Source organism: Prionailurus viverrinus, chromosome D1 (genome assembly GCF_022837055.1).
Source record: "Prionailurus viverrinus isolate Anna chromosome D1, UM_Priviv_1.0, whole genome shotgun sequence".
NCBI classification, from domain to species: domain Eukaryota; kingdom Metazoa; phylum Chordata; class Mammalia; order Carnivora; family Felidae; genus Prionailurus; species Prionailurus viverrinus.
In genome coordinates this window covers 81,229,624-81,806,339 of record NC_062570.1, presented here as the reverse complement: position 1 = coordinate 81,806,339, position 576,716 = coordinate 81,229,624, and the positions used below count along the sequence as shown (strand labels likewise).

Here is a 576,716-nt window from a genome sequence, read left to right as displayed (position 1 = left end):
CAGTTTTAAATTATTTAAGTCTTAATGTGATTATCTGTTTATTTAAAAAAAATCTTAGACTATAACATTCATGGAAGCTCATGGGCTCTCCTCTGCACAGTATTCCTGGTGGAATATATATTGATATTATTTATAATTGAACAAATAAGTTGAACAAGATTTTATAACTTATTGAATACTGAGCTGGAAGTCAAAACCCTTAGTATCTAGTTCTTATCTTGAAGCCAACAGGCCCTATGATCTCTCTTCCTCTCTGGGTGCTGTGGTTTCCTCATGTGCATAAAGAAAAGGTGAGAGTCTTTGTTTTCTAAATTTCATTTCATCTATAAACTTCCCTATATCTATTGCACAGGCAAAAATACATCTAGCAACCATGATTGGGGCCTCAGAACACATTGAATAGGTCTCCAAGAGAAGGGAAAACGTTATTTATTTGTACCATCATGACATTTATGCCAGTTGTGTTGCTATTTTTGCATATTTAGAAGCAAATTTAGGATTGTATCTTCTGACTCTGCCTTGCTCTTTTGCAAGAAATTTTAATGAGATAAAGTTACACTTATTAATCACAAACTGGATTTTTGTGTGTGTGTGTGTGTGTGTGTGTGTGTGTGTGTGTGTGAGATACTTTGTGAGGGTGTGATGTCCTCTAGGTCTCCACTTCAAAGGGCATCTTGGCCCAATAGGATAAATTTCATTCAGAGATTTAAGTTTATCATCAATCTAGTCTATGTCTTCCTTTCTTTGTATGTAAAGTCACTGGCCATCAAGTTAATTGAGATCATAAAAATTATAAAATAATCCAAATGCTTATTTTGTAAGCCATTAGTGATCCCAGCAAGGAGGAATCTGTCATGTTGATTTTTTTATTAGACTCTGTCTGGAAGACAATACAATGAAACAGACATCCTCATCTTTATAAGTACATATTCAAACAAGTCAACACCACTCAGAAGACAAAACACTCCTTCCAAATTACCAGTGTTTATCTTCCACTGTGTTTCTGTTCCTACATATGGTATCTTCTCTCCGACCCAAATCTTGCTTTTTTTAAAAAAAAAATTTTTTATTATAGATCACAGATGTTGGGCTAGTAGGTTTATAAACTAGTCCTTACTTCTGGCTTTAAAGTCAGTTCCACATTTATAGGACACTTTTGGAATCGTGTATGAACTCAAATATTTATGATTGCTGCTAACCTCAGAATTAAATGTCACCTTCCCCTTAGAGCACGAGGAGGCATTTTTTCATTAGATCCTGGAAACTAACTGGCTCAACTCCCCAAGAAGCTTGGGATCATTTATCCTAGAATTATCTGGTAGTTGAGAAAACTAACGTAGACATTGGGAAAGCCAGCCTTCCCACAGAAAGAAAGAGTAATGAGCAACGAATGGCATGCCTCTGGTTCTGTAACTGAGCCATTTAGGCTTATCTCCAAAAGTTCAAGTTACATACAAGATATTTTTCCTCTTTTCGCTGTGTTTAGGACCTGGGTAAAGGAGTAGGTGTCTTTTCACCTGTGTTGGAATAGTTTCAGAATAAGACGTGTATGGTGAGTTTTTACGGACTGTGTGTGACTTCCATTTATTGTATTGTCTTGCTACATTTCCTTTATAAAGGTTTTTTTGTTGTTTTTGTTGTTGTTTGTTTTTTGTTTTTTGTTTGTTTTTTTTTTAACCAGCAAGGTGTAGGCTAAAAAACATGTATTTTGAAGCCAGGTAGAACATGTACAGATATCGGTACTCCCACTCTCTGCTCTAAGCCTTAATGTTCTTATTCATGTGTTGACAGTGCTGCCTAACTTACCACGATGTTGTAAGATTGAAAGAAGGATGTTCTAAATGCCATGCCTTGGAAAGGCATAAGGTGACGTTCAGCAGTTGCTAGTTAGAAAGCTTTCTTCCAAAAACAGTTAATTTAAGTTTGGGCACTTAAATGAATAAACTTAGTGGAGTAGAAAATTGAAAAAAAAATGCCATGCCTTAGAATATAATAAATGTTTACTAACTAGCATTACTATCAACATAGCTATTATTATATATGGCTTCCAGAAAATCATGTTTCAATAGTGTGTGTGTAGTAGAGTGAGGAGAAATGAGGGGTGTTTCACCAACTATTGGGTTATTATTGTTGGTTGAGAACTTAAGTGCTTTCACATCTGCTATGTCATCTCTTTCAACTACTTTTCTCATGTACTTGGAATAAATGATATGCCTGTGGACCCACAACTAGTAAAGTAGTAGAGCCAGGAATTAACCAAGACTTCTCAGGTCTGGAGACCGAATGTGAATAAGCACCACTCAGTGCACCAGGGCAGGCTTTCATACAATTCACAGGGCCAAATTAGAGCCAAGAGTTGTCTGACTGATAAAGTTTGCACAGACAATAAATAATTGACATAAACCTATCTTAAAATTTTTGCAAAAAATACATGTATTACTGCAGGTGAAAAGAAATTAAAAAAGAAATTGATAATACATAAATTTCACACTTAGCTTTCATGGTAAATATATGTTTTTCTTTTAAAAATCTTAAATTCCAGGGGCACCTGGGTGGCTCAGTAGGTTGAGTGTCCGACTTTGGTTCGGGTTCAGCTCGTGGTTCTGAGCTCCGCGTTGGGCTCTGTGCTGAGAGCTCGGAGCCTGGAGCCTGCTTCAGATTCTGTGTCTCCCTCTCTCTGCCCCTAACCCACTTGCATTCTGTCTCCATCTCTCTCAGAAATAAATGAACATTAAAAAAAATTTTAAATCTTAAATTTGATATGTACTAAGAAGCAGTATGGCATAATAATACTTGTTGGTGTAGATTCTGAAGCCCAACTGCTGAGTGAGTGTCCTGACTCTTACCAGCTTGGCCAAGTTACTTAGGATCTCTGTGTTTCAGCTTCCTCACCTATAAAATAGAGCTAATAATAGTACCTACCTGACAGGTGGTTTGGAGAATTAAATTAATTATGCTACCCTTAGACATTACTTAAGCAAGTTCTGGCCCATTGTAAGACCTCAATAAATGTTAACTGAGGTTGTAATGGGGATATTACCAAAATGCTTTGGATACACAAAAGACGGAATATTTTTTTTCTTCCTAGAAAGGTCAAAAAGGCTTTTTCTCCTCTTGAATGCTCTTCCTTCACCTTTTCTCTGCCTGTCCACTCACTTTTGTCCCTCAAAATCCACTCAGATGTCATTTTTTTCTGCAGAGCCTTCTGATCTCCCTGTCTCTCTTCTTTACCAGAAGGAATCACTCTATTCTTTATGCTACTTCTGGATTCTGTATCTCACCACCATCCATTGAATGGTTTTTATTTGCTTTACCTTTCATTCTCAGCTTTGGTGAAAATGCTACTTTGCACTGAATATTTAAGATTATCTTTTGAACATTCTAGGAACTTAGAGTATAATAAAGAAAAAATACAGAGGAAAAGGACAGATGAATCACAAAAAGAAAGAATACACAAAGAAAGAAATGGTTATTTTTTTCAGTAAATGAAGTTAAGAAAGCTGGATAACCATTTTGAAAAAAATTGAGAATCTCACATCACAACTTAAAGTAAAATAAACCTCATTATGAATTTAAGAATGTAATATTTGTACTGAAAAATAAAATGCAAGTAAATATCTTATTAGGAGCTCAGGAACAAAATTTTTCTAAGTTTACAACAAAGGAAGAAACTATTTTAAATTGCAATTGTTAGAATAATAGGTATAATTTCTATATAGCAAGAAAAGATGAAAAAACTATATTAAAGATGTGAGCTGGAAAGATATTTTCAACAAATACAATAAAATGAGCATTAATAACCTTGACTTACAATAAATGATTTAAAATAAATAAGAACAGACAAACTCATATACAAAATCAATAAATAACATATTAAACAGTTTTTAAAATAATAAATATTAATCTCTAATAAAAGTATTTAATCAAGTGTGTAATCAAATATATAAAATTTATCCACATTGAGATGTCAATGTAAAAGAATTTAAATGAGTGTCTTGTTTTTTGTGTTTTTTTTTTAAAGAGTAAAGTTCATCTTTGGCATGAGTATGACCAAACAGGTCTTCCACAAATTGTAAATGGGGATGTAAATTGATACATCTTTTTGGAAAATAATTTGATAATAGTTTAAGAAAATTTTTCAAAAATGTTCATTCACCTTGAGGCATCACCTTCACTTCTAAAACTTATACTAAGGAAATTATCAGATTTGTGTGAAAGTATGAATGTACAAGGACAACAGCACAGCATTCTCTTTATGGTGCTGTCATCCAAAGGCAACTTTAGAATAAATTCTAGAGTACCCATATATTTGTTTGTGTTCATCTACATGCCAATAAATACAGACCTTAATGGCTTTTAATGGCTGCTAACAAAGTATTGCAAATTTTAAAAGCTGTTATGAAAATATCTCATTTATTATGATCAAATGTTAGTAAGAAATTTATATGTATGTTGGGGTAGAAGAAGGGAGTTTGTATGAAGTGTGAAAAGGTACATAAAGATTATGTGTATAGTGGTATTATGATTTTTATCTTCTTCTCTTTAAGAGTATGTAAGACCGTGTTGTCTAGAATAAATTTGCAGTGCATTTATAATTGGAACATGTCATTATTATGAAAAAAGGACAATATTGCCCAATAACCAAATGGATTTATACACACATGCACATAAACACACACACACACACACACACACACACACACACACTTCTGTAGTTTCCAATGGCATTAACTAAATACTTGGAAACGGTCATTTAAAGGCCTCCCCCTGTGTAATTAGAAACACAGCTGCCCAGGCTTGCACAAAAATAATTCTAGACTCCAGATTATGTTTTCCTATTTTTCTTTCTCTTCTTAATTTTCTAACGTCTAAAAAAACCCCAAAACACCATGAATTATTAGATCATGAAAAAATTACCAGGGGGAATGGACCATTTTTAAAATCTTCATTTTTTATAAATAATTTGTTTTAGGACCTCAACATTCAAAACACTCATGATTTACAGTTTAGAATGCCAGATCTATTTCCCATGGAATGCCAGATACATTTTCCAGATGTGTTGTTTATGAGGCTAGATTATTTATCACAGGTGTCAGGATTTTTTTCCTCTTTAAAATTCTCTAATTAGCCCAAGAAGAAAGAGGAAACGTGTGTAATTCATTTGAGAAACAGGATATAGAAGCAACATAAGCTGCTCAGTTTTAGGACAGATTTTCTATAAGCTGCCAGTAATTGACACCTAACATTAACACGTATCATATAAACAAATAATAGTAGAGATCTAGCTGCTATTGAGACAACATCTTTACCTTTATTTACAGTGTTCATCCAGTACTATCCTTTTAATATTTATGTCACGTGTCTCCTCTATTTTTTTGCAGAAAAACAACTTTCTGTTCCTCACTAGTAATTTTCCTTTAGATAATGATGTTGATTTTGTTACTGTGGCTCATGGTAATGACAACCACCACCATTCACAATATTTATTAAATACTTATTTCAGGAGAAACACAGCAATTCTATCATATTTTTTCCATTTTGAAGATAAGGATACTTACTGATAGGTAATAATTAGTGGAGATAGAAATCAAGCTCAAGTTTGTCTAATCCTGGTTTAACCCTGATGTGATCCTGTTGTCTTTGCCAATGCATTCTGGAATGGAGAAAACATATTTATTTTAAGCAAAAATACAATGTAAATGTAAAATGCCTTTTTGTACCGCCTAGTATATTCTTGGTTTTACAGTCCCATTTTCTTCCAGGTGTTTTTCAAGATGTCTCATGAATCCTTATATACCTACACATACCAGGAATAGAGACAGATTACACACAAGGTGACAGGTACACTTAATACATAAAACACCAACCTTGAAATAAAATGATGCCCAGGTACCGTAGGGCTTTTGCTACAAGTAGGTTACTGCCTACCTTACATGAGGGAGACTTTTTGACTTTTCTCCTTTCTTGGTTCGAAGAAGTAACTACCGCCTGTGAAATGCCTATAGACAGGGCCCCGTGGTGAGAAACTGCAACTCCAGGAGTTGAGTGCAGCCTTCATCCAATAGCCCACAAAAACTGGGAACCTTGGACCTACAACCACAAAGACATGAATTCTGCCAACAACCTGAGGAAGCTTGGAAGAGGATCTTTTCTCACTGATGCCTCTGGTGAGGCCCCAGCCAGGCAGACACCTTGATTGCAGCCTTGTGAGAACCTGACCAGAGCACCCGATTAAGCCACGCCTGGACTCCTGATGCATGGAACTGGAGGTAATAAAATGTGTGTTCTTTTAAGTTAACTGAGTTTATGGCTGTTTGTCACACCGCATAAGAAACCTATGGGGCGCCTGGGTGGTGCAGTCGGTTAAGCGTCCGACTTCAGCCAGGTCACGATCTCGCGGTCCGTGAGTTCGAGCCCCGCGTCAGGCTCTGGGCTGATGGCTCAGAGCCTGGAGCCTGTTTCCGATTCTGTGTCTCCCTCTCTCTCTGCCCCTCCCCCGTTCATGCTCTGTCTCTCTCTGTCCCAAAAATAAATAAAAACGTTGAAAAAAAAAATTAAAAAAAAAGAAACCTAATACAGGTCGTCAATTTGCATTTTACTTATCCATGCATGCAAATGATGGCTCACATAATTCCAGTGGATAACCTGTTAGATAAAAGGGAAGTAAATCTACCAGAATGATTTTCTCAGTTATTGGCTTAAATTTACAAAGAGGTTGGCTTTTTTGTTTGTTTGTTTGTTTGCTTGTTTGTTTGTTTTGGGAGGGGGGTCAAGGAAAACTAGCTTCAATTTTTTTTTTTAATTTTTTTTTTCAACGTTTATTTATTTTTGGGACAGAGAGAGACAGAGCATGAACGGGGGAGGGGCAGAGAGAGAGGGAGACACAGAATCGGAAACAGGCTCCAGGCTCGGAGCCATCAGCCCAGAGCCTGACGCGGGGCTCGAACTCACGGACCGCGAGATCGTGACCTGGCTGAAGTCGGATGCTTAACCGACTGCGCCACCCAGGTGCCCCTAGCTTCAATTTTTTAAACAGGAACAGAAATACCTTTTCTATGACTTGATTTATGAATTATTAATTGCACTTCTTCATTTCATCTTATGATATGGCCTCATGAATTTTTAAGTCTGTCTCTGAAGTGTTTTATAACACTACTATACAGCTACGTTATGTGAAAAGTCTACTATTTGTAAGCTTTGGGAAAAGCAGAAATGCATCTTTCTAGGTTTTTTTAGTCTTTATTTATTTTTGAGAGAGAATGACAGAGTGTGAGCAGGGGAGGAGCAGAGATAGAAGGAGACACAGAATCCAAAGCAGGCTCCAGGCTCTGAGCTGTCAATACAGAGACCAACGTGGGGCTTGAACCCACGAACCATGAGATGATGACCTGAGCCGAAGTCAGACGCTCAACCGATTGAGTCACCCAAGCACCCCACATCTTTCTAGTTTTTAAGGACACTAATTTTGATTAAATAATCTCCATATGAAATTATATATGGGATATATATATTTTTTTTCATATTCTATGGCTATGAAATGAAAAGTATTCTGTAATTTGTAAATCAGTTCATGCAGGCATAGGGTTTTTAATGTTTAAATCTTTTATATTAAAAAATTATAAGAAGAAGTTCTTTTCTTGGGACTGCTATTTGAACAGCTTTAATGATCCTGGGTTTCTCTTAGGGCCTTCACATTGTGGATCTTACAGAGACTCTAAAGGTGTTTTGTGGGGTTTCTGGTTGGGGAGAGGTGAGGGAGTTCATATTCTGAGTGAAAGCAGAGATTAAACAGCCAAGATAAAAGCATTTGAAACGGATACATATGTAAGCATTCTTGCTTTCATCCCTCTGGTTTCAGGAGAAATTCCCCTACTTTTTTTCCGAAAAAGTATCCTTTTCCCCATTATCTGGTTTCTAGAAACTTCCATCTAGTTTTGATCTGCTACTTACCCTTCCATTCCCTGGATCTTTAACATTGGTTTTGTTTTGCTTGGTTTGGTTTTCTTCAGCATTTACTGTGGCTGCTCCCTAGGCTTTTATCTTCCAAAAATCCTATTCCAGCTCTGCCCCCACCTCCTTGTCTAGCTACTATCTTCTACTTCCAGCTTCAGTTGAAGTTTCCCTTAATTTTTGCTTGAACTGGTCCTTAAACTCTCCCCCAGTTCTCTCCGCTCTCCAATCCATGTTCTGCCTTGCTCAAAGGGTTATCTAACACAAAAAGGGTAGTTCAGGGGCCCCTCTTCAGGCTGATGCTAAAAACAATGCCCGTGCACATCCTGTAGAATGGGTTGCCTTTAGGCCCGTCTATTCTGCAGCTCTCACTCTGCCTCTCCCCTGTACACCCCACCAGAGTCTGTGTCCCAGGAGTCTGTGTACTTACCTCCTCTGGCCTATCAATCAGTGCTATTAAGAGAATGAATGACTTAAATTCTGAATCTAACATTGGCCTGGCAAGAAAAGGTGAATATGGTTTATGCAGCCAGTGAATCTGAGGAAGATCATGACACAGAAGTAGAACTTTGGCAAAACAACCACTCTGAGACTTTCAGCAAAGCAATATCCACCCTTGTTCTACAGAATTGATACCATAAATTCTCTCTTGGGGTCAGATTTCTGTCACCTTTCGTGCACACCAAGGCTACAACCTATTCTCAGAGCGGCTCTGCTTCTTATGACAGTGTCCGTCCTTGGGCTCTGGGGCCCATGAAGGTCTAAGACAAGTGTTCGTTTTCTGCATTTCCAGTTTCTCTTCTAATGGGAGAAAATGAATAAAAATATTCGCACTCAGAGAAAGACTGCCTTGGGTCTTAACTAAATAACCCAGGAGATAGAGCAGGCATGCCTCCCGAAAAGCTGAATAGCACGACATAAGAAACTCAGTGCATCTGTGGACTCCACAGTCTGGCAAAACAGACTCTCTTGTGGCAGCTGCTTGTCATTGTATACTGCCATTTCTCAAGTTTACTTTTTGTTTGTATTCCCTCAGGATCAAAATCTTCTCTGTTAGCTTTGAACATTCAGAATTTCATAATCCAGAATTTCCATAATCCTTCATCTACAAGCAGTGCAATCAGTTCCATGAGTGCTAGGACCAGCTGCTTATCAAGCTTCTGAAGACACGATGCTTGGCATTGGGGTGTTGTGGTGCGATCCTGCTCGAAGATACCCTACAAGATGGGATGAACATATGGTCTGTGTTTTCTAGGGTAGTTTTCAAAGGGTCAGCTCTGTTGTGGTTATAATTAGTGTTTGTCAGAAATAAGATTCTTGTTCATAGAGATCTGGTTATCATTAAAATAGTGGTAGCTATCCTAGAGAATAGTTTACATTTTGGAGGGGGGACAGAGTTTAAGAGCATGAGCTGAGAATCGAACTAAGTGGGTCCACTTTCTGGAACTCCTATTAACAGTTGTGTGTGCTAGAACAAGGACAGTCCACTAAATTTCTCTGATCTTTGCTTCCTTCACTGTAAAAAGGGAATGAAACTGTGTTTGCATCATAAGGTCATTGTGAAAAATAAATAAGGTGATTCATATAAACCATTCAGCACCAAGTTTTATATGTTAATGCCTGAATGTATGTTAGCTATTTTGATTATTATTAAAAATTATATAGATGAAGGAACAGAAGCATAGGAAATCCGGAGAAGTTGCCTGAGATAGACAGCTGGTAAAAAGTTAGAAATAGGGTTTGGATCCAGATCTCCCTAGTACCACTTCTCTTTGTTGTTTTAAACAGAAGCATCCCAGCCACGTACTCAACCATATGCTTCACAATTTCTTGCTGTGGGAAACCCAGGGTCAAGTTGATTATACCTTCTCCCTTTTCCTATGAGAAGCTGGGGGTAGGGTGGGAGGGGTTGCATGGCGATGATCTAGAGAAGGCACACCCATCATTCTTTCCTTTGTTTCTTATGGCTGAGCCTCAGTTAGTGAAAGAGGCAGAGGACACCCTATTCACTGGGGTGGATGCTGGGGTACTAATTAAAATATGCAGTAATTGATTCAGCATGGAGAACAAGCGATTGGAATGGACACTGTGGCTTGCTCCAGATCAACATCCTGAAGGTCCCCTGCTATGCGAGGTTTGTGTCCTTCAGTTGCTAGCTTGTGGGGAGGTCTGTGGGCTGGCTTGGGGTAGAGACTCTTCCAGCCCACAGGAAGTATTCCAATATTTTAGCTCTGGTACAACCATGCAGTAGCATGCCAGCTGAAGGTCAGCCCTGGAGGTGTGTGCCTTTCATCCTGGTTATTGGTTTGGCTTCTAATCCTGGATACTCTAGTGCTTTAATTCAACGGTGAACTTTAAAATGAATTATATTCAGTTCCTTGGCAAGTGAGGACTACTTCAAATCCAGTCAAGTCTGATTCTGTGGACTTGAGTCCTTAATCCTGTGTCACACTACCCCAACCTCAGGATAATAAAATGCAACAGCTTCAGTTGATAGTCGAAAAAGCCAAGACCTACCAGACTGCTAGTGACAGAGCTAGAACTTGAATTTAGGGCTCACTTTTCTCCAGAGCCTTCTCATCACATCACATTTGCCTCTCTAATCAACACCAAAAACATTATTAGTCTTTCCCATAAAAATCTCACCCCCTCATTGTTTTAGCTCCCTGGTTGGGAGAATTCCCGAGGGCAGTGCCTCATGCATTTGAACCTTATCAAGCATATGCAATGATCAAATATCAACACATACAATGACTCAGAACTTCTTTTTCCTGTGATTTACTATGTTCGAGCAGGATTGCTTTTAAGAGATTCCTGTTCAGTTGAGCCTCTCAAGCTATTCTCAAACTAACCACACTTGCTCAGACCAGATAAAGATTGTTTTTTCATTTCTGTGTGATATGAATAATGTGTGAGATTTTTGAAATTCAGAACTTATTGCAATTTCCCTCATACTTAGATGAGCAACCAGCATATTTGCAGAATGTATTAGCATAGCCAAATACATGCTCAGTGAAATGGTATTCTCTGGGTCCCTGGTTGGGGGGGGGGGTCTCCCTTGCAGCAAAGGGAGAGAATTGGGAGATGAACAGGGTGTACATAAGCACATGGGTTAGAAAAGTATCTGCATGGGTAAAATGTGGCTCCAAGTATGTTTTTTCTTTCCTGACTTGTCATATCATAATTTTAATTAGGTTTAATTTTTCTTTATCCAAATTCCTGACTTCTAATTGCCACCCTAGTTTCCTAAGAAATGAAAATGACACGTGACAAGTCAGGCCACTAGCAATGACATTGAAATGGTCCATGAGTCCCTTTGAAAGCACATGTACGTTCAAGATTCCGGACAACTGCACACAACTTCCATCAATAAGACAGTTCTTAATGATTTCCCTCTTATTTATTTTACAGATTTTCTAAAGCATATCATTATTCAACAGTCCACCTTTTGCTTATACTGCTTCTCTCACTCAGGTTTAAGTTGAATTCACATTTCTGTAGCAGGTCATGTATCCTAATAACTAAAGCAATAGGATTTCAATGTATTTCTTTATGTATCTATTTATGTCTGTATCTCAGTTTCCTGCAGGGTATTCCTTATATCAACATTGTAAGTTTATTGTGAATTTTTTAAATATTTATTCATTTTGGTGGGGAAGGGGCTGAGAGAGAGGGAGAGAGAGAATCCCAAGCAGGCTCCACACTGTCCATGGGGCTCGATCTCATGAACCGTGAAATCATGACCTGAGCTGAAATCAAGAGTTCGATGCTTAACCAACTGAGCCACCCAGGCAACCCTATTGTGAGTTTTAAATAAGATTCAAACAAATCACTTAGGAAACATGCCAACACTCATTATTTATTAATAAATTTTACTTTTTAAAATAGATTTTAGGTGTGGGCTATGAAAAGAAGGGATCCCCTTCTGCTGTTGGCAGAGATCTCTTCATGTAACTTGGGTCTCTGATTCTAGAATGAACCCTGAAAACCCAACCTCTGGTTGTACAAATTGTGCACTGCATATATCTGGGAGGCATAATGCACACACACAGCAACCCTGACATTCCTACAGCTCCCTCCTAATTGGTAGGCAAGTTGGAAAAATGTCATGAAGAGTTCTTGGTATGTACATTTTGGTTCTCTTCTGTTCTCTCAAGCTATGTTCTCCATCTTGCTCTCCCCTTGTACTTCCATTGACTTTGGTTTTTATAACTCTGGACTTTAGGACTGACCCTGGTTTGGACTATTTACTTGTTTTGCATTGGACTTTTTCTTTTTCTTTTCTAATATAATTTATTGTCAAATTGGCTAACATACAGTGTGTAAAGTGTGCTCTTGGTTTTTGGGGTAGATTCCCATGGTTCATCGCTTGCATACAACACCCAGTGCTCATCCCAACAAGTGCCCTCCTCAACGCTCATTACCCATTTTCCCCTCTCTGCCAACTCCCTATCCACCCTCAGTTTGTTCCCTGTATTTAAGAGTCTCTTGTGGTTTGCCTCCCTCCCTCTCTGTTTGTAACTATTTTTCCCCTTCCTTCCCCCATGGCTTCTGTTATGATTCTCAAGATCCACCTATGAGCGAAAACATGATATTTGTCCTTCTCTGACTGATTTATTTCACTCAGCATAATACCTTCCAGCTCTATCCACGTTGCTGCAAATGGCATGATTTCATTCTTTCTTCAAATACCTTTATTTTAATGTTTATTTTTGAGAGATAGAACATGAGTGGGGGTGGGGCCAAGAGAGAGGGGGACAGAGGATCAAAAATGGGGTTTTGAACTCACAAACAGTAGATCATAACCTGAGCCCAAGTTGGCCGCTCAATCGACTGAGACACCAAGGCGCCCCTCAAATACCTTTAACACCATGTCCTGGTGCCATAACTTATCCCAACACACACATATATCTGGATCTAGCTGCTGTTACCTGGATTTTCTTCTTGCCTGAAAATGAAATCCATATACCTACCTTTTCATCTTTCCCAAGTCCCTGGAAAGAGTCACAATCCTTAGAATTTATGGCTGTTATGCTGCCCAGTCTAGAGGAGGACATCCCCTATTGGCCTATTTTATTCTTATTAACTCAAGACTCCTTTAGGTGTGATCCATAACTGTGTGGAATTAATTACCTGGGCATAGACCATAAGAATTTGGATATTAAACTCCCTGGTGATTCTTCTGCACTTTAATTTATGAAGGAGACTATTTAAAAACTTATTCTACTTCACCATCAGTATTTTACACCATTGTTTCTCTTTTCAAAATTCCAATATCCCTTCTCTCCCTTCCTCATCATCTTACTACCTAATTTATTACCCCACCTGCATCGATGTTCATAAGCTCTGTCTTCTTTCTGCTACTTTGAATGGACTCTTGTTGCTCTTACAGAACCCAACCATGCCACAAGTGTCCTGGATAGCGTTCAAAATGAATAGTTATTCCTCTATCTTCTCCTATCTTCCCCATTGTTAATTTTTCCTTCTCTACTGGGTCATTCCCATCAACTCAAACATGCTATAGCGTCTCACATCAAAACAACAACAACAACAAGGAACAAAACAAAACCAGCCAACAACAAACAAAAACCTTCCTAAATCTTACATCATGTATATTCCCATGCACCTTCTTTCCCATTTATCTTCTTTACTTTATGGCACAAGTCCTTCAAGGAATTGTCCATACCTACTGCTTCCAATTCTTCACCACTCATTTTCTCCTGAACTTCTCCCAACAGGTTTTCTCCCCCAACCATTCTACTGAAATTCCACTCATCATCATTTTCAAGGACCTCCACGGTGACAAATGCAGTTTCTCATGGTGACAAAAGTTCTATTCTTGTCTTCCTGATTTTCTTAGCACAGTCTGTGAGGCAGTTGAATGTTTCCCCTCTCTGGAAACATTTTTTTCCTTTGGTTTCTGGAATATCACAATCTCTTGACTTCCTTCCACGGTCATCAAACTCTCTTTCTTGCTCTCCTTTGCCGACCCCCCTACTAGTTCTGACCATTAAATGCTGCAGTGCTGAGACTGTTCCAATTATATTCACTCCCTGGGTGATCTCACCCAGTCTCACGATTTTAAAGACCATCTGTGTCCTGACAACTCCCGAAGTCATTTCTCCAGCTTCCAACATTCTCCTGAGCTCCAGACTGCTGCAACTAACCTTCTCAACATCTCCACTTGGATGGCTAGCAAGTATCACAAACTTAAGACATCCACAACTGAATTATTACATAGGAGGTAAAATGTCCACCAAGATGTCTAGCATGTGGTAGGCGCACATTAAAATAACTTTTCTCTGTAAAAGTATATTTATTTTAGGGAAAAAAAATCAGGTAAGGACAAAACAATAGAAATAAAAACCTAATTCTTGATTTTTACCTCCCTCACTCTCCCTCCTTAACTTTTCCTTTCTCATTAGATGGCACAAGAGTTGTTATTATCATTTTCTCTCTCTCTCTCTCTCCACTCCTTATTTATTAGTAATTCCTATACCGTTATAGTCTGAATATACCTTGAATCATAACATTCCTCCTTGCCTCCACCACAAGCTCTTTGGTTCAAGATGCCATCTTCTTTTATTCTGAACATTGGCGATCGCCATTTATAGAGCTTCCTAACTTCTTCTCTTGTCTGATTTAGAGCCAAGACTGAAGCAAATATCATACACAAATATAATAAATGCACATATATTTTTGTATGATACAGGAAACATGAAAAATCACTGGGACAAAATACATTTTTACTTCCAAGTTGTTGGGGAAAAAAGACTCACTGTGTAGATCTCTACTTCACATAAGATACAATATAAATCATAAGCAAATGAGAAACTAAATATTAAAAATAAATCTACAAAACCAATAACCAATAGAATAAAATGTAAGAAAATATATTTCAAAACTTCAGGTGGGAAAGTATTTCTAAACAACACTCAAAAAACTACACATTTTACGGAGGAAAGGGGATTGATTTGACTCCATCAAAATTTAAATTCTCTAGTTGATGAATGGTATGCTGAAAAGAGAATAATATTTATGGTAGAAACTCAACTAGAAGAAGGTAAAAATCACAAAGAAAGTAAAATATATGAATAAACAAATCAGAAAGGGAAAAGCAAACTCAACATAAGCTTATGACGAGATACTCAAATTTATAGTAATCTGAGAAATACAAATTAAAACAAGAACTTTATACCCATTTAACAAAAATATAGAATTGGATTCTGGCAAGTGTTTTTGCAATTGTGAAGGAATCCTTGTGCACTGCTAGTGAATGGTTCATCAGCTGCAGCCTTTCTGGATAGTAATTTAGTAAGGCTTAGTGAAACAAGTGATGGTATCACTCACAACAAATATTCCTACTCTTCCTATATGTATATGTTAGAGAAAGTCCCTTATAGCTCCATAAGAGAACAGGTATGAGGGAGTTCATCAGAGCACTGTTTAGCGAAATAGGGCACTGGGGTCACCTAAATGTCTGTTACTGCACATATGGTTAAGTCAAATGCAGTGGCTACATTTGTAATGAAGGCATACTCCGCAGCAGTTAGAAGTAAGGAACTAGACTGATAGCAACAAGGATACATTTAAGGGGGAAAAACAAGTCCTGAGTCTACATAAAGAAAGAAGAACTACAACAAGATCTGGAAACTAATAGTTATACAGATTAAAACATAAGTACACATAAAATAATGCTACATTTCTTTCAAGGTTATATACACACCTAAGACCACATTGAACATTTTAGAATACATTCAACCCAAAGGTAGGGAAGGTAGGGAAATGACAGTGGGGTGGGTTAAAGGAGAGTAGAATAATAACATGAATACAATTAAATAAAAATTTAAAAGGATCTTGCTGTGATAACTAAGTATCACGTGCATTGAGTGAGAAGCCTGAATTATTCATTTCTCTGTATTTGCTGCCCAAGAAATAAACTTGTCTGAACAACCTGCTAGGACATTTTGCCCAGAATAATTCAGTTGTGAAACCTGTGCTCCACTTTTATTCCGTGCCATCAGAATTGCCATCAGTTTCTAAAAGTATTCAGGCTTACGTTTCTCTTATGCCAAAGAATAAGCTTTTTTCTCCCAACACATGTGGAATACCCATTAATATTAACAGAAGTAGAGGTTATACTTGAGAGAACTCAATAAATATCTGGTGAAATACTGACAAAGCCCATCTTCTTTTGTGATGTACTTTTTCTTCCCAAATTTTGCACTTCTAAAGAGGCTTATGCACTCCCAGGAACAAACTCTGGCTGGCTTAAACTACATGGTATCCATATAAGGCTACTTGGTAGACACCAATAAAGATACAAACCCCTAGTGTCCTAGTTCTTTATACATATACATGGTGTGTGTGTGTGTGTGTGTGTGTGTGTCCTGCACCTTGAAAGTGTGTGGAACAGGTTCAGAACAGTTCATAGTAGTCTGAACATAAACATGAACATACAAAGTGATTTAAAAGACAGTTGAAATATAGAATAGAGAAGTAATTTCTGTGCTCTTCTCTGAGGCCCTTACAAGGCCTGCTGCTCCAAAAAATAAGTACCGAGTTGTGTATTACAAGATGAAACCTGTGCTAGAGTTACAGAAGTCCCCTTGCCAAGTCCTTGAGATGATGGAAACTGAAACTTTCAAGGGACCTTCTACAGTTGAAAGAAATCTGGGCTAAAACCGGGAGGACTTGCCTTAGACTCCCCAGGCTGCTTCTTTCTAACAATTTGAGAACTCTCATGATATCCCTGAACCTAATCTTCATCTACAAAGTAGCGAATAAAGACTTCTTGCCTGCGAGAGTATCACAGTACTCCAGTGACATAACAAATGTGAAGGAGCTTAGCAAATTTCACCTGCTACAGTGTAAGGGAAACTACCAACTATCATGATTGTTTACTTCCCCTAACCAGTCACCTCCTGGCTGTGACCGTGAAAAAGAAAACAAAAGGTCAGAATGGAATAAAATAATTTGGAAAGTCCGGCAAAACAGAGGAGATTCTGGAGATTTCTGCCTTCAGTTAGAAATTGAAGTGAAATGTTACATAAGCCCAAGAAGAATTTAGCACCCATCTCCATCTGTTTCTTTCCAGTGGCAAGCTTTGTCAGATCAAAGCCCTGAAGTTGATACAAACTTCCAGACCCTGTAAGTTTGGTGTCTGCAGCTAGATCAGAGTTGAACATCTCTCATCTCAAGAGGTGAATATTATGGTACGTATGGAAGAAAGAACCAGGTGAGAAAGTGTAATTTTTCCTCCACACCGGGACACTGGGACAGTCGGTTACAGGAGTGGTGCACACACTGGGGCTATTTCTGACAACTGGGATGTGTAGTCACCTTAGGTAAAACTCACAGTCATGTTTCCCAAGTTTCATCAGACTGTGGGTTAAATCAATTCACAAACACAGTAGCAAAGTTGAATTTCTTTCATTCTGTTCTCAGCACAATTGTGAGAATCACAGGAACTTCAATGCTCTTTGAATTTTGCTCTTTCCCAGCTAGTTTATGGAGACCCCAGAGAGAAACTCCTGTGCTTGTGAATTCACTGTTTTTAGATAACCCTGGATTTTTTTGTCATTTCCTCAGGCAAGTGCAGGGAATGTAGACAATGTAGCAATTTCCACTGCCACATGATGGTGCCAGCCAAGTTCACTTTCCTCGGACATTCTGAGTTATTATGTCTCTCTGTTTGTCACCCCTGATATTTCTTGGCTTCTCTTCCATTCCTGGTGTGAGCTTCATGCTCCCCATTCTGTGCATCCATGATATTTCAATCATCCTTCCTTGTCCTCTACAAACTATAAAACATTGCATTCAAGGTCACAATTGAAATTTTAGCAGAATCATTTTTCTTTTTAACTGCTGTTTCTGCCCAAGGTTTTGGCACAGTTCCTGGAGAAAAACACTGTGTAGATAATAAGAGTAGCTCAACCACTACTGCACTAAAATGAATTCCTCCACTCTGTAACAGGGTATCCACTTTATAATAGTTTGGATGCCTTATTTCTCTCTCCCAGACTGACTTTTTCAAATTAAGCCTTAGGTCTTCATAAAAATACAAAGCAATGGAGAGGGTATTTTCTAAAGATGAAAAAGCTTGATTAAAGACATAATAGCAAGAATACTTGTGTCCACACTGTATGATTCCGAGCCTGCTCGCATCGAAGGATGCATTTTGGTAGTCACGAAAACCAGACTTGCCTCAACTAACAGTTACTCAATTCATGCAGAGTCTTAGAGTTGAGGAATCAAAAGGAGGCACTGTAAATTTCATGCACTTGATAGCCACAGACAGTCATGGTTACAGGATGGCTGGGAATGGGTAAAATTTGTAAACAGAGAGAACAGCTAGGACTATATGAATAAAACCTATGTCTGAGATGATACAAATTTAGATTCTAAGTTGGTGGTAGGGACAGCCAGTAGGCATAGGAAGGAGGATAAAAGACATTTTAAAGGAATAACAGACATTGCTAACTGGTCAGGAAAAAATAAAAATTCCAAGTCCATTTCAGGGAGTCGGTAAGCCCATCTATCTTCCCCTTAGATGATTTTCACTGAGAGGAGGCTCATCTCAGAGTTGCTGTCTTCCAATTTTACTGTCCTAGAACAGAAGCTCAAGTCCAGCTGGATTCAGGTGAGTTCCAGGGGATCATATTAAGATGACTGGATTTAAGTTTACAAGCGGTAGGCCCTCCTGGCTCAAGGCTTAAATGTTAGTTCCACCAGAACAGTAAAGTAGAAAGTCCTCAGTGGCCTCTCTATTTTACTCACAAACCCCAGAAAATATAAAGCAGCCATGTGCAAAAATGGGAAGCAGTAGACAGCATCAACACTGAAGGCCGAGCTATGGCATTGAGTTGGGATATGAGGTTTGATTTTGGATATGTGGTTCTGTGGTGAAATGTCCAGTCAGGACTGGCAATTAACGTCTGAGTCACTGGCATAGGGGTAACAACCAAAAACATTGAAAATAAATATCTTTCCATGAAGGGAAAGGTAATGTAGAGAGGAAGAGAAGGCAAGACTGAGGTGAATCGTCTCATTACCTACCATAAGCAAGAAAGTACCTGTGGTTCCCCTACACCACATCCAGCCACGAACACAGGCTCTTTGGACTACAAGGCTGTATCAAAGATGTCATGTACGAATCGAATCGCTGGCTCCCTGAATTGTCCTAGTCACCCAGCTTGTTTGGGTTATGTTGACCCGAGTGCACCTCGTCCCTCGTGGTCTCCCACCGCATCTGATGTAGTGCTTTCACCAGGAAGTCGGCACCATGGTACTGACTCGTGTGTTCCTCTACTGTTGCCCCAGTTACTGCTTTATACGGGCTTACTCCAAGGAGGAGAGGAGATCTATTACTCTCTGACGTTTGCGAATATAAGGAAATCCCATCATTTAGTGAAATAATGCTAATAGTTTCCCTCACTTACTACACATATGACCTTTTTAGCTTTCCACCTCCGAGTCAGAGAACTCGGTAAGTGGACAGTAAGTGTCTCAGGGAGTGGGAAATGAGCAAACACTTTCACTGGGAACCGCCACTTTCTTCAGTAGGTCACAGCAGTTTTCAAAATGCCAGGTCAGCAAAAGATACATGCTTCGGAGACCACAGTGCACGATGTAATATGTGCAACCACAGTGAAGTTGGCTCAAATAATTTATTTTGAAAACTTCCAGACTGGGGCCAAGGTATAGAAAAATAGCTACATAATTTATAGGTCGCCTTTAAGTCTTCTCCCTGTAAAATTAAATTCCACCCTTTTCCTACTTCTTGCAACAGCAGTTTCCTGGTACTACTGACAAGCATTGCACTTGAGAGTTATACTCCTTAGAGAAAATGAAAGGCTGTCTGCAGGCTCCTGATTAACCTGCCAACGAATGGGCTGTGAAGCCATCGCTTAGGAAGAATCAAAACAATCTCTGCTCCGTTTTCCAGATGGATTGTTCCAAGAGCCAGAGCATAGCTGGCCTAAGAGAAATCAGTTGTGGTTTCAGAGAAGCAAAGCAAAGCATGGGTTTGGGAATGATATAATTCTGGAACCTAGTCCAAACTGTTTACTGCCTCAGGGTCTTTGCACTGCTATTCCCCATGCCCGAATCATGGTTCTCTTAGCTTGTTGCATAGATGACATCTTCCCATTTCTCACATCTCGGCTTGTCACTTCTCCAAAGAGGTCTCCCGTAAGTCACACCCTGCCTAGTTTCCATCTAGTTATCATCACAACCCTGTGCTTATTTCCTCCAAAACATTTTTTTCAATGATAACTATTTTGTTTATTTATATGTTTATCTATTGTTTAGCTTTTCATTCCCTCTAAGAGGAAAGTTACCTAGGGTGGAACCATAAGCACATCTGTTTTATTTTTGAGAAGCAGGATAGATATAGTGTCATGGCTCTCAAACTTTTTGGTCTCAGGATCCCTTTAAATTCTTAAAAGTTATTGAGGATCTCAAAAAGCTTTTACAGTATTTATGTAAATTATATCTATCTATATTTACTGTAATAAAAACTGAAGCTGAGAAATTTTTTACATGCTTATTGAGTCATTTGAAAATAAGAATAGCAAAATCCATTGCATCTTAACATGAGTAATATTTTTATTAGAAAAAAACTGTTTCCCAAAACATACAGTTAATGCAATGAATGGCATTGTTTTTTATTTTTTGCAAATCTCTTTAATATCTGGTTTAGCAAAAGAAAACAAAAGAAAGCTACATTGTCACATGGGCTCTGCATTCAGTTTGTTGTGATACATCAGTTTGGTTACAGGACATGAAAAGAATCAAAATATTGCCTACAATCTTTTTGATAACATACCAAAAACTGACAATGGGTAGTACCTTAAAGTTAGTTGCAAAATGGAATCTGAAACCATATTCATGAACCTCTCATAATCTGTTACATTATAACTCAATGCCTTTTACTTTGCAAGAATCTTTTACCTATGAATGATTTTGTAATGTCATGTACTAATTACCTAAATCAATATTTGTTAACTGTTTTTATGCTGGTTTCTCAAATACTGACATAGTTCATGACAGGATATCAAAGAGTTTCATTTGCTAATATCATCATTAATCTCATGAGAAAAATCTTTAAGTTATTAGGATGCTATTAAGGTCATAGTGACATATACAAATTTTTCAAAATCCTAGCTTTCACTTAAAAACTTAAATTTCATGGATAGCAGCAAATGCCATCAGCCATTTGCCTTACAGGAACATACTCATTTCTTTTTTTAATGTTTTTTTGATTGAATTGTTAGCTTTTCAGAGTAGTTTTAGGACCATAATAAAATAAAGGGGAAGGTACAAAGATTTTCCATATACTCCCTCCCCACGCACATATCCATGCACACACACACACACACACACACACATAGCCTCCCATTGTCAACATCCCCCATCAGAGTGGTACCCAAAGTTCATAGTCTACACTGTGGTTCACTTTTGGTGTTGTACATTCTATGAGTTTGGAAAAAGGTGTAATGGCAGTCATCCATCATTATGGTATCATGTAAAGGGTACTTCAACTGTCCTTAAAAAGCCTCTATATGTGGCCTATTTATTCTTTCCCTACTGCCCCTTGGCAACTACTGATTTAATAGTTTTTGAGGAATTTTGAATCTACTATGTTCATGAGAGACATTGATCTGTACTTTTCTTATACTGTCTTTGTCTGGTTTTGGTATTTTGGTAATGCTGGCCTCATTGAATGAGTTAGGACATATTTCTTCTGCTCCCACTCTCCAAAAGAAAGTGTAGAGAATTGATTTAATTTCTTTCTTAAATGTTTGGTAGAATTTGCCAGGGACACATCTGGACCTGGTGCTTTCTGTTTTGGGAGGTTATTAGTTACTGATTCTATTTCTTTAATAGATATTCAAATTGCCTACTTCTTGTATAAGTTTTGGGATATTGTATCTTTGAAGGAATTGGTTCATTTCAACTAGGTTGCTAAATTTATGGTCATAGCATTGCTTATAATTTTATTATCTTGTTAATGTACTTGGGATATACAGTGAGGTTCTCTCTTTCATTTCTGATATTAATAATTTGTGTCCTCTTTCTTTTTGTCTTATTTAGCCTGCCTAGAAGCTTATCGATTTTATTGATAAACCTTTTAGACAACTGGCTTTTGGCTTCTTTTATTCTCTTTTAGTTTCCTGTTTTTAATTTCATTTATTTATGCTCTAATCTTTTTTTCTTCTTCTGCTTTCTTTGTATTTAATTTGCTCTTACTTTTTCAGTTTCTTAAGGTGGACACTTAGATTATTGATTTTAGATCTTTCTTCTTTCTGATACATTCATTCAATGCCATACATTTCCTTCTAAGCATACTTTCACTGCATCCCATAAATTTTGATGGTTGATTTCATTCATTTTTGAGCAATTATCTACAAAACTTCAGGAGTGAATAATCTTAATTTGACTCTTACTTATTATTTTCAGTAAAATGGTGTTTCATGAAAAAGTTGTTAGTTCATCTCCCAATTCAATTACATAATTGCTTTTCCTCGACAAAACTATCATATTTTGTAAGCTTCATTAACACTTTATGTCGATCTCTTTTTGTCACATAGCCTATTAAAAAGATGTGTACTCACGGGTTGAGGGTTAATACAATTGATTTGACTGCTTTATCGAGGACTTGTTTTTTTTTTTTGTTTTTTTTTTTGAGAGACAGAGAGACAGAGTGCGAGCAGGGGAAGGGCAGAGAGAGGGAGACACAGGCTCTGTCAGCACAGCGCCCGATGTGGGGCTTGAACCCACAAACCATGACATCGTGACCTGAACCAAAGTTGGATGCTTAACTGACTGAGCCACCCGGGCGCCCCTGAAGGACTTTCTTAATGTCCTTGACATTAGAATTTTTTTTCTTCAGTGGGTGAAAATAATGATTAATGCACAGTTTCATGCCACTGCAATGACACCAGCTGTTTACCCACCATTATTTTGCACCATGAGTACAGATGCCAACATGGTGGAAAAGGTAAATCATGTGTTTCAAAATTACCTTGACTTCGTGGATCTCATAGAAATATCTCAAAGACTCCAGGGGTCTGGCACTTAGAAGACCACTGAAGCTGTGCCTAGGAAGATAGATGTTTGGCTATAGACTCCCTGGGGTTCATATCTGGGCTTTAATCCTTCCCATTATATTCATCAACAGGTTGTTCTCATCTTTCCTCAGTTTCCTCATTCTCTGAAAAAGGGTATGCTGATGAGGGATACATGTCATTATATATTAGTACAATCCATTATATATTTATACAATCATTAGAGTGAGCCCTAATGCAAATTACAGACCTTGAGTGGTTATGCTATGTCAATGTAGGTTCGTCAATTGTACATTCATCAAATGTACTGCGTTCTTGGGGGATGCTTGTAATCAAGGAGGCTTTGCACTGGGGCAGGGAGGTGTATGGGAAATCTCTGTACTTCCTCTTAATTTTTCTATGAACTTAAAACTGCTCTAAAAATGTCTTTTTTTTTTAAGCTGGGGATGGCTAATAATAATACCTACATGAATAGCAGGTGAATTAGTTAGGACTCTTGGTTACAAGTGATCAAAACACAGCTGAAACTGTGTAAGAAAAAAAGAAAGCCAGTCAAATAGAATATCACTTCACATTTCCTAACGTACAGTTTCAGGCACAACCAAATCCAGGTATTCACATTTTGTCATCAATCATGTGTCTTTCTCCACTTTGCAGCTTTGCTCTCTCTGGTATTGCATCATTTCGTAGGTTGGCTCTCAGGATGTAGTGACAGAATTAGTCACCAACAGCTTTAAGCTTGCACCACACCAGCTTAGAAACCATGATGAATCAAACATTTATTTCCCAGTTGATCTAGTACGGTCCTGGGTAGAACTCTCACTGACCCAGCTTGGGTGGTCATATGCCCACTCCTTCACCACTCACAGAGAGGGTTACATTCTCTACTAATTATCAATTACTAATGGACAGATCTGGATCCAATGCACAACTCTAGAAGCAGAAGGTAGTTCATGAAGTCCTACTTTAACTCTATAGATTTAAAATGGAAGAGGGATAGTTTCCCCAAGGAAATTTGATAAGCTATTACCAAAAGAAAGGAGAAGATGGTGGCAGACAAAAATTAGCAAGTGTTTACGAAGGGTGGTTTCAGACAAATGTTGGCATGTTATCCTTATAGATTATAAGTCGTGCATTTTAATAGTACTCTTTCTTGCCAAAGGAGTGAGGTCCTAGGAGACAAGGCAGACAAGTTGAGGGGAGTGGTTCAAAGAGAGAAGCTTTGCTTTGTTTACCTTCAAACCCCATTATGTGAGTGGCCACATGCTCCATCTTTGCAGAAGGCAGAAGAACTTTCCTTGGCCAAATTGGTTCTTTCATTTTTGTTACTAAGTGTTGTGACCTTGAAAGAACCATTGTTTTCTTGTCTTCCTCATTTTTCACTTTCATCCAGCTCAGAGAATACTCTCTAGATGTGCTATTCTTATGGCCCTTCTTCCAATTTGACTTGATCTTGAATTATTCTGTTGAAAGGAAACATAGTATATCAGTATGGCGATTGATGGATGTACAGGATCAAGTCTGGCTCATTTTTTATTATGTTCAACCTCTGTAAGCATCAGTTTTTTCAGCTAAAAAGTGGAGAAGGTATTAGTGACTGTGAGTATTAAATGAGTTACTATAAAAGTCCCAAAATAGAACCTTGTCCATAGTCTATGTCTGGTAGCACGTAGCTCTCTCCCCTGACTCTCTGCTCCCGTCTCCAGATATACATTTCTTCTGTGTCCGTCATTCACAATTCCTGACTTTTTCATCATGCTGAGCCATAACTCTCTTCCAATGAAGTCAATGTTTCCAGTACTAAGTATCTTTGAAGTGTCCCAGAAAATCCCCATTTTCAACATATGTTCAGGAAGACAAAATCTAAGGCCAGACTTAAATATAAGTAGAGCAGGTGACTGCTTGGAGGCAGACAGTGACTTAAAAGTGAAAGTTAGAGGTCCTCTTGCCCTAAGCCTTGTTTCCCAACCACCTACCTGCTAATTGTAAGAAATTTCCATTTAGGACAATTTTTGACATTAAACCAATGAAACTCCATTATGATCCTGTGTACATGAAGATAGATACTCATCCTCATAGTCGTAATTTATAGCTACTAGTTGTCAATGACAGCACGAATTTGTTAATTGGGTTAACCTAGAAAGCAAAGTGATTTGGAAGAAAAGGAAGGGAAGACAGGATTAGAGTCTGTGATACTCTAGAGATGGCAGAAGGTAGTCGTGGTGGTGGGCATTTTGGGGCTGATCCTCATGGGAACACATTCACTCATTCAGGTTTCACTGATCCAATAAGCCAGAATGTATGAAATACCCATTTGGGGCCTGGTAGAATCCTGGTTGAAAATATAGGCAAACTCTGGGCTTTCATGAAACTCATTGTCTGGTGGGGGTGACTGATATTAAACAAGCAGTTGCAATACAGCTCGGTGAGTTTTATAATAAACCAAGTCCAGGAATTCTAGAAACATAGAAATAGAGTACCTCACCCACTTAGCCTGAGGGATTCAGGTGAAGCTTTCTGGAATATGTACCATTTAAACCGAGACCTCCGGGATGGCTCAGGATGGCTCCAGAAAACAAGAGGGAGAAAAATCTCCTCAGAAGAAAAAAAACAAGGTTACACAGGCCTGCAGATTAAAAAGAAAAACAAAACAAAACAAAAATGTGTGGTAGATTTAAGGTACAGAAATAATCATTTTATATAGCCCAAATACAAATCTGGGGAGAGACAAGGCTGGAGAAGCAGGCAGGGATGAGAATCACATGAAACTGGTTGTGGGACAGGAAAGGGAACATGTGAGCCTTATCGAGGCAGTTGCCATTTATCCAAAATGAATGCAGGGCTACAGCAAGATTTGAAGCGAACAGTTGTATGTATCACCTTTGCTTTTGTCAAGGTCGGTTGGTTGTGATATGTTGGAGGGAAGCACGAATGAAAGCAGAGGGATCATATAAGAGGTTGCTGCAGCAATCCAGTGAGAGGTGATGCTGGCCAGAGCTAGTGTGGTGGTGATCATAATGATGGTGGCAATGAGGGTGAGGGTGGGGAGGACGCCAGTGCTGCTGATGGTGGTGGTGGCGGTGATGAGGCCATCTCTAGGCACTATCAGGATTTTCTGTCTCCAAACCTCTATAGTTGCATTGTCTAGTACCGCAACCAGTGGCCACGTGCGCCTATTTGAAGGAAATAAAATTATGGGGCACCTGGGTGGCTCAGTCGGTTAAGCATCTGACTCTTGATTTCGGCTCAGGTCATGGTTTTATGGTTCCTGAGATTGAGCCCTGTGTTGGGCTCTGTGCTGACAGTGTGGGACCTGCTTGGGGTTCTCTCTCTTCCTCTCTCTCTCTGACCCTCCCCTGCTCGCATTCTCTCTCTCTCTCTCTGTCTTTCACACACACACACACACACACACACATGCACAATAAATAAATAAAATTTAAAAAATAAGGGAAATAAAATTAAAAATTCAACTCCTTAGTTACACTAGCCACATTATAAGGGCTTCTTGGCTATATGCAGCCTAGTGACAATCATATTAGGTAATGCAGGTATAAAACATATTTCCAATGTTGTGGAACATTCTATGGGACACCTATACTCTATAGAGTTCCTCTCATCACATTTAGAACTGCTTGACTTCCAGCTGTATTTGTACCTAGCACTAAATTTAGGACTAGTATTTAGCAGATATGTAAGCATAGACACAACACTTAGAACACAGTAGGGCCCAATAAATGTGTTTTAAATGAAACGCATCTGCCAGATATAACTCTTGTCTTCTATCAAATTACTTTTGCCTCTAGGCAAGGTCAAATTCCACTTCTGGAAACCAAGCTTCTATCTGTACTTTTTTTTTTTTTTACATTTATTTATTTATTTATTTTGAGAGACAGAGACAGACAGCATGAGCAGGGGAGGGGCAGAGAGAGAGGGAGACACAGAATCTGAAGCAGGCTCCAGGCTCTGCGCTGTCAGCACAGAGCCTGATGCGGGGCTCAAACCCATGGCCCATGAGATCATGACCTGAGCCGAAGTCGGACGCTTAACCGACTGAGCCACCCAGGTGCCCCGTACCTGTACTTTTTGACAGGCTATAGCCACTTAAAATCCCATTCACTGCATTACAAGATAGTGTGTTTTGGAGCAGGGACTTTTACTTTTTAAGTTAGGCACAAAACTTTTACTCCAATATGTTAGGGAAGCCTCAAATACTTAGGTAATAAAGTTGTAACCTCTCTGGTTAAGTTTGGTAGAGAACTCATTTGCCCTCTTGCTCCTCCCAAATTTCTCTTTAGACAGATTTGTGAAATTTTAGGGCTGGACAGAACACAACTTGAAAACAACTGATATAATAGAAAGAATATGAGGTTTAGGGTCACAAATTCTAACTTGCAATTACAAGCCCACTACTATTAGTTAACTACACATCCTTGAACACTTTTAACATCTCGTGTGTTTATTTTTGACCTAAAATAAATGTATCACTGACCCCTTGTTCACAGATTTCTGTGCAGATTAGCTGACATAATGAATGTAAAAGTAGTTTGCAATCTGTAAAGTGAGATTTCAAAAGGAAATGCTGCTATTATCGCTTTTCTTGTTAGACTTCTATTCAGGAATTACAGCCAGTTACCTACTAACAGATGATCTCTTCATCAAAAACTGACATACTGCACGACTAATTCTAAGCTCTTCCAGACCTTGTTGGCTTGTGGGAACAAATGAGGTTCTAATAACAATACAATTTAATGACTCTTGCTTTGTTTGACCTGCTCACACAGGACCTCCAGATTCCCTCAAATTGTTTCCCAATTATTTCAAGGAGTCTACCAGGCATTTCTCTTCCCATGAAAAACATGGTTAGGTGTTAGAGTGACATCACAAAATGTGAGGAGTCTGGATCTCTGACTGAGAGCTGTCTGGGGAAGCTGTCCATCAAACCCAAAACCTTTATCTTGTTAAACTGCAGAGTTTTCGGGTAATTGTTACTACAACATAATCTATGACTAAAACAGAGAACTTGCCACTTGAGTTCCTCTGAGGATTATAATTCTCCAAGAATATACTCATACCCTTAGTCATTAATTCCAAAGCATAGTCTTTCTACTAAACTAGCATAGTTAGTCATAGGCTATGTTACCGTCGGTTCTCTTCTCCAACCGTTTAAAGGTCCAGGCCAACAATCCAGAAGTCTCCTTCTCTCAGAGCTAGTTCAATTTTGGAACCATTGGTATACATTCCAGCTATCATATCTCAGCTGGGAATAAACCCGCCAGAGAGACTGTAACAAAATTTGATCTCAAAAAGGTCGTATTCGAGGTCTCTATTCCTTCCTTCCTAGGAGGGTCCACATTTACTCAAATCCTCCCCAGGGATCAATTCTATATACCAAGGAGTATTAAGGGGACAAGGCTTGTCAGTCATTGTGAAGTCATATGAAATACTTCCCTTGGAGCAGGGATGAGCAAACTATAGCCGGCTGACAAAATCTGGTCAGCGCCCTATTTTTAGATGGCCCAGAAATTAAGAATGGTTTTAACATTTTTTTAAGTTTGTAAATGAATGGGGGGAAAAGGAGGAGGAGAAGAAGCAGCAACAACGGAAAGCATAGCGGCCCACAAAGCCTGAACCAGTTACTTTATCTACTCCCTGGCACACAGGAAAAGTCTGCTGACCTCTGCTCTATCTAACTATGAGGAATCAGTTAGGTGACATTTCCTGGGAAAAGATCTACTACAACACAATTCTTTTGTGGCCATGTTCAGAAATAGACCGTGTGAGTTTCCTTTCACCCAACTATCCTGCTAACATTGAATAGTGTATGTCTCCGTGTGAATAATTTTGAAGGATTTTACGTCAGACTACCAAAAGCAGCCCATTTTTTGCATGGAAAATTTTCAAAGGTAGGGTGCTTGGGTGACTCAGTCGGGGTTAAGTATCCAACTCTTGATTTTTGGCTTAGGTCATGATCTCACCTTCCCAAGATTAAGCCCCGAGTCAGGCTCTGAGCTGGGCAAGAGCCTACTTAAGATTCTTTCTCTCTCTTCCTCTCTCTGCCCCTCCCCTGCTCATGCTTGCTTTCTCTCAGAAAGAAGGAAAGAAAGAAAGAAAGAAAGAAGAAAGAAAGAAAGAAAAGTTCTTCACAGATAATTTTAAAACACTTTTTGGATACCCGTGTTTTAATTTTTTTCAGTGAATATTTATTACTTGTGCTATTTTCAGAAAGGATTGTGTCTAGTTCTGGGTGATATGAAAAATAGGAATTCACACATGGAATTCATCTAAGGGTGAGTCTTAGGAGAAACAATTTCAGGAAGCAAGGACAATTTTTCCTGGAGAAGAGAAAACTCAGAGGAGCTGTGATAACATCTCTGAAATTTCTCCATCAGAGGAGAAAGGCATTTCACTTATTCTATATGAGTAAAAGGAATAGGATTAGGAGACAAGGGGTAGGTAGTCCACAGGGAACCAACTTCTGCTTATTGTAAGAAAGTCTTTCTAAAAGTCATGGAAGGCACTAAGGAATACATTGTATAAATACTTGGCACGAATACATTGTATAAATACTTGGCACGGAAGTCATAAAACATATGATCATAGGATTTGGGACTATATAGAAGTTTTTGACTTTTCCTTGCACAAACATGCAACACGGAGTATTTGAAAACACAGCTGATAGAAATTCTACATCCTCCATCTCTCTACTCAGACCATGTACTGTCTGCACATGGACAAAATTCTCACTCATTGCAAACATTTTCCTGATCATTAATTCATAGCATCTCTGGAATCAAGCTCATAGGTGCGAAATCAAGCAATCTGATTATATTCTCCCTTTGCACTGAAAGGAATTCTTCAATAGAAACTGTGTACCTAAAATGCCTCCAGTCCTATTCACACAGAATGGATGACAAGAGCAGGCAGGCATGGAGTAAAGGAGAAGGAAAGAAAGCAGAGGAAAAGCAGAGAAGGGGATGTGACATAGCCAGGGCTCTTTTCCCAGAGCTAAAATGAAATTACCAGGCAACTATGTTTTCCCTCCAGGAAAATCAACCCTGTCTTGGTTCTTTCCATTGTTTTCTGTTCCTGGGTTTTGGTTTTGTTTTGGAGGGGGGGGGGGGGAGGGTGTTTGTGTGTGTGTGTATGTGTCTTTCTGATCTTTTTTATTTTTTAAATTTTCCTTGTCATGGTTACTTAAAAGTGATCCAAAGAGAGCAGTAATGTGTCCAGATGGCAGAGTTAAAGCAACCTGGGGAAATTAGCTAAGCACGTTGTGGAATCAAAGACAGCTGCTTTTTTTCATATAATTAAACACTTTCAGGGAAAACCCTACAGACAAGCGCAAGGCTCAAGGGGCAGCCATTGGCCTTCTGTCTATTAGTCAGAAGCCAGACAGCATGTAAATCAGCCTCACATTCTAGGGACACAAGCAACCACTGAAATAGATTGTAAGATTGGCCTCTTTCCCTTGGCCTGAGAAGCTACTTAAGATTAAATTATAGGATGTTGAGGACACTTATTTGTCCTTGGAAGTATTCCCCTTCTCCATGACTCATTTTCATCTGAAATAAGGTTAGAACTACTGTTCCTCACCCAAGGTTCCTGTGATCCTTTAGGATTTAGTAATATACGGTAGTGACAAGAATCAGTATATTGTTTTCAATATCTCTGAAAGTTTAATGGAAATCATAAGGCCATAAAAGAAATGACTATTGAGTTTGATTTTGTTTGGAATTTATCAGTGTATTAAGATCATATTGGTTATTTAAATGTGATGAAAAGCCTGGCTATTGATAACTTGAAGGGCTTTCTGAGATGTGGCTGGTGGACTAGACATTGGTAATAAAACACGGTCACCTGGGTCATGACCAAAGAGCGAAGCTCTCTGTCAAATGAAAAATAAATACATAAATAGAAGATGAAATGCATAAGAAACTCTAAATTTTCCCTCAAGACCTCACATTCTCTAGTTCGAAGTTTCTAATTTCTGTGGCCTGAATTTGTCATGATCATATTTTAAGTTGTTTATTCAAAGCTAATTTCCCAAGATAAACTTGTAAACTAATTTGCTCCCATGAAGGGGCAAATGGATGACATTTTTCTCTACAAAAGCATTACATTTTATAATTCCCCCTCCTTTGACTGCACTGAGGGTACAATTTAAAAGACAAAAGAGCCTTTGGAAATGTGAACTGTCAGGGCTTTACGTGGCCAAGGCTTTCCCTCTTTGGGGGCACTGTTGCTGTCCTCAAGCTCACCAAGATGCTTTTTCTGTGTGCTTGTTTTTATAAAGCTCTTTTTAAATAGAATCGTTTATTTTAAATCTTCTTGGTGAGCAGTGACAGTGATGGAACTGACAAGCACAGGAAAAATCTCAGCACCCACCTTCTCAAACTACAGATGTTTTTGTGGCCGGGCCTAGTCCTTCTCTTTTCAAAATGTACTATTTTAGGTCTTCGACATCTGCCATCGGTATTATTTTGGTAATTGGTTTCCTGGCTTCTGATCTTACTATCTTACTGTGGCTGCCAGATAAATCTTTCTAAGGCATAATTCTGAAAATACTTCTTACTCAAAATCTTTCAATGGCTCCTTGTTGATTATAAAAAGAAATGAAATCTCCTTAGCCTGGGATTCAGAGCTGTGTATATTCTGGCCTTGAAATTCTTTTTTAGACTTTCTCTCTATTACAGTCTCCTCTACTTTCAACTCTAGAACTATAGTCTACTTATCGCCTTCCATTTACCATATACTTTCCATGTCTCCAAGCCTTTGCTCATACTGTTCCCTATGGCTGGAATATTCTTTCTTTCCACTCTTTAAAACATTTTAAAACTATTTTTTAAGGGTCATCTGGGTGGCTCAGTCAGTTAAGCCTCCAACTTTGGCTCAGGTCATGATCTCATGGTTTGTTTCATGAGTTTGAGCCCCACATCAGGCTCTCTGCTGTTGGTGTGGGGAGACTGCTTTGGATTCTCTATCTCCCTCTCTTTTCCCTTCTCCTGCTCTTGCTCCCTCTTTCTATCTCTTTCTCAAAAATAAATAAACATTTTAAAAATAAATTAAAAAATTAAAATATTTTCAAATTGATTGTTGTTGCTGTTGACCACCTTCATCCATTTTAATAAAAAGAAATTATTAAATTTCTGGGTACCAGCTCAAATGTTTCACTAAGAAACATAAAATCTTTCCAGCAATTCTGCCTCTGTACTTCCATAGAATTTTGCACGTGTTTTAGTCAACCTTATGTTGTAGTATATAGACTGGTTTGTCACATTTGTAATCTTCTAGAGATCAAAAATTAAGTTCTTTCATCTTGAATCTTTGCAAGGCCTTAAAAGAGTGTCTACAATAATTTAGTTGTCCCCCACAGTGATCAATTCGTAAATTACCCTCTAAAAATTCTCCTGGAGAGATACAGTGCCTATGCAAGAAGGGATATCTTCCTGTGACTTCAGAACTAAAAGGTAAGACTGGACATTTGATGTTTATGTTTAAAATAAATCCCCACAATCTTTATTAAAAGTTTTCCTGAGCCACCTTCACTTTACCTGCTTCCCAAGTGGTATAATCAATAATCTTTTTTTTTTTTTTTTTTTTTTTTTTTATGTTACTAGACCGGGAGTCTGGGTGTCTGGTGGCAGCTGCTAGAAAATTACCTCTATGCCAGATACTTGCCAAGGATCCTGAGCAAAGATTCTGCCTGACTGTGAGAAAAAGCATGTTCTCAATAGAGCAAAAGTAGGTTTTATTCCACTTCTGCAGGAAGAGAGGCCTTGAATTCTGGGTAGGTCTTATCAAAGCTGCCCAGAGGTGTCAGGTACAGATGAATGTCCTGAGGCAAAGCCAACACGGCCAATTACTAGCTGGGACGAGGGAAGGGAAATAAGCTGGAAAATTAAACAAAGGGTAGAGTTCAAGAAATAGATGAGACTCCGAGTCACAAGTAGGGTAAAGATTGTATTTCTTGAGCAATTGTTAATTATTTTCCCTTTGTTATTAAAAAACCCAAGAATTTCTATGTGAGAACTTAGCATGGTGTATAAAAATGAGCTGGAAAGGTCCCAGACAAGGGAAAACTCTTGATACTTAGCTCAATTATTGCAGCCTTACTGTGGTAAAATATATGATTGCCATTAGATTTTAAGAAATATTGAAAATGGCTTGCAGACCCTTATTAATCTTTGGAGATTCCTAGGAGCCCACGATCTAAGATTTGGGGGAATTGTTAGAGTAGGTCAATCCTAGTTCTTTTACCTTTATTTCTGAAACATGAGAAACTTAATATTTTTCTTCGCTTTACTTTCTCCTCCTATTGCTCTACTCACAGAAATGAAGGTCATCATTTAAAAATGCTCTGTTCCCTCTGAAGCCTCTTGTGTGCTGATGACTCAGGTCTTCTAACCCACCTTATTCCTTCAGGAAACCCAATGCTGCCAGCTGCAACTATCTGAAGATAAAGAGCTCCAGATACAAGCCTCACAAAGAATTTTCTTCAAGGGAAGCTTAAAATACACACCATCACATGAGAGTCACATGACATCAGCCAAGACTAAGGCCTTTGGAGACTTCTGGAGAAAGCACTCAATGGAGTGATACCAGAGGGGCTGTTCCTGTCAGCCATGATTTATGGATTCTGCAAAATCATCTCCTTTCCCTTCTTGTCATGAATTAGCTGTGCTCTGCTGGCTGAACTTCTCTCTTTTTATTAGTTTATTTTTGTTTATAAAAACAATACATGATGGGGCCCCTGGGTGGCTCAGTTGATTAAGTGTCTGACTTCGGTTCAGGTCATGATATCACCATTTGTTAGTTTGAGCCCTGCATCAAGCTCTTTGCTGACAGCTCAGAGCCTGGAGCCTGCTTCCGATTCTGGGTCTCCCTCTCTCTCTGCCCCTCCCCCACTCACACTCTGTCAATCTCTCTCTCAAAAATAAAATAAAAAAACATTAAAAAAAATAAAAAAATACATGGCTTACCATTGAAATAATCAAGTGAAAAGCCAATTATTCTTTTATAATCCCTTTACACCTCTAGTTTCATAGCCAGTCCCAACTTAGTACATATACTTACACATCTTTCTGTCTACATGTCCTGGAATGTGTATGCTTGTGTATTTCTCATCTACATTACATTTTTTTATTTTATTAAATATAACATTTCATGGAAATCATTACATACGAATTATCATGTCAGGTATGAGTGTTCTCTTCACAATCTTATTGTTGAATTAGAAGTAGAAATATGTTTTTGTGTCTCTTCTCCTTCTGGAGATTTGGCCCTCTGCTTAATTCCAAAGCATGGGTTGACAGTCCACTGATCCATAGCTGCAACCAGAGAACAATTTCAGGATTCATTTGTGTCTTATCATTCCTCTACAATGTTCTTCAGTGAGAATTTGCCAGCCTTTGAGGTAAAGAACAACTATATAGCACTTGTCTGTCAGCAGCTGAGTATTTCAAAGGGCAAAGATAAAAGCTGATAATCTGAAACCTCTAAGCCATATGAAAAGCCAACCACTGGTTGATGGTTAACTGCAGATCATTTCTGCTTTTTTCCCCTCTGTTCTTTCTTTTCTTTTTTCTATATTTCACACATTCTTGATTTCTTCACATTTGTGTCTTTCATTTCTTGGTTATCTCTTTCCTCTGTGTATCCTTCTCTTCTAATCTATATCTTTTCTTCCTTCACTCACATTATTCTTTCCTATCCTTTCTTCCTCTCCTCTTAAACTGTTGTTTCTATAAAACTATAGCATTTTTAAAAACATGTTTGTTGTAAAGACTTAATGAAACATACTATCGCATATTGACACAATGGAATAATATATAACCATTAAAATTTATTATGTGGAAATACATGTTTAACATATAAAAATGCATAAAATACACCATCATATTTTTTTAATCTATAAAACAGTATCTTTGTATAGTAAAATCCCATCTTGGGAAAATAATTTTATTTATATGTTGTAAAACAGTTAACAGGGTTTATCTTTGGGTAGTAATAAGATTGTGTAGTTTTATGTTACTCTGTTTCACTCTTTTGTATTTTAAATCATTTTCCTGTTTGGTATACATGGCATATCAAAATGTGTTTCCTCAGGAACTTCCAACATATATACTTCCTTTACTGAATGAAATTATTTTGCCTTTTCTAAAATTTTGGTAAGATAAATTATGCAGTCAAAAGTGTATCATAAGAGGGGACAATTAAGTCAAAGTTAGAACTGAACATCAATAAAAAATAAATTGATTTCTCAACCACTTAGAAGACTAAAGAGAAAAAGGAAAAGAATCCCATACAAGGGCAAACGGGACCTCTGCATTGAGGAGGCAAGCACCAGCAGCAAGAGACTCACTCATTGCCTCCTGGGCTTGGATGGTCCTATCTGGCCTCAGGCCCACCAGAACCAGCATCGTCAAGCCAGATGGGACTTTGGAGCAGAGCCCTGCAAATTACATGTGTGATTTCAGTAGCTTCCTGAGGACAAAACAAAACAAAATAAATTTAAAAATATATTATATATATAATATACACTTTAAAAGGAAAATAAATTGATTTTCATTTATTTGTGGCCCTTGGTTGAATCCTTACTCCCAGGTGCCCCTCTACCCTGAGGTTCTTGCCCCTAAACTCAAAACCCAGCAGATGCAGGGAAACCATAGAAGAGTCCAACATGATGAGGCTGCCATCTTGTGGTTCCTTAGAAGGCGTTTCCACTGCCTACTTCGTTGTACTGTGACACAACACAGCTGGTTCACATTAGTCTTGTTTCAAACTATGGTCTGTGGACGATGAATACAAATTCTATTCATGTGTTAGAGCAGGATTGGGGTCTTATGTAGTCATTTTTTATGACTTTTTAAAAGAAAGGGTCATTTGAGTTAGGGCGTGTGGCCCATTTCCGGCAGTTTTTCCATTAATGTTATTCTGAATGACCTACTGTCTTCAGTTATGGGAGGCCTTCAGAAATTCACAGTGCACCTTACTGTGTGTGTTTGCTGCATTCTGAGGACTTTTCCTGGACAACCATAGAAAGGGCAGACACACACAGAAAGCTCTCTGTATATTAGCTGAACAGAGAAAATATTATAAAGAAGTCTTACAATTTCATAGTGTGCAAAAAATTTTTATCTGGAGGCTCTGCTCAAACACACATGCACACAAACACACAATTCGCCTATTCATCTTCTTTTCTAATGTTCGAGGAAAAGGCATGGTGGGCTTCAAATTGCCTTGCACCATTTTGTCAGATGTTGCAATAATTAGCATTGAAATTACAAAAAGTCTTCAAATCTATTCCAATGTAAGCTTATCAAATATAAGAAGCACTATACATACATACCAAACATTAACCAATGCCTGAGAGTTGGAGCTTCTGGAGACAAAAAACTTTAAAGAAGTGAGTTAATCGTTCAAAGGCTCTGTTCCTGACTCACCCTCTCTCCTCCTTCTAATTCAGTTCTGGGGTCAGGACCTACCCATCAGCTCACACATCATACTAAATTCTCCCTCCAAATCTCTCTTGATCCCATGTTTCTAATTCTCCCTTGCCCCTTCAACCATCTTCCTCTTTCTTTTATTTTTATTTCTTTCAGCAACTTTCCCCTTCATGTATAAATTAACTAAAACTCCCTTATCCCCCAAAATACAATGAAACAAAACAAAATAATAAACTAGTTTTGCTCAATCATGTGTTTCCTTTAAGTCACCGTTCCTTGTCTTCTTTCCCCGCCAAACCTTTCAAAGATGTAATTTACATTTCTGCCTTTCTGTGACTTTGGTGATGGGATTCAGACTTAGGCATTCAATTGGATACAGATACTAAGATGTCACCAAGAGTGAGGCAATATTTTAAGTCATCAAAAGGAAAAAGTCACCCAGGGAATAAATATAGTTTGAGAACAAAAGAGGGTTGAGATCCAATAATTATGAAATGCCTGGATATAAGGGATGGATAAAGACAGAGGAGGCAGAAAAGGATTGATGGGGGGGGGGGGCAAAAGATGAAAGAACCAAGAGAGGTCAGTGTCACTGAGTGTCAACAGCAGTACTATGAACAACAACCAAAAAACCCAACAATAGTAATAAGTATATTGACTGCTTTCTATATTGACCATCCATCTTATACTAACCCCTCTTTTAGGTTTTTGCACCCTTTTCATTTAATTCTCACAGCATTCCTCAAGACAGATATCATTTCTCTCTTGTACAACTGAGGAGTCTGAGGCTCAGAGGATTTATATTATTTCCCAGTTTTGCAAAATGACCTAGCAGAGACAGGAATAGAATTCAGTTCCCTTTGTAATATTTTATGTGCCCCAAATGACAATTTATATAAATATATATAGAGAGGGGCATTTCAATATGTTATATACTATCTAAAATATGTCATATATTTTTATATAAAATGGTTTTGGTTTGCTATATAAATTGGCCTTGGTTTTATTGTACTTCAGCAATGTGTTGATTCCCAGATGCACTACTTTGGTTCTTTATTTTTTTTTTAAGGTTTATTTATTTATGTTGAGAGAGAGTGGAGAGGCCCAAGCAGAGATCCCAAGAAAGAATCTGCACTGATAGTGCCCAACCTGACACAGGGCTCAAACTCACGAACCATGAGATCATGACCTGAGCCAAAACCAAGAGTCGGACACAACTGACTGAGCCACTCTGGTTTTTCATCTTCACTTGTGTTATAAATCAAGTGTCCAAAAGGTGACAAATCCTGTAGACAGTATCTTACCTTCGCAATTTACCTTCAGAGATCACATTCTTAAAACTCATTCTCATGATAATTTTGTCTTCTTAATCTTTTATTTGGAAAAAAAATGTGCATTAGTTTTCTATTTCTGCTATAGTAAATTCCACACACTTACTGGCTTAGACAATATAAGTTTATTACTTTACAGTTCTGGAAATCAGAAGAAATGGCTCTCACTTAGGTAAAATCAATGTGTCAGCAGGGCTATATTCCTCTGGAGGCTTTAGGAAGAATCTGTCTTTCCAGCTTCTAGAAGCCATCGGAATTCCTTGGCCAGTGGGCCCTTCTTTCATCTTCAAAACCAGCAAGTTCAATCTCAGGCCTTCTCATGCTGCTATTTCTCTTTTTCTGCCTCTTCTGCTTTCCTCATCCACTTATAGGAATCCTCAGATTAGAAAGGGCCCGCTGTGATAATCCAGGATAATCTCCCCATCTCAAATTCAGCTGATTAGCAACTAATTCCATCAGCAATATTAATGGTTCTTTGCCATGTAACCTAACATGTTTATAAATTCTGGGGATTAGAATGTGGGCATTTTTAGGAGGTCACTAGTCTGCTTACCACATGGAGCTGGGGATAGTACCCTGAGCTTCCATATTCACTGCACACCATGGCTTTTCTGTCCACATACCTACATATTATATGTGTTGATATAAATATATGTACATTATATGTGTAGATTGATATATATGTATTAAATCTACACAACTATACATATTATATATATATTACCTATGAAATGTTTGAAAGTAAGTGACATTTTGACCTTTTCTATTTCAGCCCATAGCTCTTAAGAACAAGGACATTCTGGGGCGCCTGGGTGGCTCAGTCGGTTAAGCGTCCGACTTCAGCTCAGGTCACGATCTCACGGTCCGTGAGTTCGAGCCCCGCGTCGGGCTCTGGGCTGATGATGGCCCAGAGCCTGGAGCCTGCTTCCGATTCTGTGTCTCCCTCTCTCTCTGACCCTCCCCCGTTCATGCTGTCTCTGTCTCAAAAATAAATAAACGTTAAAAAAAAATTTTTTTTAAATAAAAATAAAAGAAAAAGAACAAGAACATTCACTTATAACCATATAATAGTAATAACTTATAATTACAATAACTTATAATTAGTAAAATGCATACAAAATTAACAATAATGCATTACTATTATCTAATATTCACATTTTTCTAGTTGTTCCAAAATGCTATTCATAGCAAAAACAAAAAAAACAAAAATCCAACCCGTGATCACTCATTGCTGACATGTTTGAAGAGTTCAAGACAGTTATTTTACAGAGCACACTTCAATCGTGGTTTTTGAAAAAAATTGTCCTTACATTTAGACTCCAGTGACACATTTTGGCTCAATAGCCCATAAGTGATGCTCTGTCATCTCAGCGCACTACATAGGCAGGCACATCCTATCAGGTTGTTCTGTTGTTGGTGATGTTGATTCTGATGAGTTGACTAGTGGTGTTTGCCTGGTTTCTCCACTACACAGTCGCCATTTTCCCCTTCATAAGTGATTCGTAGTCTGTGGGGCACAGATGGATGCTAATCTCTATCCCGTCAAACGTTCACCTAAAGTTTTAAGAGTCTACTGCCGATCCTTGCCTGAATCAATAATTAGTAAAAATGACTGCAAGGTAAGGATTTGTAGAAAACGTTATTAATCTTTCTACACTTATGAATTGGGATTTTGTTATAAAAATTACATAAATCGTCCATTCAGAAATCTCCAGTGGGTACTCGTGGCCTACAGAACAAACTCCTAACCAAAGTCATGAGAACAAGTGGGGATTGCAGGGCCATAAGGAAGTAATTTTCCACTTAATGCAAGTCCTCACCTAAAGAAGCTCTAGCTGACCTGTCAGTTGTTCCGTTTGCTCTAATTGCACCTTGGCTTATGTGATGAGAAGAAGGGTCCTTAAAGAGGAAAGGATTAGCATGACCTCTTACCAAGCTGGGCTTCTTGGTCATAGTGACACGAGTGAGGCCTATACCTATATTGAGTGTGAGGAAGGGAAAAATCATAGCGCACATGCCGTATACCAGACTTCCTGAGAAGCAAGGCCTAGGGCCTATGAATCTTGAAAATCTCAGATTAACTTTTCAAACTCCTAAGAAGGAACATGAGTCTCCTGTACATAAAAAGAAAACAAATTCATTTTTTGATAGGTCTTTATAGAGACATTTCCCCATAACCACATTCAATCACAGTTTGTAGTCACCGAACACAGACCACAGACATTCTCATCTATATTGTGTTGGAGACTCTGATTGTATTGCAAATTTGACTCTGTATTATCATCATGAAATGTTTGATTGGACAGATCAGACCATTAAAGAATCCCTGAGGTCTTCTATTTCACAGATTCTCAAACGTATAGTCCTGGCTGAGTGCTCGATTACAGTGTGATCATGGCTTAATGAGTTTTTACTAATTTTATACTAACTCTCAATGATGTGCTTAGTGACCTGACCTAAGAAAATGATACAATAGTATGCTTGTCATCAAGAAATACATAACTCATTTATAGAAAGTAAATATCTCTATCTATGTATCTATATATCTATCTAGCCATATATATATGTTTATAAATATATATATACACACACACACACACACACACACACACACACAATTACACATTTGATGGGGAACAACCTCCAAGATTTAGGACCTTTGTGAAGGAACTATGGCTTGAGTCTTAAAATTTGGATGGGATTTGAATTGGAGGAGAGGAGCAGGGAGGATATTCCAGTAATGGAAACTGAATGAACATGTAGGAAGCAGGAATGAAGGTGACATGGTTGTGGAAAAATGAGAACAATGGCTGAAGAGGAAGGTCCATGTTGGAGAGCAGAGGAAAATAATTTGTAGGAGTACGACAGGGCTCACCAGTGAGAGCCGTTAGAGTCCTACAAAGAAGCTTCGTCTTCATATGACACATCGTTGTTCTTGAGAAAGATAAGAACAGGATTTTAAGAAAATTTTATTGTATGTGTTCACAGGATAGATAAAGACATGAGGTTGGGATAGTGCCTAACAGGTATCAGGAAATGCTTAGTAAAGTAGAAGTCATGATGCAAAGGCTTACAAATGTGAAGGAAAACCAGAAACAGAATAAAATTGTTTGGAATGTTGAAGCCAGAGTGAGTTTAAGAGATTTGAGAGGAAGAATCAAAGTAGGTGAGAGGGACCTCTCAGACTAATGGCTAATGTCGATTCCTGGCCTCTAGTTGACAGTGGGTACACACAATAACTTGGCATGTCTCCAAAAAAAAGTAAATAAGTATATGAGATAATTATTCAGTTATTCACAATTTATAGACCTTCATATTGACTACCTATTTATTATTTCAGAAGGCTTAGCAATGACTTGCAGAGCACAGTAAAAGATAATAAATTTGCCTGGGTTAAAAGTAATTAAAAAAAAATACAGAAAAAAATCATAAAAGACTGGATGCAAGATGCCACCATAAATAAGGTTAATCATTCAACCTATAATGAGTCACACATTTAATATGTGTTTGAGCCAGCAATTTAGCTTTAAACTTTCTGGCAGCTAATGTCGAAAGAGAAAAAGTTGGCAATTAAACAAATCAGTGTCATCAGATAAAACCATATGGATTGCTAGATGGAATTCTAAGTAATATTGGTTTTAAAGTTAGCAAGATAACCTCTCATTATATGTATTTCAGGTGAGAATTATTTTTCTGTGCCATAAGACTGTCTCTCTGTGTTTCTCTCTCTTTTTCTCTACACCCTCCCCATCCCCGACATACACTCTACACAGATACACAGAGAAAAGTATTAAAGCTAGTAGTAATTAAAGAATAGCTAATATCTAACATTGGCCATATGAGTGAGCTTTGATGGATAATTCAATACTTCTCCTCTTCACACACACACACACACACTCATACTAGGAAATATTTCCTTGAGATACAAATATACAATGTCTTGTGTTGGACTTGATAAAATTAAGAATTTATAAGTAGGGGTGCCTGGGTGGTTCAGTTGGTTGAGCTTCTGACTCTTGATTTTGGCTCAGGTCGTGATCTTGCAGTTCCTGGTTTTGAGCCTCACATCAGGCTTCTCATTGGCAGTGCAGAGACTGCTTGGGATTCTCTCTATCTCCCTCTCTCTCTGCCCCTTTGCTGTGCTCATACATCTTCTCTCTCAAGGTGGCTAAATAAACTTTAAAAAAAACATATATATGGGGTGCCTGGATGGCTCTGTTGGTTAAACCTCTGACTTCAGCTCAGGCCAGGATCTCATGGTTTGTGAGTTCAAGCTCCATGCTGGGCTCTATGCTGACAGCTTGGAGCCTGAAGCCTGCTTCAGATTCTGTATCCCTCTCTCTCTGCTCCTCTCCTGCTCATGCTCTGTCTCTCCCTCTCTCAAAAATAAACATAAAAAATTTTTAAATTATATATATATATAATTTACATATATATAAGAATTTATATACATATATGTAAGAATTTACAAGTAGACGTGGGTAGGGTAAAAAGTGAGAGAAAAAGAAAATGGGATTCTTTTTAGATTTTTCCTATGATCTGAAAATTTATCATAAGCCAGTATTTGACCTTGATCATAACAGGGCTCCACCATGACGTTTAACTAAATCTGTTCCAAGAAGTTATCTAAATTTGGCAGGCATATAATGTTGCATACCTAAGGAAAGATTAGAAAAACTCACACAAATCTGACGTGAAGGAGATCAAGTACCAGTTGAAATAACATTTAGAAATAAGAACGCAATGTTATTTGTAGTAAAATAGCATGGACTGCTTAATTAGGTACTGTGGTCTTATAAGAGTGAAGCATTTCTGTGCAAACCCATGCCAAGTGAGTTCCCCAAATGAGAAAGAGCTCATTAAGTATACTCTCCCTGTGCTATATTTTTGTCATAATGATAATCAAGGACTTCACAACAAGCCCTGGTGGATTCTTGCTTTTATGGGCAAAGCCACTACAAAGTCTTGGGATGTTTTCATTTTTGTTACATGTAAGCCACAGTCCTGAAGGACTCTGTGTCTCCAATCAAAAGAAGTAAAATTACAGCTTATACAATAGAAAAAAAGTTGTATTTTAGCAAGGGGAAGTTTTATGTGCTGAGGAGTCATCCAAGTGGAGATGTGCAATAATCATTTATAATCATTTAAATGATTATAAATAATTATAACAGCAATATAATTAGTCACAGCTATATTACATGACAGTCACGATGCTTAAAAGTTTTAATATTGTTGTTTTATTCATTTCTGTCGATATCTTCTTGTTTAATCTGGGGAGTCTCAGAGAAGCTAAATAATTATACATAAAGAAAGTGGATTTTGTTACTTAGAAGGTATATTGAGTCCGTTGAAAAGCTCATAACTGCAAGTAATAGGAAACTAAACTCAAACTCTGTAATTTATTGATTCACATCATTGAAGTGTCCCAAACTAGGGTAGGTCCAGTCGAAATTTGGCCTGAAACTCACCAATGTCTCATAAGAACCAGATTCCATCAATTCCTGCTCTCTTCCACACATTTGCTCTAATTGACTAGTTTAAACCATATGCTTACTCTGTCCCCAGTTAATTTTGGAGGAACATGATGTACTGACTCACTTACACCTTACTTCATGTGTATCCTTGTGAACCAGCCACTGCAGCCAGGAAAGAGGATGAGATTATGCTTATTGGTGAAGACCTAGAAAGACCTATGCTTGCTTCCTTGATATGGGTATCAATCCTCTTCAAACTTTAGAACTGGAAAAAGTTGAGTTCTTTTGGAAATAGAAGGGAGCTGTTGGGGAGCCAAATAACAAGATTCACTAAGCAGAGTAACCAAGAAAAAGGATCAAAAATGGAATTCTGGGAAGGCAACATACTTAAGACACAGGCTAAAGAAGTCATGTCATTAAAAGAGAATGAAAAAGAAGGTTTGAAGCAAGAGGAAAACTGGGGAAGAGTAATGTCTCAGACACTAAAGAAAGAATGAGTTTCATGAGTGCACTTGAGACTGATTATGTTAAATTCCCACAAAGAAGTCAATTTGATTTAGTTCTTGGGAAGTGAGTAAGTCATTACTAAACTTTTCCAAAGCAATTTTAAATGAGTGGAAATAAGGATTTACTTTAATATGACCATAAAACCTCACTTGATATTTTATAATTTTCTCATGCTCTTGAAATATTCTAATTTTTTCCCTTTAAAGGAGGAAATATTAAGAGTCTGATCCCAGGAATATTGGTATGGTCTTTGTTGTGGAGGGTCCTCTGACATTCTGTGCTGCAGAGAGGTCTCTGTGGTGCCTCTGAGATGCATGATCTCTGACCTGACCCTCAAGACCTTAGAAGGCACAGAGACTACAGCTACACGCTTGTAGACAAAGCATTCCCTCCAAGATTAAAAAGGCAGAATAAACCCAAATATTTATCTACTGGATGGGATTATTCATTGCAGCTAAAGATAGATCATTGCTTTGTTCATAGGTCTGGGGAAGTCCAACAGAACTAAGTTGGGATTTGACTTCTGATTTCAGCCATGTGACCTTGACCAAATTACTACATCCTCTTGAGAAATGAGAAAATTACTACTACCCTGAAAAGTGTTTTTAATGTTGCATAAGACAATATACGTACGTTAACCAGCATGACACATCATTTGTTCAATAAAAGGCAGTTATAAAGTCTCCTGTGCATCATCTTTATAGTTGCTATTGCCATCTGCTACCACAAGAAGAAGGCAGTATGAATAGTGATCAAGCATGCAAGAATGGAAATCAAGTTGCCTAGGTTTGAATTCTGCAACCATTTTATAAAAATTGTATGTCCTTAGGCACTTGTATCTCCGTTTCCTCATCCATAGGCTAATGCTAATCAATGGTACTTTCTCAAAGTGTTGTAAAGAAAATTAAGGCATGATAGATATAGAATTCTTAGGTGTGCCCCTGATGCTCAGTACTGAGCTGTACACATTAGTTTTAATTACTATTGTGGGAGGTGATAATGGGAAGATTTGTAAATTGAATACACTATCTCAGAGTGTTCCACTTCCCAGGGCATTTTGTATTACCTGACCTCATCTCTTGAGAATGTAGTTGGGTTTCTCTTTGGTTATCTTGAGTCACAGTCTCACGAAGAGCGTGTGACATCCTGGCAGGTCCACACTCACTTTTGTGCCCAGCACTTGATGTACAATGTAGTTCGGAGAGCAGTAGGCCCCCACAGTGCAGCTGTAAAAAATTACTCATGACATCTTGTAACCCTGCAGATACAGAGTGATTAACCGGAGCTCCACGGTACACTGCCTGGAATTTCTAACCCCTTCTCAGATGGGACAGAGTTTTGTATTCTCATGGTCAGTTCTGATGCTGGGCTTTTCACTTTTTCTGAATTTGTTCTGGAATATGAACAGTCTTGCTTTTTCTCTCAGGTTCTTATCAGTTCTGTGATGGTTTTCTCAGAAACTCAGTCCTCTCCTTGAATATCAGAAGAGAAGAAAGGAGAAAGAGAAAGATGATAGACGACTGAGAGAGAGATCAAGAAACAAAGCACTTGGGTGCCTGAGTGGCTCAGTCAGTTAAGCACCTGATTCTTAATTTTGGCTGGGGTCATGATCTCGCGGTTCATGAGTTCGAGCACTGCATCAGGTTCTGCACTGATAGTGTGGATCTTAGTTGGTATTCTCTCTCTCTTTCTCTCTCTCTCTCTCTCTCACACACTCTCTCTCTCAAAATAAATAAACTTTAAAAAAAAAAAAAAGAAAAGGAAATACAGAGCACTTACATGTGTAGTAAAAGTCCCTGAAGATTTGGGAGAACAAAAGAGGGTAATATATGGCAAGGATTTTAAAACTTTCTAATTAAACATTAGATATTTCTTTTGTTTAAAGTCCTCATATTAAGGGACTTTTTCCAACATTATATAACCTTTCAATATATACTAGCCTCAAACCATCTAGCTGATTTCTCTCTTTTCCCTCTGTCTCTTATTTCTTTAGTCTTTTGCAACTTCATCCACCATCCTCCAATGTAGTTTATTTCTCTTTTGCTTCTTTGTCTTCTATCGAGATACAGCCTTAGGTTTTCACCTTCTCTGATGTGGCTTACTTATCAAAGGAGTTCGTTGAACAAATCTTTCATCTTGTTACCTATGAGCAACATTTAGTAAAGTTCTGGCATATAATATGTGCCCAGTGAATATAATATTTAGTAATAATGGAGGTAGTAGTTATCATTATTATGATTTTACCAAGGGAGAAGGCACTGGTTATGGGAGGGATATATGGTTGCAAAACATCATTCTACTGCTTACTTAGGAAATTTGGACAAGTTACTTAACTTTCTTATTCTTATATTCCTCATCCATGAATTGAAGAATAAAATTAGTATCTACCTCAGAGAGTGATTGTATGGATTACAGGAGAAAATATGTAATTTGCTTAGCACTATGCCTGAAGATACTTAACAGTGAATTTTGTTAGTTATTATTATTCATGAAGTACATATTTGTTTAATAAACACACTGTCAAACTCTCAAACACTCACAGTCAGGTGTACCCATGGCTTTCTTTCCCAGCCAACTTCTCCTTTTTTTTTTCAAAGATTTTATTTTTAAGTAATCTTCTATACCCAGTGTGGGATTTGAAGTCACAACCCCAAGATCAAGAGTCACGTGTTTTACCTACTGAGCCAGCCAGGCACCCCATGCCTACTTCTGAATGACTAGTACAGTAGTCTGCAAATGGGAGTTTTTTTCACCAGTCAATTAATTAGGACACAAGAAAAAATATTAAGCAATTATCGTATATATGTTATACACACACACACATATATGCCTATATATTACATATTATGTATCTAATATCTATGTCTCTTCTTTCTTATTAGCCTAATATGTATAATATACTAATATGATTTATATTATACTATTATATATAAATAAAGCACATAATAATATAAATAATATAATTATTATAATATAAATATAATATTTGTCTTAATCTATAAATTTATATATTATATCTTCTATTAAATGCCTATATTTAAATTCTATAATTAAATTCTATTAAATGTCTATATACTTTAAAATATGCATAATATATTAATGCATGTAAATAATTTATAAGTAGACAAAATATACCTATATAGAAGTGTGATGGAGATCTTTACAACTTTCTTGGCACAATAATATTTAATTTGCTACAACATACCAATTTGCCAACCTCCAGCCAAACTTGTAGGAAGGATGGCAGTTGGTATTTGGTACAGGAGAGTCATGGCATAAGCTACTACTTAAACATAATAGCTATCTAAGATGGAAGGGCTCGTATAATAATAATTACTCTAACAGCTAATATTTATTAAGTGCTTAGCATGCCTCAGATATTGGGTAAGCACTTTGCATATGTTAGCTCATTTAAACTTCATAAATACTTGGGAATACTATTAAAATTTGTATTTTACAGATGAGGAAAAATGTCCTAATGAGGTTTAGTAATTGCAGAGTTACAAACCTAGTGAGTAGTAAGGTCAGAGTTTGTACTCAAGCTGTCTGGCCATTCCACAAGTTATAACAATGACTGTCTGGTTCTAGTAATTCTCTGTCACACTTGACCAAATCCAATTTTTAAAATCCATTTACAGATCCAGTCTTATTTGAGCCTCATGGCAAATCTTTGAGCTGTAATTAACCGTTTTCACAGATAGTGCCATTTCATAGAAGTTGACGTGCCGAAAGCAGGGGACCACTAGATCACTGGTCTGCAAATTTTTTGTGTAATATTCTTTTTAATCTATAACCATTGCTCTCAGGGAAAGCCTGAAATCTGGCAGAGCTGAAAAATCAGAGATTTGATATATTTGTCTGATACTAACACTTTAATTCCAAATGCCAGTGTGAGTGTGTCGGTCCTATCTTTTCTTTCTGATCAGAAGTGATTTTTTAATGAAGTCTAAATTCTATGCATTACATGACTCTGAATTACTTGTGAAATGGAAATTCCCTTTCTTCTGTTAAGGGCCGTTAAAGTCCTTTCCTCAAGTTATAACATGATGGCTAAAGAAATGAGCAGGCACCAACTCCTTTTTCTAAAGCATGACCAGGGGATGGTTTCACTACACCTCTTCGCTGACACCTTCATTCATTTCTCAGCTCTGGCAAAAACACAAACCTGTTCTATGCCTTTGTTAACAGGCACACTGACTGCAAAAAGAGACAGTCGTCTGATAAATAAAGGTGATGGTGGGTATAGACATACACATTTATCGGGCAGGGCTGTGTTCTAATAACACCATATTTATAAAGCAGGCAAATCAAATGAGGGTTACATTTGGCCTGAGGGCCATAGTTTGCCAATCTTTGATCTATAACTACTGGCTCCAAACAACCTTCACCTTCAATAATTTAGAATATAGAGATTAAATACACATAGAATGTCCATATGTGTAAGTGTTATGTACAGTACATAATAATATCTCTGATGATGGAAGTCTTATTAAAATCCAAAAATATTTAGTAAGCGGAAATACTTCTAAAATGTTTCTCATTTTCAAAATAATGCTCTCTTTTAGCTGTCCTATCAGTGTCATGAGGCAGGAAGGGCTGGCATTTTTATTCATGTGCTTTCATTTGTAGAAGGTGAAACTAAGGCACTAGCTAATTTGTAGAACTTGAACCAGGTCTTCAAAAAGCCAATCATGGGTCTTCTCTGGATGATTTGAAATATATCAATTACAGCAATGTTTGACCTCACTCAAATATATTTATGCCTGCATTTTACAATGTTACCTTTTAGGAAATATGGGTACTGGTACACCTAAATCAGGAATCAGAGGAGAATAGGGGCTTGTGGGTGACCCGTCAGTTAAACATTGAGACTCTTGATTTCAGCTCAAGTCATGATCTCACAGTTTGTGGGATCAAGCCCTGCTTCAGGCTCTGCACCTACTTGGGATTCTGTCTCTTCTCTCTCGGCTTCTCTCTCTATCTCTCTCTCAAAATAAGTGAATACACATTTTAAAAAAAGGAATCAGAGTAGGATATAATTAAATTTTATACCAGTTTATATTTCCTAATAAAGAGAGTTCAAAGGTTTTGTTATAGCATCATCAATATGGACTTTATTATATCTGTATCTGGAAGATCAAACACCCCTGTTCCCATACCAGACAAGGACTGGGCTCTTAACAGCATTAATTCAAAGTTTTCTTTACATTTTGTATTGGTCAATGGTGGGGGGGGGGGCGGTGTGTGCAAAACTGGATTAGTGGGTAGGAACTGAAAAAGAGCTGAATTACTCTAAAGAAGAAAATAGGAGGACTTTTATTTGATTAGTTGGCTGGTGGATTTGACTCCTGAGGAGAAAAAGAGAGAGGAGTAGAGAGGAGAGGAGGAGAGGGAAGACAAGGAGATGAATAACCAAAAGTTGTTTTCTTTTTCTTTTTTTTTTAATTTTTATTTATTTTTGAAGGAGAGAGCATGAGTGGGGAAAGAGCAGAGAGGGAGACACAGAATCCAAAGCAGACTCCGAGCTGTCAGCACAGAGCCTGACAGGGGACTCCAGCTCACGAGCAGTGAGATCATGACCTGAGTTGAAGACCAGTGCTCAACTGACTGAGCCACCCAGGCACCCCCAAAAGTTGTTTTCATTTTGCTGATGTAAACAGCCCTCCCATCTCTATCTTCCCCAAAGCTTTAATGAAGTCTACTCCATATTACAATTAGTGCAAATTTATGTGTATGTAAATCAAGGAAAGAAGGCAGTTTTCCTCTTTGCAGTGTTACAGTCCGTGGACATGAAAGAAAAACCCACACTTGAATTAAATGTCCATTCTCTGAGAACAAATCACTGGCCTTTCCAAGTTGGAAAGGGCCTTCAATAATCAACTTGACACCCAGTTTATTGGTCTACTTGAGCAACAGTGCTACTCTGGAGGCCACCCTGAGTGAGGCTATATTGTAGTCACTGTCCATTTTTGTCTTCCACTCATATACCAACTTGACTCATCTTTAAACCAAGCTTTGCCCTACTTATGCTTAATACTGAATTTAAAATTTCTACCATGGGATTCCTGGACAGCTCAGTTAAGCATCCGACTTTGTCCCAGGTCATGATCTCATGGTTCGTGGGTTCAAGCCCCACGTTGGTCTCTGTGCTGACAGCTCAGAGCCTGGAGCCTGATTTGGATTCTATGTCTCCCTCTCTCTCTTTGCCCTTCCCCTGCTCAAGCTCCATCTCTCTCTTTCTCTCAAAAATAAATAAACACTAAAAAAACCTGTTTTTTAATTAAAAAATAAAATTTCTACCATATAATGAATTTTTGCTGGAACTACTGTCTGGCTTTATGATTTGGTCAGTCCAATAGGAGCCAGGTCATGATGGGGAATTCTGTTGATGGGTTCCTTTGCTGTGCAGAAGCTTTTTATTTTGATGTAGTTCCAATAGTTTATTTTTGTTTTTGTTTCCCTTGCCTTAGGAGACATATCTAGAAAATTGTTGCCATGCGCAATGTCAGAGAATTTACTGCCTATGTTTTCTTCTAGCGTTTTATGGTTTCAGACGTCACATTTAAGTCTTATCCATTTGGAGCTTATTTTTGTGTATAGTGTAAGAAAGTGGTCCACCGTCATTCATTCTTTTAATGTAGCTATTCAGTTTTCCCAACACCATTTATTGAAAAGACTGTCTTTTCCCCATTGTATATTCTTGTTTCTTTTGTCATAGATTAACTGACCATAAATGCATGGGTTTATTTCTGGGATCGCTATTCTGTTCCACTGATCTATGTGTCTATTTTCATGCCATTACCACACTGTTTTGATTGCTATAGCTTTGTAGTATATCTTGAAATACACTGATAGGAGATAGCTGTATATCGCTTTGGGTAGTAGAGACACTTTTAACAAAAATATGGTCACTTGGTCTCTGAGGCCAAACTTCGTATCTCTACCAGAGTCCAGACCCAGCAGTCTTCCCACTGATTCTCCCACTAGGATCCGATATGAACTCATCAATGCACATTTTTCTACAACAACATCTCCAATACCACAGATTTTGTCAGATCATGTGACCCAAGTGGCTGGTCCACTTGTACTGCCACTTAGGTCTGCTGCAGAGCCCTTTCTTTCTATGGGCCCCAATCAAAGATGACATGCTTTCATAGCACGCAGTGTTGAGTCCAGACCAGTATCCCTGGGTATGAAATGAGTTGTCTCCAGGAAAAAAGAAAAAGAAAAAACGGACTTCCAGAAATTAGATTTCTTCGTGAAAGAGGATGCAATAATAATTTGTCTTTTACTTTAAGGAAGTATCTTGATATATCCCTGATTTCTGGCTTCCTAAATGTTTCACTGAAACATCAAAGTGGGAGATCTCTCAATATTCATAGGATCTATCGAGTCATCCCTGCAGCACTTATATCTTAAAGATTTTTGCATTTTAGTCACCTCTAGTTTATTCTGTTCAAACAGCATGATGCCAATGTTGTACTAGATCAGTATGATATTCTGCAGTGTGTCAGGATAGCTCAGATTTTTTCACTATATTATGACATAAAGAAGGAAAGTTAACCTAATCTTGGGCTAAAATTATTGAATATATTGTCATCTATTTATTGTGAATGTCAACTGTTTCAGATCCTCAATCCTGTTTCAATAGAAAAGAACACTCACCAAATTAAGGGTCACACATCAAGTACTGAAAAACCATACTATATCAATCTATGGTTTTATAGATATCTAGATAGACAGATAGATAGGTAGATATATGGATAATCTTGTTTGACATGTGATTGTGGCTACTCCTTGGTTAAGTGTGCGATAATCTATATAACTGTCCAGGTTCCACCTGGTTTTTACAGGAATCCAGACTAGCATATGAAACAGAACTATGAGAAGGATTCTTACTCCTGCTTTCTTTAAATCTTTTAATGCTTTAATCTGTCTACCATCTCTTTTGGGATGTGATGTTGTTTTTGATGTGCTATGTTGGACAGGTGTGGGAGGCAGTTTCAGAGGTTTCCATTTGACTTCTCCATTGTACTAGCAATTACCCCATAAGCCAAGGACCCAGTGTGAGGGCTACTCCAATTTCCCAGGATGTCAATCACTAGTACACAGTCACGCATTGAGGAAACAGCCACCAGGTGAGTTCGTGAACACAGTGGACTCATTGTAATGCAGACTTTGAGGAACATGCTGATAGACATCCTGGTATCAGTGTTTTTAAGACTTTTTTTTATGTTCATTTATTTTTGAGAGAGCGAGCATGAGTGAGGGAGGGGCACAGAGAGAGGGAGACACAGAATCTGAAGCAGGCTCCAGGCTCTGAGCTGTCAGCACAGAGCCCGATGCAGGGCTTGAACCCACAAACCATGAGATCATGACCTGGGCCAAAGTCAGATGCCCAACTGACAGGGCCACCCAGGTGCACCTCGGTATCAGTGCTTTCAGAGACTGTGTTCTATTTACTATCTCTACAACTCTCATTGACTTAAGACCCTGTGACTGCTACCTTGAACTTGCCATTTGTTATAAAAATTGTGACATCCTACTTTCTGGCAGTTAAGTCTGTCTTCTAGCTTTTATTGGTTTAGAGCCCCATCATCCCCATTGCCATCAACGAGCCAAGTTCAGTTCCAGACCACTGCAATAAAACAAATATTACAATAAAGCAAGTCAAATGAATTTTTTGGTTTCTCAGTGCATATAAAAGTTTATACTAGACTATGTTAGGTTTGTTATGTTAAACATAATTTTATGTTAGACATAACTATACTAGTAATGATTATGTGTACAATGGCATTATGTAAAAAAATCAGTGTATATACCTTAATTTAAAAATGCTTTATTGTTGGAATGCCTGAGTGGCTCAACTGGTTAGCATCCAACTCCAGCTCAGGTCATGATCTCACAGTTCATGAGTTTGAGCCCCACTTCGGGCTTTGTGCTGATGGCTCAGAGCCTGGAGCCTGCTTCAGATTCTGTATCTCCCTTTCTCTATGCCCCTCCCTTCCCCTGCTCTCTCTCTCTCTCTCTCTCTCAAATAAATAAACATTTTGAAAAAGGCCTTATTATTAAAGGCCTTATTATTAAAAAATGATGACCATCGTCTGAGCTTTCAGCAAGTCTTAATTTTTTTGCTGGAGGAGGGTCTTGCCTTGATGTTGATAGCTACTGACTGATCTGGATGGTGGTTGCTGAAAGTTGAGGTGGCTGTGGACATTTTAAAAATAAGACAGTTAAGTTTGCCACATCAATTAACTCTTCTATTCATTTACAATTTCTCTGTAGCATGAGATGCTATTTGATACACTTTTGCTCACACTAGAATTTTTTTTCAAAACTGGAGTCAACCTTCTCGAACATTTTTATCAACTAAGTTTATGTAATATCCTAAACCTTTTTTGTCATTTCAATAGTCTTCACAGCATCTGCACCAGGAGTAGCTTCCATCCCAAGAAACCACTTTCTTTGCTCATCTTGAAGAAGCAACTCTTCACCTACTCAAATTTGATCATGAGATGAAGCAATTCAGTTCCATCTTCAGGCTCCACTTCTAATTCTAGTTCTCTTGCTGTTTCCATCACATCTGTAGTTACTTTCTCCACTGGAGGCTTGAAACCATCAACATCTTCCATGGAGGTTAGAACCAACTTCTTCCAAACTCCTGTGAATGTAGATATTTTCACCTCTTCTCATGAATCACAAATGTTCATAATGGTATCTAGAATGGTGAATCCTTTCCAGAGGTTTTTCAACTTACTCTACCCAGATGCATCAGAGGAATTAACATCTATGGCATCTATAACCTTATGAAATGTATTCCTTAAATAATGTGACTTGAAAGTTGAAATTACTCCTTGGTCTGTGGGCTGCCGAGTGGATATCGTGTTAGTAGGCATGAAAACAACATTGATCTTGTTGTATATCTCCATCAGAGCCCTTGGGTGGTCGGGCACACTGTCAATGAACACTACTATTTTGAGTGGAATCTTTTTTTCCTGAGCAGGACATCTTAGTGGACTTAAATATTCAGTAAGCCAAGTTGTAAACAGCTGTGCTATCAACCAGGCTTTGTTTTTCCATTTGTAGAGTATAGGCAGAGAAGCTTTAACATAATTCTTAAAAGTTCTAGGATTTTTGGAATAGTAAAGGAGCATGGGCTTCACCATAAAGTCACCAGCTGCATTAGCCTCTGATGACAAAGTCAGACTGTCCTTTGAAACTTTTTTTTTTTAATTTTTTTTTTCAACGTTTATTTATTTATGGGACAGAGAGAGACAGAGCATGAACGGGGGAGGGGCAGAGAGAGAGGGAGACACAGAATTGGAAACAGGCTCCAGGCTCTGAGCCATCAGCCCAGAGCCTGACGCGGGGCTTGAACTCACCGACCATGAGATCGTGACCTGGCTGAAGTCAGACGCCTAACCGACTGCGCCACTCAGGCGCCCCTGTCCTTTGAAACTTTGAAGCAAGGCATTGACTTCTCCTCTCTAGCTATGAAAGTTCTAAATGGCATTTTATTCCAATGGAAGGCTGTTTCATTTACACTGAAAATCTGTTGTTTATCACAGCCACCTTCATTAATTACCTAAGCTGGATCTTCTGGATAACAAGCTGCAGCTTCTGTATCAGCACTGGCTGCTTCATCTAGCACTTTTATGTTATGGAGATGGGTTCTTCCTTAAACCACATGAACCAACTTTCAAATTTTTCTTCTGCTTCTAATTTTTCTCCTGCAGCTTCCTCATCTCTCTCAGCCTCTGTAGAACTGAAGCAAGTTAGGGCCTTGCACTGGATCAGGCTTTGGCTAAGGGAATGTTGTGGCTGGTTTGATCTTCAAACTTCTCTATGTCAACAATAAGGTTGCTTTACTTTCTTATCATTCATGTGTTCATGGGAAAGCACTTTTCATTTCCTTTAAGAATTTCTCCTTTGCATTCACCTCTTGGCTAACTGGTGAAAATGTCTAGCTTTTAGCCTATCCTGGTTTTTGACATGTCTTCCTCCCTAAGCTGAATCACTTCTACCTTTTGATTAAAAGTGTGACTTTTCCTTTCACTTGAACACTTAAAGGCCATTGTTGGGTTACTAATTGGACTCATTTCCATATTTTTGTGTCTCAGGGAGTAGGGAGGCCTGAGGAGAGGGAGAGAGAGATGGAGGAATGATTGGTCAGTAGAGCAGTCAGAACATACACACTTACCAATTAAGTTTGCCTTCTTATGTGGGCAATTCGTGGTGCTCCAAAACAACTATGAGAGTGACATTAAAGATCACTGATCACAGATCACCATAATAAATATCATAATGAAAAAGTTTGAAATACTGACCATTACCTAAATATGTCATAGAGACATGAAGTGAGCAAATGATGTTGAAAAAGGGTGCCTATCGACTTGCTCTAGGCAGGGTGGCCAAAAACCTTCAATTTGTAAAAAATACAATGTCTATGAAGCGCAATGGAGCCAAGCGCCAAAATGAGGTCTGCCTGTATTTGGGTTCGTTATGTGGTACGTAGCCTTTTGACTGGCACGTAGTAAACAGGCGGGTCCACAAAGGTCCATTTCATTTCTTCTCTTGTCCATTCTGTATGTTCTTTCCCAAGGGCTAGACTTGGGAACAAGCTTACATAAAATGCTCCCTCAGTGAGCCTTTAATTCCTGGGAAGGATGGCATGTGAAATCGACTTACAAAAAGGTCTCATCCAAGACGATTCAGATCCTAAAAATTGTTGACCGTGTTGCTTTTATTCTAAGAAGGAGTACTATCTTTTTCCTTCACACTCAATGATTGACTAGTCCCTGTGATAAAACTTTACAATTCAAGAAGTCGTAGAACTTCAGCTGTATTTACATTTATGTGTGTGGACCTGTGAACTTTAGTGCAGGTAGGTAACAACATCTTAATAGTAGATAAAATAATGATTAACAGAAGCCAAAGTCCAAAAACAAGTCTTTAGCTGAATAAAAAGTAGTCTAGGTTGTGTGAAAATTGCTAAGTAAAGATTTAAAAAATTTTAATTAAATTAAGATTTTCTTGGGGCGCCTGGGTGGCGCAGTCGGTTAAGCGTCCGACTTCAGCCAGGTCATGATCTCGCGGTCCGGGAGTTCGAGCCCCGCGTCAGGCTCTGGGCTGATGGCTCCGAGCCTGGAGCCTGTTTCGGATTCTGTGTCTCCCTCTCTCTCTGCCCCTCCCCCGTTCATGCTCTGTCTCTCTCTGTCCCAAAAATAAATAAATGTTGAAAAAAAAATTAAAAAAAAAAGATTTTCTTATAAGTTTCTTGTAAGTTACTGTATTTATAACTTTACAACCTCAGCAGTAAGACCATTTATTGAGTTATCATTTATTAAACCTCACCTGTACACCTGGTACTAATTATCCATATGACCATAATACTATTCCTAATATTAATTATCTTAAGTACTTTACAGGCGTTGTCTTATTTAGTCCTCACAACTACCCTTCAAATTGTTCCTATTTTACAGCTAGGGAAACAAAGTCTCAGTTTTCACAACTTTCTTCAAACTTGTAGTGTGGAACAGAGCTTGAAAAAGAATCCAGATTTGACAAAAGCCATGATCTATCTACCACTATACCCTGTCTTCATAAAAGTAAACATTTATTTCTGCCTTACAAGGTCACAAACTGATTTTTAAAAGCCCCCTCCCTCCTTTTTTTTTTCTTGATTTTATGCCAGATTTGCAAGTTCAGTGGTTACTCAAGACCAGAACCCTTTAATCAAGTATAAGACGTGTCTCTCTTAAGGAAAGAGAATGTCGGGCATATAATAAACGGACAGACGGCTATGCTTCCTAAAAATTGAAAGGTTCCTGTTGAGTAGGAGCAGAGTTAGTTGATTCTTATGAATATATCATATAGAAGCTCCTAAATTTAATACACAGACAAAATCAAACACAAATGTTTCTATTTTTAGGTATTGTGAGATCTACTTGCTCTTCTGTTTTTTTTCTCCTTTGACAGTGAGGTTGACCTTAATTCCACGGGCAATTAGGGCATTTTCACTCTTTGGTGACTAAAAATAAACACATTAAGAAGTCAGTCTCAGTTGAGCATCAAAGCATATCAGCCACAGTGTAGGTGTTCCTCCACCTGGGTGGGAATGATGTGTGGGAGGGTGTTTTTTCACAAGATGTTGGAGGATGGGCCCCTTCTTGAGCTCAAGCCTTTCCCCAGTGGAGACACTGCCAGAGAGTGGGGGCTGGAAACCAGAACATTCTGCAACCTCTTGTGATCAGAAACAAAGTACCAATCTCTGGTTTAAAAGTTGCCCTGAGGCAGTTGAAGGAATTCAGCTGAATTTATTTTCTCACTTTCTAGTGCCCAACTGTTTATCCCCTGTATAGAGGGTGACCATTTGTCTTGGTCTGCTTGGGACAGCCTCAGTTTACATCTCTGCCCCAGTATCATAGCACTACCTTTTTCACTAATAGTAGTCCCAGTTAAGACAATGGATCATAAATTACATGAAGTCTTTATTTAGAAACAGCCCTCCTATCTTCCCATCTCCACACCCCTTCTGGATAATAGATATCTTGGGAGTAAGAACCAGGTTTCATTTGCCTTGCATACTTTCTGAGCACTTCACTCTGACCCTTTTGTGTAGTTTGCACTCAACAAAGGCTTGCTTTATTAAACTGAATCCATGCTAATACTCCCATAGAAAAGAAAAAAGAGAGAAAGAAAGAAAGAAAGAAACCATATGTATAGAAAAACTACTGTGTGGTAGACACTGCCTTAGACAATGAGCTCATAACTACCCTGTCAGGTATTCCTGTTTTACTGAAGAGGAAACTCAGACAGATTAAGTAATCAAGCTAAGTTGCATGGTCAGAAAATAATATAGCGAAAATGCAATCCAGTTCCATTTCATGTCTAAACTCAAGATTCTATTATTATTCTCCCTGCCCCCCAAAGGCATTATGCCAGTACCCTGTAATGCTTTTCCAGTTTATAATACATAATAGTAAGGAAACCTCAAAACAGCCTCTTTGAGGTAGGTAGGATCATCTTCATTCTACAAGTTTCAAAAAAAATTTTTTTTAATGTTAATTTATTTTTTTGAAAAAGAGAGACAGAGCACGAGTGGGGGGAAGGGCAGAGAGAGAGGAAGACACGGAATCTGAAGCAGACGCCAGGCTTTGAGCTGTCAGCACAAAGCCAAAGGAGGGGCTCAAACTCAGGAACCTTGAGATCATGACCTGAGCTGAAATCAGACGCTTAACCAACTGAGCCACCCAGGTGCCCCTCTACAACGTCTTTTTATTTGTTTTGCTGACGGTCACACTGGAGATTAGCAGTAGAACTGGTGTCAGACTCAATTCCTTTTACTTCAAATCCCAAATTCCTTTGATCTAATATTTTTAAAAATACTGAAAATGGAGAAATAGCTTACCTGGTGATATCTTCAACATCTCGGAATTAATTGTGCCCTCACCTCTTCATCCCAACCGTCCTTCCTCAGTTATGCTGCACGCAACCTGTTAATTTGTACTGGTGATGAATTCTTAAAAACAAACATAGCGCATTTCTTTGGCTTGTAATATTTTCCTAAAATTGTTATCAAAAGTACTTATGGTTAAAAATGTCACAGTATCATCTCTTTCCCAGTTGATAAGTTTTGCTACAAACTCATGCTTTCCCATTAGGAAAACCTCAGTTACGCCTGACAGACCTCACAAACCTCAAGCAAAATCTATTTATTTGAAAAGATACTTGACAGGGACAAAGAGTGGGATTTTGAACTTGAAATGTAGTAGGTAAACACATGAAAATCTCATCCACATACCCATTTCCATACAAAGATATATTTTAATACAAAAAGAAAGTAGCTTCTTGAACCCATGTTTGTCCCGCAAAGGCACTGGTATTATAAATGTTTTTCCATGAACGCTTCTTTCTAATCCTCTAGAATTTTAAAATACAAGATTGCCTGCAAATGTGCTTTCTTGCACATTCTTCCTGAAGTCCTAGTTGTTATGATATTCCATAACATTTTTGGCTTCATGAGGGGACTGAAATAATCCTGATCTGTGAAAGCTTAAGACATTTATTTGTAAAATAGGCCATACACTTGCTTTTTAGAGTGCAAAAGTGGCAAGAAGTTACTTAGAAGCCATGAGGGCCACAAATATCTACAGAATCACAAAACAAAGGTAGCTGCAGTCTTGCCCGACAGATTTCAGCTGAGCTACAAGTTTTACCACGTTTGTAAGAACAAAATACAAAGATCCAAAAAGTTCACTTAAAAAGAAAGAGAAAAAGTATATAAAATGTCTAACATGATAAACTATATTGGAGCAATGAAACTGGGGGGATTTGGGTAATTTAGACGTTGCATATACAGAATAAAGCAAAAACCAGGAAAACTCCAAGTCAGGAATCTGACTTTTGTTCCCCTGAATTGGGAAATAAATATTTACAACTGACACTATGGTTCCTCCTATGTTGTCTCCCCATAGTCGTCATTCTTTCCAGAGTAATGTTGTATGTTTCAAGTACAAATGCTGAAATGTGACAGCTGTCACTTATACAGTGACAGAGGTCAGTTTTGAAATTTTTGTGATGTTCAAACCCTGTGTTTATCTTATCCCTAATATTCACAGCAGTCTAGCGAAAAAGGGTCTTATTTCTATTTTGAAGATGATCAGTTGAGTGCCAAAGAAATGAAACACCTTGTTTAAGGAGATAAAATTATAAATGACTGAGCAAAACTGTGAGCCTAGCTCTGGCTCAAATCCTCCAGTCTTCGTTATTAATAAGACCTTCCACTTATTGACGCATAAGTATGTGTCTGTCTCTTGACTCTCACGTTTAAGTCTGTTAGTATATCCCAAAACCATAAGCAGAGGCACCAAGAGAAAGCTTCAATAAAAGGAGTCACTATTAGAAAAACTATATGTTGTAATTACCATTGCACAACATATTTGCAGTTTTCTTTTAATCTTGCCTTTGAGGCCAGGACACATTTGTATATGCCCAGTGATGACAAATGTTCATGAAATACTCAAAAGTCATTTATTCATAGTGGTATCTGATGGTGGCAGGGCTGTCGAGAAAAACCTGGAATTGATACGGAATTAGGAACAAAGGAGTTTCCTTGGTAAACGATAACATTACACCAGAACTTGCCGACTATAGGGACGCCTGGGCAGATCAGTTGGTTAAGTGTCTGCCTTTCGCTCAGGTCATGATCTCATGGTCTGTGAGCTCGAGCCCCGCGTAGGGCTCTGTGCTGACAGCTCAGCCCCTGGAGCCTGCTTCGGATTCTGTGTCTGCCTCTCTCTGCTCCTTCCCTGCTCACACTCTGTCTCTCTCTTTCTCTTTCAAAAGTAAACATTAAAAACATTTTAAAAAAGTAAAAAGAACTTGCTAACTATACTATATTGTTCAAGTGCATTTCCAAAGAGACTCAATAATAAAAGTCACTTAATATTAAAACTTTCTTGAAGTTTTATTTATTTATTTATTTATTTTTTTATTCATTTATTTATTTATAAGTTACTTGAGAATATGACAGTACTGCAGGCCACAAGGAATCTTGGTTATCACTGCTGTATTTCACTGGAGATGTACTGATTGTCACTGTTCAGATTGCCAGGACAGAAAAACCTAGATTTTTCTTCAATGCTTTTGCAAAGTCTCTCCATTAGACCTGGAAAGTGAGTAAGCTGAAAATGTCTTTGTCAGAAATAGCACAAACAGCATAGATTTCAGAATTATCCAGGCTGTGCTCGGGTCTAAAACCACTGCTCAGCAGCTATATGACCTTGCTCTTGATCTTGGATAAAACCCTTTTCTGTACTTTTTTTATTTCCATTTGTAAAATGAGACTATTGACACTAAGTTTTACAGATTTTTATTTTTTTATTTTTTAACAAAATTACAGATTTATAGCCAGAAGGACCAAAGTGGCATCAAATATGAAAGAGTCAGACACAAGCAAATTCTGTCTCATTTTCAAAGCTTATTCAAAAGTTCTATTTTAATGCCTAGAAGCCTGAACTAAACAAGAAATTTTTTTTTTCTTTATGCCTATGTAGCAAATCAAGCCCATAGCAGATCATGCAAGTGTTTTTCCTTTTTTCTATCCTATAATGGAGGGTTTGCTTTGGTCCTTAGGGCAGTTAGTGAAGGACCTTGACCCTCTTGCCCATTTGCCCTTCCAACTGGATATTCCTTTAGAATGTTCTACCTGTGCGATGCCAGTAGTCTGTTTTAATATTAAGTAAAATTATCTGCTGGACTTTGAAATTTGCTTCTTCAAGGCTTGAGTGACTACCTCTTCAGCTTTGCTGAGTGCATGGAGAATGAGTGAATGAAATTTTAACTACAGTCACTTTTAGCTACAGTGACTTTGGGAACTTGATTGGACAGAATACACATTTCAGTTTTATGTGGAAAATGTGAATGGAGGTATATCAATATTTCAGCTTTAAAAAAAATCTTGAAAATTTTTCTTTGAGTTTTTTTTCCTTTTTTTTCTCAGTAAAACAGGAATTCAACATAGGTTATGAAGATGTAATTGATCCCTAGAATTTATACAATTTAATTTAATTTATTGAGTATATACAATGGGACAGAAACTTCTAGGTACTGAGAGTACCTCAGAGAACAAAATTGACAAGGCCCTTTAGAAAGCTTTCACTTTAGTGGAGGGATGTTGATATTTAAGATATTATACAGTATATTAGTAGAGAATAGATTTTTGAAGAAAAAATAGAGTAGAAAAAGGAGATTTGGAAGTGGTTGTTTGCATTTTAAATAGGTTGATCAAAGAAGGTGACATTTAAGCAGACTTGAAAAGGTGATTTAGTTACTTACATTAATCTAAGTTTCTGATTATTAATATGATATACCATCACTTTTTACAAATGTGATAACCAAGAACCAGATAAAACAGCACAAAATCTACCCTTAAAGTCAGGGTAGAGAAAGAAATTTGGTCTCTTGTTGCAGGTAAGTGTTTTCCATTATATTATGGTAGGACTTGGGAACACTTTTCCTTGTGAAAGTATGTAAATGAAATTCAAGCGTCAACTTCTGGTTACCCAAATCTTCCAACCTTCTCAGATCACCCTTCATTTTTTTTTGTTGTTTTTTTAAGTTTATTTATCTTGAGAGAGAGAGAGAGAGAGAGAGAGAGAGAGCATGCATGTGCTCACACATGAGGGAAAGGGCAGAAAGTGAGGAGAGAGAGAATTCTAAGCAGGCCCCACACCATCACATGGGGCTTAATCCCACCATCTAGGAGATTATGACCTGAGCCCAAATAAACAGTCAGAAGCTCTACAGACTGAGCCACCAGGGGCCCTAGGTGGATAAAAGAATTTTAAATTCTTTTAATATTAGAAAGAAGAAGAAAGAAGGAAGGAAGGAAGGAAGGAAGGAAGGAAGGAAGAAAGAAAGGAGGAAGGAATGAAGGAAGGAAAGAAAGAGAAGGAAAAAGAAGAAAAGAGGAAAAGAGAAAAGGAAAGGAGAGGAAAGGAAAGGAAAGGAAAGGAAAGAAGGAAAGGAAAAAGAAAGAAATGCAAAAACACAAACACAAGACCAAAAAACAGAGACAAGAAAGCTTAATCTCCTGACTTTGATAGACTGTGATACCAAGTAGTCTTCCCTGCCTCAGTGGCCAAGATTATAAAGATTGTCAGGAGGTCTTGCTCCAGTTTTTGTTTCTTCTGGGTTCTCAGTCTCCCCTAGGTGTCATACTTCCTTCAACAGTTTTTCTTCCTTATCCCCCATGTTGAATCCAGAGATGAACACAACATCTTTTCCCTTTAGTGTAATGTTGAAACACCAATATAATATCAGTGATGTAGCAGTGTTTCCATAAAGGTTGCAGGTAAAAAAAAGGGAATTACACTCCAGCACAACATGGTTCACAATACAGTATTATTTACCTAAAAGTTGATAAGAGAGTAGATCTTAAATATTCTCCCCCACTGCCCTCAAAATGGGAAATGATGGAATCAACTTACCCTACTGTGATAATCATTTTGCAACATATAAGTGTATCAGATCACTACATTATATGTCTAAAACTTATACAATGTTATATGTTACCTATATCTCAGTAAGCTAGAAAAAATAAGATTTAATATGAGTTACTATCATTGTTAGAATCCCTTTGGTTCTCCTTATACTGGTTTTGAGAAATCCTCACTGGTTTTGAGAGATGTCTGTGCCACTAGTCAGATTCCTGTACTCTGTCTTCACTCCTATTCCACGTCCCCAACACCATTCCCCCAGGTGTCTGGTCTTGCCAGTTTCTTCGCCCTTTCCTCCCTTTGGTAGCATTTAATTTTCTCAAATTCTCTTCCTTTTTCCCATTAGAACTTGTTCCAAGCAAGATGCAGAACTATTTTATACTAAGGAGACTATTAATGGTAACAACAACAAATCTAACCTGTTAGGTGGTGGGTAAATTGGATAGTGGAGCATCTTTAGGGAAGAATGTGTGGGAGGGCAGGCCTTGACATTTTTCCTTCTAAAAAAGGTCACAGCACATACGAAGGAATAAGGCACAAATGTTTGCATTTGGAGCACCTGCAAAAGGGAGCTGGAGATATTGGGGTTTCTTCAGATCAAAGAAATACATTTCCTCTCTCTTCCATGTTAATATTTTTGATATAGGGATGCACCTTCTAATTGATATAGCATTTGAGTGTGCTGGTTCTTTTGTTTTCCCTGAAAAGTTATTAATAAATTGGTTCTATGCTTTACAATCATCATGAACCTTGCATAGAGTGAGCTTCACTGGGAAACAGAGAATTTGAAGACATTGAATGTTACCAAAAGGAGAAAAAGATTTTTGAAAAATGGGAAATAACTGAGAATGAAATTAATAAGTTGACACTGTGACTTACAGTCAGCAAAATGTTGAAAGCAAGGAATATTATACTATGAGATGCATGCAGCTTCCTCCGCATGTCAAACAATTAACCATTCTGCTTCTTCACTATTTTGAAATCCAAGACAAATGGAAGTTATGTAGACAATACTATTTTATTTATTTATACACAGAGAGAGAGAGAGAGAGAGAGAGAGAGAGAGAGAATCCAAGCAGACTCCACACCACCAGGGCGGAGCACAATGAGGGGTTCGAACTCACAAACCGCGAGATCATGACTGGAACCAAAGTCAGATGCTTAACCCGCTGAGCTACTCAGGCACCCTGACAATACTGTTTCTTGATGATGGTTCATTAAAAACAGCAGCACTCATTGCCTCGTCAGCTGCAAGCTTCTGGTAGTTAACCCTGGGACCTCATAGATATAATGATAATGTTGTGAACACGTGTTCACCTGACCTGAACAAGTTGTTTACACACCTTGTGGATTGAATATTAACACTTAGTTGGTGTTAATATTAAAGTATAATGTAGTTAAGTCTCTGAAAGCCAGAGTTCTGATTTTCTGCTGAGACCATTGCAAACAAAAACCTGTTATATAATTAGAATACCTTATGGTAAAAATAATTAAAAGCCTCGGTTAAAATAAAAATACTAAAGACCTAGTTTCCCATTAAAACTGATCATACCAGGTCTGCAGAGTTAGAGAAAGAATTTTAACAACAGGACGCAGATAGCTCCAGGCAGAGACTTTTTTGTAACCAGAGTATTTATTTGTAACTAAAAGCATATTTTGGCCATCAGAGCTTCCTGTGGCCTAATTCAAATCCATGGAGCAAAGTCAGGAGTGAAGACAGTATCCAGGCTAAACAAATAATCAAAGATTTATTCTTTTATCCAGATGTCAAAAGCAAAATCAGAATTTCCTCTGTTTGACAGAAAATCTTTCTGGTTTGGGCCATATTGAATAATTTATATTTTCTTCTTTTGGTTTTTTAATTATATCCTTATTTTCTATAGTGGCCACTATTTCCTGGGCACTATGGACCAGGTCTCGTGCCTATATCTTCCAGAAGCTAGTCATCTACAACAACTGACCAATTCAAGCAGATCCTCATATACGTTCATTAAAATAGGTGAGGATTCTTTCAGAATTCAAAGTGAGTATCATAGGAGGCTGCTTCCCATAGGAGCTGAGATAGAGCAGGTGCGAGTCGGAAGGTTCCACAGAGCAGAGGAGACAGGAACTAGACCCTGTGGAATGACCAGGCTTTGTAGAGCTAGGGTCAGGGAAGACCACTGATAAAGAGGGAAAGTGTGAACAAAATGGAGAAATTGTTGCCCCAGAGGCTTGCTGGGGACACTTCAGAACAATTGGCAGTCTAGCAAGATCAGAAACAGGAATCTATAACTGGATTTTCACCTTCCTTTTCTCATTTGTCGGAGTGCTAACTCTGACTTAGCCTCTGGGTACAAGTATCATAAATGTCCAAACGAAGGGGAGACTGGGAGATAAAACTGAGGACTACAGATGCTTTATTAACAGTTAAAAAATGGTAAAACCATTTTCTGAGTCAAGAGAGAAACGACTATTTGTTCAGGAGTACCCTACTATAAACACAAATAATGGCCAATGAGGTAGATATTATCTTTCATTTTACAGATCAGGAAAATTTTACAGATTTTACAGATTTTACAGATCAGCAAGTTTGAGACACTGAAAGACTCCTAGTAACCCTTGTAAGGTCTTATTACCCCCTTGCTCCAGATGAAGCTCAGAAAGATTAAACAATTTGCCAACAATTGCACAGCTTGCTTACTATCCGAGCCAACTTGAGCAAAGGTCTCCTCAATACCAGTCCTTTGCGCTTTTCCCTCCTCACCCGATGCCTCGGGCAACCACAGGTACCCATCCCCCACCCTCCCTTGCTCAGGGGTAAGACACCACTAAGGGTGGTGTTGTGTATTACAGATTCCATTTCACTAATTTAAAATGCTGAGATGGTCAACTTGTATCACTTCCATTGTTTCCCCAGTAATGTTTAACCTTAAGTCAGAAAAAAAAAAATCCAGAAGATAAAAGAGCATGTTATCTGGCCAGTCCATTCCACCCCCATGGTTATTAAGTTCAGAACACATCTGAATTCCTTCTCTGTGGCACATGCTTTAGTCCAGCAGCAGACAGCTACTGGCTGGGGTCAGATTTCAAGTTCTCATCTGTTGGTACCAATACCACTACCAGAATCTTCTTTGTAGACAACTCTTGAGGTCTTCTCTGAATACAACTTGGTGTCTGAAGATCCACTCAAGTACCTGTGCTCATCAATCTTTTCAGAAAATTACAGCCTCCTCTCTTGGCAAAACGTCTACTGTACTGAGTTTTGCTTTTGGAAACAACCTCCCTGAGACCCGGTTGAAAGCAACCTTCTGGTGCCATAGCTCCCAGCATGGAGGTGAAGAACTTCGCAGTTTGGGATTACGTCGTATTTGCAGCCCTCTTTGTCATTTCCTCTGGAATTGGGGTGTTCTTTGCTATCAAGGAGAGGAAAAAGGCAACTTCAAGGGAGTTCCTAGTTGGGGGAAGGCAAATGAGCTTTGGCCCTGTAGCGTTGTCTCTGACAGCCAGCTTCATGTCAGCTGTCACTGTCCTAGGGACCCCCTCCGAGGTTTATCGCTTTGGGGCATCGTTTCTGCTCTTCTTTATTTCCTACGCATTTGTCATCATCCTCACGGCAGAGCTCTTTCTCCCTGTGTTCTACAGATCTGGCATCACCAGCACTTACGAGGTAAGACAACTATTACCTGATGTGGGAAACAAAGGCACAAAGAAATGTAGATAAAATTAAATTTTCTTATAACCTGCAGCCCACTGACAAATACTTCAGGCAGGCGGACTAGAACATTTCTCCAGGAACTCCCAACTGTCTTTCTGTTCATGCTTTGCTAGAGGGTAAAATAACCTTAACTTGAAATAGCTAGGCCTGGAGGATCCTATGAGTCTCCTTTAACATATGAAAGTCCTTTTGGAAACTTCCCCTGTCTTTGCCTCCCCCAGCTCCCAAGGATATAATCGGTCACTCCTCTCAACCCCAGGGCAGCTCTTTCTGCCCCTGGGTCCTGGCCTGCTCCCATGCTTAAAAACAAAACAAAACAAAACAAAACAGAACAAAACAAAACAAAACAAAAACCCAAAAAACACCTTTTTGCACTGAAGACATCTCAAGAATTCTTTCTTGGCCATTGGCTCTGAACCCCAACACTTCAAAACACATCATTCTCTTCTTTACTTTGGAAGGAGTTGCTCTTTTCTCTCCATTTGAACATTTTTGGTTATTCTTTTTTCTTCTTCTTCTTCTTCTAATAACATATATCGTCTTAATAACACATTGTAGTTGAAAAACACATTTATTTTCAAGACAATTACACATCATGGTAAAAATACATTTTGTTTTTATTGGGACAAGGTTACCTTTGGACACACAACTGTTTTACCATTTGTAAAATGAAAGTCTGGAGCCAATCCCAGAGGCATTTCAATGATTAGATGAGAACCTATCTGTAACCACATTATGCATTGCCTGAGTTGTAGGAGAGCTTCAATGAGGGAGAGTTAATGTTATTATTTGTATTATTGACATCATTATTCTAAAAAGTATTCAGAACATATACTGTAAATATTGTCATTTTCCAGATAAGAACACTGAGATTTAGATAAATGGCTTAGTGAAATTGTATAGTAGATGAAGCCTACCGAGAGCCCACTTTGTCTTTATCCCTTTCCATTATATAATAGAGCTGAATACTTTAAAATTTTTTTTTTTTCAACGTTTATTTATTTTTGGGACAGAGAGAGACAGAGCATGAATGGGGGAGGGGCAGAGAGAGAGGGAGACACAGAATCGGAAACAGGCTCTAGGCTCTGAGCCATCAGCCCAGAGCCCGACGCGGGGCTCGAACTCACGGACCGCGAGATCGTGACCTGGCTGAAGTCGGACGCTTAACCGACTGCGCCACCCAGGCGCCCCGAGCTGAATACTTTAATATAAGTTATTACTATCCTCCAATTTTCAGTGGAGAAAAGGTAATTTAAAAAAAAAAAAAATTAGAAAATATTTCCATGGGGGGTAATGCTAAATGATATAAGTAAGGGGATTATGTTAATGAAAAGAAAATGAGGCAGTTTTGATTTTGCAATAATTCTCTAGAAAAATAGCATGTTAAAACTGAATTTGTGTGTCCAATATTTAAGCATGATCCTAAGTCGTTTTCTATGAGAAAGGTATTTATTTTCCTTATCCAGTACCATCCCTACTAAGTCACAGCAGAGGATTCTTAAAAGACCTCTTTTTTTTTTATCTCCCTAAACTAAATGATTATAAAGGATTACTCTAGACTTCAAAAGCCACTTAGGCACAAACTTTCCAGAAGGTTTTAAAACTTATGATTCCATAGATAATCATACCCCAAATATCTAACCTCTAACTCCCCTCCCCACCAAAACTAGGTAATCAGAATTAGGTAATACAACAGTTACTATTTAGGATGTCATTCAAGGGAAAATGACTAAATTTATACTTAGTCCTAAAATACATATACACATATCCTCATTGCTCATCAGTGTATTGCTGAAAACATAAATATATCCTTGGTTTTTCCAATCAGCTATTAAGGTTTGACTCCCAAAGGCATTGCTAGCATTAAAAAACAAAAAACAACACACACACAAACAAAAAACAAAAAATAAAAAGCACAAAAAAAAACCCTAGGTAACTGCTAGAGAGAGAGAGAGAGAGAGGGAGACCAAGGGATAGAGAGAGAAGAGTCAGAAAACATGAATTCGATTTCAAAGTCCATTACTTAATAATAGGATGACCTTGTGCAAGTTACCAAGTGTTTATCACCTTCAGCTTCCATGTAGGAAATCATAATTCCCTTCTTTCATGAAGGTTTCATTAAGTGTAAAAGAGCTTTTCAAATTATATATATAAAAAAATAGCCAAATGTGGAAAATCATTTTTACAACTAATTCAATAGTCCATTCAATACTCATTAAGCATCTATGTTCCAGGCACACTCTAGGTCCTAGAGATGAAGCACTGAGTCAGACCCCTGCTCTCATGGCACTTGTTTTATAGCAGAGAAGGTGATCAATAAACATACTATGTAGGACGGTCATAACAGAAAAGTATTTGCTATTTAGCTGTGTGCTGAGCAGTGCTCTAGGGACTTTACACGTATTAAACCATTTGGCCTTCAAATAACCTTTTTAGATAGGTTCTATTATTATCATCTCCATTTAACAGACTAGAAAAATGAGGCACATAGAGTTAAGTAACTTGCTCAATGTCACATAGCTAGCAAGTGGCAGTTTTTCAAACCTGGGCAGTCTAATTTTAATTTTTTTACATGCATATTTATTTTTGAAAGAGAGAGAGGGCGAGCGAGCGAGCCAGGGAGGGGTAGAGAGGGAGACAGAATCCGAAGCAGGCTCCAGGCTCTGAGCTGTCAGCACAGAGTCGGATGCAGGGCTTGAACCCACCAACTGCCAGATCATGACCTTAACCAAAGTTGAATGCTTAACTGGGTGGGGGAGGGGGAGGGGGGGCCCAGGGCAGTCTAACTTTAGAGATTGAATGCTGCATCACAATGATATCCTGCCCTACTAAATACAATAGAGAAAAGGTAATTAGAATAAGGTAGAAAATAGGAGTTCTGCTTTGAGTGCAGAATGTTGATAATTCGCATAGGGTGGTTAAGTGAGACTTCAATGATAATAAGGCATTTGTTTCAGTGGGGACCTCTAGAAAGCAAGCAGTTGCACCATAGGAGGGAAGAACACCCCAAGCTAAAGTAACCACAGACACAAAGGCCCTAAAAGGGGAGTGTGATTAGCATGTTTGAAGGACAGCAAGGAAATCAGTGTGCTTGGAGAAGAGTGAGCCAAGGGGAGAAAAGAGAAAGATGAGATCAAAGACGTAGAGGACCCCATTACAAGGAGTAGCAGTTTTAGTGGGTGTGGTGGCACACACAGGGAGCTTTAAATATTTATGGAGCAATTTGGCAATGAGTGGGGGACACTACTGAAATTTAGGGAGCATGAGCAGGGACACTAGGTATCTTGCAGTATGTAAAACGCATATATGTAATGAATACTTGTACCGTGTGTTTAGCGATTTTTTAATGCCCTCATGTTCAAAAGCTACTGCAAATGGAAATTAGTAGTACTTTGCTACATAATAATGTTAACTTTTTAAAATAAAAAGTTATCCACACACACACTAGACATTAGTATATTTTCCCCAAATTAAAATGGAATAAAAACATTGTCTTGAAACTATTGAAAAATTTACTGAGCAATCCATTCCAGATGTGCTACTCAATACACAGTTGGTTGTAACTGGTTTTAGTCAAGTGGTTCATTTACTACATTAAACCACTTGCAAATATGTAACTGAGGAGATTTGAGGCTGCCTTTCAATTATTAAATTAATACAGATACAGGAAATGCAAGGGTTTCGTTGATTTTAAGTTATAGAGTTTGTTGCCCTCTACATATTTCATTTTATTTTTAAGTGTTTGTTTATTTTTGAGAGAGAGAGAGTAAGTGGCGGGGGGACAGAAAGAGAGGGGGATGGAGTATCTGAAGTGGGTTCTGCGCTGACAGCAGCAAGTCTGATGTGGGGCTCGAACTCGCAAACTGCCAGATCATGACTTGAGCCAAAGTCGGATGCTCAACCGACTGAGCTACCCAAGTGCCCCTGCCCTCTACATATTTTAAAATTATTACTACCCTAATAATAAGAAATTCAGATTGTGTTAAGTGCATATGAGTTGAGGATTGGCTTTTGCTTTATAAGAGTTGGCAATCTGGTGCCGGGATTAAAAGCATGGACTCTTGACTCTGTCTATTTGACTTTGAATGCTAGTGATGCCACCTACCAGTGGCATGACTGGGAAAATCGCTTAACTTCTCTGTACCTGATTTCCACATATGTAAAATAGTGATAATAGAAGCACCTGCCTCAAAGGATGTCTGTGAGGAGTCAATGAGGTGTTACATGCAAATGCTTTTAACAGAACCTGGCAAATGGTAAATGCTGCATAAGAGGTTGTATAATTGTTGTTGTTGTTGTTGTTGTTGTTGTTGTTACTGTCCCCACATTTATACCACTTAAGCTCTTTATAGCAACTTGAATTTACGTTTCTTTGCTCATCCTCCATTCCCTGCTATCCATCCATAGATATCCTTTCTGGGGTCTTTAAAGTGCTAAAGGCTTGGAAGAGGTGGGGTCTGTTTCCCCACCCCTTGAATCTGTGATGGCCTTGTGACTTGCCTTGACCAATTGAGTGTGGCAGAAGTGATGTGTGTATTTGGGCCCTAGGCCTCGTGAGGTAGATAGCTTCTGGTTTTGCCCTCTTGGAATGCTGTTCTGGTACTGCTATGTCAGGAAGCTGGGCTAGCAGGGCTAGCTTCTGGAGGATGAGTGAACACAGAGAGGAGAACAGAGGCACCCCATCCAGCAGCCAACACACCTAGCAGACATGTGAACGAGGCCATCTGGACCTTCTCACCCAGCTGACCTTGCAGCTGATCGCAGCCCCATGAGAGGCCTGGGGAAGCAAGTAGAAAAATAACCCAGCAATTCCACAAAAAATGATGAAAAATATTAAATCCTTTTTTAAATGTTTTATTTTTAGTTTTTTTTTTCTTTTAATTGCAGAATAGTTGATTATGTCCTTTGTTTTGAAGCTAGTGAGTTTCTGGGTGAGTACTATACAGCAATAGCCAACTGATTTAAATGCTTTGATATAAAGTGGGATTTTTGAGACTAAGATGTGCCATCTGTGTGACATTATCATTATTCTGTCCCGTGTCAAAGCATAAGGAATTGTTCTCACCCTCACGTTATAAATTAGGCTCAGCTCATTTGCAATATCATACATTTTTGTTATCTCTACTTGGACAGTTTATAATTAGTCTCGTCATGTTGTCTTCACTTCAGTTAAAATTATTTCCTTCTTTCTCTTATCACACACTAATAAATACAGTCTGTTATTATTTGCCCTTCACACTAGTTTATAGGCTGGTGTTTGCCTGCCTTCTCATTTTTCTTGGACTTCTTAAAAACTAAATGGCTTCGGAATTACTTTTCTTTAATCCAAACTTTTTCATTATAAGAAGGCACAGGCTACTGCTCTTAAAATATCATCCTTTATAGTGGTTTTTAAGCATTATAGATGACATACTTTGGAGGGTAAGTTTGTTCCCTTTTAATTCTCCTTTTACACTTGTCGTGTTGTAGTAACTATATTTAAATTTTCAGAAATTAGATGTGTAGGTGTAAGATGTCATTATTGAATATTATTTCAGTATAGTAAATGCTGTTATAATATGTTTGCTTTAAAATGGATATTCAGGGTTTGATAGGGTTTTAACCAATGCTATAAAGCCTTTTAGGTCATTGTGAGGATTGACTCTTACTCTCTGTGAGATGGGTCATTACAGCATTTCGACAGAGTGACATGATGTGATTTGTATTTTGAGTGTTGCTCTAGCTGGATGTTGAGAATGATTCTAAGGTTTTGACTGTGGAAGCCAGAGGTCGAGTTAGGAGGTTCTTACTGTGACCCAGGCAAAAGCTGATGTTATTGCAGTGGTAAGAGATGATGCAAGTGGCTATATTTTGAAAGTGGGCACAGGCACCAGGATTCTTGTATGAATTGGATGTGGGGAGTGAGAGAAAGAGAGGAGTAAAGAATGGATCCATGTTCTGTGAGTTTGAACCAACATAAGAAGTTGACTTACTGTTTACTGAGATAGAAAAGAATGTAGCTTGATCAGGTCTGGGGTTTTGAAAATATTCTAATATAATGATGGTAAGTGTCACCTGTGCTATTTTTGAAAACGGGCAAGAAGCATGCAACCCTTTGGTTGAACTTTCATTTTTACTTAGACTGTAGCAATAGATAGATAGACACCAAAGAGGAACATTGATGGAGGGAGGAGCTAATTGAAAGACTGGGTAAATGCATTCATTCAGATACAAACTTATGCAGTTGGAATTGTCTCTCTTGTCTTGTGTAAGAGAAACCAGAGGGTTAGGTCAGAGTGAGACAGTGGCAAAGCTCAACCTAGAATTCAAGGAGTCTTACTTTTGATCTACATCTTTTTTTTTTCACATATATTTTTCTCAATACTGCCTCTCAGGTTAGACTGAATGGACTGAATTTTGTGAAACTAAACAAAGATGTTAAAACCCTTGACTTCGTCCAGATTTCTGTAGCAGTTTCCTCACTGTCTTTTCATTTTTCAGGAACAATCTCCCCTTTGCTTTCCCAAACTTCAGTGCCATCCAGTCCCAAAGTCAACACCAAATATTTTGGGGCTTTACTACGATATTTTCCCACTCCTGGTATGATTTTTTATATCAGTTATCTAATGCTGTGCAACATACCACCCTGAAGTAAATTTCTTAAAAAATAATTTTATTTGCTCACAATTCTATGGATCAGCAATTTGGTCTAGGCTCAGTAGAGTCCAGTAAAATAGTCAAGTTCTCCTCCTGGTCTCATTTAGGACCTTGTATATGACTGCCATCAGCTAATTGGTTGGCTAGTGGCTCGTGGGTCTAGGGGAACTCAGTCAAGACAGCTTATCTATGTTACACTTGATCTCATCCTCCAGCAGGCTACCTTGAGTTCTTTTATGTGATGGGGAAAATATTCACATCAGCAGGATACACCTTTTTTTCACGAGCATTTTTAAAGTTGCCAGTTGGATTATACTTGCCTTAAATTACATTCCTCCGGAAGCAAACCTTGAGACAAGGATTTGAATGCAAACCATTTTGGGGGGAAGTAATTTCATTGAACATAGCGAAGCAAGTGGCAGTTAAGGAAGGAAATGGAAGGAAATGAAGCCAATAGAAGGTGCGTTTTTGAGCAGGTCACCACTGTGCGCAATTGAGGTTCAATCTTACTGAGGATCTCTGGGAGACATATGGATCATGTCTCAGGGTTGTCCTTCCTCAATGGCAAAGAAGCCAGAATATTTATTTGTCTAACTCCCTTTTGTCACTGGCTTTTGGCCAATAACACCCCCAAGCACTTCTAGCTTTCCCTGTGCAAGAGCTGAAATAAAGCCCATAAGCAAATGATCACAGGTGCATTTAGATGCCATCAACATGTACTGGAAATGTGAGCGCCAATAAATTCAGGTGTTGCATCCACAGTGACAACTACAGTCATTAAGATCCCATTATATTCCTGTCGCTATACTTGGCTTTATCATATACTATGCCACTTGAGCCTTATAAGCACCAGTTTTAGAAAAAGAAAGCCATTGTTTAGTGCAGTAAATGAATCTTCTCAAGGGCATATGATTTGAACCTAAATTGTCTTCACCACAAAAGTTTTGCACCATTTTCTATCCTATGACATCTGAGAATTAACTCTTCACTGACTTCCTTACCTCTTTAAGAATATTTTCCTTATATTTGGTGCCCTTAGTTACACACCCACTAGACTATTTCCTGACTCATACACAGTGTACTGAATCGATCATCTGAAGAAAGAGGGTCTGCAAAGAATATGGTTATTTTCTTGGAGTAAGGGTTGATCAGGGTAAACTGGGACATGTGTATTAGTATGAAGTTGAGTAACAGTTCTGCCAAGGGAGTTACTTTTAGGGTTTCAAAGAAGGACCCATTTTATGCCTTGAAGCAACAGTTAGTTATCATTTCCAGGAAAAGAAGAAACCAGTAGTTAACTTCTGATTTAATAAAAAATTATTTTTTCAATGCGGGTAAGACAGAATTACAACCAATTCGAAACTACTACCAAGAAATTGAAACCTCAAGTCACATTTTCTACTTAAAAAAAAAATATATATATATATATATATATGTGTGTGTGTGTGTGTGTGTGTGTGTATTTAAATAAATAAATAAATATTTATTTATTTTTGAGAAAAAGAGAGAAAGAGCAAGCAAGCAGGGGAGGGGCAGAGAAAGGGGGGCAGAGGATCTGAAGTGGGCTCTACGCTGACAGCAGAGAACCTGATGTGGGGCTCTGTCAGACCCACAAACCATGAGGTCATGACCTGAGCCGAAGTCAGATTCTTATCTCACTGAACCACCCAGGTGCCCCCATTTTCTACTTTTCACATTTATTTTGTTCACTCCGTACATGTTTATTATGCAGGAGAAGACAAATGCTAGTGTAGCCTAGAATATTTACTCAGAAAGACCTTTCTTGACCTCCAACAGTAAACCAGATCCAGCTATTAACATGTGCACAGCTCCTGGTAGTTCTTCTAGAACATATCATACCTGAAGCATCACTTGTTATTAGTATAAATTTGTTATTGGTCATCTCCTTTAATCTGTAAAATCCCCTAGGGTTCAGATTATATCATATTTGGTATTATTGTATGTCAGAATGCAGTAAGGAAGTCAGGTAATAATTATTTAATAAATAAATGAATATATGAAAGATGAAAATAAAAGTGAATAAAATAGAACACTGTTTACATGTATCAGGGAAAGTAAGTATGATAGGCTGAAAAATGCATCGCTTCCCCTCTAAAAAATAAAAGTCAATATTCTAATCCCTAGACCTGTGACCATTACCTTACATGATTTAAAAAAAAAAAAAAAAAGGTCTTTGCAAATGTGATTACATTAAGCTTCTTAAAACAAGAGATTATCCTGGATCTATCCAGGTAGGCCCTCTGTGCAGTCATATGTACCTTTCTAAGACAGAGATAGAGGGAGGATAGCCAGAAGATGAGGCAATGTGACCATAGAGACACATTGGGATGGAAGTGATGGAACCAGAGTCTCAGGAATAAAAATTATTTTACCGTTAAGTGAGTTAAGATTCTCTTCTAAAGCCTCCATCCTGCCAGCACCTTGATTTGGGCCCAGTGAAATTGATTTTGTACTTCTGGTCTCCAGAGTCTCGAGAGAATGCATTTCTGTTACTTTAAGCCACAACAAATCCGTGGTAATTTGTTATACAGTAGCCTTAAGGAACAGATACAGTGAGATATATGAATCCAACATCAATACGCAAGACAGCAGGTGATCAAGTTTAATGTAATAAATGGTGTAATATAATTGCTCTCAGAGCTCAAAGGAGAAAGTATAGGTAGGAATAGGCATGGCTGCTGGGCCAGTGTTCTTGAAAGATGACTAAGAATTGGTGAATGGGTTGGGGGGAGAGTTTCTCTCACATTGAAGGGTCTGGCCAAACAAAAAAAAAGTCTGAGAAATACAAAGCGTGTTGACTGAATAGCATACAGTGATTTTATGTGGAGAATAAATACAATGGGAGGGTTAGTGGAATGACTTACAGTAGGAAGGGTATATATATATATATATATATATATATACACATATTGGTAGAGAATACCCAGTGTGCACGAGCACTTTATCAACGATAATCATTGACGATTTTAGGAAAAAGAGTGACATGATTAGAACCTTGCTGTAGCAGAACCAATGTGCCAGATGTATGGTTGATGGAATGGACGGGCAAGGATTGGAATTAGGGAGATCATACGAGAATCTTCTGAGCAGCTTTTGTGTAAAACTCTGACTCTTTGCTTGTCCTTCTCTCTGTTCTTTCTAGTATTTACAACTGCGATTCAATAAACCAGTACGCTACGCAGCCACCGTCATCTACATCGTGCAGACGGTAAGGGGAAGAGGACCACTACAGATGCAGAATGTGTGGGGTGAAAAGAGATGGGTTTGTTTGCTTCAGGGGACAATTCATGAAACTAAGGGACAGACTTAACGCCAAGAGGAAACTACTTTCTTCCAAGGATAGCACTTGTGAGACATGTGATTACATTGAGAGTTATCCACATTGTACAGATCCCGTATATCCACCCAAATAATAAATAACAAACAGGTGTATATTATAAACCACAAAGGAAAAAAACGTTAGCATTTTATTTAAAACTTTTCTTTCACTTGTAAACATTGCTTTGGATATGAAATGGTCCAGTAACTGGTTTTTCACTGGTGAACTGTGTTGAAACAGGAATGCCCATTTTGCTGAAAATAATTTTAAGACAATATTCCCTCGCTACACTTTTGGACTTCTCTCCTACTTCCTAGGCTCTGGGCTCCTTCATGCTGCCCCCCGTTTGAGTGTGGCATGCTGTTGGTACACTTCCTATGATTCACCAAGTACTTTTTGCTGGAAAATAATCTTCCCTTTCTTAATCAAAACTCCCACTTACCAACTGAAGAATTTAAGAGAGAGAAAAGGACAAAAGCAGCACTCCCTGACATGCCCATACACCTTTGCCTTTTAAAACCCTCACACCAGTCTCTAAATGTTGAAATCCCATTTAAAAGGAAATGGGGCTGCACTCATTTCCGTCAGTGTAGTGGCTACAATCCTGGGAGTCCAAAGATGAGCCCACCCACGTTGTTATAGTCATCCCTGCACTGTACTCTCTCCATTCTAAAATCCTCATTTCAGCAAGCTGCAAACATGAGGCTGAGTCATTGTGATATATGCATGGAGGCGGGGGCGGGGGTGGAGAAAGCTTACATCAAAAACGTACCTGGAAGCCTATTTTTATATCCTTCAGAAATACACCATATCTAGCCATAAAAATCTCAACATTCATAGCACTCTTGAAAGTCCAATGCTCTTCCTCCATCGAATGCTTATTAAACCCTTTGCAAACTGATGACAGTGATCGATGATTTCAAGATTAGAGTGGTTGCCAGTGACATATCTAGTGCACATGTTGAGGGAGATACCTCTCTGAGGTCAATAAGGAGACTTTGAGGCAGCTCTCTCTTCCGTGTCCCCGTTCACACTGTTCACCTGATTCTTGTTTCCCCACCAGATTCTCTACACAGGAGTGGTGGTGTATGCCCCTGCCCTGGCACTCAATCAAGGTGAGTTACCCATACTCCCGTGGGTACTTCCCATTGTCCGTATGCTTACATACACCTTGAGAAATATGCATACATCTCGGGGAGACATTCCTGTGGTTAGGGGGCTCTAACGACTGCAATGGTCACAACATAAGCTCTAAAATTCCAAAACTGAAAATAATGGAAATCATTAGTTGCTTCATTTTGCCAATGTGGTTTCAAACACCAAGTTTGACTGCCCTTTGTTTGTTTATTTTTTTAATCACTGAAAGGGTGGCGATTTTGGTATTGCATGCACATAATCATTAAATTAGTTTATAATGATGATCCTGTCTCAGTGATTTCATGAAGTAGTTGATCTGAATATAGGTGTAAAAGGTAGTTGTAGTGATTGTTTTAAGAATTATACGTGACATTTTTGAGAGAATAGGATCCTAGAAACAAAAAAATTTAAAAATTAAAATAAATTTCATAATGTTACCTATAATATTAGAAGTATTCAATATTTAATTTAATCATTCTATGTACTTATATCAAGAAATATTTACATGGCTGATGTTCAGGTGGTTTCAAAGCACTCAGACAAAATCTGCTAAGAAAAAGTTGGTACAAAAACTTGAAGTTGCAGAATGTTAGGAGAAAAACTTTGGCCGTTAATATTATCTAAAAATTAGACATGGAGTTGAAGTATAACAATGCAAAACATAATCTTTATCAGAGGTGAATTTAATAAGAGAAAATTCTAATTTGATTTCCATTTGCCCATGAAGAACATTTACAAAAATATTGTGACTTTTTCCTCATATAACTTGCTCTTCTACTTTTCTCAGAGTAACTTCTTTCAATATTTTTCTCCTTTTCTAGTGACTGGGTTTGATCTCTGGGGCTCTGTGTTCGCAACAGGAATTGTTTGCACTTTCTACTGTACCCTGGTACGTATCTAACTGTGAAAAAGTATTTAGCACCAACTCCTAATAAGGGATAAGGGCAAATCTCCAACAACAGGGTGTCTATTTATAGCAGAAATTACTATTCCAAAGTTCAATAGAAATATGTTGGCTTATCCGTCACAGTTTCCTGAGGAAGGTGCTGTTGTTTTATTTAAATTTCTTTTCAGTACCGTTGGCAGAATTGGGGTTCTGGGCTCATTCGAGAAAGTCATGGCAAAGAAAAGATTTAGTGAAAGAAGTACCTCCTTGATCAGAGGATAAGTGACCATATGCAATTGCTGAGAAAAAAATGTGCTTGTTAACAGTAATTATGAACTATAGGTAGCATATACTTCACTGCCTAGTGATTGAGAAAGACAAAATGCATGTATGAATGATCAAGGATGCTGGTATTTTGTAAACTTGAGGATTCCAGAGCTTTTGTCTGTTATTTATGGATAATCTTGGATTACATTGACATTTGACTTAACACATGCTCGGCTTTTAATCAAGGAAGCTGGGTGGTATTGGCACATATTTATATAATTGTTAAAATCAGTTTAGTTCAAAAAACATTCACTGGGCATCTGTTATTTATCATGCTCTGCAAAGAGAATCTTCATTCTTCGGAGTCATTGGCAACCATATACAGAGGCTGTAAGGAACCAGTTAAAAATATGGCAGTTTTCAGATAGTTGGATTCTCTTTTCTCCTCTGTAGAGGAAAATAAAGTCATCCTATATTATCATAGAGCAGACCATCCATGGAGTTTGGTATTGTGTGCATGTCAGATACTTTTTGAACATACATCATGAAAATATACAACTTAAAAATGCCCCTGTCTTTTTCATACATTTCAAATTCCACCATTTCTTTGCACTACTGATTTTTGTTGTTTTTTTTTTCATTCCATTCTCACTACCCTAGTTCATTCTATCCCAGACACATATCTCTTACCTAGGTTAAAAATAAGCTCCTGGTCCATGTACATCGGGCCATATGTGACAGATTAGTTGCTCCGAGGCACCTACCCATGCAAGGCACACTCCTTAACAACAATAATGGAAGGCAGAAATGGTGAAATAATATTTTCAAAGCATTGATGGAAAACAATTGTCTACCTATAATTGCATATTCAGCAAAAAACTAACTTTCAGGAACTGTCAAAAACCAAGAGAATTTACCACTAATATATCTTCCCCTGAGAAAAACCTAGAGGAAGTACTGTGGGAAGAAGGAAAACTATCCAGTTTTAGATGGAGGAAGTAATGATAAGAAAATAAAATAGTAAACATTTAATAAGTCTAGTCAAACAGTTTTTGGTGCTTAATGATAAAGAATAATGTTTTTAGTATGGTATAATTTACATATCTAATTATTCATTATATTACAATATATTATATATTATAATTTATAATATTTTAAAATACACCAATACTACCAGTTACTATTATATGTAATTTGAGGATTAAGAAAAAGAATAACCCTCATTTGGACAGCATAGCATGTAAATCAGGAAGAGAGTAATCAGACTTGGTGGTTTTATAATCTTTGAATTGCTGGGGATTAAGACATTCTTTAAATGTAGACTCTAACTTAAAAATTTATGGCAACATTTCAAGAAATCCCATTTAAATAGAATGGTCAAAGTGGAAAAAGGGAATTAAAACAACACAAAACAAAAACCTCAAGTGATTTAAGCAAGAGGAGAAAAAAGGAAAAGAAAAAAATAGGGCACAAATAGAAACCAAAAAGTAAGATGTCAGAAACAAGTCTGGATATTTTAATAACTACAATAAGCTAGAATGAACTAAATTTACTGCTTCTTAATTGTTTTCAGTGCTTCCCTCCACCCTGCATGCCTGTAAGATTAATCTTAATCACCCATTTCGTCATGCCACTTAACTGACCCAGTTCTCTTCTTGCTTCCCATTGTTCACAGGATAAAGTATAAGCTTCTTAGCCTAGTCTTGGAAATCTTTCCTGATGTGCATCAACCCGCCCATTTAATAATCCCTTAGCACACCTGGGTCCCATCTCTTCTCTCTCTAGCCAGGTTACAGGCTGCTGGATCTCACTACAATGGTGGCTTATTTATCTAACACTTGTTGCTCATATTGCAAACTCTTTAGAATCCTGTGAATGCATAGCGTACCCAAGATAACCTTTGGAAGATTAAAACAATAAGTGATTCCTGCCATTCAGGGATTTGCAATCTACTGAGGTAAACATTAGATTTCAAACATCACAGACTGATTAAATACATCAGTGACATCTCATGATCAGGGTTATAGATCAGTGGTGTGTGTGTGTGTGTGTGTGTGTGTGTCTCATTGTATGAAAGAGTTATAGAGTCAGAGAAATTTTCATGGTGGCTATAATCTGCCTTTTGATGTACATTTCATAAAGTGTTTTGTTCTTTTGCGTCATGTCTAACTGAAGTTCAGCTTTATGCATATTTTTGCATAACCAATATCAAGTAGCCTCTGGAAACTGACATCTTTGACATTTGGTCTTCATATCACTAAAATCTGATGTTGTGATTTGGGTTTAGAAGCCTTAATTTCTTTAAGGAAAATCAAAATACCACTAATTGGCAGGTGGGAGGTAAGTATTGATTATTCCTCATGTCAGGATGTGAACACAATATACAAATGCAAGGCCTCTGGAGGGGCTTTGATGACTATTTATTAAGTTACATTTTAATTACAAAAGAAATGATAGGGCAACCCCGATGTCTCCTTTCTTCTCCAGATAAAGTTGAAGCCTGTCATCTTTTCACAGAAGTTCTTGACACTCTGGAGGAGTAACCGGGGATGATAATTCTATTTTTCAATGTTAAAAATACCACGTCCTTCCATTCTCATAGTACTTATTCATCTTCAAAGCACTTTTTTTTATATCACTTCATTTGAGCTTTCCCAGTTTGCTCATTCCACCTTCACCGTGGTCATGAGGGATCCTACACCTGGATTACTCTAGCAGCCTCTTTGTCACCCCCTTTCCTCTGGACCATGTGATCTCAACTATAATTGTACATTAGAATCCCTGGGGAGCTTTCAGAGAACATGCAGAACTGGGGCCCCACCCACACCTCAATTTATTCAGAATCCTGGGGTTTGGGGCTGGGACGTTGTTATGTGTTTATTTTCAAACTCTTTAAGTGACTCTAAAGAGGATCGGGTTTGATAACCACCATGATAATCTCTTGTCTCATGCCTCTGTCCTGAGCTCTACTGTTAGATTGATCCTCTGGAGAGACTGCCTTGTTTGCTATTTGATCATCCTCTACCTCTTAAGCTCCTTTCTCCAGGAATGTCTGGAATCTATCATTCTTTCTTTTCTTCTTTCTCAGCCTTGTACCATCTCAATTCCCCCAAATTTATTTACTGTCACTCAATTAAAAAAAATAACTTTCATACTGTATAAACCAGACCCAGGTGATTGTCCTCAATTCCTTCACTTCCTCAAAATCTGTGTTCAATTATTCACATGTTATATTGATTTGGCCTCCCAAATATCTTTCAAATCCACCCACTTCTTTCCATCTCTACCCTGCTCCGAACCTCTGTCATCTTGAGCAGACTACTGACGTCAACTCTGAGCATATCTCTTGCTCCTTTTTTTCTTTCCATGGCCCAGCAATTTGCTGTCCACACAACCACTCCTGACACCACTATGAAGCCAACAAACAAAATCTCTTATCATGTAAATCTCTTTAATGCTGTCTTTTTTAAATCTTTTTTTAATGTTTATTTTTGAGAGAGACAGAGAGCTCGCGACTTGGAGAGAGGCAGAGAGAGAGGGAGACACAGAATCCGAAGCAGGCTCCAGGCTCTGAGCTGTCAGCACAAAGCCCGACACAGGGCTCAAACCCACGAACCACGAGATCACGACCTGAGCCGAAGTCGGACACAACCAAATGAGTTGTGGCACCCTCTTTAATGCTCTCTTACTGCTCTTAAAAAATCATTTAAGTAGACTTGTCAAAATCTGTGTGTTCTGGCCTCTAGCAAATTCAGCAACCTCCCTTTGGGCATTCTGTATACATCTCGATCTATATATTCCAGCATTCTCTCATTTCTTCAGCCATACATCTCCATCCTTCAAATGCCACTTCTTCAAGACCAGGTCAGGATTCACTGCTATATGCTGTCATAGTAACCTGTCCTTCTTAACTTCATTGTCCACAATCTTAAATAATTACTTATATTATTGTCTGGTATCTGGTCTCCCACCAGGTTATAAACTCTATGAAATTAAATAACGAACCTGTCTTTTTTACTTGCCATTTTTATTCCCATGCATAACATAGTGCTTGGCACATAAAATACCTCAGTGACTATTGAAGACAGAAAGATGAAAGAAAGAAAGAAAGAAAGAAAGAAAGAAAGAAAGAAAGAAAAGGGAGAGAAAGAAAGAAGAAAATAAGAAAGAGGAAAGTAGGAAAAGAAAGAAATGGAAGGAAAGAAAGAGAGAGAAAGATTGCATCAGCGGAGAGGTTGTAAAGAATTGGAAGACTTGTAGCCTTCCTTTTCAATAACTCACATCCATTATCTCCATTGCAGGGAGGATTAAAAGCAGTGGTGTGGACAGATGCATTTCAGATGGTTGTCATGATTGTGGGATTCTTAACGGTTCTCATTCAAGGATCAGCTCATGCTGGTGGCTTACACAATGTAATAGAGCATTCAACAAATGGATCTCGACTAAATATATTTGAGTATGTCCAATACTATTTTTCCATGTTTTATAAAATTTAGCTGCATGACCTCAACAACTAAAATAATATCTGGCATTAAAAGAGCATCTTTGTTTACTTACTTCTCTGTGCCTCACAGCTTTGATGTGGACCCTCTCAGGCGGCACACTTTTTGGACTATCTCGGTGGGAGGAACTTTTACATGGCTCGGGATCTATGGGGTTAATCAGTCGACCATACAGCGATGCATTTCTTGCAAAACAGAAAAACATGCAAAACTGTAAGTTATAGATAAACGTTTCTGTTTTCTTTTCCCTTACTGGGTAGTTATTATATGCTTGTGCGCGTGCGCGCGTGTGTGTGTGTGTGTGTGTGTGTGTGTGTGTGTGTGTGTGACAGAGAAATGGAAAGATTTATTTAACCATTTCAATAATTTTTTGAGGCAGGCATTACTATTCCCATCTCAGCAGGGAAGTGAGTTTGAGCTTGTGTCTGCCTGCCTTTGCTCTCCATCATTTGTTACCTCCATTTATTGAGAAATTACTGGGTTAAATCAGGTGCCATGACTGACAATGCAGAGGTAGATAGCATAGATTTTCTACTTACAGTTTCTGTGATGAGGTGGCCCCTATCACTTATTCGATCCAGCTTGTGGTCTCTTGAGCACTTTTTTTCTTTTAAATATCCTTAAGTTTTCCAAGGACAGGTTTAAAAAAAGGAAAGCCAAGGTAATGAGGTAAGACATAATAGGGCTTCTGCCAATTCAACTCTTGCTGAGCTAGCAGTCACCAGTCTTGCTGGGCGTGCTTACCCTGAAGGACTCCAACAGGGGCACAACTTATGAAGCCTTTTCCAAGCCCTTCAAGGCATCCTGCTCTGGCACGGGGATTGAAGGAAGTGATGTATTATTCTGCAGAACTGGAAGCAATAGGCTAGAATTACATCTAAACCGGACATTTTATCCTCATTGTTGCTGTCCAAATACCAGCATCCCCAGATTTATCAGGATGACCTCCATGTTTCTTAGAGTGAGAAACAGCCACTGTGAATATTTCCACAACTGATTTTAAAATACTTGCAGTGCAGTTTTTTTCTTTAGACTGAATACAAGATAACATTGCTGAGACATGGTTCACCATTTTGAACTTGAATTCCAAAAGAGCACATATTACTTCTATATTTCACACATTCTCAGAAGGAAGAATTGAAAGCATTATCTAGTATTCCATTAATTCACTGATACCATATTCATATCCTATTACAATAAATAATATTAACAAATCCTCCACACAAGATCATCACTTTATCAAATAGCTGCATTACTTAAAATGTAAGATCAAGTGTGACCTTGATCTCACAGTTCATTTAAAATTAAAATTCATGGGGCGCCTGGGTGGCTCAGTTGGCTAAGTGACCGACTTCGGCTCAGGTCATGATCTCACGGTTCGTGGGTTTGAACCCCACATCGGGCTCTGTGCTGAACGCTTGCTTGGAGCCTGGAAACTACTTCAGATTCTGTGTCTCCTCTCTCCCCCTCCTCTGTTTGTGCTCTGTGTCACTCTGTCTCTCAAAGCTGAATAAATGTAAAAAAAATTTTTTTTAATTAAAACTCGTTTAGGGACCCTTGCCTGGCTTGGTAGGTAGAGGATCTTGGGGTCATGAGTTCATGTTGGGCATAGAAACTACTTAAAAAATAAATAAAATTAAAATTCATTTAAAATTCTGTTTTAAAATGGAGTTGACTGGGGATGCCTGGGTGGTTCAGTTAGTTGAGATTTCACCTCTTGATTTCAGTGCAGTTCAGGAACCCAGGGTCATGGGTCAAGCCATGTGTCAGGCTCTGTGCTGAGCATGAAGCCTGCTTGGGATTTTCTCTCTCTATCTGCCCCTCTCCCCTGCTTGTACACCCTCTCTGTATATAATAAAAAAATAAAATAAATAAAATGGAGTTGACTGTATCTCTACAGGGAAGGATCTTATGGTGAAATAAATAATAATTCTCTGTTACATCTAGATTTTTTAATCTTATGTTTGTGTTACATTATTTTTTCTTGTGAACATGCCTAATTTCTCCCTATTACTACGATAGTACCTGAAAATAAGGAAATGTATCTTTTTCATAAGTTTTTTCCCACAAGGTCAAGAATAATATTGTGTGCTTATTAAATATTTATCGCTTATTTGAAAAGTGATGCTTCAAGAAGGCCATGCTTACATGTGTGTATGTATAAATGCATACCTGGAAACACATATTTATGTAGAAATACACATATTTGTGTGTGTCTGTATACAAAGGAGGATATGTGTATATGTGTAGGCACAGACATATACATATACACACACACTCCCAAGTATGTGTTTGTATTTGCATATCTTTAAGCCTCATTTAGTGAGTTGAAATCAAACAAAAGTCAATACAATTACATTTACAATAGTTGCCTGGCGTCTGGAATTTCTTGCATGAATATTTAATGGGTATGAAAACTGTCAGAAAAGGAGAGATACGCATGGAGAAAAAATGTACATGATTTTTTTTTTTTTTTTTTAAATTTTTTTCCACGTTTTTATTTATTCTTGGGACAGAGAGAGACAGAGCATGAACGGGGGAGGGGCAGAGAGAGAGGGAGACACAGAATCGGAAACAGGCTCCAGGCTCCAAGCCATCAGCCCAGAGCCCGACGCGGGGCTCGAACTCACGGACCGCGAGATCGTGACCTGGCTGAAGTCGGACGCTTAACCGACTGCGCCACCCAGGCGCCCCTGTACATGATTTCTTAAGCATTTAGCATTGCAACTCTTGGTTCCACCCACCCCCACTTCTGTGGAAGGACCAGAGCTATGATGGGATTTTTTTTAAGTTTATTTATTTATTTTGAGAGAGAGAGAGTAGAGGAGGAGCAGAGAGAGAGGAAGAGAGAGAATTCCAAACAGGCTCCCTGATGCTGGGCTCGATCTCACGAATCTTGAGATCATGACCTGAGCCGAAATCGAGTCAGATGTTCATCTGACTGGGCCAGCCCAGCCACCCTGCTATGATATGAATTTTGTGAGAATAAGGAAAGGTGAAAAAATAAAAATTCTCTTTAGAAAACACTTCCCTGAGAGAATCCAAATTGACTAAGTTCATACAGTTCAGGAATGAAAAGTCAGTCCAAATGGTCAGGACAGTTGAAGTGCATGCAGCTGGAAGGAAGGCTGCAGTGAGGATGTGGTGAGGCCTCTTGTTTGTCACACAATGGAAGGCTCGAGGTTCACCACGGAGTCAGCTGGAGGCCACGCAGAGCCAGCTGCCCATCGGCTCTCACCTAGGAGGCTCTGCAGACTGTTGATTAAATGCTCTGCTTCTGTTCAATTATGTGACAGCCTGGAGCCGTTAAAACATTCCATCAGAGTTTAAGAAAAGCTCTTCTAGTTGGGAAAATACATCCTGAAACATTTGTACGTGAAAATAGATCCAGAATGTTCATACTGAATGTGTCCATGGGTTAAAACCAGGCATTTGTTTATGATATAATTTCATGGCCAGGAATGCTGATTACTCACAAAGGATGATTTGATTGATCTTAAGCCCAATCGATTTTTCTGGCGCTTAGAAATAGTATCACCCACCGTGTCATTTTAGATGTGCTCTTTGGAAACTGACTTCCCCTCCTCTAGACTCCAGTTTATCTTTCAAGACTACTGATCTTAAATAGTGCTATGAGGGTAGTAGGGGCTGATGCAGCTTCTCAGGTTCCTTCCCATCTCCATCCCACCTCCTGACTAAGATAAGCACACACGCACACACACACGCGCACACACACACACACACACACACACACACACACGAGTCACTTTTGTTCTATTCCTACTGCCTTAGTTTGTTTTCCTCAAATCTCTTATCACATCCAAAAGCATCTTATTCATTTCTTTCATTTCAGTGATCATCACCTGTCTCTAATCCCAGAATGTAATCTCCATGGGGGTGGGTTCTGTGTTGTTCACTGCTATGCCCCAGTATCTAGAACAACCTCTTACATGGAGATGCCTGATAAATATGTTTTGAATGAATCAGTGGAGCCGCTTAAGTTACAAGTAGGAGAATTAGCTTTTAAGGAATCACAGTCCGTTTCTAATAAAAAACAAATTCACAACACAGGGCTTTAATATTTAATACAGTCTCACCATTGGTTTCTCATTTCCCACAGTTGACTGGTGAAGCTTTAAAATTGTTTTGGATAATGTGTGAATGTTCTCTATATGGCTATAGAGCCTACATTTATTTTAACAAAGTGTAACTCATTCAATCCTTATACTAGTCCTATGATAGAAATGAAGCAGATGTGTTAACACTCATTTTACAGATGATTTAACCACCTGAAGGTGTTATATAACTTGTCTAAGGTCAGATGGCTATTAAGGATAAAGTCTTCTGACTCTGGGATCAATGTTCTTTTTTAAAAATAAGGATGTAAAGAGTACAATCGTATTGTACTCAATTTCTACCATTAATTAATTAATTCCTTCAATTATTCATTACCCTAAATAAAAATAATTTCATGTATGCTATGTGCCAGCACTATTCTATAGTACTGTGTTTGTTTGGATGGGAGAAAACAATAATAAACAAATAAATATATTATATACTTTAGATTATCATAAATGCTGTAAAGATGTAAAATAGTATAAGGAATGGAAACAGATAAGACAGCTGAAAGTGACTGTTTCAAATAAAGAAGGTCAGGGAGGCCTCTCTCGAGGTGGCCTAAATAAAGGCTTGAATCCAGTTGTCTGGAAGGGAGGAAAGCAAGAATATAAAAATGCAGTTAATAGGTATTGGCCACCTCATGTGTCACTTCTATTCCCAAACAGCTGTCTTTAACTCAACCCCTCTAAACACAAACAAACAAATAAACTTGTAACTCAACACCAAGCATTGTTAGAGTACTCTCAAGGAACTAACTTCTGGGATAAGTCCCTTTTCTAATGTAAATAGTATAAAATAGAAACTTCCAAACAAGATAATTATTTAACCATATTTGCTTCATAAATGAATAGTTTGACTTAAGTGTTTTATGAAAGCTAGGTATACCTATACATTATGGGTGTTAAGAGGCTTTGAAATTAGTGTGTGTCCTTATATTTATCTTTTCTAATTACAAAAATTTTTTAATGTTTATTTTTGAGACAGACAGACACAGAATGCGAGTGGGTAAGGGGCAGAGAGAGAGGGAGACACGGAATCAGAAGCAGGCTCCAGGATTAAGCCATCAGCATAGAGCCCGATGAGGGGCTCGAACTCACAAACCATCAGATCATGACCTAAGCTGAAGTCAGAGGCTCAGCCAACTGAGCCACCCAGGCACCCCTCCTTATATTTAAATGTGGATGTATCTGATTCCCTTTGAACGTTGACTGGATCCAAGAAATTTCCCACTGTTGCTCTCCTAGCCCTTTGAAACTCTCTCCAGAATGAGATTGTTTATATAAGTCCAGTCCACTTCAAATCTTCCTTGAGATAAAGAAAATTTGTAATAATTTGACTTTCAGAAATCAATAATGGCTACAATATAGCCATAGCATACTGTCAAGGCACTCAGACTGGAATCAAGCATACCTGTGTGTTGTACAATATAAAGAAACGCTCCCCAGATATGGGGAAAATGACCTGGCCTTTGTATACTTTCTATTCTCTCTAAAAAGAAAAAACAAATCAACTTTAAATTTCATTCGGATAGTGAATGAATATAGTGAATATTTCCAAAATGTGTCTTCTTCTACATTTATCTCATTATCCTCCTAGAAGTAAAGATATTAAAATGTAAGTTTACTTTTTGACAGTTTTATGAATTGAGTGGGGTGAAAGTCACTGGCAGTTACATAATATGAGTGATTGGTATATGAAATTTCATCCAAGATCTTATACCACACATGGAGACTATGCAGAAAAACTTATTTCAAGAGAAAAGCCATCAAAAGTCCTCATTCAATTTTTGTAATCATTCTAAAAATGTAACATTCCCAAACAAAAAAAAAATTGCAAAAGTGTAAAATGTAATGGTTCTTGAAAGCTGTGGAATTTTATTTTACAGCAAAAAGCCACCAAAATTTTCACCTTGAATTTTTGGTGATGTCTTCATTATCCTGTAATATGGCATAGAGGCTACTGATAGATCTATGTGTTCTTCTCTAGAGCCTTGTATTTTAACTTGTTGGGTCTCTGGATTATTCTGGTATGTGCTGTCTTCTCTGGCTTAATCATGTACTCCCACTTCAAAGACTGTGACCCTTGGACTTCTGGCATTATCTCAGCACCAGACCAGGTATGTGTTCCCTTGGGGCCAGAGGAAATGGCTGAAATCAGTGTGGTTCTGGCCATCAATGAGTAATATGGGTTCTTTCTCTTTTTCCACCTGGATCTCAAGGTACTTCCTAAGCCCCAGAGAGTTGATTTCTTTCCTTTCCTATTGGGTGATATACACACCAGGTTCTAATAGTGGGGAGTGACATGTAAAAAGGTATCTCACCTTGTCCTTGAAGACAAGGCCAGGGGCCAGGACAAGGCTGAGGAGCATGGAGGTTAGGCTTGAACCCATGGCTTTGGTTGTACATGTGGCCTTTAAATTCTTTTTTTCTATCTGTCTCAAGGTTCATTAAAGATGCTTTATTCTCAGATTGAACAATATGACCCTTGTTTCTATAATGCTTCTGCGCATGTGTTCTCACCATAGCTTGAACACCATCAACCCAATGTACTACATGAAATGTGCTTTCAAAAACTTTATTTATATGGGGCACCTCGGTGGCTCAGTTGAACATCCAACTCTAGATTTTGGCTCAGGCCATGATCTTGCAGTAGTGAGATCAAGCCCCAAGTTGGGCTTGGGCTCTGTGTCGAGCCTGGAGTCTGCTTGGTATTCTCTCTCTCTCTCTCTCTCTCTCTCTCTCTCTCTGCCCCTCCCCTGCTCATTCTCTCTCTCTCTCTTCAAATAAATATATAAACATTAAAAAAAAAACCCTCCATTTATGGAGGATATGCTCAGGAGGCACGATCACCTCTCTCCCCTCTGTATTTTTCACTGTCCCCTCTGTCCTGCGGGGGGGGGCCCCCTCTCACAAATCTGGCTACAGAGTGGAACCATAATACCTACATTCTCTGAAGACCTGTTTTAAGCATTTGTTGTTAGGGTTTAACTGCTAACATTAAGGGTAAACAGATAAGGGAATGGCATACATTGCAAACATAAGAAAAACAAAACAAGTTCCTGAACTTTCTAAAGCTGATCCAACCCTTTTTCCTAGTATCCACTGCCCCTTCCCGCCCTTCCTCCTTCCCTACAGATGGAGCTGGACCTCAGGTCCCCTGAAATTGGATTGATTATAACCTCAACTGCAAGTATGTAACAACCTTAGTCTGTGCAAACTCCTGTATTATTTTTATTTATTTTTTGTCTTTTTTTTCCCACCTTCTTTTGCTAAAAATAGACATTCTCACATTTCAGACTCTGCTGATAAGACCACTAATTCTATCTTGTTTTACCTCCAAAGCTGATGCCGTACTTTGTCATGGAGATATTTTTCACAATGCCAGGACTGCCTGGACTCTTTGTGGCTTGTGCCTTCAGCGGAACTCTGAGGTTAGTATATGGACAACACCCTGCTCTGATGATGCTGATGATAATGACAGTGGTGATGGCAAGGGCGTGAGATGACAAGGGTGATGGTGGTAGTAATCACCAGTACTTACTGAGTACTTACTGTGTGTCAGCTGGCTTGCTGAATGCTTTACTTCACACAATGTATAGAACTTTACTCAGAAAACTTTATGAAGTAGCTTGGAGCATTAAAAATAAAAACCGACAATTATCTTACCAGCTAAAGATGTGCTTATTGGGGCTTATTGGGAAATAAAAGAGAATTATAATCCAGGACAAATAAGCAGTGGCAAAGCTTTATGCATGTCTGGGGAACAAAGGAGTGGTATGCTTTATTTTAAGGAGATAAGGACTAAGTTGGGAGGGCTGTTATGAACTAAAAGACCATTTGAACTGGGAGTTCAAAGTGTGGCAGCTTTTCATTGGCTGAGTGGTTGCTGAGGGGAAAGCTTCTCTTCCTCAAGCTGGAATAGAGAGTAGTATCCAAGTGCAAGGTCAAGTCCCTGTCTTCCTCATGGATCTGCAATTGACCACAAGTGGTAGGGCATGAGATCTCCTGCTGAAACCTCCTGACCTCATTTTAGTGAAGTTTCCCGTTACTAATTTTCTCAGAAGGTTTGAAGCTAGAGAGTGAGCGATGCCATACAATTAAAGCCTCAGGCTTCTGTCAGGGCCAGGGACTGTGATAAAGCAAGAGTGGCGAAAGTGGGGAACCAGTAACAGGCATTTGCTTTGACACAGTTGAGAGATGATGGTAACTTGAAGGGTCGAGGTAACAGTGTTGAGATCAATGTAGTATCATTACCTTCCTTTATGCCAGACCTTTGGCTCTATGAACTCAGCTGGTTGGAAAAGCCTCACTTCCCTTCCTGGAGCTTAGTTGCAGATAATCATTGATAAGGTTTGTCAAAGGCCAATTTTTAGAGAGTAAAATGGTCAGAGTCAAAATTCAAACAATAGCAGAAGATCAAAGTCAAAGTTTTATATCTTATTCCTCAAATCCTTTGTCTCAACCCACAGAGTTAACCGCTGTTAATAATTTCTTGTCAATGAACCCGAAAATTTCTTTGCTTATGGGAACATATATACCTTTTAGTGAATGAAAAAAAAGGATCATATTGTATATATGGTTTCATTTAAGGTAATATAATTTAGAAATCTTTCCACATCAGTAGATGTACCCTACTCTTTTTTAAAATCTGTGATTTATTTGACCAATCCTTTAATGTAAGACATATCTAACAAATATGTCTTAGTCTGCTCAGACTGCTATAACAGAATACCATACACTAGGTGGTTTATAAAAAACAAAACAAAACAATTTCTTACAGTTCCCAAGGCTAGGAAGTCTAAGATCAAGGCCCTGGGAGATTTTGTGTCTGGTAAGGGCTCAATTCCTGCCTCATTTATGACCATTTTCTTGTTGTGTCCTTACACAATAGAAGGGTTAAGGGAGCTCTCTTGGATCTCTTTCGTAAAGTCACTAAGTCCATTTATAAGAGCTCCACTGACACGACTTCATCGTTCCTAAAGGCTCCGGCTCCAAATACTATCACCTTGGGGGTTAGACTTCAGCATATGAGTTGTGGGGGAACACAAACACTTAATCCATAAGGTATTACAACGTATATCTTTGTGAAATTGTGCAAGGATATATGTAGGCTACATTCCAAGAAGTAGAATTACTGTGTCCAAATACTTAATAGTTTAACCTTCTCATGGACATTGCTAAATTCAGCTGCAAAAATTCTCAACAATTTATATTCTAAAAAGAAAATACTAGAGCATCTCTTTTCTCACACTACCACCAATATTGGGTGCTATCAAACTTTTCAACTTGCCAAACAAATAGGTGAAAAATGGTAACTAATTAGGATATGAATTTAGTTGACCATAAGTGGGATTGGCTACATTTCCCTACTTTCATTGGCCATTTGTATTTCTTTTTCTGTAACATGCCAGTTTATGTTCTTTGTTAGTTTTTTAAAGTTTTCCTCTTTATATACAAGAAAAATAGCCTCTTGGCATATATCTCATGTTTTTTCATTTGTTGTTTGTATATTTGCTTTATTTCTGAGTATATGGAGATTTTAATTTATATTGACCAATTCTTTTACATTATGGTTTCTGGATTAATATTATTCTCAGAAAGGCTTTTCCATTCTATCATTATAACTAACTATCCAGACACCATTCTAGTATATGTATAGTCTTATTAAATAACAAACCTTCAAATCATCTAGACTATATGTGTGGTATAAAAACTGAAGTGGAGCTCGACACTTATTTTCCTTCTAAGATAGTAGCCAGTTGTCCCATTACTTTTTGGTAAATAAGCTGTCTTTCCATCAGTGACTTTAAATGCTATTTTTATTATATCCTACATTCTTCTATATATTTGGGACTTTTTCTGGATTTTCTTTATAGTTCTTTGGTCTATTTATCTATAATGATGCAAACACTAATACTTTTAACCACTATGCTTTAAGATATGATTTAATGTCTGTTATTCATAATGTTTTTCTTTTTACAGAATTTCCCTTGATATGTAGATTTTTTCCCCTGATTATTTTCAGTTAATTCTTTGGGATTTGATTGTACAGAAATCATAATATTTGCAAATACTTTTGCGTTTTTCTTTTTTTAATAAGTTACACTTCTATGTTCACTCTCATATACTTGGGCATTGAGAACAATGGTAATAATTGAGATTAGCAGAAATTCTTACATTTGTTATGACTTTAAAGGAAATGGCTCTTGGATTTTACCATTAAATGTGATATCACGTTTTAATTTGAGAGATATTATTAACGTTTAAGAATATTCATTTTAAGTTAATAAATTATAAAAAAGAACAAAATGCATATATTTATTCTTTTAGGATTTTTTTTATCAGAGATATTAAATATTAGTAAATTATTGGCATTTTTGAAGTGGCTTTTTTTTTTAACTTTTGGCATATTAATGTTGACAGATTTCCAAAACAGCAACATCCTTGAATTTATATAATGACTTTAACTTGCTTCGGTGTGTAATTCTAATTTAGTGTACTACTGAATTGTTTTTACTAATATTATTTTTAGGATTTTTGCATCAAGAACACAAAGTGATATTATTCTGTGCTGTTGAGATTAAGATCTCAGGGAAACTTAGGACAGGAAAAATTAACACTAGAGAGTCAAACACATGGAGGGGTGACACTGTAGCTTTTATTTTGCCCCTCTCTAAAGGGCTTTTGTTATTTATCTTTCCTTCTTACTCTAAGGCTGAGTCTCTCCAGAGTGGAAAACATATATTTGTCAAAAGGTAATTCCCCCATAAGAGAATGGTTGGCTCTTTTGGTCTCAAGACCAAAAATTCTAAGAAAGGGACACAGTTGGCAGTGGATGCTATGGAGAGATTACTTCTGCTAAAACCTTAAGGAGGATGCTGTTCCATATGAGGAATTAAATAAGCTTTCATGCTATTCTGCAAAGAAAACCCCAATTTCCAGGTCCCCTGTCATCAAAGTGAGTTTTACTGTCCTAAGAGTGGACTCTGGGTGGAAAATCAGAGGGAGTATCAGATTCTTTATGTGGTTTTAGTCTTTGCCCATTTCCCATCTTATCCTTTGCTCCTCTCTCCCTTACAAATTGCATTCTACTCAATCTGGTGGCTTCAGGTTGTTGAATGCAACAAGTTTTCCATCTAGAGGTATTTAAATGTAATTTTCCCTTTGCTCTGGAACATCTTTTCCCCAATTTGCATGGGTCCTTTCAGTGCCTATCTTAATCATCATTTCCTAAGGAAAGAGTTCCCTAACTTCATATCACTTTAGGACTCTGCAAGGCATAGTTTCATAGCATGTTGGTATTTTCCTTCATACCAACTGGGACCAATTGTGTAATTGGTTATCGAATGTCTATGTCACCGAGTATAAGGTGTATGCTTTTCTGGTTCGCCACCATATGCCTAATCTGTAGAATGGAGAGATGCATAAATGGATGCATGAATGGTATGAGTGAATGATTAATGAATGGCAAATTGTACTTATTCCTGGATTAAGACAGTCAGTATTTCCTGCCTCAAGTCCAAGCAAACACACACACACACACATACATACTCATGCACAACCTCTATTACCGCCTGCTAACTCATTTAGTGTCTTGTTCAGGGGCATTAGTAGGCATTGGAAGAAGAAATCAGAGAGCACTAAGCACAGAAACAGTTTTGAAGAGCAAGTAGGCAGGCCACGTTGTTCCCCTGAAATCCCAGGATAAGGACATGTCTGCATCTGTTTTTTGTTTCTAGAGCCCTGTCTTGTCTATTTGCTATGAAAGAGGGGGCAGGCTGGTCAGCTTTATTTAGCCTGGACTGTGTTCTTGCTTTTCTCTCCCTGTAGCACTGTGGCTGCAAGCATCAATGCCTTAGCAACAGTGACCTTTGAGGATTTTGTCAAGAGTTGTTTTCCCCATCTCTCCGACAAGCTGAGCACGTGGATCAGTAAAGGCTTATGTAGGTACAGCCGGTGGATCTTCTACTCCATGTCATGAAATGTACATGTGGTGCATGTCAAAATCCTGCACATGCTATTCAGCACTCATTACAGGCACAAAGGCACAGGGAGATGTATGAGGAATTTCACGTATGAATTCACACTTCCAAAGATACCAGGAGGGTAACGGGAGAGAATTACCAGCTAGCTTACCTTTCACCAACCTTATATTCGACACTCTTCTGTACTCCCCCTACACGCTAGATTGATCACTTCAACATCTCCCGATTATGCCTTGTATTGATCATATCCGTCCCTCTACATGGGAAGACATTCTGCTCACTGTAGCCAATCACATGGTCTAATAAAGTCAAATTCTTTCCTTTTCTTTCTTTTTTATTATTTATAATTGCCATTTACTTACTTATTTTAATTTTTTTAGTATAGTTGACACACAATATTGCATTAGTTTCAGGTGTACCACATGGTAATTTGACAAGTTTGTACACTATGCCAAATTCTTTTCTAAAGAATTTTTTATTACCAAACTCCTGGTAAACTCACTTCTAGGAATAATTGCTCTTTGCTTAATCACACATTGCATATTATGTTTACGCTCACTGTAGCACTTACCATGCTGAATTATAGTTTTGCAAAACATTTCTTCTTAGGTATAAACAAATTATATTATTATTCACGTATTATAGAAAATACAGGTAATTGGAGAAAATATATGCACTTTTTGAATAAAATTATAGCTACTTTTGCTCTTCGTTGTTTTTTCTAGGATACTATAGTGAGCATTTTCTTGTGTCATGTATGCATTATTTGAAAACATGGTTTTTTAATGTTTTCTTAATAGTCTACAAAATGGCTTACTTTTTTATTTTTATGTTGTTACCTTTTAAAATCTTTTTTCATTTTTGGTAACATTGTGATATTACCCATATACATTAATCTATAATGGCATACATAAATTTTTCCTTAATAAAGACATACAATAGAAAATTACCAAATCAAATAATACAAATTCACTGAAGTTCTTGATATATATTATGAAAAATGTTTCCAGCGTGGTCCAATTAATATTTATGTGTGGCAGCAGTGAGTAATGACATATTTTTCTATGCACTTGATATCAGTATTTTCAAAAATTGGCCAACTTCATGGGCAAAATAACATCACATTTTTGCTTTAGTTTATATTTTTTGATTTATAGTGAATTTGAACATTTGTCAGATCATAAATAACCATTTGTATTTCTGTGAAAAAATTATTTATGCTTTCTGTTTGTTGATGAGATACTAGAAATTTCGTCTGTAAAATCTCTTCATGTATAAAGGAAATGTTACCTTTGTATATTGAAAAATGTCCTTCAGATTTTTTTAAATACATGTTTGATGTAAAGAAATTATATTACATAGTTTTTAAAATATATGTAACGTTTCTTTTACTATTTTATCCATTTCTTTATGCTTACAAATTTGTTCCCATTAAAAACCTACTTAAATATTTCCTTATTTTTCTCTAGACTGTCAATAATTTTGTATTTCATATTGAATGTATTCAAATTATTTGATTTATGATGAGGATCTAAATTTTTTTCTTATACAGCCAATTTTCTCAGCATCATTAATCTAATATTATCCACTGGTTGTTAATATTTCAGTGATGATAATATACAATATAAGACTCTTTCATCTATAAGGATTTGTTTAAGAATATCATATACTTATTTTCATTAAGTTATTTACCAGTTGTAGGACAATACCATCTTGTCTTATACTCTAGCTTTATAGTGTTTTACTTAAAATATCTGCTAGAGCCACTCCTGTCACTTTTCTTTTAGTTTAAAATTCAAAAATTTTTCAATTGTAACTTTCCTTTTTTTTCTACAAAAACAAACTTTAGGTAATACATGTTTATATATTCATATTAACTTTAAAATACTTCAGTGCACATTATGGAGCTGCACCTCTATCCCAATGGGATTGCATTAAATCTGAAAATATTTGGGGGAAGAATTGACATCTTTGTAAGCTTTCTACCTAGCAATAGTATTTTTCTATAATGGTATCATATTTTCTACCCTGGATGTTAATTACACTTATGTCTTCCTCCTTCAGCTTTTCTCTTCCTCTCACTTCTTCTCATTTCCCTTTTTCTTCTTTTCTTCTTTCATTGATATTATGAATGGGATGCTTTTTCCATAGTGTCTTCTAAACTGTTCATTATGAATGTGGAACACCCTCAAATTTTCATTTATTTTGTTTTGTATCTGGTCATTTATCCAACTCTTGTTGGTTCTTAAAATTCTAATTGGTTTTCTAGTAAGTGTCTGAAAATATCGATTGTTTTATCTACTTATTCTTAAATGTTCTTCTAATTTGGATTTTTTGTTTTCCGTATGCTTTACTTTTTCTCGTATTTTTGTAATTTTGTTCTTTTCCTCTCCACAAAGCAAATTTCTTAACAATGATTTTAATTCTGTAACTGTGCTTCACTCCTTATATTTTATAATTATTATGTAATTATATAAATTCAATCTTACAGTAAAACTTAAATTTTTTGCAGTCCAGTCTATCATCTTTAAAGATAATGAGAATAATTTTAGAATTCCAAAATGTTTTTATTGATCAAACTTGGTTTCTAGTGTTGTTGTGAGCCTCCTTATTTTTCTATCTTATTGAGAAGTTGGAAAAGATTGCATTGAAAGTTGTTAGCCTGATTTCATTTTAAGAGTGAGTTCCTGATATTAAATATCATGTATATCATTTACTCAACCTGAAATAAAATAACAATAATAATAATAATAATAATAGAAAATTCATGGTACTTTCGATGTACCAGGCACTACACTATTGGATGCATTATTTATGTGTAGTCCCTTCCTCACATTCCTAGAATGTAAGATCTTTGGGGCAGGATTCACATTCTGACTTCATAGCACTGGCACTGGTAAAGTGCCTGACATATGGTCAGTACTCCATAAAAGTGAATTAATAATCATGTTGGAAACTGAGCTAGATATTTGGCTGAGAGATCATTTCAAACAGAATAAACAAAATCATTTTCTGTCCATTCTGTCACTGTGTCTGGGTCTATGTCTCCAACTCTTTGTCTCTTTATCCCTCGCCTATTTAGTTTAAGGGTTATAATGGGAATTGAATGTAATTTTAAGATGATCTTTAAACAAAGATGTATAAAAACAGTTGTTTTTTAAAAGGTGGTTAAAAGAACTCATCATCTTAAAAAGATTAGTAAGACCCATATGCTGCTTCACTCCTCAAGCTCCCATGGTACTGAGGCCCTGCATGAGATGCTTCAAAGGAGAGGTACTCTGATGGCCCTGGTAGGTCTCCCACATAGATATGTAAACAAATAATCATTATGCAATATACAAAGGGCCATAAAGATGACATGAATAAAGCACTAAAGGAAAACATTAGAAAAAACATTCCAGATTTGCAAACGCTGTGAGGTAAAATGTATACATACTTTAGCCGTCTTAAAAATGAAGAGCTCTCTGAATCCCAGAGAGGTTAGTGATTTCTTCAGCTGATTTTTGATGAGTGGTCAAACCGGAATTTCTTCCCACTAATTTGGTCTGGATCAGTCCAGACCAGTGTCTTTTCCACATTTTCATGTTGCATCCACATGGTAACTTTCTTCCTGAATCCTGGAGAGAAAACACCTGGAGGCCAGATTCCAGCTCATTTTGCCTGACTGGGAACAAAGTCTCCCCCCTTACCCTCTTGGGGCTTGTGATGGCTGAGTGGCAAGGACAGTTCTCACCGAGTTCCCTTCCAGAATGGCTTCCCTCAGAGACAGTCCTGGGCAGGAGCTCAAGAAATTCCTCAAAGCCAGTTTGGATGATGGTCACGGGTTTTGTTTTCTTTCTTTCAGGTCTCTTGTTTGGCGTGATGTGTACCTCCATGGCCGTGGCTGCATCTCTCATGGGAGGTGTTGTGCAGGTAATGAAAACAAGAAAAGACACCTTTGATTTCCTAGCAACTTTTGCCCACTTTCTGTGCTAAGGTTTTGCCTATTCCTCCAAGTGCCATATGCTGAGACTCTGATACCAGTTCCGAATGAAATATGCATGTAAAATTTCAACCAAAATTGCTTTCAGAAGGGGAAACTTTTAAAAGCTAGTAATGGAAGTCAATTATGGTTCACTGCCCTTTTAAAATCCAGATCTGAGCATGTATGATCCTGAAATAAAAGCAGTAATGATAATTATCATCACAATAATAATAATAACAACTGTTATAAATGGAGCATTTACTGTGTTCTAGGTACACAATCCCAAATGTTGTACCACATTTAACCTTTATCCCTTCCCTCAGGGTGGTATGATTAATATACTAACTTTACAGATGAAGAAACTAAGAAATAGAGAAGAAGTGATTGTCCCAGAGTCACATAAGTAAGGAGTGGGGAGCTGGCCCATGAGCCCACCTCTTTCTGTTATCTAGGGTGAACTGCCTCTCGTACATCCAATTCCCCTTTCCATAAAAAGAAGGTAAGGAGTCCCGAGGACAATATGGTTCAGCATCTTCATTTTGTAGATAATTACAGAAAAGAGTGAAAATATCTTGCTCAGGTTTTCACAGCTAGTCAGTGTCTGAGCGAGGTTTATGGTCCAAGTCTCCTGAGCCACCCCTCTTCCCTTTGCAAATCAGCCACCTTGGAAGCAACAGTAGATAAGCCCATCTTCAGATTCTACTTCAGCCCTCTATATCCCCCTTGTATTTTTGCGTAATTTCTTTTTTTACTGTTTATTTATTTATTTTGAAAGAAAGAGAGCATGAGCAGGAGTGGGGCAGAGAGAGAGAGGGAGAGAAAGAATCCTAGGCAGGCTCCATGCCTACTGTGGAGCCTGACTCAAGGCTCGATCCCATGACCATGAGCTCATGACCTGAGCCAAAGTCAAGAGTCGGGCACTTAACTGACTAAGCCACCTGGGGACCCCATGTTTGCATAATTTCAACATCCTTTGTACTATCTTGGAACAGCATAGCTTTTCAATAAATGTTGCTTCAGCAAAGAAATGAATAAGGGTGCGTGAATAGCAATCACTGATTTTTACAGAACACATCTTAGTTTGCAGAGCTGTGCATCTGACTTGATCCTTCTAATGACTACTTATGAAGAATCCTTTCTTTCTATTTTGAGATCCAGGGAGTAAGTCAGGGAGATTGAGGGATACAATAGCTCAGTTGTCTACATAAGAAGCTGTAGGATTGGAAACCCAGTGTCCCCTCTGGTAAGCTAGGTACTTACTGTTTTATCACAGATGCTTGATAACCTCTTCCTAGTTTTTAGAGCACTTTGTTATTTGCTCATTCACACAGCAGCACTGGTAGGTTTAGTGACATCAGCAGCATCTCTTATCAGTTTACTTCCATGCATTCATAGGGACCACATGTAGAAGTCAGCTCTGAGGCCTTGTGCCCCACTGCTTTCTCCCTTTTACCCAAACATTATTTACTATTAAGGAAGTATCATCATGTTGAATTTAGCAAGAATTTCAATCACTAAATTGTTCTTTTTCAAAATCGTTTGCATTTTAATCTTATTTCCAATTGAGGTAGGAAGGGCTCTAGAATACACAAAGACCTACAAACTGGTCTAAAACAGAGCTCACAATAAAGCAGGGATGATTGTAAATGATGCCCTCATCTGCTTGTCGTTATTTAGATGGATATGCTTGGCCCACTTTCTTGATTGTTTAAAATGTATGCCCCACAGTTCACACAGTTGAGGAGAGGCTGGTTGGCAAGAAATGCAAACTCTGATCTCTTGTTTCCTAGGAGAGATATTGTTCATAGGGTGTCCCTCTCATTTCTCTAAATACGTCTGATTTAACAGGTGCAGAAAGTCAACTATAATTCCCCTATTTAATTTTCCAAACAGCTTTGCTAGATTGAACATAATGGGACAACATTCCTATTCAGGTTTTACACATGGGAAGATTGAAGCCCAAGTTTCAGAGACATAAAGGATAGAGGCAGGTTCAATTCATGTTCACAAAGGCATGCCATACTCATGGTGTGTGTGTGTGGATGGTGCTAGGAGTGGGCAGCCTGAATCTTCTTCAGCAAAGGCCCTTTTACTTAGGACGTTATAAAGTGTGTTCTGGAGACCTTCATTCTGTGAAATGCTCTAAGAAAGCAAATTTCCAATGTCAAGGACATTTGGGAAATGCTGCACACTCCGTGCCCCTCTCAGAAATCCACAGCCACATTAGCACATTGAACACCCCAGGAAGTCCTAAAATAAAGAAACCTATTTTTTAAAGTTTTTTTTAAGTAATGTCTACACCCAACAGGGGGCTCAGACTCATGACCTTGAGCTCAAGAGTTGAACATTCTTCCAAGCCAGCCAGGTACCCCCAGGTTTTCTTTAAAATGTGACCATAGAGCATATATAGGGAGGCAGAGGGTACAGGGGGTGGTGGTGGCAGAAACAGGGGGAGGGGGCAGGTAAAAGCAGCAAAGGTCACATGTTAACTAGTGATTTGCAGAGCTCACTTTTGGAAAGGCCGTTCTATCCCTTATGCTTCTATCTTAATGACTCTCATCTAGTTCTGCTAAGGGCTGTAATGAGTTCCAAGCATGTTCTTATCTCCACTTAAGAAAGTGCCTCGTAGGTCTCCAAACAGTCCAACAATCAAATGACATGCCTCAGGAGCCAGAGAGCTCACTAACAGGGTAGTAAGAACAATTAAAGCAGGTAATAATAGTGGATACCACTTGAAACTAATATAACACTGTATGTTAACTAAGTGGAATTAAAATTAAAACTTAAGAAAAAGAGAAAGGAAAAAATAATAGTAGATAGCATTTGGGGGGTACCCATTATGTGCTGTGGAGTGCTTAGTCATGATTCTGACCTTTCTCAGATTACACGTTGAATGCTCACAGCAAAATCCAGGAAGCAGGCATGGATTCCCACTTGAAATGAGAAAGATAAGGCACAGTAAGGCAACCCCCAGCCCAAAGCATATCCTTTTATTCATCACCCCCAGTTTGCAGGAGCAATTTATGTGAGATTTGCCCACTGAGGAGAAAGCTATTGGGTGAGATTTAAGTCTTCCCCCAATTGAACCTGCTTAAGAACAACAACAAAAACAAAGATAAAAATTAAGATTAGTTTAGTACTGTAGGTTATAGAAATGCATATCTTCAAAAGCCAGAAACTCTTGGATTTTTTTTTCTTTTTATCATGTGATGAACTTTTTATACAGAAGCATATTGGCTGATGACTTTATGAGATTGTTAATGTATTTTCCTCCACTAGAAGGGATAAACACCTTTCCTAACTTATTCATTCTCTTATTTAATAGCTAGTAAACTATCTTCCAAATTCACCAACCAGGGCAATTATGAATTCATGTTATCAATCAGCAAAGGAAATGTCAAGAATATTAAATTAAGTATTGACTTTGGGGAAGAATATCGACTTTAATCTTCTCTGCCTCTATCTTGTCAAAGATCTATCTGTGGCATTGACTTCATAAAAAATTAAGCTGGAAAAACAAACATAACAATGCATTGCACCTCATCTTTCTAGAGAAAAGAATTCACATTACAGCTGGAGGGGATTTGATGGCCTCTTGGTTCTATCTATCTTTCATAAAAAAACACTCTGAAATAGAATGTATCTGAATTAATAACAGAACGTTCACAAATTAGAGTTATGAGGGGCAGGATCAAAGTTAGAATCCAAATATTCTGACTATTAGTGATGGAATCTTTCAGGAACATTTTTTCCCTTAAACAAAATGAGCCATTATGAGAGTCTGTGTTCTTGACATTTTTTTTCTGTAGACTGCCTTTAGGAGAGAAAAGGTGGGTTTTATGGCCAAAAAAGCTAGCTTAAATCTCTTAAATCTTACCTCTCCCATTTGCTAAATGAAATTATATCTTTAATATGTTTTCTGTCAGTGCAGTTTTCTCATCTATAAAATTCAGTTAGTGATATCTACTGAACAGGGTAATTGTGAAGATGAAATGAAGTCATTATTCTGGAGTGTCATCTTAACTACCTGATACATAGGAGGTGCCTGACAAACATTAAGATACACATAATATCTTTATAGAGCATCTTAATCTCAGATGTTGACCTAAGAGCCCTACCGATGCATTGAAAGAGAAAAAGGAATGCCTGGGTGGCTCAGTCAGTTAAGCGTCCGACTTCGACTCAGGTCATGATCTCACGGTTTGTGAGTTCGAGTCCCATATTGGGCTCTGTGCTGACAGCTCAGAGCCTGGAGCCTGCTTCGGATTCTGTGTCTCCCTCTCTCTCTGCCCCTCTCCTGCTTGTGCTCTGTCTCTCAAAAATAAACATTAAAAAAATTTTAATTAAAAAAAAAGAAAGAAAAAGAAAGGCTGCACTGCAGGATAGCTGTGTGTGTGTGTGTGTGTGCATGTACGTACACATTTTCACACATGCTGGCACTCTCCCATGCTTGTTCACTTGCATGCAGATCAATGAGTGTATGTCCAAGACTCTTGGAAGACCATGGCACAAAGCTACAGGCCAATAGCAGATTAGTTTAATGAAAGCCCCTTGCCAAGTCAGTGGGCTCAATAACTTAGAGTCTAAGACATATGGAAATGCATTTGTCAAACTCCCTCAATCTCCAAAGAAAATGGAGCCCTTAAAAATGGGATATGAGATACGGAGCTATGGAATGTCCAGTGGCCTCCCCACCATGTCCCAACTTAATGTTCAACATCTGGGTGGGATGGTGGGAGTGGGGTAATGTATTATTATCAAAATGACAGAATTGTTAAAACAAGATTAGAATAGGTGATCAGTTGTGTAAGGCATGAAACATAAGGTATAAATACATTTATGTGGTACATTATAAAAAGAAAGTGTTTTTTTTTTTTGACAAGATAGAAAATGTATACAAATCAATGAGACCACCTTAAGGGAAAACTACTTCTATCAAATCCAAATTACCTGTGTGTATGTATACACACACACACACACACACACACACAAATGTATGTATTTTTATTATTTTATACAATGCTTATCATTGAGCCCAGAAGGGAGAAATGACTTCCAGAAAGCATGCAAGTAATGAGTGGTACCAGCAGGACTAGGGCTAAATTTTATCCTGGGTCTGAGAGAGAGAGTGATCCCAGGTGGCCATGGATTCAGGGGAGTGGGCAAGTTTTTGAGATCTGTCTTGCTCCACAGGCTGCCCTCAGCATCCACGGCATGTGCGGGGGACCAATGCTGGGTCTGTTCTCTCTGGGAATCCTGTTCCCTTTTGTGAACTGGAAGGTAAGGCTCCTGCATGTCTCTCCATGATTCCCAGCTAAAACTTCATGAAGCCCAGACAACTTCTCTCTTTTCTCATTTCTCTTTGGAAAGGCCATCTCTCTGGGCTGGGGAAAAAAAAAATGGTGGCTTTTTTTCCATGGTGGAACTAAACGGAAACCAAGCCCTCCTTTCTCTGACTTCAGTGAAGCCTTTTAAGAAGCTGAAAACAAGGAAAGTAAAAGGAGCACATGAAGTACTGGATGTCATGACATCAAAGTTGACTCTAGGGTTTGAAATGTTCTCCCTACACTTAGGGTGCATATAATGAAATGTAAAAGATATATTGAATTTGGGAATAATTTAGGTTAAAGACAACTTTGAAAACGTAAAAAAAAAGCTTTGTAAATTTCTTTTTTTTCCTCCATTTTACTTAGAATTATAACAAATTTAACTAACTTAATTAACAAATTTAAGAAGAGAGTAAACAAACCTGGTGTAGCTGATAGGTAGATGTTCTTGGTTTTGCTGGTTTACAAGCTAATTGTATATTAAGTAAATGTTGGTTGGATCACTTTATAGTAAATATACATCAAAATGAACATTTATTTGAAAAAATAATATAATACTCTTTAAAACAGTTTAAAAATCATAATTTTCTCAATGTAGCAAAATTATCTTTTCACTTGTTGCCATTCATACGCTTATATGCATATATTTTTTAGAGTCCTTAGACTACAAAAAACCTGACTCTGCATATTTTTAAATATACTTTAGGGTGCTCAATGAAGCCTGAGTCACATGATATGTCTAATTAGGTGACTGTAGCTATCTGACCCTTCTTGGCCTCTATTCTAGATAAATCTTATGGACATAGGCAAAGAGCATGGATAGGCAGGGAGCATTTGGGAATTTGTAGTGTTTCCCTTACAGTCTTATTTGTTTTAATTTACTTTTCTGATATTGAGGTTGACAAGGATAGGTATGTTTTGGAGAGATCGTATGAGGGAAGGCAATATGACCATGAAAAAAACTAATAATGAGCTACAGAATATCTTAGTCATTCTACACATTAACTTGTTATCTATGTTAGTGAACTGTGGTTCTTCCATTTAGCCCAGAAAACCACCTTGCTCTAGGTAGAGGGGGGTAAACATTACAAATTTGGGTCACCTCCCCCCATCATTGGCCATGGCTGATCCTACTAATCAATCGTGGCTCTCTCCACAAAATAGGGATGAAGCCCCAGAACCCTTTCAGCATGGCTTTCTAGACAGCTACCACAAATCTCTGAGGGTTGAACTTCTTGTTGAAATCCATTCACTCTTCACTGTTAGGCCAGGGGTCAGCAAACTACATCCCTCAAGCCAAATCTAACCAGCATCCAGATTTTGGTATGGCCTGCAAGCTTAAAATGGTTTTCACATTTTTAAATTATTGGAAAAAAATTAAAAGAAGAAAAAAATTTCATGACCCATAAATATATGAAATTCACATTTCAGTGCCCAAAAATAATTTTATCTGTTATAACCACTCCCTTTTGTTTACATAATGTGTATGTCCATTTTTGTACTATTGGGCAGAAACTGAGCAGTTGTGACAGACATTGGATGGCCCACAAAGTCTAAAATATTTACTAACTGGCTATTTGTAATAGAACTTTGTAGACTTCTGGTCTAGACCAAGGCATAAGTATTCAAGTCACACACATTGCTTTAGTTTCCCCAAACAATAATGAAGAAAACATTCTAGTCCTGTTATCAAAAAGTCTTTCCCTGAATAAATAGAGAAACTACCAACTTATTCTCTCTCGCATAGAAGGCTCAACTATCTAATCGAGGCTGGGAGGATTCAGATTTTATTTTCCAGTGGCCCTGATCACTGCTAGATGCTCTTTCTCCTTTATAGGAGAAATGACTCTGTCACTCATTGATTTTCACTGTTTATCTATCAAGAAGCATAACCCTTAAATGACAAGGCTAGTAAATATGCTTGCTAATATTTAGACCCAAACAAAAAGCTCCAAGCTTGTGAGTCAGGGACTCTGCTAGAATCACTTGGAAAGAGATATGGGAGAAAGAATTTCTATATAATAGCTTATAGTGGCTGTCAATGAAAAATGACATTGTCTCCATTTTCTGAGGTTTTCCCAGGCTTCTGAAATTCTTCTACCAGGAACTGAGGTCTTAATAGGCTTTTCCACAAGTTTTGAAATATAATTGATATATGGCACTGTATAAATATAAGAAGTACAGAATAGTGAATTGACTTACATATTTGTGAAATAATTACATTGCATCATCGCATATGGACAAAAAAAATATTTTTTTCCTTGTGATGAGAATTCTTAGGATGTACTCTCTTAACAATTTCTATATATACCAGACAGGGAGGTTAACTATAGTCATCATGTTGTATGTCTCTTGGATTAAATGGTAAGAACAAGCTAAACGGAGGGAAAAAAAAGTTCCTGCTAGAAATCTAAAAATCATAACCATTAAAGCACTCCCCTGTGTTTTCATTTAAGGAACGTTACTCCTAAATAAGACTGCATTGTGGGAGTTGGAAGAAAAGCAGTTTGGGTGTGCTGTTTCCAGCACATGTGGCCAAGACTTAGGGTGGTCAGTAAGAATCTCTGAGGCATGGACTCCTCATCTCTTTTTTCTTTCAACAGCTTTGTCAAATCTCTCACTAACGTTTTCTTTTCCTTCATCAAGGGTGCACTGGGTGGCCTTCTGACTGGAATCACCTTGTCATTTTGGGTGGCCATTGGGGCTTTTATCTACCCTGCACCAGACTCCAAGACATGGCCCTTGCCTTTATCAACAGACCAGTGTGTCCCATCAAATGTGACACTATCACAACCTACAGAGCTATCCAGCCGGTATGTGGAACTTAAAGATGATGTTCAATCCCAGGCAGTGGGTAACCAGGTTTGAGGAAGAGGCATTCTCCAGGGATAAGTCTGATGAGCCCAGTCTTGCTTTCCTGTGAGAGTCCTTCTGGGCAGTGCCATGAAGGGGTGTTGAATATTCTGAATATCCATTCCTCTGCATCCCAGGTTCACAAGAGTGAACTCAGCAAAAGAATTAATTGGAATTATGAGTTCAAAATAAGAAAAGTAGTGTGTGTGTGTCGGGGGGGGGGGAATAGATGGGTGGGTATGAAGATCAAGGTTCGTGCCCTTGAAAGAGTAAAGGACCTGAGTAGAATGGTTGTGGACACAGGGTTGGGAGCACTGCTATGAACTTGCAGCTTCTAGATCAAACTAAATGGGGCCTAACAAAGGATTTATCTTCTATTTCTCTCAGGAATAGGTAATTTAAGACACCAAAATGCAGGAGATAACATGGTATAGGGAGAACATCATGGCCTTTGAAATCAGAAATGCCTAGGTTTGGATGTGGGTTTTATCATTTATCCACTCTGTCTCTGCATAAGTTAATAACTTGTTACTTCGTGAATTCTCAAGAGACTTTGAAAGAAAAATGAGGGAAATAATATTTACTTTGCTTGTGCTTTGAGAGGATTAAGTGAGAAAGGATAAATACAGCCTGTACCACTGTACCTGACTTTAATAAATGCACTTTCTCACACTCTCATTGTTTATAGAAACAAATCTAAGAATTTTGGATAGCTCCGTAACTCTATCAGGTGGAAAAACTATTATGGGCTGCACTGGGATGAAGTAGGTAGAGCCACATCCTAGGACTGTGCTCCTTAGTATGTGGTCCTGCCTACATAGTCTATGAGCACTCCATTATCTTGCTTCCATTTGCTTCTGAATTTCATTTAGTTTAGAAGCATTCCTTTCCATAACTCTTACAAACACATAATAACCTATTATAGTTCCTAGGTCCACCATATTCCCTCCCTCCTGCCTGTGCTTCTTCTATCCTCCTTTTTTGGAGTGCTAGATCCTGGCCCTAGCTACCTTCCTTCCTTGAATAGCTACTAACTAGTCTTTAAAAACAAGTTCAGGTATTGTCTCACACACAAGCCTGGGTTTGATACTCTTCAAATGCTCACAGAATTCTTTGTTCCTAATTCGAGGTGCTACCCTTCCACTTTATGATTGTCCGTTAGCTCCTATATGTAGACTTTGCAGCTCACTCATCTTCTTATCTCCAATATCTGCCACAATTCTTGGCACTAAATCTTGGCTTAATAAATGTCTAAAGAGTGAATAATACAAAAGAAATGGAAAGCACAGTCCTCATTGTACTTCTTATAACTTAGTGCATACATTACTATACTTACAATGCAAGGGTGAGCTGGATTGAGTGCAATATAGAGCCCAGTTAGTCTACAATTGATTCTTTAAGAAAATAACCAAATGGCAAAAAATTAAAGTGTTGGAATATTGAGAAATGCCAGGCCCTGCAATGAACCTTCAGTAGTCCTCTAAGTCATTGTGGATCATAACATCGGAACTCATGGAACTGTTGACACGTGCTGTTGTCATCCACAGACCTGCAATTGCTGACACCTGGTATTCACTCTCCTACCTTTACTACAGTGCAGTGGGCTGCTTAGGATGCATTGCTGCTGGGATAATCATCAGCTTCATAACAGGTTGGTTACATGGATTCTTCTCTTTGGGGCCAAGGAAGACATGGGCTAGCCTCATGCATTGGTGGGCTAGATGGATGTCTTACTGGTGTGATTTTGGATCCACTGCAAGAAACCCTTCTTCCCAAAATTATGCTTACTCTCTTGAAGCTCATACGCAAAAGCATTCTCCTGATTATCATATATATATGATTATTAATATATATATATATATATATATATATATATATAAAACATCTATTTTAAAACGTTCCCCATACATTACAGGAAAAAGAAATGGTGCTTCAACACATGGCCCCCAGAAGCAGTAAGAAATCCTTTGTAATATAACAATCAGTAGTAAAGCAGTAAGAAAATCCTTTGTAATGTAACAATCAGTAGGAAAGGTTAAATATTAAGAGTTCTTTCCTCCTTCATCTCAGTAAGAGACTGGAGTTTCTCTCATAACCACCTCCTATCTCACGGGTGAGCCTTAACTAACATACTAGATGGAGGTCTTTCTCAAATTCACTCAAAGTTGCTTTACAACTGGTGACATTTCAAGCGCAAACTCTTATTTTCCCCAGGGGGAAACCTCTTCATCCACAGGAAATGGTCTCATCCCTTTTGAGCTCCTCCTTTCTCATTAATTATGCTGTTATAGCCTTGTAGTTTCTGTTGACAAAAGTGGTTTCCACCAGAAGGGGACGATGTTTTTCAGTGCCTGTTTCCTAAGGTCTTGCTCATTAAACAGATTATACATGCTCTTGATTGAGGGCAAATATAGAGCCTCACACTTGAGTTCTATTTTCATTTGTAACCTTCTTATCCATGAGAACTGCAGCCCTAAATTTTGGCTTTTTGTTTACTATCTCCCAAAGCCTTCCCCCACAACCAAGAATAGAACTAAATTTAAATCCATATGAAGTAAAACCAATGTTACACTATATATTAACTAACTAGAATTTAAACAAAAACTTGAAACAAACAAAAAATCCATGTGAAGTATAGAACTCTTTTTTCTTAGTAAGGCTCAGCTTCTTCCCTTAGACATAAAGTATCTATCTTATTTGAGAACTCTTTGATACTTTTGTGGTACATTAAGAGACAAAAGTTTTCTCTGCTTGAAACCCTGGGAATAGTTGGGTTCAGGATTAAATATTTCTTATTCAGGCTGCCCTTGGCTAGAAGTTTGAAGTTATATGATTCTCTTTTTCACTGCCCACTCATACACATACACTAAGGAAAATGGAGTGTTTCAGGCTTTAAGATCACATATGTTTAATTTCTTGTTTTGTCATTTACTAAACCATAGAAAAAATTATTATTTCCTTACTTATGAAAGGAGAATCACAATATCTATTTTATAAAGATTAGATATATTTTATAGTCTACATAAAATATGCCTAGTACATAGAAGGCATTCACTAATAAGCAAATACTATTATCAAGAGGAGTACAATTTATTTGTTTGAATGTCTTCTGACAGAGTGACATAATGCCGGGGAATATATCACTTAAACTTCAATTTGAAGCTTTAGGAATCTACATTTTGTTTATCTCTAGAAATAAATTTGAGAAAAAAAGCTTATAGACTGGCACAGTGTCTGGAACAGAGGAGGAATGGGATCATGGTTGTAACCATCACTCTGCTACCCCATTTAGGGACATTTAGACTAAATTGGCTGCTGAATTAATGACTACCATTGAATGAGATTGGGTATTTGTGAATAATTATCATGATACCAAAATTTGCAAAAGTTCTAGGCAGGAAATATTGTCATCCTTTAAAGCTTGGTTCAAATATCAATTTGACTTATTCCACAGAAGGATTTGAAGGAATGGGATGTTGGACAGGTGTGTTTTAAAGATTGCAAAGAAGGTGTCAGGAAAGTCTAGACTTGCTGAAGGGAATGTCAGAGTATTGCTTATTCAGGATACTGGGGTGGAAGGAAGAAGAAACGGTAAACATAATCTTTTTAATTTTACAAATATTGACTCTGATGGCTTCTAATATATCTGATTTGAGTGAAAAACCAAGAGTTCTCCTAAAGGAAGAAATTATGATTCCTGCTATCCCCTCTGTTGACCTACAAAGGGTAAGAATAGAGTTTTCCATAATCCATCTTTAAAATAAGTATGGTGTCTCTGTTTAACCCTATAGCTGTGAATTTGCCTGACCTGACAGTTTTGGATATTTAAAAATCTATCCTCCTACTCACTTTGAGCAGTTACCAATCTGTCTATTAACCAGTCAGGCCTATTTTCACTCTTATACTAAGAAGTGACCTACTTAGTAAGTATACAATACTTAAATCTTTATAGAAAACCTAGAAATGTGCAATCACCTAATCCATCTGTCCTTTCATTAACAGGTTATCAAAGTGGCAAGGATATTCAACCACTGCTAATTAGACCGGTTTGCAATTTATTTTGCTTTTGGTCTAAGAAATACAAAAGACTGTGCTGGTGTGGTGTTCAGCATGACAGTGGGACTGAGCAGGTAAGCTGATGTTTGAGCTTCTGAAAAACACACATGAACTCACAAGGATTCCCTTGTTGCCCAATTAAACCATCTGCAAAGGTGGGTGTGAGAAAGGAAGGCAATGAATATGACAATCTGAATCTAGTTTCAGCTTCAGTTAACCTCAGCTGATTAGCTTTTGAGCATATAAATATGTTGACAGGTAAATGTACCTTTGGGGTGAATTGTTGGCATTGCAAGTAGTCAGTTTCCAAAAGCCCTTTTACCCCTTCTGAGGGTGAATTCTAGGAAAAGTATAAAAATGAACAGTAGAAAAGGAATAGAACAGGGGGCACAATCTAGTATCATGGTGAAAAGCATAGACTTTAGAGTCAGCCCTGGATGTAATCCTGGTTCCATGTCTTACTTGCCTTGGGTAAATTGTTTAACCTCTTTCAACCTCAGTTTATATCTGAAAACTGGGAGAAGAGCATACAGTGCCATCTGGACACAAACATCTCTAGCTCCATGAACTGTAAATATAGAGTCAGATTGACTGGGAGAACTTCTTAGAGAAGCAGCAGGATGCCCAACTCCCCTTATCCCACTGAGAATTGTTTAGACTAGAGACACCATCCAAGTGTCATTAAGCTCCTGTCAGCCAAAGGCCACCAGCAACAGCCTGTGTTCAGACCAAATCTAACTTATTGACTTGATGCAGCCCGGGGGGTGGGTGGGGGGTCACTCCAAGGAAAGCAGGCAATGCCACCCTTAACAAGAGGGATGCTGGGCACGTTTTTTGTAAGGTTTGGGTTCCCACTGTAAGATTCTGACAGGAGTCTAAGTTGGAATGAAAACAAAGCTGTCTAGGGTCCATTTGGTAAAAGAGTAATAATCCCTCAGAGTTATTACAGTATTTGACAACAGCTGGACCTTGGGAGATGTAACATTTCCTGTTAAGTTTGCAAATGGTCTTATCTATGTCAATCATCTCTGCGTCATTAAGTGTAAGAGTGTATATATTTTTTTCTTAGTTATGGGTTATTGACGTTCTTTCAGGCCCACACATTTCATACTTTCAGTACTCTAGAAGACAGACTCTTTACCTATATCACATCACCAAAGTGGTCAGTTGTTCTCCTTCCCCAAAACACCATATTAATATGGATGTGAAGTAAAACTGAGTTTAATAATTACTGAAGAAAGGAGAGCACCGTCTTGAGAGGCATTCAGAATGCGAAGGCACTCTATTTTGCTGAGAAAGCAGCTGATCAAGCAGTTCATTGTTTGGTAAATGGGTTTGGAGGAAGTTCTAGAAGGAAATAATCAAGCTATTTACTGATTTGTGACTTATATTCCTGGGCAAGAATTTTCTGGAATGAATGATAAATCCTGTTGATACAGGCAGCTTCTGTTCTCAAGGCTGAGCTGAGAGTGGGAGAGAATACTTAGTATGTCATTATTGGGTTCCTTTCCTAAAGAATGACATTAGGCAACCTCTGGGGGAGTCTGCATGTAGGTCCCACTGCTATGATAAAGAGGCCTTGCTGTTCATGAAGGAAGGGCAGCACCACTGTCTGAGACATAGGTTTGTTTCTCCTCAGGAGATAACGCTACTACCTTACAGGGCTACTATACTAACTGAGAGATATACAATATACATTTCATCACACAACACAAGATATATTGCGAATGTTCGCTAAATTGTTCTTTCTGTTTTTATTATCATTAGAGATAGTACCTACATGAATTGAATCATCATCATAGTTATGAATTAAGAAATGTATTGCTTTCCTATTTATATAACATTTGACTTGATATCGTATCATTTGATTATATTATATCATTTGGGGGTGGTGCTGAGCAAGATTCACTGAGAGTGATTTGGAATACATTAAGACTAACTCTTTAATATGTGTTGTGGTTTTTTTTTTCCATTTTCTTCAGGAAAACCTTGAGAATGGCAGTTCCTGGAAACAAGGGGCTGAATCTGTCTTACAGAATGGACTCAGGCAAGAAGACCTGGTCAATATTCCAGGTCATGATCCCAAGGACAAAAGCTACAACAATATGGCCCTAGAGAAGATTACTCATTTCTAACACATGCATGCGAGCGTAGCACACACACACACACACACACACACACACACAACACACACACACATACACACACACACACAGATACACACAGACCGTGTACTATGTGCCTATTGGTTAGCAGACTTGTGTAGTTGCCACTGCTAGAAGACAGGGATGTCTCATATCTATTTATACTTATTTATAACTACAAATAAAATGACTGTTTCCAGCATATTCCCAGGATATTCTTTGGAAGACCCCAACTTTCACATGAGAAGAAACAGCCAAACCTTAAGTGTACTGGCAAACTTCCTTCTGGGTTGAATTAGGACTGGATTTTACCACAGTGAAAAGAATCAGTCCCTTTGCTTTATGTCATATTAAACTTCAGGGGTTTTTTTGTTTGTTTGTTTGGTTTGGTTTGGGTTTTGATGGTTCTCTAAGAATCAAGTATCTTGGAGTTTACAGGCAGAATGTGGAAGGGGGTATGCATATTAAATGCTTCTCCATCACTGCTGATAAAAGGGAAGAATGCCATCTACCCCAGCCCCCATATCTCACATGTATGTAGGCACATTTCACATCACCCCACACTGCAGTTACAGTTGGAACACTTAAATGCCATCAACCCCCTCAACCCACACCCCCCATACCTTTAAGTCTTCTTCCAGTCATCCCTGCTACTACAGCTGTCCTGACCAAGCCTTATAAATAATTTTGCTCAGTACAGGAGAAGGACTGGTATATCTAGTGAGTGCCACAATCATAACTAAACACACTGCTCCCTTTGGGCTCTTGATGTAGTATTTCTTTCTTTCTATCACCTTACAAGGGAAAAATGATTGTGCTCAACAAAAGTCTGGAGTCTTTCCCAGGGCTGGGTAAAGAGGAAAAAGGCATGTCCTATGTAGGAGGCTGTTAGGATGGCATCTGGAAGAGAATCTTGCAAGTAGCTTAGCAGCCCACAGATTTCACTAGTCATGGGGTCTTCTTTGGAGCAAAATACCTCATCCACAGGTATTATATTCTACTTAGCTCTTCTACACCAGCTCAACATGTTCCAGCAGGCTAAGGTGAGAGAAATAAAGATCTATACAGTTGAATTCACAAAAATTATTTTTTAAGTTCTAGAGTGACAGGAAACAATTGAACAATAGTTAACAAATGGAGAGGCAGTGCAAGCTTTTTGGATGAAGCAAAAAAATGAAATCCTTAAAAAGTAAGAAAGAACCAGTGGCCCAGGGGCTAGACCAGAGGAAAGATAGTAGGAAACGAGCCAACATCTCAGCGTCAGGTCCATTAGGGCAGGTGTCAGATATTTAGTTTGGTGGCCAGAAATAATATATCAGCAAAATAGAAAGAAATGGTCCAAATGGGCAAGGATAAGAAGTCCCAAAGGCTATGTTGTTTAAAAGTAACCCAGGAGGAGAAAACCTTAAAAGAAGCATAATTTGGGGAAAAATTATGTAACCAGTATTTGTTATTAGGGAGAGAATATAGAAAAAATCAGTGGTAAAAAATATGCAAAGGAACTAAAAAACAATTGGAATTTATAAGCCACATCCCAATGCTTGTCTTCTCTCCCTCCACTCAATAGAAGAGGAGAATACAGGGAGAAAACGAGAGAATTGGGTTGTGGTTTATAAACGACATGAGAAAAAATACATTTGGAAAAGGAAGGAAAGAATAAGTAAAAAATACATTTGGAAAAATATCTGAAAATGAGAAGGAGCAGAATTTCTAGAAACACTTTTTCTAGTCCAGCAAGGTAATGAAGGTATTGATCTAAGGATTTGTAGATTGAAAGGCGCAATTGTTTTCTAAACGATTTAGTAGTTAGGACATTCCTATGAATTAGAGACTCAAAAATATATTGGGTGAACGTTGAAAATTTGGCCAAACCTCATTGGTTTAGTTAATATCTTATGATTGGGAATGGAAACAACCACTCTGAGGATGAGAATTTCATAAACAGCAGCCATTGGATATGTGGCTTTTTCTCCCCCCAGAGGAATGCTTTACTGATAAATTACCCCTTATTTACTTTAAGGAAAAGATAAATCCGTTACTATCCCTGCATCCTGCCTTCTCACCACATCCCCGTCAGAGATTCTAACGCTGGAGAAAGAACACAGAGTGGTGTTCTTTCCAGGCAAGAGCATGAACCATAGTCCCCGAGGCGTGAGAGCAGGCATCAGAGAGCACATAGAAGTCTGCCAAAGCAGACATTTTGAGCTGACAGCTGCCCCCCTCCCCAGGAAGTGCATAGGTGCCTGCACGCAGGTGTGGTCTCTGCTGCTAAGAACCAGTAAGGCATGGAGCTGCTTCTCCAGACACACCAGACACTCAAGGCACTGGGTGAGAGGCTGCTGGGGCATATGTGTGTGTGTGTGTGTGTGTGTGTATTATATAGATATATATCAAATAATACATTTCAAGATTTTGGACTTTCACTTGAAATTGTACAAAAACAAACTGTACTAAATAGTTCTTTATTTTACTCACAAATTTTACTCACAAGTTATCCCACAGATATCACTAGGTCAGCATTTTTCCCAGAAGGTTTTTTGGGACACTTTTTCTTTTCTTAGTCACTAATTCTCTTACCTGGAGTGTTATCAAGGCATAAAATGACTTACAAATGGAAGATATCATCATCATCATCATCATCATAAAAATGGCTCTGTCGTCTTTCATTATGACAACATTCTGAGAGCTTGGAGAGGTCAATATAAGGATCCCTCCTAATTCTTCCTATTTGAACAAATATGGAAAAATCTAAGGCTTCAGGTAGAGACCAGATGGGAGTTCAAGAGAAAAACCATCTTCCACAGTGTCCGGGAACCACATTTGTTGTGTGGCTAAACAGAAAGAAACTGTGAAGGAAGTGCAGCCAATAGACTTGACTACTTTCTTGCACCTCTCTTACTCTTACTCCTCCCTAGGAATATCAGCTCAGACGTGTCAAGGTTGCTGGTGTGGTATAAGGTCTGTTCAGTGCCAAGTTAAATCCGGGCCATGGAAATGCGCTGAACTTGTGGCCATTTTTGCCACAGAATGACCAGGGATATTCTCAGTAAATGGAGCTATGAATGATGAGTTCTAAGATGGCCAAAAATGTGCCAGACTTAATGCTGGTCTCTTTCTTTTAAACCCAATCACAAATATTAGTAAAAATGGAATGACTTCAGTGTTCTCTTCCATTCATTCTGATGAATTCATTTTGGTCACTGATATTCTCTTTGGTGCCATTTGGAGCAAGAAGTACAGCTTTTTTTTTTTTTAATCTTTATTTATTTTGTGTGAGAGAGAGTGAGCAGGGGAGGGGCAGAGAGAGAGAGGGAGACCGAGAATTCCAAGCAGGATCTGTACTATCAGCACAGAGCCGGATGCATGGCTCCATCCTACAAATAAACCCTGAGATCATGACCTGAGCCGAAATCAAGAAGTGGATGCTTAACCGTCTCAGCCAAGCAGGTGCCCCAAGAAGTACAGCTTATTGATGAAGGTGACAGATTGGACTTAGCTTAGGTTTAGATGTAAGTTTTGACATAAATTGTCTCAGCAATCTTGTCCAAGACTTTTTAGAGTTTAGTTTCTTACAAATTAAAAGGAGCAAAAATTGTCCCTACGTAATAGGGTTGTTGTGAAGATTTATAGAGGTAAGTCATATGAACTAGCATGGTGACTGGCCCCCACAAAACATTCAATACTTGTTAGTCTGCAGTATATAAAGAAAATGATATTACAGTATTCATTTTAAGTTAAATTGGTTCACTGTTTCTCTTTAGAATTTTCAAGATACTGGCTTAGTATGTGAATTACTGAAGCGGTTTAAGAATTATAAAGAACAAGGTAACCATAAACTATAAACTAAAAGTCATGCCATTAATTTCCAAACAGTAGCCTTTGAATGGCAATTTTAAATACAGTATGATTTCTAAGGGTCCTAAATTCTTGAAAAAAAACCCACCTTTATAAAGATAGATAAGTTTATTACTGAAAATGCAATATTCATATATATGATTTGTTAAGTATTACCAATGTAACACTTATAAGTAATCGGCATCTCAAGCCACGTGTATGACTCAGTGCACAGTTTATAACTGTGATTCTTCCAACAACGGCAGAAGAGGCGAGGGCTTTTCCGTTGTTTAATTCAAATAATATTCCATGAACATAAATTTCATTCCTTTGTGATTTTATAGGGTTCTAGCATTTCATTCTAAAGAGAAAAAGAAATAAACCACACACCAGGGGACTTGCAAACAATATTTCAAATCTTTATGGTATTACAATCTTAAACATTATTACAAAGATCAGATCAGTAAATAGAAAAAAAAGTAGAGCAATCTCCTTTTAAATTGTTCTTAGAAATAAGTTGTTTTAAAATGCTACAGACATTTTAGCTCTCTATGTATACATTTGTATATTCAGAAATTTCATGTGCTCAATCTCAGTACTGTAAGGTAGCTGGGTTTACTGTAAAGTTACCTCTTTTATCCAACATTAATAACCTTGAAGTATAGTCTATTTCCAAAAAAACTAAAATTTAATTGATATTACCAATGATATTAAAAGGAAACAAAATTTTAATCAAGTATAATTCATAATTGATAATCATCTAATGGGTTATTTTTATTTGTAATTCTTGGAAAGAGTTAATGCTGTTATTTCCATTCCAATCTCCTGACCATACCAATCTAGATTTGCAAATGCCTATGTGAGTAACAAGCCCTCATAAGCCCCCTTTTCTATTATTGCACTCCTGGTGTTTGAAATATCGGCTATCTTCAGAAGACAGAGTTAAATATACAAATATTTGGCTATTTAATCAGAACATGGCCCTTACTTGGGGTGTGAGAAGATATTGGTGCCTCTCTCATTATACTCTCATGACAAATTAGAAAAATAATCCTACTCTATCATGGAAATGTTAGTTGTTAATATTTCTGTATATTAGTGGGAAATTTAAAATTATTTTTTTCTATTTTCAAATTTTGTGTGTCTTTTTTCATACAGCTATGAAATACTTCTAAATTTAGTGCTGTATTTATACACTACTCAATTTTAAGTAAAATGTCTGTAGAATGAGTATAGATATATAAGATACATAACTATTTTAATTATTTGTTTTTAAAAGTAAGTTCAGATTGAAGTGTATTTAAATGATCAATGTGAATATTTTCTACAGGGTTAGGAGTGGGATGCAAATAGTTATCCACTCGAAAATCTTTTATATAAACCTAATAGATTAAGGCAGGTCTACCAAGTCACCAAGTAATCATACATCAAAATAAGATTTGACATACTATATTAACATGACTACTTTTACATATTTTGGATAATATCTATAATATTTGGGCTGCCCAAAGGCTTGGGGACACACACACACACACACACACAAACACACACACTGTTTCAGAAGTAACCATGAGAAGGATTTTATGACTTAATATAATAGGTTACTACAAATTAAGAAAAGCAATATATAATGGTGATGTCTTTTATGGACCTTGGCTTTTTTGTCCTTAGGAATTCCCAGAAACAACCATTCATCTGTTTTTAAAAAATGTTAAAGCAATTGTGTATATACAGATGTTCTGAACATCCAGTTCCTCATTACAGAATCTGCTTTGACATATTTAAAAGCTAAAAAATAATTTCATGTAGTATATTGATTCAATGCCCTAATGTAACTGCCGTGTAAGAAAATACATGAGCAATCCACAAATTGCTTATTTGTAACAGCGTAAGACAGTCAGCAGAATTTGTAGAGCCAATGTCATTGATTTGGAATCTACATAATAAAGGTTTATGTACCTTTCAAGAATGGTAACCTGAAAAATGGAGTCAATCTATTTCAAAGGAGCAAATCTTCCTTAAATTGGCATTACAACTTCTTACGAGAGTTTAGAAGGAGTCTTTAATGATCCTTCGTAATTAATAATCCACGTAAGAATAAAAATGGTTGGAGAAACCACTGTCTCCTCCCCAAACTTCCTCTTCAATTAAAGGACTCCACTAGCTGCTTCCTAGATGAAAAACACAATATTGATGCCAATAGCCACACATCTTAGAAAGATAAAATTGCATATATTTTTAAGTGCATTTTTAATCTTCAGCTTTGAAAACTGAGACTTTTATTCGTTGGCTAGACTTGTCACTGAAATCTAAGCTTACCATATTTAGCCTTGTAATCTTAAAATAAAGAAAAAAAATAATGGGAAAAAACTTCATTTCTTCTGAATTTTACAGAATGGATGAAACTGTGGTTGTTTTTCAGTCAGAAAGAAGTCAGGGTATGTGCACAGAAAAAGCTGAAATAAGACCTGCAAAGCAGGCACTTTTGCTTAGGTAGGAAAGTCTCTACATCCCCTCAACCATACCCCAAACATTGCTTCCACAATTATCTTTGCCATCAGATTTTTCTGGCCACTCAATCCCCCTATTCTCACTTAATGAAAAGTGGGGAAAGTCTGGCTCATACTATTTGTTAGAAAGATTAGATTTAGCCTGATGTGGGGGCACCTGGCTGGCTGAGTCAGTAGAGGGCGTGGCTCTTGATCTCAGGGTTGTGAGTTCAAGCCTCATGTAAGGCACAGAGATTATTTTAAAAAATAATCATTTAAAAAATAAATTAGGCTGACTATATTCACCTGGTAATGTTGAGTGGCATGGACACCGACAAAATAATTATAAAGCATTTGAGGCAGTGTGACTACCACATGGGGTTAGCCATCCATATATATATAACAGTTATATTTTGTGGGGACTATTTAATAGGTATCATTAAATTTTGTTTTTCAACTAATAATTTAGGAAGTTTTCCCTTCTGAAAAACGGAAAGCAGAGAAACTGCTTTTTGCACACACAGAGAGAATTAAGATGGAAATAAATATTCTGAGGAAGTCAATATAGGCATATGTCTGGAAATGTTGCCCCCTTCCTTCTTAAAGAAAGATGTAACACAGCATCCGCGCAGTTTACTCAAGACTCACTTGGAGCCAGCTGGATGTAGAACCAGTTTTATTTAGGGAGAATCCTGCTGGGGCACAAAGTGGGATCATCATATAAAACAGTGAGATTCGATGGATAAGCTGCTTCTCCCTGAGAGTAGATTTTGATTATACAAGAAATTGGATTTTATCCTAAATATGAGTCTCTTTTTTATCAACGTATCTGCTTTCATTTTCCTTTCCTGAAAAAAAGATGCCTTAATGTGGATGTTGCTAGAACATAGTGGCTATAATACTTGTGTTTTCTAGAAAGAAAACCATCAAATGTGGTTGTGGATGTAGTTTTTCAGATGAATCCAGATGGCAAGTTCCATTGAAGATATCACCATTGCAAATGCATACATCTTAGGTAGTAGGAACCTAGTCTGACCAATGATTCTAGCTAAAGCTAAATCAATCTTCCAGTTAGACAACTCTTGGCACATTTCAATTTGAATAGCAATGCCTGTAGAGAAATTCACACATTTCTATCAAAAGCTGGGTTTTTTAGGCCATTCCTAAAACGTTCTCTCCTAAGTGACTGAAAATACCAGAAAGAATAAGATGATGACTTATTCTCTGGATGAAATCTACAATTATTCCTAAAACCTGTTATAATATAGTGACTTGGGGGAAAATGTAGTGGAAATACCTTATAACCATAGTAGGACTGAGCTGGGCATATCTCAGAGAGTAAGTATGCATACGTGAACCCCCCCCTCCCCCCACACACACAAACACACACACAAGCACACACACCATACCCTGGGCCTATGTTTACCTGCCTCCAATTGACAAACTTATCAGCTCAACCATATTAGTTACACAACTCTTCAGGCAACCTAAATTTTCAATTTTGAGCATCAAGTTGAGAGAACATGGGCAATTTGGTAGCCTATTGTTGGCAGTTGGCTACACTGTCCCTGTATGTCCTCCTTTCTTGGCATGAACTTTATCTGTGCTAAAATTCCTATCCTAAGGAGATTTTGATGATGATTGGTGGAGTCAGCCCAAGTGTGAAAAAAAGAAAATGCTTCTGTGTGAAAAACATTTACTGCTTTCATAAGAACAAATCAACCTTCCTCTCCCCTCTGTTTCTAGAACAAAACATTATTAGAATCAGTACGGTATTCCATCTGTACTTTTCATGTGCAAATGCCTTGATGATGACAATGAGCTTATCAGAGAACAAATAGCCAAAACTTTTTAAGAGTGTAACAAGGGCTTGCAAGAATGGGAAACTATTGCCTTTAGAGCTAAAGAATGAGCAATCCCTTCTCCCCAAACACACTCCAACTTATAGTGAAAAAACAAGCAGAATTAAATTTAACATGCAAATTATAGGAAAAATACCGTATCACACAATTTATTGAGTGAAAGAGGTTCCTTTCCATTCCGTTCTAAAACAGATTGTGCTAACAGCCATTCTGGAAGAAAGTGCAGCGTTCAGAAGTTGTATTTCATCATGCAGTCACTCAGCAGCATTTTATCGAAAAGTGCGTGCACAGACTCAGACAACTGCAAACTATTTCAGCTATAGTCTCGATAAATTTTTCACACACTGGACTGGGAAAGTGCTTCAGCTTTGAACAACTTGTCAAGGCAGACTGCATGCACATATATGTTAGTCATTTGCTTGAAAAGACAACGATTTAGAATATGAAAATAGATAAGCAGCATTCATGTAATACAGAATTCCTGAGAATAGTGTGTGCTATATAAATCTTTGTGAAATAATTTGTATTCCTATGAAAACCATGATATAAAACATATCTCTCGACGAAAGCAGAGTGACTTAAAACTCACATACTGTGAGGGGCTGTCAATATTTTGCTGTCAACAACCATAAAAGCATAGCTAGGTTCTACTGCATTGTTTCACAAAAGGAGAATTTCAGGTAACTTTTTCGGTGATTCTCTCATTTTCTATTTGTCTTGAAAATTACCAAAGGCAGCAATGCCTAAATCAATGTATTATAATTTTTTATTGAAAATGCCTTTCTCTTTTCATTTTCTTTCTCTCTAGGCAATCAATACGATTTTAAACACTGATGGTGGTAGTATAAGAATGACTCAGAAAGAGCAGAAAGAATTCTCAAGGGCATGACTATCACTATTCTTTGCTCTACAGTAAGACAAATATTTTTGTCTTGTGTCCCTAATTTGGGAAAGACATAAATGTCAGGTTCATTTATGTCTTCAATAAGCGTACAGAACATTTATCCTCAGGCATGGCATACGTTCAACTAACAAAATAAAAGGAAATGCTGCAGATACTACAAACATGGAGGAGTTGAAAACTCCTTTGTTCAGTTAGTGGAACTAGTTGTTATGACTAGCAGGTGGCAGAAACTGAACCTCCGAGGAATCTGAATGTAAGAGTCCTTGGCAACAAGGGCTTGGGAGGGAAGTTTAGAGTCTGGGGTTCTTCCTTTTGCCCAGAATCAGAGGGCAAGTGGGGAAGTGTTTATTTTTGACAAGAACAAACCAACGAACAACTATAATCTGGAATAGTTCCTGCTTTTTCCTGGAATAAAAGAAGAAAAAGTAAAAAAAAACCCCAAAAAACAAAAAAACATTTTCAGGGTTAGAATGATAGCAAATAGTTTTCCAGTAAGAGAAACTTTATAATTTTCTTACTAGAGATACTCTAGCATATATACAAAGCAGCTTTATTTCCATTGTCTTTAATCTGGTCTTTATACATTTTGGAAATAACCATGCTTTATCTGGAAAGCAATCAGAAAAAACTGGAAAATTTTATTGGGAAAAAATTGGAAAATTTTTAATTGGAAAAAAACCCTGATTGGACAAATAATAATCACACAATACATATATATGACTATATATATGTATATAAATGTGTGAGTATGTAATTCGCCACCCATTCCCAGAGGAGGAAAACTGAGATCAGTTTTGATTTTTTTCACAACGAAAGGTGTCTTGATTTCTCCCACAGATTCCCTTACTTCAACTCTCCTCTTTCTTCCCCACCTGCTCCCAGAGCTTACGCCTCCACCAGACTTTTGTTACTTGAGGTTTCATCATTCCCATTGCATCTGTCTGTGAACAATAACACTCACAGAGTTGACACCGAAATAGCAACTGCACAACAATGCAAAACCATGTCTGTCATTGTTGATTTGATCTTGGTTTTAGAGACTTTTCAAAAATCAACCAAATCAATCTATCAAAGAAACAGTAACAGAAAGCTCCCTTTACTGATGAAAAGGAAATAAAACAAAAAATACATGTGTGTGTATTTACAAATAATATAAATTTATATTCATGCATTGTTTTCATTAGCTCATGAACAAAAGTGCACATTGTTAGAAAAGCTTAACGTGTTGCAAAGCATTTGGCTTCTGATTTCCTGAATAAATAAGTCACGATGGCATACCATGTAACTGATCTCAGAGCTGCACAAAATGTAACTTGCATTACATATTGCCAAGGTGCAAAAATACAAGGAAAACTAACATATTTACAGCATTTCAAGTTATTCTGTTATTCTGTGAGAGTTGTTATAATAAACTAGGGAGGAAAAAATTAAACATACTATAAAACAGCCCTCCACGGTAAAATATGGATGAGTGGTATTCTAAATGATATGAGAATAAACACCCATATTTTATAAGTATGTGGCTCTACTGAAATTTAATTAAAAAAAAAGGCAGTGAAACTTGTTCTGTCAGTGATACAACACATTTGAATGTAGCCAATGCAATAGAGTATGTTTCAGTGAATGATATTCTTTTTAGAATCTTAGATTTTTGGTTTGACTACTAAAGGTGTGCAACTCTTCGACTGCATAGTCAATGTAAAGCAGCATAAATTCCTTGTAGCACAGATCCATAAACTCAGAAAAAAAAATTCCCCAAACTTGTAAGCTGAAGGGACATGGAATTCTGGCAGCAAAGGCAATAACTGATGTAAGTCATTTCTTGTAAGTATCTCAACTCACCTAAGTTTCCAAAGTCAGATTAGTATGTGACTGAAGAGCAGGTGATACTGTAAGCATGCCTGGCTTATGAACGTTTACATGGAAAACTGTTGCTAGAAACCTCACCACCACCCTTCCTATCACACTGCAGCTGACGGAAGGTAGAGGTCTCCAAACACACAACTCCCTGAGGCTGGTTCTGAGAATTAGATCCCGGCTTCCTGCAATGTCAATCTAACCATTTAGATGTCATGAGTCATTTTTTTTTCTTCCCTAGAAGCCTGGATATTCCAAATCTCAGAGATGGCTGTGATGCATTTCCAAGTAACATATCATATATATGGTTTGCCAGGTATGCTTTCCTCCTGGATCCCCCCCTAGAATTTAAGGTTGCTATCATTCCCACCATTGGTACTGCCCCTTGGTATTAACTAAGGCCATTCATGGTGAACAGGATGACCACTTTTTCTCCGTTGTTGTTGCAAATGTTCTAGTTCAGCCTCATACATCATCTCTTGGACCAAGTACTTCTCCCGTCGTATTCGGTCATACAGGTTCTTTGGTACATCCGGAATCAGGTATGCGATGAATGACTTGATCCCAAAAACAAGGTGCTGTAAATTTAAGAGGAGAAAGTACACTTTTCAATGATTCTGGAATGCCAATTATAGAACAGATTGTGAACAATGTTGCATTTGCCTTATAATCAAGCATCAGAACTCAGAGTGTACTATCTAGAATATTAATATTTTCAGAAATTATATTGGTGGGTGCCTGGGTGCTACAGTCGGTTAAGCATCCAACTCTTGATTTCGGCTCAGGTCATGATCTCACAGTTTGTGAGTTCCAGCCCCGCATCAGGCTCTGCACTGATAGGGAAGAACCTGCTTGAGATTCTATCTCTCCTTCTCTCTTCCCCTCCCCTACTTGTGCTGGTACACACACATACACACACACACACTCTCTCTCTCTCTCTCTCTCTCTCTCTCTCTCAAAATAAATAAACCTAAAAAATTTTAAAGAAATATATTGGAACAACTATACTGTTGCCTTCCATCACATAAGTATTAGGAGAAAAGAGAATTCTTTCCTTTTTTAGGTGCCACATGTTAAAAATCACTTTATAAACACTGAATGAATCTTAAGTTCACATCTATAAAATCCTTATATACTATGCAATCCTATTATAACATGCATTGATATATAGAGATGAGAAAGATCACATCCAGGAAAACTCAGCAAAACAAAAAACCTGCAGCAAATATATTTTTAAAAAATCTGAAGTATTTCCATTAAATTTGAAACAAGATACAATTGCTCACACCACTGCTATTCAAGAGATGAGAAAGATCACATCCAGGAAAACTCAGGTCTGATAGATCATAATCACATTGTATAAGCCACATAGAATGCAGTCTGCCCATGACTGCATTCTGTGAGACTGTGGACTCAATCTCCAGAACATGCATTTCATAGATTTTCTACTCTAGTAAGTTCAAATATTGTAAAATATTTTGTCTCTATTACATAATTCCTTTATGACAAAAATGTATTAATTTTTAAAAATAGACTGCCAAAAGTATTGTATATAAAAAAGACAGGACCAAAAACCAAAAGGTAATAAGCCTGTGGTCCAAAATTCAGAGGCTGAATGAAACTGCCTATGTCTGAACCATCCTCTGACCCTTATTGGCTGTGTAACCTTTTGCAAATCACCTACGCTCTCTGTGTCTAATCTCTAAAATGGTGACAGGAATGATATCCCTTAATGGTTATTATGAGGATTAAATGAGCAGATATATGTGAAGGGCTTAAAGAAGGGCTTGTTGCAATAGAAGCAACACTTAAATATCATCTCCTGTTATAATAACTGCATCCTTTTTCTTTTCCCATGGAGAAGAGTAGACCTTTCAGTTGTCAGAAAAGAAAATCTGATACTGATAGAGTTAGGATGATGTGTGGAAAAAAAGAATTTACCTACAGGACTTTGTGACAACCTTCTCTTTATGTGGAAAGGAGGAATTCAAGGTACTTTTAACTGGGTTTACGTCAGTGCCTCAGGAAATTGCACTGCACAGTAGGTCACAGTAAAGCCTGTTGTATTCACCATAGAAAAGTAGATTGGGAGTTTTTTTCCTGATCATATATTTGGTATGCACATAAATATCCAGCAATGGGTCTCAAAAGTATATAAATAAAAATCAAAAACATTTGTTATAATTTAAAACAGTGAAGAATATGCTCCGAGTCCTATACAATGGTAATAAATGAAGCTATAAACGGATTCACATAGAATGATTCAGTATTTTAAAAAATCTATTTTTTAAAAGGCTAAAGTTTACCATTTATCAAAGCAGCCTTGTAACCAGTTACAGATGATAATTTTCTTAAACTGACAGAGTGTATCTTAAACAAAAAACCTGCAGCAAATATATTTTTAAAAAAATCTGAAGTATTTCCATTAAATTTAGAAACAAGAGGCTCTGGCGGCAAGATGGCGGCTTAGGAGGACGCTGGGCTCACTGCACGTCCTGCTGATCACTTAGATTCCATCTACACCTGCCTAAATAACCCAGAAAACCACCAGAGGATTAGCAGAACAGAGTCGCCGGAGCCAAACGCAGACGAGAGGCCCACGGAAGAGGGGCCCCTCCTGAAGTGGATCACCTAAGGAGAAGCGATCTAAGCCTGCCCCTCCTGCCCCCGAGCACCTTGCCTACCCACCCCAGCTAATACGCCAGATCCCCAGCATCACAAGCCTGGCAGTGTGCAAGTAGCCCAGACGAGCCACACCACCCCACAGTGAATCCCACCCCTAGGAGAGGGGAAGAGAAGGCACACACCAGTCTGACTGTGGCCCCAGCGGTGGGCTGGGGGCAGACATCAGGTCTGACTGCGGCCCCGCCCACCAACTCCAGTTATACACCACAGCACAGGGGAAGTGCCCTGCAGGTCCTCACCACGCCAGGGACTATCCAAAATGACCAAGCAGAAGAACTCCCTTCAGAAGAATCCCCAGGAAATAACAACAGCTAATGAGCTGATCAAAAAGGATTTAAATAATATAACAGAAAGTGAATTTAGAATAATAGTCATAAAATTAATCGCTGGGCTTGAAAACAGTATCCAGGACAGCAGAGAATCTCTTGCTACAGAGATCAAGGGACTAAGGAACAGTCACGAGGAGCTGAAAAACGCTTTAAACGAAATGCATAACAAAATGGAAACCACCACAGCTCGGCTTGAAGAGGCAGAGGAGAGAATAGGTGAACTAGAAGATAAAGTTATGGAAAAAGAGGAAGCTGAGAAAAAGAGAGATAAAAAAATCCAGGAGTATGAGGGGAAAATTAGAGAATTAAGTGATACACTAAAAAGAAATAATATACGCATAATTGGTATCCCAGAGGAGGAAGAGAGAGGGAAAGGTGCTGAAGGGGTACTTGAAGAAATCATAGCTGAGAACTTCCCTGAACTGGGGAAGGAAAAAGGCATTGAAATCCAAGAGGCACAGAGAACTCCCTTCAGACGTCACTTGAATCGATCTTCTGCACCACATATCATAGTGAAACTGGCAAAATACAAGGATAAAGAGAAAATTCTGAAAGCAGCAAGGGGTAAACGTGCCCTCACATATAAAGGGAGACCTATAAGACTCGTGACTGATCTCTCTTTTGAAACTTGGCAGGCCAGAAAGAATTGGCACGAGATTTTCAGGGTGCTAGACAGAAAAAATATGCAGCCAAGAATCCTTTATCCAGCAAGTCTGTCATTTAGAATAGAAGGAGAGATAAAGGTCTTCCCAAACAAACAAAAACTGAAGGAATTCGTCACCACTAAACCAGCCCTACAAGAGATCCTAAGGGGGACCCTGTGAGACAAAGTCCCAGAGACATCACTATAAGCATAAAACATACAGACATCACAATGACTCTAAACCCGTATCTTTCTATAATAACACTGAATGTAAATGGATTAAATGCGTCAACCAAAAGACATAGGGTATCAGAATGGATAAAAAAACAAGACCCATCTATTTGCTGTCTACAAGAGACTCATTTTAGACCTGAGGAAACCTTTAGATTGAGAGTGAGGGGATGGAGAACTATTTATCATGCGACTGGAAGCCAAAAGAAAGCTGGAGTAGCCATACTTATAGCAGACAAACTAGATTTTAAATTAAAGGCTGTAACAAGAGATGAAGAAGGACATTATATAATAGTTACAGGGTCTATCCATCAGGAAGAGCTAACAATTATAAATGTCTATGCACCGAATACCGGAGCCCCCAAATATATAAAACAATTACTCATCAACATAAGCAACCTTATTGATAAGAATGTGGTAATTGCAGGGGACTTTAACACCCCACTTACAGAAATGGATAGATCATCTAGACACACGGTCAATAAAGAAACAAGGGCCCTGAATGAGACATTGGATCAGATGGACTTGACAGATATATTTAGAACTCTGCATCCCAAAGCAACAGAATATACTTTCTTCTCGAGTGCACATGGAACATTCTCCAAGATAGATCATATACTGGGTCACAAAACAGCCCTTCATAAGTTTACAAGAATTGAAATTATACCATGCTTACTTTCAGACCACAATGCTATGAAGCTTGAAATCAACCACAGAAAAAAGTCTGGAAAACCTCCAAAAGCATGGAGGTTAAAGAACACCCTACTAACGAATGAGTGGGTCAACCAGGCAATTAGAGAAGAAATTAAAAAATATATGGAAACAAACGAAAATGAAAATACAACAATCCAAACGCTTTGGGATGCAGCAAAGGCAGTCCTGAGAGGAAAATACATTGCAATCCAGGCCTATCTCAAGAAACAAGAAAAATCCCAAATACAAAATCTAACAGCACACCTAAAGGAACTAGAAGCAGAACAGCAAAGGCAGCCTAAGCCCAGCAGAAGAAGAGAAATAATAAAGATCAGAGCAGAAATAAACAATATAGAATCTAAAAAAACTGTAGAGCAGATCAACGAAACCAAGAGTTGGTTTTTTGAAAAAATAAACAAAATTGACAAACCTCTAGCCAGGCTTCTCAAAAAGAAAAGGGAGATGACCCAAATAGATAAAATCATGAATGAAAATGGAATTATTACAACCAATCCCTCAGAGATACAAACAATTATCAGGGAATACTATGAAAACTTACATGCCAACAAATTGGACAACCTGGAAGAAATGGACAAATTCCTGAACACCCACACGCTTCCAAAACTCAATCAGGAGGAAATAGAAAGCTTGAACAGACCCATAACCAGCGAAGAAATTGAATCGGTTATCAAAAATCTCCCAACAAATAAGAGTCCAGGACCAGATGGCTTCCCAGGGGAGTTCTACCAGACGTTTAAAGCAGAGATAATACCTATCCTTCTCAAGCTATTCCAAGAAATAGAAAGGGAAGGAAAACTTCCAGACTCATTCTATGAAGCCAGTATTACTTTGATTCCTAAACCAGACAGAGACCCAGTAAAAAAAGAGAACTACAGGCCAATATCCCTGATGAATATGGATGCAAAAATTCTCAATAAGATACTAGCAAATCGAATTCAACGGCATATAAAAAGAATTATTCACCATGATCAAGTGGGATTCATTCCTGGGATGCAGGGCTGGTTCAACATTCGCAAATCAATCAACGTGATACATCACATTAACAAAAAAAGAGAGAAGAACCATATGATCCTGTCAATCGATGCAGAAAAGGCCTTCGACAAAATCCAGCACCCTTTCTTAATAAAAACCCTTGAGAAAGTCGGGATAGAAGGAACATACTTAAAGATCATAAAAGCCATTTATGAAAAGCCCACAGCTAACATCATCCTCAACGGGGAAAAACTGAAAGCTTTTTCCCTGAGATCAGGAACACGACAAGGATGCCCACTCTCACCGCTGCTGTTTAACATAGTGCTGGAAGTTCTAGCATCAGCAATCAGACAACAAAAGGAAATCAAAGGCATCAAAATTGGCAAAGATGAAGTCAAGCTTTCGCTTTTTGCAGATGACATGATATTATACATGAAAAATCCGATAGACTCCACCAAAAGTCTGCTAGAACTGATACATGAATTCAGCAAAGTTGCAGGATACAAAATCAATGTACAGAAATCAGTTGCATTCTTATACACTAACAATGAAGCAACAGAAAGACAAATAAAGAAACTGATCCCATTCACAATTGCACCAAGAAGCATAAAATACCTAGGAATAAATCTAACCAAAGATGTAAAGGATCTGTATGCTGAAAACTATAGAAAGCTTATGAAGGAAATTGAAGAAGATTTAAAGAAATGGAAAGACATTCCCTGCTCATGGATTGGAAAAATAAATATTGTCAAAATGTCAATACTACCCAAAGCTATCTACACATTCAATGCAATCCCAGTCAAAATTGCACCAGCATTCTTCTCGAAACTAGAACAAGCAATCCTAAAATTCATATGGAACCACAAAAGGCCCCGAATAGCCAAAGGAATTTTGAAGAAGAAGACCAAAGCAGGAGGCATCACAATCCCAGACTTTAGCCTCTACTACAAAGCTGTCATCCTCAAGACAGCATGGTATTGGCACCAAAACAGACACATAGACCAATGGAATAGAATAGAAACCCCAGAACTAGACCCACAAACGTATGGCCAACTCATCTTTGACAAAGCAGGAAAGAACATCCAATGGAAAAAAGACAGCCTCTTTAACAAATGGTGCTGGGAGAACTGGACAGCAACATGCAGAAGGTTGAAACTAGACCACTTTCTCACACCATTCACAAAAATAAACTCAAAATGGATAAAGGACCTAAATGTGAGACAGGAAACCATCAAAACCTTAGAGGAGAAAGCAGGAAAAGACCTCTCTGACCTCAGCCGTAGCAATCTCTTACTCGACACATCCCCAAAGGCAAGGGAATTAAAAGCAAAAGTGAATTACTGGGACCTTATGAAGATAAAAAGCTTCTGCACAGCCAAGGAAACAACCAACAAAACTAAAAGGCAACCAACGGAATGGGAAAAGATATTCGCAAATGACATATCGGACAAAGGGCTAGTATCCAAAATCTATAAAGAGCTCACCAAACTCCACACCCGAAAAACAAATAACCCAGTGAAGAAATGGGCAGAAAACATGAATAGACACTTCTCTAAAGAAGACATCCGGATGGCCAACAGGCACATGAAAAGATGTTCAGCGTCGCTCCTTATCAGGGAAATACAAATCAAAACCACACTCAGGTATCACCTCACGCCAGTCAGAGTGGCCAAAATGAACAAATCAGGAGACTATAGATGCTGGAGAGGATGTGGAGAAACGGGAACCCTCTTGCACTGTTGGTGGGAATGCAAATTGGTGCAGCCGCTCTGGAAAGCAGTGTGGAGGTTCCTCAGAAAATTAAAAATAGACCTACCCTATGACCCAGCAATAGCACTGCTAGGAATTTATCCAAGGGATACAGGAGTACTGATGCATAGGGCCACTTGTACCCCAATGTTCATAGCAGCACTCTCAACAATAGCCAAATTATGGAAAGAGCCTAAATGTCCATCAACTGATGAATGGATCAAGAAATTGTGGTTTATATACACAATGGAATATTACGTGGCAATGAGAAAAAATGAAATATGGCCTTTTGTAGCAACGTGGATGGAACTGGAGAGTGTGATGCTAAGTGAAATAAGCCATACAGAGAAAGACAGATACCATATGGTTTCACTCTTATGTGGATCCTGAGAAACTTAACAGGAACCCATGGGGGAGGGGAAGGAAAAAAAAAAAGAGGTTAGAGGGGGAGAGAGCCAAAGCATAAGAGACAGTTAAAAACTGAGAACAAACTGAGGGTTGATGGGGGTGGGAGGGAGGAGAGGGTGGGTGATGGGTATTGAGGAGGGCACCTTTTGGGATGAGCACTGGGTGTTGTATGGAAACCAATTTGTCAATAAATTTCAGAAAAAAAAAATTTAGAAACAAGATACAATTGCTCACACCATTGTTATCCAATATCCTACTGTATTCCAGCAATACAGTAAGGAAAGCAGGAGAAATGAGCATAAACCTCACAAATGAAGAGACAAAGCTGTCCTTATTTGCAACTTGTATTATCACTTGAAAAGGCTATCCAACAGATTTAACAGACAGAAGGTTAGAACCAATGAAAGACTTAAACAAGGAACATTGCACATGTTAGAAAAGACCATTAGAATTCCAACAGAAATCAATCAAATCATAATGGAGGCTAAGACAGTGTTTATAACAGCAATAAAAATATCTACAAAGTTTCTGGAAATAAAAAGGAATGAACAAGCAAGAGAATATTTTGAGACTCTATTAAAGTATGTAAGAATGGTTTGAATAAATTTCATGTTTATTAATGAATCAGCACAGATTTTGTAAATAAGTCAACATGTGTTTTGTATAAATGCAATTCTAACCCTAATCCTTTCATGATATTTGAGGGGACCTGAAAAATGGCTTCTGAAATGTATATAAATGATGGATAACTCTAAAGAGCTAGGGCAATTTTTAAAAATAAAAGCAAACTTGGGGTGCCTGGGTGGCTCAAATAGGTTGGGCGTCCAACTTCAGCTCAGGTCATAATCTCTCAGTCCGTGAATTTGAGCCCCACTTCGGACTCTGTGCTGACAGCTCAGAGCCTGGAGCCTGCTTCAGATTCTGTCTCCCTTTCTCTCTGCCCCTCCCCTGCTTGCACTTTGTCTCTCAAAAAAAAAAAAAAAAAAAAAAAAAAAGCAAACTTGGCAGGGGTAGGAAGTGGCTGGCTTTATCAGATATGAAGATATATTCCAAAGCCAGGACATTTAAATAGTGTGATAAGGAACAGGAATAGACAAATGGAGTAATGAAATCAGAACACTGTGGCCGGGGACACACCTACTATAGGAAATTGGAATATTACAGAGGTGGGTTTACAAATCAATGGTTAAATAATATATTATTTAATAAACAGCAGTATAAAAATTATATTGAATGAGAAAAATAAGCTTTTCCCTTAGTCTCTATAAAATGTCCAGATATCTTTAACACACGTGATAGGTAAGATTATAAAATTAATAGTAAAATACGTAGTAGAATATATTTTTGAGCTGGAGATGAGACAATTTCCTAAATAAACTACACACAAAAAAAGCAAAAACGTTAAAAGGAAAACAATGAAGGACCTGATGACATCAAAATTAAACACTATTTGTTTATAGATAAAATTAATAGGTTATGGAGAAGAAAAAGATACCTTGTATATTTATAACTGGTGAAGACTAATATGTAGAACACGTAAGAAAATCTTGAAATTTGGCAACAAATAAACTAGAAATTCAGCCAAAAATAGATCAAGGTTATAAATTCACAAAAAAGAAACCAAAATGGTTTTGTAGTACTAAAAGTTGATGACATGAGTTAACAGCTTAAAACAAACAAACAAACAAAACTAAAACAAAATATTACCTTACTCTTATTCAATTGCAAAATATTAGCAATTCACATTATATGAAAATCTGGTGAAAATCTAAGGGAATTTTGGAGAGTAATCTGTCAGTATTATGTGAAATTAAACAATTTCCAAACCTGAGTATAATATTCCTGAAAAACCCTTACGTATGTTTAGAAGGTAATATGTCCAATATTTATAAGAGATTTATAGAGGTGGAGAGATTATTGCAAGCCCAAGTACCCACCCATAGGGGATTATGGTATTTAAAACCAATGAACTATCATACATAAGTAGACTGAAGAAATTATCTAAATATGGATAGACCTCATAGAAAGATCTCTGTCTAGGTCTAAAAAAAGTAAAATGGGTAAGAGACAAAAATAAGTTATTGCATAATACCACTGAAGTAATTTTGAAAAAAGAACACTTAAAACAATACTATATATACATATGTGTATGTTCAAATAAACATGTGGGAAAATTTCTACTGAAGAAAAAAGAGTGGGTGCTTTTGGAGTGGGTGGGTAATGGAAGTAGTAATGAGGAATAAAGAAGAAAAAATAAAGAGGGAATCATTTGTTTCCATGATGACAGGTTGCTGTAAATTGAGGCATTTGACTAAGACTGTTCACTTGAGTTCCGAAAGAAGATGAAGAAAAAGTGTACATTAAAAACACACACAATAACAAGAAGACTTTTTAGAATCATTGGGTTGGAAATATGCCTTAACCTCTCTTATGTTACCTGTAATAAAGTGAAACATCACACTTCATCAGGAGACACTTTTATAAGCTCATGGAATCATTAGGTAAATAGAATTTCATCCTGGATTAAACCTTAGAGGTAAGCATTTTGTTTTATGGATGAAGGATGTTTCACTACAAAATTTGACATATTTTTTGGAGATCAGTGGAGAGGTATATCTGCCTTTAAAAAAACTTTTTCCAAAAGTCTTATGTATGTCTCCTTTTTTTCCTCTCCATAAAAAAACAGATACATTCAGTTTTTCCATAGAACTTAATGGTACCTTAGAGAATCGATACTCAATATATTCCAACACTAAATTCTCCATCGCATCAAGCTTCTTATATGCTAAGGAAGGCAACAATACTGTAGCTTCTCCAAAATTTCTTCACAGGACTACAGTCTAATATTATTACATGACTCTGATAATCAAAATCTATGCACATTTTATGAAAGTGTTCTCGGGCATTATTTATTGAATTATGCAATGTCCCTTATACAAACACACATATGGTCAACTGTAATTAAGTTTTTAGAAAATATGTTTCTTATTCCAAATGAATAAGTATAGATTCTCTCATCACATGATGAAAACCATCCTTTCCTTTTTAAATATGGTTACTAACAGGCTCAAACCTCAGTTTTCAGTTGAGCTGTTAATAGCTTCTTTTATCTTAGTTTTCTGGTATAAATACCCACTGACCTACCTTCTTACATTATTCAGCTTTTGCGTTTTTGCACTTCTTATAGCAGTTTCACTGTATCTGAATCTTTTACTGGGATATACACAAGTCCTTTTTTGGAAGTCAGTGAGGAACTGACTTCAAAGGGGCAACTAATTTATCAGTAGGAAAAGGGTTTACTGATAGTAATTTTATCAGCCTGCGACTAACCTCAAACACAATAATGAAGGCCAATCGTGCAGCGAGGATATGCCAGTATTGTAAGGTGAACTCATAGGGTTTAGAACTCCACGGGGGACCTCTGTAGTCCCGGTACCTAAAATCCACAAGACAAACAATGTGAGGAATAGAGACCAAAGCATGGAGGCCCCAAATGCTGTAATTTACCAAAACTCCACAATGACAGCTGAAATGGGCTCATTAGCATGTAGAGGGAGGAGATGGAATGATAAAAGCAAGAAGAAAAGATAGCTATAATTTACAAGTATGTACCTGCAATAACCAGATTTTCCCACACCAAGCTCACTCAGGTCAAAGAAGGATAGGCTGTTGTTGACATATCCCTTTAAACAACTGGGGAAAAAAGAAAAGTATCACATGATTCAGAGATCTATACATTTTTGGTCCAATTCTTTCATTACACATGACAGGATTCAATAAGTCCTATTAATCCTCTAACTTCCATTATTATGTACGTTTACGTTAATGAGACAAACTCTTGTCCACTGTTTATTTTTAAATTTTTTTTTAACATCTATTTATTATTGAGAGACAGGGTGAGACAGAGCATGAGCATGGGAAGGGCAGAGAGAAGACGAGACACAGAATACAAAGCAGACTCCAGGCTCTGAGCTGTCAGCACAGAACCCGACAAAGGGCTCAAACTTACAAACCGCAAGATCATGACCTGAATCAAAGTCAAACTCTTAACGGACTGACCACCCAGGCACCCCTCCACTGTTTCTCCCCATTCATTTGGATTACATTTATTAAGCGCTGACTGTGCACTAAGTATTGTGCTAATTACTTCCTATGTGTTAAAACTCTATAAATATATGTTTTATACATGCAAATCACACTATCTGGCTAATTATTAATTATAATTATAATTATAATTATAATTATAATTAAGCAGCCAATAGAACAGCATGTGTATTTGTGATTTAACTTATTCAACATATATTTATTGAGGACCTATAATTTGTTAGAAAAATTCCTAGATGATTGGTATTTGACAATGAACAAAACAAGTAGAAATTCCTATCCTGATGGTGAGGTATTAAATTGTAGTCAGAGTTAAGTTTTACAATAACCTTAGAACATGTACATTATCAATTCCATCATATAAAGAACTAAGTTTTACAGAGACTAACTTCCTCCAAGTCTATAATTCTCAAGATTTTTGAGCTCAGCTAACCTTTAAATTTTTAAAAAAATTACTAGGATCTCAAGAACCTTTTTGCATGAAGGTGTATGCATTGCTATTCACACATTATAAATTAAAATAAATTTAGAAAATATTTATCTATTAATTCATTTAAGATAATTTATCAAATTCATTACAAATTGACATAAACAGCACATTTTTAAAGGAAAATAGTGATAAGTTCCAAAAATATAGTAAGAAGAATGACATTGTTTTACATGTATGCAAATCCTTTGATGTCTGTCTTACTGGAATACAGCTACATTCTCACATCTGTTTCTTCATTAAATCTATTGCAGTACGGTGTTTTAGTTGAAGAGTAAGTAGGGAATCCGGCCTCACATAGATAAGTAGTTGAAACAAAGGATATTTTAATAGCACTTCAAATAATTGTTGATAGTTTTCATGGATATAACACCAAAGTTCTACCTGTGCCATTTCTTAAAGTTTAATTGCAACGTGGAGTCTTAAAGTATCAATAAACTTTTTATATGGATTTTACATTAAAATCCACAGGTCTATCTTGTGTTTTGAAGTCATATTTTATCTATGCATAATTTTGTAACCTTAAATATGGGTCATCTGGGAAATATTTGTTTCCTGAATTATGCAGATCTTCCAAATATTGTTATATTTTTACTATAGACTACAAAAAGCATAATTGTTAATATCACCATTGATTTTTATCAAGAAAAACCTGTAAGTACTAGGAAACTTTCAAGGTCAGTGGTAGATAAAATTATCTAAAATTTTGATTTTTCACTTTAAAACCTGAACTTTATTAATGGCAACAAATATGTCAGTTATTTTTCTTAAAGTGACAAGCTAGTTTTGTCCATTTTCTAGAAGAGTGTCTCCTACATACGCCAGTCTGAATAATCATAGTTTATCTGGAAATCATTATACCACAATAAGAGCATTTTGTGTAGTTTGCAAATCCAACAATCATGCAAGTGGTTTACTCTGAGTACTGAAAAGACATTTATTCAAGGCGGGGGTTTAATAAATGTAATAATTATTGTTTCATCAAGGACATTCTGAATTTTCTTACTGGCATTTTCTAAAATGGTGGTTATACAAAGGAATACAGTCATTGCTGTTTTTGTTACCACTGCCTTCAGTTACGCAAAGCCACAAGAGCATTTTATCCACTATTGCTTTCGTATCATCTGTACTAATGTCATTATAGCAAACAAACTAAGAATATCTTAGTATTATTATGAAAACAATATCGGCCTTGTGGACTCTGAAGGACACACATGTTGAAAATCACTGCCCAGAACAAATGGCCGTTCAAACCTGGATTCAAATGTACATCTATCTCATTGTAAACCCTGAATTCTGAAGTACAGGACTGCACTGGTTTTACTCCCTTGCCTGTCCATCCCAGACCCCATGATTTGTCATTTTAACCACTCTCTTGCCAATACCCTCCTCTCCACCGCCATTTTGTCCTTTTGCTATCTTGGTCTGAAAAATTCTGATCTGAATGAATCTACTCCAGCTTAGCTGCTAAGCATACCTAGAAGAAATTAAATAACAGATTGGTCTTAGAAATGTGCAGTTTCAACCTCATATAAGCCCTCTACATCTCTTCTTAAAGTTATTCTACATCTAGTCACTGAATATAGAGATGTCTGGTGCTATCTACATGAAAGGCAGGACTGGAAATGAATACACAGCAGATAACCAACCACTTTCATTTTCACCTGCCACTAGATGGAAGCAAAGACAGTAGCAAACAACACTTCTAAGGAAGAGGGTTCCCAAACATGCCTACATATTATAAACCCTTAAAATCCACTTCTAGACTATTTTAAATTAAGAAAAACTTTTTTTTGGCTTTTCACTATTCATGCTAAAAGTAGCTTATTTATATTGTCTTTTACAGTTCATAAAATGTTACTTTAGACACTACTTCTTTATTAAGGGTCCAGATTGACGATTGTGCCTTTTAGTAAAAGGCAGTAAGAATTTCAATCTAGGGTGTTTGCTTTTAAGTTAAAGTCCCTTGACATGACTCCAAAATACAAAATAAGATTTTATGTCTTTATTACTTCTCTTTGAAAAACTGAGATGTTTATGTTCAGAAAGGCATCTCAGTGTTCTGAGAAAATATCGGTTCATCAGTAGAGCTAAGGGTTGATTTCATCGTAAACCAGAGCTCAGCATCTTGGGGCACATGCCCTGCATCTACATGAGACGCATGCTCAAACCTGCCCCTGAGGTAGGACTGAAGTGGCTTCTCCTATCATTGCTTTATCTCCCATAACTTCTTCCACTTGTAAGGCTAATCTGCAGCTGAAACTCCCATTTCTATTCCCCATGGCTAGTGCTCTCTGACATTCTTTCCTAATACTTGCTTTCAAGAAGGAAAGATGTGAAAAACACATTTCCCCTAAAACAGTGGTTGCAAAATGGGTGATTTTGTTCTTCAGGGGACATTTTGCAATATCTGAAGACAATTTTAGGTTGTCCCAACTTGAGGAGTAGGAAGGTTGCTATTTGTATCTACTGGGTAGAAGCCGAGGATTCTACTAAATATTCTACGATGCACAGAAACACCCCCACCATCCCTGCAAGTAGAACTATCTGGTCTAACATGTCCATAGTGCAGATGTTGAGGAACCCTGCTCTAAAGCATGGATTCAAATTTTAATTTCAAAGGAAAAAAAAAAAGGACACAGATCCAGGGCAATATTTTCTGCACCTTAAAATCCCTAGCTATAAATTCCTTTTGACAACTCTCTCATCATGTAGCTGACATTTCCTTCATGCACTGTATCTCCTACAAACTAGCTTTATTCCCTGTAGCAATTTGATTAACCAGTGTGGGCCCAATTTTTCCATCTATATAGTCAGAAGATTGCATTGCATGATTTCTAATGTCTCTTCCACTTCTAAATACATTATAATGTTTTTTAACATTTGGGTACCAGTGATGCATTTACAAGTAAAAACAGAGAGAGACTTCACAATCTTTGCATAAAAAACACTGTTGCCCTTTTTATTCCGCTTGATTTCATCCAATAAGCACACTTTAAGTGCAATGATCAAAAACACTAACCTTAACGGTCACAGAACAAAACTTCCCAATGAGTTCCCATTTCAATCACAAACAAAATATATAAGAAAAAATGTGTAAATTTCAACCTTACTTTTCACCATATTCAAAGCGACTTGCACAGGGGCCATATTTGTATTCATAGACAAAACGTGGGATGTAATCAGATGTAATAGCAATTACAAACGCATTGGTGATAACAGCCAATATACCAATTCCTTCAAGAATTCCATACCAGATACCTAGTAGGAGAAAGAGTAAAGATAGGAAATAAAATAAAAAAAAAACATTAAAACCCTCTAATGAGTCTTCTTTGGAGAGAATGTTTTACTTATTTTGGGACCCCAGGTCTGTTCATTGTTTCCTTCCTTAGCACAGTATCTCAGTACAGTTTGGAATCTACTGAATACTTTTCCACAGAGGGAAGGTAAACCTTACCTAGAGAGATCTGAAAATTAAAATATCATTAGGAATTGTTTCAAGTACCTTTTTAAAGTAAAAGTGCAAAACTAGTTTTGCGTCAAGACCCAGGGCTTTCCCAATCTGGTATAAAGACACACAAAAAAGCTTTTAAAATTGTATACAGTATCCATATAATATTGATTGTAGTCAAAAGTGATATTTGAAACAGGATTAAACATTGTTTTAAAAGTATTGATAAAAAAAAAAGTCCTGGAAGGAAATACTCAAAAGTGCTAAAGGTAATTAGATAGGATGGCAACTGTCTCCAACCCTCATCCCTTTTCTTTGTTTTTCAAAATCTTTATGTTTCATTATATTGAGTTGTAATGAAAAAAATAAAAATAAAAAATACATGACATAAAAAATCATGAGACAAGAAATCAGAATCCATTAAAACATTTGAATACATCAAAATTTAACATATAGTTTTACAAAAGTAACAATATTCAGTGAAAAGAAAACAATCGCCAGAGAGAATATGTTTGCTTCACAAAAAACAAAGGGTTATTATACAGAATACACAAAAATGTCCTACAATTTTAATAAGGCAAACTACCCAAGAGAAAAATGGGCCAAGAATACCAATGAGTAATTGCTATGGAAATGAAAATAATCAATCACTAGTTGAAAATTAGCATTTCAGAGAAACACCTTTCAAAAAAATAAGATTTTTTTTTTAATCTATTAGATTGTAGGAGATTTGAGTCTCTTACCATCCACTGCTATTGAGGGACTGTGGGAACAGAAACCCTTTTGAAAGTAATTGTATGAAGTAGGACTTGTTACAGTATTTGTGGTGATTAATCTGATATCTTTTAAAATTAAAATGTGAATACATTTTAATCTGGTAGGCCTTATTTTGGGGATCTGTACAACAGAGTTACACTGTTCTTACACATCTATGGATATGTGATAGACAATATATATAATATCTATGTCTGTGTCTATATTTACACCTATATTTATTCATAGTTATATTTATGAATGTTTATTCCCTGCTTGGGACAACTAAGTAAATGACTATACAACTTATCATACATCTATTATGAGTATTATTACACTATTAAAATGAATGACACCAATATGTTTTGAGCTAGAGGATATTCATGAAGAAAAAAAATGCAGAATCCATAAGTGTACAATTTTTTGTATATTTGTACGAGCAAGAAAAACACTGACAAAGTGTAATGCCTAGCTGATATCACTCACGCCCTGAGGTAGAAGGGACAGGCAAAGAGGGAAGATGAATATTAACTATTTTTATACCTTTTGTTGTCTGGTTTGAGCAAGACAACCTACAACAGTTAACAAAGTAATAAATTTTGCATTGGAAAGTACAATAAACACTAATTAAGCCTGGAATGGAGTTTGATTTTTCTTTTTTGATTTATTTTCCAGATTTTCTTTAATGTGCTCATATTACTTTAATAATGAAATGATAAATATATTTAAATTAAATAATAGTAATAATTTTAGTTGTTTTAAAAAATGGGAACTCAAGTTGAATAGCATTCTCTGCAGGTTAGTAGTATGTTTGAAATAAACTTTGTTGGCTGTGGAGTACATCTACATATATATGTACATACATATAATTAACTATATGTATATATATATATATATATACATATATATATATATTTATATAATAAACCAAAAAGATAACTTTGCAATATTAGCCAGAAAATTCCCGAAAAGGAGAAGGAAAAGTATGAATTTGCTTTTTCATATACTTAGAATTTCTATTACAAAATCACAGTTTATTAAAACAGTATGCCAAAAATAAGTAGTCAGATCAAAGGGACAAATGGAGATTCTAGAAATATACCTAAGTTTATATAGAATTTAGTATATAGAGATAATTCAAACAAGCTAGGAAAGATGAAGTATTTGATAAATGGTTTTGGGAAAATTTGCTACTCTTTAGGAAAAAAAAAGCTGGATACCAATTTCAACCCCTTTATTAACAAATTCCAATTAGATCAACAATTTAAATAAAACCATAAAGGGCTAACAGATAACCAAATAACATACACATATCTAAAATACATGGTGAAAAAAAAATGCATGGTGAAAAATTGGGAGTTCTAAAGGACTTTCTAAGAATGCCAGAAATAATAACTATAAGAGAGATATATCAATGTGATAATATACACACTTTAAAAACTTATTCATGATAGAGTGAAAAGTTAAAAAGCAGCATTTGAAAATGTTTGCAACCTATATATCAAAGGTTAATATTGTGAACATGGAGATAAAGATTACCAAATCAAATATAATAGACAAACTTCATACACAGCTAGTAAAGAAGAAATACAAATGTATTTAATCTCATAGTTATAAAAATGTGGGGAAACATAACAAGATCACATGTTTTTCTTCCTCAGATTTGTGAGGATGAACAACAGTAAAAAAAAGGAACCATTCTTATACCTGGTGGGAGTATCAATTGTTACAGTATTTCTAGAGAACATGTTGAGAAATTATTAAAATTTTAAATGGATGGAGGGCATTATGCTAAATGTAAAAAAAAAATTAATGTATATGCTCTTTGACATAGGATTTCCACTCTAGAAATGTATCTTGAGGAAATAATCAGCCAAAGTATGTATGAAGATGTATGTTCACCTCAGTGTTGTTTATAATAGGAAAAACTGAAGCAATCTAAACATCTCTATTTAAGGGAATGAGGTTTTAGAAATGTCACACAACATGTAATAGAAATTGGTGCAGGAATTATAAAAAATGAAGCAGAGCAATTTTTATTAACATGGAAATGTGTATATGAGATCATTTTTAGTTATAAACAAGTTCATGAAATAGCATATTTAGTATAAACATACTCCCAAGTAAGTTAGTGTTCATTTCATTATTTTGTTAACCAAAATTGTTCAGTTTTTGTTATAGTTGGAAGGGAACCCCAACAATAGAAACCCACACGGTGCTAAGCTCAAGGCACCTGATGGCCTTAGCAATGCAAGAACCATTTAATTCCTGAATCTTACCTATGTCAGTGGCTCGAGCCGGCAGAGGCCTCCGCCACTGGGTGACAAATTTGTAGGCATCCAGCCTGATCTCAATGATATTGTTTAATAAGGCCAAAAGAGGGGCCAGAGGAAAAGCCGCAACAAAGATGGTGGTAAAACCAAACTGCAAAACTGTAAAGGGAGAGCATTACAAAATTAGTAATACAAACAATATCATTTCTTGAGTGCTTTCCTTGTGCCATATTAGGTACTTTACATAAATTGCCTTTCACCCTTTCAATATCCCTACAAGGTAAATATGCTCATCATATTTTGCGGCTAAGAAAATTATAGCTCATATATGTTAAGTAAGCTTGCAAAACGGTAGATAGCTAAAAATCCTAAAACCTGCACTTAAACTCTGATCTCAATGGATTGAAAGTTTATGTGCTTTCCACCCCTAGGCCATGCAGCGTGAAGAAAGAGTGAATAAAAAAAAAAAAAAGTCAAAGAGGAGGGCTTGAAGAAAAATGCTTAGCTCTAAAAGGGACCCAAGAAACCTAATCTTGTCTTTTTTTTTTTTTTTTTTAATACATGAGAAAAAGTAAAGTCCAGAGCAAAAGTAAATGTCAAGACAATACACAAAGATTTTAACAGCTGGAGTGGGAATCCTTATTTTCTTAATATAAATAAGTGGGTTTCTCAATCGAACTCATACCAGGTCTGTGCAAAGGTTTATTGTACGAAATAATTATTGCTTTATCCTGGCAGGATGGTATGTTATTGACACAGGAATGGATTCTGCTTTATTTTGTTCCTTTTAAATACCTACACTAAAGCTAGGTATTCTACTATGAGAAAACTCTTCATTTTGGTCAAATGTTACAGCTAACAGAGGACAGAATCTGTGAGCCTTCCAAGGACAATGTTTTAATCTCTTCTCTAGTTATGTTGAGATAAAGGTACAGATGTATTTTAGAATGCCTGGGGTTGGAAAGGACAGAGATGGTTTTCTCTCTTAAACCAAAGCCTGTGTGAAGTAACAAAAGAGTATCAAGAAAGCCAAAGAGCTGTGTAGAAGTTTCTTTCCTTACCCATTTCTAAATACTCATCCATAAGTCCATGAATATTCATGGGCTGCAGATTCCAATCATTTTCCCACTGAGGTATGGAAGCATCTTGTACTCCTCGCTTGATTTTATGTCGTGACCACCAGTTCTGGATCAACCTATATCACAGAACAGACAAAGGCTTTTGAGCTCTTAGGTAAGTATGTAGTAAACAATTTGTAGTGCATTAAGAAAAGACAAATATCACTACTCTGGGAGTACACTATGCATTTCTGGGAATTAGAGATATTTGCACGGTCTCAACTTCCAAGTTTAAGATGAGAGAATAGGTCTCAGCCTTCCTAGATCTTCTAAATGTCTACATATGTATCCGGGATTTAATTCCTCCCATTGCACTTAGGTGCTTCCTGATATTTATTAGATAAATACCCATTTCTGATTCCTTCCTCCACTCCAACCTATATAAATACTTAAACTTCTATGTTGCCTATTTGATTGGATCTGAGCTCTTCATTGCTCATAACCCAAAATCAGCTGAGCTGTGCTCTTGAAACACAAGTAAAGTCATGTTTCACATTGAATAACTGAGTCCTAGTTAAGGTTTCAAGAGATATAGGTTCTAGTCCCTATCCTGCAATGTATTAGTAAGTCTATTCACCTCTGAGTTTATGAATGTGAAGGGTTTGAGTATTAACAATTACATTCTGTTAATATAGTGAACAATAATTTACAGGCAATGGATCTGTGTCTCAGTCCATTTAAAAGACTTGGAAAGGAATTAACAACAGTATTTCCCTAGCGTAGGGGCAATCTTGAAATTACATGGCACAGAAATATCCCAGTATGCATATAGCGGGGACATCTGGGCAATTAATTATATGACAATTACCTCTAGAATGAAGTGAATCCTACAGGATTCAGTGAATAGTACCTCAACTCTCACATATAATTAATTACACATCTATACTCAGTGGGTGTTGAAAAAATAACCATTGATCCAAAAGTCAGGTAGTTCTTCAGTGTATGTCCCATGGAAGTTGCCTCTGGGACCTCATGAAGATGGAAAAGGGGCTGGGTGTTGGGATTGAGGCAGGCCTGGTTGGTTCAGTTTTATTTTCTTTGGTCTGCTTAAGATTTTACTTTAAAAAAGAGAACCATGTTATCAAATTTTCAAAATTACTGTTCAGTGACTGGTTCACTCCTGCTGGATTTGAAAGAACACCAACAGAATGCCCCTTACCATTGTACATTTGGGATTTGATATACACAATCCAGGCTGACCACTTGGGCAAAGCCATCATGAAAATGTGCTATCCAAAGTGTGTGATATGTACAGAAGTACACAGAAAATGATAACAATAGCCATTCTAAATAAGATAATGACTACTATACCATCTTGATGGTGCTTATGAAGCTATTTATTTCACAACACATCAGATCTTGTGGTAGGCACTTGCTCCCTAATCTCCTCAGCTATTTTCAAATGACATTCCCAAACCCTACGTCTCAAAGAGATGAATCAAGGATAGGAAGGGATACGAATGATGGGGTGGGCTACCCAATCTTCTATCCCTACATCCCTATGCTCTCTTCATTTACAAGAGATTCATTTTCATCCCTTTGGAATATTGAGGATCTCTTCACAAAAAGGCTCAGTTGTTTATTGATTAAGGTTAAAGACCACTGGGTATCTCATGCAATCTCCACAAATCCCTTATTTTATAAAAAAAAAATAATGTCAGAGAGAGGTAAAGTAAATTATAAGCATCTTTAGCAAGAGGCAGAGAAAGTATTTGAACCAGGTCCCAGACATTTCATAGTCCATGCTCTCACTCCCTAATATGTAACATAATGTCTCATGGCAGATTTCAGGGTTGATATCACTTCTCCAGTCCTAAGGTCTCTGCTCTGAAATGTCCTAATACCATTTGTAAGCCAACAAGGAGAAAGAATGATGGGATAATTTGATGACTAAACCTAAGCTATTTATATCATCAGTTAACTAGTCCTTCTATCGTCAAGAAATTCCTCAAAATAGTCATGTTTTTAACCTTGATTAGGCCTTACAGCTTCCATATGACATTGTTTTACATACACTGTATTCCAGTGTATTTGGAAGAGTAATACTATTTTATATGATATAAAAGTAGGCATTCAACATGTCAGCATTTCACAGATAGTTAAACCCTATCTAAAGAGACAAAACAGAATACTATATATATATATATATATATATATATATATATATATATATAGTTTTCACAATCAATCCTATTCTTTTTTTAAAAAATTTTTTTTAACGTTTTTATTTATTTTTGAGACAGAGAGAGACAGAGCATGAATGGGGGGAGGGGCAGAGAGAGAGAGGGAGACACAGAATCTGAAACAGGCTCCAGGCTCTGAGCTGTCACCACAGAGCCCGACGCGGGGCTCGAACTCACGGACCGCGAGATCATGACCTGAGCCGAAGTCGGAGGCTTAACCAACCAAGCCACCCAGGCACCCCCAATCAATCCTATTCTAATGACTTTTTTTTTTTTGGTGTAATAAAGAGTACAAGTCCTCCCTATCCAAAATTGTATCTTTGTTTTATTGTTTCTTGATTGAGGAGCATGAACAGAGGTTCTCTTTGTTAAACAACATCTGCCTTGGTATTTTGGTAGCCAGAAGAAACCAGAAAGTTATTTTTATCCTTAAGAACCTGTACTGTCAATAGTGCTTTAAAAATAGCAAAAAGCATCTTAATATGTTGAACAGAGTACTGGGTACTTGACATGCACTATTTCCTTTACTCCTTACCAGTGTTCTCAAGGCACATACAGCCATTGATACCCTCTTGAGATGTGAAAACTGAGGCTCAGAAAAGTTAACTAACTCACACATGGTCACACATTTGGCGAGCAGCAGGGAGGGAACTGAACTTTCATCTGTCTGGTTACCCGGCCCCAATAAGGCAAGTTTAAATAAGGCAAGTTTAAAAAATAAAGTGCTCACGGGTATCCTAGTTCCATGAAGTTGTTCCATATTTGCTTCAAAAACATGATCACTCCCATCTGGAGGCAGAGGTCTATCAAACAGCCACTGGGATGACACTGAAACAGAACAACAACTATGATTTTGCTCTTCTCAGTTGGTTACACATCCCCACCCTCAAACTGTACAGCAAATTCTAAAACCAGGCAGGACTATCTCAGTGCATAAAGAAAATAAAAACAAGGAAGACAGAACATGTATAAGGCACCTGATAGGGATGTTTTCAGTAATTAGAGAAGAATAGTGATCAAAGTTGTAACAGCAATAACAAGAAATCAAACTTTTAATGAGCACTTACTATCTGCCAAGGTCTGTATTAGGCATGATCCTATTTAATGATTGCTATGAATACTATATATCTATTAACAATCAGGAGATAGAAAAATGTGTAAGTTAGAATAAACTTTCTGTCTTACAATAATTTTAAATGTAGAAAATTTGCAAAGATAGTACAGAGAATGCCCGTACGCACTTCAGTCCTCCATTGCCCCTTATATGTCACCAGGGTATATTTGTCAAAGCTGAGAAACCAACATTCTCTGATGTTTTCATGTGTTTAACCTGGGCTTATGTGTTTTGAGGATGGAAGGAGATCACAAACATAAAGTACCATTTTCATCACATTCCATCAGAAGCTACATGCTCTCCACACGACATCACTAGTGACATTAATCTTCATCACTTGGTTGATACAGTGTTTGCCAGGTATTTATACTGTAAAGTTACTCATTTTGCCCTTTCCCTGTTCTTTTCTTAAGTGAGTCATTCAGTCTAGCCCACTCTCAAGGTAGGTAGCAGTTGCTCTATATCCTGAAGAGGGAATATCTACCTCGAATGTATTTTTTAGTGATAAAAGCATGCCACAGAATGGCTTGTCAGTATGACCCAGTTTTGCCTTCTCTGTGGCTCTCTGCTTTTTCAGATATGCAATAAAGGGTAGCATTAGAAACCCCCACAAACAAAAATGTGATTGCAATGAACATTGCAACTAATGTGTTTTGCTTGAAAACTTTGCACTGTAGAAGACACTTGGGTAGGAAAGCGTGGGTCTGTTTCTTTAGAAATGGGTTCCTGTCCTGCTCATAAGAACAATAGTCACTATAGCTTTGATCCACAGTTTCTATTTCTACCAAATTGGTACTAGTGGGACTTCAAAGGGAACAGATAATTAGGACACGAAGAGCCTGGTTTTCTGGTTCCAGCCCAGTAATTTAAAACTCACTAAACTGAGCCAGAGAGAGGGCTTGCCAGCGGTAATTTTTACTGTGTGGAGAAGTCTCAATTCTCCCATGTAAGCCTGCCCTTTCTTTCTAGGATTAATTTAGGACCCCCTAGTTCTCCCACATATATATGATAAATGGGTCCCATACAACGTCTGAAACAGAATAATTACTAAGCTACAGAGGCAGGCATAGACCCCAGTTGCAAGCGGAAACTTTTTTTTTTTAATAGACTCAAAGATGTAAATTAACTTGTACAAGGTCATATAGTGTAGACTGTTGGTAATGGAACTGAACGCCTTGGTCTGTTGCACCCTAATCCTCTACTCTTGTATATAACATTAAAGATGAATTCTATTTACCAAGTGTGTTTGTTGCCTTGAATACCAGAGCATATTATTATGTGGAAAGGGAAAACAAAGACCATTATAGAACCATGTGATTGGCTCACTCTCCACAGTCATAGGACAAAGTGGCCAGGATGACAGGCCATTTTTAATTTTGTTAAAATTGAGCCTTTATGACTTTGTGGTTTATAGGGCAGAAATAGTTTTTGTGGGTCTGCCCCTCTCATATAATGGTTCCCTCTGGAAAAATATAGTCCTTCAACTCTAAAATTCAATTGGTAAGAGAGCCTATACTTTGAATGAGTAAAAGAGCATAAATGAGCATGCAGGAGACCCAGGCTTTCATTCTCTTTGCACCTCCCCCCCCACCCAAAAAAAATCATATGACTGTGGACAGCCCAGAGCTGGGGGCCTTAACATATGTTTCTCATTTGCTCCTCCTGAGAACCTCATAAGATGGGTGTTGGTATCTTCATTTTGTAGATGATAAAGCTAGGTGACAGACAGGACTATCAGATTCTGATACCCGTGTTCCTTTCACATGAAGTATGTTTACTCTAAATCCAATTTACACGTGTGAGTCAGCAATCATTCAGCCATCTCTGATCCAAATCAATTGCCTTTATGTTTTCGATTGTGTCTCTGTGTTATCCCAATGGTGGCTGGAAAGCACAATGTTCAAAGCGCAGACTCTGATGCTAGGTTGGTTGAATCAAACTGATGACTTCATCAATTTGGAAGTAGGTTTCTATAATTGTAGGCAAATTATAGAACTTGTATCAATTTCTATTTCCTTTTCTGTAAGATGAGTATAATAATAGAATTTATAGGGGCGCCTGGGTGGCGCAGTCAGTTAAGCGTCCGACTTCAGCCAGGTCACCATCTCGCGGTCCGGGAGTTCGAGGCCCGCGTCAGGCTCTGGGCTGATGGCTCAGAGCCTGGAGCCTGTTTCCGATTCTGTGTCTCCCTCTCTCTCTGCCCCTCCCCCATTCATGCTCTGTCTCTCTCTGTCCCAAAAATAAATAAAAAATGTTGAAAATAAATTAAAAAAAATAATTTATGGATTAATACATCTAGAACAGTTAGGGACAATTGCTGGAATGTGCTGGCATATAGCAAGCACTCATTAAATATTAGCCATTATTAACATTTTATATAGATTTACATAACATGATTTAATTTTTTTTTAAACGTTTATTTATTTTTGAGACAGAGAGAGACAGAGCATGAACGGGGGAGGGTCAGAGAGAGAGGGAGACACAGAATCTGAAACAGGCTCCAGGCTCTGAGCTGTCAGCACAGAGCCCGACGTGGGGCTCGAACTCACGGACCGGGAGATCATGACCTGAGCCGAAGTCGGACGCTTAACCAACTGAGCCACCCAGGCGCCCCAGATTTACATAACATGTTTATGTGAGATATTATACAGCATAGTATGAAGAAAGGTTAGTATAGCCAATTCATAAATGTTTTAAATAAAACCGAGGTACTTTTCTTTGTTTATAGTAGCTACCACTATTTGTACCAGGGATTTTACATGCATGATCCAGTTTTATCCTCCTATCACCAATACTACTGAGATAGTTATTCTTATCACAATTTACAAAAGAAAAACCTGAGACTTAGAGATACTAAAATCATGCATTTGGGTGGGACTGAATTAGAATGTAGATCGTCAGACTCCAAAGACAAAATACTTGTTATATAACACGGCTATATTCTTTTCTTCAAAACTATTAACATAATCAAGAAAGGAAAAGGGCGTCTTCATTTGTATACCCCATATTACCCAGTAGGGTGCTGGAATAGAGTATGTGTCAATAAATGCTTGTGGTATGATTGAATTCAGAGAGTCAATTTTTATCTTCCATTAAGTAGATTTATGTGTACAGTTCTAGAATTTCTAGATGTGAATGAATGAATGAAAATTCACATTTTTAATTTCACTGATTTTTTTCAAAATAAATAATAATTTGTTGGAAAACACGGCCATCCATATATATTGTGGAAAATGTCTACAATGGTTATGAAACATTTTTCTTCACACCAATATTGGGATTGTTTCTCTGGGATTCCCAAAGAAGAACCATGACTTCCAATAATTTTACATTTAAGAGTAAAAGTATCCAATTGAACAAAATTATTGGTGACAGCAGTTCCTAAAGTGCCATCAATATGCAGATCTACCTGCCTGTACCACTCGGTTCCCCACACTGCCCTTTGCTAAATCCAGTTGATCACTCCTGGTAAAAAGTAAGCCTTGGGTCCCAAACTGGGTAGATGAAAACCTCTTAGCAGATACAGGATAATCTGGGCTATGAGTGAAAACTGCAAGTTTGATTTGGGGACTTCCTGAAGGCCGGAGTTATGGAAAGCCTTCATCTGTCTTCGCCTGAGAGGATAATACCCAGGTGGCTGTGGAGACAGAGCATTGATAACTATCAGCTACAATCAGAGTGCCTTCCAAAGACCAGGGCTTGTGATAAGTGTGTTATGCAAATTGCCTCTTATCTATAAACAACTTTGCAACCTAAGTATTACTACTGCCAGTTTACAGATGAGGAGACAGATATTCAGAGGGATTAAATTAAGGGCAAAGAATTAATAAGTAGCAAGGTTAGCATTTGAACCAGTTTTCTATGATGTAAAGCATGTTGTTCTCAGGAAGTTTTAGGTTTTCTCCATATATTCCAATCAACTAGAAGGCTCTAGGGAGACAATATCAATGACAACTCCCCTGAGTTTTGGAGAAATTTTTATATAGAGACTGGAAGTATCTGTTTTCTCAGGGAATCCTTTGTTAGCCTCTCTGTAAATTATGACCTCCTACTAATACTACCATATATTAAATTGGATTTTATATTAGAATAATTAAAACAATTTTTAACTAGAGAAGCAATAAACCATATGACCAATGAGACAGAACAGAGCTCAGAAACAGACATGATTTCAAGATGGAGAATATAATAAGTCCTGAAATCTTATTTTGCTGAGTGATGAAAAAATGTATTATTACTTAAAAATGTGACTGCTAACTGGGGTGGGGGGAAATCTTGATTATTCTTTACACAGAAATAAACTTCCAATGCAACAAAGATGTTAATATTTTAAAAAACAACATTAGTGAAAAGTAAAAGTGTGAGGCTTTTTCTTTTTAAATTTCCAGAATGAAAAACACATTATTTGGCATGATATAAATGCCCAAAGTCATTAACAGCAATGATATTTTAGTTGAAAAATGTTCTACAGTTTTTAAAAAAATGCATCAAAACAAAATTAAGATATACAAGAAAATGAGAAACATTTTAGAACAAATTTGAAAGATAAGAGCCTATTAGTCTATAAATTATTAGGACAGAGAAAAATAGTCTAATGGAAATGAGCAAGAATAGCGCATACACACAGAAATATAAACTATCCAACAAACATATGAAAAATATTCCCCGTTTTACTCATAATTAAAGGAGCTGAAATCAAAAGAAGATATCTTTTAGATGTTATATTGGTAAAAGTTAAAATGTTTCTGTTGGCAAAAGTCTGAGGCAGCAGGCTCATACGCTATAGGGACTGGTATTTTGGAAGACAATTTTTCAGTCTCAGTGACAATATATAGAGTGTTTAACCCTGTGATCTAGCAATACTAGACCTTTTGTTTCTATAACATACATATTATAAATCAACACAAAACACTGAGACTTAGAAGACACACATCTATATAATTATAGATTGGTGTTTCAAGTAAGATTTCTTTTGGATGAAGTTTCCCTGCTTGAAAGGAAACCTAACATATTTAAAAGTTCAAAAACCCATGTAATAGATTATAATAATTCTCCCAAAGTGAAAAATTCCTGGAGCTAAATTTCTGGGCTTTGTGAACGAAGAAATGGATCTGACAGAAAATTAAAGAGCTGAGGTCAGGATTTTAGGGCTTAACCTTTAAGTTCACACCCTTCTTTTGGGAAGATGTAGTTCCTTCATTTCTGAACCCTTAAGAACTCTCTACCAGCAACACATCTTCAGCATGTCTGAAATTCCGTGTACCCAACTTCTCTGTGTCTCTCTTCCCACCCACTCCCCTTCTATGATCACTGACCCATATCCACGCCCAGGCCCACACGCACCCTTACAAGGTTACTTACTTCCTCCAGTCTCCACCGGTTAAAAAGTTTATTGTAATTTCCTGGGTGGCCTACAAATCTGTAAAAAGGCATTTTAATTCATTAGCATTTATGTGGGGTTGACTGAAGAACATCTAATGCATCACAACAAGTGCATGTGTAGGTAGACATCAAGGTTCACTGGGGCATCTTGTCCCCGAACTGCTGACTTAGACCATGCTTACACATCAAAGTACCTGACTTAAAAAGGAAAAAAAACGTGGTGTGTGAATGCCATGCCAGTGGGGTGAGAAAGTACAGACAAACCAGCCAAAGGAAATTTTCCACTTTGACCTGTAGATCTTTAATGTTCTGTGCACCTAGCTAATGAACATTAATGTAATGTGCTGAGTTATTTAGTTTAAAATGGTTCTAGCTTCAGTACCTCTGGAGTGTTGAGCATAGTTTAATACGCTTCTTTTTCATATTGTGCAGCAAAGACAGGGGAAAAAAATGTCATCGTGATAGGTAGAAGTTTCCACACTAAGGAACTATAACCTAGGGTTATACAAAAATCATTTTTGTATTTAACAAAACCATCACTGATGATTGGATAATCATCATTCAACCCAAGCATGGCACATAGGTTTTATTTTTTATGCCAACTTTAATTGGTAGTGGCACCTGTCCTGTACTTTGAATGAAGTTTTTTGATTGAAACATATGCGAAGACTGACTAGTAGTTTTCTAAGGCAGGGGACAAGAATTTGTCACCCTTGTTAACAAACTGGCAATGGAACCGTTGGCAATCTTTTTCACTCTGCAAAGACAACATGCATAAAGTTGACTTACCTCCCCAAAAAGAAAGCAATATAGAAGATAGAACTATTTAAATTAACAAACTGGAAAAGGAACATCTTCAAAGCAAAGCTGTTTTCCCACTCAGATTCTGTTCGAGGATATTCTAAAAGGAAAAGAGGATATGTTTACATAGATGAGGTGAAAAACACGAAATATGGATATAGACTCAGAAACCCCAGGTTCGTGTTCTGAACATTTACTAGTTCTACAAGACATTCAGCATCTCTGAGTTGTAGGTCAGCATATGCAAAATGTGAATGATGATATCTGCTGTACAGGGTTGATAAAGGGATCTAACGATACAATCTTTAGACTTTTTCCAGAGCTACACAAATACAATGCCTGCTATTCATATATAAAGATTTTCAGGATTCTCTCTGCTATTGTCATTTAGAAGTAACCATATACATTGGATCAGTCCTTCACCCAAACTGGCTATGCTCGAATAAGGACCTAAATTATCCACAGAGTTCTTTGAAGAATAGATATTTTGCACAGACAGAAGTGGAATGGTAAAAGGAAAGAGGGCTACCTCAGTCATAAGAGCTGAGCTCCTATCTCAACTTTACACCTAATTTTCTGGGCATCTCAAGTTGATCTCTTTACATTTTTTTTGCAACCAATTTTAATGTTTATGAAACAAGGAATTAGGCAAGATGATTTCAAGAACATTGTCCATTCTTATGTCCTATGTTTCTATGACTCTTAACAAACAAAAATAATGAGAGAGACGGGATAAAGGTGGCAGTGTGTATTGTAGCCTCTACTCCCACCCAGTATCCAAATAAGGCTAGAAGAGCTGTATGTACAGCTAATATGCATTTTCATACAATTAAAGAATTCAAGAAGGATAGAAAACAGATGGGATCTGATCTCAGGAAAAGATGGGCCCCGCCGTATGCATGATCCAGACACAGAACAGGGGAACTGGTCTGGCGGGAGTCCAAGTCCAACGAGAGTATGTGCCAGAAGTGACAGGGGTCTGTGGGGCGGTCCCCAGGCTGACTGGTTGGTGGGCCATAGTGACAGCAGTCTGGAGAGCCTGTGTTGCTCCAAAGTTTTGGTTGGTTGTGTTTTCACCGCTGCTGCATTCTAAACAGTTTGCAAAGTTAGCATAAAACTTATTTAGAGATGAGAATATGGATTTTTAAAAAAATCCCCATTGTGTAGTTTGTTTTTGGTTCTCCACTTCTAATTTTATTGCGTCATGATCCACAAACGTTCCTGTGTGATTTCTGCTTTGGGTCAAAAAAGCTGCAGTTTCACTTGTTTTCAAATTATTTGGATATATTTTGTCTATGTTATCAAGTGTTTGAAAAGAACATGTATATTTTTTGTTGAGCATCTCATTTATATATATTTTAAGAGAAGCTTGTTAGTTATGATATTCAAATGCTTTGTATCCTGGCTTATATTTTGAGTATGGTTTCGTCAATTTTGGGGGGGATTTCTATCATGTTTTGCTTTCTACATTTTGGAGGTTTATAAAAAGATATAGACAAATTATGACTATTGTACTGACCTGGTAGACTGTTCATTAGTATGAAGTATCTCTCTTTCTCACTCAAACAGATATTAAATTTTGGTTTGCCTAATATTAACATGGTGACTTTATTCTTATTATTTTCTTCATATGTGTGCTCTTGTTCTTGAATTGACTTCTGTCTGACAAAACTGACATTCTTTTCATCAGTTGGCTTAATTTTTAAATTTTTGTAATGTTTGTTTATTTTTGAGAAAGAGAGAGAGACCACAAGCAGAGGAGGGGCAGAGAGTGAGGGAGACACAGAATCTGAAATAGGCTTCAGGCTCTGAGCTGTCAAGGGTAGGCCCTCGAGACTGGAGTAACAGTGGGTTCAGGAAGGATAACTCTAAGAAGAAAAGAAAAGGAGTAGAGTACTTGATGTTTTTGAATGTGTTTAGAGACCATTCAGAGTTGAGGCAGAAAGTTTGGGATAAATTAAGGAAACTATGTAGAAAATCAAGGAAAAGTATTATTAGCATCATGAAAGTATAAAGGTTGTATAAGAAAGGAAACAATCATAGTACACCCCATACTTTATATATAAAAACAGTTATATAGAAAACAATGATGTAAACACTGTTAATTTGAGTTAAAGTTCAAATTCTTTGAGGGGTTCCTGGGCGGCTCAGTCAGTTGAGCGGTTGAGCATCTGACTTTTGCTCAGGTCATGATCTCATGGTTCGCGGGTTCGAGCCCCAGGTAGGGCTCTGCACTGACAGCTCAGAGCCTGGAGCCTGCTTCGGATTCTGTGTCTCCCTCTGTCTCTGTCCCTCCCCTGGTCACACTCTGTCTGTCTGTCTCTCACAAATAAACGAACATTAAAAAATTTTTTACAAAAGTCCAAATCCGTTGACTATAACTACTTTGGAAGGAGGCAAAATTATGTGTGTGTAACACGTGACAGAGGGAAAGTGTGCAAGGAGAGAACACTGCAGAGAATGTTAAGACCTAAGTTCTTGTCATTTGGAATAGAAAGGCAATAGCTTCCCAAAGCTGAAAAATCCAAGAATGTCAGAGAAACACATTATTTAGAAATAGGATAGGAAATAACAAAAGAAATTACTAAAATTATTAAAAAGTAGTCTCTCAGGAAAGTGGAAAATCAGAATGGGTAATGTGGCAGAGTACTGGTTTTACTTATAAATTTCTTAATACTATTTTGCCTTTTAATTTGTGTACATATAGTACAACATTTTGGTAAAAACAAATATTTGGGGGAAAGCCCAAAGACCTGCTAAGGTAGGGAAAAAGCACTTCCATGTAGGGAGAACTAGGTGTGCTAACTACATAAACTGCCTCTCTGTAGTTATACAGAATGCTCCAACCTTCCATGCATGTCTTTCATTTTGATTGACAATTTATAAAACTGAAGTTGATATTAAAATACTAAAATAGGGGTGCCTGGGTGGCTTAGTTGGTTGAGCATCCGGGCTCTTGATTTCAGCTCAGGTCATGATCTCACAGATGGTGGGATCCAGCCCCACACTGGGCTCTGCTCTGACAGCCCGGAGTCTGCTTAGGATTTTCTCTCTCCTTCTCTCTCTGCCCCTCCCCAGCTTGCACGTGCTCTCACACTCTCTCTCTCAAAATAAATAAACATTAAAAAAATGCTAAAATACATAAAGCAACTACAGACTGATATGTCCATATGTTACTCTAACTAGGGAACGAGGTAAAAACAAAGGACTTACCTAAGTTGGTGAGAAGGTAAGCAATTTTTTCATAAGCCTGTAATAAAAGAAAACAAATAGTGAATGTTATTTCTTTTCTTCTAGAAGAGGCTGATATTTACACTATTCAAGGAAAGATCTAAAGTATAGTCCACAAAGTGGCTGCATTTATAAAAAAACTTTTATGTTTATTTATTTTTGAGAGCAAGAGAGACAGCGTACAAGCAGGGGAGGGGCAGAAAGAGAGAGGGAGGCACAGAATCCAAAGTAGGCTCCAGGCTCTGAGCTGTCAGCACAGAGCCAGATGCGGGACTCCAAATCACGGACCGCGAGATCCTGACCTGAGCCAAAGTTGGACGTTCAACCCACTGAGCCACCCAGGCGCCCCAAAGTGGCTACATTTTTAATTAAGCTGAAGCATGCTTTAAAACTTACTATGTGGTGCTTTACACACACACACACACACACACACACACACACACTAAACATGTATAATGTGTAATACAAACATGTTATAAATATGTGTATATATATATATACAGACACACTTGGTTTCTGTAATAATAAGTCTTTTCTGGTAGCTATCTTTATTTCCATTTTATAAATCAAGGAAATGAGACTTTAAAAAACTAAAAATATTTTTTTAACAAAAGTCATTCAACTAATCAATGGCTGATCTGGGATTTGATCACCAAGTTATATATACTTTTAACTATACTGGAATTCTAAGTGGAAGTTTAGATTCTTTATTATTGACAAAGAATTTTCAAGCTAAGACAAACAGTGTGTGGTAACTTGCATTCTTAAAGAACAAAATAGGTTTGGTGTTACAATAAGACTGGTAAGCAAAATCTGTGGAATCCAAAAGTAAGTTACAAGCACAACTGAGTTTTGTGGTAACAGTTTTCACCTTCTGCCACCCTCCCCCTTCTCCTCTTACCCGGTCCATCACTCATACGGACTTAAGGAGAGGAAACCTATTTCCCAAAATTCCAAGTAAACATATTGCAGAAAACAAATACGCTACAGGCAGAAAGGTAGTGTGTGCTTGTGGGTATATGTGGGTACATGTCAATATAACTACATAACCCCATAATTCAACACATTATTCTTCAGATTATAAATTCCAGGAACTCTACCTGTTGGCATGCCAAATTAATAGGTAGGTATCTGGACACTCTAAAAGTTGTTCACTTCCCCTAACAGTTCTTTCACTAAAACTATTGTGATTATTCATAATCTACTTGATTCAAAACTTCTTCCTCTGAAGAGCTATCCTGAGCCAGAAAGATTATATTGAGTATAAACAGTCTCATTCTACCTCTTGTGCAGTTTGTTGTGGTTTTTGTTTTAATTTTTAGCTATATACACAAACTGTGATTTTTTTAAAATTTTAGAACAAGATTACCTTGAATTCATGAGTACCAAAATTGTCTTCACATGTTCTTTTCCAAGCCCCATTTATCAAGTAAGATGATTACAGAATCCACACTCCAAAGCAGTGTGACAGGATAGACTTACAAATCAACAAATAGTACTTCCACAGTACTGTGCTTCTAGCACTAAATTCAGTGCCCCCATAGAGAGTGAAAGAAAATTTTACTTAAATAACTGCCATTTAGAGTATTTGGCTGGTGCCAAGCAGTGCTTCATGTATAATATTATTTAATTTGGTCCTTACAACAATTTTATCAAATAGGTATAATTATCCCCATTTTACAGAACAGGAAACCAACGTTTAGAACGTCAGGTACCTTGCCTAAGTAACACTACTAAACTAACAGACAAGTCAGGAGTTACTATTATGGTTCTCTCGTACCATTTATCCTGTGCCTTGTCCCAGAAACCATTTCTGATTTTTGTCCTAACACCTGGTACACAGAACCTGTCTGTTTCCCTGCAATGGAAATATCCATAGGAGATGCCCCAGTGGATTACAGTAATCTTTGGAAGAATGTTATAAATCACAAAAATGCTGTGTCACCCCTGGAAATATTGTCTTGGAAAGCTTCCTGGGGTACTTGAGAACCTGCATCATCGAAGGCCCCGATGGTAGCTAACTGGCACCACCATGATGATGAGCTACAAAGTCAACTCCTGCACACTGACTTGTTAACTCCAAAACTACAAAATGCAGGAAGAAACCGTAATTAGATATATCTAACTGTATGCTGTATGCAAGCAATCATGGGCTGTGTGTGTGTGTGCACGCATGTGCACACACACGTGCAAGGTGGGAATGGATATGTATTTGGGGGAAGAGAGAATAGGGAAGTTCAGGGACAATTGTTGTGGTCACTACACTATATATGTACATTACATATATAGATCTCTTGTCGGAGAAGCTGTACTTTTTTTAAAGTTTATTTATTTATTTTGAGAGAGGGAGAGAGGGAGAGGCAGAAACACAAGAGAGAGAATCCCAAGCAGGCCCTGTACTGTCAAGCATGGAGCCCCACAGACTGAGATCAAGCATGACCTGAGCCAAAACCAGAAGTCGGGCATTTAACTGATCCACCCGGAGGCCCTGGAGAACCTATACTTCTAGCCATCACTCTCTAGTGCATTCAGTAAGCTGAAATTCTCTTGGTCATATATATTAATTATGTTAATTATGTTAAATTATGTTATATTAATTATGAGGAATTTCTAATGGGCCAGATAGTGTTCAAGAACACAGTAAACAGGGGTGCCTGAGTGGCTCAGTCAGTTGGGCATCTGACTTTAGCTCAGGTCATTATCTCATGGTGTGTGAGTTTGAGCCTTACATCAGGCTCTGTGCTGACAGCTTGGAGCCTGGAGCCTGCTGTGGATTCTGTGGCTAGTCTCTCTCTGCCCCTCCCCCACTCACATTCTGTCTCTCCTTCAAAAATAAACATTAAAAAAAAAAAAGAACACAGTAAACAGACAAACACAGTCTCCAGTTTCATGGAACTTACATACCAGTGGTTAGAGACAAATGACAAATATGCAATTGGTCAGGAAAAGAATAGTACCCAAAGGGAAAAATACAGGAGGCTGTGTACATAGAGAAGGGTGGTGGGCACCCTTATTTTATGGTGTATTATATAGTGTATTAAATGGTATTATTTTATAGTGTGGTCAGGAAAACATCTCTGAGAAGGCAACAATTGAGCATTAGAGCTCATATGTGAAGTGAGGGAGGGAGCCAAGAAGAGATCTGAGCTCACTACCTTGGAAGTGAGCAGAAATAGGAAGTGGGAGTGCCCTGAGATTGGACGCATTTGGTGTGTTAAAGGGCAAGGATGTTGAAGGATCAGGAGGGGAGGCAGTAAAGGAGCAAGGTAGTAAGAAAGGAGTTAGAGAGGTCTCAGAAGGAACACATTTTTCAGGGCCTGGTAGTCCACGGTAAGGTCTGTAGAATTCAATTCTACCTTTCTGAATTTCTAGAAACCATGGATATAGACATGAACAAACTAATGTTTTTTTTAAAAAGCTGGTCCTCTTATTAAATGAGTCATTTGGCATTACCTCTTTTCCACATTAAGAGGTGTGGTCCAATCCTTTGATCCACCCTATTCCACAATAACCTATTTGCATTGTAATTGGTAACCAAGTGTTAAAGAAGTTAGGTACATTTGAGGTCTTCAGTGGTTAGGCCCATGAGAGAAACATAAGAATGGATGTTCTCAAATCTAGAGATGGAAATAAATCTCTCATGTGAAAGAGTCCAGAATCAACATGGAATACTTTAGTTAAATGTATTTTGAATTACCTTTTTTTTTTTTTCGGTGATAGTGTACAAAGGGTACAAAAATTTTAAAATGAAAAGAAGAATATCAAAAAAAGCTCATTCTTTTGTTGACAATGTTGAAATAGTTTAACTGGCTTAATCCCAGATATTTCAAACTACAAGAGTATTTCTTCAGTGATGTTTCTATTTTCTCTTTAAAATTACACATTAATCATGAGACCAGACAGCTGTCATGCTACTGTCACCTATTCTTTAATTAATTAAGATTTGATTGCCAGGCAACAAGAATATACATTTTGGAATACTTGCACATTTAAGCATTTTTTAATTTCTATTTTTCAAAAATTATCTTATCTTGTCTTGTCTTATCTTATCTTATCTCATCCCTGAGATCCTGACCTGAGCCAAAATCAAGAGTTGGATGCTCAACCCACTGAGACACACAGGAAATATTACCTGATATAATAGTAACCCTGCTACTTATGGTACCTTTAAGTAGTATAGCATTCAGGGCAGCAACATAAAGGACAAAAAGATGGGATTAGTGAAGAGTAACTCCTGGTTTCTAATTCTGGTTTTGTGGATTTTTAGCTGTATACCTGGTAAAGAGATGTTAAAATAATATGTTGAAGTTTTAATCATTGTTAAATTATTTGCGATTTAGTTTTGAAAATGTAGTTTCTGGGGGCGCCTGGGTGGCGCAGTCGGTTAAGCGTCCGACTTCAGCCAGGTCACGATCTCGCGGTCTGTGAGTTCGAGCCCCGCGTCGGGCTCTGGGCTGATGGCTCAGAACCTGGAGCCTGTTTCCGATTCTGTGTCTCCCTCTCTCTCTGCCCCTTCCCCGTTCATGCTCTGTCTCTCTCTGTCCCAAAAATAAATAAACGTTGAAAAAAAAACTAAAAAAAAAAAAGAAAATGTAGTTTCTGATCTTGGCTATGTATCAAAATTACCTCAGATCCTTTAAATTGGTGATTTCCTAATGGCATTTTAGAGACTGGCTGGATCAGACTCACTTAGAGAATATTTTTGAATATTTTGTTTTATATACAGATTTCCTAGCTCTACACAGGAGATTCTAAATGGGACTCAGAAATCTCTAGTTTTTCAAGTGTTCCAGGTGATTTGAAGCTGAGTAAGGACAGGAAACATTCTTCAGTACTTTCATGATCTGTAGAATGGACTTGTGATCAAATTTTAATTATTTTCACCCATATTTTTATCCCAAATGGAATATTTACTTAGGGATGCTATGATTCATTTGTTTTGAAACCTTAGAGGATGTATATTCTTTTTAATTATTAGCTGGAATGAAAATAATGAGTGCTGCAAACTTGAAAGACATTGAAAATATAATTCCAATAACAAAAATAACTTTGAGCAATTATCCAAGATGCTAAGATTTCTGCAATGTGAATAATATTCAAGATGCTAGAAAATTTAGAGAACAGAGTATTTAAAATTTATTTGAAGAATATATTATAAATATCTTTTTGACATAGGCAAAAGACCTGGAGATAGAAAAGTGAGGAGGCCTGCTCATAAGGAGCTTACACCCCGATAGTGGGAGAAAAGTCATGCTCCAAGCACTGTAACAGGAGAGCATTTACAGGAGGCATTGTTTAATTCTATCAAGGGAGTCTGATAAGGAGGGAGAATAGGCATGTCCAAGCACCTTGTGAGAAAAATAAACACAAAGAAGAGATTATTTGATTCTACATTTCGGATTGAGAAAAAGCTTTATGGAAGGAAATGATCCTTTACTGGAATTTTCATAGGTAAAGAAATAGCTTCCAAGGAGATAAAAGAAATTAAAAAGGTAAATAGAGGAAGTACTGTGGACCAAGAGATAGGGTTGTGAAAAAGTAAAATGCCAGGGAGCGAGAAGAGTGGTTTGAAAGGGAGGGAGTGAGGCCCAACTTTAGACAAGAAGAGAAAGGAAAACTGACTTTAAATAATCAAGTCTTCCATGCCTTGCTAATAAATTTAGAATTTACACTAGAGGCAATGGAAACCTGTTAAGCAGTTTCAAGTACAAAATAAAATGACCAAATGTGCAATTTAGAAAGATCCTTCTAAGAGCAGTGGGCAAGGAAGATGAAAAGAGTTGAAAAACAAAGACAGGAAGACTAACCAGTGAGAAGGCTACTGCAATGGTCCAAGCTAGAAATTACAAGTAGCTGAACTAAGGAAGTAGAAGTGAGAATGGTGAGTAGGGAATTGGTAAGAGAGATGTTACAGAAGCAGAAGTCACAACAGTCATTGACGCGATGAAAGAGACAAAACAAATGCATGAATGACTTAAGATTTCTGGCTGTGTACGTTAAATATTAAAAGTTTCTGATTTAAAAAATTGTTAGACTGATTGAAACGGCTTTGCCATGCCTATATTTAATAATTTCATGCACATGTATTATAGCTGAAAAGTCTATGAAATTAGTAGACTATTTTGACTGACGCCAAATGCTCATTTGGAGGCTATGGTAGCACAAGGATCACACAGTCTAGCTATTAAGAAACAAAAAGCACATTTTTATGTGCTGCATATTTAGTGTTTGTCCAAAAATAACAGATGGTAGTGTTTGGTATTCTAGGTCATTCTTTTTGGTGGTGTTATTTTTTTAAAGTGTTGACATTTTAAGATTAATGGTTTTAATTTATGTTTATTTGATTAAGACCTTAAATTGACCCTGTGGGTTCAGGTAAATTAGATGGGCTGTTAAATAATGTGAAGTGCCTTAACATCTTGAGTAGGGGGGGAATACATAAATTCAGAAGGGCATTATGGTTTTATACTGATTAAATCGGAGGAATATGACATTCTTTTCACATTTGTTGAGTTGGCTTTGTAGTTCAATTCCTTTATGCTAAATCCATTTAAAAAATCTTTTCCTAAGTTAGTGGCAAGGGCAAAGGAGAAATTTACAGCTTAGTTCACCTCCAACAATCTCTAAATCTTTATGTCAAAATTCCCAACATTTGAATAACATTTGAAATAAACATTTGAAAAAAGAAAGTCAGTTTTGTCTTCTCTCAGGAACAATGGATGAGCTATAGCACTAGGTAGTTACATGGGCTCCTGTATTAATTAAGTAGAGCTAGTGGGATTTTGAGAATCTCAAAAGATTGTTTTTATGACAAAAATAATGCTATCCTCATCGGCCTCTGGAGATCTTATTTCTACAATTAGAGATTCATTCCATCTAGTTTAGCCTTTGTTATCTGTAAAATGCAGTACTTTGGAGTAAAGAATATATTGAACCTCATTAAATGTACAAACTCAGTGAGAACAAATTGTATCTGAAGCTTATAAGAGAGAAGACTGTGTGTATGTGGGTTCATTGTTATTCTAGGGAAGGGATGATAACTGGGGTTGGGGATTGGAAATGGGGCAGAGTCAGAGCTTAAGGGATTGGTCATTCAGCAGCACCTGGAATAATACGAAATTGGAGTTTGGTACACCAAGGGAAACAGCAGCAAAATTTCAATTTCTTGAATTTTTGGTGAAAATAGAATCCTTTTTTAAGGAAAATGTATGAAGGTAAAGGGTCCTATTTTATTCAATTATAGGTTCTGATCATAACAAGTTCTTCAGCTTAACTGAAAAGATAGGTGGAAATTAAGGATTGAACCCTGGACCTGGAGGTTCTGTTCCCAGAAGTGTCATGCTTGCCTTCCCAAGCATAAATTAATGACACACATTGGGTTTCTTCATTTTCTTTGTCTATGTAATAATTTCCATCTTCAAAAATATTAGCCCAGTTCATTAATTCACTTAAGATATTTTTGAAGACCAGTAGGTCTTTGGAACAAACTGTCAAACACAGGAACACAGGGTACTCTTTTGAAGGCACTAACACTTGATGGTGAGGGGAATAAACAGAAATGAAACCATTAACATTGATGACCTCCAATGGGTACAATGAGTTTATGGTTGGATGTGACAATGGTGGAATTTTGGGTAAAAAATAGCAACTTTTCTTATTATTTTTAATGTTTTCATACTGTCAGTACATTATATAGCAACAATGTATTAATTTTGTAATTTAAAACTAAAAAAAGATAAAAATAATAGACTTCAGAAAGGAAAAGACTCATTAAAAAGAAGTAAGACTACTGAAAATTAGCCCAGTGGTATGATTTTTGCATGAACCAATTAAATATTTCAAATTTTCTTATATTTTAGATGTACATTGGATCAAAAGACATAATACAACATGTTAGATGTGATTCCCTTTCTACAGACAACTCTGAGTACTTAGAAATTTATGAATGAGTAATAGGTAATATTTAAAGAAAAAAAGTGAAAAAAATTATAAATAAATGAGATGTGGTTTGAAGAGCTTAAAAAGAACAAAGAAAAGATTATTGGCATTCCTATATCGGACTGAAGGTTAATAAATAAGCTCTATCATTTAAAGATGAAAAGAAAGGGAAACATTAAAGAAAATGTTGGTATTTTGCAATAAAGACAATGGGGTGTATATAGACTTGTAAACAGAAATAAAATTTTAAAATATTGAAGAGAAGCAAATAGGAAAAAGGTTAACATTTATTGAGACCCATCCACATACTAGAAGATCTCACTTAATCTTTCAATACTCCTATGCGTTAGTTTTATCACCCTCATTTGAACGCTCAGAGATGTTTGTGGCATGGCTAGGATCACAAAGGTCAAGTGCAAATCTTTGCTTTGCTTCTGTCCTGTGTCCACTGCTTTTTATTCAGACACCAAACTGAGGAGAGACACCACAAAGTGATTAGAGCCTGGGCAGTATTCAGAGGGCAGGGGAAGGGCAGGGGGCACACATGGGAACAGAAGGAATAGAGTGTGTGTGTGTGTGTGTGTGTGTGTGTGTGTGTGTGCGCGCGCGCGCGCGGGCGCTCACGCACATGTGCTGGCATGCGGCCCAGCCACTGATAAACCTTTTCTCTATGCAGTGAAAGACAAAATTCAAAAAGTGACCCAAGTTTGCTACCTGGGTGGGTGTGGTTTTATGGATGACTCATATATAGAGTAAAAATAAAGTGCATTCCATTTCTAATTTGTTCCAAATTTTATGCCATGGTAGAATGTTTTAAAAGTGAAGATTCTTTTTTTCTGATTATAAGTAAAAATCTACATATAAATATTTGAAAGAACCAAAAAGGTTACACTAAATCAAATTATTATCCCACTATTGAGAGATAACCACATTTTATTGCCACTCCTTACAGTGTCAACATTTTATTGTTATTCCTTTATAGTTTAAAAATGCAGGTATGTTCTAATGGAAATCAAGTGCAGTTGTAGATGCTTTGTATGTATCTGCATGTCATGTCCTTAAATAATATTAAAATAGCATTTTACTTGGTTATATTATGTTCCATTATATAGAACTTGAATTAATATTCTCTTATTTTTGCTCATTTAAGGGGTCTGTTGCCAATATTTAGTACTTTAAATAATACAATAAAAACCTACCCTTCTACATAAATCTTGGCCTGCCATCATTTATTATTTCTTTAAAATATCAGAAATTAATATCAAATATTTATCTTTCACTAGTTTTAATGGAAAATAAGCTTATTGTAAAAAAACATGAAAATGCAAACTATGTTTATCATTAGACAATATGTAAAGAAAATAATCACCAGTACTTTTCAGAGATAACTCCTGATAACATTTTTATGTATACTTGGGATTTTTATCTGTGTAGCTGTAATTGCTCATTAGTTTGATTTTCGATACTATCTTTGCCAGATACATTTTTAAAATCAGGTTTATGTTTGTTCATCAATCATTACATCTTTGTCTAAATTTGGGATTAATTTATACAACAGAAAATTATCATCTTTTTACTTAAAATTCAAAAGAACATCTTATTAATACAGTGTTTTAGATGACATAGCATTACTTTTGTGTAATCATTATTTTTCCAATTTTTTCCATGTTTGATAATGTACTCAGGATATCTACTTTTACTTTTAGGAGTTTTGAACATACTTTTTTTCCCAGAGAACCTGACATTTTTCCTGAGAATTCTAAAATTTATCAGTATAGTGATTACATAATACAATATCCTAATATTTTAATGTCTTTCGTATCTGTCAGTGTATCTTATTAGGTACACTTATTAGTGGTTATTCACATATCAAATACCCAGTGGCTCCCCACTGCTCACAAGAAGAAAAAAGAAAAAAAGATGATGTCCAAATTATTCACATGCTATTCCAGATCTCCACAGCTAGGCACTGATCTACTTTTCTAATTTCTCTTTCTTCATTCTCCAATAAATTTATGTTTTATAGACACCCCTTACCATTCCCTTAGAACAAAGAATATGCACTTCTGTGGTTCTGTACATTTGTGGGTTGAATTTCCCCAAATGACAATCCACTTTCTGCTCTTTCTTGGCTCATCAGAATAAGTACCCTGTCCTCTTTGCATGGAGTCTTCTGATACACCATCACAACCCCACCAATTTAAGGGGCAGTGTGTGGTTTCTTTCCCATTTTACTCAAAGCCCTCTGTGCTTCGACTATGATAACATTCATTCTTCAGTGTTTTCCATGTCCCTACTTGCCTGTAAGGTCATCCTAGATAGCAGGACTCTGGACAATCATTTTTATGTCAACTAACCTACTAAAAATAAAAAACAAAGTCAATTTAAGACCAGACTGGTTGGTTGCTTGTGTTCCCTAGAAATAAACACATCATTTATTTAGCCTCCTTTTCCTCACATAATGAAGCCAATCCAAATAATCTTTGTTTACTGTAAAATTGTCATAACCAATTGATTTTGTTAGAACCGAGATCTTTCACTGTCTACCAGAAGAGTAAAATCATAAATATAAAAACCTACATCTATGCCATGAATGGCTCCTCCTTTAATGTAGTCACTTGTGCAGTGTGCAACCTATAGTACCTTACATACATTACCATCCATGCCTCCCCATCTTCGTATTATATTTTTTTCAGTGTTTATTATTTACTTTAATGTATGAGCCAAGGACATAAATTAAATATATTATGTGGTTTATTTGGAGAGACTGCAAACAGTATTTTCCTTCTATCAGAAAAATTAATCTGAAGAAAGCTGATCCCAGCAGGAAATATTAACTATCATCCTTGCATTAAAACTTACTTATCACAATCACTTTTCACTTTTCTTTGAAAATCTTTCCTGATTATTTTAAATGGTCCTAGCCCTCTCCAGTCTAAACACGCAAAGCATCTGTGTCAATCTATATTTGGAACCAAATGCACATTACTTGTACATAATATCAACATCGTTATTTGTATATTGCTCATATATCTACAAAAATTATCTCATGATGTAAATATATCAGCATTAACACTTAGTATATGTATGATCTAGGACAAGTTATTTAAACTCTCCAAATCCGTTTCCTTATTTACATAATGGAGAGAATACTGGTCTTGTGTCATTGTTGGAATAATTAAAGGACAGAGATTATTCTAAGTGTGCTAAACAGTGCCTCCTGTCTTCAGAGAAAATAGGACCCCACCCATAGTCCTTGCTGAAAATGTGGACCTAGGCATAATAATGTTCTCTCATCCATATAGGTCACAAGTCAATCAGTGGATATGATGTTGAACCAATCAGATGCTCTCTCTGAGAAATTAGTACATTGAAATAGTAGATAATTTCAGTTAAACGGACTATGGAAACCTGACCAACATGGTCATGTAGTTAGAGCCAAAGAAGATAATAAAATCATTGCAATACCACAGCATCCCTGGCGGCTATGAGAGAAAGATGGGTCATGGTTAAATAAAGGCAGACATTTCTTGATAGAAGAGGGTAGACATGCAAACAGAAGAACTGAAAAAGGAAGGAAGAAAGAAAGAAAGAAAGAAAGAAAGAAAGAAAGAAAGAAAGAAAAGGAAAAGAGAAAGAAAAAAGATGGGTGGATAGAAGAAAGGAAGGATGGAAATTAGGAAGGAAGGAAAGAGGGAAGGAAAGAAGGATGGAGGAAGGAAAGAAGGAAGGAGGGGAGGGAGGAAGGAAGGGAGGGAGGGAGGGAGGGAGGGAGGAAGGAAGGAAGGGAGGAAGGAAGGAAGGAAGGAAGGAAGGGAGGAAGGAAGAGGAAAAGAGAAAGAAAAAGGATGGGTGGATAGAAGAAAGGAAGGACAGAAATTAGGAAGGAAGGAAAGAGGGAAGGAAAGAAGGATGGAGGAAGGAAAGAAGGAAGGAGGGGAGGAAGGAAGGAAGCAAGGGAGGAAGGAAGGAAGGAAGGAGAAAAATGCTTAGACCCAGAGAAAAAGAAATAGAGTAGGTATTTTCTATATCACATTAAGCCTTGGAGATAACAAGCTTTCTATTTCGAATAGATTTTTGTATATCTTTGTAACAAATTCTCCACTGAGGTTCAGTTTTTTGGAATGGTTTTTGAACCCAAAAAATCCCTTATTTGAATGAAAAGAGCATAGCACCTTTTCTAGCCCACACTAGACACGCTAGAATGGAAGTTTTCACTAACAAGACTATAAACTCAAAGGACAAGGATGACAGTACAACCATTATTTATTTTAATTAAAAAAATCCATTATCCATACCACATAGATGAATTTTGTTTCTGCTAAACTGAGTTGCATTGCTGGTCTCATTTTGGATTCCTGTAAATACAATCCAAGCATGCAGGAAACAGACTTCTCCCCTACCCATGCCTTTTTGCCTATTGAAAACTGTAAACACTTACAAGATTCAGTGCCATAATGATTACAAAATTGATACAGACAGCAGCAGCTGATGTTGCAAATTGCCAGTGTTGTTTGATGAAATTCCACTTGAACGATGCAAACTGTTCCATGACAACCAGGCGATACACGACAACAGCAAACACTGCAGTGATCACCAAAGAAATCTACAATAAGGGAGACCAGAGGAGACATCCATATTTTGCATAATTCACAAACCAAAAGCAATACCATAGATTAATATACTTTCCCCACAGAGCTAAAGGAGTTGCCTTTTCCAAGAAAGAATACATCATTTTTTTTTCTTTTAAGTGATTGAGTTACATTAGAGTCAAAATACATATTGTAAGATTTAAGTTGCTCAAATTTCCACTTGCAAGTGGAATGCTTAGTCTTAATAAATTTCAGGGAAACACAAAAATATCCATTTTATCTTAGATGATTTTTGTTTCTCTCAAAGAGTGTTTTATTTAAAGATATTCCCAAATTGTCTTTGCAATAATTCATGACTTTCCGTGATTTTAATTTTGTTTAATAGTGTGTAGTACCAAGGTATTGAGCTGGATATGGTTTCTTGCACTCTGAGGTTGCAAAATAAGTTGGTATCTTAGAACTTCCTTCTAAACATGGAATCCAACAACATTCTGATACTGATGGTTATACTTTACCATGAAGAATATTCCTGAGATAGAAACAAGAAGACGAGTGACTTTGTCTGAGGAAGGCTGATGTGGCTCAGGTTTCCCACTAATGGGATTCACTCTCTCCATCTTATAATACTTGGCTTCAAACTGGGGACGAAGTGTTTCCTGGAAGAGAGACTAAAGTTACCTACATATCAAAGTCATAAATTTTTTAATTCATCCAGTGGTTGATACAAAATTCCTGGATTTTGGCTTACTTTTATAGCAAGTCTTGGAAAAGAAGCAACTTAAAAAAAAATAAAATGCCAATTATTTTCCAGATAATCCCTAACATATATATTAATTAGCACAATTTTTCAGTAATGTCATTTTAGGAAATATCATGGAAGTGCTTTGAAAAAAATTACATAACTCCATCAATGAGCTCTCTTCTCTTCCTGAAATAAGAAATGTTGTTAGTAAAAAACACCAAGGGAAAATTTAATGGTGTTTAATTGCTTCCAGCTTGGATGTTAAGGACAGTGAATAATTTTCTGCATCATGTGTTATCCTAGTTTCTCTATCTCCTGGTTTCATAACATCTTACCTCCTCTTCTTCCCATTCAATAAGGTCCCAAGTATAGGTCAGTGTACTTCTTCTCCTTTTCCAAAATTCCAAGAAGACGGTGGCTACAGATAATATTAATTATTATTATTATTATTAATTATTTACCCTTTACCCAACCACATCACATTCTTTCATCATTGCTTTTCTTTTTTGGATTAATGCATTTCCACTGCATTGTTAAATTATTAAAACAAATTAAACTTGTATTGTATTTATATAAATGGACTTTTATTTTTCCCTCACCCCTTCCTCCATGTCTCTGTACATTACTGTCAGCATAAACTCCTAGAAAGTAATTTTTTTCAATGGATTATAAGCATAGACCTTTGCTAGTATGACCTATCAAAGTGATGCTACAAGAGATGGTCAATATTAGTGAGCTAAATATATATTGTCCCTTTTGACTTGTATATGTTTATTCAAAATCATCTAAAAGACCTAGAGAACAGCTTCTCCAGCCAGGAATGACAATAAAGACTAGATGCTACTCCTCCAGGACCCAGAGAGGGATGAGTTGGGAAAGACAGAGGAAAAGCACAATGTTATCATGGTGGAAGGAGAAGAAAAGAAAAAAACCAGAGAAAACACTTGGATGCATTTTCTAGGTGAACTCAGCATGGACTACAGGGGCCTCCATGGAAAAAGTAAAGAAATGCCTGAACCATAATGTGAATGTTCTGTGTAAACAATTAAGCAAAAGATTGATTTTTTTCTGGTAAGTGGTCTTCATCTTACAGCAAGCATTCAAGACTTTGTGGACATCATTAAGACCTCATACATGCATTCTTAAAAGCTGTGGTACCATTCATCCATCTAACCATCCATCCATCCATTTGCTGTTCTCTCATCAGGGGCAAGGAACTCCAACCTCAGGGATCTTCTTATCTGGTAGAGTGAGACAGTCATCTAAATAAAGTTAACTTACATTGTAGTAAGAGTTATAATGAAGGAAGAATTACAGCAAAAACATAGAAACATGTGTTTTGGGGAAAAGACCACCACCACCACCACAAGCAGTTGATAGAGCAAAGGAGTGAGGTCTTCTTTCCTATCTGTGAATACAGCCTCTTGCCTTCTTCGCAAAAGAATGCCAGGGGAAGATGATTCTGAGGTTTTGTTGTCTTTTTCTTTATAATTAGAAATCAGCCCTAGTATTGGTTAGAAAATACAATGTTCATAATCACATTATCTTATATCTCACTTTCTCACATATGATTTAATTTTGTCACTTGCTTTTTTTTAAAGTTTATTTATTTTGAAAGAAAGAGAGAGTGAAGGCATGAGGTGGGGAGAGGGGCAGAGAGAGAGGGAGAGAGAGAATCCCAAGCAGGCTCCGCTCTGTCAACACAGAGCCCAATGTGGGGCTCAATCCAATAAACCGTGAGATCATGACCTGAGCCAAACCAAGAGTCAGGTGCTTAACCAACTGATTCACCCAGGTGTCCCTAATTTTGTTACTTTCATAACACAAGTAGATATGGCAGGTATTACTCTCATCAGACTTTTGAAACAAAGGTATGAATTTACTGTGTCCAAAAACACATAGCTAATAAATTATAGAGTCGGGACTGAAACTCTTGCTAGTTATTGTCCATACAGTCTTTATGGCTTTAATTTTTTCCCCAGTCCTACTCTATATGTTATATACTGATTTTCTATACAGTTTTATAAGAGGAAGTATGGCTAAAAGAATCGAGATAGCCAAGCGCATTGACAGGAAGATAAATGAAGATTTCCAAATACTTGATCTGCTATAAAAAGATTTGGCCATGATTACTGTTACCAACAGGGAGATCTAGAACTTAAAACATAGGTAGGATATAGAGGAAGTACACTGAAGGAGAGACACAGAGAAATAACTTATTATGGAAGGAAAACTGAAGAAAGAAAAGCATTGTGTTAAAATAGGCAGCTATGATATGAAGTGATTATAAGCCTAGGACTTAAAGTCTTTCATACAGAACATGACACAGAATGTGCAATAAAATTCTAATTATTACTGACTTCAGTCAAGGTTTAAAGTTTAAATGTGTCACGTGGTCATTTCCTAATGTATCTTCCCAGCAAAACTCTGCCTAGAAGCATCTCCCAGAAAATCTAAGAAATAAAGGTAATCTTGGTTTTTGTGAGCGTGAAGACTGGCTTTGGTGTAATTTTAACTTTCACAAATCTTTGTCCTTGGGATAAACTAGGCTTCGTGTTAAAGATCCATTCTCAGTTTGAGATATATTCATTTTATTCACAAATTATTTAAACTCAAGTGAATCAATATTCTCACTTAAAAAATTTTTTAGTTAGAAGGAGGTCATGCAATTTATCAGTATACCAAATATCAAAGAAGGAAGGAAAGTACTACTTATTAACTCCTACTAAACTTAATAAAAACAAAATTAATAAAATTAGCTAACTTTGGAAATTGGAATAGTGGTTGCTTCTGAGGCTAGGATGACTGACAGGTGGTATGAGAGGACTACTGGAGGTGATGAAAATATTCCATTTATTTTTTTAAAGTCTACTTATTTATTTTTGAGAGAGAGAGAGAGAGAGACAGCATGAGCAGGGGAGGGGCAGAGAGAGGAGAGAGAGAATCCCAGGCAGGCTCTTCACCATCAGTGCAGAGTCTGATGCAGGGCTCAAACACATGAAACTGTGAGATCGTGACCTGAGCTGAAAACAAGAGTCGGATGCTTAACCTAGGAGCATCCTGAAATATTCCATCTTTTAACAGGAGAGCCATCTAGGAGCCCTGAAATATTCCATACTTTTAATAGGAGAGGTGGCTATAAAAGTTTGTCATTTTCGAAAGTGATCAAAACATATCTATGGAGATTTCATTGCATGTAAATTATACCTCAAAAGACCAAAAGACCATATTTTAGAAAGTAAGTAAATTTTGAAATACCAGGTGATAAAAAATATCAATGGGCTTGATTCTTACGACAATCCTGAAGTTTCCCCCAGGTTTACAGCAGGAGGCTCTGAGCTTGAGTGAGGGCCTGAAAAGGAAGCGGGATTCTGGGAAGACCGTATCTCATTGTACAGCCAATTTCAGAGCAGATGCAAAACCCAAATTATGAACTTGGGCAATTAGATGGGACCTGAAGAGTAGGCTGAACCTTAGGAAGGCTTGCATGGTACCCTGACACAACTATATCAAATAGCCATGGAAAGAAGAAAGGGTATTTACATATGCCAAGACCTGAGAAAAAGGGTGGAGCGGAAGCATCCTGCTGAAGTGGCCTCAAGGTCCTTTCAAGTAGGTACAGGTGTGTGGCCTAATATAAACACAGCAGGAAAGACTGAGACTTACCATAAACTGCAAAGTGCTCAGTCCATCTAAACGCACTCAAACTTCAATAATACATAATCAAATAAACCACCACACTGCCCTGAGCCATCAGCAAGATATGTCCCACTGGCTCACATTTTGCCTCCTACACTAAAAAGTAAATTCTAAAAAGTAAATTCTAGATCACGACATGAGCCAAAGTCGGACGCTTAACCGGCTGAGCCACCCGGAAGCCCCAAGGTCTTCTGACCATTTATATTTTTTTAAGTTTTAATAATGTTTACTTATTTGGGGGGGGGGGGGGAGAGAGAGAGAAGAGAGAGAGAGAGAGAGAGAGAGAGAGAGAGAGAGAGAGCATGAGCAGGGGAGGGGAAGAGAGAGGGAGGCACAGAATGTGAAGCAGGTTCCAGGCTCTGAGCTGTCAGTACAGAGCCTGAAGCGAGGCTTGAACTCACGAACTTCGAGATCAAGACCTGAACCTAAGTCGGATGTTTAACCGACTGAGCCACCCAGGTGCCCCATGCCCATTTCTTAAGTGGGTTGTTTGTTCTTTGGGTGTTGAGTATCTCTTGATAGTAGAGAATGAGAGGATGAACTGGCATCTAGTTCAGGATTAAATAACTGGTATGGGAATTTCAAGAAGAATTAGGAGTTTTCTAATCAGTGACTTCTAAAAGAGTATAAGCCATGAAAGTGACAAGCAAATATTCATAATTTTATTGTAATTGGTGGTGAAAATTTTGGCATGCACTCATGTGGAAGGACAAAGGAACAATGGCTCAGAATGAGCAGGGTGGCAGAGACCGTGAGATGGTAAAGAGGACAGGGAGTATATTAAAGTTTCTCAATGTAAAAGTGAAAATACTTTAAACATGAAAATGTATAAAGGAAAAATAATTTCACCTAGAACAAAGTGTCAATACAAATATAGATGTTGATGAAGTTATAGAAAGTTATAGCATATTGTATATATATGTGTATATATATTGTGTATATATGATAAGTAGCTAGATAAATCAGATATATTATAGTTATATATACATAGTGCCCAAAAGAAAATATGCCAGGTTTTAACACTAATTGTCTGTGGGAAATGGATTATAGAGCAGTTTTATTTCCTGCAAAGTATACATTGTACAAGTTGTACAACCACCTATGTTCTTTTTACCCTTCTGTGTGTAGAGTTTATCAACTCTTCCTCTTGGTCCTGTGAAACTGGGTTGCAGATGGGGGAGGAAGATAAGAGGCCTCCATTGGAGAAGGGCATTTTGTTATCAGGGCAAAGTCAGCTTTCACATGAGTCATGGAGGTAGGAGGAATATTATGGAAAAGCTGAGGATGATGTGGCATAATTCTGTCCCTCGGCAAGTATACATTGTGTTTATTTTTTTTTACTCCTGCCTCTGACTATAGTGACAGTTTCCTCCACTTAAAAAAATTTTAAAATACACAGGCTGCATCTTGAATTTCCATTTCCTCAGGTCCAATTCCAGTGGCTTCCCTTTGTGATCTAAATCCAATGGCACAGAGTAACAGAATCGTAAAGTTAAGCATCTCAAAGAGGTTAGATTCTGTATGTAGTTTTCTCCATTATTTCAAATTTCAGAAAACAAGGCCCAGAGTGGTTGACAAGCATCACTGACCTTGTCTAGAAATCTGCCAAAGCATCTACAACACTTTACCTTCTTCTACATCTGCTTTCATCTACACTTAGAAGTGAAGTTTCTAGAGTTTCTTTCTTCCTTAGCATTTTTAGTGTTTGGCACACTGACATACTCAGTTAATGTTACATTGAACTGAATTAAAAAAAAATTTTTAAGCTTATTTATTTTGAGTGAGTAAGAGAGAGAGAGAGTGTGTGTGGAGAGGGGCAGAGAGAGAGGAGGGAGAGAATCCCAAGCAGGCTCCACGTTGTCAGCACAGAGCCCAGTGTGGGGCTCTAACTCATGAACCATGAGATCATGACCTGAACTGAAACCCATGAATCAGAAGCTTAGCTGACTGAGTCACCCAGGTGCCCCTGATCTGAATTTTTGAGTGGAATCCAGTGATTGTGACTCCAACTTCTGGTTAAGTGCTCTTTCCATTATTCCAGAGGTTTTCAAATGATGCTCCATGGAGATATGCGAAGAGAGTCCCATAGAGAAGTCCCTTCTATACCTGTTTTATATATTAAGCAATTAAGTTCAATTTGACTTGGAACAATTATTATTTAAAAAGCTTTAAAAACGACTTCACTACATTCAGGGGGTAGGAGCTCATGGAGAAGGAGCAGGGGAAAGAGGTCAATCCCCAGCACAAAGGAAGTTAAATATGTCTGAATACAGAGAGCAAAAAGGAATTCCAAGTATTGTTTTCATCAGAAGAGATAAAGATTTAAAGCCTTCTCGAAAGAAGACCCGCTGAAACAACAGTTTATCAGAGCAACACTTCTGAGATCGCCAATGTAGATAACATCCAAGTACCACTAAAGACTCTCTTCCACTCCCCAGATTTATTTTCAGTAACATCCTCAAGCATAATGTGCCTTTCCCATAGAGGATTGCAACATCACTATACATGAGGTAGAAATAGAAACCTCACAGAACAGGTTCTACCATTAGCAGAAGGGCCTCGAATGTGGAACACTTGGTGTGTCCATGCCCAGAGAAAGCTACTTTCTCCCCCGCCTCCCCGCCTTAGCACCTTACAAAAAATATAGTTCATGGAGTTCTTTACATAACTATAAAGTAGGCTAATCAATAGAAAGACCTTATAAATATGTGGAAGTGACAAGATTTGGACTGAACTGTACTTGACACTGTGCCTTGGGAACTGGTTAGTCAGGACTTGCTTGTCTTGTTAAATTTCCTCTTTGTCTAAGGCCATCACGTCTCTCTTTAACTTTACTTCCAATTTCCCTCCCCTCCTTCTTCCTCTCTAACAACACTAAGTAGAAAAGAAAACAACAAACAACTAGGTTCTAAGAACATGGTAAGGCCAGCATTGGAACCCTAAGCACTGACAGTCTTCACCAATTCCTAAAATCAGGCTTGATAGGTTTTCCTCCAGGAAAATGCATTTAGAAGTAAGAATATACACAGAAACAGCAACATGTTATATTAAGATGCCACGAGAACTCCCACGACAATTTTGACCAGAGCATACTTTTTGATGTGAAGAGTCCCTCTAAAGCTACCTCTTCTGTCACTCAATATGGTATTGGCATTTATGTATACACATTATAGTAGCATTTGTTCAAATTTAAATGGATACTTTCAATTGACTTGCTATAAAATTGGGAGTCCACACAAAGAAAAACTCGTCAGCATTTGCCGCATAGTTTTCTAAAATATAATAACCATTTCAAGCACAGGACTAATTTCTTTTAGGCCCTTTCTTCATCTTACCATTCAACTATTTGATACACTTAAATTTCCCAATTCTGCTGGACATTTTCTGATTACAAATATAAAAATACCAGCACAAATAACTGGACCAGCACCTTGCCTGGTTCACTTCTGAAACAGAGGTGTAGCAGTGCCTGCTTTATATGAAGCTTTCAAGAAATATATGCTGAATGAAGAAAATAAAAGAAAGAAGGAAATAAAAGTCATCTACACTCTCACCATTGATAAACAGCTATAATTAAATTTTTGGTAATTCCATCCAAAGTATTTTTCTTGAACAGTGTATTTATGACTGGTATGTACCCAAAGGTATGGTCACACTGGTTGTTAATTTATGACTGAAAAAAGAAAAAAACATGCAGTGCCTGGGTGGCTCAGTTGGTTAAGCCTCTGACTTCAGCCCAGGTCATGATCTCATCGTTCCTGGGTTCAAGCCCTGCAACAGGCTCTGTGCTGACAGCTCAGAGACTGGAGCGTATTTCAGATACTGTCTGTCTGTCTCTGTCTCTCTGCGCCTCCCCAACTCATACTCTGTCTGTCTCTCTCTGTCTCAAAAATAAATAAAACTTTTAAAAAATTAAAAAAAAAAAAGAAAAAAGAAAAAACAAATTCATAACTGAGTCTCTGAAATGCCTGACACCCCTTCATGTGCTGGCCTGACCTCCCCAGGAAAGCTTCACCAAGACAGGATACCTGACCAGTTAATCTCTGAAATAGCTTGTGGCCTCCAACCAAGTGATCCAGAACTAAGGTCTGCATTCATTTTAAGCTAGTGCAGGAGCCCTAAACAGTGTTAAAAATTTGCCTTTCCCTTATAATTCCAATTTCCCTCAGGAATTGGGTAGAGTTCACTCAGAACCGTGCTTGGCATGACCAGTGAATGACAGCAAGTATAAAATTGTGGGTTTTTTTTTTTACATTTTTATTTATTTTTGAGAGAGAGAGAGAGAGAGAGAGAGAGAGAGAGAGAGAGAGAGAACAAGTGGGGAAGGGGCAGAGAGAGAATGAGACACAGAATCTGAAGCAGGTTCCAGGCTCTGAGCTGTCAGCATAGAGCCCAATGCGGGGCTCGAACTCACAAACTGTGAGATCATGACCTGAGCCAAAGTTGGACGCTTAACCGACTGAGCCACCCAGGTGCCCCAAATGACAGCCAGCATAAAAGAAATGAGTGGGGTGTCTGGGTGGTCACTTGGTTAAGCGCTGGACTTTAGCTCAGGTCACAGTCGCACAGTTCATGAGTTCAAACCCCGCATTGGGCTCTGTGCTGACAGCTCAGAGCCTGGAGCCTGCTTCAGATTCTGTGTTTCCCTCTCTCTCTCCCCCTCCCCTGCTCATACTTTGTCTCTCTTTCCCTCTCAAAAATAAATAAATAAACCTTAAAAAATTGTTTTTAAAGAAATTACTAACTTCATTTTTATAATAAACACAACAAAATTTATCTTCTTGATCAAGTTACAGTGATCTTCAAAAAAAAAAACAAAAAACAAAAAACAAAAACACCTAGGAAAGGCAATGTGGTGCTAGACAAAGAATGTGGTTTGGAGTAGGCATGTTCTGGGTTTGCAAGCTGCCTATATGCCTTTCTAATTGTGTGACAAATGACTGGGACAGAAGCTTAAATAACGATAACTCTCCATTTTCACAACTTTGAGAGTAGTAAAATCATCTTCATAGGGGTGATGAAAGAATTAAATGAGGTGCAGTTTGTAAGTGGTCTAACTATGCTTAATTCATTTTAATTGTATAACAAATTTTAATAACCAATTTTTTTCAATATTCTATTGTCATACAGAGGAAATTTTATATATAGACAAAGTTCTTGGTTTCTACTGCATAAAAGATATACAATATAAAATATACTTTATAAAATTGAAACATATTGTATATCTTTCTGCAAGAAAAATAAAGATATTGTCACTCTTTATATTTAAATTGATTCACAAATTCAGTCATAATCAGTTTCCACATACTTTTCATCTTTTGCCCATAACCTAGCAAACAACATACTGTCTGTCCTTTTTCTTCTTTTGAGTTTAAGACTGTAAAATTGCTTCTAGAGTAAATATTTTAATTCAAAACTTATTGGTTTTGAGAGTCCATTTGTCTATTCCTAAAGAGAGTATACAAAAAAAAAAAAAAAAAAAAAAGGAAAACGTGTTGCATCATAGTCCCAAAGAGGAAGAGAACTAGCATTTACTGAGCACTTACATTGTCCCAGACTTTGTGCTTGCTATTTTTAAATTAACCAATATCATTTCCCCAACAACCCAGGTAAATTAAAATGTTATTGATCTCATTCAGTTGATAAGCAAATTGAAGCTCTTGCAGGTTAAGTTACCTAAGGAAGACATTTGGCTGAAATCCAAATCCAAATCGAACGTTGACCTTTTTCTTGCCAACAGCAAAATGACTCCAAATATGGTTTGGGATAGAAATTTTTGAGCTATATAATTTGCAGCATCCTTCTGGGAAGAAATTAGCAGCACAGATGAAAATTTTTAAACAAATTTCTCATAGATCTAAATGAGATGGAGAACTTCGAGAAGGCTCACTGCTCATCCACTCAGTGCTCCATCAATCAAGAGTCTAAAGTTCTTTGACCTGAAATCCTTTATGTTTTTGTTTTTGTTTGGAGCCTAAAAATGATTATTAACCATTCTCTTTTCTTTTGACTGCCTCTACCAACACAGAAATCTCTGCATTGGTCTCTTAGAGGACTTTTCCTGTGCAGTAAAACTCTAATAAGATTTTGATACATGCTTATCACTTGATTATCTGAAAAGATATATTGTTTTATTGGAAAACTATATCTGAATTTGTGGAGACAGACATGCACAAACAAGCATAATGCTTCTTGATCCACAATTCAAGCGAATATTGAAGTAGTCAAAGAATAGCTGAATTGTGTATATTTATAATTTTGTCTAAAAGTTCCCTGTATATGCAGCCAGAATCTGACTTCTTCAAATACTGGGTGGTAGAGTGGCCCTGAGTTTTTTCACAGTTGACTAATTGACTGTTGAGTCAGGGATACATTTAGTTTGGATTTAGCAAGAGACATTTATGTGGCTTGCAGGCACTTCCATAAATTTTTCAAGATTATTAACTATCTTAATACAGCAATGAATTCTGGGGAAACTCCTTCCCCTTCATATGCTGACACTTTCAGGTGCCAGGCCAGGAGTTGTATGGAGAGGTGCTCTATGGCGTCCAGCACTGATAATGCAAAAGAAATAAGATATGAAGTACAGGAGCTAGAAAATATGCCATGGAAAATTATGTTTACATTTCCAACTCATATGTGAAACACATCTCAGACACTTTCAAATTTGCCACAATATTAAAAATACATGACATTACCGATAATGAGTTCTAAAGCTGAAATAAACTTTTCAAAACTATCAATAGAAAAGACTATCAATCAACCATGCTACAGGAAGAGGAAAGACTGCATTATTCTTCTACACGTTCTATGGAATATTTTTTAAATGTCATATTAAAAGGTACTTTCATAAAACACAGACAAAAAATGTAGAGCAAAAAGCATGTGGGCAGTTAATTAAAATATTGTTACCCTTCTGGATTTTTATGTTATGTATTTGAAGATTTTTTTAATTTGAAAATTTGTGATTTTTTCCCAGGTTAGTTACTTTCATACCTTATTTTGTATTCGTATTTTTGTATTATTTTCTTAGAATAGCTTTGAAAATTGTGTGCCTTCTTCTCATGAATACCTGCAATGTATCACACACATATGTGCCAGCCATCCTGCTAAATGTTTCACACATGTGAACTTATTAAAACCTCACAACAGCTTCATGTACAAGAAATGATTTTTTGGTTGCTATTTTACTCCTCCCAGATGAACTTGACTCTGTACCCCAGGTCACTCTGACTCCTAAGCCAGGGTTACTGATTTCAAACACTCCTTCAAAGGAGGGGATTTTCAATGATCCTAGGTGTCCTTCTTTAAGGGTTCTGACCTGATTTGCACATTTTTTTTTTCTGTAGCTAAGAGCTCCTAGGAACTGTCAGCTTCGTTAAACGTAACATGTTTTCATTGTTCTCTTCAAAGTGTTTAAGGGGCTTAGAGTCCTTTGAATGGATGAAAAATCCACTTGTCATTGTTATTTGCTATCCGTGAACTTGATTTCGGAATTCCCTTCAGGTAATGGATAAGTTTCCTCTTCTTCTGCCCTGGGTTCTGAGCCAAGAAGCAAATCGAGAACCTTCTTCAGAGTCTACAGACCTAGCCTCGGCCTTTCATTCTCTCCTCGCTCTGCCCCTTGCAAGGTCGTGGCTCAGCACTGAGGATACTCAGCAAATAAACTCTGTGCTGTTGCTGCCATGGTTATTATTTAGCTATTCTAGCCTTCTTTTTATTTTTTTTTAATTTTTTTTTAATATATATATATTTTTTCAACGTTAATTTATTTTTGGGACAGAGAGAGACAGAGCATGAACGGGGGAGGCGCAGAGAGAGAGGGAGACACAGAATCGGAAACAGGCTCCAGGCTCTGAGCCATCAGCCCAGAGCCCGACGCGGGGCTCGAACTCCCGGACCGCGAGATCGTGACCTGGCTGAAGTCGGACGCTTAACCGACTGCGCCACCCAGGCGCCCCTATTTAGCTATTCTAGCTTTCTAACCAGAAAAAAAAAAAAAGAGATGTCAGGATTTTCTAATTATCTGCCTTAATATTTAAGAAAGGATTAATAGATTGATCTTTTCCTAAAGGTGGCAAAATAAGTTATATTATGAATCTGCCAGTTTTCCCTTTTATTATATTTATGCCTTTTTGTAACTTCATTAACTCCTTATAAAAATAAATTGCCTAGTTGATTAACGGAGCAACAGTCATCTAAAGTGATAAGGCCCTGTAATGAAATCAAGGCTCTGAAAGAAAGAAACTTGTTTAATGGTATACTCCTCCATCCAGGAATGAATCCGCTGTGCAGCACTTCTTACACAACAGAGTAGAATGTACATGTTAGAGACAGCAATACCATTTTCCAGCAGGTTGCCACTTGCAAGGTTGAGCAGTCATTTGGGGTGCTAGGCATAAGAGGCTTCACTTCAGAACTCTTCTATGAGCACAAGTATAGAGGGAGCCCAGAACTCTCCATCTCGGCAAGATGCCCCTATGTCTGTATCCTACACATCCACCTTTTCTCCTGTCATCACTCACAATTGGGTCCCATCACCGTGCACCTTAACTCTGTTCATATCAGTTACCTAAAGAAGACCGGGATTCCAGATCATCCTTTAACCCTCCAATTTTGGTTCTCTTGTTTTAGGGCAACAGACATCGCCTTTGTGATGATCTCCTATTCTTTCACAACACTCCGAGATACTTTCACTATACCCTCTTGTGTTCAAAGTCATCAACAGTAATGTCTTTTGTGTCCCCTCACCTTCTTGCTCTAACCGAAACCTGGGACAACCCTGAAACCCTAATTTCCATGCAGCATTCTCAGGTAATAGCTATTTGTCTCCCATACTAATAGGGGCTGAAGATGAGGTGGTGAATTTCTTGCTCCTCGTTGCTGCTTCAAGACCATTTCCTCTCCCTCCTCGTTAAAGGTTCACAGATTTGAGTCTCACATTAATCAATCCATACTTTCTACTACCTCTCCTAGTGGATGTCACCTACCATTGGACACTTCTCTAGCTTTTCTAAAGATTGTTAAATTCTTGGCTCAGTGTAAATCTTTCAACAGGACCCCTAAAATAATTCTTTGAAATTGCAATATACACAGATCATCTTTCTAGGACCTTGGCTCTATCTTAAAAGTTGTTTTCTCCTACTCTATTTCACTCATGTACTCCCATAGCATACTTTTGATCAATGACTGCAAACTCTCTAAAATCTCCAATTATCAGCTCCATCCTCCTAGCTTACTCTCCAAAACCTCCAATTCCAATAATCCTTTGACTCAGATTTTCAATCCATTGACTCTTGGCCAAGATTTTTCAGTTCTCAGCCCATTATATTTTGACGGTCCTTTCCTCCCCTTGTGCCCTCACTTTCTTCTTTATGATTCTAATCGTCTGCCATTATACTCACCCACTTGTGTATACCCTCAGGGTTCTGACTCTTGTCTCAGCTTATCATAAACTCATAGTTTTATCAGACCCTAGTTAAAACCAACGCTCCATCTGTATCCTGTCTATCTGTATTCACGCACACCAGCATCACTGGAGGAAAACATAGGTATGCTGCAGGGAGTTGATTTCTTTTAAATTAATGATTTTTTTTTAATTTTTTTTTTAACGTTTATTTATTTTTGAGACAGAGAGAGACAGAGCATGAATGGGGGAGGGTCAGAGAGAGAGGGAGACACAGAATCTGAAACAGGCTCCAGGCTCTGAGCTGTCAGCACAGAGCCGGATGCGGGGCTCGAACTCACGGACCGCGAGATCGTGACCTGAGCCGAAGTCGACGCTTAACCGACTGAGCCACCCAGGCTCCCCTAAATTAATGATTTGACTGGAGTTGTGCCATGCTGTCATACCTTCTCTTTTCTCTTTTAACATCTAGCACATACACTCCTAACACTCTCAGTTGCAATTTTGCTGTCTACCTCATTATTATAAATAAGGTGTACTGAGGTGCCTGAGTGGCTCAGTCTGTTAAAAGCATCATATTCTTGGATTTCAGTTCAGGTCATAATCTCACGGTTTGTGAGTTTGAGCCCCACATTGGGCTCTGGGCTGAAAGCCTGGAGCCTGCTTGGGATTCTCTCTCTCTGTTCCTCTGTCCTTCCCCTGCTCATCATGCCCTCTCTCTCTCTCTCTCTCTCAAAATAAATAAACATCAAAAAAAAAGTATACAGAAAAAAATTACCCACCAAACCACATCTACCCACAATTATCTACACTTTTGTGCAATAACGTCTACACTCTCACCTGCTACAACAAAAGATTTATGAACACATAGTTAAAATGAACTTTTCTCACAAATTATCCACCAACTCTTATTGCTTGCTGAAGCAAACTGTTCAATAATGTACATGTACAATCATACAAAGATGCCAAGAACTATCCTCAAGTGAAAAAAGAAAGCAGATTTCATATCTGAATGAGCCAACAATTGGAAGAATATCCTAGGTAGAGGAAAAGTGAGTTTGCAGATGTCTTATGCTTACTATTTTCACTGTTTTTGTTATTGTTAATTATATTCATTTGTTTATATACTTATTTAATTCATTCATTTATACATTTGTTGAGAATTTAGTCTGTTAAAGGAATTACTCTAGCTCGGTGGATAAAGCAATTGAGAATGCAGACAAAAAATGCTTGCTTTCATGAGTTTTCTAGTACAGGAACAGACAATAAAGAGCAAAAATAAGATATAGGGGATGTTAAATGGCGATAAGTGGTATGGGTAAAATAATGCAGGGAAAGGAGATAGAATAGGTCAAGAAAGGAGGATCGTAGACTTTATAAGGTGACCGTGGAAAGCCTCTCTGTCAGGAAAAAAAAAATCAATTAAAATTGGAGCAAAATTATTTCATTTTCATCCAATTATCATTTACTGAGTATATTTACTATGTGCCAAGGTATGGACATGAACACAAAATAATTCAGCATGTTTCCATGCTTAGTTGGAATCATCTCGACTTCTATTCTCATTGGTGTTGAATCTTTAATTTCTACCATCTCTAAACAAAAATTATTATAGTTAGGACCAATGGAGTCCTACTAAGTGTCAGGTAATGCAGAATTACTTTCCCTACCTTATCTCATCGACTCCCCACAGGTGACTAGGAGGTAGGTGGCACTCTTTCTATTTTACAAATAAGAAAGCAGTCTTGGAGAAATATGATGGTGATCAGGCTAGCTCATGAAACCACTAAGTAGCAAAACCAGGATTCGACAAGGAAATTATGACTTGGTATCTTGAGCCTTTCCTACCATGCATGCTGCTCTCTTGGTGATTATGAGCCAGGAGTACCCAGCCAGAGGGACAGCCTCAGAGTTCTGGCACTGAATAAAGATTCAGTAGGGCTACCTTATGCTTATAAAGCCTGGTAATATAGGCAGACCATGCCGGCAGTGGTAATGCTCTAAGGAGGTAGTGTTTGTTTTTAAATTGTTTCCGTCATCTTTTAGCAATACCCCCCACTCTCTTTCTGTTTTTTTTTTCCCTTTGATGGAACTGGCAGGGGAGAGGCGCCCCGATTTATTAGGGTTTTCTTAAATCGGGTGTTTACAACCTTCCCTAGCTCCCGGTTTATGTAAGTATGCATACAAGTATGTACACCTGCATATATGTATATGCTATGTCACAACTTCAACTTAACAAAGGACATTGTTGTAGAATGTCCTTAGCAACAAAATGGAGCACTTAATCTTTCCATAAAGATACAGTTAAATGAAGAAGATCATATTATAATGCCATATGACTCAGGAAGAAAAAATAGGCTTATATTAAACAATTGTTAGTGTTATCAACCATAAGGAATTTCCCAGTCATCAATTTCCATTGTATCTCTGAAGAATATCATTAAATTATCCTCAAATAATATAACCATGATGCTGCTTGTTTAATTATTATTCAAGTATTTCTTTTTCTTAAAGTGCCCATGCCCCTAGGGAGAGACAAAACATAAATTCAATTTATATCTTGTTTCAAACTCAGAACCTGCTATTAATGATCTATTGCAAAAAATTTCCTATGTGTGACATCAGCATCAGGCATGTGATGCTATAGGATTTGTATATATCTTTTTTATACAAATAAAATATCTTTTTTATATTTTGGATCCAGAGCAATCTTTTAATTTTATTTGAGGCATGGTCCCAAGCTACATTCTGGTTCCATTTTCAGACCCATCGGTGACAATAATGTAACTTCGTGTTCTAGAAACTCCACTTGTTATCAGTTCTACCATTTCAGACAAACAAAGGTTTGCTTCTTCCAGTATATATTATGAGACTTAATGGGTGGGAAGCAATTGGAGAGTGCCAGATGAAAGGTACCATAGTAGGTTAGTACAAAAAAAAATAGGTAGGGCATCACACAATGTGTCATCTCAGCTGGCTTGGCTAATAAAAGTGCCAGCTAATTGTCTCTTACGGCTGTTGAGTCCCTCTGGAGAAACGAGGGCCAAATGGGATTGGTCTTACCTAGAACATGGTGTATACCTGGAAATGTATCTCATGGAGACTTGTTTGTTTGGCAAGAAATTACATTTTAACTCCAACTCAGGTGATTTCACAAAGATTTCTGATCACAACCAAGTGAGCTAAGTAACCACTGAGGTGTTAAATATATGCATTATTTTTATGTTATGACTTTACTTCCAGATGTGCTCATGACAGGAAGGGGTAAATAGGGTTTACATCCAGGGTCATTTTAATCAATTGGTGATGGCTGTCAGGAGAGCGGTGATGAAGAGGATTCTGAGGCCATAGATAGAGTCTCCAGAAAAGAGGGTCATGGGAGATGACTTTGACTCTTACACAGTGAAAGCAGACAGGTATAGCAGAAGTACCTTATAATTTCCATGCCTGGTATAGGCCATAATTACTATGGTCAAGTCAGAAAGTGGTAATGATATTCATACACATATCTAGGAAAATCCCTACGGGTATGGCACACCCAATCCTGCCAAATCATGTTCAGTTCTCTCAATAGACATAAAATATTTTTTCAGTTGGATTTTTTCCTAGTAACTGACTAATCTGAAAATAACCAAATGAATTCTATTAAGCTATTGCTCAGTAACCAGTTGCTTGATTTAATTTAACTTGCTTTTCTTCATACCAGTGCAGATACAGCTTAAATATCTTTTGAGGGAATGTTTTTTAGGGGTTGGCTTAATTCCTAATGAAACTTTGAAGGGGCCTTTGGGCTTCAGAAAATTTAAAACTATAGCGTTACCTTGTTCTTTCCCGGGCCAATTAACTGGGTAGATTCTTTGCATTCAATTTGAAGCTCCTGTACTCCAGCTAAAGTTTCATTTTCTCTCTCAGCAGTTGGAAACCTATCTCCTTGAACAACAGAAACTAAGCATGAAACTTAGGCATACTGAGCTCAACGGGCCTTGGCGCTGGCCCCCAAATACTGGTGTGCAGAATATCCCAGAAACTACAGTTTCACTCGGCTCCCTTTCATAAGCCGTGGAAGGAAGTGAAGGAAGCATGCCAGGTTGTTATTCAACTCCCGTATTTAATCAAGCATTGCCCGGGCACTTCTGAAACTCTTCAGCTTCTAAATTGAGAGTAAAAGCAAAGAGAACACAAGATGGAAACTACTTAAACGTGAAGGCTCTCAGGATTACTCAGGATTGTGTGGCCATTCTCCCCAAACTCCTAAAGTCAGCAAGAAAGCCCATTTCAGTGCCGGTGGTTATTTCTAACCGAATGCTTCACAGCTTTCTCAAGGATGCCAATACACATTCTTTCACTTTGTGTTAAGTGACCTACTGGTGCCCTGCACATGAGGCCCCTCACTACTGCTCGCACCACGTTTTCTCCATTCAGGTGTTTGGTACCCTACTATGAGAAAGACAGGTTTGTTTATGATCTAAGAAAACATCATAGGACTTGCACAAAGCAACAGGTGCGGGCCATGAGTCATTTTGGTGTCCTCACCTGCAAAGGGGGAAGCCAGCATGTGCCAGAAATTCCTGATACACCAAGGGACATTACCAAAGTCTTTCTCCCTTTTTTTTTTCCATTTGGGGCAGGAAACAGATGACCCCTGGTTTGCCACCGCTCAAGAGACCCAGCCTGCCTCAAAGTCAAAATGGACCAACCTATGAAAGCTGGAGGGTTGGGCTTTTTTTTTTTTTTAAGGCCTGAATGAGGTGATATCTTCATGCTGACAGCTGAGAAGCAGGTCAGTCAGGTTCTTGGGTGCTCTATTACACAAGCAAGATTGGGCCAGCTCCACCAAATTTTGTTTCTGACACCCTCCTGCCCAGTGGGACATTGTCATACTTCACCCCTCTGCTTTCTCTAATCCTCGGCAGACGCGTTGCAGCCAGGACAGCTGTCTGTGATATTTTAGTTCCTGTTTGTAAATACCTCCAAAACCTGAAGGTAAGGGTGTGCTGGGTTGCCTGGGATTCCGTCTCTCTTTCTTTCTCTCTCTCTCCCTTACTTTTTCCCTTTTGCTTCCCTGCCCCCCCCCCTCATTTATTTACCAAAGAGAATCAAAGCAGGCTCAACTTTTGCCACTCTGGCAAGTAGTTACGGAGATCCTTGTAAAAACAGGTAGTTGTTTTGTTAAGTAATCACCTTCCAAATGAGCATTCGCACCAAGTGACTTAGTTTTTCCAATTACTGCCAAATTTGCTACATGATGAACCAGCTGGAGAGTTAAATAAAAACCTCACTTAAAATGTACATGACTACAAGGGAGAGTTTCCTTAAATCAGATCTTAGTAAAAGTTTCAACATGTCTAAAGTGGAAATGGCAAGAATGTAAACTGATTACTTAGATTTTAATTATGCATTTTGGCTTTAAGGTTCTTGCTAAAGTACTAGAATAAGACAGGTTTTGAAGAACAATCTTTGAATTACAGTCTTCTGTATATTTTTCCAAGGATTTTATTAATCAAAAAAACTGGCAAAACGTTGTCTATGTAAACTATTTCACTTAACATGCTATGTGCTTACGGCCGGCAGTCACTGGATACCTAAGACGTTGTTAAGTCAGTTGCTTCAGAACACATCTTATGGAATGAAGGTGTGGATAAAGTTCCTTAAAATTATTTTCAGTTTGTGGTTGTGTGAAAGGCTCCTTTAATTAAAGGGATGCTTATTTACTGCTTAGCCCTTTCTATTTGATCTACTGAGGCATTTTCTACAGACAGTGAAATGTAACAGAAGGCTGAAAACCCCAAGCCTGGGAATTGGGGTCCAGAATATTTCTTTTGGAGACAGTCTTTCTTTCTAAGCTTGATACTCTTCCACCTAATTATTTATTTCGGCACTGAAGTTTATGACTAAGAATGCTCACGTGAGCTGGGATCGTGACCTAAATATTTTTCCTGGATTTACGCATACCCCAGTCTTTTAATTAGAATTATGTTCACAAACTTGAATTTTTTTTTCCTAAAGGAAAAGTCATGTTTTTCTTTTCTTTTTAAATCAAATAAAAGTAAATGATACGCCATAAGGTCCTCAGGTACAATCCTCTGTTCTGGCTACTAAGACTTCTCATCCTTTCAAAACCCTTTTATAAAAGAGGCATTTCTAGGAGCATAGTTCATTAGGTCCTCATTTATTGTGGCTTTCATTTAGGAACGGCAAATACTGTTGAAGATTGTAAAGGCCACTCAAGAGTAACACTCAGGGTCTGCCTGGGTTATTGGCTGCATGTCAGACTGAATTTCCTAGGACAAAGACAAACAAAACCCATCTGTCTTAATCTGTAGCCTGAGATCTATAATAAGAAACAAGCAAAAGCAACCGAGAGAGAAGCAGCACAGTCCAAGTATTGTTTAGTTATTTCACAGCAGAATCCAGGTTTTCTATTATCCCCTTCGTGTACCTGAACTAACGCTGTCCTTTAACAGTTGGATTTTGACTGAGTTTAGAGTAACAAGCATTTCTCTTCCCTTGCATAGGTGGACCTCGCAGGGTACCTCCTTATTTTTAAAGCTTGGTATAAAATGGGTATGACTCAGTTACAACAGGAAGACTGGGCAGAATAATGACTTTATGCATTTAAGGGGAAGCAAAATTATGCACAGACAGTGTGAATTTGTTTCCCTCAATGGACACGGTTGCCATTTTCTTCCACCACCTCTGCAGCCCTCCATACAAAATTCAAATGTGAAACCACTTCCTAGTGCCAACACCAAAAAACAGGGGAGAAAACTGTGTTCATTTTCTCTGCGTTCCATAATTATTTTTTAAAAAGTGAAACTCATACTCTCTGAAAGCATATTTTAAAATTTGTTAACTACCAGAAACGATAAAAATAGTTCAATATATACAGACAGGTTTAGGATCTGTGTTTCAAGTATCACCAAGTGGAAGGAAATCCTCCTCTCTTTTTCTCTTCCCTTTATAATAATTCTAGTCTTAGAGGTTTTTTAAGTTTGTATTGGTCTTAGCTCGGTTCCTGTGTTATACAGTCTCCAAATTCCTCTCCTGAGTTCCCACCTAGGGGCAAGAAGGGACAAAGACCGGGAGTGGGAATGATGCTACCTGGTTCTCCCGATTTGCTCTTGCTCTACGATTGTATTTTCTGTCGTCCCTTCTCTGTCTGCCTCCACAGGGCACCTGGTTGACAGATGAACTTGGGCACACATGAGCACACCAACCATCATCCAGCATAACTTCACATAACAAGGACACAGTACAGTTTTAAATATTTAAACTCTACAGATGGAGAGAGGCTGAGAGAAAAGTGCAAAGAAAAAGAGCACAGATTTCTTTTACTGCCCTTCAGAGCGCCTGTATCACCTCCTTTAGACTTTGCTGCTTACAGTGTGTCTGGCTTAAGTCAGAATGGGGTCGAACTTAACCGACATTTCCTAGTCTTTTCTGCAGCAAAAACCCAGGCCTGGGATTCTGAAGAGCTGATGGTTTCTATTCCTGCCTACTTCTATCCCTTTAAGATGAAGGGACCTGAGTGAGGGGTGTAAACTGTTTCTCTTGGAAAACAAGTAGCAGAAGTGAAGTGTCCTCTGCTTCAGGCTGGGACAACGGGAATAAACTGATTCTGGCGAAAGCCTTACCCATAACTGGAATAAACTGTAAATAGTATTCACGACATACATCGTCTCTCCTCTTTCTTTTCCCTCAAGATAAATTATAGGCAGTAACAGAAGCCTTGGCTCATTTGGGGTATTGATACCGTAGGTTTTCAAGTTACAGTCAAAAGCTGGGTAAAGGGTAGAGAGATCCCCTTGGTGGTTCAATGTTACAAAGTGAGTCAGGAACAACAAAACTCACTTTGCTGACTCTTGATACGTGGATTCTCATTACGGGAAGGGAGTGAAAGCTCATTCCTCATGTAACATGAGAAAATTAGAACAGCTAAGGGCTGTTTTTTCCCCTCTGACCACCACTTCATTAGGACGAAAACATAACCAGAAAGCCTAGGTGTAGGGAAAGCAAGTCAAAATGTATAGTAGTGACACAATGGGTGGCTAAATATAATTCGTAAAGAAATCAGACCACTGGAATTAGATAATGAGAAAGGTTATAATGTTTGCTATGAACCTGGCAGAGTTCACAGAAGGATATTTCTGAAAAGATACATGTAAGTATTTCTAAAACTAAACTGAATTGTATTTTAAATGTGCCAGGTGGAGCATCCATTTAATAATGTGTTGGTGAAAACTAAAGGTCCTGGGGATAAGAACTTGTGTTTTGTTAATTTGTAAACTATATCCTAAAGGTGTTCACCCAGAACCATAGAGACGATTGCTGGCATCTTCTTAAATTGGGATAAAAGTGTATTTAGTGTGTTTGAGAGGTACTTAAGGTAGAAGGCCCTCGTTTTCTAGTGTTTACAGTCATGGTATTATAAACTACTTTGGGTAAAATAATACAATTTGGAGAAGCGGTGCTAAAAATATATTGGTGGGAAAAAGTTTCTAAAAAGCAGCTGAATTCTAGATCCTTTTGTAACCAGTTTCTATATTCCTTTGTAACTTCTTTTACGCAGTTGAGTGATTACTAGCTTTAATACTGAGGTTTGAGTCCTAATCCTATCTCTCAGTCATTAGCTCTGTGGTCTTGGTCACAATTACTTACATTTTTAATGCCCCATTTAATTATGTGTAAAACAGGATTGACAATCCTTTCCTCATTGTATGTTTGATTGGTTTGGGTAAGAATTAAATGAGAAAACATGTGAAGCATCTGACTTAATAAATGCATAATAGTAATATGTTTTCCAATTATGTTAACATTTTTAGGACCTATACCCATTTTCTTGGCTATCACAGAAATGTGAAAAATATAAACAAACAGTATCACAAATATAAACACCTAGGTAATCCCTACCAGGTTAAGAGACAGTATCACAAGCATACAGAAGTCCCTTCCATGGCTACCTAATCAGTACTGTCTCTTTCCTTCCCACAAGTAACCACATTCCTGACTTTTAACATTCTTTTAAAAACTTTTGACAGTTTTTACTTGTTTTTGAATATTACATACACGAAATCACACACTACAACTGGCATTGTGAGCTCTGCATTACATTTGTCATAATCACCTCTGTTGTACATGGCTCTAGTTTGTTAATTTTCATGTATGAATATTTCACAATTTACTATCTGATCTGTTACTGATGGATGTTTAGGCTGGAGACATTTATAAATAATGCTCCTATGAATATTCTTGTCTGCCTGTCTGCCTAGGTTTTTAAGTAGATTTTTTTTAAGTGATAAGCATAAGGTATGGCATATATTTGTAAAGCCTTAGAAATCCACAGGTATGGACTAATTACTAAAAGCTTTTGAAAAAATATATATATCAGGATGTAGTATAAATATACTTAAATTGTACCACTATGTAAGGTACTATTAATCAGGGAGAGGGCACTTAAAAGAAAATCAGAGGGAGTACATTGAGGCTCCTCAAACCCTAATAAAAAATTATTAAGGTTGAAAATAATTACAAAAATTTCTGGAAGAGCTCTTAAGAAATGGCAGGTGGGGAGCCTGGGTGGCTCAGTTGGTTAAGCATCTGACTCTTGATTTCGGCTAAGGTCATGATCTCATGGTTCATGAGATCGAGCCCCGTGTCCAGCTAGGTGCTGACAACGTGGAGCCTTTTTGGGATTCTCTCTCTCCCTTTCTCTCTGCCCCTCCCCCATGCGCGTGCACACACACACTATTTCTCAAATAAATAAATAAGCCTTAAAAAAACAAAAAAAGGCAGGTAGGTAATACTGGACCTTAAAAATAGCAGTTGCACCTCCCTACCCTGGATGCTGTTAGTGAAAAATAAGCTCTAAGATACAATTCAAAGAGCAGGATATCAGTTTTCAGACTCTATTGTTTGAGGAGGAATAGCCTAATGTTTTTAAAAGAATATTTTAATATTAACGATCTTTCAAATTGTAGCATCTAATTAGGTTGGAGTCAGTAGTCTTGGATTTCAGTGCTACTCTTCCATTCACTAGTTTTCATTACTAGCCACTCTGGACCTCAGTTTCTTCCTGTGCAAAATGAAGATATTACAAGCATAATTTTTTTGGTCTCCAGGGATCATTGTGAGGATCAAGTAAGACGAAATTGTAAAGCCTTTGAAATGTAAGACACAGAAATTATATTCTAATAATAAAAAAATAGAAGTTAATGTCTATTAGCTACTTACTTTAGGTCAGGTATTGTTTAAGGTACTTGTACTTAAATCTTCACTCTTCAGAACAGCACTGCGAGGTCAATATGATTATGATGATGATGCTTATTATGATGATTATTTTTCACAGGTTATCCATAATGCAAGTCAGAATTTTAATATAAATCTAATTTTAAAACCTTGTCCCTATATCCTGCTATCTGTGAACTGTGGCATTTCCACACTTCAGAGGCAGAAGGATATGCCTGGATAAGAGAACTGTGCAAGGGTTTCAACCCCCCAACTCTGCTACTCTCTGGCACCATCATTTTTCCACACATGCTCCCAGCCAGATTCTTCATTTACACAGTAAGGGGATACAAGGAAAAAATATCCTAAAATCTAAAAGTCTTTCTGAATTTCCCTAATTTGGGATTCATAGGAAGAAGGGCATCATGAAGTGAAAAGGATTGTCAAAAAAGGGATGTTAATTTCAAATTCAAATAATTCAGATTAGGTGCTAGTGAAATATTTTCAAGTGGATTTCCTGACTGATTCACTTGAAAGTGGTATGTATATAGTACAATCAGCAACATCATTTTCATCATAAATATTCCAAGTTACATCTTTATAAAGAACATATTTTCTTAAATAGGTTAAACAAATCAGCCAGCTCTACATGTCTCATATTTACAATGCTTTACTTAGCAATCTATATATAATATTCCATATACATATGAACTCTATGTATATGTTCATAGTTCATACATATATTTCAACTTGTATCAAGCTAAATGATCTTTCAAATAGTGGAATAGTGGTGTATGGCTTGACAAAGTTTTTGCATGGCACTTCCTTAGAAAGAAAGAAGAAAGAAATATTATACAGAATATAGAACTCACTCTAATTTTAGTACATAATCCAAACAAAATAAACTTTAGGAATAAAGAGTATGGTATTATCAATTTGGTGTTGTGTATCTAGATCCTTATCACTTAAAAAGATCTTTGGGGGGCACCTGGGTGGTTCAGCTGGAGAAGCATCTGACTTTGGCTTGGGTCACGATCTCACCATTCTTGAGTTCAAGGCCCTTCGACAGGCTCTGTTCTGACAGCTGGGGCAGAGCCTGGAGCCTGCTTTGTATTCTGTGTCTGGCTCTTTCTCTGCCCCTCCCCACTCGCACTCTGTCTCTCTCAAAAATAAATAAAAACATTTTAAAAAATTTAAAAAAGTTTATTTATTTTTGAGACAGAGAGAGAGAGAGAGGGAGAAAGAGAATCTGATGCAGGCTCCGTATCAGCACAGAGCCCCAGGGCTCGAATTCACAAACTGTGAGGTCATGATCTCAGCGGAAATCCAGAGTATGATGCTTAACCTACTGAGCCACCCAGGTGTCTCAATCCTCATCACTTTAAAAATGTAGATCCATTTTTAAAAATTTGCTATTTTGTTGAATAATTCAGATGATTGTTATTTTTTTCTTTCAGATCCCCCTTAATTACACCAGTACCAAAAAAGCCTACAATGTTGACCTCAGCCAAAATTCTGTTGATTTCAAAAATGTTTAGTTTACTACTAATTGGAAGCCTTGGGGAAGAAGGTCTAGAAATAAACACAACACAAAGCATTGCAGCAGGCTTAAAAGCGATGCAAAATGCATCTGTTCCTTTGGAAAGTGATGCAAATTTAAGCTCAGATAAAGAAAATAGAGAAACCTCCAATCCCAAGACAAGTAATTCCTCTCTTTGGGATCCATCAAATAAAAACCATGGAACAACAGAGGTCTTTGGCAATTCATCGACAAACAACTTTTCTGGGAATCCAAGATCCACGCCTACGCTTCCCACAAATCCTCCCTTGATCCAAGGCTTTGTTTCTAAATTGCCTCAGAACTCATCTATAGCAGACGAAAATCCTCAGCCTGTCTCAGCACCTCCCGATGCTACATCTGCTCCATCTTCAGAAAAGTTCACTTGGTCTTCAGCCAGTGATACCATGAAAACTCCTGACAACAGTTCCATTTCAATTAGCATCCTTCCTGCAGCACCAAACACCACGTCTGCGTCCCCCATGATAACGGAACCAGATGAATGGCTCACCACAACCAGTGACAGCTTCGTAGGGTTTACTCCTTATCGAGAAACGACCACTCTACAGCCCACCTTAAAGTTTACCAATAATTCAAAACTCTTCTCAAACACATCAGACCCCCAAGAAGGTAAATATAAATGGATTTAACTTTCTTTTTGTGTGAAATTGAATCTCGAACTAAGTCCTATAGATTATATCTCAGGAATGTGCCATATTAAAAAAACAAACAAACAAAAAAACCAGGAAGTCAGCAATAGCACACATGGTTCTCACTTTGAGGGGGTGACCATGATATTCGTTGGAAATAGTGAAGGGATTTTAGGGCTTAAGTCAGCATGCACTAGTCACTGTTGTATGGAAATGTAAGGAGACAGTGGGACAAATTTAAAAGGAGGTTAGGCTGGAAAGAAATAGAGACTGAGGTAGTGGTACAGTTTTGAGATGCTAGGTAACAGTTTTCACTGTATCTTAGAAAGCTACCTGAAATTTCCCATGCTTTCAGGAATAACATACAACTGAACTTTAAAAACATACGTATGTGAAAATTGAAATAAATGAATTTATAAATTATCTGATACCACAGAATAATCACAGGAAAAAAGAACACTGATATATATTTTACATGTAAATAAACTCAACCAAAGAAGATCCTCCTGAATTTTTAAGTTGGTACCTAATGAACACCATCAAAATTGAATACAGCTGTGAGTGTCAAAAGAAAATTGCTTCATGGGAACATTTTAATAATTCATTTAGGGATTATGCCAAGCTTTAAAATGTAAAGCTTTAAAATGTTATCTAATATTTAATAAAAGTACATAATCTTTTATTTTTTCAGGTCTAACCAAGTGTTTATTTTCCTGAAATTTTTAAACAATACTTTTTCCCCCATGAATTCAATGATTTCCAATACAACTTGTTTCCAGATTATATTAATGATGTAAACACAAAATCACATATACACATTCCTACTTGAAAGTTGTTAGCTTACAGGAAAAGTTTTAAATTCTGAAATCTAGGCTTTAAATAGCACTGCAACTAATACATTGTGTACATATATATTCATTTTAGCTATAATTTTAACACATACTCTTATTCATATCCCCTCTGATATTACATCAGAAAGATTTTTAATAAATATTCTCTCTCTTTTGTCTGTCTATACTCAATATATATACTGAAAATACTGAGTATTTATGCCTCCTACCTTTACTCTTTAATCAGAAGAAAATTACTTAACTTTGCTTTATTTTATTTTATTAATAATTTTGCTCTAAAGCTTCCAATGTATAGGTAATTTTTTTATAAGTGGGCTTTAATACAGAATTACAGACTTTATAAGACCCCTTAATTAATAAAACTAATTAATTTTATCCACTTAATTAATAAATTTTTTTAAACTGAAAATACAATATACTAAATATGAGTTCAGGGAGCATTACATAGTTTATTGATAACTTAGTTTAAGATAGGGTACTTGGTGAAAGGGATGATTGAGTAAAATTTTGAACTCCCAGACCTACACATCTGTTCTCAATATGCAAGACATTGAAAACATCTTGCTTATGATCTGTTTGTTGTATCTTGAAATATCCTGTATCAGGATACACTGCTTTTTTCCTTATAATGCCTTTTCTGTTAGGGTTTTGTGGATTTATTTTCTATTACCCACTTATTCCCATTAGCTTTTTATTTTTCAATTATTATAGAAACAAGCTCAAAGTTCATTTCATCATTAAAGTTCATTAGAGATTCAGAATTGATTAAAAACTCAATATGGCAGTCCATAGAGAAATCAGATCTTAATGGAGCATACACATGGCATTTCAGTACTATTGTTGTTTATAAAGGAAAGAAAGACAGTTATAAAACTAAGAAGTATTTCAAGGTAATTCAAAATTTGAAGTGTGGTTTTATTGGGAGGTATATTTGCCAATACATCCCAAATACTCAGTACTCCATAAAATATATACACACACACATCACCATTATCTAATTAAATATATATATATATATATGTATATATATATTTTTAAAGTCTTTGTTATAAAGTCCACATGTATATATTTCTCTTCTTTGAAAATTTATTTTCTATTTCTTTATCTGTTAATTATTTTTTATTTGTTCTCTAGAGAATAAAAATACAGGAGTAGTATTTGGGGCCATTTTAGGTGCTATTCTGGGTGCTTCATTACTTACTCTTGTTGGCTACTTGCTGTGTGGAAAAAGGAAAACAGATTCATTTTCCCATCGGCGACTTTATGATGACAGAAACGAACCAGGTAAAACAACTTTTAGAACTTCATTACATACAGTGGTTTTAATTAAAAGGGGATGCTAATGTTCACTACCTTACCTAGAAGGGATTCAGAGATTCATATGACAAAAACAGACCAAAGATTTATTATGATCTCTCTCTGTTTCTCAAAGACCATAACCAAAATAATTATGGACCTGTGAGTGGAATTTGGAAACCATTTGGAACTGTGGTTCATTGCATCACAATTACTTTTAAATAAACCAAATCCCAGAACCTGAAACATGTCTATAAAATTGGAAGATAATGGCATGCTATTAAGGAAAAAATGGCCAGTGTTGTTAGCACTAACTGCAAAGCCATTCTTTGTCATGTTGGATCTCTTAGCAGCAGGAATTTGAACAATGACTTATTGTTTTTATTTATTTTTTAGAGAGGTTGGTGGGCAGGGAGGACTGAGGAGGAGAGAGACAGAGAAAGAAAGAGAGAGAGAATCTCAAGCAGGCTCCACACTCAGCAAAGAGCCTGATACAAGGCTTGATCCCATGACCTAAGTGGAAATCCAGGAGTCAGACACTCAATAGACTGAGCCACCCAGGTGCCCCTGAACAATGACTTATTCTAATTTGGAGTTCTTCTAAAGTTTACACAGATACAGTTGCCCTCAATCAATTATTTTAATAAGTCTCTAAAACAGAATCTATAAAGAGTTGTATATTTGGGTACATAAAGTCACAGTAATTCAGGAATTTTTCACTCATGTGATAGCAAAGACCAACCATAGCATCTATGAAAAAGAAATTTATCTGTTAAGAATAAAGCACTGAATTTGTTCTTAATGCAATAATACTAATTAGAATAGAAATGAAATAACTTCAAATGATTGATTCATTTTTTTAATACTATAGAAAAAAAAATGTTTTCTGGTTTACATAAGGGATGCTTGCCATGATAAAAACAAAAACCAAAACCAAAACCAAAAAACTAGTTAAATGCCCCTGGTACATCCTGTTGAGAAAGCCTTTTGATTTTAATGAGTTCAGATCATGACTGACATATTGTTTATCTTCAGAACCAAATCTGTTAATTGAAAATTTAACTTAATTCTATTTTGGGGGTTTCTAGCAATCCATATAAAATAAAAAGTGGCACTTTTCCAAATTAAAGGATAGGATTTCAAAAACAGGGGTATCCAACCTTTTTTTCTTCCTTAACACCAGAATCTTTTCTTTATCTGTTATCAGAAGCAAAAGCTCAGTCTATCAAACTGATACAATTTAAGATGTGATTGAGGCAGAGGGGAATAACTCAATCATGTCACCAGTTTTACTCTTTTAAGACAGCTCCCCCAGGTTACCAGGAACCCAGTTTGTAAACAGATGGCTTAAAGAATAGCTAGAATATGAGACTACCTAAATGAATAATTAGATCACTAATCTAATTAGAAATTAGTCACTGCTTTAATATTTAAAGGTACCTAGTACATGCCAAGTTCTCTTTGAAAATAAACTCAAGATCATTAAGATAGTAATAATTGGCTATTCGTTAAAAAAGTAAAAAATAATCTCTTATAACGTTAATCAGAAAACGTCAAGTGCATGATAACTAGGATCTATCATAAAGAAACATAAGCTTTTACAGATAGTTTTCTTCTGTCTCCATCTTCCCTGGCTCAACCATAAAAATGTTGAGACACTTAGTAAAATCATGACTGATTTAAAATTAATGCTCTTCACTTTTTAAAAGTTATTTTTTGCACCAGAAACAAAAATTCTGAACATGTTGACAATGCTTTAAATTCACAAGATTCAAAAATCAATGAGACATATGTCTATACTTCTTCATGAAAAGTATTGCTCTCCTTTTGTTGTGATTTCTCCTTTATTTCCTTTATTTTTGGTCCTTTGGCAGCAAAATTATTTTACAAGTTAAACTGTTCTCTTAGTCTTGGAAAGAAATGTGTATTGAAAAATATGCACTCGTTTAAATTTCAAACTTAGTGTCTGAAAAGCCCATATAACAGATGTACTTAACCTACTCATCTAGAACAATTTCTATAGTCTGGCAGATGCCTCAGCATGCATCCTCCAGACTGTTACCATAAAATAATTATTTTTTGGTTACTTTTTTAGTTCTGCGATTAGACAATGCACCGGAACCTTATGATGCGAGTTTTGGGAACTCTAGTTATTATAACTCAACTATGAATGATTCATCTATGCCAGCAGGCCGAGAAAATGTACGTGACGGCATTCCTATGGATGACATACCTCAACTTCGTACCTCGGTATAAAACCAAGAGGAAAGGCTTCTGACGGCAAATGATCGCCTACATCCTAGTCTTTTCACAAACCCATCCTCCAAAAGCTGAAGCAAGATCACTGTCATGTGGCCTGTGCCAAGGAGAACCATAAAAGCAAGAGACTAGTAGCAGAAACATAGACGATAATCTGAAAGGTTTCCTTTCTTACCATTTTTGGCTGTGCTGAATCATCTACTGAGTAACCTTAATTTGTATTTTGGTCTATTTTATTGTTAGTAGGAAACGTTTGTGGGAATCAGGTGAAACTAAAGAGTTTCATCATGACTGCCCTGCCTGATAATTTAATTAACCCTATACTCCTAATGCCATACATCAAGATTGTCACTCTCTTCAAGGAACAGTGGAAGAGTAATTTATTTTTAATGTTGATTTAAAACAAGAAAGAGAGTATACAGAGTTTCTGTGCCTGGGAAATTAAAGTAATAGGAGTGAGAGATTGTTCTCTAGTACATTTAGTTTTCCTATATCAGCACATCCATGGTAAGCCCCTTGAGTTGCCAAGTTGACAATGACATTGCCTTCAACAGGGCCATGGTTGGAAAACTGACCCTAACCAGGAAAAGAATCACTTCTCTTCAAGAGTGGGAAATTCTAAACTGTTTTATTTTAGGCCTCAATTAATTGGGTGCTTTAAAGACTCAATGAGAATCATGGGGGGAAAAGTCAGCCAAAGCATATATTTGTACATAATTTTTACAGTTTTAAGATGTTAAATAAGAGCAAGATTTATTATGTATTAGGTATCATTGCTTGATCATATATGGAATAGATTCTGTATCTCTAAGTGTATAAAGTATAAGGTTAAAAATTGATGAATGGAAATATTACACAAACAAAAATTTTTGAGCATCACTTTTACAAGCAGAAATACAATAAGTGTCATTTGGATTCATATGACATCTTTCAGTCATATGTTTGTTCTTAATTACCACCTGCTTTCAGCAGGAAAAATACACTTCTTAGTATAGGAAGGTTGAGGTTTTAGGGACTAGAGGATTAGATCAATAGTTAAATTCCCAAAGAAGCGCTGAATGTGTGAAGAGGGCAAACAAACCAAGAGGTCTCACTGTTAAATGGACATGTGTGTGCCTGCACATGTGTGTGTGAAGAAACACAGCAGTAGCCTCAGAAAATGAGGACCAGGAATTAAGTAACAGAAGAACTTACTTACCCCATATTGCCATAAAAATAGCAAAGAAGACCGTTCCTCCATTATCAAACAAATATGTCACCTTAATGGAAAACAAAGCAAAAATATTAGTCACATATTGATTATAATAATCTAGTGATTGCCATCTACATTTAGATTCTATGATTTTTTTTCCAAAAGGAATCACATTATTTTATGATTTGTAAATATGAGATGTGAGATCCTTTCATGGGTCCTGAAACTGTTTCATATGATTTTCTCTTTGGGGAGATGTAAGGGATCAGCATTCCCCTCCCCCCTTTTCTTCTTTCTTTCCTTTTCTTCCCTTTGGACTTCACCTTCAATTTCTGCTTAGAAGTGGCTCTAGTACCCTGAGGAAGTATTTGTGGGGCATAGATGGTCAAGGTAAAGTTAGCTTTTCAGTTGAGGCATACCTAGCTGCACTTCCTGTCAGCAAAACGTCCAGGACTGAGGAAGTTGCAAAATGAAGAATTCCACCTATGAGCCAGAACTTTCAGTGGAAAGTATCACAGTGCTATCCCTACTTTCTGACATCTTTCAGAATGTGCCATGGGTCCAATAGTGGCTATGAGTTGTTTTTTTTTTTTTTTAAGAAGTTTCACATATCACTTAAGATTTAGGATATAGTCCGAGTGTTTTTGAATCAGACATTACCTGAATTTTTATAAAGAACAAAAAATTGTATTGCTGAATACAATATTCATGGTTGCAAAGATTGATTTTAATAAATTGTAAATTCAACTTACCTTTGCTTCTTTTCATTTGCATAATGCCCTCACTATACTTATAGTGAGGGATATTAAAACAGTATAGCCAAGGCAATATATATTTGACAGTCATATAAATACTATAGAAACTATAGGGAGAAGAGGGATACTATCCTCACAGGAGAGAAAGGCCAAATAAGGGCAAAAGAACATTATTATAAGGGAAGTGGGAATAGAATGGTGTTTGTTTTGCTCAGTCTACAGTCTAGAGACTGGTCAGTGGGAGCATTAAAACAATATTAATATGTATTTTAATTGTAACATCTGGAACACTCTGCAAAACAATATGTAAAACAGATAAAGGTAGGGTGTGTTTTCCTGTGATAGAACGCTACTGAAAATATCATTATACAACACATGTGCTCCTTTCGAAGGTTTGTGGATAGGTGCAAGATGTCCTGGATGGCCCTGAACTTCTATGATGAGGTTTGGGAGTTCTAAAAATGTTATGTGAGTTGGTTTTCACAAGAGTCATCACTATATATTATGTACAGGAGAAAGGGGCCATAAAGCAATTCTCCTACAGTGCTCATAAAATTACACCCAGTGGGGGAATCCAGCGTTTCTGTTTCCAAAGGCATCCCATGGAGACACCTGCTGTTGCCAAGCAGCTGAACAGCTGTCTGCTTTCCTTTATAACAGACTTAGTGCAGGAAACAGCCTCTTAGAGTGTTAGAACAGAGACTTTACACATGGGGACTTAAAGGTCACTAAGGAATAATGGCTCTCTCCTGCTCCAGAAAGAGCAGTCCTTTTAGAAAAGTGGCAAATGAAAAGCCATGCTTAATAATTGTGTTGTATGAATATGATTTGTTATAGTTTATGCAACGTTTTCCCTAAAAATGTTTTTCATTTTATTTCTTCTAAGTTTGTTTACAAATCTTCCAGGTACCTTTTTTTTTTTACTCCATAAATTAAACATGAATGATTTAGAAATACATCCATCCATTAGGCACAGCAAGGTATACATGTAATCCTCATGTAATGTCAGATTCCATGTATGTAATGGAAGATTAAGCTAAAATGGGAGTTAGTGGAAAACTTGAGAACTTATCCTAAGGAGGAGTATAAAAGTATAAAATCCTTGTGTGAGAGCCACTAAGATATTACAGGTGGGATGCATTATGATGTGGGGGGCCACAGATGCAGTAAGAGCAATTTGATGCCTATGGTTATAGCTTGAGGTGCTAAGGGTTGCATTGAGGGTGTTGATATAAGAGCTGTTGAATGAAAACAGGGAGCAGGGAGAAGAAAGAGTCAAGCATAGCATGGATGGCTCAAGCTCAGCGGATGATTGGCAGGAGAATAAAGGGGGAAAGAGGCATTCTGCTCAATAGGAAAGGGTCGCTTGCCCTATAAAAGAAAATTCCAGATGAAATCTCAAAAAAAATTCCCAAACAGAATAGACTTTTCCAAAAGCAAAAGGAAGTTTGTCTTATCTACAAGTGTATGTTTGCAATGACTTATTTTATGAGAAAAACAGCTCCCCTTTATGCACAGGGGGACCTATGGACAAGCATTTTATTCAACATCGTTGATGTGAATAGGAATAATATATAAAGACAGAAGCAAACTGAACCTTAAACAAAACTGTGTTGAAGCACAAATTCTCCATTATCTTTGACATCTGATTTCTCTTGGAGAGTTGAGTGTGGCTAGAAACCAATAAATGTGGGTATTGTTCAGAGGTAAATTTCTTACTAGGTTGGAAGCTTACAGACTATTCCTCTTCTGTAGTTGCTGGGTCTGTCTCTAAAATTGTTTGACGGGTTCAGAGGAGCATAATAAGCATGTGGAAACTGCCACTGATACTCCATTAAAGCCCCTGTGGGCCAAGGAGAACAGGCACTTCTTGGGCAGATTCAACCTTGCAGACCAGGCTATTATGTGCAAAGAGGAGAAAGAAGTTGGAATTTAAGCTGGAGTTCATGCCTCTCTCACTTCCTCAGTCCTTCATTCTCAGACAGGGCAAAATCTGTGTAACTGCCTATGTCCACTCCACCTGATTACAAGCTGCATCAAACATGGAAACATCAGTAGTCCACACCCAACCTCCTCTCCATTCCTGATCCATTATTATTTAGGGCAATATCTTTGTTAAATGTGGTCCTAGAAATCAACTAAGGAGCTTGTTAACATGCAGAATTCTAAGCCTTATCTTGACCAATCGATTCTGAATTTTAGGACTTGGAGCCCAAGAATCTACTTTTAACAAATGTCTTATGTGATCCCATACCCACTTTTCTATGAAGTTTCTTAAAGAAAAAATACTCTGTCCTCTTTCTATTGTAGCTTCAGTATAAGTATATGGTCTGAGCTCATATTTGGTATTGAGTAAAAGTTTATTAAGTTAAAAAAAACCCAGAAACTAATAACTATTATGAACAAAGCTCACCTCGAGGGTTGAGGCACTTTTAAAATTATATGAGAAAACAATGCAGAACTCTTCTATCCAGTGATAGCACCTTAAACGAGAAATCCTACCATAATGCTAACTGACATTGTGGTGTTAGGTGCTTTTAAATAAATGTGCAAACATCACTGAATTACTTAATTGCAAAAATTTCTTAATTACCATATTTTTAAGGATTAAAATTGAAAATAATCATCAAAGAAAATGTTAATGTACTTAAATAAAATTTTTTATCATATGATGGGACCATTTTTGTTCCATGAAATACGTCCTTTAACTTATTAAAATAATTACATGTACACATGCATACTTTTCAATAAAATATGACATTTAATTTTCTGTTACTTGTCACAAGTGGTGAATGACTCCACAAGAAATTAGCAAGTTTCTAGAAGACGTGGCCAGATGATCCTAGATTGTCTGGCCTGTTTTTTGGTAATCATCTGTTCCTTTATTTCTGACACTTCCCTTCAAATAACTTCTAGATGTGTAAGTTTATAAACCGTTTTTAAAAAAGGACATTATTTCCATCAATGAAAGAATAGCAATTCTTATTTTTAATGTATAAAACGAGTACTTACATTTTATCTTAGCCAGAGAAACATATATAATACATATTAAATATTTCTTCCTGGTGGTGTTTATTTCTTGCATTGTTCCAGAACACAATATTCTCCTCTGCAAGGTAACTTTTCCACCTTCCTTAAAATAGTTATTAACTGAATTCTTTCTTAGTCATACCTGTCCCTATACATACTCTTTTCTACTAATATTGCATAATGACAAAAAGCCTCCTATATTTAGTGTTTCCTTTGACAGTTTCTTTGCTTTATCACTCTGCCATTAGGGTTGTTTCTTATTTTTAGTGTTCAGATACTGCTAGTGTGTCTTATTAACTCTGTACAAGTAAAAGTAGAAGTAAAATATATATGGATTTGTTGGTATCCCTAAGGCTGTCATATATCCTTGAAATGCATGGGTTAGGAGGACATGTATCTCTACATCTCATAACTTTAATATGTGGCTTTTGCAAAACATATTGAGAAAATGCTTCCCAAAACAAGACATCTTTGTGGAACACTTAAACAAATTCAAAACTAAGTATAATTTTATAAACTAAACTATAAACAAAACAGATTTTCCTATGCCTTGTATTCACAATGAACGATCCAGAAGCTAATTTTACTAGGTTTGGGCTTGTAGTAGGGTATTGAGTGACTTCTGATTTTATACTCTGCCTCATCAAACTTCATTGTATAGAGACCTCTACTTTGAACAAGATGGAGTAACTGAGATTGATTTTATCCCCATTCTGGAAACAACAAAAAATGCACAAAATACATAAGCAACAGATTTCAAGACAGTGGATACTAGGCAGGAAGAGCCATCAATGATCCTTGGGAGGAAGGAAACACGTGAGGTGAGCATTACAACTGCCTCAGATTACTGCACGGAAAGAGTTCGTAGGACGTAAACATGGGCACCCCAGGCAGTGCCCAGTGAGCGTGTCCGTGAGGAAACCTCTTGAGGAAAGAACCACCTGAAAGGATTATTAGTGAGCCCATTCCCACCAGCCAGACTGGAAACCCTCTATCTGCAGTGCAGTTGCTACAGTACACGGCCAGATCTTGCTTTCATTGCAAGGAAAAAATCATGCTAGTTACAGTACTGCTATGAACCTACCTTACAAATCTTAAAAGCAAGAGCTGGGGCACCTGGGTGGCTCAGTTAGTTGAGCATCTGACTCTTGATTTTGGCTCAGGCCATGATTTCAGGGTTCATGGGATGGAGCCCTGCATTGGGCTCTACACTGACAGCACAGAGCCTGTTTGGGATTCTGTGTCTCCCTCTCTCTCTGTCCCTCCCCTGCTCAGGCTCTCTCTCTCTCTCTCTCAAAATAAATAAAACTTTAAAAAAAGCAAGGCCAAAAAGGACCAAATTATTTCCAAGTAACTAAATTATAATACCTCTACACATCTATTAGAATAGTTAGAATAAAAAAGACTAGCCATTCTGGGGATTAGTGACTGTATGGAAAACTGGAACCCTCATATACTGTGGATAGGAATGTAAAATGGTATAAATGCTTTGGAAAACATTTTGGCAGTTTCTTAGAAGGTTAAACACCCACCTATCATATAATCTAATCATTTTAGCCCTAGGTTTTTACCCAAGAGAAATAACAGTGCCTATATGGAGATTTGTAGATGAATGTTCAGAGCAGCTTTAGGTAAAATGGTAATTCAAAACAACCCACGGGTCCATTAATAGATAAACAGATAGACAAATTCTGGCATAGCTGGGTAATGCAATACTCCTCAGCAATAAAAAGAAAAGATCTACTGATAAATGTTACAACATGGTTGAATCTCAGAATAACTATGCTGTGTGAAAGAAGCCAGAAAAAAACCCACAAACTGTACGATTCCATTTACATAAGAGTCTCTAGAAAATACAAACTTTTCTATAAAGACAGAAAGCAGTTGGTTGCCTGGACACAGGGGTGGAACTGGGGAGGAGAGGGAGGCAGGGATTACAAGAGGCCATGAGGAAACTTTTGGAAGTGATTATATGTCCATTATCTTTCTTGCGGTGATGGTTTCACAGGTGCATATATAACATCAAAATGTGTCAATTTACACACTTTAGATGTGTACATATTATTATATGTTAATTATACTTCAATAAAACTTTTAAATATAAACAATAATCATTGTAAAATTCAGTTTCTCAAACTTGTATGCACATGGGAATCATCTGGGAAGTTTTAAAATAGATGGATGTCTATGTTCCAAACCCAACGATACTGATTTAATTAATTACTCTGGGGTGTGGCTTGGGCTTCAGAAGTTTTAAGAGCCTTCAGGTTATCCTAATAGGCAGTGACTTGAGAATTTTTAGTATGTTGTTTCCTTCCTTTTGTAAAATTAAAGTATTGGGTTTTTTTGTTTGTTTTTATTTTTTATTTAGAGAAAGAGAGAGCATGAACTGGGGAGTGGGGCAGAAGGACAGAGAGAATCTTAAGTGCAGGGCTCGATCCCATAACCCTGCGATCATGACCTGAGCTGAAATCAAGAGTTGGATATTCAATCGACTGAGCCCCAGGTACCCCTAAAATTAAAAGTGTTGTAATGAGTATTCATGGATGATGGAAATTTAATCATTAGCAAGAGATATAATCATCTTCTCCTAAAAAGAATCTATATGTCATTCCAAGTGGAAGTTTATGTCCATATGACAATAATCGGTTATAAAAACAAAGGAAGACTAAAATATTCAAATAAAAATATACTCATTTTATAATTGCTGCCGAATGATGATCTATTCAAGTTTTCACTTTTTCCTACCTACTTCTGAGAAAAAGTAGAGCTCGGGAAGGAGAATGCAAGGGTCCACACTCACCTTGGCATAGATACAGCTTTCATTGAGTCTCTGCAGTGAGCAGTTCTTGTCACAGAGAGGGCACATGAAGACTTCAGTGGCCTTGCAAATTTCTTGGCTTGGGAAACCAAAGAAGAGAGAGAAAGCATGAACCTCCACGTTTAAGAAGGTGCTTAGCTCCTCTGGCTAGTCCTGTGGGAAGCAGCAAGGCAGAGAGGAAAAGAAGACACGGATAGTGGGAGTGGTGGACAGGTAAGCAAGAACTTAGAGTGGTTCCAACTCACATTTTTAGGATATTTGTGATACGGACATTTTTGTTGACTTCTTCAGTTTTAGAAGTCTCTGCCTGGATATGGTAATGATAGTAGGCCATATTTGACACTTGTGAGACACTTGTGGGCTTTGTTACAAAGATAGTTACACATGATTTCATGGCACTGAGGGTAATCTTGTAAGGAACACCCAAGGGAGTTTCAGCCAAGCTCACAGCTTGGACGTGGCTGAGCTGAAATCAAATCTTTCTCCTGCATCTCACGCCTTAGAATCACCAAGATGAACAGCACCCATAATTCACACAAATCCACACAAATTCATAACTCGCCCTCCAGTCAACAGAGGCATCACATTCAGTAGAAATTTGAGGGAGTTGACTTTTTTTTTGTGTGTGTGGTGTCTTGACACACAGTCATGATGACATGACATAGTCTTTATTTACTGAAACCTATTATATTTTCTATTAGAATATAACTTGATAATACTTGTCTCTTCAGTTTAATGCCCACTACCTTTTAAAGATCTCAGCATACATTTTAGATGACTTGTGATAGGAGTAGGGCACCAGTAACAATTTCTCAAAAGCCTCTCAGCCTGAGTTCACAGCAACCTATTTTAAAATGTTTTGTGCGTTTATCTGTCAGAAGTGGCCCTTTCCCACTTAGTAGTCTCTAAATAAATTGTCTTTAATTAAATCTGCTCTGGAAATGTTGAAAGTAATTGAAAGGCTTTTGACAGTAAGTCTGGAAATGCAACTGTTAATAAAGGTTTAATTGGCAGTGTTTACAGCACAATTTACTGTTTTCAAAAATACACCCTCAAATGAAGCAGAAAAACAATGTATTTCAAATGCTGGATGTATAAAATCTCACTCTAAAGTGGGAATAAATAGTAAGTAATAATACTATATAGTAATACAATGCTTTAAAGTGGACAAAAGTGGGTTCATGTCCATTAAGTCTGGTCCTCACTGCAATCTCCTGCCATGGTTAATTATCTCCACAACTGAGAATAAACTGATGTTTAATTTAAGTAATTTGCTTGAGGTCATACAGCTAAAAAGAGGTACTTCAGGGAGCCTAATTTAGGTTTTTGTGATTCTAGGTCAAGTTCTCCATCAGCTACAACATATCTCAAAGAGAAATGTTTTTATTTCATATTAAAAGTGACTTTCCCGTGAAGGGGACTGAGTTCACTTCTGATGATGAGCACGGAGTAACTCACAGAACTGTTGAATCATTATATTGTACACCTGAACCTAATATTACACTGTATGCTAACTGTAATTGAATAAAAAAATATGGCAATTAAAAAATAAAATAAATAATTTTCTTGTAAAACTTTTATTAATGATGATGATAGTGTTATGGGTCTAAAAATACTATAATTCTCCTACTTTCACACACACCATCTTGCTAGTAATTGGGATCTATATGAAGTAAAGCGGGTAAAACATACATATTAAAAGACCAACAGAAAAAGATGATACCTCCTCTTAGTAATGCTACTAATTTGTAGGAACAAGAAGAATTAAAACAGTCCTTGAAGGAAATTTTGCTTACAATTTAAAATTCATTGTGTTTCAAGAATAACACAATGTGTCCTGAATTGAAATCCCATACTAAAAAGTATTAGAGGCAGTTTTTACCACGTCATATTTCCCATCTCCTAAATTGTCAAACAAAAGCACAAATCTATCAAAACACCGTGTCTAGAATCCCAAACCATCAGACTGAACACTATTTTGAATTCCAGAATTATTAAATTCATTTTTGGTAAGTTGTTCAATGTTTAACTCGGTATGTAACATAAAAACAAATAAACAATTTTTGACAACATGTATTTTAGCCTAAAATAAAGAATTTAATACTAGCACAAATTTCCTTGAGTTTAGTTAACCACTAGAGGGAGGGAGAGTGCACAGCATGAGTGTTTCTTCATATCTTCTGCACAGCCTGGTAACAGAAACCACCACTTGAATTGTGGCTTTCTATTGACATCTATTGTCAGACATACCACCAAGGGCTGATTTGAAGGAAATAATAATTACCACCAACTTAAGATAGCAGGAGAAGCTAGCAATTTGTCCTTTCGGGGGTGGATGTCTGGACCTGCTCCCGGGCCCTCCTGTGATCCTATAAAGATGACAAAGCACAGAAAAGGTGCTTGGTGATGTCCATTTTGAGGAAAGTGAAAATGTGAAAGTATGTTTAAGGGAAAGCAGTATGGAAGCATGAGCAAAACATGGATTTTAGAATTAGATATAATTACTGGGGAAAAGTAAACCAAATCGCAAGATATTAGAATTGCTATTACCAAACAGAATAAAACAAAACAAAGATAACACATGTTGGCAAAGATGTGGAGGTTTTGGAACATTTGCACGCTGTTGGCGGGACTGTAGAATGGTGCAGCCACTATGGGAAACAATATGGAGGTTCCTCAAAAAATTAAATCTAGAACTACCATATATAATCTAGCAATCCCACTTCTGGGTATATATCTAAAAGAACTGAAAGTAGGATCTAGAAGAGATATCTGCACTCCTGTGTTCATTACAGCATTATTCACAATAGCCAAGATACGAAAATAACCCAAGTGTCCACTGATGAATGGATAAAGAAAATGTGGTATAAACACAAAATAGAATATTATTCAGCCTTAAAAAAAAAAAAAGAAGGAAATTCCACATATGCAGCAACATGAATGATGAACCTGGAGGACATTGTGCTAAGTGAAATAAGCCATGCACAGGATAAATACTCCATGGCTTCACATATTTTAAGTATTTAAAACAGTCAAACTGAGAGAAACAAAACAGAATCGTAGTCGCCAGAGGGGAGGAGAGGAGGAAGTGGGGAGTTGCTCTTCAACAGATATAAAGTTTCAGTTATAGAAGATGAATAAGTTCCAGAGATCTGCTGTACAACATTGTGCTTAGAGTTAATAATACTGTAATGCCTACCTAAAATTTTGTCAACAGGGTAAATCTAATGTTAAGTGGTCTTACCACAATTAAAAAGAATCCAGTAAAGGTTTAAAACTTAGCTGACCACATACTATATACATTCTCCTGACCGAGTCACTTACCTCTCTGAGGATCTATTTATTCATCTCTAGATGAAGATAATATCTAGCTGGGATATTACATAAGGGATATTGATACTGTGCCCGGCATATCGTAGGCACTAGATAAATAGAAACTTCATTGCTAAGGATGTTGTCAGGAGAGGGTTCAAGAGGTCCTGTATTACCCAACTGTTTTTGAAAGGCTGGTCTGATACTGAAAACCACATAAATTTCTTGGCAAGTTCTAATACCAAAGAGGAAAGAAGGGACCAGAAAGTTGGGGCTTCTGCTCTTTGTTCTGGACCTGAGAAACTATTTTATCTGCCTGCTTGTTCATTTTCACATCCCTATGATATGTACTCTGCCAGCAAAAATCTGACCACATTTGGTTAGGTAAGGCCAATGAACACATATAAATAGACACATGTACATATATATACAATAAATAATCCACAAATTGATTGCTACATAATTCTACAATGAGCTACAGAACAGGTAATATGATCTTAATTTATATAAATATGGACAGTAGAAACACAATAAATACAACCCAATCTTCAGATTCTTAACATTTTGTTACCTTGTAATAAAAAATAAAGAGTTTCATAAAATAATACTAAGACAATGCAACACCAAATAAAAGCCCCGTGCCCTCTCCTGACCTGCCATAACACCTACGACTTAACCATGTCTGACACCTTGAATAGAAAATTTCAGTCCCATGAAGTTTTGAAAGTCAAGATATTCAGTGATGCTTATCTTGGTTTAGAATAGAAAGTCTGACAAGATGTTAATTATAGTGTGACAGAGTAGCAGTAATAGAATACCATAAAGCGCTGAAGAAAAGAGTTTGCTAATGCCTTTTAAAGCACTCCTTGTTCTAAAGGTACTTATATACAAGAAGTCTAATTTACTCTGTTGGTACATAAATCAATAGCAAGAGCAAATCTATTCCTTTCATTGTTTTGCTCATTTTCAGCTTTGCAGGGGTAGAGGACAGAGTCTACAACACATGGTAAAACTTTGTGAATACGTTCTCCATAGAACCAATCTGAACAATAGCTAACCATCTGAGAATCATTTTTTGTCTTCATCCATTCATATTAAAAGAATAGTTTTCTAAAACCCTGAGAACTCTACCAAAAAAACCTGTTAGAACTAATAAATGAATTCAATAAAGTTGCAGAATACAAAATCAATATACACTTATCAGTTGCATTTCTATACGCTAGCAATAAACTATCAAAAAGAGAAATTAAGAAAATAATCCCATTTACAATTGCACCAAAAAGAATAAAATAATTAGGGTTAAATTTAACTAAGGAGGTCAGAGATCTACACACTGAAAACTAAGATGTTGATGAAAGAAATTGAAAAAGGAACAAATAAATAGAAAGATATTTTGTGCTCATGAATTGGAAGAATTAATATTGTGGAAATGTCCATACTACACAAAGACTTCTACAGATTCAGTGCAATCTCTATGAAAGTTCAATGGTACTTTCACAGAAATAGAAAAAGCAATCCTAAAATATGTATGGAACATGAAAAACCTCAAGTAGGCAAAGCAATCTTGAGAAAGAAGGACAAAATGGAAAACATGATATCTCCTGGTTTCAAATAATATTAATTTTAAAGCTATAATAAAACTTATGGTATTGGAATAAAAACAGACACATAGATCAATGGAACAGAATACCGAACCCAGAAATAAACCCATGTATATGTGGGCACTTTTCAACAAAGGGGCCAAAATATATAATGGAAAAAGGATAGTTTCTTTGATAGATGGTGTTGGAAAAACTGGATATTCACATGCAAAAGAATGAAACTGAACCCCTATCTTACACCATATGTAAAAATTAACCAACAAAACAAACATGCAATCTACAGAATGGGAGAAAATATTTACAAAGCATATATCTGATGAGGGGTTAATATCCAAAGTATATAAAGAACTCATACAATTCAATGCAAACAAAAAATCTGATTTAAAAAATGGGCAGAGAAACTGAATAGACATTATTCTATTTCAAAGATTTCATTATTCTTTTTCAAAGAAGATATACAAATCAACAGATACATGAAAAGGTGAATCAATATCATTAATCATCAGGGTAATGCAAATCAAAGCCACAATGAGGTATCACCTCACACCTGTTAGGATGCCTATAATCAAAACATTGCTGATGGGAATGTAAGTTAGTGCAGCCACTATGGAAAACAAAATGGAGGTTCCTCAAAATATTAAAAATAGAACTCCCATATGATCCAGGAATCCCACTTTTAAATATCTACATATCTTCAAAGGAAATGAACATAGGATCTTGAAGAGATATTTGCATTCCTATGTGCATTGCAGCATTACTTACAATAGCCAAGATATGTAAACAACCCAAGTGCTCATCAGTGGATGAATGGACAGAGATGTGGTATAGTATATAATGGAATATTCAGCCATGAGAAAAAAGGAAATGTTGCCAATTGTGACAATATGCATGGAGCTTGAGTGCATTATACCAAATGAGATAAGCCAGAGGGGGAAAAAAATACTGCATGGTATCACTTTATATGTGAATCTTTAAAAAAGCCAAAGTCATAGAAACAGAGAATAGAAAAGTAGCAAAAAAAAGTTTTTCTTTTCAAGACACTATAACTTCGGTACACAACCTGTTTTCTTAGGCTCAGAGGATACTGATTCAACAGCATATAGAGATATGCCCACATAGGGATGGATGTTCCCACTGGGCACAAATTTGCTCTGGAAGATGCTGCCTTCCATACTTGTAGTGAGTTTGCAAATCTCTGAAATAAACATATGACCAGATGAATGGTTTTTTGAATAGTAAGTGTTTCTTAGTGTTCAAACTAATTAATAGTTGGCCTTCATGGAGAACAAGGGGACACTGAGAAACCAAATCAAGGAAGTTGGTCATGGAACTGGATTTAACTCTAGGACAGAGAAAGTAGTAAAACCTGGGATTCTGAGTAACTTGTTCTGTGAGTGTTCTGCAAGACGAGCAAACATTTCTAATAAATTTTAACTTGATAAACAAGCAATATCTTGGAATATAAATAGTATGTGATGCCAAATATCACATGATCACAATTAAGGTGATGATTCTTGAAAATTCGCTTTGATATATGAGTGCTTTGGATTATAAGCATGTTTCCTGAACGAATTATGCTTGCAAACCAAGGTTTTACTGTATTTTGTTTTTAGGCAAATTGCTATACATATACATATGCATCATATAGATATAGATATAGATATAGATATAGATATAGATATAGATATAGATATAGATATACATACATATTTAGAGAAAATTCAAGGAAATGAATTTTTATGATCCCATTAACTGCCATGATTACTACCCAGTAGTGAGGCCATGGTTAAAAGATGGACCAAAGGAGAAAAAAGTGCGTTTCGTATTTTGAACTGTATCATACAAGCCTGAACTTGATGATATCCTTGTATATATTAAATAGAAGATGCTGCTAAGAGGATTCTTTAATGCTGGGGTGAGTCTTATCTCTGCTGAATAATAATATATTGTGCCTTTACCCAAATCTTGAGTATTTCAACTTTAACAGAAAATCACCATTTTGATAACTGCTTGATTTTTGTGAAACCTTATTTTACTACTGTCTTGATACCTTAAGCTGGTACTAAAAAAAATGTTCTTATAGAGAAGAAGAAGAAAATACAAACTGATTTTATGTTCTCAGGAGAGAGGATTACTTAGAGCTGGAATCATGTGCTACAGATACTTATGTATTTGTTTATTCTCTAACTATGTAAGGTTCCCTCAGCTGCAAAAAGGAATACTCACTTCTAAGGGTGGTAGTGAAGCTCATATCAAAAGAAAATAAAAAACATTAACAGGAGGCTCTTTGTATATTGTAAGTGTTTAAATAATTGTAGCTATTCTAATTATTTGAACTACTGTACTGAGAGGGCTTTCTAGACTAGCAAATACTATGAAAATGTAAATTACATAAAACTCTCATTGCATTGTTGAATTATTATGTGGGATGTACTGGCAAGAGAAATTTTGCATAAAGAGAAACAGTCTTAGAACTTACCCAATAGAATTTGCATATAAAAATATGGAATAGCCTTTTAAAAATAGTGCTTTTCCCCTCCCCTCAAAAAAAAAAACAGCAAATAAATTGTAGCACCATGACTTGTTTTTTATAGTCAGCATTATCGTAAAGATTTTGCCCAGTCAGAATAAAGGCCAACACATTTTAATAAGTCTGTTAATAGCTTACCTTACTTGACTTGCATTCATTGTAAATATCCCATAGAAAAAAACACACAAGCCAACAAGTGCTGCAGGAATCAGCATTCCAGTATACCATCCCAGCCAAGCAAAGTACAGCCCAATCTTCTCACCAAAGTATAGCCTGCACAAGAAAGCAAACTCTTAGCTTAAGGTAACGTAAGCAACACTACAAATGTTGCTGTCACACCTGGTCAGAATTTGATGGATATAACAGCTCAGTTCCTGCTCAGTTCCATGTAGCGTATCTTAATATTCCCACTTGCTAATGAATCCAATGATGGTGATGCTGTTTATCTTCAAACATTAGAAGGGGCAATTTTATAAAATGTATTCTCTCTGTGTCGAATTTCTTAATATGGCCCAACTCTTGCCTTTCTCCATTCTCCTAGTAGAATCTCTTTGTTTTACATGCACAGAACTGTACTAAGCCAAACTACTTTTGTGTGAATTAGGGAAAGAAGTCTCCCCTATAGGTAGATGCTGAGAGTAGATTCCAGTTCAGTCTCCATCTGTACCCTTGGCCAGACTCCCTTCTGCTAGACACAGTCTGCACAATTATGTTACACTTTCCACAACAAAGCTAACTTTGTGGTTCCTGGGGCACATGATTCTTTCCTTGGTTAATGCTGTTCCCTGACTTTGGGATATTACATTTGACTCTCTTACCTTGTCTGGCCTGTATGCATCCTTCAGTTTGTATCACTTCTTACAAGAAGCTTTTCCTGACTTACACTACAACCCTGGGTAAGATAGCCCTGATTTTGCTCCTATACTGCCCTTACTGACATTCCAGTGTCCTAAATTTACAACACTTTAAGACAATTAATTATCTGTCACTCTTCTCTTCCTCTCCCTCCCCGTAAGACTGCAAGTGCCTAGAAGTGGACCTGTGTCTTGTTTCACTAACTCCCACCACAGGGAGTATTGAATGAAGCTAAGGAAATGAATGTGTTTTATTTTCTTTGAGCTGACGAGCATAGTTTATATGGAAATGGCAGATGGATAGGACAATTCTAATGACTACCCAATTCTCTCTTTTCACAAAGTCTTCTGACAATACCAACTGCTACACAGTTTCTAAAGTTCTGGTAAGAAATAATAGTTTCCTGCATTCTCTATTACTACTTAGTCTCTATCTTCTAAAAATGGCTACGTAACACAATTTTGTCCCAGCAATAGTTTTAACAATTGGTGTTTTACTATTCATTTAGGAATACTGCAATTGGGCAGAGATTCTTTTTGGGAAGAAATTTTTCTTGTTATTTTTCCCTTCACAAGGCTTCTCTTTCTGAAAATTATTATTTTTTCTCTGTATTATGTCAATTAAAATTTTGTATATTCTACCAGGTGTAGAAATGGAGTCATCTTCCATGAAGGATCATTTATCTAAGTTTTTGTTTTTACATTGATTTCTCCTGGGAGACATAGATCAGTGGTCCATTCACTTCTCATACAACAATAATGTTCTACTTCAGAGGAAAGCTTATATTAACAGGTATTTCAAACAAGCCATTTATTCCTTTTAACAAGTGTTCCTCTGTGAGGGGAGTAGGTTTTTAGCACATATTACTAACATAATGGAATGTCTTTACAATAACAACCATAGAGCATTGCACAGACAACCCTCCCTTATACAGACAGAATTCTACTGAGATTTTCAATTACACATTGTTGAAGTCCAGAGGGGCAACAATATTATTTGACAGTAGTTTAATCACATAGGTTACAGCAGATTTTAGATCTGGTTCAGGAGAGGGAGAAGCTATTTCCAGGCAGAGAAAGCTGATGAAAACCCCCTTGACTTCGAGTACTGGTATTCACAATCTTCTAGGATCTCTAGAGATATCTCAAAAACCATGAGAAGGCAAGGAGGAAGAGGGGGTGGCTATTAGCATCACTCTGCACTACACTTCACCCATAGTCACTCTCTTTTGATCTGATTTGTATTTCGGTAACAAGCAGGTTCCTAGAGAGGAGGAATGCGTTGAAATGCTATCTATACTCTTTTATGGCCTTCAGCTTGGGCGGTTCCTTCATCTCCTCTCTCTCTCTTCAGCCACGTACACACAAAATATATGATTTTCATAAGCAAAAATTTCCTTCAATGACAATATCCAAATAGTCGGTAATAGTAGCCAAATAACTCTATTTATCACTTGTTGAAATGACCTGAAGCAGCAATGGCAATGTGTCCAGCAAATAAGAGAATTATTGACACTGAAATGTTTGCTTGAAAATACCAACTTTGTTTTAGTACCTAGTAAATACGGTTCTGTGAACCAGCACATCTCACTGTGTTCACGTATCCCTAAAATAACAATTCGCTCCCCTACGTAAATCAGAATCTGATAATTTGTTTTGATCGAAAGAATTGTAATAAAAACATCTCGATTTGGGATATGCCCAAGTTTGAAATGTGTTTGAAATAAAAATGGTTTGGTGCTGGATATTATGATCCGTACGTCCAGATCTTTGTGCTAAGCTTTTCTTTTCTGCTCTGTGCCCCAGGAGGCTCACCTTCATGGACTGTATCACTTATGCTCGTCCCTTCCTCTGGCTTCCTGATGGACTTGTTGGCCAACTGAAGGTACCACCAGCAGAAGATCCCAGGGTGTGATCAAAGAGATATTGATGTATTGCTGACTTTCTCCCTCCTGGTGCATGGTCTGGCCGGAGCTGCTTTCTTCCTAAGACTATAGCTTCTGTCAGGCATCCCCCTCTTCTGTTTTTACCCAATCTTATCAACTCTTCCTTCCCCTTGTTCCTCCAGGCCTAGGATTGATGACAACCTCCAACTTTTGCTAGTCTCTGGAAGCTTCGTCATCATCATGTTTGCTCCCTTGACACTATTTACACTTCTGTATATAGTTCTTTTATTAAATTTTCTTCAGATACTCCTTCTATTCTATCAGTTCTATCAGTGTTCTTCTGGGAACAGTTATGAGTTATTCTTGATATTTATATTTCATAAAGAATTCAAAATATTAACATATATAAACTTATGAATGCTTTTTTCTTTCATTCTAAGAATATTTATAGTTAGCCAGAAACTTAAGTCCTTTTTCATATATATTTTCCTGATTTTTTTTAAAAGAACATATTATCCCCCACAAAAATTAAATAAATCATGAATGTGACAATATTTGGAGACTAATTCAAGTTGAGAGCAGTTACTCACTAGAAATATACTTCCTGGAATAGAATAGATACACACAAAATCTTTGTTGAAAGACAAGTATATGCATAGATGCCATGTTGGTCATTTTCCTCTTTGCTCTCAGATCCATTTTCTGCCTTTCCCTGTTTTGGTTTGTTCTCACAGGGAAGTCAATTACACAGGTTCCATTGTAAATAGCTCCTGGTTAAGTTGGGCCAGGAGTCAAAGGTGGAAGGAAGAAGGAAACAAGATCTTTCCTTCTTTCTTGGCCATCCTCCAGCATAGCCATGCCTTCTCCATGGTTCCACTTCCAACACTCAGTTTTCTGCACACAGCCCTAGTCATGGATGGTATAGCTCCTGCCCAAGAGCCCAAGGGGTGGGCTCTGAAATATACTCTATCCCATTTTCCCTCCAGCCTTAAGGTTGTTAGCAATTTTTTGCTGTTGCCTCAGTATTCCTGCCTGATTTCCCAGCTTTCCTATCCCCTGTATAACCAAATCCCTAAGTTAAGTTTCCTTTATTGAAAGACCTATAGTGGCTTCTTTTTCCTAACTGCATCCTGAATGATATAGATGATTTGGTGGCTAAATGAAATAATTCCAAATCTATGAAAATGACAACAAAACAGCATAATAGAGCATCTAATATTGATCCATCCACATTACCTGATTAAATCCAAGGGCTGATGCTTATACCACATTCCCCAGCGTGCCCAGCGCTCATATAATAGATGCCTATTATTCTGAGGTCCATGCGTTTTGATGGGTTGGCTACTCTTGTAGGCTCCCTGAAACACATAAGATAAATTGATACACATTCTCTTAGTATATGTGAACTAAATCGGAACTGCTTTTACTATTTTTTTCCCTACAGAACAATTTAACAGCTTATTGAAAGCTGCAGAAATTTTAAATTTAAGCCCATCACTGGAATAATGTAGTAATGCCTTTATATATTTCTCTTTCATTGAAAATATTCTGACAGTCCCTTAAAAATCCTTTCTTAAAGTCCCTTTTTAAACCAATGAGGTTCCTTTCATTTAAAATAAAGAATTTAGGTTTTACTGTTTGTAACCTCAGGCCTTTTAATAAACACTATACCCTCACCATCATTGAGAGAAATTGTTGTAATCTTTACTTCGGAAATTAAGAGTATTATTCTGCTTTAAGAAGCAATTCAGTCCCAGAAAATACTGATTTCATTTACAGAGGCTAAGAAGGCAAATGTTCAGTCAAAAAGTGTAAGAAGTCTACGTCACAATTGCTATTCAAGGTTTTACATTCTAGAATACTTAAAACTTAATTTAGATAAGCTATTCCAAAAATGGACACATTTTCCGGTTCTTTATATCTCCCCTCAAAAACTATTGCATGGGTTACAATTTCAGACACAGAGAATATATATGCCTTATAGAGGACAGTGTTTCCTGAAGGCTGAACTGCTTTACACTTATAATAAAAAAGGAGGGCAATAGATATGGCAACTCTATTTTCTAAACCAAAACTTAGGACACAGGATTTGACAAACTCCCTCTCATTCCAATGTATGATTCTACTTTTATAAGCAGTTTAACCAAATTTTAAAACAAGTGGAGTTATGCCTTAGCTTCTTCACGTAGATGATGAGAATAAGAATAAATATTAATGATTTCTACCACAGAGGAGCTTTGTGAGGGTCCACTTGGATAATCACTATAAAGTGCTATGCATGCACATATGAAGTACAAAATCAATTTTAGTTAATTTACAGAGTTTGATATATTGTGGCCATTGAAAAGTAGAAAACTATCATCTGAGTGATCCCAGACAACCAGGGGTGTGAGTTCCTACAAAGAGAGAGGACACCTTGAATCATGGTCTGCAGATGTCTCAAGACTGAAATGAGAAACACATGTGAATTTTACCTCTGGTCTTCTAATGAAATGAATAAATTGATTAGGTAAAGATGGGAGTACAGGTAAAGTGCTGAGGGGCTTCAGGATGGGCGACTGCAGAATGTGCTACTCTGGCATGTAGATGATTTCTTTTTTTTTTTTTTTTAATTTAATTTAATTTTGAGAGACAGAGAGAGAGAGAGAGAGAGAGAGAGAGAGAGAGGGTGTGCTTGCACAAGCAGGCACATGAATGGGTACACAAATGCGGTAGGGACAGAATGCGAGGGAGACAGAAGATCCAAAGCAGGATCCGTGCTGACTGAAGAAAGCCTGACTCAGGGCTCAAACTCACAGTTCGTGAGATCATGACCCGAGCCAAAGTCCACTGCTTAACTGACTGAGCTACCCAGGTGCCTCAGCATGTAGATTATTTCTAAGCTGAAGATAACTAGGGCCAATAGACTCAAGAAGAATTTTTTACCTACCCCTTAACTTCTTAAAATAATTTAGATAGGAAGGCTACGAGAGGAAGAGAGGTATTACCAAAGATAACTTTTTTTATATAAGAAATACTTATATACAAGACATGGCAAGCACTGGCTCATCCAATATTCGTCCTCTCATCATCCTGTGAATTGTCTCCCTTCCCTGTCCCTTCCCTCCACAAGTCCCAGATGCCTGCCGTCTTCTTCTTAGCTCAGGATAGCATATAAACCTCAATTGCCTGACTGCTGGAGAGCCTCTCATGTCTTTGTGGGGATCCTATACATGCATAAGTAAATTTGCTTTTCTCCTATTAACCTGCTTTATGTCAACTTAATTATTAGGCTAGCCCAAGAACCCCAAATGGAAGAAGAGAAAAGTTTTCCTCCTGTGGTGCAGTTCAAGTTTTCTTCCCTAAGAGAGCCCAAGGTTTTTAAAGGCTAAAGATCAGAATCTAAGAAGATGAAAGTGAAGGTCAAGATTTCAAGCATGGGGTATGTCCACTTGGGAAAGATTTGTTTGCTTGTGCAGTTGGACTGGCTTGTTAAGGTAGACTGCTTTGAGACCAGGTAAGTAAGGGAAGGTGAACCAAAATCTCAGCTTTCTTTCAGTCATTCATGATCATCTTTTTAAAATACCTGATTTCCTTACCAGTGGTCACCTTCTCAGTGGTCAGACATAGGTACTTCCTGGGTTTTAGGGGCTAAGCTTAGAATCCCTAGTACATCATTGTTTTAATTCTGCTCAAGAACCTCAGCCATTCTGTTCTGGATTGACAGTGACACCAGGTAGCTGTAAGAGAAAACTGACTGCAATGATGACCCCTGCTGGTCCATGTATTTCCATCTCTTTTCAGAGAACCATGTGCACTCAGTGACCACCTCCCCTACCTCTTCATAATAATCCCTTCCTCCAACCAACACACAACGAGTGGGAAAATGACTGTTATTTACAATTGATTCCTAATAGTTTCCAAATTTTATACAAGAAAGTGTCAAACTGTTAGAACACAGACTAGTTATATAGATGAAATTACTTACACAGAGAACAAACAAAACCTTCTTTTGCTATGAAGCTCTCCCAGGGCCTTAGGTTTGCTACACTGAACACTTCACCCCTTACAGACTACGTCAAATCTGACATGGTGTTTAATTTCTCATAGCCTTGTTTCTGTATCTCTAAAATGAGAAAATAATAATATATACCCCCCAAGATTACTGTCAGAGTAACAAGAAAATAGGTGCACAGGGCCTGTCTCATGAAACAAGCTAACATACCACCTGTTATTATTCTTTTTCCTACTGTGAGTAGGCATACCACAATGAATACAAGCACTGGAGTCTGGCTTCTTGGTCTTAAGTCTGTGCCTTTAAGAGCTTTTCTGTGCCTCAATGATCTAGCTTAAAAAAATGGAGTTATTATTATTGTCTATCTCAGAAGGTTAGTCTATGGATTACATAAGATAATCCATATAAAACACTGAGCTCAGTGCCAAATAGGAAGTGCTCAATGCTTTTTATCCCTTATGCGTTTTACTAGACTATGAATTCCTCAGATATAGGGATTACATCCTGTGAATCCTCAGTCTTTATAAATAGAAAGGATGGGTCTTGAGATTGCAGACATTATACCTCTAAAGACCCTGTTCTTATTTCAAAATGCAAAATTGCCTTAAAAATAGTGTATGTGTGTGTGTGTGTGTGTGTGTGTGCGCGCGTGTTGGGAGAGGATGTTCAAAACTGATTCAAATGTCGTTCATGACTCAGCAGTAGAATGCACCACGGCTTGGAGCAGGCATTTCTACTTAAAATTAGTAAACAGGTAATTACCTGGCAGAGAATCACATAAATAATGGGGTGTAGGTTTTTGTTGTTGGGTTTGTCTTAGGCACAAACCAGAACTTGCCCTGTTTGGGAGTGGTACGGATCCCAAGCTGGGTCAAGCATGGAACTCTGTGTTGGAACAGAGGAAGGAGGTCAGAGTGGTTGAACAATGTTCCTGAGTTCTCTCTGGGGCCGCGACTCCTAATATGGGAAAAATTGCACAAAGGTTCTGGAGCACAGGGGCCAGTGTGCAGCCAGAGATCATAATGGGGACTCAGAAAGGCCCAGGGCCACTTGCTGACTGAATCCTCTTACAAGACGGCAGCCAGACTTAAAAAAAAAATCAGCATTTTGATCATGAGAAACTTTTTTTTAATTGAAATTGTATTTCAAAATTACCTCATGTGGAGGAAAAGCTGCTATATATGAGCCATTATTTATAAGTTTACAGATACCTGGAAAGAGAAAAAAAAACAGTTTTTGAGTCTGTTGAAAGAAGACTTTCCTCTGGGGAAACACACATATACTTGGGACAACAAAGTAACTTAACAACTTAAAGCAACCCAAACAACATCCATAGCCACATCCCCTCTGAGGGCAGTGGGGTTGTGAAAGACTGATACTAAAGAATCTATTTGTGTCCTGACAACATTCAGCAAGGAGATTTCTAAGGTACTAACATATGGCACTTTGCCAGATCATGAAATAGGAGGCATTTTAATACCATTTATTTGGGATCACATGAAACTGGAGCAGGGTTTTTTTCTGCCTTAAAACAACAACAACATTTGGTCAAAAAAGCCAAGGAGGTCTCCTCTCAAAAAAGAAAACAAGTTTCAGAAGGATATTGGTCTTGTGAAATCTTTAATAGTGAACTAAAGAGACAAACAGCAGTATGTGACACTTCTTAAAATCTCCCCCATCTCAGTGACAGTGTAGTGAAACGGACATTCTCTTACTGTCTTTGTAAGATTAGATATTGGGAAATTTGGGGAGAATAACTTTTGTTGCAGTATTATTTACATTGGTAAAGAATAAGATCATTGTACATCCAAAATTGGGAAATCATTTAATTATTATGGTACATTTATATAAGGTGCTTAGTAAATAACTGCAATTTATTGAATGCCTAGAATAGAATATTGTACAACTATTTACAATGTTTCAGTCATACTAAACAACTTGATAAAATATTCATAAATACTTTTAAAGAGGGACAGAAAATCATAAACACTGCATGACTCTAATGATATATATACATCATATATTATACATATATATAACACAACATATATACATATGTGTATATATATATATACACACACATCATTATTAGAATCATGCAAGTTTATTGTGTATATATTCAGTATCATTTTGGGAGAGTGACAACTGGGTTTGGGGACTTTTAATTTTATTTTTATACTCTTCTGTGTATACTGTCTGTTCCACAAAGGGCATAATATGTTTGCAATCATTTGAAATGTCATAAAGACTACATAAGCACATAATGCCATCATTTAGACACACTTTTAACTTGTATTCTGGATTCCTCTATTTTTATTTCTTATGTAGAAAACTAGGTGTCAATTTTTTTTGTAAGGATTTAGTGTCTAAATTAGCTATTTTGACTACTCTGCAATAAAGAAATTATTAATCAGAGGAGAACCAAAGTCTGAACTTTCCTTTTTAAAAAAATGACTGACTTGAAAAAAATGACTTAACATAGTACATTTGACTTCTGTGGCACTATATTTTAGTACAATTCAGTAGAGACTGGTCCAAGTTTCCAGTGTGTGTCAACTTTTCATTTGTACAGATTTTAGGACATAACTAGCATTGAATCTCTTTCATGTCTTGTAATTTTCACCTTAATAAGTAAAAGACCAGCTCGACTGTTACCCACTGTTTTCTGCTCTGCGCTACATAAACTGCAATTTCATTTAATTTTTCTAGGTGAAATTTTCTTTTGCAATATACATGTAGTAGTAGCATACCGCTACACATTTAAACAACACAGAAATTCAGAAAGTTAAAATTAGCTGTTATTTCACCTTCTAGAGATAATTTCTAAAATGTTGTATATACATTCTTTCAGACTTTTATCTTTTTATGAATGTGCGTTTAGGAAATGGGATTACATTAGACTTATAGTTTGTTGTTTATTTGGGGTTTTTTAGACTTACAGTTTTTAATCTGTCCTTTTTTTCACATGACTATACATTGCAGATTTCTTTCAAAGTCAGTAAATGGAGAACTAACCACTAATTTTCAATTTTCCACAAGTAAGGGGTCTGTGTCCTATGCTTTTTGTGACATATAGCGTATAACAGATGTTTGATAAATTTGAGTCAAGAGTTAAGAATTGAGTTAAAAGAAGACCATGGGGGATGGTAAAGGGGAAAAAAAGTTACAGAGAGGGAGGGAGGCAAATCATAAGAGAGTCTTAAGTACTGAGAACAAACTGAGGGCTGATGAGGGGTGGGGGAGAAGGGAAAGTGGTGATGGTCATTGAGGAGGGCACCTGTTGGGATGAGCACTGGGTGTTGTATGGAAACCAATTTGACAATAAATTATATATATATATATATATATTATATATATGTGTGTATATATATATAATATAAATAAATATATATGTGGAAAATAATAATGCAAAAAAAAGAATTGAGTTAAGAACAACAGTTTTAAATGGATGCATTTATGGCAACAAAGCTAACTTTTTTCAGTGCTTAATGATGGACAATTAAACTGTTTACAATTTTATTCAACTCTAATCTTTGTTTATAAAACAAAGCCACTATTAACAAACTTCTACATATATTATTATTCAAAAGTCTGATTATTTCTTTAAGAAAAATTTCAAGAAATGAAATTTCTGTTCCAAAGTGTTAGCACTCTTCATGTTTTGATATGATACATATGGCTAAATGCCCTTGAGGAAGTTTTTGTTGTTGTTTTATTTAGTTCTGTTTTACTGAAAGGCTGAAGAAGAGAATACTTAGAGTTTGTGCTCAATGCATTATATCCTCATATTTAACACATGAGGGCAAAGCTTCAGATGTCAAAATAAATATTTCTGGATATAATTAGTAACAGCAAATTCTACCCTTTCTACATTTTTAATTAGTGTTCTTACCCACTTTTGATATTCCATTTTCATATTTGGTGTGCTGTAGCATGTGATAGACTATCCTGCTTCGAGTAGCATTACTGAAGAATGTGTCCTTATTGTTTATTATGAAGCTGTTAAAATAAGGGATTTGTTTTAATATTCAAAGCAGAGCACAGAGTTCAGCAACAGTTACAAATTCGTAGGTCTTCATCCATCTGTTTTCCCATTAAAACTAATGCATGAGAGGTATAGTAAGTCAAACCATCCTCTTAAAAAAAAATCAATTGGCAGAGACAAAATATACTTATAAATAATACAGACATTATCAAATATTCATTTAAGTATCTTTCAGTTTATAAGGAAGCTTGGATGTCCTCATATTTCTTGTTTAGCATGAAACAAGGACAGCATTAGATTGTCCATTGGCTCCCGTAAATTTTGTACTCCCTTAAGCAATATAGTGCCAAATAGAACACATTAAAAATTGATATCATTTGCCCATACCACAACTTCCAAGCTAATTTGTCTTGTTTTTAGAAGTTCAGCAACGAGTGACAATAGTTCTCCCTTTCCATTCATGCCCTGTACTCTACCCAGGTAGGAAGCTTTGCAAAGAGGAACCATATTAGAGCCAATGAGTAAAGAGCAAAAGGGTGGTCTTGACAGGAAAAGAAGGGTCTGTTTTAGCATCTACTTTGTCATATGCCGGGAGCCTCAAAAAAATGGAAGCATGCTCAATTTCTACCGCTTCCTTTTTCCAGTTATCTCTGTGACTAATAATCTGCCATTTTTTTTTTTTGGCACTTAGTACTGAAGTATTAGGTCTTCTATGATTCTTGTTTTTTCTTTACCATCCATATTCAAATAACTGCTGAACTAATCAACTTTTCTACCTGAACTGCCCTTCTCTGGCTTTGAGCTACTAGGTCCTACTGCCTAGGTTATGAGAAGAATGTCCTCTTAACTGGCTGTCCAATTTCCAACCTGACCTTTCCAGGATAGTTCTGATTCTTAGAGCACTCCTACTTTTAATGTTTCAGCATTACGTGCACAATTAAATTTTTCATTTTCTTCTCAGGTTTCTATTTTTGCATTTCAGCCTCTCCTTCAGTCTGATCCCCTACAGCTCTGGCTTCTTGCATCTGATTGTTCAAATTGTAGAATTTATCACACCTTAAAATGTCACACTTCTTTTGCTGTCTCGACATTTTGCTGTCTCTAATGTCTTTCTCCCCACCTCTCTCCACCTTCCTCCACATTTTTACCTGCTGAAAAGGACTATCTTCTTCAAAAAGGCTTCCTAGATCCTTTCCTCTGGATGTAGCTTCCCCCTCTCTTGTACAAACGTGCATTGTATTTGTGTCTTTCCTAACACGTTGATTTTACTCTGCTTTGTTTCATGCTAATCTGTATACTTGTCCATTTTATTAGCCTCCAGGATTTTGATATTGAGCTTTTTGTTTTGTACCTGGCTATGCACCAAGTTACTATAGCTGCTCTGTGCTCTGTTAATTCTAATAATCAGAAGCAGTGTCCACACACTTCTTTTACCATCAGATTGGTTCAGAATTCTGTGAACAAATATTTCTTTAGAAGGTTAAGTTCAATTTTTTCATGGAGTTGCATTATAGAGGGAGAAAACACATGGTATATAAATTAACAAATAAGTTGCAGTCCCTGTCTTCACAGTATTCCCAGTGTAGCAGGGCAGACAGAAATGTAAAGTAATAATTAGATAATATAGGATAAACATAAAGATAGGGAAATGCACAGTGTGAGACATTGGAGCATTGAGAGGCAGTATGAAACAGGATTCTGGACCACTGGACATGTTACAGAGGCAATAATTAATGGGAACTCTCTCCTCCCAAATATTTGATTTAATTCATTTGTTTCATCCTGCCTCTCAACATCTATAAAGACAGGGACTGTGTCATATCCTCAATTTTTATTATGAAAAAACTCAATAAATACTAGTAGAATGAATTTAGGAATAGACACTTGTTGGGATGTAGACAAAGAATTATGCAACAAGTCCCTAAAAAAATTCTCATTCATCGTAGTTTCATACAATTAGACTCAAGTGGATTAAACTAATAAATACATATTAATTATATGTAATTATATATAATTTATTAATTAGAATAATCCATATTCAATCATGTTATTTAATAGCAATTCTATTCATATTACCATTACTGTTACTTTAACTGGGTATTTACCACCATCATAATTATTTTGAAAGAACTGGGAGCTAGACTGTTGGCCCATGAGTTTACAATTAATTATATTCATTACTTGAATGTCCCTAAATCAGCTGATCAGGAATTAATAATGCTCAATGAGTGCTATTGGTAAATTAAGTATAAAAACGTTTTAATAAAATGATACATTCTCTGACTTATTTGGCAAACAATGGAACTGGTCCAGGGTATTTTTACTTTATCAAAAACTCCTAGATACTGAAAGGTATCGAGGCAGGTGGTGGACGAAAAAGAAATGTGAACTTACTGGTGAATCCGTGCACGGCTGAAGGGGCCTGTATAGCAGTCTGATTCCTCCAGGTGTGGAAAAGCTGACTTGTCGAGAACCATCGGGTTTTGGGACATCCATTTTTTTATCCTTCTAAAATAATTTTGCACACTGGAACAAAGTCACATGAACTAGATTAGGTTGCATTCCAGAGTCATGCCTACCTTCCATCACCATTCCGAGGTGGGGGGGGGGGGTGGGGGGCGAGGAAAGGAGTTCCAAAAAGACAGTCATACCCACACACGTGCATTTCTTTTATTCTCACACAAAAGACATAAATTTGAAACCAAAGCAAACCTTGCATTTGCTTAAAGTCAGTGTAACTAGGTTATCCTTATGCAAAATATCTTGTGGAAAATATTAAAAAAATCATCATATATAGAGACAGTGGTAGGAAAGAGCATAAACACAATAAAAGTAGCATGACACATCTATCAAAGTTGTGAGTGCATAGATGTATGTATGTATACCTATACATATGTAGCTATCGATTATTCCCTGATTCTTTGAAAAATCTACAGCAATGTGGCCCTACCAAATAGAAAAAAAAAAAAAGAAAGAAAGAAAGGAAAGAAAAAAAAAGAAATAAATGAGTACAACACACCCAGCAGAGCTGTGAGCCTCTGCCTTGATAGAAACAGCGAAGGCTTTGGAGTCAAGCAAAACAGTTCAAAGGCAGCATGGCGCCACGGGAGCTGTGCGAACTGACAGATGTTACTTAACTTCTTGCCTCAGGTTCCTCACTCATCAAAAACATATTGACTTTGCTGGAGACTTGTAAGTTGGTGTCTTCTTAAGCTTGATTATTAACAAGTTGAGGCAAAGAGCCTTTGCAGTACTTTTAAGACTGATGGGCAAACGAATCCTCTGAAGATCTTGCTAAAAAGCTAATTCAGTAGGCCCAGGGTGGGGCTTAAGATCCTGCATTTCTAAGTAGCTCCCAGGGGATGCCCATGATGCTATCCACTGGCTGCACTTTGAGTGATAGGTTTAGCACAGACACTAAATATATGACATTAAGATACTGCTTCAGGAAATTTTACATCAGGATACTTCTTCGTTTGGTCTCAGCTTTCGATTACGGTCATAACCCAGTTCTTATGTATACATACTGACTGGAATCATCTTTACTTTACAAAGAAAAAAAAAAAGCAAAAGAAAGAGACATAGACTCCAGAGATTGATTCTGAAAACTTAATTCTGAGTGACTATAGTAATTATGTTTACTTAAAAATAGCACCATATTTACACACTACTTACAAGGTTCCATCTTTACCAATGTTGGGGCTCTTCTGCAATAGCAAGAGTCAAAGTAGCAGGAGAGAATAGTTTCCTAGACAAATACAATGCTTCTTAATATCTGCTTGGTCAGCTCTGCTTACGCTTTAAAAAATTCAGTATAGCAATGTGCAGGCAGCTAATAGTGTATCTTAGGAATTATTTCATTCAAATCTGTTATGGTAAAATTAGTCTGAATCATTTGAAATAGCAATCAATTCCTGACCTAAAGTTTGGCATGTGGAGAGTCTGGACCTTTCCTTTGCCAGGTAGGTTATCATACTGATGCCAAGTCATTTTTGGTTTTGGAGGGACCAAAGAATTACTTTCTAGCCTAGAATAATACATGAGCAATATCTGAGGTGTTCACTTTGCTTCTTCTCATGATAACAAAAGCTTCTGAAATCACAGAATATCTCCATATTTCAGCGACTAGTGCACAGACACTTACAAATCACTGAATGGATTATATAGCAATCACTCCAGCTTTTCAGACTTAGCACAGTGAGGGAAACAATGGGGTAGAAGGTGGAGGATGAGCGTCCCAGGACCTAATTTGTCAGTTACTGAAATTGGCAAATTCAATCTTGGAGTTTCAGGCTCCTCATCTCTAGAGAGAGGAAGTGACTCTATCTGTCCTACCTTGTTAGGTGGCTGGAAGGATCAAATAGAATAATACATTCTGACTGGACTTAGGAAATGCTGATGAACTACAGATCCTGAGGGCCTACCTCTGACAACACACAAACATATTAGAAGTGGAGGTGAACTTTAAAAACATTTAAAAAATAAAAAGGCTCTCATGCCATCACTGATTTTCTACAAAAATAAACAATATTATAATTAAGACTTTTCATATACACTTCCCACGAGGAAGCAAATGATTCTGATAGTGAAATGTGGTCAGGTCTGGATTTGAATCATGGGATGCAAAATTTTGGATTATTACTCAATTTCCTTGATTCTCATTCAATTTTCTCCTATCTTAAAAGGTGGGATATTTTGAGAATTAAATATGTAATACCTGAATCCACCCAGTACTCACTAATGTTTATGATAATAATAAGGAAAGAGAGTGTTACTACTCTGTCTATTAGTATCAGTCTCAACAACACATCACCAACATAATCTAATGCTTTATCTACACTCTAGCGAATCTGTGTCACCTTGGCCATCTTATGGACTCAAGACTTCATGGATGGCACATTGTGGAGATGACTCCTAATGGAGCTTTAAATTCCTTTGCTAACATCAATGGAAAGCAGAGAATTCTTGGAAATTGGTAAGATATCTGGTTAAAGGGCCAAAAGAACACAGTCAGAGCACAGGCTCTACCCAACCAGCTGTGAAAGCCGGGGAATGAGGCACGGGGTGGTGCAGAGTGGTGATAATGGTCATTTATTTTCCCTGATCTGCAAAACCATTTACTCTTTGTGCTGCCTCCCTGAAGGGTTATTTTGAAGATGCCTTGGTAAATGAATGTGTAAATGCTTTGTAAACAAATGATAAATAGCAGCAATAATAAAACTACAGCCATTTTCTATCAAACTGCCAGGAGAAATGATGATCTTGAAAGGCTGGATAATTGCCTGTACATTATTCACCACCTAATGTTTACTGGTCAAAATACCCATGCACAAAATATCTTTCCCACTCCAATAAAGGAAAAGCACAAGTGAAATCTAGGTGCACATAACTGATTTTCATTTCTCTCTTTCCAAATGTATACAAATTAGGTTTAAAATTTTTATAACGATGGTTGTCACCACGCACACACACACACACACACAAAAGAAAGCGAGAAAACACTTAAATTTCTTCTCCAAAGTTAAAGTCTGAAAAATATCAAAATCAGTCACTTCCTTAATTGAAAGTCTACACTCAAGCAAATAACAGGACATTCTCTTTCTCAGTTTAGTATGTCATATACATTTATAAATGCCCGTCCTATTTATTTGTACCCTTCCCAGATGCATCCAAAAAGTCAGTAAATACTTATCACTATTTGTAGTAAGTAAATTGTAAATACTAGTAGTAAATACTTACTACTATTTTGTAGTAAGTAAATTGTAAAGAGGTAGGTCATAGTAATGCTTAAAGTAGTTTAAGAATTATTTGGAATAATATAACTGAATTTTCATTTTGTGAAATTAAACAGAAAATAATAATAAATACAAAAGATAATAAAACATATTATGATATACAGTATGGTGTTTATTTTTCTAGTTTACTTTTAAGTTTGACCAAAACAGAAAAAAAATACTTTTTCCACTATTAAAAATGTTTTCTATAGAGTCTAATATACATGTTTATCACACATTCCAAAAGCAAGTGCGCACTAAAACTAGATTATATAATGTTACATAGAAATTCGTTGCTATTTTAATATACAGGATTTTATCCTTCTGCAAGTCTCTGAAAGAAAGATGTTTATCAGAAAACTCACTAATTATGTAGTAGCAAAATCTCACTAATTCTATAGAGCACACTGAACTTAACCCAGATGTGTTATCAATACATCCAACATGATGCAGGCTCATGTAGAGAAAACAAAACAAAACAAAAAACCCTCTGCAGTTGTAAATTTGTATTGTTGTGACATTCCAATGACTTTTACTTTATTATAGAAAAATAATTTTGAAAATCTGCTACACAGACGAGGACCAAATATGTCCAAGGGAAATGATAAAAACTCATTCTAAATCTGACCATGTTAACCTGACAAACAGAAAAGTCTGACCTGGCTAAGGAGCATAAATAATAATTTTATTATTTTAAAGAGACTTTTAAGTACTAGTTCCATTAATATTCATTCTAACTTCAAATTTTTCCCCCTATGATTTACTTTTCCTGTCACCTGTTCCTACCACATATAAATTTAATGCTTAAGAGAGTCCAACATTCCCCTATCCTAAAATTAAACTTTTTCCTATTCTAATGTTCCAAATTATATTCAGACACTTTCTTTGGTAAAGGAATTACATTTATGGAATCCCTTCCTAAAGCACTCTGATATTCACACTATATGATTCTAGTTTTGTGTCATTCTGACTTGTAATATCCTGCAACATTATTCAATAGAGTGTATTCTGTCACATTGACATTCCGCTTTCGTTAACGAATTCTTTTGCAAGGAGCAGAAAAACAGCCAAGTGTAAGAAGCCTTTTGTTTCTAGCATCCATTAAATGAAAGCTCATTTTCCTCAGTGAAACAGGGCCAAGGTGATTCAGGTGGGAGAGTTTCTCCTGTCTCAAGGTTGTGGTTTGATTAATTCCTTTGTCATAGCTACTGTTACCACAATATTTAGAGAGAAGTTTTGAGATGATGCTCTTGAAGAAAAGTTTGTTTTGAATGCTAGAATATGAGAGGCAGCTCTGTTGGTGAAATATGAGTAGGTCTGTGATTCAAAAAGATGCTGTGTGGCCTTGATAAACCACTTTGTCACTCTGGATGCTAGTCTTTCCTTGACCACCTTTGTCAAATAAGAGATTTAAATTGAATTAGCCAGAAGATTTTTGCCCTGTCTGTTCTTCTATTACTCTAGTGGGTCATCGTTTACCCATCAATCCTGGTTTTATTACTATTTTTTACATTAAAATCTCCTAAGAGGCTAACTGGCAATTAAAATCCTCCTGCCACAACATTACATCAAGAGAGGATTCCAGAAATGGCAATGGTAAGTAGAAAAAAAAAATAGATTACCTTATCGTAAACATGGCTAAATTTGGTGTAAGTCATTTTGGAAACTGTAGAACAAATCAGAAAAGTTTTTCTTCCTAAAATTTACAACTGCTGATGTGGGTAATTAAATGTCTTCTTTTTATTTCTTTTTCCCAAATGACAGATTGGTTGTAAACAAATTACACATCACCACTAACCTGCCCATTGATTTGCTGCTCCGGTCAGTGTAATAGCATTTTTTCCTGAAAAATAATGGATACAGCTGAAGAGAGTCACGTGAAAAAAGAGAAACCAGAGAGTGACTACATTCAATCACATTGAGTATTTTAACACTCCAACTTCCGCCCGCCTATGAAATACATGAAATAAGCCAATACAATAGAGTCAGAACTCTGAATATGCCTTGTTTTAATTTCAGAATCTAAGTTAATAACCAAAGAATTCTGATACATCAATACATCACTTTTGAATATTTTATTTTTAAGTCCATATTTTGACTCTGTCTTCTGCTACACAATGCATAGTAACTGGATCATTGGCTTACATGTTATATGAAGTCTTTCATCCATCCATCCATCCATCCATCCATTTATATTTCTATCCATCTAAACATATATGTAATGGATGCTTATTATTTTGCAAGGTGTGTTAAAGTATAACCATTAAAAATTTAGACAAAAAAAGAGGGTATCTACCCTCAAAGAGCTTCCTTTATAGTTGCAAAGACAAGTGATAGCTATAATAAAGTGTGATAAGGCAGGAAAACAGAGAGGGCTATGCGTGTACATTGGAATGGATCTCAATTAGTATTTGTAGATGAAGGAGAAAGGAATCAGGCAAACCTTCTTAGAGCATGTGTTTTCTGTGTTGAATCTTGATACATGTGTAAGAGTCATCCTCTGAATAAAATACTTAGGACATGGTATTCTTGACACAATTATAGGAGCAACACCAACTATTGCAAGATTCAGGAAACTGCAACTACTTCAGTAATCTCTGAAGTATAAACTGCAAGTTGAGCATAGTGGTAAAAGGGATGATGAACAGGCACAGATAACAAGGGGTCCTACCACTGATTCTAAGGTTTTGGATGAATTACAAAGGGAAAACATGGAGTATTTTGTTTTAAGTAGGTGTATACCATATCTGATTTTAAACAAACTAAAAATTCTGGTGACAGGGGTTAATTCAACTCTTAAAAGATTCTTACCACATCCTCATTTTGGAGCGCAGGAATCTCATAGTCTGGGCCTTCTAAAATGACTCTTTATCCCCACCCACCAAAACCCATTTCAGAGGATCAGTAAATTCCTCCCTGTGTGGTATCTAGAAAGCAGGGTTGAGTCAGGACAATCAATATGTGGTCCTAACTGTGTTATTAACTGCTTAGAAAAGTTGAAAACCTTCTATACTACTGCATTTCATTGCAAACACTGGTTATATTGCTAGAAAAGAATTTTTTTCAGTTGTCCCTGCCATACCTCAATACTAAATTCAAATGTGGAATTTCAAGGTTTGCTACATCCATCTTAAACTCATTTAATTATCTCCCCATTTCATTTTTTCAAATATACAGAAATTTGCGTGCATACATAATTCGATCCCCATTGGAATATAAACCCATCTTCTTTCTGAACTTCCTGTACACAGATTGGCTTGCATTATTTAGACATCATTATATAACTGATCACTGACTATCTTCTACAGGAGATTGGGCTTCTTGAAGATAGTAGTTTTATTTCATTTCACTTTGTATTCCTGGTGTATACTTGGTACATCATTTGATAAACAGTAAGCGCTCAGATGGCTGATAAGTGTTTAATTCACAGTTGAATTTATTTCCTTCAAGGCCTGAGACCACTTTGCATTTAATAAACATTTGCTAAATGAGGTATTATATATATATTTTAAAAGCTAAAAATGTAGAAATTAGTTTAAAATAATTTTCAGCACAAAAAAATCTAGGACTGTTATTTAGAGGAGATAAAAATTATAATTATTGGCCATAAGTATGGTGAGGTATATTAGAAAAGCAAGGGAGGGACGTTTGGATTAAACACGATTCTACATTTATCTTTATTGCTCTAGTTTGAAATTTTTCATAAACATTTTTTTGAAATGTTTTGGGAACAATAAGGAAAAATGAAGGAATGAAGTTATAAAAAGTGAATATACATATTTTTTAGACCATTAATATTATGAAAGCAAATAAAAATTAAGAGACTCACTTTTCCCAAATAAATAACACTCTAATCCCCAGTCAAATTTAGGGTAAACTATGTGGGACAATTATTGCTATTGTGTCCTCTTACTTGAGGATTGGATATTGCTTATCTGTTTGGCTATATTAAAGGATGGGATTTCCTTCTGTCTTTACAATCTGTTGGAGAATTGCCTGTGATGCACATCACATTCTGATTTAATGCTTATTCATTAATACAAGTGTTTTCCTTCTCGTCTACCTTTGTGAAGTTTTCTGGGTTGGTGACGTTTTGTTTTTCTCCCAACAATACACAAGTGTATTTTTAATCCTTGAAATCCATAATAACTTGCAATTTTCTTTAATTCTTCCTCACAAATGAACCTGCAGGACCATATCATTTTCTACCCATAATCCTCCACCTTGTTTATTTATCCTCCACCTTTATTAATTACATATTATTCATAGATAGAGCTTTCTTTATTTTTCCCTGAATTTTTCATTTGAAAGATTCTACTATTTTATGCCTTGCATCAGGACAGCATCGATCTACCTATCTACCCACCCACCTATTTACAACTGCCACTCAAAACTATAAGTAAATTGTTATGTGAACCACTGTTTCCAACCAGTGTTTCACACAGCCACGGGGCTGAGGGAGATGGGCAGTCACATGGGTGGAACCCTACGTCCCCTGCTCCTTGTCAAACAGAACTATTTCACTCTTTAATTGTTGTGAATGTTTATTTATATTTGGGAGAGAGAGAGGTACAGTGTGGAGCGAAGAAGCGTCAGAGAGAGAGAAAGAGAGAGAGAATCCGAAGCAGGCTCCAGGCTCCCAACTGTCAGCACAGAGCCCTATGCAGGGATTGAACTTGGAAACTGTGAGATCATGACCTGAGCTGAAGTCAAACACTTAACTGACTGAGCCCCCCAGGCACCCCAGAACTATTTCACTCTTAATTATTTCATATATTGGGCTGTCTGAATGTTCCTATGTTATTTTATTTTTGAGTGAAGAATCCTTTGCATATAAAAGTGATCTAAGTTTAATCCCAATTATGATAAAAATATTATTCTTAATGTTTTAAAAACATCTCCCTCCCTCAAATCTACTGTGTTTAAAATATTTGTGGGAGAAGCTTAAGAATCCCATCAGGGAACTCAAACACAGAGCTAGGAGATGGCTGAGTTGGCTTACAATATGTTTGACTCTTTTCATATGAAAGTTAAGAATGAATAAGCATCATCTTTGAACCACAAGAAAAATAATGAAAGCAGGACATGATATTTCTGGAATGTGGAAAACACAGACTAAGTCCTTGCTGATAGGACAAAAATAAGAAAATTTGAACTATTTTTATCCTCTGAATTTTTCCTGGGTAGTTTTGAAACATCAAGTCCTTGCTGATAGGACAAAAATAAGAAAATTTGAACTATTTTTATCCTCTGAATTTTTCTTGGGTAGTTTTGAAACATCAAGGCCATATTTACTTTGGAATAGTAATCAGAAAAAGAAATAGCTAGAAAATTTAGGTATATAAAATTCTACACATATATTTAAGCAGAGAATTTAGATAAAATGCTCAAATTTCATGTTCATACAAAAAGCAGAAAACTTTTGCAGACCGGATTATAACTCTAATAATTTATTCTGAATAAATTTGCAATTTTTCTTTGTGAAATATAACATGTAGGTTTCAACACTGAATAAATATGCAGGACAGCCAAACATGGGTAAATTTTTTTATGCATAAATTTTTTAAAAACCCTTGCCCTAAAAAGAGATATGGGTTTTTCCTGTTTAAGTTCTTTGTTATTCTTGCATATTTTGATTTTAAGTCAGTATATATGTTCTTAAATGTGGTTACAGTTGACAAGTGGAAACTAAATCAGCTGTTATAAAAACATTTTGCCATTTAGCTTATGCTTGTGTAGCATTCTCTTTCTACGAGGTGACGGCTATGCCAATTTTCATGTGCACCTTAAAAATAAATGAGAAGTTATTAAGGAGTTAATGTTACATCCATTATTTAAACTGCTCTGGAAAGCGTTCCAAGAAAACTCTGTGTTCCAGGATTTGTCAAACTGTTTTCCCAAGAACACCATGATATGAAGATAAAAAAATCCCATCATCAAATGGAAAGGGTGCTTTGTATAACTAACTTTTAAAAATGGTAAGATTTATTAAAATATTAAAATTGCCAAGACAATATTTCTTTACCATCTGCATCAGAATCATGTGGGATGCTTGTTAACAATGTATATACCTGCTCTTCCAGAATTAATATTCCATGACGTCTGGGGGGAGAGTTCCTGGAGACTTGATTTTTACTGTTTCCCAGGTGATTATAACGTACTTTAAAGGCAGAATGAGAATCTACAATAAATAAACTTACTGTTTAACTCAAAAGTTCAGAAATAAATTTGCTTACAGGATAGTTTTTTCTTAAGAACCTGTGAAACTAGTATTCCTTTGATACATTTTGGAAATGTTGCATATTTTCTAATATTTATGTTATTAAATCATGAGAGTACCAATGGTATTTTCCAAAAGTTTTAGTATATAGCCATTGTAAACATTATTTTATTTTATTTTATTATTTTTTTAATGTTTATTTATTGAGAGACGGAGAGTGCAAGTGGGGGAGGGGCAGAGAGAGAAGGAAAAACGAAGCCCAAGCAGGCTCCTTGTTGCCAGCACAGAGCCCAAAGTGGGCTTCAATCTCTCAAACCATGAGATCATGACCTCAGCCGAAATCAAAAGTGGGACACTTAACCCACTGAACCACCCAGGCACCCCATGTGAACATTATTTTTAAAAACATGTTATTAAGAAGAAATTTCAGCCACAACATCAAAAAGAAGAAATAGTAAGGGCCTACATTTCAAGGGTTTTCATATTTCTTTCTTTGGATCTATCAGAACTCTTCTTTCAAATGCAGTCTTACCAGGAAATTAAAAAAAATGAATATCACTTAAAAAAAGAAAACAATATCTATCTGAACAGAATATTTTCTCCAAAAGTCACCCTGGGTCAGGACACCATGGCACACAGCCTGGAGACCTTAGCTCTACGTCATACCAACCGAGGACACCCACAATCCGACAAGGTAACCGTTATTTTAATGAACTTCTAAGAAAAAGAAAACAAAGGAATTAAATTCTACGGACTGAGCCAGCCAGACACCCCACTTGGTGAGATGTTTACACACAATGTTTACTGATTCTGAACTGAACCCGAGTGCTGAAACCCACGGAAACGGGACACTTTGTGATAGACTTGAAAGGTTTCCTCCTTTTAGATCTAAGAGGAAATTGATTTGTACATGAATTTAATTACAACTCTTTTTTGAAACAATGGTGAGATCACAGGACTAGGGAAGAATGAAGGCACCTGATTAGCTAAGATGAATTTGGAAACTTTTTAGCAATTTCATCATGATATCAGACACTAGGTCATTGTCTTGAGTGTTGTACTTTGTGCGTGTGTGTGCGCGAGCGCGTTTATTTTTGAGAGGCAGAGCATGAGTGGAGGAGCGGCAGAGAGGAGGACAGAGGATCCAAAACAGGCTCTGCTCTGACAGCAGCAAGCCCGATGTGGGGCTCGAACTCATGAAATGTGAGATCGTGCCGTGAGCCGAAGTCAGACACTCAACAGGCTGAGCCACCCAGGATCCCCTGAGTGTCCTACTTCTTTTGCATCTTGTGTTTATATCATGCAGTCAAGTTAGAATTTGTTAAAAATCGGTAATTTTGCAATTATATAAACAAATAAAATAAATGGTACCCACAATCCCCCATTAGGAGCAGTCATTTTTAGCATATTATAGTTTCTTCCTATTTTATGTCTATGCATTTTACATTGTTGAAATTACACTAAGTAATTACATATCATAATATATATATAGAATTTAAATTTTATTATTTACTATTTCTTTATAGTCATTAAGAAATTGTATACCCATTCATTTTATAAATGAATTATATTCCAGTCCAAGAGTATACTGAAATCCTCTACTGAAATATACTGAAATCCTCTACTGTTGAACATAGAAGATATTTCCATTTTTCACAATTGTTAAGTGATGCTTCAAGGAATGTCTTCACACATTTTTCAATTATCTTCTTAAGATAAGAAGTGGAAGGTGTAAAAAGTTTTATATGAGTTTTAAAGCTCATAGAAAATATTTTCAAGGGGCGCCTGGGTGGCTCAGTCGGTTAAGCGTCCGACTTCGGCTCAGGTCACGATCTCCCGGTCCGTGAGTTCGAGCCCCGCGTCGGCTCTGGGCTGATGGCTCAGAGCCTGGAGCCTGCTTCCGATTCTGTGTCTCCCTCTCTCTCTGCCCCTCCCCCGTTCGTGCTCTGTCTCTCTCTGTCTCAAAAATAAATAAAAAATGTTAAAATTAAAAAAAAAAAGAAAACATTTTCAAGTTGAGTTTCAGAATAGTTTATGAAATTTGACTTCCATCATAAATAAACAAAGGTGATCAATTAACATATCTGTGCAATGTTTGAACAGAACTATTTGTAAAATCCTTCTTTAATTTCATAGGTTAAAATTTATTACATTGTTTTAATTCTGCATGATTATATGTCGTGTGAATATGTTCAAACCAAATAAGAAGAAATAAAATAGGGCAAATAGCAAATATTCTCCCATTATCACCTTTAATACATCCCAGGCAAGTATTTCAAGATTTTTTAGAAGATGACACAGTGTCAAAGGGTTAAAATTCCTCAGAAGTTAAGAAATGTAGAATACTACAAGTATATACTTGTCAAGCTATACTCTCAAAATTAGTTCAATAAACTGACTTGAATTGAAAGCAGTCCCTTGTAGACCTCAAATTATCTAATCATAACACAAGTAACATCTCATAGACCCTTATTTGCTTCTAGGAACCAAGATTCATAGAAATGTACAGACTTCAGGTTCTCTTAGGTATATCTTATCATTTATATACATGCTGAAGAATTAGAAAGACTTTTCTTTATCGTCTTATGATTTTTATTGTTAATATTACTATTCCTTGCCAGGGCACCTGGGTGGCTCAGTCGGTTGAGCGTCCGTCAGCTCAGGCCATGATCTCACAGTCCATGAGTTTGAGCCCTGCGTCAGGCTCTGTGATGACAGCTCAGAACCTGGAGCCTACTTTGGATTCTGTGTCTCCCTCTCTCTCTGCCCTTCCCCTGCTGATGCTCTGTCTCTCTCTGTCTCAAAAATAAATAAAAACATTAAAAAAATATTAACTATTCCTTGCCAAGCTTTTTGAGGTATTATTTGCTTATCTCTTAAATATCATATTAAAGAGAACTATTAAACTCTTAGCCAAGTTTGAATATGAGCCAATCTAGGTATCCAATTCTAACAGTGGCAGTAAGATTCTTCAGTAGTTGCCAATGCTTAATTTCTGTTTTGTGGACAATGACTGTGTCTGCATCTTTCAAAGCCTGAGGTGTTTCAAATGACTAAAAAGATAGGATCACAGGGGTGCCTGGGTGGCCTAGTCTGTTAAGCATCCGACTTCAGTCATGATCTCACCACTTGTGGGTTTCAGCCCTGCATCAGGCACTGTGCTCCAGATTCTGTGTCTCCCTCTCTCTCTGCCCCTCCCCTGCTCACACTCTGTGTCTTACTCTCTCAGAAATAAATAAACATTAAAAAGAAACTTTAAAAAGATGGAATCACTATCTCATATTTTATCTTGTATAACACAGAAGCTTGTCATAAGACTTGAGGAGGTCAGCACTCTTACCAGAACTGGCGTCTTCCATGCTACCAGGTCTGACACATTTCTCTATATTTTTGCATTGTGCTCTTACTGTTCATTTATATTCATTATTTAGAGGCTCTTTTACTGATATCTGGTTACTCTTTCTAAACCCTCTTATCAGTGATGAAGCACATTGAGTTCAAAATAAGCATAAATGTTTGTATCTTTGCACACAGTAGGAACACTGTTGAATTTTACTTTGAGAAATTATGAAGGAAGTGGTTCATTCTACATATAACAGATTTCCTTATACACAATATAAGGAAACTCATGTCTATTCAATCTTTGTTTGCCTATAGGAAGAACGGAAAAGTCATTGAATGGAGTAGGCTTCTCATCTCCCTTTGTACTCTGGTACTGAGGACAGAGCTGAAAAGCCACCTGGTTGAATTGCAACTGAAGAATGATTCTTGGTAACTGTTACACCACAAAAAACACTGCATTTGTTTACAAATGGATGCTACATCCTTATGCTTCCTGCCTTCCACAAAAACAGTAAGAGTTTTATCAACCCATATGAAATAGGAAATGAGATTAATCTTGGGATCAACTTTTTCCCTCCCTCTAGGTAAGTCCACCGAGAAATGATACGAAGCATCCAAGGGACCATAAAGTTTACCACATTTAGCAAGCATCTTAAAAGAAAAAAAACAGTGCCCAACCTACTATAAAATTTGGGAGAAAAAGCATTTCCTCTATAGAAAGAGTTACATGTACTGCTCTAAAGTTTTGCAGAAAACAGACTCATCTTAATATGTACTGAGATAGAATGAAGTAAAATTCGGAAGTACCTGAAGGGCATCCTGATATTCAGCCTCTCTGCATACTTGCACAGCGTGTCCCATGGAATATGAATTTTAATAAACATGATATCAGGGTTTGCAACAGCTGGCTGCAAAGGATAGAAAGACAGGCACCATTATTTAGAATCAGAGCTGATGATACCATGCCACAATTTGATTTGAAAGGAAGAAACACCATCACCTTGTCTCCACATAAACCGTTGTCACTGATTTAAAGGGGATTTATATGAATAACAATTCTCAATACAGCAACACCTTCATAAAAATGTAATAATGCCATTGCATGCATACAAGAAATGGTCACCTATGTGAGTTAGTGCATTTTCTTATATTGACTGTTATCAAGATCCAGAATACCCAATCACAAAAATCTTGAGCCAGTCAGGGATACGAAGGTAGTCTTATTGCAAACTTTATCATGATCCTACTCAGAGGGAAGAAAAACCACTGACAGTTGCCACCAGTCATTCATTAATTCATTCACTTATTCTTCTGGCATATTTTATTGAGTCGCTAAATCCTGGGAAAAATGGAATATAAATCATGCAAGTCCATGACCTTAGAGAGCTGTCAAATTTGCACACTTACTTTAACCTTTTAATCCATAGAAATTTGGGTGCCTTTGATTCAGACAAAAGTTTTTTTTTTTTAATATTTTTTAAATGTTTATTTATTTATTTATTTATTTAATTTTTTTTTTCAACGTTTATTTATTTTTGGGACAGAGAGAGACAGAGCATGGACGGGGGAGGGGCAGAGAGAAAGGGAGACACAGAATCGGAATCAGGATCGCCATCAGCCCAGAGCCTGACGCGGGGCTCGAACTCCCGGACCGCGAGATTGTGACCTGGCTGAAGTCGGACGCTTAACCGACTGCACCACCCAGGCGCCCCATGTTTATTTATTTATTTTGAGAGACACAGAGAGAGAGAGAGAGAAAAGGGCAGGGAGAGAGGAGAGAGTGAGAGAATCCCAAGAAGGCTCCACATTGTCAGTGCAGAGTCTGACACGGGGCTTGAACTCATGAACTGTGAGATTATGACCTGAGCTGAAATAAAGAGTCAGATGCTCAACCGACAGAGCCACCCGGGTGCCTCCAGACAAATTTTTTAATGTTTATTTATTTTTGAGAGAGAGAGAGCATGAGTGGGCAAGAGGTAGGGAGAGAGGGAAACAGAATCTGAAGTAGGTTCCAGGATCTGAGCTAAGACCTGAGCAGAAACCAAGAGTCCAAGGCTTAACTGACTGAGCCCCAAGCGCCCCTGGTTAATGTTGTTTATTTAAATTTCATCTAGATGGGGCACCTGAGTGGCTCAGTCAGTTAAGCATCAGACTTGGGCTCAGATTACGGTTCCTGAGTTCAAGCCCCAGGTTGGGCTCTGTGCTGACAGCTCAGAGCCTGGAGCCTGCTTTGGATTCTGTGTCTCCCTCTCTGCCCCTCTCCCACTCACTCTTTGTCTCTCAAAAATAAATAAACGTTAAAAATTTTTTTAAATAAATGAAAGTAAATAAATTTTATCTAGATGGAACTTCTCAAGAAACATAACAATCTTAAAATCTCAAAAGCATAGAAGAAATTTATCAGTTTAATTTAAAATCATATATATTTTATAATTAAACTAATGCTTCATATCCATACATTCATGAAGCCCTATGTTTTAGATGTGGCTAATTTCACAAGTTTTCCCAAACAATATTTCAAATGAGTATTGCCAGTATTAATACAAATAATAATACAAAAAGTATTATTAGAGAGCCATGGGATAATCATCAGACTAATACTCATATGTAGGGCATCATTGCCATTGGGCAGACACTTTTACACACTAGCATTTGCCGAAGTTTATTATTCTATGGAGTACTATAAAAAAAGAGGCAGGGTATTTCATGGCCACAAAAATTTTGAGTTTCTCCCTGGAGGACTTTTGACAAACTTTAATATGCATATACTTGCTAAAAATATCCAAGATGGTGAAAAGTAAACTAAATTTCCAAAATTTTGGAACATGGATTATTTTTTCCCTGATAGCTTATTGAAGTATTTCTATTTTGCTTGCAAATCATCAAGGGAAAAATAGTAAAAGATGCTTGCCCTTAAGTACAGTTTCCAAAGGCTTTTCTTACTTCAAATATGTTTGTTTTAAATATTAGGTAAAGAATGATGGGAATAAAATGGACAATGACAGAAGGAAACATAGTATGTGTCAAATATCAACAGGCCTTTGAATTCAGACCAAGGTCATACACATTAGCTCTGCTTGAGAAAATAATGTGTAGAATTTTTTTAAATGAGTATTAATTTGGGGCACCTGGGTGGGTCAGTCAGTTAAGCCTGTGTGTTAGGCTCAGGTCATGATCTCACGGTTCTTGAGTTTGAACCCCGCATCAGATGCTGTGCTAACAGCCTGGAGTCTGGAGCCTTCTTCAGATTTTGTGTCTCCCTCTCTCTCTGCCCCTCCCCTGTTTGTGCTGTGTCTCTCTCTCAAAAATAAATAAACATAACATTTTTTTAAAGTGAGCATTAATTTATTCAAACAACTATTTGTTTAAAATATGTATTTTTTTTTTTTACCCAGCTAGAAAGAGAAAGGAGAACAATTATGATGTTATCTCTAGGTTCTTTTTAGTGACTATTCCAGACTTGGTTGAAAGGTTTCTGTGCAGAAGTGATAGAATCAAGAAAATCTAAGACAGAAAAAGCATAGGCATTTAAATGACTCTTTCATTGAGGCAAGTGAAGAAAGAATTTCATGTTTTATTATAGTTTTTCCTGCTTAAGCCATACAAAAGTTCTTATATTCAAAAGATTCTTCTTTTAAAATTATGGTGTTGGCCACTGGTGTTATATCAACTTGCCTTTCACTTACCAAGCACAATTTAAATTTCTTCAATCCTAATTGCCTACTTAGAAGAAATTACATGGTATGGTTGACAGAACATAGTGTTTGGAATCACAAAGACTTAAGTACAAATTCCATCTTTACCATTTACTTTACTCTGTGAGCTTGAGAAAATTACCTAACCTCTATGATTCTATTTTCTCTCCTGACAAAGGGAGACGATGATCTTAACTCACAGAGCTGGTGTGAGTGTTATGAAAGACCAGACATAGAAAGTACCCAAGTATAACAGGTTATCTGTTAATTTCCTGTCGAGGTCAGGCTTCTTATATCAGACCCTAACCAAACTAATGGATAATTTCAAAACTTCACTAGAATCTTTGTCCAGCACTCTCTTTTTCTTTTTTCTTATAAAACACTATCAGATTCATTTTTACCCTTTGGTTTTGTAAGCCTTCAACAACAGGACTTTCAATTATACAAGTACAAAACCTATAATTTGGGGAAAACTCTAAAGCAGAGTGACTTGGATCAAGTTACTGAAGAATTAAATATTTTTCAGATAATATCAACTGGGTATAAATTGTAATAAAACTGTATTTCTGTAGACTATAATCTCTTTGGAAGACATCTCTTCCTTTATATATATTTAAATTGTTCTACACCTGTGTGTTACTGCTTTTTCCTTGGGAGAAGTGGGTTGTTTTTCAGCATTTTCCTCAGAATCTGGAAGTGAGGCCTCCATGAAAATGAATGAGTCAGAAAAAAACCAATCTATACAAGACTGACACATTCTACGTGTTTAAGAATGGTTTAAGACTGAATAAAGAAGCCTGTGAGAAATGCACTGCTATTTGATCATTGCATTCCCTCTGGTGTTTCCATGTGAGTTTGAAAGCAGGGGTCTCTATTGTTGAACAGACAGCTCCTGGGACCAAAAAAAAATTTTTTCAGGAGCTAGTGCTTATTCTGGTACAAATGGAGATCTCATTCTCCCTCAGAGCATCATGGTCCCTGAAGCCTAGGTATGTTGGTTGCCAGAATAGAGTCACAGCATGAAGAACGTGTGAATGACATATGTGTTGGGAGAGGTCTTAGAAGGTTTAACCTCCACAGCAGGAGAGCTTGGGTTTCATACTACCAGATGGTTCCTGATCTGTTTTACCTTACAGAATATACAGCCAGAGTCTGATCACTCTCCACTTCTCTATAGCGCCCACCCTGGTCTATGCCATCATCATCTCTGGCCTGGACTCCTGCAGTGCTGTCCAACAGAGCCTTTGCTCACACATTCTTGCCCCCAATAATCTACTCGTAGCATAATGGCCGGAGTGCTCTGTAAAATGTAACTCAGATCATGTAACTATTTCATTCAGAGTGAACGCCGAAGTGTTGTCAGTGACCTACACAGCCCTTTAGAGTCGCACACTCAGTATCTTGCTCACCACCCTCTCCTACTACTTTCCCCCTCACCAACTCTACTGCTCTCATTTGGTCACTCGCTATGACTTGCCTGTCCTTGCCTCATCCTTCTTACCTTGTCTAATATCTTCTCTGTAGTATTTATTATCTCCTAATAGCGAGTCTTTTTTTTTTATGTAAGTGCCATATAAGAAGGGATCTTCGTTTTATTTATTTATGTATACCAAGCATCTAGTTCTATGCTGGGCACACAGTAGTCACTCACTAAGCATTTGTTGAATGGATGAATGAGTGAGTTAACTTATTTTGAGTGTACCTTCTATGTAACTTGTACCTAACCCAGAGATGATGGAAACAGAGTGCAAATAAGCCAGAATTATTCTGAAAGCGGTGCTATGTCAAAATTCAAATTAGCATCATGAAGAGCTGGCATAGCACTGATTATTAATTCATTCCTGTCAACCTTTAAGATGTGAAAAAGCCTAATACACTTAAATAAAGGAGATGCTTTAGAGGGATGTTTCTGCATTAACTCTACCATCAATGAGGGAAATGTCAAGCTAAGTGCACATACAGCTAGAACATTTCTAATTTTGTATGTATTAACTTTAAATATATATAGATCTTTCTCAAGCAGCGTGAACTGTCTTCTTTTATAACTTCCTCAAATTAATTTCTCTTTTGTTATACCTCTACTTAAAACAAAATAAAAGTAGTTCATTTTCTTGCAGCTACTGAGCAGGGGGTTGGTGAAGGGATGGTGTTGCCAGGGAGAAGGATTACTTTCTCCCTTGGAGTCCAAAGCTCCCAATCTGGCACTTTCTGTTTCTCTCTGATGAAGGCAGGCTTTTCGGAGGGAATAACACACCCACCACCTTCACACTTCACATTATTATTTAATTATTTCATCCAGACTTTCCAAGAGGTGGAATAGTCACTCTTCAGAGAAGAGGAAATTTAAACATTGAGTTTTTACAAAGTCACTCTCTGCGAGTTGGTGGCACAGAGCTGAAAGAAAACAGAATGTGGTAGCTCATGCGAGTAAGTCTAAGAAGATGATGAATTGCTCGTATGATCTGGAAATGTACTTGGGACACAAATACAAGCCATACACCTATGCATTCATATGGCCTTTGAATATGAATCATTGTCTACTAACGATGGGCTTGTCTAGAAATTGTCCTTATCAACATGTAATATAATGAGGACTTGAAACCTATTCTCTGCCAGACTCAGTGCTTAGCTCTGGTGAATGCAAATTTTAAAAATGGGGACTTGTGAGGTGCCTTGGTGGCTCAGTCAGATAAGCGTCTGACTTCAGCTCAGGTCATGATCTCACAGTCCGTGAGTTCGAGCGCCGTGTCGAGCCCCGTGTTGGGCTCTGTGCTGACAGCTCAGAGCCTGGAGCCTGCTTCTGATTCTGTGTCTCCTTCTCTCTCTGCCCCTCCCCCACTCACATTCTGTCTCTTTCTCTCTCAAAAGTAAACATTAAAAAATTTTTAAAAATATTCCTACTTTTCAGTAACAAGTCTGATACTTGCTGACAGGCTCACAATTTCATTTCCCCTGTCTTCGTGTTGTAAGCCCTTTGTTTTCCTCCCCCTCCTGCTTTCCTTCCTGCCTCCACCTTTCTTTCCCAGATCCTCCCACCATCATTTAAGCATCTCATACAAGAAAAAAGGAAGAGAGAAGCGAAACCTCATGAGAGCTCTTTCCCCTCTGTGGACGCTGCTCTTCATCCTCCCATCACAGAGCAAGGTGATGACATTTGCTGCTGCCTGTTTTCCTGCTGCCTCATCACTCTTCAACTCACATTGTCCCTTTTGCTTGCGTGTCATCTCTCCAGAGAGGTGATTCTCATTGCTTTCGCGAAAGTTCTCCACAACTTCCAATGGAACCAGCCTCTTTCTTGTCTTCCTGGGCTCCTTGGCAGTATTTTACCCCTGCTAACCACTTCTCCCTGTGACTCCCCATCATCTCTGCCTCTTCCACCTCCCTCTAACTCCTGCAAGTGTCTCTTCTTCCCTCCTACCTTTTACAGGCTCACTCCTACACTCCTTTTTTTCCTCATTCTCTCTAGTGGTTTCATCCTCATACATGGCTTATATTACCATTTGCACTCTAAAGACTAAAGCATTTACCTTCGGTTCAGACTCCTCATTGGGCCCTAGTACAGATTTCAAACATTTTCTACTTGTATTTGTCAAGGGTCCCTCAATTACTATCTTATGATCTTTACTCCCATAACCCCATCCCACTTTCTCCCCAAATTAGCTCTCTTCTGGTCAACAGTAGAATCATACTGGCTATTCCTTCTGCAGATAGCATTCTGCCTCCTTACCTTCCCATGATGGACTCCTTTTCATTTAGAGCACTTTCTTTCAAATCTCCCATGCTAAAATAACTACCTAGCCACAGTCCCTATATAAATTATTCTGGTTTTTTATTTTGAAAAAATTTTTTAATTTTTATTTTTGAGAAAGAGAGAGGAGAAAAGAGACAGCAGTGGAGGGGCAAAGAGAGAGAGTGGTAGAGAGAGAGAGAGAATCCCAAGCACGCTCCACACTGTCAGTGCAGAGTCTGACGTGGGGTTTGAACCCATGAACCATGAGATCATGACCTGAGCCGAAGTCGGACACTTAAATAGCTGAGCCACCCAAGCACCCTTAAATTATTGTTTTAATAATAGCCATTTTTCTTGTATGTTTATGGTTTCTCTGCTCCCATGAGAATATTGCCCATTTTTATCTTTGTTCTCATTTATCCCCAGAATGTGGCATATAACAGTTACTTCATTAATGTTCCCTGAATGAATAAAGAAATTGCTCAAGCCACAATCCCAAGTCATCCTTCAGATCTGCTTCACTTTTCCTATCATAACCCAAACGCTGAGTATCTACATTTTAAGTTCCGTATTTAACAAATCTACTTCTTTCTCTCCTTCTCTAATGCCAGCCATGATGTCTGTACATCCAGTCATGCTCTTCAAATCTATGGTCTTCTCAGCAATCCCAGGTATGTTCTTAGAAAACAAATATGGTCATGATCCTGCCCTGCTTAAAATTATTCAGTGGTTTCCCATTTTTCTTAAGAAAATCATCAAAAGTCTACTACTAGAAGTAATTATTTAACCCTCACCATTCTTTCCAAGTTCACCTACTCCCCTTTCATTCTGGTATTGAAAAATGCCAGTATCCTTCTTCCCATTACATGATATTCAATTGATCCTTGTTATGATGGGGTTTGCCATTAATAGATTAAGAGATCCCTAGGTGATTATAATATGCAGTCACTGCTTAAAATCACATCTAGCCCTCTTATTCAACTTATTTTAGGTACTATTCATCTTCAAACCTCAATTCAAAGTTTATTTCTTTAATTTCACTTCTGGTCTTCCCTCATCCTCCAGATGAGATCACTGTCCTTGATATAAATCATTGCAACATCGTTTACTTGTCTTTTAGGTCACTTATCACAGTTTGAAATTATGAAAAGTATCCTCTTAAGGAAGAATTTTAGACATTGTATCCATAAGTAGATATTGAAAGTCATCTTTCAATAATTAAAGCTTTATTATGCAAATCCATTTATGGTAGTATCCTTAGCTATGCAAATACTGGTCAAGTGGAAAGAGTGTAACAAGATTTTCTTTTCTTTTCTTTTCTTTTCTTTTCTTTTCTTTTCTTTCTTTTTTTTTTTTTAATTTACAGCATTTTCCCTTGCTTGGGTAGGCAGAGTTACTTTGAGAGTATTGAATTAAATTTCATAGTGCTTTTAGGCCCTTTTTGGAAGGAAGACATACAAATCCCCCAATTCTGTTTCAAAACAATTAACCTCTATTCTGGAGAACTAGGGTAGCCTTAACACTTTCAATTGTCAGGGAAAAACAAATTCATTTACCTTAGTGGAGGTAAGTGGGAAGAAAAAGAAAGCAGAGACTGGTAATTTGTGCTCAACACAATGGCTATAGTTTGTGGAGATGGTTGATTTCAATGAAATGTGCAGATGAGAATGAATATACTTCCTGATCATCTGTCATGATACTTTATTGAATCATGGGAACTAAATGCCAAACCTATAAATATGAACTAAAAGAGCTGCAATTGTGGAACCCAGAATAAAAAAAAAATTAAAAAGTCAGCCCAGCAATAACAGTACACATAGAAACACTGTCTTGCTGAGAGCCAATCTAGACCAAACAAAAATAAAAACAAAAAATTAAAAAATTAAAAAAAAATCTCTTAGCAGCGACTAAAGAGTTAGAACTCAAGGGTGAATGGACTGCCCTTTAAAAGCAGAACAGGACTCCGTTTGGATGAATAACATCCTGTATTATTGCTAAGAAAACGGTGGAGGAACAAGGGAGAGGAAGACTCAGAAGAGAATCTGGACTTACTGCCAAGAAAACTAGCTGGAGACTGAGCCAAGTCATACCTCTTTCATAATTACACAATTGTCACGACAGACTCACATGTAGACTGAAAGTTCAGTGAAGGCAGGGACAGGGTCTACTTTACTCATTGGATCCCTAGTAGCTTGCATAATACCTGTCACAATTATTTGTTGAATTGATAAATAATTGGAGATGTGTGAGCAAAGTAACTATCAATATTATAATAGAATGTATGTATAAATTGCTCTTGGTATAGATGAGGAAATGATTGTATGGAGGAGAAATCACAGGAGAATAAAATCTTATTACAAGACTGAGTTCATAAGACTTTGGTAATAAGTACTTATTGATTGAATTAGTCCACTGATATGGATATTCTGGGTTAAAATTCCCAGAAGAGACATAAAAAGGGAAACAGAACTAAAGGAATCAATAGAAATTGAGACCAGAAGTCAACTTGCCCAATTTTGTAACACTAGGCAGCGTGTGAATAAATCCTTACCTTGTAAAGAGTCAAGGCACTATTATTTTATATATATTAAAAATTGCTAATAAACATATCAGTTCTCTAGATCCATCTCAAGTTATAGTTCAGTATTTCCTAATGTGTTTCTTAGAACGCTAATCACAGAAGTAGTCCTGTGGAAAAAAAGAGCGGGGGCTCCAATATCACGTCTAAGTAACAGTGAGCATTCTATTCCATTGATAACACTTATTAGCAAATTATCTAGATATTTAACCAAAGAAATCATCAAAATTTTTTCACCTTGTCCATCTAATTTTCTAGAAAAGTAGTTAAATCCCACTTGTAGTAAATTAGGAGTCCCTCAAACATGTAATTTAAAGTTTTTCTTGGGCCGCCTGGGTGGCTCAGTTGGTTAAGCATCCAACTTTAGCTCAGGTCATGATCTCACAGTTCGAGCCCTGTGTCAGGCCCGGTGCTGACATCTAGGAGCCTGGGGTCTGCTTCATATTCTTTGTCTCAGTCTCTCTCTGCCCCTCCCCCACTAGTGCTCTGTCTCTCTGTCTCTCAAAAATAAATAAATGTAAAAAAAATTTAAAAAAATTTTTTTTCTCTGAATAAGGGAATGGTTGACTAAATCCCCAAGTTGTAATACTATACACCTAGTAAAAGAGATGAGTTGTATCTAAATCTAAAGGCAATTTAAGATATTCATAATATATTGTTAAATAACAGAATTGAGTAGTAGAATATAATGCATATCAGGACTAAATTTTCTAAAAAATATATGCATATTTGTATATCTAGAAAATATACTTAGGACATCCAGCAAAATAAAATCAAGACATTAACAAGGCTACTAAAAAATAAGAGAATATGATTTGGGAGATAGTAGATGTGAACTTTGGCTTTTTATTTTGCACTTTATTTTACTTTCAGTTTTCACATTAAGATGTTTTCATTCTGTAACGTGATAAATATGTATTTAATATGTGTTTTTAAGACCTTAGAAGTTTAACTAAAATAGCAAGAGGTTTTTTTTTTGATAATAGGAGTATGAAAAATAGGCTTTTACCTCCTTTCTATTTTCCATTTTTTTCTAGTAAGCATTAGTAGTTTTATTGTTTCACTAGAAAAATACAACATTCTTTAAAGAACACTTAAGAAAAGCATTCAAGGAAAGAAAAGTTGTCAGGGATAAAGAAGGGCATCACATAGTGACAAAGGAGCCGGTTCTCCGAGAAGACACAACCATCCTTAACGTGTATGTACCAGATAAGAATGCCAGAGTATGTGAGGCAAAAACTGACGGAACTTCAGGGAGAAACAAATGAATTACTATCACAGGTGGAGACTTCAACACTTCTGTATCAGAAATACACAGATCCAACAGGCAGAAGACCAGTAAGGAAATAGTTGAACTCAATAACACCATCAATCAACTATTGCTGTAATTGACATCTGTAATTGTAATTGACATCTATAGATTCCTTTATCCAACAACAAGAGAATGTACATTTTTCTCAAACTCACATGGACCATTCAAGAAGATTAATTATTCTGGGCCATAAAACACATCTTAACAAATTTAAAAGAAGAGAAACCATCCAGTGTCTGCTTTCAGACCACAGTGGAATTAAGCTAGAAACCAACAACAGAAAGATAACTGGAAAATCCCAAAATATATGCAGATTAAATGACATTCTTACAAATGACACATAGGACAAATATGAAAGCTTCAGAGAGGAAAAATAATTTTCTACTACATGAAAAAAAACATAATTTATCAAAGTTTAAATTATGTAAACTTTAAGTATAGTGAAAGCTGTGACCAGGGGTAAATTTATAGCATTAACTGCATATATTAAAAAAAAAAGAAAGGTTTAAAGTTAATCATCTAAGTTTTCATTTTAAGAAACTAAAAAAAGAAAGAGCGACTTAAATCCAAAGTAAACAGAAGAAAAGAATAAGAGCATACTATAACATTATGGTCAACAATATTTCAATAAAATAGAATTCTTTCATAAATCAATAAAATTGAAAACAGAAAAAACAACATAAAAAAATTGATGAAACGTTTGGTTCTTTAAATAGATCAGTAAATCAATAAGCCTCTAGTCAGCCTAGTAAGAAAAATAGAGAGAAGACACAAATCATCCATATCAGAAATGAAAGAGGGGACTGCGCTATAACTAAAAGATTAATAAAGGAATACTATGGTTAACTCTATGCTCACATTTGACAGCCTAGATGAAATGAGCCAATTTATTTAAAGACATAATCTGCCAAAACTCACATGCAAACAATACACAACCTGAATAGATGTGTATCTATTAAATAAACTGAATCATTAACTAATAACTTTCCCAAACGGAAAGCACCAGGCTCTGATGGGTACACTGATGATTTCTACGAAACATCTAAGGAAGAAATTGTGCCAATTTTCTACAATCTTTTTCAGAGTATAGAAGTAGAGGGGAAACTTCCTAACTCATTCTATGAGGCCAGCACTATTACCAAAATACAAAGGCACTCCAAGAAAAAAAGACAAAAACAAAACAAAAACAAAAACAAAACAAAACAAAAAACTACAGGCTAATATCTTTCATGAACATACATGCAAAATTCTTCAATAAAATATTAGGAAATAGAACCCAACAATGTATAAAAAGAACTATATACCACAACCAATTGGGATCTATCCTAAGTATGCAAGGCTGGTTCAATATTTGAAGATCAATTAATAACTATAAAAAAATAACTAGTGAGCTTCTACTCTGTGAAAGACAATGTCAAAGGAAATGATAAAACAAGCAACAAACTGAGAAAATACTTGCAAAAGACACATCTGATGAAGAACTGCTGTTCCAAAATATACAAAGAACTCTTAAAACTCAACAATAAGAAAACAAACAACTCAATTTAAAAATAAGCCAAAAGTCTTAACATACACCTCACCAAGAAAGATACATAGATGGCAAATAAGCATATTAAAAGATGCTCTACTTCATACACCATCAGGAACATGCAAATAAAAAAAATGAGCTTACCACTAGACACCCATTAGAATGGCCAATATCCAGAATAATGACAACAGCAAATGCTTGTGAGGAATTGGACAACAGGAACTCTCATTTATTGCTGGTGGGAGTGCAAAATGGTATAGCCATTTGGGAAGACATTATGAAGGTTTCTTGCAAAAATGAACATACTCTTAGCATATGATCCAGCAATCCACTCCTTGATATTTACTCAAAGTTGAAAATTTCTGTCCATGCACAAACCTGCACTAGGATGTTTAAAGCAGCTTTATTCATAATTACCCAAACTTGGAAGCAACCAAGATGCCCTTATACAGGCGAATGAATAGGGTGGCAGAGAGATGTATAGGCAAAACACATGGGATTTTTAGGGCAGTAAAAATACTTTGCATAATTCTATAGGGTGGATACATGTTACATTTTCCCAAACCCACATAATGTACAACATCAAGAGCAAACACTAATGTAAACTATGGACTCTGGATGACAATAAGGAGTCTATGTAGGTTCATCAATTATAACAAATGCACCACTCTGGTGGGAGATGTTGATAATGGGAGATGGTGTGTGGGGGCAGGAGCTATATGGGACATCTCTGTACCTTCCTCTCAATTTTGCTGTGATCTAAAACTACCCTAAAAAGTGAAGTCTGAAAAAAAAATAAAAGCATTAAAAGAAAGGATTGAGAAGCAAATCATTCATTCCAATATTGAAACCCAGACATTAACAGCTTGACACTCTTTTCTTTTAACATTTTTCTTTTCATAGGGTTTTCTATACTTTATATAGGTATAATTATTCCTTCTTCAATTTTTAAAACTGTAAAAATAGTTATGCCCTTAGAAAAATATTTAAATTTACGGAAATGTATAAGTAAAAAAGGAATACATATTTAAGTGGGACTGTACATATGTATTTCTTTTATGTGGGCGAAAATAACTATACATTTTATAAAGCCATGTGTTATACACTTCCCATATTAAAACATATGAGATTATATCTCTTCCAGCATATTTTACCACACAACTAGTGTTATCAAAGCACCTACCTCCTTTTCCAACATCAGGCCTTCGGCTCTGAGGTTCTTTTCAAATGTGTTCCTTTTGTCATATTGTATATTTGACTTTCTATACACCAGGATGTAATCAATCCGTTTTTTGCCATCTTTGAATAGAAGTCCACTGGATGCTATGTAATTCATGTCATTCTGCAAACAAAGCAAGACTGTTAATAGTGTAGGCTAGACAAACACACCGTTTTGGTCTCAGTCACTTTGGTTTGGATACTGGCGCTCCAAAAGCAAAAATATTTTTACATTCCAGTTATGAGATATGGGAAAGCTGATTAAAGAAAGTCTGAAGTCTGTAATAGGAGACAAGTTAGCAAGCGATGTTCTACAATTTGAAATTAGGCAGTCTGATACCAGACCCTGGGTTCTCTGACGCTGGCATCGGAATGCATATAGTAAGCTTTATTTAGTAAGGTCCTGTAAAAATAATATCAGCTAGCATATGCTGAGTATGTATTTATTCAACATCAGGCTCAGACATAAGTGCCTTACATGTTTGATCTTTTTTAATACTTACAACTCCCATTGCAAAAATTAAGACATTAAGTGTTAACATAAGTACTGAAGCCAACATAATTTCCAATATTAAATAATATTCAGATAGGTATAATTTTCTAAAGCTCTGTTCAACAACACTGAACTGAAAATAATTCCTGAGCTGCTTGCTCCAGAGATACTTGTCCAGTGGATATAAAACTGTGATCCAACTAAGACAGCTTACTTATCAAGCTTAATCACTTGCTTATCAAGACTGTTGTATGGCCCTCACCTTGCTCTGCCCATTCGCCCAAGCTATTTTTTATAGACTGGCAATTTTCCACCAAATGCCTGCCTTGCAAGATACACCTTGCATGATAGTTGAGACACCTGAGTGATCCTCCACATCATAAATTACAGCATTTAACTGCTCTCCTCAAGACCCTTCAAGTTCCTTCACACTTACTAACTCCTAACATGTTATATGCAATGAAACCATTTATTATCTTTTGTTTACCATCTGCCTGATCAAGGATTGTTTACTGTTTTGTCTCAGATTATTCCAGACATCTCACCCCAAATCAGATACAGAGTGGGCATCAATAAATATTTGTGGGAGGAAGAAAGGAAGGCAACATCCATAAACCTGTGTGTCCAGGTTGACCTCAAGAATAGAAAACCAAGAAGAGATCATATTGACACATCTCCTCCTCTCGCCTCCAGTATTTACAACAAATCAAATTAAAACAGGTTAAGATAAATAATCAAAAAATTACAGCAGAACTGATAGCCATGGTGTGCCCTTTGTTTTATACCTACCATCCACTGCCTCCAGACATCTTCATGGTAATTTCAACAAGGACTGGGCTAAAATAAAATCATATACAAATTTCCTTCTTCATTTTCTTTTGCATAAAGTATACCACCCTCTACAGTTGATTATTTTAAAAAATTTAATGTTTATTTATTTTGAGAGAGAGATAGAGAGAGAGAATGAGCAGGGGAGGAGCAGAGAGGGAGGGAGAGAGAGAACATCCCAAGCAGGCTTTGCACTGTCAGCACAGAGCCGGATAGGGGATTGACCTCATGAACCTTGAGACCATGACCTGAGCCAAAATCAAGACTGAGACGTTTGACTGACTGAGCCACCCAGGTGGACCTCCAGTTCATTATTGAGTCACTTCTGATTTTTATGATATTAAAAACATATTTAATCCTAGGCGAAGGCAAGAGTCCTTCAGTGAGAAGACCTGGAAGTAAATGATGGGTTGGTAGGAAAAGTGTGAGGAGACAAGATAGTATTTAATCAATTTTATGTGCTCTTCATATTTTAAGAGCAGCATAGACTGAAAGTGGAACTCTGATAGTTATTGTTACCCATTGTTCTAAGTCTAAGCAAAACAAATGCTAAACTCTCCCAGAGAAACAGCTGTTTTACCATTAAAAAATCGCCATTTTTTTTTCACAATAAGTGACCTTAGGCATTATTTACAACTTTTTTGTTTCTGAAAAATGTGTTCACAATCAAACTATATTAACTAGAATTCTAATTTATTGTCTAATTATTTTATGAATTCTAAATTATTAGATGAGTTTTACCAGGCAGAATGAAAAATAGCTATCGAAATGGTCATACAGAAGCATGGTGAGATTTGGAAATATCTCCTGAATTATGTTTAAAAAAACATTGTATAGGCTCTATAAAATTTTAAGTTTATGAGTTTATATTTTATTTTAATACATATATGGCACCCATTAACCAAGATGCTGATTAACCTGCTCAAATCTGTTGCTTAAAAGCAGAACTGACAGGAAATTTATTATATATCATTGTGTTTAGTCACCAAAAGAACAACTTCTTTAAGTGTTTGAAATCATAAGGGTTGTTTGAACATGAAATCAAGACTCCTCTCTTAAGTTACCTGGAATAGTGAAGTGCTTTCCAATTACAATGCAGAATGAATTTAATTTAGAAACAGAGTTTTCATGTTTATTATTCCCAGAAGATAGAATAAAACTAGTTTTGCTCAGAGAACCTAGGATGCTGATCATCCATCAGGCACCTTATCTTTCAACAGTGTTGAAAACAACTTAATTATGTAATGCATTGCAAACCATAAAGCTCAGGTACTTTCAGCAAAGCTGGTCTTCCTAAAGAGTATCCCAAAAATATGCATGTTATGGCTCACGTGGAGAAAGAACCCTTTGCAAAGATTTTAGCACATTTGCAAAACAGCAATAGAAGTCTGCCTATTTGCATGAAAACACATTTTTGAGAATTTTTCAAATAAAATTATGGTAGTAACTATTTGTGACCTGCATATGTTTTCCAGAATTTATTCTTTTCAATCTAACAAGCATTCATCGAACACCTATTGTGTGCTATGTACTGTGTTAAACTCGAGGGATAAAAATAAGAGGACACAAAAGACTTTTAGGGATTTTATCCTGCCTGGGGAGTAGTAGGCATGTAATTGTTTAGTTACAATGTTATCTAATATGTGCAGGAATAGAGTTGAAGAATGTCCAGGTGTACCAGAGGAAGACTTATTAACAGGTGCCAGTAGCCACTAAGGGTCCTGTTATCTTGGGGAGTTTACCACAGTCCTCTGTCAGGCAGATATAAAATTAGGTCAGGTCATTAATCTGTTAGTGATTGCTGACTGATTACATGTTAACCATACACTTGAGTTAGTAAGATGCAGTATGATACACTGGTTAAGGTACTGATTTCTGCATTAGACAGACTGGTGTTTTAATTAACTGTGTTTGTAGACATGTTACTTAATCTCACTGCTCAGTGTCAGTTCCCACAGCTTTTAAGCAAATATAATAATATTATCAACAGTATAAGATTATTGTTACGACTAAATGAGATAATGCACAGACAGCAGTCTCAACGTTGTCTGACCTTGTGAGATCAAAAAAGTCAGTTCTTGTCACGAAAAATAAGATAAAATTTGTATGCTCCCTTTCTTTCTCTCAAAATAAATAAAGATTAAAAAAACAATGAAATTTATTTTTGCTTTCTACTAATGATGAGTATTTGGGCTATTCATTTCCAGTCTTGCCTATTTTTAATAAACATTCATGTGTATATCTTGCAATAGATGTGTGCATACATTTCTGTCAGTATGTACCTAGGACAAAATTGCTGATTCCCAGGAAAAGTTTGTTTTCAACCTTAGCAGTATGCCAGTCTTAACTTAGAATGAAGTTTGTTGTATATAGGCTTTATTTCAATTTATGGTGTCTTCAAAAATTTTTTCTTTAATCATTATTTATTTTTCAGAGAGAGATAGACAGAGTGTGAGCAGGGGAGAACAGAGAGAGAGGGAGACACAGAATCCAAAGCAGGTTCCAGGTTCTGAGCTGTCAGCACAGAGATGGACGCAGGGCTCAAACTCACAAACTGTGAGATCCTGACCTGAGCCAAAGTTGGACGCTGAACTGACTGAGCCACTCCAGGTGTCTTGTAAGATGCCTTTTCTGGTGTCTTTCAAGATTTCATGGAACATGTCTCTGTACAGATGGACTCTTCTTGATTACAAAGTCCTGGTCTATGCTTTAAAAATTGACTTAGTTTGCCATACTCTGGCATAAGACAGTACAGTATGCATGGAAGCCAGTACCTGCTCCCACCTGTAACAGTCTTTTTATCCAAATTCTGCTATTTAGAATGCAACCAATTACTGCCATGTCCTTTTACTGGCTATTCTGATTCTGTTTGGATTGAGAGAGAGGGAGAGGGAGAGGGAGGGAGAGAGAGAGATAGAGAGAGAGAGAGAGAGAGAGAGAGAGAGAGAGAGAGAGAGGCACGGGTGGGCAAGGCAGTGGGAGCAGGCAGGACTCTGGCTTGCTCACAAGATTGCCATTGTTGAGAAGGGCAGTGGATGCTTAGTTTCCTTGGCTCTGTGGCTCCGGCAGCCCAACGCTGAGGACCAATGATGGGCCAGGTTAGCCCAACTCTCCACTGTCATTTGGGGACCCAACAGGCTGTCTTCAGGCCAAATGACTGTGTTTCACACTTGTGTTTCATCTTTTCCTACCAAATCTTCAAATAATGAAAATCTTTTTCATTGGGTTTCAGCAGTGGTGTTTGTTTTTGCATTTCTGTATCCTTTTTTGGCAATCATTGATGGGAAATTGGGAAATGACAGTCTAGATGTCAATAGTCTGATGCCATATTTTACTCAGAAGTTCCGGCTTTACCCTCCTTAATTAGAGAAAAATCCAAATAGCCTCAGTATGTAACTACCATTCATTTCACAGTTAAAGCCATTGTTCACAATAGCTCTTATTGTTGGCCTTACTTATTATACAGAAAAGAAGAGGCTTTAATCTTTTTTTTTCAGTTCCAGACAAATGAGAAACAGTTTTGTCAAGAAAGTCACATACTTACAATAAAAGCAATCTCTGTTAAAACAAACTAACAGAAAATACACCATGCACTGTAGGTCAGAAGAAATCCTGCACGTGAGTAGAAATTTACTAAGTGCTGCTGAATTAATACAAATTCTGGCTTTTCTGTCATAAAAATTTTCCATTTTAAAATGATACTTAACAGGAGAAGAATGCTTTCATTTTTCTAAGTGTCCTTGGGGATAAAAAGTATATTAATACATATATATTTTAATGCACCTCACTTAACTTAAAACATGTCAGAAATGTAATTACTATGCAAACTTTCCTATGCAAATAACCTTTAATTATGAGTCATAGGAATACCAAAAAAATCAGACTTCAATGCTATACAGTGGCTTTCACTGTGGATAAGAATCTGGCCAGGCTTATTGCCTACTTAACAGAATGTCAACCCTCTTGCTAGTCCACATCATCTTTAGAAATACAAATATTAGGGGCATCTGGGTGGCTCAGTTGGTTAAGCCTCCGACTTTGGCTTGGGTCATGTTCTTGAGGTTTGTGGGTTCTAGCCCTAGGTTGGGCTCTGTGCTGACAGCTCGGAGCCTGGACACTACTTCGGATTCTGTCTGTCTGACTGTCTGTCTCTCTCTCTTTCTCTCTGCCTCTCCCCCACTCATGCTCTGTCTCTCTTTCTCTCAGAAATAAACGTTAAAAAAATAATTAAAAGTAATAAAAGAAATAAAAAGAAATACAAATATTTTCTGTGCTGATGGCTCAGAGCCCAGAGTCTGCTTCAGACTCTGTGTCTTCCTCTCTCTCTGCCCTTCCCCCCTCCAAAAAAGTAAATAAACATTAAAATAAAGTTTTTAAAAAAAGAAATACAAATATTCTCTAAATCAGTGACTCTGGAGTACCCTTATCAGATGGTAGATTGTATTCTAGCTCATACTACACCTGGTAGAGAAAACTGCTTTTTTAAAAAATAATAACTAATAAATTAGTATTTCAAGAAATAACACTAACATGAGCTGAACAGAAACCAAGCACTGTTCTACACACTTTGCGTATGTTTACACATTTCATGCTCACAAAAACTGAGATAAGTACTGTTTTCCCCCCATTTCACAGATGCTGAAATTGAGGCAGATGGAAAGAAAGGTCCTGTGGTAGCCAAAGAGCACGTTATCCCATCTGGGATTTCCATATCGATTCCCTTTGTCTCCCTTTTCCTTGACACCAACTGGGTGTGTAAGCTGTGTGGCTCTGTGTAACCCCCAGATGAAGGAATGAGGTTTTGGGGAAGCAGGGAAGAGCCTCTTCTCTTTCAGGGAAGGGAGTAAACCACTGCCCCTTACCCTGACCTAGAGGCAGGCACAGATGGATTGTGCAGCCTCACCTGCCCCCAGGATACGTGACAGGTGGGACAAAGCCATTTGCCCTTTGTAGCTTCCAAAGGGCATACATATACACAACAGAAACTGAACAATAACAAAGCATACCACAGACATTCCAGACCATACTCCAATCTCAAGCTAGGTCTACTTCTCGAATTTCACTCTTCCAGGAAGACTTTTAGGCAAAGAGAGACACTTGGGAATGTGCAGGACTAAAGAATGCCTGATCTTCCTGTTGCTGGGTGACTTCATAGCATCCAAAGTTTGGTGATTTGTTTTTAAATCATGTAACGTTTTTTTTTCAGCTTCAAAGGTGATTGCATGGCCGAGTGAAAGAAGGAGATCTGAGAAGTCTACATACTGTGCGATTCTAACTAACGGCATTCTGGAAAAGGCAAGACTATGAAGACAGCAAAAAATCAGCGGTTGCCAAGGATAGGAGAGAGAGAGGGATGAGAGGCAGAGCACAGAGTATCCTCAGGGCAGTGAAATCACTCTCCATGATACTATAGTGATGGATACATGTCATTATGCACTTGTCCTAATGCACAGAACATACAGCAGCAGAGTGAACCCTGTTGTAAGCTATGGGTGATTATGATGTGTTAATGCAGGTTCGTAAACTATAATAAAGGTACCACTCTGGTAGGGGATGTTGATAATGGGACAGGCTAAATGTGTGGAGGCAAGGCTATATGGGAAATCTGTGACTTTCTGCTCAATTTTTCTGTGAACCTACAACTGTTCTAAAAAATAAAGTAATTTTAGGGGCGCCTGGGTGGCTCAGTTGGTTGAGCGTCCGACTTCAGCTCAGGTCATCATCTCGCAGTTTGTGGGTTCGAGCCCCACATTGGGCTCTGTGCTGCCAGCTTGGAGCCTGGGGCCTGGAGCCTGCTTCAGATTCTGTGTCTCCCTCTCTCTCTACCCCTTCCCCACTCATGCTCTGTCTCTCTCTGTCTCTCAGAAATGAATCAACGTTAAAAAAAATAATTTTAAAAGTTTTTTTAAAAGACTAAGTTAAGTGTCATAAACCTTACAAGCTACCTTGTATCTCTTATTGTCATTTTCCCGGCAATACTAAATGCACATGTGGTCTGAAAATATAGTAAGAAACAAAGCAGAATGAGATTATATCCTGTAAGGCAGGTATAGTAAAGAAATTAATACAAGATGCAATAAAATTAAGGTGCAAAAAAAGTTTGGTGCCTTGGGAGAACATAAATAAAGGCCATTTCACATTATTAAAAGAGAAGCAGGCCCTTTCCTTTTAGTGAATAAAAAGAAAGATGGGATTTGAAGATAGGGCAATAAGATTCATGTTGTAGATAGCAGTCAAATTTTTTTTTTTTGCTATAAAAGGGGGTATAAATACCAGTAGTTCATACAGTTGTTGTAAAGTGAAAATTAAGTATGGCAATGTGCACACAAGACGGTCTCTTGTCCGTTTTAACATCTTATCATTGAATGTACACATAGGGCACTCGATAAATGCATGTCAAATGCAATGATGCATAAATGACAGGAGTCAAATTTATTTAGAATATTACAGACACGTTGGGACGTCTGTGGCTCAGTCGGTTAGGCATCTGACTCTTGAATTCAGTTCAGGTCATGACCTCACAGTCTGTGAGATCAAGCTCTGCACTGGGCTCTGAGCTGACAGCGTGTAGCCTGCTTGGGATTCTCTCTCTTCCTCTCTCTCTCTGCCCCTCCCCTCGTTCTCTCTCACAATGTGTTCTCTCCCTCTGTGTCAAAATAAATAAACATTAAAAAGAATGAAAATATTACAGACATGCTTCTTCTCATTACTATTATTATTATGTGATGTTATTAAGTAGGAATATAGAGGAGAGAGACGAAATTGTAAAGAGGGATCCCTCTGTGTAGCCAGGAAAGTAGGAAAAAAAAAGTTTTTCTTGGGAAACATAGCTTCTTAAAGTAAAGAGACTCATGAGATTAGGTCATTGTAATTTTCGTCAAGCTAAATACTTGGAATTGTGTTGATACAGCATCTTGCTGGCTTAATTTTTATTGAATCGATTCAATCAATGCTTATGAATTATGCAAAAATAATTTACTCAAAACTTCGAATCTGTTTCAGTCAGTCAGAGCATATTGTTGATTATATTTGCCTGGCCTGCTGACAAGCACCTGCTGGGTATTTTAGCTAGATAAAGAATTTCCAGTTTGCTTCATTAATGGTACACCAAGCATTCACCGATGAGGCTGGATTTTAATGTATCAGAATACCATATTTTATTATTAGTTATCTATTGTTGCACAAAATTACCACAGAGGTGCCTGGGTGGCTCAGTCGATTAAGTGTCTGGCTCTTGATGTTGGCTCAGGTCATGATTTCTCAATTCATGAGATCAAGCCCCACATCATGCTCTGTGCTAACAGTGTGGAGGCTGCTTAGGGTTTTTTCCTCTCTCTCTGCCCCTTCCCCACTTGTGCTCTCTCTCTCTCAAAATAAACTGTTTTGTTTTTTTTTTTTTCAAATTAGTTAACATACAATGTAGCCTTGGCTTCAGGAATAGAACCCAGTGATTCATCTCTTAGATAAGACACCCAACGCTCATCCAGAAAAGTGCCCTCCTTAATGCGCATCACCTATTTAACCCACTCTCCCACACACCTACCCCCTTCAAGCAACTCTCAGTTTGCTCTCTGTACTTAAGAGTTTCTTATGGTTTGCCTCCCTCTCTGTTTTTATCTTATTTTTCCTTCTCTTCCCTTATGTTCATCTGTTGTGATTTTCAAATTGCATATATGAGTGAAATTATACATCTGTCTTTCTCTGATTGACTTGTTTCGCTTAGCATAATAGCCTCCAGTTCCATCCATGTTGTTGTAAATGGCAAGATTTCATTCTTTTTCATTGCTGAGTAGTATTCCATTTCATATATGTACCATAACTGCTTTATCCATTCATCAAGTTGATAGACATTTGGGCTCTTTTCATAATTTAGCTATTGTTGATATTGCTGGGACGCATGTGCCCCTGGAACACTGGGGGGCATATGCCCCTTCGAATCAGCATTTTTGTATCCTTTGGGTAAATTCCTAGTAGTGCAACTGCTGGGTCATAGGGTAGTTCTATTTTTAATTTTTTGGAGAAACTCCATACTGTTTTCCAGAGTGGCTACACCATTTAAAAAAAAATTACCACAACCTTAGGAGCTTAGAACAATGAAGATATATTATCATACATTCCCATGGATCAGATGTTCAGGCAGAGCTTAGCTGGGTCCTTTGCTTACACCACACAAAGCTTCAAGCAAGGTGTCAGTGGGGCTTTACTCTTATCTTAAGGCCTGACTAGGGAGAATCCACTTCCAAGATAACTCAGAACCTCCGCAGAATTCATTTCCTTGTGCTGGCTGTTAGCGGGAGGCCAACCTCAGCCCCTTGAAGCTTCCTACTGTTCTTTGACATTTGGGTATTCCCAACATGGCAATTAGTTCAGGAAACCAAAAAGAAGAGTCTCCAGAGTGAGTCTGAAAGCCAGACAGAGTTTTATGTAATGTAACATAATCAAAGACATGATACCTCACCACCTCTGCTTTATTCTAGTGTTTAGAAGAAAGTCATAGGGAAGAGGATTATGCAAGAGTATGAGTACCAGGAGGAAGAGATCACTGAGACCATCCTAGAGTCTGTCAAAGTAAGATGGATAAATTAGATAAAAATTAAAGAAATTATTTAAAAGATTAAAAGTTGACTTTAAAAAGAAATCACAAGGGACACTATATAAATTAGATAAAAATTAAAGAACTTATTTAAATGATTAAAAGTTGACTTTAAAAAGAAATCATGAGGGTCTCAGTTGGTTGAGCGTCCAACTTCGGCTCAGGTTATGATCTCATGGTTCCTGAGTTCAAGCCCTGCATCTGGCTCTCTGTTGTCTGTGCAGAGTCCCCTTCGGATCCTCTGTCCCCCGCTCTCTCTGCTTTTCCTTCTCTCTCACACACACACTCTCTCTCTCAAAAATAAACAAACATTAAAAAATAAAAAGAAAGAAATCATGAAATACTGTATGAGAGAAGGAAGGCTTATAGTCTCACTCACCAAACTCAATAGAATAACCGGGGGAATAACATATCGGTTTAGAAAGTGTCACAACAGGGGCGCCTGGGTGGCGCAGTCGGTTAAGCGTCCGACTTCAGCCAGGTCACGATCTCGCGGTCCGGGAGTTCGAGCCCCGCGTCAGGCTCTGGGCTGATGGCTCAGAGCCTGGAGCCTGTTTCCGATTCTGTGTCTCCCTCTCTCTCTGCCCCTCCCCCGTTCATGCTCTGTCTCTCTCTGTCCCAAAAATAAATAAACGTTGAAAAAAAAAATTAAAAAAAAAAAAAAAAGAAAAAAAAAAAGAAAATGTCACAACAGAGGACACTAAAAAGAAAAAAAGGAAGAAAAGAAAAGAATCTGGGTTTACTCATACTTCTATCCTTACTGCTGTGGCTTCAGACAATTGGTGTTTCCTCTCTCAATTCCCTACCATGAATCAAGGAGGGGTGCTCTAACAAACAGATAAAGGGCGTTTATGGCTCTGACATTCCATGACATTTTTCTTTTCCCCAAATATTTCTCCAAGAAGCTATTTTCTAAGACCCCTAAAGTTTTTTCAACGAACTTTGGCTAGGGTTTTTATTTCTGTGCAGAATGATACATAAATATCTGGCAGCTTAATTCACTCCTTAAAGTGCTTCAAAGGTCTTTTCAGAAAAAACTGTAAATGACAACTGAGACCTATTTTACCTGAGTAAGCATGTTTGACAACGTGAAGGAGAAAATAAGAGATAGGTCTTCTCTTACTCCAAAATGAAAAGCGGTCTCTGATCTAACTCAAGGTTACCAAATTTCACAAATCAACTGGAACACAAAGCCCATACTTTAGAAGATGGCACTCTTTTTGACCTTTGTAATAATGTCTAAAGGGGAAAATGAAGAGATGTAAAGTACTACCAGTAAAAACCTAGCACCAAGTTTTAGAAGTAGGGCACAAAACCAGAAAATCAAGGTTGTGATTCCCGCAATATGGCCAACAACATAATTTCAAAACCCTTATGTCATAAAACACCTAGAAGTGATAGATAAAATAAAATGTATGCCTATTGAAATTCCAGAGGAATTAGCAGGAAAATATGTATAACTGTAGCTTCAAGGTAGGAAAAAAAGTAGAAAACCATAACACATGCTGGCAAGTCAATAGTGTGGCTGCTCTGGGTAAAGATGTAGAAATCAATTTAAAAAACCCAAAAAACAAAAAAAACCAAAAATAGTGGATGCAAACACTGATAAATTTAAAAATAAAACTTCTAAATAACTAGTAAGCTAAAGAAATAGAATTCAATAAAGTTAGAAAAGAAAGTGAAGATACATGTGCTTCAGTAAGCAATGCTGATTTAGATAAACTAGATAACCATGTAATAAAATTATTGTACTTTAGACTGTATTCAAACATAAGTTCTAGTTCAGAAATAAACCCATAAATTTATGGTCAATTGACTTTCAACAATTGCCAAGGAAATTCAATGGGGGAAAAATGGCCTTTTCAACAAATGGTGCCTGAACAACTGCATGTCCATTTGCAAAAGAGGTTGGATCCCTACCTTAAACCATACACAAAAGTTAGCTCAAAATGGATCATCATAAACCTAAGTGTAACAAGGAAAACTGTACAATAATTAGATTAAAACATACCTATCAATATGGGGGGGGGACCCTGAGTTAGGTAATGATTTCTTAAATACAACACCAATAGCAGAGTGATGAAAGAAAGAAAGAAAAAAAAAAAGACAGGACTATATCAAAATTAAACACCTTTGTGTTCCAAAAAAATATGCCATTAAGAAAGTGAAAAAGCAAACCACAGAATGGAAATAATAATTTTTAAAAAGCTATCTGAAAAGGGACTTGTATTCACAATATATTAATAACTCAACATTAAAAACACAAATAATCCAGTTAAAAATGGATAAAGAATCTTGATATAGATTTCTTCAAAGAAGATTTTAAAAAAGGCCAACAGGCACATTTGACAGCTTTCAACAAAATGAAGATATTAGGGGAACAGAAATCAAAACCACAATGAAAAACCATTTCTAGGGGCGCCTGGGTGGCGCAGTCGGTTAAGCGTCCGACTTCAGCCAGGTCACGATCTCGCGGTCCGTGAGTTCGAGCCCCGCATCAGGCTCTGGGCTGATGGCTCAGAGCCTGGAGCCTGTTTCCGATTCTGTGTCTCCCTCTCTCTCTGCCTCTCGCCCATTCTTGCTCTGTCTCTCTCTGTCCCAAAAATAAATAAAAACGTTGAAAAAAAAATTAAAAAAAAAACCAAACATTTCTAACCCATTATGATGGCTACAATCAAAACAACAAACATTAAAACAGTATTGACAAGATTACAGAGAAATTGGAACCCAAACTGGACAGTTTAAATGGGCAATGAATGTATGGTACATGAATTTTTTTCTCAATGAAGTTCTAAAAATCAATTACAGATGAATTATTGATAGTAAAATGCTTCTAGAAACTGACATAGGAACTCACAGGAGGTGAATAATTCTTAAATAGGATTCAAAAAGAAAATGATGCATAAATTTGCCTGTGTTACACTTAAAAGCAAGACTGAGTATTGTGAAAATGCCCATTATCTCACATTCACTATAAGTTGATATCATTTAGTTGAAGATTTCAACATAGTTTTGTGTAAATGTATGCAACATAACAAACTAATCCTTCTACTATATGGAATATCAAAGTGCCTTTGATAGGAAAATCTTGAAAAAGAACTAGGTACATGGGCTTGTCCTTCAAAATGCCAATATTTATTACAATTCTATGGTGATTAAGGCAGCAGGATGTTCATGAAGGCATAAGCAATATAAGAGAAAAATAGATATCCCAGAAAAAGACCTACATATACAGAACTGAGATGAAATTACATATCTATATACTACTCTTGGATAGGGTAGACGAGTCATTTACTGGCACTGAAAAAGTCAGCTATTTTCTTGGAAAAATACCATATACAAATAAGAAAAACTAAAGAATTTAAAGACAAATGTGAAAAGAAAAATTTTAAAACTTTTAGAATAAAATGGAGGAGGCTATTTTGATGATTGTAGTAGACAAGCAGTTTTGTTCATGTGTTGTTTTTTTTTTACCATGAATAAAAGCTTTTGGCTGGTAAGAAGGTGAAACTATGATTAATTAGACTACATTCAAATAAAACCTTTGTATATTAAAAGATCGTAGAGACTGTGGTAAGCTTTAATTAGAAGATATTTTTCATGAACACAACAAATAAAGGATTAGTCTCCAGGATATATTAATAATGCCTCTAAATCAATAAGAAAAGAAAAATAATACAACAGGAAAAAAAAAGTGATGCTATTAATAGGCATTAAACAAGAGAGGAGCTGTTGAAATTTCAAAAAAGCAGAACAAAATACATTACATATTTCTTCACAGTTTAAAAATCTGAGAAACAATATTCAATACTGTCTAAGGATATATCATGTATAGTAAATGTAGAAAACTATAAGAAAGCTAATCAGCAAAATTAGAAGAGTGGTTATACTGACACAAATTGGGGAAAAGGATCAGGCAGTGTTACATGGGAGTCTTCAATTCTGTCTGTAATAATTTATTCTGAAACAAACATGGCAAGCAATTCAGATCCAGTAAAGCTCAGTATTGGACATAGCTAAATATAGTCTAATAATACAAATTTCAATATGCCTGAAATATTCATAAAATAGTGATTCAAAAGATCAACATTGCTGTTGACATTTGAAATCAACAATCTGGGATTATATATTTGCTTAGCAATTAAAATCTTATTTATAACTCAAGTCTCAGTTTCCTCATCTGTGTAACGGGGACAATAATAACCTGGCATGAGTATTTTAAGAATTAAATGCATGAAACACTCTGCAACAGGGGTGCCTGGCTGGTTCAGTCAGTTAAGTGTCTGACTCTTGATTTAGGCTCAGGTCATGATCTCATGGTTTGTGGGTTCAAGGCTCACATTGGGCTATGTACCAACAGCTCAGAGAGTGCTTAGGATTCTCTCTCTCCCTCTCTCTGCCCCTCCCCAATTTATGTTCTAAATCTCTCTCAAAATAAATAAACATTAAAAAGGAAAAAAAAACATTCTGTGACACATAAAATGGCACACCCTATAGTTACTATAATCAAAAACCTTTGAACTTATAAAATTCCAATTTTAATCATGGTCACTAAGCTACATACCCCCTTCAGTCAACTACACTTGTGTCTACATTATGATTTTTAAAAAATGAAATATGGTAAAATTACCTTATCAGAGATATTAAACTGAACATATTTGATCATTGGTGGTTCAGAAGGAATTCTATGAGGTCTCTTTAAAGAAAACCACAGGCTCAAAATGGCATAACTTAGGTTAAGTTGCCAAGTCAGTAAACCAAGACTTATTACCTTATTAACTGCTATTTTACCCACCTCAGCAATTAACCTTTAGCCAGTTAACATGGGGTTTTCCTGGTCAACACAAGGCAATTTATTGATAGCCCTTTTTATTCCCCTTGGGAGGGTGACCTTGCCTAAAACAGTGGATTCTTTGTTAATAATTTTCCTTTTCTCCATTCCTTCTCTACCTTTAAAAACCTTTCCTTTTCTGTAGCCCTCTGCACCTCCTCTCTACTTGCTAAAGAGGAAGCTGCTCAATTCATGAGTAGATGAATATAAAGCCAATTAGAGCTTCAGAATGTACTTGGTTGAATATTTGTTATATAACACAGGTCTCAGGGGGCATCATTAGAAACAAATGATCACCTCAGAGCTCACATGCTGAAGAGATGCGAACACTGTCCATCTCATGTCAGCCACCTACGACAACTTAACACATAAACTCTACTTAAATCCAGCCTGAAGTTATTCTGCACTCTGACAGCCATCAGTTGGAAATTAAAAAACAGAAGCAAAAACCACTGAAGAATTTACTGAAAGTATGAGAATGAAAATTTTGACTAAAAGATCTAATTTTATTTTTATTTATTTATTCATTCATTCATCCATTCATTCATTCATGGAGAGAGGGATTACACAAGAGGCAGGAGAGTGGAAGACGGGCAGAGGAAGAAAGAGAGAGAATCTTAAGCAGCCTCCACTTCCAGTGCAGAGCCAGATGCTGGCTCAATCTCAGGACCTTGAGATCATGACCTGAACCAAAATCAAGAGTTGGGTGCTTAACCGACTGAGCTACTCAGTAGTCCCCAGATCAAATTTTAAATGCAAAACAAAATCAAATTCCATTTCATTGTAAAGGGTTTGAAAAAAGTCAGTAACATCAATGCATTGCTTACTATCATGAATGCTATATTCTTCCTTACAGAGCTCTCAAAACAATACAAGAATATCGTAATAAAGGGGCACCTGATGATTTCCAACATGTGTTTAGGGAAATGATTTAAAATATTGGTAATCTCACAAGCCCAATGGAAATATTCTTTAAAATGCTGCACTATTTCTAGTCTGGGGGATCAATCTTTCCCACAAAAACAAGCAAACATGCAAAGCAAAAACCTTAAAAAGGATCAAAGAATTCACAAGGTAGTGAGGAATTGCTGGGTCAAGTTCAGAACAGAATAGAAATCAGAAATGGAGAGGTAAGGTGCATATCTGAGCACTTAGTCACTTCTACTCTCAAGGACATGTTGGTTGGCTTTTGTATTAGCACTTTTCTGTGTGCAGTCACTATGGGTACAAAGGTGAATAAACCAAACAACCTAGTGTGTCCAAGATATTTTTAGGACACATCAGTAGTAAACACATCTGAAATATTAAAACATTCCTTTCTTTTGGCTCTGGATTCATAACAGATGAAAGGCATAACAGATGCCTAAAACAAATGGGAAGCACAACACAGAAAAGTCCAATTACACAACGGGGTTGAATTCACTTGCAGTTTTGCAAATGAAAAATAAGTCAAGTCAAAATATAGCACGGGTAAAACAATCCCTCTGAACCATCAGAGTAGCTCAGAACATTACCCTGGTCAAAGGCTACTGTTTCACTTGAATGTTTAACTTGAAATGGCAGACCTTCTGATCAGGGTATCAATTTTTCTGGCACTGAATAAATGGTTAGTATCATCATTAGTGTCCTTGACCATAAGTGGAAATAGGAAAACTCACATAATGCTCTGAAGCAAACTATTCTGAATTATTCAGTGTTTATCATTAATTACATACATTATGAAGGCAGAGGATAAAATCACCCAGAACCTTCACACCTAGATGGATTTGATCTAATGAGAAATGTATTGGCTCCTGCAGAATAGATGAGATTTGTGTTCCTTACATTTGCAGAAAATTATTTTTCATGACCTAGCAGTCCATTGTTTCTCTTTCCTTCTCCTTAAAAGCTCTATCAATACGACAAGGATCTCTTGAGACTCAACAAGCAGAAGACAGATTATCAGACAACTAATTTTGCTAACATCATAAAGCAGACGGCCTTATCACATTGGCCACAAATAATCTAGTGAGTAAAAATAAATCAGGTCATGTTGGAAACTTTGGAAAGCTGGCATTGAAAATGTATCATCGAATATTAATGCCCATTTTATACGATGAGCTTAGTTCTTTCCAGTTTCAGAGTTACTCTTGCTGCTGTAAGTTAGATATTTATAAGGAGAGAGGGAGAAAGATGAACTCTCCGAGGTCCCCATGAGGGTCATTTAAGATTATGGTCCTGGCTATTTGTACTTGTATAGGCTTCTCCAATGTTGGTAGTTTGGTTTCCTAGGCTGTAGAGGGCAGATCAAGACAAAACTAGTGGTTTTAAACCCCTCCTTGGTAATAGGCAGTATTTTGAGAAAAATACACATACTTACGTATTTGTACAATTATGCATATAATTTCAGACACTTCGTAGATGCCCTGGGCTCATGTGTGAGCCCCCTTAGAGCTCTATGACACCAGGCAGGCTGAGAACTTCTGGACCAGGCAATCTCACAATACTCCCAGTTCTAGGGACACCTGCCTCTGTAAACTCAGCTCCCTTGGCAGGCCTTGACAGAAATAAGCTGAACCTCATAAGAGCAAAGCCTCCAAGCACTTTGGAAACCCTATAGCTAATCTAACAATGTAGTCATATGAATTTATTTTAAAAATGGACATGAGTGAAGGTATGGAACATTTCTTCCCCCCCTACTAATCTTGCCTTTTTGGAGACTATGAAAAACTAATGCACACCAATGGCCTATGTTTGAAACAGAGGTCATTGAAGACGTTTCTAAGTCTTTAATTTTGTGAAGATAGTATGACTTATAGTTGGAGCACCAGAGATGAAGAACCTGCTTATGCTTCTTATCTCATGTCGCTGTGCCCAAAAACCCAATTAAGGTTTCAGCATCTTCATTCATAAAGTGTTAATAATAAAGTGGTCTGTTTATTTCCCTGAAGATTGTGAAGACGGTGGCCAAAGTGTATAAAATAACTAATAAGAGGACCCTAGTTTCTGGATGAATGGTAACTGTCATCAGAGAAGTGATTAGACAAGATACAATATGGCACTGTTTCTCAAACATTAATCATATATCTCTATTTTTGGACAGAGCCACAGACAACGCATTATTTTTTTTTTTAGATTACACTTTTTCTTTAAAAATAGTCTTTGTCAAAATAATATTCACCTAAAATTAACAAGTTGAGTGCACTGGTTATATTTTTTTCTAACATTAAAATAAAGTCATATCTATTAAAAATGTTCAAGTCATTGTGATGGAGTTTAAAAATTATTTTAGAGGTGCCTGGGTGGCTCAGTCAGAAGCGTCTGGCTCTTGATTTTGGCTCAGGTCATGACTTCATGGTTTCTGAGTTAGAGCCCCACACAGTGCTCTGTGCTGAGAGAAAGGAGCTTCCTTGGGATTCTCTGTCTCTCCTTCTCTCTTTCTGTCCTTCCCTCCCTCACTGCCTGTCTCTCCCAAAAATAAATAAATAAACATTTAAAAAAATTATTTTAGGGGCGCCTGGGTGGCTTGGTCAGTTGAGTGTCTGACTTCGGCTCAATTTATGATCTCACGGTTCCTGAGTTTGAGCCTTGCATCGGGCTCTGTGCTGACAGCTCAGAGCCTGGAGCTTACTTTGGATTTTGTGTCTCCCTCTCTCTCTGCCCCTCCCCTACTCACTCACTGTCTTTCTCTGCCTCTCAAAAATAAATGTAATAAAAAAAATTTTTTTAAATAAAAATTAAAAAAAATTATTTTAAAAACCATACTTTGGCAAACATGTAGCTGTAACAAGCCACTAATGCTTTGCTTAAATTAGATCTAATCTGGGTTTATTATTTTCATTGCTCAAGAGAAAGACTTGAGAAAAGGTGGTTTGAGTTTTGATGGTGGAAAGGGAAAAATGAAATGCTGTGAGGAAACCAAGTAGCAGTGCCTGGAGCATCTGACATTCAGGCCGGGATTTACAGTCACTGAGGAGTGGGAGGATGGAGTAGGAAGACAGGAGGTCAGGACAGAGAGACATGAATTTTAAAGACTGACATTACAGATCTCAGGTCCAGAGCTGGGTTAACTTGTGTCCTTCCTACCATGTAAAAGCTGCATCTCTATTCCGTGGCTGCAGTATTCTAAATCTGGCAAAAAGTAATAGATAGTACATCACTTAAAAAACAGAAATAATAATATAAGGCAGGAGTGGTCAGGACATTAGCTTGGAAGGCAGAAAAACTGGCTGTCTGTTGCTGATTTACTGATGAAAGTCTTTTGTAATGCACCCCTCTTTGTTTGTTTATTTATTTGTTTTGAAAGAGAGCACAAGTGGGATCTAAGAAAGGGCAGAGAGAGAGAGAGAAAGAGAGAGAGAGACAATCCCAAGCAGACTCCTTGCCGTCAGCACAGACCCCAACATGGGGCTCAATCTCATGAACCGAACCTTGAGATCAAAACCTGAGCCCAAATCAAGAATCTGACCTCTATCAACTGAACCACCTAGGTACCCCTAATGGCCTCCTGTTTAGAAGCTTGACATGAGATTGTAATTTCCTGAAGGATTTGGAAAGCCATTAAATCACTGCTTATCTTTTATCTGGAACTGCCCCTGAAACTGCCCATAGCAGTCCTCTTCCAGCATGATCCTGTATAGACAGTAAATAGATATGTCAATAAACAAGGAGGGAAATAAGTGACATCTCATGAAAGCCAGATTATTAAAACTCAAGAGGTGAAATTTTCATTAACCTAAAAAGTGCAAGCTCGCACTCTCTCTCTCTCTCCCCCCCACACACACACACACGTGTGTGCACACAGACACACGCATACCTGTGATGTACTTAACAACTACTCTGAGCTACATGCTGTAGAAACAGAGGCATCTATCATTCAGCAAATCTTTTTAGCTCCAACTCAGCCCCAGACACTTATTGAAGTGACTGGGGAGAGAGAGGTGAACAGCAATCAGAAGAACAAAATGAGCACTAAAGGCAAATCCTATATATTTCAGTTTGAACAAAATGTTTATTAATCACCTGTGATGTGATGAAAATTGTGTCTTTCTCTTTATCTCAGTTGTTTCTTTCCATCTAATGGAGGCAGACAGATCTGGATTTGAATTCTGATTTTGCCTCTTAAGTCTATGTGGACTTGGATTTTACTAAACTTTTTACTCACTGATTTCCTCATTCCTAAAGTAGGAGAAAAATATTCCCTACAATGTAGAGTTAGGTACTCTCTAACAAGTGTGAACTTCGCATTCTTCTGTCCTGGTTACTATTTTAGGCATGTGTGAAAAACAATGAACAAGACAGATACACCCTCCAGTCAAACCATGTGGGTAAGTGAGCGTGAACTTACTGCTGTAGTTATCAAATGATGAAACTCTGAATGGGCGTCAGGCTGAGGAATGCATGTGCTTTAACAAAACAAATGGCAGGCATTCAATGACCAAGTGGCTATGTAGTAAAATAAAAAGCATTTTCAAGTATGTGTTTAGAAAGATAACTAACTGCTGCTGCAGAAGTTAAATAGAAGAAGTTATGGTGCCCAGTAAGGGCTAACCAAAGGTAGCCTTTCTCAACATGTAGTTTCTCCTAATCATGTAACATACAAGTAAAATGACTCTAGACATGGAAAAAGAAAAAGTTAAAAAAAAACTATAAACTATATACATGAAGAGAAAAAAATCCAGATCAGATGGTGTCATAACTATTTAGGCAAAAGCATCTATGAACATTCAGTCTAGAAGCGACAGAAAAGCTGAGGTAAAGCCAGGGGTATATACACCTCAGCTCTCTGACTCGTTCATGAGACACCAAGGCCTAGTCTCATTCTAATGTCTCAAGGAGAACTCAATTGTATCAAGCACCACTTTAATTCTGGATACCTAAGGTATTTCTATGCCATGGCCCACAATCAACATATATTTGCTTATCTGTGCTCAAATGAGAAATAACAAACAGAGGATCCCTTGTCCTTTTATGGCTGATTTAAAGATGACCTTGTTTGGCTTTACATTTTACAAATGATAGTTTAAAAAGATATATTAAGCTGTACCTTTGAAAAAATTAAATATCTTTAGCCCAAGTTACCACTTAGCAGATAATGTATAGTAGTTAAATGCATTGCCTTTGAATTGTTACATTTTTGCTTGCTTTTGAGAAAAGTTCAGAAAATTATACATTTTAGAGCAAGGCTGCTCTCAGTCTAGTGCTGTTGGGTAGAAGGGAAAAGTGGAAATGGAGATGAGGACTCCATGTGAAGGGTAGGTTAAAATTCACCTGCTTTCCACCTAGGTATGGAGAGGATATAGATGAACTGTGTCTAAAAGCAGAATTTCTTCTGGTTATCTTTATATAGCCTTAAAAAAAATAAAGCGAAGGAAGAACACAGAAAATTATGTTTTCTTATGTTTGGGACTTCTTAGGGATTCCTGGTAATGAAGCCCTGTGATACCCTGCCTCCACTTTCCGAATTACCCATCTTTACACTGACATCTTTCCTTCTTCAGAGCCAGCCTGCAACTGCACACAGGAATTGATTGTGAAATTTTCAGGAATTTTGAGAATTAGCATATTGGTAACTTAAACAGACCAAGGTGGGCATCAGTAAATGCTTTTTTTTTTTGAAGGCTTTTACCACCACTGCTTATTTATCTCAATGCATAAAGACACAGAACACGTCTTTGTTGCTTTACAACTGTTTACGTGGTGCTTAGTCTAGTATCTGCTCTATGATGGATGTATACAAGCTAGATAAACCAGATAGGAGAGTTATCCCATGATCACTCTCTCTCTCTCTCTCTCTCTCAAAAATAAATAAACATTTACATTCAATAATTCATTTCAAAATCTATATATGACCCTTAAAATCATAACTACTCAGCCTCACAAAAATCTCCAATTCTGCTATTTCCATAATTCCCTTATGATAAGGAGGAGATGCACAGGAATAAATTATATATAGGAAGGAAGGCAGAGTAAAACATGAATTTTAAACAATCTCTGGGAACTCAGTCCACTTCAAGGCAGGACATCTTCCAGCAGGGTGGCAGAGCCACTCACAGTGCAGGAGTTTAAACAGGATAAATAATCGACTTTCTGAGCAGAATTTTGGGGAGCTAGAGTTTTGAAGTTGCTTTTCAGCTTTCTGCTATTAACACCCACCATGGCGGAGGAACAAAGAATGCAGTGGTTTTGGGCTAAAAGATTGTTGTGACTCATTTCTTGGAGACTTCGGAAGCCCAAGAATTCTATGTCACCAGAGTCCTTGCAAATCAGGTTGAGGTCTGCAGGGCAGTGGCAACTGCATTAAGTAATGGGGAATGAGGAACACACAACATTAGAGGTGATTCTTAATAACAGTGTTCAATAAATGTTAGCCAATGCTACTTTTTCCACTAAAAGCCTCCCCTCTTATCTGCTGTTTTGACCCAGTACCACATTAAGACCCTATCAAACAAAGATGACAGATTCCAAGGTCCAGCTTCTACAAGAGTGGTACTTCTTTAATCTTTGTCTCTTCCCCAGGATCCCTTTCTTTTTACAGATGGCTGGCTGCCTTACACCCACTTAATAAAAACACTTCACTCAATGTCAAAAATGCCAGTCATATGTGCTAAACTCTAAGATCTTATGTCAAGATAAGAAATTCCTTGTAGGCAGTCTCCTGCATTTCCCCTTGATACCGAAGGAAAAACTGCTTACCTAAGAAGGACTAGGATGAAAATTCACATCTATAAACACATAAACATTTTGAAATGTTCAGCACTTGAAATGCTCTGGCAAGCATTTGTAGTTCTTGAAAAGATTGCTTTCCAATGCAGTGGCACCATAAAGGAAAACATAAACACAGTTACAGATAATGGCCGTCCCGAGACCTCTATTTAGGAATCCTAAAGTCATTCTCTTTTAACTGTTTAATCCCCCTTGCATTTTAAAAAATAAATTTCCTAAAAAATATTTGCCTTATTGATGTACACATTTTAATTTAAAAAGACAACGTTAAATATATTTTAGATAATATAATGGAATCCAATTATATGGATATGTGAATTATCCTTACATAGAGATATGAAACATCTGAAGTCAGATAATTTCTAAGTAGGATGTCTTCTTAGATACAGATATAAACCATCTGTATTGAGATTACTTCTGAGTGATAAAATAAAAGATAAAAGACCAGATTTATAAGTATTCTACAAAATCAATCCCAAGTGACAAGCAAAATCCCCAGAAGCTTCCATGATCCAAGGAGCGGGGGAGAGAACTGAACACATTTTGATCTTTATATATATATATATATATATATATATATATATATATATATATATATATCTTTTAAATATATTTCTTAGGTTTTGTTTGCCTTTTAAAAGTTTCTCAGAGCAGCAACAGATTCCTATTTTGTTTAGGGGACTTCTTACACCTCTTTGCCTTCTCAAATTCATATAACCCATTTTTTTCAGCCTTCTCTACCTTCCGTTTCCATCCAATATTGAAGATAAATCTTATTGACAAGGCCCAACCTAGACATTATCAAAGTCCTTGAAAGACTAGTAACCATTTGTTTGGTGGCACCAGGGAGAAGTGAGCATTCCAGCAACCAACATTCTAGGTCTATTTTCTTCAGTTATAAACATACAACATCTAGCATTTATGAACTTCCCTCATCCTCTTCTTTACTTCTCTCCCCACCCCTCCCCACAAAACCCCATTTGTGGAGAGCACTGGTAAACAAAGTGTAATTTGTCACCTGTAGTCTAGAGGAAAATGAGAGGTTTCATACCACAACACACTTCGATAGACAAATCTCTTCTCCAAGATCATTTTTTTCTTAGTTTTTCTTTTTTTCTCCTAGAGTCCTAAAACTTCGAAATACCTGCCTCCTCCTTCTGGATTCTTTCTCTAACCTCAATCTCCCTCTCATTCTCAGCCCAGAATCAGACCGCCGAAAGAATAAAAGGCCAGCTTTGCCCTTCATTATGACTGTGTGTCCGGGACCAGTTATTTAATCTCTCAAATCTTTGATTTCCCTATCTATAGGAACATGAATCCTTTTTCTTATTGAAAAATTACGGTGTACCAATACAATTCTAACTTTTTCAATGAATATTCGTTCATTCCTCACAAATACCCTAAGAGGTAGGTATATTGACTGCTACCATTCCTGCACTTTTTCTTACAGAGAGGAAATCTGAGGGGCAGTGAATTTAACAATTTTTCCAATGTAGCTTCTAAGAGGTAGCACCAAGATCCAAACTTGTGTGTCCTAAGTCCAGGAGCCAAGTTCTTAACTCTTCTTGTATTGGAAGACATGTATATATTAAAAGGTGCTAAGAATCATATCTAGTTCACATATTTATTATATAAACCCTATGTACTCCTTGGCTCATATTATTTGTCAGTTACTTCAGTAATTTGCTATTATTATTTTTAATTCTTATTTTTTACTTACTACTCCTCTTAGGCATATAAAAGACTGGTATCATCCACAAAAGATCCTCCAATGCCGTATTCGTCCCACAGCATCAAACAGGAGTCTATTCTGTAAACTGAAAGGGCCACGCTGGCATTCATATAAGGGGTTACACATGGTGCTGAGTTAAGGAGTAACACAGCCCAATTTGCTTTCGTGTTTGAGTCTACCCAGCAGCAGCTCAGTCGGCTGACTCCAATCCAGCAGTGTGCCCGAAAGTGTACCGTAAGTCAGCAGGATGCCACAAACGGGTCTGAGGCATGAGGCACTAGAGGCTCCTGAATAAGACGCATTACATGAATCCACCTTGCCCCCCACCCCCCGCCACATCTGTAGTCTTTCCACAGCCGGTTCCTCCCCACACAATGTGCTGTAGCCAGGTGTGTCTCCCGCCTTGGCAGCTGCACACACGTGATCTAGTCCAGACTCTGAACTTCTGCTCATGCTGCTCTTCCGATTGCCCCGATCCTCCCACTGCTAACAATGGCTCTTTTCAACTCTCTTTTTCTTTTTTCCGACTCTGCCACTGTTTTTCCAACAATATGTATGATAGGTACAAAATAGCGTAAGCATTGCTAGAGACAACAGCTCAGGGACAGTTGCTAGTACAAGTTCAGAGTTCAATTTCTCATTCTTTCTTCTTTCTACCCCCAAACCTAGATGTAACTGTATGTGTGTACGTATACACGTTTATATGAGATATAAAATGCAATATACAACACAGAAACACACATGGGATTTTATACATACTGTTAAAAAATCTGCTCTTACTCAACAGGATATCATAAATATCGAGAACAATCAGGACTCTTTAGTTCCAAATGACAGAAATCCAACACAAATCAGACAACTATAACTTCCCCTAACATGAAAGACTTTTTTTTCTGCTCACACGGCAAAAATTATTCAGCTCTCTACCTCTGAAAAGTCCAGGGGTAGAGCTAGTTAACTTCAAAAAGAGCTGGTTCTGGAGATCCAAATGCAGTTGTCAAAATTCTCACTGTCTCTACTATTACAACTTTTCTTTATATCTGTCTCTTAATTCTGTTTTTGTTTGCTTTTTGTGGTTTGTTTCTCTGCTTGTCTTATTCAATCCCTTTAAAAATAACCTCCTTCCTATAGTTGGGGAAGGAGCATCTTTCCTTATAGTTCTTGGAAAACATCCCAGAGCAGAATTCAGCTTGAGGATCTTGTCCGTCAGTGTACCTGTTGTTATAATCAAGAGGATGGAAAATTCTGATTGGCAATCTCAGGGTAAGGAAACAGGGTCAGTTCCACCTGAACAACAAAGTAAATGATGTTTGGACAAACAACAGTAACAGTCCATTGTACATCTTTACATCAATACATAAAATTTTATCTTATTTCATTTGAGTTAGGTTAAAAACAAAGGCTGTTCTAGGTAAGAGTAATGGGTTATTTTCATTTTGTTTTGGTGCAAAGGATACACATGAGATTAAGGATTTATGATACCGGGGTTCCCTAAAGTTTTTCTCGATTTTCAGAGAAGAGTGTCCATGGCTTCATAGTCTCATGGCTTATGTGGACTAGATCTGCTGAGTCAGGGAATCCCAGAACCAAAGGTGGGAAATAATGCAATTTTATATTCCCTTGTTTTATTTATTGTTGTGCCATTGGCTCACTTGAGGATTAGTGGTTCAGGTTGGCTATATCCTATTGCACTGGTTAAACAGCCAGATACTGTAAAAAGCTGAACATTATTCACTTTTATGGTTAGATCATTACTTATTTATATTCTACTGAAGGATATTTCAGTTTGCTTTGCTAAGTTATCCTTTGCAGTGATTCATAATGATGTAATGAATATCCTTGTTCTTATATTTCTGTTAATATCTCTAATTGTTTTATTAATACAAATTCCTAGAAGTAAAATTACTCAAAAATTTTCATCTAAAGACAAAGTTGATTTTGTCTTCTCCATAAGCTTTATCCTAACTCTTGAAAGGTACACTAATAATTCTATTGTAGTCTACCTAGAGTTATAATATTCTCTTTCATATTCACTCATTTAACAAGCTTATCATGAGTTTCTATTATCAGTCAGGCTCTGTGCAAGGCATAATGTAATTACAAAGACAAATAATCCATGATCCCCATCCTTTAATAGAGAGTAATTTAGTCAGGGAGACAAATGGGAGGAACAAGTAATTACAATTTGGTGTGATTTATGCTATAAGAGGGGTGAATATAAGTGCCATGAGAGCAAAGATAAAGGGACTATCCTGAGAAACAGAAACCATCTTCCTTCAGAAGGGATATGTTCTCTTCAACAAATATTGCTGGAACAAACTAAACATCTGAATGCAAAAAAAAAAGAAAAGAAAAGAAAAGAAAAGAAAAGAAAAGAAAAGAAAAAGAACCTATACATGGATTTACACTCTTCATGAAAATAATTCAAGATGGGTCAAAGACCTAAATATAGGACATAAAACCATAAAACTCCTAGAAGGTAACAGGAGAAACCCTAGATGACCTTGAATACCGTAATACCTTTTTAAATATAACACTGAAGACACGATCCATGAATGAAATCAATCATAAGCTGGACTCATTAAAATTCTGCTCTGGGAAATACAATATTAAGAGAAGGAAAAGACAAACCACATACTGGGAGAAAGTATTCTCAAATGATACATCTGATAAATGACTGTTATCCCAAATAAGCAAAGAAGTATTAAAACTCAACAATAAAAAAACAACCCAATGAAAAATGGTATATGATCATTAAATAGGCAACTCACCAAAGAATATGCAAATATGTCAAATAAACATATGAAAAGATGTTCCACATTATATGTCATTTAAAACAACAATGAGTTACCACTAGACATCTACTAAAATGCCCAAAATCCAAAATATTGAAAATAGTAAATGCTGACAAGGATGTAGAGCAGTAGGAACTCTCACTCATTGCTGGTGGGAATGCAAAATAGCACAGCCACTTTGGAAGGCAGTTTGGGGTTCCAAACAAAACTAGACATGTGTGATCCAGAAATTGTATCCCTTGGTATTCACCCAAAGGAGTTGAAAATCTATGTCTGCCAAACCCTGCATATGGATGTCAAAAGCAGCTTTATTCATAACTGCCAAAACTTGGAAGCAACCAAGATGTCGTTCAGTAGGTGAATGGATAAATAAACTCTGGTACATCCACACAATGGAATATTATCCAGCACTAAAAATATATGGGTGATAAAGCTGTGAAAAGACATAGAGGATCCTTAAATGCATATTACTAAGTGAAAGAAGCCAATCTGAAAAGGAATTACACTGTATAATCCCAACTATATGACATTCTGGAAGAGACAAACTATGGAAACAACAAAAAGCAGAAATAAAGAGATCAGTGGTTGCTGTGGAGTGTAGGTAGGGGAAGGGCTTGGGAGGGGAGAGAGATGAATAGGCAGAGCAAAAGGATTTTTAGGGCAATGAATACTCTCTGTATGACATTATAATGATGGATGTATGCCATTAAACATTTGCCCACACCCACAGAACGCACAACACCAAGAGTGACTGTAAGGTAAACAGTGGACTTCGGGTGAACATGATGTGTCAATGTAGGTTCATCCTTGGTAAACAATGTACATTTTGGTGAGTGATGTTGACAATTGAAGAAGCTACACATGGGTGGGGGCAAGAGGATACAGGAAATCTCTGCACCACCTTCTCAGTTCTGTTGTAAACTTAACATGCTCTTTAAAAAAGTCTTTAAAAATAGTATTTGATTTGATTTGTGAAAAATGAAAGAGGGGAAGAAAACTCTACATGCAAAGGCAAGGGGCATGGGAAAGGGAGAGTATATTCAAGATTTATTAGGTGTTGGGGTACAGGGGTGGCTCAGTTGGTTAAGCATTAGACTTCAGCTCAGGTCATGATCTCACAGTTAGAAAGTTCGAGCCCCACGTCGTCGGGCTGTGTGCTGACAGCCCGGAGCCTGAAGCCTGCTTAGGATTCTGTGTCTCCCTCTCTCTGCCCCTCCCCCACTCATGCTCAGGCTCTCTCTCTCTCTCTTTCTCTCTCTCTCTCTCTCTCCTAAAAATAAAATAAACACACACACACACACAGAAAGATTTATTAGGTGTCGGGTTGTGATAGAAGCAATTAGTACCTGGAAGGGTTATCAACAGCATAAAGGATAATTCTTATATACTCTAACATTTGAGACCCACTGATCTTACGTCCCTATTCTTGCCCTCTCCAATAGACTGCAAACTTTTTGGGGACAAGAAATATATTTTATTCATTTTGTATCCACTGTACTTTGCATCATGCAAATGCATGCACACACACACACACACACACACACCACAAATAGTTTAATTAATTATGCAAATTATGATTGTCTTCTCAAAATCACAGATTTTTCTTTCTCATTAAATATCTGAATTTAGGAATTTTTATAATAATGTATATTTTTTCTTATTGCATAAAAATAAAGGGAATAAAAATCACTTATAATCTTGCCATTATCATTGGTTTCTCTCACTACACATGATTACAATTTTGCTTTCAAACCTGCTTTTTTTAAATTCCCTTGACATATTTCCATGTCGTTATAATCAACCTCAAGGTGATTTTTAAATAAATGCCGTCTCTGTGGTTTCCACACTTTGATATTAGAAGCTGATGCATCCATCTCAGCTGTAACCACTCCCAGCTAAACCATGGTCCTCCTCCAGTAGGAATGCTGTCCTGTCACCCCTCCTTCCAACATTGTTGCCCCCATCCTCACACATAGAGTTATTCCATGAAAACAGAAATCTGTTCAAAACCATTTAAAGTTAGGAGAAAATCCAAACTCCCCATCATAAGCCTTTCCAATACTGTGCTTTGCTTACCTCTCTTTCTCCTCTCATTTCGGCCATCCTGGCGTTCGGTCTCTGTGTTCCTGCCACACAGGCCACATATCAGTTTCTTGAACACACCAAGCTCTTTCCCACCCCAAGGCCCTCCAAGAGGGCACTCTGCCTGGAATGCCTCTTTCTCCCACTCTTCCCTCCTCAGCTGACTTCTCATCTTTCATTTCTTGTCTTCAATCTCTTCTAAGAGACTGCCTCCCTGGTCACCTCAGGAAGCTTCCCTTCCACCAGTAAGGACCCACTTAATGACAACTTGCAAATAGATATTTAGGTGTTGATTTACTTATTTATTTTCTGACCCCTCCACTAGACTACAAGCTTTGCAAGGATAGAGATTTTGCCTCTTTTATTCATGAATGCATATCTAGACTTAGTACAGAGTCTGGCATATGGTAGGCTCTCCAAATGCAGAGTCCACTAGAGATATTAAAGGAATATTTAAAGCAGTCATTCTTAAATGTAGTGCCAGCACCAGGAACATCAACGTTATCTGAGAACTTGTTAGAAATGCAAATTCTCAACGTTCAACTGGAATTATTGTTATCAGAAGCTCTGGGGGTAGAGGCTGGTCGTGTGTGTGTGTGTGTGTGTGTATGTGTGTGTGTGTGTGTGTGTGTGAACAGGCTCTACAAGTGATTCTGCTGTTCTCAGTCTGACAACGACTGCTGTAAGGTATCTCTGTTTAAAAGTTGCTGCAGCCAACATTTCTTAGAATGTGAGGTTGGAACCTTAAATATAACCTAAATGTACTCTCTCATTTTATTCAGGAAAATAATGTCAAAAAAGAAATTTTTTATATGTTTTAATTTAACAGTGACAGTTCTGCTTATAAGTTTGCTTTTAACATAGTAAAGCATGCATATTTTTTATGATCATTAAGTATAATTATGCAGCACAGACTCTTTCCTGAAAGGAGTCTTCAAATGTAAAGCTACTTTTATACTGATGGCTGAGTATTAATTCAATTAAATTCAGATATAATTATGGAAAATTTGCATTTCCTATTTCTCTTATGGTTCAAACAATGAATTGATCTGGATGATTTATCAGATACTTTGTCTTTGAGTTGTAATTCTCCCATAGTGATTTACTTATTATATTTAAGGGGAATCATTAGGTTTTCACATTTGGAGTGTCCTATTTAATAAAGCTGATTCATTGGTCAACACAGTATCAATGGGGTCACAAAGAAGATGGAAAATTAATCATTGAATACAAGACTTCAGATCGGATCCAAAACACCTGAGTTACCTGATCTGCATAAGTGGATAAAATGTGGCTTTGAATACCATCTGATAAGATGTATATATCCATGGAAAGAGTCAAAATTATGAAGCAAGTGTAAATACTCTTAAAAAGTTGAAAAGGAAACTAAAGAGAGGAGAGAAACACAATACTGACTGAACTTCTATAATGTGACAGGCATTGCACTAAGTCGTGTTTTTTAGACTATCTTATATTATTCTCTGTCCACCCATTTTTATTTACTCAAAATATCAAAGGTTTTCTGGCTTACGTAAAGCAAACCAAAAGTCAAGCTGTTCTAAGTAGAATGATCTATGATGGAGCATAGACTGATTTTCTACCAGGTTCTCAATGAAACAAACATTTGTAAAAAAAAAAAAAGTATGTGAGCTTTAAATATCATCTTAGTAATTTACTTGCACTAAGAGAATATATTTGGGTATACCTTTCCTGCTCACAGATTTTTTTATTTTAAATACCATGTAAGGACTCTGTTGAGTACTTACTTTTTCTTAAAGAAAAGAATATTTATTTCCATATCCATATTAAGTGATCTCACCTGAAATGCGGATTCAGAAACCTAACCTCTGATTTCCTAAAGGGAAGCAATTAATATTTTTAAACAAAGAAATCAAAATGAAGCCTTTGGAATGGAAAAAGAATTAATTTTATCCTCTTTAAAACCATGAAAAAATAAAGATAATAGGTTGAAACATTTTGTTCCGTAGCTTAAATCACAGTGACTTTCATTGTTGTCACTTGTTTACTTTAACATTTTTTGCTGCGAGTTATGCTTCTTTCAATTCAGATTTTTTTTCTCAGATTTTCTATTTTGACCGAAATTATTTACTAAAATATTTTATATAAAAATAACTTCTTAAGAACATTTTAAAAATACACACTTTTACAAATAATTGTATCTTACATATTCTTGAATCAAGACCTAATTTTACAGTAGGATTTGGGAGTAACTATTTTAGTGAAACCAATAATCGAATGCATTTAAAAACAGTAAAAACTTCAGAAAGGCACCATTTGTTTCACATACAAAGACAAACACAGATGCTCAAAAGGTAACAATTTAGATCACATACTTCAAGTTTTTAAGAACGCATTTCTGATATTTTGAAATAAGAGACATACTCATCCCCAGTTCTGAAACTAATATCAATTATTCTTAATTGGCTTCTCTACATATTTCAAAGGAAACAGAAAGTAACATAGAATTCCTAGATTGATGTACTGTTAAACATACCACCGTCAGAATTCTGGGTTCAGCTGCATTTGGAATCCTTCATTGCTGACAACAGAATTGCAAATGACAAGCTTCTTTCAAGCACTCTTCAGCACGACAACAGAAAGTTCTCCCTTCCACTGCCTGCTTTTTTTCCATTAGCTAGAGTGTTACAGATTGAATGCTGCAGGAGGCATTTGACTGGAGGGTTTTTAGACAACTCTTTAAAATGCCTGAGTTTGAATAATGATTAAAAAAAGGAAAAAAAAGACAACTCATTTCTTTATAAGAACTTCTCTCTTTTTTTTTAAATTTATTTAAGAGGATTGGCTATGGGGTGGGGGGGTGGGGTTAGAGGACATCTTCATGTGTCATTGGTTAATAGTTTCTATGTATGATTCACCTAAGTGACATTTAGTCATATAATGTCAGTGACATTTTCCTAATTTTACTGTCAATTTCTAATAATCTATTGCACATTCTTATGTTATTTGAGCGAGTTGGGCAGATTAGCATAAAGGTTGGAGGTATGTTTCAGTCTGAATAATAGCGGTCTGGCAAAGAAAACTTTTTTATTGATGAAACATTTTTTATTTAATGTTTTTGATAGCTGAGTGGTGTTCACTAGGATTTCCTTTTTTTTTTCAGCTTTTCAAGGAAATTGCCTCATTTTCTTGTTCATGGCGGAAAGGTACAATAGAAACCTTTATGGTTTCTGAAAAATCCTGCATCTGGTTAAACTTGACATTGCAGCATATTGGCTCAGGGCTACATATAACGAAGTGACTGTAATCTGAAAGCAACAGAAGTAAATGTTATCTAAAAATAAATTAAAAATACAATTGAACAGTTTTGTCCCTCTGTGGTTAACATTTACATGATGAGACCCAACAGAGGATTACATTTATATCTGTCAAGAAAGCCTCCACAAGACAGCTTAGAATTGGGACTGACAGGATACTGAACTAAGTAACAGCCACTTAATGGATATGGCCTTGAATCAACCAACATGCTTAAAAATTGGTCTTCCAGTGAACCCACAAAATAGGGAATTTTAACTTCACACAATAGCTTGAAACCTTTATGAGACAAAGCATAGATTATTGTAATCCTTGTGTTGAAATTGCCTGTCATCAAGGGATTAATCAAATCATCCAGGTTTCAATGACTGAGACCCTTATCTGAACTCTTGATTTATATCTTGCAAAGCAGTCAATAGCAATTACTCAATTAAAAAATTTCCACAAGCATCAGAAATTATTTAATAAATTCAACAGCGCTTTATATTTGCTGACATTTTCTTTAAAAATAGTGACAGCTGCTCAAATAATTCATATTTTGATAGGCTCATTTGGTGAGATTAACAAGTCTACATGCCCTGGGGTGTCTGGGTGGCTCAGTCAGTTAAGCATCTGACTTTTGATTTGGGCTCAGGTCATGATCTCATGGTTCCTTGATTTTGAGCCCTGCATCGGTCTCTGCACTGACAGTGGGGAGCCTGCTTGGGATTCTCTTTCCCCTCTCCCTCTGCCCTTCCCTCACTTGTGCTTTCTCTTTCAAAAATAAACTTACACACACACACACACACACACACACGCAAAAGTCTCCATGCTAGTGTGAATGGAGGAAAAGGACATGGGAAGGTGAAGGAATAGAAGCATCACAGGAGGAACGAATATTTTACAGTTTATCCGGATCTGAGCATGGGAGTCTTAGTTTTATTGTATTTTTCCTTAAGCATAAAACATTGCGGAAAGCACAAAACTCATGGTCTCTAATACATATGGTCATTCATTCCCCTGTAATGTGAACCTGTTCTCGAACTACCTGATAAACTTGTCTCACGCTTCCTACAGTCCCTTGTGCACACCTCTAGTCTGTACAACCTCGCCCAATGCTTAACAGGGTGGTGGACTCTATACAACTCCTGCCTACTGCTTCCCCAATTGTGTATTAACAGGGAAATCATTTAGCCATTCTGAGCCTCCATTTCCACACGTATGAGATGGGAGTGAAAAACAGACCCCACCTTTTTAAAGTTGTCGTTGAGGCTAAAAGAATGTATCAACAAAATCACTGAAAAATCCTCAATAAATATTAGCCATTGTAGTTTTTAATATTAGCATTATTAAATGCTCCAACCCCCAATCCTGTGGTCTTTCTCTACACACACAACCTGGGGGCCCTGGAGGTGGGAGATTAATGTAAACTTGACTTTCAATGTATCCAAATAACATAAGTTTTGATCTGACTTCTCTGACTGCCTTCATGTCTAAGCAGAGAACCGGTCTGATGTGGGCCTACCATTGACTGAATGTATAAAAGTCAAGTAGAACGATCATCTGAACCTTTTCAATGGTATGTTGACACACTAATTTATTGAGTTTACTTTCACATCCGATAATCATGTACAAATTCTGGTTATTGCAGCTCTCATTTTAGAGCTAAGTTCCCCAGGGAGACTTAGAAGGTAGATCTCCCAAGATGAACTCTTAAGCTCTCATGGAGAAAACCAGTGAGTTGATGATTCAGGAAATTTCCTATATGTCTTACTACCTAAATATTAGTGTCAGGAAAGAGAAAATATCTGTACATCTCATTTGCTTACTTGTACTGGCTATGGAATACTAAATAGGCAGGCATATTTTTTCCCATATAGTCTTTGAAAGAACTAAAGACACCAATTCATCAAATTCATCCCTCACCTAAATTTACTCTTATAATTAAAATGTCTTCATGTCTTGATTCCCTAGCCTTCCATTCCAACATAGCTGTTGAACTTTTTTTTTTTCTGATTGACAAGGGGAATTCCTGTTCCATAGAGTAGATGAATTTGAAAATATTTCATCTACTGATTATTATGCAATCCTAAGGAATACCTACCCACTCCCTGTGACTGACTTTTACTGACATTTAGTAATATTAAATTTGAAACAAACTCCCTGCCTTTTTTACTTACTTATTTGTTGATACAAAAATAAAGTACAAACAGGTCAGTCCATTCCTGGGATGTTGTAGGTTAGCCACACAGATAATAAAAAGCAAAGCTGCCTATTTCAGAGCAACATTTCAAGGTTTTTGAAGGTGTGATTAATGTGTAAGTATATTTCTTACGGTTAACTACTGAACTGGAGTCAGAAAGGCACAGGTTCTGGAATCAAAGAGACATGGTATAATCCAGCTGGGTTACTGTCTAACTCAGAGACTGGACAAAACACCTTTAACCTTTATTTTCTTCATTAGTAAAATGAGACTACTACTGGTTCCTCTCATTGAGTGTGGGAGTTAAATGAGATAATACATACAAAGTGCTTACCGCAGCTTCCGGTGTATAAGTGATCAATATGTATTAGGGGGAGGAATCGAAATGCTACTTACAATAGCTACCAGACTACAAAGATGAAGTCCTGAACTGTTCTTGTCTTGCCAGTGTAGCAAGTGGAAGAGCAGTTTAAGGAAACAGAACCATCTTATTTTTCAAATCTTGGCTCAGTCATTCATTAGCCGTGTAAAATTTCAAAATGGGGATGATGTTGTATGATAATACTTATGGCTTGAATTTAAGAACACATGACATAACCTTAAATCATTTGAATCCTATGACCCAGTGATAAACACTTTAAAAATTTGTTGTGTATCTTCTCAGTAAGAGTTAGATATTTTTATATAATCAATATCAAACTGTACATGTTGCTTTTAATAACAACCTTCTTGTATAATCATACATTGTGATCATTTCTCATCCTTACCTATTTTGGAAGTTTATTTTTCAATTGCCTCATTTGAGGGATTAGTTTTTTTTTTTTAATTTTTTTTTTTTTCAACGTTTATTTATTTTTGGGACAGAGAGAGACACAGCATGAACGGGGGAAGGGCAGAGAGAGAGGGAGACACAGAATAGGAAACAGGCTCCAGGCTCTGAGCCATCAGCCCAGAGCCCGACGCGGGGCTCGAACTCACGGACCGCGAGATCGTGACCTGGCTGAAGTCGGACGCTTAACCGACTGCGCCACCCAGGCGCCCCGAGGGATTAGTTTTTATTCAACTTATTTATTTAAATTCAAGTTAGTTAACATACAGTGTAGTCCTGCTTTCAGCAGTAGAATCCAGTGATTCATCACATATAACACCTGGTGCTCATCCCAGGAAGTGTCCTCCTTAATGCCCAACGTCCATTTAGCCCACCCTCCCCACCTACCTCCCCTCCAGCAACTCTGCTCTCTGTACTTAAGAGTTTCTTATGGTTTGCCTCCCTCTCTGTTTTTATCTTATTTTTCCTTCCCTTCCACTATGTTCATCTGTCGTGTTTCTTAAATTCCACATAAGAGTGAAATTGTGATATTTGTCTTTCTCTGACTATGTCGCTTAGCACAGTATACTCTAGTTCCATCTACATTGTTGCAAATGAAGGCGTTATTATTTTTAATTTTAAATTTTACTTGAGAAAATTTAAGTGTTTATAGTCCCTCACCACCCACAAATTACAGTGTGAGAAACATCCAAACATAATTATATGGGCCAACATCTAATTATATTCTCCGAATAAATTCTTAGAAGTGGCTCAAAAGGTAAGATTATTTTAAGGCTTTTAATCCTCATTGTTAAGTTGTTTTCCAGAAAATGAGGATCAATATACATGTCTACCAGCTAGCAATAAACAGTTTATAGTGTCAACACTTTTTTTTTTTAATTATTTTTTAATTTGATTAAAAAAAAAAAAAACATTGTTTATGGGGCCCATGGGTGGCTTCAGTCAGTTAAGAGTCTGACTTTGGCTCAGGCCATGATCTCACAGTTGGTGAGTTCGAGCCCCACATCGGGCTCTGTGCTGACAGCTCAGAACCTGGAACCTGTTTAGGATTCTTTGTCTTCCTCTCTCTCTGCTCCTCCCCCCTTCACACTCTGTCTCTCAAAAATAAATAAACATTAAAAAAGAACATTGCTTATGTTTGCATTTCTGCAATTGCTAGTACTGCTAATAGTTTTACATGTTAAATTATACTACTTTTCAATTTTTTCACTCATATTTATCGATTATATAATATCTTTATAAGTTAAGAATAGTAACTATTGTTTGGTAAGTATGTTCTATTATATCAGTTCATTATCATATCTTACGTTTATCCCTTACTCTAATTTTATTGTAATTTTGATACTGATTATAATGTAAATAGTCAAATCTATCAAGTTTTCCATAATCAATTGTTTAAAAATGTTTCTTTATTTGTTTTGGGGGGTGCAGAGAGAGAAAAGGAGAGAGAGAATCCTATGCAGGCTCCCTGCTGTCAGCACAGAGTCCAACACCAGGCTCAATCTCAACAACTGTGAGATTATGACCTGAGGCAAAATCGAGTCAGCCATTTAACTGACTAAGCCACCTAGGCGCCCCTATGATTGATTTTATTGTTTTTTTAAAAAGACCATTTAGAAAGGCCATTTCACTATTCTGTGATTAGCAAAAAAAAAAAAAAATGCTTATTTTATATTTATATACCCATTTTAAGTCTATTAACTGTTTAGCTCTTCAATAATTCATTTGGGTGTAAGATGCACTAGGCATTTAAAATTAGTGTAACCCCTTATTGACCTATTATTGTGAGAACATTTGCACATTTTTGAAAGATCAATATTTCATTACCAAGGTGAAATACCTTCATCCAAACACCACACACACACACACACACACACACACACACACACACACACACATCACATACTACCTTTAGGTTTAAGTAATCTACAGATAATGTGGAAGGATTCTAAAAAATCTTACACTAAATGTTCTGTAATATCTACACTACCAATAGGCTGGTAAAACACAAGTCCTCACCACTTACTAGGGAAGGTTTCTGAGGGTCAAGGTAAATACCTAATGGCACTAAACTCCTATGGTTGCAGGGAGAATAAAACTTTCTTCTATGTTAGACAAAGACTCTGCAAACAAGACCAAGCATCTTTTGGGCTGCTTGAAAAGAAGTCTTCTTATACTAGGCAAGAAAATAAACTTAAGAAAGTGGCCAGAAAGATGAACAAATCAAGATAACCTGTTGTATGTTCCATAATATATATGAAAATTAAATATTTAGGGTACCATTTCCAACAATAACATTACTAAATAAAAAAATATTACTTCTGGTCCTTACATTATGAAAATATGAAAAAAAAAGAAAATATGAACATTTTCCTTAGAAACTGACTTATCCCATTACATGCAAATAATTAGCACTTAATTTCATGTGTAATTTTGTCAATTAAAGCAGCCCCATAGGGCCCAGTTTAGTAATTTATCTTGTAGTTTAAGTCATAATTATCTCATAATTGCTAGGAAAAAAAGTATGCAAGTTCAGAATGCTAATAATCCCTATACACTACTTGGAGGCAAAGAGCCACTGAGGCACATGAAACATTTGCTGATACCCACATGGAAGGTACAGGAAACTGCAGAGGCCATCCTCCTCTCGTGTTCTCCAACATATGATGTGTCTCCAGCCTCCATAGAAAATTATTCCTGCTACCAGTTGAGTTAAAGATGAACACCATCTGCCAATGCCAGTTGACACAGTCAAACTGAATGGCTTTGTGATCTAAATTTAATGAACTGCTAAAATATTCATATCAAGATTTTCCTGATCCATAACCTTTTTCCTGTCTGTTTTGATACTCAGCATCCTTTAAGAGGAGAAGTCACTGTAATTTGGAATATAGATTCATATTCCCAGACTGGTTATTGGCCACATCTGCAATTGTTTTTGGCATCCTGAGGGATAGTGGCAGCAGGAAATTCTTCATTAACATTCACTACAGAAGCCATGGGTTCTGCTTCACAGATTTGTGCCTTCTAACCTAAATGAACTGTAGATGTTTCCTGTAAATTATCCACATCTAGAGGCCTTAGCTGGTGTGTAGGACAGGGTGCTTTGACAGAGAGGGATTTTGCTTCTGGGGGTCATCCAGCTGGCTGTGGGATGTGATCTTTAATCGTTATTCATAATGATCTCTATATTAATAAGACAAAAAAAGGAAATATTCACCCAAACTGTTTTAAAAACAATCTCTCTACTCTAGAACTCTGCTTGAAGTCAGAGCAGGTGCCTTGGTCTATATGGATTTACAGAATTTTTCCTTTTTTTCATTACAAATTTACTTTCTGAAATTTTTTATCCATATAGTTGTGACAGAGACTTTTTGTCAAAATGTTAAAAAAAGAAAGAAAGAAAGAAAGAAAGAAAGAAAGAAAGAAAGAAAGGAAGAAAGAAAGAAATTTGTCTTTAAAAAATAATTCTTCACCAATTTTAGTGGGTACTTGTGACTACTGCTAACTATCCACACATAGTTCCATTGAAGATAATCTTGAAATTCTACCCTGATTTGATATTATCACGAAGAAAACACTTTTGCAAATAGAGTTGTTTTTTTTAAAGATAAACAATGTCAGAATGTTTTAGATAGGCTGGCTAGATACCATGCCATTTAGATTATGACATTTAAAATATACTTGGGCTCTGTGGAGCAAAGCGGGTAATATGAGTATGTTGTGGAAAACCTAGGGACAATTTTTCAAATCTTCCAGTAATGGAGGAAGAATTCACTTTACGTTAACAATCACTGGTGTCAGCCCACATGCTATCCTTTAACATTCATGGCCACATCCATTATCTACTGCTGAGAAACAAATCATCACCCAACGATTTTCATTTAGATCATGATTTGGTGGGGAGGCTGGGCCCAACTGGGTAGTTCATCTGGGTTCAGCTGAACTGTTTCAGGCTCTGAGTTTCCTGGTCTTTGCCACTGAATTCTCTCATATTTCTGCTTCAGTTGGGGCAACTGGGCTCACTAGGCTCTGATCCACATGGGTCATCCCCAGGCAGGATAATTCTGGCTTGTTTGCTGTGGTGGAGGCACAGTCCCAGGAGAAAGAATGGGAGCGCAAGATCTTTGGAGTCCAAGGTTCAGTACTGTCACATTGTGACTTTCTGCAGCAGTCTGCTAGCCAAAGCAAGGCCCAAGGCCATTCTAACGATTCTATCTCTTGATGGGAGATGCTAAAAATAGAGATATAAGAAAGACTGTGGCCTATGTCCCATCTACTACAGTGCCTCTGAGTTATTTAAAATGGCTCCTGTCAAAAAGCTTGAGGCCAGCCTAAATCTAGACTTATCACATAGTTAGTATGATCTCTCATTTCCAGAGCCTCTTAGCTTTCTCCATTTGTATGCACGTATCCTGTGCTGCATCCTGATACCTGGACAGCAAAACCTGTCCGTATGTGCCATCTTCATTTGTCCTACAAGTGCCAAGTTTTGCACGTGGTATCTTCCAAATACATAACATAAATATTGACTACTATTTTCTATTACTTTATCAATATGACTTCATCATAGGAGATATCAGTATTGTAGATGTTTTCATTTTCTCAAATATTAAAGGATTTTAGTATAAATGACATCCCAAAAGTTCATGATTAGAATAAAATATCCTAAAGATCCAATTCATTGTTCTCAAGATTAATTCTATAACAAACTATGGTGCCTTACAAATATACTTATTTCATTAAATTATCATAAGCAGTGGATATATGGTCATAATTTAAACTCAGCATGCTGACTCAAGATCATTCAGGCAACGTTTGCACAATGGTTGACAAATCAAATGCTCCATACATTTTTAGATTTGCTTGTTTGTTTTTAAAGCTGATGAGCTCAACAGACTTCCTTATAAATTCGATGTAAAATGAATTTACCTACTTTAGAGCTAGGTTCATAAGTAATATGGCAAATTTTGTTAGAAAGCTCCCCTTGTTTTCCTGTAAGCCAGTACTTATCATTACTCACGATATAGTTTCCATTAGCAGTCACTTTCTCCTGAAAGTTTTTGCTTTTAAACTTGTTCCCTCACCTCTAAAATGATCCCTTTGCAATTGAGTAACTTCTATAAAGACATAAAATATCAGTTGCATCACATCATATGCATGGGGCATGTGGCAATCAGTACAATATCCCAACCAGAAAAAAAATGTGTGAAGCACAGATCTTCAGCCAGATCTGAAGCACAGATCTTCAGCCACAGAATGTATATATATATTCATACATGTTAATTTAAACAATATGAAAGTTGCTATTTTGTAGCACAAAAATGAAGGGATCTTGTCAATTTCATAAGGTCCAACTTAAAATATACATAATCTAATATATGCACACACATATGCACATAAATACTCATATCACTTAGTAGTGGGAAGGAGTAAGAGGAAGGTTGACCACTTTGTAAATGTAAGGATATCCAGATACTGGCCCAAAAAGTAGAAATAAAAGTCACTGCTCTTCAAGGTTCCCTGTAACAAATGTACACAGTTAACATAATCCAACAGATTATTTTGCCCTTCATTTGTAGACAGGCAAGTAACCAGTGAACATTTTCTTTCTTTTTATAATGGGACCATTTGTTCAAATGGGATTTGTACTGTGATCTAAGCTATGAAATGGATAAAAGTGGATGTATTTCAACAGCAACTAAAAAAGTGAGTCCAAACCATCCAGGTGATGCATGACTTTTCTTTATATTTTGAGTAGAATTACAATAGCAGGAAAGTATGTAATTACATTCAGTAAGACATTATATACTAGGATTTCTTAGTTCGAACAACTATTACCATCATCACATACCATTCCCTTAACATCAAAAATAAAATATGCATGCAGGTTTAACTATTTCTTCTTAACTTTTATATTACACAGCTCAAGTCTGGTCAAAGTGAGATTGAGAAATGGCTACTGTTGGGGTGCCTGGCTGGCTTAGTCTGTAGAGCATGTGACTCTTGATCTCTGGCTTGAACTCAAGCCCCACATTGGGAGTGGAGCCTACAACGAAAGAAAGAAAGAAAAAGAAAGAAAGAAAGAAGAAGAAAGAAGGAAGGAAAGAAGAAAGGAAGGAAGGAAGGAAAGAAGAGAAAAGAAAGGAAGGAAGAAGGAAAGAAAGAAACAAAGAAAGGGCAGGCTACTGTTGAGCAACAATAAAATGGTGGAGTATAATTGGTGGCATGTGGTAAATCCTAGAGAAGAAGATGAGACAGATTTTATTTAATCTTAGTTCATTTCCTAATTACTTTTTAAATTTTTAAAAATGTTTTTATTTATTTTTGAAGGAGAGAGACAGAGCATGAGCGGGGGAGGAGCAGAGAGAGAGGGAGACACTGAATCCAAAGCAGGCTCTAGGCTCTAAGCTGTCAGCACAGAGACTGATGCAGGGCTCAAACTCACAAACTGTGAGATCATGACCTGAGCCAAAGTCAGACGCTTAATGGGCGGAACCATCCAGGAGCCCCTCATTTCTTAATTATTTAAAGCATACTGTGTTTGCCTGCTCATTGGTGCCATAGGCATCTTAAAGAACAACATCTGTTTGCTTGGTTTTTTTTTTCCTATTTCTGATAACCTCTCCTCTCAGTTGACTTGAAACAATGTTTCACAGATAGAAGAAACATTCTAAACATCATGATGATCAGACAGTCACAAGGAGGCCAATGAAGTAACAGGGTAGACAAACTCCTGATTTGTAAAGATAACCTAAGAGTTATTGGCACAAAATACTGACCACATTTAACAAAACAAAACGAAAGAGGGATGGAGAAATTTCACACAAGCATTTATTCTTATGTCTATTTATCAAAGTTGGTCTCATTTATGATGGTAATATTTAAATTGTGCCAAATTTCTTCACTGATGCTTTTGTGGTGACTAATGAAGGGATTTTCAAAACTAATCCAAGCCAAACCAAATCAAACATCAGAGAAATATATATTCAAGGGTGTGATTATTAGACTTGCAGAAACAATGAAAACAAGTCATTCCCCTGTGTTAACCTGCAAATTTCTTTTACAAAGCCATTCCCACTTTAATCAATAGGAAACAATGAAAAAAAAAGTGGGCTTGGACTGAGTCAGAATTTGTCTTGGAACATATCAAACAGGGATGCTATTTGGTGTTGAATAACCCAACTGAGATGCCTTGAAGAGTGCACAAAATCATTTTGTTTGAGGGATGGTCAGATTGCTGCAGCCAGGTTTTTTTTCTGTTTTAAACTGAACTCTAGCCCAGTTCTTCCTCTGTGGAAGAACTACAGTTTCAATGAGGTATTCTCTGCCTCCATGTTGTTATAAAAAACCTGCATATAGTCAGCTATGCTCTTAAAATACTTTCATATGGTTGTCTCATGCACTCATCAAAGAATTCTGTCAACCAGACAACATAATCCAACTTTACAGATGAAAAAAACAATGCTCAGTGAGTTTAATTAACCGGTTCAAATTATCACAACTAGGAAGGAGTGGAACTAGAAATCAAATCTTGGTCCATTCCATGCTCTCATGCAACCATGCTGCCTTTCAATAAAAATGTAAAATGAGGCAATAAACCCCTAAAGGTTAATGTTGCAGTTCAGATTGTTTTTAAAAAATGTTTGATAATATACATGAATATGATGTCTACATATAACTTTCCACCTTTAAGTGCTTAAAGATGTGTATTAAGCTGTGTGACCTCTTATACTCTCCAGCACAATATGCATTAATGTTGAAAGGAAATGCAAGGGTTTAGACATATTGCTTTCAAGTGACTGATTGATAGTTTAGTTTGTATTACCTTAGACAATTTTGCCTTGGATTCAGAATTATCTTTGGGAACAGAGTCTTTAATAAGCCGAGATCGGTCATAATTAGCATGTTCTGATTCATCCATGTAATCCTTATCTTTTCCTAGGGCTAGAAAAGAGAAAGAGAAAATTACATCCATTTTTATACTTCTTCCTTTTCTTTCTCTTTAAATGTACTAATCTCTCTTTTATTCATGTTTTCCAAGGGTTAGCCAAGTATAACTCTCTTATGACCATTTGGCCAAAATGTAAGCTAAAAAAAAAAAAAAAAGAAGAAGAAAGAAAAGAAATAACATGACTGCTTCTCTGTTAGTGGATTAACACTGATGCTACAGTAACTTTCATAAGAATTAAATGCATCTCTACTGTTCAATGTACTTAAGCTTTGAAAATAACATTAGAATCATGCAAGCTCATCACCTCTTTCGAACTTGAAGACAAAGATACTTCTAAGAATTCAATACCTTCCCAAACATTTATTTGCTTAATTAAAAACTGTATGAATTTTGAAATTCAATAGATTCCCAAACACTTGTTTGCTTAATTAAAAACTGCATGAATTTTGAGAATTTGTTTTCTTAAAAGTTGGAAAGTTTTTTAAATGTGAATTTGACTGAAGAGTGACAGAAGCTCTGAAAAATTATTGAAGAAAGTCTAACAAACGTTACAAGAAAATCTTTTTAAAAATATTAGGAGATTGAAATGAAACTACAACTACAAAAAAAGGAGAGGACATTAAAAAATAATTCCTATTAGAATTACAAAAAGAGTAAGACCCCGTAATATCAACCACGTGTAAGAGCATATATGAACAATGAAGAAGCTATAGTCAAGGTAAAAAAGTAGAAAACAAGAAGCCTCTATGGTGACTGCAAGTACAACCAAGAACTGTGACATGCTTCACAAAATCTGCATTCCATAGGACACAAGCCTCTCTTCAAATTCAAAAACAGAATCGTACATATTTAGCTTTTTCAAATAAATCAAAATATTTTGGAGAGAGTTATTCAATTCCATCTGTTGACACCCACGAAACATAAACTTTGACATAGACAGCCATGTATAATGCTTTAAAGAGTTCAATCATTTGACTTAGTATTGTAACAGAGTAAAAAATTATTTATTATACATGCATTAATTTATGTTATTAGTAATGCATAAAATCTGTGCATATGTTATACTATGCACAGCCAGAGTATCGGAATCTTAGCAATGGTATGAATTAAGATTGGACAGGTAATATTATGTCTTAGTATGTCATTAATTGCCACTTATGTTAAAATGTTCTAAGCACTTACAGTTATACCTAGATCTATTAAAAAGAGCTAACTGGTGGTTAACATTTGTTGAGTACATATGAAGAGCCAGAAACTTTACAGGTATTATTTCCTCTAATCCTTATAACAATTGTACAAAGTGGGTATGCTTTTTTTACCTACATTTAATAGTAAATTAAGGCAGACGGAGATTAAATATTGTGTCAAAGTCACTAATTCAATAAGGAGTGCGTCTAGAACTGAAACATATCCAGATTTGACTCCAAAGCTGATGCTCACGAATATACCATAATGTTTTCCCTAGATTTATGTAGATTACATTTGATTCATTTAACAATTATTTATCAAACACTTATGATATGCCAGACATTGTTCTAAGAGTTGGAAATATAGCAGCAAACAGAATTCTGCCTTCATGGGACATTCAAGTACAAGAAGAAAATGATAAATAACACAAATTAAGAAAACAGTAAGTATGTTTTCTGGTGAGTGCATTGGAAAATATACATTAGAAAGGAAGGATGTAGGTGTCAAAGGTGGGGAGAGGGATGTTAGTTTAGACAGAGAGACTAGGTAGGAGTTACTGCAATAATCAGGTAGAAAGGATATGGTTTGGGCCAGGGTGGTATCAAGATGGAGAAATGGTCAAACTGAAGATGTATTTTTTAAGGAAAAGTTAACAGAGTTCTATTGGATGTGACATATGAAAGAGAAAAGTCAACAATAGTCCCAATGGTTTTGTTCTGAGCACTGGGAAGGGTGCCATATTATTTTCACATATTATTCGATTAAATCCTTTACAGGTATTATTTCTAGACTTTGTTACTGATGAGGAAATGTAGCAGTTACCTAGAATCTTACATTTGGTGTGTGGTTATAGAGTTCCAGAAATCGGGCTCTAACCTTATGTTTCTAGCCACTATGTAATACCGCTTTTTGTGGTATTTGGAGAGATGATGATTTAGGAAACTTTGAAGCAATAAAATATTCACAATTTAAAAAAATGGGGTCACATAAAAATTGTAATATATTTATTGAATGAAAAAAGGTAGAGTCTTTAATTATAAACATAATTTTCTATCTTCCTAAAGTTGACAAGGATGGAGATAAGTATTAGTATCCCAATAGATAAAGATAAAAATTGTAAGCAGACAAGAAATGAAAGATGAGATAAATTTAGTAAAAACTTATTTATTTTTATATGGTTTAATACTTTCAATGACCAAGAACTTAAAGTAAAAAAGGTACTATTTTATGCCAGTACAGAAATATTCTTTTGCATCTTTCATTTTTTAAAACATTTTATTATTTATTTTTGAGAGAGAGAGAGAGAGAGAGGGACAGAATGTGAGCAGGGAGGGACAAAGAGAGAGGGAGACACAGATCCAAAGCAGGCTCCAGGCTCTGAGCTGTCAGCACAGAGTCTGATGCGGGACTCAATATCACAAGCTGTGAGATCATGACCTGAGCCGAAGTAGGATGCTTAACCAACTGAGCCACCCAGGCACCCCATTGCATCTTTCATTTTTAATAAAAATATCCAGGGGCGTCTTGGTGGCTCAGCTGACTAAGCCATCTGACTTCAGCTCAGGTCATGATCTCAAGGTTCGTGGGTTCGAGCCCCACGTTGGCCTCTGTGCTTACAGCTCAGAGCCTGGATCCTGCTTCAGATTCTGTGTTTCCTCTCTCTGTGTCCCTTCTCTGCTCCCACTCTGTCTCTGTCTCTGTCTCTGTCTCTGTCTCTGTCTCTCTCTCTCAAAAATAAATAAACACAAAAAAATTAAAAAATATATATCCAGATGCTAGGGAAACTGATAATAGTCATTGGTTTTCTGAACCAATATAAATTGGTAAAACTTTTGGAACAAAGTATGTCAATATGTTTTAAGAGCACAACTGGAGAGGAATCTTAAAATCATCTAAAAGAAAAAAAAACTATGTTCACAAGAATGTTCTCCCAAGTCTATGCATAATAAAATACAGGAACAATTACCATTTTAATAAATAGCAACTCCATTCTTCCAATTACACAGGCCAAAATCATGACTCCTCATTTTCTCTTACACCTAATGTCCTATCCTTGAGTAAATTTTGTTGACTGAGCATGAAGTATCATTTATTTTTCTGCTTTGTTTTACTCCTTAGCATCTATCAGTATTGAACATGCAATATGTTTTTATTTATCTTCATTTACTATGTATTTCCCTCACTAGGGTATTTGAGGGCCAGTTTTTTGCTTTGTTCATTTTTCTTGTCTTTTTCGTTCACTGTTTTGTCCTTAACGTCTAGAACAAGGTCTGACCTGCCATTGCCATTCAGTAAAATTTGCTGAATGATTACGGGATTTAAATGTCCATCATTCTTGTCTGAACTACCTTCAAATTATATCTAGAAGTTGATAATTTACCACCATTGTACGTTCTTAACCCAAACCACCACTCTTTTTTGGCAGAAGTCTGAGAATCTCCTAACCAGTCTTCCTATTTCTATATTTTGCTACTATCACATGATAGCCAGAGGGGCCCTTTCAAAGCTTAAGTTAAATTACATTAAACTTCTACTCAAAACCTTCCAATAGTCTCTTAGCTCCAAGTAAAAGTCATATCTACATCATGGCACCCTGGGTAAGCACCATCCTTGATGTTAAGTATGCTCTCACCACAGAGCCTTTGCACTTGCTCTTTTCTCTGCCAGGAATGCTCAATCCCTATTGCAGCCAAGCATCTGCTCATGTTACAGCCTCAGAGAATCTCTCCGTGATCACTGTTTCTAAAATAAAACCTCCCATACGTCTTTGTCTCCTCATAAGGCTTTATTACTTTTATCAGCACTTGACGTAGAATAACACACACACACAGAAAATAATGCATGGTATATATGTACATATATATCAGCACTTGATATTAAGTTATAGCATAGATATATAAGATATATGAATGCTATATATACATGTATATATACACAAATAAACATTTTTACATGCATATATGTGTTTGTATCCATATAAGAAACAGGAAGAGGATATAGATATAGATATAGATATAGATATAGATATAGATATAAATATAGATATAGATATATACACACACACATACACACATACATACATACATATAATACTTACAACTCATTAATAAGAAGGCAAATAACCCAATTTATAAATAGGCAAAGGATATGAATAGACATTTTTCCAAAAAAAGATATACAAGTGGCCAATAATCACATGAAAAGATGCTCAACATCATTATTACCAGGGACATGTAAATCAAACCCACAATGAGACCACTTCACACTCACTGGGATGGCTATAATAAAAAAGATGGGGGCATCTGGGTGGCTCAGTCAGCTGAGCGCCCAACCCTTGATTTTAGCTCAGGTCATGATCTCATAGTTCATGAGTTCGAGCCCTGCATTGGGCTCTGTGCTGACAGTGCAGATCCTGCTTAGGATTCTTCCTCTCTCTTCCCTTCTCTCGCTTGTGCTCTGTCTCTCAAAAGAGATAAAAACATTAAAAAAAATGGACAATAACAACCATTGGTGAGCATATAGAGACATCAAGCCCTCATACACTGTTGATGGGAATGAAAAATAGTGCAGTTGCTGTAGAAACCAATCTGGCAGTTCTTCAAAAGTTTTAACATAGTTACTATATGATTCCCTATACTACTCCTAGGTACATTCTCAACATAAATGAAAATATAAATTCTCAAAAAATTTGCAGCATTATTCGTAATAGCCCCAAAAGCAAAAGCAATCCAAATATTCATCAACTGATGGATGAATGAATGAAGCATACAATGGTATATTATTCAGCAATAAAAAGGAACGAAGTATTGATTAGTGCTAAAACATGGACGACCGCCTGGATACCTTAGGCTAAGTGAAAATGCTAGTCACAAAAGACCAAATATTATGTGATTCCATTTATATGAACTGTCCAGAATAATCTATAGAAACAGAGAATAAATGAGGCTTAGGGAGCTGGGGTAAGAATAATAGGTGACTGCTAATAGGTATGGGGACTCCTTTTGAGGTGATGAAAATATTCTAAAATTGGTTACGGTGATGACTGCACACCTCTGTGAATATACTAGAAATCATTGAGCTGTAGACTTAAAATGGGTGAATTCTATGGTATGTGAATGATGTCTCAATAAGGCTACTATATGAGGACAAAAAAACAAGATTCTGAAAGCTTAAACAAACCATTTAATATGTTGGAGTAGGGAGCCCAATGTAATAAAAAGTCCAAAATAATAAAAACAACTAATAATGATTTCAGTGAGCCCAAATTAATTCTGATTATGTCATTTATTAGGTTAAAGGCAGTGGGTCAGTGAAAGTTTCTTACTCTGAAAATCTGGGATAATAACATCTTCCAAGAATTAAATGAAATAATCTATGTGATTTGTACACATAAGGTATTGAAGAAATTCATATTCTTTTCCTTTGATCTTTCTCTAAATTTATAATTCTAGTAATTAGGAATATACAAAACCAATTATTTATTTTGGGGCTACAAAAAAAGTCATATCATCTATTTTAAATGGACAGTAACGTAATTAACTGAGTACACCAATGAACAATTTAAAATCTAATCTAAAAATCCCTTTTTCAATCATCAGTAATATAATTTATGATGAAAACTTTTATTGAGACAAGTGAGAATCCATTAACTCTTCCAAGTTTTGTTTACAAACCAACATTGGCTCAAAACTCAAGGGGACCAATCAGGATAGGAGCCTCCTATGGCTGCAGCATAAAGCTTAGAGCCATTTCCAAGAGTGTAATTTTAACCGACAAAGTATTCCAGCTCAATTCTTCTTTATTTTAATGCCATTTCATTACTTTGCTACATTGTAATATAACTGCTGGAGTATCTGGAAATGGATAAGGTAACTGTTAGGCAATTTTAAACATGTGTGAGTGATCTTATTAGATGGCCTCCACTTACTTCCACCTGTGCAACCTTCTCATACGTGGCTAATGATAGTGTGTTCCAGGATTGCCAGAGTAGTTGGGGCCGAAGATTAAAATAATAATAATAATAATAATAATAATAATAATAATAATGGCTTAAGGTTATTTTTAAAATTTTTTTAATGTTTATTTTTGAGAGAGACAGAGACAGAATACGAGTGGGTTAGGGGCAGAGAGAGAGGGAGACACAGAATCTGAAGCAGGCTCCAGGCTCTGAGCCTTCAGCACATAGCCTGACACGGGGCTCAAACTCTCGAGCTGTGTGATCATGACTTGAGCTGAAGTCAGACTCTCAACTAACTGAGTCACCCAGGCACCCCAAGGTTATTTTTATTCTTTATAATTTATATATAAATGTATATACACTAAAGCCATTGAGTTGTACATTTAAAATTGGTGAAATGTAAGGAATGAGAATTATCTCAATAAATTATATTATATTTAAAAATATATATAATTAAAATTATATTAAAAAAAAGATTCTCAAAGCTTAAAAAATTGTTTAATATGTTGAACCAGGGGGTTGATACAGTGAAAAGAGAACTAACAATGATTTTAGCAAAACCAAATCAGTTTTCATATTAATTAATTTTTAATTAACATGAATATTCCCAATGTGCATTCTCTTTACTTGAATCTCACAAAATCTCTTAATTCATTTTTGTTCAATCCCTATTTACCTTATAAGAAAAATATCAAACTGTAATATTGAGATCTCCATTTCCTAAATCAGGAACCTGAGGCACAGTGTATACCTTTCTACTGAATGATATAGTTCCTGAAACTGGATCTTCTGACTGCTAATAAGTTCCATGATTTTAAAAATTATTAGTCTACTGAAGTGTCCTATGAAGAATAAACCTAATGGTCCATGTATGGTCTACTTAGTGGTTAGAACATGGTGGTAATGAAGATCCAGACTTATTCTTTATAGTCCTTCGCTGCCTACTTCCTCTACACTAGCAGTGTTCTAAAGTCCTGACACTAGCTGGTCACGGTGAGGTAGTGCCACCCCTCACCCCACAACTAGGCAGATCTTGAAGATAAACTGCTTTGCACTGTGTGAATGTGCCAGTGTTTATTCTATCCACATCCATTGTTCCATACATTCACCTAATCATCAATTTTCCATCTATCTACCACGGAGTAGACAGTATCTATTAGACAATATGAATAAGACAGATATAAATAGCAATTATCATCTGGTGAACTGAGTATAATAGTATTATAATCAAAGTGCTATAATAATAGAAAGTAGGAAGCATCTAAATGGGTATTTGGGAGGACTTCCTGTAAAGATAATGTTAGAAAGGCATTCTCCTACTGCTTAAGAAGAGTCATAGCTATTAGGTCTTTAAGTGCTCTGCAAAACGGTTTGTCAACACAACTTACATGAAAAAGAGGAACACAGATTAGGTTTTCTGTGAGAAAAATAACAGAGTGCTGATTCCTAACAGGTGAGAAAAATCACAGCTATGAATGACATCATGGAAAGCAAAGTAGTAATGGAGAGCAGATTCTCCAAAGATATGTGTGTCAATATTCTTGTCTTTCATCCATTCATCTATCCTTCCAGTGATGCTAAAAATACTCTTTGAGTACCTACTCTGTACAAGGTACTATTTCTGAATCTGGGCTACAGGCACCAACAAGACTCACAAAGTCTCCTTTGGAAAAGGGAAGAGGGAAAAAATAAATCTTATTAATTCCTGGTAAGACCCCCTGAATCAAGATCAGGTGACACAAAGTGAAGCTTGTATGAATCCAGTTTCTATCAGCGTAGGGCCTTGAGGTAAGTGCAAGCTCATTATGAACAAACAAAAGAGGGCTGGTTGGCTACAGCGCTGTGAGTCAAACGAAGTTTTAGCAAGTGCTCTAGAGAGATCAGGCCCATATTCTGTAAGGTCTCTGAAGGCTACAGTGAGGAGTTTACATTTTACATGTTATGGGAAACAGGGTGGATTTGAGTAGAAAAATAATGAGATTTAATTTCTCTTTTATGAAAGGTTCTTGTAACTGCTCTGTGGAAAATAGACCATAATGAGACAAGCATTGGAACAGAGACAATTAGGAAGCTATTGGGCTGATCTACCAAGAGACGTGGCAGACTGGACAAGGTGTGGCTTGGATACAGCACTTGTAGCAGCAAGAGCAGAGGTGTGTCAGATTCTGAATGGAATTTGAAAACTGAGTCAAGAGGACTTACTTAATGGGGTTAATAAACAATTGAAACAATTGTAATTCCCTTAATTCTGTAATCCTGAACTAGGTTGGTAACATTACTACAAAGTTCCTTTCTACCCCATCTGAAGATGAAATGCTATTTGAAAAAAAAAAATTAAAACTTAGTGGAGATCATCTAATACTACAGAATGAAAGTAAAATCATCCTATACTCATTTGACCATAACTGTTTTAAGAAATAAAATGAACATTCCACCAAGCTGAACTATTGAGCTCATAGAAAACAAATATCTTACCACTCTAGTATAAACCACTTCCTAAGGGACTCATTTCATAACATTAGCAAACTGTTTATTTTACAAGATTAGATAGATATATATTTTGGTTGGTTGGACTCAAATTATGTTGGTTTTAATAAGCCCCAATTATATCATGTTGAAGTTATCTAATTTTGCTGCAGCATGAGTGTGGGCAGAATCAAGCATCAGTTACTTGTCAGTATGGATTTTTCTGTCTTTGTCATTTTACAGAATACTAACAACAGAAAGGGTGGGTGATGATGGCAGGGCTTCCAGGACTGATAGACAAGAGTATCATTACATCAAGATTCCAAATTCATTGTTACATGGATCAGCACTTTCCAGAATAATTGTGTGTGTGTGTGTGTGTGTGTGTGTGTGTGTGTGTGTGTGTGTGAATCTGTCTGTCTGTCTATGTAGGTGGGGGCACAGGGTGAAATGGTGCCCAGGCTTTGAAAGCTGCTCTATGAAAAGTAGAATTAAAGGTTCACAGATGACAAAAAAAAAAAAAAAAAAAAAAAAAAAAAAAGAAGGACGAAAAACCAAATTCTATCTAAACCTCCCAACCTGCTTAGCTTTCTTTTTTTTTAATGTTTATTTATTTTTGAGACAGAGAGAGACAGAGCATGAACAGGGGAGGGGCAGAGAGAGAGGGAGACACAGAATCTGAAACGGGCTCCGGGCTCTGAGCTGTCAGCACAGAGCCTGACGCGGGCCTCGAACTCACAGACCGTGAGATCATGACCTGAGCCGAAGTAGGATGTTTAACTGACTGAGCCACCCAGGCGCCCCCCTGCTTAGCTTTCTTCAATCATCTCGCAAATATATTTTGCCATGCAGTGTTACCCCCATCTTTCGCCACTCACAGCCTCATACTTAATAACATCTTGCAGAGCTACTGTTCTATGGACACCGCTAACCACTTTTCACCTCAAAGGACTGACTGTGCCTACTGTGATGGTTAAGGTTTGAGAAAACGAGGGATTAAGACTTCCTGGGTTGGAATCTCAATTCTCCCTTGGCTAGATATATGGCATTTGGCAAGTGATTTTATCTCTTGGCCAGATTCCTCAGCTATAAAAAGAGGTTAATAATAGTACCTAATCAAAAGAATTGTTACGAGAATTAAGTGAGATAATGCAGGTAGAGAGTTGTATAATAAGTGTTCAGTAAATTATTGCTATTCCACTCTGCCTTAAAAATCGCTGGTTAGTGAAGACCTCTCTGAGCCCAGAAAAATTTGGGGTGAAAGATAAGCTTACAAGTGAGTGAATAAAGCAATGGGGAAATATTGTTGAACCTCTATGATACCATGCTAGGAGTGTGATGGAGTATGTCTCTTCATTTATGTCAATAATCATGCAAAGTGTCGATCATTAATTCCAATTTACAAATGAGACTACTGAGGCTCAGACTGTTTAATAATATGCCACGGTGACACAGCTAGTGGATACAACAATGAGAATTTGGCCAATGTCTGGCTGAGAAAGCAGCATTTCATTCATATATACTACAAATCCTGTTAGGCAAACTTAGTGAAAATGTCCAGGCCCGAATCAATAGAATCATGAATGTTCCTTCCTCCATAGCTATCATTTGGAACAGTGAGAAATACTCATCCTCAATGGAACTGACTACATGCAGTTAACCCTGCCACAGTATTGATCTTCTCTCATGGGGCAATTCAAAGTAGTTCACTTAAAAACACACACACACAGCTATTAATTAGATGCATCAGTCAGTTTCCAAAAAATTGTATCAGAGCCTGTTGGCACTTAGAAATGCGTTAACCCACCCAGAAGCTGGCAGTCTGCACTCTAAAAGCAAAATTAGAAAATGTAACTTTGTTGAATTTAAAAGAGAGTATGTATTGCTAAAATACTCATGCTTTATTTAATTACACTCTGTATATTTGACATCGTTTTGCTGGATCTTTTCTGAAACACGATAAAATCATTCATGTTTTAGATATGCAGCTGACTCTAAAAGAGTACTTTCCAGCCAGGTGTTACATCCAGATGGATTCCTGGAATGCTTGGTGATACCACCATCAGTCAGAGCTTCATTCTCACCTTCACTGTAAAGGCAAATACCTTGTATGTAAATGCTTTAATCCCGTTAGAAGCTGTGATGTTTCTTTAAATGGAATAAATGGTACATTGACGCTGGGGGTGCTAAAATATTGACTATGGGGTACAATGCCTGGAGAGACAGGAATGCAAGTCAAGTGTGTAGATTGATTGGGATACACTGGAATGATGAGGAAAGAAACACAGAGTTAGGACACCCAATTACATTAAGCACTTAGTGACAATGTTAACATGTGTGATGGCAACCTATCAAAATAAGATGTGTAGAATTGAATGGAAAGGTTTGCATGGCCAGAGTTATTGTTAAGCTATTAACTAGTATTAATTTGGGGGAATTATTAGTGAAAGGTGCTTTGCAAACTGTTATCATCTGTATGGATGTTTTGGACAAGGCTTTTGCTCTTGTTTTTGTCTTCTTGTTGGAAAATAACAATAGTCACCGTTTTCAGAATTAATTACTCTGGAAAAGACCTTTGTACTCTGATAGAGTGCATTTGTTCTTATGGAAAGTTCTTTTTGATATTGATGTTGTATAGGAAATGAACCTGCTAGTGGTTATCTTCCTTTAATTAGGAAACTGAACAAGTCAGCACCGTTTCTATGCCACACACACAAAAGTGAGTATTATAAGAAACATGACTAATTTGCAGTAATTCAAAATGCTACGATAAATGACACAGCTCATTGTTTGAAAAATTATGAACAAGTACCTTAAGGATGTCCTTAGAGAGAAATCAGGATACATGTTTCAGGCTAGAAATTCTTCATTCTGGCTACCTTTAAGAGTTATCTGGGGAGGGATTGGGCAAGATGGCGGCTTAGGAGGACGCTGGGCTCACCGCACGTCCTGCTGATCACTTAGATTCCATCTACATCTGCCTAAATAACCCAGAAAACCGCCAGAGGATTAGCAGAACGGAGTCGCCGGAGCCAAACGCAGACGAGAGGCCTACAGAAGAGGGTAGGAAGGGCGGCGAGGCGGTGCGCGCTCCACGGACTGGCGGGAGGGAGCCGGGGCGGAGGGGCGGCTCGCCGGCCAAGCAGAGCCCCCGAGTCTGGCTTGCAAAAGCGGAGGGGCCTGACGGACTGTGTTCCCACAACAAGCGCGACTTAGCGTCTGGGAGGTCATAAGTTAACAGCTCTGCTCGGAAAGCGGGAAGGCTGGAGGACAAAGGGAGGGAGAGCTGCTGAGCCCCCTGACAACAGAGCTCAGTTTGGTGGGGAACAAAGGCGCTCGCCAGCGCCATCTCCCCCGCCCATCCCCCAGCCGAAATCCCAAAGGGAACTGGTTCCTGCCAGGGAACTTGCTCGCTCCGCGCAAACACCCAACTCTGCGCTTCGGCGGAGCCAAACCTCCGGCAGCGGATCTGACTCCCTCCCGCTGCCACAGGGCCCCTCCTGAAGTGGATCACCTAAGGAGAAGCGATCTAAGCCTGCCCCTCCTGCCCCCGAGCACCTTGCCTACCCACCCCAGCTAATACGCCAGATCCCCAGCATCACAAGCCTGGCAGGGTGCAACTAGCCCAGATGAGCCACACCACCCCACAGTGAATCCCGCCCCTAGGAGAGGGGAAGAGAAGGCACACACCAGTCTGACTGTGGCCCCAGCGGTGGCCTGGGGGCAGACATCAGGTCTGACTGCGGCCCCGCCCACCAACTCCAGTTATACACCACAGCACAGGGGAAGTGCCCTGCAGGTCCTCACCACGCCAGGGACTATCCAAAATGACCAAGCGGAAGAATTCCCCTCAGAAGAATCTCCAGGAAATAACAACAGCTAATGAGCTGATCAAAAAGGACTTAAATAACATAACAGAAAGTGAATTTAGAATAATAGTCATAAAATTAATCGCTGGGCTTGAAAACAGTATACAGGACAGCAGAGAATCTCTTGCTACAGAGATCAAGGGACTAAGGAACAGTCACGAGGAGCTGAAAAACGCTTTAAACGAAATGCATAACAAAATGGAAACCACCACAGCTCGGCTTGAAGAGGCAGAGGAGAGAATAGGTGAACTAGAAGATAAAGTTATGGAAAAAGAGGAAGCTGAGAAAAAGAGAGATAAAAAAATCCAGGAGTATGAGGGGAAAATTAGAGAATTAAGTGATACACTAAAAAGAAATAATATACGCATAATTGGTATCCCAGAGGAGGAAGAGAGAGGGAAAGGTGCTGAAGGGGTACTTGAAGAAATCATAGCTGAGAACTTCCCTGAACTGGGGAAGGAAAAAGGCATTGAAATCCAAGAGGCACAGAGAACTCCCTTCAGACATAACTTGAATCGATCTTCTGCACGACATATCATAGTGAAACTGGCAAAATACAAGGATAAAGAGAAAATTCTGAAAGCAGCAAGGGGTAAACGTGCCCTCACATATAAAGGGAGACCTATAAGACTCGTGACTGATCTCTCTTTTGAAACTTGGCAGGCCAGAAAGAATTGGCACGAGATTTTCAGGGTGCTAGACAGAAAAAATATGCAGCCAAGAATCCTTTATCCAGCAAGTCTGTCATTTAGAATAGAAGGAGAGATAAAGGTCTTCCCAAACAAACAAAAACTGAAGGAATTTGTCACCACTAAACCAGCCCTACAAGAGATCCTAAGGGGGACCCTGTGAGACAAAGTCCCAGAGACATCACTATAAGCATAAAACATACAGACATCACAATGACTCTAAACCCGTATCTTTCTATAATAACACTGAATGTAAATGGATTAAATGCGCCAACCAAAAGACATAGGGTATCAGAATGGATAAAAAAACAAGACCCATCTATTTGCTGTCTACAAGAGACTCATTTTAGACCTGAGGACACCTTTAGATTGAGAGTGAGGGGATGGAGAACTATTTATCATGCGACTGGAAGCCAAAAGAAAGCTGGAGTAGCCATACTTATATCAGACAAACTAGACTTTAAATTAAAGGCTGTAACAAGAGATGAAGAAGGACATTATATAATAGTTACAGGGTCTATCCATCAGGAAGAGCTAACAATTATAAATGTCTATGCACCGAATACCGGAGCCCCCAAATATATAAAACAATTACTCATCAACATAAGCAACCTTATTGATAAGAATGTGGTAATTGCAGGGGACTTTAATACACCACTTACAGAAATGGATAGATCATCTAGACACATGGTCAATAAAGAAACAAGGGCCCTGAATGAGACATTGGATCAGATGGACTTGACAGATATATTTAGAACTCTGCATCCCAAAGCAACAGAATATACTTTCTTCTCGAGTGCACATGGAACATTCTCCAAGATAGATCATATACTGGGTCACAAAACAGCCCTTCATAAGTTTACAAGAATTGAAATTATACCATGCTTACTTTCAGACCACAATGCTATGAAGCTTGAAATCAACCACAGAAAAAAGTCTGGAAAACCTCCAAAAGCATGGAGGTTAAAGAACACCCTACTAACGAATGAGTGGGTCAACCAGGCAATTAGAGAAGAAATTAAAAAATATATGGAAACAAACGAAAATGAAAATACAACAATCCAAACGCTTTGGGACGCAGCAAAGGCAGTCCTGAGAGGAAAATACATTGCAATCCAGGCCTATCTCAAGAAACAAGAAAAATCCCAAATACAAAATCTAACAGCACACCTAAAGGAACTAGAAGCAGAACAGCAAAGGCAGCCTAAGCCCAGCAGAAGAAGAGAAATAATAAAGATCAGAGCAGAAATAAACAATATAGAAACTAAAAAAACTGTAGAGCAGATCAACGAAACCAAGAGTTGGTTTTTTGAAAAAATAAACAAAATTGACAAACCTCTAGCCAGGCTTCTCAAAAAGAAAAGGGAGATGACCCAAATAGATAAAATCATGAATGAAAATGGAATTATTACAACCAATCCCTCAGAGATACAAACAATTATCAGGGAATACTATGAAAAATTATATGCCAACAAATTGGACAACCTGGAAGAAATGGACAAATTCCTGAACAACCACACTCTTCCAAAACTCAATCAGGAGGAAATAGAAAGCTTGAACAGACCCATAACCAGTGAAGAAATTGAATCGGTTATCAAAAATCTCCCAACAAATAAGAGTCCAGGACCAGATGGCTTCCCAAGGGAGTTCTACCAGACGTTTAAAGCAGAGATAATACCTATCCTTCTCAAGCTATTCCAAGAAATAGAAAGGGAAGGAAAACTTCCAGACTCATTCTATGAAGCCAGTATTACTTTGATTCCTAAACCAGACAGAGACCCAGTAAAAAAAGAGAACTACAGGCCAATATCCCTGATGAATATGGATGCAAACATTCTCAATAAGATACTAGCAAATCGAATTCAACGGCATATAAAAAGAATTATTCACCATGATCAAGTGGGATTCATTCCTGGGATGCAGGGCTGGTTCAACATTCGCAAATCAATCAACGTGATACATCACATTAACAAAAAAAAAGAGAAGAACCATATGATCCTGTCAATCGATGCAGAAAAGGCCTTCGACAAAATCCAGCACCCTTTCTTAATAAAAACCCTTGAGAAAGTCGGGATAGAAGGAACATACTTAAAGATCATAAAAGCCATTTATGAAAAGCCCACAGCTAACATCATCCTCAACGGGGAAAAACTGAGAGCTTTTTCCCTGAGATCAGGAACACGACAAGGATGCCCACTCTCACCGCTGCTGTTTAACATAGTGCTGGAAGTTCTAGCATCAGCAATCAGACAACAAAAGGAAATCAAAGGCATCAAAATTGGCAAAGATGAAGTCAAGCTTTCGCTTTTTGCAGATGACATGATATTATACATGGAAAATCCGATAGACTCCACCAAAAGTCTGCTAGAACTGATACAGGAATTCAGCAAAGTTGCAGGATACAAAATCAATGTACAGAAATCAGTTGCATTCTTATACACTAACAATGAAGCAACAGAAAGACAAATAAAGAAACTGATCCCATTCACAATTGCACCAAGAAGCATAAAATACCTAGGAATAAATCTAACCAAAGATGTAAAGGATCTGTATGCTGAAAATTATAGAAAGCTTAGGAAGGAAATTGAAGAAGATTTAAAGAAATGGAAAGACATTCCCTGCTCATGGATTGGAAAAATAAATATTATCAAAATGTCAATACTACCCAAAGCTATCTACACATTCAATGCAATCCCAATCAAAATTGCACCAGCATTCTTCTCGAAACTAGAACAAGCAATCCTAAAATTCATATGGAACCACAAAAGGCCCCGAATAGCCAAAGGAATTTTGAAGAAGAAGACCAAAGCAGGAGGCATCACAATCCCAGACTTTAGCCTCTACTACAAAGCTGTCATCCTCAAGACAGCATGGTATTGGCACCAAAACAGACACATAGACCAATGGAATAGAATAGAAACCCCAGAACTAGACCCACAAACGTATGGCCAACTCATCTTTGACAAAGCAGGAAAGAACATCCAATGGAAAAAAGACAGCCTCTTTAACAAATGGTGCTGGGAGAACTGGACAGCAACATGCAGAAGGTTGAAACTAGACCACTTTCTCACACCATTCACAAAAATAAACTCAAAATGGATAAAGGACCTAAATGTGAGACAGGAAACCATCAAAACCTTAGAGGAGAAAGCAGGAAAAGACCTCTCTGACCTCAGCCGTAGCAATCTCTTACTCGACACATCCCCAAAGGCAAGGGAATTAAAAGCAAAAGTGAATTACTGGGACCTTATGAAGATAAAAAGCTTCTGCACAGCAAAGGAAACAACCAACAAAACTAAAAGGCAACCAACGGAATGGGAAAAGATATTCGCAAATGACATATCGGACAAAGGGCTAGTATCCAAAATCTATAAAGAGCTCACCAAACTCCACACCCAAAAAACAAATAACCCAGTGAAGAAATGGGCAGAAAACATGAATAGACACTTCTCTAAAGAAGACATCCGGATGGCCAACAGGCACATGAAAAGATGTTCAGCGTCGCTCCTTATCAGGGAAATACAAATCAAAACCACACTCAGGTATCACCTCACGCCAGTCAGAGTGGCCAAAATGAACAAATCAGGAGACTATAGATGCTGGCGAGGATGTGGAGAAACGGGAACCCTCTTGCACTGTTGGTGGGAATGCAAATTGGTGCAGCCGCTCTGGAAAGCAGTGTGGAGGTTCCTCAGAAAATTAAAAATAGACCTACCCTATGACCCAGCAATAGCACTGCTAGGAATCTATCCAAGGGATACAGGAGCACTGATGCATAGGGCCACTTGTACCCCAATGTTCATAGCAGCACTCTCAACAATAGCCAAATTATGGAAAGAGCCTAAATGTCCATCAACTGATGAATGGATAAAGAAATTGTGGTTTATATACACAATGGAATATTACGTGGCAATGAGAAAAAATGAAATATGGCCTTTTGTAGCAACGTGGATGGAACTGGAGAGTGTGATGCTAAGTGAAATAAGCCATACAGAGAAAGACAGATACCATATGGTTTCACTCTTATGTGGATCCTGAGAAACTTCACAGGAACCCATGGGGGAGGGGAAGGAAAAAAAAAAAAAAGAGGTTAGAATGGGAGAGAACCAAAGCATAAGAGACTTAAAAACTGAGGACAAACTAAGGGTTGATGGGGGGTGGGAGGGAGGAGAGGGTGGGTGATGGGTATTGAGGAGGGCACCTTTTGGGATGAGCACTGGGTGTTGTATGGAAACCAATTTGTTAATAAATTTCATAAAAAAAAAAAAAAAAAGAAAAAAAAAAAAGAGTTATCTGGGGTATAGTTAAAATTATGGATCCTGAATTCACTTCAGACCAATTAAAACTGATTCTCTGGAGCTCCCAGCTGACTAGAATGTGCAGCCAGAGTTGAGAATCACTGATGTAGGCAATGCAGCCAGGCCACCGATATGCTCACTACTGAAAATCTAGGATTAACTTTCTGAAGGTTATAAATAAATTCACGCTGAGGTTGTAAAATACGTGTTGGAGCAGAGTGATGTCAGTAATGTCCTGACTTTATTTTCTTTCTATTTAGTTTATGAAAAAGAAAAGCCCCGGTGTAAAGGTACTGCTCATGTAACAAGGCCAGCAAGCTACAGATCTGAATGTAAATCTCACTCAAATGAAATAAATCTTGCATGATAATAGCAAAGGGCAAAAGAGAAGGTTAAGTAAAATTGTCTCTGTTATAGGAAAAATAAATAAAAATTATATTGACTCCCGACAGAGGGTCAGGATAGAATCTTCCAGTATTACTGTTATTCCAAATACTGGGTGACTATCAACCAGTTTCAAATTTCAGTTTTGAAAGCTATCCATAGAATTGTGTGTTATTCTGACTGAAATACGAACAATTTTCTCTACTTACCAAAAAAATTCTGATGTGAGTTTTTTCTTTACATATTCTTATTATATAATATTTGTTTATGTTGTTTATAGAAAACAAGACAATATAGGCAGCAAGAGGAAAGAAACAAGCACAAATAATCTTACTGTATGGAGACATGCACTCTTAGCTGGCATATTGGTATATTTCTGTCTAGCTGTTTTCCAATACGCTTTCAACTAAAATGAGAGAAAGTCTATATTTATATTTCAGCTATTTTCCCCCACTCAGCAACATGTCATGACATGTTCAATAGTACAATTACCAGAATATCCAATTTTCTTCCATTCCTAATTCTTATCAAGAAAGCTGTGAGGAAAAATGTTTTTTTTTTCATTTATGATACTATTTTTTTGGGGAGGGGAATAGATTTTTAAATGTAAAACTGTACTGAGTCTCTAAGATAAGTGCTCTATAGGTTTCATTCTTTGGCTCATCCTTAAAGAGCTGTTCATCATCAACTTGTTAGCAAAGAAACAAAGATCAAGATGGTTGAATGAGCTTTCAAGTACATCCAATATCCCTTGCTCTGGAGACTTCATTAACATGATAATAAATAACTTTCAAAAAGTTGCAGCAGTTGCCAGTGTTCTTTTATTCTTAAATGTAAACAGATGAACAAAGATCACCAGAAACTCTTGGAAATTCTACAGCCTAAAAGAGAATGACTAATTTAAGTAGTCAGAAAAATGGATCTCAGCCACAGTAGACTTAACCTTAAAAATCAAAGGAAAACTTAAGATAATCACAAGTGTAATTAGAGAGATTAGAGATGTTGTGTTCATGAAATACAATAAGATACTCTGAAAAAGCTACATTCTTTTTTTTTTAATTTTTTTTTTCAACGTTTATTTATTTTTGGGACAGAGAGAGACAGAGCATGAACGGGGGAGGGGCAGAGAGAGAGGGAGACACAGAATCGGAAACAGGCTCCAGGCTCTGAGCCATCAGCCCAGAGCCCAACGCGGGGCTCGAACTCACAGACCGCGAGATCGTGACCTGGCTGAAGTCAGACGCTTAACTGACTGCGCCACCCAGGCGCCACCCCCCCCAAAAAAAGCTACATTCTGAAAACAAAAAAGACTCTTGGAAATCAAATATACATATATGACCTCACCCTTCCCCCAACACACACACACACACACACACACACACACACACACACACACAGAAATGAAAAGTCATTTGGAAACTGCAGGAAATCTTCCACAACTGAGGCAGAGGCAGAAATTAAAACCATGAGATGAAAACAAATGCACACACATACATGTACCCACACCAAAACATTATGTTGTATAATTTTGTAACACACAGAAATATAGTAAAAATGCACAGAGAGAAGAAAAAAAATCACTGACGAACAACAATCAGACAGCAATTGAGGTTTTAGCAGTAACAATGGATGCTAGATGGCAGTGAATCAGTCTCCAGATTTTGAGGAAAATGATTTTTTAATGGTTATTTATTTATTTATTTTAAGAGGTGGGTAAAGAGAATCCCAAGCAGGCTCCACACTGTTAGTGAAGAGCTTATTGTGGGACTTGACTTCCAGATCTGTGAGATCATGAAATCATCGCTTGACCCATTGAGCCACCCAGGAACCTTGAGGAAAGTGATTTTTAGCCTAGAACTTTATAACTAAGAAAATAAAATGAAATTTAAGAGTGGACAGAAGTCACTTCAGACATACAGTAACTTAGAAAGTTTGCATCTCAGATGAGCCTGCAGAGGTAATTGCTTGAAGATATACTCAAAAAAATGAGATTGAAAAGTAAGAAAGAAGAGTATGTGGGAAATTAGAAACTGGACTGAATCCAATAATCCAATGAGAAGCCAGTGAACACCAAGAACTTTTTAAAGAAGAAGAATGAGATAAAGATATAAAAATAAGAATCTGAAACATATGGGAATATTTAGAAGATGAGGTATTTTCTCCTCCCAGGAAGAAAAAAAACCCAGAATCTAGGAAAATAAAACTAACTAAAGTTTGTGGTATAAAGAAGAAAGTTTAATGTGGCATGATTTTGAGTAATAGATGGAGGGCTGGAAAGGGGAAACAATTCGACCTTGACTCTAGGGATACTCAACTCAAGAGTGGCACAGAGGTCATAACAACTTGGAACTGCCAAAGCATTATTTGCCAAGAGACAAGAGATATCATTAAAATGTGAGAGAACACGATATAAAGGTATAAATATACTATTTAAAGCTACAGATTTAATCAGCAGAGAGATCTAAAATTTTAAATGGCAATATAACTATGACAATTTGAAAAGTTATGCAAAATCTTCATCTGACACAATAGGGGATTAACAGATACTGCTGAAATTTGAAACAATCTAGAAATAACGGTATTAATGTGCTTATTCACAGAGAATTGAAAGAAAGTGTCAAAAAATTCTGGGTTATGAGAATTGTTCATTACGAATCTTCTTCTATTACTTGAATTTCAAACTGTACCTGAAATAGCTTACTCATTTTTTCACCTTAGATTGTTATGCTCACCCATCAAATACTAAAGACCAAGCATGCATCTTTTTCTTTAAAAACAATGTTCTAGATTTGAAGAAGGCAGCTTACCTTTGGAGAGGGGATAAAGGAGTAGGAAATACTAGAAATCAACTTACCCAAGCAAAAGTCACTGAGGTCAGCGAAAGAGCATTTGAGCACAGAGTCTTTATTATCCTCCTCAGCATTAACTGGGAAAAGAAAAAAAAAAGACATTCATTGTTTTGGGAAATAGAAACATTAACATTTAGAAAAATGACCATGGTGGCTGATGTCCAAATGATAGCCAAACATAAAGAAACTTTTTTAAGTTAACGAGTTGAAATTGGTTAATTAAAATTTCACTCAATAAGAGAAATATCTCAATATAGAGATACATTATATTATCTATATATTATATATCTATATATTATATCTATTATTGAGATATTTCTCAATTATTGAGAATATTGAAAATATTGAATATTGAGAATATTGAATATTGAGAATATTGAAAATATTATTGAGAAACATCTCAATAATAGATATATCTCTATTATATGTTAATACCTTCATTTTCTTGAGTAATTAGCTACTAGAAAAGTAGTTATTGGACATGGATGTAAGCTACTTATAATTGGTAGTGATTTCACAATATTATTGAAAAGAGAATCTTGGTATTTTCAAGTTATCCAGAGGAAGAAATAACCCCAAAGAATCACAAAGGAATGCATTCTCATGAGACAAAAGTATGGGATGGGAAAATAAAAACATACCTCATCTACTGAATGACAGGGGGCTTGGTTGTACTTTGACTCTTGGCTTTTGTGAAAAGGAATTGTCTAAAAGCATAATGGTGTCTCAGATTGGCAGATGTGTGGAGAAGGGTGACCAGGGTGGCCACAAAGTCTCATTAATGTGGAATTTAGCTGGCACTTCCCTGTATTTCAGCCCTTTTAATATCTATGACTTCAGTGCCAACATCTGATTCCTAACACTTGTCCAACCATATCTTCCCGCAGCCAAATCTTCATTGCTTTACTGTCAATATTATATAAAGTTTTTAGTCTTTCTTTTTAGGAAACTGATTTTATTATTGCTGACATATTCTACTCAGTTACTGGTTATAAATTCTCACCAGAAATGATAATGACCTAGCAATTCAGGTAGATGGTCTGTCTGCTCCTGCAAACAGAAAATATTAGGTCCAGGTTCCCATACGGTTGGCTACTTTCAAGGCAAGGAAGAAGCAAAAACACATCTGGCCAACCACTGGCCTCCCATTAACTAGTGTACTGTTGTTTCTATGCCAGCCTTCTTGCAAAAGAGCTCTAATAAATACTAGTAGAATGGATGAAGGAAAGAAGGAATGGCTTGAAAACACTTACTCTGCAAGTTGAACAAAAGAACAGGATAGGTGCTCACCTTGCTCTGCTTTGTCAGCGGAGATTAAGGTCACAGAAGTGGGAGCCTGAGATTCACTCTCCGTTGACTGGAAGAGAGAGGTGGACTGGCTCAAACTCTTTGAGTAGGCATAGCTCTGGGCAAGGCAAGGCAGGGATCTCCGGGACGGTTTTAACGAAGTTTCTTTTGTTATCTCACTCTTGCTTATATTCATACCTGCAAATTCAAAATGGCGAGTTTTAGAAGTGAGAAATAATGAGCAAAAGGCAAAAAATACATTTTAATTCTTGTGATGACTGTTTCAGGAAAGTACTCTTGAAAAGCAACACATAGGGACTAGAACTAATTGAGTTCATTTTGTTTATATTTCGTCAGGGAAAGTGAGAAATTTGTCAAACAGTTCTGAGAAATAAACAGATTTCAGCTGACCTTTTATCATTTTTTAATTTAATTTTTCTTAAGTTTATTTATTTTAGAGAGACAGAGACAGAGTGCAAGGAGGAGATGGGCAGAGAGAGGAGACACAGGATCCGAAGCAGGCTCCAGGCTCTGTCAGCACAGAGACTGCTGCAGGGCTTGAACCCAGAAACCATGAGATCATGACCTGAGCCGAAGTCAGATGCTTAACAGACTGGGCCACTCAGGTGCCCCTGACCTTTTATCATTTTTTAAAGCTTCTGTAAAACAAAACAAACAAACAAACAAACCTAATCATTTAAATTTCCAAGTAGCAAGTAAATAAACCTAGTATATAAACATTCAAATTACTATTTACTAAACTGAGCCCTTCTTTTTATACCCTATTCTCCCTTAAACATATACATACTACATTTGATTTTCTAATAATCTTACAGATCAGGTATTATTATTTCTTTTTTTAAGTTTATTTATTTATTTTGAGAGAGAGAGAGAGAGAGACCTGGGGGGGGAGAGGGGACAGATGGAGGGAGAGAGAGAATCTGAAGCAGGCTCCATGCCACCAGCACAAAGCCCAATGCAGTGCTTGAACTCACAAACCATGAGCTCAAGACCTGAGTGGAGATACATTCAGATGTCTAACTAACTGAGCCACCCAGGCACCCCCAGGTATTGTTATTTCTTTGGTGATGGGGAATTGAGACTTAGAAAGGAAAAGCAATATGAACTTATGTCACACAGATAAATGAGGAGAAAGGTGTTCATATTCCAAGCTAAAACCACATCAAGGTGTGTCTACAAATTAGTTCAAAACTCCTGAACATCATCTATTCACCCCCAAATTCACAACATTGAAATGTAAAGAACATTTAGCAAAGTCCATTCCAGTAGAGGTTAAAACACATAAACAACATAGCTATAAGCACATCTGTTTCTACCAGCCTCCCAATTCACCTGCCCATATGCTGAATCTCTGTATTAATGTGAATTTCTAATGTAGTGATTGAAAACTGAAAATGCTAATGCAAATGCATTAGTACACAGAACATTCAGTTAATGAATGTTACTCATCTTAAATTCAATTTTGAGGCTGAGTAAAATCTGGGTCATAATAGTTGTGGGCAAGGGGTGAAGAAAAGGAAAGGTACATTTTCAGTAATTATCATATTTAACATACAAGCAAATTGAACTAAATTCCCCTGAAATTTCTCAGGCCAATAATTGTTTAGCTACTCAATTTTGTAGTCAGTTCAGAAATAAACTCCAAATTTCTAAGTAGCTCTTCAAAGAATGGATTCAAATGAAGACACGTAGAGGTACCAGTACATACTGTTGTTGAGACAAGTGAGAAAACTGAGATAGAAATAACAAGGCAATTTTTACAGAGGTTCTACAGAAATAAGACATGGTTGAACGGATGAAATTCAGATAAACCTGGGTGTGGGGATTTTATCTTTCATTATTATAAAAATATGTATCTGTTTTCACATTAAGTCTCAGTGTGCAAATGGAATGCGACCTTGAAGGGGACACAAGGAAGAACTGTGAATTGACTGGAAACAGAACACCCTGTCTCTTGATTTTCTGGGACCTGGTTATGACATGAAAAGAAAATACCCTCTTAAAGGGCTGCCTAGGTGGGTCAGTCAGTTGAGCGGCAGACTTGGTCTCAGCTCAGGTCATGATCCCAGGGTTAAGGGATGGAATCCCGTGTTGGGCTGCATGCTGAGTGTGCAGCCTGCTTGGGGTTCTCTGTCTCCCTGTGCCCCTCCCCCACTCATGCCCTATCCTTCTTTCCCTCTCTCTCAAAAATTAAAAGAAAAGAAAAGAAAAGGGAAGGGAGGAAAGGAGAGGAGAGGAGAGAAGACAAGAGAAGACAAGAGAAGAGAAAAGATTCTCTGGAACAGGAATTCCCCAAGGTCCACAGAAAGCATAGTGAAATCCTGCAAAAACACTAGACAATTCTTCTTAAGGACCAACCAGTGTTTTTTACACTACATCCAAGGAATAACATAGGGCAAACCTGTCCTAGTAAGTTTTTATGTCTATTAGTCTTTTGTAATGTGATCTGATATATTTTTTTAAGAAACACCAATGTAGGACACTGTTTCAGTTTCTGGGGCCTGGTTGAGAATAATCTTTTACTCTAGCAGAACATATGAGTAAAAGAATAAATATTTGTGGAAGGGATGGGGAAGAGAGAAGGTGCATAGATGAAAGACCGTAACAGTTGATGGTAAGGATGTTGAACTGGGAGAGACATGTCCCCTGGGCCCCAGAGAAATGGCCTGGGTGGGAATCTATAAGATACCATTCACTTTAATCCACTGACCCCAGCATCTACCTTCAAAAAGCAAAAACTTCTGCATTTCCCTTTCTTACCGTACTCAAACACGAGGGAAAGTTTCAACAGTTCTTTAGATGAAAGATGACTATTGACTTAGTAGACATTACTTCATAAACTGGTATGGAGTGAGACCAACTTAATTATGCTCACTGATGCTGCCAGTGTGTTCTGTCATTTTATTCATTCCAGTATGCACCTAGTCATTCACAGATACGAAATGGGCCTTTGCTCTCTCAGGCACTCTGCTGGCCCTCGGTATACACTGGTGACCAAGGTAGACTTAGAATTTCTGCCTGCACGGGACTTGTATTCTAGTTGAGAATCAGACACTGACCAAACCAAAATAAATAAGTATATACACATAAATTGTCTGAAATGCTATGAAAATACAGGTATTGCTATTTTATTTATTTATTTATTTATTTATTTATTTATTTATTATTTATTTATTTATTATTCATTCATTCATTCATTTATTTTGAGAGACAGAGAGAGAGAGAGAAGAGAGAGAGAGACAGAGCAAGAAAGGAGCAGAGAGAGAAGGAGGGAGAGAATCCCAAGCAGGCTCCATGCTGAGAGCACAGAGCCAGGCACAGGGCTCAATCCTAGGAACTGTGAGATCAAGACCTGAGCCAAAATCAAAAGTCAGATGCTCAACCAAGTGAGCCACCCAGAGGTAGGTAGTTATATAATGATAATAATAAAGGAGACTTCCTTTAAGAAGTGGTCAGGGACATTTTCTCTGAAGAAGTGACACGTTAGGTGAAAAACATGAAGAAGAACCTAACATATAGAAAAGTGTTTATGTATGTTTGCATTGATGTCTGTGTGTGTGCATGTGTGTTTGTGGAAGGTGCTTTTACAGGAAGATAATAACATGTATGAAAGTCATGAGGTAGGAAGATTGCAATGTATTTACAGAACTGGAAAAAAATCTGTTTGTGGCACACTGAGACAGACAGGCATAAAGGAACTATTGCTGGAGTCTAGGTGAGTCTAGATGAGGCATAAAAATTAGCTACTGCTCTTTGGGGTATTTTTATTTATTTATATATTTATTTGCCCTTTATTTTTCACAAATTTATGTCTTGTGGTCTTTTCTTGAATAATTGCATTTGTCAAAATTTACAAAAGATTTTTAAACACTGCCCACCCTAGATGGGAAGGAAACTGGGAGAGGTTAAGATATTTACTTCCTCCAGTTCATAAAACTAGCAACTGGCAGAACTGAATGTGAAAGTTATAGCTTCTGGATTTCAGAGCCCGGGATCTTTTCAGAATGCTCTATGGCTCCTCATGAACCCCAATCCTGGATGGTTCATTACCATGGCTTCCCTTGGTATAAATATCACACACCTTTTTAGCAGAGATCTTGGAATGTAGAAACCACAGAGCTAAAGCCAACTGAGCTTGAACCTATAGCTCAGAACCTATAATTCTATATCCACAATCTTAACAAACTGTGGAATATAATTTGATGAAAAAATGAACATGTGCTGCTTGGTACATATCAACAGGAAATGCCTACCCACCATGTATCTAAACTGTATTTCTTGTGCTGATCTATAAAAGAATAGATATGAATAATACATAATCTGTTCTGAGTTAACAATGTGTGTAACTGATTTACACAAAATAAGTATCAAATATTATTTTTAAGACTGAGTTTTATTCATTTAGTTTTTCATCATTTATGTAGTGATTTCAAACAATTCTTGAGTGCTGTCTCTAGGCCAGACTTTGACCCCATGTTGAGTGTAACAAGGTGCTTATTCAGAAGGGAAGCACAAACACAAAAACAGTTTTTATAGTAAAAAGAGAATATAAAATATACACATGGCATTATAAAACCACCCAAGAGAAACTCCTAATACAGGTGGTAATGCCACTGAAGTCTTGTCTATGAAGGTAATCCGTCTGGATTATTTTTGGCGTATTCCTACTCCTACTTCTCCATCTTTATTTATAATTCTTGGGTTCAACACATTTTCTTCAAAGGACTGTGCATGTAAGATAGAAAGCTCCCCATATAAAACACGATTGCTGAAAATATTTATCAAATGCAACACTCAACGAAAATTGAGAAAATAATGTTGAAGATGAAACGAAGGTCCTTCCTACATACAGCTCTTCATTTTCCTTCCTATGGGTCTTCGGTGCAGTGCTTTCTCATTTCCTCAGCTGTTGAGGGTTTCCAAAGCTATTATACAGATAGTCTTTGCTAGAAACCAATATAGTCTAAGCTCTAAGTCTGATATCCTAGCATTCTAAAGAGTACAAAGTTTCTTTTCAAAGTTCTATATTAAATATCATCATAATCTGCTTGGCATAACTAACAGTATCTGTTCTTCACACGGAATGATTAACATCAGCTACCCCCATAGCATTCAGAACATTTTTCTTCTGTGCCCAAAAGTTCCATTTCTTTCCTTGTGTGGCTTTACCTGATACCCTCGAATAATATTGATTCAATATTATTTAAAACTAATAACCAGAGAAGAGACCACAGTAACATGCCAATTTTGGTAAGCATATGCAGCTCCTGAGTTCAAGGATAAATTTGTCAACTGCAGTCCATGTGTCATTTTCTATAGAACAGATTTTTCTAAAGCAACAATTAGCTACTTCCAATTGTTCTAAAAGCACTTCATAAATGCTGACATACTTAAAGGAATCTACTGAAATAACATTTTACTTGTGCATACCCAAAGGTCCAAGAGATATAATTGCAAATAAGATATCTTCTAGAAATGAAGTCTCATAAAATGTCTGACACCAAAGGAAGAAAAGTTGCCATTCAGATACCATTTAATTCAATGGGCTTTGAGTTGATATAGAATTTTAATTGGAAGAAACAGATCCTTAGAAAACTTCAAAGGGACAATTGGAGAGTACAGAAAAAAATGGTTGGTTTTCTTAGTGTAAAATATACATTTTCAAAAGATGTACTCTTTTGGTAAAATTTTTCTTCAAGAAAACTAACTCATCCTAAGACTCGTGTGAAAAAATATATTTATTCTGTAATAGAACGAACTCTGAAATTTCTACCAAGTAAATGGTTAGAAGAATTCTGGAAGACTTGTAGTAAAATAAAATGATAATATGACCTAATGGGCTTTACATAATGTCCATAAGAGAGAGATTGAAAAAATAACAAATATAGTTGTCTGAATCTTGTTCTAATCTCAAGATGCATTATGTGGTTTAGGAAAACTTTACACCTTCCTCAGAAATATTTTAAAATTGATGGTCCAAGAATGGGTGTTGTCTCAGGATGCCATTTGATTCTATAAAATTCAAACACACTCTCCTATAATAGTAGATTATAGGAAAGCATATTTATTTAAATAATAAGCATTGAGGAAAAAATAGAAATATAGACAGAATTTTCTTCTTCTCTTCTGTGTCAAAATCATTGTAGCTCTGTTGTGTTTAAAGAGACATCTATGATTTGTTGCTTGAGTGTGCTCTTTTTGCTGGAAGTTATTGCTGGTATAAAAGCACCATTTACTGAGTGCCTACGAAGTGCCAGGAGCATCCTGTATGTTATCAGTAATTCTCATACTAGTCCTGTTAAGACTTTCCATCCCCATTTTAAATGTGACAATCAAAGGATTTAGGTAACTGGTGTCCAGTCCCACACGTAGGAAGTGTTGGAGCCTGGAACAAACAGGGTCCATCTAACTTCAAGGTCTCTGCTCTTTGCAATTAAACATGCAATTTCTTTGTTTACCCAGAAACTTCTTTTACAATAGTTTGCTCTTATTTCATTTTTCAGTTTTACTCTCACTTCGAACAAGGAAAAGTATATCTCTTGTAGCAGAGTCCTAGTAGAATAGGATGGCTAACTGAGAGTAAGTGAAACAAGTTTAATAAAGGGATTATTTAGAAAGGTGTGGGCAGGTCTAAGAGAAACCAATAAATGTTGATGAAGCTCCCTACAGCTAACAAGGGCCAAAAACCTTTACTATCCTTGGAGCTGCAGACCAGGGAGAGGGAGCCGACATAAGAAGCTAGAGATGATTATATCTGGAGGAGAGGAAATCCTGCAGAACCTAGGTGATGAGAGAGCAGAACGCAGCCGCTGTAAAACCACAGAAGGGCATGGAGCAAGCCAGGGAAACAAAATACCCCAACCTCTCTTTTGTCAATTTCTAATCTGCTGCTGATGCTTCCCAACTGGTCAAATCTAAATAGTAGTTAGAGGTCATGCAAACTCTTGTTTGTTGTAGTCCACAGATATCTGCTCTCTGGGGAACAGAACAAGGTAGAATATGGTGCAGGATGGATTTAGAGGGATGAACCAAGATTATTCACTACACACATATGATGTAGAACTTGGGGGGAAATTTCAGCATAACCTTTGGGGACAGAAAGAAACATTACATACTTTTACCATTAGAGAATAAAATTATAAGGTTGGTTGCAAGTATTCTAAGATGTTTACAAGTAAACATGGAAAAGGAAACTATTGATTTTATTGTACTTTTGACTGGCTGGTTAAGTGCAAGACTGTGCAGGAGACAAAAGTAAACTATGCATACTCAGCCTTGAAACAAGAGTTATTAGCAAAATCAAAATTTATCTCATTCAATTAAAACATATTAGGTATTAGGGTGAATAAGTAAAGGTCTCCAATAAATCTAATGCAAGACAGAATACTCTAAGAAAGGCACTAAGTTATGAAGGGGTTTTTAAAGTGGTGAAATACATTTTCAAAACCCCAAAGGTTGAAATGAGAGGTCTCATTTTATCTTTATCTGTGTTATTTCTAATTTCCAAGTCACACAGCCCACCCCAAATAAGTTCATTTTCTTTGCTGTATGTCCTCTTTGAAATAAATACTTTGCTTTAATAGAACTCATGTTTGCATTTATATATTGGACTATTATTTAACATACAGTCTTTCTAGCTGTACGGTAAGTTCCATGAGGGCAAGGACCATGTTTACCTTGTTCACAGCCACAGTGCTAGCACGTGGCACTGGGTCTGCATATTACGTATAAGTACATATAATTATATTACGTATAATTATGTATAATTACATAAATTACGTATATTTGCATAGTACGCAAATAAATACTTATAAGACTCAAATGAGGTTCTATTAATTGAGTTTACCAATTAATATCTTCATTTGACAAGTATTTACTCTAATAGATTCTAGATATTCTTTCTAGACCATAGGTTACAGAGATAAAACTCCTTGTCCCCACAGAGATTGAAATACAGATTTGAAGGGGTACATGCACCCTAATGTTTATAGTAACATTATCAACAATAGCCAAACTATAGAGAGAGCCCAAATGTCCATGGACTGATAAATAGACACACACACACACACACACACACACACACACACACACACTGGAATATTACTTAGCTATCAAAAAGAATGAAATCTTGCCATTTGCCATGACTTGCATAGAGCCAGAATGTATTATGCTAAGTGAAATAAGTCAATCAGAGAAAGACAAATACTGTAAGATTTCACTCATATGTAGAATTTAAGAAACAAAACAGATGAACATATGGGAAGGAGGAAAAAGAGGAGAGGTAAACAAACCATAAGAGACTCTTAATGATACAGAACAAACAGGATTGATGGAAGGGGGTGACAGGGAGTAGATGGGTGATGGGTATTAAAGAGAGCACTTGTGATGAGCACTGGGTGCTGTATGTAAGTGATAAATCACTGAATTCTACTCCTGCAACCAATATTGGACTGTTTGTTAACTAATTAAAATTTAAATAGATAAATAAATAAATAAATACATAAAATATCAAGGGGACATCAAGAGGCATTTACTCTTCATGAAACAGTGTTCTGAATCTTGAATGTTCATACAACCTATTACCTATAATGCTTTTTGGAATACAAATGAGTTTCTTCTTTAAATTAAATGTTTATATGGTAGTGACATAAATTTGAACATTATTATTACAAAAACAATGATCCACATATGATTTGAGCTATTCCAAATCCTACTCCTCCCTCCTCAGTGGCCATTAATTTCCTTGCTTCCCTTTTAGTACTCAAACAGATTTTGGCAGTAATTGAAGCTGAGAGTAAGAGATTGCTGGTATTAAGGAAATGTGCTATGATGCAAAGGGATTTCTTTAGGATGCATGGTGGAAAAAGATAAAAAATAAAAATAAAAAAAGAAGCATGAGATAAACCTTTAGCTGAGATTCTCCCCATCATTTTGTGTGTGTGTAAAGGAGTAAGACAGAACTCCTGATCATTCTTGCCTGCTTCATGCAAGGCAATTCCAAATGAAAACAAATTCTTGGGTTTGGATTAGGATATAAAAGTTGAAGTTTTATACTACTTCTGACAAGCTGCAAAGTTCTAATGTTTACACTATCACAGGACAAACTGTTCCACTGTGAAGAGCTCAAAGATGGCATTTGGATTTTGCCCAAGTGCATGGACCCAGCAAAAAAACCTGGATTACACCCAATTCTTGAAGTGGGAAGGATCTGAAGACTCCTACCACATCTCACAAGTCTATGATGCTATTTTGAAAACCTAAAAATCTAATTCAATGTGTTGCAACCAAGACTTATTGGTAAAACCAGTTAAGTCAACTAGAAGCAACTGATGTGTAGACTCTGAACCTAAACACAAGTGTGACTAGTCTAACCAGTACTGCATCAGGGCACAACCTGTTCTATATTTTTAGCCTGCCATGAACATTTGTAAACACAGAACTTCCCACTTTTTGCCACCTGTTACTGTTGTGTTTACTTATGGGTTTCACCATAGTGTGCCAAAGGCTGGCAATTTCCATGTCTTCTCTTGAACATAGTTTGATATTTTATAATTGAAAGCTCATTTCAAAAGCTTAAGAATGGGAAAAAACTAACTTCTACTAGAAAAGAAAACAGAAAAATGGTATTGATTCTGGATATTTTTTCAAGAAGTTTAGGATGAGAAAATTTTTGCTGTTAGTATTATGGTTTTTTAAAAAGTCCATTTTAAAAGATAAAGGATAAGTAATATCCTGCAGGGCTTGAACTCATGAACCAGGAGACCATGACCTGAGCCAAAAGCAATAATCTCACGCTTAACTGACTGAGCCACCCAGGTGCCCCTTATGGTCAACTATTTCTTTAAAAGGCTGCATTCTCCATACAGTTGTCTTTGCACCTTTGTCAAAGATCAGTTGTCTCTTCTTGTGTAGGTTATTTTCTGGTTTTTCTATTCTGTTCTGTTGATTATGTGTCTATCCTTTCACCTATACCAAGTTGTCTTGTCGACTCTAGCTTTATAGTGTCTCTTAAAAACAGGTAGTACTAGTTCTCAAACTTTTTTTTTTTTATTGCTTTGACTATTTGAGTTATTTTATCTTACCTTATACACTTTAAAATTTTTTTTAATGTTTTTATTTATGTTTGAGACACAGAGAGAGCATGAGCAAGGGAGGGACACAGAGAGGGAGACACAGAATCCGAAGCAGGCTCCAGGCTCCGAGCTGTCAGCACAGAGCAGACGCGGGGCTCGAACTCACGGAGTATGAGATCATGACCTGAGCTGAAGTCAGACGCTTAACTGACTGAGCCACCCAGGTGCCCCTTACCTTATACACTTTAGATTCAGCTTATCTATAATTGGTTTATCTATAATTGTTGACATTATAATTAAGATTGAATTAAATCTATATATCACTTTGAGGAGAATTAACATCTTAACTGTATCAAGTTTTCCAATCCATGAACCCAGTAGAATCATATTTTTGCAGTTTTCTTCATACAAATAATGCACATATTTTATTAGATTTATAGCTAGCTGTGTCATTTTGTTGGAGCTTTTAAAAAAGTTCATATATTCTTTTAAATTTCAATTTCCTAGTTTTCAATTGTGCATTGTTTATGTAAAGAAATGCAATGATTTTTGTGTATTGACACTGTATTCTGTCAACTTGGAAACTTTCTTATAAGCTTCAAGAAAATTTTTTTTTCTTTATGGCCAGATGTTTAATTAGAAATTCAATTCCCTGAATCATTCCTTGGAATTCTCTATGTAGACAAGCATGTTGTCTGCAAATAAGGGTAGTATAACTTCTTACTTTCCAATTGGATACCTTTTCTTCTTCTATCCTTGTTTTATTCTCTAGGACTTCCAATGCAATATTGTGTAGGAACGGTAGGAGTAAACAACCTTGTCTAATTACTGATCTTAGTGGGAAAGCAATCTTTCATGATTAAGTATGATGTTAAAGGTTAAGTTCTTTATAAATGCCCTGTATCAAATGGAGGAAGTTTCTTTGTATTCCTGCATTGCTGACACTTTTAGAATGACAGATGTTGGATTCTTTTGTCTATGTCTATTGATATATCAGGTAGTTTTCCTATCAAATCTGTTAGTGTGGCAAATTATACTGATGGATTTTTTTGGTGTTGAACCAGCCTTGCATACCTCTGTGATAGTTGTTATATTTAATTCTCAAATAAAACTGAAAGAAAGCTTTCATTATAAATACTCAAGAGTGAGAAAACAAAAATTAATTAGAGACATTCACCCCATAATTGCCAAACCTACGATCTGAACTCAAGTCCACAGGATCCCCAAGCTATGTACCTCTCACTGTAGTACCACCTTTCATACATTCAAGAAGAAATACTATTGATGGGCTCTAGGGCAACCACAAAGCTTCTCCCTTCTTATAGTCCACTTCCAAGGTATGGAAATTTTTGCTATTGACAGTAAAGCCAATAGGTACACCAACAAAAAGGCTGCCATGGCCAGACTCTCTTGGACTTGCCTATCTCTCTTTCATGTGTTGGGGCTTATAAAAGTGAAGCAAGAACAGTATAACTAGAGCTTATGCAGCTAATCTTCTGGATGATGGTTTAACCAGTTGAGATTACACTTTAGGTATGTTTTCATTTTCGTTCAATATTTCCTTGTGTTTATCAAGGCTTTGAAAGAATGTAATATTAAGTTTATAATCAGCTATAGGCCAAGAAGAAACACACCTAGGAGGCCACAAGATCTGCTATTTGTTATTTTATATCTTAAAACAGAGTCAGCAATTAGCAGAGTCAGCAATTTCATGTAGAATTTTGAGGCCAAGGTCCCAGTTAGGAAAAAAAAAAAAAGTGATTTTTCCTGAATGTATCTTGTATCCTCTCTGCATATCTTTCACATGGATCTATTGTAAGGTTTGAAAATAATTACCCTGGGTTTCAGCTAAGTCTTTGTCTTAACACAAAGAATAATTACAATTTGACTGGATTACAAATCCCCAGGAATCCTGGTTTCCCATTTTTTTTTGTCTAGTTACACAGAATTATTGAAACATACTTACTGAATACAAATACCAACATTCAAATAAAGTCTAAGGGACAACAGACAACTGTTTTCATAAATGTTATTTTATTTAGGGTAGAGAAGGAGACTAGAGTGTGGATGATCTTATCATATATAGATACTTATATATCAAGAGTATCACTAAAGTATTTGGAGCTACACCACCTGTTATGTAAAATGGAATAGTTAATAAGAAAATAATTTCCAACCTATACAAAATCAATGCTGAGCACTTTAATCATTATATCTAAGCTAAAAAAAAAGTAAAAAAAAAGGAATATTCCGTTTACTTCAGTCAAAATCTAATGTCAAACACTTCAAATGAGTTTCGTTGCCTCTTAATTTTCTTTTAAAAGCTGTCTGAATATAAATGTTCTGCTCTTGTCACTATGATACAGAATGTATTTAAATTGACAGACTGACATTATAGAAAAGAATGTTTTCAAAATGTTTCATATTGTGCAGATTTAGTGCCCAGTTCAAAGATAAAGGGAAAGAAAATATGTGCCTGGATTTATTTCACAGGTTTTTCAAAAAAAAAAAAAACACTGATAAGTTCTTGATAAGTCTTTTCCAAAGTGACACTCAAAAGAACAAAGAAATGGTCTGGAATTCTTTTTTGTTTTTTTAATTTTTTATTTTACAGAGAGAGAGAGAGAGAAAAAGGGAGAGGGACAGGGAGAGAGAGAGAGAGAGTGAAAAGGAGAGGGATAGAAGGAAAGAGGGAGAGAGAGAGAGAGAGAGAGAGAGAGAGAGAGAATATCCCAAGCAGGCTCCATGCTCAGTAAGAAGCTTGATGCAGGGCTCAATCCCATGACCCTGAGACCGTGACCTGAGCTGAATTCAAGAATCTGAGCCACCCAGATGCCCCTGGTCCAGAAAATTTTCTAATCCTTAAAAAGAAAAATGGACTGATGCATAAAGAAGTGCTACTTTTTGCAATGAGAACAATGGAAAAGAAATGCAAAGTCAGATACAAAAGGCAGGAGCCCACTGGCTGTTTTGGGTCTCTTAGCAAAATCTGGCCGCACAGTTCCTGATTGGGATATGCATTTTCAGGTTACTTTCTTTCTTTTTAACTCGCTGACTGGATTACAAGTCCTTTGCCGTCAAAGAGGCAGCAGTGGGCAAACAGATGGCCCTGGAACCTGGCTAGGTTCCTAACTCAGTTTAGGCCACAGCACTGACACTGAACACAGCACCTTCAGTTGGGCTTGACAAGGCTTTCTGCGTACTCTGTTATGTAAATGAATAAATTTAGATAGGGCTCTAATTCAAAAGGGAATACTGCCCTCTGAAATTCCTAACAGGTCTGTCATATGGCATTTTCCCACATGTCAATGGGTACAGTGGCCTTAGGGCAGATCTAGGTATATTCAGGAATTTGTAAAGAAATTCTAGGTAGACCTAAGGCCACAAGTGTGTATGCTGAAGGTGGGGATGCGGTTTTATGATAGATTAAAAAAAAAATTGTCACTCCTCTGAACCATAAGCACTTTTCTCCAAATAAAAACAAACAAATTGGCCAGATCATAGACAATTCTGAGAAGAGTAGTGCATGTTTTTTATTAAAAATAAAAAAAAAAAAACAAATCCCAAATCATGGGATTACTCCAGTATTGTATGTGGATTAACTTCCAAATTCTGGACAATTCCAATTCCAAAATTGTAGTATTCTATGGTTTTCAGTAGTTAAATTTTGTCACTCTGTTTCCAAGAGAAGTCTCAAGGCCTTTAGTTCAAATTGTATTCTAGTTATTCTTATCTGTACTTTATTTAACCTCTTTTCAATTTCTTAAATCCATCACTGTGGAGCTGCCAATAAATGCAAGGAGCCTATAAATTTAGCAGCATATTTTTATAGACTTGGCTATGAGCCAATGTGTGTAAATTCTCTCCACCAATCCAATCCCTTTGTTCGATTTTGAAAAAAAAAAAGAAAACTTAAAGATGAAATCAATGAAAACAGTACATAAATACAGTTTATGACATTAGTGCTTTGGGGATAAGGTACAACCTTAAAGTAAGGAGTTTATTTCGTATTAAATAAATTTTAAATAAAACTTAAAACTGGTTCTCTGAAATATTAAATCAGACTGAAATTTATATTTATATATAACATATATATGAGTTAAAATAATAAGATTTTTCTACAAATATGAGAGAGTAATTATACTGAAATTGAAAAAATTAGACAATTCCAGGGAAATGTATTTAAGCAATGTTCAGAAACCAGTTTTCCCAAACTGTATGGCAATACTCTTATTTAGGGATTTAAAAAAATTCATCATACAGACAATCTAATCATTATCTCTGGTTAAAAAAAAAAAATAAATGAAATAATTTCTTAAGCACCTATGGGAAAGGCATTCAGAGGTGCCAGGATGACAATTTGAAAATATGTGTGATTAAGCCAGGAATAGCTATCTCTTCATTTCCTCCCCCTGCTTTTATGAACATCATGGCAACTTAGTGCCAAGGCAAGGCTCAGCACTGCTGAGTAAATAGAATTCACAGCTGCCATGGGATTATAGGGTGAAGTAAGGGTGGTCTCTTCCTTCCTGTTGTAAGGCACACGTATAAAATATTCCTAAAGAGTCTGTGAATCTCTTTAGGAAGGATCCCTGGATTCTGCAACAATGATGATTGTCTAGAACATGCATTTCCAGAAACACATGGAGATTTTTCTGACTCCATTTGTGATTTTAGAGGTTAATAAGGAATGAAATGGGAACAGGTAATTAATTCAAAGTAAAGAGGACTAAGAGGAATGTGGTTCTGTGTGATTTACCTTCTCTATACTCAATATACTCAATATTCAATAATACTCAATAATATATTCAATAATGCATCCACACATATCCATACCCTTTGTACAATCTTTCCTTATTCTGCCCTTAAGAGAAAATTTCCTTCTTTTGAATTTTAATAGCACCTAGTCTGCTTAACTAATAATGATCATTTTTATTTGAATTATAATTTTTCTTAGTAAGTTCTATCTCTACCATTGGACTCAGCCCCTTGAGGACAGGGATCACAGATCCTTGTTCATTTCCCTTCTAGTAACTTGCTCAGTGGTTTACACTGGTGGGACAATTTGAAGTATTGTGTGGATTTCAGCACACAGGGGCCAACCATGAGATTAAAATATACCTTCACAGGCTAAAAATCCTAAAACAACTATAAGAGTATTAAATCAATAACAATATTGCTTCATTCTACCACAGTTATAAGAGATTATGTTACTTATTAAGAATGTGTACACACAGAGATTGATACTCATGTACGATTTTTATGATTTTGATGAGTTAGTATTTACTTATAAAACAAATTCTTTATTTGGACTTTCTTGTTTTAGTTTAGTATATATTATTATAATAATGATTACATTTATTAAGGGCTTTTTGTATGCCAGACATGGTGCTAAACCATTTATATACAATATTTTGGATCCCATAAAATGTTCATATAACTCATATAACTAGTGTCTGAAAATATACAGCCAGATGGCCTAATTAAATTGCTTGAGTTCATATAAATAATTGAACTGATATTCAAATCCAGGATTTGTATTTTCCCAAATCCTATGGGATTTTCACAATGGCTCTCTTTTCCCTCTATAAATATTTAAAAATTTTAAACTATAATGTGCGTAATTTAAGAAATGATCAGTATATAAGTTGGATATATTTGTTGTTGGAGATCACGTTAAAATTAACATACATAAGCTTGATTTTATGTCATTAATTTTCCAATTAATATGCCTTTAATTTTCAGGATCAACCACATAAATGGAGAAGTATCCACTTCATTGGCCCTATCTTGAAATATCAGAAGGAGAGTAGAAGATATGGGGTTATAACATTTAATCTTAGACTCTATGTGGGAGGAAGGACAAGTCTAAATGCAATCTTCAAATGCAAACAATGTGTTAAAACAATGATACAACTAATTATACCTATAATACAGAATTTGTTAAGACCCAAATAATGGAGAATATGAGAAAGGCAAAAAGGTGCAAATTTCTTGGATTGAACAGATGAACAGAGATGATAAGAAGGAAGTGAGATGAGTAGACAAGTATCCATTAAGTGCACAGAAACCTGCCAGCATGTCACACGGAGATCATACTGGCTAAAGTTGGTGAACACATCCCTGAGTGTTTTGACTTGAATCATTAAAAGACAGTACTTGGTGAAATGCAAAATTGTATTAGCATGATCAATTTGTTTTTGAAAACCTGTGATAACTCTTTAAAAAAAAAATTAATGTTATTTATTTTTGAGAGAGAGACAGAGTGTGAGCAGGGGAGGGGCAGAGAGAGGGAGGCAGAATCCAAGGCAGACTCCAAGTTCTGAGCTGTCAGCACAAAGCCCAATTCAGGGCTCAAATCCACGAACCATGAGATCATGACCTGAGCCAAAGTCAGACACTTAACTGACTGAGCAACCCAGGCGCCCCTGTGATAACTTCTTTTTTTACAAAGTCTACCTCTATACAACCTAATATTTACACTCTGATTGGCATAGCTCTGAAAGGAATATTAGTTTAATTTACGATAATTACTGCAAACAGTGTAAATGATAAATGTTTTTCTCACACTGGCAAAATGCTCAACTCTAGCTAATCTAATTAGTCTTAACATCTTTATTAAAATAAATGTCTCCTTATCTGGAGTACACTTATTTATTTATATCAGTATTCTCTCTTAGACTGTAAACTACTTGCAGTCAAGATCAGCAACTAATTTATCTTTATATCTTCCAAACCATGGGACACCATACTCTGTATATTTGGCAGAGTGAGCAAACGACTGAATGAAAGAATGAAATATTTCAATCTTTGGATAAATCTGAGTTGGTTTTCCATCTGTCAAGTTCTACAAATGGATGCCTCTATTTCTATCAAAGTTAAAGACTTTTCTCTTTATTCTACTCAAAAAAAAAATGTTGTAATTTAAGCCAATAGATTTATCCTGGAACTAGACAAATCCTGTCAGAGATTAAGGAATCTCAGGTCCCAGGACAGAAAGACAAAACTGCTCTGACAACCAGCAGCACCCTTCATACATGGAGCGCCATCCTCCAAACAATGGAGATTTCTACTGATCCTTCTGTTAACACTAGACTCAGCACTTCTGCTTAGATTATGTCATTCCCTGCTTTGAAACTGTCGGTGGCTCCCCCGGGGCAGCCTGTTCTGCGTTCAGACCGTTCCAGCTGTTAAAAAATTCTTGTTGTAGAACAGAAATTTGCCTTCCTATGGTGCCCAACATTGGTCCTTGTCCTGCCCTTCAGAAAATTGAAAACTACATGCAGTCTTTCTTCCATATGACAGCTCTTCAAATATTTGCACACATCTCTTACTTTCCCTTTAAGTCCTTTCTTCTCTAAAGACCTTGTTTCTACAACTGGTTTGTGGGATATTGCCAAGCCACAGCATCTCCCTTCAATTGTCATAAAGGTGATGACTTCAGTTTCAACTCGGAATCACCTAATAACCTGTGTTCAGTTCCATTGTGTTACAGTCTGCCCATTTTACCAGCTCTTGATATTATAAAGGAAAGAGATTACCTGCAGCTATTTAGGACATATTTTCTAATCTCAGCTCAATTAAATGAGGTTTCCCTGCTTATGACCTTACCACATGTAGACATGCAATTCCATTGTAATGAAATAATTCTCCCTGCAATCATTTGATTTTTGTCTGAATAGCTGCTATATGTTAAGGCTCCAGCAGGGAAGAAGTATGGCTTGTTCACAGCTACACTGTGAGACTACCACTAAGGCCACAACAATGCCTGGCACCTAATAAGCACTCAATAAGAATACCTGGTAAGTCCTGGATACACATGTATTCAGCGAATATTGAGTGATACCTGAATACTGAATACTAGCCCTTTAAGATTTATTTACCTGTATAAATGTCAAAAGCATTTTTTCTTTACGATTCATTCGAGCAATTCATGAAAATACTGAATGTGGCAGGAACAAGAAAAAGAACTCAGGATCAGAAGGTTTACAACCATGTAGAAAATTATTATGGCATTGATCCCTATCACGGAGACATAGTCATTTAATTACTCAATCACATTAACAATCGGCCATATGGCTGCCTGGCTTCTAAGGGTATCTTATCATCCCTATTACTACATCATTTTGCTAGAAGCAACAGGAGGGCAGCACATCACTTAAACTGCCATCCTACTCATACACAATTTAATACCCCTGCCAAGGCACAAACAGCAAGATGATTAGAGGGAAATAATCTGCTGTGGGAAAAATCCATGATATTCATTGCTTTCAGGGTAATTTCTATTGTCATGAAAATGAGACAGAACACATTATTTCACAGCAAATTTCTTAGAGTATATATATGTATATATATATATATATATATACATATATATACATATATATATGTAGTGACTATATATAACAGATTTAATGTACTGGCATGAATTCATGTAACTGCTGTCCCTCAAATGTCAGGTCATTAAAAAATAGATGGTAGATATGGGGAATGGAAATCCAGTGTTACAAACTGCCAGTGGATAAACAATTTTATGTGCATTCTTCAAGGCTTTGTTAGCTGACTCCAGGACAAAAGCATCTTCTTTCTTTTATTTTCCAAGAAAAACATGCACCGAGTACATTTCATTTCAGTACTTCCATGTCTGTTGAACTACACGCCACATGTAGTGTCAGATCTAGGGAGAAATGATGACTTAGGCAAAAGAACGCCCTGCGGTGTACAAGAACTTACAGTTGCTAGAGTGTGAGGAATGCTCTGGTAGAGGAAGTGCCCAAAGCCCCTGCAACGTGTAGGAGGGGCTTCTTAGCAGAACTTACAGTGGGAGTGGGGAGCAGGGACAGCCTTCCAGACCAAAAGATTTCTAAAGTGTACTTGAAGAATAGATAAGAATTAGATACGATGGGAGAGTGGAGCTTTCTAGAGAGAAGAACCAACACATAGAAACACCTGGAGGTGAGGGAAAAGTTTGGTATTACTGGAAAACAGAGTAGAAAGTGATACAGAATGGGGAGGGGGAAGAAAAGGGGCTACTGGAGGATAGCAGGGATCAGCTCTTGAATGGCCTGGCGGGGCCTGTTGAGGAGTTTAGACTTTACCTTAAGGCAATGGGGGGGCCACTGAAAGCTTTTAAACTGTAGAGTGACACAGTCTAATTTGTCTTCTCAGCATGTAGAATGGATGTGAGTAGGATATGAGTAAAGTCATGGCAATAAGAGAATAGGCTGCTTCAGTTATCCACAGGACAACGTATTGGTGGCCTTCAACCATGGTTGTAGCTGTGGGACAAGAGAATAATAAACAGATTCGAGAGAAGCTTAGGAGGTTAGAATTCACAGGTCATGGAGCTTGACTGAAAAATATTCATTTAATACTAATTATGAAAAAACATTCTGTCAGCAATAGAGTATGATCCAACAGCATAGAAGCAGAGAGATAGCAACGGTAGTAAAAGAAAAAAAAAAAGGTGTTGTTTGAGTTACGTATTGAAGGATGCATGTGATTTTCAGAGGGCAAAGCTGGGTGTACAAAAACAGAAGAAATGAACAAAGGCATAGGGTTAGATAAGTTCATTATGTATTCAGAGAATTAACTGGAACACTTAATTACAGAAATGTTTGTTTTGTTTTTCCTGATCAACACATAATGCTGGACTTTGGACTCATATAAACTTTTTTCTAATTCATATATATATATATATATATATTATGTATATATGTATATCACATGTATATTACACATATAGTTCTATGGAAATTAATCATTCTGATAAAAAGAAATGAGTTAATCTTATATTTCCTAGTATATGAGAAAATTAAACCAGGTCTTGATTTCTATAAAACAAACATAATAATCTTTGTAGTAGATCACAAATTTGAAGGGAAACAGTAAGCATATTTTGTATGACTATAACAACTAAGGAAATTGACATTAAAGACTATGTCCCACACACACATACCTGCCACCAAACCACCAACACCAACTTCTCACCCCAATACACACACACACACACACACACACACACACACACACACTACCATAGATTCCTGGCCATTTTACACTAGGCTGTCTTAATGTTTTATCTCCTGCAGAAAGTACCCCCGAAAGTTAACCATAGGTCCACATAACCAGTCATATTTTGCCACTGTGATTACTAGGTCCATATAGACCCCAAATCTTTCTTTCTCTAATTCAGGCAAAGCACTAACTACACAAAACAAAGTTTTCTAAGAATCTTGTGATTTGCTGAGAAAATTCTATCAAAAATAAAATGGGATTCCTGTGGAATTCTCACAAGAATTCCCTGTTAAAAGTTGCATTCAAAGGTCTATCAGCAAAGGCCCTGACAGATGAAACATAGTGGCTAGGTGTATGCTATGTTTGATCCTACTTATTAGATATGCCATCAAAGCTTAGAATGCAAAAATGTCACTTTCAAACACAGCATTTATTTTTTTTTCAATATATGAAATTTATTGTCAAATTGGTTTCCATACAACACCCAGTGCTCATCCCAAAATGTGCCCTCCTCAATACCCATCGCCCACCCTCCCCTCCCTCCCACCCCCCATCAACCCTCAGTTTGTTCTCAGTTTTTAAGAGTCTCTTATGCTTTGGCTCTCTTCCACTCTAACCTTTTTTTTTTTTCCTTCCCCTCCCCCATGGGTTTCTGTTAAGTTTATCAGGATCCACATAAGAGTGAAACCATATAGTATCTGTCCCTCTCTGTATGGCTTATTTCACTTAGCATCACACTCTCCAGTTCCATCCACGTTGCTACAAAAGGCCATATTTCATTCTTTCTCATTGCTACGTAGTATTCCATTGTCAAACACAGCATTTAGAAGAAAATGAAAAAAAAATTTTCAGAAATTGAAGAGTGAGTGGATACCCTATAGATAGGCTGTGCAATTTATTTTATTTTATTTTATTTTTTAAGTTTATTTATTTATTTTGAGAGAGGCAGAGAGAGAGGGAAAGAGAAATCCCAAGCAGGCTCTGGACTGACAGCGCAGAGCCCAATGTGGAGCGTGAACTCACAAACCATAAAATCATGACCTGAGCTGAAACCAAGAGTCAGATGCTCAACCAACTGAGCCACCCAGGCACCCCAGTCTATGGAATTTAAATATGAGGTTCAAGGTCAGTTGCAGAGTATATTGTAATGCAGATTCCTTAACACTTCTCCAGGACAACTATGTCTCTCAGAAAGGAGTCTAGAATCTGAATTTTTAACACACACACTCATGTTCCAAAAATTTAAAACTACTGATATAATGTGACTGTACAATTAATCAATAAAGAAATTGATAATCAGAGATGAAAAATGAAAAATTTGCTCAAAATTGAAAAAGTAGTTTTTACCGATGCTAGGATTTGTCTCAAAACGTAAGAAAGACAAATACCATATGATTTCACTCATATGTGAAATTTAAGGAACAAAACTAATGAGCACAGGGGAAAAGAAAGAGAACGAGGCAAACCAAGAAACACTGAACTATAGAGAACACACTGATGGTTGTAAGAGAGGAGGTAGGTGGGGAATAGGTTAAATAGGTGATAAGGATTAATGAGTGCACTTGCTATGATGAGCACTGGGTGTTGTATGAACGCGTTAAATTGGGGTGTCTGGGTGGCTCAGTTGGTTAAGCGTCTGACTTTGGCTCAGGTCATGATCTTACGGTTCACGAGTTTGAGCCCTGCGTCGGGCTCTGTGCTGACAGCTCAGAGCCTGGAGTACGCTTTGGATTCTGTGTGTCTCTCTCTGTGCCTGCCCTGCTTGTGCTTTCTCTCTCTCTCTCTCTCTCTCTCTCTCTCTCTCTCTCTCAAAAATAAACATTAAAAAGAAATTAACACAAAAAAGGAGGTGTTGAATCACTAAATCGTACACCTGAAATTAATATTACACTGTATGTTCACTAACTAGAATTTAAATAAAAACTAAAAAAAAAAAAAAAAAACCTGTGTGAGGATCATTTGGTCTCCATCATTAGCTCAGATGCATGGCATGTGTAGATGGTGGCCACACGCTGTCTTCCTCATCTAATAAATTGGCCTATAAAGAGTATGTGGAGATTTGGCCATTAATATCCTGAGATTTAATGTCTTCTCGATGGGTTTTTCAATCATGTTTGCTTATTAGGTTTTGTCAGCAAATATAACAACACCCAAAAATGTAAAGAACCAAAGAACGTACATCCATTTATAATTTCTTTATCAGTAAGAAGACTTCCTTTCTATTTTACTTAACAGAACCTTGAAGAAAATAACCCCAAGAACAGAATTGGTGACAAACTCATAAAAGATTTAAGCAGTATTGTGACATCATCCAAATGGGATAGCGAAGAATTCTAGAAATGGATTGTTACAAGCATCGGGATTTTGTTGATAGCAGGTGACACAATATAAAGCAAATAACATTTTATTCAATTAAATTATTCTCTTTTTTCACTTTGTGGATTATTATTTTCCCATGGAAAGAGTAAAAAAAAAACTATATAGTGTCTATGAAGGAAGAAAAAACTAACATTATTTGAATGCTCGCTATGAGGCAAACACTGTACATTAGGCACTGCCATATAATGACTTTCAGTCTCTCCCCCTGCAAGCACACACACGTTATTGCTTATTATTCAAATTAGCCACTGGCTATTAGCAAATCTACCAAGAATTGCCAATGTGATTTTAAAACTTAATTCTACTTTATGAGCCATGGAATTTTATGGTTTTCCTTTAAATATCTCATCTTTTGAGGTATTTCTGTAAAATCGCTGTTATATTTCCCCATGTAGCTTTTTCACCATAACACTGATAATGACTATATTGTTATAACTATTGTTTTCCATAAATGACTCACCCTCCAATCCCTTGCTAAACTGGAAGTGTCACCAGGAAGAGCAAACCGAAACAAACTTCTGGTTGAATAACAGTTACAGGTGCTCCAGCTATACAGCTATTAGCACTTGCCAGACTATCAAGACTCAGAAACAGTCTAGGAACTTTGGTTCCATAAGTTCTAATCATCGCAACATACTTGCTCTTTAATTATTTTTTTCTTCCTTAAATAGAATCAAATGTAGAGAAAGGTTTAGTCCCTAAGGGAAGCAGTCGTTCTACAGATCAAACAGGGAGCAAATTTGTCTTGGGAAGCAGTTTTCCAAAGTGACTAGGCAATACAACACTTAACTGGCCTCATAAGTCATGTAAGCCCAGGATTCTTGCATATTGAGTTTAACAAAATGAAACTCAAGCTTACCACATAGCATCCCACGGACAAGGGCTGATGAAGACTGGGACTTACTCATTGTAGCTCTTACTCTGATTCCTTCATTCACCCTTTCATTCAAACGTTTACCTTACTGAGCATCTACTATAGGATAGGCATTGTTTTAATCCTATCATATTAGAAGGGTGAACAACCCAGACAAAATCCCTCCTCAGATTGTTCAGAAGTGGGAAAGACCGTCAATAAAAGTGTGTAATGTTAGGTATTCATAAGGAGCTGAGAAAAGAAACCAAAGACAAGATATGAGAACAGAGAATGATGGGCAGGATGGTTTTTAATGGAGCCATCACAAAAGTTCAATCTGAGGAGGTCAAGGATGAACAAAAATCAAGATGAAATGGGGATGAAGTATGAAAACACCTGGGGTAAGAGCATCCCAGGCCGACTGCAAAACCAGTGCAGGTCTTCAGTTAGAGAGTGCTTGAAACATTCCAGGACGAGCAAAGAAGCCTCTGGAGCTACAGAACAGTGAGCAGAAGAGTGAAGAACACAAGGCAAAGGCAAAGCCTGGAGACATATACTGTAGGAGCTTGTAAACCTTGCTAAGGAGTTTGCCTTTTGTTCCAAGTGAGATTAGAAATCAGTAGAAGGTTAAAAACAGGGACTTGGTTTAATAGCTATTTTGAAGGCTTGCTCTGTTATGTGGAAAACAGGCTAGAGGAAGTAAGGCTTGAGGGTGGACAGTTAAGGTGCTGCAGAAGTAGTCTCAGTGACAGAAAAACAGATGTTGCACTAACGTGCTAGGGAGGCAGAAGGTGTAACAGGTTCCCGTTCAAGCTGCATTTTGAAGTTAAATCCAAAAGGATTTGCTGACGAACTGCCACGCTTCCTCTGTGACCATGTATAATGAAACTAACCAGACCTCGATTTCTACATCTTTAGAATAAAATACTGTCTTAGTAAAATACTAAATCTAGACAATGATCACCCATGGCTGCTATTATTATGGGGAGACAGAGAAGAAACCAGGTATTATGTACTTCCTAATATAAACGTACAACACCAATTATGAGATACTCTTGACAAAAATTCAATCTGAATCTGATCATGTTTCTAAATCTAACTTTCTGATCATGTCTCTAAGTCTTACATAAAATACAAGAAGCCAAGACACATATTCACACCAAGGGAATGTAAACAGCAAAATCTAGAATATAGGTAAATCTGAAAGACAAAAATTTCAGTTGTCCATCAAATAACCCAAGAGACAAAATGAGAGGGTGAAGACCCAATGCATTAACAGAAATCTGAGAAATATACCAGACAATTCCAATGTATGAGTCTTTTTAGATTCTGACTTGAACAACTACAAAAATAAATTTGAGATAATTCATGAAATATACACAGGGACTGAGTATTAGCATCCCGATGTTAAGGATAGTATTTTTTTAATATGAAAATGATATTTTGGTTTTGGTCTTAAAAAATTCTTAAATTCTAGAGGTACACACTGAAACATTTACTAAATAAAACATGATATATGGCATTTGATGAAAACTAATCTAGTGGATGGTAGAATCCAATAAGGGTATATAGATAGAATATGTTCCACTAGAGGTTGGTTGATAATGTCGAAGCTGAGTGTATATACATAGGTATTCAACATACAATTCCTTCTACTTTTGTATTATTTGGAATTTTCCATAATAAAAGATCATAAAACTAAGAAATTAAAATAATTTAGTAGAAATATTGGAAGAATTATTGCATAAGTCATCCAAGTACATCCTTTCCAACTTTTGGGGATAAAATGTAAGCATGAATGACAAAGATATGAACAATATTGGATGATTTCCCTTTTGATATATTTTACAAAGGAAATAAGTCACAAACAGCTATAAGTATGTTTTCACACTATTGGTCTTTTGCCCAAAACCCATTTCCTGTGTCACTGTAATCAGGACCTGGGTTTTGTTCAGACTTCCACCCATTTAAAAAAGGTGACTCTACCCCTCAGCTGAGGATAAATCCTGAGAAGTCGATGCCAGTGGTGATAATAGCATTTCTTGTAACTGATTTCTTACAAGTGAGCATGTGACCCCATTTATGTCAAAAGAAAGTGAAAGGAAGTATGCAAATGAGGGCATACAGGGAAATTTTGTCATTGTTAAAGGAGATATAAGGAAGACTTTTTGCAGTGGGATGTTGTGTGTGTGTGTGTGTGTATAACTGCAGGGATAGCTGCAGCTATTTTGCGATTATGAGGTACACTAGCCTGGGGATGAGAACAAGACTCTGGAGATGGTAGGGCAGACAGAGGTATATAACCCGGATTCTGACTGACAGTGTTGGTGCATTAAACAATCCTGAAGGAGCCTACTTTGGAATTGCTGGTTATGTGAGAAAAGAAATGTTCCTCTTTGTTCAAATTGTTCTGAATTAGGTTTTCTGTTACTGTCAAATCAGAATTTATTTAGGAACAGCAAGGAGTTGAAAATAACAGACTAAAATGTGGAATCAAATGAGTGAAGGAGTTAGAGTAGGGAGTCAATAAAGTATGGTCTGCAAGTCAAATCCAACCTGGCATTTATTTTTGTGAATAAAGTTTACTGTTTTACAGCCATGTCTACTTGTTCACATATTGACCACAGGTCTTTCGTGTTACAGTGTCAGAACTGAGTGGTTGCAACAGACACCACGTGGCCAGCAAAACCCAAGGTATTTACTACAGGGTCTTTCACAGAAAAAAGTGTGCCAAACTCCAACACGGAACATAGGGCACTGATAACCCAATTTCAGGCCTAGGAGAGGATAGCCCTTGTTGTGAGATTGTAAATCAGACAAAACTTAGATAAAAGATAAAATTTAGATAAAAATGACTCATCAAAAAAAATCAAGAATGGAGTAAAATATAGCTTTCTCAGGGAAGTGTTTTGTGACATACAATAAAAATAGATGTTTTGGAGTCTTATAGAGCTGGAAAACATAATTTTCCATTTCACACTAAAGGTAGTAGGAAAAGAGCCAGAGAAGTAGAAAATTTAGCAATAAAGTTCACAAAATGTAAGAAAATCTGGCTAAAATGAGGAAATCTCATGTTATATAAGACCTGAAAACATCTGGTTGTTGCTATTAGTGCACAAGACTGGCAGGAACCAAATGAGCAGTAGCACATTAAATTACAAGGAAACTAATGCTAAAAACACTAACATCTATTTCACAAAACCCTCTAACTGTTCAGCTATTAGGTCATGCATGTATTTCTGAATGTAGACACCAGGAAGTGGATTCCTAACCATGTGTTTTCTCTAGAAAGGTCTCCTCCTAATTGTCCACCTCAGATAAAGCCATGAAAGAGAATAATAGGGGAGACTCCTGGAAGGCAGAAACAGGACAATGGAAGACAATAAACCAAGCAAATTATTTTAGAGAACAGAATCAAGGGTGCCCCATGATTGGCTGAACTGAGAACTCACTCTACTTCCATGACCAAGAATCCATATCTTCCCATTGACAGGGATATGATCTATGTTAAGTCTCAGCGACTGCTGTGTTTTTGATTTCCCAGTCTACCTTTTGGGAATAGGCTTTTTTTTTTTTTTTTTTTTTTTTGCAGATATCCTGTTCCTTCTGTGCCATCCTATAACGGGTATCTAAAGGTTGATGCCTTATTTTTTTGCCAGAAAAACATTTAACAATTTTCTTTCTAAAGAGAACAGCAACACTATCCAGAGTTGACCTGACTTTTGGATGAAAGTAGTTCATGGTGGCAACTTTGTATTTTCTCTCTTTCTGGGCTTTGAGGTGAAAGCATTGTTAGTATGTGTGCACAGTAAAAAAAAAGGTATTCTTGTTTGTGGCAGAGAGGAAAGCTATGGGAAATACTATTAATTGCCTTTTTAAAAATATTACCCATTTCCTCCTTACTAATTGAAACCCTGTTTTCTTTAATTGATTAATATATACATACATATTATATGTGTGTATAGGTAATTTGCATTTACCCTGAATGCTTTGTTCACCACTGTATCTCCAGCACCTAGAATATTCTCTGACTGAAAGCAAGTAGAGTAAAACCTTGGATTGCGAGTAACTTGTTCTGTGAGTGCGCCACAAGACAAGCAAACATTTCTAATAACTTTACTTGATAAATGAGTGATGTCTTGTATTACAAGTAAGTGATGTTGAATGTCACATGATCACAAGCCAGTGCTTCTCTCTCTCTGTCTCTGTCTCTCTTTCTCTCTGTCTCTCTCTCTCTCGCTGCGGGACTGTGGGTGATTGTCCCCCATGCTTGGATGCTTGGTCTCAGGCCACGGTGTTTGGCAGAAATTGGTAATTTTTCAGAATGTTGGAAGATGCCCACAACTGGCACTGGTGTATTTTTTGTCACTTCAAAGCACCTATGGACGGTCCTTTGCTTTTCCATACAAGAGTAAGCTTAGGAATGATTTGCTTCCTTCTAGGTCAGGCTGCCTGCAGATATAGACCCTTTCCTCTGCTGCCTAATTGCAATTTACATTAAATGCAGTATATGACAAGAGTTTATTAATATTGTACTGTAGTCCACATCCTTTAGTGATACTGAAAGTTGTCCTAAACAATAACCCTCCTTTCTTTTCTCCCTCACACCAGCCATTAAGGTTTTCAAAGGTAAGTGCAGGTTAATTTATATATATATATATATATATATATATATATATATATATATAAAATATTACAGTATTATATACATTTTTATACGAATATTTTTGGGTTGGGGAACAAATCACCTGAATTTCCATTATTTCTTATGGGGAAATTCACTTTGATATACAAGTGCTTTGGATTACAAGCATTTTTTCTGGAATGAACTATGTTTACAAACCAAGGTTTTGCTGTATATGAAAAAAAGAAAAGAAAAATACTAAGAAGAAAGCATGGAATAAAAAGCAACATGCCAAATGGCAGATGTACTATGTTTATGTTTGAAACTATGAAATATGTATATGTATGGTCAAGGACCAGAAGGTGATATGCAAAACAAATGCGCTATAATTTGTTACAAGTGACTTGTAACAAACCATTTCAAAATGGTTTTCAATATTGCTTTATATTATATTTTCCATAAACAAGAAAATAAATAAAATTTGGGAGATGTCCAAGATGATATCTCCCTTTCATATGCTATGATTTTTTTCAGTCCCGCACACATGCAAGCTGCCTTATGCCTGTGTTGGCATACGTGATCAGTTGAGTGCTTCCTCAGCATTCGGATTTGATTATGAAAATGCCCCAGCAATCCACTCTAAGCTCATAACCAGTAATAACAGAAACCACTTCTCCTAATGACCTCACATATTAAGTTTCCTCAAATGTTTGGGTTAATGCCCAGATTAGAAGCACAAAGGGAAAACAATCTGTGCTTTGCAGAATCACTACTTGTGGGTACAGAGGCCTTACTTAATACAGTGGTGTTAATGTGGCAATAATGACACAAATAAAGAAATAATTTCAGTAATCTATATTTGGTTGGCAGGATCCAATGTATTTTTTTTAAACTTTCCTAAATACTGTGTGTTTTATCGAGTTTAGCCTTTGCAGACTATAAAATGAACAATTTAGGTCTAGAACCCAATATAATGTTCTCTCAAATCCAAGGAAAGCAGTTGATACTGTATAGAGAAGAAACACAAAATAAAGAGGGGGGAAGGTGCTTACTTTCCAATGTGATAAGGGCTAGATACAATGTTACATTAAATCTTTTAAAAATGGTGTGGCTGGGGCACTGGGGGTAAGGAGAAAGGGAAGGACTTATTCAAAACTCAACAAGAGCAAAGGACTCTGCAAAGATGAATGAGAAAAAAAGGAACTAAATATATTGAGAGTTTGATATCTCTAGACAATCTTCTAAGCACTTTACATTTATTTCATTTAAATATACCAATCACCCTTAACCTTATATACTTTTATCTCATTTGCAAAGAAAGAGCCAAAGCTCCCTGAGGAAAAACTTGCCCAGATTAAAACTGTGGTAAATGGTGATGCCGGTAATTGAGTCCTATTTGCATAGAAGGCCTGGGCTCCCACCCACACCCAGCAGGAGAGGAAGAAAGTGCAGGCACTAAAAGTAGCTGTAGCACATGGACAATGGGACAGAATTTGATGAAATGGTGAAGATCAGTAGGAGTCTGAAAGTCATGCTATGGAGTTTGCATTTTAAAGACTTTCTGTAGTTGATGGGGGATAACTGAAACCTCTCAAATAAGGGGAAGCATTGTTTCAGAATGGTTTTTCTGGGGAGGCTGCTCTATCACTGAAAGCACCATCCCTCTGCAGAGTCCTGTTTTGTAAACCAAAGGGCCCTGAGAGAAGTAAGACCTAATATTCTTAGACTTTAGTGCAAAAGTGCTCAATGAGGAGCACCTGGGTAGCTCAGTAGGTTAAGAGGCCAACTTCAGCTCAGGTCAGGAGCTCGCGGTTTGGAGGTTTGAGCCCCGTGTTGGACTCTGTGCTGACAGCTTAGAGCCTGGAGCCTGCTTTGGCTTCTGTGTCTCTGTTTCTGCCTCTCCCCTGCTCATGCTCTGTCTCTTTAAGTCTCTCAAAAATAAATAAACATTAAAAAAATGTTTTTTAAACAGTGCTCAGTGAAATGCACAGAAAGAGACTGGTGGACAGAGAAGGTAAAATTGGGCTCTGGAGGAGAACAAAAAGTGAGTCAGCACAATTTTATCTCCTGAGATTTAAAAAAAAAAAATTTTTGTTTTAATGTTTATTCATGTTTTTGAGAGAGAGACACAGCGAGCTAGTGGGGAAGGGGCAGAGAGATAGGGAGACACAGAATCTGAAGCAGGTGCCAACCTCTGAGCTGTCAGCACAGAGCCTGATGCAGGGCTCAAACTCACAAACTGCGAGATCAAGACCTGAGTCTAAGTCGACTCAACCGACTGAGCCACCCAGACACCCCTCTCCTGAGATTTTGAGTTCTTGCAGGTAACAAAGTGTATTGGACAAATTAAGAGCTGGAGGAATGTATAAATAACCTATGGTCTCAACCGTAAGACTTTGCCTTTATTATTACATCTGCCTGGAAAGTCTGTCTCCCTCTGTACTCCAAATTCTAGTTATCTGTCTACGCAGATTCTAGTTACCTTTCTAGACTGATTTGAAAGTCAAAACATTCAGGAAACTGGTCCTGCCCACTAAGTTCATCTCAGTTTCTAAATGGCACTTTGCTTCCTTCTATTCTTCTATTTCTTTCCTTCCAAGGGTTGATGAATGGGACAATACCAGGGGACATAAGTCCCATGATAATCTACATGAATAGCACCCCTTGGTTTTTGCAGGACACATCCTGCATGGCTCCATGAGGAAGACCTACCTCTACCAGACTGTGAAAGCATTGCTTACATTCCCTCATGTCTTATACAGTTACTTTCATGGAGTTAGTCCTAATCATCATTATCCATGCTGCAGTATGCCACATGATCCTGATGGAAAATCAATTTAAAATTGTTAATTATCTTGGATATACAAAAGAAACAGAGTATAGCACATAGTGAACATCTCTGTAGTGACATATAATTGACAAATATTAACTTTCTGTTAAATTTGCTTTGGGTCATGCTTGTGAAGTCATAAAACATTGCCTATACCCATGAAATCTACTTTTTACCTCTTCTCAGTTTTTCCTCCCATTCCTCTCCAAAGGTAACACTACATTCATAGAAGTCTTTGGAAAAGTCATAGAGCCCTTTCCTCTCGATCACATGCTGGCCGAGAGTTCATCATTTCCGGCAAAAATTCCCTCTAGAGTGCTTTAAAAATCACTTCTGCTATCTGGCTGCCTCCAAGTCCAGCGTGCCCAGAACCTTGAATGGAGTGTGATTCTGGGTACACTCTTCCTTAGTGGATTGCAAATCGGACTGCCACTTGGCATTGCACCAGGATATTTTTAGAGTGTTCTTTTCCTAAATATTTATTTAGCTCTGCAGATTTTAATCACACGTCTCTTATGTAATACAATACTCTTGTGTGGCACCTTTTATTTTCAAGGGCTTTTTTCATCCATCCTCATAGTGATTGAGAAGAATCAAAGAGAATAGGTTTTCTTCACCATTTTCTAGCTGAAAGAAACCATGGAATGGAGAATGTAAGAGAAGTTGAATGTGTCACAGTATATAAAGGACTAGAGAAAGAAAACATCTTCACTTCTGTCAACTATGTCTTCATCCCTTCTCAAAACTTATAAAAATATAGTGGCATTCTTTCAAATATGTGTTCTTTTTGTGTCAAAGAACTTCAGCTCTGTTTTTATGGGGGGGGGAAACTTTTAGAGAAATCTTGGAATCCTAGGCTACTTTGGTATTTTGTTTTTTAGAAAAACTTCCAGATAATTCTTTTTGTTTGTTTGTTTGTTTGTTTGTTTGTTTTTGGTACAAAAGGGAAATGGGCTAAAAAAATGACATTTTATGAGACCAGATGCAAAATTATAAAACCTCTGCTGTGGTGCTAGATCTAATTCATCACATCTCTTAGGGAAAAAAAATGTAGCATCATTTTCACCACTGAGGAAATTGAGGTTCAGAGTAAGTACATATCTTGTTTAAGGTCACAGATATTCAAGATTGGGGCCCAGGTCTTTCTAAAAAATGCCCATATTCCTCTGTCTTTGATCTTTGGTATTTTAGTCTGAGTTAATTGATTGAACTGAACAATCTGAACTGTGCACTTATTGGAAACTTCCTCAGTCCTTTTGTTGAGACTGAGGCAGCAAAATGCAAATTCTTTACCTGTAAGTAAATGATGATAAACAGCTGCACCTAAAGTCCTATAAACTGAGGAGAATGAGAAACTTGAGGTTCTGTACCAGGGGTCTCCTATCCCCAGGGGAAAGGAAAAAGCCAACTGAACAAGTATACTAAAACAGTGCCTTTAGTATGGGTCATTGTGAGAAATAAATAAGATAATCCCTTTTTAAAAGAATCCATTTTAAGTGCTCAGCCAAGTGTTTGGTGTGGAATGAAAACACAATATGTGGACATAATATACTATTATGTTATTAATATTATTATGGAAATTAATTTAAGTCCACATAGAAGGGCTAGAGGAAAACTGATCTTCCCCTTCACACAATGTACTGATACCTGCTCTACAGTTGAGGATACCATGTCAGGTGTAGGAGGACACCCATGAAATAGGACTTGGTTCTTATACTTGAGAAATACACAGTCTAATGAGAGAAATGAACAGTTTCAAATAATTGCAATGAAGTATGAGAAGTGTACAGACAGGTACAGGCTTAAGGAAATTTGAGGCTAGAGAAAGAATTCTCTAAGGACTTGAGGGAAATGTCACCAGAAAAGGGGCCCAGTGATGCACCTGGTGCTGCCATTGTGGGACTGTAAATGAGCAAACAGACCCCCAAACCTTAGGTTTATCATGGGCAAAGAATGGGCAACAATATTTTTCTATACAAGTTTGTTGTGAGTAACACACACACACACACACACACACACACACACACAGGCTAAACACTAAATTTTAACATTGAGTTTATCCAAGTTTGCAGACTGGCCTCAGATTCCATAGGAGTTTTCCTATAATATGATGTTGTTCCCAGGAGCCTTGGGAAGCTATGAAAGGACTCTGGAAAAGTAGTATTTGGTGTATGCTTGCTTATTTATTGATTACTATCTATGAGATTGATAATTGTAGAAAATTGCAAAAATATACAGAGATTAATTAAAATTTTTTCAATCTAGCTTCTATTACTAAAGACATTAATCAGTACTGGGTTTTTTATTTTCATTTTTTTTAATGTTTATTTATTTTTGAGAGAGAGAGAGCAAGAGAGAGCACATGCAAGCTAGGGAGGGCCAGAGAGAGAGAGCAAGACAGAGAATCCAGAGCAGGCTCCGTGCTGTCCGTGCAGAACCTGATATGGGGCTTGAACTCAGGAAACACCAGATTATCCGAAGTTGTATGCTTAATGACTGAGCCACCCAGGTGCCTTAGTCAGTACTGTTTTAGGACATTCAGAGCTTTGACTAGTTTGTCAATTTGGCCAAAATATCATTGATTAACATTCTAACTCTGTAAAATTCTTGTGGATTTTCTGACTTCTAAACCTATTTATAATATACAAAATACTTATAATTTGAAATCAGCTAGAAAGAAAAGTCATTTCTCAGAAATAGATCTTTTAGGAAGTAACATAATATGTAAGGATACATAACATATAATGAAATGTCTACAGAATGGTCTTTATGGGAATTAGATAATCATAAACAAAAGGAATTGTGAGTGGGAAGGTCTGGGTTCTAGTCTCTGTTATGATTCAAACAAGCATTATAACTTCTCTGAGTCTGTCTCCCTATGAGTACAATAATATCAAAAACATATAATCTCAAAAGTTCCTTGATTTTATGACTTTTCTAATTCTTATTTAGCTAAGTTTTTTTTCAAGCTATGAGTAACTAGATCTAGCAATTACTGTAGAAAATATTTTATCACAAATTAGAGAATATTAGAATTTTACCTAAGTATTAAAAATGATAGACTATGCAAGTGGTTTGGGAAAATAAATAAAAGCAGGTGACTTACAGAAGATCCTTAGTGAAATTTCACCAGTTAAAATTAACTTTTGGTATCATAAAAGCTAAATCAGCTATTTTTATCAAGTTGATCAAAACATGCCATTACTTAGAAAGGTCACTTAAACAAATGTTAAAATGCTTTTACAAATCAAGTGGATATTGTTAGCAGATTATTTTAAAAGTAAATTCACTGTGTTTCCAGGCAAAAGGTTTTATCTAAATTATCTAAAAATAATCTGTTATATTTCTACCAAGGCATTAAAAAAAAAACAAAACATTTACTAGTATATACATTAACCATTTATTTGTTTGAGGTTTTTAGAAAAGATCTTTTGGGGGAGCACCTGGGTGGCTCAGTCAGTTAAGCATCCGACTCTTGATTTCAGCTCAGGTCATGATCTCATGGTTCATTAATCGAGCCCTGCATTAAGCTTCACACTGACATTGTGGAGCTTGCTTGGGATTCCTGCTTCCCCCACCCCACCACCCCACCCAGATCCCTCTCCTGCTAGTGCTGTCTTTCAAAAATAAATAAATAAACTTAAAAAAAGATCTTTTTATGGCAATAGCAATTCCCAAATTATATTGTTTTATAATATGAAAGAAAAAAATTTAGACTGATATATTTGCTAGCATATTAACAAAATTCAGTCTTACATTTGCTTTTTAATATCTAAAGCCTTCTGATTATTAAGGCAACAAATGTCAACTGCTACTGGAGATACAGAAATTTAATTTTGATTAATAGTATCCATTAAAACTGTTAAAAAGGCGGAATCTAGACAAGGCCAAGGGTCCCCATCCACTGGGGGTGGAGCATGGGGCTCTTCACTGTATTATGCCTGATGAATCTTTTATACTGATTTCTTGGCCTCTTTCCTCTATGGTCAGATATTGATTTCTTTTTTTCTTTCCCTCTATCTCTTCCTTTCTCAAAGAGGGCACGCTGCAGTGCTCTTGGGTTTATGAGTCTTTTGAGAAGGAAATACTGGGGAAAGGGCTCAACCTGCATTCACTGAGTGCCACAAGGTACACAGGGATCTGTTTGGTGCTGTGATGGATGCTGGAAGGATGATCAAGATGAAGATTGTGTAGGGGTGCCTGGGTGGCTTAGTCAGTTAAGCGTCTGACTTCGGCTCAGGTCATGATCTTGTGGTTCGTGAGTTCAAGCCCTGTGTTGGGCTCTGTGCTGACTGCTCAGAGCCTGGAGCCTGCTTCAGATTCTGTGTTTCCCTCTCTCTCTGTCCCTTCCCTTCTCATGCTCTCTCTCACTCTCAAAAATAAATAAACATTAAAAAATGTTCTAAAAGATGAAGATTGTGTAGAATATAAGCAGGAAAAGGCATGGACTCACAAAGCAATGAAATGAAGTACATGTGATTGGTACCAGAAGGAATAAAGAGGTCTGGTAGAATCTTACAAGGACCCATGTACTCAGTTGCCCTATATGCATCCATAGATTTTTTTAGATTTAGAAGGTACATTTGAAATCATGCAGTCCAAATCTTTCCAAGGACTTTTGTGCATATTAACAACAGAGCTAGAATCTGTGTCTATCATTATTTCTTTACTACAAATTTTTAAACATCTTGTTTCAGTCTTCAACTTCCAGACCTCTGGCCCTCACACCTAATTCCCTATACCTCTCTCCTAAATTCTGTTGCAAATAAGACTAGAGTTTCCTTCTGGATATCCCCAATGACCTCCTAATTTCTAAACCTGTTATCTTCTCAATGTTGTTGTTGTTATTTATTTACTGATTCTGATAGCTAATTTTGTGTGTCAACAGGATCATAGGTTGCTCAGGTATTTGGTTAAATATTATTCTGGATGGGTCTCTAAGGGTGTTTCTGGAAGAGATCAGCATTTGAATCAGTAGACTGAGTAAAGTAGATTGTCTTCACCAACATGGGTGGGTATCATTCAATGTGTTGAAGGCCTAAATAAAAATTAAAAAGGGGCACCTGGGTGGCTCAGTGAGTTAAGTGTCTGACTTCAGCTCAGGTCATGATCTCATGGTTCCTGAGTTTCAGCCCCGCATCGGGCTGTGTATTGACAGCTCAGGGCCTAGAGCCTGCTTTGGATCCTGTGTCTCCCTCTCTCTGCCCCACCCCCACTCGTTCTCTCTCTCTCTCTCTCTCTCTCTCTCTCTCTCTGTCTCTGTCTCAAAAATAAACATTAAGAAAAAAAGAGTTAAATAGTAAAAATGATGGAGGAAGAAAGGATTTGCTGGTTCTCTGCCTGACTGCTTAGCAGAGACATCAGTCTTCCTCTGTACTCTACTCTTGGTTTTTAGGTATTCAGACTAGGACTGGAATCTGTAAAATTGGTCCCCTTCTTTCGCCCTCATTTCTTTGACCTATACCACTTTCCTGGGTCTCCATCTTGCATATGGCAGATAATGGGATTTTTGAGCCTCTGTCACTGCATGAACCAATATATGCCAATACTTTTGCACTGCATGGATGGCAATTGTAGGGAAAGCCAGTTAAACTACCTTTTTACAAAAGAAAGACAGTGGTTACTTTAGTTGAGTGTAACTTTTTAATATAACAAGATTGACTACAAGTAATTAAGTCATAAATAATCAGGATGCCCTAATTTATATGCTTAACAATTCCAAATTCCATTAGGGGTACTGATTATCCAACTCTTGGTAGGCACAACTGTAATGTAAAGTTGAAGAAAATCAAAAATAAAATCAAATGTGCCAAGTGCATAAATTATTAAAATATAGCCTATTTTTTTGTTGCTGTTGTTCTGGAGAGCCCTGACTAATACAGCATAACATAGCAATGTATGTGTCTTCTTTAGGTGAAATTTTTCTCCTCTGGTTTAAATGATACTAATTTTTCTTATGTTTATGTGTCTTCATTTTGTTTTTGTTTGAGTTTAAATTTCCCATCTCTTCATTTTTCTCTCCTATAAATGTAGATATTTCCAAAATGCATCCCTTAATCTTCCCTTAAGATTCATCCCTTAATCTTCTACTTTTTTTTGCCTCTATCATTAGTTCTTAAATTGCAGCATGTGCAAAAATGCCTATGAGTATGTGTATTGTGTGTGTGTGTGTTGGGGGCAGGGAGAAAGGCAGTTAATAAAAGTATTCCCATATTCACCTCTCAAAATTCTGATTTAGAACCCGTGAGATGGAAGTCTGACTGAATTTTTATCAGCTCCAACAATAAATGTAGATGGTCCGTTAACTCTACATGGCCAATGAATCTCTTTCCAAACCTATTTTCAGCTGTCTAGTTTCACCTCTGAAACCATCAAGGGGAAACTTTCCTTTCTTTGTAATGAACACAGTCATATCACAAAGAACTTTTTTTTTCCTATTCAGTTGAACAATAGCTCACAATGAATGCTTTTCTTGCTTCAAATCATATTGTGAGAAGTTCACAGGCGAGCAAATATAATACCCCACCACATGGAGGAGGGCACAGAAGCTTTTAAGGCTTAGAACTCCTACAGGCCTAACAGCTAGTGTGTTATGAAGATCTGGCCAGAGCCCAGCCCAATATCACTTTTTATTTTTTAGCACTTCCATGTGCTTAACTACGTTTTAAGTATTATAATTTCCTGACTAAAAAGGCCAGATTCTTACAAAGTCCATGCACAGGCAACAAGCTTGTAACTGCAAAAGCAGATAAATAATTCAGAAGCAGGAAAAAAAAATGTGTAACTGGGTATATGCATCGATCTTTTTGTTTGGAAGCTTCCCTGAATTGAGTCTTAAAAATGAGAGGAGGAGACTCATGGCATAAAGAGACTACCAGAAATGGCTAAATTTTGACCCCTATTAACTACAAAACTATCTAGAATGTAAATAAACCGGGAACCAACAAACTAAAGCTCTCTGTTGTCCACCCCCATGCCACTGTTAGCAAAGTCAGATTATCCTCCACAACAGAAGACCTGAAACAGGGTCTAGCACCAATAAGAAAGAAGAAAGAAAGAAGGAAAGAAAGTGGGGAGGATAAAAGTGCATTCTCAGAAATACAGGATCCACCAAAGTAATTATAGGTTATTAGTGATTGGTACAGATGGAACAATTGCATAGGAAATAAAAGGTAGAGGTTAATTTTCATGAAATCACAAATCTTTTAGTTCACAGTATATTCCCAAAGGAAGTGAATGATGAGGTACTGGAAAATTTGGTTATCAGTAACGGTCAAATATCATACCAAGAATATTAGAATATTCTCTCTCTCTCTCTCTCTCTCTCTCTCTATATATATATATATATATATATGGATATATATGGATATATATGTGTGTGTATATATATATAGGATACATATATACATATATATACACAAATATACATGAAGGAAGGTATATAGAAGAATATATATACATATATATATATGAAGGTATACAAAAGGATATATATACACACACATATATATGTGTGTATATCTATGTATGTATATATATATGTGTGTATATATATGTGTGTGTGTGTGTATATATATATATATGAAGGATGGATGGTGGTTGGTAGAGAGTAGCATATGCACTGGTCAAAGATACAGTGAGCTGTTAGTGGAATTTATGCAATGAGGAAATGAGAAGGAAGGGATGGGTTGAAAGACACTGCAGAGAGAAAGAGAGGAAGGGATAGAGAGAGGGGATAGAGAATGACCAGAGTTTGAGAGTAATGGGGAACCTAGATGACTGAGGCAATACAGCATCAAAGTTAAGACAAGGCTTTAAAGTTTAACAAACACTAGGAATCTTTCCAGGCTTCATCATTTATGAGCCTTGTATTATTGGACAAATCACTTAGATTCAGGAGTTACCATTTTATGTGTAAAAGCACAGGTATGAACAACCTACTGAGTTGTTTTAATGGTGACACATAATAATATACATGAAACAGTACCATGTCTTGTACCTGTACCTCAGTTATTTAAAAAAAATTGGAAAGAGGTACAGTATGAGGAGATGAGTCCTTTAGGAACATAATACAGGGAGGGAAGTTGAGAAATGACTCAAGATAATGACTCATGTTTATGGACAAAAAGGAGACAAAGAAGGAAGGAAGGATTAGAGGAAGGGAAAAAGGTAAGGAGAAAGGGAGTCAGATTATAAGAAAGAGAACCAGGAAAGAGCAAGTCACAGAATTTTAGGAAGGTGAGAGATCAGGGAGGAGGGGAGTCAGTCAGTTCAGAACCTAACTTTTCCCACCACACTTCAAAATAAGTATATTTTGAAGAAATATATCCAACTTTGAAACAGAAGACAAAAATTACCAAGGAAAATTATATACATGTGTGTAAAATTATACATAAGCGCATATATATAAATTAATATACATAAAAGTAACAAATTAAAAAGAAAATAGACTAGGAACATATTAATACCAATTTTTTAATGTTTATTTCTTTATGAGAAAGAGAGAGAGAGCATGAGTGGGAGAGGGGCAGAGAGAGAGGGAGACACAAAATCTGAAACAGGCTCCAGGCTCTGAGTGGTCATCACAGAGCCCAAACCGGGGCTCAGACTCATGAACAATAAGATCATGACCTGGGCTGAAGTTGGACACTTAACCGACCGAGCCATCCATGTGCCCTGATATCAATATTAAATGTGATTGGAAAAATGTCAATTTTTATTATCTTATTTATCAATGTAAGTCCTTCATTGTTAATTAATAAAAAGTTAATTATCAAATATGATAAATTTTAATAATTAATAAAACAGTAATGCAAATAATTAACTTAGTAGATGTTTTGTTTATTAGTGTCCATGAAGAATATCAAGGTATTTAGTAAATTAAAAAATGAAAAGCAACTGGACAGAAAATACATATAGTTTAAAAATTAATTGTATGGGACGCCTTGGTGGCTCAGTCAGTTGAGTGTCTGGCTCTTGATTTTGACTCAAGTTCATGATCCCAGGGTTATGGGAGCAAGCCCAGCACCTGGCTCCACACTGAGCATAGGGCCCGCTTAAGATTCTCTCTCTCTCTCTGTCCCTCTGCCCTTCTCCCTTGCTTGTGCTCTCAAAGAAAAAAAAAATAAAATAAAAACACCTATAAATATTGTTCAACCAAAGCATATAAATTAAAACCACACTGGGGACTCTAATACTCATAAAATTGGAGAAACATAAACACTAAAACCCAGGTCGGTTGAGGTAGCTGAGAAACTGATAAAATTATATACTACTTCTCGATTCAAAACCTGGTTTAATCACTATGAAAAATAATACAGCAATACATAGTAAGAGCATAATGATGTTTATCTTCATGGGCGATTTCATTCCTAGGAATTAATCCTAATGAAATGACTAAAGGGAGAAATTAATGAAGAAAATAAGTTTCAAGTACTTTCAGTGTTATCCCCAGGCAAATTTTCACAATCCATGAAAGATAGTGATGGATATTGGATTCCTTCATTTTACCTGTGTAGTTTTAGAATTCACAAAGCAGTTTCACACCCTTTAAGATTTCATAATAGGAGTATCATTCCTCTTTGAAGTATGAGGGAGGGTCATTATCCAACATTATTCAGCTAATGAGCAATAAAGCCTACAGAAGCCCAGGCCCAAATAATCAAATCATTTCAAAGTTTAAGAAATGATTATGTTATATAATCTTTTCAATTAATTCGGTCTCTCCCCTGCCTCAATCTGTAACAGCATAATGCCAATTCCTACAAAAATCAAGACAAAGGGGGTTTTGCAGTAGGCTTTGAGGTCTCTTTCTTTTCTCATCAGTGCTTTTTTTTTTTTTTTTTTTTTTTTACCTTATGGTAATCACCTGCTAAATGTGTCTCTTACCTCTCTGTGTCTGCTCTCTCCAACCTATAATTTGCACTGTACACAACACTGTCCAGAAATAATCCTTTTTTGAATTACTGAGACTTGACCATCCATCCAATAGAAATGCTTGAGTTGTAATCTGAGTCCATATTTCTAACAGCTTCACTAAAAAAAGCCTGACAGACACTACTGGTGATATTCCAAGAGTTTGATACATTATTCTCTGCCAACCACAAAGTCATATCCTACAGATTCTAACACTTTGAAGACACTTGTAAAAGACAAAACCATCTTAAGGTAGGAAATAGTAAGTGGTTAATTATTGATTGCCCTCTTTGTTTTCCTTCTTACTAAACTTTCATATCTGCTTTCAAACGTTACTTCGCAATTCAGACTAGTACACACTTACTGAACTTCTAAAGACAGCTTAGTACGTACTTCTTAAGTTAGGCATCATGGATGTACAGTGCCTTTTAATTACAATATTTCAAAAATACATTACGTTTATTATAAACCTCTTTTAGATTCTAGAATTTTGCAGAGTACATACAAAATTAGAATTTCAATATTCCTCATAGCTTTTTATTCAAGAAGAAAATAATACCTTTTCAGTATGTATAATGAGAAGATAAAGCACTATAAAACGTAACTTGAGATATTCAACTTTTAGACAAAATTAGCAAACATGTGGTACCTAATACATATTCATAATTGTAAAGTAAGATTTTTCATAGGAATCAGAAAATCCTTTTCAAATGTTAATCAAAGTTTATAAGGTCTCTAAAGAATGGTATTTATAGCTATCAATTTGCAAAGAGTACCCATTTGAAAATGAGCAGGTCAGCTTGGCTAAGGTTGGAGGAATACAATAAAACCACATCCATTCTGATACTTATGTATCAGACCCTTAAAGTCATTCATTCATTCATTCATTCATTCATTCAGTTATATTCACTGGCCTTTAAACTTCATAAAATCCTTATAAGATAGGTACTGATAATAATCACAACATGTTTGTGAGGAAACTGAGGCAGTGAGAGGTTAAGTTAGTCTAAGACCACAGAATAAGTTGTAGAGCTAAGACTTAAACCTCGACAGTCTTAATATATGTTCTTATTCAGTGCTGTACCGTTATGTTTGTATACTTTTTTCACTAACAAAGAGAGGGAAAAAAATCATATTTGGAGTAGCTGCTAATATCTTTCTGACATTGGCTTGATCTTATTGCTATGGAGATAGAAAAAAATTCCATATATAAATAAAATTAAAATTTCATATATAAATTCCAGTTTATAAATTAATTTAACATATCAAACAAAGTTGTCCTAAGGATTCATTGCTTAGGAAGAAATATGGGGGGCCTTATCTCTAAGCACTAAATTTTGCATTCTGAAGACAGGGACTCCTCTAGGTTTGCCTCAAAAGTTTTAGCTTTTCTCAAGTATAAAATGTTCCCTCAATATTTATTTCAAGTGCTAACAGGGTACAGAATGCCCAACACTACTCTATTTGAGCAAAGTCTACATGGCAGAATCCTACTAGAAAAATCTAAGAAAGAAGGTTAGGTAGAAAGATGTGTGTATAGGGTGTGTGCGTGTGTATACACGTGTGTACACATTTATTTAGTTATGTATTTATTTATCTTACATAATACATCTTTGTGTAGATGTCAGCTTTCTCTCAAAGCAGGACATCAGCAGTGCCTTCACGTGGCTCTGTGACCAGCAGACAAAAAAAAAAATTGGCCATAATGGGACCACATATAAGGTTTGATGTTAAGCAATTCATTTAGCTGTTTCAGTCTGTTTCCTCACTCATAAAATGAGAAAATGGTTAGTAAGTAGTCATACATACATTACAAGGGCTTAAATGAGATATTACATGCCATGGACTTGGAACACTGCTTGTCATATTTAAATGCTTAGTAAATTTTAGCCACTATCAGATACATTAAAGGCTATTGTGATGAGATTTCAAATAGACCTTCATTAATTCATTTGTTACTCACTTTACTATCAATTATTTTTTGTGGAACTCTGTGCTAATGCCAACATAATAAGGAATATACAACATTGGTGTTATTTATAGACAACTTTAAGAAGACCATTAAAACATTATATACTCAATTTTCCTTTTTTTGCATAAATAAATTCTTGACATTCTGAAGGGTTCTTCTGCTAGAAGATTCTGGTTAAAACATATTGTAATGTATTTCTTGGTTTGTAGGAAGTAATAAAACTTTATAAAGCTAAAAAAATAGCAAAACAAAACACATCGAACAACAACTAAACAAAGAACTAACCACAATTTGAAATAACCAGAGATAGTGAGTGGTAAGAAAGTGAAAGCCTGTGTTACCCAGGAGTCTAGACCTTTGGCCACTCCAAAGTGAGGACCTGAAGTTACAATTTCCACATGAAGCTTAGGCAGTTAAAGCAGGGAAAGGTGGTTCCATAGCCCCCAGGATCCCAACAAAAGAAAAACACAAATGCATTCCTGGTTTAAGCCTCCATGGCACTCCTATCAAATAAGATCTCCCAAATGTAAGACACAACAAAGATTGCCCGAAGAGAAAAGGAAATGAACCTCTACTAATGAAAATCAGGACAAATAAAAACAGGTTTAGATTCTTAAGGATTTCAGATACTGGAATAACATAAAGAACATAAAGTAACTAAGAACAAAATGTTTAAAAATAAAATATAGACTCAAAAAGATGAACAAGCAAAGAGTATTCATAAAACTTTCGATTTAAGAAATTCCATAAGAAATTTTAGAAATAAAAAATATAAAAATTAAAATATAAAACTCAATGAAGTTACATAGTTGATTGGATATAGCTAAAGAAAGAACTAAAGTACTGGATTTAAACAAATAAATTACACAGAATGTAGGGCAAAACGGAAAAGAGATAATGAGAGAGAGGTTAAAAGATATGGAAAAAAAGAATTGGAAGTTCTCAGATTCAACTCTGATCACCTGCATCCTTACCACTTTGGACCAAGTCATCCATCACTTTCCATTCTCTCTTTCCCTCTTCCTCTCTATCCCCAACACAAATTATTATGAGAATTTTTCAAAACTTTCTGAGAGCTACTGTCATGCTGCCTCACCATTCCTACATACTTGAGTGCATCACCTCCTCTCTAAAACATATCAGATGCTTTTCTACATACACCATTCAATATTCCAACTCAGGAAATCAGCATTGATAAGATACTCCTGTACAGTCCACAGATGTGATTAAAATTTTATCAATTACCTCAACAATGTTTCTTTTTTCCTTTTGGTCCAGGATAGTATCCAGCAATACATATTTAGTTGTCTTGTTGGTACCTTCCATTCTGGAACATTTCTCAAGTCTTTGAGTTTTAAAGATTATAACCTTTATATTCTGTAGAATGAACCTCAACCTGAATCTGTCTGGTGTTTTCTTGTAAGAAATTCCTGGCAAAAATACACTCTTCTCAGTGCATTGAGTCAGTAGGTTCAGGATGTCAACTCAGTTGCACCACTGTGACGTGAATGCAGATCACTTGGTCATGTTGGTATCAGCCAGGTTTCTCCAAACAATCAAGCCACCATATCTCCTTTGTAATTGATTAGTATTTTTTGGAAAGATAATGTCAGATTATGGCAAATTATATTCTTCATCACACTTCCTCCCACCAGCCTTAGCCTCTACTGAATATTCCACCTGAACTGACCAGCGATATGATGATTACTAAAAGGTGACCTATCTCTATCATCCCTTCTGCATTCTTAATTCTGCTTTATAATGTAAGGGAAAGCCTTGTCTCACCCCCAACTTATGTATATATTTATTCATACTTATGTATATAAATATGGAATCATAGATTCTTATTCAGTAAGTTAAATCCATTATCATCATTATTTATTTTAATGCTAAAATTACCCCAGATTTGGCCTGTGTCATTTTTACATGTCCTCATATTCTTTGAGAACATTCTTATTTTCTAGCACAAGCTTTTCCAGACTTACCATGTCTTTCCCCTGCCCTAGTCTAATCATTTCTACAGGATCCTGGTTCTTTTACTGGAGGATGGTCTTTAAAATCAAGAACTGAGCACTTGTGTTTGTTGCCACTGGGCACCTTTGCTTCTAAGTTCACTCAGCACAAAAAGTGAAGAAATTACATACACCCCCACACATATACACACAAACACATACATATACATGTAAGTACATATGTCATAGCTTAAATATTCTTTTCATTACTTTCCATGTATCAAGCGTTACATGATTTTAAGTTAAAAATAACTATCACAATGGACATTTTTGAAAAATAAATAGGATTTAGACAGTTTTTTTTTAAACAGACACTTCAAATGCACTAAACAACTTGAGAAAAAAAGCAGGTATTCAGGACTAAGCATACAGGGGGAAGGGGATTTTGGAGACCAGACCGGGAAGAACATAATGGTGTATGTATGAACTTTGATATGTTCATATTGATGTTTCCAGTTCTCCTCTAGGAGGGGCAGAATAACACCCCTTTCCCAAAGATGTCCACACACTAATCCCTGAAACCTGTGACTAAATTAAAGATCTTTAGAAAGAGAGAGACAGAGACAGAGACAGAGAGAATCCCAAGCAGGCTCTGTGCTGTGAGTGCCGAGCCCAACACAGGGTTCGGTTCCATCTCACCAACCATGAGATCGTGGCCTGAGCCAGAATCAAGAATCAGAAGCTTAACTGACTGAGCCACCCAGGATCCCCTAAGTATAACATATGTATCATATGTTATATAACTCTAAATTAAAAGTGCCAGTACCACGAATGAAAAGTTTTGTAGAGTAAGTAGGATTTAAGCAGGTATTAAGAAAGAAAGAAAAAGAAAGAAAGAAAGAAAGAAAGAAAGAAAGAAAGAAAGAAAGAAAGAAAATTTAAATGCATTAAACAGCTTGAGAAAAACATACATTCAAGACTAACTATACAAGGGTTAAGAGACCAGAGAAGGAAGAACATGATTAAACAAGATAGAATTGTTTAAAAAAATTTTTTTTTACATTTTATTTATTTTGAGAGAGAGATAGAGACAGACAGACAGAGCACAAGTGGGGGAGAGGCAGAGAGAGAGGGAGACACAGAACTCGAAGCAGGCTCCAGGATTTGAGCTGTCAGCACAGAGCCCAACGTGGGGCTCGAACTCACAAACGGTGAGATCGTGACCTGAGCCGAAGTCAGACACTTAACTGACTGAGCCACCAAGGCACCCCAAACAAGGTAGAATTATTAGAGAATAACATCAGGCAAGGTGGAATTCCCAGGGGAGATGTTCACAGAAGAAGCCAAATGTCCAATGAAAGAAGTTCGGAGAATGAGGCCCATCGCGTTTACCTAGTTTTGATGTTTTTTGAAAGGGACTCTCAATGCTACCACACTTAGGAAAAATGGAGTGTAAGAAGTAAGAATAGAAAGAGGCCAATGAGGAGGCTACTGAATTAATCTAGGTGAGAAATGATGGTGTTGGAATCAGATTAACAAGGAATAATGGGCACGCTCTGGCATATTTTGGGGGTAGAACTGAGGGACTGACTGAGTGATAAACTAGTTTCAAGAGAAAAGGGGTAAAAGAACATCAACAGAAACTGGGAATTGTGCCTGAGTATTTGGATGCATTGGAGTGTTCTTTTTAAAAGATTTTCAGTTAATCCTCTCTAAACTCTACCCATGTATCCCAGTCAGAGTTGGTGTTTACAATCCCTGACATTTTCTAAGTTCTAGAAGCAGATAGGCATGATTCTTGTTGGCTTCTCCAGACACTCAGCTTTCAACTACCTCATGTCTAAAGTTAACTATTACTTGTTTATCTGCCTTTTGCAGATTCTGAGGGCATCTATTGACAATTGTTATTGTAAAGCACTGAGAACAACACCTGGCACAAAGTATGCCCTATATAAGGGTTAGCTATTGTTGTTACTCTGTTGTATTTTATTACTTCTAATCCTTTACTTCCACATCCTTCGTCATTTTATTTTTTTAACGTTTATTCGTTTTTGAGAGATGGAGAGAGAGCACGAGTGGGGGAGGGGCAGAGAGAGAGGGAGACACAGAATCCGAAGCAGGTTCCAGGCTCTGAGCTGTCAGCACAGAGCCTGACACAGGTCTTGCACCCACGGACTGTGAGATCATGACCTGAGCCGAAGTCAGATGCTTAACCAAGTAGGCCAACCAGGTGCCCTCTTAGTTTTTTTTTCTTTTAAAAATTTTTTATTTTAATTCCAGTTAGTTAACATATAATATTAGATTCTGGTGTACAGTATAGTGATTCAACACTTCCACACATCAGCTGATGCCCATCATGACAAGTGCCCTCCTTGTTCCCCATCACCTGTTTAACCCACCTCCCCTCTGGTAACCATCAGATTGTTCTGCATAGTTAAGAGTCTGTTTCCTGGTTTGCCTCTTTTTTTTTCCATTTGCTTTTTTGTTTAGTTTCTTAAATTCCACCTATGAGTGAAAATTATATGGTATCTGTCTTTCTCTGACTAAATTCTATACCTGAGACTATTATTACACTCCATGTTAACTAACTGGAATTTAAATAAAAACTTAGAAGAAAAAAATTTGTGTATACATCAAATTTTTTTCATATATATTCCATATATATATATTCCATATATATTCCATGTATATATATGTGTGTGTGTATATATATATATATATATATATATATATATATACACACTCAGCCATAAAAAGATTAAAACCTTGCCATTTCTAATGACATGGATGGAACTAGATAGTATTATTCTCAGGGAAACAAATCAATCAGAGAAAGACAAACAGCCTAGTAGTTTTGGTGAGATTTGAAATAGGCAAATTTTAGTCAGTGCACATATTTAATCAGGAGTCTGAATAATTCTTTTTCTCTCTTGGTTCAGGCTGAATCTTACCACTTGCTTTAGGTTTCTTTTTTCAATGCAGTGCTTTAAGGGCAACCTAAAGTAATTGTGTGAAAATACTGTTTGACATGTTAGATGTCATAATTTCATAGTCATTTAGGATGGGGGTAACTCATTATATAAATTGCTGTAATTTCCTAAAACAACCCACTATGGTAACCTGAGTTAAAGTGGCAGAAACATTCTGACATGCATTGTAGAATATCCACTCTATCATCCAAAGCAGAAAAAAGTAAAGATTCTCACAGCTCTATTCACAGTTAAACATGATAGAATATGTGGTTTTCATGACCCATTCTTCGGTTAAAAATTCTCAAAGCATGTTTTGTGGAATTCTTTTATAGTATGTTAGTATAACTTGGTTGAAAACAAGTTTGTTTAAAATCTGTTTGGCCAGGAGCTTGGTAAAACTTATTTGTGTCTTCAGTGTGCTAATTTTTATTACTATCCACCTCAGATGTGATTACAGGACAGTAAATACTAAGTAATAAATTCCTACCTCATTTGATCATTAACCTCTTTTCTTATTTTCTTCGATTTATTAGAATTCCCAGGACCACACTTTGGAAAGTGTGGTCTTTGTCTAAAAGTGCTGCAGTCTCTGAATGAATACATTTTTAAAACTTAACACTAAAGATCACAGTAAAAATGCCATTTATGGATATATCAAGTCAGATATATATTCACTGAAGTCCTATAGATTAGGATATATGCGATTTCCCCATAAGGATTCACCATTGCAGTAAAACTATTAGCAATAAAAAAATAGGGTGAGGGGCTGCATTTCTTCAACTTCTCAAATAATGCCAGTGTTCTCATAACCAAGGAGGGCAGTCTCCAGCTTGGGTAACACACACTTCTAATTATATAAGCAGTGCCATTTTTGGAGATCCTCAAGGAGCTAGAAAAACTAGGGTTTACAAGGCTAGGTTCATAACTGCTGTGAGCTTGCTACTAGACAGAAGTGGGCTTTAGAGAATATTCATGTTACTTCTGAGATATGATGACTAATTCTACAGTAGAAAAGCATTTGGGGACTAACCAACCTGTCTCTGGAACTGTTTCTCCTTAGGTATCTAGCTTTAGGAAATGATACCATTTTTATCAAATTTTCTTAATGTAGGAGTTCATGCTTATTTTTATCTGAGATTATCAGAGTGGGTACATGAGAGACAAGAGGAGAGGAGCCAAGTGTGAGGTGTTAGATGATGTTCTTACCAATTAATTTCTAATCTCTGGAAATCCTAGCAAAGTGGAGAGGGAAGGTCTCTGATTGGCCACTGGTGATGAAGAGAATGTTGCTTTGAAAACCATAAGGTTGCATGTTGATTGTATGGATGCTATCATTATTACAATAGCAGTACAGCCCAAATTACTGTGTTGGAACTTCTCACTTGGGAAATACAAACTGAAGTGTTGTATGGTTTTTACCATCTCACTTCTGATGAAGCTGCTGAGCACAGAAAGCTCTCTGCACATATTGAATGTGTGTGTTTATGATATATGTGCTGAATTAATATCTATTGGCTGGAGTTCAGATATTATGACAGGACAGAATGAATACATTAATCAATAGAAACGGCAATACGATCTTCTGAAAATGCAATTTGAAAACAATGAATACAATCATGATTTTTCTTGCTGTCAAGGGTATTTTTCCAAGGGAAGAAAAAAGGCTTACATATAAATCCACTCTGTATTTCTAGAAATAAAATACTCATTCTTCATTTTACCAGAGAGTTACTATTAAGTTCTAAATTATAGCTGACAATCAATAGTTATTGCTTTTTCTAGCACATTCCAACATATCCCTCCATTTTAAATAATGTACTGATGTCAGGCTTATTTTCTTAGAATAGCACTACTTTTTTCCAACTCTTAATCATAGATTCTTTCTCTACGTTGAGACCTACTTTTGCTGGGTAAATAAGTTTTGAGGAAAAATCCTTATGTAAATAAAGACTTGTGGGGAATAAGCTTAGGAATCCCCTGGGCGTACACCAATGAGTTAACAAGGCATAAAGAAGTACAAAGCTATAGGATGCTCACAGCCAAGTTTAGGTAGACAAGATTAGGTGAATAAGGATACAGAAGGGGGCTTAGGCCCCCAGAACAGAGAGGGGGTCCAGAGCCCCAGAATAGAGAGGGAGGGGCAAAGGCCCCAGAATAGGGAGGTGCAAAGGCACCAATATAGAACATAGGTATACAAAATAAACAAGATTAGGTATTCAGGGTGGAAGTGCCCCCCCCCCACCCAGCAATTTAGTACTATAGCAGAAAGCTTCTTTTACAGGGAGGAAGGACCAAGTTAAGTAAGCAGGTAAATTGGGCTATAGACCACTGCGCTGCAGGTGTAACAGCCCAGAATGGAGATGATTAACAAAAGAAAGGTGGCTTGTTAACTCTGAGGTTATTTGTCCTACCTGTCTCATCCCCAAGGCTAGTTAAGATAAACAGAGTTGGTGTCTCATGTCTGCTGTAAACAACCTTCCGCCCTACCGCCCAGTGCCCAGATTTTGTTTTTTATTAACCCAAACCTCTAACCCCAAATATCTTGAAGACCCCCTTTTGCTCACATCCACAAGTTACAAGTTAATGTTCACAGATTCATTGTCTCTTTGTGCATGTCCATCACCATGTTTGTAAGCCTTCTGATCCTAATAAAAATTCGGGGCTCTTGTCTTTTCCCAGACATTAGCCATCTCTCACTTTTCACCCTGTGTCCCGCTCTCTTGCTAAACAAAAGAGAACTTTAGACCCAGAGTCTATGACAAAGACTGAGACCCTCAAGGGGTATGTTTACATGGTCTCCCTTTAACCAACTGCTGAGTTTTATTTTGCTGAGTGGGATAAATGGGTCGTTCAGGATAAGGGTGAAAAATTAAAGTGCGATATGCTTAAAGGGCATGATCAGATATTTAATGTAGAATCTAAAGTTCTTTTATCTGTGATGTGACTACTTTTCCCCATGTCTTTTCAATCGTTAATACACCTCTTATTAATGGATATGGAGGCTGGATTTGTTTGCGGGCCTATGACTAAAAACAGAGTGTAGTTTTACAAAGGGCAGCATGAGGAGTGAGTGGAGGCCGAGGTTAGGAGGCTCATGGATCTATTGCAATGATCTTACTCATCCGTTCATGTGCCTATAATGAAATCTTATCATTTGGAAATCAAATACATGCTCTTTGACATGCAAAGTGGTGCTTGAATTCAATTACCTCAAAGTCAAGTGGCCTCTATAAAGTCTTCTAGGCGCTGTTCTCTTTACCATCATTAATGCAATGCTACTCTTTGCATTTTGGTTACATGATTATGTACTTCCGAGAATGCACACTTTATGTTTCCCACTGGAAACTTAATTTTCCCCTCACCCAACTAAGTAAAATATATTTCAAAATAAACTTTTGAGCCTCTAACTCTATACTCATGGGGTTTTGTTGGCTGTTTTGGAGATAACATCCTCCCTGGCTGAAAATAATGTTTCTGCTACTCTTTGTCCTGTGATAAGAGCTCTCCTATAATTCTCCTGATGAATTTTTCTCTCACTGCTTTATGCACTTCTACTGTTCTCCCCTTTCTCTATTCAAAAACAAAACCACAAACTACTCGAGCATAAAAACATGTCTTATTCTGTACCCTCTAAAGTATTTACCACTGTGCTTGAGCCACAGAAAATGGGGAGGAAATACTAAATATCCTGTAGTTTCGTTACTTTAAGTGTTGCAGCCAGCAATAACCGGCTCACTCATTCATGTTTTTAACATTAATTTTTCCACCAAACACCAAATACTTATTAATAACTTATTTGCAGATAAATGTCTGCACTTGTGTCTAACTATATGGCACATGAGTAAAAAGAGTTCTTTATACTCTCATGGAATAGGAATATATCATTTTTATTATCAAAATCTTGATACAATATTTAATTTCAAAGGTCAACCTGAATAAATTATATAATTTGAAATGGAAAAAAAGAGATTATTACTCACCTTTTTTGTTTCCATTGAAATTTGATTTATTTCTTCCTAAAGACCAGGTTTCTTGATCTTTAAGGGATCAGTTATAAAGCCTGATTCCAGAAACTGACAAAAGCATTAAAATGATCTGTACATCCAAGTTGTGGATCCTTTCACTTGTAATACCTCCTATGAGGGACTGAAAAACATCTTGCTTTGCCACTGCCATAGCAAATCATGAATGTTTAATATATTTCAACTTCTAAATGTGATGTTTATCCTATCAAATAAGAGTTGATGCCATAAATGGCTTCTTTGCCACTCAAACAGAAATAGAAATGAGAAAGAGTAACTGTTTGATGAAGGAGCCCTTTCCTCTCACAAAAATGAACTACTGATTCCAGAAACAAATGAGCCTAAAAGAAATATGAGTCTTTAGACCTTTGACCATATATCCTTATTCAGTGCTCTTTAATTTACCGAGGTCTATAAGATCTGGCAAACACAAATACCCATGACGCAGCCATGAATCTGAAAGCAAATAAGATCTCAGAACCATGTAAAATTGATACCACTCATATACTTTGCTGGGGTAGGTGTAGAAGTCTTATATGTGCATATACACCTGTTTGTTCTTAAAACTTCTTTAGTCCTTGTGACACTGTGAGCCAGGTGCCATTATTATTCCATTTTACAGATTTGGTTTACCAGCATACATATATAACTTGTCCAAGAACACAAAATTAGTAGCAGAACAGTTTTGTGCCCAAACAATTTGGTCCTAGTATCCAAGTTCTTACCAATATACTCTATAACCACCAACAGTGAATAGAAGTGACTTTTCAAAAAACCCTTACACTATGTGTCTGTGTTTATATACATGTATGCAAATATAAATGTATGCACACATTTGTATGTATAAATCCTTAGGCTTAGAAAAACAACTGGAAGAAAATAAACCAGTAGGATAAAACTTATAATTTCTAGGTGGTAGTCTATGCTTTGTTATCCTTCATATTCTTATCACATTTAAAAATTTTCCAAGTACCCTATAACCTTTTACTATTCCTCCTTCTATAAAGCAACATATTCAAAAACAAATTTTTTATAAAAAATGCTCAGCAACCACTCAATCTAAAATTTTGAGTATGGGGCACCTGGGTGGCTTAGTTGGTGAAGCGTCTGACTTTGGCTCAGGTCACGATCTCACAGTTTGTGGGTTTGAGCCCCGCACCGGGCTCTGTGCTGGCAGCTCAGAACCTGGAGCCTGCTTTGGATTCTGTGTGTGTGTCTCTCTCTGCCCCTCTCCTGTTCACTCTCTGTCTCTCTCTCTCTCTCTCTCAAAAGTAAATACTAAATAAACAATTTTTTTTTAAAAATGACTATTACTCCACCATTTCACGGATCCTTTTCCTGCCTTAATTTTTATCTCTTTGGCACTGGTCACCATTTGTTTGACATATTGTGTGTTTTCCTTACTTCTACTCTTTCTCTCTACAAACAGAATATTAACTCCCTGAGAATCTGAATTTTTGTTTTCTTTACTGGACTTAGAACAGTGTCTGGTGTATTGTGAAATCAATCAGTATCCAATAAAAAATACTAAAATAGTATAAAAGCACTGTTAAAGATTGGTAATTAAATTAAAAGGAAATTCCATTTACTCATTACCCTTTATAAATGTGCAGTAACTTCTTTTATAAAAAAAATATTAAGTCCGATTTTTCCGGGTCTGAATGACTGACTGTTCATCAAGAAGAAGACAAAAGGCCAGCAATCCATTTTTAAGAGTTTTGGACACTCATAGAGCATATGCTTTTCTAAAAAGGGCAACTTAATTTTCATCTGAGAACAGATTTTATTCTTATATCAAAGAGCTGTCTGAGTATATAGAGGGAGAGAAAAGATGAGAAGGTGTTCACTTGCTGGATCCCATTTTCTCTCTTGGTAACCAGCAGGGTGCCAGGAGGCAGAACCCTGGATGTTCAAACTGAATTCTTTTGAGTATCCAAGAATGAACTCCCACACGATGGTTGAGTGGGAACTAGGAAGATTTCAATTTTAGAAAACAACAGTAAGCAAGAGAGTAGTCAATACGGTTTGAAGGGAACATGGAAGAAGATGTTCTTTATATGGGGATGAAGAGAAAAATGAAGATAAAGTTATGAGCAGGTACTGTGTTGAGTATGTAATTTGGGAGTAAGAAACAAAGTCAGAAACAATGGGAAAAAAGAGCTACAATTAAAGGTGTATCCTGCAGGGTTGCCAAGGACACTAGAACAAAAGTTTATTTAAAAAATGGTAACTGACAATGTGTTGTTGCTTCCTATTTAAAAAAGCAAAGTATGGGGTGTCTGGGTGGCTTAGTCGGTTAAGCGTCCGACTTCAGCCAGGTCACGATCTCGCGGTTTGTGAGTTTGAGCCCCGCGTCGGGCTCTGTGCTGACAGCTCAGAGCCTGGAGCCTGCTTCGGATTCTGTGTCTCCCCCTCTCTCTGCCCTTCTCCTGCTCACGCTCTGTCTCTCTCTGTCTCAAAAATAAATAAAACATTAAAAAAAAAAATTTAAAAAGCAAAGTGTGACAGAATCAGCTTTGTTAGACCTGTTAGGCTTAGAGCTCTCAAACTGAAACAGACAAAACATTTAGAGAAGGAGGGGGATGTGAAACAGGAGGAAGGGACTGAAAATTAGAAATATCAAAGAGAAATGGTATCGTTTCTTTGACATTTAAATGTTTCCAGACAGCACAGATTCTGAAAGATGTCCAGGATTCCCTTCTGAAATCTGATAGCATTTCACAATTCATCTTCTGCCTCTTGTCTCATCTTCACTCTCCCACTACTCACCTCCACGCTTTCGGCACATGCGTGTGCACAACATACACAGATTTGTTTCATTTGAGAAGATGTGTTACTTTAGGGTCCTATTTAACTGATTGAAAATAGAAAAATATATGAGTCCTTATTTTGCTCTCTGAAATGGGCCCTGTAAGTTGGGGGGAGGAGTGAATTATGCCAGAACTACAGATTTTTGTGCTTTTTTGAATGTAAAGTATCAGGAAAAAAAAGCAAGTTCTTCAAAAGGAGCCCTTTTTTCCTCTCCCCCTTTTCTTCTCCCTCTTTGCCCCCCCTCCTCTTTTCGCTTTCTGTCAGTTCTCCACACATGGCACTGGTCAAAGGTACTATACAATACAAAATCAGGGAAGAATAAAGGAAATTGAATTTTGCCAATTTTCCTTCCGGGAAATGTATAATTTTAAAATAGGGGTTCATTCATATTGAGATTGTTGACATAAACTGTGATACACATATTATTCAGAATCTGACGTTAGAGCTCACTTTTAATTACTAAAGGAAATTCACAATTCATAGATTCTTCTGGCTCATTCTATAAGCTACACAGTGCTGTCATTAATATTTGTATTCATCGTGATGAGGCAGAGTTCTCTCAGCACTTTTAGACAAGGGCTCTTTGTCCCCAGGATTTTTTGTCCACTCAGGTAGAATTTAATACTTACAGAATTCAGAATTTCAAAACAAACATGTCCCAGACTTACAGAGATGTGACTACATTTTCTAAAAGACCCATTCTGCATGGAAACAGAAATGAAATTAAAACATTATCTCAGCTTATTGGATTTGGAACCAAGCACCTTAGAGCTATGTGGACTCACAGCAATATTTACTGTAATGTTGAAACCAAGCTCTTTTTGCTTTTGATGTTGTTAAAATATCTGTTCTACAGATGTTAGCTACAGTTTCTAATAGCCTATCCCTTCACTTAGGTAACATTGCAAATTAATCTAACCCCTACTAGAAAGACAGTATTTTAAGGGCTGTCCTAGTCATGGCTGAATGGACCGAAAGTAGGCCCTTAAACTTTTTTTTTTTTTGTTTTGATATTCAACTGACTGAGCCACCCAGGTATCCCTCTTTCTTGTACTTTTTGATCCTAATAAAAACAGAGCATTGACCCTTAATCGGAGTTCTTGTCTTCCCCCGGACATTAGCCATCTCTCACATTTTAATCATGCGTCCTGCTTTCTTGCTAGACAAAAAAGAACTCTAGACCCAGAGTCTACAGCAGAGACCTATAGTAGCCTCTTTTTTTGGAGAGATGAGTTAGACCAATTGGTTTCCTCTCTCTTTTTCTAAAAGCTATATTTGGGAACATAGAGAAAACACAGTTTTCAATAAGAACTGAAGCTGACAGGAGACTTGAAGAAAAGAGAGATCCAGGGGCGCCTGGGTGGCACAGTCGGTTAAGCGTCCGACATCAGCCAGGTCATGATCTCACGGTCCGTGAGTTCGAGCCCCGCATCAGGCTCTGGGCTGATGGCTCGGAGCCTGGAGCCTGTTTCCGATTCTGTGTCTCCCTCTCTCTCTGCCCCAACCCCGTTCATGCTCTGTCTCTCTCTGTCCCCAAAATAAATAAAAAAATGTTGAAAAAAAATTTAAAAGAAAAGAGAGATCCATTAAGAAAGAGTGTGTAGGTTGCCTCAAGAATATGAAAACAGTCCAAGGACACATTCTCAGAAAGCACAGCTTTAAACCCTCTTATGAACTGGATTGTGCCCCCCACTTAATTCAGTTAGGAAATTCTAACTTCCAATGGGATGATATTTGGAGACAGGACCTTAATGTGGCAATTATGATTAAGTCAGTTCATATGGATGGGGCACTAATCTAATAGGACTAGTGTCCTTATACTGAAGAGGAAGAGACGCTAAGGATGCCTGTACACAGAGAAAGAGGACACATGAGGACACAGCAAGAAGATGACTATGGGCAAGCCAACAAGAAAGGCCTGAGGAGAGACCAAACGTACAACACTTCGATCTTGGACTTCCAGACTCTAGAACTTTGAGAAATCAATTTCTTTTTTTAAGCCATCCAGTCTGTGCTATTTTATGGTAGTGCTAAACAGAACCTTGATTAATAGAGACCCTAAAAGTGGGGCATCAATTAATAATTGCCCATGGATTGCCTGATGAGTTTATGTTTTGCCATTATCTAACTGGATGATTTAGGGGTGGTTATTTAATCTCCGTATAGATCATAGCTTCCTCATCTGGCTGATGGGAGAACTGTCTTTAAGACATTCACAAATTTAAATTTAATGGAAATGATGACATTCCTGATTACTCCAACTCCCCAAAATTTCCCATTCTCTTGATAAATACATTTCACAGATTACATTACTCACTGTAGGACAAACATTCAGTTATATCATTTCTTCTTGATTGATACATGGATACTTTAGTCCCACCAACTGAGTGGAGAGAGTCTTGAGGGAAGATTCTAGGTCATGAGTTTAGCTAGTCATTAAGAAATATTTATTGAACATATCCTATGTGTAAAGCACCACAGATGGGAATAAAATTATAAAGAGGATGCGTGTGACAGCTTCCCTCATGGGAAAGACTAGCAAGCAAAATTATGCAAGTTAATTCAGAACTACAGCAATGAACAAAATATGAAACAGTCTTAATATCTGGAGAAAAACAGTGTAACATTATAGTGCAATTCACAGAAAGGTAATTCCTTCCCCCAAAGATCAAATTAATTCAGGAGATGATCAGATCATCTGAGGCACACTTTGTTTACACACTTGAAACTGGTGGTGAAATCCCTCTGGTTAGAGTCAGTCCTAGCTAGAGTGAGTTCAGAATTGCTTCAAGGCCATGTGCTTAAAAATAGGTAGCTGCTCATCTGCGAAGAGTGAAAGTTTGACCTCCTCCTGGCCTATTTGGATGCCTTTTATTTCTTTGTGTTGTCTGATTGCTGAGGCTAAGACTTCCAATACTATGTTGAATAACAGTGGCAAGAGTGGACATCCCTGTCTTGTTCCTGACCTTAGGGGTAAAGATCTCAGTTTTCCCCATTTGCAACTACAATGGATGGAACTAGAGGGTATTATGCTAAGTGAAATTAGTCAGTCAGAGAAAGACAAATATCATTATGACTTCACTCATATGAGGACTTTAAGATACAAAACAGATGAATATAAGGGAAGGGAAGCAAAAATAATATAAAAACAGGGAGGGGGACAAAACATAAGAGACTCTTAAATAAGGAGAACAAACAGAGGGTTACTGGAGGGGGTGTGGGAGGGGGGATGGGATAAATGGGTAAGGGGCATTAAGGAATCTACTCCTGAAATCATTGTTGCATCATGTACTAACTTGGATGTAAATTACAAGAAATAAATAAATTATAGAAAGTAAAAAATCAGTAGCTGCTTGCCATCGGTCATTCCTTTAAGATACATTGGCTTGCTGAATGAAACAAGAGCAATTTCTAGGTAAGGTATAGCTGCTTTAGAGCTCACAAAGAACAATCTGAATTTAAGTTACTTAAACCTTCAGACCTTTAATTTTCATAACTGAATGATGGAAAAATACAATCTACCCTGTACAGTTACTGTGAAAATTAGAGACCAATCTACACAAAACCCCAAGCAGACTATTTAACATTCAGTAGGCACTAAAAGTGCTTATCATTATTATTTTGTTTCTAAGTAAATATAGCAAAATGATAATGATTGATTGTGGAATTCTGGAGCACCATTTTAAGAATGATGTAAGTCTGTGATTTGACTCAAGATCCATGAGCATCAGTGAGAGAAGCTGCAATATCTGAGTTACATTTAATCGTCATCCTCATATTAAAAACTCCTATTTGGGGGCGCCTGGGTGGCGCAGTCGGTTAAGCGTCCGACTTCAGCCAGGTCACAATCTCGCACTCCGTGTGTTCAAGCCCCGCGTCAGGCTCTGGGCTGATGGCTCAGAGCCTGGAGCCTGTTTCCGATTCTGTGTCTCCCTCTCTCTCTGCCCCTCCCCCGTTCATGCTCTGTCTCTCTCTGTCCCAAAAATAAATAAACGTTGAAAAAAAAGCCAAAAAAAACCCCACTCCTATTTGGAGGAGGGGTCAAGGGAGATAGTGATGTACAATTCCATCAACTCTCCTGACTCTTTGAATCAGGCACCAAGTAAAAGAAAATAAGTGGCAAGTATTTAGCTAAATTCTAATAGTGATAGAAAGGAGAGAGAAAGGGGTACCTGGGTGGCTCAGTGGGTTGAACGTCCAAGGTCAGTTCAGGTCATGACCTCACGGTTTGTGAGTTCAAGCCCCGCTTCAGGCTCTGTGCTGACAGCTCAGAGCCTGGAGCCTGCTTCGGATTCTGTCTCTGTCTCTGTCTCTCTCTCTCTGCCCCTCCCTTGCTCACCCTCTGTTTCTCTCTCTCTCTCAAAAATAAATAAACATTATTTTAAAAAAAGAAAGAAAAGGTATTTTCCAAACTCTGACACAGTTCACTACTCACAGGCAGAGCCAGAAGATAAACTAGTCATGACGAGGGGATGAAAACATTAAAGAAATAGAGGGCTATTGAAAAAAGAAATCAGATTGCCAAAGGACTAAAGATGAATATTTACTGACAGTTTTGTAAGTGGCTCCCACTGTACTACCTAGCACACCCTTAAAGTAGTTGGAACAGTATTTTCAGAAATATTACCTTCTAAATCATCAGTCAGCAACAAAGTTGGCAGCTGACACTGGAGGCCTAATTACCATCCCTGCACTCTCCCTTCAGAATAAATATGTTTATTGCCAATGTTCTCTATTCTTTTTGCCTGGCGCTCAGAAAGGAGAAGCATGAACAAAAACAGCTCAACAAAATCATTAGAATCATACCAACAGTTAAATTGTAAATGGCCATTTAAGTCACATTCCTGGGTCAAATGCAATAATATTTCATTATAAATATTACTATAAAAAATAGGTGTCTTCAAAACATATAGGACAAAGTGTGGAACAACAAAATGTCATCAGGTATTTGAAATGAAAAATAAATCTAATATTCCTAAACCTCTGCAATTACAAAATGCTTGCAAAATCACCCAGGGGCCTTTTTTCCCCTTGATGGTGGAACTCTTTTTTTTTTTTTTAAGTTTATTTATTTTGAAAGGGAGAAGACCACAGGCAGGGGAGGGGCAGAGAGATGGAGAGAGAGAATCCCAAGCAGGCTCTGCACGCTCAGTGCAGAGGCCGATGCAGGGCTCGAGCTCATGAATCATGAAATCATGATCTGAGCTGAAACCAAGAGTCGAACGCTTAATGGACTGAGCCACTCAGGTGCCCCAGGATGATGGAACTCTTAAACATTCATTAAGAATCTGGATACTTCTCATTTTAAACAGCAGCTTTTCATTATCGATGGTGTAAGCACTGACCTCCAATATGGTTAAACCAGACTTCAGATTAAATAAAACTGGCCTTTTCTGGCTTTTGGTAAACAAGTATAAAATGCAGTCACATCCTGAGTATGAAGCTTAACAGGATGAAATTTAGGGGTAAAGCTGCATTTACACAACTAATGCAGGAATCTGTCTTTTTATTGTGGTATAATTGACATATGGCATACTAGCTTCAGAGGTACAACATAATGATTCAATATTTGTACATATTGCAAAATGATTACAATAAGTGTAGTTAACATATGTCGTAATATATAGTTATGAAATTTTTCTTGTGATGAGAACTTTTAAGATCTATTCTCTTACTAACTTTCAAATACACAGTATATGATTATTAACTGTAGTCACCATGCTGTACATTGAATCCCCATGACTGATTTCCTTTATAACTGGAAGTTTGTAACTTTTGACCTCCTTTGCCCATTTTGCCCACCCACCCCACCCTGCATCTGGAAACAACCAATCCATTCTCTGTATCTGTGAGCTCCATTTGTTTAAAGTACACATATAAGTGAGATTGTGTGGTATTTGTCTTTCTCTGTCTGACTTATTTCACTTAGTATAATGGCTTCCAGGTCCATCCACGCTGTTGCAAATGGCAATATTTCTTTTAGCTGAATAATATTCCATTGTATATATACCACATTTTATTCATTCGACCACTAATGGACCCTTAAATTGCTTCCATGCCTTGGCTATATGTAAATAATGTGGCAATAGAAATGGGATACAAATATGTTTTCCAGTGTGTGTTTTTGTTTTCTTTGAGGTGGAATTGTTGGGTCATGTGGTAGTTCTATTTTTAACTTTATGAGGAACGCCCATACTCTTTTCCATAGTGGCTGCATCACTTTACATTCCTACCAGCAGTGCTCACGGGTTCTTTTTTCTTCACATCCTTGCCAGCGCTACTTATTTCTCATCTTTTTGACAGTAGCCATCTCATGGGTGTGAAATGATATCTCACTGTGGCTTTGATTTGTATTTCCCTATGATTAGTGATATTAGCACCTTTTCAAGTACCTGTTGGTCATCTGTATGTCAATTTTAGAAAAGGTCTCTTCAATCCCTCTGTCCATTTTTTTAAAACATTTTTTAATGTTTATTTTTGACAGACAGAGAGAGAGAGAGAGAGAGAGAGAGACAGAGCATGAGTGAGGGAGGGGCAGAGAGAGAGGGAGACACAGAATCTGAAGCAGGCTGCAGGCTCTGAGCTGCCAGCACAGAGCCTGACGCAGGGCTCGAACTCAGGAACAGTGAGATCATGACTTGAGCTGAAGTCAGACACCTAACCGACCGAGCCACCCAGGCACCCCTCCTCTGTCCATTTTTTAATTGGAACAGGAGATCTAACAGGAGATCTAACAGAAGAAAACCAGAAAGAGAAGTCCCAGTATGACAATCCTGAAATTTAATCCTGAAATTTAAAAATTTCTCATGGGAGCAGGAGACAGGTAAGATGAAGGAACATCTTAAGGAAAACAAGTTATAATTTCATGTGTTTCAGCATAAGAAAAAAATGTCTGCTAGGGGTGTGACACATTATTTCTGAACATTAAAAAATGATGGAAGAGTTACAATGAAAATATAGCAAGGTAAAAACAAGTCTTTTGAGAAAAATAAGAAATCTTACCTGAAAGGATATTAATCTTAGTATACTACTACCACCTGACTAGCACTAAACAATTTTAAAGTGAAAATAATACATACATTAACCATTGATTTCATCAAAATTGGTACTGCTTTAGTGGGACAATAAGGAAGCAGGGATGGCAGAGGTGACGGAGTGGTAGAAAGAAAAGTTAAATTTCCACTAACTCAACAGAAAATCAATAGATATTTTAATTTAACAAGTAATAAAATCATAGAAGTCCCAGAACAAACATTAGTAAGTAGTAAAGCTAAAAAGTTTATTTCTGGGACGAGAGCCTGGGGAGTTCAGAGGGGTGGGACAGGATATTACTTTTTTGTTTGTTTCTGGAAACTTCTGTCACTATTCTGCTGTTTTTTAAACCATGAATATATATATATATATACATATATATACATATATATATATATATATGTATATACTTTAATTTTTTAACAAGGGCTTAATGAGAAATCAGCAACGGTTGTCTTAGCAATACCTCCTAATTAGTGGAGCTCTGTTTGAGCCTCTATTCATATGTTGAATCATTTATTTTCAGAAAAATATGCTTTAGGGTAGCAAAAGAAAAAAATACTAAAAGTTCTCAATTTCATTACCCTTGCATAGCAATTTTTCAAAAATAGAATTAAAAGTATCTACTGTGTGTTAGGAAATTTCAAGTTAGGTGATAAAAAGTTAATAAGAACCTATTCTCAACAGATTATAGTTTATTGGTGGGTGGTAGGGCCAGTGATTAAACAGAAAATTAGAATTCATTGTGATTACGTTCAAGGAAGTAGGGAAAGTAGACAGGTTTCATTACGAAGAAATTGTAAAACTGGAACAGTTTCCAATTTACAGAAAAAAAATTCTTGGATGGGCAAATGTAATCAAGGTAATGAAGTGGAGAACATGTGAATGATCTAATGTTTACTGAACAGCAGGCACAGTCCAGACCATTAGGGGAATTTCAAACAGAATATACACCTTCCAAATCACTGAAGTTGAAAACTAGCAAACTTAAATTTAATACAGCAAAGACAAAAAGCAAAGAAAATAGTAAACAACATCCAGGGAACATTAAAGAAAATGAAAAAAAAGGGCAAATTGACAAATATAATCCATATATTGGTAAAGTTTTCAATTAAATTCCTAAGAGAATTCTGGGGAGTTTGCTTGTTAAAGATAAGTATCTAATTCCCTCTCTCCGAACCACATCCGCACCCCAACCCAATGGCCAAAGAAATGAAAGGAAGAGAGCGCAAAAAAGTAAATGAGTGAACCTCCATTCCTACCTCAATGCTGGAAACTAGGAAATAATTATAGAATAGACAAAGCCAGGTTAAATAATCTAGTCATCTTTGGCGCTGTTTTGCAACAAGAAAGTTGAAGGAATTCTGGTTTGAGTTCACCATTATCTCTTGTCTGGCAGGCAGATTAGGAGACTGTATCCCTCATCTCTAGGTATTAACAGATGAAAAGCTAGCCCAGGGCAAGTGTGTCCATCCCAAACAGAAAAACAACTGGAAGTGAAGTTTTCCATTGGGTTCTCTCCTTGGGAGAAACCTCCTTGGGTTTTCTCGATATAGGAGGAAACAGAAACAAATGAATTAGACAGAAACACAATGTGCCTTAAGTAGAAACCAGGCCAAAAAGAAATTTTCATTAGTAAATGTGCCCAGAGGTATAGGTGACTGAATAAACACTTATCCATTTTTTAAAAAAATGTTTATTTATTTTTGAAAGGGAGAAAGAGAAAGAGAGCAGGGGGAGGGCAGAGAGAGAGGGAGACACAGAATCTGAAGCAGGCTCCAGGCTCTGAGCTGTCAGCACACAGCCCAACATGGGGCTCGAACCCATGAACCATGAGATCATGACCAGAGCTGAAGTCGGAGGCTTAACTGACTGAGTCACCCAGGCACCCCAGAATAAACACTTTTAAAAATGAGCATCTATAGAGCCTGTCCAAAGACCCACTTCCAGTGATCTCAGGATTCAAGCTCATCGAATTGGAAAGGAACAGAAAGCAGTCATCCACCTTAACATCTAATTGGAGAGTGGTAAACTAGCAGAGATTAGGAGAATCCTTTCAAACTGCTTTGGTTCAAACACCTGGCTATATAGATCTCTCTCTTTCCTCAAGGATGAGGATTATAAATTAAGTCATAGGACTAATGAAATGTCTCTCTTTTTTTCAATACAAGAAGAAATAATATGTCTCAAAGGTTGCAGAAGAGAAAAACTTTGAATAAGATATGCTACAACAAGCAAAGGACATATAGACAGAATCTACAATTTCCCTTTAAATAAAAATGATTCCTCAAAAAAATTAGTTCACAACACATCAAAATGTAAACAGAGTGGGTAAATTAAGACATAATTTAGGGTTAATAATTTGTTGGTTAACATTAAAAATGCCTTTTGAAGATATAAAAGAACAAAATCTACCCATGGAAAGATTGAGTCATCGGTAAGAAAGACAATCTTAAGCAGCACTACCAGAATGTAGGGGAGAGAAATGAAAATAAAAAAAAAAAAGAGAGAGAAGATAAATTGATTTGGAATGTGTATACACCCCTGAGTTTATAGAATCAATTGTGATGGTTGAGTAAAGAGGCAAGAATAAAAGAATATGAAATAACAATTATAGCATTGCTACAGTAACTTCTATGGGCTGCATTCTGCAGCTCAAAGTTATCATATTTAGGGGAAACTATTCCTGTGTTAAGCATCCTCTAGTCAAAAAGTTTTCACTCACATATGAAGGTTTCAAGAGAAGGCATTCCATCAGATATATCTGCATTTTCTATTTAAAAAATATCACAAAGTTGTGCTCTTTTCAACTGGGAAATTAATCAAAATATACATATGACCCCAAAATGTGAAACTTGTAAAACTTTGGTTGCACCTACACACAAAATCAAGCCTAAGTAATGATAACCTGGAAAACGATGAATAAACAAAGCTAAATAGTGATAAAACTAGAAAATCAGAATCTAAATATTTTTAAATTATAGAATGTTTTAACAGGTATAATTATTAAAATTAATATTTTTTCATACTTTCTACCATGATCATGCTATGTGAATATTAGAAAACATTTTTAAATTTAGGTCATGAGCAAATAAACTGAACAGATACATTTCCTGCTAAGCAGCCTACTCAAACTCGGGCAGAAGCTAGAGTTGGTAACATGTCCTAGACAAGAAGGTGAACGGTCCGCACTTCTGCAGGATGTGCTACACCACCCCGATACTGATGGGTCATGTTCTGCTGATCAATCTCACTCACAGCTCCGAAAGAAGAATGGACATGCTCTTACTCTCAACAGCAGCCCTTCTAAGGAAGTTTGAAAATTGGGTACTTGGTATCAGCAGTGAACTGGCTTCTACATTTTGGGTTGCTTATGGGGGTTTCTCCTCTCAGGTCTGTCTGCCTGTTATTGCTTTTCCCCCGCTACCCCTTCTCTCGTTTTCATTCTCCTTTTCTTTCTCTCTTTTTCTCTCTCTTTCTTTCTTTCTCTCTTTCTCTTTCTTTCTTTCTTTCTTTCTTTCTTTCTTTCTTTCTTTCTTCTTTCAGTTAATGACATTCTAAGGTAAAGTGGGCATTACCAGAATACATATCTCTGCTCTAGTAAGAAAGGAAGTCATTATGCTTAATTATGGGTTTCTGCTACTGTCAGGGCTCCCCCCAAAACTAAGAAAGATTCTTTCTTCACTGGCTTAGTCATTTCTTTAAAAATTCTCATTCCTCAACATGGCTTATATCAGTAAGGAAGGGTTCTTACTGACCAGTACCAGTTACTAGGGAAAACTAGGAAATGCTTGTTAAAAATAACAACGATTCCATGTATTTGAGATGTGTGTATTTCATGATCCTTCTATCATATTTTTATGCTATATACTATAAACAGTCCTACAAATTTAAGACATTATTAAACTATATATGTATTACAATTTTTTATTTTAATCTAAGTAGGTCACAGAAGGAATATCTAAACTTGGATTTTAAATTTTCATTGTAGTTTTTTTTTTTTGAAGATTTCATTTTTAAGTAATCTCTCTACCCAATGTGGGGCTCAAACTTACAACCTCAATATCAAGAGTCACATATTCTACTGACTGAGTCAACCAGATGCCCCTAATCTTAACGTGGTTTTAAAGCTCAACTTTAAGGATCAAACTCTAAGTATGTTACAGTAATTTCGTAGTTGGTACTAAAACAATACACAGATTTAGAATTAAGTGCATGCTATGAATCAAAATAAATTCCCTGAGTTGGGAGTGATTATAATGTGTCTAAGTCAATCAACTAAACAATATCTCTGGGGCACCTGGGTGGCTCAGTTGGTTAAGCATCCGACTTTGGCTCAGGTCATGACCTCACAGTTCATGAGTCCAATCCCTGAGTCGAGCTCTGTACTGACAGCACGGAGCCTGGAGCCTGCTTGAGCTCTGTCTGTTTTTCTCTCTCTCTGCCCCTCCTCCACTCATGCTCTATTTATCTCTCTCTCTCAAAAATAAATAAACATTAAAAAAACCCCAACATCTCTTATTAACACAAGAATCACTATAATAATAAGCTCATGATTTCCTTTCAAAGAGTCTCGTAAACCTCTGCACTTACTTACCAATCATGGGCCCTCCTTGGTAACAAGTTGTGAGATGAAGTGAAAGAAGCAAACGCCCAATAATGTCACAAGAGCAACCATACACTTGTCCTGAAAACCCATCTCGTCATCTTAGGCTAGAGTTCTTCCTCTCCTATTTCCACGTCCCTAGTGGGCATGTCATCCACATTCTCACACTCTGCTGTGACTTCCCTTTGCCCAGCTCTCTCCTTGTTAGGATGTCAGATCTTAGAGAATAAAGTCCCCTTCTGATTTTTTTCCCTAAATCCCTTATATTTCCACGGTGTATGGTAAAATTCACTAAGTCAACTAAAATACGAGTAAATGAGAGATTTCGTTCTAATTTGAGATTCATTCAAAACCTGGTCTTCAGGAACTCAGAGAAGTTAATCATAAATATATATGATAAATTGAAGTTAGGTCAAAAGTTTAATGTCCATTATTCCCATTACTGTGGCCCTCTTAAAGACAGGTATGAATTGGCCATCTTTGTAATCCTTAAATTTCTTAAAAAAAATTTTTTTTAATGTTTACTTTTCAGAGAGACAGAGAGTGAACAGGGGACGGGCAGAGGGAGAGGGAGACACAGACTCTGAAGCAGGCTCCAGGCTCTGAGCTGTCAGCACAGAGCCCGTTGAGGGGCTTGAACCAACGAACTGTGAGATCATGACCTGAGCCGAAGTCTGACACTTAACCGACTGAGCCACCCAGGCGCCCCTGTAATCCCTATAAACTTCAGAATATAGAACATGGGAAGAGTTCCATCAATACATTATACAATAAATCCTTTTAGATTCTCAAGCTAGGCTACCAAGAGTGTGGCATTCTTGAAGGAATGTCCTATGCCTTTCATGGTATTAGCAGTTTAATGTATCAAACACATACTGGGGTGCCTGGGTGGCTCAGTCGGTTAAGCGTCTGACATCAGCTCAGGTCATGATCTCATGGTCTGTGAGTTCGAGCCCAGCATCGGGCTCTGTGCTGACAGCTCAGTGCTGGAGGCTGCTTCAGATTCTGTGTCTCCCTCTCTATCTACCCCTCCTCCACTCACACTCTGTCTCTCTAAGATGAATAAATGTTAAAAGTAAATAAATAAAAACCATACTAATTTTATACCTGAGAAAATGACTTTCTCTTTGACCAAAAAAAATCAGTATATTATGATTACCCTAAATCATGATTAATTATTTGTTAATATCATAGTACACTGGTAAAGTAAGGCAGAATGTACTTAAGTGGTGATATGGGATTCCTGTTGGTTTCAGAATCAGGAATGCTTTGAGAAGAGAAGAAAAGAAAAGAGTAAATTATGTTGCAAGCCACATGTTAATATAGGGAAGAGATGGGATTAAAATGAAATAAGTGATATTTTTTGAGGGGGATATTATTGAACTGGGAGAACATTTACACCTTTCTTTTTCATCTCTGAAAATAATATTTGGTGAGCAGGGCCAGAGAGGCTGTTGATTAATCATAACTAGGATCTTTTGGCTCAGGACCCATTTTTTGCTCCCTGGGGAACACATGGTATTGTATAAGATGTTGTTCAACCCACTCATTTTTTTTTTAAATGTTTTTTCAACGTTTATTTATTTTTGGGATAGAGAGAGACAGAGCATGAACGGGGGAGGGGCAGAGAGAGAGGGAGACACAGAATCAGAAACAGGCTCCAGGCTCCGAGCCATCAGCCCAGAGCCCGACGCGGGGCTCGAACTCCCGGACCGCGAGATCGTGACCTGGCTGAAGTCGGACGCTTAACCGACTGCGCCACCCAGGCGCCCCCAACCCACTCATTTTTAAGTAAACCGAACAATACCTAGACTTTCAAGATATAATGTGAGAAATACCTGAATTATTTCATCATTCCATCATAAAGTGCAATCCCAAACCTTTTTGTTTTGCTCTGATTCCTCTTTTTCCCCCCTTTGTCTTTACTTCCTTTCTCCCACAAGTAGTATCAAAAAGTAGACAAACGTGGCACTTTGTTCTTAAGAGATTGATTAGGGTACTCCAAATTCTAGCAGGAGAGTGTAAAAGAAGTGACACTGACTTGTTCTCACCATAGATAAGGTAGAGCTGAATTCCTGATTCCATAACAAGGTTGACAAAAAGATTTCATTTCCACATGAACTCTGTGAGAAATGTAAAGAAATGTAAAGAAACTCTGTAAAGAAATATTTTCAAGTCAGGCTTTGACATGGATGAAAGAGGGGAAATGATCATTTAGGTGATATTTGCCTCCTCTGCTCTATGAGGTCAATACTGCATTTGCACATTGACAGTGCAAGAATCTGAAGCTTCTGTATGCAACTACCATCTTATATTACCTCCTTATAAAAATTAGATACTGGGAAATTTTATTGCAAATATTTCCAAAACATTAATATAGGCAGTGCTTTTGGATTGCAATGCTGGATCAGCTCCCAGGAGTTTATTCCAAGGACAAGGCTGACTATAGCTGTTCTTAAAGCTCTTTTGCTTGCTTTCAAAATTTTAAGAGATTCCTTGACCACCAGAACACTTTCATGATTAAAGCGAGTGTCCAAACTGATGACAGCCAGTTATTTCTTCAATAAAAATGGCTAAGAGATACTCATAGTGCTTCAACATAGAGGCATCAATGGAAAGGAACATAAACTTCAGCAGAGTTTCCTCAGCAGATGTCAAATTGTATTGAATGTCATATTTTCAACGTTAAGCATAGTGTCTGGAACATAGTAGATGTTCAGTAAGTATTTTCAGAAACATATAGTCATCGGGCTTAGGCACCATGATTCCTGGTCCCGTGTCATTCCCCATTCCAGGACAGACAAGCTTAGCACCCAACATTCACATCCAAGTGAAATAACAACAAACGGTTAAGTTTAGATTCCAGAGGGTAGGGTGGAGAATACACTGAAGGGAACTGGGTATTCTTGCAGAAGGTGGTTTAGAATAGCATGAGAATGGAAGGGAGTCTTTCTGAGACAGTAAGAAAATCTTCACAGATTGTCACCATCCTATAGAAAGTGAGAAATAAGCTGTAACAGAAATTCTGAAAGATTCTTAGTTGATATGCCTATTGTATCTTGTAACTGAATGAATTTCATAAGAGGCCATAATCCTTCCACTTTTCATGACAGACAGAGATCATACCCTGAAATGTTCATTGTAACTATTCATCAATATGCTGTTTTTCCTAATCCAATTTTTTTTTCAGGGTAACTAATGGCAGAAACAGAACTACTCTTCCTAAATCTAATGTATCTCGTGGTACACTAGCAAGTCCATGGGATTTAATCTTATGTTTGCCACATATTGGCTGTGTGACTGTGTGCGACTTCCTTCTCAGTCTGTTCCTTTCCTGTGAAACAGACTTCTGCCTCAAAGCATTAATATAAGAATTATGTGATATAACATATATGCAGTGACTAGCACATGGATGGACACACAACAGGCTCTGAACTATTATCAACTCCTTTCAGCTACTTTGATAAAACTTCTATACTCTTAAGAGAACAAGTAATGCAGCCACACTGCTAGTTCAAATTCCAGCTAAGTTAAACACCTGTTTTACACTACTAAATGCTCATCTTACACTGCTAAGTAAACTACTTGTCACGCTAGGCCTCATTTCCTTACCCATAGAGTAGAGTGGATAGTACCTTCTTTGATGGATTTTCAAGAGAATTAGATGGGTTAATGCATATCAAGCACACAGTGATGAGCCAAACACAGGAAGTTCAATTACAAATCCTTCATGCTTTCAGACAGGTATCTTCAAGTGCTCAATAAACACAGGATAACATCTTTTCCTTTACTGAGAAGTTAAATAGATTTAAATATGACAAAATATTCTTGGCAGAAATAAAATTCAAATATATTAAGCTTTATATCTGTTGAGTATCATTCACATCAAGGATTTTTAACTTGGCTGAAGGAAGGAATATCGTATAATTTCAAAAAAGCCTTGACTGCCACATTTGTGACTGACTACAAAAGGTGTTGTTGTTGTTGTTCTTGTTGTTGTTGTTTTCCCCAAGACTAGGTCTGAAGCAAAGTTCAGAAACTCCCCATCCCTTTTTTACTTTTTGATATCAAATCACGACAAAAACAATGTGGTTCTCAAGCACCACAGAGGACTCCGATTATATGAGGAAAATTATAAGAATTACATCTAAAACATTACATTTAGATAGAATATTCTCATACATGCATTCATTGTTCGGCTATATTATATAGTGTTTTTCGAGTATATAAATTAAGTTTTGCAAAACATGATTTTATATGGACCATATGCTAACGTAACTGCTATGTGTGATTTAAATTCTAGAGTACTGTTGTCTAAATGGGTATAAGTGCCTCTGAGTGGGTGTTTTCTTCACATCTGGGAAGAGTTATGACTAATTGCAAGCTGTTCAATGTGGTATATACCACCGACTCACTTGTCTTGGAGCAATGTGCTAGAAACAGAAAAGCATCATTCAAAGTATAAGTGGTCTAAAGGAGGCATTATACCAAGGATAGTATTATATTATTTATTTACTTATTTATTTTTCCAAAGATAGTATTTTAAAAATATTTTTTAATGTTTATTCAATTTTGAGGGAAAGAGAGACAGAGAATGAGTAGGGGAGGAGCAGAGAGAGAGAGAGAGACACAGATTCCAAAGCAGGCTCCAGGCTCTGAGGTGTCAGCACAGAGCCTGATGCGGGGCTCGAACTCACGAACTGTGAGATCATGACCTGAGCCAAAATCGGACACTTAACCAACTGAGCCACCCAGGTGCCCCATCAAAGACAGTATTTTAAAAGACAGTATTTTCCTCAGTAAGGAAATAGGAATTTACTGTTTTACCCTCAATTTTCTTATCTGCTTTCAGTGACTAACATCTTAAAGCTGCTTCTTTCTTATTATAGCAGGCCATAGTATATTTCATAATATGTAAAATATGGTGAATAGAAAGATGCAATTTGAACTACATCTAAATAAAATTCTTTTTAGGGGTGCCTGGTTGGCTCAGTTGGTTAAGCGTCCGACTTCGGCTCAGGTCATGATCTTACGGTTCATGGGTCTGAGCCCCGCATCAGGCTCTGTGCTGACAGCTCAGAGCCTGAAGCCTGCTTTGGATTCTGTGTCTCCCTTTCCTCTCTCTGTCCATCCCCCACTCATGCTCTGTCTCTTTCTCTCTCTCTTTCTCTCTCAAAAATAAACATCAAAAAAATTCTTTTTAGTTGTCATGAATATCTATAATTTTATAAGCATAATATCATAAACAATAAAAAATTGCTAATGCTATATCAGGAGTAAATGCAAATTCAGAGACTAACAATTATGTGAATTTGATAATTCTGTTTTCTAAATTTATGCCCTTGTTATGTTGAAATGTATAGATATAACATGATTCAAAAGAAATCCACCTAACTACTGAGTTGTAAGGAAAGGGTGTTAAATTTGACTTTTCCTGTCTTATGTTTAGTAGGAACACTGATATCACAAGCATAAATTGTATTGGAATGTCTTAGAACTCCTTAGGATCAGAAAAAGTAGCAAAAAAGGAGGGAGGCAGATTGGTATATGTCTTATCTTTTTTTGTTTGTTTGTTTTTTAGTATACACTATAGCAAGTACTCCTCTAAACAACACGACCAATCCTAATTTATATAGGAGAAAATGGGAAATTTAGAGAAGTAAAAATTGTGGCAAAAATCATACGTACAAATCATAAGAAGCATCATTTGAATTCAAGTTGCTTGACTCCTCCACTCAAGTTCTTGACCACTTATCTCTCTCATTGTTAGTCTGGGGCCATCTTGTGTTGCTATATTCAGTCTGTAGTCAAGGTCATTTTAGGCAAGTAGACTAGAAGTGTATGATTGGCTGTAAGTATACAGCTGTGTCTGTAATATCCATCAGTTCACAGCTAAAATATGCTTTGATATCTTTTGAATAGGTCTAAATTGAGCTAATGTTAGTGAATTAAACTCACTTTACCTAAAAGGAAAAAGAAGTTGAATCTTTACATTCATCTAAACTTTGGGAGAATTATTTGAAAAATGAATTGAGAACTATTGGTACAACCAAGTAGATAGTGGAGATTATGTAGGTAAGGTAAGGAACAAAAACCTTGTGCTGGATAATGGACAATCCTTAATTTCACTGATCTGAAGTTAGGGTAGGGAGCTACTTGTGTTTTATAAAAACATTAATCACCAAGTATTGAGCCTACTATATAGCAACCCCCGTAGGAGGAACTAACCATGCAGAATTGCTAATCCTCATGACATTCCTACCTGCCAAATAGCTATCTTAGCTCTACTACTCCTACTGTGTGACCTTGAACACCAGCTAGCTTTTCTCCTTCAGCTTCCTCATCTATGAAATTACAATAACAGAAATTTATCTTTATGAATATTATGACCTGAGCCTAAATCAAGAGTCAGATGCTTAACCAACCGAGCCACCCAGGTGCCCACAAACAAAACACTTTAAATAGTATCTGGCAAAGAATAAGCATTTAAATAATGGCACTTAATATTCTGGGTTCGTACATAAGGAAATTGAAACACATTGAAATTAGTTTGCCCACGATCACTATGTGAACAGCCTTAAGATTCAAACCCAATTCTGTGATTCCATATTTTGATTTCACAAAGTGTGTGTCTCACTATGACTTTAAATTATGACAGTGAATTATAAAACAATTAAAATACTACAAATGTAACACACATCTTCCCTATACATAAATCAAGAACTATAAACTTTTACCACGTATTATTGTATTTTTAAGACACCATTTTGAGATATTTCGTAATGAGAGGGTATTCACTAAACCTCCCTTATTTTTCAAAAAATTATATAGTAATAAATAGGACCTAAAATACCTATAGCAAATATAAAGAATTGATAGCATTTAAGGTATTTACAAGGGTCAAGACAGAACAACTAAAGACAATGTCAGAGAGCTCTTCTCTATAAGTCTCCTAACTCATTTATTGGAGTGTCCATAAATGAGACAAGGTAGTTAACTTCCATTAGGAGCTTCATCATACCTTAAAAACAAAGGATTAGGGGATTATAATTAATATTAGAAACACACTAAAGTTATATTTTCATTAAGACTAAATGCACGTATCATCAGCTAAGTATATCTAGGATCTGTGTAGTTTGCCACTAATAATAATAGTTAAGCCCTATTTACAACTTGCTATAGTCCACATACTGAAATTCATTATCTCAATCACTGCTTATATTTTTATTTTATAAAACTGTCTCCCAAATGGGCTCAGTTGTTAGAATCCTGCAGGATGCATGTCGGCTAAAAACATAGATTCTTAGTCTCCTCCCCAGAATGAGATGAGACTGTAAATCTGGAGGGAGTGAATAATTTGCATTTAACAAGAACTTCAGGTGATTATTTAAATCTTGAAAACGTAGGTCTTAGAATTCAGAGAAATGAGCTAAAGTAGAGAAATACAGCAAAGAAATTGCTCAAGATACCACTGAGGGATGGAAACTGGGTTTAAACTGGACTTGTGTGTGTATTTGCAAAGCCGCCCAACCCCTCTCCCTCCACCTAAATTGCTTTTAATAGTGCTCCAAAGCCAAATAAAATATATACACCTTTGGGAGTTATTTTGAGAGATGTCTTTTGGTCAGCCTACTAACTTTCTAGAAATGTAATGATAAAAAGTGCCCTGAGACTAATACAATGCATTTGCAAAACAGTTTCACATCCACCCAATTTCACGCATGTGGAAGTCCTCTCCTCCAAGGCCAACTGTGTCTCAGTTACAGTGAAGATGTGAATATAGGGACTCATGTTTTAGTGAACCAGGATCCTGTAGCTGGTGCTGGTTTCTTACATGCCTGCTGAGTTGAAACCAACCAGAATTTAAAGTAATTGTTGCTTTGCAATGCAACTCAGCAGGAAAGGCAGTGACTAAGGGGACAGACAGGTTGGACAGACAGGTTGCCTGCTAGGTTTAGAATAGGACTTCACACTTCTGCAACTTTTGATGAATGGCAGAGTCAGAAGGTAACATGGAGATTATTCTGTCTAAATTTTCCATTTTCCTAAGGCCACAGAATGGACAGTGATTTATCCATGATCTAGCTCAGAAATCTACCTTGAACTCTGACAGTTTTACAGAGAAGAGGTAGGACAAGGAGACAAGCTACAAACAGCTATGGTGGAAATCAAATGGGAATGAGATGACTCCCAGCTGCTGAGGACAATAGTCCTCCAAAGAGCTTGCAGCCAGTAGTCTTCCTTATGGGATGCAGAACAATTAGAATGTGGACTTTGACTTTCACCACTGTTGTTTAACAGTATTGGAAGTCCTAGCCTCAGCAATCAGACAACAAAATGAAATAAAAGGCATCCAAATTGGCAAAGAAGAAGCCAAACATTCACTTTTCTCAGATGACATGATCTCTACATGGAAAACCTGAAAGACCACACCAACAAATTGTTAGAACTGATACATGAATTCAGCAATGTTGCAGGATACAAATGTACAGAAATCCATTGCATTTCTCCACACCAATAATAAAGCAACAGAAAGAGCTATCAAGGAAGTGATCCCATTTACAGTTGCACCAACAACCTTAAAATACCTAGGAGTAAATCTAACCAAAGAGGTAAAACTGTATGCTGAAAACTATAGAAAACTTATGAAAGAAATTGAAGAAGACACAAAGAAATGGAAAAACATTCCATGCTCATGGATTGGAAGAACAAATATTGTTAAAATGTCGATACTACCCAAAGCACTCTATACATTCAATGCAATCCCAATCAAAATAGCAAGAGCATTCTTCTCAGAATGAGAACAAACAATCATAAAATTTGTATGGAACCACAAAAGATCCCAAATAGCCAAAATAATGTTGAAAAAGAAAACCAAAGCTGGAGGCATCACAATCCCAGACTTTAGTCTGTATTACAAAGCCATAATCATCAAGACAGTATGGTATAAGCACAAATAACAGACATATAGACCAATGGAACAGAAGAGACAACCCAGAACTGGACCCACAATGTATGCAGTATGGTCAAACTAATCTTTGACAAAGCAGGAAACAGTATCCAATGGAAAAAAGACAGTAGCTTTAGCAAATGGTGCTGGGATATCTGGATAGCAACATGCAGAATGATGAAACTGGACCACTTTCTTACAGCATACACAAAAATAAACTCAAATAGATGAAAGACCTAAATGTGAGACAGGAAACCATCAAAATCCTTGGGGAAAACAGGCAACAACCTCTTTGACCTCAGCTGCAACAACTTCTTACTTGACATGTCTCTGAAGACAAGGGAAATAAAATCCAAAATAAACTATTGGGACCTCATCAAGATAAAAAGCTTCTGCACAGCCAAGGAAACAATCAACAAAACTAAAAGGCAAATGACAGAATGGGAGAAGATATTTGCAAATGACATATTGGATAAAGGATTAGTATCCAAAATCTATAAAGAACTTACCAAACTCAACACCCAAAAAACAAATGATCCAGTGAAGAAATAGGCAGAATACATGAATAGACACTTTTCCAAAGAAAACAACCAGATGGCCAACAGACACATGAAAATATGCTCAACATTGCTCATCATGAGGGAAATACAAATCAAAACCACATTGAGATACCACCTCACATTGGTCAGAGTGGCTAAAATTAACAACTCAGGAAACAACAGATGTTGGCAAGGATGTGGAGAAAGGGGAACCCTCTTGTACTATTGATGGGAATGAAAACTGGGTGCAGCCACTCTGGAATCAGTGTGGAGGTTCCTCAAAAAATTAAAAATATAATTACCCTACAACCCAACAATAGCACTACTAGGAATTTATCCAAAGTATATAGGAGTGCTAATTCATAGGGGCACATGTACCCCAATGTTTATAGCAGCATTATCAGCAATAGCCAAATTATGGAAAGAGCCCAAATATTCATCAACTGATGAATGGATAAAAAAGATGTCATTTACATATATAGTGGAATACTACCTGGCAATGAAAAAGAATGAAATCTTGTCATTTGCAACAACACGGATGGAACTGGAGGGTATTATGCTAAGTGAAATAAGTCAGTCAGAGATCATATGTTTTCACTTTTATGTGGAGTTTGAGAAACTTAACAGAAGACCATGGGTGAAGGGAAGGAAAAAAAATAGTTACAAACTGAGAGGGAGTGAAACCATAAGAGACTCTTAAATACAAAAAACAAACTGAGGATTGATGGGGGGATGGGGAGAGGAGAAAATGGGTGATGGACATTGTTGGGATGAGCACTGGGTATTGTATGTAAGTGATGAATCATGGGAATCTACTCCCGAAGCCAAGAGCACACTGTAAACACTGTATGTTAGCTAACTTAACAATAAATTATATTTAAAAAAAATGTGGACTTTGGAGTCAGGGAGGGTTCAAACCCTAGTTCTACCACTTATTAAGAGTTAATGCATATAACACCTAAACCTCAATTCTCTCACCAGTCACCCCAAGACTTTAGCTCATTAGAATCCTTAACAAATGTGATGTTTTGGATAACTGAACTTCTAGATAAGTTTGAAACACTTATACTTTTATCTTATAATTACTCTAGATGGAAATTCTTTTAAATCTTATCACTTCTCTTCATTCCTAAATAGAGGACATGTATTATCACAAACTCTATAGTATTTTTGTTAATTTAAAGTCATCATTTTAAACCTCAGTGTTCTCACTTTGAAGTAATGCTTCTGAGCCATTTGAGGTATGCAGGATTTTTAAAGAAATGGTCCCGGACACATGTGTTTTCTATTTGGGTTGAACTATCTACATTCTTTTCATAGCTTGGCTCTCCCTCTCTAGGAGATTATCATTGGGGAGCTAGAGTTGTATATATGTAGAATATCTACTGAGGAAATAAATAAAGAGAAGGGTGAACATTAAGGGACAGAGTAGAAGATCTCGGGGTCTCACAATTAGATTAGATGTCCATCCTTTGTGATGATCAGGTTGATATTCAGTATCAGCCTGAGAGAAGTATAATTTCTGTCCCTGAAATATCGTCTATCAACTTTTTTCTCCTATGTAGCAGGAATTATTTTAATGAGAGACAATGCTTTCTCTGTAGTCATAAATAAAAGAATCAACTGTCGGGGTGCCTGGGTGTCTTAGTCAGTTAAACATCTGACTTTGGCTCAGGTCATGATCTCACAGTTCATGGGTTTGAGCCCCAAGTCGGGCTCTGCAGCTCGGAGCCTGTAGCCTGCTTTGGATTCTTTGCCTCCCTCTCTTTATCTGCCCCTCCCCTGTTTGGTCTTTCTCTTTCTCTCTTAAAACAAATAAACAAACAAACAAACATTAAAAAAGACTAATAAAAAGAAAAAAGAATCAACTGTCAAAATACCAGGGAGAGTCAGAATACCTGTATGAATGCATTTCTGTCAGTATATAAATGGGTTTGCATTTTTTTTTTCTGGTTTCGCGAGGGGATGAGTATAGGGAAGTTCTAGATCCTAAATATATTAGTGACAGGAAAATGAGGCTTAAATAGTGGATATCTGGGATTCTGAAACTAGATATTTCCCGCAACATTGTCCCTGCAGGGTACTGTGAACTAAGAACTGGACACAAATCAGGATGGCTGCTAAGAGGCTTTACAGGTGGGCACCTGCAATAGCAAGTAAGTTATTTTTAGAAAAGGAAAATATAAGGGCTTTGTGATCTGGGAATTCCCATATAAGTGTAAAGATTATTATTAGTAAACCACTTTTTGAGTAGGAAGTGTTTGATTCCATGGAATTATTAAAAACATTCTTTTCATGTTTAACCAAATGTCCCTGAGAATAATGATGAATCACTTAACAGCTTCAGCAAATCCCATTAAGCCCAAGCCTTTTAGGGACAGTCTGTGTTTGATGTGACCTATGGTTTCCCTGAAAGTCTTACTGGTTGTATTGGTAAATAACAGCCACCAGAAGCCAGAACTCACATTGTCCTTTTCTTGCCCACTTTTGCGTGATACATGAATCCATCCTCAAGCAAGTGAACAGAGCAAGCCAGGCTAGGAAGCACAGTTGGACTTTGACCAGATATCATTGCTGATTTGCCAGCTAATGTGTTCCTCCAATATGTGCTAAGGCAAAGGCAAATGCACACTCCCAGTTCTCTGTAAGCATAATACACCCCAATTTACCCTTGGGACTTCAGAAATAAAGAAACTGTGGAATACTCCCCCCCCCAGGCATCTCACATTTTACTTACTAATTTATTAAGCCTCTTAATAAAACAATCTAATTAGAGTGGAATAAAAATTTTTAAATATTAAAAAAATTAAAAATATATGTTGGGCTCTTCTTTAGAAAACAAAATTTAGCTGACATTGTCAAGAAACAAAACATCTTCCTAGAAAAATGCAGAGTTGCCTATAATTTGCATAAAGATTGTATTTAGTGAACCTCTCAGACTTCCTACTATACAAAGTTCTCTGAAAAATCTGTTTGCAATAATAGTTTCAAGAATGAAAATCTTATTTTTTTCAAGTTTATTTATTTATTTTGAGAAGGAGAGAAAGCATGAGTCAGGGAGGGGCAGAAAGAGAGGGAGAGAATCCTAAGTAGGCTCTGCATACTGTGGAGCCTGACACAGGGCTCGAACCCACAAACTGTGAGGTCATGACCTGAGCCAAAGTTGGACGCTCAACTGACTGAGCCACCCAGGCACCCCAAGAATGAAAGTGTTCTTGATGATGCCGTTGCTAAGCACCATGCCGGGCACACAGCAAGAGCCTGGTATATAGGGGTTGAGTGGAGAGTGAATAAGTACAATTTATTTGCAGTAACATTTTGAAATTATGAAATGAATATCTAAAATTACTCTATGGGAATTTTTGAGAGGCTTTCTGGAGGAATGGGTATATGAGTTGGGTAGTTTGTGGTTGTAACTCAAGACGATTGTCAGAAATCTTTAAAAGGTCTGGAGTCTAATTTTCCTTAAGAATACCCCCCCCAAAAGAATACCCCAAAATGACAAAAGTAAGTAAGACAAAGTAAAATAAAGGTCAAAAACTTAAAAGGGAAGTGCTGAGGGTGTTTTTTACTCCTAAATAGTCAACAAAAGCCAGATGAGTCTGGGAAGAAGAGTGACTATCATATTATTATTATTAATTATTCACTATATTTATGAGCCCCGATTTGTGTGCCAGATGAACTGCTAAGTACATTACGACTCTGCAATGTCGATATTATCTTCAATTCATAGACACAGTAACTGAAGATTAGATATATTACAGAATAAAACTTGTAAGCAGCATATGTAGAATTAAAATCCAGGGATGAAAACAAAGATCATAGATTAAATTAATGGAGAAATTTGGTTTTATGTATAGTAATTCACTTTACAGATAACGATTCTGGCATCTATATTGATTTGTTGAAAAACGCTGAATAATATCAGTGAGGAAATTTGGATCAGGAATTGATTGCCCCAGAGTTCTCATATAAGGGAAAATCTCCACACCAGCTGAGACTTTAAATATAGAGGGTATCTGTTTTTCAAGTGATGGTAAACATTTTTAAAGTCTTACAAAAGGGGTGTTTTCTGAATATTCAGGCTCTTTCTAGGTATTATAATATTGAAATCAAAATCAAAAACAGATATTAATCTGACTTGATTAAAAGTAATCCCCATAAACTGGTTTACTCAACTACATTATTTCTTAAAAGTGAACTAAATGCAGGGCTTTCCTCTTTGGCCCAGAAAGAAATTATCTCTGCTTTCACATTGCTCCCATCCTTCCCTAAGGAACAGAGAGAAATAGAAAAGGCATAGGGGTCAGGGGTTCAATCTTTTCAATCAAGCTAAGTCCAAGGAAATTAAACACTTTGCTCAAGGTTTTTAAGCTAGTTATGAAGGTGAGCTTACTATTTAGAACTCCCAAGTTCCAGTACAGAATATTCTCCATTTTAATGTTAAGTTTTCTGGTTAATGTTATGGTGAAAACACCCCTGAAAGCTTTTTGTCTCATGCTTCCTGGGTCAGAAAGTATCTAGAATATTATTTTGCTGCTGCTTTGAGGAATTAAAATAGCTAATCATCAGTTTGGTATGTCTTTTTGGAATGTCCATTCAGGGTTAAGAAGCAATTAACCAGAACCACTTTATTACTGCTTCTTTTCCTATTCCCTCCTCCTCTCCATATTTATCCTTCTGCTAAAGTTGCCTTTTGGGCCGACAAGTAAGACTTGAAAATAAATGTCTCATAATGCATCATAAAGGAAACCAAATGTTTTTGGACAATATGAAGAACTAGGATTTGCATAACTTTTATAACTCACTTTGAGCAATGACAGGTGGTCCTTAAATTGGCAATTGTTTGCTTTTAAAAGCAAAATATATATCCATACATAATAAGTTGTGTGAGGAGCATTTCAAGGTTCCAAGTTCCAGAAATGAGTCACCTATAGCCATGTATCAGAGGGAAATATTAATTGTATAAAGCTGGGGCAAAGTTCCTATAATCTTTGTCTTCATTCTGAAAGGGCACATGTGTTTAAAACAATGATTAAAGAGAACATGACTTCTTAAAGCAATGTAATTTTCTTTGGAACACTTAGATTTGACATGGAATCGCACACTAGGTGAAATTTTGGTCTAACTGGACAGTCTCTCATCCCACTCCCATTTCAACATATTTTTTTAAGAACCAAGAGAACTTGGACTTCTAACAGAGTACAAAATTATGGAATTTGAAGCTCATTCAGTCCCATATTCTGACTAATGAAGGAATCCCTACTAAATTGTCCCTGGTATGTCCATCCAGTTTTTGCTTTAAGATCTACATAGAAACAACTGTTGACTGTAGATAGATAGATGATAGATAGATAGATAGATAGATAGATAGAGTATAGATAACATGGGGGGAAGGTAGGAATATTTAAGTAAGTATTAACTTCACTTTGAATGAGCCAATTTACCATTCCAGAATTCATATATTTTAGGTATCGTATGGTCAACTATGGCATAATTACCATTACCATTATTAAGTCAATAAAATGGCATTGTTGTTTAATATGTTTCTGGACAAACTCCAAAAAACTGGGGATATGCCTAAAAATAAACATGCTCTATAAAAATTCTTTTCAACAAGGTAAGGAATAAGGACCAAAGAGTGAGAATAACTTGGAATATTTCTTAATTTGACTATGAATATATAGACTCATACCATGGCATCCAGGGGGAAACTTGAAGAAGCTAAGAGAGATAATACAAAGCCCCTAGAAGAGGAACCTACCAACAATAACAAAAGCTTGAAACCCAGAATCAAGCATAGGACACAGGCAAAATTAAGTTTTCCAAGAAAGTTTCAGAGCTCTTTCAACAGGCCAACTTCTGGAACTCTCCTAAAATTCATTTATCTAAGATCGGGTAAAAGCATCTCAAACAAGAGATTTGCTCATGTGAAGCTTCTTAACCATTTGAATCACAGACTGGGGCAAACATGGTCCAGAATTTCTGTCTTCAAAACTCAAAGCACTATTGGGTTAATAAGACAACCCCTACTAAGCTGGTTTACTGCAATGCAATGAAGCAGTCTTAGCAGAGATAATAAATTAAATCAAGTCCCAGAAATGACGAATTCTGCTTCACCCAGGGACCGTGCGGAGGCTCAGAAATCAGACTCATCTTGGATGCAGAGTGAAGAAGCATTAAAAAAAAAAAAAGAAAAAGAAGAAGAAGAAGAAAAGAAAAAGAACATTTTTTTTTTTAACTTCACAGAGTTCTCCACCTCTGCGTCGCATTAGCCTGGAAAGGATGCTCCTACACAACTGCAAGGGCATGCAGAGGGGGATGTGACGCCCTTAGGAAGGGGGGACCAAGATTCCAACTGACCTTTTTGCTGTTTAAAGGACTGAATCGAGCCTGAATGGTGGACCATTTTCACTCTGTGCGTCCCAGCTGGGTTCGGAAGCTGTCCTAGAGGGAGGCGGAGGAATAGTAACCAGACTGTTTGACAGGCTCCCGGGCTCCACACAATCCCTGAGCCTCCGAGAGCGCGCTGCAATCCGACACCTGCTTTAGCCGGCACTTAGCTCCTAAGGCTGCGCGCCCACCGTTGTTATGGCAACGTCGGAGGGCGGTCCAGCGTCCAGCTCCCCTTAGCGGCTACTCAGGGAATTAACCTCGCATCCCCGGGGCGTCCAGTGCCGCAGTGTGGGTGGGCGTTGTGTTGGGTTTGCTGGGAGAGGGAGAGGAGGACTTTTCTTAGCGACTATAAATAAATCCGAACAAATCTCTGGAGCCACTAAGTAATTACCTCTTTTTCAAGTTTGAAGCGAGTTATTATATCGGGGTACGGTTTTAATTCACTAAAAGTTGGTCTGTAAACACTGGCACTTGCAGAAGGGCCAAGCTGATCGATTTCTCCCCTGAGAGGAATGCAACAGCAGATGCAGAGACGTTTTTGTCTTTTCCTCTTAAAGTTGCATACAGGAAATATGGATAACTTCCACTTAGCCAGTAGAATGGTTTTATCAGATCAGCTATGTTAAATGTCTAGAACACCACTGCATGTGAGTTATCCTCTTGTACTTCAGCCTTTGAGGCATTGAATGCTATAATAATGGCATGGGGCCATTTATCAGTAACAGGTGCTGTAAAAACACTCTCCACGATACCTAAAGTAATCCGAGCAAAAGCCTTATAAGGTATATAGAATATTATTTTAATATTGTAAAAGAAACTAACGTCCAGAACAACAAAGAATTCTCAAAATCATAAATAACCATCACCTTATGTTGAGAGAGAAAGACACCTGATACCAAAGAGGTGAAGTAACTATGGGAGGGCCAAACCACACTGGCCAAAATAGAATCAGGAGCCAGTTCAACACATTCTTCCGTCTCTCTTCCTCTTACCTTCCTTTTCCTGCTGCCTGATTCAAACCTTTTAGCTCCTTGTGGAAGATATAACCTTATTGAACAAGAGCAAAGAGTATATGCTTTCCTGAATTTTGAAGGTTTGTGAGACCAGCTCAGTCAGTTGAGGAATACAAGTAAAGGCAGATGATAAAGAGAAAACAGTTGTTTCAAGATGTTCAAAACCTCACACAGGTTGAGCTGCTATCATACACTTTTTGATTTCACCTGTAGTGCATAATACAAGGGCAGTAAAGGGAATGTAGCTTTGAACAAGCAGATGTTCCAGTTAAATATGACTGCATAAAAAAACACTCCGAAACTATTATCTCTCATGACATTTCATAGGTTGGCTAGGCTCAGCCTGGTGGTTCTGCCTAGAGTCCTCTTGAGTTTTCAATGGCTAAGCCTGGAGAAGACAGAAATTGGATTCCACTCCCAGTGAAAGGCCTAGCAAAGAATTTGCAGCTGTCTTTAATGAAGGATACCAGTGTTTCCAGAAAGAAGATGTTGATATGGGAATGCAATTGGGAAATGGGATTTCCCAATGCAAAATGGGAAAAAAAAACTAATTCAGTAAAAACTAAGTATGCAGGCACTGAAGAAATACTTGGTTATAAAGAATTAACTCAGTGTGAGTTTTATCTTGAACTGAAGATTCAGAACAAACCTCAGAGACTGTCTCCACAAAGCCTCATTTTACAGCTAATTTTATACAAAAGAGCACTGAAACCCAAGACAATAAATGAATTCCTGAGGGTGCTTTTGTTATATTTTGTTCATCTGCAGTTAAAATTCTAATGTAGCTCAACTCATAGGTCATTCCAATTACAATCCAACTCATTGAATTCTAATACCACCCAATCTCTTAGGTGAGGATTAAATTAAATAATATATTTAAAGACTAGTTCATGGCAGGAAGGTAAAGCTCAGTAAATACCAGATACTATTATAATTATTACCCCTGAAGATCTGATCTTCTTTTTATTTTATTTTCGTAAGTTCATTCATTTATTCTGAGAGACAGAGATGGCACGAGTCGGGTAAGGACAGAGATACAGGGAGACGGAGCATCCCATGCAGGCTCCATTGCCAGCGCAGAGCCTGACCCGGGGCCTGAACCCATGAAAACACCAGATCATGATCTGAGCCGAAATCAAGATTTGGATGCTTACCTGACTGGGCCACCCAGGGGCCCCCTGATCTTCTTTTAAAAACCCCTTTAAATCACTAAGTTTAGAATCAGAAATATTGTGGAAATATGAACGTTAATTCAATTCATAATTGGGAAGAACAATTGAAAGAAGTAAAAGCCTATGGTTCTACTCTACACTTCCAGGCAGAAGGACATCTTCAATTTCCCAGAGCCTCTTCTTTTGCTGATGTCTAATTTTCTCCAACCACAACTCAGCTGGAGGTGAAGATGTGGGCACTGGAGCCAGGAATGAGTTAAGAATTAGAACCTCATTAGAAATTAATTATAAAAAAAAACGTGATTTGGTATTTCTAACACCATCGCACCCTCACCTCAGCAGTGCCAACTATGGTTAAATTATCTTCTCATAAAGTTGATTACTTTTAATTAGAAATATTTTAGGCTGGACTGACAGATTGGCTAGCAGGGAATTCAAAGAACATCTTTGCTTGTTTTAAAATCAGTCTTTTAAGGAAGGTTGCTAGAGGAACAGCTTTCGTAAGGACCCTAGAAAATTTCAAGCACCATCTGCTTTACAGCAAAGGCAATGCAAAGAGAAGGAAAGGCTGTATGTGTATGTGTGTGTGTGTGTTGAAAGCGACAAGGGCAGGGGGTTTGAACAAAGACCTTCCTAAAAAATAAATCTTCCTATGAACTGATAAGAGGAAATTTTTGAATCTGACATTTCCATTGTGGAAAGGTTAGGAATGAATATATAATAGCTTCATCAAAGATGGCTACACTGATTTTTTTTTATTTTTTTACTATTTTTGGTTTTAAATTTCTTTCTTCAAATTTTAAAGATGAGAGAATATTTTATATAATGTTCAGTGATGAAACACAATTATCATATGTTATATGATCTTGACTTTGTTTTGCAAAATGGGAAAAAAAAAAAAGACTGGAAAGAAGCATACCAAAATTTCTAAATAAGTAATTTTGCAAATAGGGATTAAAGCTGATTTTTTTATACCTCCATAATTTTTGTCATGTTCTACTTTTTACAAATGATATATACTGATTTGATATGGATTTTATACATACATTCTTAAAATCTCTCCCTATCTATCATGCTACAAAGTAATTTTTCTTTTTCAGTCTTGGACTTTTGTTTTGTTTTCTTGCTCAGGTCTCTGCTGCATTCACCCTCCCACAGCTCACCACCTGTCTCATGTCCTCCTTAGGTAATTAATTTATCAGACCACATGCTAACTTTTGCCTCCCAGAAGAGGTAGGAAACTCTGTTTTTACATCACTGGGAGGTTTTTTATTCCTTTGAACTTCGAGATATGAACACTCAGCTCAGCCAATCGTTAGCTTCCCTGTTTTGTGCTCTATCACAGGAAATGTGAGACTTCTGTCATTACCTCTTTGGGTCTTGAATAAATGACTTAATTGAAATTGGGCTGCCAATTCTGCTCTCATTATCTAAATGGTAACTGAAATAAAGCAATTCTCTTTTCAGTCATTCCCTCTATAGAAAACCCAATTATTTAAGGTATTAAAAGGCAAAATGATGAGCGACTGGGTGGCTCATTGGTTAAGTGTCCGACTCTTGGTTTCAGCTCAGGTCATGATCTCATGGTTCATGACATAGAGGCCCCACATTCAACTCTGTGCTGACAGTGCAGAGCCTGCTTGGGATTCTCTCTCTACCTCTCTCTCTGCCCCTCCCCTACATGCATGTGCTCTTTTTCTCTCTCTCTCTCAAAATAAATAAGCATTTAAACAAAATAAAAGACAAAATGAAATAACCAAGTCACATTGATAATGGGTTTATTTGAGAAGAGTAAGGAAAACAGAAGGGGAGAGCTCCCCCAGAGACATTATCATAGAGAAACTCTGATCTCCCTGAGAGTGGACTGAATGTTGACTGTTTCTTCAGGGACCAGTATAGTTCCTTTCACACAACCTGAATGAATACTTACTAATGAATAAGAAACGAAAGCAATTAATTTAAAATTTTAAAATGACTTCAAGAAAAATGCTGCTTTAGTGGCTTGAGTAGCTGTCTTCTTCCTTATGCAAAACCAAGGGGAATTATATTAAAATCATTTATATATTTTATGCTTATATATATTTATATTTAATATATGAACTACTTTCTTGGTGCAAGTTGCTATCCATACTCTATTAGAAGCACAAACAAGCTCTTCAGAAAACCCAGTGCTGTGATACATGAAGGGTGGAGTACAATTTAACGGTTGTTTCCCCCAAAGCCTAGTGTAGCTGACCACACGTGACAGTAAAAGAACAGGTGAGTCCTTCTGACAGCCAGGCTAGATGCTCAGAGATGCATTGAGGAATGACAGGTCCTAAGGGATGTAAGTGCTGAAGAGAAAGCAATGGAGGAAAATCAGCAGCTTCCACCTAATCTGAACCCAGCCTGAGGTGCTCTTATCACACAGTATTTTGTTGTTGTTTTTACTTTTTTTAATGTTTATTTTTTTTGAGAGAGAGTGAGACAGTGAGCACTATTGGGGGAGGGTCAGAGACAGAGGTTGAGAAAGAGAATTCCAAGCAGGCTCCATGCTGTCTGCACAGAGCCCCACACCGGGCTCAAATCCCACGAACCATGAGTGCTGGAAGCCGAGCTATCCCAGCCTGAGTGGCAGGGCCCGGGCTGTGGACGGATTGGTGACTGCAAGGCGGCCCACGGACAGAGAAGCTTCTTGTACTCCCGCTTCTAGGTAATTTGGCCTTAATAAAAGTACCTGGGGTATTGTCTGTTGGGGAACCGCCCTCAATAGGCCCCCTGGGAAAAGAACCATTAGGAAAGAAAATCAGGTTCCGCAAGAAATTGTGTGGCCTTACGTTTAGCCCTTGCCATCCCCTATGGAGACTGCTCTACTTACAGGAAGGATAGCCTCATGTGTTTGCCAGCAAAGAGGCCGACAAAAGAGAAACATGGATTTGAAAGCCTCACTCTGGCAACTAAGGAGTGTATCTCTGGGCACAGGTGACTTCAACCGCTAGGCCCGCCTGGCCCCTTGGAGGCATTCCAGATGATGATGATTGAACCTAGTGGGTTAAGGTACAGAATGGTTCATTAGTTCCTAGGTGCATTGTCTCTCTGAGAATGTGTGAGGCATGGGTTTCTAAGACCCTTCCGGCCCCTTCCTGGCACCTCGGATCTAGGCAAACACATTGTTCTTCTGGCCTCATGTGGTTAAGAGGTCATGTCCCTCTAACTGTTCCACTTGAGGTGTTGAGAGATAGATGACCTTTCATGAAAACAGCAAAGCAAATGCTTTATAGATTATAGATAAATGCAGATGCATAATGGAATAATGTAAGAAATTAATCAATAATCAAAGGGTATGAGGGAACATTACAAGAAAATCGCCACGTTATTTCTTAAAGGTTGATTACACATAGAAACATTTTTAAAATTAGGTAATGTTAGAAAAACATAGATGCCAAGGAAATCACTAGCAGATATAATGCCACATTTGCTACAATAAATCGGCCAGATCAACGCACTGCTGTTGTCTGTGTCCATTTTTATTTTTGTTTTATTTTATTTTTTTTCACTTTTTCACCGATGCCGTTTATGCTTCAGGAACCCCTGGACCTGCTGGAGCTGGACTCCGGCACATGAGATCATTACCAGAACTGAAATCAAGAGTAGGATGCTTAACTGACTGAGCCACCCAGGCACCCCATTATCACGTAGTATTTTGAAAAGACAGGGACACAAAATGATTTGCTTAAGAAGACAGCATTAAGATGCGTGGAAAAAAGTAGTTGATGGTGGAATAAACATTTTATAATATTATGTCTCTGTGGAAAACTTATCATCACTCAGGATGCCTATAGAATAGAGACCATGTTTATTGTTCTACTATTCAAGAAGCCCCATGATCTGCCCTCAACACTCTCTAATCTTGTTTCTAAGACTCTCTTACACTCCGTTTTGTTCCTCCAATGGTTTTCTTCCTCATAGGCCTCTCTTCTTTTGCTGCTGCTGTTTTCTGCATTTGAAATGCTCATCTTAAAACTCCCATCCTATTCAAGTTTTCTCAACCCCTACTCTCCTTTAAGTCCCCAAAGCAATGCCATTTCCACGACGAAGCCTTCCTTTTTTCACATCCACCCGCTATAAAGCAAGTTAGATGTGAATTTAATCTCCTATAATTCCTATAGAATATGACTGACATCATTCATGGCATTTTACCATGTTTGTATTGTGCATTATATATGCATGCTTTTGAAAGTAGGCACAAACTTTTCTCTTGTTTGCTAAGAGTCTAATAATAAGATATTCAAATATCAGTCCAGTGTATTAATTGCCTTTCAAAATTAGCATGTAAGACTATGGCTTTATATTGCTCTGTGATTTTATTTACTCCAGGCAGATAATTTCATAAAGACTAATTTTGCTTTGTTTAGAAAATCTAGGATTATAATAACTATTGATTTATTTTTTTACATCTGTTCATCTTCATAACTTCTTAAACTGATACTCTGGTCATCTGGACCACTCTACCACATTTTGGTGAATTTCCATGCTTTTGAAAACAGCAAGTTTTCCATGAAAACTCAGCTGAAGTTCTGGATGTGGAAGTGCTAGTCTATGGCTAGTGTCTATTCTGATAGCTTGATGCTTCTGCTGACTTACGCCTGTGCTATACTGGTTGTTGGGGTGTTTGCCAGCAGGAGGTGGAAATGAAAGTAGCTTCTGTAGTTACCTATTTTCTTTTTAGAGAAAATGTATTTGTGGCCCTGGGAGGCTGGAGTGACTGGTTGTGAATACTCTGTGATCTCTATTTTAACATAAGCAGTCCAGCAGGAGCAAAGAATGTATCTGCTGGCTTGACATTCCCACAAAGACATTAACAATGCAATATTAAGAAAGCCTTTAAAGAGATAGTGTGCATGAATATTTATGTACTGGAAAAGTTTCCTGATTTATTGTTTTGGTTTTTTTTGTTGTTGTTGTTGTTGTATGGGGGGGGGGAGGGGCAGAGAGAAAATCTTAAGCAGGCTCCACAACCAGTGCAGAGCCTGATGTGGGACTTGATCCCATGACACTGGGATCATAACTTGAGCCGAAATCAAGAATTGGAAGCTCAACGAGCTGAGCCACTCAGGCACCTCAATATTTCACTTATTAATAACAAACTGCAGAGGCACCTAGGTGACTCAGTTGGTTAAGCATCCAACTTCAGTTCAGGTCATGATCTCCGAGTTTGTGAGTTTGAGCCCTGCATCAGGCTCTGTGCTGACAGCTCAGAGTCTGGAGCCTGCTTTGGATTCTATGTCTCCCTCTCTCTGCCCCTCCCCCACTCATGCTCTGTCTCTGTCTCTCTCTCTCTGTCTGTCTCTCTCTCTTTCTCAAAAATAAATAAGCATTAAAAAAAATTGAAAAAAATAACAAATTGCCAAAGAATATTGAAGTGTGAGGTCAATTTTTGCAAAAAAATTATATGCACAGATCTATGATAATAAAACTCAAAACAAAGCAGAGTCTACATAAAGAAGATAGGGGGTGAAGTAATTTTTTTTTTCATTTTGCTTATTGATATTTTACCCTTATTTTCCATTTATCCCTAGAGTGACATGCTCTGGGTTGCTTTTTGTCACAGTGTAATTATCAATGGCCTCAAACTTTAAAACGTGTCCTGTTTTGTATAGTAAGTTAAGCAGCCACCTTAACCACCAAATGCATATGACTTCTGTTAGAAAAATAAGTGCAAAAAATACAAAATGACAACAGTATTTAAAAATAGTCTGGGCAGGTGGCACCGGGGTGGCTAGGTCAGTTGGACACCCAACTTCGGCTCAGGTCGTGATCTCATGGATAGTGGGTTTGGGCCCCATGTCGGGCTCTGTACTGACAGCTCAGAGCCTGGAGCCTGTTTTGGATTCTGTATCTCCCTCTTTCTGCCCCTCCCCTGCTTGCACTCTGTCTCTGTCTCTGTCTCTGTCTCTGTCTCTCTCTAAAAAACAAATAAACATTAAAATAATTGAAGAAAATAGTCTGGGCAGAAAATGTGGTTATGCCATTTTAATCCAATAGTAGCACAGATTTAAAATTGAAAACAGAAAATCAGCACTTGGCATGAAGGTCCCCTTTCTGATGTAGCAGAGAAATGTGGAAGGGAAGGCATTGCTTTGGGAGTCTTGTCCTGATGTGTAAACTAGCATGCCATCTAACAGTGTGCAAATCACTTTGCCTTCTTGGTTCAAGGTGTCCTACCTATGATAAGGTTGATGGATTTGATGCTCTCTAAGGTCTCTTCTGCCCCTCGTATTCTAGGATTCTTTTCAGTTGGAAGAGAATTTCATATGCTCTGACTTCAGAAATATAATCCTTGTGGCTGGTTTGACTAGGATTATTCCTCTTTCCTCTCCAAAGGAAAATAGTAGAAATAGTACAGAAAATCTTCACTGATTGAAATCTACAAATAGAAACCTTGTGGCAATATGAACTTGAGTGGGGTCTAAAATTAAATAATGATATGATGAAGAGACAGTTTGCAAAAAAATAAAACTAATAGGATGAAAATGTTACTGAATTAATTATTTAATGTGACAGCATTGAATTTACTTAAAAAATAAATATTGGCAACTTGAAAACATTTATGTATTAACAATGTGTCAATTATAGCCCTTGTATTCATTAATCTAAATAATTTATGTTAGCATTACTGAGTAGATGATCACATCATATTACCTTGAAAAATATTTAGTAAATCATACTTTATATCAAATAAAGTTCTTCTTCCTCCCTTCCTATAATTTCTAAAAATATTAGAATAAAACTACCTATTCTATTTTTAGTACATTTAACAAATATATACTGGAATCTATGTGCCAAATTCAGCCAGGATATATATATTTTTTTAGTCTTTGTAAGCTTTGTACCAGAAAAACAGTACATCTTTGTAATTTCTTTTTTTTTTTTTAATTTTTTTTAACGTTTATTTATTTTTGAGACAGGGAGAGACAGCATGAACAGGGGAGGGTCAGAGAGAGAGGGAGACACAGAATCTGAAACAGGCTCCAGGCTCCGTGCTGACAGCTCAGAGCCCGACGCTGGGCTCAAACCCACTGACCACGAGATCATTACCTGAGCCGAAGTCAGATGCTCAGCCGACTGAGCCACCCAGGCGCCCCTCTTTGTAATTTCTTTAAGAATAGATAGCAAATAGTTATATAAGCCCTAAACGTTTGAAGTTCCAAGTCTCCCCTGGTTGTGACGTTTTATTGTAAAGGAGTGATTGAACACTTTGTGGGGGAAGGGGGAACAAGAAAAAAAAACCACTATAGCAACACATTTTACACAATAAAAACAAGAATTTTCTTCCAGTGACTTTTAGGAAAGTTTGCCTTTTAACTATCATGACTATATTTTCCAATCTTCAAATAAGGTTTTGTCACCTAGGAATCAGTAAAATATTGATTAAGGAAAACAGAAAAGAGACTGACATTATACTTTTTCATATGCAATGCTGGAAGTTAGAACAGCTTCTTCAGGTTGATGATATAATTGACTTCATCTCAAAATCACATACCTATACAAGATATAATTATTCTCAAGTACAGGAAGACACTTGAAAATCTTCAATAATTTGAGGAATGTATAACTTACAGAGTCTATTTGAATAAATACTTAAGGATTCTACTTTTAAAAATGAATTAGAAAAGGGACCTCAAGATAAAATAAGAGTAAAATATAATTGTATCTAATCTTTATTTACCTAATTAAATTCAAGTGGATAATAATACACACTCCAGGGATACTTAACATAAGAACTACAAAAAGCTATTAAAAAGAAAACACTATAGAATAAATTCTGATTATTAATTTCAACAAATCCAGGTAGTTGGGCTAAATAAGAATGTTACAGAAGTCTAAGGAAAGGAGAATTAGAGAGGAAAAACAAAAGTTTAATATAGTCTTAAGACCTTCTTTTATTGGGGAGGGGATCAAACAAGAGGCAAATGAAAACATGAATATTAATAGAAAAATAACTTTGGTTAACTTATTTGATTATGAGAACAAGGAAAATAAAAAATAATATTTAATGAATGGGGAAAGAACAATGAACTTTCCAAGGAGAAAACAAATGAAATATATTGCACCTTGATCAAACCAGGAAAAATAAGGAAAAGGAAAATGTGTACTCAACAGTGAAGACAAATTATACATTTAAAATAAGATGAAATGAATAAAATCAAGCATGTCGGCCAATATTCCAAATATAAGGACTCTAAAAAGAGTCCACTAAAAGACAGTGATTTAAATTGGATTAAAATCAAGATAAGCACTTTGTGCAAAAAAAAAAAAAAAAAAATATATATATATATATATATATATTTAATGGAAACTAATAAAGTGGTGGTCAAAATGATTTCAGGTAAATACAAATAAAAAAGTAGGCAAGTCTAGCAATATTATCAGTCAAGATGGAATTTCACATTATACAGAATAAAATGTTAAAGAGGCACATTACATAAAGCTAAAGGTATAATTTATAAAGAAGATATAAGTCCTATACCTTATGCACCAAACTGTACAGTCATTAATATAAAAGCAAAAAAATTAGATGGACAAATTGATAAAATTGCAAATGTAATGGAAGACAATAAATATTTCTCAAAAAATTTAATATAATAGACCAAAGTAAACAACTAAAGATCTAGATTGACTTACTACAATGAACTTCATTTAACAGAAGTTTATAAGATCACACTTGTAACACTTATCTTTGTATTTGGTGGACATTCACAAAAATTGGTCTTGTGCTTTGTTATGTTCCTTTTGTGTCAACTTCACTAAACTACAACCGTGTTCTCCAGAATTGCCTTCCCAATATGGTTCCAGGCTAAGCTGATCAAAAAGAAATCTGTGCAAGCCTAGTAAACTTAAAGGAAAGCAGCACCCACTTCCTCTGAAGGTCACTGTGCTTACAAACAATGAGACAATGACACAGGAGCAGACAGATTCTAGAAGGTCCCTATTTTTCCCAGTACCATGTCCAGCTCTTTTTTGCTCTATGGAAGTACCATGCCAGGTGCAGAGGTGATAGTCTTTCCATAGGCTGCTCCACCAATGCTCTGTCACGGACCCACTCTAGATTCCCTGGCAAACTCTGGTTTGTTTGCCACAGCAAGTGTTCAAAAGAACTGGCTAGTTGCTTTTCTCTGATTCTCTAACATCCCTTTTTGGACTATTCTCCACAAAACTCCTACAGTTGGGTAAGTTCTCACTCCTGTAATAAATCCTTATTCCATAATACTTAAAGTATTTCTCATTCTGTTTTGCTGATTGAACCCTGGTTGATAAAAAGAAAAAAAAATGAAGGAAAAGTAAAGCAAGACAGAAAAAAAATAATGCAGAGTATTGGGGTGCCTGGGTGGCTCAGTCAGTTAAGTGTCTGACTTCAGCTCAGGTCATGATCTCGTGGTTTGTGGGTTCGAGCCCGTGTGGGCTCTGTTCTGTCAGCCCAGAACCTGGAGCCTGCTCTTGATTCTGTGTCTCCTCTTTCTGCCCCTCACCCCTGCTCACTTTCTGTCTCTCTCTCCCTCTCTCAAAAATAAATAAACATTAAAAAAAATTTAAAATGCAGAGTATTTACAGACCACATTGTAAGATTCTAATCTAAAAAAATCATAATTTAAAACAAAAAATAATTCTCTGGTAGTCAGGGAAATAGAAGTTAAAATAGTGAGGTATATTTTTAAGCTCTTCACATTAGCAAAAATGGAAAGGAGCCATGGTATCTATTTTTATAGGGATGTTGGGAAAAGCATTCTTTCATACATTGCTTTGGAATTGTGAAGCATTAGAGCCTATTTTAACCAATAACCCATCTCTTAGAAGTCTATCCCATTCAAATAAAGCAGCCATAAATAATGACCCATATGTCAGGGTTGTTTATTGTACCATTGGTCTTGGTAGCAAAACACTGGAAACAAAACTCATACCCACCAATATGGCAGATTATGATTTATCCTAGTAGGGTATCTATCTGATTAGTTGGACAGGGAGAAAATATAGAGAAAGCTACATGCTGGGTTGTTAATATGGGTAGGTAGGTTAATACAACTGGATGGAAGAAGAGAGGCTGAGAAGGAAGCCAAAAGAGAGAAAAAGGAAAACAACTATACATCCAAAAGCGTGTGAATAACCACATGTATGCATTTATGTAAAGTTATGTATATGCATGGGTAAAACAAAATTAAACACTAAAGACATTCTCATCATCTGGCCCGACCTATTTTACCCATCAGATTTCTCTGGATTTCCCAGCACAAACTCTGTTTGGGTCAGAATGTAGTGCTTGATCTGCCTCACGAAAACAGCCCTTTGTTTCCTCTTTGGGGAATGTTCCCTTCTTGCTGTTCATCATCCAAGTTCTCCCAGGCCCAATGGCACCTCTTCCCTGAATAGACCAGCCCACATGAAGTCTCTTCTGAACTTGTTCATCCTTACTAAATAATTGAGAACTTAATTATATAGAATCATGAATTGTTCTGATTCTTTTGTGCCAGTTAGTCATGTCCCTAACGATTAGTCTTATTCTCAGTTTCTACTTCTCTTAAGAGATGCATCACCAAATTGTACCTTTAGTGTAATGACTGTTATGTTTAGCGTAATTCTTAGTATTTGGTTTCCAAACAAGGAGACACTTAGGAAAGTATGGAGCCTTGACCTCAGAAGATCTCAGTTAAAATTTATGCTCTGTTACATCTTAAGGGATGTGCCTGAGTATATTTTGTTTCCCTTAGATTTAGTTCTGATATCTGTAAGATAGGTCTCTTATGTTTAACATAAAACTTTAAAACAGCCTGCATTGTGTAGAGTTCTGACTAGAGTCAGCCTATCTGGCTCTGAGTCTGGACACTATAACAGTTTTATCTCATATAGTACTTAGCAATTATTTACTTGTCTTTCTGCACCCATGCAATTTTGGTCTGTCAATAGCTATGACATTTGTGTTAACCAGCACTAATGTCATCAGAAAATTATTTCCCTAACTTGGATACTTTTGAGTATGAAAGGGGTCACTATGATTACATTGGATGGACAACAGTTACAAGTAAGGACTGTCTGACAAACCAGAAACTATGGTGAGCCCATCTAGAATAAATATTTGGACCATAGGCCACTCATTGTGAAGAACAGGAGATCACCTCATTCTTTATTCACCCTTTCTACTCTCACCCCTGCCATAAATGGAGATGATAGGCCGTTAGTAAAACAGAATTAAGAGACAGACTATGGCGTAACTCATCGGTCACTTGATGAAGGACAGTCAATATTAGCAGGACTATGCTTCATTTATCTTGTACCTTCTCAAACTTCTTTTTTTTTTTTTTTAATGTTGATTTATTTTTGAGAGAGAGAGACAGAGCCCAAGCTGGGGAGGGGCAGAGAGGGGGGGAGGGGCAGAGAGAAGCGGAAGGACAGAGAGAGGGGGAGACACAGAATCCAGAATCTAGAATCCAGGGTCTGAGCTGTCAGCATAGAGCCCAATGTAGGGCTCGAACTTGTGAAGTGTGAAGTTATGACCTGAGCAGAAGTCAGACGCTTAATTGACTGAGCCAACCAGGTGCCCCCTCCTTTCTTAAACTTCTGAAGCTTATAAAGCAGAGGTTTCAGGTTTATAAACAAGGGACAAATCTGGCCTTGAGGTCCTTTTATTAGGCTTACCTAGTATTTAATTTAACTAATACTTTGTTATACTTGTCAAAGGTCAAGTGGAACTGAATAGTCAATGCCTCCTCTCTAATTCACTAACTCATCACACTTTTCAGGAAGTTAAGGTTCCATTTACCATTCCCGTTGGGATATTGTGGACTGCCTTCCTAATTCATCCCTTTGTCCTTCCTAGACTCTGAAAGATTTTTAGACGTTCCAAGCTTCATGTGGACCTCGTTCCAGCAGCTTGCTACAAAGCCTTTCAGAGTGGTGCTGGGAGCAAGAGCAGAGAGCTAGAAAAACTCAGATTTTGGAAAGGAAAAGGATGAGGACTAGAAAAAGAGCAGACTCTGGCCATGTGAAATGGATGTTTATGGACTGATGGATAATAAGATTGGAAATAATATAAAATGCTGAGATTTCTATAGACTGATAACTACATGGACTGCTCATCATCTGAATACCACAGGAAGCTGTGATCGTCTATACCTGGCTTTTTTTTTTTTTTCAAATAACATACTCATAGACCTACCTAGAATTTATTAAAAGGACACAAAAATTAATATAAATTAAAAAAAAATGATACTTATTTAACTTGTAAAACTGTCGGGATTAAAACCAGTAATAAGTGACAGTGAGTTACAAATTAAAAATAATAACACTGTTAAATGGCTTGATGATGATGATGATTGGTGTGTATTTATAAGGCATAATTTTTGGTTTGGGAGGTGACTAGAATACCCAGATAAAGTGTTTATTTTTTGCTTCTTAAGATATTTACTGAACATCTCTTGTTAAAAATGGAGAAAAAAAACATCAAATCATTACTAATATGACTTGTATCGGTTTATCACTTACTTATGTCTTATGTTCCCTGATTCCTGAATTCTGGAGTCCTACAGAGACAAATAGCCAACATCTTTGAGCACCAGATGGGACTGCAGTGAGGGGCCGTAGACAATATGAGCTTTGTAAGGTAGAGACACTAATATACAGAAGTAGACAAAAACAAAAACAAAGAGAGGAAGGGGCGTCTGGGTGGCTCATTCAGTTAAGTTCCAACTCATGATTTCAGCTCAGGTCATGCTCTCACGGTTCATGAGTTTGAGCCCCAGGTTGGGCTCTGTGTGACAGACAGTGCAGAGCCTGCTTGGGATTCTCTTTCTCTCTCTCTCTCTCTGACCCTCTCCTGCTTGCTCTCTCTCTCTCTCTCTCTCTCTCTCTCTCTCTCTCTCAAATAAATAAATAAATAGCCATTAAAAAAAGCAAATAGGAGGCCAACTTGCTACTCTCACTTATACCAAGATGATCAAGGGGTCACCTCATTTCTTTGCATTCTTTCCTGAAAATCCATTTCTGGCAACAGGAATTTTGTGTGCTGCCTCACTTACAATAATAATAGCATTAACAAGTAGAATAACAGCAATTAACATTTAGTGTGAACTTAGTATGCGAAGCACTTATCTTAATTCTCATACTAGCCTTATGAGGTCAGTACTATTATCTCAAATTTATTAATGAGGAAATTGAGGAACAGAGGGAGTAAGTAATATACTCAAAATCCTTCAGCTAGGTAGGGAAATGCATTACTAAGATTTGGAAAAAAAAATCTGACTCTAAGGCTCATGCAGTTGACCACCATGCTGTATTAGTACAATAATCACCTCCTAAGCCATCTTATAATAGGGGACAAATGACCTGCCAGTGAGCTACTTCCATTACAAGACCTTGCTCAAATGCTACTCTGCTGATAAGGCCTTATGGAATTTGCCACATTGAAATTAAACTTTTGACTGTGGACCCGCAAACTACATTTCTATCTTTTGATGGGCAGGCAGATGTTGTTTTTATTATTAACATTTATATATTCTTCTCCTCTTGAATTTTTTAAGTTGAGAAGAGGTCCCTTGGTTCACATTCCCTTTCTCTCAACCTCTTCTTTTCTTATATACTTCCTTTTTTATTACGTTATGAAATGATGTATGATATTTAATTTTATATAAAAATACAATTTTTATTATAACATGATAATGAAAATGCTTACATTCATATAGCATTTTACAAATTATTTTACAACGTATAATTCTTTCAGTACTCACACAAAATCTAAGCTTGTGAAATGTGTATTAGTACCTGCATTTTCTTCATTAAAAATATGATTATTTGCTCAGGTCACACTGCTATTATATGCTCCAGTCTGACTTGGTTCTCCTAATTCTGAATCTAATGTTCTTTTCAGTTTTCCTCATGTACTTTCTCACCTAGTTCAGTGTCTGTTGCAAAGTGGATCTACTACAATGCTATGATGAATGAGTGAATGAACACCTGTCCTAAAAAAGGAAGGTCACTCCACCACACATATTTTTTTACAGATCTACTGGCTTTTTCTTTTTCTTTGCAGAATAGAATGGGTAGGTGCTAAGATTGGGCTTTTCTAGAATGTTATTTAGGAATAAAATGGCAAACAGGAGCAACAATTTTTGGGTTGTAACTGAAGATTAAATTATATTCTGCATCAATAATTTGGAATTAATGTAAAACAGAATTTCCTAAGAAAATGGAATTTAATTATATTCCTATAATATTTAATAATCTACCATGTCCAGGAGAATAAGAGCTGTGTTAAGAAGAAAGCCTTCAATAAATTAAGGGGAACATCTGGACCTTTATGCCAGAAGAATCATGTGAATCTCCCTATAGTAAGTAATTTGGCTTTAAGACAGGAAGACTATCAGTCTTTAATGTGGGAGGCAGTGCTCTGCTTTACACTAGGGAAATTACACACACACACACACACACACACACACACACACACGTCAGGGCTTGGCTAATGATGACCTTCAGGACACATATAAGAAAAGCAGAAATTGTTATCTAAGGATCTCATATTAATGTTAAAATCCACTCCAGATAAATTAATATAGTACTAAATAAACTTTACCAATACCACTTTTTTAAAGATAGATTACTGTGTAGTTCATTTCATCAACAATATTTTTGAGAACCTACCATTTAATCAGGCACTATTCTAGGCACTGATGATAGTGATCGAAACAGAAAAAAGAAAGGAAAATTTCTTCTCCTATGTAGTGTACAATCTGATGGAAGAAGAGATATTATGAAAATAACAAAAGACAGCATATCAGATAAGTCCTGTGAAGAAAAATAAGTGCCTTGGGGTGGGAGAGAAGAATGCAATTTTAAGTATGATGGCCAGGGAAGGGCCACTCAGCATCCTGCTGAGGAAATGATGTTTGAGCAAAGTCCTGAAAGAGGTGAAGCAGTAATAAGCCATGCACACATCAGGGGCAATAGTATTCCAGACAGAAGCCACAACAATGCCACAGCCCAGAGGTGAGAGGAACCACAGGGGGGCCCTGTGCCCTATGAGATCATCAGTAGGAACTGAAAGCAGGGGTGGTAACTGGGCGTGGCAGCTCATTTTAAGTAAGGTCTGGATGACATAAAAGCTTTTGGAGGTTTTTGAACACGGGAGTGGTATTATCTGATTTAGGTTGTAAAGTAATTGTCCTAGCTACTCTGTCAAGAAGAGATGTGTGAGAGGTGGAGGTGGGAGGAAAGACTAGAGTGGGCACTGGTTAGAAGGTATTTCAATTTTCCGGTGGGGGAGGTGATGGGATTTCAGACCACAGTGGTACCAGTGAAGGCGATAAGCAGTTGAGATATGCAAATATTTTGAAGACAGAATCACAGGATGAGTTAACAAACCCTATGTAGACATAGAACTATCAAGGAGACTGACTATAAGGAGTTTGGATAGACTAACAGGAACAATGGAATTGTAACAAAGTCTCTTGATATCAACAAAGGCACATAACATAAAATCTATCTTGTTAGCAAAATTTTAAGTGTACAATACAGTATTATTAACCTGACCATAAATACATCTCCAGAATCTAATCAACTTGCATAATTGAAGTTTTGTACATTTTGACTAGCACTTTTTCATTTTCCCCTCCCTCCAGCCCCTGGTAACCACCATTCTACTTGCTGCAAAAAAGAAAAAAAATAAAGGGGGCAGAAGGATAATTTTGGAAGTGGTGGATGTGTTTATGGCATTGATGGTGGTGATGATTTCACAGGTGGATACTTATTTCCAAATTCATCAAGTTGTGTACATTAATTAAATGCAGCGTTTGCATGTCAATCATACCTAAATAAGGTAATTTGAAACAAAACAAGCTATATGTGACAAAACTTGCCTCTCACTCCCAAGAAAAAACAAACTAGTAAATACCCTGACTTGACACTAAGGAATATACAAAAATGAGTAGGGAGGATTGTTTCCTCTCCTTCGGAAAGGAGACAAGGGGTGTTCTCTGATAAGTGTGGTTTGTGGTCACCTAGTTCCAGAGCAGGTAGGCCTGGGAAGCCTAGGCCTTGATAACAACAACAACAACAACAACAACAACAAAAACAAAAACAAAAAAAAACCAGGTTGGACCCAGGATGTCAATTTGTTGATGACAAATGGAAACTCTCTATGAAATTTGCATTTACTAGGATAGAAAGGGCATATCATCTAACATCACCGGTGAGTCTAAATGTGACAAATTACTCACTTGTGATAAAAATAAGAACTGTGGAATTGTGGAATTTTTCAAAAGTCCACTTAGAGTTTCCTTGTAAATTACACTTCTCCTCTTTAGTCATGTATTTATCCAAACGGAGGATTTTGGTAACTTATTATGTAAGAATACCATCTCTTACACAGGTTTGAAGACAAAACTAACAATATTCCTTTTCCAGAAACACATCTAATTCTAATTTCCATAGTTGGAAATTTTGTGTCTCACATATTTGTAGGATTACACCAATGTCTGGAAAGGGTCAAGGGCTCTGTCTTTTTAGGAGACAGACCTGGTTCAAGTCCTAGTTCAGGCCCCTGTGTGAGGGAAGAAGTAGCTAGACCACAGACAAGTTACTCCACATGTCTGATCCTCGCCTGATCTGTAGTTGATTATAACCCTGGCTTCATAGAGTTGCCAAGAGGAGTCGACCCACACAGAGTTTAACACGGTCCTTGGCACATAGAATAACTTGATAAATACCAGTTTCTGCTAATACTCTAATTGTCGCTTGACATTATCCAAAAGCCTGTTTTTAGTCATGTGGTTCTTCATTAATTCACCATTACCCTTGCCAGCTTCGTACCCTGCCTTTTTGGGGGGTATGCGGAAACTTCAGATAATTTCCTGTGTGTGTTACTTAATACAAGAAAGCTATTTAGGGGCAAAATTGTGAGTGATGTGAAGTACTAAACATACTAAACATATAAACAAACTTTATATCAGAGAAAAGCTAGTGTACTGATAGCTGAGAGGCATCCTAAGGTGGTCTTTACTTACATGTAGTAAGAAATTGATTTTTCGTTCTAGTCTCAGAAATCTGATTTTGACAGAAGGACGCAGAACATCTTTCAAAGGTGGAGTCATGGCAACCAAGTTTTCAGGATATATTAATAATACCAATACAGTGTTGGGAAAACTGGATAATCACATGTAGAATAGGGAAAATTGGACCCCTTTTTTACACCACTCACAAAAATTGATTCAAAATGGATTAAAGATGTAAATGGAAGATCCACAAGTATAAAACTACTAGAAGAAAACATGAAGATGATGCTCCTTGACTTTGGTCTTGACAACAGTTTTTTGGATATGACAAAAAAAATCACAAAAAGTGCCAGCAACAATAGCAAAAATAAATAAGTATGACTAAATCAAGCCAAAAAGTGTCTGTACAGCCAAGAAACAATCAGCAAAAAAAGGAAACCAACAGAAGTGAAGGAATATTTTCAAACTATCTATAAAGAGTTTGCAGTTTTCAATATGTATAAGAAATTCCTACAACTCAAAAGCAAAAAAAAAATGATTAAAAACTGGATAAAGGACTTGAATAGGCATTTTATAAAGAAGACACACAAATGCATGAAAAGATGCTCATCATCACTAATTAAGGAAATGCAAGTTGAAACCACAATGAGATATCACCTCATAGCCAAAAAGACAAGAATTAATAAATGTTGGGAAGGCTGTGGAGTAAAGGGAGTCCTTGTGAACTGTCGGTGGAAATGTAAATGGACACAGCCACTATGAAAATAGTGTGGAGCTTCCTCAAAAAATTAAAAATCAAACTACCATATGATCTAGCTACTCTTCTGCTGGGTATATATCCAAAGAAATGAAAAAAAAGGCAATGAAAACAGGACATCAAAGAAATATCTGCACCCTGTATGTTCATTGAAAGATTATTCACAATAGCCAAGACATGGAAACAACCTAAGTTGTCTATCAATGGATAAACACACACACACACACACACACACACACACACACACACACACAGTGGAAATTATTCAAATGAGGAAAAAAAAAAGAAAACCCTGCCCCTTGTGACAATGTGAGGGCTAAGTGAAATGAGTCAGAGAAAGACATTATTGTAAGTTCCTACTTACATGTGGAATCTAAAAAAGTTGAACTCTTACAAACCAAGTAGAATGATGGCTACCAGGTCATGGAGATAGAGGAATAGGGAGATGTTGGTCAAAGGGTACAAACCCTGGAATAAAATGATACCAATACAATACTAATAAAATTATTGTTATGTCATGGAAAATAGTATTGCTTTGGATACTGGAAATTATGGCATAAATTCAGCAAACATTACCCAAAACACACATACTGGAAAATTGATTCTAATGCAAAGATTTCTGTAAAGCCTGGAATCAAGACAAGGAAAGTGAGTTATACAATTTGAAAGGTTAATAGCACTAGGCTATGCTAGCTCAATATACCCATCTCCATATGGTGTTGAGACAGTGGGATATCTTGGGTCAGAGTAAATTCTTCCATTAAGAGTTCTCTAGAGGTGCCTGGGTGGCTCAGACAGTTAAGTGTCCGACTTTGGCTCAGGTCATGACCTCACGGTTCATGAGTTTGAGCCCTGCGCTGGGCTCTGTGCTGACAGCCTAGAGCCTGGAGCCTGCTTCAGATTCTGTGTCTCCCTCTCTCTCTCCCCCTCTCTGCCCCCTTGCCCCATACTCTGTCTCTCTGAATCTCAAACATAAATAAACATCAAAAAAATTTTTTAAGAAAAAAATAAATTAAAAAAAGAGTAACAAGTATTACCAATGTTTGTCTCTCTGTTTTCATATTTTCTTGTTTGATTATCTACTTTCTGGGTGATCTATTTTCTAACCACAACAATTTAATTAACTTCATTAATCAGTAACCAATCAGTTGGTTAACTAATAGCCTTGTTCTTTCTCTTTATGATTGGATCTCAGGAAAAAAAGTTGATTGCTAAATATAGTTTGCATTTTTCTGCTTTTACCTATTATGTGTTGGTTTATTGTTAACTTTTAACTTTTAAGGTTTTTAGAGCAGTTTGTTGTTTTATGTAGATATGTTCATTGGGTTATGTCCCAATAAACCCATCGTAAGTTGAAAATATCTTTAGTCAAAAATGCATGTAGTACATCTAACCTACTGAACATCATAGCTTAGCCTACCCTACCTTAAATGTGCTCAGAACACTTAGAGTTGGGTGAAGTCATCTACACAAAGCCTATTTTATAATAAAGTTTTGATGATCTCATGTAATTTACTGAATACTCTCCTGAAAGTGAAAAACAGAATGGTTGTATGGGTACAGGATGATTCTAAATACATTGGTTGTTTGCCCTCGTGATCGTGTGGCTGGCTGGTTGGGAGCTATGGCTTCTACTGCCCAGCATCATGAGGGAGTATGGTTTACATATCACTGGCCTGGAAAAGATCAAAATTCAAAGTACAGTTTCTCCTAAATTCTTACCACTTTTGCACAATCGTGAAATGGAAAATTGTAAGTTAAACCACCATAATTCAAGGACTGCCTACATATAAAAATTAGCCATATAAAATCTACATTAAACATCTTATATTAAAATTATAAGTAAGTAAATGTTGGGGCACCTGGGTGGCTCAGTTGGTTAAGCGTCCAACCTTTGGTTTCGGCTCAGGTCATGATCTCACAGTTTGTGAGTTAGACCCCCACATTGAGCTCTACACTGACAGTGTGGAGCCTGCTGGGATTCTCTCACTCTTTCTCTCAAAATAAAGAAACTTTAAAAAAGCTTTAAAAAAACAAGTTATAATTAAGTGTATATCAAATGGTTTGTGCAGTGGCCTTTAGCTGATCAATTTATTAATACTTACTAAGACTACCAAGATACTACTTTATAATGGGAATACATTTCTTCAGAACAAGTGGTACAAATGTTTTTGTATGTAAGATCTTGCATAAGACATACAATTTCACCAGCAGCTTGGGACAAAACTAAGTAAATTACAGGTGCGAATGTGCTTTGCAAACTGCATGATAAGCTAAAGTGTCACATTGATCATTAATCACATGAATGTGATCCTGCACATTAGTGTTAAACTTTCACTCCACACAAAGACTCTGCAGTTGCTACACCATTATACTGAAGAGCAAAGTTGGTGAGAGCACCTGAAACTCCACCCTCATAACTCACCTTCACTGTGTTTGCCTTTGGCAGCCCACACACTCTTCTCTAGCTCACAATAAGATGAGCACAACTTTCGCAAGCCTGTGAGAGGGAACAAAGGAACAAGAAAAATTTTGCTTAGAAACTCAGTAGACCAGAAAGAGAATAGAAAATTATCATGAAAAAAGAGCTTTTCATGTTGACTATAGCTGCTGTAAAACTGCTATCTGGTATAGGTCAAATTAGTTATAAAGAAGTGTGTAGGAAGACACAACTTTTCAGTAAATTGCATTAGAAACTAAGCAGGTGGGTAGGTCTGTGTGCTGTTATGCAAGCTGATTTAGCTGTCGACTTTGAAAAAGCTTAGAATGGCTAGACCTTCCAATTACTTTTTCCCGGGGTGAGTAATGCACTCTTCTAATATCCTGCCCACCCAAACTCAAAGGCTGTATCTTTCTCTTTGTTCACCCTCTGCTCTTCTGTTCAGCCATGCCAAATCAGCAGAATTCCCTGCACATGACCTCTACTTCTTTGACTCTGGAATTTTGGTCAATCTTTTCTCTGTGCCTAAAATGCCTTCTCTACCCATGAGATTGAGGGAAAGTCTACTCTTCTTTTAAAAGAAGACTCAGCTCTAAGGCTACCTTGACAGGCACTTTTCTAAGTGACACCTCCATTTAGAAATAATCATTCCCTTTAAATAAGCCTTTCTCCAGAAATGTTTCTAAGCCTCAAAAGATACCTAATAAAATATAGTAGATGTTGCTATCATCTACTGTTGCTATGTGACTGTGGGGAGATTAAGATCTCTAACCTCATTTTTTTTTCTTCTGCAAAATAGGAATAATAATAACTACCTTGGAATGTTGTTGTAAACATTAAAGTCTATGCTTATAAATTAGCATTTGTGATGTTAAGTTCTGGCTTCGGTCCTAGTTCATAGTAAGCATTCAATAAGTGGTAGCAATCAACAGTTTCTTCTGCCTATAATTACAGTAATTCCTTCATGTTTATCTGTATGAAGTCCAAGAAGGGCGCTGCTGGAATCTCAAATTTGTATCCGACCCATCAGAAGCACAGGTGATAACCTGGGTTTAGGACTGGCATCTGGAGCTGGGGGGAGAGGAGTCTTACAGGACTGAGCTTATAACCTGTGGAATCCAATGCTATCTCCAGGTAAATAGAGTTATAATTGAATTGAGTTTTATGACACTCAGCTCGTATCCCAAGAATTGCTTGTTGGTATGGGGACTCCCCCTCACACTAGAATTGGTATCAGAACCTATTTAGTAGGAAGCCTCATATTTTAGTAGCAGGTCAACTAAATAAATTGGTTTCTTACAATAACAGAAATAAAACAATTCTATAGTTTGTCTATTATTTTGATTCTGGAGTGTGAATATTCTTATAAAGGCAGGGGCTTGAGAAATTTAATGATCACCAGATGAATATGTAATAGAGTCTGTTTTATAATAGTAGAGTTTATTTTATAAAAGTAGAGTATATTTTATACTGTGTTGCACAATATGCCTTTAAATATCGGTTTATGGATCATAAGATTGAAAGAGATTTGAAGACTATTTAATCTAACCCAACTTACTTCACAGATGCGCAAACTGAGACTCAGTGTGTGTTGTATTATGGGCTTGTTAGGAAATATGCAGCTTGGAAGCCACAGAGCTGAGACTTAAGCCCAGGTTTCTTACCTGGCACTTATATAGAAGCCTGTTTAGATGTTCCAGTCGTGCTATGAATATGACAAAACAGATAAAATGGTTTTGGGGAGGCAAAGACTAGATTTTTTTTTCAGAATTGCAATAGTAATTTTAAACAACATTTTCAGGTAATGATAGGATTTAAGCTGAATTTGAAGAGTATGAATTTGAAGAATTTGAGTGGACCAAGAAGATTACAAGGTTAATTCAATGTGAGAAATAATGAAGGATAGTGTGGAAGTAAAATAGCCAAGGCTTTGTGAGAGGCCTGTTTGTTTAACTCAGACCAATAGAGGCAGAAAATGACATAAGGAAGCCAAGAAACATGTAGTCCAATTCAATCACGCAATAGTCAACAAAACTGAAAAATCTTGTCTTTTTCACTAGATCATTAACTGCATCTGAAGGAAACTGAAGAGAGGTCCTAATTACTGAAAGCAAGTTATAGGAAGATTAATCTGGCAATTGTGGGCAGAAGATTATGGAAAAGTTTCCAAGATCACCTGAGAACTCTTAAAGGTAGGTTGAAGCTCCAATCAAGGTTGTAGCAGTAGAAACTCAAATATATGAGCAACATTACAAAAGATACATCAGAAAACCATAGTTGGCTGGTGAATTTGAAAAAGGGGAGAAAAGGGGAGAGACAGAAATAAAATGATAGTTCATGTTAATATTTTAAGTTCCAGAAACCTGACACATGTTTTCCACAGGCTAAACAGGGAGGAAGGTCAAGTAGGTATGAGATATGATAGGCTCAGTTTCAGACTTACTTACTTTGGGTTGAATTTGGGATAATTCAGTACACGGGCTCATGAGCCTGAGGGGGAGATAGGAGTAGGAGATATAGACCGAGATGTTATGCACATAAAGGTGAGGGCTGAATCTACATAAGGAGTAAACCCTTGGAAAAGAAAATAGGAAGAAAAAAGTACAGGGGGCCAAGACAGATTCCTGACCAATGACAAGAGCTGGTTGCAGAAGAAAGAAAGGAAACCAAAGAAGACATGAAGTGGAGTATTTGGAAAAAACAAACAAACAAACAAACAAACAAAAAAACCAAAAAACAAAAAACAAAGAACTGAAAATACTATAGTGTTTATCTTAGGAGAACTCTATATCCTAAATGTAGTTGGAAAGGCTGTCCTCTATGTCTATGTTTATCAAGTTCAAAATACTAGTTTCTATGTCAGTATGTATATCTGGCTGAATATTTAAATCTTGTATGAAAATTAGAGAAAGCTCAGTAAAGAATGTTGAAAGAATAACTTCACATTAGACTAATTCATCTTCAGAAACACAACAGTGAGTTAAAATATTTCATTAAAATTTTGGTTTTTAAGTAAGTTCAGACTACTTGTTAAATATTGGAAATCAAAATTGCTATTGCTGTGAAAGCCCTCTGTTAAGAAGATTTATGACTAAGGCAAAAATTAGGTCTGTAGTCCTACACAATGGAAAAGCCTAAACTAATCTGGTTAAGTAGCTTAAATAAACTGACAAATCTGGACACCAATATCATCAGAGGAATTGCATATAATCTGGAAAGGAAGGGCAGCCAACGTGAGAAGTTATTCAACTGCAAAAGCTGAGACTCATCAATGTTGCTTGCAAACACTTACTGATTCAATGAATAATGATCTCTAAACCAGAATGAATTACACACTATAAATGCTGAAGCAAGTTAACCTACACCTGTTCTTCTTGATTAGGATCAAAGGTGTTTGTGTGAATTTTTCTTTTCAAAGAAATAATGCTCATTAGTTCATTAGTTCAGAATGAAAGTGAGTCATGACCAACTAAGTGGATAACTTTGGGAAGTTCCCTTTTCCTTAATTTATGTCTTTGTAAAATGAGGGAATGGAACTGGGTGATCTAAAGTCCCTATTCTCTTATTAAAAAGTAGTTTCCAAATTATTAAGCTAGGGTTAAAATATGTTTCTTATCAAACCCTCTGCAACCTGACTTTGCACATAGTTGTAATACAGACATGGATATAGGTATGGGATATATAGTATGATCTAGGGAAAACATTGAATTTAATCATCTGATTGAAAGGAAATAGATTTTCTAGGATAAATTTGTGGAAGGCCTAAAGACAAATATAGATACGCGTCATGTGGAAAATAAATACAAACTTTATGAAACATAGGAAGGCAAAAGTTCTGCTTCTAAGGCAGGAAAGCTTTTAGGAGGTGGGGAAAAAAGATTAGCTGGTTGTTTAGCTCAAAGACAGTAGTGTATGTGGAATTATTATACAGAAATATGAATGCCACGTATGGATGATAAAGGTTTTTGAAGCAATTGTGAAACAATTACTCAAAAGTGGATCTTCCGTTCATGTTGTTCGGTTAGCAACTCTACACCTCAGCAGTTACCCAAATGGCAATACATCCCCCAGCCCACAGCCAAGGCTGCTAGGAAGGCACAGCCATAGGGTTTCTCTTTTAGGGAGCCAAAAAAGTTATTTCTGAGCACATTCTCTATCACCCAAAAAATTAGACATTACTCATGAAAGTTTCTAGAAATCCAATATTAACAAGTGAATGGAAGAGGAAATCAAGATATGCTTTAAACTGCAGTCATTCCAGGGGCATCTGGGTGGCTCAGTCGGTTAAACGTCCAACTTCAGCTCAGGTCATGATCTCGCGGTCCGTGAGTTTGAGCCCCATGTCGGACTCTGTGCTGACAGCTCAGAGCCTGGAGCCTGTTTCAGATTCTGTGTCTCCCTTTCTCTCTGACCCTCCCCCATTCATACTCTGTCTCTCTGTCTCAAAAATAAATAAACATTAAAAAAATTATTTTTTTAAATAAACTGCAGTCATTCCTTAACACGTATATGGAGATTGTTCTTGTAAAAGAGTGTGAAAACTTAGGAACAATAAAAGAGTAAGAATTAAAACAAAATGTGATTAGATTGCCAACATTTCTAAAAACATTCATAATAGCCAGGGTTGGCAACATGTAGAGAAATGGGTGCTGCCATATAGTCTTGATAAGACTTTAAACTGGCAAGTCCCATTCACCAGGGGCAGTTTGGCAGTGACTTACAAACTGAAAATGCACATACACTTTAATGGAACAGTTCTACTCCTGAGAGTCTCTCTTCCTGAAACACACACACAGAGCCTAAATATAGATGCACAATGTTTATTGCTTTACTACGCCTAAAGTTGGGAAACAAATCATAAAACACATTTGTATGTGTACATTTTACAATCCTATGAAAAGGTCATTAAAATGGATGAGATGGGGGTGCCAGGCTGGCTCAGATGGTAGAGCATGTGACTCTTGATCTCAGAGTTGTGAGTTCAAGTCCCACACTGGGTGTAGAGGTTACTTAAAAACAAAATCTTAAAGAAAATGAATGAGGTGGATCTACATGGACTGATATAAAAATATATTATTCTATATTCTTAAGTGAAAAATCAAGTTTCAAAAATTATTATACTATGACCTCCCTGGTTGCAACCCATCCTCTAATATGTATTTACCTGTACTATATAAATTAGCAAGACCATAGAGTAATGTATACATTAAGTTGTAATAGTAGTTATCTGCGGTGAGTGGCTTAGAGATGTAATGGGGGAATGTACATTTCATTATTATAAAATTTTATAGGAACAGCCTGCAATTTGAGAATGTTAATTTCAAATAATAGAATAATTAACATGAATCTAATGGGCAAAGAGGTAATGCTCCTCTTTGGGGACTTTTATATTACATATGAATCCTTAACACTAAACATTACATAAATGTTAATCTACACTGGCTATTGCTGCAAGTGATACCTTTAAGTCGCTTAAAAAAATGAAATGGAAAGCTTGTTCTATTCTATAAAACAACTTAAAATTTAAAAAAATATTAAAAATATTTAAATACTAAAGAATATTAATCCTCACTAATAATCAATGACGTGAAAACAAGAATATGGCATCATATTAGCAGAGCTAAAAATGGATAATAATTAAGATTTGCGAGAGTTTGATCAAGCTATTTTTATATATTGCTGGTGGTAACAATTTTTCTCATGGCATTATAATCTCTTTCATACATATATACGGCTACATAAAAGCTGAAAATAAATATTTTAGAATATTAAAAATGCTAACATCCAAATAATAATAACTTTCTTCTCTGAACTTTAAATACATTCCAGCTGTTGTAATTATTTATTTTACTTCTGTAGTGAGATAAATATAAAGAAATTTATTTTTTTAAGTTTTTTTTCAATGTTTATTTATTTTTGAGAGAGAGACGGAGTGTGAATAGGGGAGGGGCAGAGAGAGAGGAAGACACGGAATCTGAAGCAGGCTCCAGGCTCCGAGCTGTCAGCTCAGAGTCTGATGCAGGGCTCAAACTCATGAACCACAAGCTCATGGCCTGAGCCCAAGTCCGACACTTGGTCGGCTGAGCCACCCAGGTGACCCTGAAAATAGTACTGAAAGACTTCAGTTTATTCATTAGAATATCAAAGGTATTCTGACTTATGTCATTTTTTTTTTTTTTTAGTGAACTCTTCTACATTAGCCACTTCTGTATGAAGGGGCCTTTTTCCCTCACTTCTCCAAAAATTGAGCTAACATTCAGTTCATGTATAAGGAGTTGTGTAAGACAGATACCACATGACGGCTGGCAGTTTGGCTGGATCCTGGCAGGTGCCTATACAGCCTCTGACCAGTACCTGGAGCTTAGCAGGGCTGAATCACCAGTCTCTTTCCCACTTTGAAATTTTTGATATTAATCATTCTCTACCGCCTTTAACTGTAATAATTCTTCTAACAGATGCAGGTTTATTTATATGATAGGGCTTAAAAATGAGATGAGAAGGCAAAGGTCTGTATTGATTTCACTTTGAGCCTACTTCTTTTCCTTTGAAACTACATCATTGGGGAAAAAATAATACAGTCAATGCTCTATGGTATTAAGGTATTTATATGTGCAACAATAGATGCATACGCATATTTTACCTGAATCATTCATTCATCTCTCTCTCTCTTTCTCTCTCTCTCTCTCACAGACACACACACACACACACACACGCACACATGCACACACATACATCCCTCTGGCATAGCATCAAAGGCTTATAGAATGACAGAGCCAAAAGAAATTTAGATCCTGTCATCTAGCAGTTTTAAAAGCACGATCCTTGGAGCTCTTGGGTTCTGTGTAGCTTCTCAAAGGAAATCTAGGAAGGTGGGAGGGTGTTCAGAGTGTACACAATTGAGCTACTTTAGCTCTGGTTTAAATAAAACCTCTACTTCACTTTCACATCTCACACAGCCTGAGTGTAGCTACTTTAAAAGTACTTCAACCACTGACCAGGTCCATTTTACTCATTTAATAGGTTAGGAAACTAGTGTCCTAGAAAGTTCAGTTACTTAACCAAGGTTCTAAAGCTATGGCAGAGACAGGTCAAGGTATTTAGATTTTTAATTCCAAATGGAAATTGGAAAGCTGATGACAGTGGAAATTCTCTGTAATTCTGGTTTTTCCATGGGGTTGCTATAGCTTATGAAACTCACATTACGAAGAGGCAATTAAGAAAATGAAGAGGTAACCAGGCAACAGTAGTGCCATTTTCTTAATAATGTGAGTGATATTATGCAGGGATAGGTTACTTCTGCTTCAGCTGAGCTGGTACATATATGGGACAACACAGGTTGAGCATCTGCTGGGAATTAGCATAGACTTTTTGCTACACACCTGTTCTGCAGAAGAATATCTATAATGAAAGCTCCAGCAGCTTGCTCCTATACGACTGCCAAAATCTGAATAAGTAATACCCCCTGGCCACATCGTAACATAAGGCAGAGTTGGATCCATGACAAAGCTCTAAAAAAAAAAGTGAGGTTTGGTTGGAAAATTATGTATGTGTGTGTGTGTGCGTGTGTATGTGTGTGTGTGTGTGTATGTATACATACATATATATATATATATATATATATATATATGTAGAAGTAAATGGAATTTTGTGTACCATTCCTCTCCCGTGGGCTTTGGTTTCCTAATCTGTAATGAGGGGAAGGAGACTGTTCTTTAAAATAGTTTTCAATGCTTATGTTAGTTGAAGTGGGTGCTTTTTGTTTTTAAAATCAGATTCACCGTCAAGAGGGAAAAAAACAAAAGGAGGAAAAACATCAGCAATTGTCTAAGAGACACTTTATCGGGCATTTGTATTATGTTTTAAAATACCATCTCAGACAAGCTATAACATGAAAATGTATATTATTTTAAAAATATGGCTTTTTGTTAACTTTTTTTTAATGTTTATTTATTTTTGAGACAGAGACAGAGCACTAGTGGGGGAGGGGCAGAGAGCGAGGGAGACACAGAATCTGAAGGAGGCTCTGGGCTCTGAGCTGTCAGCAAAGAGCCCAACGTGGGGCTTGAACCACAAACTGTGAGATCATGACCTGAACTGAAGTCATGAACTCAACCAACTGAACCACCCAGGCACCGCAAAAATATGCTTTGAATAGAATAAGAAAGATAGAAAATAATTATTTTTAAATGTGAGATGTGTGTGTGTGTCCAAGGCATAATAATTCCACATGTACACCTGAAGTTAAACCACAATTAGAAGAAAAAATGTGCCAACAGGTAGACTTATCTCCCTCAAATTCATATTCATAACCTTAAGTGGGTCCTTTATGGTTACCAGCAGTCAATATCTTTCCCTGGTCACCTTGTTTTCCTACTCACCTAGAAGACTATTTTATATTTTATTCCCTTATTTCAAATTCTGTCTTCTAACACCCACCTCCTCCCCACTCTACACTCTCAGCTGATAATTTTGCTTCCTATTTCACTGAGATTGAAGCAATCTATAGAAAACTTCCACAGCTTCCACCCACATACTGGCATCTGTACCCATATATTCTGACTTCCTGCCTGATACTCTACATAAACTAACTGCATTCCCAGCTAAACCCATCTCCTCTGCTTATTCACCTACTTCAGCCCAATAATTCCCTCATGCTTTTGAATAGAAAGATTCCTTACAGAATCAAGTCCAACCTCCCATCACCATGAAAGCATTAATCCCTAAAAAATTGGTAAGAAGAAAGAAAAAAAAAAGCAACCTTTTTTGGCTCCAGTTCTCCTGATGTCTTTTTTTCTCAATTTATTTGTTTCCTTTTGCTCCAAAATTCCACAAACATACAGTCAATAGACACATTACTAATTGCTCTTCTTAAATCTTCCACAAGTTTTGTGGTTTTCTTTGTTCATTTGTTTTGCCCCATACGTCCACTAAGACTTGTAATAGGGTCACTGATGGTCTCTTTACTGCCAAAGTCAAAAGTCAGTCTTAATCTTCATCTTATTGGCTACATTAGGGACATTTGACATAATTGCTTATGTTTTCTTCCTTGATACACTATCCTCACTTGGCTTCCAAGGTGTTACAGTTCCTTCGCTCTTCGCCAACTCTCTAGATAGATGCTCCTTCTTAGTTTCTGTTGTATGTTCCTCTCATCCTTTGACCTTTTAACTTTGGAAAGGTCTATGACTCAGGCTTTGGACCCTTCCCTTCTTTATTCTCTATCCTTGGTGATCTAACCTGTCTCATAATTTTAAATATTATCTATATGCTCATACCTCGTAAATGCATATCTCCCATCCAGATATCTCTCCCTAACTCCAGGGATTTATATCACATCTGTCTTTACATTTCTATTTGGTCTGAAAGAATTGTGTCCAAACTCAACATTCTTATGAATCTTCTGATATTTGTTCCCAGACCCAACTCAACCATAGTTTTCCCATCTCAATCAATGGGGGAAATCTTAGAGACCAAAATCTTGATACTTTTCTTTCATAACCCTCATTAAATCCACTTTATAAGTACCTGTATATCCAGAACCTATCCATATCTTCTCACCCTCTCCACTGCTGCGAGTTTCTTAAGTGTGTCTCTACTGCCCACCATGAATGTAGGTTTGGGATTGAGAGTGAAGACACATGAGGCAGATGAATTAAAAATGAAATGACTCTTTTGCTTGAAACACTTCATTCAGTGAATTACCATTTCACTAAGTGTAAAAATTCAAGTCCTTATAATTATTAAATGATAACCAGCCCTACAATGCCTGAAATAATCTTGCTTGCCATTGCAGATATAAAAAACATCTGTTTCAGGGAGTAGCTTTTTCACATCCCTTTTTAAATGCATCTTTAAGAGTTTAAAAACTTAAGAATTCATCATTGCACAAATGCTTACAGGATAAACACCTGATTATCCTTGTAAGGGAATTATGGGGCATACATAACTTGATTATGAGTTTGTGGTATATCTCTCTACTTTAAGTACCCTGCACTCTTAAAAATGCTGCTTTCATTTCACTTTTTTTTCAGTACTGATGATTCTTTTGGTTTCCTCCTGTATTAGTAGTGTCTTAATTTACTTTATTTCCTAAATTCATTATTTGTATATAAAATTCTATAAATGTTTTGTAAATGTATTACCTGTCTGTTGGCAATACAATACTGATAGTCTTTAAAACATCTTTTTATTGTTACCAATAGTAAACTTGAACTCTTTAAAGAAAAAAAATCCTGGATTCAGGGCAAGAAGGAGCTGAGTACTCCTTTCCACCATTCTCTGTATTTGTTGATAATCTGCATTATAAAATTGCATATTAATAAAATAATCCTACGTGGAGGAACTTCAGTAGAGTATACTCCTAGCTTTTCTTCTTTGGGGAAAAACCTAGTTTATCAGGGTGTTTTGTCATTTTCAAGTATGGGAAAACTTTTTTCCTTCTTGTCCATTTTGGGCTGTTCCCCTTTCTCCTGCCACAATATAAGGGGTCTGACACTATGGGAGTTGCTTCAGGTTTCCTGGCTGGGTCACCTAGTTGATGGGCAGGTCTCAGAATCAGAAGGAGAGGAAGTTGGGAAAGCTCATTTGGCCACACATCAAAGTCTTATTGCCCTAGCTTTCATCAATTATACAGCCGACCTTTTGATATCCGTCAGTCTCTAGTGCTCTATTTATCAATTGGTTCAGAATTCAGGCAATGGGGAAGAGATGCTATCTATGGAGCTCATCAAAATCCAAACATGTTCACAACAATTCAGATAGTAGTTTCTAAGCATCCCATTTTTGCAGGTATAGTCTGAGGGCAGGAGGATGTAATGGAAAGTATTGGGCTCTGGTGTCCGACAATCTTTGCTTCTAATGTCAGATGTACTACTATGTCACCCTGAGTCAAGTTATTTAACGTATCCCTGATCTATACAATAGCATGAATAAGGACTTCCTCATTGTGGAGTTAGAAGAAAAGGTATACATGAAATGCCTAGAAGGAAACCTAGTACAAATGAATCCTCAGAATTACTGTCTTCCCCTTTATATCAATAATCAATTGGGTAAATAATTGAAATCAAGTCAGAAATAACAATATGTACCAGAAATTAGGAGAAAGTTATTTACAGAAAATAAATGGTTGAGTAGCAGAAAGAACATTTTAGGGGAAAAAAAATGGACAGTCTTTTATTTTGAAGAGAAAGCAAAATAAATTCTCTTCTTGCAACACTGAAGTAGACTAGTGGAAAAAAAAAAGGCACCAGTAAATCTGTCCAAAATTTCTATAGTAGCTGATGTGGGTGGAATAAGAGGACCCTTGATTCATCCAGCCCACTGCCTGTGTTCTGAATAATTACAAGTTTTTATGGCTTCTGCAAGATGTTGTTGATCATTTTATGACAACAAACCCATGAGTATCTGTCTGTGTTAGAACAGTGACACTCACTGGTTATTTCTGATATTGACAGAAATACTTACTACTGAAAACCAGTTCTTTATAAAGCAAAATTTAAAATTATCCTCATAGATGTCAACAAGGTAACAAAAGGATATGCAAAGGTATCTATAGGTATCTAAAGGGAATGCTGAAATACTAGGAGGTACAAAGAAATTACACATATACACATGTGGAATAGTTCAGGCAACTGGGGATATAAGCACATAAGCAGCCAGTGAGTACTATCTTTACATTACAGGAAATAATTCATCAATTAACCCTGAAAGCATAACTTATAAGTATTTGGACCAACATAATTTTAAGAGTTATCCAATACGGAATGATATTCTTTGGTTGTGGCTCCCTGTCTCCAGAGATACCCAAATATATTTGAACAATTATTAATTGTACTAATCCTAGAGAGGATTCGTGAGTAACAGGAATTCTGGATGATCTTTAAAAACAGTCTAGCTTCCAGGTCCCGGACATTCAGTGCAAACCCAAATTTACATGACTTATAAACCAATAATGTTGTTCACAGTAAAATCTGGCTCCATTGCTCATATGTAAATTATGCAAACCTTTTTTAATCCTTTAGGCCTTATTAGCTTTGGAATAGGAGGGCTTGCCGAATCAGTGCCTTTGTTATTATTCATCAGTGATAATAATTCACTGCAGTGAAATATAATAGAAGCATCTACGACTTTTTTAAAGTTTATTTGTTTACTTATTTTTAGTGATCTGTACACCGGACATGGGGCTCAAATTCATGACCCTGAGATCAAGAGTCACACGCTCTTCTGACTAAGCCAGTCAGGCACCCCACATCTACAACTTTTTTATTTGTGGGATGATTTTCTGCCACCTAACACAAAAACAGCAAGAATGATTGACCCTTTCTCTTCTCCTAACCCTTAATCCCAGTAAACACTTCAAGTCTCATAGAAAATTAATCTCTGGTTTAAGGAAGAATGCAATCCGTGTGCGTAACTGGCAGGACTCTACCTCGAGAGCATATTAAAATTTTTCTCTCCCTTTTAGACTAGTAACAACAAAACAACACACAAAAACATAATTTGAATTTCAATGATTTAAATATATTGCTTAATATTCCTCACTCCCCAAAGCATTAAGGCGAAGGTCAATTAATCTAAGGCCAGGACCAGCCCTGGCACGTCATGTGGACATTTTCTCATTTCTTATTTTAGATATGTTTACATTCAGGGACTTATAAAGAAACTGCTTACTTGCCTAAGGCAGTTTCAATAAACTCATTCATGTTATGAGAGTTTATTTTCCTTAGGTACTAAGAACATTTTTACATATAAATCATTGCACAAAAGAGCAGTTATCAATACAAGGACGACAACAAAAACCCAACCTTGCTACCCACCATCACATTATTACAGAGAATATTAAACCAATTAATTTTTTTTCTTTATTAAACACACACATTTAGACAAGGAACAGCATTAGTGGTACTATTTAAGTAGCTGTTTTCACCATCTGTTTTCCAGTTAGCATTGAAGTATGCTTATCCCAAGAGAATGTACAGGTTAGTACATAAAAACAGAATGATGTAGAGAGTCAGCTCTGTAGTGTAAGAGTTCTACAGATTGAGGGGGAGGAGAAAAAAAATCCCAGGACGAACATAGTGGAAGCATAGGTGAAGGTAGGAACAGGGAGAAATTTGGCTCAAAGTTTGGGCACTTGGGCACTGTTTTGTCAGACTCATTTCCAAACAATAACATCTGTAAGAACGAAACCCACAGATATGCTAAAGGTAGTTTTGAAAATTTCAATCTGATCTAATATCTGATGGAAATACGAGTTGATGATCTATTTTACGTCTAGACTTTGTATAGAATTACATATCTTTTACATAACCTTTTAAAGAAATATTGATAACTTTTTTTGCTATATATACCTTTAAGTGTGATGAAATACATTTAATGCCTTTTACTAGTCTTACTATCTCTATTAATTTCTTGGCTCAAAAGAGTTTTATTGTTGCTAAGGGAAAAACAAAGGCTTTATCACAAGGGGGTTATAAAAAAATGTGTTAGAGAAATGACAGAAGTAACAGGCTGTCAATTCATGACATCTACATCCGTTGCCTCAGATATATTTCTGTCTCTTAAAGATATGCAAAAAAAAAAGAAAAAAGAAGAAGAAGAAGAAGAAGAAGAAGAAGAAGAAGAAGAAAAAGAAGAAGAAGAAGAGGAAGAAAATAAAAATAAAAGTATGAGTTATTTTTCAGTTTTTAAAAGTTTCAGAGAGAATTATAAATCAAAGTGTAAGTCATAGTCATTCTTTTTCAGGAAGGGGCAAAGGCATTGTGTAGGTGGTGAAATCAGAGAACAGGGTCTAAATTTTGGTTCTCAGTTTTGTTGTGTGACTCTGGGAAAGCTGCTTACTCTACTGAGCCTTCTGTTTCCCCACTTGGAGAGAGGTAATGATAATTACAATAACAAGAATAATAACTAGAAGTGTGATTTTTTTCTTTTTTCTTTTTTCTTTTTTTTTTTTTTGAGAGAGAGAGAAAGAGAGAGCAGGGGGGTGGCAGAGCAAGAGAGAGAACGAGAGACAGAGAATCTTGAACAGGCTCCATACTCAGCATGGAGCCAGCCAAGGGACTCAATCCCATGACCCCTGGGATCATGACTTGAGCAGAAATCAAGAGGCAGCTGCTTAACCAAATGAGCCACGCAGGTGCCCGTAAAATAGTACTTTCACTGAGGATTCAGTGAGATCATGTTATATAAAGTCTCTGACTCCCAAGAAAAGATTATAAACCATAATTACCAAAACTGTGGACAGCAGTCCTTTAAAAACATTTTATTTGCACAGAGCCCACATTCCACTCCTGTTCTTTCAATTTCTATACCCCATCCCCTTTACACCCCCAACTCTCCAAAATGTGCCATCTTCCTGTGGCCTCCAGCAAACACACAAGGACTCTCACACTGAATTGCGATCACAAATGTTGACAACATAAAGTAGCAAGAATATTTAAATCCCAGCATAATAATCTTTAAATTCTATCTGAATATATTTCTATAAAACAGCCTCTAGCCACCCACACTGGATTTCTTCTATTACAAAGCAAAAGAGTGAAAAACAAGAACAACAGAAACAAACAAACAAAAATAAAGAAATGGAATCCTTGGATCTGCTCTAGACCGAAGCTGGTTCTACCAAAAGCAAAAACAACAACCCCCCATTCCCCCCAAAATCCAGAAACCACAGAGACGTAGATATCATAGTTTCCTAGCAATGTAAAACCTGGATCCATTTACTGGGAATAACAGTTGAGCCAGGTAGTGGGGGGGAAAAATCACTCAGGATAAACAAAATGGACATTCAAATGATGGGATGACAGGATGAGTTTCAGAAAAGTATCTCAGAGTAGTCTCATCAGTCACTTTAGTTTTCCAATTTAAAGTTTAGGTATTATCTTGAATTGCTGCAAACCAATCATGTTTCACGTCTGGATTGTAGGAGACAGCCCCACTTTCCCTGAGCACTATGCTCCTCACTCCTGAAGAAAAATGTCTTGTGAGCAAGTACGAAAGGGAGAATGCTCTTGAATGGGCAGCTAATAGTTCCTGCCCTACCTAACTACCAGTAGTTTCTGCCCTACCCAATGAACTTGAACCACAGAAGGCATTATTTAAAATCTTCTTGAAAACGCATTTATTTTTTAAGATAAGAGATACAATCTACTGTGTAACATTTGAAGCAATACATTCCTCTCTGGTGAAAACCCATTTTGATAAAATTCAGAACAAACTTTCACCTGCTTTGTCATCCTTATGTAAAGAAGATATATGCTACTAAATTTATAGTCTTTGTAACATTTTTAAACGTTTTGAACTGAATAGCTAGCAAAAAGTCATGCAAGAATTCAAAAGTAACTCGCTCTTGGAATCCACAGCTCCATTTCATAATATGGGTTAATGGGGATACGTTTGTTCACTGACACAAATAAAGAAGTGTTGTGTGGTGATATAAGGGCTATGGAGATGATTGACTTCATTCTTACTGTTTAAGATAATTCTTAATTTATTTTTTTCTTTCTTACAAATGTTGGTGCCAAATGTTTTGGAATTTAATGAATATAAAATAGGTCACACTTCCAAGGTAAACTGTGTTAAGCCCTGCACTAAATTTTAAAGCAGGATTTATTTTAACTTAAGGTACATGATTGGGCTTTGGGGATTTTCTTAATCTCTTAAATTATATTCAGGACTTTTGTGTACGAGTGTATATGCATTTGTTTCTGGGGAGCTGATCCCTAATTTTCATCAAGTTTTCAAAAGGGCTGGGGACCCCTAATGATTTCAAGTTCCTGCTTTAAATTGTTTATCAGCAAAATGTTAGGAGGACACATTTCCTCTGATCACTGTAAACAAATCATACTAGACCAAACTGACCTGGAAAACACCTCTGTGTATTTATACATAGTTTTGATTTTATAAACATGTACAATAATTTTAAAAACCTGTACAACTAGGTTTGTGAAATATGAGTAGCATCAAGGAAAGGGCAATAGACAAAGACACTTTGATTTCCAAACATCTTTGCCCATAAAATAAGTATTGTTTCCCTAGCAATTAGGGAACAGAAAGGAGCAGATTTACATTCTTGAGTTTTAAAAGAAGGCATCGTATGACTTCTAAGGCATTTGAGGTTTACCGTAACTCCCCAAATCTCCATGTCACTTCACCAAAGGCATGAAGAAGGTTTTAAATCCATTGCATAGCATTCACACACCACAGGATGTGGAACACTTCCTCAGGTCCATGTATATATGTCCCCCTCTTTTTCAGCCCTGTATTGTATGTGTAAGCACAACATCAAAGCATAGACTTTTGTAGAAGTCCCTAGAATCCTCAGTCAATGCTTGTGTATGTCCACCAATAGCACACAAATATTCTCAGACTCTCCAAACCTTTATAGATATTTAAACTACCTTCCTACTTAGATTCCTGCCAGAAAAGAAGACAGTCTGAATCTTGACATCATACCACCTTGTTCTGTACATTTCTCTCTCTTCTTTCTCACATGTCACAGTAGTGAAAAGTGTGCATTTTTCTTAATACTCACCCAGGGACTTTCTTTACATAGCATTTTAAGATCTAACTACTCCTCATATGTTTCTAGGTGCTAGTTATGAGGCAAGTAAGAACTAGAGAGTAGAAAGAACAAAAATGTCAATAGACGTATTTACTTATGTGATTGAGAGCGTGCTATAGTGTGTAACATCTTAGTGCAATGGGTATTAAATTTTCAAGTTAACATACATACATGGCATGATAATACTGTGTTAATTATTCCTACAAACAGCTACTGGAAATGTGTAACAAAGCTCGACATCTTGGCAAAGGAAGACATGTCAAAGATACTAAGAAATAAACAACAGGATAACCCATGATGTTGCAAATATCAGAACACGGTGGAACTATGCCAACAGGACACAGCATCATGCTACCTGTTTCCCACTATTATGTCCCAACACACATATTATTCATTTCCTCATTTAATTAGCCCTGATTAAGTGCTAGTCTTTGTGGAATTTCCCAAGTTGCATAAAACTGGACTTGCCCTCACAAAGCTCATTATCATCACCATCATTAGTTAGATCCTTAGTGTCAGCTACTGTACTCACACCAATCTTGAAAATGGGTATTATAATTACCACTACTTTAAAAAAAGAGGTAACTGAGGTACAGTAAGGTAGAACACTTCACAGTAACACAACAGATTAGTGACAGAATGGGATGAAAGCATGCCTTATCCTCTAGAATTCATTCTTTTAAATAACTTGGAGCTTGTCTGTGTCTACACAACATTATACTGTAAGGAAAGAAGTAATAATGACTGAAAGAGAAGTATAGATAAAGCATTTTGATGCAATTTCAGAAAAGATATTAATTTTTAGAAGAGCAAGGTAAGCAAATATTTTGTGAAGAAGATGTTTTGATTCATATCTCCAAGATAAAAAGGTCTCAACTGTGAAAGTTAAATAGAGAGGACTACATGAGAAAATTCTTTGGGGAGGGAGTTGGGTAGACAGGCATGGAAGCCAACATATAATTTCGTTTGGCTGGAGGCTAAGTCTCATCAAAGGAAAGAAAATGCAAATAACATTCTTGAGTGTGTTCCTTCATGCTAGTTACCTTGCTGTGTATTTCACATCCTGTACCTCATTTTATTTAATATTTACAAGAACTCAGTGAAGTAGGTATTATTAGAGTTTTAACAAAAATAAATAATTGACAAGATGACAGAGAAAACAGATTCTGGTAAGAAGTTGAAATCAGAGCTAATTATAAACCTTGTGTTCTTTCAGAAATATCATATTTTATATCGTGAAAAAAAATCCTAACGACAAATTTAAAAATGGAAATTTCAACCATATCGGGTAGGGCCTTGAATTCCAGGATGAAAAAACAAAACAACAACAACAACAAAAAACGTGAGTTAGCTTTAATCATGAGTCATCGTTGGTATTTCACAGCCATACCTTAGATTTCTCTGTATGTCAGAAATGCATGTTAGTCATTAACTGATTAAATTTGTCTGTCATGAAGAACCAAGGTCAATAAATTCTGAAATGTGATAATTGAGATTTGTTCTTTCATGCAAACTGTTAGTCCTGAGTCATAACCCCCAAGCAACAATCAGACGTATAAGAAAATCAAAATATTTTAGTGGGTACATATTCATGATGAAAAAAAAACTTGTCATCAAATTACTCATAAAAAGAGTAAAATAAAACAGGCAGTAGGATGGGTTCATGAAATGAGGCTTTAATGTCCTATTTATATAAATAAGGCTAGCTCTTTGCTTTGGTGAAGGAGGCATCCACCTCCTTGTCATTAGCCAAAACCTACCGCTAAAATGTCATTCCTTATTTATACACTTTCAGGTTTTTTTTCTGAGAAATGATCCTTTGGGATTAACCCAGTAAAAGCAATAGTTAGGAGCTCAAAGATATATTTCTAACCACACAATTATACAGAAAAAAAAATCAATGTAAGGATATACCTTAAAATATTAATGGTGATTCTGGGGTGTCTGAGTTATGGTTAATTTGGGTTGTTTTTCATGATGTATTTTTGCATTTAGAAAATTTTGTACAATGAGCACATACTGTGATTATGTTGAGAAAAAAAGGCATACAAAATGGAGGAAGTGAGAGAGACAGAATTGGGAATTCAGGGAAGATGGGCTTCCACTTATTCTCTGACTCTATCCTTCTACCTTGGGCCAGCTCTGTGTATAAAAATGGGCACATGATACACCTTAAGTGTAGATCAGGACAGGAGATCCATTCCCCAGTTGCTTCCCAATCTCTCGGTGCAAAATGTCACACCATAGAACCTAAACCTAATTTGGACCTATTGGAAAGCAATATGACCTAACAGGTCATTCGTTTATTCTCAAGCTGGAGTTAGCATGATTTAATGTACGATATATTACTTTTCTGTCTGGAGAAAGGCAAAATTCATTAGAGCTGTCAAGTGGGGATTGGAATGTGACTCTATTTTAGGTAATTTTTTAGAGCTCATTTCTTATTCTCGAGACCAAGAATCCATGCCTCTGCCTGATGTTTTAGCTCAGTAAATGCTTTGGATCTTTAGAGTCAACGATCATATTTCTTAAACTTTAAACTGAGAAATGCTGTCTGATAATTTTTGATTTGTGTAGCTGTGCATGTAAAAAAACCTTTCAACTTTTGAAGATCACATTAAAATTTAAGTATACATTCAATGATCACTGTAATATAAAAAATAAAATGCATTCTCAAGAAAATTAGATTTTTTTGGTTTTTTTTTATAGCTAAACACTTATCACTCAAATATACTGGCCAATATTAATGCATCAAGTGAATGTCTTTCTGTGAGAAGTACTTTGACAACTAAAATTTTATCTCACTATTTTTTTCTTAATCATTCTATCTAATTTCCATTCCTGAGGCTATTTTTCAAAATTGTGAATTATTACTAAAGTTTGTTATTCATTGGGCCAACTTTAAGCATATCTTTTTTCGATTTGTATTTCGTTCAATGCTTTGCTTCATAGCACAAGTGAAAAGCCCTAGATAAATCATTTAAATGATAAACTTGTTTTGGGAGAATTCTTTATCTCCAGTAAAGAAAGCAGTTGATCTGTAATAAAGGCTATACATACATTTGGACAGAAATGAAATATAGTCATTTAATAAGGCTATGGAAAATTGTCACAACAAAGTTTTAATAAGCAGAACATAGCCCAGCTGAATGTCTGAGGAAAATGTGAGTCTTTAGGAGGGCTTACCAGTGAAGAAGAAGACAGAGGGGGCATTTCTGATCTAGATGGAAACCACTGGGTACAATTACTTTAGCAGTAACTTGAACATGATAAATATATATCTTTATACATGTACACACATGAAAAAGACATGCACAGGGTTATAAATCTAGTAAAAAGGACATGACGGAGCACAGGCCTTTTTTTCTCTAACCGTATTTAATTGTTCCTCTGTATTCTATGCTGCTTCATGCTGTGCTGCTTTCCTTGTTCTATTTCCAGTGTCTATTACCAGGCCAGCATGCCAGCAACAGAGTTGATGTTAATATGTTAGTGTGAAAATGCACCTTTATCATATTTTGGAATCAAACGATTTCGCTTGAGTATTAGATGTGTTTGCAAATAATGTTATAATAGTTGAATTTGGCATTCCTAGAACGTATAACCTCTGAAGACTGCTGTAGCTGTGCCCTGTCCTTGCCATTTTTGTGCATGTCTTCCTGAATTTTGCTGCCAGCATCTGTGTCTCTCTGCCTGAAGGGTTCCTCTCACCATCTGTGCCTATTCTGTTCCTGTGAAAGGCAGACTAGGAGTTCTAGGGAATTAGTATCCCTGGGGACATCTCCCAACTAATGACTAATGGGTTGTAGTAGATAGATAGCCCAGGTCCTTTGCCCTTGAGGTGCCCTTGGGGTGGGTGAGGCATGTGGACTATGTCATTTCTAAATCACCTGGGATTCAGAGCAGGACCAAGCTACAGATACCCACAATGGTGACTTTATTACTTTATTTGATTTTTCTGTTTCCTATCTTACTTTTCACAGGGATCAGACACAAACTCTGGACTGAAATCTATCAGAAAGAAACACAGATTGTGTTCACTTATAATCAACTTGATGGCTGGATATTGGGCTTAACCCACCTACTGCAGTGTCCTAAGAGGCTGTTTGCAGGCAAATATATATTGCATATGAGATCCATGGCACCGTTTAATTAAATATTCTTTAATTTAGAAACACCCATGTTGACTAACTTAGTGTATCCAGTTAGAAAGAAGATATTCCCCTCTCCTCCTAGTTCTGCTTTCTGGGCCATGGTACAGCTTAAAGAGGGCAATACTGGTCTGCTTTAGATGTTTTCCTTATTGCTCTAGGCACACAAAGGCCAATGAAATTGATCTGATATTTGGAAGGAAGACAGAAACTGGGGAAAGTCTACCAATTCATCCACTCTCTTTTGTGTTCATTATTACCCAGGCTAGAATGACAAGCTCTTAGACAGCTAGCTAACTAGATAAATAAATATAGCTAGGGGTCCTTTTCATACCCCCTCACAGAAAAGATGAGAGTTTAAGACTAAGTTTATGTTTTCTCCTGTAGGCACTTTCTTGGAACATTTTTTTTTTTAAATAGTGAAAAAAATCCTGCTTTACTGCCTGCTGACATACAGTCCATTTGTGCCTTTTTGAACAACCACCCTCTCAAATGTCAGCAATAACAGCTGCGAAGTAAACTCCCACTTCTTTATCTTGAAAGCAAATTAGGAAAAAGGCAAGCTGATGGTTTCCCCTCAGGCAGTTTCACCTTCCTGTGACAGGTAGAGTGTTGCCAGGGCCCTTCTCTCCAGCCTCCTCTGCCTTCATCCTCTTCCCTCCTGGGCTTTTAGCCTCCTGGCCTGACACATAAATATTTTCAGCAGGAAGGAGGCCTACTCTCTGCCTTCCACAATCACCTGATTAATTTTATGACAACATTAGTCTATTCTCTGTGGTGTGAACAGATCAAAATATATATGGAGAAGAAGATGGAAGGTAAATTGAATCCACAGAGGGTCCTCAGGACTCCTCAGAAATTAGCATTTTCTATTTGACAAAATTCTCCTTCAGATTCAGCATCCAAGTAGACAACTTGGACTTTCTTTTCGTAATTGAGAGAAAATAAATGAGTTTCAACCCATCCCTGGCCATTGATCATTTTTTGATATTTGAGTAAGTCACTTACATTTTCAAGGCTTATCTATCAACTGGTTCCTGTCAGGTTTATTGCAAAGCTGTAAACAATAGTGTTTAGGAGCAAAAGCTTAGAAGCACCTACTGCCTAGGTTTAAATCTTGATTTCGCCAATTATTAACTTTGTGACTTTGGATAAATTGCTTAACTTCTCTGTGCCTCTATTTCTGAATCAGTGAAAATGCATCTCAAAAGTCCACAGATCTAATTTTACATATTATACTAATGATGCAGTAATCAGGTGGGGAATATAAAAGCAAAGGCATTGTGTTCCCATTCATTCATGCACAGTTCATTTTTTATAAACTCCTTTCTGCTAAAAATCTACATCTGTTTGTCCAGGTTTTCCCAAAGGAGAATAATCAAAGCAAAAAGTCTTAGTAGATTCTGGAAGAAAGCTACAGACTCTCATAAGATAAGCTGAAGGTTATGTCAACAGTCCAAGAGCTTCTGCATGATCAAGCAACAATTAATATCACCAAATGAGCAGAAAGAGTTCTGGGACCTATATTTATCATGGACAGGAAAACCCACCCACATTGTCCGGTATCCTTACTATACAGAGTGTTGTGTTAACAGCAATATCACCATCTTCCCAGAATTTCAGGCTTTACTCCAGAGATACTGAATCACATTCTGTATTTTAACAAAGTCCCAAGGTGATACCTATAACATAAGGTTTGGGAAACACCAATGATTTTCAGAATTGGCTGTACAAGGGAGAAGCCTGGAAACCTTAAAACAATAACTTATGCCTGGATTTCAATCTTAGCAGTTCTGATTTAATGGAGATGAAGTGTGGTTTGAGCATTGGAGATCATTAACAGATTATTTCCCTAAATGATTTCAATGTGTAGCCAGAATGCAGAACCAGCCAGCTAAATCTTTAGACGTCCCAGGCCTTTGGTCAAAATATAGTTATTTCTTTCACGTGCTCTGAATACAAAAATACTAAGCTATATCGAATACACATCTTTTTGTGGTTAAGAAAGTTCTCTTCCCCAGATTTTATTGTCACATGTTGTATTCAGAGCTCCCTGGGCTATTTCTCTCATTGTAATTTCAGGATGTGAAGAGCTGACTTGCTTATTTTCAGATAGACAACAAAAGGTTGATTCCCCCAGCAGGCTGAGCTAATGGCCATCTGTTAGGATAGAACAGTATGGATTCATAACATGGTATCTGCCACTGTATCTGGTTGTCAGGAGGCAGCAAATGAAATCCAAGCCTTTCAGAACTCATAACATCTTATGTGTCAGATCCCTGAGAGGAAGGCAATCCCAAATTAGAAACACATGCTTCATTGGATGGGCATTCGTCTACTGGCACATTAGAGACTCCACTTTGAATGATGCCTTTATCACTCATATCTTTCCATGGACTGCTGCTATGTTGCTGCCAATGTCCCCATGCAACATTTCATAATTGAGCACATGACAAAGGGAAAGGACAGGTTCCCCTGTCTTGCAGTGGATCTGAAACCAACACTTTAGATTTAATGGAAATGATTAAATAAGTTTCTATAGTAAAGTGCTCAACTGACACCCAAATGGTTACATTATTATTATTATTATGTTTGTGCTTATTTTGTGTTATGTATAAATTGGAAATATTTACCCTCCATGACACAAGTGTTCCAAAAACTCCCTAGAGCACAAAGATTTTAGATTCAGTAATGCATGACATGACAGGAAAAGCAGATTTGGGGACCATGCTAAAAAGTAAATTTTATTGTTCATAAGTATTTATTATATATTCACCTAAAATAAAAATAAAGACAGCACAGTGAATAAGAAAGAACAAATATAATTTTATACATTTTAAGGTAATAACAATGATTTCTATTAAATTTTACATAATCTTATATGCCTAATTTACTAAAATATTTTCAGATTTTTCCTCCACCACAGTTTAAATCAGATGTTTTGTTGCCGATAATACAAATAAGAGTTTCTTTTGGGGGCACCTGGGTGGCTGAGTCAGTTAAGTGTCCAACTTTGGGTCAGGTCGGGATCTCACAGTTAATGAGTTCTAGTCCTGCACCGGACTCTGTGTTGACAGGTCAGAGCCTGAAGCCTGCTTTGGGTTCTGTGTCTTCCTTTCTTTCTGCCCTTCCCCTGCTTGTGCTGTGTCTCAAAAATAAATAAACCTTTAAATAACAGCAACAAAAAAGTAGCTTTAAAAAAAAAGTTTCTTTTTTTCCTATTTCCTACGTTTCCTTAACTTCCTACATTTTATCCTTCCAAAAGGCTTTGTATGAAGACTCTAGGATCTTGTGCGAAATATGCATACGGTTTTCTAAAAGATAACAAAGTGAGCTTTATTAAGATTAAGTCTCTGGGCAGCCAGTAGGTACTAAATTTACGACAGTTACCAAAAACAACGCAGTGAAGCGAAAACAAAACACATTGTGCTGGCTCCCTCTAGTGGAAATTCTGAAGGCAAGATGATTCTAACAGAATAGCTCTGAATTCAGGCTTGCAGACAGAGGCTCTTGAATGCTAACCATACCTGCAGACCAACTAGGCCCCAAATTCAAAAACTTAGTGGGAGCAAGGAAGACCAGTATTCCATATGTGCATTTATTAGGGCAATAAGTCCAGGAAATTTTTGATATATATTTTTCTATTTCTGAACCGAAGGAGAGGAGGGCAGTTAAAGTCCTCTTATTACCCACTTTCATATACATAGAGTGAGTATGAAAACAGTCACCTTGTAGGGTTGCTTTAAGGATTACATGAAATCTGTTTCTCCCAGTCTTTCTCCACATCAGTAAAAATATGTGACACCAGGGAATCAAATTAGAATCCTCTTTTTCCTGTACTTTGCCTCATTCTGCTCATCAGCAATTACCATTTAAGTCACTCCCCTCCATCTGCAACCTATTACCTGGTGCAAGCCACCATGCCCTCTGACCCTTACTGTCAGAACAGCCTCCTGACTTCCTTCCCCATTTCACTGCAATGTCTTCAGGTGCTCCATACTGCACACAGGAGACTGAATGGAGGCTGTGTCATGTCAACCTGAGAACCAGCCCTTAAATGCTCACCACTGGCTGCACTTACACTCCTCCTTGCCCTGGCCTCCAGAACTGCATGATCTGAGGCCTGTGCCACCTATGTTACGTCAAACCATCCACCTATCCCCTCAGTTCGGCACAGAGATTTTCTCTACATTGTCCCACGTGGGTCACAGTCTCATGGTCTTTGCACAAACTGATCCCACCCTCTGGCCACAGTTTTCTCATTTTTTTCGTATCTTGTTCCATTTCATCTTGCAGTCTCAGCTTAAATAGCACTGTGGAAATTTTCTATATCTAAATTTGGCATCCCAATCTCTCCATTTTCTTTCTCACAGCACCCTATTTGTTTCCTTCAGAAGAGCACTCATCACAATCTATAGTTATCTGTTCAATTGTTCGTTATCTGTCTTCCCCCATTAGAAGTTAAGGTACCAGGTCTGCCTCGTTGCCAATGAGATTCCTAGTATGCTAGACAATTGGTGCTTCTGAGAGTTTATTGAACAGATTTGTAGATGATACCATTTTTATAAAATTACTCAGCATAGGTCAGACCAAGTAGGCCCTCTCTAAATGCCAATTCTTTTCTCTTTCCAGGAAGTCATTGGGCTGTTCTCATTTTGAAGAGCATTTACTTTTTTTTTCTTTGTTAGATTGAACTAATTGTTAAATGCTTTAAGCAATTTGAGTAAAGGCACAGTGCTTCTGTCCTTACTTACAGAACGGATTTACAGTGAAGTTAATAAATCTTAAGTGCCAAGATCCCTTGTTTTCCCTGGCACTTCTAAGACCAAGAAATGGATCCCACATTTATGCTCACATTGTCATATATACTTAAAAATTTTTTTTTAAGATAAAATTATACTAACAGACTGGTGCATGAAAAGCATCGTTTCTTACATGGGAAAATGCAGTGACATGACACTGAAACAAACAAAAATTTTAAAAACATCATAATTCAAAACATTTAGTCAACCATTTGGAGGAAGCAAGGAGTTAGTTGCCTTTCAAATTTTCTTCTGTAGAGAATGTTATAAAAATGCATTAAAAATATTCAAAGAGTGGAGTCAAAATGTAAGAAAAGTGATTATAGAGTTGTGACAGGTGGTGACTTAGGATATATGTTATTTTTCTGGCTTTTGTGATGTGTGTGGGTTCTGTGACCTTTTAAAAAGTTATAATGTGCTTTTGATTTATTTTCTCATTTACTTTCCAGTTCTATACTTGTAACATTGTATTCTTTTTCAAAAGTCCCTCCAAATTAAAGACTAGTGGGGCTTCATGAAACCTGAATTTTCCTCTGATGCATGGTTGAAGTGATATATAAGAATTGTCTTTGTTTTTTAATTAATTTTTATTCATTTTTTAAAAATTAACGTTTTTATTTTGACAGAGAAGGCACCAGTAGGGGAGGGGCAGAGAGAGAGACAACAGAGTGAGAATCTCAAGCAGGCTCTGCACCCTCAGCACAGAGCCTGACACAGGGCTCGAACCCATGAGCCATTAGATCATGACCTGAGCCAAAGTCCACCATGTAACTGACTGAGCCACCCAGGTGCCCCCATAGTATTATTTTTTAAGTGGATAGACTGGAGATATATTCTTCTGTTTTCAACTTTATCTAGTCATGTTAATCGACTTTTTTTTTAATGCCACAAAGTGACCTACATAATGCTAAAAATAACAAATTTCTTAATTAAAAAAAGTAATCTTTTTAAAGAAAGGAATAAATATACATGTTAAGGTTTTAAAAGTAGAGAAGAAATGGAATACAAGAAAAATATTACAGGGCAAGGATGAATTCAAAAGTGAAATTAATATTCAGAGTGCTGGCTATAGAGTCCTCTAATTTAAAAAAAAATTTTAATGTTTATTTTTGAAAGAGAGAGAGACAGAGCATGAGCTGGGAAGGGGCAGAGAAAGAGAGGGAGACACAGAATTTGAAGCAGGTTCCAGGCCCTAAGCTGTCAGCACAGAGCCTGACACAGGGCTCAAACTCACCAACGGTGAGATCATGACCTGAGCTGAAGTTGGACGTTTAACCTACTGAGCCCCCAGGCACCCCTAGCGTCCTCTAATGTTATTAGAAGTCAGCAATAAATTTGTCCCTGCGTTTCCCAACAATCAACAAAAAAAGATAGACACAGACACAGACATCAGAGAATCTACTAAAGAAAAAAGAACAAAAACCCAGGAACCTATTTTCTGAGGAAAAGCACAGTTCAGACTGATTCCTGGGTCTCACTCCATTATCACATGAACAGTCTTTTCAACTATATTTTCAGTTGAAAACAAGGAGTTTCAGAAATTTTTTGTGTAACACTCAGCAATTTGGGCTGATCATATCACAGCAAAGTCAAATTCAGGGAAAAAAGAGTTCCATTGACAGCCAAAATAATGCCACCCTTAGCCCTGCTTCACAGCTCCCTGCTGCTAATATGAATTCTGAAACAGATTAGACAGTGTGTAGGTACAGAATAATGGTTTCCACATTTTTTTTTTAGCATAGGAGGATATACAGATATGGCTAATCTAGGTGGTTCTATTATTGATGAGCTATGTGTTTTAAGACACATGTGAGCTGGGCTGGGGGACGCATCTTCCAAAAGAGACAAGGATCTTAAGGAAGACCTTGCCCTCAAGACTATAAAGACTATCTCGCTCTAGTTGTAACAGGGGCCATAGAAGGACAAAGGGCAAGCCTAGGTCTCTTCAAACAGTATTTTCAGGAACTTATCAGCACATAACCAAGTCCTTGGGCTTTCCAATTCTGCACATCCTTTTGATAAACAAAAATGTTTCATGCTCTCCTGACAACACATTTTGATGAAATCTCATGTACATGTTTTTGGTGACCCTTAATTCCTTGAGTGGGATTAAAAAAAAAAAAAAGGCTTCTCCACCTAATGACTCCAGATTGGAATATCTTTGCAAAATTTTAGTTTCTGAAAGGAAAGTTTTCCATAATCTTTTGGAGGTAAGTGTGAAGAGGAATAAGTCTTTTTCAGTCATCAGAGGTACGCTTTGGACAGTCTTAGTTAATAACTGTTACTTCGCCTTTTATATCTTTATTTCTTAGATAAAGATACTAATTTTAATAATTTCAAAGGATTACAATAAGAATTAAGTGAGGGGCATCTGGGTGGCTCAGTCAGTTATGCCTCTGACTCTGGAGCTTGGATTAGGTCCTGATCTCACAGTTTGTGGGACTGAGCCCCACACTGGGCTCTGTGCTGATAGTGTGGAGCCTGCCTGGGATTCTATCCCTCTCTCTGCCCCACCCCTGTTCACATGCACTGTCTCACTCTCTCTCAAAATAAATAAACATTAAAAAAAAACTGAGTCAATGTATGAAGAGTACTTCAGTATTTGATACATAGTGAAGTATTATTACTACTATGTACCGACTGCTAGGGATAAAACAATGACAGATGTTCTTACTGATTTCGGCAGCCAAGAAAACGAGCCATTCTGACTCCAGGGAGCATGAATGACTGGCGGCCCAATTGCTATACTCTAGTATCTATTATTGCATTTGTGGAGAGGCCTGTCATACTCCTTACCAATACTTGAGTGTAGCAAAGAAACACAATTCCTGGGCAATGGGGAAAAATGGTTCATGGAGTTTAAAAATGGTGGAAGAGAGGGGGTTTGGGTGGATGTGACCATAAAGAGGTAGCATAAGAGAAACCTTGGTGATGACATAATAGTTCTGTATCTTGATTTCAGTAGTGGTTACACAACTTTGCACATATGACAATGTGACCTAGAATGCACACACACACTGTACCAATGTAGCTTCCTGACTCTGATAGCATACGATAGTTCTATAAGAGGTAACAGTTGGGGATGGAGTAAAGATAGCCCCCCCCTAAATCTCTCCTTCATAGAAGCAACAAGAAAACTGGAAAACATTGTCAGAATTAACTTATGCAGAAGTTTGGAAATAAACCAAAGATTAACAGCAATTCAAGGAGGCTTTATTTGAGAAAAATCGCTGAATCTCACCAATATCAAACTTTGCAATGTTTTGACTTACTCTATTCTCATCCCATTCTCCACCTCCATGTTAACCTTAAACTACAACAGTCCACAACCATGGTGAAAATCAACAACCTGGCAGCCACTGGAGGAAGCAGAAAGGGGTTTGAGCCCTTTCAAAGGCATATTTCCAGACAGATGTCATCATCTGGCCTGTTGGGTGGCTCTCTGGAAGAAAGACCCCACTTGCAAGGCTGCCATGATTTGACTTGACTCAGAACTCAAACACAGCAAACAGACTAATAATACTGAGTATTTTTCATGTGCTTATTGAACATTGTATATCCTTTTTGAAGAATTTCCATTCAAATCCTTTGCCCATTTTTAAACTAAAAATTGGTTTTTTTGCCTTTTGGTTGTCACATTGTAGGAAAGTTTTTTATATATTCCGGATGTGAAATCCTTTTCAGATATATGATTTGCAAAGTTCCATACAGTTACGTATCTATATGACAACTTTTCATTCCACGACTTAGAACAAAAAAACCCACAAAACCCACCACCATCAAAAAACAATTCACAGAGGCAGCAGCTGTCTGGTAAGATATCCATTTATATGCACTGGTTGTGTCACAAGATTACTTTCATTGTTATAAAATAATAATCATAAAAATGATAAAAACCTGACTTAGGCAAAATTGTGAAGCAACTTTAAATTCTCTGCTTCCAGGCATGATATCTCTCACCACTGGACCATACGAAGAAAGGCTTAGAGACTCAATGGATGAAGCATTTATTTTCTCTCTCCTGCATTGCTATGGTGGTCACAAGACATTCCTTTTACCTCCAATTTCTCCCACCATCCTCCATCCTACACACAAAGCTATCTGTTTCCAGAACACTAGAGTTTCTCTAAACTAGTCCATGGAGGCCATGCGATTTCTAAGAAGTAGATTATACATGTATGAAACTAAAGATGTCTACCTAGCAACTTGTGTTATAAAAGGGTCCTAATATACAAATCCCAGGATACAGTATACACCTCTCTCTCTCTCTCTCTTTCTCTCTCTCTCTCTCTCACACACACACACACACACACACACACACACACACACGCAGAGAGGCTTAGTCTTAGTTTGGCTTCACACAGAAGAACACTGAAACAAAATTTCAAATGTAAGTAAGTTGCTTGGAAGGTGCAGAGAACATTAACAGAGAAGTATGGAACTACACAGGGAAGACAGATAATAAAGAGCATGATAACCATAAATTACTGCTTTGGGTAATTGGAGTTTAAAGCACTGGGAACACTGAGACACAGATGCAAAGTGTAATATCTAAGAATTCGTACCTTTGGGGTCCAAACCAACCATCGTATTTTTATGCCAAATAATTGGGAACTATTTGTTGATGGATGCTTGTTTTCTTGCTGCTTGAGCTGAGTTAATTAAGAATAAAGCGGTCTGAGTAAGGATAAATAGTAAAATATATGTGATCAGTTATGACTGTTTAGGCTCCATAAAGACAAAAAACTCAATCTTAACTGGATCACATTCCAAAATACACTTTATTGAGTCTTGACTTAATTTATATTCTCAGCCATATCATCAACCCCCCAATTTTCTGTCTCTGTGCTCTATTATCATAATGGTGGCTTCATATGGTAGAAAGATAGTGGTAGAATTTCCATTCCTCACATTTTTCAAGATTCATAGTAGAAAAGTATGAGTCTCTTTTCCATGAGAATTAGCAAAGATCCCAATGTTGTCCATCTTTGAGTCAGTCACCAAGCCAGAAGAATGTGTTGCTCTCATTAGTCAGATCTAAATCATATGCTCCTGAATGGAAGCAGAACTAGATGGAGTCAACATCACTGGAAAGAGAATCCGAGAGTCGTTACTACAATGGTGGGGAATGGACACTGAGCTGAAAAAATGACAAACACCACCAACAATGTCTTAGAAAGAAAGCCATTGGTAGAATTAAGTTCAGAGTATGTCCAACAGTTTATAATTAGACACACAGTAGAGCTTATTTATATATTAAATCAATTTTTTATTGATGAGTGTTTTACCTAAGTACAGTTTAGATCACAGGCACACTCCCACGTTTTAAGACCCTCAAAAACTCACTCTAGTACATTCAGTGATGATGCAGTACAATATTCAAGGTATAATCAGGGAGAAGGAAAAATCAGGAAACCTTTACAGAGAAGGTAACATTTACATCACAAAGAAGGGATTCTGGGAGCACTTGGTGGCTCAGTGGGTTAAGCTCTTGATTTGGGCTCAGGTCATGATCTCACAATCATGGGATTGAGCCCCATGTTGGGCTCTGTGTTAAGCGTGGGGCCTGTTTGGGATTATCTCTCTCTCTCTCCTTCTGCACCTTTCCTGCTCATGCTCTCTAGATGGATAGATAGATAGATAGATAGATGATAGATAGGTAATAAAGAGATTCTCGATTTATAGAAGTCTCTGAAGGAGGAAAGGAAGGAAGAAGGGAATAAAGGTATATAAAGTAGAAGCAACAACATGGGGAGAAAAGGACAGAAGTATGATTGGACGTAATTTGTACATGTAGTTTGATTTGGTTAGAATCTCAGGATCTGAAATGAAGGAGTAGCAAAAGATTAAAAAGACTGCTTTGGCCCAAATTGTGAAAGCCTTATTTATCTTTTTCTAATAAGTTTATATTTTAACTTATTGGCAATAAGGATCCAATGAAAGATTTTTAAGAGCAGGGAAATGATGAGAATTCAAACATCTTGGGAGTCAAAATGTATTACTTAATATCAGCCATAGTAAGAAATGTTATGATAGAAATCTACATTAAAGTCTAGACATAGCACGGGGAGTTCCTTCTCCTTGCCAGATGCTCGTTCCTCCATTTATATGATGGAAAATAGCTTTTTAGTAAACACACATACTCTTAAAGCATTCCTTAATAACTGCTTAGTTTTATTGAAAGGCTATTCATGTCAGCTCATCCAAAATAATACTATGAGAAAAATCCTCACACTAAGAACATTATTATTTGGTGAAACTGAAAGATACCTATGTTTTGCGTGGATGAATTGATTTCTGGCTTAAATTGGCCTTCAGGCCTCCCCAACCCGCAGCAAAGGCAGAAACAAAACCCCTGCAGTGCAATATAACCGGTGGCCACTAGAGGGCAAGCTTACTTCGTGTTGGGACCAGCTAGCACAGGGCTGCTTCAATTCAGAGCATGATTGAGCAGCAAAGGCGACCTCAGCAGAGGTTAGCGAGAGCCCATTGCTGTACAAGGAGAGGTCAATCAAGTGACAGATATGAAATATCAGTTAAGTCACTTTGAAGCCACGGTGACCAATTATGCCCATCAAAGCCCAAAGGTAATGAAACCCAGAGAGGAGAAGAGTGTCATTTTGATGGGGATGACCTCTACAAGAAGGAAAGGGGTGAGAAGCCAGGTTAACCAATTTTATCTTTACAGGAGAGAGGTGGGACACACTTCAAACATACTAAATTGGCTACTGAAAACGTGTTCTAACCAGATGTAATCCTAACAAATAGAACAGAGTGGAAAGTGCTATTCTAACTGAAAATAATGGCCAGTCTATTACTAAATAGACTATAAGTATAAAATAATATATTTATATATCTATATATTATAATACATTTATATATTTATAAAAATAAATATTTCTAAAATACAACCCCTGAAGGGATATCCATTTTATGGGATCTTATTCATTGGGAAACTGATCCTTCTTTCAATATAAGCACGACCACACTAAAATAGTCTGTATGCAGACACCCTCATTTCAGATGAAAACCTTGCATTATTTTTGGAAAGAGCTCAACGTTACACAAATATCAAGTTCACCTGTAAAAGTGAAGCCAGAGTTTCTTGACAGACCACTTTTCTCAGACTCACCTAGGGAGAGTTGCTAAAATTTTAATTCCTAGATTCCTTCCCTGATCTTCCTAATCAAAATTTCTGAGGTCGGCGTAGGCGTCCACATGGTTGGCAATATCCTTGGACAGTTCTTTTCATTAGCAGTATTTGAGGGCAAAGAAGTGTGGCATCATTTGGGGTACATGCATAATACCTGTGTTACGTGCTTTTGTTGCATCAGGCTTTTAAATGCAGCTACGTGAGGGTCACTTGTTTGCTCACACACAAATACACACTTATAAATCAGGTAACTGTTTGTGCAGAGCACCTGTATTTGGTCACAAACAGTGTTAAACACTGCATGTATGTTATTGTATTTCACTCTCCCCCAAGCCACCGAAGAAAACATTGTTGCTCCCATTTACAAATTACAGAGAACACAGCCTCTGAGAGGTTAACCCACTCATCCACAGTCATGCATTTAGACAGCAACAAAACCAGAATTAAAAGCAAGACTTATTTAGTCCTAAAGTTATTTAGCTAAGAAGGAGAGGAGAAGGGAAGTGTTTAAAGGTTTATTATAATTTCATGTATTAATTCCCTCATTATTTCTTAATCCTCAAGTATTGGATTAGATGTCAGAAAGCCCCTCCCCCATATCAAATTGAAATCTGCCATTCTAGAACATTTATCCAATATCCTGAGACCTGACCTCCAAAGTTATATTGGGGAAAAAATCTGACCTCTGACTTACAATATGACTTTAGAGAAAAAATATTAAGTCCTACTTCTGTTCCAAGACAGGAAGTAAGGGAGAGTTCCTAATGTGTCCCTTGAAAAAAATCCATTTTAAATGTATTTTTAATAGATTTCTATGGTTTACAGATCTGTTTGTAGGACTTTATAAATTATGGGTCTCGGCATTGAAAGTCAAACGAAGGTCAATCATTTCATCTTTACCAAAAATAAAGTGAATAAAAATCCTGAAAAAAAATTGTAGATTTTTTTAGGCATCTCTAAAGAATCATATTTTACTCTAGTCAGAGCACAGTCAAGAAATACTGTACCATAAAATTGAAATATGGCATATTTTCTCTTCTTTTTAGTAGATTTGGCCATTCCTGTTAAATAAAGAAAACATTTTTTTTTTGGTAAATTGTATTTCATTTGAGCAGCATGCATTTAAATATGTCAGCTTAGAGATCAAATCCATATTTTCTGTTTTTTCAAATATATAATATTCGTCAGCCCCACAAAAATGTAAATAAAACAAAACACAAAAAGTTAACCCTTAAAAATCAGATGACTTACAACAACTTCCTCCAAAATCCATGAAAATCTTTACAGGACTAAAGATATATTATGCATGTTCAGCTAGCCTTTTCTTTTTTTGTTACAATCTGAAGTATGTATGTATATATGTGCCTTTATTCCTCTTCTTATGTCATAAAAACACATAATTAATATATACAACAGACACATGAAAAGATGCTCAGCATCACTAATCACTGGAGAAATGCAAATCAAAACCACAACGAGATATCAATTTACACTTGTCAAAATGGCTAAAATCAAAAACACAGCAACAACAAATGTTGTGAGTATTTGGAGAAAAATGAATCCTCATGCACAAATTTGTGGGAATTCAAACTGGTGCAGCCAGTATGGAAAACAGTACGGAGTTCCTCAAAAAAAAAAAAAAAAAAGAAAGAAAAAAAAAAGAAAAGAAAAAAAAGAAAAGAAAGAATTGCCATTGATCCAGTAATTCCACTACTGGGTATTTACCCAAATAACAGAAAACCACTAATTTGAAAAAAAAAAAAATATACACTCCTGTGTTTATTCCAGCATTATTTACAATAGCCAAATTATGGAAGCAACGCAAGTGTCCACTGATAAATGAATGGATAAAGAAGATGCATATTTATACAATGGAATATTACTTATGTATATTGGCATATATATACAATGGAATCCTACTTAGCTATAAAAAAGAATGAAATCTTGCCATTTACAAAAACATGGATGGAGCTAGAGAATATAATGCTAAGTGAAACAAGTCATTCAGAGAAAGACAAATACCATATGATTTCACTTATATGTGAAATTTAAGAAACAAAACAAGTGAACAAATAAAAAAAAGAGAGAGAGACAAACCAAAAAACATACTCTTAACTGCAGAAAACAAATTGATAGTTAGGAGAGGGGAGGTGAGGGGGAAGATGGGAAATAGGTGAACGGGTTAAGAGTAAACTTACTGTGATGAGCACTGAGTAATGCATAGAATTGTTGAATCACTATATTGTACACCTGAAACTAATAAAACACTGTATGTTAACTATATTGGAATTAAAAGACAAAAAGAAAAGAAAAGGAAAGAAAAGGAAAGAAAAGGAAAGGAAAAGAAAAAAAGTAGAAAAGAAAAAAGAAAAGAAGATGAGAAGTCTGACTGTAAAGAAAAACAAAAGAATGAAAGTAAAAGACACATATTCTCAAGACTTATATTTTACTAAAAGATATTGTGGGAAGAGCCTGATAATGATGGTTGTCTGGTACAGTTCAGTTTTATTTTAGATATATTTTTTAGAACATTTTCTTAGCTAATATGAAATCTTTGTGCAGAACAGATCTTAGCAATTCATATGACTATGTTCATATGCTGGTCTGTGGGGTTCACTGTAAAGTCATATATATTTTCTTTTGGGGGGGTCTATTTTTAGAATTTATTCAGCAAAAATCATAGACTGACCAGAAAAATACACTAAAGCATCTAAGAGAATATGAGTCACAAATTTTCTCTTAGTTTCATTTAAGATAAGATTATTTTTATAATATTGTGGTTGTAAAAGCATGGTGATTTGGGCAAACAAGAATGTTTGATATTGTATCAAATGGATTTGATTCCCACCAGTACATTTACTAATTACTATTCACATACATTTATTAATTAACCTTTTGTGCCTCTGTTTTGCCATTTGTATCATGGTGAATCTGAAAATAACATTTTCAGTGGTTCTTTATGAAGCTCATCATCATGAATTGGTAGATTCTACACAGAAAATGATTTTCTTCCCTTACTGAACTGTTCTTTATTCTGGATTCAGTCCAGTGGCATTTCAAAAACAAAAATAAAAGCAAAACAAAAAAGACAAACATGAAATCAAATGAGTCTGAGTAAGTCCAAGCAATGAAAACTATCAGTTTCACAAGAATGCTACTTAATTAAAACTTGGAAAGGGTTTTATGATTGTCAATGTGATTATTTCAGGTATAAGCTAGTCCATTATAAAGTTTATCATCCTTGGCTCTCCAACCAGCACTTTTTAATTAGCCTTAGTTTAAGGGAAACACACTGGAATTTGTCAATAGAAATGGTTGAGGTAACACTGACATTTTGTAACATAAAACAATGAAGCAATGGTCAATTATTTAATAGCTCTGATGGTTAGTTTCTTCATTTATACAGTGAACTTAATCCCTACCTTTCAGGATTTTATAGATTTGAATGAGAAAAAGTTACAAATGCTCAAAAGGCTTAGTATTTAATATTGTCATTCACCCTTTCTTATTAATCCAGAGTTTTGAAAACATACAAGTTCACACTTAAGTATTATCCAGAAATTGTCATAGATATAAATTACTTAGAGTGAAAAAATAATTATCTTAAATAATTTTAGAAAACAACAACATAAAATTGTATAGCAAAATCTCAAAATTGCATTTCAATTTTTTAAATGTTTTTATTTACTTTTGAGAGAGAGACAGAGAGAACAAGTGGGGGAGGGGCAGAGAGTGAGGGAGACCCAGAATCTGAAGCAGGCTCCAGGCTCTGAGCTGTCAGCACAGAGCCCAATGCAGGGATCTAACTCACTAACTACGAGATCATGACCTGAGCTGAAGTCGGACATTTAAACCACTGAGCCACCCAGACACCTCTCAAAATGGCATTTAAAACTTATCTTTTGGGGGCGCCTGGGTGGCGCAGTCGGTTAGGCGTCCGACTTTAGCCAGGTCACGATCTTGCGGTCCGTGAGTTCGAGCCCCGCGTCAGGCTCTGGGCTGATGGCTTAGAGCCTGGAGCCTGTTTCCGATTCTGTGTCTCCCTCTCTCTATGCCCCTCCCCCGTTCATGCTCTGTCTCTCTCTGTCCCAAAAATAAATAAATGTTGAAAAAAAAAATTAAAAAAAAAAACTTATCTTTTGGGGCGCCTGGGTGGCGCAGTCGGTTAAGCGTCCGACTTCAGCCAGGTCACGATCTCGCGGTCCGTGAGTTCGAGCCCCGCGTCAGGCTCTGGGCTGATGGCTTAGAGCCTGGAGCCTGTTTCCGATTCTGTGTCTCCCTCTCTCTCTGCCCCTCCCCCATTCATGCTCTGTCTCTCTCTGTCCCAAAAATGAATAAACGTTGAAAAAAAATAATTAAAAAACTTATCTTTTAGTTTATAACATTCATAAAGATCTTCTAAATTTCTTTCTTCAAGTGGTAATGATATACCTCTGATTTATTGATTACACAAGAAATTAAAGAAAGGATGGCAAACAATGAAGAAGTTTAAAAAATTGGTAGAAAGAGCATGGAGGGAAAAAGGAGAAGACCAAATCACATTATGTAATTGAAATTCTTAAATCTTTATGACTATCCTTTTGGTTGTGATTTTCACCCATTAGAGGATTTTTAGACACAAAAATAATATGTCCTATATCAAGACTATCTGTAATTATCAGCCATTTGCAAGCAGGTGCAAATATAGTGATCATAATATGCTTTTGTTTCAGACCAGACAAGAGATAGGGAAAAGGCCACATGTTGGCCACAAAGGCTGGCTTACGTGACTTCTACTTATCCAAATGTCTCTCACGTTTAAGATTTTCTCTTGTCCCTTTCTCCTTCCTGTCTCCTATTGCTCTCCTTAGATACATCAGTTGTGTTGAACTGCTGGCAGATCCCTGAATATGTCTCTTTTTCAGCACATTCTTTTTTTCTCCTAGCTTATGTTTCTAGATTTTTCACGATTCAGCTCAAATGCTCTCGCCTACTAAAAGTTGGCTCTGCCCTTCTATTTGCATATATCCCTCTATCTATACAAAACATCCTTTCAGATATCACATAGGATATTTAATTGTGTGCTGTGTAGTGGTCTCCTCTGCCAGACTATGAATTCTTGGAGGACGGACATGTCTATACTTTTCTCATGTCCTGTATCCAAATCTAGCTCAATTATTATCAGATGGAGCAATCCCATAACTGCTTGCTGAATGAACAGGTTTGGGACGTGTCTCTAAATGACCTCATTTCCTAACTCCGATTCCTTGCTTGCTTTGAGATTGCTAGGAGTGCAGCTGCTAAGAACATCTTCTTCAACTTAAGCACTAAAAAAATGAGAAGGCTTGAGAAAAGAAAAAAAAAGAGGAGAACATTTCAAGGATAGAGCAAAAGTATGTGCAAAAACAAATGTTAAAATATCATAGATTCTGGGAAGAGTATACCACTGTAACTGAAATGGAAAATTGGGGCTGGCTAATAGATGATCTAGTTGGAAAAATAAAATAAAATGGCACCATTTTAGCAGATTGTCTTTAGAGCACATCAATAAGTTTAAATATGTCCTATGGACATTTAATCATTTGGCATAGGTAAGGGATCTGATCAAAGATCAACCTTCCAGTATGTGCAGAACATGAGGTGAAAGGTCTTAAAACAGGGAGGCTTATCATGGCAGAAATGAAGGGAATGTATTTCAAAGCTAAAACAAAGGAAAGTAAAAGCTGATATTTCTTTTTTTTTAATATGAAATTTATCATCAAATTGGTTTCCATACAACACCCAGTGCTCATCCCAACAGGTGCCCTCCTCAATGCCCATCATCCACCTTCCCCTCCCTCCCACCCCCCCCATCAACCCTCAGTTTTTAAGAATCTCTTATGTTTTGGGTCCCTTCCTCCCTAACCTTTTTTTTTCCTTCCCCTCCCCCATGGTCTTCTGTTAAGTTTCTCAGAATCCATATAAGAGTGAAAACATATGGTATCTGGTTTTCTGTGTATTACTTATTTCACTTAGCATAACACTCTCCAGTTCCATCCACGTTGCAACAAAAGGCCATATTTCATTCTTTCTCATTGCCACATAGCATTCCATTGTGTATATAAACCACAATTTCTTTATCCATTCATCAGTTGATGACATTTAGGCTCTTTCCATAATTTGGCTATTGTTGAGAGTGCTGCTATAAACATTGGGGTACAAGTGCCCCTATGCATCAGTGCTCCTGTACCCCTTGGGTAAATTCCTAGCAGTGCTATTGCTGGGTCATAGAGTAGATCTATTTTTAATATTCTGAGGAACCTCCACACTGTTTTCCAGCGCGGCTGCACCAATTTGCATTCCCACCAACAGAGCAAGAGGGTTCCCGTTTCTCCACATCCTCACCAGCATCTATATTCTCCAAATCACATCCTGATTTGTTCATTTACCCCTTGGGTAAATTCCTAGCAGTGCTATTGCTGGGTCATAGAGTAGATCTATTTTTAATTTTCTGAGGAACCTCCACACTGTTTTCCAGAGCGGCTGCACCAATTTGCATTCCCACCAACAGAGCAAGAGGGTTCCTGTTTCTCCACATCCTCACCAGCATCTATAGTCTCCAAATCACATCCTGATTTGTTCATTTTAGCCACTCTAACTGGCCTGAGGTGATATCTGAGTGTGGTTTTGATTTGTATTTCCCTGATGAAGAGTGATGTTGAGGATCTTTTCATGTGCCTGTTGGCCATCTGGATGTCTTCTTTAGAAAAGTGTCTATTCATGTTTTCTGCCCATTTATTCACTGTATTATTTGTTTTCCAGGTGTGGAGTTTGGTGAGCTCTTTATAGATTTTGGATACTAGCCCTTTGTCCGATATGTCATTTGCAAATATCTTTTCCAATTCCGTTGTTTGCCTTTTAGTTTTGTTGATTGTTTCCTTTGCAGTGCAGAAGCTTTTTATCTTCATGAGGTTCCAATAGTTCATTTTTGCTTTTAGTTCCCTTGCCTGTGGGGATGTGTCAGGTAAGAAATTGCTACGGCTGAGGTTAGAGAGGTTTTTTTCTTGTTCTCTCCTCTAGGGTTTTGATGGTTTCCTGTCTCACATTCAGGTCCTTTATCCATTTTGAGTTTATTTTTGTGAATGGTATAAGAAAGTAGTCTAGTTTCATCCTTCTGCATGTTGCTGTCCAGTTCTCCCAGCACCATTTGTTAAAGAGACATTTTTCCATTGGATATTCTTTCCTGCTTTGTCAAAGATTAGTTGGCCATACATTTGTGGGTCCAATTCTGGAGTCTCTATTCTATTCCATTGGTCTATGTGTCTGTTTTTGTGCCAATACCATGCTGTCTTGATGATTACAGCTTTGTAGTAGAGGCTAAAGTCTGGGATTGTGATGCCTCCCACTTTGGTCTTCTTCAATACTACTTTGGCTATTTGGGGACTTTTGTGGTTCCATACACATTTTAGGATTGCTTGTTCTAGCTTCAAGAAGGCTGGTGCGATTTTGATTGGGATTGCATTGAATGTGTAGATAGCTTTGGGTAGTATTGACATTTTAACAATATTTGCTCTTCAATCCATGAGCACAGAATGTTTTTCCATTTCTTTATATCTTCTTCAATTTCCTTCATAAGCTTTCTATAGTTTTCAGCATACAGATCTTTTACAACTTTGGTTAGGTTTATTCCTAGGTATTTTATGCTTCTTGGTGCAATTGTGAATGGGATCAGTTTCTTTATTTGTCTTTCTGTTGCTTCATTATTAGTGTATAAGAATGCAACTGATTTCTGTACATCGATTTTGTATCCTGCGACTTTGTTGAATTCATGTATCAGTTCTAGCAGACTTTCGGTGGAGTCTATTGGGTTTTCCATGTATAATATCATGTCATCTGCAAAAAGTGAAAGCTTGACTTCATCTTTGCCAATTTTGATGCCTTTGATTTCTTTTTGTTGTCTGATTGCTGAAGCTAGCACTTCCAACACTATGTTAAACAACAGCAATGAGAGTGGACATCCCTGTCATGTTCCTGATCTCAGGGGGAAAGCTCTCAGCTTTTCCCCATTGAGGATGATACTAGCTGTGGTCTTTTCATAAATGGCTTTTATGATGTTATTTCCTTCTATCCCGACTTTCTCAAGGGTTTTTATTAAGAAAGGATGCTGAATTTTGTCAAATGCTTTTTTCTGCATCGATTGACGGGATCCTATGGTTCTTATCTTTTCTTTTATTAATGTGATGTATCACATTGGTTGATTTGCAAATGTTGAACCAGCCCTACAGCACAGGAATGAATCCCACTTGCTCATGGTGAATAATTCTTTTTATATGCTGTTGAATTCAATTTGCTAGTATCTTATTGAGAAGTTTTACATCCATATTCATCAGGCATATTGGCCTGTAGTTCTCTTTCTTTGCTGGGTCTTTGTCTGGTTTAGGAAACAAACTAATGCTGGCTTCATAGAATGAGTCTGGAAGTTTTCCTTACCTTCCTATTTTTTGGAACAACTTGAGAAGGATAGGTATTATCTCTGCTTTAAATGTCTGGTAGAATTCCCCTGGGAAGCCATCTGGTCCTGGACTCATACTTGTTGGGAGATTTTTGATGACTGATTCAATTCCTTTGCCGGTTATGGGTCTGTTTAAGTTTTCTATTTCTTCCTGTTTGAGTTTTGGAAGTATGTGGGTGCTTAGGAATTTGTCCATTTCTTCCAGGTTGTCCAGTTTGTTGGCATATCATTTTTCATAGTATTCCCTGATAATTGCTTGTATTTCTGAGGGATTGGTTGTAATAATTCCATTTTCATTCATGATTTTATCTATTTTGGTCATCTCCCTTTTCTTCTTGAGAAGCCTGGCTAGAGGTTTATCAATTTTGTTTATTTAAAAAAAAAAAAAAACAACTCTTGGTTTCATTGATCTGCTCTACAGTTCTTTTAGATTCTATATTGTTTATTTCTGCTCTGATCTTTATTATTTCTCTTATTCTGCTGGGATTAGGCTGCCTTTGCTGTTCTGCTTCTATTTCCTTTAGGTGTGCTGTTAGATTTTGTATTTGGGATTTTTCTTGTTTCTTGAGATAGGCCTGGATTGCAATGTATTTTCCTCTCAGGACGGCCTTTGCTGCATCCCAAAGTGTTTGGATTGTTGTATTTTCATTTTCATTTGTTTCCACATATTTTTTTAATTTCTTCTCTAATTTCCTGGTTGACTCATTCATTCTTTAGTAGGGTGTTCTTTAACCTCCATGCTTTTGGAGGTTTTCCAGACTTTTTCCTGTGGTTGATTTGTGCATGGTATGATCTCAATTCTTGTATACTTATGAAGGGCTGTTTTGTGACCCAGTATGTGATCTATCTTGGAGAATGTTCCATGTGCACTCGAGAAGAAAGTATATTCTGTTGCTTTGGGATGCAGAGTTCTAAATATACCTGTCAAGTCCATCTGATCCAATGTATCATTCAGGGCCCTTGTTTCTTTACTGATCCTGTGTCTACATGATCTATCCATTGCTGTAAGTGAGGTATTAAAGTCTCCTGCAATTACCACATTCTTATCAATAAGGTTGCTTATGTTTGTGATTAATTGTTTTATATATTTGGGGGCTCCCATATTTGGCGCATAGACATTTGTAATCGTTAGCTCTTCCTGATGGATAGACCCTGTGATTATTATATATAATGCCCTTCTTCATCTCTTGTTACAGCCTTTAATTTAAAATCTAGTTTGTCTGATATAAGTATGGCTACTCCAGGTTTCTTTTGACTTTCAGTAGCATGATAGATAGTTCGCCATTCCCTCACTTTCAATCTGAAGGTGTCCTCAGGTCTAAAATGAGTCTCTTGTAGACAGCAAATAGATGGGTCTTGTTTTTTTATCCATTCTGATACCCTATGTATTTTGGTTGGTGCATTTAGTCCATTTACATTCAGTGTTATTATTGAAAGATATGGGTTTAGAGTCATTGTGATGTCTGTAGGTTTCATGCTTGTAGCAATGTCTCTGGTATTTTGTCTCACAGGATCCCCTAGGATCTCTTGTAGGGCTGGTTTAGTGGTGATGAATTCCTTCAGTTTTTGTTTGTTTGGGAAGACCTTTATCTCTCCTATTCTAAATGACAGATTTGCTGGATAAAGGATTCTCGGCTGCATATTTTTTTCTGTTCATCACATTGAAGATTTCCTGCCATTCCTTTCTGGCCTGCCAAGTTTCAGTAGAGAGATCCGTCACGAGTCTTATCGGTCTCCCTTTATATGTTAGAGCATGTTTATCCCTCACTACTTTCAGAATTTTCTCTTTATCCTTGTATTTTGCCAGTTTCACTATGATATGTTGTGCAGAAGATCGATTCAAGTTATGTCTGAAGGGAGTTCTCTGTGCCTCTTGGATGCCTTGGATACCTTTTTCCTCCCCCAGATCAGGGAAGTTCTCAGCTATTATTTCTTCAAGTACACCTTCAGCACCTTTCCCTCTCTCTTCCTCCTCTGGAATACCAATTATGCATAGATTATTTCTCTTTAGTGCATCACTTAGTTCTGTAATCCCCCCCCCCATACTCCTGGATTTTTTTATCTCTCTTTTTCTCAGCTTCTTTTTCCATAATTTTATCTTCTAGTTCACCTATTCTCTCCTCTGCCTCTTCAATCTGAGCTGTCATCGCCTCTATTTTATTTTGCAGCTCATTAATAGCATTTTTTAGCTCCTCCTGGCTGTTCCTTAGTCCCTTGATCTCTGTAGTAATAGATTCTCTGCTGTCCTCTATACTGTTTTCAAGCCTAACGATTAATTTTATGACTATTATGCTAAATTCACTTTCTGTTATATTGTTTACATCGTTTTTGATCAGTTCATTAGCTGTTGCTATTTCCTGGAGTTTCTTTTGACGGGAATTCTTCAGTTTCATCACTCTGGATAGTCCCTGTAGTGGTGCGGAACTGCAGGGCGCTTCCCCTGTGCTGTCTTAAATAACTTGGGTTGGTGGGTGGGGCTGCAGTCAGACCTGATGTTTGCCCCCAGCCCACCGCTGGGGCCACAGTGAGACTGGTGTGTACCTTATCTTCCCCTCTCCCAGGGGCAGGACTCACTGTGGAGTGGTGTGGCCCCTGTCTGGGCTACTTGCACACTGCCAGGCTTGTGGTGCTGCTTTGATAGGATCTGGCATATTAGCTGGGGTGGATCTGCAATGTGCACAGGGGAGCGAGGGGCAGGCTTAAGTCACTTTGCTGTCATGGTTCCCTGCGGGAGGGGCCTTGCAGCACCGGGAGGAGGCAGGCAGGCAGACCCATCGGAGGGACAGATCCACAGAAGCACACCATTGAGTGTTTGTGTGGTGCAAGCAAGTCCAGTGACAGAAACTGGTTCCCTTTGGGATTTCGGCTGGGGGATGGGCGAGGGAGATGTCACTGGCCAGCACCTTTGTTCTCTGCCGAGCTGAGCTCTGTCTTCCGGGGCTCAACAACTCTCCCTCCCGGTGTCCTCTCACCCTCCCACTCTCTGAGCAGAGCTGCTGACTTATAACATTCCAGATGTTAACTCCCACTGGCTGTCAGAACTCACTCCGTCCAGCCCCTCTGCTTTTGCATGTCAGACTTGGGGGCTCTGCCTTGACGGGTGGGCTGCCCCTCCACTGCCCCGGCTCCCTCCTGCCAGTCCATGCAGCATGCACCGCCTCTCCGCCCTTCCTACCCTCTTCCGTGGGCCTCCTGTCTAAGCTTGGTTCTGGAGAGTCCATTCTGCAAGTCTTCCGGTGGTTTTCTGGGTTATTTAGGCAGATATGGGTGGAATCTTAGTGATCAGCAGGACAAGGTGAGCCCAGCATCCTCCTACGCCGCCATCTTCCCGATAACTCAAAAGCTGATATTTCTTGAGTATTTACAATAGTCTTTGCTTGGATTGTCTTATTTTTTTAATGGTGTTGTGAATCAATTACTAATTTGTTCATAAGATAATCTACATAAGAGAAAATTGTGGCCAAGAAAAGTAGCAGGATCACTGCTATATTAATTTTCTGGGGCCACCATAACAATGTAAATTTCTGTTTAAACCACAGAAATTTAGTCTCTCACAGTTCTACAGGCTACAAATTCAAGATGAGATGTTGACAGGGTTGACTTCTTCTGAGCATTTGTCTCCTTGGCTCGTAGATGGCCATCTTCTCTCTGTGTTTTTACATGCTCTTCTGTGTGTGTGTGTCCTAATCTCTTCTTACTAGGACAGTATTCATATTGGATTAGGGTCCACTCTAATGACCTTATTTTAACTTAAGTACCTCTTTAAAAACTTCATTTCCTAAGGGTTGCCTGGGTGGCTCAGTTGGTTAAGCGGCCAACTTTGGCTCAGGTCATGATCTTGCAGTTTGTGAGTTCAAGCCCCATGTCAGGCTCTGTGTCCAGCTCAGAGCCTGGAGCCTGCTTCAGATTCTGTGTCTCCTCCTGTCTCTGCTCCTCCCATGCTCATGCTCTCTCTCTCTCTCTCTCTCTCTCTCTCTCTCTCTCAATAATAAAAAACAAAACAAAATAAAACAAAAACCCAAAAAGACAAAAAACAAAAAAAACAAACTTCATCTCCTAATATGGTCACATTCTAAAGTACGGGGTGTTAGGACTTCAACATATGAATTTGGGGGGATACCTTTCAGCCTATAATAACTGTCAAACACTAAAAAGTGGCAGAGTACAAATTTGAATCCAATTGTCTGACTCCAGATTCTGTTACTGCTCTGGACAACACCTCAGGCTTCCATGCAGTATGGAAATGAACAATGACTGTTAGGTCCCAGGGATGAGCTGGAGAGAGCTGAGCTAACAGTGTTTCAAGTAGCCATTTAAGACAACAAGCCAAAAGGAAAGTAACAGTCAAGGCTTCAATCACTTACTGCAACAGTATAAGAAAACTAGTATAAGCTAAACTTGAGAAAGCACTGGCTTCCTGCTGTTCTCTCTTTTCCCTCATGGAATATTGCTGTGGGGTTTGCACTATGGAGAGAGCCACCAGAGACAGAGAAGAGGAGAAAGGGTGGGGAGTGGACAACTACTGAGTACTGAGCCACGGTGGATAAAACGTGACCCCAATCCCCCTGTCCTGCTTTCCAAAAGTGCAAAAGTGCACTCCTGTGGCAAAAGTACCTGAGAAAGATCTTTGCCAAAAGTCCCCAATAAAGAGGCCTCCAATGGAGGTGCCTGTTCTAGGGATGCAGATTACATATAAGAGCATGGCTACCTGGGGGGATGGGGACCACAAAGGGGAAAGCGTAAATCAAAGCTAAGTCCTTGACAGACTCTCTCTTCACCAACTGCAGTGCATTGGCTGTGCACTAAATTCCTGTGCATAAATGTCAGTTTCCCTTTGGAAATTACCTATGGTTTGACCTGAAAGATTACACATAGGTTTATGAGTAGTATCCAAACTACTTACTGAATGTTCATGAATTAGGGAAGCTTTCCCAAGACTCTGTGGGAAATATCATATTTATGCATGTTTAGTTATACTGAGATGTTTTGACCAGGTCATCATCATCATTTCAGTTGTGTCCACATCACATTCTTGGAGTGACTTACTCTTACTCCCGTCCAGGTCCATTCTACCGTGATGAGTAGGACTACAGAAAGAACCATGCTGTCAATGAAATCATTTAGGAAAGGAATATGCTCAACTTAATATAACTCAGTGTTAGTGGTTGCACTGATCTGGAACTAGGAGATTCATCACTTCTTTGGCAGTCAATGGAGACAGCAAACGTGACCCTCAGATTATTAGTTCTAGCAACCTCTTTTTAATTTAGATGATATTTTTAAAAGCCAATATACCAGGATGATATAAATATGTCAAGGCTGACCCCTTTGGTTTAACACTTCAGTAGAAACAATTTGACATGTGAAAGTGGCCCTTTGGAATCCTTATTTGCAGCTTTTCTGCCTTTGCTTAAGAAGAACCTGCTAAGCCAGTGGTTTCTGAGGGAACAAATGCAAGAATGATTATTTGGGTTATATGCTTGGCACCGTTCTTGCAGGTTTTGAAACACAATCACATGGGTAGATAATGTCACCTCCACTTTACAGACTTGAAACAACCAGAATCTTAATATTTATACACTCAAAACTAGTAGAACAGAAACTGAAAGAAAAAACAAAACAAAACAAAACAAAATTGGGTTTTGCTTGAGATCAGATATATCTGGTTTCAATCTTAGCTCTATGGTTTTCCCATTGCCTATGATCTTGAACCAAATCCATAAAATTATAGACTCCTTATTTATTTATATTTTTGTAGCAACATGTGGCACATTAGTAAATATTCCATAAATGTTGATTTTCTCATATTCCTTTCCAGACCAGTATATTTACCATAGAATCTAGGTCTGTTCTTTCTCCACAGTGATTCCTCTTTATGCTGTTAGTATTGTGTTGCTTAATTTTGCTCGTGGTTATTCATGTATTTCTTTTAGAGTTCCAAAACAGTTTCTTTACTAATTTTTCATCTTCATACACCATACAAGGTGTATATGCTAAGAAAACAGACAGAAAGAACCAATAGAGTCAAAAGGAAGTTGCTGTATTGTGTAGAGTGCATTAGAGTAAGCAGAAGCTTTTTTATCTCAGAATTTTTGCCCAGTGGACCCAGAAGAAGGAAAAGTGTGTGAAGAGGAGCAGTAAGATTATTTTGTAGACCATGAAAAGGGCAAGATATTTGGCAAAGTTAACTGGTGTCTATCTGCACAATTCAGCAAACCTATGCACTGCTGAATTTGAAAAGAGATTCCTGGTCTTTACTTTCAAATAAAGAGGGAAACATTATGGAAATGCTTGCAATTGTACCCAGTAAATGTTTTATACTCTCTTAGCTGATGGTGATGTTTTTAAAGTCATTTACAAAAACATGAGCAAAGAAATTTCTGCAAATTTACTTGCTGAACCAAGGATGAATGAAATAAAGGAAACTGAGAGCATAGAAAAATAATATTTTTAAATCTGCTTCCTTTAATATTCATGTGAAAATATAAGTATCTCTGAATATGAATTTTGTATAGAATGAAATACTTGCTATGTAAGACAAATTACTAGTGATGAATTTCTGGCATATTCTAGGTAACATTATGAATTTAGGATTCTAGAGTGTTATCTCAATTATTCATGCATACTCTCTTGGTGGCTTTGTAGAGTCTTGGGAAAATCCCAGGTAAATTTAGTTTGAACTACTGCAAATTTTGGTATGTAAATGGGAAAGTGGTTCTGATCCATGCTAAACTTGTACTTCATACAGAAAGTCTTTTACTAATACTTACCACTTAATTCTCTGTTCTTTGAAATATTTACATTTGTTGTTTGAGTTAACTACTTGTTGTTTGAATTAACTATTAACTGCTTGGAAAGACCACTGAATTCAATCAATAAAAGTGGGAGAGAGCAAGATTTCCTACAGAGAATGGTGCTAAAGTTAATTCTAGAAGGATGTCTAGGAAATAGTCATGTAAGAAATGGAGAAATGATTACCAATGACAGAAAATGTATACATACATGGAAAAGAATGCCACACTGGTATGTGTTTGAGTGTGGCACAGCGAGAAGCAATTCTTTTTCTTTTTCTTTCTTTTTTTTTTTTTTTACTTTCTGTTTTTTAAAAGATTGTCTCCAGTTCCTTCTCTCTTTATTTCATCATAGTACCAAAACCACCAAGTCCAATATATTTTTTATCTCCAAAAACAAAATTCAATTACTATATGTTTTATAGGCTAAAATAGGTGTCTCCCAAAATTCATATGTTGAAGTCCTTACCTCCAGTACTTCAGAATGGAAATAGGGCTTTTAAAGATGTTATTGTATTAAAATGAAGTAATTAGTGTGAGCTCTAATCCAACCTGACTATTGTCCTTACGGGGAGAGAAAATTAGGACACAGACACAGAGGGAGGACTGTGTCCAGCTACAACCCAATGAGAAAAACAGTCAAAAGAAACTAACCCTGGGGTGCCTGGGTGGCTCAGTCGGTTGAGTGACCAACTTCAGCTCAGGTCATGATCTCACGGTTTGTGAGTTCCAGCCCCACGACGGGCTCTGTGCTGACAGCTCTGAGCCTGGAGCCTGCTTCTGATTCTGTGTCTCTCTCTCTGCCCCTCCCCTGCTGTCTCATAAATAAATAAACATAAAAAAATTAAAAAAAAATAAACCAACCCTGCTGACACATTAACCTCGGATTTGTAGCCACCAGAATTGTAAGAAAACAAATTTCTGTTGTTTAATGTTTATTTTTGAGACAGAGAGAGACAGAGCATGAATGGGGGAGGGTCAGAGAGAGAAGGAGACACAGCATCCGAAACAGGCTCCAGGCTCTGAGCTGTCAGCACAGAGCCCGACGCAGGGCTCGAACTCACGGACCGCGAGATCATGACCTGAGCTAAAGTCGGCTGCTTAACCGACTGAGCCACCCAGGCACCCCATAAATTTCTGTTGTTTAAAGCCAGCCAGTTTGTGGTGCTCTGTTATGGTAGCTCTAGTATACTAATACAATGAACAATAGTACAAGTGTCCCTCCTCTACTGGTGTAAAGTTAACGATTCTCACACAAAAAGTATCAAAGTTCCTTTCATTTTGCACTATATCAACAGAATTAGAGCAGTTGGTCCAATTAATTAATTTCTTCTGAGTCTTGGTATCACCTTTGGTGCCAACTCTTTACCTAGGCTCTTGGTTTGAAAGTATTATTGCTACCTTTTCCATGCGAGGACACTCGATAAACCTCATAATCATTTGATTCATTTAATTAAGATTACTGGGTAAATTGGGCTCCTGGTTAAGACAGAGCCAAATATTGAATTTCTTGGAAATATTACAAGACCTACTGGACTATATATTTTTTCTTTGAGTAACTGGCAGAATCTTCCAGGAAATATATTTTTATTACTTCAGCCCATATCACCCCCCAACATGTAATTGAAAAAGTATATATTGTCCAATATTTCACAGAAAGCATCAAGAATATTTAATTTCAGTCTTTTTAATGAAAGTGGTTAATTTTATATAGAACTAAATATGATTGGTTTACTTTCAGCAAAATAAACCTGAGATTCTGGAATCATGAAGTAATACTTTGTCCTGGCTGAATTTAGGCCTTTGACCAGGTAAGAAGTAATATTAGTCGTTGTAAGTATCAAATGATAATCATGGGGCGATTTGTTATATTCATTTGCATTTGCTATTATTTCAGTTTTCTATAGAGCTTCCAGTAGAAAAAAGAAAGGCCTAAAATCACATCAATGAAATCAATATGATGTGAATTAAATACGCAGAGTCCCTATGGTCATTCAGAAAACATGAACTTTTCATTGTAATTAAAAAATTGTATACATATATGTATATAGAATTATATATATGTGTGTGTGTGTATGTGTGTGTGTTTGTGTGTATATATATATATATATATATGTACACACAAACACATACACATATATATACATACCAAGAAAATTTGGCCACTTTCTGCCAATTCATTAGTCAAGATCCAAGCAGGAGAACAAAAACTATTCTAAGTATTAAAAATAAGAAAAGGGGGCGCCTGGGTGGTGCAGTCGGTTAAGCATCCGACTTCAGCCAGGTCACGATCTCACGGTCCGTGAGTTCGAGCCCCGCGTCAGGCTCTGGGCTGATGGCTCAGAGCCTGGAGCCTGTTTCTGATTCTGTGTCTCCCTCTCTCTCTGCCCCTCCCCCGTTCATGCTCTGTCTCTCTCTGTCCCCAAAATAAATAAACGTTGAAAAAAAAAATTTAAAAAAAATAAATAAAAATAAAAATAAGAAAAGGATGTAGCCTGTGCAGAGAAAGATGGGATATATTCCCTGGTTTCTTCCCTTTGGCTCTCTAGTGTGCAGCCAGTGTCTGCAGAAGCCTGAGGGCAAGAGATCTTGTTTAATATGTCTCAGAGCAGAATGAGGGAGATGAATTTGAACACAATTACAAATTTTAACAGCATCTTAAAAAGTGAAAATTCAAATAATTTTTATGTGTACAGATTTACATTTTGGATATTGGAGAGTAAATGTGGGGGCAGGAGTTAAAGAGGGAACAATGGAGGGAGCAGGAGGTTAGGAAGGGCTGGCTGAGAGAAAGCTTTGTGTTGAATGAGGAACATGGGCAACAAGATGGAAGAAAATCACACTGCAGATGGAAATAAGACAGTCCATAGACCTCATTCATTCCATTGCTTATGTATGCAGTAAGCAATCAATGAGTGCCTATTAGATTTCAAGTACTGTGTCACTCAAGAAAAGAAAATATAATAAAATACCAACCCCTGTCAGCCTCATAGTGCTCAGCCTAATAGAAGCTGAATATACACCATCAATTTTAATACATATTCCTAAAGGCTGATAAAGATAAGCACATGGATTATTGGGCCTCAGAGGAATAGCACACTAGACAGAATAGAAGTCAAATGTGTCACTTGATTTTTCTTAAGGAAATTTAGCTGGCTGAAGAAGGATGTTGAGAGCGCAGGGAAGTGCTTCAATCAGACAGAAGAGTACATGCATAAATACAAGTGGGAGAAAATGTAGTATTTTCACACAACTGTAAGAAGTTTGGAGTTAATAAAGAAAACCATTCTTGTAGTTTTGCTTCAGGCAAGCATAAGCCATGAACACTTGTCCTTCTTATCTAGAGCACTCTAGATTTGGAGCACCTGCCCTGATGGGCAATAAAATAATGCTGGCCCTTAGACTTGAACATTTGATTCAAAACTACATAATCTCAAATACCTCACAGTGACCATCCCAGTACAGCCTGTGCTCATGGTCAGCATTATGAAAGTTCATAAGCATACATTATTCCAAAATCTATAAACACTGTTGACTCCTAATCTAAACATTTCTGAATACAGCTATATGTAAAACCTATTTGATTAAATGTTCTCCTTGTATGGAGCTAAACCATTATTCTTAATTTTTCCAGAAAGAAATCCATTCTTCTTTTGACACACCAATGTTTCTATTGAGTTTCTGAGGAAGTAAAGCTTCACATGCTCTGAATGGCCATTTTGTTTTGGTGGTACCCTGGCCGCTATCAGTTATGGAATAGTCACGTGGTCAGCATGATCAGCCATAAGTCAAATAAACAAAGGAAGCTGCGACTACTGGTGGGTAGTGCAAGATGGGAGGTATAAACAATCAGAAGGAAATCTACATAAATCAGAGGAACGAGGACAGGCAAGGAAAACGGGATGTTAGTCAAAGCAATACAATGGTGATTTTGAAACTGAGGCACAATATTTTGGAGTCTCTCTCAATATGTTTCTTATCGTGAGCAGAAAATCTTTCAGGATATGATTGATTTTAGAATTGTAAGGTACAGAAACTAGGCACATCTTGATGGAGGAAAAGACAGAAAGAAGAAGGAATCTAAGCTGTTCTTCAGATACCTATACGACAGATAGATGTGCATATCTGTAATGAAGCCATATAAAAATGTTTTCTTCCAAGGAAAAGCAAGAAAAATGGTAAAAAGCCATTCCAAAGTGATCTATTAAAAAAAATAAACTGACACTTATAGTTTGACATGCACTTTAAAAGGTATTTCAAGCCCCTTAGAATAGCCACAAAGTTAAATTCTTTTATTTTGCTCACGTTTGTTCTCTATGGAAGGTTCTCTTTTGGCATAGAGCGAATCTTAGAGGGGTGTTGATAAATAATGTGAAGTGTAGAATTAGCTGTTGTGTTGACATATTATTCTATTCAGAGCTTATTTTCTGGAAAGGCATATCCTCTTTGGGTTTCTGCGCCTTAGTAATTTCCTCCTGAGCCACTTAAAAAGAGACTTCCTAACATCATAAATCCACACATTACAGGGAGGCTCTGCAAAGCTCTTGAAGACTTAACAAAAGTAAAAATCACCAATGGAAATGTGTGCCTTATATGCATGGCAGTGATCTGAAGCCATGAAATAAAAATAGCCCATAATGGTACTGTGGATTTAATTTTGGGTGATGTCTGATCCATACTTCCTTGGTATTGGAAATATTTATCTTAGACTTACCCCAGGCAGCACCTGAGTCTTTAAAGGAATGAACTCTGGAATCCGGCAGATCTTAGTTCAACTTCAGGATCTCTTCTCTCCCTCTGATTTCTGGTTGTTTTTATTGTTCCTCATCTAATTTTTCACTCTACATCCCTGATAATCTCATACTCCTCTGAAAAACTGTTGTATGCTAGGTCTCTCTTTCTGGAGTTTCTGTTCACTCATCGTCTGGTCTCACATATTACCTTCTGATGGGCAGTATTCAAGTGATCTACTCTTTGTGGCATAAGATTAAATCACAAAACCTCTTTGAGGTCTCAATATCTTCATTTGTAAAATAAGATGATAATTATACTCATGCCTCACAGGTGTGCTATGAAAATTAGATAGTATTTATGTGAAAGTGGTTTGTAAACTGCACAATATTTCCATTCTGGTACTCTTCCATTAATGACTAAATATTATTGAGGACTTCTATCTATCACTCTTTCCAGTCACCTCCCTTTCTGACTCTGTTCTTATCCCTCAAGGTCCATATAAAATTCTCAAGCTTTGAACAGATTTAATTATCACAGAACCAAGTCCTGTGGACAGAGGAATACCACATATTGACCTTAGACCTGGGTTACTTGGATTTTATTGTGGCAAGACTAGACAATCAAGATCCAATTTTTGTTCAATCAAGATTTCATTTTAAGGTGAGTGCAACCAAAGCTTCATTTAAGTCTCATTGTGCAGGAGCAAAGAGACAGATGTTGTCAAGAGAACCATGATGTCCATAGTTGGTATTCGCTGAAAAATGTCTCTGTATGTTTATATTTAACTTATTGACACCATTTCTCATTCTATAAAGAACTTGAGCCATCTTACAAGGGGAATTTTGAAGTTTTTGTTGATCTTTCTTTCCTTGGGCACTGATTTCAAATGTACGTTGGTTATAGGTTAAGATGTATAGGCTTAATTTCAATCCAATGTTTAATCTTGAATCTTAATACTACTGTTAAGATTCAGAATTGATAGTAATGGAGATCAGAAATGAGTATGATTATGGAGTAGGAGTAAAGCCATTCCAAAGTGATCTATTAAAAAATAAACTGACATACAGAGAATCCGAGAATAAACAGTATGAAAAGATGGGTTAAAGAGAAAAGAAGCAGTTATGACTAAGCAAATAACTCAACTATAAGGGCTGTAAAACCTACAGAGCAGCTATAATCCAGCTTCAAGTTTGGCTCTGAGTTTCCTGGAAGAAATCTAAAAGATTATTAAATCAGTTATTTCAATTTCATTTTCAGAAAGTTAACATTTTTTATTTCTAAGTATCCTTACACATAGCTGCACAGTGATGAACACAGAGTAGATATTTCATAAACATGTGCTGAATGGTTGACTGATGTAACTGCTTAACAAATGAATAGTGAGTATACATATATTACATTTTTTTAGCAACAAGAATGTTAAGTGAAACATCTTTTTGAAAGTTGACTGTCCTGATACACACACAAGGCAATCAAAGACTATTACACTATTGAGACATTAGTTAAAAAGTAAAACAAACAAAACAAAACTCATAAAAGCTTAGTTAATGCATTACATACTTTTGTAAAAGCTAGAATAAATCTATTTTTACTCTGTAAAATGTAACATTAGTAAGGAAATTCTATATGAATATATTGTGACACTGACACAGTCTTAAATCTTCACAGAAATGGGTACTCTTTTATTGAAAATACAAATTACATCTGTCTCTGTCCTTACAGGGCTGGTATTTGTTGATATTTCTTGGATTTACTTTTCACAGAAAACATGAAAAAAAAGATATGTGAACAGTTTATCCAACTTTTTATCTAGTATTAACTATTTTAGTTGGATCATCCCTAATCCAATCAGTAAATTAAAAAGGTTGGACTTTGGAGGAAACAGTGGATTTTTACAGGTATTTTTGGTCCCTCTACTTTTACCAGACTTGTCAGAAATGTCACTTATCCAAACAAGAGTTAGGTTTCAATGGGAAAGGATTTTTATTTTCATTTATCTCTCTTTCTATAGGAAATACTAATAGAATATTGTTTCAGTAACATAAAGCTGAAATTTCCCAAGTATACTGTCAATCAGTAGGCACAGCAGCTTGTATTTTATGGTTCTTTGGGATTTTAAAATTACTTTCATTGATTTCCTAACTTTGGTGCTCACATGGATGCTATACCATGGATTGACATGTAAAATTGTTCTTTTGTTTTGTTTTAAACAAAATAGAAACTGTAACTCAAGAAGAGTTAATTCTTAGTTAAAAGACTCAAACCATTACATGGCAGCACCAAAATTTAACTACTGGAACATAGCATTGTTTAGTGATTTAAAGGATAGCTTTTGGAGACAGAAGCACTACATTTATGTCTCCTTCCATTATTGTGTGTACTTGGGTCAGGTTATAGTATACCAGCAAGTCTCCTATAAAAATGGGCATAAAAAACTGACTCCATTGAATGATGTAAACCAAAATGAGATAATGACAATATAAACATGTGTGTGTGTGTGTGTGTGTGTGTGTGTGTGTATAAATATAGGTATATATGTGTTTGCATACATATACATATATGTATACATATATGTATACAATTGTATACATAATGCAAAGTTGCCAATATATATTATTGATATTAATGATCTTGATTTTGATGGTTCTCTCAATTCCAAACCTGTTTTAAATAAAATATGCATCTAATCAGACATTCTTGATTTGTACTGTTGACATTTTGAACTGGATAATTCTTTGTCGGAGGGAGATGTCCTCTGCATAGTAATTGTTTTGGAGCATCTCTGGCCTCTTCCTACTAGATACCAGTAGCATCAACCTCTCCTATTGTAACAACCAAAAGTAATTGTGGAGCTGGTCAAATGTCCCCTGCAGGAAAAAAAAAATCTCTCTGGTTGAGAACACTTCTTTTTTTAAGTGTATTTATTTTGAGAGAGAGAGAGAGAAAGAGAGAGAGAGAGAGAGAGCATGAGCAAGGAAGGGGCAGAGAGAGAGAGAGGGAGACAGATTTGCAAGCAGGCCCCATACTGTCAGCCCGACTTGGGCTCTAACCCACGAACTGCCAGATCATGATCTGAGCCAAAATCAGGAGTCAGATGCTTAACCAACTGAGCCACCCAGGCACCTCCAGATGAACTATTTAGTTAGCATGAGATAAAAACAGATAACTGACACCTGTTTTAGCTGTACCCTGAAAAACTGTGGTAGATGAGAAAAAAACAAGGAACAAAAACCCGAGTGCCTAGTTTGTAACAGGAACAGTGGTGTTAGCTGTTTTAACATACATTATCTCCTGTGACTCATTCAATAACATTTATCATCTTCATTTTACAGAATAAGAGACTCACAGAAGTAATAAGTATATTGCTTATGTAATAAGAAGGCTTGTTAGAGTAAAATAACCCAATCAAACTTGTACACTTAGTACATGGTGAAATCAATGTTTGTCTTAATAAATGAGCAAAAATTTCAAGTTTTTATCCACCATTTCATGATATGTCTAGAAGTCAAATAAGATCATAAAGGTAAGCAAAGATGTAATCTTTATAACAATTTATATAATTTTAATTTTTATACTTTATAATCTTTATACTTGTAGAAGAACTCTAAAAACTAAAGAAAGGCAATATACCAGGCACTTGGATGGATCTCTTGTATATCATGGTGTTTTATTGATCCATTCAACAACTAAGAGTGGGAATTCCAGGTTTATCCAAAATCCATCCAGAGCTCTTTGAGACTAAGTTTCAATACATAATACGGTTTCATATAGTATGATTTTGAAGCACTAAAACATTTGCTAAAAAAAATTTAGTAACCTGGATTCAAAGAAGTTAGCCTTTTTTCCCTACTCTATTAGCAGAGTGCAGAAAATAGTGCCCATTCATTTGTCTCCATGTGTAATGAACTCTTCCTATGTTTACCCTGCTTCCTCATGGTCTCCAGCCTCTCAAACACCTCTCTCCCCATAGGTACCTTTCTAATTCTCTTATAATTTGTCATCCACTCACATAAAGATCATTCCAGAAGCCTAGTATAAGGTTACTGAGGTCTATTGTCTCTTGACTGGTCTTCTCTAGTCAAGTCTCTGAAGTATCAAATAGGTTCTGAGAATGCTGGGCTCTCCCCTGACATCTGGTGTGACTTTGCTGAGAATTGAGAGCATTTTTGTTATAACCCAGAAACAACTGTAGAGCACCTATGTCATCATGACTTAGTTGTTTGTTCCAGGAAACCCTAGCTTGAGTAAGATAAATCTGCAAACTAATGAATAACTTCACTGTTGGTTTCTAAGAATTTCCTTCTTAACAATTTATCTGAATCACCAGTCTGCTCACTTGGGCAAACAGTTTGATTACCAACAACAGTTCATTGATCACAACTTATTTCATGGCCCTTTCTTTGCTGTGACCTCCAATCCTCAGCCAATATCAATCCTGCCATCCCCAATCTATACCCCTTTAAAAAAAATCTAAAACCATTTGAGCTTGGATCCCAAAGCCCTGTAAATCCTACTTCTGACGCATCCATCCATCAGCGTGGTAGTCTTCACTACTAGCATAACTTCAACTCACAGGTTCCCTGGTGACATTTTGAGGTTTACCACCATGAATGGAACTGGCTTTGAGACTCCTAAAGATTCTGGTTCATGGGCAAAGCTAGGTAAAAAAAAGCTTCTCAGTTTGTGATAGTTAGGAGACCCCTCTTCTTAACCCACCTCCTAGTAATACCACTGGGAAGTGTTACTCCATCAGCTAAACATAGCTGGTATAATCCATGGAATTAGATCGAACCATTTGTAACATAATTTATCATCCTATTTATAAAATTCAGATGGCACCTGAAAATGCAACTGAATTTTTAAAAATCTCAAAGAGATATATAAGCAGATTAGTATACTGAAGGGTAGGGTAAAAGTGTCAAACATCAGGATTGAACACTGATTTTAGCAGGAGACATCTCTTACAGTTTCCATATAGTTTGCTAATGTTTGATGTACATAAGACACCAAAATCCTCTCTTATCTTTTATATCTTTGACCTCCTCTCAACTGTGTGGTCCAATTCTTGTTAATAAGAATCAAAATAAAGACGATAGTCTGAAAATTTATGAAAAACCTAAAGTAAGGTAAATAACTAAGAGATCTAACCTAAAGCAATAAATGGGCCGTATTAACATGTACCCACAAAATTCCATCAACGGTGCAAATTTAAAATCCTAGCAATGATTCAAAAAAAAAAAAAAACCCAAAAAACACACCTGAGTTGGAGTAGCTTATCAAATACCACTAGTAAAAATAGTGGCATGGGAATTTAAGTCTATCTAAACGCATAGGCCATCCTCCACATAACACCCACTGTCTCTGTAATAGTGTTAACCACGTGAAAATGTCAGACAGAGGGATACAAAATAAAATTAGAAGAACAAGATGCCTTTGTTGCCTGAGGATAAGGTTAAAAAGTACTTACTCTAATTCTCCCACAAACACTTCAGCAGCTTTCCTAATTAACCTCTGTAAGATATTTGGAAGAAATGAAAAACTAACCCAGCTGTCGGATCATTTCCTCATGGAGGGTAATAATCAATATGACTAAACACATGATGACAAGGAAAAAACTCAAAGGACTGACCACAGCAGGGCTTTCCTGTGGGCTTGAATTTGAATTCTGAATCTATCACTCAATTTGGGTAACTTCTTTCACCTTGAGGACCTTGTTGCTTCATCTATAAAATTGGAATATTGAAGCCGATCTCAAATGGTTGTGTTGAGAACTAAATGAGATAAAACACTTTGAGAGTGCTGTGCAGGAATGCCTAGACCATAACAACACCTTCCAACAAAATATTTAGTAACAATGTGCTGAGCTTTACGTAATCTGTTACCCCACAGCATTCAATTGGATATAGAAACCTTGTTATTTATAATGATGATTTTTTTATTAAATCTTCTTAATATTAAATCTTTGCTTGATATGTATTCCTTATAAAAAAATCATTCAAAAAACAAATCCATGGGAGCCAACACTCAGTTGGCTAAGTGTCTGACTTCAGGTCATGATCTCAAGGTTCAGTTTGTGAGTTTGAGACCTGCATCAGACTCTTGGTCAGCACAGAGCCTACTTTGGATCCTGTCTCCTGCTGTCTCTGCCCCTTCCCCACTCACATGCAGTTGCACACTTTCTCTCAAAATAAGTATTTTTTAAAAGTCTAGCCTCAATTTGTAATTTAAAGGTTAGAGAGTTTCAAAATAGCATAACATAATGCATAATAGTAAACAGAATTTTGAGTATTGTCAGCCACCAATAAAACTAACTCCAAGCCTCAGAAATAAATGAATGTTCAGAATATGCATATTTTCTTCACATGTGCTAAGTAATAACTTCCTAAAATAATGGCAATATTGGTGATAATTTGTAGAACTTAGAGATTGTAATTTCATTTGTTATAAATTTAAAGACAGGTTATTTTAAAGATAGGTTATCTGGCCCAGATAGTTTATTTACAGTCTTGCTTTGATCCTTTTGTATGTTCCTTTATCTTTTCTCCATTCAAAGTCATTCTAGTTAGACAGGAGGTGCAGCAATATAATAGATCTTAACTATTTAGGCTCTCTGATACAAAGAAACAGACTGAATTGGGGCAACTACAACCTTTGCTTTTAGTGCAAGATAAAACTTGGTAAGGGCTCATAAATTAATAGCCTTGAAAGAAAACACTCCAGCCTTGCAAAAGTTGAAAGCCTAGCATGTTAAATTTATTTCCAAATGGCTGAATCCACAATATAAAGCACAGTCTTGGTGTTGGTAATTCCTTCTAGAATGAACTTACAGTATGCAGATGTCTTGGTTAGCATTGTATGTTAACGTTGAACATATTTTCTGGTATTTTTCTCAAACTACCAGCCTGGTCCCTATATGATCTACTCAGTGTCCAATAGAACAGATAGAAAAAAGAAATGAGTGGTTTGTGTCAGAGGCTTTGTCCATGACCCAGGTAAGATGAGTCCATGCCATTCCCTAGTGGCATTAAGGAATGGTATGGACTCATCTCTAACCACAAGATTTGCTTTCAAAGATGGCAAACACATAGTGGGGTAGCAAAGTGGACTAGCAATTGGATGGTCTGGCCTCATATCCCATTTTTACCATTGATTGGATGTTCAGACTTGGATAAGAGTCTCATTACCTCTTAATTTCAGTTTCTTCATCTTCAAAGAAAAATCTTACTAGTCGCTTTTTTAAGGTTATTTCAAAGTAAAGCATTCTCCCATTGCAAATTGTCAAAAATGTGTCCAATAAGTTTCCTCCGTTTCCCTTTATTTTCTATATGTTACATATATATATATATATATATATATATATATATATATATATATATACAAAATTATACTATATATATATATATGGCAGACAGGATGGCTGCCATCCAAGTCTCATTGGCCTGCATGGAATCTGAAATTTTAACTAAACTTTAACAAGGGATACTCTCATTACCATATTACCCAAGTGTTTCTTTTAAGGTCAGTGACATGAGCCTTTAAGGTGGGTTATTTAAATCATTTACCAGGGCACTAGCATCCTAACATCCTACCTTAGATGTGAATTTTGTTCAGACCTCAGAAATAGCATGAAAATATCAAAAGAAATTTTATCTTGAACGAAATGTGGTTCACTGGGTGAGTGGTGAAGAAAGAATAACAGGCATGGAATGTGTATAAATGCATATGTGTATCTGTCTGACACATATAAGCAGGGGTTTATGTGTGGGAAGTGTTCAAATGTCTGTGTGAGTAACACCAAGTGGGCCATGTCATATACTGCATTGACTCACTTTTCTAAAGGGGGTGATGGAATCAGTATTCCATGGAAGAGTTTAAAAACTGCTGAAATAATCTAAATAGAAAAACAAAAAACACAATTCCATGTTTGTCTTCAGGTTCCTCATTGGCCTTAGTTAACAAGAGACTCTGAACTTTTAGTTCAGAAATGAGGGGGAAAACTATCTAGAGTAAAAGATATTTTCTATGAGGATTCAGTAATCCATGGCTTTGCTAGAATGTCAGAATTTCCAGAATAGCTTTTCTCATGATGCTTTAGTGTATTTTATAATTCAGAATCAGACTGACTCAGTCACTAAAAAAACAAAAATACCATTTTTAAAATGTGTATTAAATACTGTGATTTTCTGAGTTTTTCCTCAAGTAAGACTAAAGTGAAATTTAGTTTTATAAAAGCGAAACACCTTATAGTTTTGCATAAGAGAATACCTCTACTTGTGTATTTAAATCTTTGATATAAAAGTTTAGGACGCATCCTTTTCTCTAGGGGAAAAAAATATAAACCATGTAATACTTGTAAACATTTTATGCATTGAATATACATGGCAGTAGTCACTGACTTAAAATATCACTCTTTGCTGCCTTTTATTTTGAATGTTAGATAAATGCCGGGAAACACTGGGGCATTGATGGGAAACTCAATTCATATGTTTGCTTCGTATTTTCAATGATTTATTAACTTTGATCTATAGAGAAAAAAACAAACAGAACTAACCTCATTCTTCCTTTTGAATTATAAACCCATAGAACTTGGGAGCTAAAAAATTCCCGAAAACATCTGATTTAGTAGATTTCAAAGACTGCTCTAGAATTTGGTATATCTAGAAGATCTAAATTGAAGATCCGGAATTGGATAGTTGTGCCTCAGATTTTGACCCAGAGTACAAAGGTAGACCTCCTGTTCCCTTCCTGTACCTCCTTTTCATTTAGAGAATTTTAATTTTTTTGTTTATATTTAGGGATTCTAGGACAGATTTAATTTGAAAAAAAAAAAAACAGGGTGTGTCTGTGTGTGCATGTACGCATGTGGGTGTGTTGTGTGTTTAAAATTTGGAAAGGGATTCCTATAAAGGCACCTTCATTTAACAGATTAAGAGACTAATGCCTGGAGAAGTTAAGTGAAATGCCCAGAAAGGAAAACAACTAGCTAGTGGCAGACCTAAAAAGATAATTTAGTTCTCCTGATTATGAATTCTGTGCCTCAGCCCTATCGTTGAGGTGGTAAACTGTTTCAATAATGAAGGATGGCAGTGATAAATCCAACAGAAAGTTTTGCATAAAGTTAGCTCACTGACAGCACATGTAAGCCTGACGTGGTACAAACACTGGAAAATAGTATCCCTTGGAAGTTTAACTAGTTAATGATAGTCTGTATATTGGAAATGAAAAGATTAAACAGGAATCCATGAAGTGTTTTGACCCAGGGGTGGCTTAAACATGTCACACAGAGAGTGTCATGGCATCAAGATCGATGCCCATCATGAGCCTCTTCAGCTCAGAATACAATCAAACTGTCCTCCAGACAAAGCACAGATTGCACCCTTTCGCTATTTTTCTATATATTCACCAACACAAATGGGTGGAACACAGACTCAGCCAAGCAGAAAAGATGAAGTGCTCAGAATTGAAGGAGAAAGAAAACTTCAAACACACATAAACAGCAAAGGAAGCTTTCCCTAGATTTATGAGCAAGGTTTTTCCAAAAGCAAGTGACAGAGACACTGTTTCTCTGCAAATTACTCCACTTGCTAGCCTGTGTTTCCCAACATTTCCCTCATAGTTTAGATTGTAGTTAGGTTGGGTCCAAGTGAATAGTTCTGGTCAGTGCACTGTAAGTACAAGTGACAGTGACACGGGCCACTTCTAGTCAGAGGAAACAGCAGATGTTTGTTCTCCATGTTCTGTCTTCCTTCTCCTGCTGTGAGCATGGAGGCCACATGTTGAGAGAACAAAGCTCTCAGATGCAGAAATCTAGGTCTCTGAAAAGATGCTGGGAAGAAAACTACAGAGGACTTTGCATGGGGAAAAGAAAAGGCACATTATCTATATTAAGTTAGTAAGATTTTTGGGTTTGTGTTGCAGAAGTTTAGTCTATATTAGATGGAAATTATTTTTATAAGAACCAGTGAACAAGGATTATTTAATATACTTTTGCATGAATTCATAAACAGAAACAGCTTATATTCAGTATATTAAATGTGATGTAAAATATATACTTAAAGATATAGCAATGCTCAAAATATTTGTATTTCCTTTTTAATTAGTCCTTAAAAAAAATAGGGGCACAAGGGTGGCTCAGTCAGTTAAGAGCCCGACTACTGATTTAAGCTCAGGTCATGATCTCATGGATTTGTGAGTTCAAGCCCTGCATCGGGCTCTGTGCTGACAGTGTGGGGCCTGCTTGGGATTCTTTCTCTTCCTCTCTCTGCCTCTCGCCTTCTCTCTCTCTCTCTTTCTCTCAAAATAAATAAACATTAAAAAACAAAGGCATGAATTACTTTAGCACAATCAACATGAGCTTTCAGGAAAAGGCACAGAATTGCACAATTCAAGAAGTGATAAAAAATCAGAACACAAAATTCATTCCCTTAGCCAATGTTGGCTAAGGCCTTTGACCTATTGCTTTGCATAGCAATCAATAATTAATATCAGAATATCACTGTATCCTTGTCAATGTCTTATATATATTATCTCCTATGTTAATTACATAGTAAAATGTGTTCAATTGTCATTCTATAACATGAATTCAGTTTTCTATAAGTAATCCTTTGTTGTCTTGACAAAGTCCTATGTAAACAAAACCCTGCAGGTACACAGTGTTATCAGACAATGTCTGGATTAAGTGGATCCTGCTCAAATATGGCCGTCAGTATCCATATGCCCCAGTGACAAAACTAGGTAATTAGCCTCCATTCCAGAATATTTTGAAGACCTAGGCAAATATAACTTATGGTTAATATTCTATCTTTGCTTAAGTTATAGTTCTGATATAGAAGCACAGTAATCTAAAGGCAATATAAAAGAATGGTGCATTCCATGGAATAGAGAATATGATAAAGAAATTAAAACTTCAGAGCTTCAAAAAGTCATTTCAACAGATAATAATGTCTAAGTGAATAATATGGGCATACATAATCCAGTTTAGCTCCACTAATTGATTTCAAGAACATATCATTAAAAAGCCTTTTTGAAGGCCTTTCTCTTTTGCTATCTTTCATATCTTTCATTCAGTTTCTATATTTCGTTGTCATTTGAGTAAACAAAAATTAAAGCCAGTATCTGAGTCATATATAATAACCTTCTCATTTGAAGAAAAAAAAAACTAACTTGATAGAGAAGAGCTTGTAAGATGTAAATTTTAAATCCTTTCTCATAAATCTTGTGACTGGAGTTCTAAACTAAATAAAACATCTGGATTTTCAATAATACTCTCATCTCTTCAAATAGATAACACCAAAGATGGTAACTGAAAAAGGATCCAGCATTAACTGAGTTGATGTAACAGTTTCTGCAAATGACATTCCCTTCAACTCCTAATGGCCTGTTTCTTGGTTTCACTAACCAACAAAACCAAAAGTGTTTACAATTCTCAGTCACTGAATGATTGATAAGTGTATTCCCCTTTTGGCACTGGTATATGAATACATAGCTCAGTAAAGTCAAAGAAATTTTAGAAATAGACAATGTACATATAAAGATTTAGTATCTGATAAAAGTGGCATTCAAATTACTGGGGAAAAATGAAATTAAAATATATAGGTGGATAACTGGTTCACTGCTGGAAAAAGAAGACAGCACTATATCACTACCTCATACTATACATAGAAAATAAACTTCAAATAAACCAAAGATTTAAAAGAAAAGAAAACAAAACAAAACATAATACTAGAAGTAAGTATACTCATCTTTTTACCTTAGTGTGAGGAAAGGCTTTTTTAGCTGAGTCAAAAATTCTGATACATTAGAAGACATTATTAGTAAATTTGGCTATATAAAGAAAATAAAAGCACAAGAAAAATAAAAAAAATTAAAAAAAAACTTCAAGAAAATATTTTCAATATATCACAGAAAATGGACAGTATCTAGTATGTAAAGGACTCTGAAAATCAAGGAAATAGGGGTGCCTAGGTGGGTCAGTCAGTTGAGAGTCTGACTGTTGTTACAGCTCAGGTCATGATTCCAAGATCTTGGGATCAAGTCCCGCATTGAGGGCTCAGCATGGAGCTTGCTTGGAATTCTCTCTCTCTCTCTCTCTCTCTCTCTGTCTCTCTTCCTCCCTCACTTGCTCCCTCCCTTCCTCTCCCCTTCTGCCCCTCTCCGTTGCTCTGTCTCTTTCTAAAACTAAAATTTATAAATAAATAAATAAATAAATAAATAAATAAATAAATAAATAAAGGAAATAAATACCAAAAAGTCAAGAAAAAAATAGACAAAGGACATGAATAGTATCAGAATTATACAGCTGGCCCTACTATTGGACAAAACGTTTAGTTTTCATTCATTAAAAATAAAAATGTATACTAAAACTACACTCAGATACCATTTTTCATTTGTCAGATTGGTGAAAATTTTTAAAAATTTGGCACATTCTGTGTATAAGTCTGTGAAGTAACAGGCTCTGTCTACACTGCTGATAGAAATATGACATGTTGGGGCACCTAGGTGGCTCAGTTGGTTAAGCGACCAACTTCAGCTCAGGCCGTGATCTCATGGTTAGTAAGTTCGAGCCCTGCATTGTGCCCTGTGCTGACAGCTCAGAGCCTGGAGCCTGCTTCAGATTCTGTGTCTCCCTCTCTCTCTGACCCTCCCCTGCTCTCTCTCTCTCTCAAGAATAAACATTAGAAAATTTAAAAAAAATTAAAAAAATAAATAAAATAAATATGATATGTTACCACCCATGAAAGTGGAAATTGATAATAAGAATAAAACAACAACCAAAACAAGCAAACTTAACTTTCCACAGTATATACTGGTTGACTCAACATACTACTTCTAGGAATCAACACTGAAAAGTCATCTTCCAAAATACCACATACACAACCAAATATACACAATTATTCATTTGACATTCTTTATAAAAACAAAACATTGGGAACGTCCTTTTGCCTTTTTCTCATATGTAAAGAAATTTTGATAAATTATGATGCATTATCACAATGAAAGTGTTAATACACAGCTATAAAGAGAATAGTATTTATGAAATGATATGGAGGGATTTCCAGGATACACTATTACTTAGAAAAAGCAATACGCTCAAGAGCATATACTGTATGCTACTCTGTTTTATGAAATAATGGAGAACTAAGAAAATATATACATATGTGATCATATTTTTGTAAAAATAACACAGTAACAATAATTCAGAATTTAATCAAAGTGGGTGTCTACATAGCAGGGACAGAGTAGAAGGAATAGCGAAATGAATGCGACTTTGCTAAATATATTTTTGAATTTTTGATCATATTAGCATTTTATATATGCAAAGTATAATATTTGATCAGCAAGGATAAAGGGAAATAATAAAATTGAATAAGATTACATATGATTAATATTAAATGCATATCAAATTGATAACATAAGCACACTGTAGTTGGAGAGGAGGCAGAAAAAATAATACATTTGACCCAAATATTCAAACTGTACACTCAAACTGTACAAAAAAAAGTAAAGAAATCTTGAATATTAATGGTTGGTTTGTAGGTATGGTAGTCCTGAATGTAGTGTTCAGTGTGCTATACTACTGAGAAAATACAAAAAATAATTGTGTGATCCAAAGATCTCCCTGAGGGACAGGAGATACATAGACTGAGTGAAAGAGAGGAAAATATGGCATTGGATTGAAATTGTAAATATCCAGTCAATTTCATTAGATATATTAAAATATATTTTCCTTGCACTGACCACTAAAAAGGCCTAACAACATTGAGTCCTAAAAGCAACGCATCTAGTTCTTGGAGCTTCCTTTCTAAATAGCAATACTCACTAAAAAGACCAGCTCTCTCAGGAAAACTGACTGATTCTAGCTCTACATCTGGGAAAATTTAAGGCAAACCTAGACCATCATATGTGTCAGATAGTAAAAGAGTACAGAAAAACTAATGGAACTTGTTAATGGACCCAGAAACCCACTTGAAGCAACAGGTGAAATTTGGGAAATTTGATCATCAAATGGAATTATGACACCAGTGGATTATATTCCATCGAATTTAAAAAGAACAATAAAAATAAGAACAACAAAAAAAACCCACATGAATTTATAAATTCACCAGAAGACATGTATGCTAGAATGTTCAGAAGAATACTTATATGTTGGTCTTCAAACTATCCAAATGTCCATTCACAATGGATTGGATATATAAACTGTGATATATTCACATGAGGCTATACTAAAAAGTAAGAAAATGAATTATCTACTATTCTATATAACAATATGGGTGAAATTGAAAAAAAAATATGGTGCTTCAAGTAGTCAGATACAAAAAAATACTATATATTATAAAATTCTATTTATCTCAAATACAAAAAATAGGAGAAACTAGTAAACACTGCTAGATTTCAGAATAATGGTTACCCTTGACATATAACTATTGCAGGGAGCTGGAATGTGCTATAATGTTCTATTCTTAACCTGGAAGTTGATTACACCAGTGTGTTCAGTTTGCGAAAGTTCACTGAGCTGCATTATTATTATGATCAGTGTGTATATTAAAGTGTGTGTGTGTGTGTGTGTGTGTGTGTGTTTTAATAAAAGAAAAAAAACCTATGAGTCTCAGGTAATAATAACAAAATGTGGTGGTAAGGGGGAGATGAAAAAGCTCTACTTTACAGGAGAATGCCGTCTAAGAAATAAGGGATGATAAAATTTAAAAAGTCATTATGCAACCAGTGTTGTAATAATTGATTCAGGCAAGAGTAACCAAAGGATTCTAGAGTATTGGGTAAACATTGTGGAAGAGAATATTTACGCAAACTTCACAAATCATCCCACAGACTACTTATTAATTACAAAAGGGGAAAGGCACTTCTACAATCAAGAAGTCATGTGAACACCACCTTCACATGATGATAATAATTTACAACATCAAAGTGGGACCAATTTATATCATATGCCTCCTGATATAATGCCATAATAAAGACGCCTTATATTTATAATTTTCTTGAAAATTATATTTAACTTTTTTTAAGATAAAATAATAGAAAAAATTTCTATTTGAGGAATTTCTGCAAGATAAATTACTTGAAATCATAAAAAAAGTCAGTGTAATTAAAGACATACACAGTAAGAGAGTTTTGATATTAAAGTAGTCTATTGAGGGGCGCTGGGGTGGCTCAGTTGTTGTGTTCGACTTCGGCTCAGGTCATGATCTCACAGTTCGTGGGTTCGAGCCCCACGTTGGACTCTATGCTGACAGCTCAGAGCCTGGAGCCTGGTTCAGATTCTGTGTCTGCCTCTACCCTGCTTGCACTCTGTCCCTCTCTCCTTCAAAAATAAATAATCATTAAAAAAAACTTAAAGAAAACTATTGATCTATGTGTCTATTTTTTGTGCCAGTATTATACTCTCCTGATTACTGCAGCTTTGTAGTATATCTTGAACTCTGGGATCATGATGCCTTCAGCTTTGTTCTTCTTTCTCCAGATTGCTTTGGCTATTGGGGGTCTTTTGTAGTTCCACACATTTTAGTATTTGTTCTAGTTCCGCAAAAAATGCTGTTAGTATTTTGCTATCGATGGCACTGAATCTGTAGACTGCTTTACTCTGTAGGTAGTATGGGCATTTTAACAATGTTTGTTCTTCCAATCCATGAGCATGAAATAGCTTTCCATTTGTTTGTGTTTGTGTCATCTTCAATTTCTTTCATCAGTGTTTTATAGCTTATAGAGTTCAGGTCTTTCACCTCCTTGGTTAAGTTTATCACTAGGTATTTTATTATTTTTGGTGCAATTGTCAATGGAATTGTTTTCTTAACTTATCCTTCTGCTACTTTGTTATTAGTGTATAGAAATGCAACATATTTCTGTGTATTGATTTTGCATCCCTTACTTACTGAATTCATTTATTAGTTTTAATTGTTTCTTTGTTGGAGTCTTTTTAGAGTTTTCTATATATACCATGTTACCTGCATACTTCTTCCTTAGTAAGTTTTTCATATGTAGCCTTTATTGTGTTGATGTATGTTCTCTCTAAACCCAGTTTATTTTTTATCAAAAACAGATGTTGTATTTTGTCAAATGCTTTTTCTGCATCTATTGAGGTGATCATATGGTGTTTATCCTTTCTCTTACTAATGTGATGTATCATATTGATTGATTTGCAAATATTGAACCACCTTTGCACCCCTGGAATAAATCCTACTTGATTATGGTGAATGATTTTTTAATGTATTATTGAATTTAGTTTGTTAAAATTTTTTTGAGGATTTTTGTATCTGTGTTCATCAGATATATTGGCCTGTGCTCGCTCTTTCTTTCTTTCTTTCTTTCTTTCTTTCTTTCTTTCTTTCTCTCTCTCTCTTTCTTTCTTTCTTTCTTTCTTTCTTTCTTTCTTTCTTTTTTGTAGTCTGTATCTGGTTTGGATATCAAGGTAATGCTGGCCTTATAGAATGAATTTGGTAGTTTTCCTTCCTCTATATTTTGGAATAGTTTAAGAATAGGTAATAACTTTTCTTTTAAATGTTTGGTATAATTCACTTGTGAACCCATCTAGTCCTGAACTTTTATTTGTTAGGAGTTCCTTTGATTACTGATCCCAATTTCATTACTTATAATTGGTCTGTTCAAATTTTTTATTCCTTCTTGATTCAGTTTTGGAAGATTATGTCTCTAGGATTTTATCCATTTCTTCTACGTTGTCCAATTTGTCGGTATATAATTTTTAATATAATAATACTTTGTCTATGGTGTTGCTTATTTTTTTTTTAATTTTTTTTAACCTTTATTTATTTTTGAGACAGAGAGAGACAGAGCATGAATGGGGGAGGGGCAGAGAGAGAGGAAGACCCCGAATCGGAAGCAGGCCCCAGGCTCCGAGCCATCAGCCCAGAGCCCGATGCGGGGCTCGAACCCACAGACTGCGAGATTGTGACCTGTGCTGAAGTCGGACGCTTAACCGACTGAGCCACCCAGGAGCCCCTATGGTGTTGCTTATTACTTGTCCTTCTTCATTTCTAATTTTATTTGAGTTCTCTGTCTTTATTTCTTGATGAGTCTGGCTAAAGGTTTATCAATTTTGCTCCTTTTCAAAGAACGAGCCCCTGGTTTCATCAATCTTTTTATTTATTTATTTATTTATTTATTTCTTCTTTCATCTTTTCTTTTCCTTACTTCTGCTGACTTTGGGATTTGTAAATAAACTAAAAACTATGTGCAATGTGTCATCTTGATTTTGTGTAGGATTAAAAAAAAAGGCTGTGAAAGATATTATTGGGACAGCTGGGAAAAATGAATGTGAAGCATTAATAATGTTACATTTCTTGACTGTAACATTTGTATTTAAGTTACATAAAAGAATGATGTTTTCTATAAGGAATATAAGCAAAAATATTTAGAATTGATATGATTACTGAAACTTGCACTTTAATTTTCAGCAAAATAAATAAAAAGGAAATACGGCAAAAATGTTAATTATCAATGCAGCTTGGTGATGTATGGAGGTGTTTGTTGTGCTACACAGTGAACATTATTGCATTTTTAAAAAATGAAATAAAGTGAAAAGAATAACAGAATAGCTTCTGGAATGGTTCTCAGGACTTTTGGACCCTGTAATCCTGGTATCCTTTTCTTTTCTATGTACTGGAGGATACAGTCTGACAATTCAGTTTGTGGGGATTCTCACTATCTAATGTACATAACAAACATCAGAAAATTTTGGTTACATTGTGGATTGCTGTAGCCACCCTCAGAGATTTGTCTCTCCTTTGGCATTTCTTCAAGGTCTTCAAAATACAGTTCCCAGATCATGTGAAGTAGAGTCACTCAGGCTATCTGAAAAATGGAGATTCTTGCCCCAACCCAGAATTTAGGGCATCAAGAGTATCTGGGAGTAAAGTTACACAGTCTACCTTTTAACAACATCATGGGGTGATGATTATATACAATAAGAATAAACACTAAAAATCGAGAAATGCTGGGCGCCTGGGTAGCTCAGTCAGTTAAGCGTCCGACTTCAGCTCAGGTCATGATCTAACGGTTCGTGGATTTGAGCCCCACATCAGGCTCTGTGCTGACAGCTCAGATCCTAGATCCTGCTTCGGATTCTGTGTCTCCCTCTCTCTGCCCCTTTCCCACTCATGATCTGTCTCTCTCTCAAAAATATATAAATGTTAAAAATTTTTTTTTAATCGAGAAATGCTGCTGTATTATTCATCTGTGATTATTAAAGGGCTGTTCCTAGGAATATTCTGCTTATCTCAACAATAGTAATGGTCATAGCTATCATTTCTTTATTGCTTGTACTCACCTAAGCACTTTACATTTACCATTAGATTTAATCTTCCCAATAGTGCTCTGAGGGACATACTCTATGTCCACTTCTAGCATGAGGAAATACAACTTCAGATGGTTTAACCAACTTGCTAGATGCTCTATAAACTCAGAAATAGTAATCCCATCCTGCTGTGTTAGACTACAAAGCCCAAGATTTTAACTGCTATTATGCAACTTTACATTAAAACTTTTTGGTAGATTATTGGTATAGATAAATGATTGTTAACTAGCTAGCTAATTATTAATGGATGAATGAAATTCACAAATACATAAAGAGGTAAACTGTGTGGGTGAAGTGATGAGCAACTTGGAAAAGTATAGAGAGAGTAAGTGCTATGGAAAAAGATAGGAAGAGAAATGGAAAATTCTGCCCTGGAGGGAAATGTTTTATGAAGGGGAAGGTATATCTAAATGAGGCCTTGGAGATTAAGTAAAAGATTAACAGGTGGAGACCTACAGAGTAGATGCATGTGGATGGAATAATATGAATGGAGAAATAGAGGTAGGAAAGCATGATGATGGTACAAGAAGCAACACACGAAGATGGCGGAACAGCATGGACATTTTTTGTGTGTCTCGTGTCCGTGAAATACAGCCAGACCAACACTAAACCATCCTGCACACCTAGAAAACTGACTGGAGGATTAACACACCAATCTGCACAACCTGAACCACAGAATTCAGCAGGTATGTGGCATGGAGAGGTGAACTTGGAGAGCAAGAGGCCATGGGAATGGAGGTGCTTTTGTGGGCAGAGAGAGGACGGAGATGGGGGGGAGATGGGGGGCAGGGGGGTAGAATACGGGAAAAACACCCTTCCCCAAAACCAGCCGGAGAGAAAGTGGAAAATTGGAAACAGCCGCAGGGACTAAACTAAAAAGGGAGAAAGGAGAAAGGAGAGGGTTTAAATTCCATTAAGACTGTAAACAAGGGGAGCGCAAAGGCTGCAACTCCGCAGCTTGATACCTGGCGGTGCTCTGGTGGGAAGAGCGAATCCCCAGGAACAGAGTGGGGTGCGGGAGGTTCTCGGGCCACATGGGGAGAAGCGGTTCCACTGCTGGAAGGAAATTTGGTAGAGACTGTTGAAGCCATTGGTTCCAGAAGACCCCAGAGAACGGCTACACTTGCTGGTGCTGGAACAGGTACTTAAGGATGAAGCCTGGTGCCAGATGTGTGCTGTGATTTTCCATAATCCCTGAAAAGTTGCTGCTACACTATCTCGCGAACATTTTCTGGGGTGAGCTGGCACCTGGCTGCAATCTTGGGGCACCGAGAGCATCAGGGTCCAGCAAGCGTTCCTGGGTGCAGCTAATATTCAGCCATTGCTCGTTTGGCCATTGCTCGGTGAGACCCTCCCGCAGAGGGGTGGAACGTGTCAAAGCCGCAGTCCTTCAGAAGTAAGGGGCAGGGGAAAACAGCTGCATCTGAGACAAAACTCGAAAGAGAGGTACTGGCTGGGGCCTGGTTACGGACAGTGAAAAAGCAGGGAGTGGATGAAAGCTGAAGACAGAAGATGGGTGTGCAATTGCTGATCTGGGAGAATAGAGTTCTGATACTAGAGACTGGGTAGCTAGGTGATGCCATTTTCACCGCTCCCGCACATGTGCATATATACCTAACAGCGCCACAGCACTCCACCCCAGTAGGCAAGCAGCGCCATCTAGTGGAGAACGGAGCCGTTACACTGAGCTCCGCCCAACTGGGCCAATCTCGTTCTTCAAGAATGCAAGGCTCATCACCTAGTTAGTTTATGGAATATAAAGTGCTTCATAGTCTGACTCCTAAGGGAAAACAAAGTAATTTCAGTCTTATTTCAATCTGTTAGCAGGTCCATCTATTCAAATTTCTTTCTTTTTTTTTTTTCTTTCTCTTTTTCATTTCTTTTCTTTTTCTTGAATACAGAAGAGAAAAACTTCATTTTTATTTTCAATTTCTATTAAAAATACTTCTCTTTAATTTTTTTACTATAATTTTTACTTTTGTGTAAATTTTTTCAAATTCTACTTTACTTCCATCATTTTATTTTAGTTTACTTCGGTGTATTCACTTTTCCAAATTTTCAAACAATTTCCTTTTTTTCTTTTTTTTCATTTCTTTTTCTTCAATGCAGAAAGAAAGACTTAATTTTTACTTTCAATTGTTATTAAAAATATTTACCTTAAATTTTTTACTATATTTATTGCTTTTATGTAAATTTTTCAAATTCTATTTTATTCCCATCATCTCATTTTAGTCTACTTCAGTGTATTCATTTTTTCAAATTCTCAAATGATTGCCCCCCCTTTTTTTTCTCTAATATGTCAAATCACTTTCAACACCCAGACCAGAACACACCTAGGATCTAGCATCATTTATTCAATTTTTGTATGTGTGTTTTTAATTTTAATATTTTTTTAATTTAAAATTTTTTATATTTTAATTTTTCTACCTATTTAACTCTTTTCCTCCCTTCAAAATGACAAAACGAAGGAATTCACCACAAAAGAAAGAGCACGAAGAAATCACAACCAGGTGCTTAACCAACCCACATACACACAAGATGTCTGAACCAGAATTTAGAATCATGATAATAAGAATACTAGCTGGAGTCAAAAACAGATTAGAATCCTTTTCTGCAGAGATAAAAGAAGTAAAAAATAGTCATAATGAAATTAAAATGCTATAACTGAGCTGCAATCATGGACAGATGCAGCTGCAGCAAGGATGGATGAGTCAGAACAGAGAATCAGTGATACAGAGGACTAACTTACAGAGAATAATGAAGCAGAAAAAAGAGGGAGATTAAGGCAAAAGAGCATGATTTAAGAATTAGAGAAATCAATGACTCATTAAAAAGGAACAACATCAGAATCATAGGGGTCCCAGAAGAGGAAGAGAGAGAAATTGGGGTAGAAGGGTTATGTGAGCAAATCATAGCAGAAAACTTTCTAACCTGGGGAAAGACACAGATATCAAAATCCAGGAAGCACAGAGGACCTCCATTAGATTCAACAAAAACCAACCATCAGCAAGGCATATCATAGTCAAATTCACAAAATACTAAGGCAAGGGGAGAATCATGAAAGCAGCAAGGGAAAAAAAGTCCCTAACCTACAAGGTAAGACAGATCAGGTTTGCAGCAGACCTATCCACGGAAACTTGGCAGTCCAGAAAGGAGTGGCAGGATATATTCAGTGTGCTGAATCAGAAAAATATGCAGCCAAGAATTCTTTATCCAGCAAAGCTGTCATTCAAAATAGAAGGAGAGGTAAAAAGCTTCCCAGACAAACAAAAATTAGAGTTGGTGAGCACTAAACCAGCCCTGCAAGAAATTTTAAGGGGGACTCTCTTGAGGGGAGAAAAAAAATGAAAAAAAAAAGTATATCTATGTATCTATCTACATCTATATCTATCTATCTATCTATCTATCTATCCACACACACACACACACACACACACACACACACACACACACAAAATAACAATGATTAGAAAGGACCAGAGAACACCACCAGAAACTCCAACTTTACAAGCATCATAATGGCAATAAATTCCTATCTTTCAGTACTCACTCTAAACATTAATGGACTCAGTGCTCCAATCAAAAGGCATAGGGTAACAGAATGGTTAAGAAAACAAGATCCATCTTCATGCTATTTATAGGAGACCCACTTTAGACCTAAATACATCTTCAGATTGAAAATAAGGGGATGAAGAACCATCTATCATGCTAATGGTCAACAAAAGAAAACTGGAGTAGCCATACTTACATCTGACAATCTAGACTTTAATATAAGGACTGTATCAAGAGATGCAGAAGGGGATTATATCATAATTAAGGGGTTTTATCCACCAAGAAGACATAACAATTGTAAACATTTATGCTCCAAATGTGGAGCACCCAAATATATAAATCAATGAATCAAAAACATAAAGAAACTCATTGATAGTAATACCATAATAATAGGAGACTTCAACACCCCACTCACAGCAATGGACAGATCATCTAATCAAAAAATCAACAAGGAAACAATGGGTTTCAATGACACACTGGACCAGATGGACTTAACAGATATATTCGGAACATTTCATCCTAAAGCAGCAGAATACACATTCTTCTCCAGTGCACATGGAACGTTCTCTAGAATACACCATATACTGGACACAAATCAGCCCTAAGCAACTACAAAAAGAACGGTATCATACCGTGCATATTTTCAGACCGCAACGCTATGAACCTCGAAATCAACCACAAGGAAAAATTTGGAAAGGTAACAAATACTTGGAGACTGAAGAACATCCTCCTAAAGAATGAATGGGCTAACCAAGAAGTTAAAGAGTAAATTAAAAAGTATATGGAAGTCAATGAAAATGATAACACCACAACCCAAAACCTCTGGGACACAGCAAAGGCGGTCATAAGAGAAAAGTATATAGCAATCCAGGTCTTCCTAAAGAAGGAAGAAAGATCTCAGACACACAACCTTACCTTATGCCTTAAGGATCTGGAAAAAGAACAGCAAATAAAACCCAAAACCAGCAGAAGACAGGAAATAATGAAGATTAGAGCAGAAATTAATGCTATCGAAACCAAAAAAAAAACACAAAAAACAAACAAACAAAACAAAACAGTAGAACAGATCAATGAAACTAAAATCTGGTTCTCTGAAAGAATTAACAAAATTGATAAACCACTAGCCAGTTGGATCAAAAAAAAAAAGGAAAGGACCCAAATAAATGAAATCAAGAATGAAAGAGGAGAGATCACAACCAACACAGCAGAAATAAAAACAATAATAAGGGAATATTATGAGCAATCATATGCCAATAAAATGGGCAATCTGGAAGAAATGGACAAATTCCTAGAAACATATACACTACCAAAACTGAAACAGGAAGAAATAGAAAATTTGAACAGACCCATAACCAGTAAGGAAATAGAATTAGTAATCAAAAATCTGCCAAAAAACAAGAGTCTAGGGCCAAATGGCTTTCCAGGGGAATTCTACCAAACATTGAAGGAAAAGTTAACACCTATTCTCTTGAAGCTGTTCCAAAAAACAGAAATGGAAGGAAAACTTCCAAACTCTTTCCATGAAGCCAGCTTTACCTTGATTCCAAAAGCAGACAGAGACCCCACTAAAAAGGAGAGCTATAGACCGATTTCCCTGATGAACATGGATGCAAAAATCCTCAACAAGATATTAGCCAACCAGATCCAAAAATACATTAAAAATATTATTTACCACGACCAAGTGGGATTTATACCTGGGATGCAGGGCTGGTTCAGTATCTGCAAAACAATCAGTGTGACCCATAACATCAATAAAAGAAAGGACAAGAACCATAAGATCCTCTCAATAGATGCAGAGAAAGCATTTGACAAAATACAACATCCTTTCTTGATAAAAACCCTCAAGAAAGTAGGGATAGAAGGATCATACCTCGAGATCATAAAAGCCATTTATGAATGACTCAACGCTAATATCATCCTCAATGGGGAAAAACTGAGAGCTTCCCCCTAAGGTCAGGAACAAGACAGGGATGTCCACTCTCGCCACTGTTATTCAACATAGTATTCGAAGTCTTAGCCTCTGCAGTCAGACAACACAAAGAAATAAAAGGCATCCAAATCAGCCAGGAGGAGGTCAAACTTTCACTCTTCCCAGATGACATGATACTCTATATGGAAAACCCAAAAGATTCCACCAAAAAAGTGTTAGAATTGATTCATGAATTCAGCAAAGTGGTAGGATATAAAATCAATGCACAGAAATTGATTGCATTCCTATACACCAACAATGAAGCAACAGAAAGAGAAATCCAGGAATCAATCCCATTTACAGTTACACAAAAAAACATAAAATACCTAGGAATAAATCTAACCAAAGAGGTGAAAAATCTATATGCTGAAAACTATAGATAGCTTATGAAAGAAATTGAAGACACAAAAAAAAATGGAAAAAGATTCCATGCTCCTGGATAGGAAGAACAAATATTGTTAAAATGTCAAAACTACCCAAAGCAATCTACATATTGAATGCAATCCCTATCAAAATAACACCAGCATTCTTCACAGAGCTAGAACAAATAATCCTAAAATTTGTATGGAACCAGGAAAGACCCCGAATAGCCAAAGCAATCTTGAAAAGAAAACCAAAGCAGGAGGCATCACAATCCCAGACTTCAAGCTAAGCTATACTACAAAGCTGTAATCATCAAGACAATATTCTACTGGCATAAGAACAGATACTCAGATCAATGGAACAGAATAGAGAACCCAGAAATGGACCCACAAACATATGGCCAACTAATGTTTGACAAAGCAGTAAAGAATATCCAATGGAATAAAGACAGTCTCTTCAGCAAGTGGTGCTGGGAAAACTGGACAGCAACATGCAGACGAATGAACCTGGACCACTTTCTTACACCATACACAAAAATAAACTCAAAATGGATGAAAGACCTCAATGTAAGACAGTAAGCCATCAAAATCCTTGAGAAGAAAGCAGGCAAAAACCTCTTTGATCTTGCCTACAGCAACTTCTTATGCAACACATTTCCAGAGGCAAGGGAAACAAAAGCAAAAATGAACTACTGGGATCTCATCAAAATAAAAAGCTTCTGCAGAGCGAGGGAAACAATCAGCAAAACTAAAAGGCAAATGACAGAATGGGAAAAGATGTTTGCAAATGACATATCAGATAAAGGGTTAGTATCCAAAATCTATAAAGAACTTATCAAACTCAACACCCAAAAAACAAAGAATCCAGTGAAGAAACGGTCAAAAGACATGAATAGACAATTCTCCAAAGAAGACATCCAGATGGCCAACTGACACATGAAAAAATACTCAACATCACTCATCATCAGGGAAATACAAATCAAAACCACAATGAGATACCTCCTTACACCTGTCAGAATGGCTAACATTAACAACTCAGGCAACAACAGATGTTGGCGAGGATGCAGAGAAAGAGGATCTCTTTTGCATTGTTGGTGGGAATGCAAACTGGCGCAGCCACTCTGGAAAACAGTATGGAGGTTCCTCAAAAAACTAAAAACAGAACTACCCTACCACCCAGCAATTGTACTACTAGGCATTTATCCAAGGGATATAGGTGTGCAGTTTCGAAGGGAAACATGCACCCCCATGTTGATAGCAGCACTATCAACAATAGCCAAAGTATGGAAAAAGCCCAAATGTCCATCAATGGATGAATGGATAAAGAAGATGTGGTATATACACACAATGGAGTATTACTCAACAATCAAAAAGAATGTAATCTTGCCATTTGAATACATTTGTGGATGGAACTGGAGGGTATTATGCTAAGTGAAATTAATCAGTCAGAGAAAGGGAAAAATCATACAACTTCACTCATATGAGGACTTTAAGAGACAAAACAGATGAACATAAGGGAAGGGAAACAAAAATAATATAAAAACAGGGAGGGGGACAAAACATAAGAGACTCATAAATATGGAGAATAAACTGAGGGTTACTGGAGGGGTTGTGGGAGGGGGGATGGGCTAAATGGGCACTAAGGAATCTACTCCTGAAATTATTGTTGCAATATATCCTAATTTGTATGTAAATTTTCAAAAAATTAAAAATAAATAAATAAATTAATTAATTAATTAAAAAAACACTGCGGTACCCATCAACATTGACTTTGATTCACACTGGACTCTTTTCCCTATTGCAATAGGATTACCAAACAAAATCTGTCCTCACCACTTTATTTTTTATTTTTTATTTTTAAAAAAAATTTTTTTTTTCAACATTTATTTATTTTTGGGACAGAGAGAGACAGAGCATGAACGGGGGAGGGGCAGAGAGAGAGGGAGACACAGAATCGGAAACAGGCTCTAGGCTCTGAGCCATCAGCCCAGAGCCTGACGCGGGGCTCGAACTCACGGACCGCGAGATCATGACCTGGCTGAAGTCGGACGCTTAACCGACTGCGCCACCCAGGCGCCCCATGTCCTCACCACTTTAAAAACAAAAACAAAAACAAAAAAGAAGCAACACACATTACAATATGTAAAGTAAGTAGCAGAAGACAATGTTAAAAAAAACAGGACTAGACACTTAGGTTAAGGGAAGAGCACATTGGCCTTTCAAGGCTAGTTTAGTTGACCATTATTCATGAGGCAAATAAATGTTTACAACAGTTTCAATTACCATCAATCCCTCTTTCTTTGCTTTTGCTCCTTGCCTGAAATATCCACCCTCTGACCATGTGCTTGGAAAACTATGCATCCTTCAAAATTCATTTCAAATGTCATATCTTTTCTCATTCTCCTTGAAAGCTCTCTATTCTGCATCTCACCCAAAAGCTTAAGTGCATCTTACTTATATTTGTCCTCACAGAATTATATTCAACCCGTTATTTTAGTAAAGTAGTTGAAAGTTTGGGCCCTGGAGTCAAGATACTACCCGGGTTAGAATTCCAGCTCCACCACTTGCTTTCTGAATAACCTTAGTTAAGCGATTCAAACCCCTTGTGCTTCAATTCCCTTCACTGTAAAATTGAGATTATTAGTATTACCTGACATGATTATAGGAATTTTTAACTTAAGTAAGCTTTATATGGTATTATATTAGTTTCTGTAATGCTTTGCAAATACCATCTATTACTTGCTACTATATTGCCATTTATCGTTTGAAGAAAGTTATTGGTCTACATGTTTCTTACTAAAGAGTAATTTCTTTAAAGGCAGGAATACATGTGGGTATAAATGAGGAAAACATTATAAGGAGAATATTAATGTGTGCAGAGTTATTATGCTATATATTTGTCAGCTAGGTGTGTTAAGAGTTTTAGAGTAAGAAAGTGAGAATTCTGTGGAGAAGCTTAAGACCCCAGACTAAATCAGGGGCTATATTTTGAGGCAAGGAGCCTTTTTTAAGACCTATGGCACTGGGGTTAATTTTCCATCTAAATCCAGAACTTTCAACAATTGTATTTCAGGAATGTCCATTATTAGGATGAAGCATAAACTTCAATATAAGCTATCTTGTGCAAGAAATTTTATTTATACATACACATGAAATTAAAAAAAAATTGACTTTTTGTGGAACCTCCATACTGTTTTCCAGAGTGAGCTCACCAGTCTACATTCCTGCCAACATTGTAAGAGGGTTCCCTTTTCTCTGTATCCTCGCCAACATCTGTTGTTTCTTGTGTTGTTGATTTTAGCCATTCTGACAGGTATGAGGTGATCCCATTGAGCTTTGATTTGTATTTCCCTAATGATGAGCGATGTCGAACATCTATTCATGTGTCTGTTAGCCATCTGGATGTCTTCTTGGAAAAATGTCTATTCATGTCTTCTAACCATTTTTAACTGGATTATTTTATTTGGAGTGTTGAGTTTGATAAGTTCTTTATAGATTTTGGATACTAACCCTTTATCAGATATATAATTTGCAAGTATCTTCTCCTATTCAGTTGCCTTTTTGTTTTGTTTATTACTTCCCCACTGTGCAGAAGCTTTTTATCTTGATGAAATCCCAACAGTTTATTTTTGCTTTTGTTCCCCTTGCCTCAGGAGACATATCTAGTAAAGTGTTGCTATGGCCTATTCCAAAGAGGTTACTGCCTGTGTGCTCCTCTAGGATGGTAACAATGTGGATGGGGCTAAGAGTATTATGCTGAGGGAAATAAGTCATTCAGAGTAAGACGAATATTATATGACTTCACTCACATGTAGAATTTAAGAAACAAAACAGATGAACCTAGGGGGAAAAAAAGAGAGAGGCAAACCATAAAATAGACTGAAGGTTGCTGGAGGGAGGTGGGATGGAAGATGGGCTTATGGGTGATGGGTATTAAGGAGGACACTTGTTGTGATGAGTGATGAATAACTAAATTCTACACCTGAAACTAATACTACACTGTGTGTTAACAACTGGAATTTAAATAAAAACTTAGAAAAAAATTAAATACAAATCTTACATGATTAAATAATAATAATTCGATAAATAAAAATGAAAACAAATTGAAATGTTAGTTGCCAAAGTCACTGTTGCCCATGTGAAGCATCAGGTTATCTCAGTTCTGGGAGAACATACCAATGTTTTGCGGTATTTTTTCTGGGTCTTCCAGTTCTCCTTACGGTGTTGAATCTGGTCTTTGTGTTTAAGACATAACTTCACGTTTGAAGCCTGAGGAATCTCACACAGGATATTCAAGTGTAATAAGATGTCTCTTTTCACAGTGTGGCAGTAGCTTAAGTTTGGGTCAAGGGAATTATTAAGTTGCCATCACACAGAAGAAATGTGACTCACACCATTTACCCAGGCATTGGAAATAAAAAAAGAGAGTATATCTAAAGAATTCATTTTAGCAAAGTTTGATTCCAATATTTCATATTTCTGGGGACCAATTTCAATAAAAAAGATTCCCACAAAGCAGAGGAACATGGGGGCAAGGTGCTATGTTGGCGCTTTATATAATTTCCAGCAAGTAGTTTTCAGCACTCATATACTTAGCATCTTTGAAATAGCCCAGTGTTTCATTTCTCTATAATAGCACTGAAAATGGGTTTCTGAAAACAGTTATACTATCAAGGGAAGCACTGGTATGATTAAAGATGTGAACGGTGCTCCAACCTGAATTTTTATGCACAATTTTACCAGATATGTGGGGATCATCTGTGTGCTTTTTTATTTCATTAAAAAAAACATTTTAATGTTTATTTATTTTTGAGAGAGAGAGACAGCGTGAGCAGGGGAAGGGCAGAGAGAGAGGGAGACACAGTATCTGAAGCAGGCTCCAGGCTCTGAACTGTCAGCACATAGCCCAATGCTGGGCTCAAACTCACAAACTGTGAGATCATGACCTGAGCTGAATTGGACACTTAACCGAATGAGCCACCCAGGAACCCCTGTGCTTTTTTATTTTATGCACAGGGGTCATCACAAGAATGAGAAGTACAGTCACATAATGATGATGATGATGATGATGGCCAAAATTGTCAAATGTTTCTTATGTACTATGAATTATCATAAACACTGCAGGGGAATAAATTCATTTAGTCTTCACAAAAACTGTATGAGGTAGGCACTATTATTATCTTGATTTTACAAACAAAAAGGCAAAAAGTGAAGTAATGTGCTCAAGTAAGTAGCTAAGTCAGAACTTCAGCCCTGGTGATCTGGCTCCACAGTCTATAATTTTAACCACTATATTAAACTTGCCATACTATACTACACTATAATATACTACTTTACTGTAAATGCATTTTTTCTTCATGATGTATCAATTTAATTTCGCAGTTAATCTGGCAATGAAAAGAAGTACAGTGAGACTACTAAATTAAGGAGAAAAATTAACGGCTTGGAATTTTTTAACTATGAAAACTTTAGGGTGCTCGTCATTTTTCATTCTTCGCTCAACAAACATTTCTTGATTACTTGATATGTGCCAGAGACTCAGCTGAGACGAAAGCTATAGTGGAGACCAATTCAGACAAGGGCTGGGCACTCAGGGAGCTAATGTAGGAGGCCAAGGTGACAATAAACAAGGGGACAAAATAAAGAAATCAACTTTACAACTGAGAAAAATGAACTGGACAATACGACAGAATGTGACCAAAGGGAAGGTTGCTCTAATAACATGGAGGAAAGTCTCTTTGATGGGATGACTATTAGTTGAGACCTCGGTTGTGAGAAGGGGCAACTGGGGCTAATCTAGGGAAAGAGGGTTCTAGGCAGAGAGGACAGCCAGAAGAAAGCTGTGAAGGGACCATACTGCTTTTGTAACAAGCAATAGAAAACTCTGAGTCACAAGTCATGACTCATTTTCAGAGGGTTGAATGTAAATGAAGATGCAAATTAGCCTGTTTCTTGCTGCAATAAAATAGAGCTCTAATTAGCATAAATGGGAGGTCACCAACTTGTGACCACACGAATATGGAGGCTCTTTATTCTAATAACAATGTGTTTGGGGTATTATTTTTCTGCTGAAAGTAGCAATGTATTATCATGTAAACAGTTTAATAATGTCTTGATGAATTTATGAATATATAATATAATTTTTATTATGTAAAGAAATTTCACATTCAAAAACCTGAACATAAACCCATAAACGACTTTTAATCCAAATTATAATTAATATAAATATTGAAAAAATTCTGGACAAAAATTGACAATATTCCATGAAATGCTAAGAGAAGTTATCTCTGGTTAGTAGAACTTTGGATTTAGATTTTCCACATCTTGGATAATATTTGAAACAACTGGCCAAAAATAGAATAAGAGTTAAATAGTACCTGAACATAATGAATTTCTAGGCAACAGGTGATGTTCATAATAATCTGTAATAACATAAAGACCCCCAAACCTCCTTCCTCTGCTCTACATTGTATTTTACACACAATATCTATCACCTTCTAAAATGCTATATAATTTTCATATATATATATATATATATATATATATATATATATAAAATGGATGGATTTCTCCTACTTTAGAATGTAATCAACACCAGTGCAGAATCATTGCTTGTTTTGTTCAATTATATGGAGCCTAGAATATTTCCTGGCACTCAATAAGCATTGAATGAATGGGTAGTAAGTAAATCAATGGATATGTAATTGTTTTTAATGGCTGAAACATTAAGTAAAATATTTTGAGGATGCAAATATTAGGGACTATTAATGTTAAACCAGATTACATCCTTATGTCTTTTCAGCTTTAATCTACAATGCTAAATTAAGACCACTGAATGCAATACCAAATTTCGGACATATTGAAAAAAATGTATGTCACACTCAGTAAATACAAATTAGCCAGTTTTTACCTTTATATTTAAGATAGATTCCTGCAGAAACCGTTCTTACGGAAATCATGCTGACAAAAGAAATAAACGAGCACGTTTCCTTTCTTTGATTTCCACAAGCTAAATGGACACACCAATGTAATTAAGTTGAATAATTAAACTTCCTGTAAGTTTAATTCTGTGTTATATACAAGCACGCGCACACACACACACACACACACACATACACACACACACACAAGATGGGAGTAGGGATGGAGATTTATATTTTCATAAAGAGATTCATTAAACTGTTTAAACTTCAAAAACTTGGTTTATAAAATTCCTACACAGTTTATCTACCAGTCCTTGTAAACAGTCCAGTTATTGTTTGCCATATTCATACAAGAGGACTTTTTATTTTAGAATCAGTGCAGCTCTTAAATTTCACACTAACTTATGACATTCATAAACACTTTCTTTTTTTTTAATTTTTTAATTTTTATTCATTTCTGAGAGACAGAGACAGAGCACAAGCAGGAGAGGGACAGAGAGACAGGGAGACAGAATCTGAAGCAGGCTCCAGGCTCTGAGCTGTCAGCACAGAACCCAACGCGGGGCTCAAGTTCAAGAACCCATGAGATCATGACCTGAGCTGAAGTTGGATGCTTAACCAACTGAGCCACCCAGGCGCCCCTACATTCATAAACACTTTCATTGAAGCATAGTAGAATGTATAAATAAAGGTTAAAGACCGACATGCAATTTGCTAAGTTATAAACTGCAGAATATTTGTTAGAATTAAAAACTGGCATTTAACCTCTGATACCTGCATTTGGGCATATGTAGCTTTTCTGTTATTAATTATTTTTAGTTTTCAAAGAGAATAAATGTCCATTATAGAACTCTGCACCTACACTGAAAGATGTAAAGAATAAAGCTCTTCACCCTCATTGTAAGGCCAGAGCCAAATACAGTTTTGTTTGTTCTTCATCTATGACTCATGCTCTTTTAGAAAAAGAAAAATATCTTCAGATATATTTTAGAATCATTTAAAAATAGTATTTTCTTAAGATTTATGTACTATGATTTTGTCAGTTTTGGTTCATTTGTAAAATCTTGAAGTAAAATTATATACAATGTGTTGCAACAGAAAACATATTTTGACAAAAGATATAAATGTAATTTAAAGTATGAAACTCATTGACAAAAAGAAAGCAAGCAAAATTTTTTAAAAAATCAAAATTTAATCAAACCTCATCTACCCAATCTATTTTAGGAAAAGGAAAAATATAATTTAAGCTTACCCTATTCCAGATGCTCTATGTAAAGATTTCATAGGTAATTCTATTTAATCCTAACAATAATAACATATAATTAGAACCAATTACATAGAATGAAAAAACCCAGATTTTAAAGATGGTAAGCAAACTATTAGTATGACATAAATGAAAACTCTGGAATTCATACCCAGTTTTGTCAGACTTCAAAATCTTAATCATTCTATACATGGAATCATGATGGAGAAGGGGCCAGAATAAGAGAAAGAATCTCGGATACTTAAAATTCATGAAAAACTGAGTTTTGACCACAAATATTATTTTCCCAAAATTTTGGACCTATATGTATCCCTATTTTTGACTCCACAAGAGTCATAGAGTAAATGAACCTAATACTTACTTGATAATTGAAGATTTTCCAGACACCTGAGTTTGTTATTTCACACAATCAAATCTCACAGGTATGAGGAAGGCATATATATTTCTTTTAAAAAATGTTTTATTGTTTTAAAAATTTCAAGCTGTTTTGATACAATACAACAACAACAAAAACTTTTAAGAGATTGCTTGAAGTATAATACTTTGTTGGTGAGAATGTAAATTGGTAGAATCCTTTTTGAAGGGAATTTAGCAATAATCAACAAAATTACATATGTATTTCTATTTTGACCTAGCAATTTCAGCTTTAGGAATTTATCTATAACAACATGAAAATACATATATACAAGCTTGTTTATTGACTCATTTTTATAAGTGCACAACATTGGAAGCAGCCTGAATGATTATATATAGAAAAATGATTTTTAAAACACCCGGATGTATCTTCAAGATGGAATAGCATGCAGCTGTAAAAAGAAAATGAGAGCGCCACCCTCCATTTATGTAAAAGATAATCTATAGTATTTCACATGTGTTTACCAAGAAGAGGAAATAAGAATATGTACTTGTACTTGTTTATTGTGCACAAAAAAACACGTTATTGAAGTCAGTTACCTTTGGGAGGTGCACAGAATCATGGCAAAAAGGATGGAGGAAATGGAGGAAAGTGATACTCCCCTGAGTATACCTTCGCCTATATATCTAGCTTTAGGACCACAATAGGGGCATCTGATGGCTCAGTTAGTTGAGCATCTGACTTTTGATTTCAGCTCAGGTGATGATACCAGGGTCATGGGATCGAGTCCCATATTAGTCTCTGTGCTGAGCATGGAGCCTACTTAAGATTCTCTCTCCTCTCTCTCTCTCTCTCTCTCCCTCCGGGGGGGCCTGGGTGGTTCAGTCGGTTAAGCATCTGACTCTTGCTTTCAGCTCAGGTCATGATCTCACAGTTTCATGGGTTCAAGCACTACATGGACATGGGGTTTCACACTGGCAGTGCACAGGCTGCTTGGGATTCTCTGTCTCCCTCTCTCTCTGTCCCTCCCCCATTCATGTTGTCTCTGTCTCTCTCAAAATAAGTAAATAAAAAAAAAAGAGAGATTGTCTCTCTTTCCCCCTGCCCCTCCCCAACTTATGCACGTGCTCTCTCTCTCTCAAAAACAAAACAAAACAAAACAAAACAAAAACAACACAGTAATGGTTCACATTTGTAAACAAAGAAATGAGTAAAAACAGTCAACAAAAGTGGTGAGGGCCACAAAATGAATATACACACACACACACACACACACACACACATATACACACACACAAATATACATGAATATGTATATATATATATATAATTATATATATATAATTATATATATGATATAATTTAGTAATGGGATTATATCTACATTAATTTCCTGATTTTGATCATTATGCTATGGTTATACATAAGAACAAAATATGCACTCCTTTATATAGAAGTAAAGGGACATCATGTCTGTAACTTCCTTAAATACCTTCTAAGACATAAAGGAGAAACTGAAGGAATGTGCTAAGTAAAGTTCATATGTCTGTAAATCACCTGTGAAGCATGTTGGCTATTAATAAAGCAGAGCCTGTGTATGCTCACTATGTTTGCCTTATTGCTTCTGGCTGTGTGTTTCAGTTGGTTTAAAAATTATGTACATCAAGCATTTAATTTGGTCTCAGATTCTATCTATTCCATAATTTCTAGAATAGTATATTTGATAGTATATTTGGAGCCTACTATTGCCTGAAAGCAATATTCTACATGGCAATCTTGGTCCAAATATTCAAATTGAGTGAAAAATAGAAAGCAGTATAGGTGACATAGGTACATATTTAATAAAAACAATATAGGTACCACATGCAGCACTAACTTAATCTCTGTCATATTTTAGAAATGTGAAAAAAAAGAACATGCAATAATAGCCACAATATATCCTGAAATTGGAGATGCCTTCTTTATGAAGGCAACTTTAATACTGATCAAACTTTCCACAAACTTTCCTTATTGTTAAGGATTGTTGCTGCCAAGACAGAAACCAGATTGAAACTGGCATAGGCAAGAAAGGAAATTATTGGCTCATATAATGAGGAAGTCAAGGGCTAAGAGTTTTTTCAAGAACACCTGGGTCAAGGGCCTCCAATGATATTATCAGTTCACTTTTTCTCCTCTTCACTCTATTCTCTTCTTTTTTAGCTTCATTATCAGGCAAGCTCTCTCTACATAAGGAGCACTTACGTCCCTGGCAGATCTAGGAGTGCATATGACCAGATTTTACCTTCTCCTTCTACATTCGTTTTTTTTTTTTTAACGTTTATTTATGTTTGAGAGACAGAGAGAGACAGAGTATGAGCGGGGAATGGGCAGAGAGAGAGGGAGACACAGAATCCAAAGCAGGCTCCAGGCTCTGAGCTGTCAGCACAGAGCCCGATGCGGGGCTCGAACTCACGAACTACGAGATAATGACCTGAGTCGAAGTCTGACGCTCAATCGACTAAGCCATCCAGGCGCCCCCTCCTTCTCCATTCTTTGGAAGGACATCTACACTTAATACTCACAGGTTCAAATTAAGTTACATTTGCATCCCTGGACCAACCAAGGTGACAAATCTTATGCTAAATATGACCATCTTCAACCAGACTATACAGAACTTCAATAGGAATGGTTCCTTAGAAGAAAAATTGGGGCATCTGTATTAGAGGGGCTATATTATATTATGAGATGGGGAGGGGGGAGTTGTTCCCTTTTCAAAGGAGGTTTACTTGACAAAGCTATCTTCAAATGGAAAGGAACAAATATGTATAAAGTGTTTTACTACTTGCCAGTTTCTGCATCAGGTGCCTTAAGTAAAAATTAACTCAAAGATTTATAAGTTGTCTGAATTCCTGCACATTAGAAGGTATAGAATAATACTTTAAGAACTGTTTGACTCCAAATGTTATAATTATATAATAATAATAATTAATAATAATAATAATATTTATTGACTACTATCTGGCAAGAACTATGCCAAGTATCTTACATTCATAGCCCCAATCCATGTTCAGTGTAAGTTTATAAGTCAAGACTTATTATTCTCATTTTATTCAGGAGGAAATCGAGGCATAGAGAATTTAAGCAGCTTTCCAAAAGATATATGGATTATGAGAAGAAGCCCCAGGGGTTTAATTCTGATTCATAACACTCTCTTGCCCTTGTCTTGATAAGCATAGCTTATTACTTGTCTATTTTTGAGCATTAATGCCACTAATTAAAGACGACTGGCTCACTACTGTTGTTCGGTATGTCAAGACAAAGTTGGACATGGCACCTTCTCAGAGATCCTAGGCTGTGAGTTCTTTTTCCGAAGTTCCATCAAAACACATATGCATAACAAATGCAAAGCAATGATGGGTCATTATTGAATTGTCTGCATTTTCTTCATTTAAGTATGATTCTCACAGAGCTTGAACAGTCTTAGCAGATTAGAACACATTCTCCAAAAGGCCCTGACAAAACCCAAAGCCCTGATCAAAGGCCAGAATTCCTTAGGATAGGCCTCAGATTTAACCCCAGATGATCTTGTCCATGACAGTCATCTACTCTGATAAATATAAACAGAAAACTCTGGAGAAAACACAGAAATATTTTTATGAAAAGACAGATCTTTAATAAGAATGACATTATAGGGGCACCTGGGTGGCTCAGTCAGTTAAGTGTCCAACTTCAGCTCAGGTCATGATCTCACAGTCTGTGAGTTCAAGCCCCACATCAGGCTCTGTGCTGACAGCTCAGAGCCTGGAGCCTGCTTCGGATTCTGTGTCTCCTGGCTCTCCCCCTCCCCCACTCACGCTCTGTCTCTCTTCCTCTCTCAAAAATAAATATTCAAAAAAATTAAAAAAAAAGGATGACATTATAGAATTACCTTATTTCAAAATTAATTTCAAAATTAAACTCACCAATGAAGTAGGAAATCAAAAAAATCTAATCTAGATGAGAGAAAGAAACGGTTTTTAGATCCATCTGCTCTTTACTTTTTCCTTCTGGTCAAGGTAATTTATAGCTTCTTTTGTAGAAATACGGACTTGTCCTCATTGACAAGTATTCTCCATTGAAGACCCTCTACCTTCCAATCTTCTATAATGTCCCTTCTTATCTCCCTGCCACTTCTCACTATTAAAACATTCCTATCTATGTCCATTTCCTCCTCTGCTCTCTGTTCAAAGACAATGGGTTGCAAATAGATTAACCTATTTTGTTGAACTATCCACTTCTATGATTTTCCTCACTTAAAGTTTATGTGTCTAAAAAGCCATATTTTCAGGAGGCTTTTAGCCAAGTAGCCAATCTGTGCCAGTTTATTTTCATCTCAGGGTGGCCAACCTTCCCTTGCATGGCATGGATCCCAGGACAAAGAGAGGAAGCTCTGATCCTGAAACAGAACGAGGCTAAGAATAAAGGATCAGAAAGCAGCAATGATTCTACTATAGACAAATAAAAGGGTGAAAATGAACAAGAAATCTCTAATAATTGTTCCTCTTTTACTCATGTTCTTAATTCTAGTTTTATTTGTATACTGATCTTTCAGATGCATGCATTAGCAATATAACAACTGAAATACCCCATAGTTGTATACACACATTATTTTTTAAAATTAACCCCTTATAGATGTAGAGGGTCCTGAACTTAAGTAACAATTAAAACCATATGCTGTGGACAAAGAAAATATGCCCATGAAGAAGGAACATTTCTCAGATTAGCACCTAGCATAGACTGGTGAAAAGGAGAGGCTCTGTGTCAGTTTTGAAAAGAGATAAGGGGGGCACCTGGGTGGCTCAATCAGTTAAACATCTGACTTCAGCTCAGGTCATGATCTCGTGGTCTGTGAGTTCAAGCCCCACATCAGGCTCTGTGCTGACAGCTCAGAGCCTGGAGCCTGTTTCAGATTCTGTGTGTGTGTGTGTGTGTGTGTGTGTGTGTGTGTGTGTGCGTCTCTGCCCCTCCCCCGCTCATGCTCTGTCTCTCTTGCTCTCAAAAATAAATAAAAATATTAAAAACATTGAAAAGAGATGAGGGACATCCACCATCTAGAAGTAGGTGATAGAAATTTTTAGGATAGGATAAGTAAGAACAACAAAAAACGGGAGAGATAAATTAGCCTTTTTAAAATATACACACACAGAACAGTGCACTCTAAGGAAAGAAAACTAACTTTAGGATGTATGTATCGAGATATAAGAGGGAGCTTCATGCCCAGAGCTAAGAAGCTACTCACGGCATTTATGTCACACTTTACCTTTGGCAAAATTCCTTTACATCCATTTTCCTATTTTATATTCACAAAGGGAGGAGGTAGGTATTAATACACTGAGTTAACAAAACAGCATATACTGAAGTAAATGGCTTGAAGTCCAATGGTTTATTCAAGGTCATGGAAAAAGTAACTGGCAGATCTAGGATTCACACCATGATTATGACTCAAAGCTTTACATACTTTTTTTTTAAGTTGATTTATTTATTTTGAGAGAGACAGAGACAGCATGAGTGGGGGAGAGTCTGAGAGAGAAAGAAAGAGAGAGAAAGAGAGAGAGAGAGAGAGAGAGAGAGAGAGAATCTCAAGCAGGCTCTGCACTGTCTGCACAGAGCCCAATGCGGGGCTCAAACCCACAAAACTGTGAGATCATGACCTGAACTGAAACCGAGAGCTGGGTGCTTAACCAACTGAGCCACCCAGGTGCCCCAAAGCTTTATATACTTTTGACAGTAATTATTATATTGGATAATTGTGTTGTACATTTAAAGGCACTATATTTTTGAATCTCACCAAAACTGAGAATTCTAGATTGAGAAAGTTAATGCCAGTTGGATTGACAGATCAGGAATCTCAGACAAATTCTTTCCTGAAGCCAATATGGTGGCCCTTATTTATGCAGGGAAAAAAAGTTCTCTTTATCTAAGATATAAGAGCCTAAAAGTATTGCTGTGGGCTGTAGTACAATACAAATAACTTGAAGGCCCACAAGGCTTTGACCTAGAAATAGCAGTTTTTGCCACAGGATGCTGATCTTGATTGTTTTTTCCTGATCAAAATCTTTAAGTTATTAATTCAATTTCTGAACACAGACTCAACCTATTTGAAAACACACATATTCCTTTGGCAAAAGATTCACTACCATATCTCCCTTCAGCTTTTAGTCCTTCTGGGATTGTCTTAGTTGCAGAGAACCACTGCTTTATCCAAGAGCATGCCCTTCCTTGGCTGGTCTACCGCCAATGACTGAAAGTCATTATAGTACAGGCATAAGGCCCCAGCCATTCTCCCTCTGCTCAATCCTATTTCCTCTGCCTCGCTTCCATGGCATTCTTTAATAAAGGCTTAACAAATATCTTAAACCTCTCTCAGTCTCAGGGATTGCCTACCATAGGACCTAACTTGTGACAATCGATGCCAGGAATAGGATGAGAAAGCAGAAAATCACATTGGGCTTTAGTGCTAGACTACTTGTTACCCCGTGGCAGTGAGTACTTTATCCTTGTATTAGAAGGAGCACAGACAGCACTCTAGCATCATGTGGTAGTCCAATTTTAAAGCTTTCACAAGGGGTAAACTGAGATGCAGACTGATAGAAAGGACTGTACTGCTAGTGTGAACAGATCAAGCATTTGAAAAGTATAGGTCACAAAACCACAAGAACTGAGTATTGCATTTGACATCTCTCACCACAATGAGCTGGGTTACTTTAGAATTGTACAAAAGCATGAGCTAAGCCAAGATCCAAACCACAACATCTCAAGCTTAGATTTGTTTCTAAACATCTGGGATCTCCATAGATGAGGACACATTGTGTCTGTGCTACTGGAACAATCTATGTGTCCCTCAGGGAACCTCTTACCTGTGTTGAAGTCAGAAATATGACATTTTATAGGTAGGCTTACAATTTTAAGCTCTTGGCCAGTTTTCCTATTTCTTAGGTCTGAGTTATCAACAAAACTGACCACTACTTCATTTGTTTAAGCAGTAGGAAAAGAAATAAAAATTCTGTTAAAAGTGTTCGTTATTGTATACACCAATAGCAAAGCATTGTCCACTCACTGTCACACACAACTGGAGCTGGCGGTTTAAGCTGCTTTGCTGAGAAGGAGTATACGGTATCAGGAAGAGTGGCAAGATTGAAGATAGATGTTTGCCAGAAGCAAACAAGTGGAATCAGGCAGATAAAGAATCTGTCTTCATTCTATAGCTCAGGATATACAAATGAATGTTGAGATCTTATTTAAGATACAAGGGGAAGGAACTTCTCAATATTGACTATAGAGATGAATCACTGATTCCTTCACTTCTGTTTTCCACAAAAGGATTTAATTTCATGCTATGTATCAATCATTTATAAACATGTGTTAATTATGACCAGCAGATGGCAGTAGTGCATAGATGATCCAGCCATGACTTCCATATTCTAAAGCAGTTATTCAAAGGAATATGCTTCTAAATAGAGGCAGGTGTCTGATGAAAATCATTGGAGCCATAAAATGAAATACAGCCAATGCATGAGGCAATAGTAAAATTTTCAGTAATATAAATTGTCATGATTTTTTTTCTAGAGTTTAGCGTGAATTTTTGTACATCAATATTTAAGGTCAGCAAAATATATATTTTAACTGAACTAAGATATGCCATGCTATTTCTCTTGCCTTTTATTGAAATGTAATCTGGCAGCTTTGCCCATGTGACTTAAAAACTCCACCTGGTCAAGAAGTGTTTGATATCAAAAAAGGAAAGTGCAATAGGGTAACACTTTTGCATCATTTTATTAAAAGATTGAAAGAGACTGGTTGGGGTTATACCTACTAGCAAACACTGCTCCTCCTTGGGGCATCTGAGCCATTAAATGAGAAATAGGTACAGCATATAAGAAACTGGATTTGCCATTCCTCTGCTTAAAACCAACCAATAGCTTCTATTAATTTACAAGTAACTCAGTCTTATAAATGCAAGGTCCCTGGAGATCTGGTTCCTACCTACCTCTCCTGCTTTATTGACAGCTATTGTCCCGTGTGCACTACACGCCCCAGATGTAGAGCATCATTTTCTGTGCCTTGAATACAATGTTTTCTTCTGTGCCTTCTCCCTTATTTATCATGTGTTGTGCCTTCCACTGGGAATACCTAGCCCTCTTCCTTGCAGGCTCATCCCTGCTCCTGTTCACTAAGACATCACCTTTCTTGAAATCTTCTCCTAACTCTCCAGGGGATGATTCAATTGCATGTGTTTCCATGAGGTTCTGTATATGTCCCTCTCCAGTGCTTAATCACATCTGATTCTCATTGATTTTTTTTATTTCTCTGATCACCTCATTGGACTAAGGGCCTTAGAGAGTAGTAGCTATTCATTCATTCGCCATTATCATTCAAAAAGCATTTCAGAATGCCCACTGCATGCAATCTGTGAGGTACCAAGAGTTCATTTGTGATCAAGATACAGACTGTATCCTTAGGAAACTTAGAGTCTGGTGGGAAAGACAAAGTAATCCAGACATGATTTTATTACAATATTAGAAGCACAGGAAGTGGTAGTGTAATTTGTGGATGGCACCTGATTAATGAGGCTGCCCTGAGAAAGTGACTCTTAAAAGTAAATGGAGCAATGGCTATGTGCTAACTAAAATGGTGGCATGGAAGAGGTGGGACAAGTGTCCCAAACCTCATGAATAGTATACAGAATGGAAAAAGGCAGAAGGCAATCAAAGAAACAAACCAAATGATAAGCCAGTATACATGCATAGGTATACAATGCAGAATATGAATGGGGAAAAACAGCAAGAAATAAGGCAAGAGAAAGAAGCAGATAAGAAGATTCAAGATTCTAATTTCCGTCCTGAGGACAACGGAAGACTTTTGAAAGGGCTGTGGCAAGGGAGGAACATCATCAGATATGCTTTTCAAAACGAACATTTTGACCACCCGTGTTGAATGACTTGAACAGGAAAACAAATAGAAACAGAAAGACCACTTAGAAGGCTTGAAAATGAACTGGGGGTTAGATGGTTCCGACCTATAAAAAATACAGTTATTTCAATGACAATAGAGAGAAGTAGGCAGTATACAAAATCATTCCAAAGTAGAACTGACAGAGTTTGACGTGACTGCATGCCATGGCCATAAACATTGGTGAAGGTTCTTTATTCTCTTAATTTCCATAGATTTACACAATGGCTGGTACATACAGCAGGGCTTTAAAAGTATTTTATGGGTGAGTAAATAAATAGGTAAATTAATGAATGAATTTACAAATCTATTTCTGGACTGAGAAGCATTTATGGCAACATCAACCAGGAATTTGCTTACTGAACTTTGGAAATTTTCTTTACCAGCACAAGAACAAAAGAACTTTGGGTTGATGTTACCATCAATATTTCCCCAAACCTGACCTCATATGACTTTGCCCAGCCCGTTAGGTCACTGCTGGCTTATATGTAATGGTAGCAAAATATGAGAGTGCATGGTGTTGCCTCTTAAAGTATAGATAAAAGTTTGGGGATCTAGCAGTCACTTAAAATTTCCACTGAAGATATCAGCCCAATGTGGCAGTATCCAGTGGGCTTGAGGATGCTGTCAAGAATGACCAGGGGTGCCTGGGTGGCTCACTCGGTTAAGCACCTGACTCTTGGTTTTGGCTCTGGTCATGATCTCATAGTTTGTGGGATTGAGCCCTGCATGCTGACAGCTCAGAACCTGCTTGGGATTACTTCTCTCCCCCCCTCTCTCTATCTCTCCTCTCTGTGTGCTCTCTCTCTCTCTCTCTCTCAAAAAAAAAAGAAAAGAAAAGAAAAGAAAAGAAAAGGAAAGAAAAGGATCACATTGGTTGGGAGGGACGTGATGAAATGAGATGACCAGGGGTGGGAAGAAGAAAGTCATAGGGTAAATGCCACATTATAATCTACATCATATAGAAAGAATTTTGAAGATCAGAGCGGTGAAGTCAAGTCAATTTTCAAGCCTAAAAATTAAATGCAAGCCCAGGAGTAAACAATACAAACAATAATTTACATGGTCAGTTGGAAATTAGTGATGAATAAAAGCTTAGAATGGTTCAGGAAGATGTCTCAGGATTTTGCTTATAAATGGACTGGCTACAGAATGTGCATGGCATCAATGTGAAAGACTAGGACGAAGGCACAGAACTGGGAAATCCAGGAAGTGCTGAAGAAAAGGCTGAGTTGGCAGGAAAGCTAAATATTGGCTTCCAACATTGGGGGAAGTATACCTGAATGGTCTCCTGCGTCCAAGGCTAGGATTATATGATGTGTGCAGTCACAGAGAACCAACACAATACTGAAACATAAAGGCTCTCTACCCCCTACTTGCGGAATACTACTTTGTTCCAGGTAGTCTGTTAAGTGCTTTACATCTAGCATCTTATGCAATTATGTCAGGAGGCATCATCTTCTTTAAACAGAAGATGAGGGAATAGAGCATATAGAAGTGATGCAACGTTTCTAAGGTCACACAGTAAATATACAGCTGGAATTTAAATCCATGACTGCCATGAAATCTGGCCATTTGTAACAAAATGGATGGGACTGGAGGGTATTATGCCAAGTGAAATAAGTCAGGCAGAGAAAGACAGATACCATACGTTTTCACTCATATGTGGATCCTGAGAAACTTAACAGAAGACCATGGGGGAGGAGAAGGGGAAAAAAAGTTACAGAGAAGGAAGGAGGCAAACCATAAGAGACTCTTAAATACTGAGAACAAACTGAGGGTGGATGGGGGTTAGGAGAGAGGGGAATGTGGGTGATGGACATTGAGGAGGGCACTGTTGGGATGAGCACTGAGTGTTGTATGGAAACCAATTTTACAATAAATTATATTTAATATAAAAAAAACTTAAAAAAAAGAAACATGACTGCCAAACTTACTGCTTTACTAGAAAAAAAATCCAAGAACAAACACAATCCCCAGCCTATTTCTTACTCAGTCATGATACGTCCATGCCTGTGCCACCAGGTATAAACAATTTAAAGGAAAATCAAGATGCAAAGTAGTCCAAATAACGACATAGCTTGTGTGTAATGATAAATAACATGGTGCATCTCTTCTATTGAAGATATTCCCAAGCATATAATGAAGTTAATGAAATCCAAAATTGAGGGTGCCTCACCTTTAACACATTCCCATGATCATTTTTTGGCAAAATTTGCAAAAGTCATAACATATGAATGACCTATTGTCTCTGTGTCATACTTGACACTTTTTATCAAGTGGGGCCTGGAAGTGACCATAAATATTTCTGTGACCTAATAGGAGTAGTTGAAGTGGGAACGCAGTTATCTTTGATTTAGTGTTAATTAAAAAATTTGCTATAATTATGGGTTTATCAGCCACATGTGTATGCAGAAGTAAGTTACTACTGGTGGTCCCAGAGTAAAGATAGCTTCTAGGCATATCCCTACTATCTGCTGGGTGAACATACATGACACCATGACATAAAGGTGTGAGGAAATGGTTGTGATTCTGAAATGGATGTGTCACTCCAGAACCTTACACTTAAAGAAGAAACAAAATTTGAAATGTACCACGCCAGAAACATGTCTGAGAAATCATTCCAAATCTTGTAGATCATAAATAAGAAAATGGAGAGAGAGATTTCCAAACTTAGCATTACATGACATTACCAAAAGTAAATGCTTACGTGGCATTACCAAAAATTATTGTGTAGCTAAAAATAACTTTTACGTGAGAATAAGGCAGTTCAACCAAGCACAATGGAAGAGATAATATGAAAACTCTTATTCTTGCTATAGAAAAAGTTACTATAAAATCAGTGCAATATGAAGATTGTATGAAGCCAAAAATTATAGGGAAAAAACATGACAGAGGGTTTCAGGTAGTTAATTAATAAAAATAACATGTTATTTATTTTTTGTAAGTTTGTGCTTTTGTACAATTTATCAGTATTGAAAAGAAAATGTAATTGTAGTAATTTACTTTTCTCACTCCTAATGTTCCCTTTCTATTTATATATAGATTTGTATTGTTATTTCTTGAAAGGGGCCTTATTAATTACATAGGCTTCAGGCTCCACAAATCCTGCACCATCCCTTACTTTCCAGCCAGGAATACTTTTCATTTTAATTTTCTCTGAGACTTTTTCCTGCTTCTTACTCATTCTTAAATAAAGTGGAGTTATTCTATTGTAGCTCAGTGCCTACAACATGCAAAATGTTGTGCAGAGTTAGAAGGTCCTCCTAAATAAAAAACTTTGCTTGGCCTGACTAAATGGGTATTTTTAATTTCATTACAAAGAGGACATGCCTTTTCATATTTATGATAAAAACACAATCCAAAAGAACAGCAGCAGCTTTAAGTTATAAGCAAACAGAGATGGATGTTAGCACTGAAGTTTTCCTCTTGGACTTCTGGGTATCCGGTTAGGTGCTTTGAATGAGTGTTATCTTTTGTGCATTTCTGGTTAAATATTTAGCAATATCATATCTCAGAGAATGGATTCATGGAAAAAAAAACCTAAGAGATCTCAAGGAAAAGAGCTTTGTTTATTTTACCATAAAAAAACAAGATATGATTCCCTTTTGCACTGCTATTTACTGAAGATTTCTACTCAAATAAAACAAACACCAAGTCCAAAATGGAATGATTAAGCAGGCTCAGATAACACAAAAACTTTAACGCAATTCTTTGAAGTTCTGCCCAAACTTCGAACTCGTATTTACTTAAAGTTCTCCATCTCACCATATCTTTTTCCCATGGGTTTAAACATCTTTTGGAAAAGCAAATGTGTGCTTCAGTTCTCAACTGGGGGCAATTTTGTCCCTATGTGATATCTGGCAATGCCTAGAGATTTTTGTCTGTCATAACTGGTAGGGGTTCTACTAGCTTACAGTGTGTCGAGGCCAGAGATGCTACTACGTATTCAGCAATGAGCAAGGCAACTACTGACCACAAAGAATTCTCTGGCCAAAATGTCAAGAGTGCCAAAAATGAGGAACCCTGATCTAGCAGGTGGCAGACACACAAGAGTTTAAATTTAATGTGACCACTTGGTATCCGATTAAAGTCATGTTAAAACCATCACTTAGCAGGACACCAGCTCTCCCCGCTCTCCTTTCAATTATAAAAATATGTACATGCCATGTTCTAAGGTTATATGTTTACATACCTTTTTCTTTAAGTTTTTTTTTAAGTTTATTTATTTATTTTGAGAGAGAGAAAGAGTGAGAGCACGAGCAGGGAAGGGGCAGAGACACAGAGAGAGAGGGTCCCAAGCAGGCTCCACATGGTCAGCGCATAGCCCAATGCAGGGCTTGAACCCTAGAACTGGGAGATCATGACCTGAGCCAAAGTCAAGAGTTGGATGCTTAAACAACTGAGGCACCCAGGTGCCCCTACATACTTTTTTAATTTTTAAAATTTTTTTAATGTTTATTTTTTAGAGAGACAGAGTTTGAGCAGGGCAGGGGCAGAGAAAGAGGGAGCCACAGAATCCGAAACAGACTCCAGGCTCTGAGCTGTCAGCACAGAGCTCGACGTGAGGCTCGAACCCACAAAGTGTGAGATCATGACCTGAGCCGAAGTTGGACGCTCAACCAACTGAGCCACCCAGATGCCCCCATACCTTTTTCTTAAAGAAAAAAAAAAAAATATATATATATATATTAATAGTCTGAAGCTCTATTCCTATTTCTATTAAGAGCTTTGCACATTAATTTGTATATATTTGTTTTCTATTCTGTTTAAATAGATTTATGTGCCTGTTTTTGTGCCAGTACCATATTGTCTTGATCACTACAGCTTTGTAATGTAACTTGAAGCCTGGAATTGTGATGCCTCCAGATTTGCTTTCTTTTTCAAGATTGCTTTGGCTATTCAGGGTCTTTTGTGGTTCCATACAAATTTTAGGATTGTTTGTTTTAGTTCTGTGGCATTTTGATAGGGATTGCATTAAATGTGTAGATTGCTTTGGGTAGTATAAACATTTTAATGATATTTGTTCTTCCAATCCATGGGCATGGAATGCTTAACCTAAATCTGTTCTAAAAACTTTACTTTAAAATATTATGTTAGGATGGGGAAGGAAAAGAAGAAATTGAGTACAAGATGGGATATAAAGAAGATTCCAACTATTTCTGAGATTGTGGCTGTGGATTGAGTTGTGCATGCCCAAGTACTGATAGTGAACAGTGGTGAAAATCGAGGCGGAGGTAATTGTTATAATGTGGAATACTTTTGCCAGAATCCAAGACTAACTCTTGAGTGAACAGTTCTCTATTGGAAGCAGATAATGACCGTGAGAGTTGTAAGCTCATTAAAGCTGGAATGTGCCAGCCTATCTCACAACTACCACCACTTAGCCCCATAACCTCCAAGTAGCCAGAAAAAATGCATTTTTGTTATTTATATTCATAAATACACATACATATTTATATGGGTTAGACATAAGTGATGTTTGTAACTTGGATTTATTTTTCCAATTTACAATACTGGCATAGTATATTTTTATTTCATGGGACAAATGTTTGCTTGGAAATCAGTGTGCTGGTATAACACAAAAGGTGGTATACGTGAAAATTACTCTTTCAAAACTCTTTTATTATAAAAAGCTTTGAAAATTAAAACTAATGTTCAGAACAAATACCTAAAATTAGTTTCTTTTTAAAAGCCATATATGGATAAACTAAATTACAATCTGGATTCAAAAAATCTAATTAAAATTGCAGTTCAAATAGAAATCAAATCACAAAATATTTAAATGTAATGTAGTTTGAAGAAAGAGATAGATGTAAATTCAAATGAATAAAGACTGATTCTTTGAAATAGACCTTTCTTTCACACATTTCAGGTATACAAACATTTTCATCTCACCTTTATTAATTTATACATCAATCAAATTATATCATTTCGCTTATAAAAAAGCAGAAAACTTGAATTTTTCTAAAGTTCATCTTGAGATTAGCTTCATTAGTATAAGAGAAGAGTACTTTTAAGACTGTTTTCCATACACCTGATACTTCCAGGCTGATATTGTTAGCTCTTACAATTTCAGAATTAGTCTTTTTCCTTATAGTTCCTGCAAAATCCTAAGCAAGGTTCTCATTGGCCACATGCTCATCTAGGAAAGGAGAGTTACCACCAAGTGAATGATAGGCTGTAATTAGACAGACTTAAAGGAGATTCATCAGGATAATACTTGAAAGTGTTCTTACTGACAGAATCAGCAAATCTGTGGTTTGAGTTACCACAGAGATCCACTTCCTGTTTTGTAGGAAAACTTTTTATTACATGAAAATAGTGTTGATTTGATCTAGATACAGCAGACATTTGCAGACACATTTCCCCATTGCCTGTTTTTGCTCTTCCTCCCCTTTTCCCTCTTTTGTAAACTTTTAACTTTTCTTCAAAATCCAACTCTTCTCACTTTTTACCTCATATTTCTTCAAACCATAGTAACATAGGTGAACTTTTCTTCTGACTTATGAATGTGGATTTTTCATGGTACTTTACATACAGATGCTCAAAAGATATTTTGAATAAATGGGCATATTATGGAGGAAGTAAGAAACTTATTTTTATCACATGTTGAATAAAAGTGTAAAGTTTGGAGCACCTGGGTGGCTCAGTCAGTTAAGCATCCAACTCTTGGTTTCGGTTCATGTCATTACCTCATGGTTCGTGAGATCGAGCCCCACATTGGGCTCTGTGCACTGACAGCATGGAGCCTGCTTGGGATTCTCTCTCTCACTCTCTCTCTGCCCCTCCCCACTCATTCTCTCTCTCTCTCTCTCTCAAAATAAATAAACTAAAAAAAAGTGCAAAGTTTACTCAGATGACCATATTTGTATAAACAGTGTCCATGAGAAATATCCAATTGCAGCTATTGAAAACTTGGTTAAATAATTATTTATTAATAGTATAAACAGTGTATTTTACCAAGTGTAAAAACTTGGTTGCATAAAAGAAAGTGGAATTGTATATTTCATAACACCCAGTAAATTATGCTGATTAATATAAAAAGGCTTACTATATATTTCTGATATTCCCAGAAGTATTGGAAAATGGTTGAATGGTGATAGATGTGAATCTAGGGAAAAAAAACATCAAAATATTGATTTGGGGAAATTTGTGCAGCTACATATATTTGAAGGCTTTAATTTGAATTAAGATGGATTTTTTTCTAGTTTATATCATAATACAGGAGTAGATACATATGTGTGTGGGCATGCACACATATATGAAAGATGCCTAATATGACAAAAAAAGTAAATGAAGTGGCAACATTCATGTACTTGCCGTTTACAATTCCTGCCAACAATTCTGAGCCAGAATGTAACACAATACTCATGTCCTTAGCTGCTGCTACTCCCAGAACACACAAGACTTATAAAGGTATATTCTTTCTTCCTGATCCAAGACTTACTTAACTTTCAGACTATCCAGAATATAGCAGAGATTTGTTTTTTTCCAAGAGAGAAATTATCAAGGGGCAATGATGGAAGACTAGAAGTGCATCAGACCAGCATGTTTGGTCACAGGGAGAAGATTTATATTCAACAGAGATGAGGAATATATAAAACCAACATCAATAAATTCACTCTTTCTAATCAAGAGAAAGCTATTATTTATTGGTTGAAGCAATGGTTTATGAATTCATTTATTAGACTTATTTATTTATTAGCCATCATCATATTCACATAGGATAAATTAATATTATTCAGACAAAAATGTTTGTAGGACTTAATCAACTCATATCAAATTAGGAAGTAGGTGCATAGTTGCTTGATAAACAGGGTCCTCAACTCTCAACTGCAGAAAGTAAGTAGAAAAGAAATCTACCTCCCCTAAAAGTTACTGCTTTAACTATGGCACCCAATCTTACAGAGATTATATTATAATGAACTTTGTATGATTGTTCATACATTAGGCCTTAGAAAAGAGGGCTCAAGTTGTAATTGGAATATAAAAGTTTAATACTTTCCAGAAGCCAATGATCTCTTCAGGGAATGCAGAATTATTTTTTCCCAATTTCAACAGAAAAGCATATGTACTTAACCTTTGTGCACACGACTTAACATTTTGCTTCTGACATTCCTGCTGTTCTTTTCAGTGTTTGTTTCTAGGTAATTTCTGACTACATGTGTATTGGTTTGGTCAGCAGGGGTGTACTTCTGCTTTCCCTGCTCCAATAAAGAAAGCTATTCATGGTAAGGTGGCCCCTGAGTTAAGACTCTGTTAGAATACTGTGTCACTATCATTGAGAGTTCAGTGGTTGGGAAGTATGAACACAATGGATTCATATAAGGGACATTTTAATACCTGAAGACTGATTCCCTCTCTTGATAAATGCAAAAATGCTTGAAAACCATTAATGAGAAAGGGTATTTGGACTTTAGGTGCCCTTGGTATGGGAAACTCCTGAACTGGCTAGTCCAGTTGATAATGCCTTTTTGCCTTAGACTTCTAAAGAATATTTTTAGTCCAATTCACTCATTATAAGGCTCACTGCAAACTCAGTTTGTCTGTCTGTCTTGTTTGTTTGCATCAGGCACATTTCCCACTTGACTTGTAAAGTCAGCTCATGACTTTATCAAAAATATGGTAACTTTTCGGGGCGCCTGGGTGGCTCTATTGGTTAAGCATCCAGCTCTTGGTATCAGCTCAGGTCATGACTTCACCCCACGTCAGGTCCCATGCTGAATGTGGAGCCTGCTTGGGATTCTCTCTCTCCGTCTTTCTGCCCCTCTCCCACTCATGTGTGTGCACTTTCTCTCAAAATAAATAAACTTCAAAAAAAGAGAACATAATAATTTCTCTATAAAATGTGAAAATAATCCATTGGTGTACTAAAGCTGAATTTGCTCTCCAGTTGTGATAAAGCAACACCAGAAGTCTTGCATCTGGTGTTGGCTCTCATTAAATTTTACGATTATTACTATTATTATAATTACTACTATTAAAACACATCAGTTTATTATGTATTATGCATTTATTGTTTTCATAGTTTACCCAACATTTTCATATCAGCTCACTTAATAATCATACCACCCTTGTGAGATCAAAGTTATTCCCATTATATTGAAGCAAAAGGTTAGAATACTTCAAGATCTCACATATTCTTTCTTTATTTGTTTAAAGATTTTATTTTTAAGTAATCTCTACCTCCACCCAACATGTGACTCAAACTCAAGACCCCAGGATCAAGAGTTGTGTGCTCTACTGAGTCAGCCAGGTGCCCCTCTCACATATTCTTTAGATGTTATAAAATGAAACGAATTTAATGAACCAGAAAACTGAAAGTACAAGACAGAAGACAACCTTGATGCCCTTCTTGTTCTGGCCATGGTATTTCAATATGGCTCTACCCAAGGTTGCTTGGATCAAAGAAAAAAAAAACCCAAAAAAACCAAAAAACATATTAACTGTTTTTATTTTATTAAAATACATATATATTCATATATATATATATATAAACTATATATGTGTGTATGCACAAAATTCAATAAATATTTATATAAAACTTTAAAAATATTAATCAAAATAGTCTTTTAAAAGGTACTTTGGATACCTTAGGCCCTATTTTTTTCCTTCAATGAGGGCTAATACACTTTTAAAATATATGGAAATATTTTTAGTTTTGACATTTTAATATTTCACATATCACTAAATTGTTTGCAATTAAATGATCTGTGGAATTGTGGCTCTCTGTGGGGAGCTTCTATTCTCAGTGCTCAGCAAATGAAGTGTAAAAGCCTTGATATTATATGTCTTTAATCATACATACAATATGAAGAGATTTTGACGTCATTAGCTCAGAGATATCAATATTGACCTATTACAGAGTATATTGATAAAAATAGTGTCCTAAGGTCATTTTTACTAGTTCCACATTTTTACTGACATGGCTGAAATCTAGTGTAGGTATTATTAGCAAATTAATTGTAGCCCACCCTGCCATACCACTTACAAACCATGTGGTGTGGAACGACCTGTCTAACATGTCTGTGCTTCAGTTTCTTCTCTGTAATCATAGTAACTTCTTTACTGAACCATGATGAGGATTAAATAAATTAAATTAGGAAAAACATGTGGAAAAGTACCTAGTACTAAGTAAGGACTTAATGAATTACTATTATTATTATTATTATTATTATTATTATTATTAAAGACGAAGAACTCGGAAGGAACAGAGAAGTTGAAGGCACTTGTTCATGCAAGATGCTTGGTAAAAAGAGGTATGTGGATTTAAACCCACATCTTAATACTTAATGAAGAAACTAGCCTACAGAAGTATTGCTGAGCTTTTTCTTTCAAACTTCTAAAGGTTATGGGGGAAAGAAAAAAACAATACCTTAGAATATTATCTATACATTTAAAAATCTGATCTATTGCAAGCCATTTATTTATGTTTTAAAATAAGCTTTAATTTTCTAAAACCCTTAATCCTTGTAAGATGATTTCTCTGCATACTACATTTCATATTAATTAGATTTTATTTTAGAAATTAAACATAATTTAAAAAAGTTAAACACAATTAAGTGAGATAGAAGTTTTTAAATTAGCCAAGCCAAAATACAGCATCATCCTAAAATGCTCCTTTCCTGTATGATCATGTGTGTGCTTGGTGCCTAACTTAATGTTTCTTTTTCTTTTTTTTTTTTTTTTGAGATTTTTAACAGTTGTTTTTATTTTATTTTATTTTATTTTATTTTATTTTATTTTATTTTATTTTATTTTATTTTATTTTATCTTATCTTATTTTAATATGAAATTTATTGTCAAATTAGTTTCCATACAATACCCAGTGCTCCTCCCAACAGGTGCCCTTCTCAATGCCCATCACCCACTTTCCCCTCCCTCCCACACCACACCCCATCATCCCTCAGTTTATTCTCAGTTTTTAAGAGTCTCTTATGGTTTGGCTCCCTCCCTCTCTAATTTTTTTCCCCTTCCCCTCCCCCATGGTTTTCTGTTAAGTTTCTCAGGACCCATATAAGAGTGAAAACATATGGTAACAGTCTTTCTCTGTATGACTTATTTCACTTACAATTAACACTCTCCAGTTCCATCCACATTGCAACAAAAGGCCATATTTCATTCTTTCTCATTGCCACATAGTATTCCATTGTGTATATAAACCACAATTTCTTTATCCATTCATCAGTTGATCGACATTTAGGCTCTTTCCATAATTTGGTTATTGTTGAGAGTGCTGCTATAAACATTGGGGTACAAGTGCCCCTATGCATCAGCACTCCTGTATCCCTTGGGTAGATCCCTAGCAGTGTTATAGCTGGGTCATAAGGTAGATCTATTTTTAATTTTTTGAGGAACCTCCACACTGTTTTCCAGAGTGGCTGCACTAGTTTGCATTCCCACCAACAGTGCAAGAGGGTTCCCTTTTCTCCACATCCTCTCCAGCATCTATAGTCTCCTGATTTGTTCATTTTAGCCTCTCTGACTTGCATGAGGTGATATCTCAGTGTGGTTTTGATTTGTATTTCCCTGTTGAGGAGTGACGCTGAGCATCTTTTCATGTGCCTGTTGGCCATCTGGATGTCTTCTTTAGAGAAGTGTCCATTCATGTCTTCTGTCCATTTCTTCACTGGATTATTTATTTTTGGGGTGTGGAGTTTGGTGAATTCTTTACAGATTTTGGATACAAGTCCTTTGTCTGATATGTCATTTGCAAATATCTTTTCCCATTCGGTTGGTTGCCTTTTAGTTTTGTTGATTGTTTCCTTTACAGTGCAGAATAGAATAGAGACTCCAGAATTGGACCCACAAAAGTATGGCCAACTAATCTTTGAGAAAGCAGGAAAAAATATCCAATGGAAAAAAGACAGTCTCTTTAACAAATGGTGCTGGGAGAACTGGACAACAACATGCAGAAGAATGAAACTAGACCACTTTCTTACACCATTCACAAAAATAAACTCAAAATGGATGAAGGAGCTGAATGTGAGACAGGAAACCATCCAAACCCTAGAGGAGAAAGCAGGAAAAAACCCCTCTGACCTCAGCCACAGCAATTTCTTACTTGACACATCCCCAAAGGCAAGGGAATTAAAAGCAAAAATAAACTATTGGGACTTCATGAAGATAACCTAATGTTTCAATGAACATAGTGACCTAACATGTCAAAACCTCAGTACAACTATTCCGTAAATGAGAATAAATAACTTACTAACCTTGAGCTAGAGCATTTTGATTGAGAATATTCTGATTAATCTGTCCTTGTACACATTTATCTTTTCAGCCTAGGAAATAGCTTTGTACCAAGAGCAGAAAATCATTTTCATTTGTCAAATAATAATTATGCTGATGTCCTCTACATACCACCTTGCCTCTTCCTTGGGGTTGTGTTTGCTTATGTTAAAACATAAGCTAAGTTTTTCTGATACTACCCAGGAAGGAAGCAGTGTTGATATTATTTTTGTAGAAATAGGGAAAATGGGAATAAAGATAAGAGTTAACTCAGAAACAAAGGCCAAGTTTGTTACACAGACCAGACTTCTGATTTTTTTAAGAAGAATTCTAACTATGTAGTATTTTTAATAGTATAATATTTGTGTGTGGAATTGACTGAATCACGTTATCATGTGAAGAAATCAGGGAGAGGTGACCTTTGTCTATAAGCTGTATGATCCATATCTACGGAAGATTCAAGTAATATAAACTAGAAGCTCAAGTTAGTAATTTAGAAATTAGAAGAGTATCACAGCCATATCAATCTATATTAAAATAGCTGCAAATAACAATTAAATCAAATTTCCAAATGTACAATGAAATCATGTTTGATAATTTCTTCATCTCCATCAGAAATAGCTTAAGATTAAATTTCTATGATATATCCAATAGAAAACCCAACCATAAAACATGAATTGTAATTTGAAAACGACAACAATATACTATTACTACCTATCAATATTTCTTGCTTTCTTTGCCCTTTGTGCATATGGACACAACTCCATTTTTCTTTTTTTTTTTTTTTTAACGTTTTATTTATTTTTGAGACAGGGAGAGACAGAGCATGAACAGGGGAGGGTCAGAGAGAGGGAGACACAGAATCTGAAACAGGCTCAAGGCTCTGAGTTGTCAGTCCAGAGCCCGACGTGGGGCTTGAACTCACAAACCATGAGATCATGACCTGAGCCAAAGTCGGCGGCTTAACCGACTGAGCCACCCAGGCGCCCCGCAACTCCATTTTCCTTAAAAGGTTTTGGGTTCTCCTTTAACGTGAGAAGGAGTAAAAATTACTAGCAGAGGACAAATATGAAGCTTAAGCTTTAGTGTGGGTCTTAGACAATGGTTTCTTGGGCATGGATTGGTAACTTTGATGTAACTGCCATTTTACTTGAAAAAAATGACATACACTTTAAGGCCTATGGAAATGACTGGCTCTTATACTTGAAGACAAGCATATTCAAAACAACTTGGTAGTCAAGGCAGTAAACTCTTCAGGTTTTCAGAGTAAGTTTCTATAATAAGGAGCCTTTCCTTGGGAGTATCTGTACCTGCTGAAGTTAACCCTACACCGAATTGTTGTTGGTGTATTTTGGTGTATGTTCAGATAATGACTTCTTAGTCACAAATCAGTGTCTATTCTGGAGCCTACTAATTATTAAACAAAACAAAACAAAAACCCAAGATGTGTGTGAACAAGCTAGAATATTTTTATTAAAACAATTAACTTCATTCTGAAAACAAAGAAAAGATACTCTCTTCTTTGGGAACTATCAATAGCATAGCTTAGATCATGTCACTAATCTGCTTAAACACACGCTTGGTGGTTTGTCTTCACTGAAAGAATAAAGGCTAAAGTGCTTGTTTTGACATTCAAATCCCATTGCAAATTGGCCCAACTTAACCTCCTTATCTTCCAATCTCTGTCTCACACAACTCATAGTCCAGCTACATTACTATTCACTTGACAACTATGCTGAAAGGCTGCCAAGGGCTGTATGTTTTGCTAGATAAATTAGAAATGGCCCCTGCATTTAAGAACACAGAATTTGATAAAAGGGGTTGGCCTAAGAAACTCATTAAAAAACAAACAAAGAAAAAAAAAACATTCTACCAAATACATGAAAAACATTCTAAAAATTCAGAGGAATTATTAAATATCTCCAGTGGTCTTGGGTATGGCTTTAAAGACTGATTTTAATTTCTCAACTGTAAATTGCTTTCTCATGCTTTTCTGTAGTTAACCATGATGTTCCCTTTACTGGGACTACATTTTCTTTTCATACTTCAACTTTATGGGAAAATCTTATTCATGAGGAGTTTGTGCAAATGTCTCCTCCATTAAGCTATTTTCTCTGTAGCTTTCTTTCCACCTCTGTTAGAACTTGTCACTCCCATCACTGTGTTTCCATAACACATTATTCATAAATTTACTATAGCACTAATCATGCTTCATTTTAACAGAAGATTTAATTATGTGTCTTCCTACTAAAAGTGCATGATATGTTGCATTGATCAAGATCCATAAATAAGATTCTAAAAAGTGCTTTTTTAAAATAAAAGAAATAATGTCATTCTGAAAATAAATATAATTTAGGAGACTATCTTAATGTTTATTTATTTTTGAGAGAGAGAGAGAAACAGAGCACAAGTGGGGAAGGGGCAGAGAGAGAGGAAGACACAGAGTCTGGAAGCAGGCTTCCAGGCTCTGAGCTGGCAGCACAGAGCCCCATGTGGGGCTCAAACTCGTAAACCATGAGATCATGACCTGAGCCAAAGTTGGTCACTCAACCCACTGAGCCACCCAGGCGCCCCTATAACTTAGGAGACTATTTGAGGTCAGTTAGAAATTCTGGATAAAATACTTCTAAGAAATTTTAGTTGCTGATGGTTTTACCATAGATCCAACCAATTATATGAGTAGTTAGGTTAAAACTAAGGAAGCTAGTATCTTGAACCCAACCTCCAGGGGATCAGTTTGCTTCATTCTATTCCAACATCTCTGCATCCCAAATTCTAAATGACTTTTTTTCAATGAATGCAAAGGTCGCAACAGACTATGAGCATAAATGAGACTGTTCCACCTATAATTACTAGTATAACTAGTGATTAAGCTGTTATTTGATAAACTGTATGTTGAGACGTGCAAGGCTTTGAAGGACAATATTAAAAAAATAACGTCATATACCAATTCTATACATGAGGAACAGACACAGATATTTAATGTTTTATTTACATAACTTGAATATACAAAACATTATCCCTTTAAGTAACTTAGAAGTTAATTGAATAAAATATATACTATTCCACCATTATGGCATTCAGAACTTGATATTCATAGTTTCTATATTCTTGACCACTTTGAAAATCTGCAATATAATTCACTTGTGATTTATTAACTTACAAATTTGAATAGTATGAGTCACTTAGCTTTAGATAAAAGCCAGCATGAACTCATGATATTTTTCCTCTTCTCATTTTTTCTCCATTCATCATTTAAGTAAACAGCTCTTGGAAAGTCACACATGCAAACATTTCTTTGGAAAAATGGGCCCTGGCACAAGGCAGGATAGAAGTCCAACTTAAGATACTGAGTTTAAAGAAAAAAAAAAAAATAAACCCAATACATATGATACATCTTTGGTTCTTAGCCTGGGCATAATAATTTTAGATACTTTTATATGTGAATTGTCAAATTCAGTTTGATCTATCACTTGAACATAATCTGTAGTCTGGTGTGTATGGAAAGAAGAAAAGGTTTTGTTTTTTTTTAACTTTTTTTTTTTTTATTTATTTTTAAGACAGAGAGAGACAGAGCATGAACGGGGAAGGGGCAGAGAGAGAGGGAGACACAGAATCAGAAGCAGGCTCCAGGCTCTGAGCCGTCAGCCCAGAGCCTGACGCGGAGCTCGAACTCACGGACCGTGAGATCGTGACCTGAGCTGAAGTCGGACGCTTAACCGACTGAGCCATCCAGGCGCCCCAAGAAAAGGTATTTTTTTACATGGTTTCAATTAGTTCTCTAGTCACTGTAATATTTTTTACAACACAGACAACAAAATGATAGTGAAATTTAAAAGGATGTAAGGCATGGACTGCATCTACATGGTGTTATAAACGTAACTTTTAGTGACATTGTGATTCAGAGGGCATTTTATCTGCTTTGGTAAATATTTCTGCAGTTTTGATTTGGGAACTTCTTGAAGATGTGAGATATATGGCTTATGAATGCCAAGCATCAGCTCTCAAAATGTTAAGAAATAAATTAAGGCAAAGGTGGATATTCAATAAAGATTTAAGATCTGGGGAGCCTGGGTGGCTCAGATGGTTGAGCGTCCAACTTCAGCTCAGGTCATGATCTCACGGTCTGTGAGTTAGAGCCCCACATCGGGCTCTGTGCTGACAGCTCAGAGCCTGGAGCCTGCTTAGGATTCTGTGTCTTCCTCTCTCTCTGCCCCTCCCCTGCTCATGCTCTATCTCTCTCTCTGTCAAAAATAAACATTAAACATTTTTTTTAAGATGTAAGATCTTTGTGGAGTGGTGTTAGTCAAAAAATGTTCAGAGATGAACATGTTTTGAATTTTGCACTAAATCAGTATTGAGCAATTGTCTGTGGTATATAAGAACTGAAATGGCCCTCACACAGAGCACAAACCGTTTGTCTTGTTTGGTCCCAAATCCCCAAAGCTTAACACAATGTAGCACAGAATGGGTGCTAAGTATTATGAAATGAATTACAGTAATTTACAATATGAGAAATACAGATAAATAAGCATATCACTCTGTTACATGATACAGATTATAACAGAATAACAAACTACCACACTGTGCCAAAAAAAAAAAAAGAAAGAAAAAAAAAGCTTCAAAGAGGAAGAAATACTTGAGGAATACTTGAGAGAAATTTTGAGGAAAAGGAAAGAGCTTTCCAAGGGAAGAGACAAAGGGAGGAAATATTTCCTATAGCACCAAAACAGCTAAATAACTCTTTTTCTTTTTCTTTTTTTAAGTAGGAAAGATATTTCAATGTTTACTTATTTTTGAGAGATAGACAGAGCGTGAGCAGGGTAGGAGCAGAGAGGGAGGGAGACACGGAATCCGAAGCAGGCTCCAGGCTCTGAGCTGTCAGCACAGAGCCCGACATGGGGCACAAACTCACGGACCTCGAGATCATGACCTGAGCTGAAGTCGGATGCTTAACCAACTGAGCCACCCAGATGCCCCATAAATAGCTACATAAATCTTGATATAAGCTGATTTGGGAAAGCATAATGGACTTAATTTGTCTGAGTTCCAGGTTCAGATTAGCTTCAGTTAGAGCCTGATTCGTACTCAAAGACTGCAGTAATTCCAATCTCTTGGCTCTGCTTCCTCTAGGTTTTCTGTCATCAGTCTCCACTGATAGTCCCTGACAACACCAGGCTCTTGCCACATGTTTGCTTCAAGTCTCAGTTACAGCCTCATACCCTTTCCCCAAGCTCAGAAGGCAAGCTCAGGATTCCTCATTAAAGTCCTAAAGTCCACTCTGATTGGATAAGCTTAGTCTCTCTTCTTTTTTTAAAATGTTTATTTTAGTGAGAGAGAGAGAGTGAGAGAGAATCCCAATCAGGCTCTGTGTTGTCATCACAAGCCTAACGAGGGGCTCAATCTCACAAACTGTGAGATCATGACTTGAGCCGAAACCAAGAGTCAGATGCTTAACCCACTGAGCCACTTGGGCACCCCAAGCTTAGTCTCTCTTCCAAATTAGTAGGATACTCTATGGTCATAAGTCAGACTCTCAGAGAATTTGCTTTTATCCACCAACATCATGATTAGAATGTGACAACGGAAGGTTTCCTAAAAGAAACTAGGCTAACAGTTTCCATAAAGACGGGAAAATGTGTATTGCTGCAATTGTCACACACCACAACTGCCAAGACAGGCCTTATGTAGTTAGTCCTAAAACCACCCTCTGAAAAAAAACAAAAAAACAAAAAAACAAAAAAACAAAAAAAACCAGTTTCTTCACATAAGGAAGATAAAATCCACTGACATTTGCCCCCTATGGTAACCTGAATACATAGAGACAGAGTAAGTCACTAAAATCAACAACTTCTGCAGCCACAGCTTCTCAGAGGTTAGAAGAATCTTTAGCCCAGTTTCTAACCAGATGGTTAAATGTGACATCTCTCAGTGGTTGTACAAGTATAAATTTATGCCTAGGTCCTATCCCTGCATGAAATGAAAAACAGGAACATGAAGGACCCACATGGATTCCACCCTGAAATAGAACAAATCAGACAGGCTAGGCCAATCTGGGACCCCTGGAGGAGTTTCTGTAAACAGCCTAAGATTAGCCACTTCCTCCTCCTCCCCCTACAAATTAAATAAAATTTTTTCTTAGTGGGAGGAAGAGAAAATCTCAGTGTTGCCTTGGGGACACATTAAACTTCTATATGAGTCTTAGTTTTTATCTATTTTAGCTCCAAAAGGGTATAGAGCCAGGAACCTTGAGAACAGAGGTTAAGGCCACAGTTTGTTAGACTTTCTTGAGTTAAGAATGATGGTTTGGCTATGGCTCCAGCCTAATGTTACCAAGGCCTTGACTTTAAAAAATGAGGAAAGCTAAAATGGGTCTCCTAGAAATAGTAAGGTGTCTGTCAACTGTTCTGGTCAACACTATTAATTTAGCAATTGAGGTCTACTATTCTTTTCATACTGAACTTACCTTTCACTATCCTACATCATGAATCTTTCACTCTAGCCAAGCAGACCTTTCCTTCTCACTTTCCTCCCCGAAACTAGAAATTTATCACCATATCACTATTGAGAACTCTTTCTACTGTAGTTGATAGAAGAGTCAAATAAAATTAGCAATATCCCATAGAGAATTCATTGGCCCAATAACTGAAATAATTGGAAAGAAATCTAACCTCAGATACAGCTTAAATTAGGGGTACAAACTATTTCATCAAAGAGTAGGAAAGGGGTTGATTCTTCAAGAAAAGTCCTGAACATTCATGTTAGAAGAAAGAGGAATGTATGCAACGGTGGCCAAATATAAACTAACAAACATATGCATACATAGACACACAAATGGATATTTTATGATAACATATTCTGTGGTCAATTTATGTCATTTCATTTCATAGGAATGCCCTCTTCCTTTCTTTTAAACAGTCTGTCCCTTTTTAAAATTTCTTTCCTTTTCTATTCTCTTTGGGCCATATTGATCTATTTTTCTGAAAGTTCAAAACATATATCCCTTATCATTGATTTTTCCTTTGGCACACACTATAATGAATAGTTACCTCATTTTTCCCCCTGAGTGATCAGTTCCAACTTAGAAGCAACTTCTGTGTGCTCCGAGAGTTAAATTCTAAAGTTTACTGCATGAAAGACAGAAAACCCTAACCCTAAAAAATGGTATAATACAGTGTGATAGTTTTCCAGGATAGCTTAGGAATATTTAATTAACTCATCATGTGACTGCTATTAAAATTCCAATTTGACTTTCCAGAACCATCCAAAATTTTTTCTGTTCTCTAACACCTGCCACTTACACTAGAAGAAAACAAACAAACAAACAAACAAACAATAAACATTGCTTCTACCTCTTGCCCTACTGGACCTGGGAGGTGGAAGGGAGTGCTCATTCCCAATCATTTGCAATGCCTCCCCTATTCTGGTGAAGGTACTCTGCATTAGAAACACTGTAGTTATGCAGCTCCATGAGGTGGGTTGAGTGAGATGACATGGGGGCCAATGATGCAGAACATAATGTGATATTTGTGGGGGAAGAGGATTAAAATGGTGGCCAAGTCAGGACCCATGAGGGTGTGCATTAGAAAGAAACAGTAGGGGAAGACTAACAAAGAAATATTATGACATAGAAGCATAGAATATAAGCCCTGGAGAAGACTCTTCCTTAGCTTAACTTTCAAGAAATTAAAGACTAAAATTAAATGGACATGGACACATTTACACACGGACTATATTGCACAATTCTCCATGCAGGCTCTTCTTTTGTCCATGGCTGCCTATTCCTTCTTCGATCACTGAAGATACTAACAGTGACCACATTCATGGTAGATGAGAACATAAGTCTAAGGCTGAAAGAATGACCCTAACTATTGCTGGACACTTATGGATGAGAATGGGGCAAGAGATGCCACTGGGGTCTGGGATGTCAGGGAAAATAAGGTTGATACCGGCCACTCCCACACACGTAGACATATTAATGGCTGTGTATCAAAGTACAATGTATGCATGGTACAAAACTGTATTTTGTATATATGTGTGCTTGGTACATTGTATATATGGTTACTCAGTAAGTATTAATGTAATGAGTGAATGTCTTCTCTAACACTAGGAGCAGACACCATGTTTTAGTCTCCTTTTAATTAATTTCTAACCTTGTACAGTGTCTTACATTTTAGTAGGTCTTACATTATATTGTTGATCCATAGGTAATAAACAATGTATACATTTGAACTTCCATTAATTCCATTTATTCTCTTCATCATTTGTCGGTGATGAAATGCCCCTTTCAATTCAAATTTAAAAGAGTCTGCATATGTATTCTATTGAGCTAATAGAACTTTATAACAGCTCATCATTTAAAGGATGACTATAATAAGGATATGAGATAAACTGTTGAGAACAGTTTCATTTGGCCTCCAAGGCAAAATAAGATGGAAAAACTGACCAAGCTCTCTGTGGTTATTGTGTGGTCACCAGAAATTATGAAATATGTAGCATTTATATGTGTCAGTCAGGTGATTACCAAACTCCATGCTCTTGACTGCTATAGAACTGACCACTTCTTTAAATGCTTTTGCTTTGAGACTTTTCTACATTGTTACCTTGGAAATAGAGCCTAAATTCTGAAATATGGCTGGCGAGAGCCAAATATTCAGTGGAAAAGAAGACCTATGAAACACTGGATAGTGTTTAACTACTGTGGCATCAGATAAGATCTCTGAAGAAAACAGATAGAAGGAAATGATAATTTCTTCAATGATAAAGAAAAATAAACCAACAAATGATGAGATCAGGATTCTTATATTACCAGAGATGTTTAGACCAATACTCCCAGGTCTTTATCTTCTTGAAATTAATCATAAGTCACTCTCAGGAAAGTCTTACCTAAAAATTGTGCATTTGCAAGAATTCATTAGAAAACTCATAGTGATATGCGTATTTGTAGAACAAGTCAATTTTTGAGTTGAGAAGACACAAGGGGGTAATACAGATAGGCAAAACACTGGAAATGGGAAATGGGGAAATATCTCATATGCATTAAATATGTATTCTAAGCCCTGTCCCTGTACAAGGCATTTTTTTTTCATACATTTTCTCAATCCCATAGTCAATTCTGTAAAGTGAACATCCCATTAAGAATAGGCAAAGAAATATTAAGTAACTTTCACAAGTTCTAAAGTCTATGTGTTTGAGTCATAGCCAGAGCTGTCCTATGGCAAAGCCCATGCCATCTCTTACATGATAACCCCTGGGAGTTAGAAGACACTTGAAGGCCTGACAATACAGGATACAGAAAATTACAGACTGACCTCTTTATCTAATTATCTGTGTAATCTTAGCCAACCTATTCATCATACTTTCTTAGCCTTGCTCTCATTTTCTCATATAAGAGAAGCTTGTGAATCTAGCTCTTCCTATCTACAAGTTAAGTCAAGTTAATCTAGATAATGCATGATTGTCTCCGATATCTCTGCCTCCTTGTTTAATGCACTATCCAATGTTCAGATAAGGCATCTCACTTTGAAAAGACTAGATAATCTCTTAAAGATGAACACAGGGAAGACATTCTTCTGCCTACTTTTATCTAGAGTGGGAACAAAATACAGAAGTTTAATTTCCAGCACATAAAATCTCCCTTTCCCAAATCTCAATGAAGTAAAGTAAAATTCCCAATTGCACCCTGAGAAGAGAACACTGTTTTGTGATGTCAGTACTAAACTAACTCACTGGATCGAGGACAAATTATTGGTCTCATCAAATGCCATGAGCACCCACTGGCATCATGGGAAATCACTAACCAGAAGCCAAATGAAACCATGGTTCTCATGAAACCAACACCTGTTTTTGTTTTTGTTTTTTCCAGGGCCTCAGAAACTTCCCTCCAGAAATGTCTCTCTTGTTAGAGAAAAGTGAAAGCCCACAGATATCTCCAGGTTAACAAGAATTTTCTTTGAAGTCTGGCATTTTATTATAAAAACTAATCTAGGCATTTATTCTACTTCCTACCAAACCCTCCTTTTTAAAATATTAAACGTTAATGGGATAACTTATCAAATAAAATAAATTCTCCTGAAGTTTGTAACATTTATTCTCTGCATAGTCATATGTTCCTGTGGACAACTATACTTGAATTTGAGCAGTTCAGTTTGCCCTACATAGTTTCTGCAATTTGCCTTAGATGGACTATAACTCACAGAATATGGTCAAATACCACATTCTAGAATACCATTCTAATATATAATCTACTGTACATAATATACTCAGAATAACAGCATTTCCTAGATACTTATTAGTTACAGGCTAAATATTTTACTGTTGTTGCTATTTAACATTCTTAACTACTTTGTGAGGTGGAGATTTGTACACCCTTATTATATGTAAGGAAATAGAAACATAGAGAGATTCATTGTTTTCGGAGTCAAAGAAATCAGAACAACACAAATCACACAACTCTTAAGTATAAGAACAACCTCTGAACTCTAGCTTGACTAGGGTCTAAGCAATTACCTCTCTATTGTTGTTTATGTAGAATAACCATTTTAATTTATGTGGCGATACTGGATTATTTTACAGGGTCTATTCTTAGGTAGACAATTCCTTCTATACCAACCAGTCAGTGTTCAGTTAAAATGTGTAGCTCAAAAAATTATAAAAATAAATACCCAGGGTTTTGAAGTTACTTATAACAAGTCAAATGTGAGAATATTAAATATAAGATTATATTTGTAGTCTATATATATTCTATTCATAAATTAGAACCAGAACTTTCTGTATAGAATTTTTGGAGAACATAAACAAGTATATTTAGCTTTTGAGAACTCAAATTATAGACCAGGGAAAAGCAAAGGATGGGCAAAATGAAAGCTGAAACTTGAGAATGTGAAAGTAAGATACAAACATGGGAAATGTAGGTGGTTCATTGGTCATCTAAAAATAGGCAAAACACCACTTTCAATAATAGGATCTACCACAGCTGACTCAAGGGACAAGCAATGGTTTTTTCCAACATTCTTGAAGACATGAAAAGTATCCCCATGTCATGCAGCACAGTGAGCTTTGAGAAAGCCCAACAGTAATGTGTGACACCACAGGACGCTGGAGATAGGAAGCCAATGACGAATTTCCCCAGTGTGCAAATTTATATTAAGCAGTAAAACAATCAGAATTTATGGTGACTTGCGGAACTTGTTGGACCCTCCTGATAGAACCTTATTTTTTTTCCCTTAAATCAAATGCTTATAAAATTAAATCAGAGAATCTTTAAAAGAGGTTCAGAGAAGGTACTCTCCAAGTCGCTTGTTTTTCAAACAAGGACACAAGTCCAGAGTGGCTTTCTTGTTTTGGATCTGCCCATTGCCTATTCTTTTGCCAATGTATCTCCTGTGGCATTCATCACACTCCAGAGTGGAAGTTCAGCAGTGACTCAAGAAGAAACCAATCAGGGCACAGGATTGGGATAGAGGGGTATCACTGTGTCTCTTTCCTGTTTACTCAGCAATTTTCAGTCTACTCCGGGGTCAGAGCAGAGGTGAAAGCTTTATAATCTCAGCAGGAGCAACAGGACTCAAGTCAGTAGCAGCTATTTCTCTCATTTCATGCCTGATAATCAGAATGTTCTATGATTTTTTTTTCCTGAAAACTTAGTCTAAAACCTTATCAAGCTGATGTAATGATTTGTAGACTCTAGAATCTATGGTACTTTAAAGAGAATAATACTTGCAAGTTAAGTAAAGTACATTTTCTATAATTGGTTATAAAATATCAGTAGCATACCTGATTTTATACTTTAAGATGAGAAGCCACCCACTACTTTATAGGGAACCCTTTGTCAACCACTTGCCAGAAAGAGCTTTATGAATAAAGATTGGCTGTATTTCACCATGCCAACCTGCAAATCTCATCATAAACATTTCACTACAATCTTTGATTTTCTGTATGAAGTGTTATATAAACCGAGGTACTGAGGCCTATTCCAAAAACCACAGTAAAATTTTTTCATCTGCTTACAGGAAGACATAATACCAGGAGACTTTTGAGAAGAGATATGTATATATTTGTATCTATCTCTATCTCTGTCTAGCTTAGTGAACTCCACCAGGGGTTATGCAGTAGGCAATGGCCTCTTATCAATACTTCCATTAGGGCACCTTGTATGTTATCAGAAAAGCCACTTTTAAATTTATCATTTTGAATTATAATAGATGTACTCCATTCCTAGTAGAATATTTTCAGCAGGCATTTAACGAAATGATGGTTGTTGGGGTTATTTCATTTTACAACATCACATTAGCATTAACTTTTCATTTTACCACAGCAGCCAAAGTATGCATATTATATGAACCTAGATTGCTCTTCTTAAGACGGAATGAGTTGAAGGCCCCTAGGCAGAGCCATTAAAGAGATCAGAGTTATATTAAAAAATTCCACAAAGGAAGTGCAGGTTTCTATCAATTGGTCCATCTTGGTAAAGTCATATTAGAAACAAGCAATTCAGCTCCTGTGTTTATGGAGCTCTCTGCTGGTCTCTCTTTAGGGAACAGAAGAGAAGTAGAAAATATCTTTTATCCTGTGGGAGTTTATTCTCGATTTGATAAAACTGCACTGAAAGCCGAAAGCTATACTCAATATCAAACAGCAAAACAAATGAAAGATTAAATGAAGAAAATAAACATTTAACATTGATATCAATGCCACAGAAATGGATACTGAGGCATCTGACACAGGGAAAATTAATGTTTTATGTAAGGGATGAGAGGTAGGGCTTTTGGAAAATTTTGATCTGAATTCATCTGAGGGTGATACGTAAATGTAAAAAAAAATAGGAAAACACTCTGGCAAGTATATCAATGGATTAACCCTCTTACTATAAAAGCATGGTGACAAAAAAAAAGCTATAGTTAATTATAGATTGCTATGATCATAAATTATCTGGAAAAAGTGCCATAATGTAGATAATTGTAGGAAGCCCTTGCTGATCAACCAATCATGACCCTTGACAAAAGCATTGATTTTCAAACTTTAGTGTGTATGTACATAATATGAAGAATTTCTAAAATCTAGGTTCCTGGATTTTATGCATAGAGTTTACATATAAAGAGTCTTGGAGGGAACCCTAGAATCCTCAAGTGTTGCAAGTATACTGGGATTCTAATGCAAATGTTCCAAGGGCTATGTCTGGACTTTGGGAACCAACCTGCTAAAGCACTATTCTCAGCTGATATGTTCCTGTCCTGAATGAAATGGACAGGATGAGATAGTCACCTATTTCAATCACACAGATGGGTTTTTTCCTGACTAGCCTTAGAGCATTTAGAGCATGCATTGGAACTTCCAAATACTTCACATTTCTCACAGCTGGCAGAGAGCTGAGTACAGAGTAGACATCTAATAAATATAAATATGATGGTAGCATAATAACTATCATTAATCATGTGGCAACTGGTCATAGTTCTAAGCATCTCAAGAAGTTAGGACCTCTAATTCCTTCTAACTGAACAAAAATCCTTTTACATAATGGTCTTTTATTTTGTGGTCAGAGATGGTCTTCAATTAGCTACAATTAGCTGGATGCTCATCCTCTCTCCCAGGGTCATAGAATACAATCTATTCTTTGGATTTGCATACATATGCTTAGAAGTAATGCTCTTCTTTCCTGAGACAAAGAAATAACTTTCACAAAGCCCACTTCATAAAGCCCAAATCACCCATGATGATGACTTTTTTTATTTTTATTTTTATGCTAACCTTAGTACAGCTAGAATTTCAGCAGAGTGGTTGGTCAATTCTAGGTTCCAAGACATATCCAGGAAGATAAATATAGTTAAATGCTCAAAGGAATGCAATGACTGACTGTATGTGTGTGATCATGTGGATTGATGGGGATATGTAATGTTTACAAATGTTTATATTGACTCCTCTGGCTACTCTGGATAGTGTAACACTTTTTGGAAAATATAGTATTTGAGATCATATGAGACCTTGAAAATTGCTATTTTTAAAAAAATTGTTTATTTATTTTTGAGAGACCGAGACAAACAGAGCATGAGCAGGGGAGGGGCAGGGAGAGAGGGAGACACAGAATCCAAAGCAGGCTCCAGGCTTTACGAGCCCAACATGGGGCTCAAACCCACAAACCATGAGACCATGACCTGAGCCAAAGTCGGACACTTAACCAACTGAGCCACCCAGGCACCCCCAAATTGCTATTTTTAGTATATCACAACAGTTCATTGTCACGACTGTTATACCTTGGCCGAGTAGTATTTTCATCTGTTATCAGGAAGATATGATACCAAGAAATCTTTGAGGAAAGATATTTATTTTAGTATCAAATATAATGAACAAAACATCATGAAACCCAGCTTCTTATCTTAATTTTGGGTTACTAGTTACTGTGTGACTCTGGGTAGATCATTTCAAGTTGATCTTCAGCTATAAATAAAGGACAACAGAGAGGTTTCTTATTTGGCTCAAAATGTTGTTTTCAATCTATAATACACCAGCACTTTGCTAAGATTTGGAAATTTTTTAACATTTATTTATTTATTTTGAGAGAGAGGGAGCATGCAAGCATGGAGGGGGAGAAAGAGGGAGAGAGATAAACTCAGATAGGCTCCATGCTCAGGGCACAGACTTGATGCAGGGCTCAATCTCAGGATTCAGTTCATCACCTGAATGGAAATCAAGAGTCAGAAGCTTAGTCGACTGAGCCACTCAGGTGCCCCTGGAATTGTTTTTAAGATAAGAATTTACAGAAGGAAATTTTTATGGAAATGATTTAAAAGCAGGTTTTAAATATAGCAAACATGGGTCAATTTCTAGTATTTAATGACAATTGCTCAAAAGTTAGGGTTAGTTTGTTAGGAACTATTTGAATTCAATACATTTTCTAATATAGATAGGAAAAGATGATTAATACTATGAAACCATTCTGAAAATGACTCACCAACTATATAGGACTCATTCAAAATTAATATAGTCATTATTTAAAATCAGCATGTTAACACTTACTTTTCTATAGACTAAGTAGTCTTACCTGGTTTGTAAGTTATTGAAATGTCTTTTCTTACAAAGATTTCAACTCAACCATTCTAAATTGAAAATACCAACTTAGTGTGTAAATTAGTAATGTATAAATCTATACTTGAAATATGATGGACAATTATGATAACATTTGACTTCTTCATGCTTCAAAATATTATTAGAAGAGTAAAATGAGTTTAGGGTTCAAGTATTTGGTATTGTCAGTAAAATGGTAAATACTGTTTTTGTTATCTTCATTATTGTCATAGTAGCAGGGTAAGGAGTGATACTGGTACTTGGGCTTGTATTCATGTAGTGGCAGTAACATTTGGAATTGGACAAAGTCTGGGTCCAAGTTCTTGGTTTATTACTTACTGAAATTTTACTGTAAAATATCACTGATATGCAGTTTCTTCATTTATAAAAATGGGAGTAAAAAATGATTTGATCTACATAATGGTCATTAAAAAGTCAATGTAAAAGAACTCCATATATTAGAAATTCTTTGCATATGTTGACTTTCATTATTATTGTTTTAAATTATATGTAAACAGAGGCTTTGTCTTTACTCTTTATATTCTTGTCTTTAGCTTAATGACGTTCATTGGGAATGCTCTGAATCTAATTATATTCATTAACCTTTTTTATAGTTGTCAGTGGCCTTTAAAATCAACTAATGTATTCTAGACATTGTCCATATTAGAAAAATCATCCAGGAAGGATGTTAAAACCTTGCCTGAAGTGGCACTCCTTGTTTGTGACTAAGCGGGACCTCATCTCGACTAAATTTTTAGTGCTCTCCAATTCCTTCACTAGCGTTATGGAATTCATTTCTTTAATACCAAATAGCCAAAGCAGGTCTCACAGGATATTAGGAAATGTTCTATGTAAGAGGGTTTTAGAATCTAATAAACATACAAAATTCTAGATTAAACGAAATTATCAAACTTTTTATTTTTTTAAATTGTTTTGTAATGTTTATTTACATTTGAGAGAGAGGCAGTGTGTGAGTTGGGGCCGGGGCCGGGGGGGGGGGGGGGGGGGGGGAGCAGAGAGAGACAGAGACAGAATCTGAAGCAGCCTCCAGGTCTGAGTTGTCAGCACAGAGTCCAATGCGAGGGTCGAACTCACGAACCACAAAATCATGATCTGAGCCAAAGTCAGACACTTAACCAACAGAGCCACACAGGCGCCACAACAAACTTTTTAAAAGTTGAATCACATACATTCTCAAATATGTTAGACTGTGTTATGAAACTATAGAAACAAATTAGAATATCCACTATGACTGAAAGATTTTTGACCATCAGAAATTTTTAACAGTGAATTAATGCCTAAGTGAATTCAGGATCACATATTGGTTAAAATGTTACTTTATCATACTGGAAGTTATATGACTACCAGTGGGACATACCTGTTTTGCAAGGATAAAAAAATTAAAACAGGTATGTCCAATTGGTAGTCATATAACTTCCAGTATGATAAAGTAACATTTTATATATATACATAAGTATGTATATATACATCTGATGATAATGATCATAATGATGAAATGTTCATAGCCTTAAAACACATTTCAGAATCCAGGGATGACATTTGTATCTTCACTACCGATTACTGATGAAATTCATTTCTGAAACATAAAGAAGCATTTTTCTTTCATGGGACTGTTTTTAATCATAATTTCCATGCAGTGTTGAGCAAAAAGAAAGAACACTAAACTCTTACAGGCAGAAAACAGATTAAGAGCTCCTCAACTTCCGTCTGCCTCTGCCACCACCCATTCACACACACACACACACACACACACACAACACACACTACATATGTGAATGGCTTAGGTCCAGTTACATTACTTTTCTGGGCTTTGGATTCTCCCATTTAATAAAGGTCAAGATAAATGAACTCTAACTCATAAATGTCTTATAAGAACAATTCAGATTTTATAGGTATTATCTTTAAGTAATCATATAAGTGAAAGGTATAAATACTGTTTTTATTGACAATGGAACATATTTCTCTTTAGACATAAATGCTCAACTTTCTATGGATTAACATTCACCTGTTATATTTTATTTTCCCATGATAGCTTTATACTTGCTTATGTATGTTGAAAACATACTGTCAGTCCACTGAGATAAAAAGACAGAATTCCTTCCTACTTCCACTGTTATCTCATTTTCATTTTCATGTAGACACCTCAAGCACTAACTCTCAGTCATGAATATTCAATTAGTATATTTTAAATGAATGAATACAACTTGACTCGATGCTCCATAAACGCTTTAAGTGAAGAACAAATTCCACATTGATACTATTCTGTGCAATGGTTTCATCAAGCAAAAATTGTGTGATAATTTCCACCCAGGATGTTGGCAGACAAAATCCATGTATAACTTGACTTAAACTAGTACTCCTTATGACAGAAAATACATTAAAAGATAAACTACATTTTACTATTTGGTCATTTAGTTAATCATATTTGTGACATGTGCATTATGCATAAGCACAAACAATTGTGAAAAGGCAATTACCTTTAAGAAACATAATCTAATATAAGAGAAGCCATGGACACGTGTATTTACAACAACAATAAAAATAGAATGTGAACATTTTCATATATAAAACAAACTTTTAAAAGAAATTGACAGAAAATATCCCTTTATATAAAAAGTTAACCATAAGCATTTGGGAAGATGATTTTTTTCTCAGTGAGATCTCAATAAATAGAGGAAGGAGAAATAATTATTGGAAATTATTTTGGAAGAAAAACATGAACAGTAATTGGAAAGTGTAAATCATTCTTCTAGGATGTAGGTAGTTACATGAAACTGACAAAGTTGGAAAAAAAAAAAAGATTTAGATTCTAGAGCACCAGGTTTATAACACAGGTTACACTGACTTACAGAAATCCCAAACACAAGTGGGAATAGGTCAGATTTGTGCTTAGGGAGGACTGTGTGGCTTTCAATGGGCAAGAGACTTGTTTTGGAAAGTCTTGTTTGAAGGTGAGATCAGTTAAAAGACTGTAAGGTGTATGCACTTGGGCAATGAAGAGGGCCAATCTTTCAGTCCCTTGGCCAGGCAATCAGCGAGTCAAGATATAAGGAAGCCAGGCACCCTGTTGAGTACTGGCGCCATAGTGGTAGACAAAGAGGTAAAGAAGACAAGTATTCAACTAACACGCATAGAAACAAGTGCTTACTTTATATTGCAACGCTAAGGAATGTTTCAGCTGACTTAGGGGATATTGACAAAAATAAGAATGTAAGAATGATGAGGCATTTTTAAGGGAGTTTAGCTTCTTTGTGTTGAATTTGAGGCACTGCCAAGGAAATTGAGGTGAAAGTGTCTTCTTCCAGGTCCTGGGGAGGAGTTTATACCTAGGCTACAGCTGCGTTTGTCAGCTGCATAAAGACAACAGTTGAATCTATTGAACAGATGTGCCAACTACAACAAAGATGACTAGAAGACAAAAAAATGGTGAAAATACGATGGGTATTTAAACCATGATTAAACTGGTAAGTACTTTACTTATGAACTTCTTTTTCCTAAGTCCACTGTACAAAAAGTTATGTTCATTGGGAAAAAAACTGATTTTTTCCATTTATGAAATTGTAGGTTCAATACAAGTAGGACTTTCAATCTAAGAAAGAGAAATAATACTATGGATGAAAGAAAAATTTAAAAATTTATTATATCTCCTGATTATAGAACAGCTTATACTATAAAACAAGTCGTATAACACAAAAGAATCTGTGAACAACAAATCAGCAACTGGTTGGGAGTCACATAAAACTTCTTTTCAAACATCTCAAATAAATAAATATGCCACATTTTCTTAGAAGAATCCTCTGGTTGCAAAATGGAATTTGTTATTTCTACAAGGATCCCCCCACCCAGCCTTTGGACAAAGATTAACGTCCTGTAACATCCAGAACTATGAAAACTTTGTTTAACTTTTACTTTTGTCATTACACTGTCTTTTTTTGTGAGGAGAGATAAACAACTAACTCAAAAGGGAATTTCCTTTAGAAGAACATTTAAAATATTTATTTATTATATGATTCTTTTCTACAAAGAACACTTAATTAATTATTGACATCTCATAGCTGTTCACTGTAAACCAAACCCACAGAATTTTTTAATGTATGCAGAATATTAGTGTATAGTACTATTTCCTGAAAACTGCAGTGCAAAAAAAATGAAAACTGTTGGATGCTGGATAAGTTATCCACCCATAGATAACAAAAAAGAAATTTTTCACATTGAATTCTATCAACATTGTCAGCTCCTATAGAATCGAAATCAGGTCACAAAATAACGTAAGTAAAAGGAATGTTCTCTTACTCTTAATGAGAAGGTAAAGAGCACATATTGTCCTTCATATAATTATATAAAAGGAAACAGAAATAAAAGAGATGAATGAAAGATGGCAGGACTTTTTTTCTGCAGTTTACAGATACAATCCCTGATTTCATCAATCATCCCAAAGAAAACTAAGATAGGCTTGAACATTCAGAAAAACAAAATCTACTTCACTATTAACATTTTTCTGTGTCTCTAATAAACTTGTTTCCTGACATTTTACTCTAGTGGGATAACCTTCTGTTCTTTTTGTAGAAAACTATTTATGTATTTTGAGGAAAAACAACTGAAGAAACTAAAATTGGGATCAGTTTTACCACCACAAAATAGGCACCATCAAGATTTATTTGTTACGTATCTGACATTAAAAAAATACAGATGTAATATAAGATACTCAAAAAAATCTAAAGTTTAGCTTACCAGTGGGGACAGAATTGGAGTGTTGAAGTTCGAACTGACTAGAATCCTCAGAGAGTTCAGTCAAACAGGTTAAAGTAAATTCTGGGTTGGAAGCATGCTCATGTCTGAAGCCTTCAGGAGAAAGATAATCCAGTTCAAACTTCACAGTTGACATTGCAAAATTCTTAAAGAGCTATGTAAGTCAAAGTTCACACTAACTGAAGTTTTAAAGATCATAGGAGACAGGAAAAAAAAATCACTGTATTATAATCAGTAGTAACTCCAGACTTTCTGGTGATTATTCATTCTCACTTGGAAATCCAAAAGAGATAAAACATGCAGAGCTGAGTCTCTAAGTTTTCTGTATTCATGCCTTTGCTAGGCAATTGACTTCAATAGGATGGATGGAATTTAGAGTTGTTCTTCTGGAAGATGTCTTGCTGCCTTAAAATGATAGCAGCACTAATTCCATCTCAGAGAGGCTTCAGGGAAAACTAAGATGGGCTAAGTGAAGACATAGGCAAGGCTGCAGAGAGATGCTTTCAGTAACGTATTGGAAGTTCTCACTCACATTTCTGTATACAAAAGATCAGCTGGGTGGGGTTAAGGAGTGTAAGAGAATGAAACTTTTTTTCCACTGGGCAGTTCATCAGAGGAATGTTTTAATTTGGAAGGAAATTAATCCTAAGTGATATTTCCAGGGTCAGGGTTGTGAGACTATAGTTCCGATGCTTGTTGAAAGAGGACTATGATTGTGGAGATTAACAGGTAAATTAAACTAAAAAGCTTCTGCACAGCAAAGAAACAATCAAGAAAATGAAAAGAGAACCTACAGAATGGAAGAAAATGTTTGCAAGTAAATTATCTGATATCCAAGTATTCAAAAATTATAAGGGACTCATACAACTCAGTAGCAATAATAATAATAATAATAATAGTAATAATAATAATAATAATTCAATTATTTTAAATGGGCAAGCAACCTTTTCATCTTCCAAAGAAGACATACAAATGTCCATTAGGTACATGAAAAGGACTGATCATCATGGAAATGCAAATCAAAACCAAGTGAAAGATCACCTCATACTGGTTAGAATGGCTATCATCAAAAAGACAAGAAATAACAAGGATCGGCAGAGATGTGGAAAAAAAGGGACACTTACACACTGTTGGTGGGAATGTAAATTGACACAGCCATTATAAACACTAAGGATGTTCTTCAAAGAATTAAAATAAAACTACCATATGATCCAGCATTCCCACTTCCAGGTATATATCAAAATGAAATGAAATCACTGTCTCAAAGAGATATCTGCACCCTTTGTTCACTGGAGCATTATTCACAATACTCAAGGCATGGAAGCTATCTAAGTGTTTATTAACATGATAAAGAATGATATTGACAGGGTGAATGATAAAGAAAATGTGATATACAGTGGGGTATTTTCAGCCATAAAAAAAGGAAACCCTACCACTTGTGACATGGAAGAAACTTGAGGGTGCTATGCTAAGTGAGATAAATCAAAGAAAAGACAAATACTGCATGATCTCATGTATATATGGAATCCAGAAAAGCTGAACTTGTGGAAACAGAGAGTAGACTGGTGGTTGCCAGGGGCTGGGGTGGGAGAAATGGGAGATGTTGGTCAAAAGGTACAAACTTCCAGTTATAAGGTAGGTAAAATACAGGAATCTAACATGTGGCAGGGTGACTATAGTTAACAATACTGTATTGTATACTCGAAAGTTGCTAAGAAAGTACATTTTAAATGTTCTCACCACCAAAAAAAAAAAAAAAAAAAAGAAAGAAAGAATAGGGTAACTGTGAGGTGAAGTATGTGTTAATGGGCCTTATTGTGGTAATCATTATGCAACATATGCATGTATCAAATAATCACATTATAGACCGTGAACTTACACAATGCATATATATACACATATGCATTATCAAATGATCACAATATACACCTTAAACTTACACAATGCTATATGCAATTAATTTCAATAAAGTATAGGAAAGAATATGTTTAAAAATTATGGTCAAATAAAATATACAGCTTGAGAAACATAAGATCAATATCATAATATGAGCAGGTGATCAGGAAGAGCAAATGCTAAAAAGGTAGGGATTAAGGAGGCTGACACTGTTGTACTCTTTAAGAAGTAAAACATCTTATCCCTCTCAGCTGGGCAGAAGCTTGTGTTGGTCACCTTAGAAAATTTAATTTAGGATCTCACTTTTATTCATCTTATGTCCTTGAGTCCATGAATCCCATGATGACCACCACCATGATGACAGCCTGTCAAGGAGTTGTTTAACAAAAGTCATCCTTCAGTTTAGGGAGTCAAACTAGATGAAGTTCTGATTAGTTCTTTGATGGTCTGTTTTCATCCCTTATTTGTGCATTAATTTATTTCCTCATTCAAGTGACTATTTACTGACCCTGTATTAGGTATTAATTTAGACACGACAATGTTAATATAGGTTCAGTTGAAAGAATTTGGGCTGAATCTGGTCTTGGTGGGAAAGAGAGCTGTGATTGACTGGGATTTTAATTATTACCATAGTATTAGTTATGGCAATAGATGTACTACACCTGAAGAATGGCATATTTGAAACAATGTTACCTTCTTTGTCCAGCACTCTTTGAAAAAGTAAAATATATATAAGAGGTTTGTAAATTCATTGTTATTACAATATAAAAAGTATTCTGGACAAAAAGTGGCATGTCTTACTTATCATTATAATTGAACAAACAAGGAAAGAAATTGGTGTCTCTGTTCCATGTACCTTTAAAAACTATTGCTCATGGCCTGGGAATGACTGTCATTCTCACAGCATGAACAACAAACAAAATATGGTATTCAAGCCCATTCTGGAACAGTCATGAAAAATCTGAACTAAAATGGCAAATATGACCAGCTTTTATTGGTAATTATAAGAAGGTAAAAGCATAATCAAAGTTACAAACAATATCAGCAAAATACTATCATTGCTTAAAATAAATATGAAAGTATCAGTACATATTTTGAATCCCTGAAAAAGTGCTTTCATAGTAACAAAGATTCTTACTTGTCTCCCTACTACCTATGGAGTCTGTGTTAAAGCTTCTAGAAAAGAACACATTGGCCAGTAGTGAGAAGATGAGTTGAGGAAAAGATGGCTGATAGGAAAAAGAAAAGCAAACACAAGGAAATTAATAAAGGATAAAAAAAAGTGTATATACAACTTAAAGAAAAAAAAGTAGATTCCAAAATTATGGAAGATGGGCTTTATCATTCTTAGTTGAAATATCTCTTCGGTATTTGGTAGGAGGGTACTTTCTGAAAGACAGTCTAAATGGTTTGAATTAAGAGCTGCTCAAGTATGTTTAAGCACTAGATAATTTCTACCCTCTATACTTTTGATAAGTTTGACCAAATCCCAGAGTGTTTCCTCTTTCAAGCAATGATTTGAAGGGTGTGCTTACATGGAAATGTGATTAGGCATGAGAGCTGCAGTAAAATCACCTCATTAATGATTTCCAGTAAGACCCTGAGGGGATGATATCTGAGGTTACAGTATAATCTCATTCTCGCTATCAGTAGTCCTTAGTTTTTGGGTATGACATCTTGAACTAAAAGAGAATCTAATTATATATAAACATATATAAATAGTTACCCCATCCCTTTGTATTCATACTGTTGTATTTTGCATATCGATGTATGACATATTGATATATGATACATATGAGCATATAAAACTACTTGAAATTCACTAGCATTAAAATATGTTATTAACTACATCTACATACCTTTGAAAAGTCATTCATGTATGTGTGAGAAATGTTACTGATTTGCTGTAAGACATCTGTGAATACACAGGTGGATTTGTAAACCCCATATAGTAACTTGATATGACATATATTCATACACTGGAAATTACTGTTCTCTAGTATGTAAAAAAATAAAGTTTTACTTCTTTGTGTAACATAGATAATCAGACTTTGTCAATAAACTCACTTCATTGTCCTTTTCCACTAGTAACCTAGGTAAAAACATCTCCTGAGGCCTCCAGAATTGTTGGTAATAAAGAACCTTAAGTTAATGTGAATACTCAAGAATTGGACAGCTCAGCAGTTTCCTATTCCTGAGCCTTTGGTCGGAAACTCTTAAGTTCCACCCAGCGTGTGTAGACTTCAAGTCTTTCTATTTTTTTTGTCTATAAGCACTTTATTCCCTCCCTTCTCCACAAATTTTACTGAGATATAATTGGCATATAGCATTGTGTGAGATGGAGGTATTATCTTAACTTCATTATAAGCTTCAAGTTTTTAGTGAAGTGTTTTCCATGATATCTTAGCTATACTTTTATGTGTAACAGTTTTCCATAAATCTTAGAAAATATCCATGTACACCTTTTACTCATATTATCTTCCTAAAACCTAGAGCATGTCCTTCTCCCCACCCCCCTACCCACTTAGAGCACAAACAGGAGATGGCAGGAAATGCCACACAGAAAACTCATTCTTTTTTTGATTGGTCCAGCTGCAAATATTTTTTCTCTCAATCTGGATCAGTTTGTCTCAGTTGCTATAGTAACTACTCACTTACTAGTGGTTACAGTAAATTTCAGATCTTTGGTCCTTCATTCATTTCAAAACATTAACTGTATTTGCAAACCTTGTTCTCAGCTATACTTAATTTTGGTATAATTTATCTCGGGTTCTCTTAATAGGCCAAACTATTTTATCTTAAAAATGGCTAAACTGGGGCGCCTGGGTGGCGCAGTCGGTTAAGCGTCTGACTTCAGCCAGGTCACGATCTCGCGGTCTGTGAGTTCGAGCCCCGCGTCGGGCTCTGGGCTGATGGCTCAGAGCCTGGAGCCTGTTTCCGATTCTGTGTCTCCCTCTCTCTCTGCCCCTCCCCTGTTCATGCTCTGTCTCTCTCTGTCCCAAAAATAAATAAACGTTGAAAAAAAAAATTAAAAAAAAAAATGGCTAAACTTATTGTGAATAATTGTAATTTTAAATGCATCATAAAACCACATTTTTAAAAAAAGTATAAGAAGCTTGTTTTTTTTTTACAGTTTTCAATATATTTTCAAGTTCGTAAATAAACAACTGTTAGCAATGTCAGACAATAGATTTTTGTTATCTCAGATGCTCTGCTCTTTCAAACATTGTGTGAAGCAATTCACTAGCCGTACTTTTATTATTTTTCTGGTTTCAGAATGACTCTTTGAGGCCACAAGTTTACTCATTATCCTTTCTATTGAGGTAGCCATTGAACTAACTGAATAAATTACCATAGAAAATTATTAAACTAACTGAATTAATTTTAAAAATCTACCGATAGCAAAAGAGTAAACTATAAGAAAATTTGAGGAAATCCTGGAATATATGGTGGAGGTAATGGCTGAACAGATTGAGTAATGGGCAATTCCATGAAGGCAAAGAAGTTGCCTGGGTGTAACTGAAGAGTTTGACTCAGAACAATAGGAGTATGAGGTAGGACAAGACCCTGCCCCCTTCCCAGGTCACAGTACTAGAGACTGAAGCAAATAGAAGTTTCTTTGTCTATAAACATCATTTCATTCCAAGTGTGCATTAAGGAAGCAAGAGATCAGTGCATGGTCATTTCTTTTTTTTTTTTTTTCCTCCCTCTTTTTCAATATTTATTTTTGAGAGACAGAGAGAAACAGAGACAGAGCATGAGTAGGTAAGGAGCAGAGAGACAGGGGGACACAGAACATGAATCAGGCTCCAGGTTGTGAGCACAGAGCCCAACATGGGGCTCAAACCCACAAACTGTGAGATCATGACCTGAGCTGAAGTTGGACCCTTAATCAACTGAGCCACCCAGGCTCCCCCACTGCACGGTCATTTCTTAATTGGATATCAGGACCAGACAGAGAAGGCAGCATTCCCCAGCTAACTGCAGAGGGCCCCAAGAAAGTTTGACAAGTCATTCTTATTCTTCATAGTAGTGAAATTTTAGTACCAGCCTTCTCAAAATTTCCTTTCCTAAATCCCATTAACAGTTACACCAAATTCCATTCAACAGTGGTGAAAGAGGAAGCCAAATCAGTAAGTAAGTCATAGGAGTTTGGCTATTTTAACAATATCCCAATTATAGATTCTCTAGGAGCAGCGATTGGCACAGATCAAGCACTGAATATAATGTAGGCCATAGCCTGCCAACCCAGGAGTCATTTTGCTTTGCTTGAACTTGGAATTATGATCATTTGAGAGAAAGAAAAGATATTGGAAGGGAAACAATTTAAAGAACCGAGCTGAACAACCACATCAAAAGAACTTTGCCATATCATAGTAGACACAAAAAACAGAAGAAAATAATTTTACCCCCTACTTTCAGTAAGATTTGAGAAAATATTATATTCATACAATAAAAATAAGCCACTAGGAAACAGGAGCAGAGTAAAAGAAAAAGTTGTTGAAAATAAGAACAAAACACACTTAAAAAAGTCAACTTAGCAGAAGTATTGGATAACAAGTAAATCACTGGTAAAAACACATTAATCAAATAAAAATTAAAATAAAGAATTATGTTGAATATAAAGCAAAAATATAAAAGTTGGAAATTATAACAGGATAAAAATGCAATATGTATAAAACAGAAACTCAAAGAAAAATGGAATTTATGATAAAAATATAAGAAAATAAAAACCAATAGGTTTTTGTATGGAAGAAAGTATTTATTCTTCAGATTCAAAGATCATATTAATGCCAGGCAAATGTACCAATATTGAAGAAAGGTACATACCTTAATACCAAACATATCTTGATGTGATCTAAATTCCAAAGATAATCTCTAACAAATTTCAAGATAAACTTGGAAGTGATGAAAAGGATATGGTGCAAATTTGACAGAGGAGGACTTACTGGCTTCAATATCAAATGACAGAAGAATATAAAGCAAAGTTTATGGGGATATGATTAAAAGTGATCATGTGTTCATAATTCAAAAATGCAGCAACAGTAAATCAATATAAAAAAAGAAAGACAAAAATTATGTAACTTGAGTGTTATATCTGAAAGCATCCAGGGGATAAAACAAACACAAGAATCAGAATAAGGAATTCAAAACAGAATATATATATATATATATATATATATATATATATATATATGAGAAAAAATAACTCAGAAATATATTGCTAAAAATTTTGTATGCCACAGAGGTATACATAGATCATATCATTTTTTTTCTTTTCTTTTTTTTAACATTCATTTTTGAGAGAGAGAACAAGCAGGCAGAAAGAGAGGGAGAAAAAGAATCCTAGGCAGGATCTGTGTTGTCAGCACAGAGCTCAACGTGGGGCTTGAAGCTACAAATCACAAAGCCAAAATCAAGAGTCGGATGCTTCCTGTTGGGTGAGCACTAGGTGTTGTATGTAAGTGATGAACCACGGGAATCTACCCCAAAAACCAAGAGCACAATTTACACATTGTATGTTAGCCAATTTGAAAATAAATTATATTAAAAAAAAAAAAGAGTTGGATGCTTAACCGATTAAGCCACAAGGTTTCCCAGATCATTGATTTTCAATCTTTTTTTCTAAAGTATAAATTGTAAGTGACTTGTTTCCCTCTAAATATAGATTTAATAATATCTGACATTTTTTGATATAATTTGTTATTATCAGCAATATTATCATTTTTATTCATTTGAAATTATTTTCTAATGGGCATTATGTTTCTTCTTTGATTTATAGAGTACTTAGTACTTAAATTCACAAATTTGGGGAATCTTCTTCCCTCCCTCCCTTACTTCCTCCCTTCCTGTCTTCCTTCTTTCTTCCTTCCTTCCTTCCTTCCTTCCTTCCTTCCTTCCTTCCTCCTTCCCTCCCTCCCTCCCTCCCTCACTCCCTCCCTTCCTTCCTTCCTTCCTTCTTTCCTTCCTTCCTTCCTTCCTTCCTTCCTTCCTTCCTTCTCTTTATGGCTTATTTTTATTGATAAAGTTGAGTTCTATCATGGTCAGGAACCATACTTAATATGATTCGCATTTTTAGACTTTTGTTGAAACTTACTTATGGTCCAGCATAAGACCTTGAGTGCAGTGTTCTTTATAGGTCAACAAGTCCATTTGTTTACCGTATTGTCTAAACCTTCTATATACTTGGTGTTATTTATCTTCCTATTTCACAATGAGGAAGTTCTGTGAAAATCTTACAATGAAATGTGAAATGCATTTTTGTTACTTGTGCTTTATATAATTTAAAGTTGTGTTATTGGGGATGTACGCAAAGTTATAACACTGCATAGTGCATTCAATCTTTTAAACAATTAAAATACTCTCCCTTATGTCTATCAATATTGATTGACTTATAGTCTATTTTATCTGATAGCAATTTAGCCACACCAGGCTGATTTTTGTTAATATTTGTATGGTATAACATTTGCCTATCTCTTTACTTTTAAGCTTTTTGCATTATTATGTTACAGTTCTGACTCATCTAAGGAGAACATAATGAGATTTAAAAAATCTCATTGACAGTCTTTGTGCTTTAATTGGGCTTAATGCATTTATATCAAATGTAGTTACTGATACATTTGAGTTTTAATCTACCTTCTTTTCAATTTCCTTCACCTTTTAGAACATATCAATTGTTTTGTTTTGCTTTGTTTTTAAGTTATTCCTATTTTCTTATAATGCTATTATGTACTTAATTTTTGCTTAGTGACTACCATCATACAGCCTACTTATTTGAGTTTCATAAATTGGCAACTTTGCCACATCTTTAACAAATGCACAGACCTTAGAACTTTTTAACTCCTTTCATGTGTCTCCTACCTTTTGGGGTTATAACTCTAATCCTACACATATGTGTAGTCCCTATAAGAAAAATATTGTTATGGATTCACTTAAAGTTACTGAAATATTTACCCTTTGCTCTTCATTTCTTTTTTCAATTTCATAGTTTTCCAGGACTTCTTTCAGATTCTTCTATCTGAATAACTCGCTTTAATATTTTCTTTATTATGGGTTTTTGTAGGCCACAACACTTGTTCACAAAAATGGCTGCCAGGGATAGCAGCCAAGAATATTTCTCCAACCACAACTCATGATTGCTGTGGGAGGGAGTGTGTTGCCCAAGCTGCTTGATCTGGGGCAAATCCATTTTATTAGCAAGCACTCTCCTATAGAATCAGGTTTTCAGCTTTACCCATGTAAGGAAACTGTTCAATACACATGATCTCACACTATTAGATGAGACCATGGCAGCAGATGGAAACATAGTGTGAAAGTTAACCAAACACTTCTGGGAGTGTTTAAATACAAATATTAATGCTAATTATTAATATTCATTGTTAACAAATGAAAATCCTGGGCAAACGCTAAGCCGAGTGATAAGCCATGATACCAAACATAAATCAGAACTGTTCCCGGAACCCACTGTTGAAGGTGTTTGATTAAATTGTACTCTTTCCCACAATAGTTATTTCTGCGACAACTAATAATTTTTGTAAAAAAATATCATACACATCCTTGGACCTTCAGGACAGACTCAAAATTGAGTTTTGGTTCTAAGTTTCTCTGTGACCCACAGTGTACCAATTAATTCTTTCATTTCATCAAAAGTAGTATTAACCTGCAGGAATTTATAAATTTAAATCTTACAAAGTATATTGTTCTTCAAGTAAATTTCATTAACAAAAAGAATTTGATTTATTAATGATGGTGATCAAATTATTTCATCCATTCAAAATTATCATGTCAGGCCCTGTGCTAAACTACTTGGAGATTTAGAGAAAAGAAATAATATGGATGTGGATATTGGTAATTTGTCTTATTCTGCTTAATCTTTTCTCAGGAAAATCTTGTATTCTGTTTACATGAGATTTCAATGGAATTCATGCTTATTGTTAATCAAAAATTATTCAGTGTTTCTAAAACTTCTTTAGGGCACATTTTCAATTCAAATACCTTCATACGTGCCTGTGACAATGTATTTTATTGGAAAAAAGGGCAGGATTCGGAGCCAATGCGTAAAACCTTTTCAAAGTGAAGTCAAACATCACTCTTTCTCCAAAACAGTTATTACCATGTGGTCCTTGGAGGTACCCTGTGGATTTGGAAGCATTCCCCTGGCCACTGCCCTTCCACCAGCATCCTTGTTGTCTTGAATCTGAAGCATTGACTTGAATTCAAAGAGCTACCTACCTATGTGTTAAAAGTCACTGAAATGCCAATAAAATCAAATATTTAGGCCTTTTGGAGCTTTAGAAGCAGATTTCAGGTCAATCTCTTCTTTTCCACCCTTGAAGAAATGATTTCTACCTACTTCTTTTTCCAACCATGTCACTGTTTTCAGTGAGTCTGGTTGATCTGCTATTTCCTTCCCACCTCTTCAATTCATCTAGATCACCTGAGGTGTCTATGGTTGCTAAATCTTACTAATTCAATAATATATTCTGCATAAACGTGCCTAACACAGAGCTTAGAGCAGACTGTTATTTATGGCATCTGAGCTTCTCAGAACACATTTCTTAAACATAGCTACCATAATTCTGGCTTGTTTTTGAATACTATGTGGCCTGCATTTAAATATCTGAAATTTTATTCTGGCTTCCACTGAGATCTTCTTTCAATCTTGGCTCACTTAAAAAAAAAAAAAAGGACTTTAACTTTGGACAGTGTAATATTACAGAAAGCTAGACAAGATATCTCAGAGCATTATATATACCCTGCAACCAGTTTCTCGTATTAACTTACATTAGTATGGCACATTTGTTACAATGAACAAATCAATATTGACACTTATTATTAATGGAAGGTCACAGTTTTAGATTTTCTTACTTTTCAGTGACATTGAAAGTTGTAAGGATCAGGTATAATGTAGGATGTCTTTTGTTGTAATTTGCTTGATGTTCTTCTCATAATTAGACTGAGCTTATAGGTTATGGGAGAGCAAGATCACAAAGGAAAGTGATTTTATCCCATCAGACAAAAGGTATATAGTATCTATGAAACTTATCACTGCTGACGTTGACCTTAATTACCTGGCTGGGTAATGTTCATCAGGTTTCCTTACTGTAAAGTTACTATTTTTCTTCTCTCACAATACTGTACTCTTTGGAAGGAAGTCACAATGTACAGCACATGCTTTAGGAGTGGAGAGTTATGCTTTCCCTCCTTGACGGCAGAATATATAAATATTTGTCTGGAATTCTTTTGCACAAGAGAGTTGTTTTTTCCACTCATTTATTGATTTATTCAATCATTTATGTATATCAAGATGGATTCAGATATTTATTTTATACTGTGAGTTATATTCTACTACTACTTTTCTTCTTTTCTTGCTGCAATTGTTCTGGCTTTGACCACTTTTGACAAAAGGACATTTGTCCTTTGGTTGGTTCCCCTGATTTTCTTACATTCCCCTATCAAAGTATGTATCTGTGTGTGTATGTGTGTGTGTGTGTGTGTGTGTGTGTGTGTGTGTGTGTGTTGAGTACTTACTTTCTGGCACTATTAGATACTTGAGAATCATCTTATATATTCTCTGCCCCACTCTTAGATCAGCTGTTCCTCTGTGGAGACCTGGTTTTCTTTGCTGGAGAATGGTATTGGAAACCAAAATATGGCACTCAATATATTATTGCTACTTCAGTGTCATTCCCTTTAGGCCATATCAGCTGACAGAGCAAAGAAATATATGTGTTGATAACAACAACATATGTTTATAAATATTTTATATGTAACTATATCAATCTATATGAAGCCCAATATGAGTTCATGGTGCTGTCTCCCGGCTCTAACCCATTAGGACATGTATCATTCTAGCTTTCTTCACTGGCTTATCTAAGCCCTCTCACTCCAATAGTGTATCTGAGCCTGTTTCTGATAGTCCCTTTGTTTCTTCTTTTTTATTTTTATTTCTTATTTGAGAGAGGGAGAGAGAGTGTACACTCATGCGTGCACATGAGTAGGGGAGGGGTAGGGGGGGAGAGGGGGACAGGGAGAGAAAGGAGAGGAAAGAGAGGAGAGAGAGAGAGAGAGAGAGAGAGAGAGAGAGAGAGAGAGAGAATCTTCAGCAGACTCTATGCCCAGCATGGAGCCCAATAAGGGGCTCTAAGCCATGACCCTGGGATCATGACCTGAGCTGAAATCAAAAGTTGGATGCTCAACTGACTGAGCCACCCAGGCCCCCTCACCTTGTTTCATCATATGACTTTTCTCTTGATGTTTAGCATGCTTTTAAAGTTTCATTGAAATTCAGACAAAATTGGTAATAGAAGTTGGTCTGCATTTAATGTTTGCTGTACCTGTTGGTGCCAGAGGCTTTGATTTACTCTGTTCCTTGATTTTATCTCCCTGTGTGTCTTTGGATTTCCTAAGAATTTCTGAATAAATAGAGCTCCCATACTGCACATCTTTTAGGTATAATCCTATATTACATCAGGAGAGCCCAGTAGTGGGGGTGGGAAGATGGGGAGGGGGAGAGAGCATTTTATAAGCCTATGATTAAATGTCAGTCTCCCGGTGGGCATATAGGTCTCACTCAATTTTAGAAAAGGAACATATCCCTTCAAAAGATAACCAACAAATTTTTATCTTCATCTATAAGGTAGAAATGACACAAGAAAGCAAGGAACTGTCATTATTTTACAGATGTACTTCCTTTTCTTTCAAAATTTAACCAAAACTAACTTCTAATTATTGAGAAAATGACTTACTTAACCTCAGTTTTCTCACAGCTGCTGTCTATTGGACTTATCCGGAAAGTGTTAGAATTTTCTATGGCCACACCTTAGATTTACGGAAGCAGAGATCCTTGAGCTGCAGGAGCTGCATATTTCAATAGCCATTTGTCAATTTCAGTAATAAGTCACATTTCTGCATCAGTGGATTAGCTATTACCCACAAGACCTTCAGTTATTCACGATGCTCTGGCACAAAACTCTAAAAATTTTATACTGGTTATCTCCAAAAATCCACTTCAAGTTTTAAAGCAATTTAGAGATCATAGAATCCAACTTTTCAGTGAAATTAGTTGACTTGCTTAAACTTCCAAAAGGAGTTATGAAAAAGAAAACCAAGGCAAGACAAACTCCAGCCTGACTCCTAAGGCTTTCAGTGGGGGAAAAACATCAGTGACAGGATTAAAAGATCTCTTTTGCTTGGCGGCCAACTTTAACTTTATTGAATGTTATCTTATCTTAAAAGGCTTTTGATCCTAAATGTATTGATTGATTAGTTGAACCTAGATAGAATACCTTCCAGATATCATTTTATACAATACCTTATATATCACAGTTGCTCAAGATGCTTCAATCAGTCAAATTGATCACACATCCAAATATATTTTCATCCAATACCAACAACTACTGATAGAGGGAAACGGGTTCTAATCTCATTACATTTACTATTCATATAGATAATGCATATTTCAAAAGCCCTGGGTATTTGCTTCCTAACTTTCTCAAAGGAGCTGCTCAAGATTAACTTATGGGAATCACTCTCACACACTAATATATGTTTAAAACTCTATGTAGGGTTGGAAATATTCAATTTAGCACAAGTTTTATTGCAAATAATGGAAAAGTTATCTGAGTGCATTAGCTGAACATTCCATCTCCTATGAACTATACCCACAAAAATCCTTTTTGTGAAACCACCTCTGCACTTACCACATCACATGATTGTTGTCTGAAACCAAAGGGGCATTCTAATGCAGGGAAGATGATTATTCGGGTGTTCCTAAAAAAAAAAAGGGGGGGGGTTAAAGCCAAGTAGTACAGCACTTACAAAGAAATCCCAGGACAATATCATGATTATATTTCATAAGAACATAAAGGTTTCATAACATAAATTTGCAAAGACAAAGGAAAAGGAAACAATTCATTTTTCTTGGAATTGGGCAAAGATAACCATAGCCACTTGTGGAGTAGACTCTGAATTCTGGGTTATAAAAAAGCCTTACAATCCTGACTTGGCCCTAGGGTTCACAGGGTTAAGGATAAATGTACCTCCTAAAATCACTATGTTCAAGAAATTGCACATTATTTTTTAATGAAGACCTTAAATTGCATATCTCAGTAGAGTTACTAAGATAGATGAAAGTAATATTAGAAAAAACAATCAGAGCTTTAATTGTAATGGTCTGAAGAAACACCCGTGTAAAAACTAGACTTAGTTTAATAGATATCTTATACTAAAACATGTTATCATGCTATAAAATAATGATTTGCAACAGAGATAAAATAATTTTCCTGACTTTTCATCCAGAACAATCACAAAGGCAGCAAAGTAATGGAAAAAGTCAGAACTTTAAAATTATATAGACCTGGATTAATCCTGTTTCAGATATTTAGTAGTCATGTGCATCTGTTAAATTTATTTGACATATTTGAATCTGTTTCCCCATGTGTGAAAAGTAGAATATTGATACCCATGCCTAGAAGGATATTTTAAGAGAAAATGAGATAATATATTCAAAGCTGCTAGTCTAACATCGAGCTTAAAACTACCTATTCATTCAGCACAAGTTTATTAAGTGCCTGCAATATGCTAGTCACTACTTTAAGTATTGCTTCTCAAAGTAGTGGGTAGGATAGAATAAAAGTGACAAATCTAGAATGTGAAATGAAGAACAACAAGCATTATTTTTAAAAACCTCACATGTCAGGTAGAAAGATAGCACACAAAAGGGTGGTCAAGAAAGTGCACTGGGAAGGTGTTGTATGTGTGGAAAATAAAAGGAAAAAAGGAATGTGTTTTGTGAATTATCTGGAACAAGAGGCTTCTAGGCAAAGAGAAAAAGTCTGTGAATAGGGTGTGTGTTTGTCTGTTCGAGGACAGTGGGTTCAGAGAGGTTCTTCTATGTCCCTAGAATGTAACCTAGGAGATAGTATCACAAATAGCATCTTGTAAACTCCATAGCTAAGAACAAGGCCACGGGAATCAGAGTGTCTTTGTCTAATGTTGTATGTCTACCTTTGGCAAGTCACTTAACCTTCTGGGTTTAGGATCCCTCATCTGTAAATTCAAAACAACTGTCCCCTAGGGTTGTTATGAGAACTAAATGTGTTAACAAATATTAAGGTGATAGCATATAGTAAACATCAAAGAACTCACTTTTAAATTACTAAATAACATGGAATAGAGTCTCTTGTTCCTCTTATTGGAAAATCAACCTCTAGTTTCCAAGAATATAGCCCAATTAAAATTATTGGATTTAATATTTGAAATATAGTTTGTTTGTGTGAATCTTATGGCTGTTTTCTATTCTGGAAATAATGACTTTTCTGTTCTCTTGTTTTTTTTTTTTTTTTTTAATTTTTTTTTTCCAACGTTTATTTATTTTTGGGACAGAGAGAGACAGAGCATGAACGGGGGAGGGGCAGAGAGAGAGGGAGACACAGAATCGGAAACAGGCTCCAGGCTCTGAGCCATCAGCCCAGAGCCTGACGCGGGGCTCGAACTCATGGACGGCAAGATCGTGAGATCGTGACCTGGCTGAAGTCGGACGCTTAACCGACTGCGCCACCCAGGCGCCCCTCTGTTCTCTTGTTTTATTTCTAGGTTTCTGTTGGATAAAGTTAGGGTTCTGTTTCTTTCCAAACTTTAGAAATCTTACTTCAGAGCTTTGCTATCTCTTGAACATCAGTGAACTGTACAAACAAACATCTGCAAGATTGATGAGTCATAAAATTCAATGAAGAATTTTAAAATTCAAAAACAAATAGTTTCAATGTTTTCTTTTTGAAAGCTTTTGATAGTGGGTTAAAGGTTTTATCTACTTTAACATGACTGGAATTTGGCATTCAAATAAAATGCAGATTCCATTGCCTATATTAATGCCTTTTGTATTTAGACTATGAATCTGCTTCTTGCTTTCCCATGCATTTTCCTATGCAACCCTCTCAATGACACAGTGAAGTGGGTGTTGTTACCCCCCATTTTGAAGATGTAGAAACTGACGTTTATAGACAGTTAATTTAAAATAATTGTGAGGTTAAATGTTAGGATAAAGTTCAATTTTGGGCATGTTAAGTCCAACATTTATTCCTTATTGTTATGGTATGAATATTGGTATCCCCTGAACATTCCTATGTTGAAATCCTAGCCCCCAAAAGTGATGGTATTAGAAGGTGGGGCCTTTGGAAAGTATTTAAGTCATGAGGGTGGAGCCTTATGAATGGTTTAGCTCCAGAGAAGTCCCCAGTCCCTTTCACCACGTGAGGATAGGAGAAGTATGGGACCACAAAGAAGGCTCTCACCTGACTATGTGGGATCCCTGATCTTGAACTTTCAGTTTCCAGAACTGTGAGAAATAATTTTTTTATGCTTATAAGCCACAAGGTCCCTGGTATTATGTTATAGCAGCCTGAATGGACTGACAGAACTATCCAAAAACAAACTTTCTGTTAGTTTTGCATGCACCCAATCTACCACAGGGCCCACACAAATGGTTTCAGCTCATCATAAGTATTTATTGTATTTATATAAAATATAACACACATTGTGTTTCTGTTTCGTAACTGTATAAAATAATGATTACTTCTTCCAATATGAGTATAAACTCCTTAAAAAATTGAAAACAATATATGCTTTATAAAGTGGGTCTGGACATATCAAAGATTGAAAAATCTTTGAGAAATAAATTAAAATAACTTCACTTCGATTATAGGATTTAGAGTCACACACATTTAGATTAAAATCTGCTCTTTGACATCTCCTAGATCTAAATCTTGGGGAGTGGTACTGAGTACTTATCACCATCATCTATTCAATGAGAGTAATATTCTTTTTCTACCATGATCATTACATGGATTGAGTGTGTAAGGAAGCAAAAATAATTTTCTCTCTCTCCTGAGTTCTTAGCTGAGACCCCTGTGATAATAAACAGATGAATAACAGAAAAAGAGACAGAAGTTATTATCATGTATAATTCATGTATACATGGGAGATATGCAGAGAAAAATGAATAATTCCTCAAGGTGGCTTAGAATTCAGGTATAAATGCCATCTTAACAGGGAAAGGGAAGGAAGGGTGCAGGTCTCTTAGGGGAGAGTAGGAAGTCTGTCTGAGTGTGGTGTAACAAGGATCAATCTTCCCTGGTTGATGAAATGTCCAGGAAGGGGACTTAAGACAATTGAATTTCTTCTGGAGAATCTGTCTTTAGGCAGACAGAGAGAGTTCAGAGAAAGTATTAGATTGGTTCATACAAAAATCCAGAAATTAACTGAAAATTATCTTATGTTACACTTGATTATTTTCCACTATTGATCTCATTTAAACACTGTAACAAATTTAACGACAACTCTTTTTTATTTATTTATTTTAATTTTAGATACTAGAGAGAGACAGTACAAGTGGAGGAGAGGGGCAGAGGGAGAGGGAGAATCTCAAGCAGGCTCCACATTCAACACGGAACCTGAGGTGGGGCTCAATCCCAACACCCTGAGCCGAAATCAAGAGTCACACTGACTGACCCCTTAACTACAAATCTCAATACAAAAACATCTCTAGTTACATGAAGAAATACTCCCACTCACTGTGATGGAGAAGACTGCATTGTGCAGGACGCTCCTCTTGTGTGACACAACATTGAGTTTGTAAACACAGTCTCCTGTCACTGCTCTCACCAGAAGCACACGGCCTCTTACTTGTATCACTGCTTTCACCTCCTACATGGTATTGCTTCCCTTTTGCTTTATTTCATCAATATGTCATTCACATTTCCAATTATAAAATCTCTCTTTGTAAGTAAACATTCTCTTACATTTTAGATGATTTATAAAATATTAAAAAAATAGTTCAAGGAGGAAACATGTTAAATGTTCATATTCTTACCTTTCAGAATCAACAAACAACCTTTACTATTTTGACACAACTGCCTTCAGAGATTTGTTTTAAATGCATGATTTTGAAAAAAGGATTCATAGTAATAGTTATTATCAAATAGTAAGTAATTTCCATTGGAAATCAAAGAACATTGCAGATGAAAGTTAATCTCTTCTTTGACCTTCACTGGCCCATTGTCATTCCTTCAGCCAAGCACTTTCTTAGAAAAAGTAGGAGGAGGAAGTTATTCAAACCCCTTAACCAGAATAAAGTTCTCACACTGATTCAGGATCTACAGTTTTATACAGCAGTGTACTACGATACCATAGCCTTAAATGTTATATCAGGTCTTAAAAACCTGTTGCATTTTTCCATTCCAGAGCACATATGTATCTGAGAAGTCCTATCTTTCTTCCCTGTTCATAAAAATCTGGCTCAATTTAAGACCCTTTAAAAAATATTACAGCATCTGATGGGGCACTTGGGAGGCTCAGTTGGTTACGTGTCTGAGTCTTGATTTTGGCTCAGGTCACGATCTCACGGTTTGTGAGACAGAGCGCCCCATGGGGGGGAGGGGGTTGCTGACAGTGTGGAGCCTGCTTGGGATTCTTCCTCCCTCTCCCTCTCTCTCTCTCTCTTCCCCTTGCTCCCCTCCCCTCAAAATAAATAAATAAACATTAAAAAGATTTTTAAAAATTACAGCATCTGAGATGCCTTCCTCTGTTCATTAGGCAGAGATGATTATCTCTCTGTCACACTCACCCATGATTATACCTCCACCACAGAACCTGTCACGCGTCCCTGATGTTACTAATATTTGTGTAATCTTTGTTGCTGGTCTGTGAAGGACTTGAACAGAGGCCACTTCATCTTCATGTTTGTACTTTCTGAATCAAACATGCTACTGGTCCTTAGCCTAGGTTCAATAAATTTGTGCTTTAGATAAAAGTAGAGGAAAGAGTGATAATGGGTATGGAAGGATGAGAGCACGATAGAAAGAAACACCAACAGTTATTAACTTACTCGAATTTAATCAAATGCTTTAAATGGAACATAAGTAGGATATACAATGTGGCATGAAAAGGTCAGAACATACTCATAGTCAGGCATGCACAACTCTTTAAACTGCTCTCAAAATGAGAAACAAAATACAGTCAACTATGTATTTTTGCAAAGAATTTTATAAGCAATATCTCTAAAATGAAGCCTTAAAATACTAATGGATTATGCAAAGAGTATTTTTGCTTGTTTTAAATTTCATGTGACTCCAGTCAGAGCTCTCAATTTCTGGACTCCAAAATAAGATATATTGGTAGAAAATTTATTAATGATTAATTTATATTTATTGATTAACCTAGTACTTTCAGAGTAATGATATTTTGGGTATTGTTTTAAATTGGAAACAGAAAGGTAATTTTGGAGTTATTAGCAGTCATTTCCAATACTGTATAAAATCTAGTTGCATAAATATGATTTTGCAATATATGCAAATAATAATGCTATTAGTTATTTCAAGATGACAGCTCTGAGCATTAATTAGCTAATGCTTTTAGATCAATTAGATCAAATAATGAAAGAAAGGAATGAGTGGATTTCCACCAACCAGTTACAAAAGGAAATTTGATTTAGAATATAGGTATATAGTTGTGTGGAAGTGCTGACTGATTCCTTTTGGATTTATGGAAACTACCTCACCAACATCAAATATGCTCTATAGAGTAAACATCGACCAATCATCCGTGTCTTAAATCTCAGGTCAGAAGTTGCTTTGCAAAGTTGCTGAGACTGTCTCACTTCCTAGGCCTACAGCAAATAAAATGACAAGAGGACTCTTTCTACATAAGCCTTGCGAGCCCTTTTTGAAGTTTTTCTACATCTCACAATGAATTGCAATCTTGCCAATTACAACACCACTGGTTATAGATTGAACATAAGGTACCAGTACAAAAGGACTAATCCAGATGAGAAATGTAGATAAAATGTGCCTCAAAAACAGAACTATTCAGTGGCTTTTAGGTAACAGAATTAATCAGATAGAATATCTGTTAAATTGGGAAAGCAACAGACTGTATTAACTAGGTCTGTGGTGTTTCAAAAAACTTCCAGATCCTAATGTTTATTTATTGTTCATGTGTCTGTGCATGTCCTACAGAAATGCACATTAATCTCGAGCAACAGTCTTTTAAAGCAGTGGCAGTTTAAAAAAAAATAATCTAATCTTTACAAAGATTTAATTAAAGTAGCTTATAATATATTAAAAACTTCATAAGAAGGAATCTCCAAATAAAGAATACTTTATGTCCCAGATGGAATTTTTCAACTTTGCTTCCAATTTAATAAAGAATCAGTTTATGACCTAAATCACATTAAGTCAAATGGTGGGAAGACTTCTGTATTCAGTTTAATGCTGAATACGTTTTCTAATTATTCAAGTATCAGAACAGGAAATATACTTCAAAAGTTTATACATGCTTTAATCTTTCATCATCTTTAATCCACTTTTTTTTCTTGGAAGTCACTCAAATTCTCCCAGAACTGGCACTATAGGATTATGTAAGTGGTATTTATATTGTTATGTAGAGTTTGATAATTCTTCCAAATGGAAGTTTTACGGCACTAATTGGATAGGTTTTCCCTGAAGGGGTCTAAAAACCTGTTTGCAAAAATTTGGGAGTGTCTATTTCATATATGAACTCATTATTAATCCATTGAGGAATGATGACAAGTGCTGACATCTGCGTGCTTCGGTGTAACATGTCTTATAATAAGCATTTCAAACGAATTATTTAATAATTTCACAGCTATCACAAAAGTTGTATTTTTAATGTTTACAGAGAAAAGAGAGGCTCAGAGAAGTTAAGCAACTTTACCAGTTTACTCAGATAATAATGAAGGAGCCAGTATATGAAACTGGATCTGTGTGCCCTGGAGCCTGTACATGTCACACTGTCGATGTTCATGCCATGCTTGCTGCTTTACATATATCATCCTAAAACCACTACTGTGGGGTGTACATGTATATCACAATCTCACAGGCAAGTAAACTGAAGTTAAATAATTTGCACAAGGTAGCAGCTGTATTTAGAATGCCTTTATGACTCCAGTGCCTGATTCAACAACAATTGACTTGGCACTTAATACTCATAACTTCCAGAAGGATCATGTGAAGAACAAGGGAGAGAAATAAAATGAAGTTCTGATCAATGAAATCCCACAGCAATGCTCAGAAACATGCAAGAGACAACATGGTTCTTCCGAAGACATAAAGTGAATCCACTGAACAAGGATAGTTTGTGAATTAGCCCATCAATGACCTTATTTCAGAAGCGTTTTTCAGCAGAAATTAATAAAATATTTTTCCTTGATCTTATTTACTCTTTTTTCCTAAGTCCTCAAAATTCTAAAGGCAGCATTTAAGTGAAAATGGAACAAGCTAATGAACACTGTTACAATTTAAAAAAATCAGAGTAAGAAACCTCACATATTGAATTCTAGAAGAATCGCATAAAGTAATGTACTTGGCAGACAAATCTAAGAATGAATCCTGGCTCTAGCACCCATTAACTACATGATTTAGAGAAAGTTCCTTTGCTTCAAAGAATTGTAACTGTCCACTAAATAAATCGTAAAACTTTTAATGCACAGCATTTTCTACAAAAATCAAATGAGCTCAAGTTATGCAAATCACCTAATACCCTGCCACGCATGTAGCAATTATTATATTGTTTGATTCTTTACTATTCTTTCTACACGTAGCATACATTTCTTTGCTTAAATCAGCATTAACATTTTCCCCCTCTGTATTCCCTTTATGTTCCTCTTGGCATGATTAACCCAAATCTATTTTCAAATATCATATACATCAAAATGGAGATATTGGATATAGTGAACATACATGGACATTAGCAATAAAATATTGTTTGTGAAAATATTTTTCCATTACATATAAGAAGAAATATATGCATGGATACTGGATTATTATGTAAATCAAATTCTTAATGTGAGGTACTATCAAAATAGTTAAAAAACATAACAGTACAGTTCTGAGGGCAGAGTGGATGCTAAGTAAACATGTAGTAAAATATTTGCATCGGAAAAGTACTTGGCTTCTAGTAAAGAAGACCCCCTTTAAATAGTCATTTTTTTTTTCTCTTGCATAAGATAGGTCAAAAGGCAGGCACTCCTGGTTTTAATCTAATGCTTCATTAAATCCTGAAGAACCTCAACTACTTCTATCTTTCTGGACAACAATTGGTTGTTTTTATCCTCAAGATTCCCCACCTATTTAAGATGACCACTGCAGCCCCTGCCATAACATCTTAACATCAGCATCACTTCACAATAAAGATTAATGTGAGTAGCCTCCCTCTTCTCCAAAGAATGAACCCTAAATCCCTTTTAGCAATTCAATTCTCATTTCATTCACCAAAACTTAGTTGCATAGCCACAGAAGCTAAAAGGAAATGACTAAAACAGATAGATCATTCAGTTGAGTTCAGTTACTAAGGAAGATGATAAAAGTGTATATTAGAAGGCTCTTCGCCCAAATAGAGATCTGTGTCTCTTTTCCCCACTTTGTCTTGGCTCATGGGAAAGAGGCCTTCTAGAATTTGCACACATCGGAATTATGCTGTGTAGGAGAGGCAATCAATATTAAGAAGAGAGATTTATGTTTTCCTTGTAGATGTCTACTCTTGGCAATGCCAGTAACAATTAAGAACTAATTATGAGATGATGCAAAATATTCTGATGTGAAGTGGGTGAGAAAATAAATGGAGAGGAGAGAATGAAGGAGGATGGGAGGGAATTGGGGGTATCAGAGAGAGTTAGCCAAACATCAGGGAACAGTCAAGATTAGGCAGATAGAAAATACAAGTTTTCTCTGTTCTTCAAGATATTGTGAGTGACACCAAATCCTATGCACAATGAACTTCAGCACTTTCTCAGCTATTACCAGGTAAACCCAGACTTACAAATAATTAAAAGGATCTATGAACAGCTGGAGGACTTTTTGAGTGAAATTTGCTACAGCCCCACATTATGACAGGAATCAGTTGCTTCATTCACCTGAAAAGGATTAAAACAATTGAAAAGTTTTGGCAATCACATTTATTGACTATTTCCATTTTTTTCAAATAATTACTATTTTGTGTTAATATTTTTCGGCAAAGAACATGTAAATATTTGTCACTTTTCTTTTAAGTATTTGGTTGCAAGAGTCCTTCAGAACCACTCAGCTCAGCCCTTCAGATAAGCAAAGCAATACAGAATTTGTGAGCACTTTGGTAGTATACAATTCCAGTTCATGTCATTATTTGTTTCTATCCCAAGTCTTTATTTTTACTGGTCCTGACCAGCATGTCTTTATTTCTTAAATTACCTTGAAACCACTGTGATGCATGCTAGGAAGTTTATGTAACCCAATCGGAGGTCTTGGAAGACTAAAATCATCTAGGGTGTTGGTCAATTAAGAAATAAAAACACTAGCTATGGTCAGGTATGCCAGGTCTAAGACTACCTCCAACAGTCATCTTTATCAAGAGACTTACAGTTTATACTCCATCTCATAAATTTTTGTTTTCCCTTGAACCTTCATGGCACTCAACAAATATTGGCTGGTGATATACTGAACTGCATAAAGGTTCTGAGGTTCAATTTTAGTAAAAAAGATAATTTAAAGGTCTTTTATAAGAAGACTCTGCATATTTATAAGGGCAAACATGATTTCCTAAATTGCCATAAACATATTAATGCTCAATCACAGATGCTGGTGTGAAAATGGATTTTAAATGTCACTGGCATAGGAGGAAAAAGAGAGGAGACGAGAGAGTAGTGTCCTCAAGTTCACAGGGTGTACTGGTTTTTAAAAAATGATGAAAATGCCCTAGAATGGTCCATCTATCCCCTATTGTTTTAAAATGTTTACAGAAGCAAATTCCAAACTGTGTTCCTCAGGATACTAATTTTCTCAGATGTTAAAAGTGTGTCCATAAATTTGAAAATAAGCACCTCAAGGACATATATAATGCCCATTAGAGTTTTAAAATCTCTGATATGTTTTTCAGAAAAGATTTGGATTAATACTAATTTAGTATTTCTCTAACATATGCATTTAAAAAGAAGTCCACTCCTACGTTGTTGTTGTTGAACAGTTACTAGCATTTTGGGAAATTCAGTGTACCATGGAACACTATGTGAGAAAAGCTAAATTCATTTACAAAGGCTGTCACCAATATCACAACCAATAACTTGTAGGAGGATATCACTCACAAAAATGTGTTTTCATTATAATTGTTTTCAAAAGTTCGGGCTGATTAACATTAGCATGAATTACCAAAATAGCATCAAACTTTCATGAAAGGGAGAGTCTAGCATCAAAATAGAATCACTCCCTGGGCCAGTCCATGACCTTTGTTAGGGAAGACTTCAAAAGGATGACAATGTATGCACCTTTCCTTTGCACTCGTCAAGCATATGAGTATAAATATAATACCATCAACAACTCTTGCACTACATAGTCTTAAATGGGATTTTTTTTCTCTTTTACTCCCTACACATATTATTTGCCTTATTTTTATGTTTTATGTTGCTCTTTTTATGCCATTTTTCTATAAGAATAAATCTTCCTTTCCTCTTTTTCCTAAAATTGTACAATATAGCTTGTTTGAAGTTCAGAGATAATTCAAGCCAATGAGAAAGCTGATTTGACATTAACTTCACATGAATATCTCTTGTTATTCTATATATAAATAATATATGACATATATATATATATATACTTATATATAATTGTTTTGCATACGGTCGCTCAAGATACTCATTGTATTTATGTATTTGTTTCACCTTCTTGTATTACAATGTCTAAATTTTGCTTGCTATTATAGCTCATGCTGTTTATTTTTTTAAAAAACCAGTTGGATTTATGTTTATTTTGGAAATACCAATCTTATTTCTCACAAAACCAAGAGATCAAGTTAGTATGTGTTGACAATCACACTTCAAAGATAGCAAAATCTTTT

At 36.8% G+C, this 576,716-nt stretch overlaps 3 protein-coding genes across 5 annotated transcripts; 2 read left to right on the top strand and 1 right to left on the bottom strand.

The window, feature by feature from the left end:
- Positions 1 to 66,089: 66,089 nt before the first annotated feature.
- On the top strand, positions 66,090 to 113,682 carry SLC5A12 (solute carrier family 5 member 12). The gene is made up of 15 exons (XM_047823522.1): positions 66,090 to 66,428; positions 76,276 to 76,341; positions 77,516 to 77,567; positions 78,411 to 78,478; positions 83,044 to 83,198; positions 83,317 to 83,457; positions 89,350 to 89,479; positions 90,705 to 90,793; positions 95,193 to 95,305; positions 99,192 to 99,259; positions 104,505 to 104,591; positions 107,285 to 107,451; positions 109,039 to 109,142; positions 111,494 to 111,621; positions 113,530 to 113,682. The coding sequence occupies exons 1-15, from the start codon at positions 66,090 to 66,092 to the stop codon at positions 113,680 to 113,682; spliced, it is 1,860 nt and encodes a 619-aa protein (XP_047679478.1).
- A 4,241-nt stretch (positions 113,683 to 117,923) lies between these two features.
- ANO3 (anoctamin 3) lies at positions 117,924 to 552,285 on the bottom strand. Its single transcript, XM_047823497.1, has 28 exons — positions 551,922 to 552,285; positions 425,485 to 425,559; positions 321,145 to 321,339; positions 319,860 to 319,931; positions 299,029 to 299,147; positions 255,803 to 255,961; positions 242,584 to 242,684; positions 234,013 to 234,057; positions 228,835 to 228,966; positions 226,348 to 226,454; positions 223,611 to 223,666; positions 219,698 to 219,819; positions 215,860 to 215,994; positions 208,261 to 208,357; positions 201,679 to 201,739; positions 170,873 to 170,955; positions 170,311 to 170,451; positions 169,645 to 169,809; positions 157,248 to 157,284; positions 154,023 to 154,134; positions 153,213 to 153,270; positions 147,468 to 147,565; positions 144,498 to 144,631; positions 143,443 to 143,595; positions 140,073 to 140,220; positions 135,981 to 136,061; positions 135,699 to 135,804; positions 117,924 to 125,215 (listed from the first exon to the last, which is right to left on the bottom strand). Exons 1-28 carry the CDS (start codon positions 552,073 to 552,075, stop codon positions 125,033 to 125,035), a joined length of 3,129 nt encoding a protein of 1,042 aa, XP_047679453.1. The 5' UTR covers positions 552,076 to 552,285; the 3' UTR covers positions 117,924 to 125,032.
- On the top strand, positions 188,402 to 206,606 carry MUC15 (mucin 15, cell surface associated). Of its 3 annotated transcripts, none has more exons than XR_007144856.1 (5): positions 188,402 to 188,625; positions 195,324 to 196,054; positions 198,060 to 198,209; positions 200,317 to 201,088; positions 206,596 to 206,606. XR_007144856.1 is itself a non-coding variant. In XM_047823496.1 (4 exons), exons 2-4 carry the CDS (start codon positions 195,361 to 195,363, stop codon positions 200,475 to 200,477), a joined length of 1,005 nt encoding a protein of 334 aa, XP_047679452.1. In that variant the 5' UTR covers positions 188,402 to 188,625; positions 195,324 to 195,360; the 3' UTR covers positions 200,478 to 202,423. The 3 variants fall into 3 exon arrangements, 1 of the variants encoding a protein (XP_047679452.1); XR_007144855.1 differs by having other exon boundaries at positions 200,317 to 201,300; XM_047823496.1 differs by lacking the exon at positions 206,596 to 206,606 and having other exon boundaries at positions 200,317 to 202,423.
- Positions 552,286 to 576,716: the final 24,431 nt, after the last annotated feature.

Coding starts and splice junctions, on each gene's coding strand:
- SLC5A12 (XM_047823522.1), top strand. CDS start 66,090: ATGGAGGTGAAGAACTTCGCAGTTTGGGATTACGTCGTATTTGCAGCC. Junction 77,568..78,410: donor TGCCCTGGCACTCAATCAAG/GTGAGTTACCCA, acceptor CTCCTTTTCTAG/TGACTGGGTTTGATCTCTGG. Junction 104,592..107,284: donor TCCCTTTTGTGAACTGGAAG/GTAAGGCTCCTG, acceptor TCCTTCATCAAG/GGTGCACTGGGTGGCCTTCT.
- MUC15 (XM_047823496.1), top strand. CDS start 195,361: ATGTTGACCTCAGCCAAAATTCTGTTGATTTCAAAAATGTTTAGTTTA. Junction 196,055..198,059: donor CACATCAGACCCCCAAGAAG/GTAAATATAAAT, acceptor TTTGTTCTCTAG/AGAATAAAAATACAGGAGTA. Junction 198,210..200,316: donor TGATGACAGAAACGAACCAG/GTAAAACAACTT, acceptor TTACTTTTTTAG/TTCTGCGATTAGACAATGCA.
- ANO3 (XM_047823497.1), bottom strand. CDS start 552,075: ATGTCAACTGTGAAGTTTGAACTGGATTATCTTTCTCCTGAAGGCTTC. Junction 234,058..242,583: donor AATATCAGGATGCCCTTCAG/GTACTTCCGAAT, acceptor ATTATTTTTCAG/GAAAAAATGCTATTACACTG. Junction 226,455..228,834: donor AGCCGTGCACGGATTCACCA/GTAAGTTCACAT, acceptor TTATTTTAACAG/CTTCATAATAAACAATAAGG.